The sequence below is a fragment of the Accipiter gentilis genome, chromosome 19 (genome assembly GCF_929443795.1).
Source record: "Accipiter gentilis chromosome 19, bAccGen1.1, whole genome shotgun sequence".
Classification (NCBI taxonomy): Eukaryota; Metazoa; Chordata; class Aves; order Accipitriformes; family Accipitridae; genus Astur; species Astur gentilis.
The window spans coordinates 26,495,369-27,052,935 of record NC_064898.1 but is presented as its reverse complement, the minus strand read 5'-3'; the positions used below and the strand labels follow the sequence as shown (position 1 = coordinate 27,052,935).

Here is a 557,567-nt window from a genome sequence, read left to right as displayed (position 1 = left end):
AGGTTCCCTCTTGCTGTCACAGGCAGATGTCACCTGTTTGGCAGCTGGTGGCACTGCGCAGCTCGGAGCCAGGCAGCAGCTCTGGAAGCGAGGAATGTGACTCCTGCCTCGCAAGTCGGCTCAAGACTCGGTATTGATGGTGCTCAGAGTCCGAAACCTCATCCTGGAGGTACAGAAATCGATACAGAAACCTTTTAGGGATTTCCCCTTGTCTTCCCCCTGCATCTCCCTTCCACCCTCAGAAGAGCAATGCCTCAAAAGAGGCAGCGGGAGAGGATGTTTGTTCATTTAATATTCTCTGCTAAATAACGCATTTTATAGTGTTTCTTTGGTCAGGCTCCCTGAAAGCCTTTTTTTCAGATGGAGAAAGCTTCTTCCTTGTTTTCCAGGTGGGATGAGAAGCTGAAGAAGTTGCACCATCAGATATTCTGGGGTAAAACTATTGACGCACTGAGCTCCTGTTGGACAAGATGCCTCTGAACCAGCAACTGCCTGTGCCCTGGTAAGGGGTTAGAAATGCTGCTCCTAGGGATAAAAAATCCCCATCCCTTATTCAGGAGACAGCTCAGCTGATTTACAGCCTTCCTTCCCACAGGGCAGAGCCTGCTCAGGAAAAAAAAACCCTCTGCATTTCCCACTCTGGGGCTGCCTGGCCTTTATCTAGTTAAAAAAAAAAAACAAACAAAAACCAGAGGATGGTTCCCAGGAAGCGCTGCTGGGTGCTAACCTAGGATAACAAAATGGCAAGCAGCACAGCCGAGCCAGGCAAGAGGGTGTCGCAGCGGCGTGCGGGGAATTGTTTTGCTCTCCCAACAGGCGATGCCAGCTCGGCCGCAGATACCGGAGAGGAGAGCATGGAGCAGCAGGGCCTTATAAGGAAGCAAAAAACAGCTCCGTGGAGGGGAAAAAGGACACTTGCCAGGGCTGTACGTCAGTGCCTTGTTTCTCCCCGGCTCTGGGGTACGTGCTGCAGCACCCCAGGGTGCATACGAGGGCTGGATTCGGGGTACTCCCCCTTTCACGTTGAGGTCCGCTTCGGTGGCAGCAGGTCACGGCGTCTGTGGCCCTCGATGCCGAGATCCCTGCAGAAGCTCGATGGTGGTTCTCGCCCCATCTGTCTCTCCCAAGCGCTGTCGCACGTGGTGGCCGCTTCAGCTGGGGAAGGATTTAAAAAGTGTTAAAATCAGTGGTTAAAACCAGCCCCAAGCGGTGTGATGCTGCTGGTTTTATGTCGCTTTGGGGTGGGTTTTTTTCCAGAGAGCTGAAGGGAAAAGGTTTTGTGCATGTGGCACTGGGTAGATGAGTTCTGGTGTCTTTTCTGTTCTGTTCCCCTTCTGAAATCGGTCTTTCCCTGCTGGGGGGAAGGGTTTCACCCATCCTCCCATCAGAGCAAAGCGGCTTGTAGCCATAGCCAGCGGCATGGCCTGTTGCACCAGTATCCCCAGCCTGAGGAAACTGCTGCTGAACCAGCCGATGACAGCTCCTTTGAGCCTTGGAAAAAGGCACTGGAGAAACGGGGAGCTGGGAGAGCACTCCTGAGGAACCATCGTTTCCAGCCCCTTAGGGCTCACGATGCTTTAAAGACCTAAAATATCCCTCCTGCTACCAAAAGCTGTCAATTCATGACCCGACAACTATGCAAGGGTAAAGACAGGCGGCTGAGATAAATTCAGGGTTACGACTTGCTTCTACAGACACTATTTCAAAGATTTTGGTGGCTTCTTTTGAGAAGATGGAGGTGGTTCTGCTGATCCTACATGGCTGATGGGCTGGGACTGGGTTGAAGGACAGGGTTAAATGTAGGGCAGTGGGGCTGAAGTCCAAATGAGTTATGGAACCTCCCCACAGGAGACTCTTAATCCTTGTCTCAGCTCCCAGTGTCACACCAGGGCAGGGCAGAGCAGTCAGTGCTGTCCCTGGACCAAGATGGGCCACGCTGACTTCTGACAAGGTCCAGTCCATCACCCATCCCCAATCTTTGACTGTTTTAAGGAAGGTTATGGGTGATTCTGCCCATGTTTGTGTCCCCTGGCTACAAGACACCAGATGCTGAGTTTTAGTAGAACTTCTTCCAGGGTTGCTGGTGCCATTATTTGATGTTTTCAGTCCATGTCCTACCAGGACCAGTACACAAATCCTGTGTCTTAATTCATGATTTGATTTCTTTTTAAGAGGCTTCCTATCTTAAACTGTGTCCTCTGCAGGACTCAGAGGAGGGGGTTCAGCACCTGGAAGCTGCCTGGAGCATCCCAAAAACTCCCAGTTTGGAAAACAGGGACAACTCGCCTGTGAGAACCCTGAGCTTCTGCTCTAGTTTTGGAGCTGGATCTCACATCAAAGCTGTCCCTGCTTTGGGGCTGGAGACCTTGAGGGGTCCCATCCAGCATCCACGAGTCTGGAAATTAAACTGGCAGCCATGCAAAATCACAGCAACAATATTTAAGCCCTGATGTGGTGTCCTTTGAGGTTTGGCTCTTCCCTGCAGGGTGTCTGCTGACATTGCCACTCTGTTGGGCTGCGGTGTGGCCTGTTAGATGTCTGCAACAGAAAAACACAGCAAATGGTGCCCAGGTGGGTCCGAGGGGTGAGTACCAGGGCACAGCCACTAACAAGAGTCAGCCCAAAGAGCATCATCAGGACCTTCGAGTTGGTAGAGAGGATATGGGAGCAAAGCTGCAACATGCAGGAAGGAAAAGCATCTGGGGCATTTTGGAGATGGTTTTCCACATCCTTCTCCCACGGTGGGTACCACAGCCCGCTCCTGTGGTCGGTACCAAGTGCAGCAGCCAAGCATCCCGTCCCACTCACTGAGTCATGAGGCCACCAGGACCATGATGCTGGGGGAGAGAAGCCATTCTGCCTGGGTGCTGAACATCCCTCTGGGGTGCTAAGCAACCCCCAACCTCAGTACTGAGCACCCTGGGGCCCTCAGGGCTGAGCATCCCCCCTGGGGGCTGAGCATCCTTCCTCAGGGCTGAGCACCCTTTCTCCATGATGAGCATCCTCCATGGGGGCTGAGCACTCCCTTGGGTGCAGAACATCTCCCTGGGTGCTGAGCACCATTCCTCAGGGCTCAGCAGCATCCAGCCTTGATGGTGCTAAGCATCTGGGATACTGAGCATCCCACCTTGGTGCTGAGCATCCTCCCTTGGGGCAGAGCATCCCCGCTGGTGCTGAGCCCTGCAGCCCTTTTATGCGACCCCGCATCTCCTTGCGGCCACGTCCATGGATCGTGGTGGCCCATGATGTCCCTGTCCCCATGAGCATCCTCGGAGCTGTGGCTCCCGCACCGCCCAGCACGTCCCAGTGCTTGTTTACTCTTCATGTCCCGCCGCGTCGCTTCACCCCAGCGCTTCCTGGGCTGGTGTCTGAAAATAGATATTTTTAACCTTTTAAAAATAGAAAGTCTCGCAGAACAGCAGCTCCTGTTTTTCCATTCCCTTCTCATTTCATCTTACAGTGAAGGAACCCGAGCCGGGCTGCGCCGGGGGTGGTGGGAGCCCGGCCCCATAAACAGGCTCCTGCAAAACGGGCGCTGGGGAAAACACACGTGCGTCTTGAGAACGAAAAGAAAGGAAAAAAAGAGAAGAAAAAAATCAATAGAAAGGCCGTCCACCTTTCGCGCGGAGCCTTATTTGGTATTTTCATGAAAAGTTATATCTTCACACTGTAAAAAGTGCCACTTATTACTCATGCTTTACTAGGTAAGTGTATTTTCCTTGGCATCAAGTGCATTGGGGTTTTTTTTTTTTTTTGCTTCACTACTGCCGTACAAACTATTTCGAAGGTCTCATTAGTTTCTCCATCAGAACTGGCGCTTTTTGCCGCTGTCTGGAGGACCGGTCTATTAAACCCGAGACAGAACCGCTGTTTGTTCGGTAAATATTAGGCTTGACTTCGCGGGACCGTAAAATTACAGCGCGGGTGTCCCGTGACGGCGCGCACAGGGCAGCCTTTCAGCCCTGGTAACCGGCCGCTCCAGTGCCGGCCGCTGCGTGGACGTGGATGTCACCCCATCTGTGGAAGTATGGATGTCACCCTGTCCCCATGGCACTGCTTGTGCATGGACATCAGCCATCGCACGGTCCATCCCATGTGTGGGTGTCACCGTCACTATGCAGACACAGTGGTCACCTTGTCCCCTGGGTCACAACATACACATGGACATCGCTCTGTCCCCACGTCGCTAGTGGATGGACATCGCCCCATCCCACGGTCACTTGTCACTCCCGTCCCCACTGTCACTATGTACGCGTAGATGTCACCCTGTCCACATGGTCACTGCATAGAGGTGGACATCACCCTGTCCCCATGTCACTACTTATGCATGGACAGCACGCTCTCCCTGTGACCACTACGCACACAACGGACATCGCCCCATCCCACAGTCACCACGTACGCACGGGCGTCCCTGTCCCCATGCACACAATGATGTCAACCTGTCCCCATGATCGCTGTGCACACACATGCACATCTACTTCTCCCAGGGTCCCTGCACACACACGGACATGACCTTGTCCCGCAGTGTCTGCATACGCATAGGTGTCACCTTGCCCCCACGGTCACTACGTACACACAGATGTCACCTTGTCCCAGGGTCCCTTCACACACATGGACATCACCTTGTCCCAGGGTCCCTGTGCACACATGGACATCAGCCTGTGTCCCCAGGGTCACAACATGCACATAGACATCACCTTGTCCCATGATCCCTGCACACACATAGGTATCACTTTGTCCCCATGGTCACTACGTACCCATGGGTGTCACCTTGTCCAAGGGTCCCTGCACACACATGGATGTCACCTTGTCCCCATGGTCGCTACATACACACGGACATCACGTTGTCCGAGGGTCCCTGCCTACACATGGATGTCACCTTGTCCCAGGGTCCCTGCACACCCATGGACATCACCTTGTCCCCAAGGTCCCTATGTACACACAGATGTCACCTTGTCCCCATGGTCGCTACACGCACACAGATGTCACTTTGTCCCAAGGTCCCCACGCACACACGGACATCACCCTTCACCGCCACCCCCCCCCGAACCATGTACCCCTCCTGTCCCACCATGGGGACAACGAGGAGCAGAAAATCCTCCCCGCCAGCCCCGTGCCCGTCCTGCCGGCCACCACCGCCTGCCTCCGCCGCCCCGCGGCCGCCTGGCCCCGGGCCCGGGGCTCGGCGCGAGCCGCGGTTCCCAGCCGCTCTAAAAGCCAGCTTTGTGTTTTACAGCCAGGCCCTCGCTTGGCATACGATTTTAATTAGAGTCTGGTTACACGGCTCGGCAGATGTGGAATGTATTTCTTAGCCCAGGTGGAATAAATCTATTGCCATAAAAACCAACCCCCCTGTTATTAAATTCTCCCTTCTAAATAGCCCAGTATTGAGATGCACGGCCCCCCCGGCCCCCCGCCCACACCCCCTCAATGCAAACCCTTCTCTAAGTGCTTAATGAGCTTTAATTTTATTATATTCCCCGGCTGTATGAAACAGGCTTCTGGTCCTGGTGCAGGTTCCCGGCTACCGGCCCTGCTGTGAGAGGGGGTGCAGGCTGCGGGGGAGGACCCCGGCATGGGGGACCGGTCAGCCCCACGGCCAGGGGGTGGTTTTGGGGGGCTGGCACGAGGCTGTCACCCTGCCCTGTGCCCAGAAAGAGATGCTTGAGGCTGGGGACGGCAGAGCTCAGCACCAGCTGCTGATGCACCATCGTGTCATCCTCAGTGCCAGGGATGCTCGTGGGGACCGGTCCCCCCAGTTTGGAGACCCATGGCTGTTGGGATGGGGCACAGGGACCGGCTGTGAGGTCCCAGCCACCCCAGGGACATCCCTGCTCTTGTCAGGTCCCCTGTGGTGCACGGAACGGCCACGAATGTGTCCCCGGGGCTGAGCCCCCAACCCCACACCGAGGCCTGTCCGTGGCCCTTGAAACACCCCAGTGTGGACAGCGATGCGGGCAGAGCCACTTGGGAAGACCTGCCCCCCCCCCCCCAAATCCAGGATCTCAGCCCTACACCCACTCTAATCCCCCTGAATCCCAGCCTCAGTCCCCAATGGCCGCTCCACTGTCCCCAAGCCATCCCCAAGGAAGGGGGCACAGCCCCCGGACTGGGTGCCCAGTACAGCCCCCGGACTGGGTGCCCAGTGTGGCCATTGCTGGTGCAGCTCCCTCCTTGTCCTTCGCCATGGGCACGGCGTCACCGAGGGTCAGGCTCGGCGCTGCACGGAGCCTGCCCCTGTGCCAAGGAGCGAGATGCCAGGAATTAACTCGCAGGGATGTTATCAGAATTCCAGCAGCGAAACAACTGCCCCACGCTCCCAGCCTCACCCTCCCCGGGAACTGGGCTGAAACGGGATGCTACACCCACCGGGGGATGCTGGGGTGCAATGGAGCTGGGACACAGCATCCCACCCCTGGAGAATTAAATCTTCACCTCCCCTCCGTGTTATGGGTGGCAGGGGCTGTTTGCAGGTTTTGGGGAGTTGTTGCCATGGGTTTGGGGGCTGCACACAGCGCACAGCCCCCAGTGACACTCGCTGACACCCCCTGGCATGGCACACCATCACATAACCACCACGGCACCTGCCCACCTGCTAAATGTGGGGTCACCCAGCCTGCTGGGTCTTGAAGACTTTTGACCTGTTTATCCAAGAGCAGATCTGACCCTTCTCCTCCACCTACTCATCATCATCATCCTTCTCCTCCTCCATCGCTGCTCCTGCTCCAGGTCCTGCTCACCCACTGCCAGAATGTCTTCTGCTAGGGCGGCCAGCCTCACTGTACAGTTTAAATATTAATATTCAAATAATAAGATTATTCTTATAATGATGGATTTCTGGCATTCGTCTCATCCCACATGGCCACACGCAAGCCCAAGGGACCCCATCCCTCCAGCCCTTTACTGCACTCACCGTGTTCCTTGGTGCTCAGCACAAGGCTGTGCTTCCGAAAGGACTTTAGGAGTAACTTTGGGTGGGATGGAAGCTGGCAGATGTGCTTCAAAGAAGCTCAACAACATCACCCTCAGCCACCCTCACCCACTCCCATCCTTATATCCCTGGGATACCTGCTGTAGGGTTGTCCCTATCATCCCATATTGCCCCAGTTTTAGCCGTGAGGATGCTAGTGGAGATGTTGTCAAAAGCTTTTCTAAAATCCCAGCGTATCCCATCCCTGGCTTACCACCCGTGCATGCAGCTGGAGGTTGGGTTGGTCCTGATCCATGGCTGTCCCCATCTTCTTCTCATCCTTCACCTGGAGGTGACGTTCTTCACCTGGAGGTGACGTTCTTCACCTGGGATAAAGCAATGGTGGCAGGAGTGGGATCTTCGGTGCTTCAGCCCCAAATGGAAACCCTCTGCCCTGCCCAGGGATGGAGCAGAAAAGGGATGGTGGTGTGTGTGTTTGGGGGAACACAAATCCTTGCCACCGCCAAAGGAGGGGATGTACCCACTCCCGCTGGCTCTGCAGTGCTGCCCACCACAGTCTAGGGATGGCCCACCTGAGTCCGTCCCGTGCCAGCATTGCCAGTTGGGTGGATAAAGTTGCTCTAACCCTGAAAAAAAAGGCTTTGCCATACCAGGAATAGCCAGATGCTGGGTCAGAGCTGAGTGCCGGAGAGAAAATCTGGTTTCTGTGGGGTGAGGAGCAGCATTTTGGTCTCCTGGGCTGGTCAGACATCCCCCTCAGTGATGCCCCACTGGGCTGAAGAAAGGCTCTAAATGCTTCCTGAGATGGAAACTCAGAAATATTGTAAAAGAAAAACAAACCAGCATTTCTAACCCCCAGTTGCTAGGGGTCTCATTTGCTTGGGTACAAGTCAGGAGCAATCAGGGGCCAAAGGCATTCCTGCAGGTCTGCAGCAGTGAATTCAGACCTTCTGCAAGACTTTGCGGAGGCCAAAATTATGGGTGGGTTCAAATAGAGACCAGGTGAGTACGTGGAGCTGCTGGTGGCTATTGAGCACTGTGCGTTTCGATGTGACATCCAAGCCCTAACCCATCTCCTGCCAGGAACCAGGGGGGCACCCCGAGGAAGGGGCATCTCCCACCCACCTTGTTTCTTGTGGTTTTTTCCTTCATGTGGGAAAACAAGACTGGGGGGTGGGGGTGGGGGTGGGGGTGTCTGCACGCTCCTCTCCAGTGGGCTAAGCAGTGCCATAGCTGGCGCTTGGGAACTTCGAAACTCACTGCAGGGAAAAAAAGACCAAGAAGCAGCATCTTCTCTGCAAGACCCCACCTCTCACAGCAGGGACCACAGACTGGAAAGCAGAGCAGACTTTGCCCTGCCGGCATCAAAGCAAGGGCTGGAGCCCATGTCAAAGCCTGGAGAGCATCATGAACCATCACAACACTCTATTGGGCCTCTAAAAAAGCTCTAGGATGTCTAAAAAAAACAGAGGAGAGAGGGAAGAAGAGGAGGACATGGGAGAGGAGCACGCACAGAGTCACAGGGCACCCTGGCCCTGCTGAGTCCATCCCATGGGAACACCGGGATGTCATTTCCCAAAAATCTTCCACTGACGTACCCCACTACACCATCCCAAACCAAGATGTTTGAAAAACAAAATCCCAGGGTTTTTTTTGGTTGCAAGAGATGCCTCCTCCCTCCCCTTACCTTGGTGTAAAGGGAATAAAACCACAGGCTCTGTGAAAAGCGGAGCCTGAGCCCTCCCCACCAATTCCCGGCTGGGAGACTTGGCGCTGGGCTCACCCATAAGTTTTCCCCCAGCTGGCCTCTCTTCTGGCCTGCTGGCTGGTATTTTGCAATCGCTTTTGTGCCAAGGAGCTGCAGATGACGTTATCCCTCTTCCCCAGACCAGGTGTAGGGAGCATGGCAGCTCCCCGCGGGTGCAAAACTTGCCGGGGGAGAAAGGACCATCCCCCACCAGGAACAGGGACCCTGAGGCTGGTAAGAGCATGACCCAAGGCTTGCTTTGGAGCCCCACACAAAGATCGGGCTACTCTACTGCTGGTCTCGCCAAAAAGAAAGAGCAATCGGCTACAACCTAGCTGTAGGTGCAAGTCCCAGCTCCCACCACTTGTCCATGTGCAGCCCATCATCTGTCTTCTCCTAGGACATGCAACATGACCCCAAGGGGTACCAAGTCCCTTGGAAGCTAGCTGGCAGCCAAGTCAACACAGACATCCCCATCCCAACCAGCACACATGCTGCCTGGCCAAGGAAGAGAGGTAAAACTCAAGATTTGGGTCATGGGAAAATGGTTCCTGCAAGGCAATGACCAGCTAGAAAGGGTTAAATTGCCATTTCAAAGACAAAACCTCCCTCAAAATCCTTTTGGATGCACAGGGTTAAACCCTGGCCGTGCCAATGTGAAGGACAAAACTCCCTCTGATTCCAGCACGCCCCGATTTTCACCAAGGTGCTCAGACCTGCGGGGCAGGTTCAAGAGCAAGAGGCACCCAAATGCCTTTAGGGATCTGGTCACCTCGGGCCAGCAGTTGGTGAGGCTGATCTGGAAATCCAGTGCCAGTCATACAATCTCTTGCTTGTTAGCAGATCAACACTGTCTGGAGAGTTTGTTCCGGTAATTTTGGGTATCTATCACAGGCTGGTGGTCGTTTAGATGAAGGGCCAAGTTATATTCACCTCTAACTGACCTTTTTTGTTGGCTTTGGTCATTCACATTCAGCTTCAAATGCTGGTAATCCATCTTGGGAAGTCAGCAAAGGACTTTGCAGTTTTCCCCTAGAAACCTCTTGGCCCAGGTAGCAATTGCTAATAGCCACATCATGTATTGATGCAGCTATCATCACATATTGAAAGCCTTTGCCTGTGGTGTAACTGGGTCTTCCTGACTCACAAGGAAGGTCATTGAGGGAAGGACAATGTGCAGCTCTCCTCTGTGTCACATCTGGGCTGCTACGTCAGTAGGCTCCAGATTCTCTCGCTCCACCGAGGAGAAGGAGCCTGCACCGCTGTCTGCCTAACTTCTCGGGACGTGCTAAAAGCAGCCTGGAAGGGGATCAATGTTTCCGTCCATTATTTAGTGCCAATACTCCTGCCACAGAATGGGAGCCGTCAGCCTGATGGGGTTCGGAGGAACCTCAGCGGGTCCCTCTGCAGCCCCCTGCCAAACCCCGCTTGCAAACTGCTGTCTCGGGCAGCCCACCCGTTTGCCCACTGCAAACTGCAGCCTGGAGCGCTCAGCAGCAAGCAAAAACCAGCCAGAGAGACAGGCAGGGAAAAAAAATATTTTAAACCCCCTAAATTTGGCCACTAACATGGTAGCTGGTGATGGTGATGGACACTGGTGGGGGACACTTGCCTACATTTCCCATCCAGATAGGTTTCTTGGAGACCTGCCTGTCCATCTCAGTCTGGAGCTAAGGGTTTAATACCCTGTGGTTCCCTTTGGTTTGCACAGATGCCTGGAGGTCAAAGGACTGGTTACTGAGGTTGTCCTGGAGTTTAGCCCTTCCGGCAGCCCCCACCCATCCCACCACAGCCATCACTGAGGGCATAGTCACCCTGGGTCTCCAGCACCCAGTGGCTGTGCAGCCCACCATGGGAAAGACGTGGAGACAGGCAAGAAAGAGGTCCCAACCACGGGATTGGGCTCTTCAGACCTTCCTCCCCTGGGATGAAAGCTGGGCTTGCGGTTGGGGCTGGGACCAGGTGATGGGTTCCCACCTGACAGGAGCCGGTATGCAAGCCCACGGTGACATGTCCAGCTTTCTCCAAGCAGAACCAAGTCCTGGAGGGCAATCAGACTGGATCCTTCCTAAAATGTGGGTCTTCATGCCATGCAAAAATGAAAGATGCATGGCATCGCAGCAACAGGATGAAAAAGATCTCTCACCCAGTCCTCAGCAATCATCATGCTGCTCGGCGGGAACCCCATGCCAAGAGCACAGCCTGCTCCAACCCCTAGCAGTGCTTGGAAGAACCATTGCTGAGCACAAACATCAAGAAACATCTCATTTTCTGTTGTAAACAGGGATCACAGATGCCGTTCGGAGATGGAGACACCCCTTCCCAGTGCAAGCAGGACTCCTGCTGATATGGATTGCTCACACACATGCATCCTTAGCTTGGCCGCTCTCTTAAAAGACGATTTTTTCCATCCCACTGGGAGAAGAAGAGCTCTCTTGTGCTGTAGGGCAGTTCCAGGACGGTGCAAGAGGGACAGGGGTTTGGGAACGATGTCTTTCATCCTCCTGTGGAGGAGAACAAACTCATCCCAGGGCTGCTGGACGACCTGGTGAGATGCAGTGCTACGGCAGAAGGAAGCCATTGGGACAGCCATACCATGAATCGGTGTCCAACACAAACTGCAGCATTCACCCTGCCGCTCAGGACCTGGGAAGACCCTTGAAGCGTGGGTCTCCTGCCTCACCAGGTGGCCTGGGACACCAGGAGTGGGGTCATCCAGCCAAAAAGGATGCCCAAATGTAATGTCCCCTCCCAGGCCAGTCACACTGGCTTCCCCCCGTGACCTGCAGGGAGAAATGATGCTGCAAGGGCAGAGCCCATGCCACTGGACACCCACATTTCACAGCAGCCCCTCCTATGGCTTTGTCTTTGTCCCATTTTGAACTCATACTTGGCCATTGCAAGAAGACATGGTGCCCATTCCAGCCCATGGGTTAAACCTCACCACCCCACCCCAGCTGGGACCTGCATCTTCCCAGAGCAGAGGTTAGTTGTCATCCTCTGACTGCCCAAAATGCACCCCTCTGGGCCTCCAGACCAAAAATCCATCATACAACCACATTTCAGGGATGTCCAGTCCATCCTAAGGAGATGTTTGGGTGTATGTTCAGATCTGACCACGAGTCATGCTGCCATCCAGTCATGCAAGCAATCGCCCCGATGACAAGAAGAGGTTGATGCATCCAGCTGGCAAAGCTCCTGGTGCAAGTTGTGGTGGCCATGATAGTGCACCATGGAGGAAGATATGTCCCATGCCAGTGCTCCTGTGGCTACGTCAGGGTGTAGAAAAGTGGGTGCCCTCCCTGCAGAAGACATGGTGGTGACTGTGCACAGCCTCCACCAGGCATGGCCAGACACCCAGCTCCCGTGAGTACGGCAAGCATGTTGCACAGCCATGATTGCAGCAAAACCAGGGCTATAAATCCATGTGTTGTTCCTACCCAAGACCCCATCTGCACCCAGACCCCCCCAGCCTGGGGGAGACGGGGACAGTGCATTTCACATGGCTGGAACAAGGTGGTGGTGATGGGGATGCAGAAGCCCGTGGTGCCACCACTGTCCCCCCACCATGTAGGAAGGGGTCACTGGGGCCCAGGGATGCATGCCCGGGCATGAGGATGGGGGAAGGTGCTGGGACCCCAAGGGAAGAACATTTGGGGACTGTAGAAGACAATGTTGAGAGGATGGACCAATGGTGGGTAAAGGGAGAGATGAAGGAGGTCTGGGGAGATAAAAGCAAGTGAAAAAAAAGAGGGATAAGGGGATAAATGGGCCAGTTCTGCCTAAGCAGGTGGACGGTCATCACACTTGTCCCCAGTCAGCGCAGTTTGTCTCATTTATTAGACTCATTTCCTCATTAAGCTCCATGTCTAACTGGTTTCCTGGTCAAGGGACTCTCCCCTGCGTGTGCACTTGTGTTTGGGGGGTCTGGGTGCCAACAACAGTCAGACCACAGGTGACAGCCGGGTGTTGGAGAAGCCGTCAGGCTGGGACAGATACTGGAGAGACTGCGGGGCTGCAAGTTGGGACTGGTGGGACTGGAAGGTCCAAGCCAGCTACTGGAGAGACTGTGGGACCTGGAGGTTGGCTGCTGTGAAGGCCATGCAGGGTATACATGGGCTACCAGATGTGGCATCTCCGAACTCACACGACATTGGGAGCCTCATTTCTCAGGTGGCTACCCAGGGATGGACTATACATGACTGTCCTGAATTTCCAGCAGGCTCCGAGCCCCTCTTGGGGCAGCTTTGGACATGGTGAGCAGGCACTCGCCCTTAAAAATCAACAGTGCTCTCCACTGCCTTCCCAACTTGGGGAAGCCCAACTTGGCAAACCTCAAATCCATCTTCCAGCACGTGCAAGAAACTGCCCAGTCTCCAAAGCGGTCCAAGTCCTTCTGAGCAGCAGCAGAGACCTCTGCAAACCCCAGCCTTTCCATGGGGATGGCTCAAGCTTCACCTGCCCAAACTCAACCCCCAACGCTTGAAGAGGAGCATATCTAGGGCAGAACTCTCTGTTATTTGGACATGTGGCCAAGTTCTTTTCCCCTGCTCCTTCCAAGGCCACCACCTTCCCATTTGGGGCCGCTGAGCCACAGCTCAGAGGGGCACAGCGAGATACAGGGTGATGTTTGCTCTGCAGTCCCTCTCCCTGTGTCTAATGGGTCCATCAGGATTATTTTCATTGTCTGTGCAGCTGGGAGGCAAAAAGGGGGGGGTCCGGGCCAAGCAATCCTTCTTACTTCATTTTCAACTGTTTTCAAAGCCCCTGATCAGACGACCCAGATGGTGCTAAATGACCATGAACAACCTTTAAACAGTGGGTTATTGTTGTGCTCATTGAGTTAGATAATTGTGATGGGCCTGAACTAATTAATTTCTACCCCAAAAAAAAGCACTGAATCATGGTCTTTTGGCAATGCTGGTGAGAAGGACTTGTAAGCAGTTTCCTTCGGATTAATCCAGCCCTCACAAACAGGACTCTCTGCTGGGGGCTGTGTGCTCTCATGGGCAAAAAATAGGAGAGCAAGAAACACCACCCCGGTACGCCAGAGAGGGCAGCCGGAGGCGGCGTGGGCAGCTCTCCCGCATCCCACGGAGCAGGAGGACCACGGGATGCTCCACCTGCTCCTCTGTACCATGGGTCTGTCCTACGTCCCCTTTGGAAACCCCACGTTTGGGGATGGCCACGTAACAAGTACAGGGCAGAGAGGCCGAGCATCTTGCTGGAGGAAAGGGCCCCCGGGGCTGCGGCCGTGCTGTGCCGGTCACATTTCCTCCAACTCCCATCCCTACTTCGGCTCCAGCCCCACCAGCTGCAGTCTCCGAGGATTTCCCTGTTTTTCTCATCACCCCTTTCTCGGCACCCGTCTTCCAGGCAGCCAGGGGCTTTTTCCAGTGTCCGGATAGTTCTGACTTGCTGGCAAAGCTTTTCTCTGCAGGGATATTTTTGTTTCCCTGTTTTCGGGGTGCCAAGCTTTGACAAAGCTAGAGGCAGGGAAATGTGATCTCGTTTCCCCAGCAGCTTGGACAACCCGCCAGATTAGGTATATCCTGAGCTGCTCCAGCACCCAAAAAGGTGCAGAAACAGGAGAAAAGAGTGATTACAGACACATTCTATGTGAGAAGAGACAGGAAATATTAGGACTGTTTAGTCTGGAGAGGAGACAGGTCCGTGGTGGCACGAGAACAGCCTGTGAGCCGTGTAGCACGGACGATCCTCTGGGTTCTCCATTTCTCATTGCCGAAAAAGAAAGGGATGTGCAGAAGAGAGCGGATGCGGGGGAAACACTCGCCCTGCGTGGCATGCGGGTCTCTATGGAGAGCTGCAAGCACTGCTTTAAGAGAAATCCCACCCCTTTGGGGAGAAATGCCCCGCTTTGGCTGGGGGAAGGTGGTATGAGAACATACATCCCAATTCATTGGGAGATGCTTCATCTATGAGCCAAAAATTCAAACCATCTCCAGAGCTGTGGGCTTCATACGGGACTCTCAGGGCAGCACCAAACCCAACAAAACCTTCTTTTATGTGACTTAATTTCCCCATGACAGAGTCCTAATGGTGCAGTGACACCCCAAATTGAGCAGTGCACATCACCAGCACCAGCTCTCCCATCTTGCCCGGTGGGGAATGAGGCTCCAGCGAATGTAGCCGAAAGGTATTGGCTTCCCCTTCACTCCTGAGCCTCCTGCGGGGAAGGGGGGCTTCATGCAGATTAAGGTGAAAGTAGATATTTTGCATGACTGAAAATCCAATGCAATGGAAAACAGCAGGAGCCAAGGAAGTGAGTGTAGCTGGCAATTATATAGACATATAGTTTAGAGAAGTGTTTTGACTAACCTGATAATAGAGCATGAAATAGCATGGCTCTGACGTAAAAAAACCCTAAGACCCCAGAGGTAGAGCCAAGATTTCTGATGGTGACTTGCCATCCGTCCCAGAGCACACAGCCACAGGGTAATTCAGGTTGGACGGGACCCCAGGAGGTCCCTGGTCCAATCTCCAGCTCCAAGAAGGGATAGCTTTGAAGTTACATCAGGTTGCTCAGGGTTGCATCCAGGCAAGGGCTGAGTTTCTCCAAGGATGGGATGCCCCTCCTTCCCTTGGTCCCTGTTCCAGCTTTTGATCAGCCTGAAGGGGAAAGCTTTTTTGGCCTATCTTCCAGCTGGACTGGGTCCAGCCTGTCGCTGCCTGCCCGGTACTAGGGACCCCAATTGGACCCAGTGCCCAAATGCTCTTTGCAGAGAGCAAAGGTGTCTCAGCACAGGTTGCACCAGCCGTGGGATATCTGTTGCACTTATTGCACACAAACCAGATCACGGCAAGAGAAGAGAGGGGCTGCAAGAGAGCTGGCAGGAGATACAGGCCCCATAGAAGAAGCAGCAGAAAATATGGGTCCTGCAGGAGTGACAGGAGAGGTGGGTCCTGCAGAAGCTGTGACAGCATGCCAATAAATCATGACATCTTCTCCCTGAGTGTTGAGAAAGGACAGTGGTGAGGGGACAACTGCCCCAGCCAGGGATGCTGCATTAAACATCCCTTTGTGTTGCTGTTGCCCCCATGGAACCAAATCTCTTCCAAGGGGAGAAATGCTGCCGTGGCCCAATTGCATGGATGCACCTGCAAACACCCCAAGAAGCCCACAGTGTGTTCAACAGAGCAGCTACCCAGCGGTGCTCAGAATTAGTCGCATTTAACCCACATGCAAAATGCTGGCAGAGGCTAGGCAAATGAAGGCAGGGTGGCAAAACCCATCGATGCCACCAACGGGCGCTGGCTTTCTGCTCACAGGTTTTATCCCCATCAGCAAAGGCCAGAGCTGGCTGAAACTCCTTCTCGTGCTCTGTGGCTACTTCAAGAGAAACATGGGGAAGGCAGCCCGGAGCAGGAGGACATCAGCCAGGTTATGCAGGGAGGACTCAGAGAGCTCCACCTTTCCCAAACCTTGCATCATCTCTGCGGCCACAAGCTGAGGCTTCTTCTTGCTTGTAGATGTGCAAACACAGTCAGGATTGCAAGATTTTTTGTTCCCAACCCTTGAACGGATCAGAAATGAGTCACAACCAGAACAACTGGACCATGACAGGGCTGCAAACCCTGTTAAGAAGCTGTAAGGAAGGTGGCCCAGCTGTAGAGAAAGACTACAAAGGTGCTGAGCTACCTGGGGGTAAGGCGAGCAAATGCAACCATCAGTGAGGGTTCATGGAAACTTTCCTCTAGGCATGGCAGGGCCTCAGCTCGGCACACACCGGGAAGGACCGTGTCCCTGCTGGCTCCCCAGCCGTGGTGGGATGGGGACCCACACGCTCAGGGCTGCAGCAGAGGTGATGGTGGGACACATTGGATGGCCCCAGGGACCATCCCCTGCAGACCCCGGGAGCAGCCCCCCGGCAAAAAACCCTTCGCAGAAAGCCCAGCCCTGCTCTGCAAACTCAGTGTCGCAAGTGATGCAAGGTCCCACGGTGCTGTGCCAGCTCTGCCCCCAAATCAACCCCGTCTTCACGGCTCGGGGTGGAAACGGGGTGATTCCTGCAGAGGCAAACGGACGCAGGGAGGAGGAGCGGGGCGAGGGAGGCGATGCCACCGACCGCGAAACGTTGGCTTCTGATCTGTGGCTGCTGATCCAATTAAAAGGGTTAATCCCCAGAGATGCCCCCGCGGGGAAAGCAGCCTCTAAAAGGTCCCCCGCAGGGAGGTATGGTCATTAGGGCAAGCTCCTGGGACGGACGGGTCTGGCGTATCACTGACACGCTTGCAGGAGATTACCCACCGCTTGCAGCCCCGTCCAGCCCCACAGCAAGTCCCTCTGTGCCTCCTCGGCCACGCGTCCCAGGCAGTGCGATGTGCGGAGGTTGGTCGCCTGCCCACGTGGCCCCTGTGCATGTCCCCAGCGCTCCTCTGGGATCTTTTTTTTTTTACATTCCTGGGAGAAATGAAGGTCTCCGACAGTGGCCAGCATTCAGGGTAAACCAAGCTAAAGCCGATGTTTTCTTCCTCCCATGCCACTGCAGGGAAGGAAAAGCCAGAGAGCCCAAAATGTTATGGCTGGAGAAGGATGGATGGGGAAGGATGGATGAATGGACGGATGGATAAATGAATGGATGGATGCCTGGACGGACAGATGGTAAAGGGTGAGGAACCCACCTAAGAAACCCATGGTTGCAGCTCTGCCATCTGAAGGGAGAGCGGAGCCCACCCCTCCTGTCCCTGCTGGCTCAGGGATCGCTTCAGATGGGCAAAAGCTCTTCCAGCCTCATCGCAGAGAGCAGAGGGGAGACTTTTGTGTCTCTTTGGGTGGAGACGAGCTGTTCTGTGCCATCTGTGGCTGTGTCCCTTGGACAGCAGACACCGGCGCTGCTCCAGGACCAGTGCAAGGCGAGATGCCTCCGGGCTTATTCCTCCAACCAAACCAGCAAAAATCCATGTTGTCTTGGTTTTCTCTGCCAGGAGCCAGCAGCCGAGATACAGCGCTTGGCTCCTGCCTAACTGGAGCTCGCCCCTTTGGTCTGTGTTGCTGCAGCGAGCGAGGGGGGAACAGCAGCCAAGGTGAAAATGTTTTACTGTTCAATATAAAATTTATGGGGTGCCTTTTATGACAGCGTCCCAAAGCAGGGCTGCAGTAAAGGGATAACTAAAAGGCAGCAGAAAGCCTGGCTCGCAACAACAGAGAGCTGGCAGTGGCGTAATGGCTGATGGCAGGGAAGAAGCTGACACCAGAGGAGATGAGATGCTGCTCAGAGGCAGCCAGGGCCAGTGGGTGCAATGGGTCTGGGAGATAAAAGAAGTTATGGGAGGATGGGACAGCCACATCATGCAAATGGCATCTTTGGAGACTTCCACATCTTACTTTCGTGGTGGGTATGCTCAGCACCAAACCCTCTTTGCCAGGACCAACTTCAGTGCAAGGACAATGGCGGCAGCAGGAGCAGTCCACCTCGGAGCATCTGCACCAGGGCAATGCCAGCCGTGTTTCCCAGGAAAGGACCAGGCGGCAGCATCATCTCTTGTTGGGAAGCTCCTTGGGATGAGAGCACTTCTCCATCTCCGTCTTGCATCTCCAAAGAAACTCCCTCTTGCCCATCACTGTCAATCTCCAAATCACCCTGCCCAAGGTAAAGCTCAGCCAGGAGTCCAGGGCGATGCAGCACTGACAGGGCTGATGCAGCTCAGCGGTTACTTCAAACACGCTTTTTAGAAGAAATCTAATGCACCAGGATCTGGGTGGAGATTAGTCAGTGAGGGACGGCAGCCAAGACCTTCCACCACCCTCCTGGAGATGGTAGAGCTCTGTGTGCATGGCACTCATATGATTTGCACTCTCCTGCCTGTGTCTGGGCTCAGCATAACCTATATGGGCTCAGTATAACCTACACTGGGCTCAGTAACCTATAGATACCTGCAGGAAACCTCACCTGGGCCAGGCAGTGCAGGGTTTGTGCTGGTTTTCTCCAGACCATCCTTAGGAACCCAGCCAGGCAGCTTCATTGCAAACGCCTGCCGCTTGTGGTAAACGAGCGTAAATTGGGCCTCAGCTCTGCTTCAATTAGAGCATGCAAGAGCGAGTTAATTAGACTGACGAGTGAGGGGTCAGGCTCTGCCTGGGGACTGGCAGCATCCTCCCTGCCAGCATGCAGCTATAGTCATGCAGGTGGCCGTGGGGCGAGTGGGTGGCTTCTCCCCTCTCCCTTTGCCCCACACCATGGGGGACACCCCCAATTCTCAAAGCATCACTGGGATTTTTTTCCTGGTTATATTTAACCAGATCGGCCCTGTCGCCTGGATCATTGCACGGCTCCGGTGAGCCGTGCCGGGTCAGTGCCCACCAGCTGCTCCGATTATCCCCGGTTGCTCCTCGCTGCAGGTCCGCCGGAGCTGCAGACGCTTTGCTCTCTGGCTTCTCTGTCCTTTGGCCGTGCACAGACCTGGTTTCCATCCACATACCGAGCGCGTGGCAGCAACCACTGGTTTTTGGGAGCATAACGAAGGGAGAAGGGGAAGGCACGGCCGTCCCCGGGGTGGGAGCTGCTCGCATTGACCCTTTTATAGCCCCATGTGAGCAGTTGCCTGTCCAAGAGACAGCACCTGCACTCACTTAGCAGCTTGCTTGGGCGCCCATCCAGCACGCCAGGACCTCCCGTTTCCTGGCCCGGCTTTGCCCCCAGCCTTCGCGTGACCCCCCCGCACCCACTGCCAGCCCCGAGCTGTGTTTTCAGCCCCGAACCGGCTGTGGACCGTAAGCAAGTGGGGCGGGATGATCCCCTGATGATGAGCAAAGCATCCGTGGGATGCTCTCCGCATGCCTCAATCCCGCATCCCAACCCTGAGGACGTTCCTGGAGTGAGTGCAAGGGGATCAGAACCCACCAGGACGGGGGTCCCAACAGAGCCCCCTGAGTCGGAACACAGACCCTACGGGGAAAGGAGAGCCGGCACAGGAGGCTGAATCAAGAAGACGCTTTAATCAGATTTATCGGGCAGATCTGGATCTCCAAATAAATAGATTTATCAAAACAGAATAAAACAAGAAACCAGGGATAAATACATGTACCAAAACAACCTGAAAATCCCCCAAAGCTATTTCCAGACAGGGGGAGGGTGATGCTGCTGCACACCCTCCTCCCCACGCTGCAGAAATGGTCCTGTTCGCCCTTTGGGAGATGCCCCTCCTGTGAATACAGCCCAGTAGATATTATGTAGGATATATATAAATATATAGCATAATAACATGCTTAGTAGCGACCTTAGTGCAGTGTTCGGGGTCTCAGACCCTGTCAGCAGGTGGGTCCTCCCAAAAACTACATCTTCAAGTGACCTGCAAAGAAGGGAAAAGAATCCTCCCAGCTGAAACAGAGGAGAAAAGTCCCAAGATTTCTCAACAAATGCCCTTTGGAGGGTATTCAGCCAAAGAAACCCTTTGCAGATCACAGGGGCTCCAAGAAAAGAAATAAGGATGATTTTTCTCTCCTTGCAGGTCATCTTTATGCCAGCGGTTAGTAAAAAGCACGGTCACGTTCTGCTTTACTGCTAGCTCCTGATGCTCTTCAGAAATGCCGGGGTGTCAGGGGTGTATCCCACCTCTTCACATCACACCAGGTCTCACATCTCTGCCATCTTTCCCTCCTCCCTCTGCACACCCGACACCTTCGGTAGCAGGAGACGACGGCTGGCCTCTTGCACTCTCCCACTGGAGAGAGGCACCTCCACAGCTGTGACTTCAACGCGGTTCAATTTGGTTCATTTGCTGGAGTTTCTGTAATTTACACTAGTGTATCCTTTATTGCTGTGCCAGTCTATTTAATAATGCAACTTTTTTTTTCATATATATGTGTATGTGTGTATGTGTGTGTGTGTGTAGATAAATCAATAGCTAGGTTAAAGTTTTTTTCTTTACAAGTTCTTTGTTTCTTTCTCTGGGCTCTCTGTCATCCTCAGCTCTGATGTCTGGGCTCGGAAGATGTTCCAGTGACCTGGATGAGCAGAGACGGACACCCATTAGCAACAACCCTTGCAGCAGGAAAACACAATTTACCCCACGCATAGCACCCTCTGCACTGGAGGACCCACAAAGACCATGCTGGGAGAGAGGTCTACCCGCAACACTGGCCATGGCCAGAGCAGCTCATCAGTGGTCCCGTAATCCAGTCCTGGACTTTGCCATCTTGCAATTAAAATGGTATGTGAGATCAAGAGGGGCCCTATATACCTCTTGCAATGCAATTAGCAGCACAATCAACAGCATTTCCAATGCTTTCCCTGGAAACCACTCGCACGCTCTTAAAAGAAAAGGACCTCAGTCTGAAACAGGGATAAATCCCCCTCTCTGCCTCCTCAAAGGATGCTTTAACATGAGCGGTTAGGGCCATGTCCTCCCCGGCATGTCTGGGATTTGTGCTGACTCCCTGCCTCTCAGGGGGAAGAAGCATTTTCCCTGTCCTCTGACGCATCATCAGAATGCCAAAATTCACGTTTCGCGGGCCGGTGGCAGGTATGCTTTTCTCCTCCCTTCTGTCAGCCCCATTTCTTTGGAGTGGGTTGCTCAAAACCCCCACATTTATACCCATTTTTCTGCTGCTGCCCCAGCCTTGGCTTTTCGTGCAGGGCTGTGCAACCACCTACGGTAGGGGAAGATCCTGCCGCAGAAGGAGAAGAAACCCCCCTAGAACCCCCCCACAGCCTCACCGGTGAGCTGCAGACTCCCTGCAAAGCCAGTGCACTGGAGGGAACTGGGCAATACCTCAAAAATGGGCACAAAGCTCCCCAAACCCTCTCCTTGCCCCCCCCCCCCCCCCAAACCACCATCATCCCCGTATGTGCAGGAGGTGGCTGGAGGTACATTCCCTCTAGGTGGTCACTTCCCCCATAATCCCAGCAAGGATTATGCAGCCCTAATGTCGTTATCCCCGGGGGGGGGGGCATATTTTCTGGCTGAATTAATCTCCTGTTGTGAAGAAATCACCGGCCAATGCTTTCCTAGAACTTGCGGCAACGGCAGAGGGATGGTTTCACAACAGGGTTATTTGTCAGGGGAAACTGAGGCAAGAAGAAGGGGGCATGTGCCAGAGACCCCATCAGGGTGTGAAGCCCAGCTGGGGAGCAGGGAATCAAAAATCCCCCAGGGTTTGGTCAAGAGATGTTGTCTCAAACGGATTGGAGGTGAAAACAAATCTCCACCCTCCCTGGGGCACTGGATGTGCTGGTATGCACTGGGCAGCAGAGCTGTTCCCGGCTGACCCGATGACCCATGGGTGCTGGACAATACGGGAATGGCTCCGATCCGAACCTAACCCATTAAACTCTAACCCAGCCCACGCGAAGAGGCAGCCAGCGGGAAATAGCACGGCAGTTTCACTCCGCACAGGCACTCTCGGCATGTGCACTGGCATTCCTGCTTTTTGTAACATTTACGCACATCCAAGAACATTAAGAATGATTTTTAAAAATATTTCAAGAGTTTATTTTTTTCAAATCCCTTGCATCATTTTTTTTTTCCCCTGCAATGCCAGATGGATTAAATATAAAAATCAAACAGTTTTACGGGCTTTGGAGAGACAAAGCCTTTGGATTTCACAAGCGTGCATCCACTTTTAGAAAGCTGGCTGCCCTTTCTGATACCATAAAGTGAAAATGTGACTGCTAACCAGGAGTGTTGCATATGCGCGTGAAGACAGGTCAGCCCCAAGCTGGCTATGTTTGCACAAGCCTTCTCCCTGCGGTTGGCTCCCCAAACCGTGCTGGGATTTATGCAGCAAAACATGGGGTTGTTTGGGACAGGGTCTGCCAGAGGAGCGGGGAAAAGGGATTTTTCTCTCCCTACCTTCGTTCGTCCTGGTGATCAGCCTGAAGTTCTGCGCTTCTTGCTTGAATTCCTGTTTGCTGATCTTCTTGGTCTGTATCAGATGAAATATCCCTGCAGAGGGAAACACAGGGCATCAGACTCTGCGACGCTCAATTTAAGGCTCAGGCAGGTTTGGATGCACACCTCTGTCCCCTCCTGGGATGCAAAAGGGACACTGCCTGCGCGGGATGCCCCAGGGTTCTGGTTCAATGCAGGGCCTGCTGCCGCAGCCTGGTGGGAGTTTGGGAGTGAATCCAGGGCTGGCCAAGGACCAGGAGAAATCTCATTTGAAAACTGCTTGCTAAATCAGAACACGGCAGGGACAACTCCACGAAGCAGGTGAAAGCAATGAGATTTTGTTGCTCCGAAAAGCATCTCACATTGGAGGAGGTCTGATCTCCCCTAAAACCATAAAAGAAATAAAGGTGAGACCAAAGGGATCTTGGGATCCCCGTCCTCTCTGCTGACTCTCGACCACCTATCTTCCCCGCCCGCAGAGGCCCCTCCATCCTCAGATGTTTTCCTTTCCTGGAAGCAGCCGTGGACCAAAGTTTTCCATCTCTCTGCCCCCAGCCCTGACACTCCTCCAGGACAGAAAAAACCATGAATGACCTCAGCAAAGATCGGTATTTCTGCCTGTGCCAGCATCATCCCGTTAGTGGAGGTGCCTGACTCAGACATTTGACCCAAGAAAACCAGAACCTGCATTTAGCAACGGAAGCGACCTTTCTGTGGGATTAGGGGTTAGAATATTCATGTTCGCCTGTGAAGAATGACAAACCAGGCAGGTATGCCTGGCATAGCCTTCCCCACCTCTCAGCCAGGCTCCCTGTGCATCCAGCTTCTCGCTGTCGGCAGATGTGAGAGGCAACGTGGTCCCCCTTATTTGGTTAAGAGACTTTCCCCGATTCCCAGCAGCAATTACACATAAAAAGAGTATGTAACGAATGGGAACCGGCTAGCAATCCATATAAACGAGATGTTATGGACTGTGGAAAATTAATACAGGAAGTCAAAGACATCCGGAGAAATATGTGGATATTTGGACTATTAATAAGTCCTTTAAGTGGGTCAGAAAAAGAAGTCCTACCAGTAACAAAAGAAGATACTGGATGGAGATAATAAAACTGTTAATGACGCAAGAAAGGCACAAGTGTTCAATAAATCCTTCTGGTCTATACTTAGAAAGGAGCAGGAGGGTGTACTTATAGTCCCCGTGGCTGATGAAGCACTTTCCAGTACATTAGTAACCAAGAGGATATTTTAAACAAGAGCTACAAGAGATAAACATCTTTTAATCAACCGACCTAGATAATGTTCACCCAAGAGCCCTCGGAGAGCTGGCTGAGACCTTTGGCCCCCTGGATGGTCGTTTCTGACAGATGCCAGGAGCTGGGAAGCAGCGGAGGAATGCAGACGATGCTCCAGCACGCACAAGGAGAGCATGAGGCAGCGCAGATAAGAATAGCCCACCGCGCCTGCCATCCGCCAAACAGGCATTACAGGATGGAGCTGGTAAAAGGTGATGCCATTTCCCGGCAAGCAGATCCTGTCCAACAGACAGGACCGTTCTTTGCAAAGTTTAGGATGAGATGGAGGGAAGGTGGTGGGGCTGTTGGGCAGCTATCACCTTCCTTGGTGCTTTTAAAGGGGCTTATAAGAAAGATGGGGACAGACTTTTTGGTAGGGCCTGCAGTGATAGGACAAGGGGTAATGGTTTTAAACTGAAAGAGGGGAGATTCAGACTAGACGTAAGGAAGACATTTGTTACGCTGAGAGTGGTGAAACCCTGACCCAGGTTGCCCAGCGAGGTGGTCGATGCCCCATCCCTGGACACATTTGAGGTCAGGTTGGACGGGGCTCTGAGCAACCTGATCTGGTTGAAGATGTCCCTGCCCATGGCAGGGGGTTTGGACTGGATGACCTTGGAAGGTCTCTTCCAACCCAAACCGTTCTGTGATTCTATGCTTTAGGCACTGCCTCAGGACCAAAAACCAAGCAGAGTCCAGTAGAGCACAAGGAACGAATTAAGGACCAGCCCCATCTCCAAGGGAGCAAATCATCTTTCCTAATTTTGGAGGGACAAGGGAGAGACAGGCTCTTCCACAGTGCCACTCTACCCATCCTAAAATGGGAGGACAGGACAGACCTTCACTGCTTCTCTCTGCCGACTTCATGGGGAACCAACATGACTCTTTAAATGTGGTACTTAATGCTGGGTTGGGGAGTGAAGTGAGACTAATTCAAGAAACTGGTCTCAGGACTTCCTAAATCATCTCCAAAACAAAGCCTCGGCAGGTGGATGGAGATGGGAGCATGGGTGTATGACACCCCTCCCAGCAGGACACAAACTTTGACCAGAGCCCTGTACTCTCTTTTGGGCTCTGGACTTCAAGAAAGGCAGAGAGAGAGTCCAGAGCAGAGCTACGGGAAGGACCAAAGGACCAGAAATTTCTAACATCAAGGAAAGCCTGAAAAAAAATCAAATGCTTAAACTGTGTAAGAGAGGACAGTGGCAGGGGCTGGTGGCTTCTTCAGGTGCATCAGAGGAAAGGAGTCTGCTCTTCACTTCTGTGGTGGAAAGCATGAGAAGGCATGAGCTTGACCTGCGGGGAGATTGCACATTGGGAAAAGTCTTCCCTTAAGAAGGAGTTTGTGGCTCTAGAAGAGATTACATGGGCCGTAGAGTCTCCACGGCAGGAGATCCAAGCACATGCCAGAAGAGCATGAGGATGGCTGGTCTGGATCCCACAGGTCCCCTCCAGCCCAGGTGTGAGGGTACACCAGTCTGGTGAAACACTGGGGATTGCTGAAGGTCCCAGAGCTGCAGATTTTCAGGATAGAAAGGAGTATTTTTGTTAATTTCTAATCAACAGCCTGGCAGGGTAAACGTGGGAAAGAGGTCCGGGGGGGGACCATGCCTCCAGTACAGCCCAGACCTCCAGCGAGGCAGGGTGAAGGGCAGAAGTTTGAAGGACAGACCCTTCAAGCCGTGCTGATCCTGCCTGCTCCTTTGTTTTCCTCACTCCCCATGACAATTCCCGCTCCAAAACATTGGAAAGTCACTTTTCAAAACTCCTGAGGTGTTCAGACCCCTAAAAACATGGGGAAGCCCCCACTGCAACTCATCTGGGGGCTGGTCGTGCACCACCAGCAAGCTGGGTAAAGCTTTCGGCTGGGTGTTGGCACCGGTTTCTCCTCCCGACTCCTGCCTCGTGGAGGAAACTGTCCCGGCACAGAAATAGATGAGGCCACGTAGGTATCATAAGCCCATACAAAGGCAGATGGACAGGCTCCAGGTGCGACTTGCAGCCTCTTTTCTCCACACACGCTGCTCTGTTGGTAGAGTGATGGACCATGGAGAGGTGGAATCCATATGTGACTGAGCTCATGCTCTTTCCCAATAGTAACACTTCGCTCTGCCAAGCAAAAGAGCTGTGTTGGCCTCGGGGACAAGGGCCTCCCCTGTCCTTGGCTGGCAGGGCTCAGGAGCTCCGTGCAGACGCAAAGCTTTTGGCCTCAGAAGGTGGCAAGAAGGTTTGGGTGGCGACCTCTGCCAAGGAGCGAGGAGAGGAAATGGTGGGGCCCAGACAGTGCAGGCTCAGAGCTGTCCTCCAGCTACAAGGTGCCATTGTGAAGGAGGCTTTGCCAAGGCGGGGGGGAGGACGGGGAGAGGGGCATCATGGACGATGGAGGATGGCAGGGGGAGGATGGAAACATGGTGGCAGCCAGGGCTCCATCTCTGGACTTGATTTCTCCGGCTACTATCCACGTGTGCCCACCCTCGGTGGCTGGGAAGAGCCAGCTCCATGAGGGCTGAAGTTTCCTTAGGGAGTGAGGTGAGACACAAACACATCCAGAAGACTGGAATATCTGCCCACACGTGTCCAGAAGACACCCAGCTACAGGGGCTGAGGGTCACTGTATCCGTAGGTGGGGTGCAACCAACCTCAAGTGCTCAAGGCACAAGTTTTTGCAAGAGGTAGAGTATGTCCAATGGAGACTTGGGGTTGGGGCGCTGCAATGCTTTCCCGGGCCCAAGAGAAACAACACAAATATCTACTGGACCAAGTGCCCCTAGTAGAGATATGCTCCTCTGGTCCATAAGAGTGTTGCACAGCTAAAGGTATGGGGAGAGAGCAAGACGCTGGTGTCATTTGACAGGGTATTTGAGATTCTTTGACCTCTGGAGGACACACCAACAGGAGCATCCAAATCCACCCATCCAAAAAGTGAACTGGGGGCAATTCATTCCCCTCTCTGTGCACCTTTGCAGCAGCTCTGCAAGCTTTGCTCACAGTGATGGATGGAGGGGGGGTGGGGGGGAAGAGCAAAAGCAAAAATATGGAGTGACCAGAACAAAGTTTTGGGTTGTATTCCATGTGCATTTGGCACGGAAGCAGATAGGTTTGGAGGAGCAGCCCCATGGCCCTTGCCTTGTTTGCCCACGTGCTGTGCCTCTGGATGGTGTTGCAGCTTGTGGTGTGGTACACCGAGGCCAAAAGTGGTTTCCAGCCCCTCGTCTGCACGCAACTGCAGCAAAAGAGTGTGAAGGGGGCGGGGGAGAAAAGCCAACCTGCTGTCAGCAGGTTTCGACTCATTACACAAGGTCTGGAGCACCACTAGAAAAGCCTGAAAAACTGAACAAAGTTTGGAAAGCACCAGTTTTCCACACGCACCTCCTCCGTTGCTGGCTGGTTTCATTACAGTACTCACCTTTAATCAGCTTCCAGTTGTAGATTTCCACCTCTTCCGCAGGCTCCTTCTCGATCGCGATCGTCCTGAGGATCTCCTTGGAGGTCTCCGAGCTCGGCGGCACAAACATGTAGACTAGGACGCGGTTGGGGTTCTTGCCACACCGGGTGGTGACTATTTCATCGGTGGGTTTGACCCTGGTTTCTGGGCAAAAACAAGGACAGAGTTCATTAAATAGGGGCAGGAAGGAGCTTGGAGGAGCCATCTCAGCACCCAGGTCAAGGGAAAGGCATCTTGTTGGGTTTGAGGTGGCACAGCTGCATCTCTGAATGGGACCTTGTCTCCCAGGCTCCGATTCCCAGAGCCGAGATCAGCAGCAAAGGGAGATATTTATAGAGGATCTGTGGACCTCCTCATCCCTGTATTTTCCATTCCCCTTGATTTTGGAAGCATCTATACCAGCAGGGATGGGGAAAGGGGATTTTCTCCACCTGGATCCCCCATACCTGCTGCAGGCACCTTGCTGCCATCATCACTGCAAAGTCCAGGCTGGATGCTGAGCTTCCCATCGCGCTCCCATTGCCATCCCGGAGGAGCAATGTCAGCGAAGCAAAAGGATGAGCCCACAGCACGGGAGCCAGCGCCGTGGCTGGGCTGCCTGGGCAGTGCGCCCGGCTCAGCCCCACGGGTGGGCTCAGTCCCAGCCCAAGACTCTTCCCAGTATGGGGTGCAACAGCGGGGAGACCCACACCAGCAGCACCGGGGGGGACCCTACGTGACTTTTTCAACATCCTTGGTAAAGGAGAACTGCTAATTTTTTAATTTCTTTTAATGTATCTGGAGTAATTAAGAATCCCCTATGGTTTTGGAAGGAGATTTATTGCCTTTGGTTGTGGTCCTTGGAACGCTGAGGAGCCCAGCTCTGCTGAATTTAGCCTTGTTCTCCCAGTCATTTTGGATGCTGAAGCTTTTTACACTACTCGAAAGAAAGTTTGGCTATAAATAGACGTGTGGGGTTTATTTTAGTAGGACAGTTATTTTAGGCCTGATTCTGCTCTCCCTTGTGCTTTCTGGGGCGGTCCTGAGCTACTCTTCTCAGGGAGGGGATGGAAAACCCAATATAAAGGGATGCAAAGCAGGGCTTTCTCAGCAACGGGAAGACAAGTGTTCAGCTCTGCAGGCTCAGTGTGACACGAAGGGGACAACCACAGCCCACCACCCTCGTCACGGGGTCTGGGTACAAGAAAACCTCCATCCCAGACCATTAAACTTCACCCACTCCAGGGCTGCTCTTTGCATTGATCGAGGAAGCCCCACCTTCACGACGGGGAAGGAACCACACGTCCTTGCAGGTACAACAGGTATTTAGCAACCTTGGAGCTCCACGCTGGAGCCACTCCATGGCCAACAGCACTGGGGAGGAGGAGCAGGGACCCGGGGGTCCTGGCCACTAGCTCTGCCCCCAGCAGCCGTGACGGTCTCCCCATCTGACCAATGCATCGCAGCAATTCCCCTTTGATCGGGATCCCTTTTGCAAATAGAAATCACTCAGCATTTCTCTCCAAGCTACTGGGTACAATGAAGAAAAGAGGAGGACAGTCATGGAAACTGCCTGGAAAGAGAAGATGGGCGAAACCTCTGTGCAGTGAAGCAAAGGACAAGCGTGTAACTTGGCTGAGCAATGTGTATGTGTGTGTGATTGCTATCTATGAGTACTGAAAAGCAAGAAGAAAAACATTTTGGCTGGGTCAGAGTGTTTAACTGGAAATAAATGAAGGCTGAACAGCAGACAAGAGATCCCAGCAGAGAAAGTTGTAGACTTTAAATCAGAAAGACCCATTATAATGGGAATGCAAGACTGAAAGGGCTCTGCTCAGTCATCACATCCCATTCCCACCAGGCACCACGTCATAAATCCTGCTCATAAACATATCAGAAACCTTATTAAAACAAGCTGAGCTTCTGCCCTTCGCTCCCTGGGGAGGCCATCCCAGAACCTCCCTGCTCAGAGGCTGGAAAACCTTGAAAATCCCAGCTGAAATTATTTCACAGCCTGTTTGCCCCCATTCTTAAATGTGACAATGTCCCTTGCTTGTTCTCCCTGGTGAGACCCCTCCACCAAACCACCTTGGAGATGCACATCTGAGGAGATCACCCAGAAACTGCTGCATCTGCAGTCAGGCTCAGAGACACTCAAGTATCTTTAGTCTCTCTAGGAAAGCAGTGGGTGGTCCATCATCTAAACATCTACTGTTGAATGATAGTACAGAGAGGTATAACCTAGAAAACATTTTCCAGTGGGAACAGAAGAGCTCATGCCCTGCCACATCTTTGCCAGGTCTGTGGTTTAAGGTAAACAGCTTTCTAAAGACCAAGAAGCAGCTGAGAGATCCAAAACCCATTGAACATGAAAAAAAAAAGATCCTCTCCACCATGTCCCAGCCCCAGCACCAACCCAGTCCTACCTGTCCCACCCCAATACTTGTGTGCCTAACCCTCCCCTTCCAGGGACGGGGACCTCAACTCAAATTCAAACAAACCATGAGTGCCACAGATAACCCCGCACCCGGAAAGTGTCCTCCTAATTTCAAACCTACATTTCAGCTGTCACAATTCAACCCTATGATTTCTTGTCCCAGCTGGAGGTCTGGAGAACAGACCATGCCCTCTCCGCAGAAAGCATCTTCTATCTGTCTGAAGACTTTTAGCATGGCCCTTCTTGAGCATCTTTCTCCAACCCACCCAACTGATGCAACCTTTGGGGATCGGTGCAGCTTCCTCACCTTGGGTCAGTCCTGCTGCCCTCCAAGACAGACCAACTCTTACATCAGTGCATGCCCTGTTGAACTCACCTGGTGTGAATTCAGGTCACCAGCGATGTCAGCCCCTACACATCTGTCTGCCTGCGGCTTTAAATCAAGGCTAAAGGAAGGAACTGGAAGGCAGCTGCAGGAGCAGGTGGGATCCTACCTACCTGGACATATTTTACAGCATTTCCCATCTACTTTCTCTGGATAGTCACACGGATACTCCTTGGGGCACGTGATCTTCTGGCAGTCCTGGACACCATCCCTGCAAGTGCAGAGGATGCAGGGCAGGAGGCCGTAGAGCCGGAAGACAGGGTGCCACACTTCCCCATGGGAGTAGGTCTTCCCGTTGTAAACACAAGCTGGAGGAGAGAGAGAAAAAAGTTGCTGGTGGAAATAAATCCTCCTCCTCTTTCTAGACCCAAGGTTTGGTGGAGCTCAGGACATTTCACCACCTCAGAAACGGGTGGCCCTTCTGTCTTGAGGAGCACGGTCCTCTGGCAGCACTTCTGGCAGCAGCTGACACTGGGAACTTGCAGACACCCCACCCGGGAGGTGCCATGGGGCAGGGGGACCAGGCTCCAGGAGATGGAGGCTGCTGGGGTCAACCACCCTGGTGGAGGCCACTGGTAAGTGTGGGCAGGACCTCACCTGCTTCCAAGCCTCTGCAAGCCCAGGGTCTCTCCAAGGCTGTCACAGGCGTGAAGCACAGTGAAGAGTGCCACCTGCTGACTCCTCCATGAAAATTTTTGGAGGTCCCAAAATTTCCTCCAGGGCTTCATCTCCAAGGACTGGAAAGAGCCCTTCTGGAGACACAGTGGTGGGAGAGCCCACAAGAGAAGAAGGGACCTGTCTTTTCCCCTTTGGCTCCATGGGATTGCCTCCTTATCTCACTTTCCTACCCTCTCCTCCAGAAGGAAGACCACAGCAGTGGAACAGACCCAGCACGTGGTGGGTAGGTGCAAGAAGGAACATCCTGTACCTCTGTGGCACTGTCCTGGAAGGACCACGTGGAGTCCCAGATCTCCAAAACACTCCAAGGACCAATCTCCTTCCAACCCTTTTTGGAAAGTGATAGGTTCATGCAGCCATGGGGCTGTGGGCCACCAGAGCTGAGATAGCTGGGTGAGGCTGGCAGTGGAGGAGTGGGAGGTGGGACTTGGTGGTGGAAAACTGCTGCTGAAACAGATTCCGTGGAGAATCCATAGTCCTGGAGAAGTCACCTTAGGCCACCTACAGATTGCCTGGCCCTTCCATCCCTTACCTTTCTTGTGCTTCTCTTTCAAGACGATCTTCACAGTCGTGCCACCTCCTCCCTTTGGTTTGAAGCTCCTGGGAATGAACTCCAGGGAAGAACTGAGAACAGTGGACATGGTGGCTCCGGGTGTCTTCCTGCCCATTGCTTCCCCCAAGCACTGGTCTTGCGAGTGCCTCTGTGAGCAGTCAGAGAAAAGAAGGAGACTCAGACCCAGGCAGTTGGGTTGTTCTCACGCCAAAGCATGCTGGAAAAAGCCATGCAGTGTCCTGCACACCTTCCATCAGGAGTGGAAGGTCCAGAGGACACAGGGATGAGCAACGACCCAGGAGCCATTTCGGTGCGTGCCACCACCTAAGGGACCCTGAGCACCTTGACGTCCGCCCTATGCTGCAAGCAGGTCACCCTCATTGGGGCAGCACCCTTCTCGTCTCACACTCAACCCAATGCCCTGAGGTGAGGTCCTACATCACTAACACAGGCAGGCAAATGGGCTGGTCTTTTCTAGATGCCAGCTGGGAAACTGAGGACCAGCATCCGTGCAACCCAACCAGGATCAGAGAGGTAAGGACAGGCTGTATCCTGCCCTCTCACCTGGCTGGCAGCAGGAGGGTTGGTGTGGGACTGCCAGCCAGCAGCACTGAAATCCCTGGAAGAGCCTGGGCTTCCAAGAGCAAACCGCTGGACAAGACATGCAGCACAAAGGGTCCCCTTGTGTCTATTTTGGAGGTTTTATAGGTGGTGGAGGTGTGATGCTGGCGTTTCATCCAGCAGTATGGAAAAGGGCAGGGCCAGGAGCTGTAAGTGACCTAATCCCACAGACCTGGCATGGGCTGCCCAGCTCTGAAATGTCACCGTGAATCAACCCTCAGCAGCCAAGGAGTCACTTTTTCCTATCTGGGGCTGCCGATAAAAACAGCCTGGGGAAAGCATGCTGGTGGCCAGCTCCAGCGCTTGCTGCTCTGTGGGAGCTACAGCTGGGAGGCAGGACACCTTTGAGCCCAGGGTGGAGAGGAGACACCATCTCCTGAAGCAAAAGCCCCCAAAGAGAGATTTGGACCATCTGACCCTACGGATAAGGGTCACATCTGGCTGTCGGTCACCTCTGAGTCTCCTCTGTCCATGTTCCTCAGCTGTTTTAACCTACTGGCCAACCTCAGCCAGGTTGGCCAACAAGGAGGAGAAGTGTCCAAGATTTCCAGTTCCCACACGTCTTTTGCTCTTCCAGAGACATCAGAGATGCATCAGAGGAAGAGGACAGGAGTGTTTCCCTGGTGGTCTGAGGTCTCAGCCTATGCTGATAGCCCTCACCTAAAGTCAACTCCCAGACACAATTCATCTGCAAACCAGCTGTCTGTGGTTCTGCTATCCAAGGAACTGACTGCCTTCCTAGAGCTGCTGTGGGTCATTGCTTTGTAGAAGACTATGGCCAAGGGCAAATGGCTTTCTTTGAGCTCTTTAATGGGGCTGTGCTAGAAGTAATAATCTAAGTTTTAAAATGTAAACATCACGTACAACACCTCTGTTTAACTGCAGGGGTTCCTCTTCTGTGGACTTCTCATATGAGCCATCTGCAAGGAAAAAATATTGTCCTGTGAAATGCTGCAGGGCTGAATGAGGATCTGCTCTCTGGGGACCAGATGACTAAAAGCAGCTTTCTTCAGGGTGCTGGCCCACCTGCGAGGTCTGGAGAGAGAAAAGCTTCAAATATGCAATTCACATCACCCAAAGCCAGTTGGGGCCATACCCCAAAACCCCTTTTATCCCTACTGACTGTTAACAAGAGCTCATCTCCAAGAAAGACATGGCTTTGCAGATTTCTGAAGTTAGGTGGCATGAAAACAGCTCAGAGGTAGAGTATGAGATGATTGGGATGATCTGGCATTAAAAACAAACCCAAAGACATTTTTCACCCAGTCAGTGACATGCCCCACCTGCACCAAAGAAAACTAGGAGAGAAGAACACAAATTGCAGAAGGGGAGAGTTTGGAGGAGGCACCTGGAGAAGGTCATTATGTGACCATGACAAGGAGACAACCATGGCTTTCCAGCTTCATAAATATTTCTCATATTAAAGAGTTATTTTATGCTGTGACTTCATTGTCAGCAAGGTGTGAACCTGCCCATTCGCTCCTGAGTCTGTCTCATCTGGAGACATGGAACTTGAGTCTCTCCTCACCCTCCCAGGTGTGAGTCACGGGAAACAGGAGAAAATTCAAGAGTTTCTCCCCTGCGGAGAGTTGTAGGAGTGAAACTCAGCCATGCTGTACTGGAGTGGAGGCGGGGGGGGGGGGTTGTCCCTGACTGTCCTGGAAACTTCCCTGGAACAACAGTAGCATGCGCCATCTTTACATGGTCCCTACAACCATCTCCATCCTGGTGGGTGAGTGGTCTGGAAGACTTTGCCCTCCATGAAGGTCACATCTCTTGCATGATGCTCCAGTGGCAGGGCAAAAAGCTCAGCTCCGGCCAGCATATGGGCTGCAGGGAGGCAGGACACAACTAGGTGTGGGAGGGAAAGCATGCAAGTAAAAAGCTGAGCCCTCATCTTTTGTTTCCTGGTGCAACCGAGACATAACAAATGGCCTGATTTACAGCACAGGCTTCCAAAATCCTGCTAAAGTGGCCTGAAATGGCTCCTGCCAGCTGATGGCAACCACTTGGGGTCTCCCACCCCTTGCTAAGGAGCAGCTCCTGGGCCCCTTATTACCTTTGCAGACCTGGCAGCAGGAATCTGGCACGGTTAGGGGAGAGGAGCACAATAGCTCTGGACAGGTCACCAAGCCACAGTAAATCTGGCCTTCCTAGGAGGGCAGAAGGAAAAAAAAAAAGCATTGTCAGCATTATAAAGATCTGGACAGGGCTGTATGTCCCCCGTGTTGGGGTGCCAGCACTTCAAATTGCAGATCTAGCATAAATCAAAAGCCCCCCCCAAGAGTCCACCCTCAGATATCACCAATCATCTAGCAACTGATGAAAGCTGAAAATCTGGTCCTGCCACTCTTTTCACCCTGCAGGGTATAGGACGGTGAGCGGTGTCCTCCCCTGGCATGGCTGGTCCACTGATTGCCAGTCCACATGCTTATGAGTGGAGTGGTCTTCCCCAAAAAGGGGGAGGCAGTGCCTTCCTCTCAGGCATCGTTCATGCTACTGGATCTGAAACAGCCGCCACACACCTGGATAACACCCACCAGTTCGAAGTGGCACAAGAACCTTTTCTCTGACATGTCCCAGGACAAGAACTTGGAGGAGAGAGGTGGAAAGGGGAAGCATGATGCTGAACCCAGACCCGGGTCCACGCCACAGCTCTGCCTTCCCTCTGTCTTGGGTTATTCACTAACACCAGAGCCAAGCCCACAAAGACATTGGGTCAAGAGCTATGGATGGACCTTCAGATGTAGACCTTCTTCCACTGACTTGGTGGTTAGTTTGGAAAACATCATTGCTGTAGTGATTCAAGCTGAAAACCACGGGCCAAGGCCAGCTTTGACTTCAGTGCCTCCCAGTCAATGGATTTGCACCTGTTTGCTGCAGGGGTAAGGATGTTCAGCAGCCCAACAGCAGCCAGACCTCAACAGCAAGGTCCTCTTCTCCAGGCAGCAATTTTCTCTGGAGTATCCCCAAGCTCTCAGTCAACTGAAACCAAGAGGTTAGCCAAGGATATCCTTAGAAAACCAAACCACCGCAGCTTCTTCCACCATCAGGAAGACAAGCCGCTGTGCAGGGGACATGAAGAGGAGGAAAAAAGTTTGGTAAATGAGAGGAGCTGGTGGAGGTTGCTGCAAACTAAACCCTGCTCTCTGCTTCAGGGACCTCCACGGGGTTCAGACCTGCAGGGAGCAGGGTTTGGCCATGCAGCCTCTTCCTTCTTTCTCCTCTGACCGGCAGCTTATGGCAAAGACCTGCCTCAGGCGGGAAAGAGCAAATGTCATAAAAAGCAGGACTTATCCCGGAGGCTCTGGTCTCAGGGCAGTTTTCAAAGAGGTTTAGACCAGCTGTTCACGCAGCTGTTCTAGCAGCTGACAACATCAGACACAGCCCGGCGAGACCCCGCCACTGCAAGGCTCCACAGCCATCCTTTTATTTTCCCTTTTGTATCCAAGGCATTATCCTGCCGAATAAACAGAGCCTGAGCGAAAGCCAGTGCCTCCAAAAGGAACACAGAGCTCCACAGGCTCCTGGGAATGGTGGCAGATGGGTGGGAAAGCAGGGACAGGTGGGCACATACACAGATTTGAGGGCTCCTTCCTGGCATTTATCCCCAGCCTGGTGGCCTGGCACCAACTTGGGCTCCATAAGAGAGGAACCAGCCTCAAAAGCTGTATAATTTCTACATCTAAGCTATTCCTCTCACCACCTAGCTCCAAGCCACCTAGCTCTAAGGCTTGCACAAGCACCAAAGGCTCAGAGCAGCTATCCTGGTATCATGGATACTTTATTATCAAGCATCAGCTGACGGTAACCACCATGTGTGTGCTCTTGGCAGGAGGGAGGGAGGTGGTTTGGGCTCTCTCACCCCTTTTTCTTTCCAGGCCAAGCTTAGTCCAATTATTTGCTGCAAGCAAAGCACAGACCAGTGGAGCCTGGTCCCATCCAAGGACTCTGTACGATGGGTGGTGAAAGCCACGTCTGCAACCCTCTTCTTTTTTATGGCAGAGGCTGCAGCTGGTGTGAACAGTTCCCCACAGTGTCCAAGTCCAGCATTGGAACTTTAAATCCCCCTTCCTCTCTCCCTCTCAAGGAGGAGGAGCTGCTCCATTTATCTCCCAACACTCAGCTCCTGGCACGCACGGGCCCACTCCACGCACCTTCCCCATTGCTGCTGGCCAGGCTGCCTCACGCATCCCCAGCAGGGTCAGGACTCGGTTTTTGATGGTTTTTCGCAGAATCTCAGCCTGTGGGAGGGGGCTGGGTGAAGCGGAGCCAAGCCCTGTCTCAGGGCATTGCTGGAAGCTCACAGAGAAAGAACATCCCTCCAGTCCTGGCAGTCCATCACGGGGATGCACGTTGAGGACCACACAGCATCCTGGCCACTGTCACAGCCCTCAGATGGGGCAATCAGGACCATCAAGGAAGATGGGCATGCAGTGGTCCTGGAAAGGTCATTGCAACTCAGCATAAAAGGCAGATGATTCTTGCAAATGTTTTTTGTAGACAGCCTGGAAAGCACATGCACAGCCTTTCTCCAGGGCACACCTCTGCACACAACAGCCCAGAGGGCTGGTGAACACACTGCAGGAGTTTCCAGATGAGACCAGCTCCTGGTGCTCAAGCACATCTCAGCCTTGGGTTCAGCTTCCAGTTAAATCCAAGCAAGGGGGATGAAGATGGCTAGATGCCTGCCCATTGGCATCTCTGACTGGTAGGCTCCACTGCCCCGTCTCTCTGCTGTCATCTCCTGGCTGCATCAGGGGGTGAGTTCCAGCCATGCAGGGCAGGAGCTGGCTGCTGGAGGCACCTTGAGACCCAGGCACCCAGCAGCAGCTGGGAGCCACCAAATCCTTTCTGGAGCTCAGCTCAATCTCCCCAGCTCAACACCAGGCTCAACATCCCAAGAACTTGTGAAGCCCAAGAGCTGGCACCTCACATCCGTGTTGCCTCGCAGGCACACAGCTCCTCCAGGTTCCCCTGGCTGCAAACCCCATCTGCTTTGCAGCAAGCACAAATGCAGAAAAGCTCCCGGTTGTCCTCGCTGCCAGCCATCTGCCATACGATGCCTCAGTGGGGCAGATGGGATAGCTGGATGCTGCGGGAACAGCCCCAGAGCACTGGTCCTCACAGCAGGCAAATGCACCCACTGGTGTGCTAAACGGGGACAAAGCTGTCCCCCTGCCCACCCCAAGAAGCCCCAGCTGTGTCCACCCAGAACTGCCCTGTGGGCTCTCCAGTGAATAACCCACCCTTGGAGCAGCTTGTTCACGCTCTTCCTATTGGGGAGGAGATGCAGGTGAGTGCTTTGTGCTCTGACCCCAGGGCCCAGCGGACATTTGCAGCACACCCTGCTCGGGGTCAAGGCCAGAAAGAGCATTCAGGCAGAGGGAGAAGCACTCAGCTCTGCGGTGGTCCTTAGTCGCTGGGCAGGGAGGACCCAGCACAATTTCAGCAGAAGTTCAGTCTCCTGCACTGATAACCTGATCCTGACGATAAACCATCCCACCATGGGCTGGTACCACCCAATGGTCCTCATGAGGTTTTTGATCTGGTGGGACACTGTCGGGGTGCAGGAGCACACCCCAAGCCCTCCCCACCTCCCAAGGGCTCGCAGGTAGCTTACGGAGCAGCTGCACTGCACACACTGGTTCGGCTGGCGGCTGGGAAAAAGCTCGCTGGTGGTGAACATCTCGCCTTGCTGGTAAGTTGTCCCATTGTACTGGCAGGACTTGACGGGTGCCCGGAGGCCAGAAGGGGAATGTGGCTCTGGAAAAGAAGATGAAAAAGCAGCAGGGTGAGAGCCAGCCCCTACCCAGCTCCCATGTAGTGCGGGCGCTCACGATGCTACCCATCAGTCTGACCCGAAAGGATAAGGAGCTCTTTACACACCACAGTTACCATGAAAAAGTGGCCAGGGCATTGCGTGACCCATGGGGATTTAAGTACCCAAAAGCTTTTGGAGAATGGGGCTTCCCTGAGCATGCTGAATTCATCATAGAGGTAAAACCTGGAAGTCTGACCTCCTGGGGTCTTGTCCCTCGCCGTGCCAGAGTGGTGGCAAAGCTAGTCAAAAACCACATGCGATTTAGGAAATTAGAAAAAAAAATTAGAAAAAAAAATGTTTAGCCCTTTTGATCTGACTCCAACTGATGTTGGAGGTCATCACATTCAGGGGAAGGGAAAAATCAAGAATTTTGTTAAAAATCTTCAATTTTTTTTTTTCCTGTATCCAACACATTTTGCTGGCAAATGATCTGAATAAAGTGCCGGCTTCTGGTTTGTCACTGAACTGTGAACTGACATTTCGTCCCTACAAGGCTCTTGGGATGGGGTGGAGTTGGAGAAAGTGGTATGGTAGAGAGCCCTTTTCCATCAAAATGACATTTTTTGGGTGGGAAAAAGCAACACGAGCAGCCTGAGCTGCCGTTGCTGCCGTGACTCTGTGAGCAGAGCCAGACCCAGCATCACTGCACTGCCCCAGGCATGAGCATTCAAGTGACTGCAGTTGAGGTACACCCTGCAGGACCACGGCCACCTTGTCAGCCCCTCCCCACAAGATGTCCACCTACCAAGACACCGCGGGCAACACTGCTGGGGGTCTGTGATGGGGCTGGCACACTGCAGAGCCGGGCACTGGATCCGGTAGCACCTGATGTTGGTGTTCTGGGGAGACACAGAGAGAAAGACAGTTCATTCAGCTACACGTTCACCCCTGCAAGAGGAGGAAGATGTTGGATGATCGCCACATTATCACAACAGATTGTGCTGGTGTAGCTCACCCAGCCAAGGATATCTCCATCCCCGGCTCAAACCCAGCAAGCTCATGGTCTCATCTCTCATCATCAAAGACCACCCATGGTCCCATCTCTCATTATCAAAGACCACCCATGGTCCCACAGCAGCCCTGAGCCACCTCCACCCACAGCCCACCAACACTACTGAGACAGCTCCCTCACAAGGTCAACCCAACACCCTCAGGGGGACGGGGGCCTTTTTCAAAAGGAAAGCGATTAATCCAACATTCCTACGGGACTGGAAAGGGCTTCTCTGGTTAAATTAGACACCAAAACCGATCTGCTTAAAAGCTGCCAAAGCGATGCCCCAATGTAGCAGCCACCTCCCGTGGCGCCTCACAGGAGACGTGCCTCGGCGCAGCTGCAGCGGATGCAGTACATCAGCCCTTGTGGTTCCAGGTAGGGGTGCCAGCTCTCGCCCGGGCTGTACTTCTTGCCGTTGAAGTCGCAGAACATATCCGGTCCTGAAAGTCAACCAGGAGGAGTTATGTCAGAGAAGGGGATGGTCCTTGGGAGAGCCGTCTTTCCTTCATGATGAGAAGAGCAAGGACGGCTCTGTGCCTTCATGCTCTTTCCCATGAGCTTCATCCCGTCCACCAAACCCCAGATGGAATACATTCCCCAAAAGCCTTTTTTTTTTTTTGGCTATGATTTGGTTTTTTAGGCTGGAACCCATCTGACCCAAACAGCAACTCCTCTGAGTAAGCTGGACTCCCTCTGCAAGAAAGGAATAGAATGGATGTTTTTGAGGCAAAAAATTAGAGTTGTCACTCTAAATAGGTCAGTAGAAGTGCTCACTGGAAGATGGACAGGTGATTTCAGGGTGATGCTATGGGACTGAATTTCCCCAGAGGAGACTGGAAGGGCTGGGAGTGGTGGGGGAGATAGATAGGAGAACCTGAATTTAGGAGACTTACCCAAAAACAAGAACAAGAAGAAAAAAAAGACATTTGGGGGTAGAAACACATTCTGAAGGAAAATCTTTTGCTCCCCCTAAGAGCTTCAGCTCATTCTCTCAAGGATCCCTGGACAAGCACTATCACACGCAGCCAGCCCAGCATCAGGCCTAAGGAGCAGGACTGTGCTGGCTTGCCCCATCCCACCAGGCTCAGGTCCTTGGCTTTACCGGGCTTGACATGGCACTGGTCTGGCTGGAGTGGGTTGAACCACGCTTTTCAATTATGGGGCTTTCCATGGGGACAGCAAGTCCACCTCATCCACTTTTTGCCCCGAAAAGCATAAACCATGTATTTTTCTCTTCCTCCTTGATTCTATCATCCTGAGAAGAGCCAGTTTCTAGGTGTGCTCCTGAACTGGAGGTGTCTGTCCCAGAAACGATCCAACCCTGCCTACGGTGGCATGGATTTAACCTTGCCGTGGCACAGGGAGAGGGATGAGATGGTCCCCAGCACAACTGGTGAAGGAGAACCCCTTCAGAGATCTCCCATCTCCCCGGATTTTAGCAAGTTCCTATCAACCCCTCCATCTCCAAGCCCTTGGTTACACACCAAACCTTTGGCAGGATGAGCCTAGCCTGCAGCAGGACCTGTGGGACAAACCGTGGCCATAATCACCACCAAAAACCACAGGGCTTTGGCCAGAAAGCCCAGTTCAGTCATCCTTAATGTTCACATCAAAAAGCATCATCTGGTACTGCAGAACTGAGCTGTGATCCTGGTTGGACCTGCAGGAACCTGGACCCCATAACTCCCACTGCAGCCCAGTGGCTGCTCCTGCTCTCCCGTGGCATGCCCCCAAGCCCCGACCAGGCACAGGGATCCACCAGGGCTTAAGCTCTTTCATGAATAAGTACATGCCTGCCCACATGTGTTATTAGTGGTTTCAGTGCTTAAAGCCCCACTAAAAACTGAAGGTGATTTAAAAGGTTATGTCATCGAGGGGATTTGAGGTAGTTTGGGCGATTACGTTGCTCAAAGGCAGCAGAGACATTTACACTCCCTGAAGCATTTATGGGTCTTTTAAAACCTTGCAGTGCCCTGGGGATGCAGGGAGAGGGGAGAGAGCTGTTTTCCAAGGCATGGTGCCCAGCTCCCACCACCCTGCCACATGAAGTCAGGCAAGTTAGCGGGTGCTGACCCCACTACGCTGCTGGAAGGACTCCTCAATGAATAGCAGAGGGTCCCCAAAACAAGCTCAGTGGCGTTCACCACCTCAATGATGCTAAAAGCCATCCCATGCTCCGCTCTGTCACCTGGGGCAAAGCAGTAGTTTAGAGAGCCTGGCCGGCGTTGTCCCACCTTGCCAAAGCTGGAGGTGCTACCTGCGTAATGTGTTTCTCTCACCAACCAGGCAAAACTCATACAAATTCATGTGGTGGGCTGCCGTCCCTCCTCCAGCTCCTGACCATCCTCAGGATGAGCCCCAGTGATGCTCTACCACAGCCAAACCCTGTGGCCATTAGGAAGGGCAGCCCTGTGGGTCTGTCATGATCCTTATGGGTCCCTTCCAATTCAAGCCCTATGGGTCTGCCAGCAGCCCTGAGCTCCTCGATGAGCTGATGGCTTCAAGCACATGATTGTCCAAGTTGTACCTTCAAAGGAGGTGGCTACCTGCTGTCCAGACCACCTGGCCCAAGCACAGCAGTGTGGGGCCAGCACTGCATCTGCAAAGGTGGAGATTTGCAATAATTTGGGGGGGGATGCTATCAGAGGGACAGGCAGAGGCATCTTCCTTCCTCTTCCCTACTCAGGTCTTTACATCATCCCCATAGCTTGCTCCAAACCTCTTGACAAGTCAGCAAAGCCATAGTCCTGTCCATGCATGACATGAGCTTACAGCAAACCATGCAAGAATAAGGAGCATGTGGCTGGAAAGTGCAGAAACCCAGAAGAGAGTGAAAAAAAAAATCCACAAAACTAAAAAAAAAAAAAAAAAAAATCATCATTTTGCAAAAGGGTGAGAAAATGACTTCATTTTTCCCTGCTTGCAGCATCTTCATGAATTACGCTGAGGGTGAAGAAATCAAGTTGCCTTCATGTGACGCGGCCCTGCTCAGCTTGCAGGCTCCCATGCCAGTTGGCTGCTTCGTTCAAACATTTAATCACAAGTGGAGCCCTGGTTTGGGTCCAGCCCTCGAAAGCAGCCTGATTCATGTCTGCAAAGGGCCTGCTGGTAAAATTAAAGCCGACTGGCAGCGCTGGGCAGCAGCAGACACTTGTCCGCATCTCAGTAGCACTATGCCGCGTAGTTGGCAAGAGGCGCCGGCTTATTTGGTTAAAAGCAAGCTGGGGATGGATGGAAGGATAAGGCTTAAAAACTGGAGGCTCTGGATCATTTTTTCCCATGCCAGGCTAATAATTTCATTTTCAGAGGTCAAACTTTGGATATCTTCCCAATTCACTTGGAGTGAAAAGCCATTTGTGGCAGTAAATTGCTCCCGTGCCGTTCAGTCTCTTTATTTATTGCGTCTTCGGCAACAGCATGCTCACAAAAGTCACGTTGTTTTACTTCTCATTTTCCAGAGAGGGCTCCTGAGCTGTGGAGCTTTTTCAAGGCTGCAGTACCAAAAACCCAGATGAAGCCATCACCTTGTTTTCACTCCTGAGGACCACGCCATCCCTGGACAGGAGAAGACAGCGGGCCAGCCTGGTCCATGCCACCTTGGAGACACAACCAGAGGTTGCCGATTGCAAGCCAGAGGCTCCACACTTGGAGGTGGCCCTATGGGACCTGGAAGCAGGAGCAGAGGTGGAAAGAGGCAAGTTCCCCATTGCAAACACCTCCAAGAACAGGTCCCATCTAACCAGTTTCTTCTCAAACATAAGAAGTCCCTGAAACAAGACCCTCCTCTTCCAAGTACCATTATGGGTTTTATGAACCAGAAAAAACAACTGAAAGCCATGGAAATGATTCCTCTGCCAACAGCAGCAAGTCCTGTGGCCTCATGCCCAGAGGAAGGGTGGGAGATGCTGCAGAGAGCAGCTCCTCCACCTGGGAGCTGCTCTGCCTTGCCCACCCCAAAGGGCTCTGCTGGGGACATCGTGGAGGAGGAAGGTTTCTTCCTGCCTCCCCCTCCAACAGCCATTTTCTGCCACGGCTCCAGTGTTTTCTTGGGTGAGGACCACCTGGTTACATCCAAATCATTGAATACCCCAGGCCAGGGTCTGGGGCCGGTGGCCTGGCCCTGCTCATGTCCACACCCACCTGCTGGAACCACCTTGGCCCAGCTGTCCCCAGGCATTTGGCAAAGCCCAAGTTGGCACCAGCCAACACCATGTTGGGGAGTGCACCTGCAGCAAGAGTCTGGACACCCCTGGTTTACTATGATTATCATTAATTGTCATTATCATTAATTGCATCCTGGACAGCAAGGAGCATATGTAATATGAGATGGAAAGTACGATGGGGAGGGCAAAGCAAGAGAGACGGCTCTTACCAAGAAAAGAGTGATCTCCGGCCATGGCAGGGACAAGAAGAAGCAATCAGCTTGGAGCAAAGCCTGGAAGATTTAGGATAGGTATTGCAGGAAGCTTTCCAGCTACCAGGAGATTGAAACCCCAGAAGAGGCTGTCATGGAAGCTCTGAGACACTCTATGAATCCGCTGGAGCAGCATCTTCACAAGATCGTCTAGAGACACCAGTTGAGGGCGACAAACTGAATGGCATGGAGAAACCCATCCTGCGCTGCTGCATTCAGTGACTGCTGATGTCTCTCTCACACCATCAGAATGGCCCAAACGCCTCTTTAGGATCTATCTCAACAGCTTCATACATCAGCCACCAATGAGATGCCATCCCATGTCTTCATGACCTGCTCTAGATCCAGTGAGAGACCACAAAATGAGGGGAGACGAGCAAGACCCTACAGACTCCTTGTTGAACCATCAAACTGGGCGATGTTGGTCAGACCACCCCCGACATCTCTTGGCCTCGGATGCAGCCAAGTCCCCTTGAGCCAGCATGTCCATGAGATGTGTACCTTGAAGCTCTCCCACCCGCTGGCACAGCCCATTTGAGCTAGTTCTTTGCACCTCTCCACATTCTCAGCGGACAAGGATGTCCCCATGGGTTTCCCAACGTGGTGTGACTCATCCCACTGCCTGGGCACTTTGACCATGGCCAAAACAGGTCAGATGGTCTCCTGCACGGATCCCAAGCATGGCAGCAGGAATCAAGGTGAGCTATTAAATTTGCACGCGTGATGGCTACTGAAAGACCATGTCCTGCTGCCAGTTCCTCCTTTGGCTCAGGCTGAGCCGTGCTCACTGCACCTCCCTCTGGATACAGGGACTGATGCTCAACAAAGTCAAGCCACATACACACATGCAAGACCCTGCCCCTACAGCCCCCACTCCCACATCAGGGTTTCCCAGACCCAAGGGTCATTATGGGTTATGGTTGGTTTTAAGCTGGTTTTACATCACTGCTCCATCAGCCCGGGGAACGGCTGCCATTCGCACACCCATTACCCAGCCGGGTCTCCGCACATAGGGAATCACCACGCATCAGTCCTGACTTACACTGGAGCTCCTCCATGCTACAGGACACTGAGGAGTCCCCAGAGGTGAGTCCCTGCTGCAAGTAAAACCTTGACTCGTGGCTACAGAGGGGCTAACGCACCCGTGAGACCCCAAAGCATGGAAAGCCCTGTGCCTCAGTTTCCCTAGCAGGGACTTTCACTCCAGGTACCAAACTGGCTCCAACAAGGATGCTTCCAAAACATCCCGCCGGTCTTGCCCCACTTTTCTCTCATTTTGTCTCATGGCACAGGGGTTTCTCCCACCTCTATGTCCCCGGGCGATCCCCCACACAGCTCTCTCCCAAGCAAGGCACGTCTGAACCAGGGTCCCAGCCCTGACAGCTTTTTCGGAGGTCACGCACCTGCCAGCCAGCACTGCGCCTGGCGTGCAGGGGTGTGTTTATGCAAACCAGTTTGCAAGTTTTAAGAGCGGCCATAAATAAAGTGTAAAAAGCACTGTCTGGTACAGAAAGTCCAGGCACTCCTATGACAGCCCTGTATTTATGAAGGGCTTAAAATGCAACTTAGCTGAGAAGGGGCTGGTTAAAACACACCGGGCCCTTGACATATGGCATCCTAACGACTCCGCTCATGTCCAGAGCGCTTCCCACGCGCTTGCCTTACTCAGTCCTGGGCTGGGAATTTCTTCTCAGGACTTTGGGAGCCTGGAAAACTCTGCAGCTCTGCAAATGCAGCCTCATGAAGCATCCCTGAGCTCCCCAGGGTGGAGGAGCCAAGTCCTACACCCAGAGCATCCCCACGGGCTCTGCGAACAGCAGACAGGGCCCCGTTTCCCCCCGTTCCTTCCCAAGGGGATGCACGGTTGTCTACAGGGGAGCATGCAGCCCCCTCCTCTCCCTTACCACGGCTGCTGGTAGGATTTATTTTTCATCCTGGTCCTTTCCATCTTGGACTGCTTAGTCCCTCATCACGATGGATCTGAACTTGTAGGACAGATGGATCCCATGAACCCCTTTTTCTCCAGGAACCACGTTGAAAAGAAATGAAATGGCAACTTCCAAACTCCTGGGGAAAACCACTGTCCCGCGCTCTCCCGAGATGCTGGTGTTTAAATGCCTCCAGCCAAAACATCATTGCATTCAACTATTGCTGCTGAATTACTCATAGTGGACGGACTGCAGCACATTCGGCCCAGTAACCTGTGCCTCTGATATTGTTTCAGCTGAGAGCGTAAATCCCCTAAAATAGCCTGTTTCTGTGGGCAAATTCTTCTTTTCTGACTTGCCTTCAAGCCCGAGTGTTTCTGCTTCTCACCTATTTTTAGCCACGACACTGTAGGTCTCTTGGCTGATGAGCCTGCTCATAACTAATTTATTCCTGTCTTCATTCTCCCTGAGCGCTTGGCCACGAGAAAAATGTGAGGCAGTGAGCTGCAGAGGTGGATGGTGGAGAAAAGTCCACTATTTGATGAGGACCTTGTCACCAAGTTCCCCCCTGCCCTTGACCACAGGGGACCTGGAGCCCCAGCCAAGCCCCCCACACTGCAGGACGCACCCGGCAGCACTGTCAAAGCGATGCGGAGCTGGCAGGTGATCCTGGACCTCCCTGTTCCAATCCTGTCCCTGTCCCACAGTCCCCAGCCCTTCAACACTGTTATAAATCCTGCAAATGGACCCTAGTGCTTCCTCCCAAAGCAGACAAACCCCTACTGCCCCTACTTATCATGGTTTATGCCCAATTTAGGGGCTCTGCTACCATCAGCAGGCACCTCGGAAGAGCAAGCACCTCACCTAGCATCTGTTTCACCTTCTGGAGATGTCTCCATCCTCCTCCTAACCCGGGTACGACGGTTAATGCAGCCCTGGCAGAGGCAGCAAGTCAGACCCACATCCCTCGCACAAGAAACGGATGCTGTGGTCTGAGCTCAGCGGCTTTCGATGAGCGCAGGGGAGGGCAAGTAGCCAAACTCACCTGGATTTTGCTCTCCAAGGCTCTGCACAGCCCCATCCATCCGCCTGCCTTTCCCCCCCGGCACACCCCACCGCCGGGACAAGCAATCCAGTGCTCACATTTTGGGTCTGCGCTCCGGGAGGACGATTATTTGCCGAATGCCTAATGCACTGCTGGCAGCGGGCAAGTCGTAAATCACCCTAATGCAGCCACCGACAGACTCTGCTGGGATTTTGGGACACTAAAGGGGAGAATAAATGTGGGGACATGACGGGTCCTGCTCTGGTTTGCTCGGTGCTCAGGTGGCTTTGCAATATTGTAGGGGTGCCCAGCACCCGCTGGTGGGGTCCCAGTGCTTTGCCCAAGCCAAACCCACCTCCTGGCCCCAATTAACACCTCCAGCACCCTTCAAGCTGCTAACCAGCCCTGGCCAAGTCCTTCAAGCCTTTTTTGTAGCAAGCAAGTGCTGAGCCTCCCTTCCCTTCCCCATCCCAAATCTTATCGGCCAGCTGGGAGCAGGAGCAAGGAGAGAACAAGGGATGGATATGGAGATGGACCCCGGAGGGACATGGAGAAAAGCCCCAAACTGCCCATGTCCCCATCCACCCTCGGAGGGGAGATGCACCCAGGTGGGGTGGGATCCGTGCAAGGGAAGAGCTGTAATTCCCCCCCCCCCCCCCCGCCCTGCACGATTTCTAGCCCACGGGAGGGGGGGGTCCCAAACCTTCAGCACATCCCTGCCAGCCCACGACACCCCACAGCCCCCTCACCGGCACGCAGCAGCGTGCTCGGCGCTGTACGTCCCCGCGAAACAGCCGGGGACAGCAGCAGGTGGAGGGGGGACACGGCCACGTCCCCAGGAGGGCAGGATTGTCGCGGTAGGATGGGGGACCTGGCGTTCTGCGTGGCTTGGAACATCCTAGCCACGGAGGACACCGGCACCTGCCACGGCGAGGAGCCTCCCCGTGTCCCTAGCCATGCCGGCAACCCCCCCACACACACACCCCGAAAACTTTGGGGGACCCCGGCGATGGGGAAACTGAGGCACGGAGCGCAGCCGGGAGGGGAGCGAGGGAAGCGGGGGGACGGGACTTACGAGCCCGGGCTCGGCTCTCGGAGGCGAAGAGGAGCAGCAGGCACCGGAGGAGGAAGGCGAGGGGACCCGCCCCGGGAAGCATCGCAGCCCGGCGATCGGCGTCCGGGGGGGGCTTCGGTCCCGGTGCCCGGCGGTGCCGCTGCCCGACGTGCCGGTGCTGGTCCCGGTGCGGTGGCCGGTGATGTCTCGGTCCCGGTGCCGGGGTTGGGGGCCGGGGTGGGGGGGGGGGGGGGGGGGGGGGGGCGGGGGTTTCTTCGCTCCCGCTGCCGGTGCCCAGCGGTGCCGCGGTCTCGGTCCCGGTGTGGGATGCCTCGGGGACGGGGACGGTGCCCGGGGGGTGCCGGTGCCCGGGGGTGCCCGGGGGTGCCCGGGGGTGCCGCGGTGCCGGTGCCCGGCGGGGCTCGTCTCGCTCCGATCAAAGGCGCCTCCTTTAGGGAAAGCCGAGGAGTTTGTTTGTTGGTATTAAAGGCGGAGATGGGGGGGGGGGGGGGGATGAGGGGGGGGGGGATCCGCAGGGTGGTGGTGGTGTGGTTTTTTTTTTTTTAATTATTATTATTTTCCCACTTTTTTTTTTTTTTTTTTTTTGGGTGTTTTAGGAAATTCCTCGGCGGCGGGAGGGCGGAGGGACGGCGGGCGGGGAGGGGGTGCGGGAGCCGCAGGTTTAACCCCTGCCTCCCTGCAGCCTGGCCGGGGCTCCGCGGTCAATGCGGGGGGGGGGGGGGGGTTGGAAGGACCTGCCGGACTGGACCCCGTCCTGGGGTGCTACCAGCCGGGAGGTGACACTGGTGGGATATATCACCCCCACACACAAGGGCCGGCTGCACCCCTTCTCCCTGTTAAGCCCCACCTGGCCACACGGCTCTGAGATGCTTGACCCCCCCCGGGACAAGTTTAAACCCCCACGCTGGGGTTGAGCCCACGCAGATGCATCTACCCCAGCCCGGGGCAAAGCCGGCCCTGTCCCAGCCCTGAGCACCCCACGCTCCGAGTGGGGCAAAGCAGAAATGTGGGCTGCAGCCTCCCCTCCCAGGGCTCCGCTCTGCCACCGAGATCCCCCAGTGCCCTGACTGCTTTCCCAGTAAATCCCAGTTCCCCTCCCAGGGCCATGGATTGGGGTCCTTCCTCCCTGGGGCAATGGGGCGTGGGGTGCAGCTAGCCCCCCCCCATACTTGCAGCAAGCATGACAAAGCGGTTGAGTTCACTCTCCCCACCAGCTGCTTTACATTCCTCCAGCTGCATAAAGCCATCTTAAATGACCAGCGTAGCCCCTGCCTGCAGGAACACACCCCCCCGGCCCCAAACCACAATCCCAAATCCTCCTTTCCATCACCCCCAGCAGAGCAGAGAGAGCAGCACTCGCACCTCGGCCACCCTTCGTCTGCACAGCATGGAGCTGCTGGGCATGAAACACCATCGGTTTGAAAGCCACCGGTCACGCAGTCACCCCTGGAGAAGCCACCTCGCCTCCAGACACGTTGACCCTGTTCCCACTGCTCCCCAAATCCTGCATGAAGTGGTCCAGCTCTGGCTGCCAGCCCTGCTCTGCCTGCCTGTGGGGCTCCGCTTTCTGCTCTCCAGGACCCTCGTGGAGAAGTTGGGCAGCACCGGATCCTCCCTGAGCAGCCATGTCCACTTAGCAGCACTGCTTCCCATGGCCAGAATAACCCAGGGTCACCAGTTTATCATGGAGATGAGTTCCTGCAGCTTCCTTAGACCCCTAAGGCCAGATCTTGCACATTTTTTTACCCGTTTCCCCTGCTCCACCTTCACAACTCATACTTCCAGGGGTGCTTAGAGCAAGATACTTTATTAGCACAAGAAATACCGGCTTTAATGCAGCACTGAACACCTTCATGCCCACGTTCCCCCATTGGGCAGGCTTGGATGGATGTCCCAGACCTCGCAGGAGCCCTGGACTTCTCCTTTGCAAATGGCTTCACCTCTACACCACAGGGTCTCTCTCTTCCCCTCATCTCTTCAATTTCCTCGCACCACTGGCCAGGGAGAGACTGTCATCACCTGCGATCCCTTTGGCACCAGCTGACCAGAGAAGATCTCCATCAGCCAAGTTATTCTTTATTTTCCTCCATTAATTCAGGCTTGAGATCAGGCTTTTCAGGGTGTGAGACCTTTGTGCCCAATGCCAACCCACTTGAGAGTGGCACCAAGCCCCCAGTCTGTCAACAGCTCCAAGGCATCCCCAAACCTATAATCCCAGTCACACCAGCCACGTGTCTCATTTGGCTTGGAGAGGAGAGCAGTCAAGGGGAATTTCTGCAGCAAAACCTCTTCTTTCCATCCATCTCTTCTTTCTGTCTGGCCCTAGCCCTGCCCCAGGAGCCAGACACATCCCCCTGTACCAACCACATCTGCAGGTGCCTGTTCCTGGAGCTGGATATGAGAGGGGGAAATCTCCTTTGTAATAAAAAACCTGGTTTAACAACAGTTTAAATCATCATCTTTGTTATTTTCTCTTTAATCTTCTGAGCACAAGAAGTCAAGATGCATTTCTGAACCCACGTGGGCTGGACACATCTTTCAGGAAGAAGGTGGCAATCGCCAAACCATGGCTAGCAAATGCAGACAAGTCCTCACCCCACCTTGGCTCTCTGGTACAGGAATATCTGTGATCCTCAAGGAGCACAGCCCTGTGCGCAGAGCAGGAGACAGAGCTGGGTCATCTGCAGGGATCCTCACCGGTCTACTTGTTTACAAGCTCTAAAAATAATTTTACTGCTCGGTGCCCTCCCCTGGGAATTGTGAGCATGACTCTGCAGAAGGACCAAGTCACTACAGGGGAACGTAAGAGCCCATAACCCAGGGCTGCTCTGCACATCATCTGGCACCCACCGTCTACAGAAAGCACAAGCAGTACCATTGCTGTTGCATTTCAGGGCTAACCAGAGCAATCCTGACATGACCACACACCTTCAAGACAAACTACAAAGCTGTTTTTTACAGAAGGCAGCAACATGCCTTGTGGATTACAATATCTGATGTGTCAGAGCAACCCAAAGCCCGGGATGGCCCACGCTGCCCACTTCTCCTCTGAGCAATGGGTCAGCACCCCTGCAGCCTCCATGTAGGCCTGGGACAGGGATGCCCCATGCTGTTGGTTGGAGGACCTGCATTTTTTCCCCAACTTACAGTCCCCACTGTGTTATCGGTGTGCTGACATCTCCGTGCCTCCATGCAGAGCAGATTCACACCGGCCGGTTTCAATTTACCTAATGGTCCCAGCTTCTCACCATCTAACACAGCTTCTCTTCTTTCACTGATCCATTCATTTCCAACTCCCTGCAAATTTTGCTAGCAATGCTCCTCTATTTTATTTTCATGCCTCGATAAAGATATTAAAGGAGTTTGGGTAAACAGCAGGCTGCTTCCAGCTCCCACCAGGAACAGCCAGTACCTCCTCTCCCAGCTCTTCCCTTGAACAGGGCAGACTTGAAAAGCCCATTTGTAGCATAGGTCTGCAGGCAAGTCATGAAAAAGCTTAGAAAAATGGGGACGTGAAGCCCAAGTCAATGAAGTCATTTTGCGTTTCTGCTGTAACAGCAACAGCTGAACTCAGGGCTGTAGATCCTGGCCCCACATCAGGGCTAAAACTTATGGGAAAGTTCAGCCATGTCCTAAGCGCAGACCCAGGAAATAAAGGCCAGCCTTGTCAGGAGCAAGGTGCTGTGTTACATCTCTGTTGCATCTCATAAAGAATATATTCACCCTTTGGCAAAAATGAGGCTCTTTATCATCATCTGCGAAGGGATTCGGCTGACAGTTCGATACTGCCAACATCAATCCATCTGTGATCATGAATCAGGCTCCAAAAACCATGGGATTGGCTTGCAAATAATAAAACTTGGGTCCTTTTTATTTGCCTTCTGGTTCCTGAGCCTCTAGGTCAAACTTGCTTCATGTTTTCTGGGCAACTGAGAAGAGGAGATGATTCCTTTTTTAATTTTTTTTTAATGAAAACTGAGATTCTCCTACAAACTACTGAATAAACAGCATGGGCTCCAATAACATCCCCCACCACGCAAGCCTCGTGGCAGGATCGTGAGCTGGCCGGACTGCAGGCTGGAGGAGCTGGCTGCACACTGTACTTTTCCCTGGAAGTTTGTAGCCCAATATCCCTGACGCTTGATCCGGCGTGCATCTGGGGGCCAGGAGAAATGCACATGCGAGGGCTGCCAGCTGCAGGTGATGGAGCTGGAAACCTGCAGAACCGTGAACCGTTGCAAGCCGGACTAAAGAAATCCGGCTGCAAGAGTGAGTCCTGTCCTGGGGACAGAGGAGCTGCTGCCTCACTTGACACCGGGCTGCAAAAACACGTAGCCTGATGTGGTTTCTTCTGCCCCAGCATGAAGGCTGCCTGTCCCAGGGAATGCAGCAGTAAATCCTGATTATCAGTCATCCCACAGTGAAAAACACAGTCCTCGTTCAAGCCCCGCAGCCAGCCAACCCCACCAACCCTCAGCCAGCTACACAATCCAAGCTGGCACCAACATCCTTTCATCAAGCGGGTAAAATCACCTCCCATGAGTGGATTCTGCTTTTTTTTTTTTTTTTTTTTTTTTTTTTTTTAAACACGGGCTGTGGCATGAGACCTTGAACAAAACCATCACAGCCTTGTGGAAACTGAAGCTGGCAGGAGGACAGGTGCGCTGGCACATGAATTTGGGGTTGCTCAAAGCAGAGACAAGATTCCTGCTGTAAATCCATAGTCTTCCTCCATCCCCGTTGATGATTAGTGACAATGTCCTTTATTTTTTGGCATGCTTTCAAGGAGGAGTCGATGCATCCTGCATCAGCACGCCAGAGGCCCAGGCTAGACTCAGTGGAGATGGAGCCCTCCCATCCCAATGAGACGGACATGAAATGGGATGACACCTCTCCACCATACGCCACAGTGTATGGCTAAATTGAGCAAAACCCAAATTTTCTTTGTGCTTCAACTTCACAAAACTCCCATCCTATGCTTGGAGCTTTGTGGGTTTCCTCTCCTCGCCTGGGGATTTCAAAGCTGGTTCATGCCACTTGTGCAGAGAGACACAAGCTCATGGTACCTCCCCAGCTGCTGGCTCCAGCACAGCCTCCCAGGAGGGCACAACTGATATCTTCGAAGTCCCCAAAGAGCAGAAGACATGCCACCGACACTGGCAGCCCGGCCTGAGTCCTGCTGCAGAGTTCAAACAGGACTGAGGCACAGCCCTGACTGATCCCTTCCATCTGCTTTCCCACACCACCTTGTTTCAGTGGGCTTTATCCCTCCTTCCCTCTGCCCTCCTTAAGGAGGGCTCTTCTCACCTTTGTCACTTCTATGTTGCACCACTATTGTGCTCTCTCTCTGCAGAAGGATGTTGTCCTGCTAGAAGAGCATCAGCCACAAGCTGGATACCCTGGAAATGCTTTCTATTGGACTTTTTCCTATTTGTCTCTCTTTTTGGCCTTTCCAGCAGGCAGCAGCTATGAGTTCTTCTCCATATCCAAGAGCGGCCACCACAGAGAAGCCAGTCTCCTCCACCTTTCAAAGCCTTGAGCCCACACATGGGTTGAGCAGGAGTGTAAGACTCCTGCTCCTGACCCATCCTGCTCAACAGCCTTCCCCCCTGCAGGCACAAAAGCCACCAGGAGGTAGAGAGGGACATTTGGATAATTGGGGCTGGTGGCTGGGGTGGCTCTATTCTCTGCTGGTCCCTCAGGGCACCATGCAGAGATGGACAGCTGGATGGGGAGGCAAAACATCTCTCTCTGCAGCTTTGCAGAGTCAATCTTGCCTCCCTGCATGATGCCCCAGGAGCTCCTCTCACCGCTGGCTCTGCAGCTCTGATTGGGGTGGGAAGAGGAGAGCTGGCAAGGATCCTTCAGGCTGAGCCTTGGCCTGGTTTTATGCTGTTCCTTCTCCTGCATTAAACTAGTGGTGGAGTGATGCTGCAATTCAGAGCAGTGAAACCACAGGAGAGAAGATACCTCATTGTCACGACTGACGGTGTAACCCTTGAACTCCTCGCTGGGCTTGCTGCAGCCTCCTCCGCAGCCTGTCTCCTGTGCCACCCCGACCAAGGGCCTGGCTTTGGTTCAGTGATGGCAGGAGATGTGCCTCCAAGCTAGAAGTCAGTGCTGAATGTCTCCTGGAGCTGCAAGGAGACACCTCACCTGCAAGCAGCCAGCACCTCCTAATGACACAGCAGCTCGGGGAAGCTGCCTCTGGCTGCAATTCTAATACAAACGTTACTTTACCCAGCATCTGATTTCCTGCTCCCATCCTGATGAGTGATTAACACCAGCGAGAGCTCCTCCCGAAGGTCTCTTGAAGGCAACTGTGTTTGGGGGACATTCAAGCAGAGCATTCACTGTGGAGCAGTCCCGGAGATTGCTCTGCCCAATGGACCACATGAGAAACTCAGCCTCGCTCAAGAGCTTTATGATGTCTCATACCACACCTCGAGCTACAAAGACTGTCTACAGAGGACATTACCTCTCCTGAGGACATCACCTTACCTCTCCTGACTCATGCTCTGGGGAAAAGGAGGAGCAGCCTTTTCATCTATCACCCTACAGCGATCTAACAACCTGCAGGACTTGTGCTGGGGGCAACATAATTTGCTACAGCACCTTGAATGCAAAGTGTGTTCCCAAGGGCTTTGTGGAGTTGGAACAGGATCCAGTCAAACCCTGGGAGACCACATGCCAGCTCTGGGTTGCCAGCATCTGAGAATGTCTGTTCCCCGTACAAACAGCCATAACTACCACACAATAAATAGTCTATATTCAGCGGTATAGGGAGGACAGTCAGTAAAAGATTCCCCTCCAGAGATGGAGATCAGCAACCAAATAAGAGGGAGGGGTGAAGAGAGGCCAGGCAAAGCAAAGGAGAAGGACAGAGAGGAAAAATGGGGGAGCACAGTGCCATGGGCCTGTCCGTATCTCCTATATCCACTGTGACACATCCCCACCTGCACCCCATGGCAAGCGTCTGGCCAGGGCCAGCATCGTCATTGGGAGGACCACGAAAAGAAACGGTGGTGGCAAAACCCTGCCAGCTCCTCAGGAGAGGTGAGCACCAGAGAAATGTTCCCTGGCAGGCTGGCCAAGGCAGAGGTTTTGGCTTGGGGTGGCAGGATGTGAGGCTGGAGCCTTGCATGGGCTTAGGATACCCTCTGCAGGCCAGCACTGAGCTCCGCACATCTCGAATTGTAGAATCACAGAATGGTTTGGGTTGGAAGGGACATTTAAAGATCATCTAGTCCAACCCCCTGCCATGGGCAGCAACACCTTCCACTAGACCAGGTTGCTCCAAGCCCCATCCAGCCTGGCCTTGAACACTGCCAGGGATGGGGCAACCACAACCTCTCTGGGCAACCTGTGCCAGAGCCTCACCACCCTCACAGTGAAGGATTTCTTCCCTGTGTCCAACCTAAACCTGCCGTCTTTCAGTTTAAATCCTCTGCCCCTTGCAGGGGTTTGGGTTGGAAGACAAGCTGGAGACACAGAAACCAAGTTCTGTCCAGGCTGGGCTGGATGTGCAGGCATGATTTGGGAGAATATCTGGCAGAGATCCCCTTCCAAATCCGCTGTCGCTAGGACCTCTGCAGAGAGCTAAAGCTCTGCACAGCGGCTTGTCCCATGAGTGGCTTTGGTGGGGAACTGTCTCCCCTTCCCATGTTCTCTGTCCCTCCCTGAGGGCTCCCCAGGCCCCAACTCCTAAGTCAGGCTGATCCTGGGGAGCTGGCAGCTTTGTGGGAGGCCTGGGCATCTGTGGGAATAACGCACCCCATCTGACTCTGTCTAGCAGCAGCACGGACAGGACAGGTACCCGAGTTTCTGGACTAAGTCCAGTCCCAGCACCAAACTGCTGCCTCCTTCACACCATCATTCATCTTAATAAAGTCACTCCAATTTTTTTTTTTTGTTTCCTGGAGATTAGGTTTTTTTGTCAACCGGCATTTTGTGGATCCCCACAACAGCGAGGATCAATGCACTGATATCATTTTAGACATTCGACAGCTAAATTAGAAACAACTAAAGACAGAAGTGTGGGTGAGATATAGCAAGAAAATGATAACCCCTAGCAAGTTCCTGGCACACGTTTAGAGGCTGTTTCTTGGGCACAGATCTTCCCTTCCTCTCTCTGACCATGGGTGTTTCAAGGAGGCCCAAAGGCATGGGGCTTCACCTCTGTCTCTGCAGCCACATTTTCTCTGCTGCCAACCCAATGTCTAGGGTAGATGAGAGCCTTCATCAGAGAGGGACCTGACACTAAAATATGGGGAAAACCAGATTGGTTTAGTGCCCCAGTAAATAGATGAAAGGCAGAAGAGAAGCACAAGAGATTTCCATAGCAACCAGTGCAGAGTCTCTGCCTCCTCCGATTCACCTTCCCTGCACACAGATAATCCAGGGGTGCTGGTATGATCCCTGACCCTGCTGGAAAGGGATGGCCTTAGAGGAGGTGCGGTGAGCACGTGATGGAGCCAGGCAGACAGAAATCCCCTGCACCAGCTCCTTCGCCAAAGCAAGCACCAAGTTCCTCTGAAGGGGGGGATTCTGAACCTAAGGCTTGCTTAAAAATGCCCCCCAAAAAATCAGTTCTTCAAGCTGATTCAAGCCCCCGAGTGTAGAAACATGGAAAGCAAAGTCATGGTCTCAGAGTCCTAAGTACAACCGCTATCAGGGTGACATCCAGCCCACGCACTACTAACATCTGTGTGTCAGGCAATACACAAAAAGGGGAGAGCTCCATTTGACTTTAAAATAAACCACACACAGACTTGATGCACCTTTGTTCTTCCCAGGGAAAAAAAAACCAAACAAACCAAAACCACCACACATAAAGTCACCCTGGCCAAGCCAAGGGCTAAGAATGAAGTTCTTGCACACCTGAACAAGAACCTGGTAGAAAACAGTGTCCTGGGGGAAGCTGCTGAAGCAACCAGGCTGGAAAGCACAGAGGGTGGGGGGGCAGCAGCCAGGGGGCTTCAAAGCAGGACTGTGGCTGTGGCAGCCCTGTGAGAAGAAATATGTTCTCTGAGCTGCACTGGTGTTTGAGATTTCTTCCTCTACTTATCATAAAGATATGTAACAGAAACAAATACTTGTTCAGACAGGATGGCGGATAGGGGCAGACATCCCAGAGGGACCAGGCAAATCCCAGGCTTAAGTTTCAATAAGAGAAATTCAGACAAAAGTGTGAGATACTAAAAGATTGGGACTGGTCATTTGGGAAGGCTGCAGGGTCCTCACTGCTGGAGACCTTTGAGAAGAGGATGAGCGTACTTGTCAGCGATGGTGAGATGGCCAGGCCTCCTGCCTGCACCGATGCTGTGCATCTCCCACTCCTCACATTTAACACCCCAACAAGCCGTCAACCAACCTCACGAGCCTGCACGCGGCCTCACTCACATCAGGCCAGCTCGGAGGTGTGCTGGTGGGCTTTCCAAGCAGATATCCCTCTCAGACTCATCATGAGGAACCCAGATTTTGAAGCAATTTAGGTGTCTGGAGACAGAGATAGGCACCGGGTGGGATTTTGACAGCATGGAGGCAGTGGCAGCAAGGTGCTCAGCATGGCCACCCTTGCATACCCACCCGCTCCCACTCCTTCCCAGGGTGCCACGCCATTTGTGGTACGTGTCACAGCAATTTGTGGCTCTGCAGACAGAGTCTGCAGCTGCTAACAAATTAAATAGTCCTTAACCAGGCTAAAGCCACACTGTTAAGAGCTTTCGTCCTTCCCAGAGTGGCCACATCTAAACCACTTTTGAAGAATAAGCTGTGGCCCCAGTAACCCCAAAACCATGCCTGTCTGAGACCAAAACTGTGCCAAGGACCTTTCCAACAATTCACTGGGGATGCACCCTGTGCTCACTTGACTAGTACAGATGTGGCCTTAAAGAGCCGGGTGGCCGAGGGCAGACCTGACTGGGGTTGGAAGTGATAAGGAGGCTGTTTCCCCCCCACAGTTTCTGGCACAGAGAAGGAGAGAGAAAGCCAGGCTTTGGGGTGTAACACAAAGCCCTTCCCAGGGATCTGACTCACCCCAGCCTCAGGGAGCGGCTGTGCTAAGGTAGCTCCTAGTCTAGACTCCTCTGTTACCAGCCTGAGGCAGGAGGAAGGGATGAGGGTTAACGGGGCCAGCAGAGACACCAAGACAAGAATTATGGGAGATTTATGTCCAACAAAGGAAAAAACCCAACCCTTTCTGATGACAGGGATAGGCTCAGCCAGTCGCCGCACTGAGGGGAGGTGGGTTGCCAGCACCGGAGGTCTTTAAGAACATGATGAACAAGCATTGCTCAGGAGTGACTCAGGCTGAGTTGATCCTGCTGCAGGGAAAGGGGGTGACTGAATAACACCTTGGGGACCTTGCCAGCCCGATTTTCCATGAGTCCTGCACCCCCTTGGGCAATGCCGGGACGTGATATCACACGGATCTGAAACTCCACATAGCATTTGTCTTTAATAATCAGCCACTTAGCTTAGTCCCCTGTCACCAGCAACGCAGCAGGGAGGTTTGCATTCCCCCAGTTCCCGAGGAAAGCACGTACATCTGGATGCCACAGCTCCTCTCCTCATCTCTTCCCTCCTGGAAGAGAGTCCCTCTACAAACCCTGCCCGGAGGAAGGGGAAAAGGGAAGCCACTGTGAAACAGATCCCAGGAATCTGCCCCTAAGGCAGCTGATAACCCCACAGGCATGGAGCTGGGGTTCATTATATACACCAAGCTCATCCCAGCCGACAGCCAGGACCCCTTGCTCATGCCCACGCCTCACTGTCTTGCTTATTTTCAAAGCCTGTTTGCCTGGCTGTTCGCTGCTTCCTTTTCCCTGTCCACCCCGCTCTGGATGCATATGCTCCCCTATGCCAGCTCTGTTTTGCAACCTCTTTCCCACAGCCTCCCTTCCCCAAAAAATCCCCACGAAGATTAAATGTGATTCTGCATCTCTTCCTCCAAGGCTCCCCCATAGGATGTGGCACCTCTCAGGAGGAAAATAGTTTAAAGCCTTTCTCTCTCAGTAAAAGCTGTTTGTTAAATCGTCAGTCTGTTCCATGAGCTTTGAAGCTCTCCTCCTCTTTTGCTAATCACTTAATGCTGCAGGCCAAATGCTATCGGTCTTCCTTCAGAAATGACTGTTCCTCATATTAAGCCTCTGAGGAGTACTTGTTAAATGTCGTTAATGAAAATAATCAACTCTGCATCAATAAACCTTCAGATGCTGACAGCAGCATATGTACAGCAGTGCTGTTCATTCGGCTGCAAGGCTCCATACAGCACCATAGGCAGGAACACACCTTCGTTAAGATTTTTAGCCCGGTTTCTTAGCTTGGGCCAAGGAGGCCTTGCAGGTCTAAGGACTTCTTAATCAGCTGAACCTTTCAACTAGCCTGACAGAAAGATAGAAATCTCAAACATATTGCACGTCAAAATATTCTGTGCACATGGGAGCTAGGTATAAGAAATGTAAATTAGTGCCTTGCACTAAATGGGATACATTACTAGATACTGGACAATCCACAAGGAACAGAGCTTCGTGGGCTCCGTGCGTAAAAGTGCAGCGTTTCAATGATGTGGTTTCCTAAACCTCCCTGCCCCTCACCTCCCAGGAGCTCACACCCTAAATTAGGCAAGAGTAGGACCTGCCCCACCACCTCTTTTACCCCTCCTCAGAGTGTTATTTAGCAGAAGAATTGAGATTAATTATAAGTTCCTGTTTCACGCAGCAATAGAAACTGATGGGTTAGGGGTGACCTGAAGGTTTTTAGACACAGGTGTGGGGCTGGGAAGAAGGGGTTAGCCCAAGGCTGCATGTCAGGGATTTGGGTTCCTCCAAACCCCGTGGCTGTGGAACTGAGTGCTGCAGCCACCAAGCAAAAACACTGACTGAATACCTACAAGCAGATATTACCCAGAATGGCTTAAACTAAAGGGTTGGTGTGGTACCGGCCCCTGTGTTCTTGCCAATTTATAACCTGCTGATCTCTGGAGCTCCTGGGTGTTTACAGCCAGCCAGAAAGCTGAATGGGAGTTCTCCACTGCTTGGCCTGTTGGTGTCCGGGTCAAGCAGTGCTAAAGAAGCACTGAGGAGTCCAAAAAGGAACATGTGCTGTGGGTACAAGGAAAAAAAAAACCTGCAAGTAACAGCAAACCGAGACAGAAAAGGATTGTTAGTACACAGGGATTTTGTGGTGTCTTTTTAAAGACCCACGACTGCATGTTGTTGGAAGACGGTTGAAGGGGAGGCTGGAAGCGGCTGGAGGCAGGCAGAGGGCCCTGCCCCACAGACACGCTCTGGGGCTGCTCAGAGCCCCATCCCAGAGGGAGGCTCTTAAAACCTCTGAGAAACCACAGGGATTTGAAGCAGCTCCGTGAAAACTCAGGCCAGCAGGACCAACCCCAGATTACACCCTTCACCGAAGCATCCGGCAAGGCTGAAATAAAAGAGATCCCACACGCACAGCCAAGCGCAGAGGATCTTCCCCATGGCAGCCCAACAGCCTAGAGAACAGCAGTTCGCCGAAGGAGCACGCAGCCACCGCGCTCTACGCCCTTCCCGGGGCGATGGAGGGGACGCGGGCCTCCTTCAGGGCCAGTGCCCCTCCTCATGGGGCCACTCTCCCACCACGCAGCCCCTCACACCGGGACCGGGCTCCGCGAAGAGACTCGACAACCACAGCAGCCGACGCCTCACGGCTACTGAGGTGACGATGAAGCGGCCCCCCGCCTTTTATAGACGGATGTCATGAATATTCAATGAGGAGGCGTGGCCAACGCGGAGGCGGGGCCCGCGCGTACTGACGGGGCGCGGTGCTCCTGAATATCAAGCGCGGAGTGGGGGGGGGGGGGGGGAAGGGGGCGTGCCCCCTTATGAATTATGTGGATTGTGGGCGGGGCCGCGCGCGCCCCAACGTTCTGTCCCTTCAAAGTGTGAGAAGATGGCGGCGGCGGGCCCCGGCGGCCGGGCCGCGGTGCCGGCGCGACGGGGGCGGCGGCGGCGTGGGCGGACCGGGGCGGCGGCGGCAGCTGAGGAGGACGAGGTGGTGTTAGCGGTGGCGGATTGCCCGGTATGCCGCCAGGCTCTGGTAGAGGCGGTGACGCCGCCCTGCCGCCACTCGCTTTGCCTCGCCTGCTTCCAACGCTGCCTGCAGGGCCCGGGCCTCTGCTGCCCGCTCTGCCGCAGCCGCCTCTCCACCTGGGCCCGCCGCCAGCAGGCCCGACCCGAGCCCGCCGCGACGACGGCCGCCGGAGGAGGCGGGGAGCAGCGGCCGCCGGACCAAGGTGCGGCGGCGGCGGCGGCGGCGGGCCTGCCCCTCCCCCTCCCCTCCGGTTCCAACCGCCGCCGGCGGCGCGAGGGGAGGCGGGGGGGGGGAAGGAGGAGGAGGAGGAGGAGGAGGAGGGAGGGGGCGCGGGGCGCGCGCGGGAGTGGGGGGGGGGGGGGTGGGGTGGTCTCGGCGCCGAGGGGGGCGGAGCCAGCGCGCGGGAGGGTGCGATGAGCCGGCGGGGGCTCAGCCCCGAGGGGGCGGGGCCGGCTCGGCCTGCCAAGACGGGGAGGAGGGGGAGTGCGATGAGTTTGTGGGGGCTCAGCCCGTCCCTGCGGGGCTAAGCCCACCTTCCTTTGCAGTGGCAGGACGGGTAGCCCGGACACACACACACACACACACGTTTCCCCCCCATGCCATGCCTGGATCAACATCAGGCTCCCCTTGCCAACAGCATCAGCGATGGGAAGAGGTATGGGGTGGGAGGGGGGCAGCAGGACGGTGCCCCCCCTTCAGAGAGCATCAGCGAGATGGGAGGCGCGAAGGCCGGGTGGGAGCAGGCTGCCGGCAGCGTCTCGCCCCGTTCTCAGCCCCGTGTCTGCTTGAACCCTGAAATGGCGAACGGCCAGTTATTTTTATAATAACGTTGCCCAAAAAGTGAATGGTTACGATGGTGCCACCCCTCGGAAGGGCTGGTAAAAGCTGGGCGGGTTTCTGAGCGAGGAAAGCTTTTGCGCCGTGGGAAGTGCCGGTCCCTTGTTGACATCAAAAAAAGTCCATCGTTTCTGAGTTCATGGCTTTGTGTCACGCGTTTCCTCCCCATCTCTCAAGCCGCCAGCCTTCCTCAACTTCTAGAAAACCACTCCCTGTGTTTTGTTTAAAATAAATCCTCGTTTGAGCCAGCGGTGTGGCTCTTTGCCGGTGAGAGCCGAGGAGGCGCTGCAGAAGATGCCCACCTTGCTGCTGTCAAAACTCCCGGTGCGCCGGGATCTTCTGCCAGCACCGTGGTGCCTGTTGGTCGGAGAGGTGATGCGGCAGCGCTGGCAGAGATTGGCTGCCTCCGCTGCACCTACACCAGTGCTTCACCGATGCAGCGATGCTGGTGGGAGCCCTGTAGAGCAGACGAGGCTTTAAGCTATGGATAAATGTCCTTTTAGCCATCCAGCCATGCCCTAACCATTCCTTTTTGAGCACGTTACTGGTCTCCCGGTTCATGCTTGTGTCAGCACCCTCTAATTTGCTGCGGGAAAAATTGGCAGGATGAGCTTAAACAGCTTAAATTGGTGGTTTGAACTAACCCCACTAACCTTTGCTGGAAGCGAATTGGGAAGCCTTCGTGCAGAAGGATTTGCTGAATCAATGAACAGACGGGCTGTCCGGAGGGAGCCGAGCCAAATGGCTGGGAGCAGTTCCTCCTCCCTGGCCCAGCCGGAGGAGGGACAACTGAAACTCCCTGAGTCGATCTCTGCTCCAAGGTAGTTGTGTCAGTCATGCTTAAATATACTCAGCTTTGTCCAACCTAGCTTGAATTAGAATATCCAGCCATGCTGCAGGAATGCTTATGCAGTATTGGCTGTATTTTTTTAAGGAAAAGTAGTTTCAATTCTCTGCTTGTCTTGAATTGTCTGAGATGTGTATATTTTGCAGCAAGGCATGCGGTCATCTTGTTGGTTGTCATTTCCTGCCTACCTGAACTTCCTAAAGTTCTGGAAGTGTCTTGGAGAGAATCGTGGAACGTCTTAGCACTGAGAAATGTGGGATGTGACCCCCAAATGCAGACAGACACCTGCAGCTGAGTGTCACCTCGTATGGCTTTGTCATGGGCACTCTAAATTGGGCTAGACTAACCCCTACTTGTGCCATACTCTGGTCACATTTCATACCGCAGACCTCGCTGCTGTAGAGCGGTTGAGTTAACAGCCGATGAGATCAGCTAAAATGAGCTGTAATCTTGAATGGCATTCCTGCTGCATTTCTAGCCTAGGGTCAAGCTTGTCCTTAAGCAGCACCAGACAGCTGTGTCACACTGAAAGCTGTGAAGGTAATTGGCCACTTAGGTTGTAAGTTGGGCTAACGCCGTGGAAATCAAAGGTAGTTTATCCATTAAGAGTGGTAACCTACGATGTGCAGAGAGAGAGAAGTGGATGTCATTTATCTCAACATTAGTGAGGCTTATTGGAGAACCACAGAACGGCTGAGGTTGGCAGGGACCTCTGCAGACTGCCTAGTCCAACCCCTGCTCAAAGCAGGGTCAGCAGGAGCAGGTTGCCCAGGACCGTGTCCAGTTGGGTTTTGACTGTCTCCAAGGTTGGAGACTCTGTAGCCTCCCTGGGCAACCTGTACTGGTGCTTGACCACCCTGACAGTAAAAAGGAGATTTCCTATGTTAAATGGAATTTCTTGTATCTCAATTTGTGCCCATTTCCTCTCATTCTGTCACTGGGCACCGCTGAGAAGAGCCTGGCTCTCCCTTCTCTACTGTCTTCCAGCAGGTACTTAAACACATGGGTAAGATCCCCCCAAGCCTTCTCTTCTCCAGGCTGAACAGTCCCAGCTCTCTCAGCCTCCTCTTATATGTCAGATACTCTAGTCCCTTAATGGTCTTCATGGCCCTTCACTGGTCAAGATAAACAACATCCACTGCTCTCCACTCATGCACTGGGCCAGTCATCTTATCACGGAAGACTACTGCGTTGGTTAAGCATGCTATCTTTTTCATAAATCCAAGCTGACTACTTCCCAAACACCTCCTTGTCCTTGTCTAGAAGTGGTTTCCAGGAATAGTTGCTCCATCACCTTCCCAGGGATCAAGGTGGAGCTGGCCCTGTCATTCCTCCTCCTTGCCTTTTTTGAAGGGAGGAGTGACATTTGCTTTCTTCCAGGCCTGAAGAACCTCTCCTGATCACCATGACCTTTCAAAGATAATCAAGAGTGGCCTCACAATGACATTGGCCAGCTCCCTCAGCACTCCTGGGTGCAACCCATTAGGTCCCACAGACTTGTGTATGTCTAGTTTGTTTAAATGTTCCCTAACCTGATCCTCCCTCCAGCAAGGGTGGGTCTTCCTTGTTCCAGCCTTTCCCCCATGTACCAGGGGCCTGGGATTCCTGAAGCTGGTCTTAGAATCACAGAACGGTTTGGGTTGGAAGCGACCTTAAAGACCATCTAGTTCCAACCCCCTGCCATGGGCAGGGACACCTTCACTAGACCAGGTTGCTCCAAGCCCCATCCAGCCTGGCCTTGAACACTGCCAGGGATGGGGAATCAACCACCTCTCTGGGCAACCTGTGCTAGTCTCGCCTCCCTCATTGTAAAACATTTCTTCCTTATGTCCAGTCTAAACCTGCCATCTTTCAGTTTAAACCATTGCCCCTTGTCCTGTCACTACGGGCCCTGGTAAAAAGTCTCTCTCCATCTGTTTTATAACCCCCCTATATATACCGAAAGGAGGCAGTGGGCACAAACTGAGACACAAGAAGTTTCACTTGCCCTAAGAAAAACACCTTTCACTGTGCAGGTGACCAAGCACTGGCACAGGTTGCCCAGGGAGGTTGTGGAGTCTCCATCGTTGGAGATGGACATGGACCTGGCCAGCCTACTTCTGGTGACCCTGCTTGAGCAGAGGGGTTTGGTCCCCAGAGGTCTTTGCAAACCTCAGCTATTCTGTGATTCTGTTATCAAACACTGAATAAGCTGATGTATTCAGTTAAATAACTTAAAATCTGCAAATTCTTAAAAACTGTTTGGTATGACCTCTTGACATACCTTGATTATTCCAGCTTAAATTGGCTAATTAATCACAGTTTCAAGTCTCAATTTTTGTCATTGACTTTGGTATTCGTACATAATAGTGGGCTTAAGGAGCTCTCAGACCTTGGCTGAGACTGGGGATTCTGCATTAGGTGCTATACAAATACTTATGAAGAAAAAGTCCTTGTCATGACACTTGTCAAACAAAACCAGGTAGAAGTAAGCAGAGACAATGCGTACTTGCTGCCTGTGTTATGTCTTAGCGTGGGCTGCGTTTGCTTGCCTGCTCCTGGGCACCAGATGCCCTTCGAGCTGCCCTGCTGCCTTCAGCCTGGCCCTCCAGCTGCTGCTCCAGAAGGGTCTGGGTGGCCCGTAGGTCCCAGGTGGGCATCTCGAAGCACCATATAGCAGCTGGAAAGGCACCCTAGATGCTACTATAAAACCAGATTTTGAGCTAAAGATGCAGTAGTGGCTGTAATACTTTGCTAAGTAAGGTTTCTTATATTAAAACTGTTGCCTGGTGAAAGACTTGGAAGGCAGAGAGGTGCAGCAGATGGGAGGCTTGGAGACTGTGGGTATGTGTTTGAGGATTCAGCTAGCCAAGAAGAAGAAAGAACATAACATGTTCACGGCGAGGTGCTCAGCCTGCTTTGCAAGAAAATAAGTACCTTCATATTTCTCCCAAGGAAGATGGAATACCCTATGAATCAAGACAAAAGAAAAGGGTCTTGTGAAAAAGGACAAGCAGATGAGGTTGTGGCTGTATCTTCTCAGGCAGCAGGCACAAGGCCCACCTTCAGTATCAGATACCCGCATTGATAGATTTTTGCCCATCAATCCTGACGTTACTGTCCCAGATTATAGATGACTTCAGGGAGCTTGGAAAATTGCTGAAGGACAAGTGTTTCCCCATGAACTGGGAAACAGAAATTCAATTTTGCAAGGAGAGGGCTTGTTAAGCTGGTCAAGAGCTTTAAACTCCTAACATGAAAGTGGTCTGGGAGGGAGAGAATAAAATGACTGCTTTTGGAAGGGACAGGGGAAGTCTGCTCCTGTACACCAAGGCAGGATTGAGCGTACCTAAACCATTCCTCATAGACATCTGAGTCATCCATTCATACAGAGGTGGCAGAAGGGAATCCCATGGCCACCTTTGTTTCAGCCTCTGAACACTTGAAAAATTTTGCCTAATATCTAATCAAAATCTCCTTTGTTATAAATGCAGCTGATTTCTTTTGTTTCTCTTCTGCCCGGTAGCTATGCAGAACAATTAATAACTGATGCTTTTATACGAGGGGTAGGGTGTTTTTGCCAGACTTCTAACATGACTTCCCCCTCCTTCCTCCAAGTCTTTTTTTGGCTGTGGTTTCCCTCTTTCCCCACTGGACCAGACCAGTCTAGTTCTTGAGCATTTCCTGGTGATTCCTTAATTTCCTGTCATTTCTGTTCTGTAGTCTGTCAGCAGTTTTTTGTCTCAAGACCACAGTGCTAAGAGTTTAGAAACAGCAATCCCGATGAAGCCTTTCCCTGCTATGTGAAAAGCAGTGATTTACTCCCCATGTCCAGCTGATTAAAGTTGGCACCACCTCTTTTTTCCTCCTTGTCACAGCATTGGTGTTGTGTGGCTGTTTGAAGGGGATGGGTTAAATTTAAGATTGCCCAGGAAAAGAAATAAGGTAGGGGTGTCTCTGCAGGGACGGTAACAACTGTGCCATGAGACTCTCAGAGTGCTTGCACCTCCGTCTCCTCCCTCGCTGTACTCTCTCCAGTCATCCACAATACTTAAATTATTTTTAATCTATCATTCAAGCTGTTAATGAAGAGAGTGATTAGGACCAGACCCAGCACTAGCCCCAGCAGCCAATGTGAGAGGCTGTCTTGGCATGGCAGTGGATCATTAACTCTTAGAAAATAATTTTTCAGCTAGATGTGCATCGATCTGAATAGTGGTTATACCTAGACTAGCTTTTTTTTCTCACTGTGCATCTAATAATGTTCTTTTTTATGTGCTTCTAAATGAAAAAGACAAAACAGGTTTGGCGTACTGTTACTCAGGGTGCTGAGGTCGGGGTTATTCTGCAAAACAGGGATATATCCAGATAATACAGGAACTAGAGGGTGATCTGGGAATCGGCATGCAAGGAAACCCCATGGAATGAGCCTGCGTCTGCTGAAATTTCAGCTCCGTCTCGGGACCAGCCCTGCTGTACCCAGCCTGGCAGCTCTGCAGGGTTGCATGTGTGTCTGGCAGCTCCAGGAGAGCACACGAGCTTTAGTGGTTGTGCAATGCTGCGCCTGAGCTGAAGTGGTCTCCATGAGCCCCAAGGGTGTTGGCACTAAACCGTGTCTAGCAAAATTTCTTAACCCGTCTTCATGAGTTTAAGAGCTGTCGCTCCTTGCCCCGCTCCCACTCCTGATAGCTTCCCCATCTAGGACTCTTGAGCTTCTTCCCTTCGATGCCTTCACACCACACTCCTACCTCCCCAGCCAGCTCTTCTCCTTTCTCCACAGAGGCATAAGGGCAGGATTTTGAGTTCCTTTGCAGTAGCTCCTACTGTTGTATTTTCTTGCTTTATTTCTTTATCCATTTCTGTCCAGAGCAAGTTTTGGACAGTGCAGGAGGCAGTTCCTGCATGGGCTGCTCAAAAGTACGTGGGTGACCCCTAACACAGCGCATCCTGCTAGTCCTTAACTCGCTCTGTAAAGAAAAATTGTGGACATCTTGGTCTCTACAGCAGGTAAAATACCCTCTCATGCCCAAGAGATGAAGTCATATTGTTACTTGTTTCCCTCTCATCCCCTAATTATCCCATCAAAGAAGGAGATTGGATTGAATTAATGCAAGTTGTTCTTACAGAATTGGTGTTAGTTCGTTGTCTGCCTGTTACTTCCCAGATACTTGCTAATGAACTAACAATTGGTTGTAGTACCCGTTCGCATATTGAAACTAAGCCTGCTGATTTACAGTTTTCAAGTAGCTGCTTCCCCTCTCGTTCCCCTACTTCTCCATGACCTTAAAGAAAACCCCTTTGCTCCAGGAAGCCTCGAAGACAACCACAAACAGTTCAGAACTTACCAAGGGGGATTTCACCAGCTTTCTAAAGCCACCTCTTCTCCCTCTTGCATCCCCAGACAGCCTCTCCATCTTCCATCTTCCTTTATTCAAAGCCTCTTCCCAGGGGTTGCTACCAGCAGGAACACATCTTTTGGATTTATACCCAATATGGCTCGAACAACTCCCATCTTAGCCGAGACTGGCTCTCAGCACACCATGCAGAGGCATCAACCAGTTCTCGGCTGCGTCCCTGGAGGGGTCTATCCATTTACAGTCTATTGTATTCTTGAACTTGGTACATTCCTTTTAGCTTAAATGGCATTTCATCTATTTATACCACCGTGCAACTCACAAATTTTATAAATTCTATCCTAAGACCTATTTATGGTACATGCATCTTGTGAATCCCTCAGCCTTGCATTCATTGTTAGCTGACCATAAAAACAAGGGAAGTCACACCATTCATACGGATGAGAAACAGTATTCAAGAGAGTTCTTCCAAAATACATTTCCTTTGCACTTTTTGTGCCATCTTATTTACTTCTTGTTTCTGCGCTTCTGTTTCTTAAAGTACCTGATCACAGTTAATTTTTGGTAAACACCAAAGTATCGCTCTTCTGAATACTTAAGCTTTCACTGTGTCAGTTATTTCTCTGCCCTCTTTCCTTTAACTGATGGACTTTATTGTTTTCTGTCTTGCTTTTAATGCATGTCTAGATCCACTTTTTGGTGGCTTTGTGTGCCTTTTCCCAGGTCCCTAAGCCAAGCTTTTGAAAATGAAGAAACGGAACAAGAGGTGTAGGGGAAAGCAATGCTTTCTATGCCTGGCATCAGTGCTAGGGGAGCCGGGTCGCTCTGTTTGGAACATAAATCAAGGAAAATTAGGTAGTTCTCCCTTTGTACTCCGCTCTGGTGAGACCCCACCCTGCATCCAGCTCTGGGGTCCTCAGCACAGGAGAGACAGGAACCTGTTGGAGCAGGTCCAGAGGAGGGACACAAGAATGAACAGCGGGATGGAGAACCTTTCCTGTGGGGAAAGGCTGAGAGAGTTGGGGTTGTTCAGCCTGGAGAAGAGAGGGCTCCAGGGAGACCTTATTGCAGCCTTTTTACCATGGCCTGTAGTGACAGGACAAGGGGCAACTGCTTTCAGTTTAAAGAGGGTAAGTTTAGATTAGACATAAGGAGGAAATTCTTTATGATGAGGGTGGTGAGACACTGGCGCAGGTTGCCAAGAGAAGTTGAGGGTGCCCCATCACTGAAAGTGTTCAAGGTCAGGTTGGACGGGGCTTGGCAACCTGATCTAGTGGAAGATCATAGAATCATGGAATCATTTAGGTTAGAAAAGACCTTTAAGATCATCGAGTCCAACCATACACTTAACAATGCCAAGTCCACCACTAAATGTCCTTGCCCAAGGCAGTGGGGTTGGACTAGATGATCTTCAAAGATCCCTTCTAACCCAAACCATTCTATGATTCTATGAAAATCTGTTGGGAAGACTTGTCTCAAGGAGATTATTGAAATTATTGGTACTAGCCTATTTAGGATGTAGCAAGTGAGGCAGAAATGACAGTATATTAATAGCTATCAACCACATTAACATTTTTCTAGTGTCATCTCCTGCTTCAGCTGGAACTCCAGGCTCAGAACTAGATTAAATCTATTTTTGTCCCATTTGGCTGTGAGTGAGAACTGGTCTGGAGCCTGTTGTGGTACAGGAGCTGCTTTGGGGTGAAAACACTTCTTTGGAGGGTTGTATTTTTTTCAGTAGATTGGTCTTAGCTTGATTGAGTTTCTGTCTCTGGTTTGCTGTGACCACAGATGCCCGTGGCAGGGTAGGAGAAGGGGGCTGGCGATGCCACGTGTTGTCCTACTGATACGTGACAGCCCAAAGTCTTCTTACAGCTCCAACCTTACTGATTCTTCCACTTAGAAGAAAGTTGCAGATTTGTGGCCGAAATGGTCTGAGTTTTAATTTGTTGTTTCCAAATATGCCCTGATCCACCAATGCTGAAATATATATATATGCAGTATGCCATTGGCGTATCTTCATGTAATTTAGTTAACATCCTTTTAAAAGAACTAGGGTAACTACTCTTGTTGGAAAACTGTTCCCAAACCTCTCTGTAGTCAGAAAACTTCTAACTTCTTGGTGTATGTTTTGAAAACATTAAGATCTCATCTTCACCTCCAAGTATAAACACTAACTGCTGGAAGTTAAAAGGAAAACCAGTGAAAACCTCAAGGTTTTGATTATACCTGCCAGGGATGAAGGGGAGAAGGAAGCTACAAAGTCTGCTGAAAGTTTCTGTAGAAGCTGGAGGTGAGGGGGATTCGCAGCTGCAGGTGGCAGAGCTTTGACTTGCCGGATGGCATCGGTTTGACAAAACCCGGGAGCCTCTGAACAACAGACAGGGAACCGAAGGGTTTCTGAATTGAGTTCAACTTATTTTTCTTCAACCCCTGTTGCTGAATTCACCAGATGGATGTTTCTGAATCTTTTGCCAGTAAATATAAAATCTGCTGGTCAGGAGTGCGGATTAACAGTGATGGTGTGTAATGCACACTTCTGTGCTAACGTTGAAAGGATGGAGTCATTCAAGGGGATTGAGGCTACAAGTCAAATGCCTCTCATAAAGAGAACCAGTGTTAAATAATTAGAAAATCTTTTGTCTTCTCAAATAGTGCAGAAATCAATTGTTTTTTCCAAGATTGAGCACAACGCGATGAAACTCTTGTCTGCCAGCATGAAAGAGCAGGATGCCAGGTTAGATCCTGCCGCTGTGACTGTTTCAGTGCTATCACCCTGCTTGGAAGGAGCATCCCAGTGCTGACCTTCCCAACAGCCCTTCCAAGTCAGCTTCATTTAGAAACCGTTTCTGTTGACCCACAGCTCGCTTGAGAGGAAAAGCAAGCAGGAGCTTTGCTGCAAAATCAAGTAAAAGGCCATATTTTCCATCATCTTAGCCGTTTCTGTTGTTCTCCTAGGTTGTAGCACACATCGAAATAGCTGAGCAGCCTTGTCCTGACCTGAACATCCAGAATTAGCATGGGGAGGTGTGCTGGAGAAACACATGTGATCATTTTGCCTTCCTCCCCACCTGCATCCTAGTGCGAGGACCAGTCTGGTTCGATTTGCAGCAGTTCTGTGCAGATAGAAGCATCCTTGGCTGGGGGCAGCCACCATGCAGCATTGCTTTACCCCAGAAACTACATGGGGGTGTTTTAAACGTAGATATACAGTTGTGCATACATTTTTGGTTTCATCTCTTCTACACAGAGTTAGAAATTTGGGGTCTCGTCTCTTTTGACCCATGTGTAAAATATACAAGTGGTACATAAAGACACTATAGATAAAATTGCTTCCACCTAGTGTTGGTCCACTTCAGCTAAACCAGCACAACTTTATAGATAAATGTTGTTCCATTATTCAAAATCTCTGTCTTGCTGAACCCATGTAAGCAATGAAACAGTTGATGTGGCTTGTCTTTACTGCTGCATGTTTCCCTCGGGTTAGCTCATATGCTTTTATTACCCTGGAGGAAAAAAAATACACCTTTTTAGCTATGAAGGTAAGGTCTGAGACAAGCCTTAAACATTCAGAAGTAACTGAAGTTTGCTATAGGGGCGTTACAGATTGCTGGTGCTCTTGGGACTGTCTGTGTGGAAGTTCAGCTTGATAAAATTCACAAAGAACTGGAACTGCTCAAGGACACAATTGAAAAAACATTTTGAGAAGCCGGTTTCCAGCGCAGCCGGTTGCAGGCGCAGAAGCAGGAGTGAGGAATGCAGCCTGGCCTCCCCAGCATTGCCACCGCTTGGGATTTTTATCACACATGTTGGGACAGTTTGGATGTTTTCCTTTAAAAACAAGCCTAGCTCGCACAGGCATGTGAGTAAGAGGGAATAGCAGCTTTTTCTTTAAAAAAAAAAAAGCCTCATAATCTTTATGCTTGATGTTTAATTACCAGAGATTTTCCCACCCCCCCCCCTTTTAAAGCAAGTATTAAAGAAATACTCGGTGATTTGTTCAGCTCTGGCATTGGCAGCATTCCCTCTCCAGAGCTACTTGAGCAGGAAGCTCCAGAGTTTGCACTCACTCTCAACCAGTGAGGTGGGAGTGAAGTTATGGAGCTGTCCTCTAAGAACTTTAAAAGCAAACTGGTAGAAGGCAGGACAGGTGAAAACAGGATTTAGTAGTCTTTAAATGGCATGTTTCAGCACCAGGACTGTGACCTGTCCCCAGGGAGGAGGAGGCACACGTGGCCGTGAACCGGAGGATTGCTGGGTGTTTGATTTACATACCCCACCATGAACTTTTTATTTCAGGCCAATGTGTTTGAGGAATAAAACTGCTTTCTAAATAAAACATGTGGTGAAGCTGCTGGTTTATATCCCTTAATTTTAGCAAGCTGGGAAAAGGAAATACCACTGAATTTTCCTCCTTGCTCGTACCCGTTTCATCCTGAGCGTAGCATATTGGGATGATGAGCTGCGCTGCACCCTGGCTGGACTACTGATAAGGGCTGAGCCAGGACGGTTGTTCAGGGGTGGTTGTTTTATTCTGGTTGTTCCCTTTTCCATCCAGGCTCCTCTGACTGTAGTGAAACTTGCCCAGACTTGTGCTGCACAGAAGCGGGAGGGAGCTTTGAGGCCAACATAAAGAAGAGAGTCATTTGGGGAGTAACGAACTCTAGGGATGGAGGTTAAACTATAACCCCGTGCCAATACGCTTTTGGTTCCTGAATTCCCGAGGGGGAAGGGAGGAAGCAGGAGCAGGATGGGGAATTCCTGCCGGACGGAGCAGCCCGCCTGCCCAGCTTCAAAATACTGACCTCAGGGAGTGTATTGCAAGCAGAACAAAAGCTGTGCTTGCTCTGGACTGGTGGGACAGCACTGCAAACAGCTGCAAAGGGGAAAGGGATGTGGAGGAGTAAAAACCACTGTTTATATACAAAATAGAGAGCATTCTCGATGTGTTCATTTAAATGGCAGAAGGGCACAGGTGTGAATTCAGGGTGTTGTGTTGCTGCTGTCAGCCTGTGTTTCTTGGGTGTCTGGCTGGAGCAGATGCTTAAAGCCTGGTTTTATTTCTAGGACTCAGGTTCCCTATGACATCTCAGGGCTGTTACTTAACCTCTGTGTTTACATCCTCCTGATACTCCCCTGATTGTTTAACTGCTTGTCAAGAACTCTTGAGAATCTCAAAATAAACTATAGAAGTGCAAAATGGTATTACTTGGCCATCCTCCTCCCAATGTTTCTGTATGTTAAAAAGAGCTTTGATAGCAGTGTCATAATATAAGCATACGTGCTTGAAAAAATGCTGCAGAACCTCTTGTGCAGTCCATGGAGAGCTTACCCTTTTGGGGAAATAATGGACAACCCCAGTCATCATACACTAAAAAGTGTTTCCTTTTTTTCCCTTCTCTTTCCAGACTTCATATTCAGAGCACCCATTAAATTAAGCAAACCAGGGGAACTCCGAGAAGAATATGAAAGCCAGCTAAGGAAGGTACGGTATTCTGTGTAATTGCGGTTTTTCTTCGAGAATAACTTGGATTTCCTGTAGGAATGCCATTCTACCTATAAGGAAACTTGAAGAGCTCTTTATTCCTGCTCTGTAACAAAGGTCATTTATTCCCTTTATGCTGTTCAGCCAGTTCAGGAAAATGTTGGCAGTAATCGAGCAAGTAGAAGCCAGATTTTGCTGTCTTAGGCTGCCTTCCAGAACATGGAAATGTACCTTCCTTGGTGGACCTCGAGCAACTGTTGAGTTGTACAGGGTTTATTAGAGCATCAGTATAAAGGCTTTTGCAGCATAAGGCATCTCCTGCAGTAATGTCGTTCTCAGAAACAATCTATTCCAAACTAGAGCTTTCTGTCTATTTTTAGGCAAGAAAAAGAATGTCATTTAAAGACAAAAAACTGAGAAGGGAAGAAAAGCTTTTCAGCTGTTTTGGAGTTAAAGTTTGGGAAAATATTTTTTACATTTAAAAAGGGATTTTTTTCCTAATCTAAATCATTGAAATGTCTCCAGTGGCTAGTAATTTATGGAAATTGGCTGCTTTTTAAGTGAGAAAAATTGCTGTGAAAGCAATGACTGCTGCAGCCGAGCGGATAATGATTTCCATTGCAACCCCTCTCGTGAGAGTTGCCCATAACTTGCTAAAACATTCGCGCTGCCACTCATAGCTCCTGCGTCTGTCATCCCTTGCTCTGCCTGGACCTGCGCACCGTCCTGCTGAAACATGGACTCTGCCCTGCTGCTGGTGTCTCTGTCAATAGATTTAATCACTGTCCCAGGGCCTTGATCTCTGTGATGGTGTTTTGCTTTGAGATGGGTCCAACCTCTTGCTGATTAGTTTACCTGCTGGGGAAAAGGAACAGGGGATTTTTCATCATTGAAGAATTTTCTTTGCATTTTTCACTTGAAGATCTCAACAACTGTAGAAAGCGCTGGGAAGCTGATATTTAGTTAGAATAACCTTGTCCACTCAGTGATGCTAAGTAGGGAAATACTGCTTAGATGATATTTAAAGTAAATAACTTGTCTGGGAAAAGCATATGTGTGAGGAGACAATGAAAAATGTGGAACAGTCTTCTTTCCTACTTCTCTATGCATGGAGTTAGCAGTGACACTGATGGGCAGTGTCCCTACAGGTTATTAGGATAACTTTGGCTGACTGTGACCTTTCATTAAGTGATCTTAAGGAATGCAAACTCTTCTCTGGTCCAGGTGACACTTGCTAGGTAGGCAAGCAGGCTTTGTGCGTAAAGTGTTGTGACTTGCGGCAATTTGAGCGACAATGAGGCACTTTGTTGAGAAACAGTTGTTTAGGCAGCAGCGTAAGACTTAAGTGCACAGAAATCTTATTCATATAAAAATATAGTTTATTAATTAACTTAAACATGCATCACTATATCTGGCAATTCGATTTTTTTTCACTGTAACCTTCAGGATGAGTATACTCGGGGTATCTTTGGCTTAAAGAAGAAATAAAGCTTTTTATGTAGGTATTAACTGTAAACCTTGCTAGGGTTTTATAAATCTCTCTGTAATAGTGAATGGGAGACTTTCCATGATGATATTGGAGCTCACTTATCATTGATCCTGCCAGACTTGTTGCTTGCAGACTTGTTGTCTTCAATCCATCCACAAGGCCAGAATTTCCTGGGTGTCCAGAGGAGCAGGAACCGCCTGAGTTCACTGAGGCAGGATCTTAGCTCTGCAGTTCGTCCAGGTGCCTCCAGACTGATGCATATGTGGATCTTCTGGAAGGATTAAATCATCTTCTCTCCCATGGTCCATAAAATGTTTATAGGAGCATTGCATGTGTGCAGGACAAAATGGGTACTTTGTCACCTCTTGTTAATTCTGATCATTCCATTACCAACTTTAAATATTATTTATAAAGTTCAAGTAAGCACATTTAAAGCATAGTCAGACTGCAGCTGAAGAGGTTTTTGCATCTACTGCTTGACTTCAGCAAAAATATACCACATGCAGTCCAGTGCCAACACTTCTCACTTCCCCACCAGTCAAAAGGAAATACTTTAACAAGTTTCTGGCATTTTGGGCATGTTTTTGTCTTGTTCCTGTTCAGCCTGCTGCCTTCCCCTTTTTGCTCACTGGCAGATGGAAGATAGGTTTGGTTTCTTCCCCTGCTGACTTAAACTGACTTTTTATGAACCTTGTCTGAAAGAGCTTTGGGGGTGGGGAGTTCTCTGAATCATCATCTAAGAGGAAAGGGCAATGTAATTTTGCTGACAAAAAAGGCAACTGATGATGCACTTGCGCTTTTTCCTTATTCCAGGCAAAATTATGACTGTTGCCACTTACTGAGAGTTACTTGGTGTCTCTGAACTTCCGAATTAGGCAGGAGGAGATGAGAACTCAGTTTTGGGAATCGAAGCTTGTGTATAACTGGGCTTCCCTCTGTGTCTTGAGGCAAGAGGTTTCATGTAAGCTTCACTGCCCGTGAAACAAGGATAACCGGTGCTGGCTTTGCTCCTGAGGAAGGGAGAGGAGTGTTCAAAAGCTTTTACATCTCCCAGATGTGAGTTGTTTTATAAATCTTAGCTCTTGACCTGCTTCCCAGCCTTTTGCAGTTGAAAACAAAAGTAGTTACCATAATTATGTACTGAAGAATTTTTATTTGAAGTGGATAATCTCGTAGTGTAATTTTCTCAACTGGCTTTCAGAATGAGATGAAATGTTTGCTCTCTGTGCAGGATGGCAAGATTTTTTTTCCTCTTTTAGGCAGCGCACTTGGTGTTCTTGTATTTTATATTTTTCCAAAGGAGGAGGATGTTTCTGTGTACTAAAAAATCCTGTTAAACTCTTTCTATCACAAGTAGTCTATTGCTTGTAATCACATGCAATCAGGAGGGAAACTCCTACCTGAGGCATGTGCTGACATGCAGCTTTCCAGCAGCATGGGTAGACGGAGCAGGCTCAGGGAGTGAGCAAGCAAACCTGGACAGTTTATGGAGTGAAGAGAAGATGTCAAACGTGAGTTTACCAAACTTTTGGAAATGAATGTTAGTATCAAGAATGATGTTCCTGAAATGCTCATTTCTTGACTAATTCTTGAGCAAAAAATTAGCGATTGCTTGTACAGCATTTTTTCCTGCAGTTCCAGTATCCGAAAGGGCTACAGACAGGTTAAAATGCGTTTTCTGATAGCCGTACTGCTAATAGCAACTGATGGCTCTGCATCCAGTATTTCAAAGCTGCTACTCAGATAACCTAAGGTACTTTTCCCAGGGTAGATGTTTCACACTGGCTTGTTTCAGTTTCTAGTCTTCATGTCCCGGCACAGCATTGCCACGTTTGTAAGTAAATTCTCTGGGAGATAATTTACATTAGGCTACTTAAAATGATTTTTTTTTTTTAAACCGGTACAAATTTTATCATTACAGTTTGCTTTTGTTTGCAACCTGAATTCAGGATGTAAATTCCTTTTTGTATGCCGTTAATTAGGATTAGGATCCTGTTGTTGCTTTTTTCACTGTCAGCAGAGCTTGTGCTTGCACCTCCCATTAACTGTGCCACAGGTTTGCCCAAAATCTTTAAATATTCCTGTATGTTGTTACATATGTGTGTGGCTTTAGATTTGGGAATTGAGTATAATTGTATAAGTTAGACAAAAAAGTGAAGATTTACATATAGCTTTCTTCCATTTGAAAAATAAGGAAGGGACACAAGTGTTGGGTAGTATTTCAGCTGGCCAAAAAAAGTAATCTTTGTGATAAATCTTGATGTGAACTTGTTTTTCAGATACTTAAAAGAGGCTCCTTAAAGTGCAGAAATACTGTTTGTGAAACGTATAGCAGACTATTCATCATGTCTGCATCATGTGGCCATAATCTATATTAGTCAGACACTGTGTTGTAGTTATTGCTTGAGATTATTAATAGATCAGGAATTTAAAGATACATCTTAAAACAACTCTAAACAAGAAGTCAAACCAGTCTTTGAAAACATTTGCTAAACACTCACAATCAGCCAAACAGTGGGGGGGTTTCCTGGTTTCTACCTTCTCTCCTCCTACCTCTCTCTTCCTCATCTCTGGGTGTTTGGATTCAGTAGGATTTGGGTCCTTCACAGTCTGAAGATCATGACGTGTTTTTCATGTAATGCATCATGAACACTGTTTTCTTTGTCATCCACATGTCCGTGCTTTTTTCCCCTGTCCTTCGGCAGGGAAGAAAAATACTAAATATTTTGGGAAGAATGAGGAGTTGTTGCAACTTCACCCTTTAGGTGAAGTGCCTTTCACTGCCTTTATGTGCAGTGCAGTAGGATCAGTGCTTGAGCTGCCTGTGGATGCCTTGAGCTTTACTGGAGGGCACCAGGTCCCACAGCGCTGCCCTCCTGGGAGGCGAGGGGGAAATTGCGGTGGTGTGAGAAGATAGGAGGGAACATAAGAGGGCAGCTTCTTAAGCATCTGAGATGCCTACACTCAAATCGGAGGAATAAACAGAGGTATTTGAATTTCTAGTGCTTAGTCATAGCTGTGATTCATCAGCACGATGGAGATCTGTCAGTCAAAGGTCAGGCTTGTTGTCTCAGACGAGGATAGCTTATGCACAGAGGTTGGGTGGAAGAAGGAAGGAGGACCTGGTATATATACATATATACGTAGACTATTCATGGCCTATGTGTAAGCCTGAAGTTGAGGAAGAGGTGAGAGACAAGCTGGGTGAATGGCTGGGTAATGAGTGAGAAGGGAGCTGGGTGACGTTAGTCTGGGCAGGGACAATCAGCTGGTGTTATCTGAAGTATGTACTGCAGAGCCTGTTCATCAGGAAAAGGTGGTGGAAAGGAGGAAAAAAGGGGGTTTGTTGGTTTTGAGTAGCAAGTCCGCAGAAAAGAGGTCCTGGCAGAAATGGGGAGTTTTCTTCCTTAGGTAAGGGGGAGCAAAATAACACAGCAGGACAGGCAGCCCATCAGAGTCATGGATCATGCTGGGGATGGTCCTTTGGTTCAGGAAGAAAGAAATCTCTCCAGGGAGAGCCTGGCCAGGAGAAGCTTGTCACACTAAAATTGACCTTGGTTGGTTAAAAGGGATCACTAAGTGGTGGACCGTGCTTTTCGGAGGGAAGGAAAGTGTTTGCATTTCTCTGTGTCCTAGTGTCCTAGATCTGGCATTCACCTGCACTTCTCATCCGCATTTGCACTTCAGCTGGTAAACTGAATTCAAGCTTTGGGCCTCCAGTTGGCCATCGGAGGGTTAGGTAATCTCTCTGGATCTTCTCCATCCCAATGCGTCAATGAAACAATAGGATTTCATATAGCGTGTAGGTTTCAACGTGGGAATTGCTCTATCTAACCAATTTTAATTTAGGTGATACTGTCTATATGTCTGCGAGAGTGTGTGTGCTGTGTCGCAGGCCATTTGAAGACTAAAATTGAAATGTCTTAGCTTGCATGAAACTACTGTTTGCACATTTTTATTTGTAGTATGATTATCTACAAGTAGACAAAAGCTTTTGTCTCTCTATTTTAGAAGGTAGTGTGGCAGAGAAGTCTTTGTCAAACCCTGGACCTAACAGTGCCTTTGCTGTTTTGCAAGGAAGATAATATCAACAATATTTGTGTAGAGTGCACAAACTTGAAAGCATTGTAGGAACAAACCAATCTTCACATTTTTGCGAGAGGGCCGCTGTACTCTAGAGAACTGAAGACACAGAATTAAATTATGTGGCCAGAGTCTTGGAAAATTACTTGTTGGCAACCAGGTGTAAGACTTAAAATATTTTTAAATATGCTGTCTCTTTTGTCATTATTTCCAGCTGAGAGAAGAAAAACTACAAGAAGAAAAAGCTTCTGAGGATCTGATTCACAAGCTCATTCTAGATGACATGGAAGTAGGAAAAAGAAAAATGGAAGAACAGCAGAAAAAAGATGAACCTTTAGTGCTTAAAGTGAACCAAGAGTGTGTAAGTAAGCTTGAGCTTCTCTTTCCTATCCTCATCATAGACACTGACTGGTAGGTGAAATGCTGCTAAGACAGTCCTGGAACAAGAACTAGGTTTTTTAAAGCCCCTGACTAGCTGAGTATCTCCTATTCCTGCCCATTGAAACTGGGAGCTCTCATCCTTTGACATAGGGAGCTTTCCGGGGTTATTTGATTGACTTCGTTATAGACCTTGAAGGCTATGAGCTAAAGATCCATGTTGGTGAGAACTGTCTTTTAAGGTTTGTTATGACTACAATTGTTCTTCCGGAGGTTTCTGTACTCCCTTTTTCCCACTGCACTTGTGACTGAAGGTGCAGCTCTTCCAAACATAGCAGATACATCTGTAGAGGTAACTGCTCTGCTTTGTATATCCTTGGTCTTCGGGCATATATGCATTTCCATGAACATTTCTCCATGAATCTTCTACAGTGGAGGCATACGATACTGTAGTCCAACAGATTCTTCATGCTGAGTTTTACCTATTTCTCATTTCAGTTGTGAGACTCTGCAGGAAATGTTTTTAAGATTTAAAGACTGATAGGCTCATATGTGGGTACTGAATAACGTCTCATAGTACCTTTCTTGTAGGATTTTCTCAATGTTTCCTTGATCAATAAATTAACTTTCTTCGATGACAGGCAGCTATACATAGGCACTATGTGTTTATTTTTGCATTATTTATGCTTTTGGGGCCAGCTTCTGAGCTGTTACAGCTCCAGTGAAGAGAGCTGAACGAGCACACATATCTGCTGGCAGTTTGCATTCTCGGTTTGTGTCCTCTAGGTGAAATCAGAGCGGGGGCTTTTGGAATCTTTAATATCTTTGCAAGAAAGAGCTTTATTTTCCAAGTGATTCTTTCTGTCATATGTATCAGCTAACTCTTCCTTGATTGACTTCAGTTTCCTGAGCGTCTCTCGGATTCAGAGAATGAAGAACCATTCCAGGGCAAGCAAACACATCGGTCGGCTTTTGTTTCCAAGACCAGTGCCTACTCCTTTGCTTTCCTTTCAGGGTAAGATGCTGAGACTTGATTCAAACCGATTAATGTCCGTTACAGATGTTCTTTTGACTGTTGTTCTAAACATACCTGAGATGCTTTAAATTTAATTAAAATGGTTGTTCCAATCTAAAATAAGTAGTATTTTTTCTGGAATTTTAGAACAGACTAATTGGTAGAATATAGCATCTGTCTGATTACCTCCTACCTCTTATAAAATCCTAGGAGTTAAGTTAGTGTTGACAGTGAAAGCTTAACAGTGAAAGCTGTTGCATGATGCAGTGGAAGCAGCTGAGTAACTAAGTGTGTTTTCACATGAGAAGCACAGGGGTTTCCACAGCGTTGTCATTAGCTCTGACCTCAATTAGTTATAAGCCGTAGGTGGAGGTGTCAGTGTGTTTAGCGCAGAGCCCTTGAACGCAGACCAGGACTCTGTGGCAGATCCAAGATTCCTGGATCCCTTTACCCCAAGGGCGTAGGAGGCATCTCTTACAGCTGGGCGCTGCCAAGGCTGATGCCTCCCCCATGGGTAGCTGCTGCCAGGGCTGTTGGGCTGGTTGTTCCTAAGGTCATGAACAATCTCCTGTTTTCACCCGTCTGCTTTTCAGGAACCTAACCGCCAAGGTGGAAAGGAGTCGGAGCTGCAATGACACCATTCAGGAGAGATCAAAGAGCAGGCAGAGATCAGTCCCAGCCAACAAAACAAAGGTACCGGCTGCATCTGGAAGCATAGGATTTCTGTGTGTAAATGTTCTTATCTGTGGTTACACAGCACTGGTAATCTGGAGATAAAAAATACTGTGTTTGTGGTGCTGCTGGTGGTGCGTTATCGCCATGGGGCCAATCATTTCCTTGCAGCTCACAATAAAAACCTGCTAGGTTAGAAATTACTAAGCAGAAAAGTAGACAGCTTGTTAGCATTGGAGGATAATTGGAAGTTGGAAGGGTAGTCATCATGCTTTTGTTTGCTAATTAATTTTCTTTTCAAGGCTGAATCCTCAGCCAATTAAAGAAAGATCTTTTAGAAGTTCAGAAAAAAATCCTCTCTTCCTTCCTCTTTCTCTCCTGTTCTTCCCAAAGCTGTTTAAATAGAGCAAAACTCATTGCTCTCCTGATGTTAGGATACTTTCTTCTGCACTTTAACGCTATGGGAAGAGCTGACCTGCTCTTGCTTCCTGTCGCATCCAGCAGCCCAAATGAATTAACCGTACCTGCTAGCCTGTGCAACAGGCCTGACTTTTCATGCACTGCCAGCTTCAAAATGAGTGGTGATCATGAAGCACAGCTGAGAATTTGAGCCAGAGGTTTTTCAGGCTCTTCCAGCAGTAATTGCTGGGTACCTTCCACTCATTGGAGATGACCTTTGCAAATACCTTTCCTTGCACTGTGCCTGGCAGCACCACTGACCCCTCTGTTTGGCCCTGACAGCAGAAGCAAATTTTGCACGCTTGCTCTTGTACTAATCTCTGTAGTACGGAGGTCCTCTGCCTCCTTTCCGATGTGCCTCTCTGGCCCGTGGGGTCCTGGTGGCTGGCAACAGCAGCTTAAGTTATGAAAGCTCTGAGTTGTCAGCCTGGAACAGCTCCAACGGTGCTCTGCCAGGGCCGCTCGCTAGGGTGTTTCACCTCATCATGCTGACACCCCTGCTTCTTGGGCTCAGTTTCATCCCAGATGGAGAAGGGGAGGGTTCAATTCCAGAGATCCCATAAGGAACAAAAGCCTCTGCAATCCTTTGGAAGATGAGTTTGGTTGGGGAAATGGTAAAATCCCCACTGGGCACACTAAGTTGACCCCAGTGATCACCTAGCTATGGATCTCTGAGGTTATGGGCATGGACCATGGTCAGAGAGTCTGTATTTAAAAACCTGGTCCAGTTCCCATCTAAGCTGACAGGAGCTGGACTGAGCTCAAAGCAAGGGTGTATAACTGTCCTGCCTCCTCAGGACATTTTTTTTTAAGTAGATGGTTTATGGACCTGGCCAATTAAGACTTGCACTACCAGGGTGTTCCACAAATTTGTTTTGGCCCCAGAATAAGCTAGTAGAACCAACTGTCTTTCAGGCTAAGCAGGGAAAGGTTATCACTGTCTCAAAGTAGCTGCTGGATAAAATAATTTCATCTTGGAGAAGAAAAATACCATTTGCAGTGGTGTATGTGCAGCTTTTATTTCTGATTTTTTTTGTGGCTGGATTCTGTTGCATTCCAAATGTAACAGCATTAGGGGATGGTCTTGGAGACGACAAGAAATGTTGCTCTTAAGCTCTGCTAGAGGCTGTCTCAGGCAGTGCCCAGTGTGGTGGCCATGGTGTGGTCCGGGACCACTTGTCAAAGTTGCTCCACCAATCTGCCTCAGGCACATACACACCTTTTGTCATGACGTTTTGCAGCACAGTGTGTTAAACCTGGGCCAAGTATTTATTCTTTCTCTCCTACAGCTTGGTAGGGAGCAAGAAATCCTTTGGAGAGCATTTCCCTTGAAAAGCGTGGCTTCCTTCAGCCATGGTGGTGCAGTGCTTCTCGGCTTCTTCTTGTCTTACCTTGCTTCAAGCATTTTGCCATCCGAGTGGTTGCCATTTATGGCAAGAACGGCTCTTACACTGAAATCAGTTTGAGATTGAGACTGTGCTGGACTCTGGTGTCCTCTGCTTATGTTACATATTGGCCATGAAAGGTGCCATGACCAGCAGAGGCTGTTCCAGAGAGCTCTCCAGCTGGTCTGCTGCAGGAGCTGAGTGTGGTAGCCACATGTTCTCCTGTTCTTCTCCTGCACATTTGTCCGTATTCTTCTCAATGACAATCTTTTCGAGCTGTGGTGCCTTGCCTTGCAGGTGCCACCCGTCACCAGCACGTCGACGCCGCTGGTTGGAGTTTTGTCATCCACCCAAAACAACCGCTGCCTCTCCGCCCCAGACCTGACGGCAGAGAAGCGCCTGGTTCTCAACCCCGTTTCGTCCCTCTCGGCCCTGCACAAGCCAGAGCGATCCATCAGCCCCGAGAGCAATGACAGCATCTCGGAAGAGCTCAACCACTTCAAGCCTATCGTCTGCTCCCCATGCACTCCTCCAAAGAGGCTTCCTGATGGCAGAGTCCTGAGCCCTCTCATTATCAAGTCTACCCCGAGAAACCTGAACCGGAGCTTGCAGAAGCCAACCACCTATGAGGCCAGTCCTAGAATACTGAAGAAATGGGAGCAGATATTTCAGGAGCGCCAGATCAAAAAGACTCTGTCTAAAGCAACCCTTACGTCCTTGGCTACGGAGCCCGGAGAAGACATTATAGTTCCTGACATCACCAACTCCAGCACTTGCACTAAAGAGCAGCCACAAATACAGGATGATCACCTTCCACCTGACACAACAGGAGACCCTCGCCCTGAGCTGGATTTCTTTCCTTCCATCAGTGAAACGAAGCTGGGAAGAGGGATTGAGAAGAACAGAGATTCACAGGCCTTAACAACAGACGACAGTGCTGCCGAACCAGATGCGAGATCAAATGTCACCTCCATAAACACACGAGTGTCCGAAGTCCCTGACCTAAAGGTGAACACATTCATGGACAAATCCTGTCTTAGTCTTGGCCCAAAAATGCTGAGCAGAAGACTCATGGGTGTCAGCGCATCGCTGCCTGATAACAGCGCACTAGGAGTCCCCATCAAGCCATCAGGAAAAAAGCAGCTGAAATACCTGAACAAAAGCGAATTGATCAGCGTGCAGAACAGCACCTGCAATTCTGTTGAGAACATCATTGGGGAACAGCCCCCGTCGCTGAGACGGGGCCGAAAGAGACGTTGCAAAACAAAGCACTTGGAGCACAATGGCTCCGTCAAAAGACTGAGGCATGTGGCAGGGGAGGTGGGCTTGCCTCCGGAGGATTGCTTGGTACGGGAGATGGAGCAGAAGCTCCAGCAAGAGGAGGAGGACAGGAGGTTGGCCCTGCATCTGCAGCGGATTTTCGACAGTGAAAACAGGACAGTGGATAGGCGGAAAGTCAGAGTCGATCGGTATCTGCTGCGGTCAAAGAGCACTCTGGGTGCTAAGTAGCACTGTTGGACAATGTTGCCTTTCTAGAGGACAATGAGGTTTATCAGATTATCTTATAGGAAAACTATTTTTTGTCATACTTCCACCCACAACAATTGTTTTTTGGTTTTGGTGGTAAGACATATGTAGGTCCAGTTCAGAGAGAAGCCAGAGTCCTTTCAGATTAAAAAAAAAAAGAGAGAGAGAAAGAGAAAAAAATCCTCCAGCTTTCTGGTCCATTGGTCTGAAAGAAGTGTCCGTTGTCCTTGTGAATACACTGCAACGCCTCTACATGTGATCGGTGACATTTGGGTTCCCCAGCTAGGAGGATTGTGTGAGCAGCACATGGGGCATGTGGTAAGGACCTTGGCTGTTCCTTGCCTTGCCGCTTCAGCAAGCCAAGAGAAATCAGAGCTCTGCTCGTGGAGAGGAAAGTAGGCTTTTTCTGTCATCTCTGCCTGCCCCGTTTTCTTCCTTATGCTGCAGTTGGCTGCAGTGGTCAGACTGTTACTGACGTCAGCATGTTCGAATGACCTGACTTGAGCGCTGTTGGGGAGGGAGACTGATCCTTATTTCTGCTAGGAAGTACCAAATAGATCCACCCATAGTACTTATAAAGGAATGTATCTCACTGTCTGCACTGGCAGTGCAGATCATAGGTTACTTTCTTTAAGTAGAAGGCCAAATGCAGTGAAGAAAGACATAAAGTAAGGATTTTACTAAAAAGCCTTATAGGAATTTGCACATTCATGTTAACAACACAGCAGAGAGCTCGGGTAGAGCAGCTGGGAGCCATGCGCTGGGGGCTGTGACCCAGGGAGCAAATGCAGCTTTTCTCCTGGTCCCTGCCTCTTCAGAGGCAAGACGGTTTCATGTTCTTCCCACTAACATTGAAATCTAGAAAGGGAAACCCTGGCTGGGTGATTTCGGGAAGGACGTTCTCCCTGCTGACACGTACCCTGCAGGTTCTTGCTCAGTCAAGAGATCTCTCAGCACACCTAAGACCTGTCCTTACATGTCCAAGAGCAGTCCGAGGAGGCATCCCAAGGTATCTATGTATCACCGTCCTCTCCCAGGCACCTGATGGGTTGGCAGTAGAGCTGGGACAGGAGCCCAGCCCTCCCGGCCTGTGGGCACACGGAGGCGGGCGCTCAGGGTGATGCACGCCTGCCCTGCCCCTGCTCCAAGCTAGCCATCTTCAGGTTCAAACCACTAAGAAAGCTCAGGTGAGCAATGCACTAAAAATTTCCACTTAAAGGCATTAAGCAGGGCACGGCAACCTGGACCAGAGCTAGCTCGGAGCCTGGGCTTGGCAGAGCATGTGTTATCTGCCCAGATATGGCCTTCAGTGGCAGCCCACCCTCTAGACTCTGTGTTTCTAACGCTCTTCCCCATCATCCATTATCAGCACAACAATTTCGTTGATTATTTCCAGTTATTGGGATCAAAAACCATCAGCTCAGCTTGATACTTGAAAGCTGCCTTGTAGTGTATTCACTGGGGACCCTCGGTGCCTGCAGGGACCTTCGTCCAGGGCGGACGCTGCGGCGTTAACGATCTTGCTGACCTGTGTGCCAGATGACGAGCGGTATTTTCAGGACGTAACTGAAGCACAGTGCTGGGGCAAACATGCCGTGACCCATGGTGTGAAGGGAAGACAACTAATGCATTTAAACAGATTAATCCGATCTAAGAGAACGGTCATTGCCCAATTTCCTCTATCTAAAAAATGGTTTAATTTCTCCCTCCATCTTAAATGGTTAAAAAAAAAATAATGGAAACTGATTTTCTTTTTCTCTCCTGGCATACTTGCATAGCTGCAAGGACCCTGGCGCTTTTTTCCCAATTGAACTGGATTTTTTTTTTTTAAAAAAGAAATCTTATATTTTAATGGATAAAATTTATATATTTTAAATACTATATTTCAACAGATTGACACTTTCGTTTTGAGAAATCTTATAGCAATGATTCCGTAATATATATCTATCTATCTCTGTATCTCCTTAACACACAAACTACTGGATGTTTTGAAGTCATACCTAGGGCTGGCAAGACCTGGCCTGCTCTGCCTACCCACTGTGGCTCGTGGGTGATGGCTTTCCATGCCCTCTCACACGCTGCAGCCTCGTTAGGTGCTGATTGAAGCAGGCGCTTTTGACCCAAACCGAATCCTGCTCCTGTATCCGGCTGTGAATTGGAAGGAAATTAAGTAATTAGAGCCTTGACAGACCTAGAAGAGCAGCACAGAGAGAAGTAGTGGTGGCCTGGATTTGCCCTTTGCAGTGAAATAAGCTCAGGAGGGAAACTCACAGCTTTTACTCAGAATTCATGCCATTTTTTCCCAACATTTTGAGCTAAAGCATGCACTTCTCAAGTGCATCTAGATGTATAATTATTTTTACAGGCCTTCTCCCTGCCCCTTCCCTGCGGTTAATCCCTTGAGCCCGAATCAGACTTCCCTGAACAGTTTCCTTTTTTCTTGCGGCACTTGTGCGGGTTTCATCCAGGCTTGGGCTGCTGGGCGCTCTCTGAGCAAGCCTACACCACAGAAAACTAGATTTACACACTGAATGTATCCTGTCTTTCCCCTCTTAAAATAGATTTCGCAGTCCAATGCACCAGGCCAGTGTCTTAAATATCTTCTTTTTAAAAGATTACATAAATATTTAGGTTTTTGTGTGTTAATTTCCTCTTTCTAAATCTGAGCTGGGTGGAAGCGCGGGAGGCAATGCCTGAGCTGGAGCTGTCCCCAGCCAAAAAAGCTTAATGGGACCCCTCACACCCCCGGCTTCCCAAACCTTGCCTTCACTGTGCAGCCGGCTACCCTCAAAACAGAGCGCTGCTCAGCTCCCTAAGCATCACGCACAGTCCGTTGCATCCACATTGAAGGAGACCTTTGGACGTGGTGTTGCAATCACGTCGTGGAAGGGTTGCAGTCGCAGCAGCTTTCAGTAAGGCATCAGGGTGGGATCGATCTTTTCTCATAAGGTTGTGCACCCACAGGTTTTTAGTCCGATGAAGCTGCTGGCTGCATTTCTACATTTGCTTCTCCATCTAGTTGCTGAAGGACTGGGGAAAACATGGGCTGTTTTTCAGCCAGCTCGCCTAGATCCGCTCGCCTTCATCCTCTCGCCTTCTTCCTGAGCTAGCGAGAACACGACTGCCCTCGGCTGAAATCTACCCGAGGCAGTGTCGGGTTCAAGACTTGAGGCGATGTGAAGCTAGGATGAATGTTTTATTAATTTAACACTCTGTAAGTTTGTGTAAGCTTGCACAAAAAAAAATAATTGTATATAATTACACTTAAAAGAGCAGGAACTCCCAGCCTCTACCCTTTAAAGGTCAGGTGTGACGCTACCATTGCCACAAGTAATGCCAGCTGAGAAGTAAAATACCTCTTGCTGAACGGTGGATGCAGCACAAGATCTGCAGAGGCCCTAAGATGAAACCAAGTATTTATTTATGCTTACATGAAAGTCATTTCTAATCCTCCTGCTTTCTGCAGCCACCTTCTCTCTGGGATGAAGGCAGTCCTTGCCGGCTGTGGGACAGCATGGGCATGCAAGTATCCTCCCAAAATGTGAAGCTGTCTTCTCTTGCGAGAAAAAGACAGGTCAAGAGATTGCACTGCCGGTAGCGCTGGAGGGGCTGGGGTTGGTTTGACGACAGAAGGACCGTGTCTGCCAAAGATGCCACCGACTCCGGAAAGTTGCTTTCTGACCCTCTGGAGCTGTGTGCCTGGGAAAAGCCGTACGGAAAGGTCCAAGTTTGGAGTCAGTGAGATGAGATAAATGAAGGAAAAGTGCCAAAAGAAGGGATCGTGCCAGATGATTGTATAATGTTGTTCTATATTGTCAGTATTTTTCTTCAAATGCTATTGTACATGCAGTGCACAGTAGTGATGAAGTGTAGCTTGAACAAGCGCTTCTTTGTATTTTCTCAGTGAAAGCAAAGGGGGAGGTTGAAGCCTTAAAGACTATCACTGATTTTAAAAACAAGCCTTTACCAATGTTCCGAGGACAGACCCCAGGGCTCCACCTGGACCCTCCAACAGCCCTGTGCCATCTCCCAGTTGTCCGGCGAAAGGTTGACAAGGAGCTTGTCCCATGCGTGGGGGGAAGCATTTCATGAAAACCCATCCCCTCTCGCCCCTTGGGGCACCCGAGATGAAAACTAATGACTGTTGGACACCATGATCTCGTGTGGCACCGTGATAGAGACCCGTGGGATGTCCCCATGGATGGCAGCTGGGTGGAACTGGGACACAACGCCGGTTTGAACTACAGTGCGGAAGCTGGGATGATCCCCACGTGTCGCACACATCTGACACAAACCTTTCTCTTCCCCAAGTCTGCAAAACACCGCGAAGCATCAGCTCTAGAATTAGCTCTTCACTATGCAAACAGAAAAACCTTCAGCTGGTTACAAAGGGGTTTGTGTATGCCTGGTTTCCTTGGTGTTTACTGTCAAACTGTTTAAAACAAATCTAGATGTTGCTACACTTTTTTTCCAATAATGCTTTAAATCGTTGTGCTTTCGTGTTCTCCTCAGCTTGCCAGCGGAGCACCGGGGTGGTAAAAGACTTACGGTCATTTTGGGTCTCAGCTGAACCAGCGTGGCTTCATCCGAATGTTTTAAAAATCGATGGAAGTTACTGAAGGACTGTTGACTTGCATGTGTAAAATGTGTGGGTAAAATGACATGCAGGCATCTGTCATGTTGTGGCTTCTGTTATTTGGAACAGAGTAAATCCTGCTTGTGAAAAAATTGTCACAAACCAGAAATATGCCAACTGTGTACAAATAACATGTACATTTTAACAGCAACGAGGACTTTTAACTGCAGGACAAAGGCCAAGGTTAAAACAGAATAAAACCAGGTTCTGACAGTGAACTACCTGTTTCTGCTGAAGTTGCTGCGCTTAGAAACAAGCGGGATCCTACTGCTGCTGATCCGCAACAAGTTACTGTTGCCTTTGGCTGAATGAGGTTGTTGATTAATGTTTTGCGGGGGCGGGGGGGAAGGTGAAGGTGAGTATAATGACATATTTTTCATGTAGGTAAGCAGCCAGTGGGAAGTGAGTATCCTCCATTGCTCCCCATCGCTTGTCCCACCCCCCCATTTGCACTGACAGCTGTTTTTAGGGGTGCCAGACCGGGGGATGGATTTGGGTTTTTAATAACTATTTTGTGCCCAGCTCAGCTGTCTGAGTGCACTTGGGTCCGGCTGGTCGGGCACATACCTGCGGCGGGCTGGGGCTCCATGCTCAGAGCTATCACAAGCAACGCTGGCAGCACTGCCCCGGCACAAGATGGATTTTCCCCAGCACTTGGCTGCGGGACAGACCGATGCTGGGAGAGGGGGCGAGAGCTGAGAGAACCAGGCAGCTCCTATTAGCTCGCCACTTTGTTAATGATAGTGGCGTTGCTGCTGGCCTGCAAGCCCTCCTTGTACGGCCCATCGGTCAGTGCAGGCAGAGCCCCATCGTGAGCTGTGCTCATCACAGAACAGGGCAGTGACAGCACTCTCTGCCCTGTTCATTTCTGGGCAAAACCTCCCTGCAATGCCCAGAGAATGTGCTAGTTTTTCTTACAAGTCAGTTTTTGTGCAGGGATGGATGAGGACACACCTTGTTTTGCAGGAACTGCAGAGTACAGCAGCGAGCAGACATGGTTTTCATGTGCTGTCATTGCAGCATGGTGGCTGTATCCGTGCTTTCAAGCTGGTAGGTGCTGTCGTTGTCATGGCACTGGATTTTCTAACGGCAGGAGGGGGAAAATAGCTCCAAACAAGTTACAAAATAACACACATGTTATCCAAGAGGACCAGGATGTGGGATGCTTTATTCAACCCTGGCTGTACTGCGTACTAAACTTTGGGCACGTTCTTGGCCACTCTCTTCCTTGCCAGCTGTAGCTGTTTGGGGCTCCCCTGCTTGGATGTTGCCTCTGTGAGAAAGGCTTTTACCACCTGCACCTCTTCTGACGGCTTGGCCATCTCCTCACCAATGGCTGCAAGGGGGATCTCAAACACCTCCTGGAATTCTTCCATCAGCTTCCGTGCCTCCTGGTATGCCCTGGGTCTGGATTTCCTCTTTTGCAAAACAGATGCTGGAAAAGGCCAGGGGTGAGAGCAAGAGCAATGGGATGGGACAGCCCCTTGGCTGCGATATTTGATCTTCCCTCCCGTGCCTCTGCCTGCCAGCAGCCCCAGCTCTCTCCCATCCCCGCAGCAAGGAGCACCTCACCGTGGCAGGGACACAAAGATGGCTGCTGGGATGCAGCTCTATCCTGGCACCCACACAAAACACATGAGCCCCAAAAGCAAAGACACTGGTGGTCTTGAGCAACTCGAGTGAGACAGATGTGCTAGGCTCAAGCCTGGGCAGTGGCTCTTACTATAGCCTGCAAAAAGTGCCTCAATTTCTTGCCTCTCTTTCCTCCTCCCTTCCCCAGTTGGTGCAGGGAAAAGAGACAGCACGGGGGAGTAGCCAGGTCCTGCTTGCACTAGCAGTTCAGGATTGTATCACCATCAGAGCTGGGACGGAGATAAAACATGGCCAGTGCTCGGAGGCCCAAGTCCTGCTTCATGTAAGGGGGCAAAACCACTTCTACTCCAAGGCTGTTCTCCCAACAGCTGGGTTTGGGGTAGGGTTAATCCAGCTGTGGATCTAAGGGACCCCAGCAGTGTCTGTTGCATTTACTCCTCTGTTAACTAGTAGCCGGAGTATCGGGGTCCAACCTCGCAGTGGGCTGAGGATGTTCAGCCGACGAAGCCCTTGTCCTCTCTGCAGGGACATGGGGGAAGGCTGCCAGAATGGGGGGGACCCTCATTCCCAACTCGGCCGCACCCCAGGGCCCGGCCAGCTCAGGGACACTTATGTTCAGATCCTGCCCCTGCCTCTGCGGTGCTGTCAACAGGAGAGACTGGGAATGCAGGAACATACCCAAGGGGACTTCAGTGATGGTTGAGGTGTTTCTCATGGCCATCAGGATTCCTTCCAGGACCTCCGCTCTTGTCTTGCGGGTGGGAGGGCCAGGCATCCTCCCATGCTGCAAGGAAGACCAGGAGGCTGCAGTGTGCCTCCCCTCCACCTTCCAGGCTGATAATTCTCCACCTCCTTTTCCTGCCCCCTCTCCCAAACTAACATGGGCCTGTGCGTCTGCACAAGGTAGGTGAGACGGTCTCTTTTTTTTGGACCAAGCTGGTGTGGTTTAGACATCAATTTAAGATTATTGAGCAACACTGAATCAGCTTTCCGCAACCACAGAGCACTGCAGTGGATTCAGGCACTGGAATTCTACTACAACCCATCCCACAGACGCAGCTCGGAGGCCATTTCCTCCATCTCCCTTGGGACAGGGCTGGCTTTCTCCAGGGGGTTGGTGACAAGTGATTTCCCTCACACTGCCCAGGGGATAGCACGGCTCTTGGCCATTTACCAGCCCCAGTGTGCTGAGCTGCCCCGTCCCTGCAGGTCAGTTGCCGTGGGAGCTGCATGCACTATGACAGCGAGGCACTGGGATCAGGAACTGGGGCCAAGCCCACGCTCAGGCTCTCAGCATTCATCCAAACACGTGGGTTGATCCAGATATAGATGCAACCAGTTTGCCTTTGGAACTTTGGCTCTTTACCTTTTTCCGAGGCATGTAGGGCTTCTGCACGCTGTCCAGTTGTGGCTTGATGTCCCGGTAAACAAGCGGATGTTTCAGGATGTAGTACAGCGCCTGCACGTTTTTCTGTATCCCTGTGAATCGGAGGGAAAAGGGGACAATAAAAGCCTTTGCTGCTTCTTTCTTGGTCAGTGGACCATACTGCTCATCAACCTGCCAAGGCTTTTCTAAGCAGGAGCCCTCTGCTATCTTCACTCACCAACTGGTTCGATAAAATCTGGGTCTGTATCTCCACCGAGCAGCTCCTCATAGCCTTTGTATTGCTCTGGAACCACCTGGGAGCTTCCTTCTCCCCTCTGCTCACTCCCCTTCTCCAGCCTGCCCTCTGCCACAGGTCTCAGCAGAGGTCTGGACACATCCTCCACCTCAAAGCAGCAAAATAAAGGAATTCACAGCAGCCCTTTCTTACCAGTCAAGCTGATGGAGTCAGCCAGAGCCTGTCATGCTGTGGCCAGAGTTCTCACCCGGTGGCACCGAGCCACAGAGCCACCATCTCATCACATCTCTGCTCAGCGGCACTGGGTGCAGAGGAGAGAGGAGCCATCCCCATCCTGGCACAGACTTTTTTTTCCCCTGATAGTCCCAAGATTTTCAGGGAAATCAAGTCAAAAAGCTGCCCTGGTGAGCTCTAGGAGGAAGTATTCCAGCAGGTGCTGCAGGGACGATGCTTGACTGATGAGCTCCTGCAGTGGGGCTACCCACCAAGCCAGCACAGCCCTGTGCCACCCTGCGAAATAGGCCACCAATTCTTGTTCTTGGTCACAATGTTGGATTTATGCTTCTTGCTAGTACTTCCTTAAATCTCTTGCAATGAAAGGAGGGTTATAACCACTGGTACCCACAGCACGTGCACACAGTTCATTCACTTAGGTAAACAAAGATCCATCTGTGGACCATTTCTGGACAAGCCCTGCAGTCCTGAACACTTACAGCCCGGCCTCACCTGCGTCATGAAGAAGGATGCAATGTTGTCCTCGGCTGAGCCAGGAGGAGGCCTGGAGTCATCTTCCCCTTCCTCCAGTGCCATCCACTGGCTGCCGGCTGGGGTCACGGAGCTGATGGGGGGCAGCGGCTGGGCCGGACTCAGAGGTGCAGCATCTCTCACAGCTTCTACCGCAGCTGGAAGCTGTTTCCACAGAAAGGTCTTGGCAGGAGCTTCCAGCATCAGCGGCTGCTTCGTGACTTTGGGGAGATGTGACGTGACCTGGGGAGAAGGAATGGATGTCCACCCGTGCTGCCACGAATGTCAGCGTGGGGTTGGGTCTGATGGCTGGAGGCTGCTCCTTACAGGACAGGGAGTGCCAGGGAAGCCCTGGCTCCAGGGACACCCTGGAAACATCTTCAGTCCCATAGGATCCGTCAGCCAAGGCCGATGGGCAAGACTGAACACAAAAACCCAGTAACAAACCCTGCCTGGGGCAGCAATAAGGGGGTGGTTGGACTTCCCAACCTCATCCTGAGCAAAATACCTCCAATCCTTCCCACCCTTCCCTCCATCCTTCCAAGCCCACTGGGATCCCTGTGTCCCACCAGCTCTTCCCATGCTCCCCAGCAAGTTGGTTGCTGGGCAATCCTGCCCTGAATATTTCAGCAGGGGTTTCATCCCACTCCTGAAGCACATCCCTCCTTACCTTGCGGCTGGCTTTGAGAGGGATGGAGAAGTGCCACTTCTCCACGGCTAGGCTCTTCTGTCGGACAAGTTTAATTCCCAGATTGTGCTGGAGGAGCCGAGTCAGCAGAGGCAGCTGCCCTGGAGGAGCAGAGGTTTACCAGAGCTGCAGGCAGCTGGTGGAGAGCCCATGCCTGGCACCTTCACCAGCAGCACGCTGTGCCAATTAACCCCAGGCTCAGCTCAGGGACCACAGTAGAAGCCACCCGGTTTTGTAGGAAGATGCTTTAGCCTTAAGAACATATATCAGACTGGGCTACGTGCCACCAAGGCCAGAGGAGCAGCCCAGACCTGTTTTATTTACTAGTCTACATGAAGCTTGTGCAGGGGAGCAACACCATTGCAATGTTTCATCAGTATCCTTCTGGCTACCTTCGAACATTGCCTGTTGCGGCCATGGGCATGTTTGGGGTTTATCCCTCCTGCTCAGATAGCTGCTGCAGGGGGAAGCGTGGACCAAATTCAGACAAGCCCTTTGTGGGATGAACACCATTTGGAGAGCAAAATTTAGCCTGAGACTGCACTGCCACAGTCACTGATGAGCTGTTACAGACTTCACTGGGGCTGGGAGCAGCAGCAGGGCATTAATGGTGTTTGCAAGAGCAGTGTTCATCTGCGTTGCTCTTTAGAGAGCAGAAATGATTAAAGCATCTCTTTGGGGGCCAGGGCCAGCATGGCAGGAATGTCTGAACACCAAAAGGCAACATGGTCCCTGTCCCAGAGAGCTAACAGCAGAGGAGGGACAGAGCAGGAGCGCCCCACAGAGCTGGGCTCATACTGTACCGCTCCGGGTGGTGGTAAGAGGGTTGTTGTGAAATGTCAGCTCCTTCAGGCACGGGAAGAAAGCTACAGGTAAAAGAGCTGTCTCATCTGCGATCTGCAAAATAAAATAGTTTACTGTTTGCTGTAAGCACTGAGTCAAGCTGGAGGCTGTTGATTTTCATCCCAACCCTCCCACTAAAGCGTGTTCCTCCAATGCCTGGGGACCCTGGCACTGGGCAGGTACATGCAGTGGGGAGAAGGAGGAGGGAGATGGCACCCCTTAGCCAGAGATGCCCAGCAGCTCTACTGCCTGTGATTATAGAGGACAGAAGCAGCGCTCCCCTCTCCCTCTTCCACACTACAGCCAGAGGACTGGTGCCTCCAATGCTCAGAAGAGCTGCAAGGTAGAGAGGCAGGACTTTTTTTCCTTTTTTTGCAGCTGCAGCGCTTCTGAGCAGGAAAAAAGTCCTGCCTCTCCACTCTGCCATCCAAACCACAGCCTGGCCAGGGCATGGCAGCCAGAAACCAGCTCACCAAGGCAGTGACCTAAAACAGGGTGATGACACGTGGGAAACAGCAGCAGAGCTCACTTCACAAGCAAGCAGAGCCACCCCATCGTGTCCCAGGGGATGCCCCTCACTGAGCAGTGGTAAGTCGGCACCAACAGCTCACCCGGTGGGGAAGCAGCATGAGTTAAGACCTGGGCAGGAGCCAAAAGCACCAGGAAGGGGAGGTTAAATGAATGTGTGTTACTTGTCTGTTGGGGCACACTGAGAACCCGATGTGGCTCAGCAGATAGGTATAACCTGGCACTAAAACAGCACTAAGTTCTTGATGAGACATCACCATCCACCATGCAGCTCCAGCAAAGGATCAGTCCAGGAGGAGGGCGGTCCTTCACATATCCCATTCTCTGATTAAATCCCTGAATATGCAAGGGTTTAGACAAGCTGGGTGCAATTCAGCTGCCCAAATAGGTGTCCTATCCCGCTTGAGAGATCCTGGATGTCTGACACATTCCCCTGGGCTGGCAGATGGACACAGGAGCAGGGGAGAGCTGTGCCCTTCTGCAGTGGCAGCTAAAGGCCAGGGTGTCTCCCAGGGCACTAATGCCACACTCAGGCAGCTGAACCTTTACACCTATTCGGAGCCACAGGACCCACATCACCTTGTTGAAGGCCAGGCTGAGATGCTTCAGTTCAGGAAAGGGAGCACGAATATCCCTGTGCACGGAGGGAGCTGGCAGAGTCTTAGAGACAGATGGTTCTCCCTCCCTGGGAACAACCTTAAAGAGAGGAGGAAGAAGGTGAGCAGAGACACTGCTCCAGAGGCTCTGGTGGCAGAAGACACCTCCAGTGCCAGGACACCACCCTCCTGAGGCCAAACAGAGCTATAAGTTGAAGAGCTTTTGGTTCAGACCCGCTTCAGAGCTTGCCTTGTGGCAGCTTGGTTTGGTCTCTGCATTACTGTAAGAGCCCTGCAGGGTGTCACGTCAAATGCACCAAACTCCGTCATTCAGCACTGAAACCATGCGCGGGCATGGGAGGAAGCAGCTATGCTCTCTGAGAGTGTGCGTGTGCATGCATGTGTGTTACACTAGAACATCCTGCAAGTGCTCAGCATCTCTGAAGCTCAGCCCCTTACTCAAGTTCTAATAAAAATCGGGGTCTTTGGCTTCAAACAGCTGATTCTGAAGAGAATCATGTAAATAAATCTGAGGGGAAAAATTACAGAGCTAAGAATGAAAGAACTCCCAGCTCCTGAGCTTCGGTCCCTACCTGAGCCACAGAACACACTTCCCCGTGCAGGGAGGGCACACGGTCACAAGCAAATGGCAAACCAGGTTTTATCTGAAAGTGATATAAGTTTAAGCTCTGGTGCGCCTTGGTTATGGGAAAATTTGCTCCTGATCTCCCTGATGAGAGACAATACTCACTGCAAGCCTTGCAGGCACCCAGGGTCCTGTCTGTACCCACAGGCTTACTGAAACTCAGCTGAGAGGCTTGGGGAAGGAAAGTTTTGGAGCTCACACCCCAAATCACAGATCAGCCAACAGTTCTTACCAGCGCTGGGTGTTCCTGAGGGTCAGAATTGAAAACAACCTCTGCAATGAAACACAAGCAAAATGAGGGTTTCTACGTGAAGCTGAGCGCTGGGCCAGCCGCAGCCATGGCAAGGCTGGGATTACCCTGGAAAAGCAAATCAGCATCAGGCAGGATCTGGCTCAATGGCAAGACGTGCCCAAGGTGAGGGGGAATCACTGTAGCAGGCTTGCTGACTGCCCCTTCACTCCAGATGAGGTCCACATCCCTCAAACAATGCAGAAACCCTGCTACTGGCCTCAGGGCAGCCAGGAGCTCCCCACAGGTGGATTTTGATTTGGAGTCTCACCCATGAGCACAAGGCCTTTCCCACATCATGCTGCTACCACCAGACCGGCACCAGAAGTTGCACTGTTGCCTGCTCCACAAATACTTAACAACAGGCACTGCTGCAGCAAGCCAAGAGACAGGAGAAGTGCTCAGAGGAGCCCCACCGGCAGCCTCCATCACACAGCCTGGTCTACACAGGAGACACCAGGCAGCCTCTCGATCCATCCCATCACGTGGCCCAGCATCACGCTTCAGTAAAGACATCCAGAGGGGAGAGCTGACCTACACCAGGAATGCAGACCTGTGCATGGGCAACCTAGTCACACAACCTTCTTGCCCTCTGCCTGTCCAGCATCCACAGTAATCCACTTCCTAACCTGAATTATTTCCCCATTTTTACCAGTTTTCCTCCCAGTCAGCATGAAATGCCTCCTTTGGAGCAAGCTACCCTGGAGAAGGCCAGGAGAGAGAAAGGGGCACTTCTATCCAAACCATGGGAGATGTCTGCTTTAGGGTGACTTGTGTCCAGTAAGCACCCATTGCTCCCAGTAAATACAGAGGGACTGTACACATTCGCTGAACTGTCTAAAATGGTTCCATGTATCCCTCCCTCGCTGTTTTAATTTTGTCAAGCAGCTTCATTTACTAGTAAACATCCAGCAGACCCTTACCCTGACATAACTGAGCCCTCTCCCACTGAAACATCCCACGGTTTCAGTGCAGGCAGAAAGGCAGGCGCTGCTCACCTGTCCTGTCTGCATCCCTCTTGTTCTGTAACACGACATATTCAAGCTGTACTTTCTTCCCTTCCAGCTCTGCTGGCACCTCCATGTCCTCCTGCCGCGGCAGCCGGGGCCGCTGCCAGAGGCTGCTCAGAGACTTGTACCACTCTGCTCTGAAGCTGTCGCCGTCCAGCACTGGGTGGAGGAAGAACTGCCGGCTCTCTGCTTGGTGCAGGTAGGGGACAGCCAAAATCCTGTTCCTGTCCAGATTCAACTCCCTCAGGCTATTGGAAGAGGAACTGCATGAGAAACTCCACGATTGCTATCGGTGTACGCACCCGGCCATCTGTTCGCCCTGGCACCTGCAGGGCAGGGAGCTGGCCCTCGACCTGCCTCCTCTCTGAGCTTCCCAGCAGCAGTGCAGAGGCATCCGTGACACCTGCATCTCGCTGCCCCATTCCCCCTCCTCTCCAAACCCCAACCACAGGCTCAGTTCTTGGTGCAGCCTGGCATTACCCCTGAAGCCGGTAACTTTGGTCCCCCACACCAGCCTGAGGGTCACCTAGCTCTAAGTTCACCTCCTGATGAGAATTTAATGGACAAGGAGACATCCTGGCAGTTCATTAAATCACGCAGGGCTCTGAGGAGCTGTGGTCCTACTGGGATTCCCTAAGAATGTTCCACCTTCCCATGGCAGTATAACATCACCAGTGCACTTGCCCAAGGTCACAAGACAGCACAGGGAAGAGCAGAAACCCAAACGTCCAGACTCCAGCCCTGCAGTCTCATGCCTAAAGCTCGCCCACTCCCCCTCCTCTTAGGAACACTGCGGACAATGTGCAGTTTCCTCCAGGAACATCTTGGCAGAGCCAGGGCAACAAGCCAGATCCAATTCACAGCACTGGAAGCACGAGGGGAACATCAGAAGCTCTCTGCACTGTCCCCAAACTCAGCCCAGCCCAGCTGAGGGGCGAGTTGTCCCCCTTCCTAGTGACTCGTCTCTGGTTGAATCACGAAAGCCCACATTAAACAGAGGGACCTGATCTGCAGCCTTTCCTAGTGCTGCTGCGCTGAAATGATGATGAATCTGGGATGAAAAAGGGAAAAAGGAGAAAGCAACTGCCATTTCTCAAATCAGGCCTGGAGATCAGGAGCTGAATTACCAGCCACCTGCCGGGTTTGGCCAGCTTGTGCTTTGCAGCACAGGCTGTTTTCTTCCGTTCAGTCCCATTTGCAATACGAGAGAGACTAAACAGGGAAGTATCTGAGTGAATCACAAAGATTTTGTTTTTCATTTTAAGCCTGCTACTGAGCAACAGCTGACGGAGGCAGCTGCCAGCCCCCAAAAGCCAGAGCTGTCTGCTGCCAGGTGCTTCCTTACCTGCAGAGATGAGACAGGCTCACAAAGATGCTTGGGTCTGACAGACGATTGTCATCCAGCGACAAGACCTCCAGAGATGGAAACCTTAAATAAGCAGAGCTGCAGATACAAAGAGGCTCATTAATAGCATGCTCAAGCAAAGACAGGTGAAAAACACATAATTTGCTGTCACTGCTAGAAGATGTATCCACCGAGAGACTGGGCTGGGGCTGTTTTCATTCTTTTAATAGAAAACTGATATCCTACCTCAAAGCAGCTACGTTGAATCAGTCCAAAGGACCATTTAGCTCAGCACTGTATCTTCAAGGATGGCAAACAGTGGATACCTTGGCATGGCAACTGTGGCTAAGCTATATGCGAAGGGTCTAATTAACAACAAATAAATAACATCCTACTCACGTGGCTTGGCCACATAACAGGCCTTCTGAATCACTGCCCAGAGGTTCCTCTCTAGCTGCTGATGACAGCAGATACCCTGGGTGATCTGGAGCTGAGCTGGGATAACACTTCCCTGCCACCCAGCACCAACCTTAGGTTATTTGATCTTCCAGTTTGCAAGGGAAGAGCTCTGCTGCCTGGACTGATAAATCAATTCCAGGCTGCCTACCCCCACCGCTCACCACTGCCTTGCCAGCGTCACTGCTCCATCACCCTGCCTGCCTGTCCGGTGCATCCTGCCGGCATGCCGGCAGCTCCCTACCAAACCGAACCATCACTTGCTGCGTGCACTTACTCCCATGAGCCTGCCAGGTCCAGAGGCAGGGACCGAAGCCCGTTGGCCGTCAAGCGAAGGACTTTGAGCTGGGACAAATTTCCCAATGTCCAAATGTCCTGGGGGGACAAGTTATTGTAGGAGAGATCCAGAACCTGAGGGGAATAGAAGAAACAATCCCCTGGAGCAAAGAACAATCTCTGTTGGCTTTCCCCAGGTAGATATTAAATATTTACAGGACACTTTCAGTCATGCTACCACCTGCCCTAGAGTGATGCTGTGAATATCTCTGACTTGCAGGGACTTACAGCGGTGGGACTCTGCACCTTGGCAGAAGTGCTCAGGTCTAGTCCCCCACCCACACATGTGACTGATGAGACAACAGCCGGGAGAAAGCCAAGGAGCAGACCCTGCTGGGAGCATGGACAAGGATTTCTAGGATACGTGAACAGGAATAGCTTTGCTGGGGCATTAAAATAGGCTGCATTTTCCTAGGAGGAGCTCAAAGCACTTTCCAAATCAATTTAATATGAATTTCCAATCAGCCTTCCCAGGGCTGATTTGTCTGGGCTGTCAGTAAACAAGATGCCAGACACTGGCCATGGATGAAGCTGAGATCCATAGGGGCATGGCAGGAAGGAGAATTTAGGTAGGTCCCATCCCCACATTTCATAGCTGACGCCAGCGACAGGGCTGCTCACAGAGAGGCACATAGGGATAGACAAGATCAACCCTGGCCTCATGAGCCTTGGAAATTTGGTTACCCATCACCTGGGCACGTGCCCACTGACTGAGTCAAACCCTTGAGTGGGTTACCAACAGTGCATGGGAAAAACATGAGAAGCTCTCCTACATTTCATGGATTTGGGGACCTCCCAAAGCCTGCAGGCAGGAGGGAGGCCAGGATCCAAGCGTACAGACCTGACAGCTGAGCCACCAACAATTCTTTGAATAAGACAAGAAGAAAGAAACCTTTTAAGACAAAACTTTATATCCAGCAGCAATCAGAAAACAGAGAAATCCAGACAAGGACACCTCAAAGAGAGCAAACCTAGATAAAGTCAGTTCAGCTGAGCCAGAGCCTGAGATCTCTATAGCAGAGATCCACTCCAAGCTGGAGGGAAAGGACGACTAAAACCATCATACCAGGCACAGTTGCTTGTTCTTAAGACCCGCTTTGTCTCTTTTTTTAAAGAAAAAAACAAACCGACCCCTTTGCTGTGTTAGAAATGCAGCCCGTAAGTCGGGGAAACTGCAAACACCTATCTGGAGAGGAGAAGGATGGAACGATGGGATGCGGAGAGGTAGAGCACAGTGTGGAAGGGGATGGGGAGCTGTCAGGGACCACACAGCATCAGAGAGGTGAGGGATGCCATGGGTGATTGACACACTGCAGGGAGAGGATCCTACAGCAAAGGGGGTAGCCCATCACCGGGGAAACAATTCCTGTGGCAAGGGGCTGAGCAATGGGGATCTGTCGGGGGATGCAACAAGTCTACGGAATTCCTGACAGTTCGAGAACAGCGTGACCTTGAGCAGCTTGTAGTATATCCTTGAGAAGTCTGGAAGGATCCGAGAAGACCAGTACGAAAACAAGATAGTGATAAGAAGAACCGTCCTGACAAACTCACCAATCATGAACTGTTAGTTACTAACTAAGCCAATCATATACTAACACATACTCTGAAGAAGGGGATAAAAAGGTGTGTTAGAACAATAAAGTAGCCATTCTGCGTGATCTATTACTTGTCGTGTCCATCTCTACCGCGACAAATGGTGACCCCGATGCGCCTGAGCGAACAGATCATCTAACGGCGATAAATCCAGCACTAGAGAGAAGTATACCAGCGGCGACGAGAGCTGTGAAAGAGTATACCGGCAGCGAGAAAAGCTGCGGAGACGGAGCCCGGTGAAGCTGAGAGCAGTGGAATCTGCCTGGTCCGGACCTGAGCCTAGACACCTAATAAGGTGAGCCACCAGGGACTAAACTGTTAGAATGGGGCAGAAATTAACAAAAGAAAAGGAGACGATTTTGTCTACCTGGAAAGCCCTGTTAAAAAGAAAAGGGGTTAAAACCCCAGAACAAAGCCTGAAACGGATTTTAATACGGTGTAAGGTGCAAGGCTTTACAGCCACAACAGTTACTGCATTCAGTGTGGGTGCATGGCAAGCAGTAGGCTGGAAAATGTTTGATGAGATCTCTAAAGGACAGAAAGAGCTCTGTAAGTTGGCGATCGTATGGCGTCTATTACGTGAGACCCTGAAGGAATGGAAAGCAGAATGTGATGCGAAAGATCAGCAAAAGAAAGATGAGAAATCAGAAAATGTTATCAATGAAAAAGTTTCTGCTCAAGTAACAGCTGCGGCCAATGCTGCAATATCAGCAGTTGCGGGCAGAAAACCCCTCATGAGCAAAATCAGATCATACCCTTATTCACCTCCTCCTCCTATGCCATTAATTACTTTACCGGGTGATGAGGGGCCCTCCTCACCTACTGGTGCGGTGGCAGAAGGGGTGACTCCATCAGCCCCCCCAGAAGAGAAAAACGTGGCGATTAACACTGAGCGGGAAAGCGAGGGCCGTAACGAAAGCCAGGGCCGTACCGAAAGTGAGGGTCGAAAGGATGGTGAGACTCAAACCGAATGTGAGGGCTGCATGGAAAATGAGAGCAAAAATGAAGCTGAGGCAGAAAAATCTCTAATTGACGCTATGCGATCCCTGCAGCTCACAGATAAAACCACACCAAAAGAACCCCTGCCATGGACTCTCCCTCCGTCCACAGTAACTGTGGTCCCGAGATCCCCTGATCAATTTTGGGAGGGAGTTAGAAGATATGCTGCCGACTCCGGCAACTGGGATCTAGTAGAACGCCTCAGCCCGTGCTCTTTAACACCTGCATTTCTAAAGCCTCTAGATAACGCAGCAGAGGCTCCTGGTACATTTCCTGTTTTCAAAGCTGCTGCAGGCACAAACCGGCACGATGAGCACAATCCCATAGGCTGGAGAGTAGTGCAGGATTTGCAGAATAAAGTACAAAAATTTGGAATCAATTCTCCTGAGGTAATGCAACTTATTCGTATAATTAGCACAGATCTGCTGTGTCCATATGATATTATACATCTAGCACAAGTGCTGTTTCAGCCCATACAATTGCAAGTATTTCAATCCACCTGGAGGCGGATGGCACGCGCGGCGGCGCTGCATAATTCACGACTGCCACAGGGTGACCCGAGATCAGCCCTTGGAGAGGATGCTTTGCTTGGTGAAGGGCAGTATAGTAAGCCTCAGCTACAGGCTACATGGCCTCCGCTGGCTCTCGAACAAGCACGAAATATAGGCCTTATGGCAATAAAGCGAACCATGGATATGGCAGCTCCGAAGCAAAAATACATCACTATCCGCCAAGGCCCCACAGAACCCTTTTTACAATTTGTAGAAAAAATATCTGCTGCCCTGGAAAAACAGGTAGAAGATGAGGTCTTAAGACAAATGCTATGCAAACAGTTGGTAAAAGATCATGCTAATGAGGACTGTCAAAAGATCATACAGGCTCTGCCAGGAGATCCTTCTGTCCCTGCCATGGTAGCTGCATGTTCTAAAGTTGGGACACTGGCACACACAGTGACCACCCTAGCCAATGCTATGAGAAATTCTGGAAAGTGCTCTGGGTGTGGCAGCGAAGGGCACATCATGGTAACTTCTCCACACAAAACATCACCAGGTAAACAACGGGTGCACCACTCACCAGAGATTACTTGCAAGAAATGTGGGAAATTAGGACACTTTGCAAAACAATGTCATTCCAAATTTCATGCTAATGGACAGCCGCTACAGGAAAACCACAAAATGAGTGTGAGAGGGCGCGCAAGGAGAACAAATCCCCTCCCGACAGCCGGCCAATTCCTCTCTGCGAACAATTGTCAGCTGCAACACCTGGCTTAGCAGGGTTGGATGTATCCACCGCCGACACAGTAACTCTAGCCACAAAAGACATCGTTAAGGTACCTCTTAATGCAAGGGGTCCTATAGGACGGGGACTGAGTGCATTGCTACCGGGAAGATCAGGTAGCACGTTGAATGGAATAATCGTGCATGTGGGAGTTATTGATGCTGCTTTAACAGGTCAAATTTGCGCGATGATTTCGACCCCCTACCCACCAGTACCAATTCCTAAAGGTACTCGCATTGCTCAACTTGTTCCTTTTTCGAGTTCTATTTCAAAAGCAGAACAGCGACTGCGATGCGATGGAGGCTTCGGCTCCACGGGACCCCCTCAGGTCTGCTGGTCTCAGACTGTCTCACCATCCTGACCACACATGACGTGCACACTGTCGAATCACGGAAGATCTCCGACTACAGTAAGGCTTGCAGGGCTCCTGGACACGGGAGCCGATGTGACTATCATTGCCGATTATCTGTGGCCGTCTACCTGGCCAACAGAGGAGGCTCGTATGGGAGCAGTGGGGCTGGGAGGATCCACACGAGCGAAGATAGCAGCCACTCCAGTTCCGATTGCCAATCCTGAGGGCCAACAAGCAGTTATTAAACCATATGTGATGGCAGCTCCCCTCAATTGATGGGGGAGGGATTGCTTCTCGCAGTGGGGGGTGAGATTTATCACAGATTTTTAACGGGGGCCACTGTGCTGCAGGGTGTTAGACAACCCACGCTTGTTTTAACTTGGTTAACAAATAACCCTGTGTGGGTGGATCAGTGGCCCCTACCAACTGAAAAAATTAAAGGCCCTGCAAGAATTGGTAGCAGAACAACTAGCTGCCAGACACATTGAACCATCTCACAGTCTGTGGAATGCTCCAGTGTTTGTGGAAAAAAAAAAAAAAAAGAAATCAGGAAAATGGCGATTTTTGCATGACCTGTGGCAAGTCAATGCTGTCATGGCCACGATGGGGGCTCTGCAACCAGGCATGCCTTCACCTGCCATGATCCCTCAAGATTGGGAAATCATTGTCATGGACCTTAAGGGCTGTTTATTTTTACAATTCCACTAGCTTCCCAAGACAAAAAAAAAAAAAAAATTAAAAAAAAATAAAATTAAAAAATTTTTGCATTCTCTGTGCTTTCTATCAATCATGCAGAACCGGCAAAAAGATATCAATGGAGAGTTCTGCCGCAGGGCATGAAAAATTCACCAACCACTTGTCAATCGTTTGTTGCACAAGCTCTGTCACCTGTACGGGAAAAATTCCCTACTAGTTATAGTTATCACTATATGGATGACATTCTGTTAGCGTCAGACAACAAGGAGCAGTTGAATGGCATGAAAAATTTGGCCACAAATTTGCTACAACAATATGAGTTAGTTATTGCCCCTGAAAAAGAGCAAAAAATAGCACCCTGGAAATATTTGGGAATGACAATTACAAATAAGCAGGTTGTGCCCCAACCTGAGAAACTTAACCCTGCAGTTAAGACACTCAGTGATGTACAGAAATTAATGGGATCCTTGAACTGGATCAGGCCCTATCTTGGACTGACCAATTCGCAGTTACAACCTCTATTAGACTTATTAAAAAATTCCAATGATCCAACAGAACCCAGAATATTGAATAAGGAAGCGTTAAATGTAATTCACAGGGTGGAACAATGTATACACAAGAAATTTGTTTCTCAAATTGATCTGTCTCAATTGGTACAATTCTTTGTACTAATTGACAAAACTGTGCCATTTGGTGCTTTGGTGCAGTGGAATTCTGAGTGGGATGACCCATTACATATTTTAGAATGGATGTTTTTGTCATTTCTGGCCACGAAAAACTGCTCCTGGCTTGTTTGAACTTATTGCTGATGTAATCATAAAAGCCAGAAAGCAATGTGTAGAACTAACATGACGTGATCCAGCTACTATTGTTTTACCTGTTCAAAATTGGTACTTTGAATGGTGTCTGGCAAACAATTACAAGCTGCAAGTGGCCATGGCGGGTTTTCAAGGACAGATCTCGTATCATCTACCGTCGCACCCGCTCCTGAAATTTGCTCGAGAAATACCATTTGGTCAGAAAAGCTTAAGCCAGCCGGAACCTGTGAAAGGCCCTACTGTCTTCACAGATGGTTCTGGAAAAACAGGTAAAGCAGCAGTAGTATGGTATGAAAACAACAACTGGAACAGCAAAGTAGTATATCAAAATGGTTCTCCACAAATAGTAGAGCTGCGTGCACATGGCACACTGAAGCAGCAGCTTCAAAAACAAAAAGGGGGAATGATTGGGGAACCACCACAGACATGTTTAGATAACGTGGTTTATGTTCTTAGCTTTCTCTGTTATGGGGATAATTCTTCTCTACCTCCTTTTTTCAACACTTCTCTTTTTTCAACACAGAATTTACAAAGAGGCATCAAAGTACACATTAAAGATTTAGTTACTGGTCAGTGGAGTGGACCATGTGAGCTGTTAACCTGGGGGCGAGGTTATGCTTGTGTTTCTACAGATACAGGCCCACAATGGACTCCCGCTTGATTTGTATGACCATCATCATCTGGAACATCCCACAGGGTGCGGCAATATGAATACCACCTCAACCAAAAACTAAGTGTAGGTCACCTTGACCAATATAACAGATCAAGATTCTCTGTGCATTGCAACCGCATCACCAAGTCCATGAACCAATAGACAGGATGACTATGACTCATGCAGCGCGCCTGGCCAGCGAGCGCATGCGTCATAGGTTGCAAATGAGGCGGATTTTTGGCACCCGCTGGCCACGTGTGCTGAAATCCGTTCCTCTACAAATGTATAAATACCGGGATTTTCCGAAGAGCATCGGACTGGTGTACGGCAAGGCCATCGTTGCCTCTGTGGGGACGCCCACATAAAGCTGGCACCTACCGATTGCTGGGCTGAATTTGCGGAGCAAGACAGCACGAGAATGTACAGATGGTTCATCTACCTCACAGTCCTCGGATGGATGTAGGCATGGATACCACCGCAAACCAAAGAAAACATCTGGATGACCCTGGCTGACGTGACTGGACAAGATTTCTTATACCTTAGTACAATAACACCAAGCAATCCCTTTTTCACAGGTTTAATAGGGGGTTACACTGACATCGACAAAGTTTAAGAACTTATTGATGGAGACCCCTGTGCAGCAGGTCATGGACTTAATGGATGGGAATGCCTGGTTTTCACGGATCGGGCATTAACCCTCATTGCCACCCCAGGAATCACAAATTCTGGGGTCCCTGAATACAGACTGGTGTAGTATTATCAGATTTACTGCTAGACATTGATAGTGTCAGACAAGCTACGCTATAAAATAGAGCTGCAATTGATTTCTTGCTTTTAGCACAAGGACAAAGATATTTGAGGGTTGGGGATTGTCTGGATGGTTGATATCTCTGCTCAAGACTGTGGGGGTAGCGATCTTGATTGTGATAACTATGCTTCTAATGTTGCCCTGTCTTTTTGGCCTTCTGCAAAGGGCCCTGCAGAGGGCAGCTGGGATGATATTTTTAGCACGAATACAAAAAGGGGGAATTGTCGGGGGATGCAACAAGTCTACGGAATTCCTGACAGTTTGAGAACAGCACGACCTTGAGCAGCTTGTAGTATATCCTTGAGAAGTCTGGAAAGATCCAAGAAGACCAGTACGAAAACAAGATAGTGATAAGAAGAACCGTCCTGACAAACTCACCAATCATGAATTGTTAGTTACTAACTAAGCCAATCATATACTAACACATACTCTGAAGAAGGGGATAAAAAGGTGTGTTAGAACAATAAAGTAGCCATTTTGCGTGATCTATTACTTGTCGTGTCCGTCTCTACCGCGACAGGGATCTGTGAGGGATTGCTCTGCAGGAGGAAGCAAGATGTGAAGGTCCCTGAGGGACACAGTGGAAAGGCCTTCCTGGAGTCACAAGGAAGCAGGAAGAGATAATGATGCTGCAGTTTCAGAGAACTCATGCTGCAGGGACATACATCAACGCTATATGTAGGCTTCAGCATGACGGCTGGTAGGAGATGAATAAGGTCTCAGAGCCCACTCATCTTACTTCCAAATGCAGGAAGTCTCCAGTGGTGATTTTCAGATTTCTTAGTCTGTTCAAGGAAAGTTCCAGTTCCCGCAGTCCTGGAAACTTCCGAAATGGCTCTGCAAGGGTGGAAAAGAAAATGCTCCAGTGAGTGAAGAACAGCAGTAACAGAACAAACCGTGTCTTACCTGGGCCTGGAATGGACCAAAACCAGCAAGAACAAGAGTACTAGTATTATCAGTGGGCATGTTTGAAAGAAAATGCCAGCTCAGTTAGATGGTTGGCTGTACAATACACAATGCATCACCAACCTACTCCTTAGACATCTGGTTTGCTTTCATGCATTTGCTCCCCCGCCCAGATTGGATTACTGCTTGAAGCCACTAATGACACATTTAGCTTATATGTTTTACTAGTTATAAACGGATTTCCATTTTTTCTTCTTCAAATTAACTGAGCCTATGACACTGGATTTGGATTCACCTCCCAGCTCTACCATTAACCTTCTGAGCCTTTGGGACAAGTTGTTTCATTATTCCACGCTTCTATATATTAAATGGGGATTTTCTTTGTAAAGAGCTTTGTTTTCTAATAATGAAAAGGATACCACAGTGGCACACAATTATCATTACAATAAAGGGAATTAGCACAAGGATTTCAACTCAGTAACAGGAAGGAAGCAATTCTGCAAAAAAGTGCTGCATGCGTATCTTAAACCTCTTTGTAAAGCTCTAGACCTTTGTTCAGACAAGCATAAGCTTCCCTGGCTTGAAATGCAGCGTCTATTTTTTGGTAATGCAATCCCTTACCTAGTGTCAGCAGGTTGTCAGCAGCATTTATGAAAGCAACGCAATCAAATTTCTCAAAATCATCCTCTTTAGCCTGAAAAATACAGAAAAAAGAAATCATCCCACTCCAGCCCTAAATGGATCTGAAACAACTGAATCTCTTTCTCAGAATGCCTAAATCATAGCATTTCCCATAATTAGGTCTTCATTTGTTTTTCTAAGGAGAGCACCCCTCAGAGTATGCATTTAATGCACAGCTGCCTCAGTGACCAACATCCAGAAGACCTGGATTAGTTGAGCCCCAAAGCAAAGTGTGTCCTCACTACTGACCTCAATCCCCTACATGTGTCGCAGGGCTCCTGGGCCATATCTCATACCTATGTGTGACCCAACAAACACATCCACCCTATGATTTAGCACATCTGTCCTTCAGAGCACCCGGAGGGAACCCTATAAAGACCCTAAAAACCTATCAGCACCTCAGCTCATTTTCTCTTTGCACTGCAAGTTAGTTACGAACCCAAATAAAAGTCGCTTCTCAAGCTGAAGTTGAACTCCTACCAAAGCTGAGATAAACATCCCTAAACCCAAAGAAGAGCATTTTTGCAAGGGGATGAAAGTAGGGAAGGATCTACAACTGATGAAGACCAAGTTAATTTATGTTATGAAGACACGATCCAAAAGTTTGTAGGACAAATCCTCCAAGACTGTTCACAGCTGTCTGGCCCACCTTCCTGTACAGGAAATATGCCTGCTTCTAATGTGTGTCTTCTCTGATCTCTGGACACTCATGTGCCAGTATGGTAATTTTTTCAACTTAAGGCAGTTTCTTAATGCTTCTTGAGTCTCTGATACTCACAGAGACCAGATTTTGGCTGCTTATGTTCACAGAGCACAGGTCGGAGGGGTTCTTCAAACAGTGGTGCTTCATCTGGAAAAAAAAACAAACAAAAAAAACCCCACAAATGGTTAGTCCTACAGCAATTCTCTATGTCATGTCCTTGGACCTGAGCTCCAAAACCAGACCTCAGCTACACCCAGGTGAGGGGGGCACCTGGTGCCTTGGATTGTGGGAAGGGGGGAGAAGGTGGCACGGAGATGGGGAGGGAGAGGCAGCTGCAGAGTTCATCCACCAGCAGGATCTCCCCAGCTGCACAAAGTGCTATCAGAAAGTTTAGGCAATAACGGAGGAAATCTGCACTGACCAGAAATGGCTCATCTAGGACGTTGTCTTTGTTATTTTCTTCCACGGAGGCAGACTCTGGGGGCTTTCTCCTCTGCAGTGGTGTCTTCCCGGTGGTCCCCTTCTCAGTCCAAGCCCTCGGGGTAGCTCTGTGTGTCAGCACCCAGCGCCCAGACCCTGGCACAACAATGGACCAAGGCAGAGGAGATGGTATGGTGAACATGCAACCCTCTAAATGTGCCCTTCTCAAAGTAGCTGCACTCTGCCTGGTGTTTCAGCCCAACACTGAAATCCATCATTTTGAAATCCATCATGTTAAAATCCCCTATATTAGGAAATACTAGAGTATAAAATGTTCAGTGACCATAAATTTAAGGTAGGAACCTTAAAGCTACAGCCAGATCCACGGAAGAGGAGAAACGTGCTACTTTATAGATGGTAATAGAGCCATAGGTTGCAGACATGGAAACATGGGCTGGAAGAGCCTTCTGGAGATCTCCAATCCAAACTCCCACCCAAAGCAGGACCATCAGCAATGTCAGATCAGTCAGTTGTGGCTTTGTCTGGCGATTCCACCACCTCCCAGGGTAACCTGGCCCAGAGCTGCACCTCCTCCCAGCAAAGAATTTTCTCCTAACATCCAACCTAAACCTCCCAAGGTGAAATTTTTGGCTTAGTTACGCCATCTGCCACCATTAAGACGAGTTTGTAGCTGTCCTTCAGGTAGCTGTAAGCCATAGTCTCCCCTTGGACTCCACTTGGCCAGATAAAAAACAAACTCAGCACCCTCAACCTCTCCTAGAAAGTCATGTGCTCCAGACACCTGACCAGCCTGGTAGACCGCTCCACCATTTCCCAAATCATAGAAGACATTTCACCAATATAAGTCTCAAAGCCCAGAGAAAAAGGAGAAGCTCTAGCTCAGAATAGCTGTTGGAGAACCATGCCGTGCTAGCCACATGCCTTCCTGAAGCTTCCCTCCTGCTGGCATGTGGAAATGGCTGCTGGACCCCTCATTTAACATGTGTCGTAGACATCCTGCCCTCTTCATATCAATGAAGCATTAAACAATTTTAAGACTTTCTGGGCACTGTTTTAAGTTCTGTTATCAACTGTTACCTATCATCAGCTGGGATGTTGATGCGAGAAACCACAGCTGAATGTACCCTCTATCTGGCCCAACAACAGGGTGGATGGTGGACCTGCCCCTATGGACACGACACTATTCTGCAGGGTGACTTCACCAGCAGCACTTGAAGAAGCATCACCTTCTTTACTTGTGCACAAAATGTTCCTGGCAGAGAAGCAGTTAGTTGCATAGTTGCTTCCATCACCCATTTTATACTGTCCTGTCGTAGCCATCTTGACTGCAGCGTTCCTGGGGAGAGCGAGAAATAAATAAATGGGTTAAAATTTTCACTGGCTCTAACATTACTTTGATTTAAACAGCCCTTTCCAAGCATAGCCACAAATGAAGTGTTAGCCTGTAGGCAAAGGAACGCTGTCAGGGACACATGAGGAGCATCACCTCCTAAAACGGAGAAGTAAATGAGGTGCCAGGAATACATGCATTATTTTCCACCTCAAGATAGCAAAACGCAGACACCGGCATGTGCATGAGTCCAGCTGTGTGGACAATGACTCACAGGATTTCTGCTTTACCCCTCGTTCCCCCTTCCCCGTATCCTTTCCCTTGGCACTTGTGGGGATTCTGGGAGAAGAACCACACCAGTCACCGCTCCCCACACCTCAGAAATAAACTTCAAAGGCACTGCGTCGCTCTCACCCTGTGCCCCTGCAGCGGGACATGGTCTCCCAGTGCCATCTGATGGTGTCTCCACGCCCAGACACCGCTCTGACATACCACAGCACAGTTTGACTATGGTGTTTGCGCACGGTGCCGGTATTTGGGGTACCTTTCCTCTTCAACAGGCTCACGCTGTGTGTTCATGCCCCAATATAAGCGGGAGGGCAGCTGTGTGCAACGTCGCCATGGTGAGGCACTGGCCGGGCGAAACGCTGCTTTGCCACCACTCACCCTCGCCAGGCCCCAGACCCAGGCAACCCGCCCAGTCAGCGGTGCCCACCCCTCACCCCGCAGACCGGGGGCCGCCCCAGCCGCTCTCCCGTCCCCGTTCCCCGAACGGGCCCGGCACCGCCGCCGCCACCGCCGCCTCCTCCTCCCCTCCGCGCCGCTCCGTCGCCATAACAACGGGGAACGCGGGCGGGGGAGGGGAGGACTACAATTCCCAGAGTGCAACGCGGCGGCGAGGCGGTGGCTTTTCCGCCCGCCCTCTCCCGTCGGCCCCCGCGCGCAGCCAATCAGGAGCGAACAGGTTGCGCGGTGAGGGCGGGGGCGGAGGGTGGTGAGAAGATGGCGGCCAAAGGCGGCAGGAACGGGTTGCTCGATAAGGTACCGTGCCGCGGGTCACCCGGGGCCCGGCCCTCCCGGGGTTCCCCTTCCCGGCGGTGCCGTCTTTCTCCTTAGCGGCGTCCTTACAGCCGAGCCGGCGCTGGGCTGAGCCGCACCCGCCCTGAGCTCGGGCCTCAGTGTCCCGTCCCGTCCCCCCCCACCCCGCCGCCTTGCTGAGGGGCACCCGCGCCTCAGCTGTGGGGAGCTCCTCCGCCCGGCAGCACGGCACCCCGTCGCTGCCACCCGTAGCTGCCTTCTTGTAGGATTTGGGCAGTAGTAAACGGCAGAAGAGGCCCCGGAGGGGAGCGGGGAGGGAGGAAGCGTCCCGCGGGTAGGGGACGGCTTCTTTTTCTTTTTTTTTTTTTTTTTTTTTTTTTTTTATCCTGCCAGCATGGCTGGTTTTAGCCCAGCCGTCCCGACAAAAGCCCGGCTAGCGGTACAGCTGCGCTCCTCCCGGGGGGTGTTTTGCCAGGAAAGTAACGCTGGACATGGCAGAGATGTCAGGTGGAGCAGAGCGTACCGTAAAAGTCTGTTGATAAGCCTGGTCTTGTCTCAGTAGTTTAAAGGAACTTGCTTGCGGAGCGGCTTTGATCTCGGCTGAGTTTTAAGTGGTCAGGTGTTTGTGTCACAGCTCTTTGTGGTATTTGGCAGCCTGGTAGCTGAAACTAAAGACCGGGAGGCATTTTTTTTCCACAAGAAGATGGAAGCAGTTGCATCTGTATCTCTGGATGCAAGAAGGTGTATCTTCAGAGTGGTGTATTTGGCGTCTTTCATTGATATTCAAAATACAGGTGGCTGCAATTGAAAACACTTTGATTTTCATTCATTTATGTATATTAATCATTTCTAAAGAGTATCATTTCCTTGCATCTGTTTGAGATGACGTTATCCTTACTATCCCTACAAATTTGGTGGTTTTTCTTGTGATCTTTAGAACAGTAGATCAAGTTGTTGAACGAGTGCTTTTAGGGAAAGGTGTGCTAATTAATTATTTCTGGCTGTCTCCTGCAAATGTGCTCAGCTTTCGGTTTTGAAATGACGGCACTTTGTGGTTAAACTTCAAGAACTCTGGAAAGTATCCTGCTCTCGAGGCGTTCCTGTTCCTTCTGCTGCGCTCTATGGATGCTGAGGTGTAGTTATTTCAGAAGGAAAAAGAGTTGTTGGTGAGGGAAATACACTGTTGGTGTGGGAGCTGAATCCTCTAGTGAGAAACCATTGAATAATTTCAGTAGGGCTTCTACTTGAAGTACATATACACACTTGATAATATTCTGTCTCCTTTTCCCTCTCTCCTCCATGCTGATCTGTGTGGCTTTGTTTCCTCCCCCTGGATGATTTAAATGAAATCTGGTCATTTCTGTGAACTGGTATATGTATTGCTGAGGTATTATCTGGAGAATTTTGGTCATAATTTGCTCGAGCTTTTCTCAAACAGAGAAATAATGGGTTATCAGTGAGGCTTTAAAGTCTTAGGACAGGTTGCTTGTTCAGTGTATCTTTTCGTACCTTGCTAGTAAGCTAAATCAGGGTGAGATTAGGGAAATTTGTGTTTTAACTATCCCATTTTTTTGTCCTTCTCGTGTTCTTTAAGCGTTTGTGATAATCGGGTAGCTCCCCCTGACCTCTCCTCACTTTACTGGGACCACCTAAGAGTGCACACCCACTGAATTCAAAATGGTGTGCAGCAGTGGCTACAGTCATCTCAAACACCCTGAGATTTCACCCATTTAGCACAACACTAAGTTATTAACCACATTCTGCCCCTACTAGAGCAAAACCTTCTAAGGTTTTGCAAGTTCCAGGACTACAACCACTTCCTGGCTACCAACTGCTGCAACTGCCTTCCGCTCCTGTGCGTCAGAAGGAGCTGTCTGGTACTAGGGGATGTTGACTGTGAGTACAGTCAGGCAGCACTGATATTTTGCGGAGAGCGAGGTCCAGAATTCCTTCCTCCGAGCCAGAGGCTGAGATAATTGGAGCTGAGAATGGACGCGCTGACTCCCTGGAGTTTGCTACAACTCTTCCTTCAAGAGGAAGAGGAGGGAACTGAAGTGCAGTGAGGTGTCCCTGGACTGCGCCACTTGCAAATCCTGCTTGTGCTGGGGTCGCGGTGCACTGTGTCACTTATTTTAGAATTTATGCCGAGGGGGTTGGGACCTGTGGTTTGGGACTTGCTGCTCTGTTGGGCTGCAGCCCAACCTACAGGAAAAGGCAATCAGCTGCAGTGTCAGCTGTGTGCCTTCAGGGAGTCGATGTGCATCATCTGCTGAGGCTCCTCCAACCTCCCTCAGCTGCAGCATTGCGTGTCCTGGTTTGAGGAGTTTCTGATTTTAGGCTTTAGGAAGGGGAGGTTACTTTCTCTTCATCCTTGTAACAGAAAACACATACCAGATGCAGAAACGTTATTCCCCTTGAAGAGTTTATATAGTCTACACTGGTGCTCCTCTTGCAGTGGCAACAAATCTTTTTTACTGTATGATTTGATTATTTATGTTTCTAATACACACAGTGTGCCATAGACTTCAGAGCAGTATTTGAAGAGACAAGCTAGCTACCCAGAAGATGTTGCAGGCTAAAATTGGACATGATATAAATGAGACTGACAGTAGCAGCAGAAGGAATAAGGCAGGGGCAAAAAAAGTTAAGTTTGTGCCATGTCTGTCTTCTGTGATGTGAAACTTCTTGAAATTTCTCCCGTAGGATTTTTCCGTGCCTTGTGCTTATGAGGGAGCTTTGTGAAGGGATTTAAATGAAGGTGATAGCTTGACAAATGAGCCCTGTAAGCTCTCAGATCCTGTGGTGTCTGCCGTGAAAGCAAGCACTTGTTTTGCTGTCCCTTTTTTTGGAGCTAACAGCAGAATGCTCCCCTGCTGCAATCCAGCTGCAGGCACCATCTTTACTCAGATGTGAACAGCTGGGGCCCTTGTGTGCTTCTGGTGTCAGACTGGTTTTGCAGCTTTCTGAAAATGCATTTCTGACCACTGGCTATATTTCAGCCTTTCCTCTGAAACCTTGTTCTTACACGGGTACACTTTCAAGTACCAAATCCACTTCCAAGCTGTGCCTGGCTGTAGAACACCATATTTGCTTTCCATTCATAGTATGGGATGTGTTCAGGACAAGTATGATAACCTTTCACTTGATTTTTAAAAAGGAGTCAAAACACACCCAAACTAAAAAACTGTTTCCAACTGGTTGGGTCCCGTCCCCCCCCACCATCAGGCTGGAACCAAAATCTGAGCTTTTCTTTTGAAGCCTTTGGAGCTCACACCTGAAGTGCTCAAAATGAATTACTGGTTGAAAAATACCATCCACTAGCCAGAGGAGCAGACGTTTTTGCATCTGCCAGGCTCCACAGGATGTCAGTGCAGCTTCACCTTCCCTCCCCACCTCCGCAGGCAAGGCAGGGCAGTTCTGCAGACTCAAGAGGGGGTGGAGGCTTTCCCCCCTGTTTGAGGGCGAGCACTTGGTGGTAGGGGCCAAATCTCTTTCTCTCTTCCAAGCTGAAGGTGGGGTTGGCCATCAGTCAAAGGTTTTGCCCACAGTTGCACTGGTGTATAGACATCAATGTACAGTTGTGCATATGTTTCTATGCACATCTGGACACAGAGGTGGCATGGATGTTGATTGTTTTCTTTGAGCACCTCCTTGTGCTCATGTTCCACAGCACTGGCACTCCAGGTGCCAGCGCAGTATCCCGGCCCCTCCCTACCTCTTTGGTCCTGCCGATCAGCCTGGAAGAATTAAGAGAAGCAGCAGCAGCACTACGGTGCTGTACCATGTTAGAAGTAACCTCATGGGAACATCACGACCAAGGTAAAGGGAGGGCTAAAGCTTCTGCCTGGCTGAAGTCCCAAACCACAGATGTGTCCCCATTACAAGGTCCCTTCTGATGTGAACTGCCCTGAGATTATCAAGCTGTTACTGTCTTGAAACAGAACAGCCTTAGTCACAGGGAAGCCTGAACAAGAGCTGAAGAACTGCTGGTTCAGCTCCTTGCTTTAGGCGGTCTAAGTTTAGATTTTTTATTTTTTTTCCCCCAGTAACAGCTTTATTTCAAAAAATGTGTCATGTGGGCTTTACATCTACCCCTGAAAGTGCTGGTTCTCTGTTATGGTATCAGTTAAATATCACTGATGTTATCTGGCAATTCCAGTGTCAGGTGGCTTGGGACAGAGAGCAAGAGGCAAGAATCCAGTTCTCGGTCTGTCACGGGTTTCCTGGATATACGTTATTATGCCAGTGTCTTATATATGTTATTACGGCAGTGCCTTGACTCATTTTACATACAGATATTCCCCTCTGTGCAAATCCCTTCTGCAAGTGAAGTGTTAGCAGTCCTGTGCCTCCAGGGCTGGTTTCCAGGGTGCCTATAAAATAGCTTTAAAATGTTGAGGGTTTTTAAAAAAAAAAAAAAAAAAAAAGCCTGGGGCTTTATTTTCATTTATTTCTTGATTCCCAAGCTTTTCTCCTTGGTGTTTTCCAACTATTCTGTCTTCAAATATATCTAGAAAGCTGTTGGTTTTCTTTGGGAGAGGAGGAGGTGAAATTTTTGCATAAGCCTTGATTCCATTCTCTTGGGCTTTAGGAATTAAAACCAGACATAATAAGATTGATTAAAAACTTGAGCATTGACAAGGACATAGTTGCATTGTGCTGTAATACCAGGAAAACTGCTGTTGCCAAAAGCAAAGATTCCAATATTAAATGTTTAATCGTAAAACATATCACAAAACCACCACTTGAGTAATACCTTCTCAAGTATCTCTGGATTCTTGCTCTCACTTAGGAACAAGCTGTAGAACACTGTCATTTTATACTAAGGACTGTCTTGGTTTAGCCCTAGAAATGTGGAAAACTTATTCAAAATATTTGCTCAGATATATTTTTTACTTCTTTGAAATGATTCCTTTAGTGGCTTTTGGAAAAAAAAAATCACAGCTGTACTTAAAGGCAGATCTGGTCTGAAGGAAGGCTTCAAATGGCCTGTGGAGGTTCCTTGTGGTGTCAAAAACTTTTCACTCATTTTGTTCTTTATTACTTGTAAAAAGCATCAGGGGGAAGAGTTAACTAGCTATAAAGACTGAGCCTCTTCATGGAGTTTTATCAATAACAAAAACAAGCTGCAGGCTGAATGATGCCTTCCCTCCTGGGTAAGGCTTGCCTTCACTTGACCTGTACGACTACAATAAAGGACAGAGTATTTCCCCACAGTTGCATCCGAGTTCAGGGTTCAGTTATTGGTGTATCCAGTAGTGAATCCAGCTGTGCTGTGTCTTGCATGTGTCTTACTAGTCAGTTTTTTTGTCTTTTAAAATAACAGGACTTTTCTGCACCCTGCAAGAATAATTCTGTAGCTGATGCTGTTTCAGGAGAGTACTCTATTTTAGGGTTTTGCTAAGCGCAGAGTACATTTTCATGTTGACAGGCTTGTTGGCTTTCCCTCCACTCCCTCATGAGAAATGGAGGCTGCACCTGGGAGCAGTGAGGTCAAATCCGAATGGGTTTCTTGAACGCTTTTTTAATTTATCTGTAGGATAAGGAAACAGGGATTGGGTGTTGGTGTTATTACTTGGAGACTTCTGACTTCCAGTTCACTAATTAGGAAAAAAAGGTATTTTTCTCCTCTCCCTAGTCTAGCTCTTGATACTTAAATCTTTGGGAATCTCAAAGGGCAAGAAATAAAACTGTTGTAGATGCTTTTATAAGGAAAAAAGAAATAGTTGAAAGAATTCTTATGTATCCTTTCATTGCAAAGTGTTTGGCTTTCAATTGTCATGTGTCAATGTGTCAACCCTAGAAAAAAATGCTACAAAAACGTAGGCACCTAAAATATTTTGTAAATTTGTTGTGAGTGCTCTTTCCCAGTTGTGCCTGTCTTTTAAATGCTTCTGGCTGTTGCTTTTGTCCCTCATAAACCAACTACTGCATGTGCACACACAGTGATGTTTGCTGTGCACCTCATAATTCATACCTGCAGAGCCTGAAGGATAATCAGGCTTTTCCCTGTACGAGTGTAGGGGAAGTAGATCAGGTTTTACATCTTACTTTAAAATGGTTTCATTCCTGCCGGAGAAGGAAAATGAGCTCTTCTGACAGGTAGTTAATAAATCCAACTTCTGAGCTTCAGGAGCAGGAAATAAAATGAGTGAAGTTGAGAATTGCTTCTAATGGCAGCTAAAATTCAAGCTCTGACTTAAAATACACACGGCTCAAACTCATGTGTCTGATCGTGGCTAAAAGGAATAGCGTCACCAAAAAATAATATAGGAAATTTACCCCTTTGAAAAGCTGAGCCGTTGTATCTGAGATTCGTTATTGATGAAGGACCTGCTTCTGAGGAGAATCCAAATATGGAAGAGCGACAGAGTCTTTTGCTTTCATTCTGGAGGATAATCTGACTGAAACTTCATTTCTTGTTTGTGCCTTTATATTCTTGCCTTGTACTCGGACTGTTAAGGGTGCCCTGAAATTTTCCTCCTGTCATCAGTCCCCAAAGAGTCCGTTTGTAACAGCTTGGCTGAAAAGTGTGAACACCCTCAAAAGCAAGAATTAAGTCATAACTGACACTTTCTGTGGATGGCAGCAGGAGCAGCAAAACACAGAATCGCTATTAGGATAGAACTGATGTAAAAAGTCACTTCACCAAATACCTTCAGTGCCCACAACAAGATGTATAAGCTTAAATCTGCAAGGGTAATGGTACATTGGAGCTGAGGTGATTTTTGGTGCGATACTGCTGTGTAACAGGCCCTGGATTCCCTCCATCTCTGGTCAGGTTTTCCCAAACAGGTAGGTATTTTCTGGGTTGCCTCCTATCTTTGTGCTCATGACAGGAACAAGCATATTGAAATGAAAGGCTAACCTGTGCCAAATTCTCTTAACTCCGTTTGGTTTCCATTGCAGTGGAAGATTGACGACAAGCCAGTAAAAATTGACAAATGGGATGGTTCAGCTGTGAAAAATTCTTTGGATGATTCTGCCAAAAAGGTATGTTCTGCGACTGCTGATTTCTCCCTCTTGGGAAACACTTTATTTTCTTAGATTTCTACATTTAGTTTAAAAACTGTAAACTTTTTTGGTTTGATTGTGAAGTGCCTATAGCCGTGCTGGTTCTGTGGCATCTCTTCTGATTCCCATGGCTAAAGCAGTGGTTGTTCTTGGAGTATCAGCAATTATTACGATGTCTGAGGCAGACGTTAAATCTGCATAAAGCTTCAGCTCAGTTTACCCCTATAATCGAGACTTGTTTTATCTAAATCCTTTCCAGAAGCGGTTTGTCAAATTTATGAAAAGCCCAAAATAAACTCAGCTGTGTGTTTCTCCCGCAGGTTCTCCTGGAGAAGTACAAGTACGTTGAAAATTTTCGTTTGATCGATGGCCGCCTCATCATCTGCACAATCTCTTGTCTCTTCGCAATTGTAGCTTTGATTTGGGATTACCTGCACCCTTTCCCTGAATCCAAACCTGTTCTTGCATTTTGTGTTGTATCATATCCTTTACATATGTTTTCTTGTTTATACCAGAAGGGTTTTATTTTCCACATAAAGCACAAGAAAACCCTTCTCTGTATTCTCATTTTCAGGCCTGTGGGAATTTTACTGCCTGTGGTGTGGTGATCAGCTGAAAATCAGACAGTTTTCATGTGATGGCAAAACTCCTGCCTGTCAGGGTGGAACGCACTTAAATTTGGGTGATCTGGGGGTCCAGCCTTCCCCTGTAGCAGTGTAGAAGCCTGGACAGCAATTCAGCTCACGTCAGAGGAGTCAGCAGCTGCCTGGGCAGCTGATCTGCTCTCCAGGCTCCTGACTGGGTTGGGCAGATTCCTTGGGTCTTGGATGCCAACTGCATAGAGACTCTTCCGCTTAGGTGTGTTCATCTCAAACTGAAAATCAGCCCTTGAAAGCTTCGGGGGTTTGCTTTGTGTTTTGGGTTTTTTGCGGGGGGGTTGTTTGTTTTTAATTCTACCTATAGCCTGGTTACAGAGACACCTGCTCTTCCCTAATATGACAGATCAGGTACCAAGAGTGAAGAGTAAAATGGAGGTAATTCTTGCCAGCACCTCTGCTGAAAAGGACCAGACACTGCATTTAGGAGGGTAGCGCAACAAATTGGGGTTTAAATGTTTAGATGCCAACCCTGTTTAGAATCAACTCTTAAATTTCCAGTATTACAGCACGGCTGGGGTGGGGGTTTTTTTCCCTATTTGGGCTCAGAGCATCAGCATGGCACTGATTTCCCTGCAGCTCCTCTAGCAAGACAGATGCCTGTAGAGGTTTTACAGCAAATGTATGTGACAGATGAGTGGTGCTTTCCAAGAGTTGCTGACAGGCCCGCTTTCAAGGGCAGTTTGGATGGTACCAGTGAAATGGCATGAACTGGTAGCCTGGTAACTTATTGCTGGCCTGGGAGTCACTGTACCACTAACGGCTGCGTGATTGTGGGCAAGTCATTTCATTGTTCCAGGCTACAGTTATTCTGGTTGGCTTTGGGCACAAATGTTGAGCTAATAAGTCTTGCAGCCACTTAAAATGATTTCATTCCAAAAATGACAAAGATTAATTGCTTTATCTGTGCTTAGAAGGAATGCACAGCAGTTAATTCTGTGACTAATTTGGTCTCACCTTTTCCCACTATCTCCCAACAGATGTTGCTCCAAAAATTTAGCAAAATAATTGAAAATAGCATTTTGTTGTGATTTCTGCTTTACTTCATGGTTTCATGAACGAAGCATTTTATGTGGCTGGAGAAATCCCTTTCAGGAAGGGGTGTAGGGAGTTGCCACTTTCCCCGCCGCTTCCAGGCATTGATTTATGCTCTTGTGCAATGGCAGAGATTTAAGAAAGTGTCCCAATTATTATTTAATTTCTCATACTAACGAGGCATCAACCAAGCTTCCTGTTTGGACCGGTAATGTCATGAGAGGTGGTTAAATGATGGTGTCTGAGGGGTTCCAAGCAATTTCTCTGCCTAATTTCTATTTCTAATTGCAACTTCTTGGTTTCCTTAACTTTTTTTGGCACATATTTTGTGATGATGGGAATCCTGACTATCTATACCTCATACAAAGAAAAGAGTATTTTCCTCGTAGCTCACAGAAAAGACCCTGCGGGGATGGACCCCGACGACGTTTGGCAGCTCTCCTCCAGCCTCAAACGGTATCGTTGGCTCTGGCAGCCCGGGCTTAGCGAGCGGGAGTGCGGCAGTGCGGTACCGGCACGGCTTCGTTTTGCCCGTGCTGTGCATGCCTGTAGTTACCGTGTGTGCTACGGTGGGGCAGAAAGCTGCATTTTGGATAACTCCTAAACAAAATGGGGGAAAATATTGGTGTCTTTGCAATAGTGGGGTGTCAGCACTGGGCATGTGAGCTTTCTGCAAAGGATCAGCTACTGTGCCACGATCTTTGCGGCTTCCCAGGCAACTCGTGATTAATACTCACCGCAGAATGTTATTACTCAGAAGTAACAGCGATCTGTGACGGGCTCGCCGGTCTCATGTGCACTGTTTCCATCCGTATCTCTCTGTAGGATCACCCTAAATATTTTCCTTTATTTTTATACCTACAAATCTGTTTCATTCCATCAAAATCTAGATGTCCCAATCCAGAAATGGGAGCAGTGCCAAGCAGTTATCTGCCACAAATGTTCACATTTTGCTTCTCTTTAATTGGGGCGGGGGAATTGATCACAAAAAATATAAAAATACTGAATTGTGTTACAGTTAACACCTGCATGTTGTAGCTGTTAGTGTCCATGTGGGGTGTTGGGGGCAGGGACTCCATTCCTGAGGGCTTTCCCCTTAACAAAGACGAGGCTTTCTCGTCAGCTTTTTTTTTGGTGTCTTGTTAACAAATTCTGCTCTGAAATCTCTCTGCCCTTCCTGCAGGTTTGATGACAAGTACACCCTGAAGCTGACTTTCATCAGTGGGAAAACCAAACAGCAGAGGGAAGCCGAGTTCACCAAATCCATCGCGAAATTCTTTGATAACAACGGGACGTTAGTCATGGAGGCCTACGAGCCAGAGGTGTCCAAGCTGCACGATAGTCTGGCCCTGGAGAGGAAAATAAAATGATTTCTGACACCGCCTGCCTCCTGGGAATGTGCTAAATTAACACCAATAAAGTAAAATAGCAAAGAAAGTGAATCATTGCCTCTGTTTTTGTCCTGAAATCCTATTCTGTTTTGGATGAACAGGGTTTTTAGTCTTGGATCCAAGGTTTTTGAAGCTACGGAAAGCCTTGGTCTGTGTCCCTGCCTTTCTTGTGGTGGACCGCAGAGGAGGATTTGCCCGTGGGGACCCTCAGGAGGGGGGACTTGTCACCCACGATGCCACCCTGGCTTCCTCTGTTTTTACCTGGCAGTGCTTTATCGGTCGGCTCCAGGCCGTGTACCATTTGCATTTCACTAACTTCGCCTTTCCCTTTTGCAGTAGGAATTCAGGACAAAACCCTTCTGTAAAGCAACTGTCTGCTTGCAAACAAGTTTTCTTTATTTTTGTATTTATCTGATTGGGGGTAGAGGATTGTTTTATATAAAAAAACCTTTTATGTGTTGGGGTGGGGGGTGAGAAGACAAATATGCTACTTCTGTATGTTCTGCCCGCGATGCTTATCTACAATGTGAAAAAAAAAAAAAAAAAGGAAAGCAAAGGGCTTTTCTGAGCTGTGACTGTCCCTGTTGGTCCCGCTGCCCCTTTCCTATTAGCATACCCTTCGATAAAACGTCATTTTCTTAAAAAAAAAAAAAAAAAAAATTTTTTTTTTTTTTTTTCTCTTTCTTTTTTTTTTTTTTCAATAAAAGGCAAGAACCGACGTCAAACCTGTTCCGGAGCATCTCTGGGGCGTTTCGCGGTTCAGAGCAAGGGGGGGTGGTTCATGTTAAACCTCTCCCACCCGCGTTTTTCCGTGTCCGTTCCCACCCCCCCCCCCCCGCCATCGGGGGGGCCGGGCCGGGAGCTGCAGGAAGGGGCGGGCGGGGGCGGAGCGGGACGGAACCGGCGCGGCGGAGGCTGGTGGAGCTGTGGGGGGTGCGTGGGGCTGCTGGGGGGGGAACCGGGGAAGGGAGAGGGTGTAGGGGAAAAAGGGGTGCATGGGGGGGAGTGGGAGTATGTAGGGAGTCGGGCTGGGGGGGTGCAGAAAGGGGCCGGGCCTGGGGGGGGTTGGAATGGGTGAGTGTAGGGGAGGTTATGGGGGGGTTGCAGGGACGTGGCGGGGGGGTGCACGGGGAGATCTGGGTGGGAAAGGGGTGTATGGGGGGATTGGGGGTGCGTGGGGAATGGTGGGGTGCGGGGGGAGAGTGGTGGGATGGGGGCTCGGATGCTAAAAGGGATGGGGGATTGGGGGGCCGGGGGGGTGCAGAGCCCTTGGGGACAGCCTTGGGGGGGGGGGGGGGAGTAGGGGACCCCCTCTGGCACAGAGGGACACTGCGGAGGGGGGGGACAGTGGGATGTGACCCCGCCGAGGGGCTCTGCTCTCACCCCCCACCCCCTCCACCCTGCTCAGTCCCAGCAGGGCCACTGGGGGGGCCACCATGTCCCGGGCCATCACCTGCCTCAAGGTGAGTCCTCATCCCTATCCCCCCATCTTGGGGGGCATGAGGGCCACCCCCCTCCCCCCTTTTCTTTTTGGCCATCATTTAACCCTTTACTATCTGACCTTCCCACCAGCGGGGGGATGGCAGGGAGACCCCCCCCACCCCACCTGGATCCCCACTGGTCTTCCCGCGGGAGACGCTGTTCCGGCAGGCGAGCGGGGTCACCTACCGCATCCCGGCTTTGCTCTACGTCCCCCCGGCCGCCACCTTCCTGGCCTTCGCCGAGAAGCGCTCCTCGGCCAGGGACGAGGACGCCAAGTACCTGGTGCTGCGCCGGGGCCGCTGGCACGGCTCCTCGGTCGAGGTAAGAAAACCAAGCTGGGCTGTAGGAACAAGCTGTGACCTCCGTCAAGGCGAGCTCATCCCCGGGAGCGATGCCGAGCGGTTTCGGGGTGCGGTGACGCCGGCGCGTTTGGCGGCTGAGCCCTCTTTTCGTCCTTGCCGACAGTGGGGTCCGGTGGAAGAGTTGTTGGCGTTGGTGCTGCCCGGCCGCCGCACCATGAACCCCTGTCCCCTCTACGATGCGAGGAGCGGCACCGTCTTCCTCTTCTGCATCTGCGTCGAGCGGGGAAAGACGGAGCGGTGCCAAATCTGGAGGGGCTGCAGCGCCGCTCGCCTCTGCTACGCCACCAGCGCCGACGGCGGCCGCCGCTGGACCCCGCTGCGGGACGTGACGGACGAAGCCGTCGGCGCCGACCTGTCCCGTTGGGCCACCTTCGCCGTGGGGCCGGGCCACGGGGTACAGCTGGATTCGGGGCGCCTGGTCGTGCCGGCGTACACCTACTACGTGCATAGGTGCTTGTGTGGGGTCGTGCCGCTGCCTTGCTGCACCCGGCAGCACGCCCTCGTCTTCTACAGCGACGACGGCGGGCGCCGCTGGCGCAAGGGTGCCTTGGTCGACGGCGGGCAGACGGGCGAGTGCCAGGTAGCCGAAATCGGTGGGAGCGATGCCCGCCAGCCCTTGCTCTACTGCAACGCCCGAGCGCCGCGGGGTTGCCGGGCTGTGGCGTTCAGCACCGACTGCGGGCTGCGGTTCGAGCGCTCGGCGCGGTGCGAGGCGCTGGGCGAACCGCCGCGGGGATGCCAGGGCAGCGTGGTGAGCTTCGCCGCGCCGACCGGCAAGGAGGATGTACCGACTTGGTTACTCTACTCCCACCCCACCGACCGGCACCGCCGGCGCGATTTGGGCATCTATCTCAACCCCTCGCCGCTGGACGAAGCGGGTTGGTGGCACCCATGGGTGCTGCACCCAGGGCCGTCCGGTTACTCCGACCTGGCTGTATGCCCCGGCGGTTTTTTTGGCTGCTTGTTCGAGTGCGGCACCACCAGCGCCTGCGAGGAAATCGCCTTCTGCCTCTTCACCCTGGACACCTCTGACCGCGGCGAGCAGAACCTCAAAACTTCCTAAAACAGACCCATTTTAGCAAGGGGGGGGGAGGGAGAAGTGTCACTCCCGACCGCCAGCAGCCGGAGCTGGCACGAACAGAAATGCCAGGACCTCACAGGGGACATTTTGGATGCACCGGAGGCTCGGCATCGCATAGCTTTTATTTGATTAACGCTTGGCTTTTTAATCACCCATCAGACAGATGTTGTTGGCAACCTGGGCGGGGGTGGAGGATCTGCTGCGGGTTGGCTGGGGGGATGCCGGCACGGCACCCGAAATGCCGCTGCGTCACCAAAAATGGGCGTTTTTCACCTGGTAGCAGCAAAAAAGCAGAAGGTACCACTGAGAGCAGCTTGTCCCCTGGGGAAAAAAATACCCCAAAACGGCGGTCTGGTTAAAAATACTGGCTATTCCTGTGTCCTCCCCATGTGGCAGAGAGACAATTCCCCTTTCTTACCATTTTTTAATCCCGTTTTCTTCACTTTGCTGGTTCAGGCTGAGTTTTGCCCCGTATTCCCATGGGAAAAAGCACTCAAATCTCAGGGGGGGTTTTATTCTGCTCCTTAGGGGACAGGTTATGGCATCCCGACAGTGACAGCGACCTCACGTCCACGTGCTGCTGCCAAATAAAATCCTCCCAAAATGGGTGCAATCCAGCCAATATTGGGAAAATCCCAAGGGAGATGACCCCGCCGGGGAAGGATGTGGGATGGCCCCCAACATCGTCACCTCCACCCCGCTGCTACATTTTGGGCACGCAGCACCTGGAAGAGAAGATGACCCCCCCACAAGGTCATGGGATTACCAGTTATTTTTTTTGGGGGGGCGAGGGTGTCAGTCCCGGCATCCCCGTCTTACCGGTAGCGCCGGGGACAACCGAAATGTCCCCTCTGGGTCTCGTGGGCGAAGCAGAAGCGACGGCAGCGGCCGGTGTGCTGGGCGCAAGGTCGGGCGCTGGTGGGGACGGCGTCGCCGGGGGGTTCCTGGGGGACACCGGCGGTGGGGGGCCGGGGACCGGTGGCCAGGAGCAGGGCCAAGAGCAGGGCCAGGCGCGGGAGGGTCATGGTGTGGGGATGCCGTCGTCACCTGGGGTCGTATTTATGGGGTTCGGTACCGGGGAGGTGGGGTTTGGCCGCGGAGGGTGCTGCTGGATGGGGTTTAGCGACGGGCGACGGCTCGGCCTGCCGCGGCGGCTGCCGGCGGGGACCCGGGGGACACAGGGGATGGGGGGGGACCCGTGTGAAGGTGGGCAGGGGGTGGGGGGGGGTGAGGAAAGCACTGGAGTTTGGGGGGGGTGGGGCTTGGCTTCTTGGGGTGAGTGTTGGCGGGGGGAGAATGTGGAGGGGGATGATGCGGTGACGTGGAATATGGCTGAGTGGTGGGGACATGGGACGTGGAGTGATAGGGACACGGGACGCAACTGAGCGACGGAATGTGGGACATGGCTGAGTGATGGGGAGGTGCAACGTGGAGTGATGGGGACATGGGACGTGGCTGACCGATGAGGACATGGGATATGGAATGATGGGGACATGGCTGAGTGATCGGGACACGGGACACAGCTGAGTGATGGGGACCTATGACATGGAGTGAGGGGGACACGGCTGAGTGATGGGATATGGGACATGGAATGATGGGGGTGAAGGACATGGTTGATTGCCCGGGACATGGGACATGGCCGAGCGATGGAACGTGGTACCCAGACCCTGGAGCAGAAGATCTCAGAGCAATGCCCACCCCAAGCCCTGCACCCATCATCACCCCCTCCGTGGTGCGGGACGGGGCTGGCCCTCGGCGCAGGTGCAGCTGCCCTGAGAGAAACGCACACTCCCCGACTTCTCTTGGCCTTTCCTTTGGGAATTCAGCCAATTCTGGCCCATTTTCCCTGGGAGACTCCAGGGAGGCTGGGAGTGCTCAGCTTGGGGGGGGGGGGGGGGAGGTGGTATTTTGGGGTGCCATTGCGGTTCTGTCCCCCAAATGGGACACTTGAGCGTCCGCTCCGACGAGGTTTTCTGCACAGAGGGGTTTTTCCAGGGTGAGAAAGTGTCCCCAGTGTTGGTGGGAACCCAGCGGGATGTCCCCCACCCACCGCGCTCACCCCACTGGGGCAGGACAGGATGGGACAGGGACAAGCAGAATGGGGGCAGGATGGGATGGCAACAGGCAGGATGAGTCCAGGGCAGTTTGGGGACAGACAGACAAGAGGGGGACTGGACAGGATGGTGACAGTGGCCAAAATGGGGACAGACAAGAGGAGGACAGGCAGGATGAGGCTGAGGCCAGGGCAGGATGGGGCCAGGATGGGATGGGATGGGCAGGATGGGATGGGGACAGGCAGGATGGGATGGGGATGGGATGGGGACGGGCAGAATGGGATGGGGACAGGATGGGACGGGATGGGGACGGGCAGAATGGGATGGGGACAGGCAGGATGGGATGGGGACGGGCAGAATGGGATGGGGACAGGCAGGATGGGATGGGGACAGGCAGAATGGGATGGGGACGGGCAGGATGGGATGGGGACAGGCAGAATAGGATGGGGACAGGCAGAATGGGATGGGATCAGGCAGGATGGGATGGGATGGGCAGAATGGGATGGGGACAGGCAGAATGGGATGGGATGGGCAGAATGGGATGGGATCAGGCAGGATGGGATGGAAACGGGCAGGATGGGATGGGACGGGCAGAATGGGATCGGGACAGGCAGGATGGGATGGGGACGGGCAGGATGGGATGGGGACAGGCAGAATGGGATGGGATGGGCAGAATGGGATGGGATCAGGCAGGATGGGATGGAAACGGGCAGGATGGGATGGGACGGGCAGAATGGGATGGGGACAGGCAGAATGGGATGGGACGGGCAGAATGGGATCGGGACAGGCAGGATGGGATGGGGACGGGCAGGATGGGATGGGACGGGCAGAATGGGATGGGGACAGGCAGAATGGGATGGGGACAGGATGGGACGGGATGGGGACGGGCAGAATGGGATGGGGACAGGCAGGATGGGATGGGGACGGGCAGGATGGGATGGGGACAGGCAGGATGGGATGGGACGGGCAGAATGGGATGGGGACGGGCAGGATGGGATGGGGACGGGCAGGATGGGATGGGGACAGGCAGAATAGGATGGGGACAGGCAGGATGGGATGGGATCAGGCAGGATGGGATGGGATGGGCAGAATGGGATGGGGACAGGCAGAATGGGATGGGATGGGCAGAATGGGATGGGATCAGGCAGGATGGGATGGAAACGGGCAGGATGGGATGGGACGGGCAGAATGGGATCGGGACAGGCAGGATGGGATGGGGACGGGCAGGATGGGATGGGGACAGGCAGAATGGGATGGGATGGGCAGAATGGGATGGGATCAGGCAGGATGGGATGGAAACGGGCAGGATGGGATGGGACGGGCAGAATGGGATGGGGACAGGCAGAATGGGATGGGACGGGCAGAATGGGATCGGGACAGGCAGGATGGGATGGGGACGGGCAGGATGGGATGGGACGGGCAGAATGGGATGGGGACAGGCAGAATGGGATGGGGACAGGATGGGACGGGATGGGGACGGGCAGAATGGGATGGGGACAGGCAGGATGGGATGGGGACGGGCAGGATGGGATGGGGACAGGCAGGATGGGATGGGACGGGCAGAATGGGATGGGGACGGGCAGGATGGGATGGGGACAGGCAGAATGGGATGGGATCAGGCAGGATGGGATGGGGACGGGCAGGATGGGATGGGGACAGGCAGGATGGGATGGGGACGGGCAGGATGGGATGGGGACAGGCAGAATGGGATGGGATGGGCAGAATGGGATGGGATCAGGCAGGATGGGATGGAAACGGGCAGGATGGGATGGGACGGGCAGAATGGGATGGGGACAGGCAGAATGGGATGGGACGGGCAGAATGGGATCGGGACAGGCAGGATGGGATGGGGACGGGCAGGATGGGATGGGACGGGCAGAATGGGATGGGATCAGGCAGGATGGGATGGAAACGGGCAGGATGGGATGGGACGGGCAGAATGGGATGGGGACAGGCAGAATGGGATGGGGACGGGCAGGATGGGATGGGGACAGGCAGAATGGGATGGGGACGGGCAGGATGGGATGGGGACAGGCAGAATAGGATGGGGACAGGCAGAATGGGATGGGATCAGGCAGGATGGGATGGGATGGGCAGAATGGGATGGGGACAGGCAGAATGGGATGGGGACGGGCAGAATGGGATGGGGACAGGCAGAATGGGATGGGATGGGCAGAATGGGATGGGATCAGGCAGAATGGGATGGGGACAGGCAGAATGGGATGGGGACAGGCAGAATGGGATGGGATGGGCAGAATGGGATGGGATCAGGCAGGATGGGATGGGGACGGGATGGGGACGGGCAGGCTGGGATGGGGACCAGCAGCACCACCACTCCCCTCCCCCCTTCCCCCAGCCAGCGTGGCGGATCCGGGGCACCCCCCTTACCCCCGCTACCCCCCCACCCCCCCAAGGCGGGGCCTCCCCGCCCCTCCCTCCCTCCCTCCCTCCCTCCCCCCCCGCCCTCCCCCGGCCTCTCCCGGCGGCGGCGGCTGGATGCGGGCGCTGGGGCTGGGGCTGGGGCCGGGGGTGCCGCCGCCGCTGCTGCTGCTGCTGCTGCTGCCGCTGCCCCCCCCCGCCCCGGCCGAGACTTACACGGCCATGCTGAGCGTCCGGGGGGCTCTGGGCTCCGAGGGGCGATTGCTCCGCCGGCTCCGAGCTTACCTGCGGGAGGAGAGCGCCCGCCTCCGCCGCCTCGCCAGGTATGGGACCCCCCCCCCCCCAAACACACACCTGGTCGCGATCACGCGTGGGTGCTCCCACTCCCGTCTGGGGAGCCATATTCCTCCCCGCCCCACTCCTGGCAGGGAGGGGGGGGGGGGGTAACCCAGCTACACCCCCCCCCCCAGCTGCCAATTTTTGGGGGTGGCCCTAAATAGGAGCTTGGGGGATCGTGGTGGGGATGGGGAGCACAGCCCGGACACTGGGCACTCCCCCACCCCCCCCAGTCATGTCCCAGGAGGGGGACATAGTCCCCCCCCCCAAGCCTGGGCTGGGGACCGGGGATGTGGGTCACGGCATCGCCAAGGCACGGGTCACCCCCACGTCCCACCAGGGATGGGGTCCAGCACCCACGATGGGGTTTCCTCACCCTTGGCTTGGCCAAAAAGTGGATGGATGCTGGGGCAAAGCTGCCCCACTATGGGGCGGGGGGCTAGACCCTGGACCCCACCCCAGGGGTGTCACCACCCAGGAGCATCATAGTGTCACCCGGTGGGTGCCTTGCAGGTTTTACGAGAAGGTCCAGGCGCTGCACCAGGACCCCAAGGCCTCGGTGGACAACCCTTTGCTGGCCTTCAGCCTCATCAAGCGTCTTCACTCCGACTGGCCCAACGTCATTTACAGCGATGAAGCCACCGAGAACACCCAGGGTACGGGGAGGGGGGGGGGGGTGCTTGGCTGCGTGTCCCCTCTGTCACCTGGGGAGAGCCAGGAGGTGACGGGGAGTGGATGGAGGACCAGAGGAACGGATGGAGGAGCAGGAGAATGGGTGGTGGAGCAAGGGAATGGGTGAAGGAGCAGGGGAATGGATGGAAGAGCAGGGTGGAGGAGCAGCATGTGGAGTCCCGAGGGATGGAGAAGGGCTGATAAGGGTGACTGCACCCCAAAAGCTCATTACTCTCCCTCCGTGCGCCCCATTACCCACGCTCAGCACTCCATGCCGGCTTCAAGGAGGTGGAGCAGGAGCTGCCTGGAGCCGAGGACCTGGACGGGGCAGCCCGGGCACTGATGCGGCTGCAGGACGTCTACGCGCTCAGCGTCAAGGGCATGGCCAACGGCGTCTTCCAGCCAGCTGGCACCAGCCGACCGCCCCTCTACAGCCCTGGCCGGCGCGTCTCCCTCTCCGCCGATGACTGTTTCCACGTGGGCAAGGTGAGGGCAAACCCCCGTCAGCTCGCCGCAAAGCTTTTCCAGCCTGGGTTGTGGCTTCCATAGGGATAGACTTTGGGTTTTCTTCCCGCGTGGATGCGGAGGGGCCTCTCTGACTCAGCCCGCAGGCATCCTCCTGTCTGCCATCGCCTCTCGGCTCTCGCCCAAATAACGAGCCTTCTCCCTGCCTTGTGGCTCAGGAAAGGGAAGAGGCGAGCTGGTGGCTTGGGGGAGACCTCCCACCCCAGCATCCCAGTTGGGTACAGGGTTGGTCCCCTCCCAGGGGGAAAAGTGGGTCCGTAAATCCCTGGGAGGGGATTTGGATACTTTGATAGAGGTTTTTGTTCAGGGCAGAGTCTTCTGAGCGTCAGTGCAGAGCTGAGATGGAGTGTTAGAGTGGGATGGGATGGCTTGAGGTGGAGATGGGGATGGGGATGGATGGGGATGCGACAGGAAAGGAAGGGATGGGGCAGGATGGAGATGGCATGGGTGGGAATGGGGATGGGGATGGGAATGGGAAGGGGACAAGGATGGGTGGGAATTGCAATGGGATGGGATGACATAGGATAGAATGGGATGTGATAGGATGAGACAGGGTAGGGACAGGATGGGAGGGGGTAGGTGTGGGATTGGGATGAAGATGGTGATGGGGATAGGATGGGGTGAGAAAGGAATGGGATGGGTCAGGATGGGATGAGGATGGGGGTGAGGATGGGACGGTACAGGAGAGCATGGTATGGGGTGGGATGGGACAGGGTGAGGATGGGATGCAGGCCAGGCTGGCCCAGCCGGTGGGTCTGGGCGGTGCGCTGCCTCGCAGGTGGCCTACGACACGGGCGACTACTACCACTCCATCGCGTGGCTGGAGGAGGCCGTCAGCCTCTTCCGCCTCTCCTACGGCAGCTGGAATCCCGAGGACCGGAGCAGCCTGGAGGATGCTCTGGACCATCTCGCCTTCTCCTACTTTATGGTAAGGCCGTGAGTCCCATCCCCATCACCCCGGTGCCCGGTGGAGCCGAACCGTGGGCACGGGGATGCTCACGGGTTCTCTGCTCCCCCCACCCAGGCAGGAAACATCTCCCATGCCTTGAGCCTCTCCAAGGAGTTTCTCCACTACGGTATGCGGGGCAACCTTGGAGGTGGGGAGAGGTTTTGGAGTGACCCCCATCACCTCTTCATGGCACCAGCCTCCTTCATCCCGTTTCTTGCCCCCCCACGTGGGGTGATTCTCCAGGGACTGATGACGGGGGAAGGGGGATGATGGGGACACGGCGTTTTCGGGTGACAGCACCTCTCCGGCAGACCCCAGTAACCGAAGGGTGGTGAGGAACGTGGCCAAGTACCAGAAGCTGCTGGAGACAGGGATGGCGGCAAGCGCCGGACCCCTGCGGCGACCCAATGGCACCCGCCTGCAGAGCCGCGATGCCTACGAGGAGCTGTGCCAGCGCCCGGGGGGGCAGGTGGGGCTGGCAGGGGGGGTGCCACGGTCTCCCACCTCACCACTGTCCCCCTCCTCATACCCTCCTCGGTCGTCTCTCTCCCCAGCCGTCCCTGGAGCCGCTTCCGCACCTTAGCTGCTCCTACGAGACCAATGGCAGCCCCTACCTCCTACTCCAGCCTGCCAAGAAGGAGGTGGTCCGGATCCGCCCCTATGTGGCATTGTACCATGATTTCATCAGCGATGCCGAAGCTGAGACCATCAAGGGGCTGGCGGGACCCTGGGTGAGCCATCCCCAGGGTTGTCCATCTCCTGGAGGAGGATGCCCCAAGAGCTGGTGGGCCAGGGTGGACCACCCTGAGCATGCAGAGATAGGAGGGGTTTTAAGCCAGGGCTTAGCCAAAGACTTCTGCAGTGAGACACTGGGCGGGGAGATGAGCCCAGCTTAGCACCGAGGCCCCCCCAAAAAAGACTGGGGAGAAACCAGGTCCATGCATGCACCTGAACCCCTTCCCAGCCAGGCTTGACGTGGTGACACCCAGCTGCTTTGGATCCAACTGCTATCACTGCTCCCATCACCCCAGTGGGACACGCTGGGGTGGGGATGTTTGGCCACCAGCTGGTATAAACCACCCCCTCCCAGTTTTGACCCCGATTGGGGTCCCTGCTTGGTGTGGGGGTCCCCATCTGCAGCAACATTCCCCCCCCCCGCCATGTGTCCTCCAGCTGCAGAGGTCCGTGGTCGCCTCTGGAGAGAAGCAGCAGAAAGCCGAGTACCGGATAAGCAAGAGGTAGTAGCCACCCCCTCCCTTGTCCTCCAGCCAGCAGGACCACCGTGGCCCCATTGCCACCACCAAGGTGGCGGTGAAGCCATGCTGGGAAAGCCTGGGTCCTCCACACCCAGCAGTGCCATGAGGGTTAAGCCCAGCCCTGTGTGAATTTTTTGGGGGGCTGAAGGTGGGGTGTTCCCGCAGCGCCTGGTTGAAGGACACGGCCGACCCGGTGGTGAGGGTATTGGAGCAGCGCATCGCTGCTGTCACCGGCCTGGATCTGCGGCCACCCTACGCCGAGTACCTGCAGGTGGTCAACTACGGCTTGGGAGGTCACTACGAGCCACACTTCGACCACGCCACGGTCAGGGAGCTGCTTGAGTGGTCCGTTGGGTGGTTCCTGTTGGGATGGTCCTTGGGGTGATCCTGGGATGGTTCCTGGGGTGGTCTCTCACACAGTCACCAGGGTGGTCCCTGGGATGTTCTTGGAAATGGGCCTTGGGGTGGTCTTTGGGCCTTGGGGTGGTCTTTGGGGTGCTCTCTGGGCTGGTCCCTCTGATGGTCCTGGAGTGGAGCCTGGGGTGGTCCCCGCGATGCTCCTGGGATGGTTGCCTGGGGGGGGGAGGTCCCTGGGGGTGTCCCCATGGTGATCCCTGGGATGGTGCCTGGGATGTTCCTGGGAAGGGAGGGAGAGAAAAAAAGGGAGAGGGAGAGATTTCCCTGGGGGCAGCTCAGCCACCAGCTCTGTTAGGTTGAGGTACCTCCAGGCCAAGCCGTGTCAGCATGGGACTGACTGTCCCCACCTCCTTGCTCTTGGGGCAGTCCAGGAAGAGCCCCCTTTACAGAATGAAGTCGGGCAACAGGATCGCCACAGTCATGATCTACGTGAGTTCTCCCCCCCATTTCCGAGCCTAGAGAGATGGCACTTGCATGGTCCTCAGTAGGGTTCAGAGTGAACAAGGTTTGGGATGGGTGAGGGCAGCCCTAAACCAAACCGTGGTGGGGTGTTAAATGACAACATCTGCAGAGCATTTAAGAGCCTGTGCCATGTTGTAGAGAGGGAAGTGCTGTGGGGGACAAAGGGAGGTTCTGTGCCTCAGTTTCCCCATGGAAAGCAGCCATATCACAGGGGAGAGGGGAGGTAGAGCTATGGCTCAGATTTTTGCTCCTTTTCCAGCTGAGCGCGGTGGAGGCTGGCGGCTCCACTGCCTTCATCTACGCCAACTTCAGCGTGCCCGTGGTTAAGGTGAGGGAGACCTGCATGAGCCCCCCAGGAGCAGGAAAGGGGGGGGGGGATGCTGCTCTTTTGTGCCTCATCTCTCGCAGGGAGTTGTGGCCGAGCTTGTCCAGATGCCAAACCCCAACCCTGGGGCTCCCCGATCTGTTTTGGGATGCCTGCCAAACCCCCACCCTGGGGCTCCCATCTGTGTTTTGGGATGCCCAAATCCAATCTCAGGGATCCCAGCCCTGTTTTGGGATGCCAAAACCCCAACTCCAGGGGTCCCAGCTCCATTTTGGGGTGCCAAACCACAATTCTGGGGCTCCTGGCTTTGTTTTAGAGCACCAAACCCCAACCCCAGCATTCCCAGCTCTGTTGTAGGGGTTCCAAGCCCCAACCCTTGGGCTCCTGCCTGTTTTGGGGTGCTAAACCCCAACCCCAGGGCTCCCAGCTCCATTTTGGGGTGCCAAACCCCAATTCTGGGGCTCCTGGCTCTGTTTTAGGGGTGCCAAGCCCCAATTTTGGAGCTCCCAGCTCTGTTTTAGGGTTGCCAAACCCCAGAGTTTCTACCCCCTCTCTGCTCCACAGAATGCAGCTCTCTTCTGGTGGAACCTGCGGAGGAACGGGGACGGTGATGGGGACACCCTGCACGCCGGCTGCCCCGTCCTGGCTGGGGACAAGTGGGGTGAGAGACGGTGCCTGGTGTCACCCTGGGGTGACATGGGGTTGGAGAGGCAGCTCTGCCAGCAGGGAGGCGAGAGGGGCTGGGAACCCAGAAAAATTCTGGGTAATAGGGAAAAATATGTCACCAATACTGGAGCGGAGCTGGAAAGGAGTGCAGGGGGATGGAGGCAGACAGGGGTCCTTGTCCTTGTCCCTTCCAGTGGCGAATAAGTGGATCCACGAGCATGGGCAGGAGTTTCGGCGGCCGTGCAGCACTGACCCGCAAGACTGAGCTGCTGTGGGCTTAAGGACGTAGCACCCGTGGGTGGCAAAGCCACCCCCACGCAGCGTGTCCCTAAGGCTTCCAGCCAGAGGAGGGAGGGACGGGGTTGGCAGCGGCGCGGGGTGCTATCAGGGGTGGTGGCACTTGCTCAGCCATGGCTGAATCTGGTGAAAATAAAGTCAAAAGACATTAAACTGGAGTCGGGGGGAAATACCTCAGTGTGGTACCTGATAGGATGATGTGGGGGTGTGTATGCGTCCGTGTCCTCCCACATTCCCCCCCCCTGATTCCAGCCTGGACTCTAAATGCGTCCTCAAGCCCCCTCCTCCAGCCCTAGATGAAAAGTCTCTGCTAAAAGGACTGGCGGTTAGTGATGTGGTATTTCTATGGTAATCAGTAGGCTTCAGAGTGAACAGAATGGACATAGAGGACCAGAGCAAAGACACTACACTATCCTTCCTCAAAGAAACCTGCTGCAGTGCCTGGCTGCATCTTGGGCCTGATCATACAGCCCCACACTCCGCTCTCATCCCGACAACAGCATGGGGCCCCCCCGTCCTCTGCACCCCAGAAGGGTGTTTGGGGATTTTTTTCAGGGCAGTCACTGTAAGAGGGACCTTGGGGAGGGAGAAGGCAGCCACTGCTTTCCAGCCGCCCTGGCCCCCAGCCTGCCCGTGCTCGGACCACGCTTGCGCAAGTGTCGCTCCCCCGGGGCCCCGCAGACAAGCTCCCTTTCTCCAGCCTGACCGCAGCACCTGCGTGACTGGAAGGCAAAAAGAGGCAGGAGGGCTCTCCGGCAACTCCTGGAGATCGGGCAGGGAGCCCACGCTCCACGCTGCTCTCCTCGGGCGCTTCCACGCTGCTCTCCTCGGGCGCTTCCGAGGGGGGACAGCCCGGATGAAGCGAGAGTCAAGCTGGAGGACACCATCAGCCCCTACATAGAAACTCCCCGACTCCACATCCATCCAGCCTCATCTGTGCGACGTTTGGACGAGATTAAAATCCTGCTGGACGGAGAGGCTGTGGGTACCGCAGCCTGGGGAGACCCGGTTCCCCAGGGGGGTCCAGGCTACCCCGTCACCTCTCAGCCTTTTTGCTAGCTAGAAGGAAAAGGACAAAAACTGGGGAGGGGGATAGAAACACCGGGCAGACCTCTCCCAGAGCTCTCCTGCTTGCTTTGGGTTAAAAAATGTGCATTTATCGCTCCCTGGCTGGGTTTATCCAGCCCTGGATTAACCCTTCTGCAGATGCAGAGGGGATGGGCAGGGAAACAGGAGCTGGAGCACCAGGAAGATGATACAGGAGCCCTTTTGGGCTCTGTTAGGCCTGCTTGAATGTAAAACAGCCTGCAAAATTTGAGAGCAAATTTCCCCAAATTCCTGCTCTTCAGATAGGAACCACCACCCCAGCATTCAGGGTATTATAAAACAGACGGTTCAACACAGCACAGGTTACTTAACAGCCAGAGCGCCGTGGTTTATTACTTTCAGATGTTTCTGTACACGTGGGAGCCATCAGTCACAGAGAGGAGGGGAAAAAGCAAAAGCTGTGGCTAAAGCATCGCCCCCTCCTCCCCACCTCAGACTGCGGAGAAGGGATGGGGGAATATTTCAGATGACAGGAGGCTTTCGTGAGTCACCAGAAAAACCCAAGGCTTGGGTCCGGCCCCAGGGATCATAGAATGATTTAGGTTGGAATGTCCCAGGAACAGCCTTCCTCCACAGGCTGCTCCGAGGAGCCCAAGTACCGCAGCTGAAGGGAAAGAAGGAGTTTCTACCCCAGGCTTTTCACAACTGCTTTTATTTGTAGGCGAGAGAAACGGACACTGAACAAGACACGAACAGGATGAGGCTGACAAGGGACACAGAGCGCGGTCTCCGGAGAACTGACGTACACACATACACACACATTTTCCTTTTGGAAACAGCAGCACGTGGTAAGAGATCACCCTGCCAGACCGGGAAAGCTTGGCCTAAACCAGCCAAGCATCCACCAGCAAAGCTCGGAGCAAACACCCAAGCACTATCCTGCAGGTTTTGGATGCCTTACAGCCAATGTGCTGAGGGTGCAGCGTTACCGGACGGATCAGGGCAGACGATACAGCCAAGGGAGGCAGGTTTGGGCAACACAAACGGCAGTTTCAGGTTGCGAGAGGAACACCAGGCTCATAGACGGGTGTTACAATGCACCAGGGCCAAGTTTTCTTGGAAATGGCAGCCCATAAACTATTTTTTTTTTTTTTGGACCTTACCTGAAGATCTAGGTCTAGATTTTCAGGAGTGTTGAACACCAGTTCAAACCAGTGAATGGCTGATTGCCAGACACCTCTGAACATCTATCCTCCCAGGCCCTTTGACGCTCAAAACAAAAGGCAATAGCGGAGGGGAAGAGAAACATCAGCGCTAAAGTCAAGGAGGTAGAGAACATCAGCACAAAGCTGTTTGCTCTCTCCTGTTCCAATACCTGCCCCGCTGCTCCCCTGTTCACTGAAGACCCTGTTGAATGTGGCAGCACACTAATAAAAGTTTTTGGAGTCCTGGGATGGTCTTGCTGAGCGAGAGGCCAGCAAGTGGCTTTGCCCTATTGCAATCGCTCAGCCCTACGCTGCAGAGAGAGGAAAAGGAAGGAGGTTCTCTCTGAACTGCCCCAGCACAGTATTTACTGGGCTACTGGTGTTACCAACGGGATCTCTCACAACACCACCACCTCTGAGAGCTCCCTGACCATGAGCTCAGTTCAGAAGTCACTCCATGCTTTACTGTAAAACTTACTTTTTTTTTTTTTTCAGAGGGTGTCTTGGTTGCAGAGAAAATGACCTCCAGCGGCAATAAGCATCGGTGGTTTTAACTGGCTTTGGTATCATCTCCCACCCACTTCACATCTGGACCAGGGCAGGCTGAAGACAAAAAAAAGACAAGGCTCAAAAGAAAAGTGAGCTCCATACAGAAACAGGATTTGGCAACCGTTTCAAGACCAAGTGTCTGCGTCTGTACATATCGATTGCCCCGGTCACTAACAGTGTTTTCAAAACACCAGCACGGAGGAACTGTGCTAGCTTAAGCATGTGCGAAGACACACAGCCGAGCTCTGCATTTGCAGGATCTGTATTCAAGGCAAAACTACATGCTTCTGCAATATAGGAATCATCTTTTTCCAACAATCTCAATGCTCCTGGAATCTACAAGTCACCCAGGGTTTTGTTCAGTGCATATAATCCAGGAGCTGGCAAAACCCGCCCTGGGTCTGATTTGAAAAATTTAAGAAGCCAACCCCACAACAAACCAGCCTCCCAAACTGCATCTTCTGCTCCTGCCGAGCCTTGGGATTTTCCACTGTGAAAGTTTCCACCAATCCTCAATCCAACAACTGCAACAAAAGCAAGAGCGATTTCTAAATACTCAAAAGTGCCAGCATAAAACCAGCATCCTTTCAATTCAGACAGCCTCCTCCTGTTTATCTGCTTTTACACAGAGACAGTACAATGCTGCAGGCTGTGGGAAAATGCAGTGAAAAGCTGGTAGTTATGGGGGGATTTTCTAGATGTCCTCATTTTTCATGAGTCAAAGAGAACATTTCTTCTCTCTGCAGTTACTTTTACCATGGTCTGTGCTATCCTTCACCTAAATACCATTTACCTCTGCCTGTAGCTCCCTGAAAAGGCAGAAAAAACTGCAGCAGGAGTGTTAATATTTTTCAAAGTACAGTCTCAAAAATGTTTGTGGCTCGACACAGCCAAAAGGAATTCCCCCTCCACCCACCCACACACTATCGCTGCTGTCCCTGTAGTCGCCTTTTTTTGAAGCCAGCACTACATGAGTCCCTGAACCGCTACCTATTCTGCGCAAGTCAGGACTGAAAGCTTGGCACGGAGCAACGCCACATTAAATAGGCTGTTGAAATATTTATTTTTTCACTCACTTCTCAAATGTTAACAACAAAATATAATTCTGGGGAGCCCATAGGATTCAGAAACAGTCATTCATTTCCCAGTGGTGCTTCTACAGAATACAAAACTGATTTTCTTTTGCTTTCCATGGAGGGTTTTGTTTGGTTTTTTTAAGATCTCACAAACTGTAAAAGCAAATGAAAGGGATAACATGAGAGGCAAACGCAAGGAGTTACCGCAATGAATCACTCAAAGCCAGATCCTCCAAGTTACTTCAGCACGGAGGAATGTGACTTCACCGAGATCATTCATGAGTACGACAACAGGCACATGCTTAACTATCCCGTAAAGCGATACTCTGGACATACACACTGTATTATTTAATCTCTAACAATTTGAACACAGGAGTAATCTGGAAAGGACCGAGAATTTTGCCAATCTTCAGGATACAGCTGGGGAAAGTGCTATTTTGCATCTCAACTACTGAAGATCCATTTAATCCATCAGCAACTAGAAGAGGGGTGGACATTACATCAAGGTCACAGCAAACTAATGCAATAATTAACACGGCGACTTACAGAAGGAAGCGCTGGGAGCCAGCAATTGCTCTTTTAACACCTGAGTGCTGATGGCCAAAGTGCCAGGAGAGAGGAGAGCTCTCTGGAATGAGGCTTTCTTGTCTCCAATTCAGGCATTTCCCACCCCGATGTGTCAGGGAAGGGACACAAAGCAAGGCCATGACTGCCATGTCCAGGGCTCACATGGTAATGAATCAGAGGAGATGAGCGGCTCTCCATCAGGGTAAATGGCAACGTTAAACCGGGCTCTGTCAGCTCTTCACACCATCTCCCTTTGCCCCACCTGCACCTCTCAAATGCCAAGAATTCATGATGGCTCTTGTCACAGGACATACGCATAGATGCACATCGTACGCATAGATGTACATCGTAGCTCCCAAATCAGGCCAACAACAGAACTCTGCCTCAGCAAAACAGCGTTAAAATACTGCGTTCATCATACAGCATCGAGGGGTTATGGACACAAGGCAAAAAAAAAAAAAAAAAAAAAAAGGACATTTCAGACATCCACCAGCAAAATATTGAGGATAACTGCTCCAAAACGTGTCTGCTCTTATGCTCAAGAGTGATTCTTAGGTGAAAGCAATCTGACGAACTGTCTGTGGATAATTTAACCCTGAAGAAAAGCTCTCCGTGAAACTACTGCATTTACATGGAAATATGGAAGGCAGGCAGCGAAACAATCTAGGAAGCGACAGTGAAGACAAGGTCTTTCCTCCAATACTGGGGGGAGCATAATGCAGCAGCAGCTGCCTACACCTCTGCATCAACATCAGCAGGACTGACTCCAAGCTCTTCCAGGATTTTATCTACTGCCCTTTTTGCATTTTTTCATCCAAAAGGTGCTGATCTCTGCTCAGTTGTGTGTAGCAGCTACAAGATGGGAAGCATAAACACATTCCAGGCACAGAGAATGGCCAAACAGGCAAACTGCCTGCAGACCACATTGTTACTGCTGCTCTTGGGTCTTCCCCATAAACGCAGGCAAAAGAGTCCCCTGCCTGTTATGTGTCTACAGTAGACAAGAGTTATCCAGGCTATTTTTCTCAGTGAGAACTTGAAACAGGTATTAAGAAAGCCGCAAGACTGAAATGGAGCTCACGGTCCCCCCTCGCTTTGTTTTACAATCCTGTCTAACTTTGCACAGGAAAGTAGCACCTAGGCTATTCCTGCAGCTTAACCCATAAGGCTGACATTGGTGAGACAAAACCTGAGCTCCCAATGAAGCTGATTCCTCATCTGCTTTAGGGGAAAGAAACATGTGTATATAAAAAATAAACCTAAGGGGCACTTCAAAGACGATTAGACGATTCCATGGAGAAATCCTGAAGCCTTTGGCTATACTGCAATGCCCTCGGTGGATCTGGACTGCCAACAGCCCCTTTGTAGTTGGGTCCAAGAAAGCCTGAGAATTGATAGAGATCGGTATGATCGACTACTTGGGATTTCAGGAGGTCTTTCCTTGTGGCAGCAGAGAGGAGCCCACTTCCAAGGGCCTGAAGAGCTTTTCATGGTCTTCAGTACAAGCTGCTTCCCAGCAAGGAAGTCCCTAAGCATTTACACATTCTGGAGAACTAGTTCTAGGGGATGAATCTCACACCAACTTCTCACTGCTGCTGAACTGGAGAGATGAAAGGATATGGATACATCACAGTGGCCTCTGGTGCAGTTTATTTACAACAGGACTCAGTGCTGGAGAACACCAGGGTATTAACAAGCAGGAAACACACTAGGAGGGAAAAAGGAGAGTGGAAGAAAGGTCACACGTTAAAATCAAGGTATTCTCTGCAGATATTTGGCTCTGCAACACCCTAAATTTAGTTGATTACCCAAGGTAAAAGAAGGCCAAAAGGAGTCTATCATGCAGGTTAAAATTAGCATTGATGCACTCAACAATAACTTGTAAGCTACGTAATAGTGAGCGTAATATGTTGCTGTCTGTGGCTTAAGGACACAATAAAGCCAGCAAGCCACCTCACTTTCTCCAAGCCTCTTGTTTTAAAGCTGCTTTTGCTACAACCGTAATAGCAGAAGCAACAGGCTACCACCTTCAAAGACTCACAGAGATAGCACAGGTTGCCAAATCCCTGGTGGGGATTCAACATTACAATGTAGTACAGTCCTTTTGCCTTCTCCCTCTCTCACCATTTACACATTAACCTACACCATATCCTTTCACTGGATTTAAAATAGGCAGTCCACAGTCCTACACTTCTACTGTTCCATCCCCAAGGGCACAGGTTAAAGGGGAAAAAAAGAAAGGGAACATCCAGGGATACCCCTTCAGCACTGCCAGTCCTACAGCATTACACATTTTGGGGCTTACAGCTTTTTTTGAAGAATTCTTAGCTAAAAGCAGGAAGACTTTTCAGGACTGCCACAGAAACCTGTTTATTTTACCATTCACCTGAAAGACGATCCTAAAACAGATTAGCACCTTCCATGAGGTCTGTGTTGTTTTAGTTACTAGCTTTATGGTACTGTAACTAAGAGTTTGGGAGTTTTTCCAGTCACAACCTACTCTCACCACTGTGTGGCTGAGCGCAGAGGCCTGGCTTCTACAGTTCATTATGATATGAAAACACATGAGATCAGTATGAAAAGTCGGCAACATGAAGCACACAGTTTTATCTGTCTAATCTCACCAGTATTTCTCAGCCAAAGAAGTGTGGTGCAAGTTGTTTCCAAAACACAGGGCCTTGATTACTTAAATAAAATACTATTTAAACCAAATACCATAAAGTTTGTAATTCTGCCTTCTGGCAGGCTATAAAGAAAGGAATCAGCTGGGGAGGATCTGCTTTGCTCCTCCCCTCCATGGAAGGTTTCATTAACACAAGTTAATATGCGAGTAGTTTAGAGAGAACACATAAACATCGAATATATTACTGGCTGTGATTCAAAGCTGTTTGTTTACATATGGTTTTTAGCATTATGCTAAAACTCCAACATCCCACATTGAGAGCCAAACGCACAGGCGGTAAGAGCAAGAACTCTGCTCGAGGACTGCACAGCTCAAGCACCCACAGAGCCTTACCACTGGAAGCCACCAATGGGCTCTGTAAACCTGTGACGGATCAGGAACGTCGCAACAGCTTCAGCAACCTGAGGGGGGGAAAAAACCCACAAAAAACCGGTCAGAATTTAAAGGGACACAAAGATAACAAGAAATCCAGTCAGTTTCCAAAGCCTGCAGCATTTCCAACAACAGTTCATGTCCCCAGGATCCTCTTGCTGAATCAAGTTTGCTCCTTCAAAACTAAGAGCTCTGTGTAACACGCTTTTATATAAAAAAAGGAACTACGTGCTTCCATCTTTATTCTGACACTGATCTCATAATCAAGAACTGACCAAACTTTTTCTCCACCTCTTTCAGTAATTCTTAAAACAATGCCCAAGTTTAGCAGGGAAAAAAGATCTGGTGAAATCACAATGCAAGTTGTTCCTATAAAGAACAAATCAAGACAGTAACCTGACACTAATAATACTGCCTAGAATGTTTAAAAAGAATAACAATGTAAGAACTCAGTATGTTTAGATAAAAATCCCTATTTCAGATTGGTAAAGTGATGCACAGAAAGGCTGAGTTTTACACTCACAGCAGTCAGTGTAGAGCAAACTTTAAAACCAGATGTGTTTCCAACCACAGGCTCCATGGGCTGCACCACATTCCTGCTTCTATCTGGATACTAACTTCAGCTGTACTCGGAAGCAGCACTGCTCTGTCAGTCTGTAAGCTGTCTGAGTAACATTTGTTTTGTATTTGGAAAATGTGAGCCACCCAACTCAGAAAAACAGAGACCAACCCCAAAAGCTGCAGCGTAGTACAAGGGAGAGTGGAGAACTTAAAGAGGAAAGGCAGGGAGGACAAATCCACACTCCACATGGTAAGAGTTAGTTGTATCACCACTAGCCTGAGAGTTAAATCTGTAACCTAGCCAAGCCCTGCGTCATGTAACATCTCAGCCCAGGCTTTCCAGCCAGCTTAAAAATCCAAGCTGTTTTGCAAATAGCCATTTAAGATATGTCAAAAAATGCCCCTGAAGTATAATCTCTGCTTCATAGTAAGCAACGGACCCCTTTTGCATTTAAGCCATGAAGACCGTGACTTATCTAGCTTCAACCCTACAGTGGGGCTCACCTTGTCTGGAGCATCTTCATGGACTGCATGGCCACACTGTGGGAGGACCTGCATCTGAAACTTCCCTGCAGATCAAAAGAGTCATCATTGGAGCTGCTTTTTAAGTGGTCTTGATTTCTAACAGCAATAGTTTAGGCAAGCAGTTCTTGTGCACACAGGAAATGTCAGACACTACACCCTTAAAAGCACTGTGAATTTATGAACTCTTCTAAAAAAGGTCTCACATTCTTTACGAACAAATCTCACTAAATCTCACTATATGCATCTGGTGAAGAGGGATCAGGGAAGGCACGGAAGTCTAGGGCAAACTGTACAATACACACAGCAGACATCTTTGCAAAGAAAGCAAGAACCAGCTCCTTAATTCATCTTCCCCATGTGTAACTAAAGCATGTTCCCGGGAGTTAAAATGAAGTTAGACTTCTTAGAGCTTCTCGATGCAGGTGAGACTACTTTTCAGAGTTGGAACCTTTGTCAGATCTACCTTAATGTAATGTTTACCCTGCTACCCCATACTACTTTCCAGTACTGGTTGCTCTGGAAATCAGTGAAGATGGGATGGGGAAGAAACCAAAAAAACAAACCACAAAACATTGATGCAGATGCCGAATCTTGGTCTGATGTCTGCCAGAAACACTGGGACAAGCTAGAACAAGTGTTCTAGCTAAGAGCATCAGGAATGTAGTTAGAAAGGGAAAATACAGATTAGAAAGAAGCCTTTACAATCATTTTGATCCAAGAGAAGTGTGATAGCCCCATTGCTGGAAACGTTGAACACCAGACTGAACAAAAACCATGGCAACAGCCCTTCACAACTTTTAATTCAACCTTTCCCTTCTCAAATTCTCCACTTTACCTACAACCACAGACAGCTAAGAGAACACTTTGGGATGGACTAATTCTTTAATGCACATTTGTTTCGATATAGACTGCACCTGCTAAAAGGCCATTCCAGCTACCTCCCATTTGTGTACCCATAGCAACAAGCTATCATCCAAAACCAGCATTACAGTAAGGATAGAGTAACAATATTAAATATTTACCTTGCATCTGTCCAATTGTTAGATCTTTATCCAGCCTGTCAACACCTACAATCAAATAAACAGATGTATTGGAGAAAAGCCAGAGAGAACATGACTGTCTAAGCAGGGCTTTACTTCACATTTTGAAGGCGACATTTGGCTTGAAAAACTCAAGAGAAACATCATCTCTGACACCCACAAGGACTCTTCACTGCTGCACTGCAAGACAGTAAAGCGACAGGAAAGAACCCCAGCCAAAAATGCATGAACACATCCTTCCCAACAACTTAAAAGGGTGATTATCTTGGCTACACACTTAATTTCCTATCAGGATACAAAAAGAGCCTACAGCTGGCTCTAAAACATCGATAATTTGACTTTCAGTTGAAAAGTTCAAATTACATCCATATATACAGGAAAATATCATAGTAATGGAGGCTGAAGGGTAGCTTTGATCTGTTCTGTTTGCTCTTCTTCCACATCATACAAGTAAAACATCTACCCAACAGCAGCAATACACAGTATGTCATTATGTGCTATTTTGATATTAAGAGGCTCTGAACTAATTCCAGATCTGCACAGATCAAATGGACTGGTTTGTGGTATTTCAAGATACATAGAAAAGCCAAGGTAGAAGAAACAGGTCCGCTATTCTCAGAGAAAGACATTAGCCAAATGCTGCCGTATTCTCTAAAATACAAGTAGGACATCACTGAAGTGAACAGTCACTGAACCTAAGCAGGACTGGAAGAGACACGTACCAGCTAAAAGCAAAAGCTTTGGAGTTGGACAGCTTAGGAAGAGGTTAGATAAACCCCTGAACCAGCCATCCCAGTACTTTTCTGTTTTCGCCAGTTCAATTCGCCACGTGTATAAGTGCTCCTTCTTTGTCTGCAGGGAGGAGAGAGAGCTCTGCATTAGTGATCAGTAAAACAGCCGAAATAAAATGAACTCAGAGTGCCACTTGGAAGTATATATAAAAAATACTGGCTCCCTCTGGTGGATTACACACCTCCAGGGATGACCCTCCTTGCTCCTTAATTTCTCTCCAAATCACAGCCAAAGTACACAAGTAGGGAACAAGAAAGTGAGCAGGAACTACACCTATAGATCAAGAGAACGCTAGAGTATTCAGGGCACTCAATTTGCTATTTTTACTTGCACAAATAGCTCACAGATTGTCTGAAAGTTCAGACTTGGCTCTCACTTAGGTGACACAGAAATACAAGGGGCTAAACTGGCTATAACAATTTTCCTCAAGGAATTTACATTCCTAGGTTGCAATCGCCTGTAGAACCTCCTGCATGCCACTGTGCCTTGGAAATGAACAAAAATAGCACAAAGACTCAGAAAAGAGCATTCCTCATTCAGGCCAGAAGCACCATTTCAGGCCAGAAGCATTAAATCTGTGAGCGTCTCAGGAAAGAAAACCAAACACACACTTGCAGGTAACAGTCCAAGATAGAATCAGTGGCACAAGACGAAGAAGAAAAACAATAGTCACAATACAAAGTTTTTGGTCCCTGGAGTTGCTCCATTTTATATTAGAACGATTTGGATAACCACTGGTGGCTACTCTTGCAAGGGAGCATTGTGCAAACACAAGCTGAAAACACAGTAAGAAAATTCCCTACCTCTGTGTCATCTTCTTTCTTCCTTTTGTTGACAGAGCCTCCCCCTTCCTCATCCTCTTCCTCTTCCTCCTCTTCTTCAATAATACCCTCCACTATGGCTTTAGGACATTCAGGACTGGCAGCCCCTTCGCACCTGTGAAAATAAAACCAGAAACTGATTCCCTGCCAAGAAAAAATTAAAAAAAAAAAAATCACAGGTTTTAACCTAAAGCATTCAGCAATTTCTCAGACAGTGGCTGAAAAAAAACCCAACCCTCAAGTTTAAAAGTAGCTGTGGATGAAAGATACAGTCATGACTAGCCATGAGACCGAGTGCCTGTGCAGCACATGTATCCCAGTGCAAATATAAATGCAAATAGCTACTTAGAGGAGGCAGAAGTGGTCAATCAATCAACAACAGCTTTTCTTAATGGAGTATGAGACATTTGTAGAGGCTCCAGCTATGTCAAAGATTAGAGTGGCACAAGCAGGTTACTCTGATCCCCCACAAACCCACCTCAGATCACTCCTGAAATGCAACAGGTAATTAAACAATTTCTAAAAGTAAGTGGAAGATACCATACCCAGAAGGCCAACCCAATTTAGGGCAAAATTTCTGAAAATGCATCAAATTAACACTTAATGTGTGCAGAAAGGCAGACAAACCAAGGAATACACAACCAGCAGTAGTTAAACTTTTTAAAACATGGCTCTTGGTGGATTTTTTCCCAGGGAAATTTTGACCAGGTTTTCTCCAAGTGCCATGATTACGATTCAGTACTGCCGCTGGTATCAGCTGTGATCAAATGATAAGAAATTTGTATTTGCTAGAAGAAATTTTCACTTTCAAGTGCATTTATGCTCTGTAGTAATGGTATTGTAAAACAGGCAAGATGATTTTCAGAGCTTTAAAAAAAACAAAACCAAAAACCACCTACTGTTTGACTTGACCGACCATAGAAACTCTGGCAGATTCAAGATTTCTTATTTGTCCACTTTTTACACTAGAAAAAAAAAAAAAAAGAAGAAAATTCAGAAGAAAGGCAGAAATATCTACTAAACAGATTCAGGAACTAGCAGGCCCAGAAACAGGAGCAAAAACCCTTTACAGCTCATGACTTCCACAAGTCACTCCCAAACCCTCTGTTCTCAGAAAGTGTTCAGAGTGGCTCACACTACATGCCAACTTACTCAGAACGCCCCATTGTCTCTGTAACTTTAAAAGACATGTGGGAGAAGTGCTCGTGGGCAAACAGTGAAATAGTGTTATACTCATTTTATTGCAGGGGATGGGGGAGGTCAGAAACTACATGGGTATTTGGCAACAGATCTGGGCTTTCTGTAGTCCAGTCTACAAACTTAACCACAAGACCTCTCACTTTCAAACTCAGATGCCAAATGTGTAACTAATTCTTGCTGAATCAGAAATAAGTCCTGTTTCTTACACATGGGATGGATATCTCAAGCTTCTGTGATAGTTGGGACACTTACAAGAAGCTGCAATTCATTCCATGAAGCTTTCCATTAGCTGAAGCTCTTAGAGGATCCTTCTCCAATGCCTAGCCAACTTTCCTAGGAAATTAATTATCTTTGAGATGTCTCTCTCCCTGTCAAATTAGCCAAGGAATTGGTGACAATAGTTGGGGAAATGAGCACAAAGGGAGAAAACAGACAAATTTTACATACTTTGTTTCCTTCAGGAGAGAAGCTACAAAGACCAGTGATTTTGGAGACTACATAATAAGCCAATGCATTACCTCCATTCAATGGCATTCTCAAGTGACTTGAATGTTTTGGGACGACTCCTTAGGAAGTTTTGCATGCTGTTCAATGCATCCATGGCTGTACCTAAGAGCAAGCATTTTAACTTTATGGCATCTGATGAAATAATTGCCACATCCCCTCTATACAGAACTGGCTACCAGGGACACACTCTCAGAGAGAGCTGGAGCTCACTGGGGATTTAATGCTGTTAAAGAAAGTACAGCTTAGTACTCCTAAGTCCACAGTCACACCTCCTCCCACATTAGAGAATTAATATTTGAACAGGTAGGACATTCAGATAGTATGAGAAGGCAGTAACCACTCATCAGCACCGTGCATTATATAAAAAGCCACCCTTCTCCCCACTAACAAGAAAGTATTGCAAAGAAATTATCAGGAAAATAGCAAACAGAGAGCCCATCTGGGAAAAGTAAAAGAGGGGTCACACTAGAAAGACTTTTGGTAGGTAGCATCTGTTAGGAGGATGGAATTGGCATTGGTTTAAAAACTGGGCAAAACTTTCTGTATTCAGAGATTTGGGGATAAAAGAAAAAGATCAATGTGGAAGACAGAACCCTATCCAAGGGTATACACACTTACCTTCCACAACATCGATCATGCACAGACCCAGTAAACTTGGCACCAAATTTGCGACCGCTGTGTGCACTGCGATGGCACCCCCCATGCTGTGCCCAATCAGCATGATAGGGGGTGGAAGGTCCCCATACAGAGCTTCAACCACGTTTCCAACATCTCTGCCAAATCAAGATAAAAGCATGGTCGGCAGCTCTACCTTGATACATTTCTGAAGCAGATTTGTATAATGGGAGGAGAAAGTACACATCCAAGACAGACATCCGGCTCTAAACCCTGCCTGTATGATCATTTAATCCACAGGTAATTGAGATAAGCTTATTCTCTTACCACTGTTTCATCTAGGTACCGATATAGGAAATCATTCAAGCCAATAGTTTCCTGAACAAGCATGTCACTTCCATTTTTACTAACGGGAAGTGCTCATTTAAAAGAAATCCCTGAAGAGAACATTTTACATTGACATTAGCTGGTGAGAATTTTAAATAAAAGGTGAGAAAAAGCTGTCAAAGCCTCTTGCATGGAAGCATAGACTAAGAAACTCACCGTTCTAAAAGGAGAAACCGTTTGCAATTAAAGAGAGAAAATAACTGAGCCCTACTGACCAACGCAAAGATAAACAACATTGAGCACAAGCAACAAGATTCAGACTCTCTATGAGCACAGATACTACAAGGAAAGGGGCAATTTCCCTATCCTTTCCATAAGGCACCTACTTTAAACTGAAGTTGTCACTGCAGTATGTGAAAGATGGCTGGTGCAATTCACAAAACCCAAAACAACAGCAGAGCTAATGATGGAAATCTGCTGAAGAGCACTGTAGTGTAAGACACCCAAACTGGCATTCCTGACTAAAACTATTCAGAGGAACCGGAGACCTGAGCAGTATTGCAACTAGAAAATGGAAAACAGGTCAAAAAAAAAAAAAAAAAAAAAAAAAAAGGTTGACCAGCCTGTTTGCTCTGTCAGAGAAAATCGCTTGAGGATTTGATTAAAAAAAAATAAAATGAAAACCAGCTATAATTTAACAGTCCCATTTAAAAGCTATTCTGGAATAACTTTCAAACTCATTGCTAAGAGGAGAGAAAGTTTTAAAAACAAAAGGAACTTGTTTTTCCCGCACAGTAGTGCTGCTCCAGATCTAAAACATTCTAATCATTTCATACGGCATCTCCTCAGGACAATAACGCATCAGGATCTGACAAGCCGTAAGCAGTAGCAATAAGGTATACAATGGAAGTCAGAATACATTTCACACATGGCCTCCCCACAACAAACCAAGTGGATTTGTTCATATGAAGGTTACAAAATCCTTCGTGATTTGATTGTAGTCATAGCAAAGAGTCTCTTTGTATTAAATGTGGACATAACGTAATGTGCTTAGCAGTGGGTATTTGCTTTTCTTACAGCTTTGTCAAGAGGGGGATTTGCATCCCAAAGCAGGTCGTGATAGTTTGAAAAAGCAACTCCCTCCATGCTTGAAAGTCTCAGTCTGTGACCCACACTTTGGGATGCCGCCAGTCCAAGGCGGGCATGCTCTGAACGCTCGCTCGAGGAGCTGAAGAACCACCAAACTGGTGATTTCAAGCTAAAGTGCCCCAGTTGGTTATGTCCAAGGAAAGCATTCCCCTTCTATTAGGAGATCTCTACAAAGTGTTATAGCATATTGCAGGTTTAAAGTGTTCTCTGCAATGAAGCCACTGATCTTTAAAGTGAGTTTAAAAACTGAGGGCACCTAGAGAATGACTCCAGTTTGGAATCTGACTCGGCTGGAAGAGATAATTTCAAACTGTCCCGAAATGGAAGGAAAAGAAGGGATAACTACCAGAATCATGTGGAATGAAACTATCTTCAAGCTCCCTTGAATGAAGGCTGTGTGTCCTCAAGTAGTTTATTGTTCATTCAAGGAAAGAAAATAAAGGTTTATGAAAAGAGAAATACTGAAGAGAGAACATAAGCTTCCTTACTTTGACATAGTCTCTGCAGACAGATCTTCAGGATTCCTAACTTTTGTTTCTCCTGAAAGAACAGAAAAAGTAAAGTTCATGTAAGCTGAAAACCTTCAGATCCCTCAGGAGTTAGAGCAGCAACTGTACAAAGCTTTTTGGCACAGTTATTAAGAGCGAGCCTACTGCAGTTAACATGAATAATTAAGAAACCCGGAATTAATAGGAACAGTTAGTACTTTATCGCATTATAGCTTACGGGTAGGAAACGCTCCCCATAACTGTTCCATCTTTGCAATGTATCTTAAAACTAAAGAACAGACCTTATTTCTAATGGTAAAGACCACCTACAGGTTATGAAAATATGAAGGAGGGGGTTGGTGCCAGTATGTAGGAAGGAACAAGTCCACCACTGCCTTGCACAAAGGCACAGCTTCTGGCACACGAGGACAGGTGGCTGCCAAGCTCTAGAAGCCACGTTTCCATCCCTGCTTTTGAATAAAAATTGGGATGCCTTAGGGATGCTTTCTTAGTCATCTTGGGAGGGATTCATTACATCATCTTTAAAAAACGAGAGCATGTAACATGCTTATGTGATTTTACTTACCATGGCCTCGGAGATCTAAAGCCACAATCCTACACTGAATCCTGTTAATGATTGCAGACTGCAAGAAGGGACAAAGATAATATAATTTGCAAAGTGCCACACCTCATCTACAAAAGAATTAGCAACATTAAGGACTCCCTGAAACAACAGCAAAGGCTCGGATGGTGCGACAAAAACCTGCTACTGTCAACAAAGTGGCTGAACCTGGATTGCACAAGGTGTCACAGAAAGCAAGCAAGAATATTCCATATAAACTATCCTTAATTAACCAAAGCTCCATGCTTTCTACCATTGTTCACGCCATCTTTGAGGACATTTATTTCCCTGTGCATAAGACATTATGCATGTTTGATCTGTAGCACCTCTGAAAACTGAAATGCAGCAGCGGGATTACAGACACCACAGGGATGCCCCCCTTCCCCAAGCCCCATGTTACAAAATCAGCCTTAGCTATACAGCAGACATGAAGATGAAGCAGCTGCTTTGCAGCACACATTCAATTTGCTCTCAAAGAACAAAATTTTACAGTAAGGCTGAAATGTACAAAAATTGATTAGTCCAAAGAGGTCAGGGGGAGCAAATGAGGAATCCTTTCAGAGTAAGGTAAGGCTGCAATACAATTACGGCTCTATTTGTCCCTGACAGCTCAATTTACGTAAGTTACTTCAGGCATCACAGTGATTAAGTATCATTCTTTGTTGAAGACTTTTGTGTTAAAGAATCATTGATTATTTAAACAACAGCCCTGCAGGAGTGGGGGAATTTGTTGAGGGATTCTTAATAGAACCACCTACATACTGGGCAGAGAGATCTGAAAGCTACCCAGTCCTCATATTTTGATTGTTCAGCTATTCAACTCCTAAATGACTGTAGCAGTTGCTCTCCTGAAAACCAATGAATCCACAAGTTAATATTTTAGAGCCCCTAAAGACACCCTGAAACCTCAATCTGCAAGGTGCTTATGCACCTAAGCAATAATTTAACTAGTCAGATGAGCAATCTGCTGCTAAAAATCAAACTATTGTCAGTAGGGAGTAAAGAAAGAGGAACATCAACCTGATGTGAGAGAATGGGAAGCTTTCCAGTGCCCTGAATTTTATCCCAATAGGAGTACTTTGGCCATGAGAAGTACAAACACATCATCCAGGAAGTTACCAGGCCAATAAGCAAAAGAAGAAGCATGCCACTCCTGCAGTCTGTTATTTTATTTATAGATGGTTACTCTCAATGCTTCCCAGTTCGGGTTTCTTCTTGGGTTTTTTGGGGGGAGAGGTTGTTTGTTTGTTTTGGTTTTTTTAAGTTCTGGTTCATCCCAAACATTTAACACTTGATTGCTTGGGACAAACTTTCATGTCAAAATGCACAAAGGAAATAGTTCTATAGCAACCACACAACTGCATGTGGCAGTTTCTTTCTCCAAATGCAGCCTCAAGTGCAAGGCGTAAATCTATGTGAATTTTGTATATGATCTAACTTTGATAACTGCTAACAGTAACATAAAAAGCCAGCAACTGTAAGGTACAGCGTTACAACTGCAATCACTTTGCTAAATTCAGCTCTGGAGATTTTTAAATGTAAAAATGGTATTGGTGTTGTTATTGGGAAAAAAGAGCTCTAGAAAGGGTGGAAGTGTCTTGTAAGAAGCCCCTTCCCTAACTCAGAAAAACATGACTTCATACCTCTGCCTCCAATTAAAAGCAGTGACCTTCATTACATCTGTTTAAGGCACTTGTATACCATAAAAAAAACCCCAACTCTAAACTAGCAGAGGAAAAGACATCCATCCATCTTAGCAACTAGTGAGCTACAAGCAAGTAACTACAGGATTTAGTAAGACTTAAGACTTAAAGTTCAACAGTTTCAGAAGACCTGTATCTGCACCAGTCTCTGGGTCAGCTAGTTACAAATGAACTGTTAGGTGTAAAACTACTATTCAATACCAAAATTACAGCCCAGGTGGCAAAGAATTTTTCTAATGTGTCTCATCACATTATAAGATGGTTTATGATTACACCATCAGGATTACTCAACAGTAGTCATGTTGGGAATTCAAGAGCAGCTGGTAGTGACTCTTGTAAAACACTGGTTCTTGTTACTCATTTGAATCTCTGCTTAAAGGCTAAGTGATCTACAGACCACCAAACTGCTAAAAGGTAACAAATATGACACAGCCAAAGGCACAGGGGAGACATAAAGACTTTGTCTGTCCAGTCGCACTTCCATCAAAGTGATCCTATAGCATCCTTCTATTAAGTAGAGAGCACAAAGAGTTCCTGGATTAAAAACGTCCCAAATAAAAAAATCACACACTGCAAGTGATTTTACTTTTCTTGAAATCCTTTACAAGTTTTCTTCCTTAACTCCCCTTATTTTTTAAAGGGAATGGGTGGGAGGGAGGAATTTTGGGTTGGTCAGTCCCCACACTCACTCCTATTGCCATCACCTCAGTTCGTGTTTCAGAGAGTTGCCTGAGCATCAAATGAGATTCCTCGACAAGTCAAACAAGACTGCAACCATGCAAAGATAATATTGTTATGATGAGATAAAGCACCGGCAGTCATGAAAAAGCAGCCTTCTGAAAAAAAATGGGTATGCTATGATGGGAAACATCTTGGCTCTTCATTAAAACAGACAAGCTATTTGGCAGATGTAGTTTTGGTTACTGCTGATAATTAAAACCTAGATGATAAACCTTTGCATGTGCTTTGCCTACTTAATAAATACACTGACAGTGAAATATTTAGAAGACTTGAGTCAGGTACACACCAGGAGATTATAAGACAGTTTTCTGAACTGATTTCCTGTGCTTAACATAGCTGAAAGGTTAGTTGCCTTCCATGCTCAGAGGACTATATTTGCATGCATATATACTTCTATAACGCAGCAGCTTACTTACAGTAAATACAGCCCAGGAAAGAGCAGAATGGCCTCCACCGTGTAACAGCAGTAAGACAGGCCCCTCCAATCCGCTTTTGTAAATTCGAAAAGTGTATGAACAGTTAAGGACATTTCATAAACTTATTTGAAGTTACTTAGCTGAATGTATTTTGGAGTCCGCAATGCCCAATACTGTTTTGTTTCTACCCTTGTGTACCCAAGGCCTCATTTCTCCCTCTGATCAACAGGCATGTGCAAGCTTAACCTGGACAAAACTTAACCCACTTTATTTAAGCTTCAAGAGTTGTTTTCCTGCTGCCCAGGTCTCCTCCTCCCCGCACCCTTTTCCCCTAGTGCAAAACAGTGAATTAAACAACTAAGAGAAAAACCAAACCATGATGAGCATATACTTCGGAGCGTGTAATTTTGATCTGGTGTATTTTCCTACTACTTCAAAAGAAAAACGTCAGACAAACCAGTAAACAAGATTTTTAAGGCAATATAATTACTCTCTGGAACACTCACAGCAAAGATGCTTCACTAGGGTAGCTAAGGTCACCTTACAGTATATATTTAGATAAACAAAAATCAGTTTAACTATCACTAAAACTGATGTCAGTTAGGGAAAGGCACAGAACTGGGAGTTGTGAGATCTGTGTTCAGTGCTGGAAACTGTGACCAACAGATCAGACAAGTCACTTCTTCACCCCCTTCCACTGTTCTCCCTCTGGACTTGGGCGGACTAAAGCACTCTTCTGAATCTAACTGCGATAGCTGCAGTTACTGATGAGGCTGTTCATCGTTTTTCTGCTGAATACTGCAGTGCCTTTTGGATCTGCTGGTTGCAAACAGTTCACGCAGGTGCTCCCTGCACTGTTTCAGTCACAGTGAGCTGTGTCAGCTTAAAAACAGTTTTCATCAGCTGGGGTTTGTTCACAGAAGGAGATCTGATGGAGCAGTAACAGGTAACTGGGGCAGAACAGTGGGCACCAACTCCATTCATTAATTCAGCTGGTTCTACAGTACACATCTGTCCACAACCTTTCATATGGGAGCTCAAGCTTCTGTCAAAGGTCATAGGTAGCACAATAAATCCCAAAAAACGAAGATATGCTTAAATTTGGGATGCTTATGTACACCACCTATTCAAATAGGTCCCTTATACTTTTTATTTTATTACTCATGAAGCCTTGGGGATGTGCACGGCCTTTACATCAAAGGCAAGACAAGGTGTAAATCATGAAGAATTCATAGGATCAGTTGGACAAATGCAGTTAATAAACATAAAAGAATGAGAAGCTGAGCAAAACAACGAGGAGAGAGAATTTTCTCATTTCAAAGCATCACATGCTACCGGCATTAGAGAAGTAATCAGTAAATTGGTATTTGGAGAGAAATAGCTTGAAAGTTTGGGTTTCCTAATGGCCAAGCTAGAATATGCATGCTTAAAAACTATGCAACTATTTAAACTACAAGGTTGTGTTATTTAAACACAGATTAAAATGTTTTCATTTTGTAATTAGGTCAAAAGACCTGGAAATACCTCTCAAACCTGCTTCTGTCAGAGCTGTAGGCAGAGGTAGGACTGATGGGAAGTCTTCTCCCAGTACCTTCACACACTGTACTTGTTGGAGTGCTCCCAGTTAGCAAATGGCCTGGATACAACAGCAGTTTGAGCACGTCAAAGAGGATGACTGCCATCAGCTGAATTAAACAGTACCTGGAAGACTGGCTTTACCTGTTGTACTGCTGATACTGATCCTGAACATACAGCTCACTGATTGCCTGTCAACTACTTGTGTTAATAAAAATCAATAACAGCTTTGATCCTGATACAGTTTAAACTATGGGAACTAATGAGTATTTCCCTGCACAATATGGTATTAAACTGTTGAAAACACTTTTTAAACTTAATGATTACAAAAGAAGCAATACCAGGAATAGACCTTGCTAGTACATCTTAACTGTCAACTTAGAAGGTATTGCTCTAGTTACTGATACTGATCCCTACAAAAGAAAAAAATGGAAGATGAAAAGAAATACATGAAAAAAATTAAGAGAAGCCCATAAACTCAATGGCAAACTTAAACATGATAACGCCCCAGTCACTGAGAATAAGAAAAGTTCAATTGGGGAAAAAAGGATATATCCTTGCCAGTTTCATTTTCTACCACAACGTCCTCCATAGATTCAAAGTACTGGCTCCAAAGCACTGGTGAAAAATCACGCTTTCTTCCAGGGCTGCAAGACACACACAAACACAGAAAAAAAAAAATCAGTAAGAGGGATTTTTAAAATCTTTCATTTAAATTGGCATACAGGCATCATTATGCACACTGAAGAGAACACACTGGTGTTACACAACAGTTTAGGACTGGAAGCAAATGATGCGTCAGTGAAATTCCCATACAACTACAGTATTAGCAATTTTATGGTCAATAAGGAAATCTCCCTTTTTTTCCCCCTAATTGTTGCTCCTATCGAGGATATTACAAAGATGCACAGGAAAACTAGTGGAGACACAGAGAGAAGAGTATTTTCCTCGTAAAGCAACACCAAGGAAGACTGAACAATGGCCATTTAGACTACACAGACCTAAGACAAGGGAAAAGAAAAAAGAACAGGGCACATAGTGATACTGTCCCAATACAATCTTCCAATTTGCAATGACCCATAGATCAGATGCTTCAAAAGTCAAGAGTCAAAAGTCACTAAATACCTTTGTATTTAATGGTCTCGCTCTAGCCTTAAAGCAAGCCTGATGCTGACATGACTGGGAGCACTCCAGTGCCTGGAACACAGGAAGCCATCCTAAATTTATGACTCAGCCCATGAATCATAATTAAAAAAATAATATGTCCCTGTCTGAAATCACCTTGACACCACAGTACTGAAAAGCAGAATGCCAGCTATTTACTGAAGGTTACTACCAATTTACCGTGTACTACCTGTCACGAGATTACAACTTTCCTAGAAATCTCCTCTAGTTTTTGGAAGAAATATAATTCGAACAGAAAGTCAACCTGCCCTGATGGCTAAGCAGCTGGTAGAAAAACTATGGAGAGAATTGAACAGTGTCGTATACAGAAAAAACTTAGAAACACTGTTGGGAGCAGAATAAAAAAATCTACCAGGTTTAAGTTAACAGAAGCAAGTTTTAATTACAGCTCAAGTTTCCTGATATTTATTGCAATGGTTAAAACTTTAACATATCTGTAAACAGATCTAGTATTTAAATACTGTATGTAGGGCAACATCAGGGCTGTGAAGGAAAAGAACAAGACCAAATTAATTTGGTATGTGCTTCCATATCTATCTTGCCTCAGTTAAGTATAAAGACCACGAGAACAGCATCACAATAACGACCAACAAACACTTCTCAAGCTGCCTTCTTCCCTGTTCTTAGAGCTACACAGGCAACTGTCTGTGATTCTGAAAATATCCAATAATAAAAACATTTCATTAGGAAGGATGCTATCAAGTCCAGCAATGCAAGTAAAAGGTACTGGTCCAAAAGGGTAAAGTAAAAAATAAAGTTAAAAAAAAAAAGCACAAGAAAAAAGTAGGACCTTTAGAAACTTGTTTTAAATTAGGGATCATAATGACAAGACTGTGTAACACAGATGCTGGCAGAATATTTCCACGCGAGAATGGGCTTTCAGGCTCCCGTATGCTCCAGGCTTTGCACCTATTCCCAGGTTGCTGTAATTGCTTTAGAAGTCATGATCTACCCATATAGAAACACTGCTTTACCGTCATCCAAAAAAAAATAAAAAAAAAATAATAAAAAAATAAAATCAAACAACCCAGAAAGGTAAAATCTGGCCAACCACATTCCAATCACTGGAGACTTCTGGATGCCCAGTTCTATCCAGCACAAACTAGGGAGCTAGTGCCCAGAAGCAAGATTTCTTTTTCTATCACATCGTTTGCCAAATACTGATGAACGAGCACTGCACAGGCAAGAAAATCATAATGGTGGACACCAGGGGAAGAGAAAGTGCTTTGGAGATGGACCGAAACTATTGTGTTAAAAGAGGACTTGGTGTGATGAAAGATTTTGACATCAGCGCTACACGGCGCTTCGTGTCTACTAACTACTTCTACCTGGAGAGGTTTCCTCCTTTTGTATAAGCTGGCATCTTCCTGCCAGTGCTCTGCATGCCCAGGGAATAATACCCGAACAGAGGCAGTAAAAAAAAAAAAAAACCAACAAAACAACCAACCTGGTTTTCCCAGTAACACATTTCCAAAACATGAATCACAGTCATTATTCCCCATAAGTAGTGAGACTCATCTCCTCTTTATAGTAAGGCTAATTTCTGCTGCAGTTTGTTAACAGGTACATCACAAAGCACTGCAACAAATTACATCTTAAATTAGCTTCTCCTGTAGTACTAATGTCAGGTCGTATCCAGCACCTTAAGGAATGAAATTCCTCTAAATCACTGGGTGAACGGAGAAGACCTGTTTTGCAGACATCATCTAAACCAGGACTCTCAAAGGTGCCCAGTTGGCAAACCAATTTATTTTTTGCTTCCATCAAAAGGTGCAGCTGTGCCCTCTCCTTGTATCCCCATTACTAACAAAAGGCTCCGCAATCAGAATTTTCCTGATGACTCAGTTGATGCAAAATCTGTTTCTCAGGCTGATATTCAGTCAGTAAGGCTAAAAGAGTAGTGCTTAATTTCGGCAGTGACATAATTAGACTAGATTCGAGCCCAGTATACAGGATGAGTAACAGTGCACCATTTTAACAGGCTTTTTGCACTTCAACTCTTCTGGGGGAGGCAATCAGCACAGAATATTAAAATCAAGCATGGGCGTGGGGGGTGAAAGACCTTCACAGAAGAAAAATCTCCTCCGTTGAAGGGAGTTTCTCCTGAATTCTTGGCTTCCTAAAGAAATAGAAAGGAACAGACAAAGCAGCTTTTCAATTTTGTAGAAACAAAACTCCCTGATATTCCCCTGATATTTCTAGAAAATGAAACATAGAACAACCACCCCCTGAACGGTCCAAATTCTCTTCTGTGGGTTTCCAGACTTCAGTATTGCTCTTGTCAAGTTTCAATTAAATAAAATGTCACACACCTACATAAATCCAGAAAATATTAATCTCTTTTACTGCCTCAGCTTAATCTTTCTCTGATTAAAGAAAAAATACCACATTCAAACCTTAGCCTTTCAAAGAATACTGTAGATCAGGAAGAACAAAGTGAAGTAACATCAAGATGATGAGTTGTCATAATATTGGGAAGAACCAAGCACACCTGCATAAGTGTCCAAGTATCCAAGAAGGGAGACAACATTTGCTGTGACACTGATAAAACATCCTGCTAGAAAAAAAAACACCACAAAACCTCCCAGTGCAGATCAAGATGAAAAGAACAACTAATGCTGAATTTCCTAAGCAAGATTTTGGTACGAAATACAGCAAACTCTTATTATTAATCAAAGCTTCAAGCTACCTGTCTTACAATTGGTTTATCTTCTAGGACCACAAGAATCGGCATGATGAAAGACAGCAAAGGTCCATCCAGCTCTGCAATGTGTCACTGAGATGCCAGTACAGCAAATACTCTGGAAAGGGTTAAGTAAGGAACAGCATATGACCTGCCTCCAAATTTTCACTATTAGCAGGATGGGGATCTCCAGAGGCTGCATCCTCAGCACTGTGTTGCATTAAGGGAGGGCAGTTTCCATTAGCTCGTCACATAAAATACGAATTGCTTCCAGCCAGAGCTACTTCTACAACATCTGTGACAACAGTGCCACGATTTAATTAGGCTTTGAGCAAAAAGGATTACTTCTGTTTGCTTTTAAGCCCACACTATAATGTTTGCCTGCTCTTCTCTACAGTATTAATGATTGTATACACCCCTATCATATTTCCCTTGCCTGGGCCATGTATTTTTCAAGCCGAGAATCCTACTTTATTGTCTCCTTGCCTGGAAGCCATCCCAGCCCTGATCATGCTCTCTCTCTATGCCATTTCTGGTTCTTTCTGGAGATGGAGAGAACTATCCACAGCTTGGATGATTTCCCTTCACCGGTCTTTGAATAGGTAGGATGTGCAGCTAGTGACAACAAATTTGATCACCCTTTTAAAATGCAGCATTTCAGCACAGTCAGACTTTTCCACAGCATGTTACAGCTGGTTTTAGGTTTGATTGTCCTGAGTAATTCCAGGTGATTGGCAACTATCGTCATCTGCCTGGCTACACCCCTTCCAACATAACCCATAAATCCGGCAAACAGCAGGAACAACCTGGTAACCTCCCCTGTATCATGAGACCAGAAAGTTTGTAAGTGGACTCTCATACCCATAAGGGAGACAGAACATGGGGAAATCCTGAAGTAAGTTGCTGATTAATTGTATCATGCCAGACAAAGAGTTTTGGTTGTGTGACAAATTAATCCACTTTTGTGAAAGTAGGGTTACAGTATGGACAGCCACTACTGCACAAGGGAAGGGAACACAGTAGCCTGTTGACTAGTGCAAGGACATTAAACCCGTATCGTGTATGAAAGGTATGAAATCACATGAATCATCATGTAGCACAAGTTTGGGGTATTTAGCATCAAAATAAATCATAACAAAAATAAATGAACTTCTCACAGTTGCATACCAATGCTACAAGCCCAAGTTGCAATACCATAAAATAGCTTGAGCTGTCACTGATGACATCGGACTCGGGATCTGTCACAAACACCAAAACCCATGTCATAGTTTCTACCAGTAAACTCACATTTTTAAGCATTCAAGACTGCCAGAGGGAATATTAAGCACAGCACTAACCAAAATTGGCTACCGATAGCCAAGCCACGTAGAAAATGTTCGTTAATAATGCACGGGCAAGAGCAGGTGTAGAGGGACTTGGCATTGTTCTTTTTCTGACAGATGAAGAACATAACTTCACCTTGTTGGTTTTGAGATATGTTCCAAGGCACAAGGCAAGAAATGGTATTAACAGCACGGGGCACATACTCCTGTGATGCACGGTCTCTGGAAAGCCGGTGGTTCATCCGCTGACTGCATACACCAAAGTGAGAGCATGGTGACCCCGGTCGTGGCGTGATTCTCAGACATCTAAGGACAACCTCGACTTGGAGCACAGATTCTACCACTACTGCATAAGGTGCTGGTGCCACCATGTCTGGAATACTGTACCTGCAGCTGGATCAATAACTTAAGGATATAACTGAGGAGGATTCAAAGAAGTGTAGAAATCATCAAGACCGGCTGACCTGTTTAAACACACCAGGACTGACATGGGGCAGGGTGGTGAAGGAGGAGTGAAGGGGTAAGCTAACTTCATCTCAATTGCTCAGACTGACAGGGATTTTTAGCTCGTTTTCTCAAGCAGATGTCTTCAAGAGATCAGATAATCTGGAGAACTTGGTATTAGTCTCAAGCCTCTTAGGCTGACCTGATGCAGCTCTTTCTCCTGGAACTGGCAGACAATCAGAAAAGGTGACCCTCCAGTTACGGAAAGCACTGATACACAGTCACTGTAACGTAGAATAAACCTGCGAGACTAGTGAAGAAGACATCTCCTTCCTTCCCCATTCCTCCAGAGTTAACCACTCCCTGTGAACAGATCTAGCTGAAAACAAAAACGGTTTTCATAGAGTCACAGAACAGTTTGGGTTGGAAGGGACCTTTAAAGATCATCTAGTCCACTCCCCCTGCCACAGGTAGGGGCATCTTCCACTAGACCAGGTTGCTCAAAGCCCCATCCAGCCTGGCCTTGAACACTGCCAGGGATGGGGCATCCACAACTGCTCTGGTCTTTCCCAGATCTTTCAGCCAGATCTGTTCCCTACCTGGCTAACCGCAAGGCCACCCAAACACAGAACAATGGAGAAGATGAAGACAAGTAGCAGAACAGTAGGAGACAAATTGCTCTGTTCAGTAGCAGCAAAAACCCACACAGGGTTAGCCTGATCACATTGCCATAGTCTAAATTTGTGAAGCAACTATTGACTGAAATGGTTAAACTTTGCTCAGTTTCACAAAAGCCATCCATAATTCCTAAGCAAAAGTGAGATTAGATTGGTCAACTTTCCACTTTGCTTGGGGCAAACCGGAATGGGAAATAAAACCAACAAAAAAACCAACAAAGGCACAATCAAAAGACTTGAGTATTTTTGTGTCTCCTTCTAACACCATTTCTGATAGCAGAGGTCCAACGCAAGGATTACTGCTAAAATTTTCATGCAAGAGGCAGGCATATGCTAATACCAAGACAGATCCATGCAGAGTAGCTCCTAGATTGCAAGAGGAACCCACGAAATCAGAGCCAAGCCCTTCCCTGGGAAGTTGCCACTCTACTTCTTGCCATACTCTTTGATTTAGTGGCATTAGCAAATGCTTCAAATTCAGCTTAACAAGAGTTAACACCTCCACAGAAAATGTTAGTAGTTCTGCGTCATATATGAAATGTCTGGGAACAATATATACCGTAACTCCTATGTTTGCTGGGGAATTGGAGCAGAAAGTGAAGAGGAGCGGGGAGTTAAAAACTATTGTCACCTCCAACACAAATATATGCAAATTGCAATTTAAAGCAAAATACTTGCCTCCAAACAATGCCTGGAAAAACATAAGTGACCTCTCATTTAATAGTGAACCCTGAGAAGGGCAGAATAAACATGCAGTTTTCCACAAAACACCTGGTGACCGCAGGAAGCTGGGCAGCGGCTGATTTCAGAGAAAGATTTCTCCTAAGAAAAGAATTAGTATCTTTGATTTGTTACTTTTTCACAGAGCTCCTTTTTTTAGCGATACATCAACACACATTCAAAATTAGAAGCAAGTCCAATAAACAGCAGCTGCGATTTTTGCACCTTCCTATGCTGAAGCAGTATTTTGCTGACCAAATATTTAAACTGACAGAACTAATTACTGCTTTTTAAAGTATCCGGCAGACCAAAACAGAAATGGATCCAACATAATAACTTTTCTAGAATGATCCTTAAACTCGAAGCCAGCCAGCCAGCATATTAAACTGGAATCACAAAACAAATTCTGGGCACCCTCTACAGCTAGTTTTATCCTATTGTGCAGTTTGTCCTCTTCATCATGTACTGAAAATGTGCAAATACTGCAAGCGATCCCAGAGCAACAGGAGCCCACGCGGCTCAACAAATCTCTCACCAATTTTTAAAGGGGTTTTCTTGCAGGTATTTTTCCTAAAAAGAAAAAAAAAAGAAAAAAAAAAAGGTTGTACCAAGCAGGGAGAACCATTTTTAGAAATGCCTTTTTTTGTTGACCGAGAGTCCATATTTAAAACTATTAATGCAATTAAAGAACATCATGTGCATCAATCAAGATACTTAATTCTTGCACCACATTTGAACCTGATCAAATATAATCTATATGAAAGAACTGCCATACTTGACAAGCTATATTTAAAAATTCTAATAATTGACAAGGGCAGTATTTTAAGTTCTGCCTTGAAGATACTGAATACATACAATGTTTCTTTATTAAAAAAGTTGCAGGGAAAAAAATGGATTAGAAAGGGAGAAATTAGTTGAAATTGTCATGATTGAATTACACAGATCTGATCCAATCAAGCCCTTCTAGACAATTAAAAGATCTCAGGAGATCATATGTAATTTTTATTCACATATTGGAAAAGAACAGCAAACTGTCTTTCATTTTCAAATCCCAACCGGATCCTTAACTCTGAATAAGCTAGTTCTGTAAGCAAAGTAGTGAAAAACTCAAGACAAAAATTAAGACAGCAAATGCAGCAGCTGCTACAGCTGTCAGGAGCTGCTGCTGTAAGTGTCAGTCCTCTTGCTTCTCTAGTGATTTTGCAAACTCCATTATTTGATTTCCCCAAAGAACTCTGACCATAAAGTTTGACTTTATTTCCATTTCAACCGAGCAATTCAAACAAATCACTTTCAATATGCAGGCAATTTCAAACACAACCTTAGACAGACTTGCTTCTGAAAATAAATGGACACTGAAAAATGAACTTCAGGTTCCTCTCACTGGTGTGATTTTCACGTACTGCTCAGGTCAAAGAGAAGCACCACCTTCCTTTAAGAACAGCCTTTTGGTAACATCATTCAGTTGGACAATTCTGTCGGAGAGCACTTAAATACAGGCAGGAAAGTGCTACACCAGCAAAGGTGGGTGTTGCTGGAACGGTGCATGCACATGTGTGTGTCTGCAGGCAGGAGGGGGCTGTAATTTAGAGGAAGCAAGGTAGCAGAAATCAATGCAATGTACTGTGAAATACGATGAAATTCAAAGCGTACATCTTGTGCTACCGCAAAAGCCAGTCAAAACTATGTTGCAGCAGCCATTTTAACTATTCAGTGGTTTTACTTAAATATTAATATCAGTATTCCACACAATCAAGGATTTTCACGTGTGTCATTACTTTAATAAACAACTGGAAGCACGGAAGAGGCTGCAGCTGGCAGCAGAGCTCAGATTCACAGTGACGGAGCAGAGCACTTGGCCTCGTGTGACAGTCCCACGGGCACAGCACAGCTATTTGCTTCGGCCACTTTGAATTCTTGAATGAGACTCTCCAGTAAAGAGACATAAGGAAGCAATCATACTGGAAAATGGCAAAAAAAGAATAAAATTTATTTAAAAAAAGGAAAAAAAAAAGAAAAAAAGAAGAGGTGAGTCTATTTTCACCTATTTCAAGGCAATAGTAGGTGCCATTTTATTACAAACTACCGAAACATGTATTAAACTTTTACCGATGTATTACGAAAAAGATGGTTAAGACATATTTTGGTTAAGACGTCCTCAGTATAAATGGCAAAATCTTCTTTTCAAAACAAATAATCTCAGAGTAAGCTTGAAAACGATGTTTTGGGGAAAGCATCCTACCCCGTAACTTGCCTTTCCGGTCAAGGATGACTGAAGCTTGAGAAATTTCAGTGCTGCAGTAAATTATTTTTCTATTTTCCTAAAGCAATCTCACTTGCTCCACCCTCTGCTTATGATCTGCTTTCAACCACACCATACAGTCACACTAACATGGCCTGCCTGGTTGATAAAAAAAGAAAGAATAAAAAAGACTACCCAGCAGCTAGTCAGAGGATCGGTGCGTACGAAGCAAAGCATTTAGCCATGGAAAAATCAGCTTGCCAGCACTGTTGGATATTAAGTTTAAACCCCTTTTAATGGCGCTGCTTCCAATTCAAGAAATTTAAAGTGCAGAAATAAAACAGGTTTATAAACACAAGATGCTTAACACAGCAAACAAATGTTTCTCTAAGTTTAATTATTTTTGTTCCGCATAAAAGTTTGAATTTTAAAGGACTATTTCAGTATAGCCCTGTACGTTTGCCAGCACCAAAAGTCACACACTCATTTTTCTCTATAAAATTAATTACATTCTCTTTTGGTGGCCTGACTATAGAATCCTGCGCTTGGTTGTATTGAACTGCATCCTGTTAAGACTAAACTTAGTTAAGCCTAAATTAAGCCCAGGTAGAAATAATTCACACAAAAGCAGACAAGATGCAAGCAGCCACACAGCAAAACTGTAGCCCACAACCTGAGTAGAGGGGCAGAGTCATACCACCAAAAAAACCACCTCAGTTCTGCTGAGATGTATGAATGAAGTTATCATCTACAAATGTAGATGAAATAATCTTTCCAGCTCACAGATGTGTGAAAGCCTCTTTTGAAGTTCCACGTCCAGTTTTGGGCACTGCTGTCCAAAAATAAAAACACAGCTTAAGATGAGAAGAGATCAGAGATCTTGGGGGAAGAAGAAAAGGTTAAAGGAACAAAGTATTGAGTCTACAACTAATCAGGTTCAGAAACAAGGGTCTAGATGATGCTGACATCCAGCCACCCTTATCTCCTGCCAGCTTCATCAGCAGCCAGAGACAAGTAAATGATACAATCGCACAAACGTAGATTGACAAGTTCGATCCCATGCAGTCCTGGCATTTGAACGCTTCAACTAAAAATCTGAGCCAAAGCTTCTGCTGCAGCAGCATCCATTACCCACGCTCCATGTTCAGACAAATGTTGGGAGCTCTCCTACACACCATCCTACCCACTCGGGAAGGACAGTCAACACCTATTTAAAAAGCCACCTCACCACCCTGCCAGATCTGCCTTCCAACAGCCATAAAAGTGTCTACAGCATGACAGCTTCACCTAACCATTACTTGTACCTTGCTGTCTATTCCCCTTCTTCTTGTCTCCTTTTTACACATAAGTCACGAGTCTCTCTGGATGGCACCGTCCTCATGTCAGACGTGCAGTGCCTCGCACAACGGGAAGATCACCCGTAAAGGGATTTACTCGATGTCAGAGCAGTAAACGAAACATAAAACTGCACCATGCAACTACAATGTGATTATGAACTATTCCCTGCTGCTTCGAAGGGGAAAGAGAGGAGAATTCTTGATCCTTAACTGCAACATTGGATTTCATATCAGTGCTGCCAGAAAGTACGTGAAAGGGAAAAAAACAGGTTTATAGCATTATAGAACAACAAAAAACAAACTTCCCTTCATAATCATTTCCCTAACAGAGAGGGTTCAAAAACCCTCCAAAGACCAGCAAGATAGAAAGCATTATATAAATTACTATATAGGATTGCTGCTAATGAGCACTGCACGAGCAGAAATATTACTGACCTGCAAAAATACCCCACAGGCATACATCATAAAATCCATTTAAAAATCCCTGGAAATGCTCAATTCTAAGTTGCTTGTTTACCTGAGATGAGTAAGCAAAGCAACAAATATCGTGGGGGTTTTGTCAGCACCTCGTTAAGTTAGTAACTTAATGGCCTTTTGTTGTTTTTTCTAATAAAAATCATCACGAGGATGGATTTTCAGAAATGACAACACTGACAAGCAGTTCTTGCAGTTTGCAAGAACACGGCCAATTAAAGGCACATGAAAAACACATCAGCTCCTTTAGTTTACCAACTCTGAGGTCTTGCAGCAGAGTGCAGATCACCCTGTGCTGCAGGAAATTAATTTTTGACTTTTTATTTAACATGGAGGTACCTGTCTTCAGGAAATAGCTGACAGAAGTTGACACCAGCAGCAAGACAAACTGCAACCTGATTTTCATCCTGTTTAAGGCCACCTTAACACCAATGTTGGAAGTTTTTAGATTTATTATTAAAGTAGGAATACCTAACTGAACAAGCAATGTGTCATGGTGTTTGTTTACAGTGCCATCGGTGTATACACTGTTGTATGGAAATAATTAGACAAGGTGCTGACAAAGTTTACAAGGCATGAAACCAGTATAAAGTACATTCAAAATTACACAAAATAACCACAAGGGAGAAGACTCTTAAGTTGAACAGGATAAAACAAGAGGGAGAAATAAAAACTTCATTTCTTCACCTAAAACAGAAAAATTGTGTGTTTGGCAGACTTTGTACAGCATAAGGATTTGCTTGGTTAACTCTGTTCTGAACAGAGCCAACATAATTAAAAAATATATTTAACATTAAATCTAGCCTTATATGTACCACGTAACCTTCAGCACACTCCTGTGAAATACAAGACTCTCCACAACACAAATGGGTGAACTAGCGGTATAGTGACTTGCTCGTAACGCCACAGTTAACACAACAGAGCCCATGAGTCCCAACTCTCAACATCAGATAACCAAGAAATACAGGAGAGCACAGCAGTCCTGACAGAGAGCAACCTCCTCTGAAAGTCATTCCAAACTGCTTCTAATTTCTATGCCTATTTCCATACTAACAGTACAAATTAATCCTTGAATACAACTTTTTTTGCTTAGCCTCAAAGCCATGACACTAAACACTTACATGAAGCTTAGCTTTAAAATAATTCATATTAAAAGAAATAAGTATTTGATGAATATTTGTTAGCATTAGTTCATGTAATAACGACATCAATTGTATTATATGCGTTAAAATATAACAGAAATAATAAGATGTAAAATAAAAGTTTTAAAAGTATGCTTTAAAGGAGAGGAGAAATAGTCTCTCCCATCCATAAATACCCAAACAGTTTATTTCAGTCACAGCAGAGTAACTGCCTTTTTCATTATTTCCTTTAGTTATCCGATTTCATGCATCAAGGCAAAGGAGATTTCCTGTAGGGATTGTAGGATATTTTTATCCTCCAAATAGAGCACTTCATATCGTGCAGAAATCGTGCAGCGCACACCTGGACCTCGCAGAGGCTCGCTCTTGCACGGAGGCTGGCGTTCCTCCAGAGGATCAACCCCTGGTCTTTGTCACAATCCAGACCTCAGATTTCGTACTTCAACAATCAGCTACATACAAAAAGTCATACAGCCCTGAAAACGTCTTTTCTCCAGATTTAATAAAATTTCCATGTTTCTGCCATTCTGCTTAAATCTACACTTCTGCACGGGGCTGCCAAAATGTTCTGTTCAGCATCCTGAGACCGCACCTCTCCTGAGCTAAGTCCCCCTGATTATTGCCAGCTTCCTTTGCTTAAGTCTGCAACCATAACTTCCTTACAATCTAGCCATAACCCTGCTGCAAGATCATCTTCTCTCATTTAACCATAATTAGGTACCTGCTTGCAAGACAGGCTTCTCCCTCACACCTCTGGAGGTGAAATGACTAAATTCCCTTCAAAGCCATCCCGAAAGCCATCCCATTTGCAACCCATTTGCTCCCTCTGACTCATTGCTAGAGAATAAAGCTTTTGCCGAGGTTGTTCTTGTCCAGTCAGTCCTTTTTAGTTGCCATCCACACAGCTAGACACTGGTCAGTCTTCCTCACAGCTTCCAAAACATGTTCTCACTCCCGCTTCAGAGATTTGACACCTGTACCCCAGATTTTCCATCATCTGAAGCAGGGACTTAAGTCACTTGGCAGAGCTCACCTACTGCACAGCTTCACGTAAGCATCTGCTGCTGAGAAAAAACATTTAAATATACCTCTCGCCCCGAACCATGCTTTCACCGACTTTGAGGTACCACTCAGACAAATTACGACGCGTTTGACCCTCCCTTCAAACACAGATGACAAAAGGATTCAGAGAAAAGGGCTGCTGAAGAGCAAACCCAGCACCAGCCACCTTCCCCTAGCACTGAGGATACTCTCGGTGCGGTAACACCTTTGCCTGCCTCCTTGCCAGGGAGAGGCGGCTGGAGGAGCCCCGGCCAGATGCTGCTCTCTCCTGGGGCACTGGTGAGCAATCCCCCCCATCCCGGGGGCTTGATGGCCTCTCACATCATGTCACCGTCCATGGAGACCCACCACGCTGCCGCCCACCTCCACTGGGCTGCCACCTCCTCCTCCCCCCCAAGCAAATAGCACCCACTTTTCTCCCTTTCCCTACCAATTCCCCCAGGAACAAGCACCCCACCCACGAAATCCTCTCTCCCACAGCCCCCCCTCCATCAAACACCCCAGCCCCCGGTGTGTGTCCCCCCCCCCTCAGCAAGAAATCACCCATCCCCCAAAGCACACCCTCAGCTCCACTCAGGACAGAACACACACCCCCTTTGTACAGGGCTCCCCAACCTGCCCACATAAGGGTGGCTCCTCTCTCCTCCACCGACCACCCCTCTCACCAGACCCCCCCTCCCCAATAACGAGCACCCCCTCCCTCCAGAGCCCCCCCCTCCCCCTGGATAACGAGCCCCCCAGGCCCGCAGCAACAAGCATCCCTCCCCCACCGCCGTTAGCTTCTTTCCCCTTCTGTCCCACCCATCAACCCCCCCGGTCCCCTCAGCCTCTCCCGCCCTTCCCCCACCTACCCCATACGCATTTTGGAACCGGACTGGCCGCCGCCACCGGGTAACGGGGGCCGCGGAGGGAGACGGCCCAGGTGTAGCTGCTTCTCCAGAGCCGACATGACGACGAACGAGGCACCAACAAGACAGAAACACACGGCGAACACCCACCCCCCCCCCCCACCCCCCCAAAAAAAAAAAAAAAAACCAAAAAAAAACGCCCCCGCCGAGCGCCTCGGCCGCCGCCAACCCCCGCTCCGCGCCGCACCGCCCCACCGGAAGCGGCCTCCCCCCGCCGGGCACCCGTAGCTTCCCTCCCGTGGCCTTCTGGGAAACGTAGTCCTCCCCGTGGGTGCTGCTTGTGCTCGTGGTGCATGATGGGAGTTGTAGTCCCGGAAGTGCGGCTCGGCGGCGTCCCGCTCCCGCCGAGGCGGCGGTTGCCGGCGAGGCCTGAGGCGAGGCGGGATGCGGCAGAGGAGGCCGAGGGTGGTCGCCCCGGCGGCGGCGGGTTCCCGGCGGAGGGGAGGTGGGCCGGTCCCTGAGGGGGAAAATGAAGGGTGGTGGGAGCCGGCGGCGACGGTTGAGGAACGCGCCTCAGCCCGGCGCTCGCTGACGCCTCTCGGTCCCTCCTCCCCACAGGTACCGGAGACATCCCCGCTTCCACCAGCCTGCCGCCGCTTGTGGAGGGCCCGCTGCGCTGCTTCCTTCGCTGCACCGTCTCCCGAGTTGTATGGACGGCCCCTAAGCCGTTCGCCGCCCCCTTCGTCCGCCTGAGGTGGTGGGGGGAGACCTCCGACGGTACCGTCTTCCAGCCCGCCTCCCGGCCCGGGCAGCCGGCGGGGAGAACCACCGCCCGCTATGCTGTCCGCTGCGGGCCCAGGCAGTTCGCTGCCTACCTGACAGGTAGAGCTGCTTCCCACTGGTCAGGCAGGCCAGGGCCGGGCTGGAGCTGCCAGGAGACCCACAAAACCCGGGGAGTTATTTACCTGCCAAGTAACCCCTGTCCTGGTTTCGCTCTATGGCTTTTTAGGTCGTTTTCCTGATTCGGGAGGCTTTGGAATTGCTGGTATTGGTCTCTCTAGTAATCAGGTTTAGCCCTCAGGTCTGCAAACTGTTGAAGCCTCCTGTAGTCCCCTTAGTGTCAAGATCAGATGATTTTTACCATTATACATATCACATTAAATAGACATTTCCATATTTTAAGGGTGGGAAGAATAAAAAGATGCTCAGATGAGCTGGTAATATTGTTAAGGTTATTGATTTAGTGAAAGATCTTCAGGAAATTAATGCAAGCCTGATGTCTAGAGTCTGTCTGTAAAACCTGTGCCTGCTATTGCTGCTCGTAGAATCACAGAATGGTTTGGGTTGGAAGGGACCTTAAAGATCATCTAGTCTAACCCTTCTGCCATGCACAGGGACATTTCCCACTAGATCAAGTTGCTCAAAGCCTTGCCCAGCCTGACCTTGAACACTTCTAGGGATGGGGCATCCACAACTCTGGGCAACCTCCTCCAGTGTCTCACACGCTCATCATAAAGAATTCCTTTCTTGCATCTAATCTAAACCTACCCTTTTTCAGTTTAAAACCATTACCCCTTGTCCTATCTTCAGTAGTCCTTTTGTGGTAATCTTGTACTTATTTATCATAATTTATTATCAGTATAACACTTCTTTACCTGCTGCCTCATTATCATAATTTCATGATAGAACTTTATGTTAACCTCTAGCATCTCTGTCATTTTAACAAAAAAGCTTTAGTTGTGTTTAATTGTGACCATGTTCTGTGAGACTGAAATGAAACTGTTCCTAATTTTCGCAGATATGGGTGTGCTTGTCCTGGAGGTAATGACCAAACTTGACCATCTTCCAATTGGCAGAGTGCAAATCACTGAACTGTCCCAGCTCGCTCCCAGCCATCCAATCAATGGGTTTTTCACCATAGTTTCACCAACATCTGATAAACTAGGACAGCTGCAGGTAGTCCTTATGTCTTTGCTCTTTATAATAAATTGTATTGCTGTAACACTTACCAGTATAATCAGGTGCCAGGATCAAGCTGTACTAGGTGCACTACAGACCTGGTTTCTGTCCAAGGCATTTGTGAACTAAGGTAGCAAATGAAAAATGAATACTGATGGTGTTGACTCTCTTTTGTTTAGAAGGATGTGTGGCATTGGTAGTTCAACTTGATTAAGAAAATTTGTAGTCTCTACACTGAGAGTGAGTTTTAAGAGCGGATTTAAAAACAGATACTCAGTTCTGACGCTTCTCCAGAGCCTCACTGGTCTCAAATTGTAGCAGATTTTGAAATCTGGGGTAAAGAAGGTGGTGTTCTGTTCTGCAGCCCTGGCTCTGGACAATTTATGCTGAAAGATAGTTGCCTGTGATTTGAAAACACAGAATGTGAAATAAGTACTTGTAAACATGTCAGAGTTTTATGGTGTTATGTAACTGCATGATATAAATATTACTTTGCATAGAAAAGCAACAGTTTTCCAGAGTGTGACAAGTAAAGTTGCATACAGTATGTGTTGCACTTAATTCAGAAAATAACGAAATACTGTTTTCACATTCTGTCTTTCAGGTCTCACTAGTTCTAGAACCTCTGCCAGAATTGTATGACACCAGCAGCTCTGTCCCAACCACAGATGCAAGTTTAGATGTCTCTCCTGCTCAGGGAAGCAGCAAGCCCCAGGTTCTTGCTCCATCACAGCAGCCCAGGCAAACGCGGGTGACTATTGCTGACCAAGAGTCCGTTAACAATAGCAGAGCCACAACTCCCAGGTATCTTTTTTTTCCCCATGACAAAATTCTGGTTTATTTTGCAGTTCACAACACTTTTTTTAAGCAATGTCTATAGACTTGTAAGTTAGGGAATACTTGATCTTTTTGAATGTGCATTTTATATGAAATCCAGAACATTCAGCATTTCAGAGCTTACAGGGCCAGTTTCTCATCTGATATAAATTTGCATCCTACATTGACTTAGTTCAAGCTATGCTAATTGACACAAGAGGTACCACAGATCTTGTACTTGAGTCGGTCTCTCTGATGGTATAAGTGGAAGATAAGGAGTCATTAAAATAATGTGTCACATTTCTTTTTGGAGCCTGTACTGTAGGGGGGCAGCTGCAGTGCTAGGGAGAATTTGAAGAGATTTGAATCCCTTTACCAATTCATTTTAGTTGTTACTGAAATAATGTTTCATTTTTCAATAGAGGAAAGGACCATTTGCTCTTCCAAGAGAACTCTGAAAACATAAAGGACGCTTTTTCTGCTTCTCATCACCGTCTGATTTTACCAGATGACTGTCTGAAAGTGAATCCTTCAAATTGGCAAGTGTCGTTTCCCACCAGCACTGATCCTGAAGCACCTGCTAGAACAAACACGCGGGTGCTCTCTTTGCATAATCCAGCTACAAAAGACCTGCTTTCAGGTTTGTATACAATTGTCGTCATCTTTTAGATTTCACAATAAATAGTTCTTGATAATATTGCAGTTGCCTATCTAGAGATAAAGACTTAAGGAAAAGTGATACTCTGCATGCTCTCACTATATTATTTCAAACAGGAAATGATAATAAAATGGTCTTTACTTAAAAAGTACTGATTTAGTCTTGCTGGAAGGTGGCTTGAGTATCAGGATCAGGCAAAACATGCTGCCCTAGCAGTATGCCTGAGCTCTGACCTGGCTAAAAGAAAAAGAAGCTCAGCTTCGCAACCTGTTTAATCATTGACATGTCTTCCGAGATAGTCATCAAAGGTTCCACTCATATTCAGGTAGGTCTTGGGAGGATTTCTATGCCATTGGCATTTTCAGATGGAAAATAGTATCTTTTCCATCACCTGCCAGTTAACATCCCTTTTAGATCACAGACCGCCTGGACTGGATTCAAGTGAGCATCAAAGTAGGGCGCATTTCCATGTGTGTTGCCTTTTGAGTTATTTTTTTATATTTACAGAGACGGCCTAAAATTAGACTGCTGTTGAGACATCCTAAGGTGACAAGCTGTTCTTCCATACATTAATTTTGCTACTGTATCTTAATAATGCCCCTCTAATGCCTGACTCGTTGCCTGCAGATGAGTTATTTGTACAGCTCTGAGTGATAGAGGATTACTCTCACTGACTCCCAGCTGTGCTATCTGTTTTACAGTGTATAGCACGCACTTAATCTCCAATATGTCAAGATCTCTTTATAACAGCAGAGAACAGAAGTTTCTTGACTGTAGCTGGCACATTTATTGTGTTTACACGTTGCTTTTAAATTGCATTTGAATGCTGAGATTTAATCCTTCTGCTTATTTCTCAGCTCTTTTGGATCAAGGCAATAAACTCCGTGATGCCATGGTTGCTTCTGCAATGAAGTCTAGCCCGGACATGGAGATTGAACTGAATGAAGTGCCTGCTTTTATAGAGAGGGACAACTTCAAAGCACCAGCGAAGTAAGCTTGGGAAAGGGGGAAGTCATATTAAGTTCCAAACCATAAATTTTGAGACCTTATCAGGAAAAGTTGAAATACTGAGATTCGTGTGATTTATATTAGGATTCTTGTTCAAATGGGAAATTAACTTCTACTTGTGAAAAAAATGCTACATTTTGTGAATTGTTTTTAATCATCATGTAGTAAGCCTTGATTTAAGCCACTGATTTTAATTTTGTTTCACAGTATATTTCTATTTAGTACAGTGTTATTTGATAAGGAAATGTTAAATGTTGATAAGGAGTAAGAGTATGATAAGGAACATAGCAAATTAAATGTTTCTTGATCACAGAGAACAGATATTTGAAGAGATGTAAGTAATTAGTGACATAAATTGAGTACTTTTGCATATTCTAGTTTGCACCTCTTGATGCCAAAATACCCATGAAAATTGCATCTATAACTGTGTTCTCAGAATTAGTAGTCATTATCTTCTTCCATAAGATCTTTCTTAGCAGACTGAAAAAAATAAGTGTTTGTGCTTTTTCAACTTCTAACTCCAACTTAGTAAATGTTCTCAATTCAGTGCAATTGAAATTTAGAAGTATTGAGACAAATGCATGTTTTTTTACAGGAGAAACTTCAATTCCTTGTTTTTGGAAAAAGATTAACAATGCCTTTTGTTCCACTATAAACCAGAAAATACTGTCACTGTCTTTGACAGCCAATGATGCTGTTGCAAACACAATTTAAATTATTTCTGCTCAAACTATTCCAATTTGTTTAAAAGTAGATTATTTTGGACTTTCCAGGAAAAATTGTTAGAGTGTCATTTATAAACATCTTGTTTGTCTTTCTCAGGCCCCATTTCCTCTTGTTTGCAGTAGCTGTGCTTAAACTGCAAGATTGGGTCAACCTTTACGGTTGGGCTCAATGATCTTAAAGGTCTGTTCCAACCTAAATGTTTCTATGATTCTGTGACATGTTGCAAAGTATAAGATTTTGGATGTGACTTGCAGCAGACTGCAGGGTTGCAGAAAGTTTTTGTGTATCTGGAGATTAAGCTGCAAACTGGAGAAGCCTGTACATAACCTTTGATTTTTATTCTTGATGGATTAATCTTGAACGTGCCTTAATATCTTTATTTTTCCTTTTACTGCTGTCTCTGCTGCAATCGCTGTTATCCAGGAGCCCAAAAGGCTTGAAGTCAAATATTGTGCCCACTCCTGAAGATCCCCATCTCTTCACATCTGAAGTTTCAGGTCAGCAGTTTGACCTAAACTCTGAAGAGAGAGCAATACAGTTACTATTGGGCAGGTGAGTGTAATGCACTGGGGCTTACTGCAAAATTGTCCTTATTTGAGCACTTTATACTGAAAAATGCCTCTTGACTCTTCAAGTTCTGCACATTTCTGGAAACGTAACCAGCGAATCACATGTGCAAGAGATGGAGGTGTTTTATACCTCAGCTTGCACTCAACTTTAATATATGACAACCTAGACAGCTCCAAGTACCTTGATGTAAAAATTATGTCAGAAAGAGTAACCACAATCTTTGATAAGAATAACTTATTAAATAGTTGTAACTGTTGTGCCCTAAAATGTTAAGAAGTACATAAACCAAATACAATGTTTTTTTGAAGAACTTGCGGTCTGCAAATTAAAAATAGCGAGAACCAATAGTTATTTTTAATCTTTCTCCAAATATTAACTTGACCTTTTTCTCTCATTTTGTGAGGAGTAGTAAGAGTATGAATGATGATAAGGTTGTCTTTATCCAAATCAGGGGTATGAAGCATACAGCCTCTGTTGCATATGGTTCAAAATTTCAGATCATGTGTTTCGTGCCCTGCACTTATTTTTTCCCTGTGGTTTATCACTGGATCACACTGAAGTGTTTGCAGATCATAAAATGGTTTTGAACTCGCAGCACAGATAAAAAACCCTTAAACCAAACAAAACCCAACTTTTTCCAATGATGTTCTAAAGATACTTGTATTTACCTACTCAGATATAGCTTGTATTTATTTTTTATTAAAGTAAACTGTCCTTAAGTATTAGTGGTATCTTAAAGCATTACAAAAGTTATAAAGTACTTATGGATAAAAATTATAGGTAGATATTAATAGATATATTTTACGATGAAAGTCTTCAACACCTGGAACGGGTTGCCCAAAGAGGTTGTGGAATCTCCAGCTTTGGAGATACTCAAAATCCGACTGGACAGTTTTCTTATTTGCATCCTCTGCCTTTGAGCAGGGGTTGGACTAGATGATGTCCAGAGGTCCCTTCCAACCTCAGCTGTTCTGCAGTTCTATGGATATATATTCACACACACTTTTTTCACATTGGGTCCAGAGATGTTATCACAAGATAACCCATCAGGTCACAGACTTGTATTAGGTTGGGTACAGTGCTATGTAAGCACAGTTTGGCTGTATCTGGAGCCTATATAGCACAAATCCAGTATAGAATAGACAGTATTGTCAGAATTCATAAGACATCGACTGCAGAACTTGCAACACTAAGTTATGTTTCTTTCTTTTGTGTCCACAGTGCTGATTTATCTCCTGTGCATTTCTGGGATCGGTCAGGTTCCATTTTGGATTCTCTCTCTCTTGGGAGTGAGGTGTATGACAGTGAACTCAATGATCCGCATTATGACCAGAGTCTGCTAGAGAGTCTTTTTTACACAGCTCCTGTAAGTGGAGATCAAAAAGAAGGTGCTTAATATGTAGCCCATAAGGTGAAGAAAATCAGAAGTCTGTGTCAAAAAATAAAGGCTACAGATTTCAGTATTAGTAAGGCTTAATAAGCATTAAGTATCATACAGAAGCTTGTGAGAACATTGTTTAAAATTAATATTATTAAAAGAATACTATTAAGACTACAAAGTCAAGCAGTGAGTTTGGAAATTGCTAGGATTGAGGCGGTCCATGAAAACTTTTTTTTTAAACCTCTAAAAAATTTTGATACAATTTTAATTGTTTTGAATTATGCAATCAGCAAGTTGTTTTTTCTTTATGTATTATGACCGTTATGTATCTTTCTTGACAACAGTAGTTAACTTTTTATTTTATGTGCATTATTTCTGTTTCAGAAATCTGATTCCAGTTTAAGTGATTTCCTCAGTGATGATGATGTTAACTCCTCCAAAAAAGTAACCAAGACAGAAACTCTCAAGAAAGCTGATCCAATGAATCCACAGAAGGATTCTAATGCCTTTGATGAGGGTCAGAAGGTGACAGAAACTAAACCGAGGTAAATAGTTACATTAGTGACTTGTTTTGCAGCTTCTTGTTCATTGTGAGTTAGTATTAGCAAGAATCACACTATGTGATCGTGCTCCATTATTATCACACAATTCACTGAATAACCATTTTGGTGGGGAATTTTCATAGCATTGCTGGAAAAGATAAGCCATCAGCATCACCCAGGCATTGCTATATGTTGTTAAAGAAACTGTTGAGATGCAATTAGTTAAAATCACAAGTTTGCCAAAAATGCAATAAGCCTAGTAATAATGTTTTGAACTGTGGAAGCAGAATTGCTAAAACCTGAGTGGGCCTCTCAACTGAACTCTCGCCCTGTCTCCTGAAACAATAATGTCTGTGTAATCTTCATGCTAAATTAGTCCCTGTACTGAAAAAAGCAGACTCCAGACAAGCTTTGTGCAGTTCTGTGGCCTTGTGTATGTAACAGATATGAAATAACTCACATCCTATTATCTGTCTTTGCACAATGTCTCTATGTGTATAAAATTTGTATCTGCTTTACAGGGACAGAGTTCACATCAGCAGAGTCTGTTTCTCTGCTGATTTGTGTTCTCTCCTATAGCTGTAGTAAATAAACTTCTCTTCTGACCTGATCTAAACTGTATTCCCTTTTTTCCATGACAGAACCAATAAAACAGTGTCCCTAAAAAGCCAGTTATCAAGCTTTACTTGTACAATACCAGTTAGCATTAAGTTTTTATGACTTCTTTTTTTCTAATTCACCTTTAAACAATTATTTCTGAAACTTTTCTTACAAATACTGCTATTTTTACATTCAGATAAAATTCATATCTCCAGAGGTACCAACACAAAACCCTTTACAAGTCAAGTCTTACAAATAAAGTGCAAGTGAGGTTTTAAATTATGACAAAAATCCTGCTGCTGTTCCTCTGCAGCAGTGACTTGTCCATGTGTATAACTGTATCTTCTCCCTTTTTTTGTTTATGACATTGAATGAGGCTTTTCCTTTTGAAGAGTTAGACTGCATAAGCTTTTTTCAAAACTCCAACAATGTGAAACACCGTTGCTTTTTTTTTTTTTTCTCCACAATTATGTTCCCTAGATATTGTATATTACAAGATTTCTGTTACGGAGACCACCAAATTTGTTGTAAAAAATACATTAAAAATGTGCATTTTAATGAACCATGAGCAGTTTTTAAATAATATCCCACCAAGCTACAATTTTCCCTTCATGTGGTTGTGTTAAGAATGTTTGTGTAGTCCTGATTCTGTTTTATCTCTTCAGCCACTCTCCTATTAGGCCACTGGTTCCTCCAGAAGATCACACAGAAGAAGCTCATGTCACATCCTTCAGTGCAGACAGGTTGGCAGTGCTGGAGCGAATACACCTAGCCAGAGTCATCATTGAAAGCTTGAAAATCCCTCTTGAGAGCATCCAGATTACACCAAGAAAGAAAGGTTTCATGGGGAAGCCTCCAAGGCCTGCATCAGTTAATAAGTGGTAAGGGGGATTGTTTCTCACCAGCTTGTTACTTGTGTCTTCAAGGTAGCTTTCTCTGAGGTCCGTTGTGTAGTCCAGCTTACCTAAGCTCTCCAGGCTTCTGAGGTCTTCCTATTTCTCTGCTCCTCTCAGGAAATTGTATACCATAGACTTCTGAAAGTTAGAGATGTGAATAATTTATCCTGATGTGGGCTCACTTCAGGCAGTGCTTTTTCTGGGATTTTGGGGAGTTACAAATGTGCACTGTGCATGGCAGTACATTGGAAACAAAAGGGGGTTTTGTTGGAGGAGAATCTGACATATATGTAATCTGTTGAAGGAATTCATAAAATAGGTAGTTCAATTATTCTAAAAAAATAGAGTAACAATAAATTGTGGATATGAAACTTGCCTGCTATGTTCAGTTTCATTATGTACATTAGATTTTTGATGGATTGTGATCATCCATTCACTTTTTCATTCATAGTACCTTCTTTGTTGAGTACCACTTTCCTGTGGGAGCCTCCAAGGATGAAAAAAGACAGGTCTCCATAAAAACAGAAGTAATTCGAATAGCTTCAAGTAAAATCAGAGATGATGGTAAGAGCATTATTTTCCCCCCTTGTATTTAGTATTGTTGACTCCTTCATCTCTTAGAAATTATTTAATAGCATTTTCTATGTATTTTCTTTGCTGCCTGAAAAATACAGTATGATTAGTGGCACCTTTGCCAACAGAGTTGCTTCGCTGCAGGTAGTGGAATGGTCCTCTCAGGGAGAAGGAAGCCAAGAGATTTTTTTTTTTTTTTTTTTTTGGGGGGGCTTCCAAGAAGTATTGATGTTGAGATTTTCAAATTTCTTTTCCTAGGGACATAATAGCAGGTCAGTAAGCCCATTCCGTCATTTCAGCATAAACCCAATATCCTTTCTGCAATAGTATGAGGATGATGAAGTACTTCTAGAAATATCAGAGATACGTACATCTCAAATAAATAATTTTTCCAGATGTTGAAGTATGTCATGTAATATCTGCAAGAGCTCAGAGACTCTGCTGGATCCAAGAGATCTTGAGTCCTGTGCTCAAATCAATAGACATTAATCTCTTTATTGAGAGCCACCAGTGTTTGTATCCCTGAGCACAATTGATGTTAATGTTTCTCTCCTCAGTGAGCAGAGAATGCTGTATGAGCAAGATCCTCTCTGCCCAGTCTTCCCAGAAACTGGAATGCCAGGGTCACTTTCAAATGCCTCTCCCATATGGTCATTCATTGGCTTTGCATCTTTCTGGGTAGCACTTGAGAGAGAGATCTGGGGGTAATTCTCAGTTCTCTTGTACATTCTCCATTTGTGTCCAGCCAAAACATCTAATTCTTCTGAACCTTAGCTCTTTGTAATACAAAAATAATACAGCTTCCTGCACGTTGTCTTGTGTGGTTAGATTCCAGCTCTTTAGAACCTAGAAAAAGAGGTAGGGCTGAAAACAATTTGAGGAAGCCATCAAGTCAATCCACTGTACTATTACCTTTCCTGAGAGCTGTTTCATTTATTAAAGATGCCCAATGGGAAAAATTCCATAGCCGTCCCAGGCAAGTTGTAGAAGTGCTGCGCTTCCTGTTAGAAAAGCTTCCGTATGTCTAACCTGAGTTTTTGTCATCACAAGAATACTTCCTTTATCCATTGTGAGCAAAGAAAGCATACTATTTCAATACTGTTCTTGTACTTCTTGTTCTTCTCTTTTCTAGACTAAATGCCAATTCATTCAGTCTTTTCTTGCAGATATTACTTTTCTCCAGAACCTGCAATTATTCTTGCAGTTGAGCTTTGACTCTCTCAAGATATGTCTTGAAATATTTTGCTTAACATGAGACAGGGTTCTGCCACTGAAGAAGGGAAAGTCTCATTGCATGCTAGGATGACAGAGACTTGGTATCAACTGCAGCCTTTAGACGCTCTTAAAGTACTCTTTTTGTTGTGCTGCCCTCCTGCTATTTTTTGGCCTTGGAAAATGAAGAATGGTTTACTTTGGGCTTGGTGTTAATAAGTAATGCAAAATTAAGCAATTGTGTGTGCAACAGAGGAATCTCCACAGGAAAGTTTATTTATAGTCAGTTAATTTTGAATATTTGTTGCTCCTGTGAATAACAAAAAAAAAAAGTAGTAAGTTACCCACAGACTTGTAACATAATTTAATAGATTGAAACCTCGAGAGATTCTTGTTGAGGGTTCCAGCGACAGACTTTCCCCCTTCAGCTCCCAGCCTTGCTTGATCTCTGATTCTGGCAGATGTGCAAATGCTCTCTGTCTGTCCATCCTTCTCAGAAGTGCCATCACTTTCCCCTCATACCTTCTGAACTGCATGTGTCTCTACTCACCCTGCATGTTCTCTGCAGAGACTGAAGATTTCTCTGTTCCTGATCAAGCTCAAAAGACAGGTTAGATCTGAATCCAGTTAAGAGCTCACAAGTCTCTGTCTTCCTTGCAGCTGTGAAATTTCAGCAGCGGTTTGTGTTCCCTGTCCGTTTTGGTGGAACAATGATAGAGCACTGGTGGAGCTCTGACCTTGCTTTTAAAATCTACATGAGAAAAAGCACACAGAAAAAGGTACTTATTAAAAGTTGTTTATACTTTGTGTATTGAAAAGCAAAGAAATTCTTTGCATTTCTGTTTCTTCCAAATACTTATGCAGACAACAGTGGCTTCTAAGTCTTCTGCAATGCTTTATTGCAGTTGCTGCCATCTCAGCCATCAGAGGTAAAACAAAGTAATGTGGCTTGACTGAGCCACTTCTTAATCGACCATTGCCAGATACTATGAAGGGAAATGACATTATGTGCAAATACTAGATGTTGAACTAATTGCTGTTCAGTCTTGTTGCCCAGCTAAATGGTTTTCTGGCTTTGAGACTGACAGGCAAAAGAAATTGTCCTTCCCTCATCTTTAAAACTATCTCTTGCTGTTGAAGCAATCACAAGCTGTTGGATCAATTACAAGCATTAGTCTTCAGCGAGAACACGGCTCGTTTAGCAATGTAGAACGAGTTAACGTGGATGCAGTTGGTATCATTACTCTGCCTAGGGTAAAGGGGGTAATATGAGGTGTGAGAAGGTGGTGTAACTTGTGCATTTGGAGAGGAAAAAAAAGTATCTTTCGTCTGGGTAAAAATATTTGCATAATCATCTGCATGTGATGAAGTCAGTGAGAGGTGTTAACTCAGCTTATGTTTTGTTTTAATCATCACCAAGGATATCTGCCCATCTGTTCTAATGGGAGCTTTTCGTTTACAGGGTGAATAAATTGCATCTTAAAGTATGGAAATTTTGCTCAGTTACTAGGATTTGTACTGGTCATTTTTGCATTATCCTGGAACTGTTTTCTGTAGGTACTGGGAGAATTTTCCTTATTGTGTCCTAGTGATACTTGAAACTGGAACTAAGGGAAACTTTCCTACAAATCTCTATTGGTAAAACTAGTGGCATAGGACTGAGGAGTGGCTGACCATGGCTTCCCATTTGTTTCATATTACGCCCTTAGTTCTTTAAACTTGACAGAAATCTTGCAAAATTGATTCTTTTTCTGCCCTCAGCCAGTGGCCGTTGGCTCGGCAGCACTTCAGTTACGCAAGGTTATCCAGTCTGAGTTGCTCGCTGTCAGCTGTGAAATACCTGTGGAAAAAGAGAGGGATCAGACACAAGTTGGACCACTAAAGGTATGTGTTTTACCGTATGGAGTTTTAGTTACATGACGTGCTGTTACTAATTTTGGAATTTTGGCTGCATATTATCTGTTTTTTAAATTTTTCCTCCTCTTTCTTTTCTTTCATTGTTTTAATTTGCCAGGTGTCAGATAGGAACGTTTGTAAGACCAATACAAGATAACATGAACCCTTTTTTTCCTTTGGGTTTTGGAGAAATATTTTGAATATATGTCCTGCATGTCTAAGGATGTTGCTGTGTGATGTTCCTCTGGCTGCAGGGTAAAATGAGGGTCAAGAAGCTAGGGCTTGGATACAGAAACCATTCTACAGGCAGATTTTGAGTGGCACACGTTCCAGGCTGGGAGCTTTGGCTCCTGCTCCACACGTGACATGAGCTGAGGTCTCTCCTGCCACAGAGGCCTTATGCTCCCTGTCATTGGTACCACCTTGTCACTTAAGGAGTTAGCTTCTCCAGCCAAAGTTTCTACTAATGCTCAACTTCTGATTGAGAAGAATTAACAGTTCTGCGTAGCACAGTTGAGAGATATGCCAGTTCTGAAGATAAACAGCTCTCTAGATTAGCAAGTGAAGGTTTAAGAGAGTATTTAGGTATTTTACATTCAGAGCTCCTAAATTATTCCCAGAGAACATGATCATGGACTGCTTCTGTCACTTTGGAATTCATGGGTTGAACAATGTTTTCTGTCATAGGGGCTGTGAAACTTCTTTCAGGGGAGCCATTCAGCAGAGCTGCCAGTAGAGGAGCCACAGAAGGGTGAATCATAAAATGTAGAGGTTAGGTGTGAGAGGAGTTAATTGAAGGCAGGAGGAGGAATGGTGTGTTGTGGAGGAGAGAATGGAGTGGAACAGGGTGTCAGAGGAGAAAAGCGGAAGGAGGTGGTGTGGTGAATTAATGAACCAAAGTTCCATGCCAGAACTTATGGAAGGGGAAGCTAATACTTAAAGGAAACTGATTTTGGTCACCCTGTCTCTTAGGTTTCACTTGCTCAGTGTAATACCTGCCTGTTGGAAATACATGTATGTCCAGCTATTCAGGCCAGGGCATGGAGGGTAAGGGATGTCAGCTATTGAGTCCACTTCGCATTTCTTGGGTTCTTTCTGACAGATGGCCTTGAACTCCTCATCTTTGGACGTATTCTTTATACACTTTAGGAGTAGATACTGTTTGGGATCTTTTGCCACAATATCTTGTCTCATCCCTCCTAAGTTATAGGCAAAATTCTTGAGTCTGATTATTTTGTTTTCCTTATTTGGGCATTTTATGGCTCCAGTCCTTTTCTTTATCCTGTTACCTTATGTTCTGGGCTTCAGTTTGTTCCTCCACTTCCCTGTCTTGTCATGTGAATGAATCCAGCAGATCTACAATGCTCTAGCAATTAACACTTGCAAATTAACACTTGCAATTCCTTTAACCTTTGTTCTCATGTTTCTTTCATTGCTTTCACACACGTATTTTCATTCATACCAATCTAACTATTTCGTTTGCAAATCTTGACAACATGAAGAGGCAATTCAAATGTAGGACAGGGTGTTAAAAAATAAAACAAAAGCCAAAAAACCCAACCTCAGAAAAAGAAGACGACAAATGCAGTGGAATATGTAGACTGTTGGAGAGAAAAAGGAGCCCACAGAAGGGAGAGGAGTTAGGGGCAGCTAAAATCAGCAGGGAATGTAAAAGCGAAAGAGCAGTGAAAGAAAACATTTTGAGAGAAACCCTTCTTTTTAATAATTTTTTGCAAGCAGCAAGTGCTGTAGCAAAGTGGAACAAATGATAGTTATGATACTTTGTCACAGTACTTTTCACCTTGGCTAGGTAGGTGTTCGTTTTTTGGTCAGCTTTGTGATTGGTTTTAATTATTTCCTTTATTCGGCTGTAATTGTATGCTTTTGTACATGAGTTAATGCTTTATTTGATAAAACTGCATGTAGTTTATTTTGCAGTGACAGTTGTAGCTTGTAACCAGCATGTGTCTAAAGGTAAGCCTCCTGGGTAATGATCTAACACAGTTCTTGAACAAAATATGCCATGCATTTTCCTGAGTTTGTCTTCTGATCACCTCGCTTTGCCTTGCACAATGCAGGTATCCTTAGAGCTTGCAGCTGACAACAAAGACTTCACCTGCACTGCTGCCAGGTCAACTATGGCTGTGCAGCAGGTCCCAGCTCATGCTGTAATAAGTCCGCGTCTGGAATTCCAGGAGCCCAACAGGAAGAGTACAAATGCAGAAAGCCCTCGCTGCTTGAAACTTAACAACTGTGAGGACTCACAGAAGACAGGAGCAGCCGGCATAAACGTCATGCAGCCATCGCAGGCTGTACCAACCTCTGTAGCCCGTAATCTGATGACACAAATAACTGCATCTGAAGAGGATGGGTTGTTACTGCATGTGCTGTTGATGGTGCCTGATGGAAAGGATTTTGTTGCTGAAGACTATGGACTCCACAGTTCTTGTAATGTGTATTTAAACTGCAAGCTCCTCAGCTCTGAGGAGGCAACAAGATCTGCTGTTGTATGGGGCACAACACAACCTGCCTTTAATTTTTCTCAGGCAAGTCACATGTCTTCCATTTAACACTGATTGAAATGTGCTATTCCACACTGACAAACATATTTCAAAGCTAAGTTACTTTTATATATGTAGGAACTTCTCTTCTTGGCCCTGTTCAGTATATTAAAGGTACTTTCAGTATTGTTTTGGCTGCATTGCACAGTTTGAAAAGCAGTTCCTTGAATCATCCAAATAATAAATGGGACTTTTGAAGTACAAAAGAAAAATAGTCAGAAAAGTGTAGGTCAAAACTGAAAAAAAAGTTGATTTCTCCTTTATTCCATTTTGGCAAGAAAACACATTGTTAATGGCATCTTCATGGCATCCTAGTATGTAGATGTAGATTTATTTTTTTTTTGTTCCATTGCTTGGTGTTCTTTTTCTTCTCAATGGCTATATGAGCACAGAAGTGTGGGTTACTGTCCTTATATGGGCCAGAGCCTTCCCCAGGCAAACAGCAGAATTTCAAGCATTTAATAATGTTATGAGTTTGTAATTTTATTATGGACATTTTCCTTTGGAAATGTCAGGATGTTCAAATGCAGTTGTTTTATTTTTAAAAACACCTAGTGATTTGTGAGACTCTTTACTCTTTAGCTGAAAGAGTGAAATGTAAAAGCATGGCAAAAGACATCTGAAACAGTTGTCTGAAATTATTTATCTGTTGTTTAGTAAACAGGTGTTTAAAGATAAAAGCAATGTTTTTCAAGATAGGATATGAACTTATGTTAAAATTTATCTAAATTGCATTTACTTTCCTGGCTAGCTCTTTTCCAAGCTTCCAAGTTTTCTGAAACTTGTTAGGCAAGTATACATTTAATTTTTAATTTTCATATCTAAAGAGCACAGTTCTATAGACTGGAATAATGTAGCATTACCAGAATGCTCTGTACTTTGCAATAGCTTCCAGTGTATTCTGTGTACTAGTTCTGCGTTAAACTCTTTCAGGTGATGCCTTTTTCATTGACTTCCAAACACCTGGAGCGGCTGAAGAACAATGTCATGATTATTGAAGCATGGAACAAGATGGGAAGTCCTGGCTGTGACAGACTGCTAGGATTAGTGAAACTTCCTCTGCATCAATTTTACATCTCATTCAAGTAAACATCTTTGTTCCATATTTTATTGGGTTGCGAAATATCCTAACTGATGCTCAGAGAAAGAAGGGAAGGATGGTGTCTATGGTTTGTGTGGAAGGGTTCATAATTATACTTTATAGCAACGGGCATTTTTGTCCTGCCAAGCTTCCTCTGGCACTTTCCTACACTGAGCAGTATATAAGTAAGTTACACTGTCCTCATACAGAAATACAAGTACACTGTGAAAAATAAAGACACTGCACTGCATCAGGCTTGGAGCCAGGTTAACTTGTGGTCCTGTGAAAGAGTAAAACTGTAAGAGATCAAAGTAACTGCATGGGAAAAGTAAGTGTGGTTTCCCACTGGTGATATTCCAAGGTTACGACTGATGGAGTGATTATGCTCTGCATAGATCTCATTGCTAGGGATGCTGTTGGTTTGCACAGCACATGATAATGCTTGTGGTATCTAAAAGGTCGCTAAATAGTTCATGTTTTAATTGTCTTAGCTGATGAGTCTCTCCAGACCTCTTTTTCTTTTTGGTTCAGCGTTTTGGCTTCTTGTTCAATAAAACACCTGCTTAAAGCAATTTAAATTGATGGAAATACTGGACAGAAGAGATTCTTTCTAATGGGAAGGATTAATTCCTTTTATTTTGGTCAGACTAGTGATAGGTGGAAATCAGATGGTGCTGGAACCGACTGGCCACTACTGTTGATTATTAGTATGTCATTTGGATATTTTTTCAGTAATCCACTGTAGTTTACTTGTGTGTATCTTCTGTGTATTATTAGAGGTTTTTACATTTCTCTTGGAGACTGTCCTTGTTCCTTCTTTTCTTCCTGCCCAAGTCAATTCCCAAAGGTGTATAACTGCCTCGTAAAAATATCATATGGCTACAGTATATTAATGGGAGTCTTGTTGTAGTTCATCACCTTGCTCACAGATTTCTAGGCTGGCTTATAGCTAAGGCCACATTAGGTTTTGGAGAGCTGTGCTCTCTTGTTGCTGAAAATAGCTCACAGATCTGTGCTTTGTGAAGACTAATGTAATTAAGATGGATTTTTGAGGAATGGAGATAGATTGGTTTCTAACTGCATTGAAAGTCCCATCTAAAATGAGCTTTGTGTGATCATGTTCATATTCAGATGTTGGGTCTTTTTTTGTTTTTTTTTTTTTTGTTTTAATCTGTTCTAGAGATCCAAAGATTTACCACCTGCTTCTTCAGGCTCAGTATCCAGTGATTGCTGTGGACAGCTATATGCCTGTGATAGATGTTTTTACTGGCAGTAGAAGTGGAAGCCTGAGGGTCATTCTGGCGATGGGGTCAGCTGATCAAATAGTGGCACTGCAAAGGCTAAAAAATGAAGAAGGAATGGTACCTCCTGTCACACAGCGCCCGTCCCACTCTCTGGACCCTCCTCCTACAAAGCCCACAATGGTATTGTTCAGTAAATTCCCTTGCTGTTAGGGACACGTGAAAAGGATTTTACCAGTGCATTCATTAACAGACCAGTGATCCCCAATCTCTTTTGATGGTGTAGCCAATTTTGTTATAAACGATCACGTTCTTTGCAGAATTATATTGCTTTTACTTTTTTCTTACCCACTTTCCCTCACCAGTCTGACATTATTGCCCTTTTTACTGCCCTGCATATCCATTGCTTTTATCTACATGACAAGTGCAGTAAAAAAAAAAAAACGAAATTGGAGAAAAATCTTAATTCTCACAGCCTTATTCTGTACCATACAGGTTTTGCCACTACCTTCTGCATTGGATATGTAGGAACCTTCATGCTTTTTATGTGCTGTGTTTTTTTGGCTTTTGCAGAAAGAAAAAAAAAATTGCTATCAGGCTTTTGATGTTTCTGTGAACTTTAGGAGGAAAATGGCAGACAGTGGTTCTGCCCCATCTCAGGCTTCTTAGAATCTTATGTTCCCAGTCCTCTTGTATGCTGTTTCCTAACGAGTCATCCTTTCCACATGGATTTCCTTTGTTTTATTAGCAGTTAGACCAAGAAGGGGAAGGCCTGATGGAACATGTGTTTGAGATCCATGTGGAGAGTATGAAAGGGCTCACTCCCTTACAGTCCACTGTCTGGGGAGAGGCTGACTGCTATGTACAGTACTATTTCCCAGTTCAAGAGTCTGGTTGTGGTGCATTGGAAGGAACTGAATTGCATGAAGATGGTAAGTTTGTTTTATGATACATCCTTATTTAGAGCATTGCTTTAGTTTAATACTGTTTAGTAATGTTCTCTCCGCTTAAGTAAGAGGGTTTGTATTTCTCTGAGCTTCCATAATGCAGGCGGTGCTTGCTTTCCTCAGAAGATCTGCATACAACTGTACTTGGTCTGTCTCAGTAAATTAAAAGCCTGCTTTGACTGAGGCAGATGGCAAAGTTCCCAGCAAAAAAGGATACCTAGTTCTGAATCTCTTCACTTGGTGCCTTTTTGTTAAAGATCTTATAAGATTTCACCAACTGATCCTGCAAAGATGCAAGAACAGAGTCGCAGGGAATACTAAGATTGTATACAGTTAAATTCAACAAAGGTTTTACATACACAAGCCTTTCAAGATGCTCATTTTCATGGATACACCAAGAGAAGTCTTGCATGTTTTAAATCATTGGGATTATAAAGGAGTATTTAAATAATTGCAATTGTAGAAAAGGACTTAATGTTGTCTTTGAGTGCTTTGAATCATTAATATCCATTTCCTCTGAAAAATGATGGTCTGTAACGTTGTTCCATAGCAGCTCTGTGGACTATGTCAGCTTCCAGCCACATTTAACAGGAGTTTTCAGCCTGTGGCTCACAGGTTCATGGGACTGTGTGAATTGTTTGTAAAAGATTTGTAAAGTGAAACTCAGAAGAGCTAGTCTCCTGGTGGGAGGATTTAACTTATTGTCTCTGGGTCCTGCCTCCTGAAGGACTGCAAACGGGAAAAGGTTGAAACCCCCAAATGTAACCATTTTTAACCAACTCTGCTTGACTTGTAGGCATCAAATTAAAGGCGTTTCGCACAGCAACCACTTTGTGCGTCCCCGATCCCATCTTTAATGATGAGCATCATCATTCTTTGTTGGTTCCTGCTGATGTCCCAGTCCAGAGGCTCCTGGTCCGTGCATTTATGGCACCAGGAGCGGCTGGAGGAGGAATCCAGTTTGAAGTCTGGTGCAGGTACAGAATAACGTCCTATTTTTTGTAGATGTCACAGCAACACATATGGAGACATATCTGGTATTGAAAAATCTCTAGCTAGGGGATGGATATTTAATAGTAAGTGAAAAAATGGTGAGCTCATCAACATTTGGTGACTAATATCTGCATTTAAGATTGCATTTAAGACATGTGAGCTTTTTTTCCCCCCCAAGAGTGCTAATTACACTTTTCTTCTTACAACTTCTTTAAAAAGTGTGTGCTCTTAGTTTGCTTTCTTCCACTTTGTCATCAGCATAGGGATCTAAAAGTAGGTTTTAAATGCTTGGCATATCTAAATTTTACTTAATAGCACCCTGGCAGTATAATTTCATTTTGGGTTTTTTTTTTTCCCCTAATAAAAGTCACTGATTACAAAAGAAAAATACTATAAAATGTTTGTAAGTTCATATTGTAGTTTCTTTGGCAACTGAAGCTAATTACTAGTAGTGGAAAGCAGAGACCATGAAGACGGATAGCTTTAGAAAAGCGTAATTATAATGATATGTTCATTCTGTAGTAAGCAAACCAAGCTATTTTAAAATTTGCGAAGTCACATGAGAATTACTACATGCTGGATGTGTTTACATTAGTGTTGGTAATGACCAGAGCAGTTGAAGTGGCCAATTGTTAGTACCTGGCATTTCAAAAATGGGCTTTAGCTCAGTTTCCTGAGGACAGCTAGACTTTGGTTTAATCTTGCCCTGACCACTCACTGATAGTGGCTGGTAAATTTAGGCTGTTCTGGGTGAAAGGAGCAAATTACTGAGCTGGAAGCCTTTTAAGAATTCTGTAAACATCCTCTTACCAGTTTGCAATATTTGAAATGGAAAAAGCTTACCAACAGATCTTTGTAATTAGGAAGGAGATTAGATACTGACTGCCAGATTCCAAGTCAGAGTTCCTGCTATGATGCTGCCAGCATCCTGAATTACTCCTGGAAGTGTATGGGGAAAACGTAGAAACCAACAGGTATAATATTCCAAGATACTGGGACTACTGGTCAGGCAGTGCTCTACCCAAGACTCAAACAATAAATTAATGTTCAGGATTTGTCCCAAAATGGAAAGGAAAGCACAAGTCTATAGCACTACCACGTTACTCAGTTACTACTACTGAAAACCCAGTGGATGTCTTTCTCCTGATCTACCTGTTGTTCATCAGATAGAGTGCCAAAACTTGCTTTAGGATGAGTCTGAAGCCAAGTAGCACAGTGAGAAGCAGTCGAGTCATTTTTTACACTCACAAACTGGTGCCACAAATCTGTTCTGCAAGTAGCATTTTTATCTATTAATGAAAATTGAGAGCAGAGAGTATTTGGTGCCAGATCCTTCTCTTGTTTTTCTTTGGGATGCCAATTTTTTGGTAGAGTTTCTGCTAGTTGACTTGCTAGGACTAATGCAAAAGAACATTTGTAGCATTATCTACTTGAGCACTTACTGGTGGTTTTTTTTGTGGAAATTCATTTACTTGAGTTTATCCCTTAGCTATTGGGAGACTTAACTAGTGTTTGAAGACACACAAAGTTGACTTATGTACAGTTGTGAGAGAAATGATGATCATTTTGTCATCATCAAAACAGCACGATTGATGCTGCTGCTTTGTGTTTTACCAGGTATTATTACCCAAATGTCAGAGACCAAATGGTTGCCAAAGGGACCTTGCCTTTGTCACGGCTGTGTGCCATGGTGACTATGCAGCATCGTGAAGAGATAGGGTTACAGACTTTTAATCTTCCATTGGTCCCCAGGTCTGATTCCTCAGTGGAATTTCATCTGCAGTCTTCAGGTAAGGAAGGCTTGTGGGTTTTCACTTTATGTGTAAAAGTGAAGATCTGTGCCAAGGGAAATAAAAATGCATATTTGTGTTGGCATCTGATACCAACCATGAGAGTTTTTCCTCCCAGCTTTCACTGTCACCATACCTAGTGAAGAATCAGCGATTAAACATGAGCAACCCTCAAACTGCTAACAAGTTTAAAAAAGCCCTCCCTGTGTATTGAACTGCTTAGTTGCCAATAAGCCACAGTCTGTAGTTAAGCTTCCTGTGTAAGGTAAGGAATGGGAGATCTGAAGAAGGGCTGTTTATGGTACATGGTGTGGGCAGAAACATCTTTATGTTCACTGTGGTTCCTTCAAATGATACAAACATCAGCTCTGGGCAGGGCACTAAGGAACTCTGAGGCAGTTTCTTGGAAAGAATGGCCTTAAAAAAAGCTGGGTCTGGAGGGGGAGTTCAGTATGCTTCAATTATTTTGAAGGTTTGCCACGTGCAGCAGCAGAAAATCTGTCTCTCTGAAGATTTTGTCACTGCAGTGCTATAAAAAAGATGTGTTGAAATACTGCAGTGGGCTATTTTAAAAGTATTACAATGAATGCTCACATGAGGGCGCGGCTGGGTTAAACAGCCTCTCCTATTTTACTGTGCCATAAATTTGCCAATGAGAAGAAGCCATTAAGACCATCTGATCTGACTGCCGGTAGGTCAGGTTGCAGTCCTTTATTTCTTTCTGTGCTTCCTGTATCAGGCTGTAACTTCTGGCTGAAGTACAGCATCTTACACAGTCAATCTCAATGGATTTCATATGGAATTATTTTTTTGCATGAATAGAGTAAGTTTTGTATTAAGAGGTATAACTAAGTATTGATTATATTGGATGTAACTGTATAAAAAGCTGACCATTTCTTTCCTTTGTTTCTTTATTTAATCCAGGCTTGCTTGATGTGAGTGTGAGATACCAACGATCCATGAAAACAGCAGCAGGAATAACTGCTCAAGCTGTTTCTCTTTCTGTACAAATACACAGAGCAGCTGGTTTGCAAGCAGCAGCTAGGTAAAGCCTAATTCTAAAAGGAAGATTTTTCTCTTAAAATAGCTTTATCTGGAGGCAGCAGGCTGAGACATTAGATTAGAACAAATTGTAACTGGCCAACTTTCCATCTGCAGAGACAGAGATTCAAACTGGGTTCTGATCAGAAGTGAAAATAACTTTATAAAGAACATCAGTGGTTATTTTTGTCCTTTAAGCTGCAGTACAGTGTGGTAGCATTTGTTCTGCAGAGGGATTGAGACTGTAAGGACACGTTTTTCTACATTTCTACATTTTTCTACACCAAAGGCTGATATAAAAATTGGCTGATATAAAATGGTACATATTTGGGCATTGGATATTGGTGTTACTGATGCTATTTAAAAGCTAGCTGAGATTTGTTTTCTTGAATTTCACTGTGGAAACATTGATAAACTAACTAGTAAATGAAACATGTTCCTTTTCACCAGAAGGCCGCTGCCCTAAGTTCATGGTATCACCTGAACTTAGTTCCAATATGTGATTTTCAAGAATTAAGAAAGGAAGGGCTAAAACAGATGGAGTCCATTCCGTAAGAGGACGGCTCCTGCCATTCTAGACCAGTGCACTGATCCTTTCTCAGTATTGCTGAGCTCCTGATCCATCTTAATTCAAGTAGATTCTGTAAGATGAGGATCACTACCGTATGGTACTTGGAGAAGTAAAGAAAGTGGAATGAGCTCAGACTCCTCATCCTTCAGATGTATGACCTGAGTAATACCTGGGTCTGTTTTACTTGTAAATAATTCCACCTGTTAATTTCACCTCCTTTTGCTTGTCAGTACTAGTCTGTAAAAATAATTTGGCTTGATCTTTTGCTTCCTTCTAGAGCAGGTTCTCTGGGAAGTTACCCTACAACTTTTTCTACAGTGTGGGATGTTTTTAAAGGTGCTGAGTACTTTCTCAATCACTTTGGTCTCAGATCCTGACAATAATAAAAGTGCAGCCACCAGTGATGGACCGTGTGACAGTTACTCTCACCATTTCATATCTGTTCCTAGTATGTTCAGTTGAAAAAAAAATGGTGAAAAATAATGCGCAGCCAGAACCCACATCTTTTTTGACTTACAACATTCACTGTTTTGTCCCATCTTTTCATCACAAAGACTTGAAACCTTTAATTGCATTAGTTCCTAGATTTCTTGTACATTATATTAATTCTCTTTCTTCTTTTCTTTTTACATACTAAATGAAGAGCTGTGGCACAAAAGAACCCTTCGGTCCAGTACTATGCAGGTGTGGGAGTTAATGCTTACGTCTCTGTGCACCTCTCCTTCCTACCTGAGGCAGAGAGACGCAGCACACGAGCTGTGGCTTGTACTTTCTGCCCAGAGTTCGAGGATCACATAGAGTTTCCTTGTAACCTCATCATTCGGAAAAGTAGTGGAGAAGCCACTTGTCTGGGGGAACTCTTGCAGTCTGCCAGTATCGTCTTCTCTATCTACCATCAGAGCACCAAGTCAGGTAAGGAGCACAAGTGATTATAATGGCTGAATGCTGTTGCAGAATGATCCAGTCCCCTTAATTTTTGGTTTAGAAGAGAGACTATTCATGGAATCATAGAACAGTTTGGGTTGGAAGGGAGTTACAAAGATCATGTAGCCCAACCCTCCTGCGATGAGCAGGGCCATCTTCCACTAGATCAGGTTGTTCAAAGCCACGTCCAACCTGACCTTGAATGTTTCTGGGGACTACTCTGTGCAGTTGCTAATAGATGTAATTACCTAAACTGTCTTCAGAGGCTTTTGGAGATCCTGTTCCCCTTGTGCAAAGAGTTGAGGTTTCTAAGACTCCAGGAGATTAAGATCACCTCTTAAATAAAAAGATAATGCAATTAACAGTAACAGCACTTGACTCTTGGAGCAGCCTGCCTTTGTATGTGCATGCCTTATTGCCTCCACTTCGTGAGAGGTAACGGTAGTTAAGAAAAATGATACCTTAAAATCCTCCAATGATCCTGTGGCAGATAAGCAGGATTGTTTTGCAATGTAACAACATGTTGTAGAATTATTTTAAACCCAAAATCTAGCTAAGGATGACAGTGTTTTTTACTCCTGGGGAAGAAGAGTCAGGAGTGGCATGCTGTTAGGGGTAACTGACCACTAGCTCCCCACTGGTTACTTAATGTTCATCTGTGGAAATACCCCCTAAAAGTTTCTCCAAATTCAGTGGTGGTTGAGCGTGTATCCTGTTGTCGTGGTTTAACCCCAGCCAGCAACTAAGCACCACGCAGCCGCTCACTCACTCCCCCCCATCCAGTGGGATGAGGGAGAAAATCGGAGAAAAAAAGGAAGTAAAACTCCTGGGTTGAGATAAGAACAGTTTAATAGAACAGAAAAGACGAAACTAATAATGATAATGATAACACTAATAAAATGACAACAGTAGTAATAAAAGGATTAGAACGTACCAATGATGCGCAGGGCAATTGCTCACCACCCGCTGACCGACACCCAGCCAGTCCCCGAGCGGCGATTCCCTGCCCCCCCACTTCCCAGTTCCTATACTAGATGGGACTTCCCATGGTATGGAATACACCGTTGGCCAGTTTGGGTCAGGTGTCCTGGCTGTGTCCTGTGCCAACTTCTTGTGCCCTGGCTGGGCATGAGAAGCTGAAAAATCCTTGACTATACTCTAAACACTACTGAGCAACAACTGAAAACATCAGTGTTATCAAGGTTCTTTGCATACTGAACTCAAAACATAGCACGGTACCAGCTACTAGGAAGACAGTTAACTCTATCCCAGCTGAAACCAGGACACCTGTCATGAATGTGCACTGGCAATCAATGCCCACAGACAGGTTTTATTCACACCCCTGTTTCTCACGGATTTTGGCCTAATACGTCCCAGGCAATTTTTTTAGCTTTTGTCCTTTTTTCATGGGTTAAAAGCGTTTTCAGTATGACAGCTGAGCTATTTGCTGTTGAGGCAATACAGCTTCCTTTCAAAGGAGATGCTGTCTCACATCACTTCTAAATCTTGTGTTCTGATTTGGTGTATTTACAAAATTATTTCTTTTCCAGCCACTGACACATTGGCAGCTCGAACATCAAGAGATTATCTTCTTGGGACAGTCACAATTCCAACCAGAGACCTCCTGAGAAGAAGATCAGGTAATACAATAGTGTTAAGCTGCTGACATACAATAGTAAGTGCTATTGTAATTTCTTAAAACAGTCTTTATTCCCATTTTGAATTTTTTGTGGTTTTGGCATTTTTTTAGACCAAAGTTCTTTCAGATATTGCACATCTTCATTAAAAATCCTGTATTAGAAAACTCATATAAAGGTTGTTGTTTGAAGATCTGTTTTCAGGGTGTGGGATGTATAGTAGCTAAATTAATATTCTATAGCTACTATGAAGACATTTAACTCCATCCCAGCTAAAATGAGCATACCTCCTAGGTATTTTATGCAGTGCTGTTTATTTTCTACCTTAAGATGGGAAGACCCAAGGGTTGTAGTGTTCGTGGAGGACCAATGATTGCTTTTCAGATGTCAGAGCTGGAAACAAAGGCTTAGATAAGTTAGAAAGCAATTGGATTAACTTTTCTTAAACTAAATGTAAAATACCTCCTCTATGTAGTCTTAGTTTGTGATGATTATGTCTTGTAATAATAATGTTTTCATTATCGTCTTGGTTATTTCTGCTTTAATCTCAGAATAGTGCTCGTTTTCTCCAACATGAAATTTCGGGTTTATTTTTAATGGGAAGAGAGGAGGAAAAAACTGAGAATGCCTAATTTTATATGGAGATATAATTTTGTTGTAAAATAAGTGTCATTAGTGAAATGGAAAGCAAAATGCCTTTGGGATCAGAACCACTGGCGAGATTTTCTGAGGCCTAACAGTTTGCTGCTTTTTCAGGTTAGAAATTATTTGACAAATTCAAAACTTTCACAAGAAATAAACACTTCAAGTACTGCTCCTTGAATAATGAGCAGAGAGCACAAAATTCTTTACAGTTTTTCAAAAGGTAGGATAAGTCTAATTATGATCTTTTCTCCTGAAGGTATTACAGGCTGGTACCCAGTTACCCTATCTGAAGATTTAATGCCTTCACATTGCACAAACATCATGCAGGCCATTGTTGGAGGACTGGAACTTTCTGTTACCTTTGCTCATCAGGATGACAGAGAGCATGTTTTGGAGGCCGCTAAGCTTTTAGGATGGAACAGCGAGGAGAGCCGTGAAGACAGCATGGATGATAGCGACGAATGGGAGCAGAGTGCCAATCCAGTGACTGTGACCATCTCAACTCCAAGAGTATGGCTGCCAGTTGACTGTGTGCTGCTTGCAGGCCAGACACACCTGAACAAAAGCACTTATTGCTACCTCAGGTATAAGCTATATAATCAGGAAGCCACGTGGACTTTGCTTCGGAGGCCAAAATTGAGTGACGACACAAAGAACGTTACAGTGAATTTTAAGAAACCAAACAAGGTGACTCTCAGAAGGAGTCAAGGACTGCTTTGGTTCTTCAGAGAGGAGAAATTAGAAATACAGGTGTGGTGGGCATATGGTAAAGAAAATGATGTGGAAAGACCACTTGATACAGATCGTCTTATTGGATCTGCCTATGTTGACCTCGCAGCATTAGCAGAGAGGTCAAGGACAACACTAAGTATTAGTGGTAAGTTCCTAAAGAACATTGTCATGTTTCATTCCTCTTTATTGATGTTTTAGTTTAGTTACTTCTCTAGTCACTTTAAGCAAAATATTTACAGCTTTGTTTTGTCCTGTATGCAACATGCACTCAACTCCTCCTTTCACTGAAGATAAACAAGGTTAAAACGCTTGCTTCTCTGAATTCAGAACTTAGCAAGTTTAAATGAGTGCAAAAATGGCAGTAATAGGGACAGCAATTAGCCTACATGGATTGGTTGAGAATGTTTCTTCAGAATTACAGATTGGGCATCATGATAGAGGGAGACACAGTAAGAATAACGTCTCTCAAGGAGGCTGAATGCCTGCAGTCAGAGCAAATGACTAAGCACTGAGAAGGTCATGGAAACTTCTGCTCTATTCAGTTACTTAGGCTTCTGTCATCTACGTGGTATCCATCAGCCACCAGCTTACAGGCAGATTTGTGGACAGGTCATTGGCTCTTTGAGTATGCTCAGGGAAGGAGAAGGAACAAGAGTTAAAAAAAAAAATTTTATGCTGTGTATAGGTTACATTCTCTGTATACGTATATAAAATTATTCAGAGGCATTATTCCCAGAGCTCTCAGGAAGTTGATGTTCTTTAAAATAGTAATTTGAGCTGCCAGCGGGAAAGTGAAGGTGTACGCAGTTGGGGGGATTGTTCAACTGTTTTTTGCCTTTACAAACTGATACTTCTAAAAGCACACTGGGTGATACCTTGCATAGAAATTACATTGAAAATCAAAATTCATTCTGCTGGTCTGATGTGAGATCTCTGCCGTAATGAACTGTGCCAGCTGTTTTCCAAGATCCTTGTTTTTCTTTGGCTTGTTTAGCTGGTTGTTTGTGAATTCTCTCGCAGGGGTTTACCCGTTGTTCAGATGCCACGCTGCAAATCTGGCAGGAGCTGCTGTACGTGTTCACATTGTCCTTTCTTCCACTTCTGCTGCTCTGCCCAGCAGACTTCACTGTGCTGAGGAATACAGCAACAGTGAAGACGAAGGCACAGAGAAAGCCCCTGATCTGAGCCAACAGGTCTCTGAATATCAGAGTCAGAAACTGGATATCATAAGTTCGGAAATCACCAATGGCAACTCACAAGAAGATGATGTGACATTTCTGGAAAACACAGTTGCTGTCAATATCCTTGTGGAAAGAGCAATGCATCTAAGTTTAAAAGGTAACATCACCACCACCCCCTTTTTTTTTTTTTCTTTCTTTTTTCTTTTTTTGCGGGTTTGGTGGTGGTTTTTTTCCTGGGTTCTGTTCATAACAGGTACTGCATGGAGCAATTTAAAAACAAATCCTCAAACTTACTCCAGCACAGTGAATGGACGTGATGGGTTTTGAACTTGGCTTCGTAGTGTTGCAACCCCGAGAGCATTGCATCATTGTATAAGTACAGGGGAAGCAGGAGGTTAAACTGTTCAGCTATCTCTATTAATAAAATCCAAAATATAAATAATATAATGTTCACTGTTACAGATGACAGCTGAATTCTGAAGTTAAGCATTATCTGAATAACTTAACCCCAAGACACTCACATCTCAAAGACTCTTGCAAATTTGCATTTTTAGCGTATAATCAGTTTTGTAAAGCTGGCTTACTTGTGCTATCTGGAGACTGCCAGACACAGCAGTGAGGAAGGGCAATGTAAGGGCAGAGCAGTCTGAGCTCTTCCAAGCTTGACATGCTGCTTCGCGCTCTGTAGAGTGGGAATTACAGTTCGGTGGCTAGTCACTGTGCTAAGGGTCACCAAAGAATTGCTCTTTGCTTTTAAATTTATGCTAAGCGTATTAAAATATTCCTTCCTAGCAGGTGATATTTGGTTCTTGATGTGCAGCAATGTAACACGCTTGGTGAATTTGCAGGTTTTTGGAGCCTTTTGTTTTTCCCTCAGGTTGCAGTCTGTAAATGAATATCTTTGTTAAAGATGAGTTAAACCCTTTAAAACGCATCAGGTGCTCTACCCTTCATCTTGGGCACCTCTAGCACTGCATGACTTGATTACTTTGTGTTTGCTCAGCACTTGGAGTGATCTGATCTTGTTTGGGCCACTGCATGCCACCTAAATAAAAATGGGAATAAGGAACTGACCCGAGGTGAGTTTACTGGAAATGTTTCTGTTAAGATCAACAGTTTCACAGTCCAGGTGATATGCCAGAAAGGAACACTCAGTGTTTTATAGTATGGTAACACCACTGAAGGAATCAAATATAAGCCATGATTTAAGTAATTCTGACACATAGTGAGCCCTACAGATGGCTTTTTTTATAATGATTCTATAATCGTCTCGAATTCATGGTCTTTGGAAACTTGATGCAACATTGTTTGCTACTGCAGAGTTTTTGATGGGATAAAGGAGGTTTCTTTTGATGGCGTACACTATTTGCAATGTTTCCATCTTCAAACAGCTTATCATTTTAGGGGATTTTTAGAAGTAACTAACTGAGAGGCAATTTATACACTGAAACAAATGCTATGTAAGCTGGTTTCAAGAAGAATTTTCATTCTTCATGATAATTTAATTATTGTGTTACAAACAAAAAGGCTGGAATATGTTTCCAGTGCAGTATGTTATAGATGATACGCTTCCTGCATTTTTGCAAGAATTACCTGAGATACACGATTTTCAGAAACTGAGTGAAGATACAAAATGTTTCCCCAAGCCTCTTCATGTTTTTCGTTGTCTAAAATCAATTTTCCTTTTTTCTTTTTCTTCATCTTCCAAATAATATAAAGAAAAGAAATAGCCTAAATTTCGTAATGTTGGAAGGAATGAAATTAATTCTATAAAAATGCAGAAGTTCTACAAAATGCAGAAGTTCAAACCAACAAGTCTTTTCTTTAACTTAGTTCTAACCATTTTGAACACTGTTTTGAACAATATTAGAACAGAATTTCCGATGCATCTTTTAAGGACTGAAGTCACTTTAATTTGCACTCACTAACCTCTTCCTGCCATGTTTTTCATCTTTTCCTGTACGGTTCTTGCATCCCCATGGAATAGATGTCTGTTAATTTTTTTCTATCTGTGGTAGTCATCAGGATACTATGCTGCCAGTGCACACCATGTCATGCAGGAGGTGCCCTAGGCTTAAAGCTTTTGTGTTTTACCACCCGCTTCCTGAACTGTCAGGTCGCACATCTCAATTCCTTCTCTCACCTTGTCCTTCAAACACTGCTTTTGTAAAGCAGAAAGAAACTCATAACTTCTAAGTGTAACTTCTTTGCAAAGTTCAGGCATTAGGAGTTGCTAGGCTAAATCAAGCTCTGTAAGACTCCTTTGATGATGGCTGAGCTTTCCTATTAGAGCCAACAATTCTTTCTATTATAGGCTTTCTTTTCCTAGAAGAAAAGGAAGCTAACATGTGAGAAATGCTGGTTTTGCCTTTGACTACAAAGGTTGATCTTTACATGCAGGATATGGTGAGCTAGTCTGGACAGGTCTTGCTTGTTTCTCCAAGCAGAGCTCACATTGCCCACATCTGTGTTTGAATTGTCACATCTACAGTATTACCAAACTGCAAAGAGTTTTTTGTGGCATGTTTTAACTGAAGTCATTGTAGATATGGTTAAAAAAACCAAATCTTGTTCTCAAGCAAATCGTCAAGGTCAAGGCATAAATGAGGTCAGTAAGCTACGGTAAATCAGTCGTATTTGATCATATTTTCACAGAGAATCAGACTTCAGGAGAAAAGAGAATTATTTTTCATTAAATCAGATTCATACTCATTAGTTTTGATCATTCTGGCCAGCAAGGTCTTGGAAAAGTCCAAAGCCACATACTGAATCCTTGGAAAGCAGAAAGGAGGAAACAGTCTGTAATAACCAAGTGATAGTTGGTTGCAAAGTCTGACCTTGTTTCCCCTTGGCTAAATCCATTTCTCCTAGCTGCAAATTCACCATCTGAACAGTTCCATAAGCAATAAAATGCTACTGCAGCTTTACAAGCCATGATACGCTGCAGCAAATTAATCTCACTGATGTGAACATGACTAAAAGGGTCCAAGCCTGGAGAAAGGGTCACATAGAGAAGGGAAGAGGCCCTAAGCATCTCTCCTCCTTTTTGGGCTATAATTCAGTGCAAGTGATTGTATAATTTCTACAGTTTTCATTCAACAATCCCTAATCTGTAATATCCAGCAGCATCTGGGGAACATCTAGCTCCACCCTTTAATTTGACCTTGCATTCCTCTGATGATAAACTATGTGCCTCTGAGTGCAAACATGCCCAATTAAGTCAGACTAGTTAATTTGTTATCTGTTTTCTTACAAACCTTTTCCCAGGTTATTTCAGGATGAATAAGGGATTAAGTGCTTACAGTTCTAGCCCTATGGAAACAATGTTTATATAAGGAGTTTTGTAAGCTTTCACTGGTGTATTGTAGAGTGAATGCCATCCTAGTTGCTTAGCTTGGCAATCACAAAGGTCTAGTTTGTGCATAAATTAAAAATGGTATTTCCTGAAGCTACGTAAAAACAATTTTAGCAAAGCCTACCTGCTGCACCATGTATAGCTCCCTGGACTAGGACATGAAGGCAATTGATTCCCAACACTCTCCCCCCCCCCCCCCCAACTCTGATAAAAACTTTGACGTTTTGGTCAAAATGTTAAGGCCTCATCTACAGTAGACTTTCTTCCCTCAAATTTCCTGATGGAGTCAGAGCAGGGCTAGTGGGAGCACATGTGCACTTCAAGTACACATAGTGACCAGTATTTTATTTTCTGTGTGCTCTATCCCTGCTCAAAGCACATGGGAAAATACAGGGGGCTGTGACAATTGATCTGTAACACAAACTCCCACTTCTGCAATGGGTATGAAGGGTGGTGGGAAAAGTTGGGAGGGAAGCCAGCAAGAACTTGAAGTAAAATTTTATATACTGCTTTTTCCTCTGTATTTAAATCTTCATAACGGATGCAAGTGGTACTTGTTTCTTCTTTGCGGGAATGTTGAATTTCTCTTAACTATTACGATCTTTTTGAGAAGACCTAAGAGAGGCTATAAGAAAGTTTATTAATGCTTGGGTATCGTTAACACCAGGTGTACGTTTTCTTATTCAGTCGACACAAGTGAGCTTCCTCTCAGCAGTCCAGCTCTTAAGTCAAACTGCCTTTTGTAATGCTGAATATTTTCTGTGTTTGCAGCTAGGATTGCCAAACTGTGGCCCAGCATGGAGGGTAGATCAAGCACTGGAATAGGACCTGGGGACCCAGGGTTATTCCTAGCTTTGCCTCTGACTTCTCAGATGATCTTGGGCAAATGTTTTTTCTGTTTCTCCCTTGAATATTCTGGTTTCTGCTCTGTAAAAGGTTCATGTAATATTTTGTCCTATTGTAAATATTTGTATTTTCAGCTCTACAAATGAAAAGGATTTCTTTGTTAATTATCTGGTTTTAATTGCTGAACTGCTTTTAGATTTGCTTTTTAAAATTATTAATAACAAGTCTGTATTTAATTCTATATAATTTTAGGGAGTCCTTTGACAGAACGTGAAGTAACAGCACCCAGTAGCTGTGTATCATTTGCTGTTGCTGGTGCAGATGCTCCAATAACCACTTCAGTAATAGAAAATACAGACTCACCGGTCTGGGACTTTCAGCAACAAGCAAGGTAAGCGATGTGGGCTCCCACAGACACACTTTGCGTCTGACAGCCAGGCTAGGTATGAAAAGGACATATCCAGTTGGGAGGGGGTGCTTTTCTACTTGCCGGGCCTGTACTCTCAGCTAAAAATGCTTGTTTCCATGTTTTACAATCACCATGTGCTGCTCATATTGGGTGAAAAGTTGTTTGAGAAGGCTTGGTCTTAAAGCTTATGTGAGGAAGGGCAGTTTGACATGCACGGAACCTTGGCTGCATTGTATTTTGGCTTAAGACCTTGGGTGAGTCAGTGTGTTTCCACTCATCTGTAGTTTCCCTGTCTAAAGGAAGGGGCTGCTAATTGCTAAAGGACTCTTGGCAAATTTAAGTAAGACTTGATCCACTTTTTTGGCTTTTTCTGTATGTTTTACTTAGTTTCATACTTAGAAATTATGTCCTGGTTCAGGACCAGAGCTCTTAAGTTTGGATTCACCTACTGAAAAGTTAGGTTTCTGACTCAAGAGCTGTTCAGCCTTGGCTTCCTCTGCAGTCACTGGAGAGACGCAGGCCCCTCCAGACAGTGAGTCATTTGATCTGTGTTAGAGACCCAGCTTAAGACAAAATTCCCTAGGATGCCTATTTCTCTCCAGTGACTGCCAAAATAGTGTAGGGAACATAGCTTGGACTTGGATATATGAACCTAAATTAGAGCAGATGAATTGACCACTCCAAGGAACCTCAGCAGATCAAGTCATACATGGTAATATTCAGAAATAAACCTGTGTTTGAAATCTTATTGCTTCCCCAGTGTTTCTATACCAGATTTTAAATTAATTCCAAAGCAGTAGCCAAAGGCGTTTTCTAAACTAGTTGGAACAAGTCTGTTACAGGCAACAAGAAAGCGTACTGAATTTATTTTGACAATCACAAATATATACGAGTGCCTCCACAGGACTGGTCTTTTCTGCCATACTGCTGAGTTGGGTTTTTGGCTTTAGGGAATTTGTAATATGAAAATTAAACCATTGAAAGGCTCTGATAGCTGAAGTTTAAAAGTTTTGTTTCAGAGGCTGCTTATGCTCAGAGTCATATCCAAATTGCTTCAAGAAACTTAAAAGCTGTTGTACATTTGACACCTCAATTTTCAGGTTGGTTTTTTTTTCCAGAAATCAACTTCAAACATTACAGCTTTCAACCATAGCCCCAGTGCTTTGCTGTCACTGTGTTACTGAGTCATGAGATAAATTGTATTTCCATTTCTTCATGGGTTTATTGTCCTGTCTTTTAAATTTACAAGAAGAATGAGGAGAGGGAAATACTTCCAGAATAAGCAAAAGCCCAAACCATGTGAAGATAGTTACACTTTTGAGGGCTCAATGATTTGGGTTTTTGGTGTGTTTCACGCCTACCCCATCAGTCCAGAAAGAAGCTGATTTGTCTGGATAGATACAATGGCATAGAAACTTCAGAGGCATTTTACTGTACTTGTTCTTTTCCCTACTTTCTATAAAATATTATGATTTTTGTTCCCAACAGATTATCCAAAGAGCTTCTGCTGGATCCACAGCAAACCTTGGTCTTCAAAGTGTGGCATAAAGCAGGTAAAGTTTGTAGTGCAGTATTGAGAGGAGTGTCTTTTCTGCATTCCTTACAGACTTGTATTTAATACAAGTAAAGTAAATTCTATTATGTAAATTGGAGAGTAGAATTGTAATAACATTTTTTACCTTGCACTAGAAGAATGCTAGAGATAATACCCACTGATTTTGTGCCTCTTGGCATCCTCCTTTTCCCCATTAATCATCTGGCAAGGTTTGGTTTGTTTGTATTCTTTCTGGTTTTAATTTGACAGTATTTTAGAGGTTGGCTTTTCCTAGTGAAGGAAATTCTTTACTGTGTCTTTCATATGCTGTTTGTTGCCTCTGCAGTTGGTTGAAGTGTGGCCAGGCAATTGTAATCAAATACTTTTATAGTGGCATGGATATATTTTAACAATTGCTCCTGTATCTGGTCTCAGCATTCACTGGGGGAGTTGAAGGCCTTGGGTTTCAAACCTAACAACATAAAAGCTCTTTGTAAGCATATTTACTGAACCTGCTGTTTATTATTAAATGATAAAAGATGCTGCTAATAGTTCAAACTGGTGTTTGCTTGCTTTGTTGCTAGCCCAGATCCTCCAATATTTAATTGGTACCAAGCAAGCGCAAAAATCCATGTTTGTTGTTGGGAAGACAGCCCTACTTCTTCAATTCAAACTGCTAGGATATGATCTTTACTGGGGTTTTCTCCTTCTTTTTACATATTAAAGTTCAGCTGTCTGATTTTTGCTTCAAAAATAAACTCCTTTGTAACTCAGCCTTTCCTCTGTATTATAGAGAGTACTGTGTGTACACAGTGATTCTCCTGGCAATCCCTCTCCCTGTTCTGGTCTTTCATTATCATTGCAGGGACATTTTTAGCTGAATGTAACTGCTAAAGTAATCCAAATAATATCCTCTTCTTGGATAGGATTGTTTGTTCTGTACTTCAGATAAATTTGCAAGACAGAAAGTACAAAATGTTGCACAAAAATGCAACAGTGTAATGACAAGTCAGCATTTTTTGAAAGTTTTGGCAAAGTGAAAAGGGAAGAAATGGGAGTTTCTGAAGTGAGAATGCAATTCCGGAGGTGGAATGCATTTGCTGAGGTTCCCGGGTTGGCCTGCAGGTTTATTTTTTCAAGTCTCTGATTGTCTCTTATTTCCAGCCCATTTTCAAGCTGAGTATCTTTCTCTTTATTACAAGCCTGGTTTAACTAGTTCTGCTGATTAAGTATTGCATAAGATACATAACTCTCATGTCCTTTCTTACACCTGCATCAAGGCACTCATTCTGCTGTGAATTATTACCAATGTAGGTGTTCAGGTTATCAACAGCTGCAGTAGGGACAGCTGTTCTGGCAGATCCTTAGGGAGGAAGCTGGTTTAATTGCTTGAAACAATTTTTCCTGCTTCTCAATCAGGCACCATAGGTCTCTTAGTTTGAAGCATGTTAACAACCAAAATCTAAGTCTCGTTTTTGTTGTCTTAAACTCTGTTTTCTTTTTCCTCCACTTTTTTGTTCCACTCTTTAATTACTCTTTACCCTGTGAGAGCTGTCAGCTTTTATACCATTTTTTCAGTTTTATAAGATGTCTTTCCCTGTAAAGTCTAAGCATATTTCAAGGCCTGTATAGTTGGCTGATTTTTAGCATTCCTGAAAATGTTTTGTTTACATGCAGTTGAAAGTAATATCTGCTTTTTTATTCTTCTTCCCCAGAGACTGAGCGAGTGATAGGATTTGCATCAGTGGACCTTTCTCCTCTTCTTTCTGGCTTCCAGCTCGTTTGTGGGTGGTACAATATTACAGACTTCAGTGGACAGTGCCGAGGGCAGATCAAAGTAGCAATTTCACCTCTTCAAAACATAAATAATCTCAAGGAAGAAAGGCAGGCAAGAATCCGGACCCAGCCACCAAGTTCTTCAGTACGTGCTTCAGTTTCCTCCCCTGTGCATATCTGATTAGATTGCTAATAATCAGCACTGACTCTGGGGGTTTCTGAAGTAATGAGCAAGCATAGCAAATTCAGAGTACTGTAATGGATCAGTCTGTGTAAATATACTAGAAACACTTAATCCCTTGTTTAAGAATGCTGAAGAATGCTGCTCTGTGTTTCCATGGTAGCTGCAGGCCAACACTAGTTACAGCAGTCATTCAAACTGAGGTCATGATGATCTCCAGTGGCTTCACTCTGTTGTTGCTTCATGGGTGTCTGAGGGGTTTTTTTGTTAGGAGAATATTCTGTGGTTTTGGATGTCTGGGAGCCTGGCATTGTTCTGTTTGCTGGTTTGGGTGGCAGCAGATGCCCCAAAACATACTGTAAATTCAGCCTTTTGTTGGTTAGGAAATATGTAGTTTGGCAGAAATCTGTTTTTCTGGAAGATTTGCCATTTCTTGTGGTTTGGGTTTGGTTTGGTTTTTTCTTATTCTCTAGACTTCCCAGTTACACTGGGGTGTGATATACACAGGTAATGGAGCCCCTATACCCTACTTTTCATCAGTTTACTCTTTCGTAGTGTGGGGGGAATTAACAAATGTTTCTGAAACAAGAATGTTGTGACATGGTACTTTGGCTCTGCTGGAAAATCCCTTGAAAATTTAAAGCTACTTAGAAAACTTAAGTTTTTGTTTGTTAGCTCAGCAAGATACTACTTTAATTTCTCTGTTTTCTTGCTGTGGAAGACTCATGTGCGGTGTTCCTCTTAATTCCAGGTGAAGGTCAGCTTTCCAATGTTTCCTAGTTATGCTACAAGCTTTTCCAAGCAGACACTGAATACCTTGTCAAAAGAAGTCAGTGTTCCTACTCGAGAGCGGTAAGTCCACTGGCTATCAACCACTTTGATTATTTTCAGGGCTCAGAAATCTACCTATCTAAAGCCTATTGACTCTACTGAAAAATATCAAACCCTGTCAAAGGTCTTTCCCTGTGTTTGGGCTGAAAGATTATACCAAATTCTTTTTACCAGTTAGAGGGTGGCCCAGGAGATAGCAGTCCTGAGACAGGTTCCTTTCTACAAAACCCAGATCATCTTCTCACTGATATTTCCCAATTTGTTTCATTTACATTAGGATTTACACTATGCCATTGCTAAAACTGGCAGGTACTTCTTCCAGGCCTTATTCTTACAAAGGGTTGTGTCTGTATTTGTGTTTTTTTTTAATAAGGATAATAAGTGTAAGTTAGAATAGAGTATTACTGATACATTGCCTCTATTTTGCTGTAAGTCCTGTCCATGGCCGGTGAATGACAGCTGGTGAAATGTTGTAGTATTGCATGTTCAGGACTAGGACTGTCAGATATCCTGCAGCAATTCCTGCTTTCTGTCCCTTAAAACAAGCACCAATGTTTATATATTTAACTAGCAACATGTGCAAGGGCATTTTAATTCATGGTTTGTTTATTTAGCATACACAGGAGATGATACTTTTCCTGTATGTGTCTTTGAAGTTTAGAGGGACCGTGGGCCACCGCAGCTGGCTTGGCAGCTCCTAGCAGACATTGTAAATACCCTATCAGCCACACTATTAATCAGGGCAGAGAGGGTAGTTGCGGTTTACTTTATTTTAGTCTAAATCTGAAACAGTAAATGCCATTCTTGATGACATTTGAAAGAGCTACTTTCATCCATCGGTGGCTCTTTAGTGCGTTTAAAGATGTTGGATAGTCTTAGTTGGCAGACTTTTCACAATTAGAGATTTCAACCTGTGTTCTGTTGTTAAACGTAGGCCTGTTTCTAGCAGAATTAATCGCCCTGGAACACACACACCTCGTCATGAAGAGCATATGCAGAATGTGCGCAGATTTCATGAATCCCTGCAGCAAGCAGAAGGCAATGCGTACCGGGCGGCAAAGATGGACTCATTATCACTGTCATCACGTGCTTCTCTTCTAACTGCTCTCAGGTAAAGCAGAGATATAGCCAACAAGGTAATTCAAATCCTTAGGTTTGCAAAGCAGAGCTTGAAAGTGAAGAATTCTTGCATCCAATTTTAAAGGAACTAAAAATGAAAATATATAGTAATTGTATATTAATGATTAAGAGGTATCAGTGAGATAGTGTCATTTACAGCAGGATGAGATGAGATTGGAAAAGCAGGGACTAGGCTGGGAACTGCATCAGGGCTGAGGTGCTCTAGTGATGCTGTGAGTTTCTGAAGTGAAACAGCAACAGCAGTGTTTTCAAATCTGATTAGAATGCTTTTCTTTGTCCATCTTTGTACATCTGTAACACAACACACACTATTTATTAAGCCAATAGTCCTCTGTGTTGGTTCTCACAGACTCAAGAACAAGCCTGTAAGCGTTTTTGTGATGCATGGAGCAGGATGTCCTTTCCCAACAGGATGCCTTTCTCCTTACTGGAAGCACTTTTCTCTTGACTAGACTCTAGGTTTAAATCAGGTATAAATTTTAGAAGAATAATATTTATTATCCATAGGAATATAGGACTGAAAGAGACTTTCTGAGTTATTCCATCCCTTCCCATGCTGCCACAAGCAATATATCATAAAATCCTTAGATCTTAAGCAGGTAGAAATCCTTAGCTTTTTGTCAAGCTCAGTCATAAAGGCAATTAATATCCTTGCCTTTATGACTTCTGTTGGAAGGCCATCTCAAATCCAACCTTCTTTGATTAAGTAAGTTTAAAACTAGCTCTTTTTTTTTAACTTCCAGCCTAAATTTATTCATAGCTGATTCAGCATTTATTCTTTAGTAAGTGTTGTCCTTTTACTTAGACAGACAACATGAACACTTACCTACTGATCTATTTTTCAATACTAAGCCTTAATCTTGTATTTGCATGTTTAAACATTGTTGTCTGGAACAATAGACAGAACCAATAGAACCAATCTGCTGCAGGCTTTTTTTTCTCTTACCAAATTTCTTACCACTGCTTACAGAAAAAACTTGAGTGAGCTGGATGAGGTTCAAAGATACTTCAGTCAGAAGCTGACCAGGTCTTTTCCTGACTTCAGTTATGGTAACGCATCCAAACCAAGTCGTGAGGAGCGGGAGAGTGATCATCGGGGCTTGATGAGCAGAGAAGAGGATCCCAATGGATGCCATCTTTTGGAAAAATCTAGTCAATTGGTGTCTAAGGTCAGCAGCCTAATCAATGGTAAGTTGTCACTTGGTTTGGATTTTTTTGTCAGAAGCTGCCTTAAAGTATCTTGAAATTTCTTGCGTAATCGGAACCAGTTCCTGGGTGTTGGTAATCAGCGTGTGTTGGTCTGTTGGGAGAATGCTTCAGAGAGACTTTCAAACTCCTGTCAGTAATGGTAAGGTTGAACTGAAACATTCAGAAGGAAGATTAGGTGGGAGTTAGGGCCCTCTCTAGATAGCCTAAATTCTCCTTAAATTCCAATGTCTGTTCAGCAGAAGGGAGGTCTTGCAGAAGAGCAGTCCACAGAAGGGTACAGAGCTGAGTCTGTGGTTCTTTGCTAATAGGAACTGGCGTATCTCTGTTTTCAGGTGAAATTTATGCCCTATGATGAATAGCTAAAATAAGGCTTTTTTAGGATATGTAAGACAAAGCTCTTAGTGAGCGGCTTCTTTTCTGTTTATCACCTTCAATACATTTCCTCTTTTAGAGGCATCAGCACAATTATTTTTCCCTATCGTTAGTGCTGTTGGACACAGAATGACATCCTTAATAAGGATGGAGTATGACACAACAGGGAAGGTAAACCATATCTCTTTGTACACCTTGTTTTCAGATGTACGTTTTTTCACTCTGCCTGGCATTTCTAACAGCTCTGTTGTAACCGCTCTTCATCTCAGCACTAGACCGCTCACTGGCTGCAGTTAATTTAATGTTAGCTTAACTGTTCATGCCACTCTGATCTCATACCAAAGGTGCTGTGAGTAGCAAAATGACTAGGAAATCAAATCCATGCTGGTCCTTTTAAAACAGTTTATCAGAATAGAGAATAAACTGTGGCTCAGAGCGCTGCCAGTTGAAAAGTTACTCAGTGCTGTTTCTGCCTGTGGCTACCTACAGGGAAGCAGCACTTCCAAGAGATGGAGTTGAAGGGCACGTTTCTATTATGCCAGAACTTGCCATTCTTATATCACCACCTTGATCTTCTCATTTTGTTTCTTTTTCTTCTCCAGGGTTTTGCTCTTTTTGTTCCCCTTCTCATCAGTTGTTTTTACTGCTTCTTTATGTGCTGTCTTCTACAATCTGTCTCAAACTCCTCCTTTTCCAAATGTTCTCCATCATTACCTTATAGCAAGACTTTTTCTCTTGCCTTGCAGTAGCAGTAGGTTGCCATTTAACCTAATAGTGGTGAACTAATTTCTCAAAGAATGCAAGAAATTAATAGGATCTGCTGCTAACTAGGAACCAAAAATAGGTGACTGTGGCTTTTTAAAGAATTTATAAAATCCCCAGAGATTCTTAGGATTGTATAGATTTTATTAATGTTAGGCTCCTAATCCAATCACCTCTTTTCAGAGCCTGTGTTAGGAGCACAGGCAGCTCTCTGTTTTCAGACTCTACAATTTTACCACCACAACTGAGCAATAGCCTTGAGTGAATTACTGTTTTATGAATATTTAATTGTCTGTCATTTGATTCGAGTTGGTAAATTGAACTGAAAGCTGGAGAATATCAGTAGGAACTGTGTCTTCTGGGCCCCTACATTAAACTGGGGAAGCTATGAGAGGAAAAGGTGGTAAGATTATCTGTCTTTCCTGTCTAGATTATTCCTCTCTCCTTCCCATGTGGTCTGATCTGTCCAGACTGTTTTTAGCCACTCCAAGCAATAGGAATTTTTTCCATTTGCTTTAGGTGTACTTTGTATATCAGAGTATTTTCACTGTCCCAATTTTTTTTCTTTATATTGATGTAGGTATTTCTACTTATTTCCCAGTATTTCATCGTGAACATTTCCTTTTTTCATTAGCATTTCTGTCCTTCTCCTGGCCTTGTCAATAGTAGAGAGCAGAATGTGATCACATCAGCAGTGTTTGACAAAGCTGTGAATGTTTAACTACTAACCATTCTTACATATCTGATTTGCTGCAGAAAGCCCAAATAAATCAGGTAAAAGGTGAGTTGTTGTTCTGTGCATTTACTGATGCTGTTTTCTGTTAATCAGACTTACAGACTATAACTAAAAATAGTAAGGAATCTTCTAATGTGCATCAAGACAGCAGCAGAAAGCTGGGTGCTACGTATGCACCCAGCCAGAAGGATGAAGAAGCCGGACCTGAAGTATGTCAAGGCCAACTTGAGTTGGACTCACCCAGCGTTTGCAGTGATACGCAGCAGCCATGCTCTTTTGGGAGATCTGTGTTTGAGAGACACATGTTGCATGAATTTCTAGACCAGGCCATCCCTGAAGATGAGCATCCTTTGCCAACGGACTACATCCAGGAAGATGAAGGTGCTTTTGCCATCCAGCCACACAGTGAAGAAGAATATGAAGAAGATGTTATAGAACCACGAACTCTTAACGAAATAACAACCGTAACAGACAAAACTAGTCCCTGGTCCAGTGTGCTATCTGAAGTGGAGCAGGCTGCTGACCAGCAGCCTATAGTCTTGGGGCCTGAAGATCAGCGCTTGGTGGATATAGATTGTTTCCAAACAGGAAACAGCAGACGGAGCAGCACCTTCTCTGGCATACTACAAGGTGACAACCAAAGCACGCTCACCGCCCTTAGCCCATGCATTAGCCTCCAGGCAGATGAGAGCAGTCCTTGGGCAGTAACAGAAGGCTTTCAAAGCTTGAGTAGTGGCACAGAAACAACGGAGAAAGAGCTGTTTCAGCCTACTCATTTGTCAGAAGTGCATCGAACAGCCAACGGCCATGTAGAAAATGGAAATTGTGATTGGGACAGAGCATTTAACACTAAACCTGTAGAGCAAAATGTAGAGTTTCATGCAGTCTCCAAAGAACTAGTGGAATTTCCACCAGATGTTGGTTTAACCAATGCAAAAAACACAGAAAGAGAGAAAGAGGCAAACAGTGAGGTTGTAAATGAAGATCGTCAAGATGAGGAAGAAAGTGGGTCTGATGAGATCTGTGTTAAGAGTGTATCAGCCCAAGCAGGCTCAGAAGGAAACGGTGAAAGCTTTTCTGATGACAGTAGTGAAGACCCACTGGAAGAGTTAGAAAAGTCTGCCAAACCAAAAATTGTTTTGTATCCTTCTTTTCTCTTTTCTTAAGCACACATTGCATTCAAGGAGCCTGTCTTATTTCTTGGTTAGAATCTGACTGGCCTCAGGAAAGAGAAATTCACCGTGTGGAGCTTTTCCCTGGGAAATGAGTTTAGAATTGATGACCTCGGAAGGTACTGGAAGACCTTGTTATGTTGTGTTTTGCGCAGCGTAGTGATGACTTCCTTACCATTTGTAACAAATATATTCTGTGATCCATGAGAGTTATTTCATTTTGGGTAGTTTCAACAAGTCATCTTGCATTTTTTTCCCCCCATGTTGGCACTATTATAGCTCTTGTGTTTCTTCTGTATTAAAAGAAACATAGTTTATTTTGCATTTAAAACACTTGCCACGTTTCTTGCACAGATGCCAAATCTCACATTCAGTTTCACTAAGTCGTGTTGGAATTTTTTCAGGATGAAGTACTCTACAAACATGTGAGGTATTATTGTAAAGCAAGTTGGTGTCCATGCTCTGTGAGGCCAGGTGAGAGAAACAAGTGTTCAGAATGATGGAATATTGATTAAATGAATGAGATTCAGCATCTGGGATCCATTAACAGCTGTTACAGTCAGGCATTCCAAATCTGCAGCTCCTGTGGAGCTCTGTGCAACTACATGCTGCCAAAGGTTGTTCCTTAACAGTTCTGCTCAGATCTGATCCTGTTGTTGTTCCCAACTTCTTCCTTCCACCCCAGCAGATGGAAGCCTCCATGAGACTGCTCAGCATTTCTTCTCATCCTTCTGCAGCTCTGAAAGTAAGTATGGGACATCCTTTACTTTATTGTCCTAGCTTAACGCAGTCTGTTTGTCAAAGCAGGAACAAAAGTACCTCTCCCTTTCTTTGCCTGTCTGCGCTCAGGTTAGAGGTGATGGTTTCCAAATCAAGTCAAGGAGAATCTTTCTGATACCTCTTCTCTCTGTGAGAATCATTTTTAACATTCATGGCTGCGTTGTGGGTGGCACTTAGGCATTTATGTTAACCAGTTTGTCTATATACAATAGCAAATGTTGCTCTTCTCCATTGGGGTCAGTAGAAGTGGCAGGTGCTCACTCCACACTTCTCTGTGCTTTAATGGGAGGTAAGGTGCCTAATTTTGAGGACACAAGCTGTAACTTGTAATTATGACACCAATTTATATCTTTTAGGTCAGAGTGAAATGAGGGAGTTTGCAGCAAGAGAGCCTCTCCTTGAGAGGTATCAAGTAACTGTTCTATGATGGAGGGAATAGTAAAATAGCTGGAGTGATCGTTTCTCATATGCGAACGCCGTTGATTGCTTTTGCTGTTTCATAGGTGGTTTTATGTGCATAAACATTAATTTACTGCAAGAGGTTTGTGGCTCAGTTGTTTTGAGGTCTACATATTATTCTTTTCCAGCCATAGCTTTGCTGTGGATGTTGATGTGGACCTGGGCGCTGCAGCAGCTGTGTTGTTTGTTTACCACTCCCAGAAAAGATAATGTGTTGGTTCCCCTCCTTATGACCTATGAAACAAATGCTGTAAGGAACATTTATGTAATTAGAAACAGCTTGCTTGATTAAATAGAACAGAAACAGGCGGGATCTAATAGTGCTGAAGCAATGGAAACTACTTTAAATTAATGAACATGTTTACAGCTCAGGTAATATACCTGACTTTTTGCTGATTTGTGTTGTAAAAATTATTTTTCTTCTGATTTATGTAACATTATCTTCTCCTAAAGCCCTTGAAACTTATTCCTGATGAAAGCAGAGACCTCTATGAGGGAGTCTTGGGCATAGTATGCTTCAAGGATCCTAAGATGTATCTTGATTATAGCACCTAGACTGCAGTGTGTCTTAGTGTTTGTTAAGCATACTTTTCATGTTGTGTCTAAATATTTTGGATTAAATCAGAAGCAGAATCTCAGATGTGTTTCTCCTCTGGAATCTCCTTCAAATTCTCCATGTTTGCCTCTGTCACTGATACCCCCTTCCCCTCTGTCTCACTGTCATGCCCCCGCTTCTGAGTTTTGCTTTCTCTGCAGAGTTAGCTCTGGTTCTTCCTGTGGAAGCACCATGTCTTTCTGTGCATCTGCAAATCATCACTGAAACCTACGGTTTAATATTAATACCAGCTTTACTTGAATTCCCTCTCTCCGCAGTGCTAAGCTTAGTGGCTAGAAACACACTCCTGAAAGTGGTTAATAATTAGGGAGAATATTAGCACTATTTGGATATAGCTGACCTTAAACCAGCTTAATTCCAGGATTAGCTACAGCTAATCCTTCACTGTAGCACTTGTAGGGGTCTGTTGAGACAGGACTCAGTTGTGCCTCGTGTTGTGCCCCCAGCATCAAACACCCTGTATGAAGAACAAGAAGTTTATGCCAATGGTAAAACAGAGTTCAGGAAAACTGCTTTCTCATAATTTTGTCCTTAATTAGCCTTAAGAACATCAGTTTCTAAATCTGGGTTTGTTTGGTTTCTGTGCAATTCAGCAAACACAGAGCGTGACAGCAAGGCTGAAATCGGAGCTGTTCTCGTCTGAAGATCAGCAGTCCCCTCTCGCTCACGTGGCAGCTGGCAAACCTCTCTCCTGGCCTCCCTAGTGTTCCTGCCTCCTCTCCCTGTCTTGTCTGACTCCCCAGTTTCCCTGTCTTCCTATGCAAAATGATGAAGAAACAGCTAGGAGGTGAAGTGGGCAGCCACGTCAAGTGAGCTGGCAGCATTTTGAGACAAAAGGGTTTTCTTAGCTCGTGCTGTGAGGACATGGGGATCTGAGAAGGTGCTGCAGCAGCTCAAGCCTTAGCCCAGATGCTGTGGTCACCTTCCAGGGACCTGAGTTTTGCAGAGCCTCATGGAATGGGAAATTTTTTTACCTTTTTTCTCCATTCCATCAGACTCAGGCTTTCAGTTCTTGAGGTCTTTCCCAGCTCTCCTCTTCCACACTGGTCACCTGCTGTCCTGTCTGATCCATAAGTCCTGGTTCAACTTCTGATGCTTTACAAGTTCAGTGATCAGCTTTGCATTTTTCTCCTCGTAGCCCTTCTCCAGGCATTTCCTGATTCAACTTAGGGAAAAGTATCCCAAGTTCATGGCTGAACTTAACAGCATCCAACACTATCGTATTTACTGTAAAGCTACAACTATTTTTTAAATGAATCTGAGCCATTGTGTAGGTGTGTGGATTACTATCCAAATCTTATTTCTGACTGCTGCCCCTGGCCTCCCTTCTCCTCCCTCTTTGCCTTTACTGCGTTCGTGTGTTCTATGTTGTTTTATATACTATTGCTGATTTTTCAGGGCAAAAACTTAATCTCTCTAGGTGTGTGTTTCACACAGAGGGCACTGCAACATGGATTCTGGTCAGGGTTTGGGGCAATCATATGCTAGGGTAAAAACATTTGAATGTGATTCCAATGAGATGCTGGCTGGGAAACCGATATTAAGGCTTGCTGCCTTTCAGAATTGGCCCAGTCTACTGGTAATGAAGCTGGGTTTTTGCAGGGCAGGAGGAAGTATTCAAAAACTTGGAGAGTTAATAAACTTTTCATTAGAATATCATGATTTCCCCCACACACACACACCTCTATGAATATTCCAAAAGGATAGGAAACTTATATGGAAACCGGTTTTACTCAGAATAATTAATATTTGTATATACATAGATCTACCTTCAGTGTAAATTATAAATAACACTTTTATAACACAGACTTAGGCAGATTCAGAATAACAGGCTTTTATCTGTTCTAAAAATACAGATGGCTAGCAACGGTCCAAACATCCTTTCTTGGTTGTAATGCTGCTTCTTGATCTGCTCCCATTTCAGTCGCAGCCACTAAAGCCCTTCTTTTTCCTTACTCAGCTTACCCAGAGAACAGAGCTAAGGCTTTGACTTGCTGAATTTGTCCTCCTAACCTGCTGAACAGAAATGCTGACGTTGTCTTTCATTTTCATGATCAGAAAAAAAGAAAAGGTGGCTGTGTTCTTCGCATCCATTTCGGAGTTGCTGGCTGTGGTCTGTGATTTCATACAAACCTTTTCCTGTCCAGAAAGCAGCAGTAGGTGCAAGGTCACTCCAGGGGTAGGTTGTAGCCTATTAACACAGATCTGTTTTCACTCCTTCATCACTGTGCACAAAAAAACCTAGCCATTAAACTTGCTGAGCCACAGGGCCAAAACATTCTCTGCCTTGGTTACCAGAATTCTTTGACCTTGAAATAAGCAACACACACACCCCAAGATGTATAAAATGCTAATAAATCTGTTTGCTTTACTCCAATCCCTGGCACACAGCAATTAGATAATCCTCGGCTGGTTTAAGTGTCCTGCCATATCACTGCCATTTCTATAAAAAGAAAAGTGAAGCATGATCTTCTGTGCGCAAGTCCTCTTTCCTCTTGTACCTTTCTGATTAAATGTGTGTGCTTCATGGCTAAGCATGAGATACTTGGAGTGTGTGACTCCGTTGGCTTAGAAGAAGGAGAAACCCAGGGCAAGCACTGCTTGTGCTTAGGTCGTATCCGAACTGGCAAAGCCTGTTTCGGAGGCAACAAATGGTGTAAACATGACATTTCAGTTGTGTGCTCTTGAAACTATGCAGAAGGTTAAAACTTTTGACTGTTTGAAACAGCCTGTTTGATGTATCAAAGGAGCGTCTTAAAAATGGAGCATTGAGGCTAGAATGTCTTGCTAAATGTTATATGTGTGAGGAATTTGCATATTTCAAAGAAAAATAGCTTTATACAGATGTAAGTATAGAAGTGGAGCTCTTTCCTATAGCCATATCCCAAAACTGTCAGTGAAGCTAAACCTGCAAGTGTAATTTCATATGGCTTCTGATCATCTGTGTGAGCTGGGAGTGTTAAATGTGGTTTTAAACTTCTCTCATTTTGGTTCACACCTGTGCCTGTAGAATAGCAGCAAGAAATGCTGCTAAACCTTTCCCACAGCTGGAAGTTCATTTTTAGGAAGGTCCTTTGGATAGATACATGCCTCTTCACACCTCTGCGTTGCTATAAATGGACACACGGTATGAAAATTGGAGGGAGGAGTATTTTAGCCACTTCTATCTGAAACAGTATGCAAGCGGTATGTTTTCTGAACACACCTTGTTTACTGACAGTCCGGAGCATGTGAACTGCTATCCGTTGCCTTGGTGTCATCTGATAGCAGCAGACACCTGCTCTTCTGTGGTATTTTTGCTTTTAGAGTACAGTGCTCTTTCAAGGTATATTATTGCACTGATGGCAAAATGTGAGCGAGGGGCAGCATTTTCTGCAGCAGCCTCTTTGGCCAACCAGAGTTGATCAGGAACAATTCAGTTTGTGACATGCCCCTGGCTTCACCTGAGGCAGGAGAAGTACTGTGGCACCTCTGGATTGTTAACTCTAAGAACAAAAGAGAAAATCTTATCTAATTTCTCATTTAGAATCAATTTTACAAATTCTTACAACCAGGGTAAGATTATTTTACAGCTGGTTTGGGTCACTGGGTTTGTGCAAGCCAAAAAACCCCATCGTTTCATTTCTGCACAAATACTCAGCTGTGCTGTCTCTGGGATGGTAGGTGGGTCTGGGATTCTTAAGGTAATTTAGTTCTATTTTCCTTTATCTTATCCCATATGATATCTTATCTTCTCTTCTGAGTTGCAGGACATGCAGCTGCTCTCACTGAAATTTGTTAGAAATGTCCTGTTGGGTCAGTGAAAGCCACCTGTGTTTATTTCTTACATCCAAAATGTGAGTTGCTGTCTCTCAGTTCCCAGCTGTGCATGAAGATGTGTGTAGCACAAGTATGCATGAGAGGGGAATTGTGAGAGGTAGGAAGTGCAGTGTCGTGACCCTTTGAAATAGGGTTAATTGGATGGTTTGGAGAATTTGATAGGGAGCCATTGCTACAGTGTAAACCTGCCTCGGTTTTAATATTGCAGTTAGTTCCTGCAAGCTTTTCACATGCACGTAGTTGTTCAGACAATCTTTTTTAGGTATGTTAGTGGTGTAGCCTCCTCCAGGGTACAACAGGACAAACAACATCGCAACTGGAAGGAAAGGAGAGTTTCTGAAGTACAGTGCCAGTGCAGAGAAGCATTGCAGGGTTGTCTAGCTGCCACTTGGCCAGTGTATCAGATTTAAGAGCCAGAATTTCCTTGGTTTTTTGTTTTTGTGACAGTTACAGACCTTCCTGGGCCAAGGGATAGGGTGATCCATACCGGTTCTTTGCAAATATATAAAACTGGTGTTCAGAAGCGAATGCTGCTTGATGCACTAAAACCAGAACCCTCTTACCAGTCCTCTGAGCTTTCACTTTGAACATTTTTTCTCTATTAACTGCTTACGAATGCTGTACAAAGATCAGGGGCCAGCACAGAGCCAGCATGAGCTGGTTACTGTCTGTCTCCAGCCAATACTCATGTTTCAGCTGTTTCATAGACAGTTGGCACAGAAAACAGCATGGGAGGAATAAGCTACTGACAGGGTCTTCTCTGGACAACCTTGAGCAGAATATGCTGTCAAAGGGAGTTGGTTTGTCCAACAAGCATCTCTCTCTTGTGGTTTTTAAGCTCCTAATGTTGCCAGGTCTGCATTTAATCTCTCTCGGCGTCTTACATTTTGCTTTAGGAAAAATCATCCTAGAGCAGCATTAAGGAGAAAGAAAAACAAAGCAAGGATTCTCGTAAATATAGATGTATATTTTTCAGTATGATAATTGTGGGCACTGTTTTAAATTACTACAAGCCTTAGCATTTTCCTGGATACAGTTTGAAGTCTTTTGCAGCACTATTCACATAATTTACACAATTAGCCCAATGAAACTAGGAGATGGTATTTAGGGTATAAGAATTTATCGTTAGCTTGTTGGAAGCCTTTTCTGCACTGTTGGATGTGAAACCACATGAGCTGTTCCCACCCTTGTCATCCTTTTTATTAACCAGCCAGCCAGCGACCAAAACCATCATCTTTGTGAGCATTGATCCATCTGTCTCCCAAATCTGGCTGCGCCGGAGCAGGCTGGGTCAGCATATCTGAAAATGGTCCTTTAGGAAATCTTGGTCTGTGGTTATGGCCTCTCATGGTCTTGTCTGTTTGCAGAAATTGTAGCTGGTGTTAAATTAGCTTACAGTTAGCCTCTTGTGCTTTGCCCTAGCTCTAGCAAACACAGGATGTATAGATCAGGGTGTGTTTTTTATCTGCAGACTGTTTTCCTATAAGGGTCTTCACCAGCAATGCCGTCGGAGAGCTAATACTCAATGTGCTTGTCATCTGAGACTGTAAAGTGCAGGTAACCAAACACAAGAAATCTCCAAACCCGCTTATTCCCAAAAAAGCCATTTCCCCCCCTCCAAAGAGTGCACATCAAAGCGAGGAGCGCACATGAACAGGATCCTGGTGCCGTTTCTCATGGGAGGGAGCTGATCACCTCAGGAGACCTTACCACCGTGACTGTGCCCAGCGAGGCTGAGCCCGGCTGGGATGGAGAAGCAGCCCAGCGAAGTAGGGGAAAGGCCGGACCGTCGTATCGGCTTTCCAAATCAACCCTGCTTGCCAGCAGACTGTCCTGGCCCTGCAGCTAATGAGCAGCATGTCCTAAATGAGCACCACTTGCTTCAGCCTCTAAGGGCAGCTGAGGCCAGATTTCTCCTTTCTCGGTGTTTCACAGGCACAACCTGGCTCCTAAATTAGTTGGGGAGAAATGCGAGTTTCTTTGAACGCTGAAATTATCTGCCCTGGGAGAAAGCCTGACTGCTGGGAGGATGCATGCAAACCAAGGATGATGTTAAAATGCTTAAAATGGTGGTTTTCATCTCATGGGCTGCTGCTGCTTAGGAGTCCCTGCAGGCAACTGAGACCGGCCCATCTAGTTTGTCAGCAGGCTTAGATTTGTTGTGTAGGAGCCTTTCCTCTCCATTGCAAGGTGGTTCTGCAAATTAAAAATAAAATAATAATCAAAACCCAAAATTCAGAGAATCAGAGCCCAGTGAACACACTGGTGTAATTCCTTTTGGCTTTATACAAGATGACTTTAGCTGAGGATAGGGATTCACAAATTCAGAGTTCACTTGCCAGAGCCAAACTGTGTGGCTTGGACCTTTCTAATTTTGGTCTTCAGCTTTTGCTTTCTGCAGCATTGAGAAAGAATAGCATTGCAGCACCTAATATTGTGTTGGGCAGGGAAATATTTCACCATCGTGGATTTTTTTCCAAACAGTTGGAGCAAACAGGTCTTTTTCCAAACAGTTGTGTCTCAGTGTGCGGAACAAGAGAAAAAAAATCCTCCAAGGAGAACCGGTGAGCAACAGAAAACACATCATGAGGGTTTTTTCCTGTGTGTCCAACTCCTTGCACGCTGCATGACCCCGCGGTTTGCCACAATCAGAAAACAGGCGCAAGGCAGAACTGGCAGGGCTCTAACGTCTTGTTCCTTCTCTCCGCAGAGCAGAAGCGGAGCAGTACCAGAGGGGATCCCGTACCGAAGGCCGAATCGTCCCAGGCCCGTGGCCGATCTCTCGGAAGAGGAAACCAAAAGAATCGCCAGGATCTTCTCTGCTCAGCTGTCCAAGAAGGAATAGCATTGGTGAGAGGCCGTCCGCAGTGGCTGCTTCCCGAGACACGGCCTGACGCATCAGCAATGCCAGGGCCTCCAGGGAAGACGAGATGGAAGCCATAGGTTTCAGGATCTGATTTTTCATTTGCCTAATTGGTATCCCGTTAGAGAGACTTAAAGCCTGGTGGTCAACCAAGGGGAGCTGGGAGACTTTGTGTCTTGCAAGGGCAAGTCCCCAGTGAGTCTCAACACTTTGGGTAACCGATGAGCTGTTATCTGGTCTCCAGATAATCCATTTTTGGGATTTATTCATTTGAAATTCATTAACCTTTTTTTTTTTTTTTTTTTTTTGAGTAAACACAAAGCATCCCATTTTGAGACAGCTCCTTTTTCTTCAGCCGAAGGATGGAGAACGTGAGAAATTTGCCATCCCATCGGCAAGCAAAGAACTGTTGCCTCCCTGCCAGCGTGTGCTGTGGATGGGGAGGGAAGATGAGCTCCCTCCCCCAGTGACCTTCCAAAAATAGTTGGTGGGGAGTGTAATTTTCTGATTCTAGAGGAATGTATGTGCTCAAGGTGCTTGTGTAAATACAGGCCAAGGATACTGTAAAATACTGATGTGTGTACAAAAGGGGTTTACTAGAAATATGGAACTTTTATATTTTAAATTATTTTTGTACATTTTTACGTCAGGTACCTTTTGGATAACAGACTTTGATGCCAACCGAGCTAAGTTATTTTTGTACTGCTCTACAGTGTTTGTGTTTCAATAAAATTCCCTTGGTTTCTTGTTGGCTGGTGCAAATTGTCCTGCTGCCAGGTCACGAGCTTGTCATTAACAGGTGGATGGGACTCCTTCCCCCAGGAGCCTCCAGTAACGAGCGGGAGAGGACATCGTGGAAATGCTTCCTGGAAGATGGTGTGGCCGGGGGCAGATGTAAAGGTCACTGCTTTGCAAAGTAATGGAATACCGCTGTATAGTGCAGCCCACATGGAACGAGTCAGATCTCGGAGGCGACCGAATGCTCCAAATTAGAGCTGCTTTTCAAACCACGCTTTGCATTGAGGATTTAAGGAACCAAAGTGTCAGCATCCCTTTTTCCTCCTATCTCTGCGGTTTTGTTTTTCACAGAGGAAATCCTAAATGCATTAACACACAACTTGCCTGTGCTGGGTTAGACCCCAGCGGTAAAATCCCTTCTGCCCTGCCTGCACGCTGCCTGCAGAGCTCTGACCCTCCAGCAAGCTGCCCCCTCGCAGCCTCAGCAGCCCCCATCCTCTCTCCCGCAAATGCATCCCCTTGCTGGACGAGGGTGGGGATGTGAACATGCATCCCGAGTGTCCCCAAAAACCCAGGTGGGATGCTGGCTGGGTCAGGAACACTGTCATAGGGGAGGAGACGATGTTGACTCGTGTTTTATTTAGGGTGTGAGATAAACAACTTCTCTCTCTTATGTTTAGGTCAGTGGTGGAGCACGGTCCAGCCAGCCAGGAAAACATGACAGCCGACAGCCGGAGAGAGATGTCAGCGCCAGATGTGCTTCTGCCTGGAGCCCAATTGAGGTAGCAAAGGTGACTTCAGGGTATCAAACCAGCTCGAAATCCCTCCTGTGTGCTCGTGCGCAAGGCGAGCTCGCACGCAAGAGTGGAAGCTTTCTGCATGTCAATGGGGACGTGCGATCTCTTGAGAACGTGCGTGTAGTGCTAAATAGCATGAAGGGTTAAACACACTTGAGTTTTAAGAAAAAGGAGGAAAAGGGGAATTCCTTGAGCTGTCACCCCACTCTTGGCCTCCAGCCTCATCCTGAACTCTGTCCCTCCTGGCAGTGCCTTCCCCTTGACCACAGACCCAGCACACGGCCACACGTGAAAGGGCATCACGGTTTTCATTATGCAGAGCACAAACACGGGAGGGATTTACCTCCGAGCTGCTCGCGTGGCCCCTGCCCTTGGGCTGGTCCACGTGAGCTCGGGGGACACGTTGCACCATGCAGAGGAAATCCCACCGGCAAGCTCAGCAGCTGCCCGGGATGAATTCCGTCTGCGTGGTCCGTGCCAGGGGCAAAGGGCTCTGACCTGCCCCACGGTGGGGGGGGAGGGCAGTGTTCGGTGCTGCTTTGCCTCTGAATGGCTTGCTTTTAAAGTCTTGGGCAAGTGTTTTCTGCATCTTGTCCTTCCCAGAGTGCCTTTAGGCTAAAAAACCCAAATGACTCCCCCGTTCCTGAGGTCCCAGCTGCCAGCAAATGGGCAGGACCGCATTGTTGGGCGCTGCTCTCCCACAGCTGTACTGTGATGGGTGCTGGTGGTCTGGGCAGGACACACACACCCCCCCACACACCCCCCATGCCCGAGTCCTGTGGGGGAGCAGAGGGCTGAAACACAGCCACCCTGTCATGGGTGCTGGGTGGCCCCACGCTCATCGGCTCAAATGCCACTGGGGGAACTGGGCTTCACTGTCACCTGATCCCGGCAGCCGCTGGAATCTCCTCCTGGTTGCTATATAAAGGGGGGGCCAAGGAGCCAGCTCTCAGGGCAATGGCTGCGCAGAGAGGGGTGTAAGGCAGGAGCCAGGACACGGTGCCGAGGTCCCTACGGTGAGGCCACGGGGGACCTGGCCCTGGGCAGGTCACCCTGGGGGAGACGCTCTCACCGAGCACCCCCCATTTTGGCTGGGGGGCGGATAGGGCAGGGTGGGCAGTGGTGAATCCCATGCCAGCCCCTGGCTGAGCGAGGAAGCCCCGTGCCTGAGTTTCCCCAGGGATGCAGGCGCAGAAATGGGGCAGGATTTGGCTTTCGGGGTTGTCCGAAGCCAGCGAGAGCCACCGTGGTGCATTGTCACCTCCGTCCCCAAACCGGACACCTGCTTGAAGCTGATGCAGTATCCTGGCTCTGCACAAACCCCCTCCCCTTTCCTTCCAGCCCCTCTGCCACGATGGTGGGTCTGAAGCCCCCCGAGGTGCCCCCGACAGCCGCCATGAAGTTCGTCAGTGCCGGGGTGGCCGGCTGCATCGCTGACCTCTGCACCTTCCCCCTGGACACTGCCAAAGTGCGGCTGCAGGTATGATCCGCCAACCCCCCCATCCCCAAATCCCACAGTCAGAGGGAGCACCCCACAATGGTCAGCCCCCCCCCCCCGCCAGCTCCACCCCAGAGCTGGTGGGGGTTTTGGGGGAGGTGTGGGCAGAGGGCAGGGTGACGCAGTTGGCATCCCGCAGATCCAAGGTGAGGTGCGGATCCCCCGGAGCATCGGCACCGTGGAGTACCGGGGTGTTTTGGGGACGCTGAGCACCATGGTGAGGACGGAGGGACCCCGCAGCCTCTACAGCGGGCTGGCGGCCGGGCTGCAGCGGCAGATGAGCTTCGCCTCCATCCGCATCGGGCTGTACGACTCGGTGAAGCAGCTCTACACCCCCAAGGGTGCTGAAAGTGAGTGTCCAGGTGGTCGGGACCCCGTCCCTGTGCACCCCCCTCTCTCCTGATGCACAACCCTCTCCCAGAGCACCCCGATGGGAAGCAGCCCACCCCGGGGAGGGGGGAGTGAACAACCCACCCTGGGTGCACAACCCCCACCAAGAAGCCCCCCCTGCTAAGCAACCTCCCCCACCCCACCCCAGACCCCTCGTCCCGGGGGTCCCCAGGCAGCCGGGGGGTCCCCACAGGGCCGGGGGTCCCAGCGCCTCCCCTCTCCAGGCACAGGGCTGGCAGCACGGGTGCTGGCGGGCTGCACAACGGGGGCGGTGGCGGTGACATGTGCCCAGCCCACCGACGTGGTCAAGGTACGGTTCCAGGCCAACGGGGTGCAGCCAGACGGCGTCCGTCGGTACAGCGGCACCATGGATGCCTACCGCACCATCGCCAGGGAGGAGGGCGTCCGCGGGCTCTGGAGAGGTAGGGGAGGATGGGGACAAGGATGGGATGGGAACAGGGATGAGGAAGGGGCCAGGGATGAAATGGGGATGGGGACAGCAAGGCTGGAGCACCCATCTGGGATGCTCCAGGAGGGGATGCGACTGCCCTCCCCAATGCCACCACCTTCCCACGCAGGGACTCTGCCCAACATCGCCCGCAACGCCATCATCAACTGTGGGGAGCTCGTCACCTACGATCTCATTAAGGACGCGCTGCTGCGGGCACAGCTGATGACAGGTGAGGATGGTGCCAGCTTGGGGGGGGAACACGGCCGGGTGCTGTCCCTGTCCCCGCGACCCTCAATCCCTGCCTCTGCCCCGCAGACAACGTCCCCTGCCACTTTGTGGCCGCCTTCGGGGCCGGCTTCTGTGCCACAGTGGTGGCATCACCAGTGGACGTGGTGAAGACGCGGTACATGAACGCTGGTCCCGGGCAGTACCGGAACGTGCTCAGCTGCTTCCTGGCCCTGCTGATGCAGGACGGCCTCGCCGGCTTCTACAAGGGGTGAGTTTGGGGACGTGCCCCCCACTGAGCACTGCCAAACTCAGCACAACAATGCGCACGGACACTGGCGTGGGCTGGCTTCGCTTCACACCGCAGCATGCCTAACCCACATGCCGCCACTGGAGCGCCAGGCAGGGCATTGGGGACCACAGGGGTGTCCCCGCGATGTCCCCTCCAGCGCTGCTTTTCCTGGCGCAGGTTCGTCCCCTCCTTCCTGCGGCTCGGCTCCTGGAACGTGGTGATGTTCGTCTCCTACGAGCAGCTGCAGCGCGTCGCGGTGCTGGCCCGGCCGGTGCAATCCTGACCCCCATCCCACCCCAGCCCCTCTCGCCAGTGTTGGCGAGACACAGGAGTAAATTATATTAATTGCTGAAGCAGCAAGGGAGCAGTGACGCTGAACACCCCCCAACCCGATGGGGATCCCCCCCAAGAGGGACCGGCGAGATGAAAGGACAAATGACGATGTTTGTGGAGAAATGTGGAAAAACGGAGGTTTCCAGAGGGGAGTTGAGAGAGGAAGAAAAAAAGTTTATAGGTTTTCCAGGAGGGAAGAGCATCGCTTCCCAGTGGCGGCAGCAGGAACAAGGCGAGCAGCGTGAGCAGGTGGAACCGATTCGAAGACCGGGGGATGCGGCAATTCCTGTTGTTCCTTAGTGACGCTTCCAATAAACCGCCCCTATGGGGTGTGATCACAGCAGGGCTCAAGGCTCCCTTGCCTTTTTTTGGGGGGCGGGGGGTAGGGTCATTCTCCCAGCCCTGGTGTGCTGCTGGAAAAGGCAAACCAGCCTTTATCTGAAAACTTCCCCGAGTGTCGTGTGCCATTGGGGGATCAGCTTTAGAAGAGATAATTTTTGTGATTAAGAAAAAAAAAAAGTATTGAAGCCAAGTGTGTGGATGCAAAGAGCTTCTGCCCCCCCCCCCCCCCCTTCAGATGCACCCCCCCAGCCCCAAGGACGGCTCATCCCCTCGCAATGGGATGTGCAGCTTTGATGCCCTGGTGATGGCTGTGCCCAGTCCCGGGACCCCCACCATGGGGGACCCCCACCTCTGTCCAACCCGCCAGGTCTCAAATCCATGATAGAAGAGCTGGGGTACAGCAGGGCCCCTCCCACTCTGTCCCCATTACCAGCCCCACAGCAGCTGGTGAGTCCCCGGGCTGTGCAGGGGACCCCCATCCCTCCCAGTCTGTGCTGGGGACCCTCCCTGGTGATTCCCATGTCCTTGCTGGGAGACCCTCCCCACACACACCCCCCCAGCACAGGGTTTGTTGGGGACTCCCGTGTCCTCTCTTGGGGAACCCCAATTGCCTGGCTGCCCCAGAGAGCCCCCTGCCCCTTCCCCAGGGTCATCGCCCCCGCCCCCCTGAGTGGGGTGCAGGCAGGGGGAAGCTGTGTTTTAGCTTGTGTTGTGCTGTGTTTTAGGGTGATCCTGCATTTTAGGGTCCCTGGTACCTGGAGCAACCTCTACCCAGCCACAGTGCTGGCCGCAGAGCTTTACTGGTGGGAGGAGAGGGGGAAGGTCATTGTTCCCTAGGAGAGGAGGGCACTTTTCAAGAGCTTTTTCTTGTCAGGAGTGAGCTTCTTGGGAAAGGCGATGTTGAAGTAGATGAGGAGGTCACCCCTGCGCCGGGGGTCCTGGAGCAGTGGCATCCCCTCCCCTGGCACCACTTTACAGTACTTGGGGCTGCAAAGCAAAGGAAGGGGCTGAGAGGAGCTGTGGGATGATCCTGGACACGGGGGCCACGGCCCTGAGCCCCAATGTGTCCACGTGCAGAGCCCCACGCACGCTTCCGAGAGGGTTTCTTAGGGCAAGTTTGCTCCTCCAACTTCAACCGGTGGCCTGCCCTCCTCTTCCAGCCTTGTGTCCCCACGTTCCTTGCCCTGCAGGCTGCACCATCCGGCCTTCGTCTCGCTCGTGTCTTCCACCCACCCACGCCAAGCCCTCTCCCTGCTTCTGCTACCACCAACATGGCCCCCAACCAGATGAGTAGCCCACAATGGGCATCCTCCTCCTCCAGGCTGGGAACCCCCCGAGCCCTGAACCTGCTGGAAAATCTTTTGAAGCACCCCAGTAATTGAGGCAACGGGGATGTGCTTGGGAAGTGCTGAGCGCTTGCCAAGAGGAACAGGCCAATGCTGAGGTTCCTCCCAAGCGTCCGTTTACCTCCTTGGCCACCAGGCTCTGCAGAAAGGCCCCAGCCGACCATCTGAGCCCATCAGCCGTTTGCCCCGCGGCACTTACTCCACGATGTCATTGATGGGGATGTTCAGCAGCCTCCCGTCCAGCGTCCTCACATCCACCGTGCAGCCGATCAGCGCCTGCAAGGTACAGAGCGGGACCTGGAGCTGCATTTGCAGCCCCAGAGGGGAAACATAAGCTGGGGCTGGCTCCGTCCCCTCGCTTGGCTCTTTACCTTTCCCAGCGGGATGGTGGTGACACAAGCGAGGTTGTCGTTGGCTCTTTTAAATCTCGGGTGAAGTTTCTCTTGGACAACGAAGGTGATGTCAGCTGGAATGATGTTTGGGCCCTAAAATGGAAGGAAAAAACATAAAGATACCTGGAAATGGTTTGGTGTAAACCAAATTATTTTATACAGGGAAAGGTGACATGAATGCCTGTCCCTTTGTTGCTGCTTTCAGCTGGCTTCAGAGAAGGGAAAGGTATTCTCTTCCTTTAAGAAAAAAAGAGGAGTCTTTGATAAAAGACTCCTGCTCAGCTAAAGGAAATCAGACTGGGTTTTGCAAAGGTGATGCCAGGCAGAAAGCCACCCCTTTCAATTATTTTTTATCTATCCTAAGGAAAATCCAGGCAGGAAGGGCTCCTTAAAGTGTTTCTGAGAACAGTAACACTGATTTGCTCTGTTAGCTGTGCTGCCAACTGCCCACAGCAATGGGAAACCTGCAAAGAGCACACAGTTGATCTCAAGGAAACCTGGCCCAGAACATCACATCACGGTCACTACCTGGTCTCCTTCCTTCTCGAAGGTGATCCTGGTGCCCTGCTTCCAACCCGGCTGCACATCAATTGTTAAGATCTTATCCCTGATGGTGCTCGTTTGACCATCTTCATTCATCACCTGGGGAGTGGACGAGAGGGCTAGAAGAGCTGGGTCATAGAATCACAGAACGGTTTGGGTTGGAAGGGACCTTTCAAGGTCATCCAGTCCAACCCCCTGCCATGGGCAGGGACATCTTCAACCAGATCAGGTTGCTCAGAGCCCCGTCCAACCTGACCTTGAACGTGTCCAGGGATGGGGCATTGACCACCTCGCTGGGCAACCTGGGCCAGTGTTTCACCACCCTCAGCTTAAAAAATTTCTTCCTTATATCTAGTCTGAATCTGCCCTCTTTTAGTTTAAAACCATCACCCCTCATCCTATCTCTACAGGCCCTGCTAAAAAGTCCATCCCCATCTTTCTTACAAGCCCCCTTTAAGTACTGGAAGGCTGCAATAAGGTCTCCCTGGAGCCTTCTCTTCTGAGAAGGCTGAACAAACCCAACTCTCTCTCAGCCTTTCCTCACAGGAGAGGTGTTCCAGCTGTCTGATTATTTTTGTGGCCTCCTCTGGACCCGCTCCAACAGGTCCCTGTCTCTCCTGTGCTGAGGACCCCAGAGCTGGACGCAGAACTGCAGGTGGGATCTCACCAGAGCAGAACAGAGGGGCAGAATCCCCTCCCTCAACCTGCTGGCCATGCTGCTGGTGATGCAGCCCAGGACACGGTTGGCTTTCTGGGCTGCAAACTCGCATTGCCAGCTCATGTCCAGCTTTTCATCCACCGGTAGCGCCAAGTCCTTCTCTGCAGGGCCCAAGGGACAAAACAGAGCGGTGATCTGTGACACTGAGGTGCCCAAAGAGAGGACGTTATAACTGCTCTGGTCATGCAGCTGCGTGCGAGCCGGCAGAGAGGAGAGCAAGGACAGCTCGTGCTCCACAGCAAAGTGGCTGTGGGAACAAATGGGGTCAGGTCGATTAGGAGGAACTCAGGGCTGAAACCAGGAGACCAGGACAGTGAGAGGGGGTGATGCAGGTCACTGAGAGCACAAAGGACACACAGCCCCATATGAAAATAAAATCAAGGGAGCACAGGAAACTCTGTGGTCCTTCTCCACCCCACTCTGAAATCAGCCCTTCCTTCCCAGCAGCTTCTGCATCACCTCTCGTGCTGAATTCCTTTCGCCAAGGCAGGAGAGGAGGGTACCGGTTTGGATCCTGCTGGCGTTTCTGCTGGGTCTGGCTCCGACCCCTCCCCGCGGCCCAGACACAGTGCTGTGGCCTGCTGAGTCCCCTGAGCAGGACCAGCCCTAAAGCCTCAGGTTCTGCTGCCAAAACATCCTACACAGAGTAGGAGAGCCCAGACCCAAATTCCTCACCCTGCCGAGCATTCCCCCCTCCTTCACCCCCACTGCCCCTACCCGGCGGGAGATCTTAATCTTCTTGGTGCAGCCGTAGAACAGGTCTTCAAGGGAGAGGTAGAGATCCCGCACGATCGGGGGATCTTGCTTCATCGCTCCTCGTCCTTGCAGCCCTCCAAAGGGCAGGATCAACTCTGAGCCATCCTCAGCAAAGAACTCTGCGTGAGCAAGCAGAGAGGGGGTCACCTCACTCGGATCAGAGGGTCAGGGGTGTCCCCCGGAGCCTCCTCATCGTGGAAGCTGAGCACCCCAAATACACCACCCAGAAACCTCCCATCTGCTTCTACCCAGGACCACTTTCCTCCTTTAGCTGAAGTGTTTTTCTCCAGGAGTGTTTTTATCTTGCTCACATGTTTATGGCAGTCTCGCCAACCTGACCCCTCTTTTTGATGGAAATCCTCCAAGAAAAGGGTCACAACAGTAGCTGAGAAGAGCTGACAGCCTGAACACGCACCCCTTGGTCCTCTTGCCCGCCCAGGACTGGGAGAAGTCAGGATCTAACCTCCAAGCACTGGAGACCAGCAACCCCAGAGGAACCTGAGAGTAGCTGGGCAGAGAAACATCCCTGTAAAGCTTAAAGCTCAGAGCTGGCAGTGGCCACAGCACCACGACAGCCACAGACTGGCCTGGGCCACCCTCCAGAGCCCCCCTACCCACCTGCAAAGGGGTTGTCTCCACCAAAGAACTCCCTGAAGACTTTGTCAGGGTTATTGTGAAACACGTAGCCGGTGGTCCAGGGGTTCTCGCCACCAGACTCCAAGGGGATGCCGCCTTTCAGCCCCTCTTCTCCAAACTTGTCGTAGATGCCTTTCTTCATGGCTTAGGGAACAAGGAGGAGTTGGGAATGGCCATGCTCCCCCCCATGCTGGGTGCGGGGTGAGAGCCCCAATCTGAGATCCAGGTTTTGCTTGGATGGAGGCTGGAGAGGGGGGTTCCCTGCCACCTTGTGAACAGCAGCAGGTGGGATGGAAGCAGGAGCATATGGCACCTCTCAGCCTGGCTGTGGGTCGCAAAGCTGATGCCACCTCCCTGGGTGTGCCAGGGACTGGGGGTTCAGAGCTCAGCACGCCTCTGGCCACACCAGAGACGCTTCACCCCCCGTCCGACCCCTCCTGCGCCTTAACTCCAAGAAAGAGAACAGTCTCCCCACTTACGGTCGCTGAGCACATCGTAGGCCTCCGCCAGCCGCCTGAACCTCTCCGGCGCCCAGGGCTCCTTGCATTTTAAAGGATGGTTCTTCAAGGCCAGTTTCCGATAGCTATGAAGGGGAGAGGAGGGGAGAGAGCCCAGCCTCGTAGCCAGCTCCGGCGCCCCAGAACACCCCCCCAGCCCCCTCAGCCTAGGCTGTTCCCTCACACCTTCTCCCAGGCCCTTTCCCCTCCTCAGGCCCCTGCTCTGGGGAGCAGGGGGAGGCGAAGGGCAGCCACCCACAGGGTCCCGGCCCCCCAGGTCTCTCCCCGACCCCGGGGCTTCCCCCCCGAACAAGACCAAGGCCCCTCACGCCTTCTTGATGTCGGCGTCCGTGGCACCGCGGCCCAGCTCCAGCACGGCGTAGTAGTCCTGCCCCATGGCGGCCCGCTCCCCCGTTGCTATGGTCACCGCGTCGGGGGGCGACGGGAACTTCCGGTCCAGTGCCGCGCCGGGCACCATGGGAGCTGTAGTTCTCCCCGCGCACTTCCGGACTCCACCCGCCCCCAGGCCTCTCTTCTTTTTTCCTTTATTTCCCTTCCTCCTTTTTTTCCCCTTTCCCCCTTCCCTTTTCTCTCTCCTTTTTTCTCTCTTTTCACACTCTCCTCTCTCTGTTTTCTCCTCTCTCTCCTGCTCCACTCTTTTTTCCCTCTCTCTTCTTTTTTCTCCACACCCCCCCCCCCCCGCCTTTTTTTTAAAAAAAAGACGTTTTCTTGGAAAATTTCTTTTCTACACAGGTGTTATCAAAGCAGTAGCTTTATTTCAGTCCATACCGTGATACAGTTGCCTGCATCGACTCCCCCCCCCTCCCCCCCCTTAGAAACAGCAGTTTTTCAGCAGTGAAAAAAAATTATTGCAACACAAGATCCTCTCTAACACCTCAAAGACACTCTCAGAATTAAAAAAATGATCAAAGTTGTGTTGTAGTAAGAAATATTACCTGTCACCAAAAACCTCTGTATAGAGCCTGGTCATCACAATAGTCTCAAAAATTTCTATATACACATCTCAAACACACTGTACAGGAAAATAAGCGTGGAAGAGCTATTTGGACACATCGCTCCACTATCTGGCCAATCTGAACACTTAAAGGTCGGAAAGTTGGTATCTCCTCACTATCCCATCTCTGCAGCATGTGTAAATTTGCTTCTCCCAAGAAGCCACCTGAAAAAGAGCCGGGGCGGGGAGGGGAGTAGTAGTTAAGCATAGTATTTCCCAAGTGACAGTTAGAAGTAAAATTCTCATTCCTTTTGGGCTTTTACAGAGGGAAGAGGAGGCGAGCGTCCCCTGAAACAGCATTAACAGGTTTCCAAGAGCAGTTCTAGGTTTTACCAGGAGCTTAGGGAGCAGGTAAGTGCTCACACAAGGGTTCTTCTGTTAAATTTGAAACAGAAAATGACTTTTTTCACAGTTTTCTTGTGTTTTGCACACGCCAATGAGTTGTGCAGGTCAAATCTCAGCCTCCACATGAGACTGAGTGTTACCCTTGAGGGTGCGCGTTGGCTAGGAGAGGGGGAACTGGACCGCAGAGCTGGAACAGGTTTAAAAAAATTGCTGATTTCCACCAGTGCCACCAGGTTGAAAGCCCAGGGAACCCAGGTCACCCTCCCCAATCTGCACAAGCGCAGCAAGGCACCTGGAAACACAACAGCAAGACCCATTTTCTGGTCTCAAGTCATGAGGGGACAAGAGAAGATGGGCAGCACTGCGCAGTCAGCTGCTGCTTTTACCCCAGTGATCCTCCGAGCACAATTAATTCACGCTTTTTACAGAAACACAGTTCTGCCAGAGCTACTCCAACCACCAAGCTACTCCACTGCTTCAGTTTTGTTCCTGCATGATGGAGATAACGCCAGAGTATACCACAGAGATTTGTTTACGCAAAATATTAAGATTATTCAGCTAGAAAAAAAAATAAGCTTAAAAGTCAACTGTGTGAAGGAACCCGTTGTGCAGGCTGCCAAATCCTGAGATAAAGGCAGCTGCCTGCTACCTGGCATCACCTTTCCCTGCACCCTTTATCTTGGGCGATACACAGTATTCCTTACCTTGTACACAGGGTCGCAGTCAGCTTCTGTGAGATCGAGGACATAATCGAGGTCTTGCTGAATGATAAAGCAGGTTCCATCACCTACATGAGCAGAACAGATACGAAGCAAGGAAAGAACAGCAGCCAATTAGTGAAATAAGCCACACTCTTAATTACAAACAGCACTAACAGGCCCATCAGAAATGCCTGATCACAGGGGACAGAGTCCCCAGGAAGAGGGAGAAGTGCTGTGAGGATGTCAGAGAGATGGGAAAAGGCTTTAATCATTGAGAGGCAACTTAGAGGTCCTATTTTGGAGGAACACGGTGGGGGCAGAAATCAGAAGGCAAAAAGCAACCATATAATATAGTCCTACTACATCCCCTTTTTGCCATGGACACTCTGCCCAGCCAGCCAGTGCTTCTATCTAAGAAAGCAATACCCAAAGAGCAGAAAACTCCTCAATTCGATTATACAATTCCTACTTGCACAATACAGGATTTGAGTTACCTTGGCTGGCAATAAATCCATCTCGGTATGGGAGCAGTGAAAGCACCGGTGCTCCTGATCTATGGATGACCTGGATTGGAGCGCTAGAAAAAGGAGCACAAACAGGGGATGAGTATTATGGTCTATAGTCAAGAGTCCATTCCAATGTGCAAACACTGAAAGAGTGTGAGCTCCTGGTTAAAAGATACATGAGGAGAATGTACAGGACATGGGGACTTGATCAGTGGTTAGCAAAGAGTCTCTGTCCCCTAGAAGCAGATGGAATTCAGCACTGGTTTTCCTGCGGATGTTGCCAAAGGATGGAAATGGGAGTAGCTAGCAGGTGAACGTCAGCATGCCTCCATGGATCATAGACAGGAATTATCTTTACCAAGGCACAGACAAAAGCTTGGAGCTCATCCAGCATGAAAGACTCTTCAGATGTTGGTGCCAGCCTCTCCAGCCCCGACCCAAAAGCACCATCTGGATGCCTCCCTGCTCGGAGCTCGCCTTTGACACCAATAGAAACCAACTTAGAGCAGCTCCTGCCCTCAGCGACAGCTCAGTTCCAGTCCTATGCTGGAATGAGGATCAGGGTAAAGCATAAGACCTTACAAAGACACTTAGGTCTTATTGGTGAAGGAGAGGAAGGGCCTGTGCTTTTGGTGGGAGGAATACTGCTGTTATGCTTGTAGATAGATTTAGCAGAAAACTTCTTTATGTACATAGATTATAAATAATTGCACAAATATTCCTATATAACATAATATGCACAGTACACAATATATTAACATAATTTTTATATATATATATTAAAAAACCAATAATCTGAGAGGTCAGGCTATGCCAAGAGCACCCCTGGTCACAGATCAAGCTTTTCAGTAACTAAAGGAGGCCACACAGAGCCTATAGTCTTTTAGAAGGCACCTCCCAAAGAACATCCCATCAGATCACCAACCCAAGCAAAAGTATCCTCCCCAGTGCTCCCCAAGAGAAAGAAATGGCTGCAAGAGGCTCAGGAGCTCACGGTGCCATGGCTTGGGCTGTACCTACCCTTCAGAAGGTGCATTGTTTGCCAGCACCCTCGATCTGGCTCTCTTTCCCAGGCAAAAAACTAGCTGTCATTTAAATACTTGCAGCCCCAAGCACACACTCACTTTGTGTTTCTCACATCCAGCTGATATATGTTCCCATCCTGAGTCCCTGCTAGGATATAGGTACTTGAGAGGAATGTGCAGCAGTTGAACGCATCAGATCCAACGAAGAGGAACACCTGGGAATATAGGAACAAATTCAAGTGTCAGACACTCACAGATGAGGACACAGGACACCCAGGAGAAGGAAGCAATAATTTATTTAGAAGTCAGTACATCACTTCCACGAGTCATGGCACAAACTGGCAAACCCAGAGGTTAATAACCCCTCAGCTCTTCTCCAAAACACAGAAGGGAACAGTGCTCCAGGATCAGTTTTGCCAAGTCAGCAGAGACACTGCAATCAGTGAATGCTCCTGAGTCTCCCTTGGATAAAGGATGTGTCACTGTGACAGGCGAACCAATACTGAGCTCAGACTAATCTTCAGAAACCCACGGAGCAGCGAGACCAGAGCTGCATGGCAGGTTGGCAAAGACCACTCCTTCCTCCCAGACCTGCAGTCATCATTACAGAGGCTGTGAGTTTTCTTCCAGGCGAGCCTTTGCCATCTCACTGACCAGCCTTGGTGAGCTTATCTGTTCCACCCAAATTTTACTCTCCACAAACACCACAAGCAGTTTAATCTGCTACGTCACCAAGGAGTGCCTGATAAGATCTTCAATACCCAAGATCTACCAACTCCATCTCCCTTTGCCAAGAGGAAAGAGATGGACTGGTGACCATCTGAGGTCCCCTTCACACACTGCTTAAAACACCTGCCAGAATAAACAGCAACTTTACACCTTGGCTGGATGAGACAGCCTGCAGTTCCTGCACTCACAATGACATCTACTGGCCACTGTTCAAATTTAAATACCATCTCCTCCATACCCAGGTTAAATCGTGAGCAATTCTTCCTCCTCAAACCCCCATGTAAGAATCTGGCCAGCAGGAAGGAGAGAAAGCATCCCTTTATTGTACCAGGTTTCAGTCTCTCCTCCAGGGAATACATACAGGGGAGAACACTGCAGCATAAGACCAAAGGCAGGCAGATCAGCCCTCCCCCGCCTCCAGCCTGGTTCTGTCCCCTTCTGTGCCACATGGTGAACCTCACTGGGGAATGGAGCTGGAATAACACTGAATAATTAGATAGGTAAACTATCTAGGTTTAACCTGGCTCAATTCCTCACCCCAGCGCTCCACACAGCCACATGATCAGCAGTGTACAAACTGAGGAGCTGCTGCAGCAGCAATAGAAACAAAGGGACTGGGGCCCCGGAGCTGATTTTATAGCAGCATCTCAGAGCACTCTCCCAGGCAGGTACTTCTGAGAGTCTCAGACTCCTTACCGGCTGCCTGCTCTGCAGTCCCACTCCTTGAAGCTTCTTGTCTTCTCGAGCCAGCAGCAGGATTTTCCCTTCTGTCCCAATCTCACGTTCACCTAACAAAAGGACAATAGTTAACTGCAGCAGTGGCTATACAACAAGTCTTGATGGTACCAAAACCTGACAGTTTGGATCACCCCTGCTGAACCTGTAACACCATTCCTCCATATCCTAAGACACCAGATGCAGCAAGGCAGGACAGTAATCAAAGAGACTCCTGTCTTAATCACTCAAACTGCTTGATAAGGCTCAATTCCTCTGCAGGACTGGAGTGCTCTATTTTGGCAACCCTAGTTCCCTTCCCTAGGTGGTACAAGGGCACACAGCAGCATGTCAAGCATTCAGGATTATTGGTGACAAACCTAAGCAGTTTGGGGAAGGGAAACAAAGGTTGAATTTTAAGAGAAAAACCCTTACTAGGAGATTTTTCAGGCGTGCCCAGGTTCAGTGAGTTGTCAGCAGTGCCCACAGCAATGCCGTTGACAGGAGAGCCACAGTCAGCAATGACACCCAGACAGGCGGATTTTCCACAGTCCCAGAGGCGGGCAGTGCCATCTCTAGAGCAGGAAAGGACATTTCTTCCCCGATCCACAATGGCAGTGTCCAAAATACCTGCATCAAAGCAAAGACCATGCTCAGACAGACAGCATGGAAGGCAGATAGACAAAGCATGTCATTTCCCAAGGTGAACTCAACTACAAGCCCCAAGCCACTGTCCCCAGAGTGCCACCAGTCACACATAGCCAAATTGCGTGGTGTGCAACATGGGGCAGGGAGCCACTGCATCTGGAAAGATGTACATGGAAGGCAGCAGCTCCCAGCAAATCACATGCCCAACACAGAGGCGAGATATTACCAATAAAATGATCGGCAACACCACACCTCGAACTGATACCACAGCTACTGCTGAATTTCTACCTCCAAAATTAACCTCTAACTTGGGCAGAAAACAGTCTGGCCCAGCACTCTTAAATGTTGCCAAGTCCAGCTCTGGATAATCCCAAAAGTTGTGTGGGGCAAGCAGCATCCACATTATCCAGCTACAGCAACGTCAAAAGAGCAGTCTTTGCAGGTGCTAATATCCCCTAACTACTTCACTTCACTGCGGGCTGTCGAGTCTAGATCTGAAAAATGATGCAGTGTTTTTTTGGAAGGGAACAGTCAGATGGTTAGAAGATTTAATTGACACTTTCCCTACAGAAGCAGTCATTAAACATGACAAGCTCAAATGACAGGACAAGCCAAGCAAACCAACTGCAGCAGTTTGGGCCAGAGTTATAAGCAGCGAATAAAGTCAACTTCAGAGTCATCAGAAGTCAGCCAGCCAACATCATTCTGACCAAAGCTCTGTTACACTGCCTGCCGCATTTTGTTTACAGGACATTTGCAGCAAAGTATTTTGAATCCACACAAATAGATCATATGAGAACAATGAAAGGTTCAGCACAAGACAAGTTTTCGAGTTAATCAAGTTTAGGGCAGCCAGCCACGTGGCTTATTAATTAACCTTTTCAATAAAGCCTAGCATCTTGTGAGACAGGGAAAACGAGCCTGTATAGAGCAGTTAGTTTCTCAGGGAGAAGATAATTAGGAGCAGGATTTTGGGCATCTGATGCCACATCCACAATTCACTTGGACTTGCTCATGATCACCCAAGCATTCAAGTCGGCATCCCTTAGGAAGCAATCACCATGACAAGACACAACCACCAGCGACTGTGCTGTGGGCCAGGTGTAAACAGGAGTAAAATAGGAGCCTGCTTAAGCATTACGTATAAATCCACACTGCTTCTGAACGAGGGGTCCTGGAAATCAAATCTTCTTTCCAGAGATTAACAGAGGCTCTGTCCAGAAACTTGCTTTGATCACAGCTCTCAGGAGCCTTTCTGGGTAGCTCATTTGCCTTCCCTTGCAGTTCTTCTTTAGGACTAAGACAGCATCAACTGGAGGAGTTTGTAGTGTAGACCCTGAATGCAAGGAACAGCACTAAACTCAACCATGTAAGGTGGCCAGTGCATCCTCTGCATGAGGACACAAGGAGGGTGAAGAATTTGCTCTCATTTTCAGCAGCACGACCATCAGCAGGGGCAGAGCTGAACATATGCCCTCGGTACAAGGGTGAACAAGCTTACTCCAGCCTTTCTTAAGAAATAATCACTTAATTATCTTTGCAGCTCCTCTTGTTCTGCTTTACTCACTTTCAACAGCACACGTCCTCAAGGCAGGTAACTGCCTGCCTGAGTTCTGCAAGACCATAATGAACTGCTATATGCTTTTCTGGGCAAGAAAAAAAAAAAAAAAGGAAGAGACTGTGGAGCAAATGAAGGTAAGCAGGATGATCTGGGTGCAAGCAGGAGGCATTCTCAGTGCAGGCAGCAAGGCTACTGAATGCAGATCAGAACTTTGGAGAGCTGACACTGCTCTGGAGGAGCAGAATGCCCTCTGCCTCGACCTCTGCCACTCATGACAGACTAATGTACTGCATCCTCCCTCCTTTTACTTTAATTAATGAGGAAAACACAGGTAGGCGAGTGAAACAGTTTCATCTGTCTAATACAACAACTACTGATCTTTTTATTCAAGTTCTGGGAGCTTGAAAAAGATACTCTGGACATCTAATACAAATGCAGAGCACAAAGGGCAGTAGGCTGGCGACTGAACGTTAGTCTTCGGATGCAAGGCAATTATACACACGGCAGATCAAGCATTTTAAAGGCTAAGTACTCTGTACCTCCTTTGTGACCTTTAAATGTTACTACGCAGCTGGCATCTTCTGCTGACCAGATCTTTAGCTGGGCATCCATTCCCCCACTCAGAACCACGAGGCCCGATGGGAAAAACCTGCAACAATTCACATCATACACATGGCCTTCCAATAGTCTCTGGAAAAACAAAGAACTATGTGCTAGTTCCATTGTTATCAACCTTATGCCAAGCAATTTTTGAGCTATGACACTGGAAAACCTGGCGTTCCCACGTGGGCAGAGGATTAATTCAAAATCCTCTGGGTTTGTGTTCCTGGAACAGACTCATCTGAATTTGAGGCAGTCAAAGAGGTAGCAGGTACACTTTGCACCTTCCCTCTACCATCTGAGTAACTAATTACATAGCAAAGGATACTACATTTGTTTCTAATTACAGGTTAAATGTCTTTATCCTCTGCCAAACAAGCAGTGGACAGGTCAAGCTCCACAAGAAACACCTTAACCGGTAAGGCAGATAGCCATGATGTGGGTTAATCCACCACAGGCAGGAGTCTTTTCTTTCTCACGTCTTCTCTACTGCAGAAGAAATTCAGTGCTTGTACCACGCAGGTTAGGAGCTGTCAGTTACCTTCTGCACTCTAGCTGTCATTCCTAAGTACCCATTCTCATTTTCATCCTGGGACTCCTCTCCGGATTGCTGAGCATCATTTCCCTTGGGAGAAGTCATGTTTTCCAACAGTTTTGACTTAAAACCACCGAGATGTCAAATTTCAATTAGCTTTTCAATAAAAAGCATGTGGATAGCCTGACCAAAGTCACAGCCGAATGACTTCAATAATATCACAGACAACATACAACGTCAAAGCTTAGACAGTCTTACTCTTATTTCTCCATTCGCAGCCTGCCAGATCTTCATGGTCCCATCTGTGCTGGTAGACACGCCAAGCCCTCCACCACTGGAAATATCAAGACAGGTAATCTGCAGGAGGGTAAAACCACCAAACATTAGCTTTATATGAATGACCCTGCATATAGGTATTTCTGCTCAAGACCCTAACTCTGTACTGGGGACATCTGCCAAGTACATCATTCAGCACTATTATCTCCCCAAGACACACTGCTGGACTCATTTAAAACACCCAAAAGAGCTTCCATAGTCCTAGCTAAACATTTTCCGCCTGATAATATCCTAACATTAAAGCAAGGACTTCACAGGCTTTCTCAACCTCATCCTCATGATATGTTTTACGAGATATTAACTAAGCCCTTAAGAAATCAAAAAACAAGCGGATCCTTAACAGCAGGGTTTTTCTAGAGGACAAGGGCAGCACAAAAAGAAATCCTCTTCAATTTATCTGTTTACATAGATTGCTGCATTCCTCCTTCAAGAGCGAGCTGCTGATCTGGGCTGACCTGCAGTCAGGGCTCAGACAAGTTGGGTGACTGGGACCTGGCACAAAGCACCCTAGATTTCTTGTAATTGCCACCAAATTTGACAGAGAAATTGTTATTCTCTGTCTGTGACTCTGCAGAGATCTACAAAGCAGGGAGAAAAAGAAATGCCGAGTCAGAAGCCTGCAGCCACAGCAGCTGTATTTCAGGTTTACCCCAGGTGAAGCAGAAATCTGGATTTTTCTAGCAACTCCTGTACACAGGTAAGAATTTGAGCCAAGCTGTTCCACACCAGCTCAAGATAACTGGCCAGCTTGAGAGCACCCTGACTCACAAGCCCACAAGACATTGTTCGAGATATTTATGAGGCCAATGGCACAGCCTAAATTTTCTGAAACACTGACTCAAAACTAGTTCCTTATGCAGGCAGGCTAACTCCTCACAGTCTATCACACTAAAGTATTAACAACTGCCTGCTTTGCATAAACACTGGGAAAGCTGAATACTTCTGAAGAGAGCAGATGTTGATCTTATGTTCTTGCAAAAGGGTAGCCTCTCCCATGATGCCAGATATTATTGCTGCCTTTTGAGAAAGGCAGATGCATTTTAGTTGTGGATAAATGCAGCTGGACTAGATGATCATTGCAGGTCCCTGAAATATTCTATTCTATTCTAAAATATTTTAATATAACAGGTATTCTAGCCTTGAGTGAAACAATTACATCTCCCAAGTGACAGAGGTATTTCCAATACAGATTGCAGCAACACTAAACAGGCTGAAAAAACAACGATATAGATTTTGTTAGAACAAAGGTTAACACTAGTGTTGCATCCTGCAAAAAACAATAAAACTATCACAACTATGTAGTGGAATAGCTGCTTTGTCTTGCAAGATTTGGATACCGGAGTCATGCTGTATTACCTCCGAAAGCTTCCTAGTAATTGCATTTGTACTCCATGGATTAGAAGAAAATACTACAGTGGTAAAATCCACTGACAGAAGTGAGAAATGCAGATCCACCACAAGAAATGCAGATTACAGTTCCATCGCCATTCCAACCCCCTCACCAGCACGACAAAGCACAGGTTTCTGGTCTTAAATTGCACAGTCCATCACTGCACTTGCAGGTTGCAACCACCTGGTCAGGTATGTAAGGGATGAGGCTGCTCATCTTTATGCCAGGCTTCAGATTAAATGCTTTTCTGTACAATTATCTATTCTCAAACAGGACTGGGCTTTGTCGACCCTCTTGCACATGCTCAGCCTTAGCTAGCAGCCAGCCTGAAGAGACAGTCAGATTTACTACCATGTTCACAGGCAAACCCAAAGATATGAGTAGATTGAGAGACTTTGCCAAAAAAGATGACAGCTAGGGGCCCAAGATTTAAGGATTATGGCCTTGGGCAGACCAAGTGCATAATAGACCTGCATCTATCTCCAGCTGTTTCCTGATGTCAAGGAGGACATCCTACGGTATCCTATTGCTGCACGTGCGTCAGCCAGAGCTTGAGGGGACATGATATGCCACATTTCAGTCATAAGTTCTCCTGTCCAAGCAAGGGTCAGACCAAACTCCTCTCCTGAAAAGCTCTGACAGTTCAAATCACAGCTAATTTTAATAGGGTGCAGGATCAATATTCAACCTCCACTTGAAAAAAAAAAATCAGGAATGGAAACAGGAATTAAAAGATTTAAATAAGAGCACAAGGTAATGGTTTAGCCATCACAACAGCCATTAAGTACATTTACTTACATATCTGTAACATGAGAAATATATTGGTAACATGTGCTCAGCACTAGTGAGGTCACACCTCAAATACTGTGTTCAGTTTTGGGCCCCTCACTACAAGAAAGACTTTGAGGTGCTGGAGCACATCCAAAGAACAGCGAAGCTGGTGAAGGGCCTGGAGTACGTGTCTTATGAGGAGCAGCTGAGGGAACTGGGGTTGTTTAGCCCAGAGAAAAGGAGGCTGAGGGGACACCTTATCACTGTCTACAACTACCTGAAAGGAGGGTGTAGTGAGGTGGGGGTTGGTCTCTTCTCCCAAGTAACAAGCGATAGGACAAGAGGAAACAGCCTCAAGTTGTGCCAGGGAGGTTTAGGTTGGGTATTAGGGGAAAATTTCTTGACCAAAAGGGTTATCAAGCCTTGGAACAGACTGCCCAGGGAAGTGGTTGAGTCACCACCCCTGGACATATTTAAGACATGTAGATGTGGCGCTTAGGGACATGGTTTAGTGGTGGGCTTGGCAGTGTTAGGTTTATGGTTGGACTTGATCTTAAAGGTCTTTTGCAACCTAAATGAGTCTATGACTCTAACTTGAGTGGCATTTTATATAACAAAACAATCTGTGGTAATTTGGTCCCTAGTAAAAAAAAGAAAAAAAAAAAAAGGCAAAAAAAGAAAAGCTTGTGAAGGTCATTCAAGGAGGAATGAAAAGCCTCACTGATGTTTGACATATCCTCAAATTTTCAGGAGGGATACATAAACAGACAAGGCCAAGCACGAGTGCTCAGAACAAGAGGCAGCAGGTAAAAGGATAACTGGAGCTTAGTCCACACCAGCTTTAAACTCATCTACATATTAATAGATATTGCTTCAGCTGCTTTCCAGAGGAGAGATCTGCAGTGCAGCTGTAACCCATCACACCCATTTGACAGCAGACTAACCACTTACGCCTGCATTTCCATTTTGCTGTGCTTTGAATGTTGATTCCATTTATCACACAAAAGGGCAGCTGGGGACTCTTAAGTAGCACAAAGCTCAGAGAAGTGATTCACCTCTGTCTCCGGAGCTGCCTTACTGCCAAGCTCTGTCTCTCAGCAGAGCCCCACTTCCTCTTAAAACAGCTGTAGAGATACGGAATTGCCTTGATGTCAAAACGCACCTTGATTTATACCACTTTTGAGCTTCATTAACAGAGACTAACTTTTCAGCATTTTCAGCTGGGTTTGTCTCATGATTTAAGCAAATGGTTGTGATAAGTGTACTAAAACATTTCCAGGAGCCTTCAGGGGACTCCCTTTAGGGCAGCTGGCTGTACCTGCAGGCTACACACTCCATAGTTTCTTGGATCATTTCCACATAGTGTTAAGTGTTCAGCAAAAACACAAACGACTTTCCAGCAAAGCCAAGTTATGTGCTTCTCTTGAGTGAAGAAATGAAATTTCAGGTCAGAGTCAGCCTTTCTGTATCACAGTTTAGTGACAAGCTGTTACTTGTTGCACCCGCAGATCGATGGGGGTGCAATAAGGAAGATTTTTCAGCAAAACAAGTAGGACTGCTTTTAAATAAGTGAGAAGTTCATTCAATTTATTTATTTTTTAAATAAAAGCTGGGCCCTTCTGGTGTCTGAACTCTCAACAGGTCAAGGTGAGTTTATGCAATATTCAATTCCCACCCCCACAAACAGAAATTCATAGAGCAAATATCAAATACAGACAACTTCATTGCATAGGAGCAAACAGCTGCTATAAACTGGAGATAGATTTGAACCAGTCACAGATGAAGAGATCAGTGCCTGGAACCTCTTATTTTTATCTTGGTTTTTGACACACTAATTCACATATCTTATTCCTTTACAGGAGGATCTGTCATGGGCCTGAAGTGAGCAGAAATTACATCACCTACAAGAAAACAGTCTAAAGAATTTTAGAGATTATGTCTGGGGGCTAAACATAACCATCATCAAATTTCCCAAGTTCTTACAGTCTGATATATTTCATTACCTAGTTCACACACAAAGTCATGCTGCAGACCACCCCTCAGAACAAGCACACGATGGTCAGAGACATATGAAAGTTCATGGTTGCTTCTAGTTATTTCTCATTCACTTCACAAGGTTACTTACACTTTTCTGATGAATTCTACAAAAAGTTGTGTATGGGGCCAGGAACTTGGTGGACACATTTTCGTGAGGACAAGAAATGAGAATGCTTTTCTAGAGGAGGAAAGAGAGGGGAAAAGAATTAGAAGTGTTCTTACGCCTACTGAAACACAGAGGCTGCCAAGGTAGAACTACGATCTGGACCCAGCTGTGGTCTCTCACAGCCTGAAGACTGATGGAAGGTGCAGCATTGGGCTCGTCTCCTTACGCCTCCTCAAGATGAAGGCCCTGGGTGGCAAGGGATGGCCACTACGGCCTGGCCAGCCATGACACACAGCTCCAGCACAACTATGGAATGCTACAGACCAAATCCAGGACACTGCAGAGGCGGGAGGCCCAGGATAGCTGGAGAGGACCATGCAAGGGCCTGGGCGACAGCTTTAGGCTGCTATTTTGACCATTGTAAGAGCCACCCTTTTGCACATGGAAGGCAGTTACTGACCCCCGCTCCACCCCAGCCTTGGCACCTTGGTGACTGTCCCAACCACGAAGCCCTCGGAAGCAGCGATGTCAGGGACGCCCTCAGTGCTGAGCCCGCGGCGGGTCAGGCTGCCATACAGGGTCGGCTTCCCTGCGGGGAGAGCAGCCATCAGCTCGACCACCCCTCAGACCCCAGACCCACCCTTCAATTCACCTTCCCCTAAATCACAGAGCACCCCCCAGCCACCCTCATCCCCTCCTAAACCACAAGACAACCTCCCAAACACTCTCACCCCCTCCTAAACTACAGGAACACCCCCAAACACCCTCACACCCTCCTAACCCACAGGACAACCCCCCTACTGCCCTCAATGCCTCCTAACCCCCCAGCTACCCTCAACCCCTCCTAACCCATAGGACAACCCCCCAACCGCCCTCGCCTCCTTCTAATGCACAGGACAAGCCCCCAAACACCCTCACCCCCTCCTAACCCACAGGAACCCCCCCCCAGCTGCCCTCCCCACCCCCCCAAACCACACAGCACCCCCTAACCATCCTCACCCCCCCGCCCCAAACCACAGTGCATCCTCCAACCGCCCTCACCCCCTCCTAACACACAGGGCTCCCTCAAGCCCCCCAGACACCCCCTCAGCCTGCCTCCCCCTGAGATCTCCTCAGGCCCCTCAGCACTCACCAGGGCTCCTGCAGCTCAGCCAGGCCTCTCCCTCGTCCCTCCTGCAGAGAGAAAGAGCGGCAGTGAGTGCGGGGAAGGGGACCGGGACTAGTGGAAGAGAACCGGGAGGATCATGCCCACCTCAGCGCTTGGCTCCAGTCGCTCTGGATCCGCAGCGTCGCCGCCATCTTGCCGAGGCGCCCACAACCTCTTCCGCCTCCTTCCTTCCCGTCAACCCCCGCGAGGCGAGAGCGGAAAGGGGAAGGCGTCCTCCAATGAGCGAACGCTCTCACCGTTACGCTCCACCCCCGTAGCGTCTACCCCGACGCCAGCCTTAAAGGGACCGCGCTGCGCTGCTGGACTGGTACGGGGCGGAGGGGTGCTGGGGGGGCTGGGTACAGCATTGGGAGGGCAGGGAGGGGACTGGTGAGATGTATAAGAGAGATGCTGAGCACCCATGGGTAGGGGTAAGGCGCTTGGGGGGTGCTGGGCACCCCTAGAAGAATGTTTAGGGGGTGCTGAGCACCCGTGGGTAGGGGTAAGGCGCTTGGGGGGTGCTGGGCACCCATGGGTAGGGGTAAGGCGCTTGGGGGGTGCTGGGCACCCCTGGAAGGATGTTTAGGGGGTGCTGAGCACCCATGGGTAGGGGTAAGGCGCTTGGGGGGTGCTGGGCACCCATGGAAGGATGTATGGTGGGTGCTGAGCACCCATGGAACTGTGGGGGCTGCATGGGAGGGGTTGCTGATCTCCTTCTGGGGGTGCATGGAGCATCTGGGGGCACCCACGGGGGCATGGAGGGTGCGGGGCACCGATAGGGGTGGTGGGAGGGGGGTGCAGAGGGTGCTGAGCACCCATGGAGTTTTGGGGGTGCTGGATCACCCTGGGGGGTGTCCCCAAAAAAGGGGGCAGCGACCCACGCAGGGCTATCGAGAGGAGGGCAGCGCCTTGACACCTGCCACCTCCCTCCAGCCCGGCTCAGTGATGGCAAGGCCAGGACATGCCAGGAACCGTCCGTCGTTGGAGGAAGACGAGGATGAGGAGGCCGAGGACCCGCTGGACGCCATGATCTCACGGACAGGCTGCGCGGCACAGCACCGGGAGCTGCAGGAGTGCATGGCGGCACGGCAGGACTGGCGGCATTGCCAGACCCAGGTCCGGGCTTTTGGCGAGTGCATGGCTCGGCGGCAGCATACCGAGGAACTGCGCCGAGCATCCGACTCACGCCAAGCCCATACTTCACCCGCCGGGGACTGAAATCACCGGGGAACCCCACTCCTGGCACCGCCAGCCAGCCCACGCTCAGCACCCCAGGAACGGGGTAGCTGCACCATTTGACCCTTTTTTGGTGTTATTTTTTATTCAAGTGGGTGGACGTGCCGGGTAAATCCACGGTACGTTGTTGGGAAATTAAATCTGGTGGCATTTGTTGTCCTGGCCAAAGCATTTGTCTCTGCGCCACCAAGGATAACCGGGAGCTTGGAGGGGATGGTTGTGGGGTGAGATGGGGATTTCTAGCCCAGAATGTCCCAAACTGGGAGCATTCATGGCACTCAGGCTGGGTCTCAGCTCTGCAACAGCGGTGCTGTGGATTTCCACTCCCTGTCCTATCCCACAGCTTTTCCCAGCAGTGATATCCTCATGTCCCACAGGAGAGGACTTTAGGGGGGAATTTATCTCCTGGAAAGCCCCAGGAGCATTAGGAATGGGGGAAAAGGGGGCTTTTATGGAGTGGGATGCTCGTCTCAACCTCCTAGGGAACGAGCTACGAAAATGAAAATAAAATCACTTTTTGTAGGCTGGAAAGGGAAGGGCACCTGTGGCTTTTGCCAGGGGGAACTTCCTGGGAAGGTGGGCACTGGGGCTGCCGAAGGGCTGGGTTTTGGCACTGCCAGCCAAAAATCACAGCTGGCACAGGACCACAAGTGAATATCCGTCAACACCTGAGCAGCCCCAGTTTGGGGGGGGGGAGTGTTAATGGTTATTTTCCCTCTTTTAAAGAGCTGGTGCTTAGGAAGGGGAAAAAAACCCAACAAATCAACCATTTTTGGGGCAGGAACAGAACCTTCTCTTAGCTTCCATCAAAGCAGGGCTCAAAATCCGTTATAACATACTTCCTAATAGGATGGCATGATCAGGTGTATCTTAGCTTCAGCCTAAGCAAAAACAGCTGCGTGCACCCTGTCTCAGAATTGAAAGAACAAGGATTGGAGCAAAAACCCCGGTGCCACGACCTGTTCAACCCAGCACCCGTAGGTGCACCCAAAAGCCACAGCTCCCACAGGCTCTAGGTTTTGCAGGATGGCAATAAGTGTCTAATTCAGTCCCACATCACTCAGGAAAAGCAGCAGTCCCGGGAAAAGCATCTGGCACCATCCTGGGAAATTCTCCAAACAGCTTTGCGCTTCTGCAAGTTGTCCTTCCCAGGCACAAGTAATTTCTCCCTTTCCAAGGGGCTGTTGTAAAAAGTAGATTGACTTCAGGGATCCAGGGGAAAGTTTATCATTTACGGCTTGAAAGGCAAATCAGAAATTAAGGAAAAATTTTGCACACACTGCCTGACACAGCTCCAACCTTCCCGCCTCTGACCTCTGAGGCTTTTTTCTGTTAAGCAGCGGTTGTTCAGCTACTCGGGGACGATCATCCCCAACCCTCCCAGGGCTCTGAGGCTCCATTCATGTTGGTGAAGCTCTAATTTAAGCAGCTCTTACGAGAAGAACACATTGCTCCAGCCTTCAGCTGAAGAAAGGAGCAGGACAGTCGCTTCCACATCAATAGCATCTGGGAGAGTTGCAGTGCAGCATTATTAACTTGCAGAGATTTCTGCAGGCTGAAACTGGTAGAAATCCTCACATACCAAACCCAAAACATGCGGGGGGGGGGGGGGGGGGGGGGGGGAAGAAAAAAAAAGAGCTGAGAAAAGTAACCCACATTTCATTGTGACCCCCCCCCTTCTCTCAGAGTGCTAATCAGTCAGATATAAACACATGTATTTGTCTTTATTAAGACAAGCTGCTTGACAACAGTGGAAATTTCTTCCAATTCACCAAATTATTGGTACACTGCTCATGAAGTTGCCTTCTAGAGGCTCAAGCGGCCATGGGGGAGAAGGCTTGCTTTCCCAGGGGCAGTTCTGAAATGGATGGAGCATTCTTCCTCACTTCAGTTCATCTGCGCTAGCAGCTCTTCAAGTTCTGGTCGAGACTTTAATCGGCTCTTGAAGTCAGCTTCTGTGTGCTGTGGAGGGAGGAAAAAAAAACCCCTCAAGCAAGTCAGAATCACCTCTTGAATACTTTTTGAAATCAAGAGGAATTCAAACCCTCTCCCAAAGAGAAATCACTTAAGAGCAGCAAAATAAAAGACTTAAATGTCCACTGAATCCAGGGAGTGGGAAGAACAAGTGGAAAGTCACTGCAGGCTACGATCTTGTGGGCAGCTCAACCTGGAAGCACAGCAGCTGTGGACATGCTTGATCACTGCACGCACTACTCTGAAATTCAGCCTTGTAGGCTCCTCCTCACCTGGGTAACTGCTTTTGGAAGACTGAGCAATGGCACCCTGCTCAAGAAGTCAACTGGACATCTCCAACTCTGCCACTGCCTATCATCGTAGCATCTACTTTCCTGACAAGACCTGCCACTTTCTCTAGAACTTTGCAGGAGCATCCCAAGGCTTTCACCTCTCTTCTGCACTGCCAGTCATATCAAGCCAGCTCAGGTCTCTCCCCTGGGCTTCCTGCATCAGACTGCAGTGACTTTGCAAATGGCACAATGTCACAGTTCTCCCTCCAGACGCAAAGCCATCAGCCAAAATTAAAAAAAAAAAAAGACATGGCAGCCCTAAGGCAGAGACCAGACTGTGACCAAAGCAGAGAAGATTACTGGACTCAATAGACCGCCTGTATTCCTTCTGGTTTTGCAGAGCTGGAGATCACTAAACATTCTTCAAAGGCCACTTAAGAAGCCAGCTGTGTTTTAATGTTTGAATTTAGCGTGCTGCCTTTCCTTTCCAGCCACAGAAGTCTTTTAGACCCTGAATAAAAAGGGCCTCCTGGGACTGTTCTATCCAAATGTAAAGTGACAGAAGTTTAAATATCTCCTTATGCCTGGTCCACCAGTGATTGGAGTTCTGTCCTGAAGTCCTCAGTGCTGAGAAAACTGTTGGGCCTTTCTGCAGGAAAGAAGCTGAACCCCTCCCAGAGTAAATTCCATCAAAACAGGGCACAGCATTTGGGTTTCCCATCTCAGCTTTGCTACCAATTGCTCCTTGAAGTTCCTGGTGATTCCCAGATAAGAGGCAGCGAAGCACTGCTGAAGGAAAGTGTTCCCTTCTGAGTCACAAGGAATCTGCAGCAGCAAAGGAAAGCAACTTGCAACCTGCCATTTCCTACAGATCTATGGTATTGGCTGGGAAGGTACCTTCTGTGGCACTAATTATAGGAGGCTAAATGGAAAATGAAATGTTCATCAAGAATTAGAGAGAACGGGTTTTGATAGACCAAGTGAGGGCCTGGTTCTAGGAGATCCTGGGTATCCCTAAGTCTAGATTAGACAGTAGCCTTAGGACCAGGTCTGTATTTTCAAAGCAAATTCATGTCACGCATCATATTGCTTCCTAAATGCAAAGGCATTGGTAAAATTAAACATACCTCTTTCACTAACAGATGGACCCCTTCAGGCTGATTACTCTGAATAATTTCCAAGAGTATCGGAGCAAATGTTGAACTCAAACCGCTGATCTGAAAGAAGAAATAAAAGTGCTGCAGGAGCAGAACACCACATACAAAACGGACTCATCATATTAATGGCACAGGAAGAGAGTCCATTTCAGTATGAGCCTGTGGCAGTCAACCACTTCATTAGAGAAGCACTCCCTGCTTTGTGCACACGCCTCTCACATGCAGCACAGCCCAAAGCTCTCGTTTCAGCTCTTCTCTATGAACGCTGTGCTTCCTGCCCCTGCCTGTATGCTCTCCTGCACATAAAGAGACTTAACCACACACGAAGACCTCAATTTAGGTGAGACCCTAATGCAAAGACTGCCACGGCAAACCTGCAAGCCCCAGTGTTAGCCACCCATCAGCTCTCTCCAGTGGAAAAAGTCTACCTCTAGGTTTAAAAAGTAATTCAGCAGAGGTTTAGCATATAGCAAGGGAAGACACTGTAAAATAGGAAAAAGTCACTTAGGAGAAATACCTGTTTGCCTCAATCAACTGTACACTTCTGATGCTGGCCCTGATACTAATAGTATTTTTATATTTCATCAAGTTTGTCCAATCATTCATCCTTAAATATGACTTTTCTACCCATTCTATCAAGTATTCTGCATAAAATAGATAATAAATCTTCTGGCTGAAATACAGAATCCAGGAACCCCTCCTCTGCTTCTACTTTGTGAACAACCTTTAGCAAAAAAATCTAATTAGACTTCTTTGCGCTTCAATTTATGCCTTTCAGTTGTTCAAGGGACTTAACTCCAATTGTTAAGGGGTTTTGAGAGCCTGAGATAGGAGGTGCTGCACAAGAGCCGCAGCACTATCAGCAAACGCCAGCTCATACCTGGACAACCCTCTGATGGGTAGTGAGGACTGCATCCAGCTGCATTTTGGAACCTCGCTCTTCCAAGAACAGCACTTCATTGGTTTTGGTGGGCATCGCGTAGCTGCAGGAACCACAGGTCAGTGCTTAGGACAGGGAGGATAGATTTGCACTACTTTACAGGAATGAATCTACCTCCAGCAGCAGAGAATGTGGAAGGAGATTAACTTTTCATGAGAAATTAATTATGCAAACAATGTATCTTGCAAATCAAGCACTGGCAGAAGCCGGGTGTTTTACTGGAAAGAGATAAGGGAGAAGCTTGCAGCAGTATTGCCAGCAAAAAACTGTTTCAGCTACAAACACCAGCTTGAGAAGAGAACTTCTAACTTCTTTATAGCTAAAGGAGAGCTTTAAAGCAACAGTTCTGGCTTATTTTGTAATCTGTTCGTTGGGAACAGAGCTATAAGCCACTGCTGCAACGCACCACTCAAAAGACATTACTTTCACCTCTGAATTTAACAGGAGTATGATCAGGCACTGGATCAGATTCTGCTCTCCGGTTAGCTTTACTCCAGAGACCTCAGCCTCCCCATCTCCATTTGCACAGCATCAATAACAACAGGCTACATCCTACTGTCCACGTTTTACCCTACAATTTTTGCTCATAAAGGGCAAATAATTTCTTTCTGTACATACTGAACTCTGCACACCCAGTCCAATCTCAGAGGGCACAAACACGATACAGGGTAATAATGCTTTACACTGAAAGTGCTATCAACAGTCTCAGGCCGTGGGATTTCTCTGCCAATGCTTTCCAGTGCATTGCTGCTGATGAGACTACGAGCAACTGATCTATGGACAAAGGATTTCAGATCCATGGCTAACAGTTCATCAAAGTAGATGAACATAAAGAAAATGATAGGTTTAATTGTAATGAGCAGAAACCAGTGTTTATACTCAGTGTTACAATTAAAGATACACATTTCAGAGAATTACCGTGAAGAGTTTTTACTTCCTTACAGCAACGCAGTGCTTCTCCCAGTGACTACAGCTCCTTGGGTGCACTGCAGGCACCAAGAAGCTGTATCACATTCCTCAGACTCATTAAAACCAGCAATGCTGCCATCAGGGGTACACCTGCTTTGGAGATCTAGTGTGCCACTGAAGCATCCCCTACTAATAATAAGCTAAAGCAGTTGGTAGCTCTCCCACAATCTCCAGGGGTTTCCCAAGCTCATTCTAGTTTGTATAATCGGTATCATTTGCTTACTGCACAATATATGTGCAGAGCCTGGATGAAACACTATAAAGAAAAAACAGCAGCAAAAGTCAGCAATACTTAAGCCTACGTTCCTGGGGTCAGCACACACAGGCTTAAGCCTTTTTCTCAACCGAATGAAAAGTAACAGCTGTTTTTTCCCTTGAGATCTGTTCAGTCAGTGCCTGAACAACTCCATTTCAGACTTCCTTGTATAAATAAAGCATACAGACACACAAAAAGAGAACACCAGGCAGATGACAGAAGATTTGGATTTACACGTAGGAATCTATCAGAGAGATTAGACTGCACCCTTGTCTGCAAGGTATCATCATCTACGAGCCTCACATGGCCTAACACAACCTGACTGCAAGGGATGACAAACACAGAGCTGTGTTCTTCCTACCTTTCATTCACTCTGATGGAGAGTCGGTTGCAAAGTTTATGCACATACTGAGCAAAATGCTCCACGAGACACATATCATAGGAAGTCATCTGGATGTTGACATCTCCATACTCATATTCGGTTCCAACATTTATCTCTTTCACCTGTACTTTATCCTTTCTCTTCTTTGGAGCCTGTATTTTAGAAAAAAATAGAAAGCCTATCTTTTTTGAACAAAGCTGGAAATAAAAAAACATTAACTCTTGCCCCTACACAGGAGACCATGCTAGGGTACTCTCTTCTGACAAAGGTTTGCTGAACTATGTCGAACATATCATAGCCCATCTGTGCTCACTTTCCCCGACTACAAAACTGGGATGACATTATCTTAACAGATGTTCTCAAGTTGAGCAGTTCAGTTCTTGGATGGCAGCACCACAGAAGTCACACAGAAAATACATGCATACCATGATTAATTTCTTCCACAAAAAACCACGGGGTAGAAAACAAACTGCTTTTTATTTCAATTCCTGCCTTCAAGGCAGCTGTCTAGATGAGTTAGATGCTTCCTCCTTCCACAGAAATTGTCGTCTTCCCAAATTTCAGGGAAAGTAAAAAAGTTTAAATGCAAATAAGACCTGCTCACAATACTCGGCAATAATTTGAAGTTGGGGCGTTAAACTCAGCATCAGGAAGAGATTCCTCCCTCCCAAAACTACCCATTAACTTAAACAAGAATGTACCGGACAAAAGAAAGTATTTATGCAGTGTTGTGAGTGGGTACTTCATGTGACATAACACTCTCTACCAAGAAAAGTAGCAGTAAACCACTACATTATTCCTTTTTAATATGATTCATCAGCCATGGAATTAATAATACCAACATTTAAATCAGACTGTAAAAAGACAGGTCAGATGAAAGCAAGCACAGTAGGGGAGTTTTTATGCCTACCTCCTTCGGGAGCAGGTATTTAAATTTCCCAATACCATGCGTAGGACAGGCTCTGTAATGTCTGTGGCAACTCACAAGTGCATCACCTTAAAATCAAAGCAGAGCAAACATGTTTCCAGCTGAATGGCAGACAGCCATTCTTTGAAAAAAACATACATGGGTGCTTTGAGAGCCCAAAATCCACACCACGGACAAGAATTTGTCCTTGGTTCTTTGACACAAGGCAAAGGCAAGCTAAGGCTTTGGCCGATCTCTGCTCAATGCAGGCAGCCTGTGCATCATAGCAAGCCTGTTACAATTCACAGTTGGTTATGGTTTAAATAAGGAAGGAAGAGATTAAAAATGACTTATTTCCCAGGTGAATTCTCAGACAAACAAAACCAAAAAAAAAAGACAGACTTGTCAGCACCAGTGGATGGTGATGATACTGATGAAATATTACATCTGCCTCCTCTTATGCAACAGCAGTGATGCTACTATGATGGATCTGAGCCCCACTTAATTTTAAATCCAGTGCTGTTCAAATATTCATATGCTAGGAAGCCAAATCAAAACGGCATCAGCTTTTATTTATACTTCCTTCTCCAGAGTAAAATGAAACCCTCAATAACCCTCATTTTAATAAACAAAGCTCAGAACAGCAAAGAAAAACTGAACACCAAGGATCTAAGCCATTCAGTTACACTTTGCCTCCACATCAAAATCAAATTCTATTTTAAACTGTGACAACAGACTCCACCAGCTCAATAAAAGTTACAGTGGGACCTCACAGGGGTGTAAGTCAGTTCTCAGGCAGTGAAAAGCATCTGGCTGGTGTCACTCCACAGCATAATGCCATGACTAGTACCACCTGCTTAGCCAAGAACAGGGAAACAGAAGAAAAGGTTAGAAAAAAAGGTATGGAAATGGAAAAGCACCCGCTCAAGTTATTTAACCCATCCAAAATTGGCTAAAAAAAAATAAATCAAAATGAGACACAAATGCTCAAATGTGTAATATTTATTTTGGGTAAATGAAGTTTTGCCTTGCACTGGATTACTAAGAGGCCTTACCTGCAGCACACAGACAGTTTTCTCTGGGTGTTACTGCTCTGTAGGAAACAAGATGATAATTAAAAGCTCTGATTTCACACACCTGTGGAAACACAACATATCTGACTGATCTCCTTAACCAAAGGCTCACAGCCCAAGTCCCTCAGACACAGATAGATCCCGTTAGGAAAGAGATCTTCTCTTCTTCACATCCTACAGCCCTTTCAGCTCCCAGACATCAGCTGAAAGTCTTCCCTCCACAATTAAAAGATTTTCCTTAGCAAAAATTACTTTTTTTTGTCATGTATGTTTTCTGACAGTCAGAAGTGACCGAGCATTTTTAATGCCTTATACTGTGTATTACTTACTGGGTTTGATTTCAGACCACTCACCTGCTGAGCGCAAACACCTGCTTTAGCAATGCTCCCTTCCTCAAGCACAGCACCTGCAATGAGCCACAACAGTCAAAACACAAACAGTATAGTGGGTACTCAGCAAGTTTTCACTCACACTTCCCAGAATACACCCATCGAAATAACACATAAGGCCCTCTGAACGTACCAATAACCCTCCACTGCCTCCAGCCACTATCACTTTCCAGAATACCACCACAACACAGAGGAAAGGGATGAAGGAGGAGGAAGATGATGACTGTGGTAACCTCCTCATGCACCCCCTCACTTTGTTTCAGGATCCAACAAGTGGGGGTGGGGGACCCTCCTCCCCTTGGCTACAGACCATATTCATCCCTTGCACCTGTCCCACCGCCTCCAGGTTGCAACAGCCACATGAACAACCCTCGTGCTTGTTCCAGCTCCGCACAGACGGAGGGAAACACAGCTCATCCATCCTCAAGGCAGCACGAAGCAAAGCGTTCTGCTGTCACCACAACCCTGGCAGGCCAGGAGCTGCATCGTGCCAACTTGGGGGGGGGGGGGGGGGGGGGATAATTACCAATGTCCCCAAAGAGTGACCAGAGGGACAGGGAGGACCAGGGATTTGCCACTCCCCGAGGGCAGTGACATGGCAGGGGGGGGACCTTGTGTCTCTGGGGTGATCCCCGGGGGCTGCAGGAGGAGTGGGGGTCTCTGCCCAAGACAGGCGACCCAGGGCACTAACCCAGGGCCAGGCCTGTGTCCCCCCAATAGACACACACACCCCCCCAATCTAGTCCCAGGGGCGGGGCGGGCCTGTCTCCCCCTCAGAAGGGCCGGGCCTGACCCTCCCGTCCCCGGTCCCAGAACCAGGCCTGTCCCTCCCCAGGAGCCGGGCCTGTCCCTCGTCTCCCCGCCCCGTCCTCCGCCGGTAACCGAGACCGGGCCCGGTGTCCCCCACAACCGGTCAGAGCCCACCGGTACCTCCGGTAACGCCGCGTTCATCCCTGCGCCTCAGACGGAGACGCGTCCGTCACTCTAAAGCGCCCCCCCCCCCCCCGCCGCCGGCGCGCCTCGGTGCTCCCCCGCTAAGCGTCCCCGCGGCCCGCGGCTCTCCGCCCCGCGTTCCGCCCACGGGTGCCTCCCGAGTTGCCCCAATTTTTGGACACCCCCCCCCCCGCCTCCAGTGGTCGCAGGACTCCGGTCTCCTGCAGGAAGGGGTGGGCAATGCTCGGAGGGGGGGGGGGAACGGACAACGACGATACGACAGTAATGGCGGACACTTTGTTCCTGCCGCCCCACAGAGCCCCACGACGTGGCAGCGGCTGCGCGGCGCACCCAAGCCTGCGCTCCAGCGCTACGCACTTTGCTAGCCGCGGCCCGCCCCCCGCCCGCTCCTCGCACACTGATTGGCCTTCCGCCGCGTCCATCGAGGCACGGCTCGGAGGCCATGCTGAGTGTGGCCTGGGTAGACTCGCACCTAGCGGGGCGAGGCGGTTGTGCTGAGCACCGTCTGTCCAGCCCCGCCCCCAGCGTGTTGCGGCGGCCATCGTGAGTGTGGCTTGCCCGGCCCCGCCTTGCGGCGGCCATGTCAGTAGAGGGCGGGTACGCTGTGAGTGGGGAGCGGGGATGGAGGGTGGCCGGGGTCAGGCAGGTGATCTGCTTTTATGAGCCCTCAGTCAGTGCACGTTGTCCCTGCTGGCTGTGGGATCGAGGCAGGAACCCAGCGGGGGTTCAGCAGGCCCCTGCTCCAGCCTAGAGACAGGCCCTGTGGGGTGTGAGGGCACCTGGGGCCGGCTGGGGTGTGCAGGCCTGAAGCAAGGGCCAGGGGATTTGGGACTAAATCTGCCTCGTTTGGCGCTGCCACCTGGTACAAGCAGTGCAAAGGGGTTTTCTTTGTGGTTGCGGAGGATGGGCTGGACCTTAGCCTGTAGTCACCAGCTGTGTAATGGTCCGGGGTTGGCTGTGTCTATGCTGGCAGGCCACCACAAACCTTGAAATGAGGTGTTAGGCCCACGGTAGGCATGCTTTTGGTTTGTGGGGGAAGCAAGGACAAACTCCTCTTTCCGCAGCAGGCTGCTCCCTCTGAGGGCAGAGTGAATCCTGCCTTAATTCTAGCACTTTGATCCCAGCCACTCTGGAGGCAACTCCCTAAAACGTTTGAACTGGGAGGACTGTAGGAAGGATGGAATGACGGGAACCTCCCCAGTCTGCAGCATGTGTTTCTCAGCAGGAGAGGAGCTGGGCAGGGGGGTCTGCCTGGCAGACGGGTGGGAAGAGATAGGCACTGCGTGGGCCTGTGCCCCCCAAACCTGGCAGTTGGGAGTTGGCTCAGGAAAAGCCATCCTGTTGCAAACTGCGCTCTCCTGTCTCTTCAGCCCTCCTCCTCTTCACCAGGCCATCTCCCATACAAACCTTTATTTCTCTAGGCTCTTCCCCACTTTCTTCTCTCCTGCCTCGCCCCAGTTTCCCCCTTCTTGTATGGCAGATACTCCTGCCTGCTTCCCTGAGCCCCCATCTTAGAGCTGTCTATCCTAGGCAGCAGCTGCCTGGCAGCTTGATTTCAGGTCAGGACTTCTACCTCTGCTGACTGATTGCTGCTCCAATTGCTTTTGGCTGGAGCTGTCAGGGCTCATGATGGACTTTCTCTCTCCAGTTCATCTGCGTTCATTGATGTGGCAAGTCTCCTCTGCTGCAGACCAGACTCATGCATTTGATTCCTGCTCCATGATCTACCCTGCCAGGTCCTGTCCTGCATTTCCCAGTGCCTGGAGCTCCAAAGACACACCTGACACCCCAGAGGTTCATCTCCATTGTGATCTGATGCATGGAGGGGAGAGAAGGAATGTGAGATGACAAGGTTTGCCTGAAAGCAGAGCCTGGGTGGGCTCTGTGCCATGCCCAGGGCTGTGCTATTTCCTCCACCCGCTCAGCATATGGAGTAAGCAGAGTGGACCCGTGCTACCTTTGATCTCTCCTCCATGCTTTGCAAGGACGTGGGCTTCCAGCTCTGAGCTGTGTTTTCGTGGTGCTCCCTGGACACGACAAAACTGCTCACGTGGAACGGATGTTGTACTGCCCTTTGATCTCACTTCGCAAGCCCCAGGCAGGGCCACCCTGGCAATGACACTTGTTTGGTAAGTCCAGGGTGCTTTGAGCAAGGAGCACTGTGGGAATCTGAGCTGGGTTAATACCAGCACTCCCATTCCAGGAATGCTGGTCTTCAGCTCCCCTGAACTTTGAAAACCTGGAGGAAATTCCATGCTTGAGGGGGGGCTGCTGTGACTGGAGGGGGACTGGCTGGTCCTGTATTTGTCAGGGGAGGCTGTGACAGGCACCGCAGTTAACAGCAGGTCATGCTCACGATGACCCCTTGTTCCATGATCTCAAAAGCTGTGTGCTTGTGGAGGGGGGCTACACCCCTTAATTTCCTCTGACCCTCATGGGGAGTCATCTTTTGGCCACCCACAAAATGTGGCTGAGGAGGGGGCATTGCCCCAGCCCAAGTTTGGGGTACAGCAGTCACTGCTAAACGTATTGCAGGAATTCCCCTCCCAATGACCATCATTGTCCTACATGTCTCGGTGAAAAACGAGCCCATCTCTTCATTGTGGAGTTTCTCCAACATCTGTCATAGATGGATACGTTTTAAGGCCAAAAGGGACTGTTAAATCATGTAATTCAGTCTCCTGCACATTGCAGCCTATAGATTTCCGCTGACTTACAGCTGTATGGAAGCAGATCACTCCTGTTTCAATGAAAGCATCTTTCTCATAAAGGCTCCTGCTCTTGATTTTCCCTGGATACAAAGATAGGGCTGCTCTTGGCAGCTTGTTCTGGCGGCTGAGCACCCTCTCTGTTAAAAACGTGGACCTTCTTTCCAATTTGAATGTGTCTCGGCTTCAGGTCCCAGCTGCCGGTCCTCGCTATGCCTTTCTTTGACTAATGAATCGTTTCACAGCCAGGTAACCGAATCCCTGTTTGCAGGAGTACAACCTGCCTTTTTGTGACATTTAGAAAAAGAAGCAAAGCCGCAGAAACCCAAACTACCCCTTTTCTGTACTGCGCTAAAAAAACCCAGGGAGCTCTTCTTCTTTTCAAGGCTCCCCCAGCTGCTGAGAGGGCCAGGCCTTGCTGGAGAGGTTGTTTCATCCATCCTCTTCTGCTTTGCTGCAGATTTCTCCCAGTCACGTAGCTGGATGTGCCCTGTCAATGACCCAGCGTGGTGCACAGCACAAGTGCTGGCAGAGATGATGCTCGAACGGTTTGCGCCCTACGCAGAGGGCTGTTGCAGGCTCCCTGCCCCTTCTCAATCCACTCTCTATTGTGCTGTCTGGAAGAGCAAACCTGTCCTAAAAGAGTTAAGATCCAGCACCTGAATCTCCACTTCTTTTTGGACTTGTTCGATTACAAAAACAATCAAAAAATGTTTAAATACACCTTAGAAAAAAATCTCTGTTGTGCATGTCTCCTCTTCTACCTTCTACAGCACTTCTTAGGACCACACCTAAGGCCCGCAGGGGTTGGCGGGATGATCTCCCCTGGCTTCAGGGAGTGGAGGCAGGTCCCTCAATTGCTTTATCTTGAAAGCCTCATCCATATCCCCTGCCAGCCCCTCGGGCTGAAACCTCTTCAGCAGGCAATGCAGAAGTGTTTCCTTTGCTCAGTGCGAAGAGATGCTGAGCCTGAGCAGAGCTTTTGTGATAAAAATAATTGTTCCTAACAGACAAGACTTTTCCCTGATGGAGAGCCCTTGTTTTCCCTGGGATCAGTGGGAAAGATCCTTGAATCCATACTGACACATAACCAAGGAAAATATATGTATTTAAAATGATGTTGGAATTAGTTAAGTCAGGTCTCTGCCAGTCTGGATTCCCTTTCATGGTGGTGTAGGAGAGCAGCCACACAACCAGTGCCACAGCAAGGGGGAAGCGCTCCCAAATGCTGGGTGCAAAGCTGAATGCGAGCTCCTGCTCATATCTTTATTAAAACTTATTTAAATTTAACCACCTTATTAAAGACACATTTTCTCTTTCAGTTCACTGGCAGTTCAAGACCTGGAAAAAAAAACCTTTGGAGAAGCAGTTAATCATGTTGAAGGAGTACAAATGAAATGATCAAAAATAGAAAGTGTAGACTGTTAGGTTTTCAAAATGCCATCTAATTCTGCACCTGGGTTGCAGGTGCTGGTAGGGGTGAGACTCGTGTCCCCAGAGCAGGCAGCGTTTCCATTCACCAGGCAGAGACAGAGCACAGAGACCACGGCTGGAGACACCAAACAAAGGACATTCATGGCCCAGGGTGACCTACCTGCAAGCAAATCCTCGCCAAGAGCCTGTGCCCCCTCTGGCTACATGGACCATTTACAGATCCAGGACAGCGGGTCACATGGAGATGGAATAATATTAGTTTCAACCCATGATCTTTTTCGAAGAGGAGATGGATTTAGGGGTGTCTTGTCCCCCTAGCAGAGGAGATGCAGTGCTGAGATGTAGCCCTTGGGCCTTGGAGAAGAAGGTGTTTAGATGTGAGAGGGAACAAGAGAACAGTATTCACTGGCAGTGACTACATTTAGGGGGACTAAACAAGCGGTGGATGTCATTTCCCTGACCATCAGAGCAGAGAGGCTCTGGAGCAACCTGCCAGATGGGTAAATGGTGGAAAACCTACCCGTTTCCAGGTGGAAAATACCCCATGAAGCATTATTTGGACCTTGTTGAATGGATCGCAAGAGATTTGCGCCAACATCAACATGAATACAACCATGGGGTAGGAGATGCAGACCCCAGGGGGCTCCATCATTGAACACATTCTTGTTTCAGCTGAGATATTCCTGGGAGCGGCAGGCGATGCCAGCGCCAGCTGAAGCCCTGGGAAACCCATGGGGGCTGAGAACTTCTGAAAAATCACGTTTTGTGTTCAAATTCAAGCAGCAGAGTATCGATCAGCATGGGATTGCACCAGCGTGGGAGAGGAGGGAGCAAGGCTGCATGGACAAGAGACATCCTGAAGCCAAGGTTTAAACAGGAGGGGCCAGGGTGCAGCTGGGAGCCTCCTCATCCGCTGAACCTCGAGGGCAAGCTGTGCAAAGTGGGGAGAAATGGGCAAAGAACAGCTAAAGGGAGAGCTGGCCCCCAGGTGGGGTTCTGGCCTCTCCTCCAGGCAGGGAGGGAGCACAGAGCCGTTTCTGAACGACACCACAAAAGGGTGACAGTGGGAATCATTGACTTCCCTGGGGAATGTCACCCTGCCCTGAGGGATCTGCTGGGGACATCATGGAGTGAGCGTCCCCAAGAGATGCTCCTCTGATAGGAACATGTGCATCAGTTTAGGGTTAGGCCTCTGGTCTTAAGGACTTTGCTTGTTCTCCACGCCTTTGTCCCCCCCGCCTCAGCGATTTCAGCGAGCGGGAAAACCCACGCACCCATCGTTAGGCTCCAGAGTGATCGCACCCACAGCTCAGAAGCAGAGGCCGGCAAGCCCCGCCCTCTCCCACCTCACCCCGCCCCTCCCTCTGTGATTGGCCCACCGCGCGGCGGGCGGGCGGGCTACGCAGCGCGACGTCCAAGCGAGTGGACGGGACGGGTCGGGTCGGCGGCGCGCCTGCGCGGGTGTGGAGCAGAGCGAGGGCGGGCGCGCGCGGCCGTGGTGTGAGGCGCGGGGGAAGGAGCCCGGCCCTGAGGGGAGCGGCGGCGGCGGCGGAGACACCTCGCCCAGCCGGTTGCGCTTCCACCGGGGCTGCACGCCCGGTCCCACAGCCTTCGTTGTAGGGGGGGGGTGGGGGGCGGAAAGAAAGCGAGTGAAGAGCGGCCGCGGGTCCCGTCCGCGGGGAGCGGAGCGAAGCGAGCGCGGGGCGGCGGCGGCGGCTCCTTCATCATGTCGGCGGGCGGCGACTTCGGCAACCCGCTGCGGAAATTCAAGCTGGTGTTCCTGGGCGAGCAGAGCGGTGAGTCACCGCCCGGCCCGGCTCGGATCGGTTCGGGTCTCCCTCAGGAGAGCGGCGGCGGGGCGGGTTCCTCCCTTCCCCCCCACACCCTCCACGCCGCGGCGGACCCACCCTGGTGGGGGCTGGGGTCGCGTCTGAGGGGATTTTCCCCCCGTCTCTTCATTACTCGTGTGTGAGGGGGCGGCTGTGCCGTAACCCCACGTTATGAGGGGAAATGGGGGTCTGCCGCCCCCTCCCCGAGGCTTTCCGTGGGGTGGGGGGGGCTGTCTCGGGGCGTTTGCCTCCCCCTTGCTGAGACTGCTCTGCCTGGTGGTCGCAGCTCCTTCGGTGGACAGGGAGAGGCCGAGCGTGGTTCAGCTATGGTTTAAAAAAAAACAAAACGAAAAATCCCACTGAAGCCCAACGGCCACATCTCCAGAAACAGTTGCTGATTCATTTGATCCCAGCTCCTCTGGTTTTTTTGGGGGGGACAGGAGTGTCAGTCCCTGGTGTTTTCTATGTAAATATAGCGTTTTTCGAAAATGGAGTTACGTCTTGGCAAAGCGGGTCCAACGCTTTAAATATTTAATTCAGTCAATGAGATTTTCTTCCCTGTCTTTGGAATAAAAAAAAAACCCAAACCCAAACGTTGTCTCCTCCTTCCTCAGTAGAAGGCCTCTATCTCTAATACTGCATTTCAAATCTTCCACTTAGGAGACTTTTCTGAAAAAATGCTCGTTTGTCAGATGCTTTGTGTAATCCTGGTCAGATATTGAGCGGTCTTTGACATAATGAGTAGGTGCAAAACATTTTCTGTCTCAGGGTGGGGTATTTGTTCCCTCAGCCACCTTTGGTCTCTTATGTGGTAGGAGATGATGAAATACTAGTCTTTCTTTTTTTTTTTTCTTTTTTCTTCCCCAAGTGACTTGTATCTTAGTGTTTCCTCACTCATACATAGATGAGCTTGGCGATAGGGCTACTATTAAAATTATTTACCTATACATTGGTGGTTTCTTTTAGTCTGTTCCTTTAATTTCTTTTTTGTTTTATTTTTTGGTGTTGGAACAGCTTCTCTTCATATTAGGGGTTCAGAGAGCACAAGTTCAACTTGGGTTTTTTTTTGGGGGGGGTAAGTCACCTGATCTAGTTGGTGAGGTGCTATTTGGCCAGCCATTTTATGAGGATTTTGGAAGAGGGTCATGTGTAAAAGATGCTCCCCCCTAACCCCCCTCCCAAGGTATTTGAGAACAGCTCCCCCCCCTCCCCCCCCCCCCCGCCCCCCAAGGTATTTGATAACAGGAATCTTAAGTATTAGCTATGAGTTTGCAAAATGCTTGGCTTGTTTTACTGTATTTCTGAGCTTTGATTTCATGAAGCTTTTCAGATACCTCTATGGAAGGCTGCAGCACCTGGTGCAGATCTTAAATCTCAGCAGCTCTTAGTTTACACGTGGATTTCTTGCCTAATCTAGCAGACATAACATCAGATATCTGCTTTCTCTAGTCTTTGTCATTTTTTTCCCCTCTTGGCTAATCATCTGTGTTCATACTGGAAGGTTTTAAATCCTGTTTGTAGGATCAGATCTGGAGAGGAGAGAAGGGATTTTATGGGTATAGTGTAGCAAAATACTTCTAACTAAATATACGTAGCACTGCAACTGCTGTCTTGACTGTGGCTTATGGATGTGTTCAGGCTGGTTTGAATCTAGCTTGTTAGGGCCCAGCTAGCAGCTGCGGTGTGGGTTTCAGACCTGCCTTTGTCTCAGATCCTGAGCGATGACTCCGTGACTGATCTGCGCTGAACTCGGTGCTAAACGTGGCGATGCCAATGGCAGCATAGCCCTTGGTGTATCCACACAGCCCACGGGTGCTGCAGCGTGGGCATGCTCCAACACAGCACTCGGATGATTCTTGTCTCTGATGGAGAAATGGCTTTTTCTGAATTCAGCTTGAATCTCTGTAGATATTGCTGTCATGATGTCATTCTGTCTGTTTTTTTTTTTACTGACCAAAGGTTGTATATCTCCCATTACAAATGGCTTCTGGAAGAATAAATGCCCGAATAATGTTCTTCTGTATGATGGAGATAATTACAGAAGCATCTCTGATGCTGCAAAGGGAGTTCAAGTGGGCTATGCTTAGACGTAGTTCCCTTTGTCATTTGTTTTGAAGGTTACGGGAAATGTAGAAATAAAGTTTTTATAATAGCAGCTTTCATAAACGAGAAGATCTCTTTGTACAACTGTTGCGCTGGATTGCTGCATTCGCTTCCTGTTTAGCTGAAAGGTTGTCTGCCCTGTTGGAAGGCCATAATTAAAGATACCCTACTGCTGCTGGTAGGGAGGCTGAATGCTTCTGTTTCACTTACATTTGGGGACTTCACAATGACAAATGAAATGTTATGAAGGGCTACGATGTCGATTAGCTGCCTCAGCAACCAAAGCTGGCTAATATCAGTCCTTCTGTGCTGACTGTATACAGGCTCTTCAATAAATGTGTATTTTACGGCTAAGAAATTCTTAACTGGAGTTCATACTGTGCAGGCTTTACAGCCCTTCCATGCCATTGTGTGAGCAATGACAGATAACAGAGACAATATCATTCCATGTGAGATCTGGAAGCATCTCCGGATGTTTTATTCTTATTTGAAAGTGGGATTGCACAGTGGATGCAGTGTCTCATTTTTGCTGGTATCCTCAGCCATATTGTGGGAGTTCAATGTCGTATACTAGGCGTTTGTGTGGACTGCAGTGATTCTTCCTAGTTATGCTGTTCATCACTAGCTGCAGATTCTCTTTCCCGTGCTAAGATGCTGATTTTTTTTTTAAAAGTCCCTTCTTTCCTTCCTCCCTGATCCCCAAAATCTTGTCTCCCATGTCTGTTACTCGCATTGTCTGCCATTTCTGCCTCTATTGCACCAACTCCTTGAGTGCTTGGTGCCGTGGCGAGCAAGCTGACACATCGCTGCAGCTCTCTGTCCATGGGTCCTGCCCGTGCTGATCAGTCGGTCACTGGTGGTGTGTGTTGGCTGAATGACATCGGGTCACTCAAGGCTCCTTTCAGGATTTACTGCAAGTCATTGCCTCTCAATAGCAATATGGTTCTTGTGTCCCCCACGCCCCTCCCCAGCCAAGCCTGGGTACTTGCCGCATGTACTGTGGATTCATCACGAGCCTGCAACATAATCTGTGTCCAGCTAGAAGAAGCTTCTCTTTCTTTCTCTCTCTTTTTTTTTTTTAAACTTGTAGTACAAGGATATAGCATTGGGTGGCTAGCAAGAAGGCAACTTCACCAGCGCTTGCCTTAATTGAATTACTTTTCTCAATGATTGAAGATTATACAGTTTAGCAGTTTTAAATATGCTAATCTTTACTGAAAAGGCAGAGAGCTCTGTGCTGAGGGATTAGGTAGAGCTATTGTGTATGTGGGGAAAAAATATGCTTCTTACTGCCTTTGATCTTCTTTTATCAGGTGATTTGCATCAGTTCTAATGCCTCAAGTTTTAAGAAATTCTAATTTCTGGGCCACATCAGTTAGTGTATACATCACCTGTGTTAGGGTAGCTTGCAGTAAATATGGTATATATTCAAATATTAATAACATCTTTAGTTCTGCCTTGCATAGGAGCACCTCTGCTTATTAATAAATCGATTTTTTGATTGAGTGAGCAGAACTGAATGCTGGGGTACCACAACAGAAATATTCTTCTGTCACGTGGGTTTATGCTGCAGCTTTTATTGGTGAGCAAGTCTGAAGGGCATTATTAATATGTACAGAAAGCAAAATAAGTCCCTGTTGTCTACTTCTACTGGCATTTCTGTATTGCATAAGATCTTAAAAAATGTTAATTTGTTCTAATTTTCTCTATCAGGAACCAAGATTTTTAATATTGAAAAAACTGATAAGTACCAGATAATAACTTGAGGAATGTAACTGTTTGGAAACCACTAATGAACTATACTGTTGCATAACAATGTTGGTACAGGCACTGCTGAACAGTGTGATGTGTCTTATTAGATAACTGGGGAACTGAAGGTGGTTCGTGTGTAATATGAAGCTGGTGTAACACTAGTCACAGTTCAGCCCGTTTGCAGAGACTGGCATCCCTGTGCAACTTAAAACTCCCTTTTTAAGGAATTCTCAGCTTTACGAGCTCCAGAGAGCTGTTAACTTGTCCCGCCAGTGGTTTGAAATCTTATCCCCTTCCCTCCTGTTAATTTCCTAGTGTCTTAGTTTTCATGTGGCAGGGTGTTCAGATATTTGGGTTTATATTTGGACTATAGGCGTTTTCCATGAGTTGCTGAACTTAATTTTCTTGGGTACATCTGGAGGCTGAATATTGCCCCAGTTCTTTCTCTTCTTCATTTCTGAAATAGCATTTCCTATAGCAATGTCTGGAAGAAGCACGTCAGACTTGGAGAAAAAGACTTAAATGTTTTGTGGTGCCTGTTCTCATGGTGCCTTTTGATCCCTGTCTATTTGTGGAAGCCTCTGAAGGAGATAAATCTTTTCTTCAAAGGAAGAATAGCTGCACCTTTCTGCACTTCGGTGTGTTTTTCTCTCTGTATCTGAAAAATAATTTGTGAACTTGGAAGGAAAGGATCTTCTTATCCCTCGATTTAAAATAATGGATTTTGTATCTGCAGCTGTTGGGTTGTTTGGTGGTACTTGACACTTTCTTGGCACATTGATCCAGGTTTTGCGAAGCTGATGTCTGAGGCTTTTGCTGAAGCTGTAAATGGGACAAACAGAGAAACAAAGGTGAGGAACCTCATCTGAGGTCACTTTAGCAGAATATCTAGCATTTGGAAATTATCAGAGCCGACAGTTGTCAGCCATTCTTCTCAACTTCACTGATCATTAAAAATCTGTCTTCCATACTCAGTTTGTGAGGAAGTAGCTACCTTCCTATTTACCTGATAATTTAGTCCAGGTGTTTAAAGACATTTGTTATGTTCATGCATGTACAAGTACCTGTTGTATACTCTACTGTTTAAGAAAAACCCCAAACCAACAAACCAAAACCAGCAAAAACTGTCAATGGTTTGAAACATGGCCCAGAAGAAATGGAATTTTGCTGTCTCTGTGTGAACCATCAGATTTTTCAAGACAAACTCCAAAACTCACCTGTGAGTCCTGTAACATGCAAGAACAGTTACCTTGTGACAGACGAATGTGTTTCCGAAAGGGTATGGGAGCTCTGATGCGTCTCTTCTGGTATGGAGCAGGACAGGACAAGACTAAAAGCACTATTTTGAAAATTAACTGATATAATCAAAATGATTATGAGTTTGACACATCAGTATAAATTATTTATGGAAGAAGTCTAAAATTGTGTGTCTCAGCAAACAGCAGCAGTTTTCTTCAGCACAGAACAAACTCTTCTGGCTCTAATATATTGAAGGGCCCAGGGACAGTGAACAATTGAATCAATTACTTTACATCGGATATTTTCTTTTTTATGTTCAAAGTATGATGGACTAAATATGTTTTGGAATATTTGAGTAATATTAACTGAAAAAAATTGATTTTTTTCTGTGTTTCAGTAGTATTTAACTCTTACCCAAATGTGGCCTGGTGCATCACAAAAAAAAAAAAAGCGCTAATCTGGGAAGCAAATATTATATGAAACTAAATCTAAATAAATTCTTTTCATCCATGTGAACTATGTAATGGTTCAGTAACTTTGGGGAGGGGGGCTATGTACATATATTATACTTAGAAAATATCAAACTTAGTGCAAAGGCCATACTGAATGGCTAAGATCCTTTTGAGATGGAAATTGCCTCTCATTGGTTGTCAACCAGTAAAAATACCAACTTAAGAAAATAACCAACCCTAAATGCAAAGCAGGATCAAAATTGGGGGTTTAAGTGGAAAGGCTTCCTACTCCTGATATTGTATGCAACTCAATGTGATTATAAAACATGCTGCTGAAGTCTCCCCCTGTTGGATACATGGACCTGTTTTTTTGCGCCACCGAGTTCTTGAGCCCCTTGCTTACTTTTGGCTGCCTCCTGTTGAGTCTGTCAAACAGAATTCAATCTTTAAATTGGGAAGGAAGTCCTTAATCAACTGTACAGCACAATAGGGCCATTTGTTTAATTTGACTTTTTAGAACAAGGGTGTAACTTTCCTTTTTTGTTCCCTGTTAGCACGTTCCTTCTGCTGGAGGGCTTTAAACCACAATGAGTCAGCGCTGCCAGAATGCCAGGGTATGGTTTCCCAGTCCGCTGTATGTTTTGAAAAGACTTCTTGGACTTATGTCATACCCAGGGTGATGCTAACAGGTTTAGTTACAGTGTGCACAAGAGAGGCCGAGGAATACATTTTGTGATGTCCTGAAGTTTGACTTTTAAAGTATGTTTACAAAGCCAAACACAAAATCCTTGAGACTCTTGATAGTGATGAGAACCAGTTAGAGAGTGTGTGCTCCAAAGTCACTTTCCTTCTCTTAGGGCATTTTTGTCCACACTGTAACTTCCTCCTTTAGTCCCATCACAAGGACCAGAGCTGGAAATGCCAGTCTCTGCTGTGCTGGAGTCTTAACTGGTAACTCTGCAAGCAAATCCTGCTTGACCTTGGCTAATTTCATGAGTGCAGGTGCCTGCCTAAGTACAGGTGCACACTGATATCACCCACGGTAGTTGCTTCCATTTTAGTGCACAGAGTTGGGGCATACTTTTAAGTTTCCATGACTTGACTAGCTGCCAGTATCCCCTGGAGATGACACACAGCTATTCTGAGATTTGCAGGCTTGTAGTGTTCTCTCATCCAGACATGTGTAGGTGTCATCAACACACAGAATTAAGGCTTTGGTTTAAATCTGAAGCATATTTGCCCAGAATTGAAAGAGTTGGGAAGAAATACTGGAGCAATACTGGTAAGCAGGTAGCTATTTGTCTTCAGACATGGCCAGAACTAGCTGCACCAGTGGGTAAACCTGCTAATGAGAAAATGCTCTTAACTTTCACTTGGTCTCCTCTATGTCTTAAATTGTGACCACTTAAACCTCTGTACTGTTAACGTTTGTGACCATATAAATTAATGCCATTTATCCTGTTAAGTGACTTTTTTTAGTCACTTCTACGAGAGCAATTGGCAATTGGTGCATCAAAAAAAACCAACACACTCCAACATTCTGTAATTAATGCAGAGGCCAGTTTATTCCATTCCTCTAAATGCTTCCTGCTACGCTTCCTGTACTTGTCTCTGTCTAGGTTTGAGTTACAGCCAGTTCATTTTCTAAATGTTCTTGATATGTGCAACACAAAGGGAAGGGAAATTAAATGCAGAATAGATGTGTAGCTAAAAGGAGAGGGGCTCTTGGTAGGTGCAGTCTCACCAGCTCTCACCAGCAAAGCTCCAAGCAGTGGCTGATGCAGGACTGACAAGATTCCTGTCAGTTTGATCTCTGCCAAGGGGGTCTAAGTAGCTGCTGCTGGAGTTGGGCAGAGTGAATTCCTGCTAACAAGTCGAGAGCTCGGCTCTGCAGAGGCTCTGAAGCGCTCTGCACAGAAATGGGCCGGCAGCATTGTATTAATCTGAGCGCAGAAGTGTTTCTCTGCAGCTTGTAGGGCTAGGCACTTCATTTGCTTTAATGAAGGTGTTGCCTTCTCTAGGAGTAGAAAATATTCACTCATTACTGACTCTGTCCTCTTCTGCTGGCACAGAAATGGTCATGAGAAACCCTACTTGTCAGTCATGGGAGGATTTTTTTTTTATGGCCTGACAGAAGGAAGGCTTAGCAGAGGAATCTGAACTAGATGAGTGATTGAATCATCCAGTGGATGTCTGAGGTGGCGGAGGAAATGAAGAGAACAAAATTTATTGCAAGTGCTGGGAGCAAAAGCATAGCGTGCACACGGAGGTCAATAAATCTTGGCGAGAGCAGCATGAACTCAGAACCAGGGTAGAGGACATTTGATTAGAAATGCAGTAAGTGGAGAACACTTGCTTTTTGGAAAAGCAACCGAATCTGCAGGTAATGTTTCCTGAGGAATGCAGTCAGTGTTGTGAAAGTAGATGAACAGGGCTTAACTTTCATGTATAACGGAATTAATTGGTGGTGAAACACCGTGCTGCAGTGTCTTCTCTTTCAAAGGAAGTTCTGACCTCTTTTTGACTCTACTAGGAAGCAGTAGGGCAGGTCCTCATGCTAGAGGTTTGCTGCCTTATTTGTCTTGTCTGTATTACCTGATTTCCCCCCCCCGCTTCGTTTCAGATTGATGCATTTGCTGCTGAAGCAGTTTTTGAGTATTGTGTCCTTGGCTCACTCAAAATGGCTGAAAAATCACTTGTGTCTGCATAAAAGCTAGGATGGCTTTACTAAACCTGAGCTTCTGCTGCTTACTTGGATAAAGCTGTAGGTGAATCTTTCAGCATAGCAGCTGAAAACAGCTGGAGTAGGCTCAAATTAAAATGGCCGAGGAAGGTTTGAGTTTGGTGTATCATCTCAATGAAATCCTAAGTTTAGGTTGTTTTTTTTTTTTTTCCCCCTTCCTGACCTCAGTTTGCCTTACAAAGAGGTCTTCACAGGCTGGGTCTCTTCCAGCCCCTTGTTTCCAGGCCCACCCCCCAGTTCAGGTTCTTGTAATTCCTTCTCAGCTTTCCAAGCTGTCTCTTAATATCAGTTCTGTGTGTATTCAAAATTATATTTTTATTCTTTCTGCTCTTTCAACTTCCCATTTTTCTTTCCTAGTTGAGTTATCGTTGGCCTTTTTTTGGTGAGCAGTCACTGAAGTGGCTTTTATCCACCATCATACAATTAACTTTGTGACCACAGTTTTTTACCACTCTTTTATTTTTAGTTGCTCTTAAACCTCAGTGTGACTTGGAGAAAGGGATAGGTTTTTTCCTGAAACTGCGTAAACAGTAGGCAGATAAAAAGCTTGTGTCCCATAAAATTTACCTCTTCATTTGGATGCTGTAGGGTAATAGCAGACTTCAAAAAAGCTTTTCCCAGTGAAAGAGTCCCAATCTTGTAATCATCTGCTGTTTTGGTGTTAAAAATTATTTTTCTACCTCTCTGTTCAAGAGTGCAACAGGCTGATAGGTTGCTTCTGTGCTGTCACAGCAAGTAATTTACAGTTAAATACAGTCTTGGCCTTAGGAATTCTACAATTTTGCTTAAAAATACAAGAGGGTTTTTTTTTTTTTCCCTCTTCTCTGGAAGACAGCTGGGTTTTCCCCCAAATCATTGAACTGCAGAATATATAGTAAACTCAAGAGGAGCCTTGTGCTAATTACTACATCCATTCCCTCCAGTAAGTCCTTACATCTAGAGAAAAATTTCCCTATGGAATTGTGTGGATGATGTTTTAAATTGTTGTCATCTGTGCAAGACTTGCACAGCTAAAAATGAGACAAAGCCTCTACACTTGGCTTTGTCTGCTTTGTTTCAGGTTAAATCAGTCCTTGTTGTTTCCAGTGTGTCACAAGTCAGAACCGTGCCCCTTGAAAGGTGGAGGAGCATGTATCCTGGGCTAGGGGTATCTCTGGAGCCTTGATCCCAGGAAGAGCAAAGGCTTTCCAGTTTTACCCTTTGGAAAGTGGAAGGAGGGAAGAAGTGTCCTACATGAAATGCTTTTAAGGAGTTTCAGAACAGCTCTATGCTTTTTCACCAATTTGATGCTTTTCAGGCATTCATCTAAAATTCCTCACTCAAGAATCTGCTTTTAGGTTTTATCTCTGTGCTGCTTTGATTTCAGTAGTTGGTTCCCCACTGCCACCATCAATCACACTGTGGAAGATGGCAACCAGGTGTCACATAGTATTAACTGTACTTGGTGGCAGCTTTTTTATGCATCTTAATGGCAAACGAATGTGACCTTCTGTGTTTGGTAGTATGTCTTTGAGGTCCTTGAAGAACCCTGTGGTGCACTTAAAACTGGTTTTGTAGGTGTGAAAGCCTGAAGACCCAAAATTACCTCCTGTGCATGTTTATCCAGGGAATTGCTAGAGTTAGAAATAAGTGTTTTCTGTGTGTCTCAGAGAGTAAATATTACAGTTAAATAGGAACTTAACTAGTATTATGTCCCTAGAGCCCTTATATGAAGGGATTGTTCCTCTGGAAAATGCTGGAGGAGAATATTTACTTCAAGATACTGTATCCCAGCTGGAGTGTAGATAATTCTCCTCTAAAGAATATCCTGCTCCAAACCCAATTTCTCATATAAGCACTTTCTTTTTTTCTATAGTCAAACCCTACAATTCTTTTTGGAATAGCCTTTTCCTAGAAAAGGTCAGAATAAGAGAAACAAAACAAAAAAACTTGTTCTATTGACTATTTGGAACCAAATTCCTATCTTTTAAAGACTAACTTTTAAAATAAATTCTTCTGGATGAGCATTAAACTTTGGGTCTGCAAACCCCTCAGGCTCCATGGCCTCTTTCCAAGGCATTTGTGAAATGCAGCTGAGAAGGACAAGTTTTTTGTCAGCTGGCTTGAACTCCCTACAGAGGGGTCTGTGTCTCAGTTAGGAAGTTTAGAGGCCTGCACATTGAAAGGCTGAAAACTGTTGTGCTGGATCAACATTGTTTAGTTTGCCAGATTAACATCATTTGAGCTTGAAGTTCTTAATTTGCAGTGCAGGGGGAGCAGGCAGCAGCAATTTCAAGTGTCCATGCTGATGGCCTCTGTTCTGCCCCAGTGTGCAGGAAGAAAGCTGTCACAGCTCAGGAGCGGAGTTGTGAAGAAGAAATGGGTAGTGTGATGCCAAAATACACTTATCTTGAATTCTTAACATAAGGTATACGTGTTGCCTGAACTCATACGAGCGTCTGAGGAGACCAGGGTGTGCAACTTCTTAAACCGTGCTATTCTCAAGTTCTACATATTTTTTGGTTTCTGTTGCTAAAAAAATAAATCGTGGTTGGTTTTTTTTTTTTGGTACTGAAAAACAGGGTCCTGTGCTGCTCTTGTAACATGCACTGGTATACATGTTCTACTCTATTTTGATAGCAGCTATTTTCCTCCTGTGTTGCTGTGGAGTTGCATCATATAGGCCAACCCATGTGTATTGTTGTGTAGAGGATTGTATACATCTCTGGTTATTTTTGCACCAGTCCCCAGGTATTCTCCACAGACATCCTTGTCAACTTGGATCGGCAAATGCTGACTGAATTCGCACTGTACTTTGTGGAGAGGTGCGCTTAATGAAAGTGCACAGAATGTACTGTGCATTTCTCTTCCTTACAGGCTGCCTCCTTAGAAGCCAGGCTGTATCGACCTTAAATCAGGACTATTTTAAGATCTTGTTTGAGCTTCATTCTGAAGAAGTACCTGTGTGTCTGCCTGAAGAATGAGTTTGAGAGAAGAGAGCTCTTGTGGAAGCTGTTCTGCAGCTCCTTGTGTGGAAAGAATAAAGGTCAAGTCTTAGTCCTTCCAGAGCTGCCCAGAAGATGGTAGGTTCTGGGAATAAGATGGAGTCACTGAGGAGGAAGCTATGTGGAGCTCTTTTTCTTCTTTTTGTTCTTTTTTTTTCTCCTTCCCCAGAGGCAGGACAAAAATGGCTACAGTGTGAGAGGGCAGAATTTTCTTTGGGGCAGCATAGGGTAGGGAGTCATGAGAGGAGGGAGCAGGAAGAAGTATTTGCTTGTTTTGCCACGTGGAAAATGGCGGTGGGGATACATTAGGAAAAACTTGAATTTGTTAAAGGATGGAGGGAAGGAAAGTCAGTAGTAATCCCTAGCATTTTAATAGGTCTCCTGAAACTTCTCTAATTCGTTGCTTGAAAAGGCTCACTTAGCATTGCTTGTTGTGCTTTCAAGGGCAAAACATTTAGGAAGATAGTGATAGCGTGTTTTAAGGACTCCATTCAGCATGTGGTACAGGGAAATGAGGGCTGGATTCCCTGAGCTAGATGATAGCATATGCTGGTTTAGCTTGCATTAGAATAATGTTTAGTGCTGAAAAAGAGTAGAAACCATGAATGTTTCACTCCAGAAATGTATACTCAGGTGGCTGCTGATTTTATCTCGTCCCTTCTGCAGCTGTTCTCTGCCTGAGGATATTGCCATCTTAACATTATGTTCCATAGTTATAGAAAGTCTTGCATGTTGTATACCATGATACCGTGAAGGAGAAATTTCTCCTGTGAGACAGACTTAATCTACTCTCCACTTAATCTCTCACCACTGCAATCTGCTGCATGGGATTTTAGCTAGTTTTCTCTAACTCGCTAGTGTTGGTTGCATCTTGTAATGCAGTTTTTTTTATTTATCTGACTTTAGCTCATTAAATTATGCAAGTAATAGTTAAGATGGGGCAGGGGGGAGATTGCATGGAAACAGAGGACAAAGACGGAGGTTGTAATCTGCATACTTGTTTAGAGGGGAAATTGGAAGATAAACACTTGAAGTCCTGTAGTGGACTTGGTTAAAGGCTCTATGCTTTGTAATAGTTATCAAGATTTTTGTGTCAAACTTCCCGTTTACACAAATAGCTCCTGGCAGGAAGAATGGCGGTATCCATATTTGCCTGGCTTGCAACTGGGCTGAAGAAGTTGTCTACCTGAACTACTAGCACTGTGAATCAAAAGCTTTATTAGGAGGGGATCCAGCTGTGCCTAGGCATTGTGGAAATATGGTGTCAGGTAACTGTGGCTGTAAGGAACCTAAAAGAACCCTTGTGGGTTAGGAAGAAAGGACAAGGATAGATAATATTCAAGCAGAATGACAGATGCAGTGGTGACAAATGTCCTAATGCTGTATTTCTTAGTGACTGCAGAGAGCAGGGTTTAATTAGGAAGGCATCATCTGCAGGAAGAGGTGATGAACCAAACTTCAGATAATCAAATATTACAGGAAAAACTCAGGTCAAAGAAGCACATACAGCTGCTTTTGTTTGCAGAAATTACTTCTTTCCCATGCTTTCTCCAAAGGCAATAGGATAGGAAGAGGCAGGTGGGCTGTTTTTGAAAAATTCTGGTTATTCCTATCACAGCAGTGAATCTGGCCCTTACTTCAAAGAGAAGATAGTGGAGGCAGAACTCCAGGTTAAGAGTTAGCCACAGTGGTGTAGAGACCTTCTGTGGATGGCAGAGGATGGAGATGCGTTCACACCAACAGTGACCATGTGGTACTGAGGTGTGGGGAAGAGGCCAGCTTTGGATAATTGGGAAGGAGTTTATAGGTGAGCTCTAAAAGAAAGAATTGCAAAACCTGAAGAAACTTCTGGATACTTGAAAAAAATAAAAAGCTAGTGTTTTAGGGAGAGGGAGTGCTTTTGTTTGGCTTTTATGTATACAGTTACATATATATATAATGTATGAAGGGATGTTGCAGTATAAAAAGTGAACCTGCAATGCACTGAATTCTTCCAGCTATTCAGACAGAAATTACATTAGAACCCCTTCAGTAACACTTTACAGAAATTAATAATCCAGATGGTTCTCTTAAAAGATAACACTTTACAAGCCTGTATTGTACTCTTTCATTACAGGCTTCATTGAGATTCTTCTCCAGTTTGCTTTGAGGCCAGAATCTGAGATTTCTGTAATACAGGTATTTTGAATAGGGAAGAGGAGAATATTGGCTTTCTCTTGTAGAGAGCTGGAACCCCTCTCAGAAGGGCATAGAGGGCTGTATAGATGTTTAAAATGGAGGAGAGAAGTAGTTCCCTGTTACAAAAAAATAGAAATAAATCTACTCAGATCCTGTACTGACTAGATTTGGAGCTGAGAACGCAAGGTAGATGATTAATAATTTTAAGTGTATAGGAATAACAGTATGGAAAAACTTTGTTGAATTAGCACTTTTAGAGGTGCTTTGGGCAGCTAGTAAGCAGGAAGGATGAAGTTCAAATTTCTACAAATAGTGTCATGCTGTGAAGATCAGGGTCTTTAGACTATTTCAGTTGGAAGGGACCTACAACGATTGCCTAGTACAACTGCCTGACCAATTCAGGGCTGACCAAGTGAAAACGTGTTGTTAAGGACATTGTCCAAATGCCTCTTAAACACTAAGAGGCTTTGGGCATCAACCACCTCTCTAGGAAGCCTGTTAGTTTATGCTGTTTATGCTATATATTTATTATTATATTTATTTAATTTATGTTCACTTATGCTGTATTTTAGGGAAAGTTTAGTAAGAATCCTGAAGTCTTGTGGTCTAACAGAGTAAAGAGTACAGGATTAGAGCTTTCACAACTGTTGTGACACAGCTGGCTGTAAGGTTGTGATAGCCTTCACATAAAGCTGTTATAGAACCATATATTCATCTTTAGTAAAATGGATGCCACTGATTACAATGGGAACCTTGGGTGACTAGGTTGGATGTAATGTAATATCAGGCATTTGCATTAGCGTGGGTGAGTTTTACCCCTACTTCTCTGCATCTGTAATGGGGGCAGAGAATTACTGTGCTTTATGTAGGTGTTAGGGGAATGATGTTTCCCATCAAACCTAGGTTGTTTTACTGATTTAAAACAAGAATTCCTTAAACTATGGGCATCCTTCCAATTAACTTTCTTGAATCTCCTTCCTCAGTGGAGATATGTTGTCCTTAAAGGTGCAAAATTCAAACGCTTTATTTTTTGATGAATTGTCCTAGCACTCCCTCTGCAATCTCTGAAAAAAAAAATAAAAATAAAAAAAGTATAAGTTTACTCTTATATTAGTGAGGGCCTGCCTAACCACGGAGTCTTTCAGATTAAGTGAAGTGAATAAGAATGATGTGTTGAGTGATCTGTTGTTAGCTTACGAGGCCTCTTGGTTTGGTTTAGTCTGTCTGGTTAGCACCTTTCCCTAAGGGTTGGTTGTTTTTGCTGATTTAATTCTTGTAGCTATCAGTTTACTTCCACATTAATGTGCCAGAATTTTGGGCTTTGTCATGGTTTAACCCCAGCCAGCAACTAAGGACCACGCAGCCACCCACTCACCTCCCTCATGTTGGCATGGGGGTGAGAATCAGAAGGGTAAAAGTGAGAAAATTTGTGGGCTGAGATAAAGACAGTTTAATAGGTAAAGCAAAAGCCGCACATGCAAGCAAAACAAACCAAGGAATTCATTCCCCGCTTCCCATGGGCAGGCAGGTGTTCAGCCATCTCCAGGAAAGCAGGGCTTCATCACACCTAATGGTTACTTGGGAAGACAAATGCCATCACTCTGAATGTCCCCCCCTTCCTTCTTCTTCCCCCAGCTTTATAAAAATGCTGAGCATGATGCCATATGGTGTGGAATATCCCTTTGGTCAGTTGGCGTCAGCTGTCCCAGCTGTGTCCCTTCCCAATTTCTTGTGCACCCCCAGCTTCCTCGCTGGTGGGGTGGTGTGAGAACCAGCAAAGGCCTTGAAGCTGTGTAAGCACTGCTCAGCAGTAACAAAGACATCTCTGTGTTATGCTGTTTTCAGCACAAATCCAAAACATAGCCCCATACTAGCTACTATGAAGAAAACTAACTCTATCCCAGCCAAAACCAGCACAGGGTTCAAAGCTGCAAAGGAGATAGTGAGGGATGTTTCCTGGTTTAGAAGTATGTGGGCGATTCAGCTAAATGTGAAGAAGGTAGGCAATAGTTCACCTGCCCTTCTGTAATCTATATATGATCTGTATGTATGAGAATTAGCTAATGAAAACTGCTTTTCTTCCTGTTTCTCAGTAGTTCCAGGAGAGGAATCCACTTCTGCTGTCTTGGGAGAAGTCTGAGGCTTACCATGGGTCACACATCTGAAATAGGATGATCCTATGTTCCTCTTTTTGTCCTAAGATAACTGGAACTGTTCTGAGTGGAAGCTGAATCACCCAGATTTCTCTCTTCCATTTTTGTATAAGCACGGAATACCTATTACAAGGTTAATTTAGCATTATGACAAGACCCTTTTGATATTGTGGAGGTATCCAGAAGTTTGAAGCACCTTGCTCACACTGAGCTCTTCCAGGTTTTTATTCATGGCATTCCATTTCATAATATATTTGCCACTTAGAAATAGAATCTGTCTTGGTGCTTTGTAGTTGAAAACACATCTTACAGTGAGTTAATTAGCCACTGTTGAGATGTTTTTAAATAGAGGCATTTTATGTGTTGTCCTGTTTGCAGTATTAAATGAATACTTTCTGTGGGACTCTCCCTAGACAGACTAGTCAAAATGTTTGCATCTTGTGAGTCAATTGCTGTGTTATTGCTGAAGCCAGTTCACCCGGGTAGTTCCCAAGAGGAAAATTATTTTAATTTCTTTTTTAAAGAAAGGATAAACTGCTTGGTCTAGAAATTTCTTTACAATGCCTTAAGAACTTTTATCAATGTTCATAAAATAGTGCAAAGAAGTCAGATATTATCCTTTTTTCCCCTACAAATCAATTTTTTTCGTGAAATCTGTATAGTTCAGGAGCAATCCTACGGGCTGTACTGTTCTGTGTTGCTAGTATCTAATAAAAGAACTTTTTCCTTCTTTAAGATGGGTTGCTTAATGGGTTGCTCTAGAAGCAGGGCTGAGGTATCTCCTTATTTCAGCAGCTTTGTGTGCCATCAGCAGTTTGTGTCCTGTCCAGTTAAGCTTTCAAGTGGGAAATATAACAGCTCAAACAAGAAGGGAAAAGAAGCTGAAGGTTAAAACTTGACTGCTCCAAGTCAAGTGGCAGGAATTGGGGTGTTCTGGGATGTCTTTGCTGCAAGGATCTTTCAGGTGTGCCAGCCAGATGTGACTTTAATAGGCAGCATTGTCAATAGTATTGTGATATTTTCATCTGGTTTTTGAGTGTCTAATAATTTTAAATTTTCCTTCTTTTTTCTAAACTTCATTGGAAAATTATAGTACAGCCACCAGTGTAGAGTTCAGTGTCATGCTTTCTTAAAGTGAAAATTAGAGATTTTGCAAAGACTCAAGTTATTTTAATAATGTTTATAGAGTGTTGAGGCATGGGGTGGGCATGGTAGTCTTCAAAAAATCAACTGATTTTGATGCGTTCATGCTGTGGTAAGAAAACTCACAGAGGGAATTCAGTTTTCTTCTGGTGTATCAGCAATGACTTCACATTTCTGTAGAATCTATTTATGTGCTAAACTAGCAGGACACTGTCCATGTAACCTGTTCAGTGAAGTACTTGATTTACCATCTCAATTTGGGGCTGCTTCTGAATGAGACAAGGTGCTGTTTTGTTTCCATAGTTCTGAAAGCTAAAGTTAAGGTAATGGCTGTTGAACTTCATCCCAATTTCTCTGTTCAGTTTTGGCTTTTTGTAAGATTTTTTTTTTGGTCAATTTCTTGATAAAAATATGATAAAACATTGTGTTAACTTTATTATTAGACTGAATTAAACCTTCACGCCTAGTTGAGCCACATAGTTACTTGAAGCAGCTGAACATGTCCTCATTAAGACTTTCCACAAATGTTAAATCGGTTAAATAGCATTCATTGACTTTCACTATCAATAAATGTAGGTTAAAGGAATTTCTTAGGGGGCAGTTTGGTATGCATTCATGACTGCAAAAAAATCTGGGAACTAGTATGCTTTTAAAATTTAATAAAATACTTTTCCCCTTACAGCTATCCAAACTTTTCAATCCCCTTTCTTCTTGTGTTGATTTCTGCCTATATTTTCTGCTCTCTGGAGCAGATATGATTCCTTTTGTATCTGGTGAATACAGCTTTTTATGCACATTAACATAATCCAAATAATATTTATAGCTGATGATACTGTTGCTCTTAGTTTACATTTTCAAAATCAGTAACATCTAGAGAATATTGGATTGACCATCTATGTTTAGGCAAGATTTTTTCCCATGTGTACATATGCTGAAGGAGTAGGAATATATTTACACCTCAGTCTTTGACAGTCTTGTGACAGGAGAGAACTGGACAGGTGATTTTTGATTAAGACTTGTTTTAGGGAAGAAGCATCGAATGCACTTCACTGAAGTTCAGGTTTGTAACCAATTTTAATTTGTAACTAAACAATGTAAAATGATTTGGTTCTGTTCTTAGACTGTTTACTGTTAAGTTGCTGTTCATCTTTCTGAATCTTACGCCTTAAATTAAAAGATGCGAGACCACTGGAATTTGAATGCTCTGAAGGTTAGAGTGAAACATAACTCATCACAATCCTGGGACTCTATACCAAAGAAGAAAAGGAAGATAACCTGAGGTTATCCTAGAAGGAGACTAACTAGCAGCTGAACTTGGTGGTTTCAGGTAGCAAATTATAAGACATGGCAACAAGTCTCTTCACTGATGTAATTTCTAGTGTATGTGTTACGATTGTCATTGATAATACTCAAATCTCTGGAGAAGGTGAATGATGCAAAATTAAAATTCAGGATTTCTGAAAGTATTTAAGTACTCTTTCATAGGGAAGAGGAATCTCTCTTGTTACTGCATTATGTTCCTCAGATACCAAGATTTGTTTTTGACGGTGGCAGAGAAACAGACATTACTCTTTGTGGTGCCTTACCACTGAGATAATGAAACCAATAATTCTGCAGGGAAATGACACCAGTGCACTATAATTCTGAAGAATGCAGAAGAGTATTCTTGTATTAGATAATGTGTTAGCCTATCGTTTTTAGTTTATCCTATTTTAACAAAAGTTATTTTTGGAAAACATTGTTGTGGTTGAGGATTTATCTGCAGATTCCTGTGTAACCTGCTCATGAATATGGTTTGTTCTGGAAATAAATACTGTGTTAAAGGTGTTTAAACTAGAAATTCATTATTATCTTTTGAAGGTCTCCCTCTTGTTTTCAAAATGTTTCTGTGGCAATTAGTTTCTCATTTAAACTGGGAACTTAAAAGTGGCAGTAAAATCTGGAAATCTAGTTGAAGGGATATCTCTTCTTGCCACTTTCTAACTTTTTTTTTTTCAGTAAATATGAGCAAATGCTTCATAGGAGCATGGATTGTTCAGCTAAAGGTCACTAATTTTGGAGAAGTGAAATGAAGTCTTGAGTATTTTTACACTTAACATGCTCATTCCAAAAGTAATTGTAATTGCAAGAGAAGGAAACAATTGTGTTGATTCTGACTTTATGCCAATCTAAGATACGCAGAGCAGTTTTCTGAATTTGGAAATGTTGTTTTTATAAAACTGTTTTGTTTGAATCTTGGGATCTAGGTGATGGAGGAGCTCTTAGCTCCTTCCCCTTTTGCAAGAGGAGCTCAGGCATGAGCAACAGTTGCACGCCTTAAAGAGTAGATCTACACTTCAATGCAATGTCTGTCCAAAGCAGCTTAATTACTTTTGATCTGTGTATGTAGCATTTTATATCTTCCAAGTGTTTTACAAGCATATAATTAGGTATTTAAAAATAAAATACTGGGATGTAAAAATTGGATTTTATGAATGATTAATTACTTAAGGTGTCCTTGTGGATTTTTGCTCAGTGCTGCACTTGTTTTTAATGGCATGTCTGAATGATCTAGCCTGTATGTAATATGCTTCAAAAAGTGAATTAATCCCCACAGGCTTTAACTGCCATCATATATAAAGTGAATATTAAGCTACCCTTGCATGACAATAATAAAACTTAAATATTGGTCTTTTAAACTTGATAGGTTCAAAGTTTTGTGTAAGAAGCAAGTGGGGGAAGGAAACCAAGAAGGAACAAGACACTGCTGCCTTTCCATTTGGAGCCCAAAATGAGGGCTTGGCCATGACACAAGAAATAATACATTGGAAAATGAAGATGAGGCTTTGGACACTATAAATGTCGCTTTGAAGCCTAAAAAGCAGCTTTTTGCCCTAAAAAAAGAGGGTTGAGGCCCTAAAAATGAAACTATGGGCCCTAAAAAATGGCAGGGATCCCCTATGCTTTTTCCATTAAAGCAGTTGAAATGATAAAAACAACCCCAACAAAGCCACCACCCAGTTAATAAACAAACATGCAGTTACAGTTAAAGGCAAAGTAAATATTTAATGGATCAAACTTTCCTTCTTTTGGCTTTATTCTATGAATCTAGCTTAGAAACCATTGATGAGGCTAGAAGTGACTTGACATTCAGTATGTATTAAATGTCTCTAATAAATTTATTGCTTCATCAAAATGTTTAGCAACATAACTTTACAAGAGCTCTTTTTGAGACAACCTGACCCAAGGGCTAAAGCTTTTTGGCGAAGATGAAGTTGTCTTAGCATTTGCAATGCTAGTGTGTTTACCTTGTAAACATACACATAAATTAGAACCAAAATTCTACCTGAAATTTGTGTAACATTAATGCATAAAAGTAGAAATACAGTAGAAATTGTCTGTAAGCTATTATATGAAGAACCACCACTTTATTCTTTTGTACTCTCTTGTACTGCGAGCACCTTACGAAGTATTAATGTAACTGCATTTCTGCCTGGACTGAAGATGCTACAAGGATGAGTTGTCTCTAAAAGCATTTAATTTGAATGTCCTCACAGCAAAGCTGTGTGTTTTATCATTGAGTAAACAGGAACAAAGTTAAATAGAGTTGTTCTGAAATTCCAACCTGAACACCACAATCCAAAATTGATTCTTTGTCCAAAAATTGCGTTATTAAGGAAATGTTTAGCCAGAGTGGTGTGGAGACTATTGGAGTAATAACTAAACAGGGCATTTTAGCAAAAAGCAAATACTAAATGTCATCTGTTCTGACTCTCTGAACTCCTGTTTACTACCCAGCTGCAGCTCAACCCTTACCACTTTGAGGACATTTGACTCAGAGCCTAAAGGAGATAGTTCTATAGTATGAGCAGCCTGCTGTATTTTGCCTAGGCCTACAGGTATCATTTTAGAGCCTGAATTCACTTTTAGTCCCTGACCTGCTGAGACTATGAAATTAATTTAATCTTTCTTCAGTGGGACTACCTAGAACCCTATTCTACCTGTTTACCTCAATACCATTCTGTCTTTTAATAATGAGATTACACAAGATTTATTCATTCTCTGATTTTTAAGCTGAATCTTGTAAATCTTCATACTGTAGCTCGAGGAAAGGCAGCCATTCCCAAGTAAACTGCAATGGGAATGAAGAGGACTTTACTAACCAAGATCTAGTACTGTTCCTCCTCCTTCCCTTCCCCTGTCATCCTCCAGCTCCCCTGCCTCCCAAATCTGGTCTTCAATGTTTTTTTCCATAGAAGTGTACATACAAATATAACTTAGGTTAATATTGGAGATGGTTGTACAGTCTGATAGTGGAATACTTGTCCATGTGTTGGGTGAAATCAGCGTTTAAAAGCAGAGTGAGGAGTCCAGAAGACATGACTTTGCAAGAACTACTGCTCCTGTTCATCAGCTTTTTAAAAAAATAATTTCTGAGATGTTATTGGGAAGCTCCTTCTACATGTCCTGCATGGGATGTCTTCTGCTTTCCAATCTGTACTTACCTGCTTCTTGCCAGCTGAGTTGCTGATTAGGTTCACCTGAAATTCTCTTCCTTACGTTGACCAGCAGCCGAGACCTCCTTCCTCCACTTGCTGTGCCTTGTTGCTATGAAGTTTTGAATAGAGACTGTGATCACATGGACTTCCTTACTACTGAGTCTTCTTCCTTAGCTTCATGGTTATCCAGACTTGATCAGAAGATCCTTGGGACATGTTTTACAATATTTCTGAGTGCTCTTACAGTTTTATAGATGTGCTGCTTTGTGTTACCAATATTTATACTGAGGCTTGAAGAGCATTACTTCTGAGGCATTTTGTGAGCAGTTAAAATAATAAAAGTCCTTTGGAGCGTATTTTAAGCCTAATTAGATACTTGTTTTAAAAAGCTTTAACTGTGTAAGACAAGAAGGAAAGCTAAATCTACAGGCTGTGGTGAAAAATATCCTGAGACTGTAAATGTTGGTTTTTTTGTGTTTTGTTTTTTCATTCCTCGCAAATACTAAGAGCCTGTGCAGCAGTCTTTGAAATGCAAAGGTGACCTGCGAGTACCTTTAGTTAATTACCCAAGCTTAATGCCTCCCCCCTGCCCCCCTTTTCCTGGATATCTCACATAGCAAATGGGAGCATATCATTCATCCTTCCTGTTCTCTGGTTGGTTTTGAACTCATCTGCATGACAACTGCCCCTTCTGTCTGCCATGGGCAAGTATCATTACTGTTTGGGATTTTTTTTTTCCAAAATACTTAAAGTTAGTGTCATCAAAAGGTGAAGATTTTCCTTTTAGAAATATGTAAGGGGTTAGTAGTCTTATACTTCAGGCTCCTATACATGGTCTTGAAATATGGGGGCTTTTTTGAACAAAAATTGTGGTGCCTATGTATGAAAGGCAGCCCTGTATCTTGTTGCTGCTTCTAATGTAGTGAAACAGGGCTTAAGAAAGCCAGGAATAGAAACCAGTTTCTAGAATCCATTCTTGAGAGCCACAGCATTAAAAAAAAAAAAAAAGTGTAACAAAACTCAGTGCAGGCCCTTATGGAAGTGAAAGGAGTTGTTTTTTTCCAGTTGAACAGATTTCACTCACAGTCGCTGTAGCGTAGATTTTACTTGTATGCGTTCTCATCCGTGTCCTCAAAAGGATCAAGATGTGTGCCTAAATGTTGTGGCTGGAGTTGCTTAACGTGACACGAGACAGGACACAGTTGAGTCCTCATCCTGTCTCTTGAATTCTTCTTGATTTTCTGACGCTTAGCTGCTGTTTGTGGGCTGTACTCCTGTACCACTTAGGAGCTGAAACTATTTGGGACCTTTCCTCTAGGTTTTTTGTCTCATCCGTCTTAGGGCTTGGGCAAAATTCCTGAGTCTCCTTGTTCTTTTGTTTTCCTTATCTGGGGACTTAAGGCTCCAGTTCTTGATCTTCTTGTTACCTTATCTTAGGTTTATTCTTCCTATTCTTGCTGTCTGGTCATTTGAATGAAACCACATTTACCACACTGTGTAGCAAATTGCATGTGTAATTCCATTAATCCTTCTGCTGTTGCTTCTTGTTGCCTGCCTTTACCTGCATACTTCATTCATACCTTCTTAAGATTTTTGCTACAGGTCTTTACAAGATCATGAGTCCCTTCCGCCAGGGAAAAGCTCCTAGCTTGGTCTGCTATAGATAGTAGAAGACAATTTCTGGCTTCTATACCAGCTTACAGGGTGCCCATCATTCAGAAATGGGCAGGATTCTGCTTCTTCAAAACTCAGTTGCTTTCAGCCATGTTTAAGGAGATTATTTGGCCCTTCTGTACAAAATGATGGAAGAGTCAAAGTTCTAAACGTGAAAGATGACAGATGTTGTCACTAACAGAAAACTGGAAGTACTCATAAAGTGGCATTGTGTAACTTCCCAGATGCTCGATGTTATGCAAGATGAGGAAAACTGAAATTGCCTGAAGGTCCTCCTCTTGTGACACTAATTTTGGTTCTGTGTTGTTTTTAGAAATCTTTTAAACTGTGAAAATAGCACTGGTTATGTTACGTGGTTGACTTGGAAATCCTCTGCAGAAAACCAGACAAGTGGCTTCATCTTCAGAACACATGGCCTATACTTTAAAATGAATTTTTATAGCTGTGCTAAGAGGTAACATTTCTATGCTTTTTTATTTTATTTTACTATCTTGACAGAGTAATCAAACTACTGTATTTTGCTTTCTATAATTTTAATAGACCTGTTCCTTCCTGTTCAGTAGTGAGGGGCTTACTTGTTCTTTTCTACAGGTTAGTGCATGTGGTGGGAAAAAACCAGCTTTTATATGAAAACGTTGCAGTGTGCAACTTAGTTGTTGAGAGACAATCACAGCTGCAAAGTCTGTACACTGAGTGGTTATGAGATGGAACTAGAGGACTGACCCATGTTCGGTGTTTCATTTCTTCATGGCCATGACTGAGCAAATAGAATGAGATTTTTTGGTATTGTGCTCTTTCTTATATTTCCCCTTTTGGGAGGAAAAGTAAAGCTAATTACTGACAAAACCCACAAGAGTTAATGAAGCTATTTATCACCATGAATTTTTTGTCACTGTCACAAGACTTGGTGTGTATCCCAAGAGAAATCTTGCCCCTGCATTAATAGTCATATTGTTCTACTTTTATCAACTGTGTTAGTGCTTTTTAGGATTTACTTAGTGGAAAAGAGTACTGAGTTTAAGTAATTAAAGTTGTGATTAGTGTCCACAAATTTTTGATTTGTGTGAACCCTTCGTATACCAAAATACAAATGGGAGCCTTGTCTAGCTTTATGTGTCTAGGCTGTGCCACAGTCTCAATACGTGGCTTAGTTTATTACTGATAAATAGAGATACCAAACTCCAGGTAAAACTAACTTGCATCTCCCTCAAGAAAGAAGTGTACTAAATAAAATAGGATTCTAACATGTCTAAAGAAAGCAAACAGGCTAATGTTGACTTAAAAAAAATTGGTAATAGAAAATACCTTCTTCTGCCTCTTCCTTTTCCCTTTAGCTACTGCCAAGCTTTAAATAAAAATGACAATTCTTTGCTTCTCTTGCTAGTCTTAAAATGCCTAGAGACAGCATAAAATACATCCGTATGTCGCTGAATAGTTAGATCAGTGGCACAGCAGACTATTATCCAGTCCTTCAATATCTAACTGTCAGCTGTAGAACTGATTTTTTTTTTCATAGTGTGGCATTTGAATCCTGGTGGAATGGTTGCATAAAAGGTAGGATCCTTTGGGAGAATTGTTACTCTGCTTGTTAGAGGCAATTTCTTGTCCATTTTCTGTCCCTTGGGAATGTGTATGTGAGGTTTAACATAGGCTTAACATTACTTCAGAGTGCATCATGTGATTATATTGGGTAGCACATGCAGTTTTTCAGGAGCTGCAGCGTCATGGACGCTGAGGCTAGCTGAGGCAAGATTTGGGGTGTGCTGCTTGAAAGCAATTAGTGAAGATGATGAGGATGTTCTGGCAGGTCTTGCGCAAAAGGACCCTGGTGCCAGAAGGACCAGCATTTTGTGTTCAGGAGAGCTTGGCGGGTTCTTCTCAGACCTGTATAGGGAGGCCATTAGTTTTTTCTGCAGTATGATTGTGCTTTTAATGTTTTGGGCTTTGCCTTGTGACCCTGAGAATGTTCTCTCGAGTGTTTCCTGTTGGCTGAGAATTGTCTGTTCCTTCCCTGTTGCAGAGATGGTTTGTGAACAAGTGTTTCCTGGGGTCTGTGTCCCACCACTGCAGCCTGAAGTCAAGAGAGAGGTTCAAAAGCCAGTTGGAAGGACAGTATTTTTCCATACCTTTCCTGGCCCACACTTCCCCGAAAGGCTTCCAGAGGTATTAGTAACTGATCTTGATCAGCAGAGCCTAGTTCAGGACGCAAAATAATTGAACATATGCTTCTTTAAAAGGGTGGTGTGAAAATTTGAGCAGCCCAGAGATGCTAAACTGTTAAAATATAACAGTGAGCCAGCTCAGCTGTCAAGGTGGAAGGAGGAATCTTCTAGTGAGATGTGACCATAAGACCTCTCCCAAAGGAACAAGGGGCTTTTCCACTTGTCGGTATGTCCACTCGCATCTTTTTGAGTGGCAGAAATGATATTGTTCAAACAGTCCCTCTTTGAGCTTTTTTTTCTCAGCATTAGGAGCAGGGTCCCTTGGGGAAGGGAAGATTTTTAGAATGAAAACCTGAGATTTTAGAGAGAAAACCAACAAAGTTGGTACTAACTAACATGTAGCGCAAGACGTCCCTGCTAGGTTTTGGAGAGCTTTTCTCTCTCTCTTCAGGACAGATGTTTTCTGTGTATCTCCTATAGTAATATTAGAGGGTAAAATAAATCTGGACTAGAAACCTGACACAAACTAATTCTTCTATTAATGCAGATGCAGACCCTCTCCAATTCCTTTGAACATATTCACAGTTGTCTTGTGGCAGACTGAACTCAAAGGACAGTTTTCTCATGGAGCATGGTACTCTTGAAAATTTAACACTTGTGCCAAAATCTATTGCAGAATCCCACTGGGAGACAGTTGCTATAGCCAGGGCAGCTTTTCAGTCCTTGGTTCCACCAGTCTTTACTTCAGTCCTAATCCCTCTGAATAAAGCACCTAAGTGGCCCTGTGTCAGCATAAATCATCTGCTGTCTGCAGGGCTTTAACTAGTGAGTAAGAATCTTGTTCCTATTTAGTAGGCCAATAAATGAAATATATAGTGTCAGGAACAACCTGGTTGTCAAAGATTGTGTTTTGCTGTTGAGATGGGATCCTTTCCTGTTGAAGTATGAGCTTGTTGAACCAGAGCTGTTGGCTTCCTTAGGAGGAATATAAGAAGCGGGGTTGGAAGAACTGATTTTACTTAAGCTTCTGCTTTTGTTGAACACCAGTGTTCAAATTTTACAGTCCTTGCTGGGCATGGCTTTTAGCAAGACCCTGGGAAAAGATACTTTCTAGGTCAGAGAAGTGCTTCAACCTCAATTTCCTTCTGTCTTCAGTGAAGTATTGTGGCACAAGCAGGGCCTCATTGCTTCTGTTAGGAAAATAGCACTGTGTACATGCTCTTCTGAGGTACTCAAGGAAAACACTGAATGAAAATTAATGTTAATGAGATTTTCAGACTAACATGTATTTTCATAGTCATCTTTTTTATAAGGCAGTTACTGAAGTGTTAATCATTTGATTACTGGTTGTTGTAGATAAGGGAGTAATTGGTCCCTTTTTGTAAATTATGGAAATGCTTGACAGGAAAGAGCAGTCGGCCAGGCAGCAGTCATGAAAACTCTTGTTTGTGTGGGTTATTGCCTGGAGAGATTGACTGGAACTAAAACCCCTTTGCTCTGATGACATCTGGCTTGTGACAAAATTATATTTCCTATTTGCTTCTGAGTAGCAAGGACATGTCTTCCAGCAAGGTCTCAAATGCTTGTGAAACTTGCATAATTTTGAGCATCACTTGAAATGCATATTCATCAGTTTCTATTAGAAGCCATTAAAAAATTAATCTTTGGCTATGGCCAGGGAGACAAGTTGAACCTTTGCCTCCTGAGTGACAAATAGCTTTAGTGGTGTCTACTGTTTGAAGATGTTTTGCTGAGACTTCAGGAGCTGCAAATTTCACAGATTTTCTGGGGCCATAGCAAAAATACATATAGACGATATTTTTGCTGCAAATCTTTAGAATCCTTTAGGAAAATCATACCATGCCTGCTGTCTCTGAAAGGAAAGCATTGAGTGAACAGCAATGCGTGTGAAATGCACAATTTTTTCATATATTTAGTTTTTAAAAATGGTGCTACTGTGAAAAGGGACTTGCTTCTTTTCTTTGTGTCCCTGTTATTGTAGCATGTGAGAATAAGCTGCAGATGATATCAGCCATTCACATAAAGGCTTTATGTGTGCTCATCTGCTAGGTAGGTGTCATTCCTAGTTATATCATGCTAGTTCACTCGACTCTGTTGCTTCCCTTCCTGCTGTTCTGCACCAGACAGTCATAAATATTCATGCCTGCTTCTTACCATCCATTTAGGCTTGTATACCTAGCTTATGGTCTGTTCTAGTTTGTTAAATGCAGGCTTTTTTTAACACCAGAGTGCTGAAGGCTGTCTAGTGAGCTAAAAGGCTGATGTCACAGTTTCTGGTTTGTGAAGTTGCTGTGAACTGCTGAGATATTGAGGCTTTAAAATATTTCTCTTGGAAATGCTTCCATCACAAAGAGTTGATCGAAGTTCAAGGCACTTGCTTGTTACATGGTAAAATGAAAATGGCAACTTCCTCAGCAGCAAAATTCTGGCCATGCTGTTTCTTACTTAATGGAAATAATGAGTAAAACTTGTCTTTTGTGGGAACATACCTTAAAGCAGATGCTCAGCTGTAATAAAACTGTCTTAGCTTGCCTTGAAAAGTCCGGTTTGGATAGAATCTTTGGAAGGACTAAGGGAATCAAATTTACAATGAGAAAATAAGTAACTTTTGTTCAGTATCTTTCAGTACTTCAGAATACTCAGAGCTCTGTATAGAGGGGAGGGGAAGGGGTGTGTTTCTGAGGCCAGTTACTGTCTTGGTCATTTCACTGGTTCATTGGTCAGATGCTGTATCTCATTAAATTCACCACCATTTTGTGTAAAGCCCTTGCTCTTAGTTTTCTTAACTGGGGCAATGATATTATCGTTCATCTGGGAAGGTGTTAAAATGTGTGGTAAAAAAGTTAATTTTTAAGAGGCTCAACCTGCCTGCCACCCCACCCTGCCCAGCACCTTACCTGAACAGGAGCTAGATGATGTGCAGCACATCTTAACCTGATTCAGAGGATTGGGTGCTGATGTTAATTCACACTATGAATTTGGGACTTCAAAGTTTGTAAAGATCTTAAGACTCTATGTAATGTCCAATACTATGGCGTGGGATGGAAAAATAAAATAGTTGATTTGCTTCAGGATTACCTCGGGCTTCCAAAAGTCTTTTATATTTTCCAGTTGATTAATTTCTGTAGAGTTATTAATTCTGATTGCTCCTAATATAAATAGTCTTTGAACAACTGTGGTGATGGCTGTGATTAGTTATTTCTTACTGTTTTGTCAACTGGTGGCTACATAGAAAATACAAAAATGCGAAGCACACCTTTCCCTGTAGTTCACTGAGGTTGGGCAGGCTGCTACAGGAATTAAACTGGACTGTGGGATTCCTCTGCTGCCAGTTTCTCGGGACTCATTTCTGTTAAAATTTCTGGTAAGAAATAATGCCTGGTCAGTCCAAGCTGTTGCAACCAAGTATGTGAAATGTCTCTGCCAGTGCTGGAGCCCACAAAGGCAGCTGTGAAAGATGTGTAAGGGTGTATCCTTCAGCTGGGAAGGGTGATGCATCTTTTCAAAGATGAAGAAGGAAGAAGTGGAAGAGTTAGAGAAAATCCTGACTTCGCCACACTAGTGAATTTTAGCATGTGTTTGCCTGTGTTTTACTGTCTTGATCAGTCGCTCTGTTTTGATTTGGGAAGGAAAAGGAAGAGAGGAGGTGTCGGAGCAGGGTTGATGGCAGCTTGAGCTTTCTTCTTTACTCACCTCTGGTTGTAAGAGACTACTGAATGGAGATACTATTTTGTATGAAATAACACTCTAAGGGGACAGTTACTCCTTAGGCTTCTGCTTCCTTTGAATTTGAATCAAAAGGAACCTATTACCATATACCTACTACCTTGTAGACATTACGGTGGTGGTTTCATGCCTTTTGCAGACTTGTAACTGCTGATTTTGCTAAGTGTAGTGCACATCCATGGAATTATTGAATAGCATGATACAAACATCACAGTGTATTTTACAGATGTGTGGACTGCTAAAACTGTGCTGGCAACATGCAAGGTGTATGATGTGTACCCCAGGAGCAGTAAGCTAACTTACCTACTCTGCTTTGTGGGTACAAGACAGTGATTCTCAAATTGAGAGCTATAGACTACCAGCAATCCCTGAGGCTGAAGTAATTGATCCAGGACTGTATCAAACAGTTTTCAATAGTGCTTTTAATTAAAGGAATGAAAAAAAGCTTTGTTGTGGGTGGTGACCTGAAAAGAAATTCAGGACTGGCAGGGATTCATTGGCCTAAAAAGGTCAGCTACAGTTGTTTGACATTGTTATTGATTGTGTCTGCCTTTCTAGAATTACTTTTCGAGGTAGGATGCCATAAAACCTACACAAATACACTGCCAAAAACCCCTTTCTGAATTGGTTGCTCTGTTGTCTGTCCTTCTTTCCCCCTACAATCATGTACAAACTGCTGGCTGCTGCCAGCAGCATCTTTGCTGCTGTTTTTCACTGTGTGATGATCCATTGTTCACAAATCAACTGTTGGTTTCCTGTGCTGCTGCCTACCATTTGCTGTGCCCAGGGGACTCTTGAGTGTGGAGCTTTGTGGACTTTAGTCATCTGCAGCCTGTGGAACCTGCTTTTAAGTTCTTGACTTATTTTTTTGCATTTTAGAAGTATTCCTATGATGGACCAAAATGTCTAATGAACTGCCAAAGAAACATATAAATATTGATGCAGATCTTCACTGGCCCGTAGTTCCTGTGTAGAGCAATGTAGCTGCAAATTTCCTTTGTCAGAGAAGTTGCAACTAAAATAGAAGTGACAAAACTGCCGAAGTGTATTAAATGGACTTTCTATTCAGTGTGCTCCTTGCTCAAGGCTCCTTGTGCTTCACTTAGTCTGAAGTTGATGGATTCGCCGTAGGTACTTTAATATCCTTTGACTGATCTTCGTGTGTTTGATCTAGGCTGCAAGGCATAGTCCATTGTTTGTTCTATTCCAAATGAATATGAAAAATACAATCAATTAAAATCAAGGTGAGTTGCCTCTGTTCTCTGGGATGACTGAGATAAAATATACTTAAAGTAGAAAATGATGGAACATCTCTTAATTACTAAAATTATTTAAAATAAAACTGTTCCCTGTTTTTCTGGGTCTTTGTTTCCCTGTAACTCTCTGGACATTCTACATTAACTTCCTAAACAGAATCTTACATTCCTTCTTAAAGAAGCAAATCTGTTTAAAGGGACAAGAGTATAATTTATAACCTAGATCTTTAACTAGGCTGGGAATATATTATCTTAAAAGAGGCTATTTGAACCATTTTGTTTGTACATAAAGAAGCCATTGCTGCTTTGGTACAATGCAAGAACCACTGAAGTAGTACGAAAGCCACTTGCACAATTTTTGTAGTGTTAACGGTACAAAATGTTCTTATTTCCTGGAATCAATGGGGGCAGCCGTTCCATTTCAGCAACCAGGCTGGGAGGGCATCCTTCAGCCAGCTTTATCCTGTGTAGCCAAAACATGCTTTGAAAATGTCTGTTAAATGTGCATTTAATATTGCCCTTTGCTCTAAAAAACCCAAAAACCCATCCCCCCAAACAAAAAACCAAAACAAAAACCCAACAAAAACCCAAAACAATTGTAGCCATACTTTTTTTTTAATTAAAAATAACTATTTTACCTGACTCCATGATTTTAGTTGTAAACAATGGTACTTACAGAGGGTGGGGCCATAGATGTATTTCAAGAAAGTTTATTCTTTGCAGGTTTTCTTCTGATCCTCCCCCCTGCCCCCCTGATTTTTTTTTAATTTGTGGGGACTTAGGGATGCAAAGAATTGGCTCAGGTGGTCCTTTGGTCTGATCTCATCTGGCGTCTTGCATCAGGAAAGAAATGGCAGAATAAAAGACGTTTGACAATAGAGCAGAAGTGGAATCAATGGGGAAAAAAACCACGAACTTTGGGGTAAAAACATCTTTAATTAGAGCAAGGAGGCGAGACCACATCAACTCTGCCTTTTACCTCTGCTCTCTGTGGACTTTATGCTATCCTCAGAGTTCCTCAGCTGTGACTGGATAAACTTAATCTTACTGAGAATTTGTTAGGTGAATGCAGTCTGCTAGCTCTGTCAGTGTCTTTGGGATAATGAATAAGCTTTGTTTCTTGCTTTGGGGGAACCAGGTGAAATTTCCATAGCTTGACAGTGAAGAGCAGAGGAGGATTTTTTTTTTTAAAGAAGCTGCTTTAATCACTTTAATACAGCATTTCTGTTTTAAGAGCTCAGACTGACATAGCTAAAAATATTCTTCTTGATTACTGGCTCATACAGATAATTTTAAGTCAAATATAAGCATCCTCCTTTTGGGGCTTCTTTTAAAATAAAAAATCTAAAAATGGTTTTCATGCATTCATAATTCAGTATATTGTTCTTAGCAATGATTTTCCTCTTGTTGCCTTGGATTGTTTTTTTTCTGGATCTGGACTAGCAAGTTCTCTGATCCTGAGCATTAAATCTTTGAGTTTCAGCAACTCTTCTAAGCATGGGTCTGAAGTACCAGCAAATCTGAGCATGAAACTTGATGTGAGGCTGGTAGTCGAAAGGTCTTGGAGCTGTAACTTTCAACAGGACTCCTTGGGTGATATTGGGTCATCTGCTTTGAGAGTTGAGGGCAGAACAGAGTTTGACATCTCAGTAAGAAATGCTGTTCCTTGTCAGCACTCAGTTACTGCTAGATAAGCTGTGGTGTGTCTAGTAAAGGAAATACTTCCAGTGAAGATTTTGAGGTGAGCTTATCTGTGAAAGAAAGTTGTAGTGTCACTGGGATTTATCCTTCAACCAAATCTTAAAGGAGTCTTGCAAAGTACAAGTGAAATTTTGGGATTACACTGTGATTTATGTGTATGTGTGATGAGAAGCCTTTCTTCATCTTCCTCTCTTTAACTTATGCTTTTAGCAAGTTGAATCTCTGTTAACCAAGTCTGTCTCTCAGATCTGGGAGAGGTCAAGTGGAGTTTTTTAGCTTTACAATGAAAAGGCTGGATAGATTGATTATTTTTAAGACTATTTTGCTTTGCAGATGTTTCTTGGATTTTTTTTTTTTTTTTTTTTTTTTTTTTTTTATGGCTGATGCTTTGAAAGTGCTAAACAACAACTAGTATGAACTGGGAGATTTAAGTGTGACTTTTCTGGAAGAATCCTTGGACAAGATGTAAATCTGTAGTATAAAAGAGGCAAGCGCATGCCTAAGAAAATGAAATAGGGATGTAAGGCCTGGTCCTCGTACATCATACACTAGAAGCGGTACAATCCCAATTACTTCTCCTTTGTAGGTCACTCTTGACTGTTGCCTGAGCCCTTTGCAGACTCTGCCTGGCAACAAATGACCTTCTAATCCCGTGCTGGCAGGGAGATGATTTGTATTATCTAATGGGTCTCTTCCAGCCCTGGCTCTTGTGGGAGTCTCCCCACTGACTCGTTACAGCACAGAGCATGGAGTGCTGCTTGCAGTGCTGCCAGCGGTAGCTGGTAGCACGTATTTTGCACGTGCTGGTGTGGAGGAGTTGTTGGTACCCACCATTAATCAATGTCATTAGTGGTGGTTGGCGTTGGACATACAAATCTCCAGTGCGCAAGGCCCCAGAAGCAGGACAAGGCAGTCTTCAAGAATCAGATGAATGACCTTGAAATCTCTCCAGTCGCTGCTGTCAGATCAAAGTTGCTGGAACCATGAGATTAGCGTATTGATTTCATCTTGCAGATGAATGCTCTTTCTGAAATAAGTGCTAGGCAGTGGCTCAAGGCTTCCAGACAAAGAGTATTGATCAGGTTGACTCAATTAGCTGTTGAAGGCTTTGAATTTGGGCCCTCATAGTTAATGGCAATTTCGCTGATAGGAACTTCACAAGTTCCTGTCTTTTAACTCAATTATGTGTCTTGGATGCTTTGCTGTTTGCTGCCACTGGTTCAGTTGCTGATTTAGGAGGATATTAGTACTTGGGCATCTACTTTTTTCTGTGCTGAACTGAAAAGGAGTGATCACACCACTCCTTTTAGGAGTTTCCTATTTTTATACATCAGAACAGCCTACTTTTTCCTGTCCCATAATGTATTAAAACATTGCAGTTTATCGGAATTAATGTGGATGAATGCTTCCACTTACTGCCTCGTACAGCAAATACTTCTCTCTGCTCTTCCCCCACCCTTCCAGAAAAAACCACCAGGCAGGCTCTGCAGTGTGTATTAAGGTAAGCTGTTCAGGTTTGATGGTTAGGAGAGTGAGGAGCTAGTTCAGTATGGGAGCCACCAGTGATCTCCAGGTCCAAATTCTTCCAGAGCTGCTATAGCTGAAGAAAACCATCTGAGCAAGTCAGATACAAGCTTAAAAATTCCTGTTAGAGCTGGTTGCCTTTCCATCCAGAAGCATACATTGATAATCTGTGCACTTAAGTAATGGTGTCTGAGCCACGGCTGTGTGATTAGGAGCTGGTTAATGTGGACTTTGTTGTCGTTACATCGAAAGCTTGAAGGAGCAGAAAACTTGTCTAATGAAACCCATGCTGCTACTGTTGTTCAGCCACTTAATGACAGAAGAGTTTCCAAAATAAACGTTCAGGTGCAGTGTTGGAACAAATGGTTTCTTTGGTTAATCACTTATTTTCTTAGCTTCCCTCTGGTTCAAAAAATTCTCGGATGCCTTGCTTATAAATTCCTACGATGGCATGACATCTGACAACTTTGCATGCCAAGGAAGGGAGGAGAATCCACTGCCCAGCTGAATAGGTCGTTTTAGAGTTTAATTACCCTAACTTTTAAAGTTGCATGCCTTTTCTGGTAGGACTTTGTTTGGACTCGGCTTTTAACTGTTAGATCTTGATCTACAAAGAGAAGAGAGGCTAGAGACCACATTTCCTTATCACCTCTCTGCTGTGCATCACCTTTTGGTTGTTCTGTGTGAACTATGCAAGCTGCCTTTTTTCTTGCCAAAAGGCTCCTTCTCAGCTCCTGAATTGTTTGAGGTTTTTCCTTGTTTCCTGTAACGCAGCTGTCTGTGTGTCCGGCAGAACTCCCTTTGCTGCTTCAGCCAAAGCTGTGCACTGCAGTAAAACCCCATTTGCAGCATTTCCTCCCCCACCTTTATTCCTCCAAGGATAATGTTAACATGTTTTTCTTTTGTCCCAGCAGCATACCAGAAATGTTTTGGCCTAAAGGATGTTGTATGCTACTGCATTACTGATTAATGCTGCCCTGGACATATTTTTGTGTTGAAATTTTTCCAAGAGATTAAATTAACCCACTAGATTAAAAAAACCTGCTTAATGAAGCGAGGCTGAAGCCTTGACTGTCTTATCTGCTTCCTTTGGTTATAACCCCCAGATTGCTTACCCAGTTGTTTGCAATCTGTGTTTTAAGCAGCCAGTTGTTCTTGTCTGTGTGTATTACCTTGTGCTACTTCTCCCTGCTGAGCTTCATTTTCCTCTTGAGTTCACTTCTGCTTTTTTCAAGATTATTTTGAATTCTGATTCTGTCCTCTCACTTGCTTGCAATCACTCCCAAATTAATGCTTTCTGTGAATTCAATAAACATACAGCCAGCAAGACAAAAGAAAGCAAGTGAAAATATGTAACAGAATGGGATTCAAACTCTCCTGCAGATACTCAGTCAATAAATTGGTTCTTTTTTGGCAATGTTCTTTACTATTATTTTTATTTATTTTTTAAAGCCATGCACAGGGGCTTAAAACTCCGTTATGACCATTCTGAATAAAAACTGATGTAAAAAGAAAAGTCATCCAAGAGCCCAGGGGCTCAGCTCCAAAAGGAAATGGTGAAATATGGCTCAATGGCCCTTCCTTGTTGCTCTGCCAGGGGAGGGGGAAGAGATCAGCTCTTTCTTTCTGTGGGTTGTGGTGTGCTAGCTGCATGATGAGGTTTCCCTATGTAAGGGATTATCCTCACTGGGAATTTAGTTTGCAACTGTTGTGTTAGGTCCGTCATAAATAAAGTTAGCATGTTTAAGTACTCGGTGTACTCACAAAATCATTTGTGACAGTGCTTTAGCTATGACTAGCCCAGGGGCCTGTGCTGTGCCTCCGTATGGGAGAAATTTGATCAACATAATTGACAATAGATTAATTTCTGTGTGTTTTCATTCTCTGTTGAAGCTCTCTGAAACAGAGCTTATAGCAGCATGGCTTCCACAGGAGAATCAGCATATGCATCCGCATCACTTTAGTGTGCAACAGATGGTATATGAATCCTAAGGTGATTCATCTAGCTATTTTTTGTAGGGCTGGGGAATAGTTTCTGCCATTGGCAGGCAGAGTGGTGTGTGTGGGGAGGCTGGGGAGAGGTGAGATGGTGTTAGGTATTAGGAGTGGCTCTTTTAAAGAGGGAATATTTAAAGCTTTTAACCCTCTGGACAAGGTGTCTGTTTATATAATCTAAACTTGTGAATTTCTGAAGAGAAGATTCACTGACTTTTAATTATAGATACAGTGGGAATTGTGGGCTTTTACTTCTGCCAGGATTTTTAAAGCAAGTCTTTTTTTTAAAGGAGAAATGGTGATGCTTCAGTAGTTATGGTGGAATTAAAATTGTAAGCAGTTGGTATTAATACTTACTTGATCTGGTGTCTGTTGACATACTATGTAAAGAAAACCTCGGTCTGTTTGGAGAAGAAATATATTGGAACTGAAGTGCATTAAGACACTCTATCCAAATGTTGGTTGAAGCAGATATTTAAATATAAGTAAGCCAAGCGGCACCTTATTTGTCCCCTCTTTTTGTGAAATGAGTGAAGGTAGGGTTGGGAAGCTCCAGGACTATGAAATAGAAAATCTTTTCTGATTTTGTGGTTTCTACGCAGACTCCCTCCAAGACATCTCAGCGTATAGTGGGAAGGGAAATGACTTGCCAGAAGACTTCAGTGCTCTTCAGGGGTTGTGACTTACCAAAGCAAATTATTTCATGGCTTTGATTACATCCCCTTGCACCTCTGAAGAATTAAATTTAACTGTTTACATCAGTGGCCACGTGAGAAAAAGCCAGCTTGTTCATGGTGCTGCAGACCCGTTACTGGGATTTATAGTGTGTGCTGCAGTGAGAAGGTATTGGATTTGCTCACTGCTGTCTCAAGGATTGTCGCTGTTGCTGGGTCTGGAGTGAAACCCTGCTCCTCTCGCAGCCCATGGCTGTTTGCCCTGCACCAGTTTGTGCTGCTGTTCAACACATCTCTGGTGTCCTGGGACAAATTTGAATAAGGGATTCAGGAATCCTGCCCATCTGAGATGTGTTGCTTCTGAAAACCTACTCACCAAAGGGCATGTTTGCTCTACCTTTGCAAAGGCAACTTTTTAATTTTGTGGGAAACCTGATTTTGCCTATGAAGCAGAATATGTTAAAAATTCACACAGGAATTCAAATTTTGACTTGGGAAAATCTTTTTGTCAAAGGCTGGATTCCTGTTAGTTTAGCACTTATACAGAGTTAACTGAAATTTGCAGATGGATTAAAATGTTGCTTAAGTATGGCACTGGAGATTTTGTTGAAAGTTTCATACTAAGATTTAAAAAAAACCCCAAAACAACAAACAACCCTAGTGCCCCTGCCCTGAAAAAATCCCCAAACCCCCAACAACCCCACTGCCAAAATCATGGCTTAAATTTCCCTGCTGTCTTGATTGTCACCCTTGCAGAGAACTAACATCTCTGGAAGCTTATTTGAAGAACACAAGCTTTGGCTTGTGCACATCTAACTGCCTTTTATGTGTACCTGCAATGCTTGACGGCTAACGTAAGTCATAGAGCTCTTCTCTCCTGCCAGTAGGAGATGGCAAATTCCAGCTGCAAGGAGGTTAGAAGAAAACAGTGGGAGGTGATGTATCCTTGAGTAACTTCAGGTTTTTCCTAAATAATTTGCCTACAATTAAGAGTATTTAAACATATTGGAATAAGGCAGGTTTGAGATGTTCCAGTTCCTGCATATCTTGCTGGTCTCCTCTAGGTGAAGATGGCATGGAGTAGGTAAAAGTTGTCCATTGAGTATGAGTTAGGCTTTGTCCCAGCTTAGCTGTATCATTGGTCTTACAGGAGGAGAAAGTAACTGTTGTGACAATGGTTGTTTTAAAATGAACCTCATGTTACTTGTCTTTTAAGGAAAATGAGATTACAAAGTAGTCTGATACCTGGCTGGAATGTTACGATACACACAGTTTATGTAGCTCTCAGTTATGAAATGAGGATCTTGACATAGTTTGACGTAGTTGTGATTTAATCTGGCCAAGTTGAGTTGCAGTTAGAGGGGCTGCAGCATCACAAATGCCTGCATGAAAAAGGCTTTGCCTGTGTCTCTCTATCAGGTGTGCCTGCACATCCTGCAGTGCCGCCTTCTGATTGCAGTGCCGACTGACTTCCTAATGCTGAATAGCCAAGTGAATATACCTGTCACAAGCTGCAGCCATCGCTGGGTGGATAACGGCATTTTTAACAGCATATGAACCTGCTTATACAAAAAGGTATAGTGAATATGTTGTCAGAGGAAGGGTGAAGTTAATGGAGTGATAAGGACTGCAGGCATTGTGGGCAGATGGTAAACAAGCCTCTCAACAATGATGCTCTTCAATCTTGTCTTATGCTACCGTGATACTACAGCAGGGACTGCAATTTGTGTGACAAATATGGAGAGTGTGACATTGAGGAGATGCACAGTGAGATGTATTTTAAAGCAACATAGCTACCTTGTATTATGAGCAAGAAGAGCTGTCTTGTTTATAATAATTTGTTGTAGGAGTTGTCAGACTTATTACATTTGTTCATTTAGTTCAACTGAAATTTCTGAACGACTTGGTAGAAACCGCAACTATCAAATGATTTAAATTTTCGTCTCAAATCACAAATACTTAAGAGTAAAACTGATGCTTGGGAATGATACACGAACCAACCTTTTTCAGAAGAAATGTGCCTACTAGTGACTTTGCAATTAGTCAAATAGCTGCCCTTTTGCTTCTAGGAAGTTTAATTACACAGTGTGGATCTGTTGGGCACAGAGTAAAACTCTTCCTGAAACCATTTTTAAATCACTTGCTTAAAACTTGCACAGAAATTGTTCCTTGAATCTGTGGTTTTTTTTCTTCTTTTAGTGGGGAAGACATCCTTGATCACCAGGTTCATGTATGACAGCTTTGACAACACCTACCAGGTAAATTAATCCATATTACTGTCTTCTGTAAGGCCCCTCTGTTGCTGTGTCTTCCATTGCAGGAAGAATCCATTCGATTGCAGTGGATAAGAGTTGGTACACTGACCAAATTCTTAACTGTAACCTCTAAGCTTTGTATTTTAATAACCTTTCAGAATGGCATGTCGGTGTTGGATTCTGCTCGAGTAGCTTATCTGCTGATTGCAGCAGGATGAGCTGTGGTTTGAAAGGATAGGCTTCTTAGGTATACTCAAGTAATAGCAGTTGTTAAGTCTACCAGGGTTTTTTTTCACCATTTGCTACCAAACCATCACGGATCTAATGCCTCCGTGGGGAAAATGTAACAGGTACCTGGCTCTTTTTAAAAGAAGCAAGCTGAGCTGCAAGAGGTTCTGCAGCAGGATGAATGAGGAATTGTGGAGCAGAAAGCAGTGGATTCTAAGACTGGGTGTGCTTTAGGACACTATTTTATGCTGTCTGGTGGAACAAAACCCAAAAAATTGGTTGTTATGCATGTCCCCATCCTGTGACTGCTTATTTATGCTTGCTTATTTGTTATTTAAACAAGATTGGGTTGGCAAGGTTGGGGCTGAAGCAGTGGTTATCTTTTATTCCAATCGGCCCTGCAGCCCCCTCACTGCTTTGTGTTTGATGACAAGTCAGTTCAAGTTGATGCAAGCTAATTTTTCTAAACTGTAGGAGAGCAACCATTGTTGCCCACTCCCAGAATTTAGGATGAGCTTGAAAAGGTGGCAAGCTATAGAAGTACTTTAGTTTCATAAAGTGTGTCTTTTCCAAGCAGAACATGTTTCATGACTTAGTTACAGTTGGTGGTGATCTGAATACACTAAGCTGAGAAAAATCTGTTCCCTGATGAATGTGAAGGGTTTTTTAGGGGGGTGGGAGGAGGAGGTAATGGGGAAAAAATTAAGAAAAATGCTATGACTCTTCTGTTACTTAGTGTCTATCCAAGTATCTCGTTTAAATCTCTTTACCCCTTAATGATTTCCTTCCTGCCTCTTCAGTAATTCCTCACTGCTGCTGCTAGGCAAGTTGGGTAGAATGAAATACAAGTTCTCACTTAACTATGGGAGAAGCAAAGCTTCTATGGTGTAGGAGGGCTAGAGTACACATCATTGCTCCCAAGGGAGCAAACATCCTTTCAAATTCTACCCACTGTAATTACATGGACATGTGAATGCAGTTCTTTTATTTAATCTGTTTTTTTCCCACAGTATTTTTCTTTCAGGTCTGCTCCTTTTCTCTACGGAGCTTGCGTCCTAGTTCTTTCTTGAAGAGGTTTGACCCTCCATGCTTCATGATAATATAGTTGTCTCCATGGGAAGCTGGTCTGACATAATATACTAAATGATTGCAAAATGAATGAGTGGGACTTAAAACATTAAGAAATCTTAAGGGCTTACAAGATGGCTTCAATTTAGCTATCAGTGATGCGTGCCTAGTTTGGGTGTTAATGTACTTGGTACAGTGTCATTCATCCAAAGACCTCTATTTTACTGAAGTCATGACTGAGGTAGTGCGATATGTCCTATTTTGCTATAGCTTGAAGAAAGAATGAGTCATAAAAGCTCCAGTACTTTGGCCAAAATCACACTACATGTTAGCATCAAACCAGAAAATAAATTTCTTGATGCCCAGGGTTATATAGACACCTCTCAAAGCCAAGTTACTTGAATGATAATGCATATCAAACCATGTATGTGGTTAACTGTAGCTGTGGGTTAGTTGATGGATGATTTGCTCATTGTGGACATTTCTGATAAATTTTGAATGCATATTTTCTGAAAGCTGCCATAACCTATCATTTGAACAAGTTTTTTTTGTGTTCAGTTGGTAAAAATAGAAAGCTGCCGTTTAACAAAATTTGTGCTGTGCATTAGTTTTCTTTTTCTTGCTGCTAGATAAGAGGAATTCAGCTGTTGCCCCAGTAGCTTATTAATAAGCTGTTTTCATGAAAGCAGTATTTGTGAATCAAACAAGAACTTGCTGTACTGTGTCCAGGAAGCCCAAACACCTGAAGTAAAATTGTGCCATTGGTGGTGTATATTTTACCAGGAGTGATTCCTCTCCATGGACATGCTGGGAAAGGTTTTCCTTGTTTTGTGGCACTGTATGTGATGTATAATGAAAGACCAACATTGGCAAGCGTGATGATTCTCTGTGTGTTATGCAAGAGGAGAATTACAGGCTATGCTTCCCTTTAGCTTCAGCCTCTTGGAGGATGGGAGAGGGAGGACAGCGTTCAGTTGAAATGCTGGCCGGTGACTTGAAAGATAATTCAGGTTCTTGCTTTGCCTCAGGCTTCCTTGCATAGTCTTGGGTAATTCTATGTCAGCAAGTATAGTCTATAAAATAGGGTAGCAACAGTTCCTTATTAGACAGTAGCATTGCAAGGACAGATGGATTAAAAAGTGTTCTCGTACATGGCCCCATCCATAGTGTGGCCCTCTCCAGCTTTTTTTGTGCTGCTTGTCTTTAAATTTGCAGTTGGGACTTGCAGTACCTTGCAGCATGTTCAGAGCATGCCTAGTTCATGCTTGTTCTATGTGGTGCACAGTGTTTCACAAGTGGGTTAAACCTGCTTCCACCTTAATTAATTAGCTTAGTTTCATGTCCATGTATTTCTCCCCATCAGTAAGCAGACTTTTCCTCTACTCATACATTGCACAGCTCTGACTTACAACTCATCTGTAAAGAGCCCCCAAGGTTTTTTTGCACCTTCTGTCAGAATTGTGACAAAATGCCTCTTTGTAGGTTACTTATTTTAGTAAAAGTGGGATGTAGAGTGCCTGCATCCGCTCCTTGACATCTCCTGCTTCTCTGTATCATCATGATATGGTCAGAACAGTACAGGCAGACAAATACGTCTGGCTGTAAGTTATTCGTTGTAATACTTAAAGCTTGTGGGGGCTTAGGTCAAGAGCCATTTTACAGCTTGAAAGTAACAGACCTGCCATATGTTCTTTTCAACATGATTAGCACAAATATTTTCATCGCCCAGGTCTAAAATAGGTTTTGTGCTTGGCCTCTCTGTTGCATTTCCCATGCTGTGAGCGTCCAAGTGCAGGTATCTCACTGACCAGATGTGTTTCTGTGTGGCACTTGCATTTCTACCAGGCATACAGAGACTTCTTATGGCAGCGAGTGAGCTTCAGAGCCTTGCTGCTGTACAGCTGTGTGGGAGGGATGGCATGAAGTACAGGCTGAGGCAGGTTTCAGGCTTTGCAGCTGATGTGCCAGCTCCTACTGAGAGCAAAGAAAATCTGAGTCTCCAGCAGTTTGTCAGCCAGAATGGGATCTTGACTTGTATATATGGTGTAAGATCTTTGGGGTTTGGTAGCTTTTCTTCTGTAAAGAAAAATCAGATAGACTTGAGGAGAAATAGAAGCATCTTTGAGGCAATCTTCTGAGGAGACCCTCTACCAAAACAATGGAAAACAAAAGCAGAAGGAAAGCACATTGTTGCATTAGTCTTTTGTGGCTTCTCATATCCCTCTTGGAGTTTCAGTATCATCTCTCTGAACTAGCAATGTCACAGTTCTTGAAGACAGGTGAAAAATCACTGGGTAGCTGTCTTGGGATCCACCATTATTTATTTTTCCTGTATGCATCTCTGGTACTGCAAATCTGCTGTCCTGATCCAGCCAGGAAAGTTTGTTTTCTGGTGTGTTCTATTTAGTTGCAAATTGGAATTCAGTTTGAATTGTTCAGTTCTGCTCTTTTAATTCATTTGCAGCTGTTTTTTCTATATTGCTTGCAAGCAGGCTGGCTGGCTCTATTCTTTATTCCTACCACATAAAATAACTGACAGAATACAAGGAATTAATTATAGGGTTATATAGTGAAGGTATAATAGCAGTCTAACAATATGGAGCATATACAGTAAAATAGATTCTGCATTAGAAATACCTGCTTCAGTGTGGGGAGAGCAGGGAAGAGGTTGTATCAAGCCTTTTTGCCTTAGCTGAGTGACTTACCTCTTACCTGTTGAGGGTTTTTTTTCTCTTTTTTTCTTTTTAAATTTATTTGGAACATTTTTCAGGCTCTATTGATGGTGCTGAGCAGTGCAACTGCTCGAGGTGCTCAGCATCCTGCTGAAGCCAGGGCAGCCTTATAGCCCCAGCAGGTCAGTTTGGTTGTATCCCTGCAGCAAACGAACTCCTAGAGCTTGGATTCACCCTTACTGTGCAGCCTTAAAAAACAGGGTAAAGATCATGTGTTGAAGAAGCAGCTCTTGATGGCACGTAGTAGTGCTTTGCTCTTTCTCTTAAACAGATACAAGGATGTTCTACACAAAGCTCCCACTAGTGTCTAGAAACTTGGATGCAGGTATTCTGCAGTGAGCTTTAGTATTAACTGAGCTTTAGTAATTGTTGGGGGCCGTGTGTGTGCATGCACCTTTGTATTGCAGCAGATGTGAAGATGTCCACCTTAGCCTTAATGAAAAAGGCTTAAAGTTAAGATATGTTAAGATTCTTGGCAGTCAGGAAGAATACAGTGTGCCCAGATATCCTCATTCAGCTGATGGACGCTAACTTAGATCATATGTGTAAAAATCCTTGCTGATACCCATATGACTGTATGGATTAAACTGTCAATATGCATGAACTGAAGTTAAGGTTAACAACTTTTTATGCTTTAAGATATTGTTCTGGTTATGGATATTAAGGAAACTGCTTATTGAATCTTATTCATAGGTAAAGCTATGTGTTGAAAGTAAGAAAACCAGCATATTTTTCTTGCAGATGTGCTACAGGTGTTGAATTCTGATCTGGCAGTAATGCTCGCTCCCCTGAAAATCACTACAGTTGTTCTGACGTTGTGTTTAAGAGGTGTTGTTTTTTTCATTTTTTTTACAGGCAACAATTGGCATTGACTTCTTATCGAAAACCATGTATTTGGAGGATCGAACAGTGAGTAAGATTTTTGTTGCACTTCTCCATGTACAGTAGGAATGAGGATCAGCATCTGTTGTAATTGAGCAGCCCACAGTTCTGAGATCAGTTGAAAGTACAGACTGAGCCTTCATCTACCAGCTGCTTCCAGACTGACAAGGGCTGTGGAGACAGCTCCCTTCTCTGTTTGGGGAAACGGGAAATCACCATTTGGTTCATCTGTGGAGGGTTCATGAGTGCCATTTTGCAAGCGGGAGAAGGTGCTATAGTGTCGTCCTCTTTGAAGAAAGAGATGATACGGATAGTTCGAGGGGTGCATAATGGTGGGAATTTGGAGAAGGGGACCATGTTTAACACCTTCAGTTTTTGATGTCACAAGATGGAAAGATAAAATATAAATTGCCAAATCTTGCCAGTTAATAGGTAGCTTGATATGCTTAATATTACTTGTTTAAAAAGAAGGTTGCCTTCAATAGTAATCAAGAAATAATACTTGTTCCTTAGCTTGGTGCCGTTCTAGTTCCTGAAATGAAATCACTCCTCTGTGGAGCAAGCCTGTGGCTTAAAATGAGCTCAGATTCTTAATTAAGAAATTCAGCCATTGAGCTATTTGCAGAAGCAAATTCTGCAGTGCTGCATAAGCTTATGGTATTGTATAAACCCACAATAAATGTGATTGCGTTGAAAGTGCTTGAGTGATGAGATGTTCTTTCCATATCAAAACTGGCCCTTGCACATCTTGCCATACATGTTGCTTTTAGTATATCTTGCCTTTTCTTTCAGAACCTTGATGGTAAGAGACATTCAACTTCATTTGTGTGCATGTTACTTTGCAGTGTGGCTAAGGCTTAAATATAGAGTAATAACTAGCATTTTATCTTCCTTGAAAAATTCACATTAGTAGCTTTTCCAGTACTTTGACAGCTGCTGAAGGTTCTTCCTTGAGAAGTATGGTGTGTGGTCTGATTCTTCCACCAGCAACCATCCTCCAAGATGCTGGAGGTTACATGCTTGACTCCTAAGGAAGGATAGCAGCAGAACATGAAAATCTTGTGTAGGCAGAGCTGCAGGTGAACATTTGCCTTAGTTTTCTTGTTGGTCCTCTCAGTTTGAAAGCTGAGCAATTCTATTTCTCCCCTTTTGGAAGGGAAGCATTTTTTAAAAAGCAGAGACAGTGGAAAGCCAAGATAGGTGCACGTATACCAGTTTGGCTACTGCTAGTGCTTGGGAGAGATTGCTGTAATGGAGACAGTATGCTGCTGCTCCCAGTCCCCAGTCATCTCCTGCATGAGCTTATAATTTTTATTTAGCTTTTTTCAAAAAGTAAAATTTATTTACTCTTTTATTTTTAGTGGCAGTTTGGCTTTTTTAATTTTCTCCCACCCACAGATCAGGTTGCAGCTGTGGGATACTGCGGGTCAGGAACGTTTCCGTAGCCTCATTCCCAGTTACATCCGTGACTCTGCTGCTGCTGTAGTAGTTTACGATATCACAAGTAGGTATATTGCACTGGGTTTGACCTTTTTCTTATTTTTCTTGCTTGTTTGACTGATTTTGTTAGGTACGGTTGCAATTATGGGACACAGCAGGTCAAGAACGGTTCAGGAGCTTGATTCCTAGCTACATTCGTGACTCCACTGTTGCAGTTGTTGTTTATGATATCACAAGTGAGTGGGGGGAATTCTGCATTTCTAATACTCTGCCCCTTTCATCCTTTAGCCTAGCTTTGCATGTCCTATCACAGTCATCTGCTTGTTCTTCATTCTGGCATGAAAAAAAAAGTTTTCTTTTATTGTAGTCAAGTTTTAAGCTAGCCATCTGGGTGCTGCTGTTGTAATGTATAAACTGTCTTACAAATGACATCATTTTGTAACCCTTTCCTATCACATTCTCCTGAAGCCTTGAGTCCTGGCTGGTCTTGTTGCACTTTACCCTCTTTCATCTGCTTTTTGATCATAATATCACCTATGACTTTTGGTCTCAAACACCTGAATCATGTTCATAGATATGTGAATTCTTAAATTAGAGACTTTGCACTGATAGCTGTAGCTTGCTTCACTCCATTTACCCTCCCCCCCCCAAAAAAAAAATTCTGGGCATGGGCTGGGGGGGAAATGCATTAACATCACATTTTCATTTGAATCAGTCACTTTCACATTTTGCAATATGTAAAACTTACCACTAAGCCCTTATCTTTTAACAATTGCTCTTTCATTTCTTACTAAGGTATGTACATTTTTGTGAACTAAAATATTAGTGCCTTTTCAACCTTTCTCCTTCTCTCCCTCCCCTCAGTCCAGAGACCCCTAACTTACTAGCTTTCTGTATTTACGAAGAACAGAAGTTTTGTTTTAGGAGAACTAAATCTTCAGACACTTTCAGTTCTGAACTGGAATTGACCGAGAGCAATGGCCTAATTCTATACAAATGCAGAAGTGCTCATCCTTTGATTTATAAATACTAGAAGATTACAGCAGGAACACGGGCTTTACCTATAAAAGCTTTAATTGTTAAAAATAGCACTTTCATTTGAGCTAAAATTACAGGTTAGCTGTGAACTTTGAAATTTTTTTACTGACCTAGCAAATTCAGTATTACAAAGTAGTAAAGAGAAGAATTAAGATGCTGGCAAGTGATCAAGTCTTGACTGTCTAGCATACAATATATTACTATGCAGTAGAAGCCATTAAAAAAAATCAATACTTGTCAAGAACTGCTGCAGAGCCTCCCCTTTTTTAAGTACTACTTTGGCAACTCAGATGCTCTTCCTGTAGCTAACTGGCAAATGCTGAGCTCTGTGGCAGCTTCTACACAACTCATTTTTCCTTAGAGGATGCAACTTTTCAAACAACATACTGTCTGATTAGATCAGGATAGCTTCCTAAAAATCTTATCTTGCAGCTTTTAAGGGTATATTATTAAGAAAAAGCGTCTGTGGATAGGTTAGATTTGTATTTCTGGTTCTGTGTAAATGATTTGGAAACTATTTTGAACTCGCTGTTCAGCAATACAGGAGTTGCTAGTATGTTGTATAACGCTGATGTTTCCTAGAGAAAATCCTGAACCTAGCAAGTAAAAAGTGATTAAGCTGTACAAAATGTGTAGCTGGTATTAAGTACTTTTGAGAAGCAATGAAACTGTAGGAACCTATTGCTGTAGATGCACGAGTCATGAACAGTATAGAATGCAATGTCCCCGTAGTATAGAATGCATGTTAATCCCCATTCCCTATATAAAATATTTTATGTTGAACTAAAAAAAGAGGGAACTGGTCTAAAACACAGTGATCAGACTTCTCATTTTAGATGCTGTCAAAACCAAATTATAGATCAACTCAGTTCACTTCCTGGCTTTGAATTCACCTGTAATGAAGTAGTAGCCCATTTGAAATTAATGCCAAAGTTTTCATATGCTTCAGTGGGGGAGACTTAGGGTTTCACTTGCTGATTCTTCATCTCCCTATTATGCCAATTCTAGAGAATATGAAGCTTTTATTTGAGGCTTACAGGTGTATTTACTAGTGATTGGTGAAGAATACCTGCAGTGATAATCCTCTCCACTGTTCTCTGTTAGATGTAAACTCGTTCCAGCAAACAACAAAATGGATTGATGATGTCAGAACGGAAAGGGGCAGTGATGTCATCATTATGCTGGTGGGAAATAAAACAGATCTAGCAGATAAGAGGTATGGAGGAATAACTCATCTTTGAAATGTTTTTCTTAATCTGCTGCTGTTTTCTTATAGACAACTATTATAAAAAGGACACTTGTGTGTGTTGGGGTTTTTTTTTCCCCACAAACTGCTCAAGCTTGTTTTAACTATGCTGGAGATGGCTGTGTCTGGAGAAATCTCAATTTTAAAACTTCTTTCATTTGGATAAGCACAAGGTTCCAGCATGATGTTGTGAATGAGTAGAGAAACTGTCACCAACTTGTTCGGATGTCAGGAGAGAATGGAGTGTTAACTACAACCTCCATCAGTGAATGAATAAGATAAAGTCATTACAAATATTCATGCTTAATAGATTTGCTCAGATATATATGACAGGTGCAAGTAATCCTCTCTTTTAAAACTCTTCAGGGTTTTTTGTAAGTTGGCAAACTTAAATATTTTTATTAGAAGTTGTGCATCTTCAGCTTTTGCTGCATTGTGTACTCTGCTTATTCTGGGTTTATGATATTCTTAGCACAAATGAGTAAATAAAGTCACAAAGTTAAAAGCATGAGAGAGAAGTATTCTGGATTTGAATGAAATCCTTATTTCTTCAGAATAGATTCACTTGTGACCCCTATTTCAGATTTATAACAGCCTATTAAGAACTCCTTATGCACACATGTGCCCTTCATATACCTCATGATTTTTGTTTGGCAGTTCTTGAACCAAAGTTTTCCCCAGTTTTTGCTGTAGCAGACTGCTTAATGGGTGGCACACCTAGCCAGGGGAAAACAGGACAAAATTAATTTGATATGAGGTAGTTACGCTTGGTCCTTTATTAAAATAGTTTGGTAGGCTGCAAGTTGACAATTGTTACTGGGGTATTAAAATCTTTTGATTGCTAATTGTTCAGACATAAAAACATAGCTTCCTGGACAGGGATTTGGCGAAGTCTATTTGGCCCACTTAGCTGTTCCACTGGAAAGCTGAGTTCTGCTTTGGGAGCCAAGTGTGCGATAGAGGTCTATCTGATACAATGAAATGATGATCCTTGTCTTCAGCTGTGTTCAGTATGTGGCATCTGTATGCAGGGGAAAAAAAGTTAAATGTTTTCAGAACTGTTAATGAAGCAGTCATCCCCTTGGGTTGAAGATGAAAATCTTAATTTTCAAGGTTTTTGTTCGGGTTTTTTTTCCTAATTCTGTGTTATCTTTCCCAGACAAGTGTCCATTGAGGAAGGAGAAAGAAAAGCCAAAGAGCTGAATGTAATGTTCATTGAAACTAGTGCAAAAGCAGGATACAATGTAAAACAGGTGAGTAATGTCTCAGGACTGGTTGCAGCCTACACTACTTCTGTTAATGCCCAGTTGTGGAAATAGGACTTCCCTAGACATTGGGAAACCTTTGCGAAGGGTGTTAGAGGGACATTTGTAGTCCATACATAGCGAGCAACGTCTCGGAGTTGAATTTTTGACTGAGGTTCAGAAGGATCCCTGACTTTGCAGCAAATGACTTTGAGCTTCTTTCCCCTTAGAAAAGAGGACTTGCAGAAGCGTTGTGGGTACGGAATCATACCTTCCTGGATTTTTGATAATCCAGATTTGGTGTTTAGATTGAAGAGATTAAGGCATGAGCCAAAAAGTTGGGGAAGCACAGGTCCAAGGACTGTTTCTGATATCTATTCAGTGAAAGAATGCAGGCAAACCAGTCAAGGAGGAATGTGATGGCTTAAAATGCTTCCACTGTACAGTGAGACAGTGGAAACTGGTGTTCCCACTCTGTTGGAAGGCACTGAAAGTGTGAGCAAATGTTCTTGGACAGCCAAAGCTATTTATTTCTGTTAGATGACGAGTTGCTTTTGAATTGCGGAAAGCAGTGAAATGTCTTCAGAGCTGATGTAACTGCAACGAAATTAGGTTTTATGTTGTGAGATGAGCTGCAGCTCTTTAAATTCTGACCTGCTAGATGAAGTTTTAGCGCTTGTGTTAATGAAGATAAATCACTTGGCAAACAGTGAACTGGTGAAAGTAGTAAATGCTGTGGAACTGATCTGGTGTTTACATGAAAGAAATTTTGTTGAGCTTATTAGTTATGTAAGCAAATATGCTTACTAGCAGATCATGAATAGAGACATCCTTACTGACTCAGTGCATAATGGGATACTGCTTTTTCATTGATCTAGCGATTTCTCATACAGAGTCGTGACTGCTAAAGCATTTGGCAGCTGGTCTTGTGGTAGGAGGAAATGCAGTAGTGCAAGATGTAGAAGACATTCATTCTTGGGTGTCTCCACAGAGCAAACGCATGCGCACACATACGTGTATGTATATAATCACATGTATATTTTATATATGCAGTTATGCAAATGGTTTGTATGCAGAATTGTATCAGGAGTTGCTAAAACAGGGTTATAAATTATTTTGTACGTTATAGACAAGACTAAAGGGTCTGTTATTAAAATGTCCCTTGACTTTGTATATTAGCAGCAAAATTATTCCCTATATAATGGAATAATTAGATGTGTTAACTTAGCATTGTGTTTCAGTGAATTAGCAGGCATGAAAGTGTTCAGTTGCAGGGTCCACCAATTATCCTGCCACAACAGAGGGTCTGGCTTGTAATTAAGGCTTGGGTTCTGTGCTGGAATCCTTAATCTTTGCTTAGACTAGGGGGTGTGCACTTGAGAGCAGTTGCCTGGCTGAGAGGAATGATGATGATGAAGCTCTCTACTCCCTCTTTCCTTGAGGGAGTTGCTGTGCAGCTGACATATTTTCAGAAGTCTGTGTCCAAGCCTATAAGGTAGCTTGTGGCTTTCAGGGCCAGTTGGAGCCCTGGTGATTTGAGATGTAAGTAGGAAAATCTTGTCTGGTATGCCTGTAGTCTGTTTTGGCATAAGATACTGTTGTTTAATAAAATGTGTGCTTTGTAAAGCTACCACAGCCTTCATCGTGAAGGATGGTCGCTCTGTTTAATACATTATGAAGGAACAAACTTTGCCTTTTTGTATTTTATGCTGAAGCTGTTCAGGGATTGTAGTAATGAGATTGTCAGAGCATAGAGCCATTTCTATAGCTGTAGCCTCGCTTGCACACACTCTAGAGAAAATTCTTAGTTGCATAACGGAGGTCTAGACAAATTATGCCTCTGATTTTAATTGCCAGGTTACATGCTGTAAGACTACTTCTGTGAGAAAATAGGCTTGGTAATTCAGCTCCAGGAAAAAAAAAAAAGTGGTGGTGGGAGCCTGGGGGCTAGTTCTCTCTGTATTAAATAGAAGATTCGGTGTTCCGAGACATAATTCTTGCTCTTCACTAACATCAATAAACAGTAGTATCTAAAAAACTTGGGGCTGTTACATATCACTGCATCATAATCCGAGTGGGTACTTCATGTAGTGTGAGGTCTTGTCGGAATGGGACAGGAGGACAGATTTTATGCGACTGCGTTCTCTGTGTAAAATATCAAAACAAAAGATACAAGTGGTTTTTCAAAAAGAACTAGAAATGGATTTTTCTTCTGAGTTTTGATCCTTGTGTTGCGTGCATGGACTGGGATTATCAGGAGCTTCAAAACTATTCTATATATTTGAAACCCTCATTTTTTATTAGTTGTTAAAACGATTCTCAAAGGATAAGACTTTTAATACCGCTGGTTATCTAGATCTCTTGTTTCCTTGCAGCTTCTCTATTGAATGGTATGAATTTATTTTACGAACTTGTCAATAAATTCTTCCCCAATGAAATGGGAAGGCATATAGGTACAACTGCAGAATGGATACTCTTCCCATAACCTGTATAAAATCTTTCTTTAATAAGCTGAATGCAAATTTGACCTTCCCATAACTAATAACTTCTATCCATAATATATTCTGAGTCTGCAGAGCAATTGCTGTACAAGTTATTTTCATACAGGATTTTTAATTCAAGTGTCAAATGGTTTTAGATACAAAGTCCATATTTTGACTACATATAATGAAACATGTTTATATAAAAATTAAGACCACTTAGTGCTGGATATCAAATATTAACGTAAAGGTGAATCTTAGACTACTTGACGAGTCATTGATTTGTCCACTAGGATGTAGGTTCAGATTTAGCAATTACCATGCGGCTTTGATACTGCGTATGACTGAAATATGTAGATTAGGGAATATGAACTGTTTTGGTGTGTGATTTTTTTTGTTTTGTTGTTGTTTTGGTTTTTTAACTTCCACACAAAACTCTTGCCTGCCACTGTTAAAAACTTCACAGGTTGTCAGTACTTCACTTGGCAGCCTGTCTGGACAGTCCAGAAAAGCTGACAAAATACTGTTGTTTCCCCAATGTCCTATTTTCCCAGCACAAAATCTGTGCCCTGGGTTAAAGGTAGGGAATGGCATAAGCTAATGCAGAAAGAGACTTGGGATGAAGTTGAACCCTCAGTCCTCTATTGTTGGCTTCTTGGCATTTCCATCCCCTTGTCATTAAGGTTTTGATTTGTGTGGTGTTGGATGTAGGCACCTTGATGTTACCAATTCCAGAGTGAGCTCTGTTTTTACTAATGCCTCGTGTTTGGCCCACCATAGCTTCCTTGCTTTCTTTCCATCCTCTCTTTCAGGTCAGAGATGTGAATTCCACTGTAACTTGTGTGTAGGTGAGTCCTGGAGACATGACTTGGAGCCCTCACTGCCCTGGATCTGACTGCCAGGCAGGGTTGGCAGACACAGAGGCAGCCATTTGGGCAGCTTGGGAGATGCTGTGGGGCGCTAGCCAGTACACCAACCTCATTCTAGTTTTAGTCAGATGTTGAAGAATAATGTTATAGGTGGTGAACCTTAGTGCTCTTTGTGTTGGCCCAAGCACTAGGGTTCTCCAAGGATGCTGTCCACAAGGTTTCAGAAGCAGTGTTTGCCCCTTTAAGGATACGGAAGAAGCTTAATTTCTTGTCCTGCTTGAGGAGGGTAATGGCTAGCAGGGTAATGGCTAAGACTTTTTCACCTCCTCAGCTGTGTCTAGCTGTCCGTGGGAAGCCAGGGTACTTTTGACCTTGTGTGCTACTTTTAGCTTCTTGTTCATCCTTTGCTGCTGGAAGACAGCACAGATAAGAGGAAGGGGCACTGTCTTCAGCTCTGTGCTTACTGCAGCTATCCTACAGATCCAGAGTGCCTGGCTTTATAGTGTGACTCTAGAAGGTGAGTTGCACCATACTTCAAACAGCATGTATTTTAATGCCGGGATCTCCTACCAACAGAGAAATAGAGGGGAATGTACTGCTGACAGGCTTTTTTTGTCATTCCCCTGTGGCATGAAAGGGGACAGCTCAGGAGACAGCACCTCAGCTAACGCAGTACTGGGGGCTGAGGTGGAAATGAGTAACCTGTGGTGGCTTGGTTTAGAGGCTTAGGGGTGTATCATCCATGTAGCCACTGCAGAGAAAGTACAGAGGATTTGCAGCCTCTGTACATGCTGGCTGAAACTTGGACACATCAGACTTTCATTTTATGACTTATCTGGCATTTCTTTTCCCCGAAGACTGATCTGATGAGCTACTGGGGCAAGCCTCATCTCTTCTGGTTGCACACTGTCAAACTACATTGTAACATACAGGTGCTGTGTGCTGTTGGATCTGTTAGCATAGAGCTGTCTCCAGTCAGGAGGGTGCTATACGCTTACTGTTCTTTCTGGCTTTGGGGAGTGGGTGTTAAAGGAAAAATGAGTGGATGATACTATGGAGTAAAAATGGCGATATTATTGTTCTGGGGTTAAATTGGTGCAGTAGGAAGAAAAAATTGGCTTTTGGATCCTGCAAGTTTCAGCAAAAACTGATTGCCGGGGAGCCTTAGACTGAGGAGAGAAGTAGATAACTTCAGTTAATGCAGAGAATTGTAGTCTCTAATTCGTTTTATTTGTCAGCCCTGAATAAGCTTTAAAAGACTTTGAGTTTCATGCTCTCCCATGTCGGCAGTCTGTATTTCAGGGAATCTTATTGTTAGTCTGTGGATTTCATGCCCAGAATATGTCAGGGTTCATTTTGCTGTCTTGTAGAAAGAGAGAGGGGGGGAGAGCCCTGAAGACCTCCTTACAGCAGTACCTGGCACACTTCACATTTGCTCTCAAAGAGCCACAGGCTGAATATAGTATTTGGCAGAAAAACTTTCTCACGGCAGTAGCTAAAGGACCGTGGCCCCTTGAGTAACCCTGTTTTCACAGAGCTGGCTGCATCTAGCAGCTTGGCTCTTTCTCCTGTCTTTTGATTTTTGTCTATCTAATGGGCAAGAATTATTCTTTGAGTTGCACTGCTCTCCTCGGAGAATGAGAATTAGGGAAACATTTTTGTTTGCTTTGCGTTGGAGAACAGGTTTCTTGCTTGGCTTTTCCATCTGGACAGTGATCCTCCTGTCCTTTCCATATTGCTGCCGGAGTGTTACAGTGAAAACTGTTTCATGCCTACAGTCATTTGTGACACTGATCTGTTGAGGATTTACTGGCTGGAGTAGTAGGAAAGGCACAGTTTGGGAAATGAATTGAAACTAATGGTGAGGGATGAGGGTTTTTTTTTCCCAGAGTTTAATCAGGAGGGAGGTTGCAGGGTTGAATGCTGAAAGAGAATTTGTGTGGCTCAGTCTTTCAGATAGCTGCGTTTAACTCCTGCCTTGGAAAAAAGTCCTGAATGCTCACTAACACATGTGTTTTTATACACACCTATATGCACAGATATTTAGACACATATGTGTGTGTGTGTGTATGCACTAAGAAAATATGCATATATATATATATATGCAACTGCCTGTGGCATTTTTCAGTGGGACAAGACTGCTGGCTTGGGTCCTGCGAAGCAGTAAGGTCCCTGCATAGAAGGCTGCTTTCTAACCATCATGAAGTTTCCCTAATTGGATTTGTTCACACATGCTGTGGCTGATAAGCAGAAGGTTAATAAGAAAGTAAGTTATTTTCTTAGTTGCCAAATTCCTTTTTTAGTCAAATAATTTAGGGGAGAAATACCGCTAAAGGCATAATTTTATTCCTGGTCTTAATGTAAAGAAAGGATTACTGTATTTTAAACACTTAGCCTTTCTGTCAGCAGCTTGGTTTAAATGCAGTAATTCCAGTTGGCTCCCATCAGCTGAGGTTTTTTTTAAGACTCCCTACCTCTCCCCTCTATAAACTGCATCCCTCACTTTCTACGTATTGAACAAGAGGGAAATAAATAGCAATGTCACAGTTTAAAGCAAATTTTTTTTGTAATGCTGTTTCCACCTAGGGTCTCAAGCTGCATGACATCAGCAAAGAGCTGTATGAAGTGATGCATTTCCCCTCTTTCTGTTGGAGCAAAGATGGCAAGTGGGCAACCTAATTTAGGCATGATCTGGTAGGATTGTGCCAAACTCTGTTGCATATCCACCCTTAAAACTGATGGGAGGGATTTTTTTTCTACCCCAAACCTTCTGTGTCAAGAACTGGGTCAAAATTACTCTTAAGACTGCAGTGTATGAGCAAAAAAACCCACCAGTATACTGGAGGGGTAGGTAAGCTAGTTTGCTCCATTTTCCACATCTAGTGTATCACTTGCATATCAGCAGGAAAGCGTGTGTTGGAAGGATGAGAGGTTTAACAGATCTTCTCCTGCAGAGCTAATAGGGATAGATATAGCTATGAAGTGATGTGCCAGAGAGGAGCAGAGTTTACCATATCATCTGTTTATGCATTGACAACATACCAGTACACTTCTGAAAGCATAACTGTAGGTGGTATTTGAATATATGGCAATACAGCTGTGTGGCTGTCCAGTAATCCTTTTTTTCTTATTTTTTTTTCCCCAGAAGTCACAAAGCTGTTTATTTTCATAAAACTGAAGTTGAGATCTGTTAATCAGCCTGTGAAAGCTCACCAAATATTGAACATTGTGAGAGTAGAAGTAACTTTAGGGACAAAGCCCAGTAAAGAACAAGAGTCAGGACCTTCTGTACCCAAATGTGATCAAGTCAGGAAGTCTACTGAAGACTGTTAAATGCAAAGAAACCATCGAGACTGCAAAGCACTTGTGGATTCAAACATGGTACTAAAACTTCTAAGGCTTCCAGAGGAAGATGAGATTTAAATCTCAGTTACTTCCTTGATCATCTCCAAGATGCAAAAGAACTTATAATGGATAGTCTAGTGCTATACTGAGTGAAATAAGACTTTTGAAAAGTAATAAAGCTAAGGATGTTGGTAGTGCTGTCCTCTTATCTGATTAGAATGGCAAGGAAAAATAATGCTGACCATGAGGATATGACGAGAGATTGCTCTGAAAGTCTGCAGCTTCTTTCGTTTCCCTTATTTCATTCTTACAAGCCAATGTGCTCATGTCTGACTAGTTTTAAAATGCTTGGAAAAATCATAGTCACATTGCCTTTTCAAGCAGAATTAAGAGTGAAGAGTGGTGGTGAGATGAGGCAAGCAGATACAGTAACAAGACGTGGTGATCTCAATTGACAAGACATTTTTTTGTACAATGATTACAACTAGATCAAGGTTTAGCTTCTCCCTGTGTCAAAATTATCTTAATTCTGACCAGGAAGTCTCTCTTGCCTTTATACTTTTGGGTGGTTGTGTGTTCCTGCTGTCTGTTCAGTGTCAGTGGCTAGTACAGTTAAGCATCTAGAATTTTGACGTGATCTTTGTTTCTTTGTTGTTGGCATATGAGAACTTTTCAGTGAGGCTGGGAGGCTCAGGATAATGGCAGAGGTTAATACAAACTTTGAAGGGGATACTAAGCTTTTTTGCTTTGAAGTTGTTAGCTAAAATCAGTGAGATACATCAAGGACCGGCTTCTTAGACCCTATCCTTGTCTCAGTCCAGATTTCAGTGTATGCCTATGAAGTGGTGTTGCTGTTGGTGAAAAAGGGGTGAGGATGCTGGAGATGGTTTCTAGAGTGGTTATGTGGGAGATGATGGGAATGGCGAAGGAAAGCAGCTTTGCCTTTTTCTACCTGTCAGTTCTGTCCTCTCCTCATGTAGCAGTCTCTTTATAACAGCAGTGGTGACAGCGAAGGTCGGATACCAGCGAGAATATTGTGTTTGTACTCCTGCCCTGCAAAGGTCACAGCCGCACCTGACAAAACTGGGGACTTATTCATGATTAGCTTGGAGGGTACTTGTCAAGCCGATAAAGTTGTCTTAATGTCTTCCCATCATCATTTGGACGCTCAGGGCCAAATTTGCAAAAGCACTTGCGCCCTGATCTGCAAAGCTGTTTCAGGTACCAACATTCATAATATAAAAAGACTGACAGTGGCTTGGCTCAGTTTTCTGTAGAAAGTGGGTCACTGGGAATAAGTGGTTTAGCTTTGTGTCATTTGAGGAGAGGACTGAAATAATGTGCAATAATGTCCATTTAACACATTAAGGCTGACGTCAGACTTGCACCAGGCATTTTGGGACTCCTGAGCTGCTGTCGGGCATGCAGTGCGGTGATGTTAACACACTGATGGATGGAGATGTTGAGTGCTTGGTCACATCTAGTGTCCTGGATGCCTGATAACATGCAAGCAAGAAACATGTAGAAGTAACAATGTCTGTAATGGTGTAAAAATATTAACGCAGTGTATGTCAGAAGCTTATCTGGGTGTGTGCTGAGTGCATCAGCATGGGATCAAAACTCTACTAGGGCTGTTGTTCAAAGGTAAGAAGCAATTAGGTAGTCATTTGATAACCCTGATGAATAGTAAAGGTGCTGTATATCCTTCCATCCATCTGATCTGTCCTGTCCTCCTGTCCTGCTGCGCACACTTGCCGAGGCACATAAAAAAGAGAACACTACTGATGAAACTTGTGTGGTTCCTACGAACTGAACATGGCAGCTTCTCAGAGAAATTGCACACAGCTGAAGGATAGTCCTTAACTGTGCTGTTCCTGTGCAGGAGAAGACAGGATATTGTGGGCTCAGGAAATTCACGTGAATTCTTGTGCATTAATAGTGGATAAATCTGTAGGGTCCTTGCCCAGAGGGCTGGGGAAAAGCCACGTGGTAGGAACCAGAAGTTTGAGCCTCAGGGGGAAATGCAGGAGAGGGAGTTGATCCTGTTCAGTCTTACCTCTCAGCCTCCTTCAAGTGGAATAAAACTACAAAGAGAGTTTGGAGCTAAGACCTTGCTAGGAGACAGTGTCCAAGTGAGAGGTAGAACAACTGCTTTGGGATTGCAAGTGCTCTTGACACTTGTTCCTGCTCTGTGTTTTATACCCTGAGTATGGACAAATTATAATGATGGAGTGGGTACTGAAAGTTGAGGGTGCTCAGAAAAGGATTGGGCAAATTCCTGAAGGAAAGATTCTTTGTCTGGTTCATAGGGAGCCTGAGTCACAGATAACGTGGAGCCTGGAAGAAGGTGCTTAGGAGATGTCATTATGTACATGCCCTATTCTGACGCTCTTCTGTATGTGCTAGCTTGGCCAATATTGGTGACAGACTCCTGGATGTTGTGTTTGACTTTATCAGTGTGTCCATGCTCCTGTGTAGCAAATACTCTGTGCAGGTGTGAAGGTGGAGTTCTCACCTGACTTGGGGAAGTTGTTGGGGGTCTGTGGACATCTATGGCAGATGTGAAGTGGAAATGCTGGATTCCAAACAGAGCATATTTGCAGAGAAGGTGGTAGAAGGTTTGCTGCTTGTAGCCAGTAACACTTGATCTTCAATAACAACAAAAATGTGGTTTGCCTTTTCGTAAGAATAAAGGTTATGTTTGGTGTCAGGCTTTTTGGTGTAAGCAGTGTAAATAGTACCAAAGGATGTATTGAATCATTGTTTGAACTGTATCAACTGGGGTGCACTCTTTAAAGTACGATTGTTTTGATCTGTTCCCTGTGTGTTTTTTTGCAGCTTTTCCGACGCGTGGCAGCTGCCTTGCCTGGAATGGAAAGCACACAAGACAAAAGTAGAGAAGACAGTATCCTTTATGCGTCTGTGCTGCGATTCAGTGGTGGCAAAGCACTGCCAGGCATTACCGTGGACGAGGAAAATGCAGGCCCTGAATAACAAGGATGAAGGAGGAGGGAACAATCTCTCTCCTGCAGCCCTCGGTCAGCTTATGGACATCCCAAAAAGAGGCCTGAGAGGGGGAATAGGGGCAAGTAACCTTTGAGCTTGAAGTCCTGTGGAAGAAGGCCTGGTGGGATAGAAGGCTGGGACTAGGAGTGTTAAGTGTGGAGGCCCCTGCTGTAAAGCAGGGGAAGTAGGGATGCTTAGGGCTGTGAGGTAGTATAAAAGTGAGGACAGCTGAATGAAAGACAAGAGGAAGGTACAGAAGGGTGCAGTCAGATCCAGATCCTTGGTGTTTGAGGAGGTTGGATGTGAGGAGGGAGGGGGAGACTATGAAGTGGGAGAAAACAGCTGCAAAGAGCCCTGAAAAAAACTCTATGGCTCTTGCAGATTTGACCTGCAGAGTCCTAGAATAAGCTAGGGTGGAAGGGACCTCTGTAGGTCCCTTCTCCAACCCTCCTGCTCAAAGCAGGGCTAACTCCAAAATCAGGCCAGTTTCTTAGGGTCGTGTTCAGGGAAACTTCAGACATCTCCAAGGATGGACATCCCATAACCTCCCATGGCAGCCTGTCGCAGTGCTTGACCCCAGACAGCTCTGGGCAGGCATCTGTGTGGTGTGAGGGAGGAGAAGACTCAACTGAAGGGATCCGTCTTGGGCAAAGGAAAGGAGGTGGCATGAGGGATGGAAAAGGGATAAAGCTTTCTGCATAACAAGCAGTATGGCTAAATCTGAATCGCTTACCTGGCCAGCTGGTGTTTGGGGAGGGCAGTTAAGCCCATGAAGGTGCTTTTATGGGTGGCTTGTGACAGAACTGTAGGAGTGGCTGTGGTGGTTCAGCATAGTCCTGAAGGTGAGAGAAGTTCTGTGGTAACTGAGCCACTTCTTACTGTCTCTGCTCCACCTGAATACCTATTTCTGCTCCCTTGGATTAGAGAGGACAGGTAATGCGGAAAGTGGAGAGAGAGGGCTGCTTGCCTCTGCACACAGCTCCTCCTGCAGCAAGAGTGCTGGACGGGATGTGAATGGACAAGGAGTGGGGGAAACCACAGTGGGTGCTTCCAGGTGGGAGCAAAGAGGGGTTGCATTGCATCTTGATTGAAAGAGTTGATGAGGTGCTAGAAGGGGGTAAGCTTTTTTGAGTGGAGGAACTTTTTTTCAGGGTTGTCAGTTTTATTTGCAGCAGGGATCACGTAGCTGGCAGCTGGTAAATGGAGGACAAGTGGTACTTCGGAGGAAGGATGTGGCAGGAACTGTCAGAGGGGGACAAGCTTGGTGCTCAAACTACATCTCCTGTAGAGTGTCTTACCGCAGAGGGGAAAGGAGGATTTGGGAAGCTGTGGGTTGCAACTGCTAAGGCACAAGCTTTGTGCGATATAGACTTGATTGATCAAAAATACTTTGTTATGCAGGTCACCAAAAGGTTAATGAGCAACCATCTTTATTAATGAGGATGGTAGTAGCATGCACAGGCACTGGCTGATGGGCCTGCAGTTTCCCTATCAGGGAGTTTGATCACCGGTTTCTAAATGGGAGTGCAATAAGGGCACTTTGAATTTGACTTCCTGCAGGCTGCAGATAGCAGAAATTGAATACGATTGTCTCCCAGACAGCTGCACTAGGATTAATAGTGGGGGATTTTCCATAGGCTTTTTTTCAGAACGTTGAGGGTTCAAGGATCTTGAACTGCTTGTGCTTGGTGATGAAGCTGGCAAGGCTCATTTCGAGCATCTCTGACTCTTAAATGCGTGTCGAGGTTTAGATCAGCGAAACAAACAGACCAAATATTTCAGACGGATTACTGGTCTTTTGTTTCCCTTTTTGTGTTTATTTTTTCCCAACCTCTGTAAAAAGCAACTTCAACCCCCTAAAGAAATAAGTTGGAAGTACCAGCTGTGTGACCTGTTTGCCTCTGTGTTAACTGATAAGGGAAACGCTTGAGACTTTTGCTGAACTGCCTTGAGTTCGGGTTTGGGGATTAGCTTTCAAAGCTTCTCCTGTGAAAGGCTGCGTAAGCGTTGTAACTGTAGGGCATCAGTCGGGAATTGGAGTGCCACAAAGGGAGTAGCTTATCACAGGCTGGTTCAGAGCAGCCAGCTCTCCAGCGACCTTATGTTCTTGTTGGATATTAGCTGTCGTTGCAAGAGGTGAGTTCAGGGAGGCAGTAGGGGTTTTGTTGGCTGGCAGCGGGGTGAGCAGAGCAGTTTAACTAGAGGAAGGATTGATGGGAGAGTTCAGGATGGCGTGTACGGAGGAACATCGCATCTGCAAGCTGTGGGTGGTGTAAGTACTCAGGGGTTAGTCATGGGCACAGCGTGAGAAGGAATGGCCTTGCTAGAATACGCTGCTGGGGGATTCTCTTAGCAGAGCACACGCTGCCATCTGTATTCAAACCCAAGCAGCATCTCCTGCCTGTCCAAAGCTGCATGCGGACAGGGGAGCGAGAGGTAAGTACTTGCCAGTTGGCAGTGAGGTGTAGAGGAGCAGGAGTTTGAGAAGGAAGTGAGCTTTCCTTTCCTGGTTTCCTCCAGGCTCCTGCTATCTCCAGGGTTTCTTTGTTCTTTGAGCCAGGAGGTAGAGCCCCTCCTGGGTGCCCACCAGCTGCAGGCGCTGCTCCCAGTGCTGGAAGGCTGAATCCAGCATTGATTTGAAACCAGGAGTTTCCAAGCTGTTACTGGTTCCCTTTGGAAATTATGATTAGACCCACCCTTCAGCATATACATCTTTAATTACTGTAGCAGTCACTTTAGAATGAGAAGAGATAGCTGGGGAGGAGCAGACTCTGGTTAGAGACAGACATTTGGGGTCTGGCATTATTTCTGCTATGCACTTAAGAACGTGCTAATGCCAGGGCAAGAGGGGCTGCTGAGAAACCTGTATCTTGACTTTGTTTTGAAGCTGGTCTTTTCAAGAGCTTTTTGAAAATACTTTTCAAGTATTTTGGTGGGAAATACTGAACTGAAAATGCCAGTCAAAATTCTGCCCCACCTGTGCTTGGTAGGGAAACAGACTTGGATGTTTCTTTGCCTTAACTTCTTTCTTCCAGTGATTGACATAAAACTGGAAAAGCCTCAAGAGCAGCCTGTCAGTGAAGGAGGCTGTTCCTGCTAATACCATGTGGCTTCTACCTTTCTCCAGAACATCACTGCTTTCCCTCCCTTTACTCTTCATTGACTGCAGTGTGAATATTGGCTTGAACCTTCCCCTTTCAGTAATAACGTATTGCAGTTCATCATCGCTGGCTGTCTCGTGGAGATGATCTATTAGCTTCACAAGCACACACACACACACACACACACAGAGAAAATGTCAGTGTCTTCATTATTTATAAGAAAAAAAAAAAAGCCAAAATATTCCAGCATATTCTAGTTATAACTTTAAAAAAAAATAGGTACAATTTCTTAATATTTGTTCCTTTTTTAATATGTTATGATGTTGCACTTTGAAATGATGGAAACTGAGTAAGTGTTGAATTGGACTTAGACGAGATGTATGTGCAGAAGAATGCTCGCAAATCTTACCCATTTGATTTCTCTAACAAACTGGAAATGACTAGACGGCAGTCAGAAATGCAAGCGGAGGTGGCATATGCCGAGGGTTAAATGCTTATCCTTACAATAATAAAAAAATTAAAACCAAGCTCTTAATCTTTTGAGCAGAGATAGTCTGACTGGTTTTCAAACCCCCAAACGTTTTTGGAAACCTACCTTAGCAGGGGTTTCGACACCACAAAAGGCTACTGGATTTTTTAGTTCTTGCAGAGGCAACGTGAACACATTTCCAAGAAAGAATACTGAGAAATACAAAGTGTCTTTCTGAACTGGATGAATGGCTTCTGGAGGATTTGGGGGGGGAAGGAGAGGGTGGATGTGCATTAGCAAAACACTTGCAGGAAACAGGGAAATATGTTTCGAGTGCAAGATGAGTTTTAAGAGCAATTTTTTTTTTTTTTATGTAGAACACCAATGAAGTAAATTGTTACTGCCTGAGAGATGGGAACATAATGTTTTCGGCTGTTTGGAGGAGAAAGCGGTTTGCTTCTTTATTTAGGGGAAATATTAAGTGAATTCAGGACTGGCACTAAAACCTGCCAAAGCAGATTGAAACCTTTTAAATTTGGCAGAAAGAGGAAAGAGCAGCTGGATTACCCAGTGGAGATGCTGTGCTCCCAGGCCAGTTCACGGCTGGGAGAGAGGGGGTGATGGAAAGGGGGAGTCGCTCCCGCTTTTCCATAGCGTGGTCGTAGGTTGACTGGGGAAGAGGGTGTTTACTTTGATCATACAGAAATCTAGTTGAGAGATCTTAGATGGAAAGGAAGGGAGTTTAATAGGATGGAAACCAACTTACGATTATGCAGATTTATGCCTTTATTTTTTAGCATTTTTTTTTTTTTATGTTCAGTCTTCCAAGTTGGTTTAGTTTGGTTCACTAGAGCTGTATAGTTTGGTTAAATAAGTAGTAATTTAGTTTTCTATTTAACTAGGCTTACAATTAACCATTTTTCTTTGATATTTATTTCTTTGCTTAATTTTTTACTATTTTCAGTAATTATGTTTTGTTTTGCTGAGGAATCCGTTTAGAGCTTTGCTGATGTTGCGAGATGTAGCTACCTGAGAAACACGGAATTGAACACACTAGAAGTGCACCCTTTTAATCTTTACTAGTCATTGTGAAGTTGCTGTGTAAGTTAATAAACACAATTGTAAATACATTGTTTGCTGGGCGAATATGGCTGAGTTACAGTGCAGGAAGGAATTCTTGAGTCTGTGTTGCGATTGCTACTTAAATGAACAATTGCAAGCAAATATTCAGGCTCCTCCTTTGTTCTCTTCTGCCCCTCTACCATCTAAAATAACCAACCGGGGAAGAGAAAGGGAATCGTCCTCACCACCACTTTCACCAGGAAATGGGCATAAAAGATTTGGAATTCTTCATTCCTGAAATGAATGCTAGACTCGTGCCCTGCCCTGGGTTTATAGCAACTCTGCACAACAATAACTTAAAGGCAGAATGAGATGTAAAGTGCTTTTATAATGCAATATTAAAGGCGAGTTTTTTTGACGTGGCATGTCTTGAAATAAACATCAATGATATGTGACAAAGGATCATTCTTTATTTAAAAGAAACTCTTGGGGGGAAGGAAACCTGGCTGCTTTTCCTGTATTGTACTGTTTTTAACTGTGCAAAAATGGTTCATCTTGCTGCTTCTTTGGTTTGGGTTTGGTTTGGTTTTTTGGGTTTTTTTTTTGTTTTGTTTTTTTTTACCCCTTTGGTTCTTCATGCAACTTAGTTGGTCATCATTTGCTGTTTTCCACAAGCACATATTTTTTTGCCTCTGATATAACCATACCCCTACGTTTCCCATAGTTACAAGCTTTAAGCACTGGATTTGCAAGGAGCTGGCTTAGCATGTACGGGTTATGGTGGACGAGCAGCTTGGCTGCTTTTAATGGAAGCTGCTTGTGGAGAGCAGCTGCATGTCTGAGAGCAGGTTTGTTCAATGGGCCCGTTATAACTTGCTCTAAAAAAAGGTCTAGAAAGGAGCGTGTCCACAAGCTCCGTGTTCAACACAGCCTCGTGGTTGCAGGAGCAAGGATGAGTCGTCAGTTGTTTGGCATTTACCCCCAGGAGGGCCCTGAGGTCTGCTCAGGACAGCCAGGTATGTTTTAATGTATGTCCTTGCTGATAGTGCTTAACGTGACTACAGGACTCAATCCTGTCCTAATCCCGGTTTTCCAGAGAAAAGACACTTCCAAAGTGAGCACAGGAGCAACACAGTCTTAATTTTTTTTGCACCATAATTCCTCGCTCCATCCGTCTATCAGGTTTTAGGTTTTAATTTTCTTTTGCTCCATTGACATGGCCAGTAGAACCATGGGAACAGACTTTTTTAATGATGATTTTGTAAACAGCGAAGGTTTCTGCTCTGTTTCTTTTCTCCTCCCCACTCTGGCTTGATTGTTGTACAGTACATTATGCAGCTATTCCATTACTCACTTTTTGTCTTGATACAAGTAGTTGAAGAAATTGTATAAGGGGAAAAAGGTTCCTTTTCTTCATGTTGGAATGTCACTGGTACCTCAGCTCTGTTTGATAATATGAAACAACAACAACAACAAAAATCCTTAGCGCTTGAACTAAATAAATACCTGTCTCATTGGAAAGCTCTGGGTCTCTTCTCTAAGTATGTCCATCAGAACGCAGGTTCGAACGCAGGGGGTGCAGGGCCTCAGGCTCATGCTTTTGTGGTTTAAAGCAAGCAGGAGGCTTTTTTAAGGGCAAGAGTAATTTTGGGGGGGGGGGGTGTTTGGTTTTTTTTTTGTTTGTTTTTTTGTTTTTTTTTTTTGTGGGAGGAAAGATGGTGGAGTTGTGTGCTTACTGTCACTCTGGTTCTATATGGTGTCTCTGCGATTGTTTCCAGTGATCGACGAGTGATATTGAGGACGGGTACAGAGAGCACGTCCTCTGCCTGCTGCAACTGTGCCTGTCTGGTCCTTTCTCGCTCTCGAAATCCAGCCGTTTCCTCCCTTCCCTTTCGCAAAGGTGATTCGGGCACGTTGTGCGGCCTCACCGCTGCCTGCTTCGGCTTCCCTGGGTGCCTGCTCTGCGATAGCCAGTGAGCGCAGGTGGACCAACCCCACCTTCCTTGAGGAGGATCCTCCTTAAGCCTCCATCTTGCTGGAGATGGCAGACGAGGGCTGCGGGGACGGGTTGGTGAGTACCAGTAACAGATGCTCTTTGACAGAGTTATCCTTGTCTAGTATTCTAGGGAAATTAAATGGTTTGGTTTTTTTTTTAGTCTGGTAACACCAGCAGCCTAACCTCTGTCACTTGTTCAAGCTCTCCTATATTAAAAGGACTGTCAATAAATTGGTCATGAAATTTGGCAAGCAAGAAACTTGAACGTAGTCTTGTAGCTGTGGAGATGTGCTGGAATTAGTAATATGGGAACAGCCGTATGGTGAGGCTGTATGGGGACAGGTCACTGGAAAAGGATTTTGTCACTGGGGGGAGCTTCTGTTCCTTTTACCTGGCACCTCCAGGTTCTGCCCTGGGTGGGAGCAGGTGAAAACACCACGTTCACCTCTCAACAGTGGGTTTGGAAGGAGTTGAACTTCAGTGGGTGTTGTCTCCCGGGTGGCACTGAAGCGTGATGGTCTCAATCCCTCACTGCTCCCCGTTGCTGCTGAATTATCTTCATGCTGCTGCTGTATGTAGCCTCGGGGCTGTCACCTCAAATACCGGTACCTCAATTTCCCACCTATAAAAGGGAGCTGGATTAAACTACAGAGAAGGGGCTGTCTCTCAGCAAGGCATGGTCTGGGGGCACACATCAGCTCGGGCACAGGATGCTGGTCCTGGCCGTTAGCTCGCGGCTGCAGCAGGTCAAGCTCTCTGCTTCCAACCTTGTTGGTTTTTATTGGCTATGAAGTCAGATAGGGAGTGCCTGGCTCGGATTAGAGAGTGCCTCATGCTGGTGTTTGCTGATGGCTTCTTTGTCTGCTCCGCTAGAAGGGTCAGTGCTGATTTTGCCAAGCTGGAAGAGCCGCGGCATTCTCCTAGCAGCATCTGCAGAGCTGCCGCAGCAGCCGACGCTGTCCCCTCGCCACACAGTGTCGGGTTTGCTTCCAGCGCCCAAATCCTCAGCAAACTAGACAGTGAGAGGGCTCTACCTGATGCAGCAGCACCTTTTTCCATGCTGGGCATGTATCGGCTCTGAAAGGAAGATAAATGGAGGGTGGGCAGGCTGCCTCTTTACCTGCGACGTGGCTGCGGCAGAGGCCGCCAATGCTCCCGCAGTCAGGAGAGCAGCTGCAAACACCCGGACCTCAAAACAGCCTCTCCTGTCTGCACTGCCGTAGCGCTCGGTGCTCAGCCTCCTCCTCTGCTTGCTGGGCTTGGTTTTTCATCGATTTGCAAAAGGACCTCTTTTTCTTTTTTTTTTTTTTAATTTTTTTTTTTAACCCTGTCTTTAACAACCTTTCCCTTCTCCACCCGGTCGGACCGCGTGCCAAAATCGAACATGGCTTTTTAAAAGGTATTTGGGATCCTCTTGTAGCACCTGAATGTAACCGACTGCCCAGACCGATGCCGTAAACGCCTGGCTGAGGCGTGCCGGCAGTTAAACGCCAGCTGAATTGCAATGACACGAGCAGCTCTGCCGTTCCCTGGAGGATGAGGAGTAGGGCAGGGCTGAAGGCAGCTCAGGGTGGAGGCAGCTGGATGATGCTCCTGCTGCCCCGTGGTTCTGCCCTGCTGGGTTCGGAGGGAGGAGGCTCTCCACAAGCGCTGTTTCCGAATCGAATCTTCCAGGCTTGCCACCTGTTTCTGAGGTTTTGGGTATAAATTAAAGCCATTTTGAGTGCTTGCTGTCGGCCACCCAGAGAGCACGTCTGGAACGAGGGTTGTGTTAATGGCCTTGATTAAAGTTGCCACTAATGAAAGCACTGAAATCACTCTGTATCCCCCCTGTGCAGCCAGTTGGTCCATCCGTGGTGCTGCGTGACCTTGGATACAGGGTGCTGGAGGGAGAAAATGGCGTTTATCGATGCTTGCGGGGCTGGCGGTGGAGTTGGCACTGACCTTTCCTGCTTTTATCCGAGCTGGGGAAGAGGGGACGGATGGAAATTTGAGGCTTGATCCTGACATTTGCTGAGGCGTAGCGGCCTGCGATGCAGCTGCTTTATTTCCAGATAAGTGGTTTTTGATCGCAGCGAGGGTCAAGCAGCCTCCAGCTGATTCCTTTGTTGTGACACTCGGGGACGAATCTATAAGGCAGTTTGTGGGCATACTTGGATGTTAACATCTTGAGCCTGGTCCCACTGCGTTAATCCTCATTTCGGAGGTTTTTTTGAGTTGTTCTGGGCTTCGGCTGGTGTTTGGGGCTTTGGCAGCCCTCGCTGCTGGGAGAGAGGGGTCATATGAGTCTGTATTTGAGTGCGAATGGAGTGGGTCAACCCTAATTTCTGGTTTTCGCCACTTCTTGTCCCACTGGTCCTGTGTGGCCTCGGTCCTAGTCGGCATTGAAGGCCCCCAGGAAGCCCCTCTCCTGTGGGCCAACGCCTGAGCGAAGCGGAAACCAAACCAGGTGGTTTGTGGATGATAGCTTCTGTTGTTTATGCTTCCAAATTTCTTTTTAACCTATTTAATTGCTCCCTCATTTAGCTTCCTAGCGAGGGGTCTGGCTGCCATCAGCTGCTCCCACTGACAGCGCGAAGACCCCAAGAATCGCTGCTGGAGGCATGTGCTGGTCCGTTGCTGCCCTTCCCGGTGGCCTTGCCTGGATCGCTTGGTGTCTGTGGGTCTTCAGGAGACGGGCACAGCCCCGCACGGTAGGAGAGAAGTGGGATCATCCCTGGGATGCTCAGGTACCGCAGGAATGGGGAGCTTGGGGGTCTGTCTGAGCTGGGGAAAAGGAGCTTTTGCAGGTCAGCAGCTGGATGTGGTGTGGAAAGGAGTGCCGATTTCCAGGTCGTGCTGCTCTCAGCGAAGCATTTCCAGATGTTTCCATCTCCAGGCGTGTCTCACCCTTGGGTTACGCACCTTGTGCGGTAATTGCCTGCTAGCGGCTCCTGGCCTGGCGCTGGAGACGGGCTTGCTCAGGAAAAGCTCCCTCTTTTCCCAGATCCGCCAACACCCAGGATTGCTGAAGTCCCTGAGATAAAACGGTTTAGGGGACGTCCCCCTGCTTGGTGTGTCCCTACAACTGCCTCTTCCCTGCCCAGCCCAAACGGTCTTGCTCCCGCAGGTTGTGCTGATGCTTTATTCCCACTGGAGCTGGGCTCAACCCTGCGGGGGGGGGCTCTGCATCCCAGGCTGCTTCGTTAACAGCCAGACACGCTGCTCTGCTTCCCGGCAGATGGGACGGCACCGGGGAGTCTCCATTGGCGCTAATTGGTGGCGGCGCCAGCTGGGGTTGTGCGCAGCCCCAGAGCCAAACCAGACTCGACCCTTGTACCCCGGTACCTTGGGACTTGGTGGTGGGGACAGGAGATGGATGCCCTCCCTGGCTGGACCGCGCTCGCCGCAGGGATGCCCCATCCCTCTGCCCTGCAGCGGGTCCTGCTCCCTGGCTCGTTTCCAGCCACGCGGAGGGAAGGGCTGTGGCTCCCAAAGCCCTGCCTTTGGGACCAGGGTGGGGGGGGACGCCCTGCAAAGGGTCTTTTGGTCCTGCAGGGACAAGTTTAGGTAGAGGTGATGATGGAAAATAGGTCAGAAAACGGGACAGCAGCCTCCTCTGTTAGACGGGGCCAAGTACGGTTTCAGGAGGGAGCAGATCTAAGCGGCGTTTGGCCTCCATGCAGCTCGTTTCCCATCTGATGTGCATCCTAAAAGCAGTCGTGGGTTTGTTGTTTCATTTCTCTGTCGTGTTCCCCCTACCCCTTTCCCGTTGCAGGTTGCAGCAGGAATAACTGCGGGGGCCTGGGGATTGGCGGCAGAAGAGAGCACGCGCGATGCCGCGGGGAGGTGTAGAGGTGAGTGTGCCGTACCGGGGGGGACCTGGGCTGGGAAATAGGAGAAGGCAGAAGGGATGAGGGCGCAGAGGGGTGGACGGGGCTGGATCCTTCTTCTCTCCACCCCTTGAAAGCTGGGATTTGCGTCCTGGGATTAATGCGGCAATGGAGGGGCCGTGGGAGAAAGCCTGAACCCCTGGCTTAGAAAATGCTGATTTTTTTCTAAAAGCAGGGGGCAGGCAAACCTCAGCTTCTCTCTGCTTTGCAAATTAAATAGACCTAGGGATGCTTTTGAGCCATCTTAAGGCTTAAAACAGGGCTGGCAGGGCCTTTCACTGCGCTCGTCCCTTCCAGAACGGAGATGGCTCATCCCGCAGGGTCTGAACTTGAGATGCAAGGGAAGGAGCCACTGTGGCGGCACATCATCATGGTTCTCTAGCACCGCGATGGAGCCGCGGTGAGCGGGATTTCTGGGGCAGCTTTTTCCCTTCTGTGCCTCTTCGGGGTCGTCGTGCCGCGTTCAGAGGCTGTGAGCGGGGACCCTGAGAGCCTGTGGTGCTGGGGACCCCGTCTGGGTGTTGCGAGGTCTGCTTAAACCCCGTTTTTGCAAGGAGCAGAGGATGGTTTTGAGCTTTCCAGTAGCCCGTCCCTCCCCTCGAGCTGCCCTCGGAGCTCCCGGTTGAAAAAGGGGGAGGAAAAGGGGCGCAGGAGGAGATGCAGGAGCTGGTGACATCCACGCACAGCTGTCAAGGGGGACCCAAACCTTCCCACCCCCTGGAGATTGGTGAGGATGAGCAGCCCCCTCCTCATCCTCACTCACCAGCAGGCGGGGTCTCATTTTTTGCTGCCTTTATTAGACTGCAGATAGCTTTTTTTTTTTTTCCTCTCCAAAAATCAATGCAGTTGACGGGAGCGGGTTTGCAGCAGCAGCAACGCAAGGGAGGCTGGGGGAGGATAAGGACGGTGTTTTGGGATATCCCGATCCCCTGTCAGGAGCAGGGACAAACTGATCCGGGGCTTTAACAGCAAGAGCGGGCTGGAGTGCTGGTGTTACTTGGGGGTTTTTTTGTTTTTTTTTTAATCTAGCTGTGGCTTTTGTTTGTTATTCTTGATTTTGTTTAATATTGATGGTGTCTCCAGGATTAAATCATGCCTCTAAGGGCGATGTGTGGCAGCTGCGCCTCTCCCCCTTCCCTCGACGTCTGCCTGGTGCTGCCCAACGCAGTGCCAAAATGTGAAGTACCGCTTGTCCCCTGGCCTCAGGGCCACCCAAAGGGACCATGTCCCCACCTCAATCCCGAACCCCTGCTTTGAAGATCCTGGCTTGGCTGCCAGAAAGGGTCCCTGGTCCCCAGGGAGAGCTGCCCTCATCCCCAAGCGATTTCTCCCCCTCCCAAAAATCAGGGTGAAACTCACAATATTGCGCATCCCTCCTGCAGTGACTGCCGCTTGGCTGGGGAAGTTGTGATGTTCCCAGGGCTCTTCCCAGCCCAATTCCCAGAGATTGAACCCCAGTTCCCAGGGGTTTAGCCCCAAATCCCACGTAGTTTTGCACCATTTCTCCAGCTTGGCCAGGCTTAGGGGACCGGTGTGAGGCTGGAATGGGGTGGAAACCCTGCAAAGGTTTTCATCCCCCTTAATCTTTAACCTGTCTCTTGAGCACCTCTGGGGTTGCCCCTCGTGTCAGCACCTGATCCCACTCCGGTACTGGAACCTCCCCCCCAAAAAAGCTTTTAAAAAGCAGCTGTGCCATTGGCTTCACCTTGCCAAGCCAGGGCTCCAAAAAAATTCAGCCACCTTCCCCCAAATAAATCCCCCTTGCTCCCCAAACCAGGTAATTCTACAGCCAGCTCCCTACAGAGATTTGGGGTGGGGAATTGAGCTAGGTTTTGGGGCTGGGGCGCTGCACCCTCCCCTCTGCCAATGGCCCCGGCAGCTCCCCAGGCCCTCTGCGGATGGGAATCGGGCGCTGTGGGGTTTTGGGGTAGGTTTTTGGGGGGTCTCTGAAGCACATGGGGGTTATTTAATGCAAAAGCCAGGGCTGGGAGGAGGATATGGGATGGGTTTGGGGCTGTATCTCTGTCCCCAGGGTGTAGGGGGCCGAGCAGGCTGTTTTTGGGAAGCCGAGGGTGGCTTGCAGTGGGTACCAAGCCAAGGGTCAGTTAAACCAGGCTGGGGAGGCAAAGGGGGCTGTGGCCCAGCCGAAGGGGGGCCGAATCCTGCGGGAGGAGAGCGCGGGGCTGCTAAAACCAGCACGGCATCCACATGAAGGAGCCGAGGGCAGCGCCGGTGGCAGCCCCTGCCAGCAGCCCCAAGGCCATCTGGTCCCCGGAGACCCGGTAGGGATCCTCACGCACGATGACGTGGGTAACCCCGGGAGCTGCAAGGCAAAAATTGGGGGTGAGCTGGGGGGTGGCGGGGGGGACATCGTCATCCTGGCACCCCCCCCCCAATGCTGACGGAGGGGCACCACTTCCCCCAAGGGGTGCCACTGGAGTGGGATGGAGGGGAGGACCCCTATTTTTGGCTGTCACCCGTGTAGCCATGGCTCCTTCCAACATTCCCTCCCCACCCTGACACACCATGGCAAACAGCCCCCCACCTTGAATGTGCCATGGTGCGCCGAGTTTGCTGGGTCTCAGCCCATCGGCTCCTGGAGCTGGGCATCGAGGCACAAACTGCAAAGCCATCGCTCGGGGAATCGGTGACCCAGCCACCCGCCCCGGCCAAATTAAGCATCCCCCAGTTGGTAATAAGGCAAAGCATCAAACGAACATTGGAGAGGGATGGAATGAATCAGGACGCGGCCACTGCCCCTCATGCCACTGGATGGGGCCACCCACCTCCGTACTGGTGGCCGTAGTGGCCGGAGCTGATGTAGGCGGTCTGGTGGGAGTCGAGGGGCACCGTCTGGTAGTAGTCGTCGTCGTAGGGGTCGTAGACGTGCACCTGGGAGCAGCAGGAGCGTGGTGTGAGGCTGGTGCCCAGACTGGGGCCGTGCAGGGTACGGTGGAGCCGCAACCCAGCCGGTGTGGCTGTGCTGGTGCCGTGCCTCAGTTTTCCCCATGTGTAACGGGGGCCTGAATCGCTTGGGTTCCCCTGCACTGCTGAAAGGGGGGCCCAGAGTGTCCGAAAAGCCAGGGGCAGCCTTTGCTCAAGCACCCGAATCATCTACCTGTGCTCAGGTCCCCTGAACTGTCCCCCCTGTCACCTTGACTCTGCCCCCATTCCCCTTAACTTGGCCTCTGTCACCATAACCGTGTTCCCCATCACCTTAATCATGCCCCTGTTCCCCTTAAATTCTGCCCCCGTTCCCCTTAACTGTGTCCCCTGTCACAGTAACTCTGCCCCCATCACACCAGACCGCTGAACAGGGTCATCCTCTGCTCTGTCATCTTCCATCGGTGGCATCCCAAACGGACTGCTCTGTCACTAACGCTTCTCCACCTTTTTCCCCATCTAGCTCCAGGGGCTTTACTCAATGGACGCAGGGTCTTGGGGGGCCACCACGAGCTCAGCATCAGCCCCAGGGTTGGTGTAACCTCCACCCAGGCCCTGCCCGAAGCCTGTGCCGGGACGGTGCACCCTTGCTTTGGGGGATGAAGCCTCACCGGGGTGGATTTAGCCTCCAGCACGGCCATCTTCCAAGCGCTGCAAACAAAAAAGAGGGACTCGGTTTTGAGGTGTGCTGGGGGTGGGGGTGGGAATTGTCCCTGTGGGGCCGCTTGGCTGGACAGCAGCTCCACTGGACACACGTGTCCCCCTTCCTCCCTCCACTGGTGACCTGGATGCGGCTGCGGGGCTGGCATTAATCTTTAATGTCCTATTAGCCAGCACTGGGCTAACAGGTGGGGATTGGAAGGTGCCAGGAGGTACCCAACACCATGGGGATGGGCACAGGGCTAAATGCTCTCCCTGGAAACAGCCCCACCTAAAACAAGGGCAGGCAGGAAAATGACATCTAAATTGGGGGGAAAAAGCAGGTAACGGATGAATTTCCATTCAGCTGGGGTCAAGCTCAAATGGATCAAGCTTAGCTTGGCCACGGCTGAACATCTCTGTCCATCTAAGTTCAGCTGAATCTTCCCACTTTTTGTTATTTTATATTTTTTGGGCTTTTTTATTTAAAAATGAAATTTTTATAAAAATAAAGTTCTGAAGTTTTTACAGAAATAAACAGAAGGGGAGCAGTGCTAAAAAGCATGTGTTTCCTCCTGCTGGGCATGGCCTTAAGCCAGTAAGGACTTAACTTTCATGCTATTTATTGCCAAATACCGATGAAAACCCTTCCCAAGTGCTCCTCAGTCAGGCCAAGAGATAATTTCTCATCTGGGAGGGAAACCTGCCTCACAGGAGACCCAACTGCTTAAAAATAGCTGCTTTTGTCTCTGGATTATTCAGTGGGAAATCCAAATCTCCACCTACGCCTATCACCCTGCGAGCGAATGCAGGTGTTTGAGAAAACAGGGGCTGGGAGGGGTTTAACCACGGGTGGGACATGGTGGGAGCGGGACGAGGCTCGCTCCAGACTCAGATAATTCAGATGAAAAAGCCACCAAGGGCGTTTCAGTGCCGCCGCCGCAGGATTTCAGCTTACACGGCATCATCCTCGCTCTCGGCGCAGAGCATCGTCTTCGAGCCATCCCGCAGCATGACAGTCAGCAGGCAGTCGCGGCTCTTCCCCTCGGGTGGCTGCACATCTGGAAATGGAAGGGGCAGGATTCAGCCTCAGTGAAAGATGTGCCCCAGAGACCCTCCCCATCTGCCCACGGACCCTCTTGGGGGAGGGTTGGGCTCCAAATTACCCCGGCATGACCAGCTTCCCCCCTGCCCCACTCATGTGCCATTAAAAAAACTGTTTGCAATTTGGGTTTAGTTTTGGCTCTGTCTCCACTCGCAAGATGTGTTTGGGATCTCAAAGGTTAAAAGCCAACACGAGCAAAGAGCTGACCAGCAGAAACTTCCACCCCCACGGCAGAAAGAAAATGGAAGGGCAGAAAATTGCCAGAAATCTGATCGAGGCCACGAGGCTGAGCTGTGTTTGCTTTGCATGTGCCAGATTGCAGCAAGCACCCAAATTCTGTAGAAACTTGAGATGCTCGCTGCTGGAGTTGGATCATGAGCTTGAGCAAGGAAAAAATCTTAAATTCATGAGGCTCGTGCATCTTCCCCTGTTCTCAAAGCTCGGCGGGACCCTGTGGTGAGCATAAACCTTTGGGTTTGTGCTCCCACTGTGGCATCCACGCTTTACTGCCACTCGCAGCCCAAGAAAAAGGCGCTTTGTGTGGCAGCCGTGGGCTGCCGGGGCCGAGCCGAGCTGGTGCTTTGTTCTCCTTGTTTGTGCGAGACGGCGAGAGATGAGTCAGTGCCGTGGGATCGTGTTTTGAACAAGCACAATCCAGGAGGAGAGTTTCTCCTTCCTTCCCTGTGGAAAAGCAATGGAAGAGAAGGTGCAGCATGCAACTCACAGGGAAGGGCTTGCTGCTGGCTGGGTGCTAGAAAGGGGTGTATTAGGCAGCCTGGATTATTTTTGGGGTATCCTAGACGTGCACAAGCAGAGCATCATTTGAAAGGGTTACAGCTACGTGGAGAGCTCTGCACGGGATGGGGTTTGGGACGCGGGACTTTGCTCACCTCTGCACTCACGGCCGGTCTTCACATCCCGGCAGCTGTATTTGATATGGATCCGGCCGTCCATGTCACGCTGCGTCTCGTCGTGGTAGTAAACCAAGCTGCCGTCCAGGTAGAGGACGAACCAGTTTCTTTTCCAGCGGCGCAGGATGGAGCCTGATGGGACAGGGAGGAGGTGAAGGACCCCAGCAAGCCCAGTGGGATACCATGAGACCCAACACTGTCCCCCAAATTTGCAGCCAGATCCCACCACCCCCTGCAAGAGCCACTGCATCTCGCAGGACACCCATGCCTGGCGTAAGCATCCGGGGCAGTGTGACCAGGTGGCTTTAAATTAAAAAGAGCTGCCAAAAAAGCCATCAGGCCATCTCGGTGCTGTCCTGCCGTGCACGCGGGACCAGATCCAACCCCGGACGTGGAGCCGTGTGTCTCTCTTCATGGCAGACGGCCCCTCTCTCCTCTTACGTAAATCCGTGAGCGGCTGAGCTGCGATTTCCTCGCTGCCATGGATTAACCGCCCAGGTCGGGGTCCGTTCCCCCTCCCTGTATCCTGTAGCCAAAACCTGTCCGGGTTTTTTTTCTGGGGGGGGCTCCCAACCTGGAAAGCTCAAGGGTTGCACTTACTTTGCCGCCAAAGCCAACCGCTCTTCACCAATGCCATGGCTGCGGGAGGGTTTTCCAGACCTGCTGGCACGGGAAAAATAAGGTGGTTAAAACAGCAGCTCCTGCCTCACCTACGGCTTTTCCCCCAGCTCTCACTTCCCTGCAGCTCCGGGAGCAAAGTGGGATGGGGATTCACCCTCGTTGCCCCTTTTTTTTGTGGGGGGGATGAGCTGAGCGCACAGGTTAATCAGAGTTAGACATGGGATTTCGTCATCTGGGAAACATTGTGAAAGCAGGGAGGAGGAACTCCAGCCACCTTTCTTTCTGCCTTTAATCTCATTGGGATTTAGGGATTATCATCCCATGGAGGTAAGTGGAGAAATCCAGGCCATGTATGAGAACAGGCAGCAACTCCCCACGGCCTCGGTAACTTTCCACGGCAAATGACAGCCACACTTGTTTATTTTCCCCTGCCTAGATGGAAATTAGTCCTTAATAAGGCCATGAAGTCATCGCTCACCGGGTCCCTGAGCAGAGCCAACACCCCAGGGCCAGGCAGAAGCAGTTCCCCAGCCACAGCCCCCCCATCTACCCGCCAACCAAGAGCCCCAGCACTCTGATGACCGGGGCTCAGCACCCCAGGATGGCCTCCAGGACTGCCTGCCTGGGTCCCCTCCTGGTCTGGGGGCACACCAAGGCGCAGACCCCCACCCAGTATCTCTGTGCCTTGGTACCTGCGTTACCCAGCGCCCGAATCTCTGGGTATCCACATCCCCCTGGAATCTGCAGCCCTGGTACCCGCATCCCCCTGGCACCCACATTGCCCCGGCACCCACATCCCCCTGGTACCCACATCTCCTGGTACCTACATGCCCCCGGCAGCCGCATCCCCCCGAAATCACAGCCCCAGGTTACCTACATCCCCTGGCACCCTCGCCCTCTTCTACTCGCATCCCCCAGGTACCCCCATCCCTCAGTACTCACATCCCCCTGGCAACCTCAACAGCCCTCCCCCCCCCCCCCCCCCGGTATTTGAAGCCCCCGGTACCCACATCTCCTGGTACTCGCAGCCCCCGGCATCCTTTCCCCCTGCCCCGTACCCATATTTTGGGGCACCCCTTTCCACAACCCTCAGTACTGTCACTCCCTGGTACCCTCACACCCCCGTAGTCGGACCCCCCCCCCCCCCCCCCTCCCCGGAGCCGCCCCCCGCATCCCTCACCGGGAGGAGGCGGCGCGGCGGGTCCCCGCTGCGGGCAGCGCTGCGCTCCGCTCCCGCTGCCCGCCCCTGCCTGCCCCTGCCCGCTCGCACGGACCGCCGGGAGCTGTAGTCCGGTACCGGCAGGGGCGGGCAGGAACGGGGCGGCGGGATCGGCTGGGTAAAAGCAGCCCAAGGTACCGAGCAGGGGGGAAGATATCGCTTTTTTAGCAATTTATCCCCCAAAAACAGACGCCCGGTGCCGGCTCGGCTGGGTAGAAGCATCCTAAGGTACTGGGCAGGGGGGAAAAATCGCTTTTTAGCAATTTATCCCCCCAAACCAGATGCCTGGTGCCAGCTCGGCTGGGTAGAAGCATCCTAGGGTACTGGGCAGGGGGGGAAATATCGCTTTTTAGTTATTTATCCTCAAAACCCAGATGCCCGGCACTGGCATGGCTGGGATGGTGCCGGGCTGGTGCCACTGGTGATGCCCATGGTTGATCTGGCCGCGACTCACCAAGGAGTTAGGATCCAGCACCTTCAAGCCCCCCTTTCTCCCCGGAGCCCCCCTTTTCCTCTGGAGACGGAGCAGCCACAGGGTCAGGAAAAGCCGGGTAATTGAGGGGGTCCAGGTGGGACTACGGGGGCCGTAAACAACCCACGTGCTTGGGTGCCCTTGGGAGGGCTCGGCCCAAAGGGCAGCTCCAAAGCCATACCCAGGGCAGCGAGGGGATGCCCAGGGGTCTCCTGCCCCACACGGAGATAGGACCGGAGCTGGGTATAGGAAGATAAGATGCTTGGGGGATGCAGGACCCTCCTCTGGTGCTGGGAATGGGTCTGAGGAGGTGTTGAGTACCACAACAAGATCTTGCCAGAGCGAGGACCAGGGGCACACCACCGGTAGGAGCATAAATCAGGAACAACCCAAATTATTTTAAGTACCTAAGCGCTCAGATGAATTGAATTTCTGAGTGGAGTGAATTCTTCTCTGCGTTAAAATCAAGGTCTGACCTGGTTCCCGTTGGATGTAAGAGCAAAACTATCACTGGCTCTGGAGACAAACGGGCTGAAGTCACACGTGCTCAAAGGCTGCAGGGTTGGAAAAGCTTCTGGAGTTGTTGCTGTGCATTACCAGGGCCCTTTGCCCCATTCCAGAGATCTGAGGCTTTGCAAATCTGTTGGGAGCAAAAATCCAAAACAGAGGTGAGGAGGGAGGAGAGCCTGGGATGCATCCCTGTGCCTGGCCAGCAGCAGGCAGAGACACAGTCCCTGGCCCCCAGGCAGATTTGGAAATCACAGACTGAGGAACTGCAGAGAAAACGCGAGGTTGAATTATTTGGGCAGATCAAGAGCCAAGAATCACCCAACCACTCTTATCCACTCCTCTTCCACAAAATAAGCGCCAGCAAGCACTAACTATATATTTTTTAATATATATCTCTCCATACTTATATGTAGGGCATGCCCAGGCAAACGTGGCAGGATTTGCGCGTGGGCAAGGATGTGTTTCTATCGAGACAAGCCTGTGGTGGGAGCCCAGAGCCTCTCCCAAAGCCTTTTTTTGCTGCCTGGGGAAGGAAATAGCACATTTCCTACGGCTCCACTCGCGCGCTGGAAACAGTTGGGCCCGAGACAACTTAGGGAGCACAATCCCCGGCGGCTGGCTGGCATTACGTGGCTTAAAATACAAGCCAGGCTATTTATAGTCAAGGCTGGGCTGATAATAAAGATGTTTATTAAGCATATGGCAGCCCTTAATACAAAAAAACCTCATCTATTCCAGCAGGCTTTTTCAATGTAAAGCCCTTTCCCCTCCCCTCTCTCCAGCGCTGGCTTTACTGTGCCAAACAGCAGAAGGAATTAAATTAATCCAGCAGCATGCAGGTTGATTACGAAGGAGTTAAACTGCAATCGCCCCATTGGCCAGGCTACATACATGCAGCCCCACGCATCCCTCCGTGCTGGTTATCGGGCTGCAAAACATCCTTATCATTCTAAATATTTCAGAGATGTACATTGGGAAATCAGGGGCTGGGCCACATACTTTGTTCTGCAATGAATTAATAAAAAAAGTTCCCTTAAAAAGGGATTTGGGCTGAAATTTGGATTTACTCCGGGCTGTCCACTGGTATCGGGCTGCCCCTCTGTAGGTAGAGGTATGCCACAGTTCGGTATAAATTGTTCTCAAAGCTTTTCCGACGCGTTATTGTGAGCTCTGCCACAGGACCGGAATAATTTGTCTCCTTGACAGCAAAAGGACATGCTGCCGAGTGAAATAAATAGATGCTCTATTTAAAATGGCAGCAGATTTTCATGGGGTTGAAAATCTATAGTGCTGCACTAATGGGTTCTGCTTGGCTGCAGCCCCTGGTCGGCTGGCAGATAAGACATCAAGTTTATTCCAAGAAGGAGAGGAGGGAAACAACAACAACAAAAAAAAAAGAGAGCAGAAATAAACCTCCCCAGGGAGCAAACATCAATGCAGCCCCCATGTTTGTGATGGACAGGCTGAAATGGCAAGTGTCGGGGATTGCAAACCAAACGTGGTACCATTAAAACATTGCCAAATGGCTCTGCTTTCCTCTGGGGAAGAAAATTATGCCGGCATGAGATTTTGGGGACTTGGTTTATTTATTTTTTGCAAACTGGGGTTGGTGTTTTTTGGTTAGATGGGATAAATTTGGGACATGCTGGGTGGAAATGGTGACCTGAGGAGCCAGGAGGTTACTTCCAGCTGGCAAAGCTGTGCAGGTGGAAGAAGGGAAAGGATGCAACATGGGAACAGACACGGCCTCTCACTCAGGGGACCCAAATCACAGATTTCCAGCCCCCCCCCCCCCCCATTTTCCATAGCAGCTGGGTGCTGCTCAGTGAAAGGGACGGACTTTGAAACTTCCAGTTTGTCTTTCCTCCAGCTGGGCTCTGTCTGCATCTCACCCGGGTGGTTGTTACAGCAGGAAGCTGTCACAGAGCAGTGGCTCAGTGCCTGGTGGAGATCTCCCCTGTCCTAGCCAAAGCCTTGGGTTTTGGGTACGAAACAAAGGATTTTTTAAACTCTTCCCATGTCTCACAGGATGTAGGAAAGCAGCATCTCCCCCGGTGGGTCTCCCCTGTCTCCTCCTGCTGTGGAGGCAGGTGGGCAGAAGCTCTGGGGGTTCGGACCCGCTGTCCCCGTGCTTGAACCCAGGGAGAGCCACGGGAGAGGATACCCCGACACTTGCTTTTTCTCTCACAAACATGCACCTGCCGTTAGGACAGGTCAGTACCTGGCTTGTAGGGGGGGATAAAACCCCCACAGTGGGCTGTTAAAGAGCCCCCAAATACTGCTGGAGGCTCCCTTAACCGTGTAATATTGGGCATCACTGCGGCTGAGCACGTCCCATCGGTGCTGCCAGTGTCCTCCATCCTGCGGGAGAAACCTGCAAGGAGAAATGTTTCCTTTGAGAGAGTTTTCACAACATCACCCCCACGCCAGCGTGTCCAAAGGGTGAGAAACCGAAGCGAGCAGCTCGGGTATGACCCTTGCCAGCCCCGGGACACCCCCAGCCCGATTCCCTGGTTCCCCAGGGGGGGTTGTTTGACATCGATCGCTCAGGAAACAAAACCGCCAGCGCGCAGCTTCACAAAAAGCGAAATACTTCGAACGGCAATTGAGTGTTGTGAGAGACAGAGGAGGGGACGTACCCCTGTTGGTGTCAGTCCCTGAGGGAAGACCCGTAGGAATTTAATTCTCCACCTCCCAGATTACCAGCACTTTCCCAAAATACTCCTTTCCCGCTCTAAAACCGGGGCGCTGAACTGTGGTGACGCGCTTTGCACCCACCTCGTCGCCGCCTGCACCGGTGGGTGCCGCCGGTCCCTCCTACGAGGTTTCCCGTGAATTTTTTTCACGCCCGTTCCTGCGTGAAGAAGTAAAAGCGCTCGTTTGCGTTCCCGGAGAAGGGCCCTTTCCCCCTCCTCAGCCAAGGCCGCGGGCCCCGAGGCTCTCCCCTCCTCTCCCACCGCAGGTCCGGGCTGATGTAGGGGCTGCGTTCACCGGGCGGCCCGGGGATCGTCTACCCGGAGCCGGGGTCCGGGTCCCGCCGAACCTCTCCTCACACCGCCCTGTGGGGATCCCCGTCGCGGCCCGTGTCCTCCCCTCAGCCCGCGCGGACTACAACTCCCGTCATGCCCCGCCGAACTACGACTCCCGGCATGCCTTGCCGCACAGCCGCCGCCACCGCCTCCTCCTCCTCCTCCTCCCCCTCCCCTCCCGCAGCCCTCCCACCGCACTACACCTCCCAGCAGCCAGCGCGCCGGCACTCCACCTCCCAAGCTACACCTCGGCCGCCCGGGCCCTGTCTCCCACCCCGCCCGCCTCACGGACTACATTACCCAGCGTGCCCCGCGCAGAACGCCGGGCGCCTAGCCGCGGCGGCTGCGCGCGGGGCATGCCGGGAGCGGTAGTCCTTACCGCGGCTGTAACGGTCCCGCTGGTGGTACTCCCCCCCCCTCTCCACCGCTAACACCCCCCCCCCCCCCAACCTCCTCCGCCCGCCGCCGCCGCTGCCGCCCCCTTCCCCCACCGGCTGGCGGCTGCGGGCAGAGGCAGGAGCCGCGGAGAAGGCAGCGGGAGGAGGGGGAGAGCGCTGCCGCCGCCGCTGCTGCTGCTGCACCGGCAGAGGGGACGCCGCCGCCGCCGCCGCCGCCCGAGGAGCCGCAGGTGAGGGGGGGGGACACACGGACCCCGGAGAGCGGCCGCTGCCGGTGGGGGGGGGGGGGGTGGGTGTGTGTGTGAGGCGGAGGGTGACAGCGGGGGGAGCCGTGAGGGGACAGCGGGGGGGGGGGGCGTTTGGCTGCGAGCCCCCCCGGCGGAGGGGACAGGGCCGTGTGTGTGTGTGTGTGGAGCATCCTCTCAGGACGGGGCTTTGCGTGGGCCCCCCCCTTTGGTGGGTGAGGGTCACGCGTGGTAGAAGAAGAGCCCGAGCCGGTGGGAAAGGGGAGACCACCGCCCTGGGGAGGGCGAGACCCGGCCCCCAGAGCCTGTTGTTCGTCGTGTGCCCCCCCCCCCCAACCCGAAAGCCTGTTGTCCCCCCTCAGCCTTGGTGGCGGGGGGGTTCCCTTCAGCCCCCACGGGGAACGAGCGGGCTCGATGCCCTCAGGTTTGGGCGTGGGGGGCACAGCGGGGGGGGGGTTCACCTCACCAGTCGCTTTTTGGGGTGCTGCGGTGTCCCCCCCACCCCACCTGAGGAGGCACCAGCGCTGGGTCCAAGGCAAGTTTCACCTTCTGTTGGTGTGGAAGAAGAGAAATTGGGGCGAGCGGGGTTCAGGGGGGGATTTTCTTCGGCGTGTCCAGCTCTCGACCCTCAGGAGATGTCGGGGGGGGGGGGTTTGGGGGTGTGGGTGCACCCCAGAGATTTGGGGGGGGAGGGATGCTGTCGCTTCACAGTGTACCCACCGAAAAAATCGAGAGGGGCACGTGGGGACGACGACGAGGACGATGAAGACGACGTTGAGAGCGATATAAGGGAATATTAACGAGCCCGCCAGCAACTTTATGGGATGGGAAGGGCCGAGTTGCGGCCGTCTATCCCCTGTCCCGCTCCCTTTTGCGGGGGGTGTAAAAATGACCCAGGTTTGATGAGACGGGGGAATGCCGGCGCGCAACATCCATAGCCTGAAAGCAGAGAGCGCAAGGTTGTGAAATGTAAGGTGGCGTTATTTTTTCTGTCCGTATAAAATAGTATGTGCTATTCATTTTTATGAAAGGGGTGATTTTTTTTTTTTTTTGTTTTGGCAATAATTGCTTGAATACTTTGTTATTGGTGTTGTGGCTTTCAAGGCAATGAAGTCCGTCACTATATTGTGGGTTAATAATGCCCAAAAGGTGCTTAGCTTCAGTCCTTTATAGAAAACAGAGGAGCCTTGAAGTATGGAAATGAAATAAATATTCATTATCAAAAAAAGGTTTTGTACTGTGTTGGATTTTCGGGTGGATTCCCCCCCCCCCCCCCCCCCCACATCATGATGATAAGCTTTCAGGTTATGGCTTGTATTTCCATAGACTGAATTTCATTCAAAAGGCATTCATTTAGTGCTGAATACTGTCAAATGTAGAAAAATGAGCAGGTTGAGGTTTTTTTTTTTCCCCTCTCCTGGACAAAGGCATGTTGTATTAACCAGAAAGAAACCCCAAGTGATTTTATTTATGTTTTAATCAAAATATGATTTAAGATGCAGTGGTGTGTTTATTCTTGCCGTTAAATAGCGATGGAGGAAGCTAGAGCTTTTTTTTTTTTTTTTTTTAAAGGAATGTGAATGATGGAAACATCTTTAGGGAAACATTTTGCTGGACTTGATTGCATCAACCGCATTATTTCATGAAATGTTAACTGTGAAGTGGTTGTTGATTAGAACTCAAATTGAGGAGTGATGTTGAGCAATGTAAAGAAAAAGGAAATTAGTACAAGGAAGCCAAATGCTTATTTCTTTTTAGTTCTTTCTGATTTTAATTTTCAATTTTAACTGTTTAATGGATTCTCTTGACCTTTATGGTTGAGCCCATTAAAAAAAACCCCAACCAACAACTATGGTCTGAATATTTATTCTTCTAGATGCATGTCATCATTAAAAGGACTGATATCAGTTAGCAGTGTATTTTTTGGATGAAATATATATATTAAAACTGGTTAACTTTTCTTCTGGAAGTTACAAATATCAACTTACCTAGGTATGCATCTTAACTTTTTTTTTTTTTTTTTTAAACTAAAGTAAATATTTACATTTTCCAGAAGGAATCTCTCTCTCCCAAATGATGTGCTTATAGTGGCCTTTCATTTTAGTGAACGTGTGCTAAGTATTTCAGAGATTATTGTTCGGATGTATGGGCCTTTTTGTATACTCTTCAGTTGATTAAAATTCCTGGCTGTTAGTAAAGACACACTTTTTTTGAGATGTAGATATATAGCCCTTCTCCTTTGGAACAAAGGGATGGGAAGCAAAATGACTGCATGCCATGAAGGTGTTTTGAGTTTGTTCAGTAATGGGAAATATTGCTTGGAGTGAGAAACCTGAATGATACACCCATATTGTGTCAAAATTAATGTGAAATAACTATGGGATATGGTCATTTAGGGAGAACATATTGTAGAGATCCTTTCTGATCTTAGGTGATATTCATCTGTCAAATTCAATGATTAGTCTGCATTGCAGGAGGTGAACTAGTTAGGGATTTTTAAAAACGCTCTTTGCAGTTGAGTTTTTATGCTCCCCTGTATCAGTAACCCACCATGCGGATAACAGGCAAAAACAGGAAAGAAAGGTGATACTGCTCCTGGTGCTCCTGAAAACGTTTCTCGGGCAAGGGAAAATGCTTTGGAGAAGCATTTCTGCGAAAGGCCTTCAGTACCTCAACTGAAAGCATAATCACAATGATAATTAAATTGAGTCTAAATTTCATTATCTGATCTGTCTAGAAGAGCTTGTGAACCTCACTTTGGAGACGTAGGTGCAAATGCAGCCACTTTAGGCAAGGGAAGCGTGTGTTTAATCCAGGTTAGTGTCCGCTTTTGGTTAAGTTTTCAAAGGCGATCACCGTGAGGTTGGCACTGATCTCCTGTTCTGAGAAGTGGGACATTCGCAGCTGGGATGGAGCTCCTGGGTCACCAAGTCCTACCCGCCGCCAAAGCCAGAAACCGTGGCACAAGCATAATTCAATCTTATTTTAAACCCAGGTGTTTTTCTGCTGCTGCCTGTGGCAGAAGAGCATTTCAGACCTTTATCCTCTGGTAGTTAGAAACCTCCACATTTCCACGCAGGAGCTCTCCGCCGATTTCCAGCTCTCAAGTGGCTGGTAGCAGTTGATGAAGCTGTCAAAAGGGAAATACAACTTTTATATCTTCCTTTCTGAGCTCACTCTTTCCTTCAGTCCGGATTATGATCTTCATTTGTCTTCCAGTCATGCCTTTTGGGCTTGATTGTATCTGCAGAGGCCCCCGATTTCCCTTTCCGCAGCACAAGTGCTCCGTGTACTTTCTGTTTCCTCTGCAATTCATAAAGTCTCTCCTTAAACCGCGGCGTTCTTAACTGCGCGTCTCGGTCCCGAATTAGCTCCCCTCGCCCTCGCTGACGTGCGGCCGGCCGGCGCTCCGCTCGGCTGGCTTTTCCTCGGGCGGCTGTGGATGGTCGCGCGCCGTCTCCCTTCGCCGTGGAGGTGGTCGGGCTGACCCTTGTCACGAGGCGAGAGACGTGCGATGTCCTGCCAATCTCCTCCTCCCAACGCTCGTACGACAAAGAAGTATTTGAAGCATCCCCTGGAAAACCGTGTTATTAGCCAGCGTGCTCGGGGAGGAGTGACTCTTGCATCGCTTTCAAAGTGCAAACGAGGTGATTTTTCTACAGTGCCGCCTTTGATTTATTTGCGGGTGAGATCGTGTGTCTGAGAAGAAGCTGGCTGTGAAGGAGAGGTTCGTAACTATTCGCGTTGGTCTCGTTTCTTAATGTACCGTGATCTTTCTAATCAATCAGACTCAATTGTGTTGCTTAAAACCTGTAAGTCATCACCTTCAGTCCATAGAAATATTCGATCCAAAATGACTGAATGAGAAAAGTGTTCTCGTTATATTCTACAGTATTTTTCCAAACTACGTAAACAGCATCTTTTTGCTGATTTCAAATGCAAATCGATTAGTCCCGTCTGATGTTACTGGATTCTCGTATGCTGTTGCGTGTCTCTTCAATAAGTAGATGAAGATTTTTGTTTCAGTGACAATAAATAAAATCCACCTATCTATTTTTTGCCTGTTGATGGTCTTTTAACTCTTGGAATTAAAAAATACTGGCTCCTAATCTTTCACTTTTTACAACTGGGAATAAATTTTCAAGAATTATTTCCGTGTGACTCAACTACCTGCCACTCGAACAGATGCAGTTCTCCAGAGGTGTCTAAATTGTGTTACCTTTTTGTTCCTTCCCCTCCACTGAATCATTCTGTTCCTATTTTTGTGTTTAAAACATTGATATCACTAAATATGAGAGGAAAATGTCAGTGGCAGTGCTATGTTTGTTTATGCAAATTCACGTAAACTCGGTTTCTTGAGGAAGTAAGGATGATGTGATTGCACTGTCTGCCTGCCCACCAGTAGTTCTGCACTCCCTTTGCACTTTGATCCAGATTTCAAAGGGCTGTAGACGTAGAAGACAATCTAGCTTTATCTTCTTTTTTAAGTTTTGAGAAAGTTGACTGCTGGGTTGAGGGGGAGAGAATAAAATCGGTGCTTCTACCCAGGGAACAGAACTTATGACAGTTCCCCTTACTTTTCTAGGAGACAGCATCTCACTGGCTGGTTGGGACACATGCAGGTGGAGCCCATGTCATCCTTTACCCAACCAAGAGATAGGGGCTGTGGGAGGGAGTTTGGGAGAAGTTTTGAGCAGGTGAGGGAAGAGTTTGGAAGTATTATGTGGGTGGTGGTTGATGGCCTTCACGTAAAAATCAATAGGAAGTAGGTGCTTGTTTGTCTTGCAGGTTTTGGAATAACATCTATAGGGTATATATTTTGTGTTGTTGTGCTTTGCTTTGTTGGGTGGATAATCTTGAGGTAGGATTTTATGTTTATTTACATGTTGGTTTGAATTGGTAACAACAGAAAGAGTTGTGAATTTTCAGGGTTTTTTTTTGTTGAGAGGCAGGTGCACTTTGTGATGGGTGTCTGAAGCAAGAATCCCAGACCCATAATTAAGATGCTAGTCAGGGAAGATCCAGCTCGTAAGGTATATCCAGCATTTGCAGATCTTCTGAAATTTGTGGAAGCTTTTGAGTATGAAGCAGCTTTTGAGAACCAGGCCGTTTTTGGTTTTTTTTTTTTTTTTTTTTTTGGTCTTGGGCACCAAACAGGAACATGAATACACAGGTCTGAGTAATTTCCAGATAGGTTTTTAATATATAACTTCACTCAAATATGAGCATTTTTTTATTTATGTATTTTTCTAAATCTCTTTCTCACTGCCTCTCAGTCTGAAAGCAGATGATGTGGTTCATCATGCTGGTATTGAAGTAAACTTTATATTTCTTTCCTCTTTCCTGCTGGAACCCTGTAGGGAAGTGATGATGATGACATTCATGGCATAATACTTTATTTTTCAAAGAACTCTATAGGGAATGAGGTTCTGTTGAGGAAGACGGAGACATGTTGGTTTCCTCACAGTGTGAGTGGGACTTGAATAATTTTTAAAAAGTTCTTCTGAGCTTTGTTTACGATGGATGTGCTGAAAAACCTGAGCTCTGTAAAGGAATTTCAAGTGACTGTGTGCGTTCTGGGAGGAAAAATGCTGGCCCGTTGACGCTCTCCAGCAAACCATTTAAGAGGTTATTGTCATAGGATTTGTAAAAGCTGGAAAAACACGTTTCCGTCCTCTGTTGGAGATGCTGTTTTGTATTTGGCTGTACTTTTCCCTGTCTTTCCTTCCTTTCCTTGAGTGAAATGGTCAGGTGGAAAACTGGAAGGTGGGAAAATTAAAAGGCAGAGCAGAAAAATTGGGTTTATCATAGCTTTCATACAATAACTTTCTCAATAGGAAGATTAATGCTGAAGTGTATTTGTAGGCTGAACATTTTTGCCTTCCTTGTCTTAGCAAGGGTTAGAGATTTAGGAGGATTATTGAAGACAAGCTTAGAGTATTTTATGAGAGAAAAAATACTAAACTGGCAGAAGAAGAATAGATGCCATCGTGCCTGCTAGACATGTCTAATTCTTTGATAAAATGGATAAAGATTGCAGACTGCAGCAAAAGTTAGAATAAACCATAACATTTTGGGTTCTGCAGCGTTTTTTTTCTTGCTTCTAATTTGCTGTAGAATTTAATAAAAAAGATCTGCCTCTTTTATGGCATCAGACTCTTTAGTTTATCTGCCACGAATTAAAGCACAGTGTTTGGGCTTTTGCTTTCTTTGGTGTTAGATACCCAACTCTCTGAATTTGATAACAAGTGGGTTTTATCCTTTTGATGTTGGAAATCCGTCCTGAAGACTAGTGAGAAGTTTTGAGCACAGTCTGCTTTTTCCCCATTTTCCTTTCAGTTCTTTATACTTGAATTTGTAGGCAATGACAACTTGCTTTTTTAATGGACAAGGGGGTTTACGTGGTTATTCATAACAAACTCCTAAGACTCTTCACAGTCCCAACAGATGAGTCTGTTCCTGTTCTCTGGGTCATCCTGTTCAATGTAAGATTTTGGACTTGATGGCATTCTGTGTGTACATATGTGTGTGTGTACATATGTGTGTGTGTACACATATGTATTTTACATAGGAGACACCTTGTTTTGTTTTATTGACAAGACGGAGCTGGAGGTGATCTCTGGAATACGACTTGTTTCAATGTTCCTAGATGGGTACTACTCGGCTTGACCTGTTTCTAGAGATACTTGGCCCTGACTGAAGGAAGTCTCCAAGCATGTTTGATCTTCTCCTGCCATTTAGGTGGACTAAGTAAGATCGCTCATTACAGTTGCTGATGATTTTTCAACCAAGATGAATGTAGTGTCTATACGGACAGGCAGGCTCTAAGGACTTGTCCCTGTTGAAAAGTATTTTGAATTGAGCATTTAAAGTGCAATTACTTTGGAATAGGTCCCCATATGAACATTTATGCTGTAGTAGTTTATTCTGCAAATAATTTTCTTCAGTTTCCGGTGTATGTCATCACTTAATGAGACATTTAATGGCTTTTGCAAAAACTAAGGCATTACACACATTTTTCAGGTTCAATGTTGTGTGGTATAGGCAGCTAGAATAAGGTTTCCATTTGGCCTTGTGGTATTTTGGAGGAGGAAATCAGACTTGTCTTACACGTCCTCTACACTTGTCCTAGAGCGGCCAGTGCTGTATTCAGAGGGTGGTCACTTGGCCATGAGAACAGGGTCACCCGAACGCTCTCCTGACAGTCATCCTTGCCTCTTACCATGATGCAAGTGAGAGGTAAAACCAGTGCAAGGAAAATTGGTTAAAGCTCAAGTCTGCTCTTGATTTGACTTACATTCACAACAGAGTTTTTGAGGTCTTAAAATGCAGTGCAATAAATCTGAGAAATTGTTTCTTTTTCTTTACTGTAGCATCGGAATCCCAGCTGCTACACGTTCCTGGGTAGCTGAGTCTTCTGAATATGGACTGATCTCATTTGGAAGCTCAATAAAATATTTCTTTCCATAAGAATTTTTTCACTGTCCATATATAAAACACAGGCACACAAATCGAAGTTGTAGAAAAGATATTTGGTTTGAGTTGGCTACTTCTGTGGTAGTAGACTTATGTTTTGGGCTCAATAGATAAATGTGGTGTCACATCTGTTCTCATCTGAGTTTTAGCTTTTCTTTCTTAATTCCTGGAGTTTGATTTTACGTATGTGTTTGTTAGTGTTACCATCAATAAATAATGTCTTAAATTGCTTTAGGCTTTGTAAAATGATCTTGGAATGGTTTATGGCAGATTGGTGTTACCTAGAGTTTTTGCTGGTTTGTGAATCAAAGCCCTCATTTTATGTTACAAACAACTTTTGAAGAAAAGGCATAAAACCCTCAGAGTTCTTGGTTGCTTTTGGATTGCCATTTAGCAAAGTGTCCAGCACAAAGCATGTTGTTCTCTCCCTCTCTTCTGCAACACCACTGTGAAGGTGTTCCAAGAGATGACCCTTTTTCTTTCTGATGCTGACTCTACCACAGTGACCGGCAGTTGTATATATACCATTAAGGCTGCTTCTGTCCAAGATTCTTGGAAGGTCTTTGCAGACCTTCCTGGGTTAAGCCTTGCAAGATCCTTGTGCGTAGATGTACCATCTCTGTTTTTACCACAGAAAAATGGAGCCTGGAGGTTTCCAGCTGCCATTGCACAGCAAGGTTGGGTCAGATGCTGTGCTGCTTCTCCCTTTGGAGAGTCCAGGAGATGGATTTGATTTGCTTTGTGTGCTGTCGGGATGTGCTCAGATGCTATGTTTGTGGCTTTCGGTATGGACTTAGAAGAGAGTTCCTAGAGCTTAAATCTTAATGAGTCTGACCTCCTCAAAACCACAGATCCTTAGATCTTACCTGGAAAAGGAGCCTAATGACTATTTATTTTGGGCTACTGTTTACCTTCTACCAGGACAGTCAGTCTTAGTTTGAAGATCTCAAGTCACAAAGAATGTGCCACTTCTCTTGACATATTTTCAGCAATGAATTACCCTCTCTGATTAAAAAAATGAGGTCTAATTTGAATTAGTTTCAAACTATTGCTTCCAAAAGCCTTTTCTTGGCTAAATTAAAAGGTCCTTTGATATCTGATAACTTTTCCTGTTGGAGGGAACTTGTAATTCCATAACCGAGTGGTCTTTCAGCTTTTATTTTGAGTAAGTTAAACGTGTGGCATTGAGCTGGGAAGTGTTGGGCAGTTTCTTGCCTGACAGTACCTCAGACTGTGTTTCAGGGTCTCTGGCTTTCAGATTTTGTTTTCTGGATGTAGTACCTTGCATTTGGTTGTATTGAAATCTACTTTGAGTGGCCTTTGCAGTCCGAATTGTTGTGTCTGGTTGGCCTGTCCTCTTCATCTGTCATCCAGAGGACCATTCACAGATCTTGTCTGTGATTATATTAATTTTCAGAGCTACAGTGGACTTCTTGAACCATACCAGGCTCTGTATGAAGCCCAGCAGAACCCTACTACAGCTAACTTTGTTGACAGCAATTTTCCGTGGATGAGTGCTTTTAGTCATCCGTCAGTTGGCCAACTCAAAATCCATTTAGCTGCTTTGTTGACATAGTAGAGTGGTAATTTTTTAATCAAGATGTCATGCTCAACAAAAGTTTGCCTGTTACATTGCAGCAGTTACCTTTATCAATCTGATTTTGAATCTCATCTAAGAAGGAAATCAGCTTTGTTTGACAAGGCCTATTTTCCATAACACTGTGTTGACTGTTGTTAATTTTGTTCCTGTCCTTTTTAAGTCTAGATCAAGTCTGATTGAGTTTTCCCTTATTTTGTCCAGAGCCGATGTCTGGCTGATTGATAGTTACTTGAGTCATCTTTTTGCCCTGATGTTGTCATGTTAGAAATATTTGTCTTCCAAATTTTCTCCTGCATTCCAAAAAATATTGGAATTGAAGCCTCAGGGTCTCAGAAATGTTGGGACTCTTTGGAGGACTCTTTGAGGACTCTCTAGTTCAACAGCCTGGTCCTCTAAGGCACCTTCTCTTATTGTAATGCAGAGCTGCTAGAGAGCTCGGGAGAGTCTCCAGTCCATTCCCCTCCTTGGGGCAAGATAAAGTGTATGTAGCGCATCCCTGACAAATATGTTCCTAATTTTTCCTTAAAATCTTCCAGTTTAGGAGGTACCCAGCCTCCTTAGGTAGCTGGTAGTGGGTGATTAACCAATTTAGTTAAAAGCTTTTCCCATATCTTATTTCTCTGTCAAATTAAGACACTTTGCTTCACTCCAGAGGATGTGCAAAATAACCCATCCTCTTGTCTCCGTTGTCGCTGACGGGAGCGTGTTACATTCTCCTTCAGTTTTCTTTCCTCTAGGCTGAACAAGGTCCTTTAATCTGTTCTCATGGATCATATTGTTTCCAAATCTCTTTATTATTTTTTGCAGCCTTCCTCTGTACTCTGATGTACTTACTTCTCTCCGAACATGGGCTCGGTACTCTGTGGCCTTGTCAGCATTGTATAAAATGAAGTAATGCTATTTTCCACGTGGCACTCTATTAAAACAATCTGAATTGCCTTCCCCCCCACCGCCCCCTCCAAATCCATTGTATTGTTGACTTATATTCATTTGTGATCCAATATACCCTCTAGGTTATTTTCTCTCGTCCAGCAGCCTAGCTAGTTATTCTTTTCCTGCACAGCGTATGCTGCTCTTGCACTTGTCTTTATTGAGTTTCACCAGGCTATTTTGCTTTGACACAATTTGATCTTGACACATCTGTGTTGCTTCATGTTTTGCTTTATCCTGTAGTTGCTTATTATATAGGTTGCTTAATAATTTTTCTAGTATATTCCCACTGATTGCAAGGGCAGTGAAATATCTAGTTTGCTTTAGAAGCTTTTCCAAACTCTGCTCTGTAGCTATTTCCTTTTTGATCCCAAAAGCACTTTGAAACTTTGTGAGTGAATATAAGTGGATCATCTATATGCAAATTCCTTAATTTTTCCTCTGCTAAGTTATATTTGAGAAAAATCAACATCTTAAGTGATGCCTGTTTTCATTATGTTGATATTTCATTAAGATGATAACTAAAAAGTACAAACATCATACAAGTTAAAATCAATTATTTAAATCAAGGCATTCTTCAATCTTGATTGAATTACTAGACTTAGATATATTTAAATGCGAGTCTGTTCTTTTTCTCCTCTGTCAAGACTTACAGTCCAGTGATTACTGCAGCTTTATTGGTTGTAATGAGGTCCAAAATAGTTACTTTGGGTTATAAATTGTCAACTAGCATTTTGGGAAACTAATCCCTTGTAATTACTTGCTGCATGAGAGTTTCTGTACCCGTCCTGTCTCTTCCATAACCCCACATCTTTTTTTTCCCCCTTCATGTGCCTATGGAGTCACGTACCCTGCTCCCTGCCTCGGTTCTTCCCAGAACCTCCTCCTGGGCTTCACCCACTAAAACACACCGAGTTACTGCCAAGCTGCCATGGAAATTCAGTTCTTCTGCAGTCCTGATAACTGTCAAATAGGTGACAGTTCTCCCTCTTTGTAGGGGTACGTTGCAGCCATCGCATCCCTTTCGTATCTGAACACCGTCGAGCTAATAATTTTGAAGTCCAGTCACATGCTCATCGCATCAGGTTTCATTTTTTTTCTTATTGCCGGTCAGGATTTTATTTGTTCCTGTTTGTTACTTAGACTCCTTGCATCCATATATAGCAACAGAAAATTCATTTTCTTTATGGACGCTCTTGTCTGACTTTGAACCTCATTTCCCCTTCTAAGTGTCCTTCTCTTGTGTTTAGCTTATTCCTTTCCTGGATGCATCAGCAGTTTCATCTGGGAAGGTGTCTTATTAGTTGGAAAGATGCTGGCTCTGCAATTCATGATCTCTCTGTTCCCTGCAATATTGTTCCATCACTCAAATCCAAATATTCTCATCAGTCGTGCAGCCTTGTTCAGTTCGATGACCTTTTTTTGCCTTCTCTTGCATCTAGTACTGGATGCGTGTTTTAGCTCAGGGATCAACAACCTGTGGATGTGCAATCAGACTATGAATGGAGTGTGGGGCTAATAGCATTGGCATTTTGAGGCACTCATTTGCAAGAGGCAGCAGGTTGCAATTTCTGACTCTCCCTGAGCTATATGCTCAGTAAAAGTCGCTGCCTTGCGTAAAAGCAAGATACCATCGACTAGCAGATTCCTGTCTGTTCGAGAGGCAGCTTCTACCAGATCCAGCTAGGTTTCTCTTAGCACACTCGAGCATGGGGAAGAAAAAGCCTGGCATGACACCATAAAAAGATTGCCAAACCTTGACTTAGACTTTCCTTTTCAGTTCTTTTCCAGGACCCCTGAAATCTTTTCTCATCTGCTTAGTTCCAGCTGATGCTGAGTTGCAGCTCCCGGTGTGCATGGTTGCTTCTTTTGACCAGAGTGATTAGCCAATATTTGTGATTGTCTGTTGAAAGAAGAAATTGATGACAGCCAGGTATTTCTCAGAGGCAATCGTGCTGATTCACAGAGCATGTTTGCAGAGGCTGGTTTTTCCGAACGCAGTCTGAAGCAAACAGCAGGAGACCATTTTGCTCAGTATTCCAAGGTAATTTTTTCCTGCCAGCACTAAATACATGTGTGCCCGCACGCACACGTACTCACGTGGAGAGTTTTTCTGTGACTTACACCATGGGTGTTTCTCTGGCTGTCCTTGACTTTCTCGTGTGTTCCTGATGCTCTTCCCTGACGTTTCTGGCTCTGTCAGTAGGCTCGACAGTGTGTGTATTCTCTCCTGTTCTCTGCGGTTTACATAGTTTCCCCTTCTACCAAAACAAAGCTTGATGCTCTGTGTTTGTGTTCAGCCCTCGGGAAGCTTTTTTTACTCATATGTGTTTAGGCCAGTCTGTGGCCAGCCTTGCTGGCTTTATCCTTTTCATCCAAAATTCCATGTAACAGAATCGTCTGCAATGGAGATTTTTTGGATGAATTCGTAATCTGGTTCAGCCTTATGCTTTCACTTCAGGGGACATCTCTGTGCCAGAGAACCCGAATCTCCAAGCTTTCTTTTTGTGGCCGGTATTTTGCTAGTGATGACTGATGATCTCATGGTCAGACTGTGGGAAACGAGCATCCAGTTCTTTCCATGCCCACAGTTTCCCTCTAGTTCACAAACTGTGTAAGCAGTCCCTTGGTTTCCCATTCGGAATATGGCAGAAAGGGTTGGTAATGCTTGTACTTCCCAAGATAGATAAATGAAACATTAGGAGATGCCACAGTGATGACTACCCCCCCCCCCCCGCTTCTCCAGCACATGAAAGAATGAAAAGGTTGTTGACCCTGTGCTCATGGTCGCCTGCTTGGGTTACAGGGTCACCTGGTTGGGTTCCTTCATTGTGCCCTTTTAAGTTTTGTACAGGTTTCAAAGTGGCAGCAAATTATTCCACTTACATGGAAATGGCTCTCAAAGAAAGTGCGTAACATCAGTGCTGCAGAGACTGTTCTGGTGTCTTACTCGTTTCGGTTTACAATTCAGGCTGGTGCCTTTGATCTGTGAAACTCTTGATTTGAATCTTATCTCCTTGTGAGACCTCTTTCCCCAGGACTGTGCTGGCAGTCAGGATTAGCTGGGCTTTACTTCGTTAACAATCTTGTTTTTAAATCTGAGAGGACTTCAGCAGAGTTTTCTCCTGGGGCAGGGGTGGCATTGATTCTGGAATATGTCTGTCTTGGTGTTATCAGGATTTTCTGGCTATCGAGATAAGCTGCGGGGCTTACGGATCACTGAGGTTTTTTTCCTACAGTGGCAACTGGTGGAAGTTGTATGTGTCTTCAGTACTTTTAGGTTTTATTTGACCTTCTTACGATTTTACCTTTTATTATTATTTCATATTTCTTGCTTTTTATGTGTGTTTACATTACCAAAAGATAGTGGGAACGACATTGGGGAAGACAGTCCCTTATTCTTTGGCTTTTGGTTTCTGCCTGCCCTCCTGAGGTGCTGGCAGGGTACCAGAAACATGGGCTGTCCTGAGGAAGGAGAAAACGGACTTGCTCAGTTAAGTTCTAGAAGCAGGAAATCTTTGTCTTCAAAGTTTGTAACTTGTTCTGATTTAAAAAGAAAATAAAGTGGGAAAATCTTAAGGACCAATGCAGGAACACACATTTTCTGTGCCTTGACAAGTTTCGAAACTGCTTCACTGTCAGAGTTAATAAATGTGAACTTTTGCAGGTGTCAGATCTGTGGCTCTGTATAAGCGTGGGCTGTTCTGGAGTGAGGTCACTCATCTAGAAAGTTTTGAATTATGCCCATTACTGTTACTTCTGGCTATGGCACATCCATAGAAAGAAAAACATAAATCAGTACCACCCAGTGGACATAAGATACTAATTTTCTTACTAGCAGCCATATAACTTCTCAAGCAATGACTGCTACCTGAAGGGCTAACTGTAAATTCTTGTTGATGCTAAAACAACCTTGTTGATGCTAAAAGGTACAACCCCAAACTCTGAGATACTGCAGTGCAAAATAAACTCAAATACAAAGGGACTCTTTGCTGCCATCTGTATCTACGTCTCAGCAGAATAAGAATTGTGATTATATTTCATGACTGCAAATTCCTGAAGCGCTGGCACCCAAATCCAGAAATCCTGACACTGTTCTTTGAAGACAAGAAGTTTTGTGTAGGTGTCTTGCAGTAATTTTAGCTCGTTCCCTTGATACAGCACATATCCTCTCTGAACTAAGGCTTTTGCTTTCCTCCAGATGTAAAATACAGCATGCTCTAAAGGCTCTTCTGGTAGCCAAGTATCAGGAGATAGTATTTTGATGATAGAGTATTTAGACTACATACTAAAAACACCTCAAGTACTTTTATGGCTTCCTTCTCAGACCATCTGAGCCACTTACAAACTGTAGTTAACATAAGAGTGCTTTTAGAGGTAGAGTGTCATTTACCCCAGTTCCCCATCTGTAAAATGTGCATCAGATGGGCTGAGAACCTAGTTTTGTCGCTGGTTTAGGTGGGTGCAAGTCCTCAGTGTTGCAAAAGATGTAGTTCTGCCCTCCCTCCTGCCACGCTCTTTAACGTCCCTTGTGCTAAAGGCATCGTTTCATGAGATACTGATGGGACCAATATACCAACACCTTCTGCTTGGAGCTGCCCACCTGGTGTGAACTTGTACTTGGGAACACATGGCCAAGGAGAAGGGAGGAAAGGTGAGACCACATCTTCTGGTAAAACCATGAGTTTATTGACTGAAATGACCTTAAATTTGGCTTCAGGAACTAAACCAGCATCCTCAGGGTGTACTCCTACCATGAGTTTGAGGAAGGGGACTGACCACCTTGCTACGCCATCTGTGATGCTTGACTGACTGCGCGGTGAGCTGATTCAGTGCACTGAACTGGCAGGAGAATAACCTACAGGAAAGCCTTGCAAATAATCTACACAAAAACCTTGCAAATAACCAAGACAAACATTGCAAAGCATAAATTGGTAGGGGAAGAATAAGCTCAGGGATAATGTCTGGCATCTTCTGGGGCTTCTAGCAGGAGAACTCCCTTTAATTTTTTTTTTTAAATTTATAGCAATGCAGTGTTTCTTTTGCTGGCTAAAGAAGGTGGGCAGTGGCAGCTGACTTGATCTTGTTGTACACCTAGGGGTCTTGACATTTAGTAAAAAGGGAGCAGGAAAAAATCAGAGATTACGTTTACTTAAGATGTGTTCTCAAGACGAAACACGGATGCTTTGTTGGAGATCAGTAGACTCAGCAAATCTTTTTATATTGAAATAATTTAATGGGAGTATCCATTTTAAGATTATTGGGGGGTATCCAGAGCCTATTCCTGGTACTGAGAGCGGAAATCTGTTTTAATTGGAGCAGCTTTCTGGGAGCCACGCTTCCTGCCAGAGTGGTAACAGTAAGAACGATCAGTAGCCTGAGAGATGATAAAAACCCCAGGCATTTTACATCCATTTCAAGTAGCCTGGGTGCAGTAAGAAACAGAACAAAAATTGGGCAGCACTTGCAAAAACAGAGGCTCTGTGTAGGGGATTCAGAGACTATATACTAAACCTCCCTGAAAAGTACCTGAATCAATGGGGACATAGTTCCTGGGTTCACCTTTTGTGTTTGTTTTATTGAATATCTCATACTTAGAGAGGGGATAAGAATCCACTGCTGCCACAAATAGGACTTGAGATTTCTTTGTTACTTATGTATAATTAACCCTGATGATCTCTTCCTGATTTGGTTCATTTCTGTATTTGTAGGCAACATACAAGAGCGAAGAAACAAAACCAATTAAAACTAGGAAAAGAAGACAAAATGTTATCAGATAACCCAGGGAAGTTAGATAGCTGGAAGCCTTTAAAAATAGGTTTTTGAAGATAACTGTATCCCTCTAATTTCAGAAGAAAAAAGTGTGCAGGTACCTTATTTTTAAACCAGTTCTGTTTTCTGGAATGTCTGGAAAATTGAGCTTAACCATTAAAAGTGCTGCTCCTTCAGCATTTAGTCTTAGAAGTTTTTGTTTACAGGGACAATTTATTCCTGTTTGACAGTGTGACTGTAATACACATTAGTAACAAAACCTCAGAATTTTGTTCTCGCATACTAAACTGAACAGTAAAATGAAAATACTATATTCAAAAATAAATTTCAGATAATTTGGGATGATGGACGTGAAAACCTCTCTGCTATAAACGTATGTTTGTTGCTACAGCAGGAAAGACTGTGCTGTAATCTTAATTTTCATACCCTAATTATAGTTTGAGTCCTCCTAAAATTTACCTCTAATTCTAAGTTTCCTTAAATTAATTGTTTTTAGAGTGATTGCTCTATCTATCTCTGATGTATCTGACCAGAAGCAGCTGATTTTTATCTTAACGCTGATTTTCATCTGGGTGTCTTAAAGGCAACAAAAGTGCAATACATTTTTATTTTCTGAAACTGCAGCTGTTTGAAGTGTCATGTAATGACTCATTAGTGAAGTGATATAGCAGAGTCACACATTCTTGGACAAAAAGCATATTATGGTTTAGCAAAGGATAAACTGAAATTTGTGGAGAATGCTCTAATTCTCTTTTTCTCTTTGGAAATCTTGAATGCACTGTATTTTAAATATATTTTTCACATTTGGTAGGAGAATCAGTACAGTAAAATAAACCTGTACTAATGCATGCTGTTATGACACAGATGGTTAGTACAGGCATGTAGCAGTATGTTCTCTGGTTTTTTGGGGACCCTTTTAGCAGAACACAAAGGGAGCAGTAAGATGGAGATCCATAGTGCTATTTCATAGCAACTGCTGCTTTAAGGAAGTTATCATCTGGTTTGAAGCTTTTTGCAGAAGTTGGATGCAACAATAGATACAGTAAAGCTATTTATGTGATAAGAGTTGTTTAAATAGGATGTTAGTCATAATAATGGTGTAATTTGCAGGAGTCATTGCTGTGTTTTTATTCCCATAGAAATAACAATATGTGTTTGGACTTGCAGGACTCGTGTTGTGGTGGATTTTGGTGGCAGGTTGTCTGATGTGCACTCTTCATCCTGGATGGTGCTGGGCTAGTGCCTTCAGTAGCACCGGGCGATTAGTTTTGACTTCTGAGCTGGTAGGTGGTCACTAGGTAACTAGTTGGTCTTTGCAAAAGTGCACAGAATGGATGAGAACCCACCTTTAAAGGTTAAAGACACCATTGTGTTTATATGTGGATTTTCACTTTGAGTTCTTTAGTTTCTCAAAGCTTATGTCTTTCAAAAGCCATAGATCAGGCAAGTTGCGAAAATCCATTTTTCAAAGGTTACTGTTTTCAACTTACCTATTTGTGATTCTGCCGTGTATACATAGGCATGCAATAAACATCTCTTCAAAATGTCTTCGTATAAGAACACTGAGACAGCCAAACCTCAAATAATAAAGGAGTGCTTAAAGAATTGAACTCAGTCTTGTTAGAGCAGATCTACTTTGCAAGTTACTGTCAAGTTCATATTAAGTTAATAATGCCTAAATAGGCTGCCAGTTTATTTCTTCACTAGGAAATTAAATCAAGTTGACTGTGCTCAAATTACTCTTTGCAAATTAAGTAGCTCGAAGGAGAGCAGCAGCACTAAGAAGTAAGCCTTGTCCTGTGGTGCCTGCAGACCAGGTGCTGTGCTGAAGCCTCTGGGGATGTATCAACAAATGAAGCTGTGCTTTAAATTGTGTCCTGGAGAACTGTGACTTCTGAGGCATTTTAGTACCAAGTGATATTCTGATTAAGAAAATTGGCAGTATGTTATCAAATAAAGATGATGTTAATCACATTAAGAACAGTAGTTGAGTTTCAAACAATGGCCATTGACAGGATATTGTGGTCAAATGGATGGAGTTTTAGAAGGGTTTCAACGAACCAGCAGTGGACCCAACTGAAGCATTTTTATTAGTGCTCTTGAAGTAGTGTCAGTACTGTTTGTGAATGACATGTCATACAGAGGGGCAAAGCAATAAATCATGACCTGTTAAACATGGGGAGCAGATGGACACCTCGGTGGAGTCTCCTGCTCCCCGACTGCCCAGGCTGGAGGGACAGTGGAGACCATTCAGCATTCCCGCTTAGATGTGCTCATCGAGGGCAGGTATTATCGTACGAGGTGGTTCTGATGGCTTGGTACCTTGGGCTTGGCACCTCTGTGTTTGATTTAAGCTATATTGAAACAAGAGAATAAAATAGGTGCAAAGCAATGCTGCTGGAGGTAAGAGTTGCAAGCCATGCTTACAAAATGAGGTGGAAGAAGGAGAGAGTTGTATTATGAGTAGTAATGCTGAAAGGGATTAAAAGGTCAGTGATGGGCAGAGCAGGTTAGTCTAAACATTAGGGCTGATGCTGTAGCAAAAAAGGCAAAGTTTTTTTTTGGTGGTTTTTTTTTTTTTTTTTTTTTTAGGTTCCTGAGCAATAAAATATTTAAAAGAGAGCAAATCTCATTTCTGTATTTGGTACTCGTGACTTTCATACAGGAAGATTGTGTATGATTTCCATTTCAACATCTTGAAATAGCTCTTGGATAAGTTGTAGGGGAACAGAAGAAACACAAAAATAGTCTGAGGACTAGAAAAAACATGCACAGAGAAGCTTAGAGCTAAGTCTGTTTAGCTTATCAGGGGAAGCACTTGACTGCAGTAGCATCACAGGGAGAAAATTCCAGGCACTGAGTGTCCTCCTATGTATCCAAGGAAGTCGTACCTAAAATCAGTGTTTTAAAGGGGAAACTGGGCAGTTCAGAGTTGAAGTGAGGCATGGTTTTATTAGGGAGGTGGACCGCCCATTGTAATGAATGATCAAACAAAAAAGAGCACTTTCCATCTCTAGAAATTCCCCTGTTGGATCACTTTTCTTTTAAAACTGTACAGGCCAATAGAGGGTATGTTCTTCTCGAGTATTAGGCTCAGTTTGTGGGCAATACTTAGTGGCATGTGGTAGGCAGGAGGGGAATTTCAGGGAAGCTGTGGTCTCTTCTTGGCCTTTAAATTGATGAAACTCTGAACACATCTTTTTTTCCCAGGCAGAAAGAATTGCAGAAAGGCACCAGGCGCCGTTAACCTGTAGCCGTGTTACAGAGGTTGTGTTAGGAGGTGAAGGAGTTTGCTAATTGAAACATTAGTTTTTACTTAATGGGCCAACCTTCACGTTAAAATTACTGCCTTGTTCTAGTTAAAAATTTCTGTACGGGATGGTAAGGGCGGTTATAGCTCAAATTAACTGCGAGCTGAAGACAAGCCCTAAAAATGTTGTAGAGCACATGGTGACTATGGGAACGGAATTGTATTGTTGAGAGTTAAGGGTAAAATTCTTATATTTATAATAGGGAATCTCTAAAAGCTATAAAATATATGTGGAAATCTGGACTGTTCTGAAATTTGATGATGCTCACAGAGAGATGGGTGGTGGCTGGTGATCTTAATTTAGGATCAGTTGAGGGAGGGATTTATGGCATGAAACCATCTGTATAACCACTACTTACAAAACACCTGTAAACTTTCTTTCGCCCCAAAGTGATCTCATCCTGAGTGTTTACCTCTGGCTGCTGTGCCTTTGGAAAATAATTTAGAAGACTTTATAAAATGGAGTTTGAAGTGCATGTCGGCACCAGCTAAAATGATGCAACAAGAATACTGCAAGGCATGTGAGCAGCAAGACAAAGACTGTATTTAAATCCCCTGGCTCCAGGTAATGTATTATAGTATCTGGATGTCTCCAGATGATCTGTTGTGGTCATTGAAGCCAGGCGTCACCGAGGTACCGGTCAGACCCTATTCATAGTGGTTTTCAGGAAATGTGCCACATGCATTGATCAGTCTTTGTTCTGCATCTAAAACCTATTTCTGCCAGTTCTGCCTTGCAATCAAAACTGCTGGTTTGAGTGATATTTGAAGTGATCTAAGAATACTTTAGATGTATTGTCAAGGGATTCAGTGCTAAATAAATTATAGGAAAGATAAGATCCTAGCAAGCGTTTGGATAACATAAGCAAGACTAATGGTTTTTAACCTGTTTTCTGAACAGTGGGGCATGACTGATCAAAGAAAAAAAAAAAATTGTCTCAGTGGCTTTTTTGTACCAAAACTTTCAAGAGCTGAGAACGAGCAGCTGAGGTAAGAGATGTAGGGCTTAGTTAAGAACCTGTGTGATGAAAGAAACTGGGGTGGGAGGTTATGAAAGTACAGGTTGACAGCTCTGTCCTTTTTATCAACATTTCCCCATAGGGATCTGCTGTAGAAGACTTTGGGCAGGCTAGTGTAGCCTGGATACTTACTTTTTAATTAATTTTTTTTTTAATCAAAGACCTTTATTGTGCTGTAAAGAAGTTTTGAGTTTCTAGAAAGCTGGTCTCCTTTGCCATCTGGGCAAAAAAGAGCTGAAGAGGTTGAAGGCTGGTCGCTGAGGGGAGGTGACTGTGCTTGAGGAACCTGGGAAGAATGGCAAGTGCAAATTTTCAGGTGACTTCCCTCCTGCCTTTCTTCTGTCTCTGGCAAATAACATTTCTTGCAATTCCTGTCCATGTTTGCCCCTAAAGTAGGAACTTAGGAGTTTGTTTCCATTCCTGATTCTCAGTCAGGGGAAGAAATTAAGAATTTCCCAACGTTTCAGTGTTGCCTGCAGCAGTGGCAACCAGATGTGGTGGTCTGGTGACGTTGCTCACAGGGAGGAGGAAAGATGAGGCTGGAAATGAGCAGGGGAGCTTATGGACACAGTGATGCTCAGAGTTATATTTCCTCAGAGGCATTTTAGCCATGTACTTCTTGCATGGCCGAGACACACCCATTTCTTGGTGTGGCATAAACACACCAAGATGAAGTTTAAATAAAATGGGTCACGTTTTGTTGTGGCAGTGCAAAGGCAGAGTGAGGAGCTGGAAGAATAGATCTGTGGTGCGTGGCATGCTACCCTGAGCTGGGCTTGCGAGTGGAAGCTGATAAAGGCTGTGCTTGCGCCAGATTAACTAAGCTGTCCATCTGTTTGGAAGCAGATTATTGGGCAGCATACATGGGTTCTTCTTGTGTAGCTGAGCACGACCACATGGAAAGAGTGGGCCACCTGTGCTGGAAATATATGTGAGAAATCCCTTCTTCATACAGTAGGTCTGAATTGTGTGGCTTTGCAATCACAAGTGTATATTCATGCCAGGCTTTGATGAACTAGAAATCTGAAAAACAAAAATTTATAATACAGAACTATGTTTATCGTTAAGACTTTAAATAGCAAACACAGCTCAAATATAAATAGTCAGTGTGAGGTTGATACTAATTTGTGCAAAGTAACTGTTAGAAGGGACTCATGCTATTTGATGTTTCTTACTATTTTATTTTATTTGATGTTGGAGGATTCTGAGATTGGAAAAATCCGGAATCCTGGGTACCAAAAAACATAATGATGGGGAATTGCAAAGAACCCGTGTGCTGAGCCTGTGGGGATGGAGGAGGGTGCCTGTTGCTGGCATATGTAAAGGGCTGAGTGGAGGAGTAGAAACATGAAATATTCTGTGTTTAATTGTGGAAGTTAACCTGTAAAAGCTGCAGTTTTCAGAGGTCTATAATTTGGCCAGTTAGGGCTGATTTTTATAAGCATAGTTAAACACACATCTTTAATGTCTATTAACTTTGCCTCACCTTTTGGCAAAGTCCTGTAACTAAATTTTGGATACAAAATACTGAAATAAGGTCTGGACTCCTTAGTGTCAGCAGAAGTGGACCAGTGCTGCCTTCTCAGGGTTGAAGTCCTGCAAAATACATTACAAGTCAGATGCCAAAGGTAGAAAACTGTGGCTTGAACAATTAAAATTTATTCAGGTTGCAATGCCACTGAAACCAAGCAATGGAAAGTGGGAGAAAACCTTTAATAAAGTTGTCTGTACCAGCTGCACTTTATGGATACAGAATTTTACTTACAGTTATGAAGAATGGTCCTATACATTTAATACATTGAAAGACACGTCCACTTTATTTAGCTGGAGAAATTTGGGTACAAAACTACTGTACTTGATGGAAATGTCATTCTTTGCAGTTAAATTTTGCTGTTCTGCTTACTGAAGCATGTAAGAAAGAGACCTAGAATGATATTCTGACTTTTTCTAGCATAATTTTTTTGCTATAGCCTCTGCCTGACATTGTCCTTGACAGGCATCACAAAACATTAAAGATGTTGCACTGACTAATCTAACATTGCTAGCTATGATGGGGTTTCATTGAGCTCAACCAAAATAGCATAGCTGTGTATAAGAACAACAGTTTTATGTGTTTCAGATAGTATCTATAAATCTGTCCTTAACCAATTTTTGAACTTAACTGTTTGTATATGTGCAAATACATGCACATAGCAACTCTTGAGGATGGCCTTAGCTTTATATAGACACACATATATATCTATATATATAGGATTAGACGTTAAAAAGATTTTTTCCTTCTTAGAAAAATAGCATCCCTGCCTGTAGTTTATAAGGGATGTATATTGTTTGGGTAGAAGTTTCACATATGAAAACCTTGTCCCTGTTTTGCAGAAAACTTTGTATTGAGTAGACAGTGTACAAAGGGAAACAGAAATAAATAGTGGAAAACACCATATCAGGAGGTGAGCATTACTATTGCTTATGTTTTGTGGTTTGGAAATATTTTTTTGTAGTATGAGAGTAGCAATTGTCTGTGATCAAAGCAGCAAGAAAAATGCAATGCTGTTGAAAGAAACTGGGCTTAAGCCCCTGACCAGGTACCAGTCTCTCCTGTCTCCAGCTAAGCTTGGATCTGAAAGATGGGCCAACTTCATCTGACTCCTTACTGTCCATCACACGTTAAGTGATCCTGTAGCTATATAGGTCGGAGACAATGGATATGTAGTATGGTCTTATGTTGGTGGCATTTTTAGTTGGTTGAGATAATGTTTTAAAATACACTGAAAGCATCTGCTTAGAAATAAAAAAGAATGTGCTCATTCAATACCAATGTAGGAGATTGTTCTTAAAAAAACATTGCAAGAAGAAAGATTATTTACACCAATTTGTGAAAAACTGGAAATAACAATCTGCAAATTGTGATCACTTGCAACCACTCTTTCACTCCAAGTGTCAGTTTTAATTTTAAGCTTATATAAACCATTTGATTGTTGAATATTGCAAAGAAATGTAACCCCCCTTGGAAGCAATCAAAAAGAATCCTTCTATTGAGTTAATTAGATACAAATTTGAGTGTGTGTTTTGTTTTTTTTTTTTTAAATAGAGATTAAATGATCTATTCAACTAATTCAGGCTCTACTTGAGATATACACACCTGTGTCTAGCTTGCAGAGGATTTTCCTCATTAATTAAGAGCCCTTTCCTTGTGTTATTACTTAATTGGGTGTCCTAGGGAACCTGATGAGACAATGAAATGGTCTTAATTGCATACAAACTAAACGCATGATACTTCACATACTGGAGAGTTCCATGACATGACCCCCAGCTAGTTACCATCTACTGAAAGTGATAGTAATTGCTCAGTAAGAAAATGTAGCCTACTTGATTTAGTATGGTGTTGATTAAACACTTATCTTTCCTGTAGTTGACTTCCCCATTTATGAGACTTATTTAAGAAGTTTTCCAAGTTTGGCAACATACAGTTTTGAAACATCTAAATGATCTTGACTGTGTTTTAAGTTTCAAAAGGGGCATATGTTTCCCTGTGGTTCCAAACTGATAACTACAAAGGTAAACTATTACCTTTAACTTTTAAAAATTACATGTGGGACATGCTTTTTGTGAGTATGCATATGTAGGTGTGGACAGTTGCGAGATGGGGGCTTGCACGGAAGACGGCTGCCCTCATGGGGTGTAGGGAATGACACTTTAGTCAAAAGACCCACTTACCACCTCTGCCTTTCAGCTGCTTTGGCCACACATATCTTGTCCTCCCCCCACTGAAACTGTATCAATCCATTTTTATTCTCTTTTGCTGGAAAAAAAGCAGTAAATTTTTCTTGCACTTCAGGGTTTAATCACTATTCTGCTTCTTCAGCCTCTTCCATCTGTGGTTTGGTTTTTTTGTTGTGTTTTGTTAGGTTTTTTCTTTCTTTTGGGACGGTGGAATGAAGTGTAAAAGAAGAGAACTCTTCCCAATGTCATATCTCTCTCCACTCATCTTTCCCAAGCAGCAGGTAGATGTGTAAACACATGCATTATGGATATAGCTGCTGTAGCCTACAGAGCCCCGAGTATCTGCAGTGGAGTTAACCAGTTTTATTCAGCACTAGACAGCAGAGCAACCTATGGGATTGGAAAAAAACAAAAACTTTACATTTTTAGTGCTCATTCAGCCACAATAACTAGATTCTTCCTTTTTCCCCACTCGTTTTCTCCCCTTAAGCAACAGGTCTACCTGAAAATCTTGCAGAAACTTTTGGGCTAATCTCTATGCTTATTTGCTACTTTGCAATAGTTTACAAGAGTTGCTTGGGAAATTAGTCCTGAATAATACTGATTAAAACTTAGCAAGAAGAAGCTGGGGAGCTTTCAGATGCTTTCATTGTGGAAAATTCTCTGGTTCAATAGGGTATTTCACTATAAAAAATTGTTGTCGGAGGTAAGATTATATTTTTCTCTCTTTTGCAGTCTGCTAAGCTGTTTTTTAGATTTAGGATGAAGAGAGTTTCCATAAAGGCAATGGAAAGACAAAAGCAGGGGACCTAGGCACAGAATGTACATGACACAGGAGCTGAATTCTTGTATGATTTTGAGCAAGATCTGTAGCTTTTCTGGATATTTGTGTTTCACATCCCTGAAATGGAATGATTGATACTTCCCTTGCAAGGCTGTTTTTAGGCTTCTTGGATAAAACCTTTGCAGGGATCAATTATATAGAAGAAAAGTCCTTATAGCTCTGGATTTTGGCATTGGTGCCACTCAAAAGTAATGGTGAGAACTGAAGAAAACTGATTTTTATAATGCGCTGAAGTCCTTGAGTGCCTTATGTAGTAAGTACTAGCAAAGGTAAGAAGTGGCAGTGAGCCTACATGTTATATCTTCTTGATTTTTGTACTTTGGATTTATGTTAATTCCAACAATCACCATCAAAGGAATTTAATAGTGGGAGGATCTGAATAGATTCTTTTTTCATTCTGTTTGTTGTTGTTACACCCTGTTTAATTTTTCCTGTTGTAGTTCTGTGTCTAGACACAGTGACTGCATTCTTGGTGGGGAAAAGTGGTAGAGTTGGATTTTAGTGTTTACCATCCTATTTAAACTATTTTTTGCTTGCCTTACATTGTTTTCCTTATAGAATAATTTGGATTATGAGACTACTCATTATCTGACACATTTAGGCCATATATTTATGCTCCGTTTTAGTTGCCCAATCAGTTGTCTCGTGTTGAAATAGCAAGAATTTTAAAGAAGCTGCTAGAACTGTGTTGTTATTGCCATGCTTATTTCTAGCCAGCATAAATGGGGAAGTGCTAGAAAATAGGAAACTGCCGTGTGCCCTGAGAAGTTGTCTGTGTTGCTTTAAATGCACTTCTGGCTGTATTTCGATGTATTCTTAGAAAGTAACAATTGTTGTGGTAGGATCCTTAGGCTGATCTCTCTGCTATCCTTGGGTTTGTCTATGTATGCACAGCTCGATATTTGGGATTTCTGAATGAGGGTGAGGCCATAAGCCTAAGATACAAGAGGATGTAGTTGTGGGGGACAAAAGCAAGAAGTCTCACTGGAATACCTCCTCTCTTCCATCCCGTGTAGCCCTTTCCACTATTGCCAGCACAGGCAGGATTGACAGAACTCCTTGAGGTGTGCTGCAGCTGCAGACCTTCCTCTGCATCCCCTCTCCAGGCTGTGGTTGTGAGTGATGCTGCTCTTGCAGGCAAGATTAGAAGTTATTCCTCCTCCTAGTGAAATACATCAAAGATGAAAAATGGTTGTGCAAATACTTAAGTAATAACCTTGTCAGGGAAGCTTGACTGCTTCTATTTTTAGGATTGTTGTATTTTATATGAGAAAGGGCTGCAGTAGGCATAATGTAGTTTAAATATTGAATTTCTCTTAAAATTTCCTATTTATTTGGCAGAGGAGATCTTGGAGTCTTGTCTGCTGGGGAGGAAGTGATTATTTTTGTCTGTCCTCCTTTACCTGCTTTTATAGATGTGTTCTGTATATCCAAGCCTGCTATTTCGTCATCCTCTTCACCTTTCCTTCAGATTCAGATGTGCCGTCATTTGTTTCTGTAGAGAGATTAGTTTTCCTGTTAATTTAAGAAAATGATGGGTTTTTTGCTAAAAACCAGTCTGCACATGTGGGATGGCTGCAGGACATGGGAAGCAAGAATTATGCCTGTCACGATGTACAAATAGCTCGTGCGAGAGTGTAACAAGGGCTGTTAGTGCAGAGCAGAGCTGCAGATGCACGTGGGGGCTTTGGGAGGATCACGGCACCTCTCCCAGCTGAGGAGGTACCAGACAGGACAACGTGCCATTTGCATCGCATTGAGGTGCTGACTTTAATGTGAACAAGTGTTAGAAAATAAGTCCAAGATTCCTATAACTTTTAGGCTTGCTTTGCTGTACCTGTGTGTTTATTTTATGCCCATAGATTGTGTCATTCTTGGGCGTAAATGCAATACTTGTGGCTTATTGAAGCAGGTGGTTTGTGATGTGCAGAGCTTTGCTTGGGTGAGTGCTGCTGAATCTTCAGTTTGTATTGAACCTTCTTGGTTTGTATTTAAAAAAAAAATGAAATTTGTTGTACTCTTGAAAATAACCTGTGCCAGCGTGAGAAAACAGATACAGTGCTGTCTGCCTGGGACTGCAGATGCACGGCTCCATTTGGCCCATTGCATCCCAGAGCTTTCCTGGTGTGCAAGAGAGTCACGTAGGTACAATGAAACAGTAAAACCTTTGCCTGGGAAAGCTGTGATGAGGAGTATAACCTGTGAAGCTGGGAGTGCACCTATTTGCTAATACGATAGATTAATTTGAATCAAGTTGATACTATTGCTGATATTGATTGTATTGAAGTCAAGGATCTCAGATTGCTGATTTAAAACATTTGATTGTAAACTTGTTTTTTTTCTTTTGTGTCTCTGTCTTCCTAAAAGGAGTTTTACTCTCTGCTTGGTACAACCCTTCAAATATTAGTGGTAAATTGTTGCCTTTTCATTAAAATTAGAACTCCTTTATTTTGGCCATTGCTTCTGTGCACACTTATTTAAACAATGACATCTAGTTAGTAATTTGAGAGTCTTTGTTTAATTTGTTATTAGGTAGGAGACAGAGAATGATACATTTCAGTGATTATGTGTGCTAGTAACTAATGTCAAACTTCCCTTGGAAACTGGAATTCAGTTTAATACAGTGTGGGATTCACAAGTGTTTTACGTTAATAGAGCTACTTCCCATTTGGTGGATTCCTGAGAAAAACAACAGACCTCTCTCAAAACAGACTGCAGTGTTAGCAGCAGGTATGAATTCACAGGGTGTTTTCTGGTCATTGTAGACTAAATTTTCAAAGTGTTTGTGCGGTCCTGTCCCTTTTCTGCCCTGCCTCATCCCCACTGGCAAGGAAAGATCTCAGCTCCATCCTCTGACCGTTCAGTGGTTCAGCCCCTATTGGCACCGCCGTGCTCCCTACTACATCCACTGTAATTTTGCACAATGCATACAGGTGGGAGACAATAGCTACCGGTGAGGAGTGCTGTCCTGGGGCTTGTGTAAGAAGATCCTGTAGGTAAGCAGAACCAGGACCTGGAGCAGATATCCGACTGTTTTGGATCCTCAGGTCCTGCGGAATAAGCCTTTTCTCCCTCATTGTTAGGTAGATGATATCTTCAATGCATTTGGACTCTTTTAGAAAACTAGAGGGTACATAAAAGTGTGAACCTGTCTCAGCTTGTTTGGTGTAGAAGATAAACATCAAGCTCACTCAAAGCAAAGATGCTTCTCTCTTTTTTTTTTTTTTTTTTTTTTTTTTTTTTTCCCCTCCTCAGATCTGTAAGTGCTCTCTTAGCACTTGGATTTTGCAGTAAATATTTTGCATCCTCAAATATGTATGTACCCACTGTAAGGTTTTTATAACAGGCTGAGTGAGTGGAGAGCTGAGCAGGACAGCCCTAGGACTGAGGTCAAGAATACAAGGCTGCATAAAAGTCCCACACTTCGTCAGAAGGTGAGTATTTTTCTTACGCAGCAGCAATAACAGCAACTACGGAAGGCAAAATAGTCGGGTGCCGTTCCACTTTATTGACAGCAGTGATTCCTAGGAGTATAAGCTGTGGAGCAGAAAACAATTTCAGCATCTGTTTGAAATGCAGCGTACAGATCTGTTTGCCATGTGATCCATCTAACCATCAAAACCCAGCCGGTGAATTTGTCTAGGCTGATGGCTTGTTTCCTCTGTGGAGAGGCACTTCAAAGGCTGCCGTACAAGTGGTTGACATTCTTCTTCACAGAGACGTGGTTGTTCCAGGAGGTCCATTAATGCAACGCTGCTTACAAGTTCTTCGGGAATTTAAGGGTCTGATTCTCTCATTTACACCAGTGTGGAACTGGATAGGAATTGTAATGACTTGAGCTTTTGTAGTCTGTGTACACATCCAAAAGAAGAATTAATTTGATGGGTTTTGTGGAAATTAAGGTCAGAAAGGAATATTAGATCATCTGTGCTAATTATGAGTAAATTAGATGGTGCAAATTCTGAGCAGTAAACTAAATACACACTTTCAGTCCTTACGGGCTAAACTCTGTCACAAGTAAATGATGGGAGAGGAGAGGGTATTAATTGCGAAGTCTGCTTTGATGGGGCTTTGCTGAAGGTTCACTTGAGCACAGCTCCTGCAGCAGAGGAAGAGGGAAGGGGATTCCTTCCTTCCTGAACTTAATTTGATACTCGGACTGATCCTGAGCATGTCAGGCACGATGCTCTGGGGTGCCTGAGAAGAGGCTATTGCAGAGGTCACCCCACAATGTTGTTGGTCTGTCATCTTTTTAGCTGTCTTTTAGGTAGCTGCAGGCAGCGGTTAAATTGTCCTTAGCCTCATCTTGGCCAGATGAAACAAACCCAGCTTCCTTGACTTGTTTTTGTAAGTCCTGTGCTCTATGCCCCAGTCATCTTGGTAGCTCTCTGCTGGGTTTTCATTGGGTTGTTTAATGTTGTTCTTGGAGGAGGGTGTCCACCACCTGCGAGGTGCTGCCTCACCAGTGCCAAGTTGGGGGCAATAATGACTTCTCTTGACCTGCTAGCCCCATTCCTCCTAATGTGAGCCTGTGGTGTTATTCAAGTAATTGATGAAGTTTTTGGACATTACTAGCCCGAGTATCAGCCCCACTTTTCTTGTTACTGGCTGCCAACTGGATGTTGAGCCATTGATTGCTGTCCTTTGAGCACAGTGGTCCAGACTGTTTTAAACCCATTTAGACATGTATCTTTGATTCTAAATATTGCCTTAATACGTAGCTGCAAGGTTTTTATAGACATGTTCAGAGTCTCCAAAAAAGAAAGAAAATGTAAAATGGCTGTACAGGTTCCAAGATCAGGAGAGACTGACATAATCATCTGATTGGATGAAAAGCCCTCCCAAACCTTGGAACAGAGCATTTTTTTTTTTTTTTCTTTTAGAAACACTTACTATTCAAGTAAAGACACAAAGCAATGGTGAGCCCATCATTATTCCTAATAAATGTTCACAGTGTTTAATTGTTCTTCTCTCCTTTTTAAGGAAGTCCCAGTAAAGAAGACCACTTCTGGCAGGTTTGAAACAAGCGGAGGCTTCGCAGGAGCTGTCTTTCAGGCAGGAGAACTGCAGGAAAGGAGCTTTGGCTTGCACTGACCAGGGTGGAGTGACAGGGCAGAGTCTGATGCTAGATAAATAGTGGGTGGGAAGTGGGATAAGGTCTGAAGCTGTCAGCTACGGAAGGGTTGGGAAAGAAGGGGAGGAAATGAGAGCAGTTCCGAGGTGAATGAGGAACCATGTGGGGGCCCCTATTTCCAGGGAGAAGGCCGACAGCTGCTGGTGTTTTCCACCAAGACAAATTTAATGCCCGAAGAGAGGAAGCACAGATGCAGGAGGATGAAGAGGAGAGGGGAAGGTACGTGCTTTCACCTTTCTCCCTCCTGCATCTTCCTAGGGAGGGTAGCAGAGTCTAAGATTCATTAAATCTTGACAGGTCCTTCTGATGTACGCTTGAAAAACTCTTCTGTGTTGGCTCGGTCTTTTATCTGCCGAGTCTTCAGATGCTTACATTTTATCTACTTCTGAACTTTACAGAACTCCAGAAAGCCTTTCAGCCCAATTTAATATGGAATAAAAGAAAAAAGCATGGTTTGATTTCAGACCGAGTCGGTCAGGCAACAGTTAGAAAAGCATAATTAGACTTGTAATTGGAATATGTCTTAGACAATTAGTTTTTGTAAATGTATATAATTTAGTCCAAAGTAAAGGGTGAGGAGGAACTTGCTGTGAAAAGGTTAAGGAATAACATGTATAATTTCTAGGCCTTTTGATGCTAATGTCTGACACAGCTGGAGAGTAGCATGTCCATCTTTTCAATGACTACAAAAATGCAACCTCCAGAAACCTGCAGGTGAGTCAGGGCTTCTTTGTCTCCCAGTATTCATTCCAAGAACAGCCTTAACAAATCCATGGGGGATACTGTAGCAGCAGTGATTTAGCAAATCCCCCATTAAAAAAAAAAAAAAAAAAAAAGCCTGTCTGTGAGGTAACGGAGACCTGCTCCGTGGGAGTCCATTCAGCTTTTAAGGAAACTTCTGAGAAATCGCAGTATTTAAGGAGCTGAGCTGTGCTTACCACGGTTGGAGCCGATCTTATCCCAAACACACGATGTACATTCTTTATGCCAAAAGGGACGCAGCGTCTTACCCGCGCTATTACATAGCAGTAGTCGGGATGTTTTTCTTTTTGCAATCCTTTTGTCAGGAAAGGGGCAGCCGTTCAGTCTCAGAGGTCAGCCCAGGAAAAGGGTCTGCTTCACAGACATGTGTTACTCATTTGCTTGGCATTTTTGACACCGCTTATTACAATAGTGTGCAGCTGCTAGTTCCCAGTCTCTTGTTTTGGTGTAGGGATTGAATGGTAAGAGAGAAATGTCAAAACCTCTTACTGGAATCTTACAGCACTGCTTGCACATGTAGTGGGGTGTGCAGGGAATGCCTTCCCAAGACTTAACAGATCCTGCATAATTATGGTTCGCCTTTATAGCTTTAGAAAAACAACTTCAGTGTGTTCAAGTCCAAAAGAATTGATCAGTGGTGCTTGTGACTGGCTGCACCTGGGTTTTACCATAATTCTCTGCCTGTTATTTATGGTTCACAGTCTGCACTGTGCGTGACCCAAGTTTTGTCTGCACAAATGTTGGGGCTAGTGATGTATTTCATGGAAGAAGTCTGCAAAGGAGACTTGCAGCACGATGTAAGGATAGGTGTGGTATCAGTCAGCTACAACAAATGCAAACCCTGAAAGAGTAGGTTCTTATTTCTTGCATTTTGCTGTAATAACAGTAGCAGTCTAACCGTATGATTAACAGCAAGAGTCCAAAAGTAGCAGGCTAATAAAATACTGTGCCTTCAAAGAAAAGCCTCAGCTTCTTGCAATTATGAAGTCTGTGCACCAGATAGATGGAGCTTCTGACTCCAGTGTTATTTGTGACCTGCTTGGAACTGAAATGTTTTAAGAGACTGTTTGTTCAATACTCAATGACTTTTTTTTTTTTTTTTAAATTACATCGCATTTGGGTTTAATATAATCCTCTGAACACGGACTAATAGATAAACATTCTCTACAGAAAATTTCATCAGTTCCTGTTGTCTTAATTTTTTTCTGCTAGCAAGTACTCGAGGTGTTCCTTCTTTTTCCATTGTAAAAAACCCCCACCCCATAACCCCATAACCTTTTCTATCATGTATCTAATATTTTATAGAGCAATCACAAAGGATAGTAAATTGAGTAAAACATACTATCCTTGGCAGGATTTCCCTTATGACTGAATTCAATATGAACAAAGAGGACAAGGGCAAATAACTTCACTTATTCAGGTCATTTTTCATAAGAATCATAAGTTAGATAGAAAAGGCCTATTAGATTATCTCACCTCTCTTCCATCTTGCCAGTTCTGGGTTGTTCTCTACAGTAACCTTGTGAAATTTTACTTGTCCAATGGAAGAAAATTTGCCTGCTGCTGATTTTTTTTTTTTTTTTGAGTCGAAAAGGATGGATGGTTTTCTATCTGGACTAGCAAATACTTCTTACGCTTCTACAAGGCTCATTTTTAATTTCTACAACTGTCTCCTCTTCAGTAGTTTTATGTTTCTCTTTTTGAGCACTGTGATCTTATCGTGAGGCATGTTTCCTACACTTTGGCCTATGTTTTTAATTCCACCCCGTTATTCTAGTTGTTCAAGTATTGGAATAACCCTGAGGCTATCTGTAACAATTTCACCCCATTGTGTTTCTGCCCTTCAAGTGCTTGCCAGGATTAATGTACGAACAACAACAGATTGTTCTTCCTGTATAGTGGGAAATGTTTATAGCGCTCTTCAGATTAAAATAATTTAAAATCCTCTTAAAGATAGGGTTCCCCCCCCCAAGAGAGCTACTAGGGAAGTATATGTAAGATGACTTAAAAAAACACCAAACAATACAAACAAAGCCTCTTAGCAATGGGAAGAGAACATGAATAATTGGATAGAAGCTCATCAACGTGGCAGCTATGAAGCTTGTGCTGTGTGGCTTTGTAACAAACATGTTTAACTCCACACGCGTGTTTTAATTGCTGTGCAGCTAACAAGCTTCTCACACGCGTGAAGAAAGAAATTGAATTATTCTGACATTTGCTGCTCTAAATTACAGTTGTATCAGTACCATTACCATGTCCAAAATAATACTAAAATTAATATGAGAGTTTGGAAGGAATTCACGTGTGAGAAGTGTATCTGCTTATCTGCCACCTAAAAAGTCACTGAGCCAGTAATTTCTTCGATGATCACAGTGTTACGGTCGTGCAGAGGTGCTGATGAAATGACAGATCTCTTCTTGTTTCCCCCAGAAATCTGGGCCATGACTCTTGAGTGAATGGGGATGTGTCTCGTGTCACTGGGAAATAGGGAATCTGTATGGTTTGATCTAGTAAAATTGTTTGGCACAATTTTGGAGCATAAACTGTGAGGTATGATCCTACACCAGCAGGTCCGGGGACCACACACGTGGGTATTCTTCATCTCTTCAGCACTTCAACTGTAAATTGCTAGGGGTTGAATTTTGGAGGGAGAATAAGGGAAAGGAAGGTGGCCAGCTCAGTCTGGGGGGAATTAGGTGCCTTAGTCTGTTAGCATCTTAAAAAAGTCCTAGCATGTATCCTTAGCATCTTAAAAAAGTCTCAGCATCCTGTATTTGGACCTCTCCAGCCTCTGCTGCATTCCTGCATTACTGTAGGCTCTTGGGTAATGTTAGGAAAATCAGGCAAGTCTATAATTTATGAAAATGAGACATATTGAATGCAACAGGGAAAACAACTGAAAATTAGGATACACAGAATGAACATTTGTGAAAGCAACAGAGGATTCTTGGAAGCTGGTTGTGTATCCTAATGGAACTGATATGCTGGTATAATGAAGGGAAATAAACCTTTAATATACAACAACATGGCTTTTATGGATAATTGATTTTTATGATACATGTATTTGGTTATATTTTAGTCTAAAAAATGATACATCTTGAGCTCGGGTCTCCTGGTCGGACACGTAAGAAAACAATAATTTATGCTTAACAACATATATAATAGCCCTTCCTCTATCTCCATATCTGCATCTCGTGTCTTGATGCCAGTCCTGGGCAGCTTGAGTCCTGGTCCCCATGTGGGACCACAGAGCTGAGGGATGTTGTCCCTGCTTTCTGTGGCACCGTGTTGTGAAGTTTCTCTGTCTTTCAAAATGGAAGAGGGGACTATGGTCCAAGGCAACCCACAGCGATTGTATTTAAAAATACTCCTTTTTTGGAAGAGTGGTTTAACTGTGGGGTGGAATAAAACTCTGACATCCTTTCTCTCCATTCTCCATAAAATACATGTATGTAAGGGTGACCATGTACAGACTTGCAATAAATTAATTTTGTTTGCAAAAGCACTGTAATTATACAGTTCCCTTGCCAATTTGGCACAGGAAGACAAGTAAAATCTCAAGTGGAATGCTTTCCCCATGAAACGTCTTTCTGTATGTTTTTTTTTTCTTTAGCTTGAACATAATAATCTGATTGGCAAACCTTTTTAAAAATGAATTGCATAGCTTATAGCGTGAAATGATTACCTATATAGGAGTTACCATTTTTGCATACATGGGGGAAAAAAGCAAACTGTGTGTTGCCAAGGTCTGCTGGGTTGTCCTCTTCGGGAGACTGACGGGCTGCAGTGACCTGGAAGGCATCCAGCTGGTGTGTCTCCTTTGCTACCAGTGCTGCATTTCTTCATCTTTTAACTCAATTTCTGCTCTTGGTGGCAGCTGTTTAATTCTTCTGCCAAAGATAGTTTCGGGGTGGGGGGGAGAACTGCAAAGGATGGAATTGTTTAGAATATTGGGTCTAAACATAGATGATGGTGGTGATCGCTGGTTCCATTTTTAGCCCAGCTTCCTAAAGAAGTGAGGCTTATGCAGCAGTGACATCTGTTAGTCTGCCGCTTCCTCACAGATTTTGAGTGCATGGGTCAACTTCAACCAAATTTTGATTAAAAAATAAGTTTTGCTCCAGGTTTTGACATTTGGTGGCTGGTGACATTTGGGGAAGGGCAGACTTTTGACCTCAGCAGCGCTCCCTTTTTGACCACCCGACGGCAGGCACTGGCAGTGGGACATGGGAGGGAGAGGGGGTCTTACAAAGCTGGGGAGCAAGAGCGGTGGAGGAGAACTGGATGCCTCACTGGTGGCTGAACTGTGATACAACTATCAGGGTAGAGAATAAAAATGATGGGAAAACCAGGTTGCAGTAGTTCCCTGGCTCAAAGAGTGGCCTGTCCTGTGTCATTAGGTAGACTCCCACCAGAAGGAGATGTCTTCTCCTGGTCTATTCCCACCTTTCCTTGTGCTAGCATGAACATTTGTGGATCACTACTACTTATGAAACATTTTTAGCCATGTTATTTGGAGCTTAGATCAGCTTAAAGCAATCATGAAAGTGAAGCCCAGCGAGGCGGCAATGGGGGAAACCTGTTTGTGGCGTGAGTCATTCCTCCTGTCGCACAAAGCCTCTTTGACTTAACGAGCCTGGCTTTGGGCAGGATTAGTCCCGCTGGCTGTGCAGGTTGACTGTGATCCAAGTGAAGGAGCAAGTGTTACTGGGAGAGAAGTATCAGACAGCACCTCAGTGTCAACCCCATTGTGGTTGAGTAGAGAAGAGAAGTTGGTGGAGTCTGGTAGAGCTTCCCAGCTTGAGTCCTCATGTTTTCTCTACTGCTTTGTTCCACGCCATCCAACTTCTGCTGCTAATCTGCGGCTGCTGAAGACCACGTTCTCCTGCATCCATCCCCAGGCAGGCTTTGTGGACATGAATCCCTGGTTCCACCGGCTGTGGGAAAGCAGCGAGGTTGTGTCTTTGGAAATCATAAGTGACCTGGAGAATAAAAGCTGTGGTACTAGTTTTGGAGAGGACTCTGCCCCTGTTTTGGATCTGGCAGATGTGCAGAAATGTTTTAAGGGGCCCTTAAGACTTTTTTAATGGGGTGGTAAAATGATGTGATTGCAAAGAGTTCTTTAAGATGCCCTCCCACAGTCTACGGGGAGCTCCCAGTTGAGGGAAGTAAACTGATGACCTGGAAAAAGAAAATGAAGGAAGCAAGATTAGTCTGCTCGACAAGGAATGCCACTGTGGGATTTATTTTGATTCCTGTGCAAGTACCAGTCTGAAAGGCTTTATACAGTGAAATTCTGTGTTTTATAGTTGGAAAGGGAAAAAAAAAAAAAAGTACTTTTGGTATGTGTGTATATATATATATATTAATTCTTTGTTCCTGGATGGGGAATATGTATGTGAGTGCTTTGGAGAGGCTACTCTGCATGATATACTTTATTTAGCAACTGTCGTGCCAGTTTGTATGATCTCTAGTGATACGGCCTATCCTGGGAAATGTCTGAAATCTAGAATCGTGAAATATTTAGTGGACAGTTCACTGCTAATGGGCTCCAGATTTGCGCCAGTACTGCAGGATCAGTAACAAAAGGCTCTGTGTACCAGTGCCAAGTTGCCTGAGACTGCTCTGATTTTTTAAAGTTTTATTTCACGTTTTATCAAAAGCAAAATCTTGAGTTCAGCAAGGCAGGGTTTAGTTGGTTAAAATCAGCAAAAGCTTGTTTAGTTTTCCCTGCTTGAAGGAAACCTTGAATATGGTACACGTAACATACACAGAAGCTAGGTTTTTTTTTCAGCAGTAGATAAATTGATGTGAGAAAAAATATACAGTATTGATTTTTCTTTTCCTGTGGCTTTTGAGAGGTTGTTAATGCAGCAAGTACACAAAAGCACTCATATGTCTGTCTGCACAGTAATCTCTAATAAATTGAGTTTTTTAAAAAACATTTTTAGTCTGTAGTTTCAGTGACTTGATTTGTGGAGTAGATGATATCTCCTGGCACATAATTACTCATTTTTGGGTTGTGTAAAAGGTTGGAGGATGAATTTTGATGCATTATCTGTAGCACTAAACATCTTTCCTATTACTCATGCAAGTTTTTCCTCTGTCTTCTTCCTTATTGTAGCTTAGTAGAGAGGTTTTTAGGGATTGTTTTTTTTCAGTGTTAAAATTTATAGTATAGACACTTCCTAGAGCTAATTCTTGCACATCGTAACACGGCAATAGTCATGATCATGGCAAGGGCGATGATTTATATTCAGGAGACCAACTATTTCTTTCTCTCAGGGTCACCAACTGTGTAAACAGGTTAGTGACCATAATGAACTGCAACCTTTTGCTTCTTGTTTTCTTTTGGGAAGGAAATAAAAACCTGCAGCAGGACACATGGCAATAATCGTGTTAATGATAAAATAAAAGCAATTTGATAACATATAACAGAATTAGACATCCAAGGAGCTGTCAGTCTGGGGGTGGTAATGATCTGAGGATGCCAAGGAAGGCAATGGGTACGTGCTGACTTGCCGAGCTATATGAGATATTTGTCCGTGGTTGGGTAATTGTGTGTGTTGGATGTCCAGCAGAAGCACTTCTGAGACTGATGAACAGGTAGGCAGGTGGTGACACTTACGAATCACTGACATTCAGGGACACTTTCTGTATGTGTGTTGCTCTTTGTTCATGCTGTTCTGGGCTTGCAGTCAAAATTTTGGGGTCATTAATATTTTCTTTCCATTATCTAGTGCAGGACTGCATTGTGTCCAATTTCTTATGGCCTTGCTGCACATATTCAGTGTTACCTCGGATTTGTTGTCCCAAGCCACTGACATTTTTCTTCTTTCTGTATTCTATTCTCTCCATGTCTAAAGATTCGTAGGTTGCCAGGTTGGGACGGGGACCATGTTGTCACTGCTATGAAAAGAGATGGATGCTGATTATATTGCTCTGTGGTGGTTCATTCCAAATAACTCATTGTCTTGACAGTAATTCAGTGATTCCAGTTCTCATTATTGTAATCCTTCTTTAACGTCATTCCTCAGGCTGTGAGACTGATAGGATTTTCACTTGGTCTTTGGTGTCCTCCTGAGATACCACTTGTTCTTATCCAGTTTTCTAGTTTTTCATCTTGTGCTCTTCCTGTGGTGGTTCTCAAGGTCCTGCAAAATCACCTGGAAGCCTTTATATGGAGGAGACTCTGTGGTCTTTCAGGACATGGCTTAGTGGGCATGGTGGTGTTGGGTTGATGGTTGGACTTGATGATCTTAGAGGTCTTTTCCAAACTTAATGATTTGACTTGATTTAAAGAGAGATTCCATATGGACTTCTGACTCAGAAGATTTTTTTGTACTGTCCAAATAGGAGAATAGTTGCCTTGAGCTTTCGAAGTCTTACAGCTCAACTTGAATTGGTAGAAAGAGGAAACGTTGGCTACGGTTAGAGCTGAGCTGAGACCAGCTGAAGAAAGACTGGTGTCCTTCTGTTAGCTGTAGAAAAAGGATCCCAACAGAAAAAAAGAGGGGTAAATGCAAGTTGTGGAATCTGGCTCCCTCTCCTTCATGCCACATGCTACCACAAACGCTGCTTGTGATGCTATTGAGTTTACATGGTCTTTTCCTTTTGTGTCCTTGCATCAAGAAGGAGTCAACGACTCGGCCTGGAATGCTGTGGCAACTTCAGACACCCTTTAGCAGGCAGAAACTGCCCGAAGCTCAAGACACCAATGGTTTCAAGAGCATGAGACGTTGCTGTTGCAGAGAAAGAAAGAAAACCAGTTGCTATTCCAAACTTGTGCTACGTTGAGACTTCAGCTCTCAAGGCCGCAAGCAGACCTTTTGCCATGTTAAATCCGGTGTTATTACACGGGATGATTTTCCTTCCACTAGCTGAGGAGCAAACGATCTCTTTGTGAGTATCACTGGGACCTCACAAAGTCAGGAGATTCTGAGTTTCAGGGTCTCGGAATAGCTCGCAATTTACCTTCCCTATGCAGTCAGGAAGACGCTTCAATTTTTTATAAGGTGATGCCCTTTTTTGACCCAGCAGTGTTTGCCATGGGCGCTGCTGTGTGAAGAGTTCATTGAGGATGGAGACTGTCACCAATGCTTTGTTCCAGTCTTTTCACTTGGTTATGGGGCCCTTCTTTGAATTGTTGCCTGAAGATGATACCAGCCGTATTATGCAGGAATGTTATTTTATATATGTGTGGATGTGTGTATTTATACACCACCACCCAGTGCAAACGGGACTGTTCTTTTTATATGTTGTTATTCATACTCATCTGAGAAATACATCAGAATTAATACAAAATCTCATTGCTCCTTTATAACTTAAAAATGGAAGGTGCTTGTCATTCTTCATGAAACAATGATGTTAATATTTTTTTGGTTTCTGATATTTTTTAATATACTTTTCAGGAGGACTTTTCTTGCTTTAACAGACAAATGCATGATCTGTATGGCTTCTGTTTTCCTGTTGTCTGTACTTTTCCTATACTTTCCTTTATATCTCCATCCAAGTGGTTGTACTCACTTGACTGTTCATATTCCTCTGTATTAAGGAGCACCACTTCTTGTCTTCTTTCCCAGTTGTTGAACATCTCAATGCACTGGATGCAATCTTCTGCAACAGTGTAAAAGGCATTACGTTTAACCATTTTTCAGGAATCGGCTTCAATGGACCAACATTGGCAGTTTTGTGCATGACTTTCTTCCCCTTAATTTTTTACTCAATGTGCTGTAGTAAGATATACTTAGTGTTTGTCTGAATTAAACCCAAAGACAAACCACAGAAGATACTATGGTGCCAGAACAGCAAAGGTTGATAGAAAATGTGGAAGCCAAAAAGCCTTTTGCTGTGGATTGAAGGGACTTTTAGTCTGCTTGAACCATGTGTTCTGAGATATAAAGTGAAATTAAGGACTTCTAAGTCTTGCAAGTTCATGGTGTTTCTTTTTTTTTTTTTTTCTTTTTTTTTTTTTTTCCGGAAATGCTGATCTTTATTTTTCACTTTTTATGTGCTGTTTAGAAGGTAACGGCTTCCATGGGAGGGACTTGTACATTTGTGTGGTTGGCTTTTTATTGCAGTAGGCTTTTAGGAGGTCAAGGAAGCGTACATAGGGGGGCTCTTAAAGTGGACTATGAAATGATTTTGCTTAGCTTTGTTTTATCACTTCTTCAACAAATCTTTCTCTCTCCCCTCAGGTTGTAGCTTTCTAAGCTGTGCCAGCACAAGCAAAACAGTAATGCTCTGCCAGCACTGCTAACTTCAAATAAAACACGGAGCATATTTAACTTGCATTTGTGCAGAGGCGCTCGTTACAAACACCTCTTTTCTTGCCATAATACTCGTCATAGTTTCTTGAATGCCTGTGGCAGGGGGATGACCAGCTCTGCGGATGATGGGAGCACAGTGGATGCCATTTACTTAGATTCAGCAAGGTTTTCTACATCCTTCTAGCCATACTGGGGAGTGGTGGACTACAAGGTGGGTGGAAAACTGGTTGCAAAGGTCAGTGGTTTGATGTAGCCAGAGGGCTGGTTATGTGTGGCCTCCCTGAGGATTAATAGTGGGACCAACACATTTTAACATCTGTCTCAACAGCTTGGGAGATGGGATAGGATGCACCTTTTGTAAATTAATGGATGGAGCTGAACTGGGAGCGATGCTTGTTGTGATTGTGGGCAGGGCTTCCCATTCAGAAGGTTGTTAACAAGGTAGAGACCAGGACTGATGGAAACCCATAAATCTCAGCAAAGTCCTTTACCTGGGCTGGAATAATCCCATGCAAGAGGTTCCCTGGCACAAGAAGGGCAGTGAAATACTGGAGAAGCCTCCATGGTAGGTGTGAGCTGGAGTGCATGATATAGAAGAGGTGATGAGCTGGGTCTGCTCAATCTGGAGAAGGTGCAGGGGGAATCTTATTGCTGCTGTTATCTTCATTTACCCAAAGGGGAGGTTGCAGGGAAGATGTTGTGTGCTTCTCAGGTGTGTAGTGATAAGAGGCAACAGACACAAGTTTGATTTAGGTTACACAGGGAGGGGGAGGAAAAGCAACCCCAAACTCTGAACTATTGCCTGAGGAAACATGGGAATCCCCATTGGAAAGATTTAGATTAGATAGCACATCTGCCAGGAACAGTTCCAGTATTGTTCTTGCCTTGAAGCTGGGAGTGAGACCATGACTTTTTCTGTTCTGCTTTTCCATAGCCAACCTGTTGGACTTCCATGAAGAAAGTCTCACCTTTTTTTATTACAAAGGTTGAAAGAACCCACCAAAAAAACATCCTGAAGATGCGGTGCATGCCTGTATTATTTGTACTTCTAGAACTGGGCACCCTTTTGCAGTGCATCCATATCTTCTCAGAGGTGGGCACTAGTGTATTCCAAGTCCTAGTTTGTTGGACACGCAAGCCTTGGATTCAGCTTGAAAAGCATCAGGGAAGTATTTGCTACGTATTTTTGCTGCACAGTGAAATACAAATAGCCCTTTTTCGCTCCCTCAAGAAACGTTAAAGTCTATTTGGAGGAATAAAAGTGCAGTGCAACATTTAGTCATAAATTGAAGATTTCCAACACCGTGTTGACTTAAAGCATATGTTAGTGAAACATGTCTCTGCTTTGCAGACAATTTTTGTACTTATGCTGTGGCAAGCACATTTAAAACAAGCACAGAAAATGTGCTTCCGGGAACAATCCAGCGGTGATGGTAGGGTCATTTAGATGACTTAATAGGTCTTTTTTTTTTCCTAGCTATCTGTATTAAATCAATGATTCATATAAATTATGCCAAAGGGAGTTAATTGTTATTGCATGGTATAAAAAGCTGCCAAACTAAGGGCAAAACTTTCATTGCAGTGCATGAAATAAAATGGAGTTATGTTATGATTGCTGAAAGCATAAAATGGCTGAACCTTTCACCCCTACCAAACAGCATGAACTGAAACTGCCGCAATAACAGCAGGAGCGAAGAAATTTTGAAAGCAAAGGTTTGGAAGTTGTGGCACGTTTGGAGGCTTTGGCACATTTGGAGGTTCTCCAGAACACGCCACAAAAATTGAATGTGAAATACCCAGCTCAAGGAGAATACTGTACTTCTCCGTTGGCTAGATCTGCAGAGGAATTTAGGAATTTAACTTCATTGGTTCCGTGGGAGTTGAGCTCCTAAATATCTTTGAGGGATTAGACTGTAGGCTATGTAATATGGTTTATTTCTTATCTCTACAAGAGGGGCACTGCTACTGTCCTCTCTTGCAGCAATGTTATAAAGAAAAATACTTCAGGGTTTGGGTTTTTTTTTTGTGGTCAGATACTGTGAAGATGAGGCTGTGTAGGTATCTTAATTAGATAGCTATGGGCAGAGTAATAGGTTTGGCTCAGAATATGTTCTCCAGGCACATTTTCAGGGCTGTTTGAAGATGAATTGTAGCTTTTCTGAGAGAGGGTACATCAAGGACGCTTGAGCAGAAGATGATAAGCATTGGTGCTAGCCATTGCATGCTGTTTCTTTGGAATATTTCTCACTGTAGTCAGTGGAGAGGAAAAAAAATCCATCACATGTTGCTTAATTTCAATATGCACTTTGCACAAAATCTGACATGGCCCTTTGCTAGGGGAGTTGCATTTTAAATGGAAGTTGCATTTTAAATGGAAGAAGGTAATATAATGAGAAGAAAACGTGAGATTGGAAACACTGGCTATTATGTAAAGGAGAATGGGTAAAAGATACATTTTTAGGAATTGTTTGGAGGAAAGTCTGGGTCTTTTTGTGCAAGGAAAAGTAGTCTTCAAAGTAGGTGCCAGCATGGCAAAAAACAGAGGAGCAGGTGGAAGGAGTAGCGTAGAGAGGGTGTTTAGGGTGGGACAGAGGATGACAACTGGAGTGGAGATGTTGGCATGTCAGAGCTGCTGAGAGCAACCTGGAGTAATTTGGAATGGGTGCATACATTTATTAGAGTTGATGTGGAAGTTTGAGAGTACCATGACACACTAGAAACTTAGGAAATGGCATTACTGAAAATGGGGAAACTCCACACTCTCTTGTTACTAAGTGATTAATAATGGATAATTTCTGGCCTGCTTAGTGACCTGACCTGATTGCAAGAAACAAAATGTGTGGGGTAAGGATTAGAGTGCTATTAGGCATGGTCTTTGCTGTGATTGGCCAGTAGTGGAACAGTAAATGATTAAAGTCTTTTGCAAAAGCTGCTACAGGGCTGGAAGAAAGCTTTTTATTTTTCTCTAATATTGTCAAGAATTTTTTTTGTCCATCTGCAGTATTCAAGAAGGTGAAGTACTTGGAGGGGGGGGGGGGTGTATCCCTTATGATCTCTTTAAGAACTGGTCGATATTGCTCTAAATTTTGGCTAGCTTTTTCACTGGCATTGCTACTGTAGTATCTGTGTGTCTCTGTGTGGCAAAGGGAATCAAGTGATGAAAAATTAAGTCTATGGTGACAGAAATTGCTAATGACTTCCACAGGAAGGAGAGATTGGGACTACTTTAAATAAGTTCTTAATAGACCCTAGTGAAAGAAATGTTGACTTAACTAATTTTTAATTGCTTTTAAGCTTATTTAAAAGGGAGTTTGTTATTGAAAAGATAAGTATTTAACGTCCTTGAAAAATTGTGGTGAACTTTGGAAACACCTTCATGGAAAAGCAGGTACCCACTGTAAAATTATTTTTATTGATACCTGATCTTGTATGAATGGCTCACTTAATTGTGTGCAGTGATGCTGCTTGGAGATGAGTCAACACGTGTATCCTTCAGTTAGAAGACAAAATACCTGATAAATAGTCAATTGTTGTTTTAAGAAATGTCTTGGTTTCAGCTGGAATAGAGTTAATTATCTTCCTAGTAGCTGGTACAGTGCTTTATGGATAAGTAAAAAAAATAAATCACTTTTGTGAATCACTTTTTTGACGAGAGCTTGTTCTCCTAAGACATATGGGACAGCAGAATTTGGTGTAGTTTCTAGAGATAAAAGGGTTGCTAGCAAAATCATTTGGTCAAGACATAGCTTATACCGGTAAAATGATGATTTCATCAATGTAGCTTAGCTGGTTTTTTTTCAAATGGAAATAATCTTTGTCAATACAAGAATCTGAAAATTGATTTTGTTGTCATGTTTTTGTTGTCATGAGGACAGAGGAGAAAAGATCACACCTCTGCCTTGTGTAGCTATATTAGCAGAACATCATGAAGAGATCAAGGTCTACTGTTAACCTGTAATTTTGTTTTGGAGTTTAACTACAAGCTGCTAGTTGGCTTTACAGGGCAGGACAAAGGATGGGTAAAACTATCAGAAGTGGTGAGAGAGGTGTGTGCAGGTCTTGTTCCACTGTTATATCTCACTGTCCTTAAACTGAGTATTCCACCTGACAAATAAATGTCTTATTTTGGAAAGCACGTCTGTCTTTGCTGGAAACATCTGCTTTTCTCCCAAGAGACAAGCTTCCACTGGGAGGCTTCATGCAGCATCCTCTGGGCATGTTAAAGGAGCATCGATGAAAACCAGATTCTAAACCCCAAACAGAGAATGGTTTGGGTTGGAAAAGACCTTCAAAGGTCATCTAGTCCAACCCCCCTGCCATGGGCAGGGACATCTTCCACTAGATCAGGTTGCTAGATCAGGAGATTCCGAGGATGGAGATAGCACCTCCTCTCTGGGCAACCTCTTCCACTGCTGCTTAACCCTTAATATGAACTTGTTTCTACATTGCACCCAGCTGGAATTCCCCTTGCTGCCACACTTCCCTGTTGGGTCACTGTGCTCCTCTAAGAGTCTGGCTCCATCTTCTCTGTAGGTACTTGCAGGCACCAAGGAGGAGCCCCAAAGCCTTCTCTTCTTCAAGCCGAACAACTCCACCTTCTGCAGCCTTTTCTCCTGTGCTTCAGCCACCTGACCATCTCGATGGCCCTCCGTTGGACTTTCTCTTGTATTGGGGACCCCAGTACTGCTGGTTTCCAAGAGCTAGTATTTCACATGAAGCTTCAGAAGTACCAAACTAAGGGGAATAATAACTTCCCATGCCAGTAAAACCCAGGATGTGGTTGGCCTTTTGTGTTGCAAGGGCACACTGATTCACAGGCCAGTTCTTGTCTGCCAGGAGCCCAGGTGCTTTCCTGCAGAGCTGCTCCCCACCACGTGCTCTTGCGTAGGATTATTCTATCCCAGGTGAGGGACTCTGCAATTGCCTTTGCTGCACCTCTGCGAGTTTCCCGTTAGCTCATTTTGTCAGCGTAACAAGATCTCTCCAAACATTAACAATTCCTCTAGTTTATCAGCCACTCCCCTTAATTTGATATGCTTTGTGAACATGCAAAAAATATTTTCTATCCTGTCTACAAAGTTGTTGAGAAAGCTGTTGAGAAGTACTGGTCCTATGATCAGCCCTGAGGGATGCCACATGCAACCAGCCACCAGCTGAACTTTGAGCTATGGAAAACCTCCTTTTCAGTCTGACAGCCCAGCAAATTTTCCATGCACCTTGTAGCCAAATTGGGTAGATTAGAAGGATATAATGGTGGGAGATCATGTGGAAATGGTGCAATGGTGGGAGACCATGTAGAAAACCTTGCTAAAGTCGAGGTAAGTGCCACCCGCTGTGCTCACATCATACGCAGATCTGGTCATCCCCCCTGCCAGAGGCAATCAGGGTGTGATTGCTGTCATCCTTCAAATTTGATATCGAAAAGCCACATTCCTCAGCATCCTTGGATGTGTCCTGTCTGGTCCTGGGGGCTTCTGTGTCCTCGGGTTATTTAATTAGTCCTTAATTTAGTCCTCTGTCCTCCATGGAGGGTAGCACCTGTCTCCCCAAACTCTGCTACTAGACAGTGTATTGAGCCTAGTTATTCTGACAGTTTGGAGATTTAAGAAAAACTCCTTCATAGACAGACTGTATAAATTGAAGTAGATTAGTAAACTAGGCTAGAACATAATGCCATTTGCTATTCTAAATGTAATAAAGTGAAAATCAAGAATGAGTATGTTTGTTTCCAGTGTGCATTTTTCTGGATTACAAAATGTGGCAGATATGGTATATAGCAACAGTTCTTTGTAAACTGGTGTGTTTTAAAGACTGGCCTTAGATGATTTAGTCTTTTTTAAATAGATGTAAATATAAAAGCAAACCAGATCTCACTCTGCTTGTTTAAGTCTCTCTTATCTGCTGATGTGAGTTCAGATTAGAGTGGCTGACTTAAATATCTTGAACCCACCCACCCTGCTGGTGTGACGGCTCCAAGCTCTGCACCTGAATCCTCTCCGGCACTGAAATCCAGAGCTCAACAGCAGCAGGGAACTGAACTGCCCAGGCAAATCACTGCTGATATTTTGGTAGCGATTGTCCTTTTACCAATCTTTGGCTCTAAAAGTAACCCCTCCAGTTTTCCAGTGGATTAGACTTTTTTTTTTTTTAATCAGTAACTGGTCAGTAAGTAAAAATGGGGATGGGATTTGCTGCTTTTCCTAATCTCGCTCTGCCCTTCTAGCCTTGATATGGCATCCTTCAAGCAGGAAAGTAGTTCTAACAATGTAGTGGAAGAAATGATGTAAAAGGAAGGTGTGGCCAGGGGTGATACTCAGCAGACGAATACCGACATTAGTCACTTGTCTTTCTTGCAAGCCGAGACAACAGGATGTTCCTGGAGGAAGGATGATGCCCAACTTTGCCAGTTTTAATGACTTCCGCACTTTTCTTGCATCTCTAGTTCACATTTGTATCCTGTACGTAAAAAAAAAAAAAAAAAGGTGGCTCTGTGTAAGATTTAATACTCTTAAGTTTAAAGAACCCTTTAATTTTAGAAACTCATTGCACGCCTTGAGATGTTGAGTCGTCGCCTATCTTGACATGGAGTTTTCATGGATGTGTTCAAAGTTTCTAGTGAAGCATGTGTGTGTGTTCCTGTGCTGGCTGGGGAGCTTGCTGCTTCCAGTCCCTTTTCACCCTCTTCCTTCAAGAGTTCTTTCCCTTCCAGACTTTCCAAAGTCATCGCTGGTGATCCCCAACCTGCTCCCACCAGTTGGACAGGACAAGTGCCAGGCATGGGTCTTTGCTTGCCCAGCTCTTGGCAGGAGCAAGCTCAGGAGATACGAGCAGTCCTGGTAGCCTTTCTCTCCTGAGCACCACCGACGTGCTGTGGCATTTGGGGAGACCAGGGGTGAATTTCTGCTCGTGGTGTCCTTTTCGCTCCATGCAAATTCCCTTGGCTGCGTCTTGTATTTTCTTTCTTCAGGGTGAAGCATTTTTCTTGGGAGTTTCACTCCTCCTCTGCTGCCTGTTCCCATTGCTGGGCTCCCTTAACTGTGCTGGTACAACTATCTGAGGAGGCCATATGGTGAACCAGATCAGTGAACAGCAAAAAAGGTTATTTTTAACCCAGATCAGTTCACTAATCTGGTTCACTGTACAGCTCCGTAGCAGTCGTGTTGGTACAAAGGCAACTGGCAATTTTTGAGGGGAGGGAAGACGGGAAGGCGCTTCCAGCCAGTAATATCCCTGCGGTTTCCTGCCATGTTTTCTGCCTTCCAAAATTATTTCTTTCCAGGCGTTTATTTCCTGCTAGGTATTTTCACAGATGTTTTGGCTTCCAATTCCTCCAGGTGGATCTCATCTGATATTTTTTTTGCCAATACCTTTGGTTTCTCAGGGCTTGTTTTTGGTTTGTTTTTTTTTAATGTGCCCTGAGAACTGAACTCAACTCTGATCTGTATAATCTGTGTATATTCATTAACATTTTGCCCTATCCTTCCTTAATTTAGATACCAAATGTGTTAGGCTGTATGACAAATGTCTGTGGTATCCTGTCTATGGTATCTCCTTGCTCCCAACCCAATACCACACCCTTCATTATTGCCTTTAAGTTCTAGTCCTTTACTTGTATTCACTGTGTAAGTAAAGGTGTCTGAATTAACTTTCAGCATAAAACACTGTCAGTGCTTTTCCTAATGTCCAAATAGATTGTCTGTCATGTTCTCATTAATCCCTCTTTTGTAATGCTGTGAAGGCTTGTGTTAGAGTGTTTTTCTTAGATTTTATTTTTTTTTTAAATAGATGTAAAGGTCAAACTGAGGCTGCTATCGCTGAAAGGTTTATTTTTATTTTTAAGATGATGGCTGCATATAATTTTTTAATAGTGAAACTTTCTGAAGGTTGAGCATTGTCAATAGTGCAGTAAATCGTTTCAATTAATGCTAATCTTAGATAATTAAATTGTTTTCTTTTGACTACAAAGTCATCTGTGACTTACAAACCTCTAAGTGTCTTGTAATACATAAATTGCGCAAGTGAGAATAACTAATCCAGAATCAATACTTAAAGAACCGGTTTTGAAAAATTGATGAAAACGGGAGGTGAATAACTTCAAAATCTACTTTTGAAGAATTTTTCCTGGTGGAATTAGAAATGTGTTTCAAACAAGTACAAGCCTGATGTACGAGGCTATGCACACTCAATGTCAGCCCCCCCTGCTGCCCCAAAGGATGTTTATTCTGTAATCTCAGTCAATTTAATTTTATTTATTGGAGCCTGGAAGATCCCTTCCCATATTGCTGGGTTTGGATACTCAGAGGGTTAAACAAAAAATGTTGTGGAATAGGATTTAAAGGAAGGTGCCTGGCTCCAGTCAAGCATCATTAAACCTTGCCCTGTTGGATTTTAGATCCTAATGTTTTTCTCTTCCTTCAAAAATCCCGGTCTTGGTGAGTGTCCGGATGGATGACCATGCAATTCAAGGGACTCAAGCGGTATGGAAGGTTTTTGAGATGGAAAATTGGCTCATGAGGAAAGTTTGGCAGTGTTGTCCAACTGAATAAAGTTATTTTCTCAGTGGAGAATGCTGTATTTTTGCTCTTCAGCATGTCAGACACTTAGTGAATGTTTTTATTTTCATTTGATAAGTAGTTGTGGAGTGTATTTTTAAATGAATTATCCTAACACTATTTTATCATAACAATCTGCAATCTACCAAGGCAGGTTTTTTAATCACCATGTTCTAATTAATTCTTAATCTATTTTATAATCCATGTACCCAACTCCTACCACTGGAGTCCAGTTTTACAGAAAGAAGAACGAAAGTAATGGATAAAAAGGGAGAATTGCAGAAGAATAATTGTAATAAGATCATTGTGAAGGTGTAGGTACTAAAACAAAAGCAGCAAACTAAATTTTGGTCATAGGAGGGGAGGATAGAATTAAAATGAAAAATATTGTATCACTGCTTGAAATACCACATGTAATTGATGAATATATTAGGGAACAAGTTTTCTTACTAAGTAGTGGCGGTAATCTTAAAAGGAAATGTTAAGGGATTTAAACTTTTTCACACCAAGAAGAAAGTGGGAGGGGTGGGAGGACTTCATTATGGACTAGGCTGCAGGAACCCTGTTAAGTTTCTTTGCTCAACTTGATAGAGGTAAACTGCTTTAAAAACCAGAGCACATAATCGAATAATTAGGAAATTAGAAGTTAATGGGAAGCTTGCACAAAACATATTCTACATGAATTAATGAATTTATTCAGCAAGTTGGGGCAACTTTGGCTCCAGAAAAGGAGTTGACAAGGATTGGTAGGAAGTCAAGTGTAGTAAGCGGGAGCTGGAAGAGTCTCGACTCTCAACCAAGATGGTTTTCCACTTGCAGTTGCAAAAATCTGCTGTACAAGCAAAGAAGGCAAAAATCTGTGAGGACTGAAGAGAGAAGGTTTAGCAACATTCCATATCTCTAAAAAACCCAAACAGGACAAACCCCTCACCACCAAGAAGCAAGCACCTCCCAAACTCAATAAGGCATCCAAGTGTCTTCTTCATACATCTCAGCTGGTCAAAGTACCTTCTTCAGACATCTCAGCTGTTCGTGGCTGGCAGTGCCTCTGCCCATAGAGGGGGGTGCCTGGTCGGTGAGTGGATGAGGACGGTTCCAGCATCTCTTCCAGACCCTCTAATATCCAGATCATAGCTTTAAAATAAAAGGATCAATAATATTGGCCAAGCATAAAAGACTTTTCTAGCTAGTGAATATTTCTCCTTTTCTTCTTTCCGTATTTCATTTCAGGAAAAACTGTGTAGTTTTTTCAGGCAGTCCTACCTATGGTAACATTGTCAGCCCAATAACTGGGGGAGCTGATGCTCTGCCTTTGCTAAAGGAGGTGGATTCCAGCTTTGCATCAGTGTTTGCCTTGCCTGAGCTTGCCAGTGAGAGATCAGCATTTGGCTTTCCGTGGTACCACCGGATGATGATGATACGTCCATCAGCTCTGAAACTGAGCCTGCAAGAGACTGCTGGGGTGGCAGGAGTGGGAAAAGACAACCTGCATCTTTTGGGGAAGGCAGGGTTGTTTCTTCTGTATTTTTGAAGTCTTTGCTCCCCACTCTCTTGTCTTTCTCTGCTCTTTTAACAGATGGAGCAATGAGCCTGGTTAAACTTGGAGACAACCAGGAAAAAAATAATATTATCATTGAGATAATAACTGAGAAGGAGAGCTGCCTTCTTCCCTAATGCTCTTCCCCAAGGAAGCAGTAATTTTATTTACTTGATAGGCACTTGTGTGCTGGACAACTGCTCCTTTTGATTTCTAGATGCTTCATGTGAAAGCTCCAGCTAGCTCGTCAGGGAGTGACACATAGTTTCTTCAGGTGTGTACTGACGGACTTAACATTTTGCCCAGCATTTTTAGATGGGTATTAAAAATGCCATGTTACAATTCAAATGTCCACCCTTGATATGCTGTATGCCTGCTGGTCTTCAGCACTAAAATGATGTTATTCCCTTGGCTTGCTTTTTTTTGTTGTTAATCTACAGAGAGGCAAGCTTTTCTCCGCCCTTTCTACACAAGAGGCTGAGGTTTCTCCAACTGATGCTCCTGTCCCACTGATTTCAAGAGGAGCAACATTTGCTGGTAGAGCTGCACTGGCGTGCTGAACAGGGGGGCTTAATCCGAGATCACACTCTTGATGAACATGGTTGTGCCAGAAGAACTTCCCAACGTTGTGCTATTTCCCTAAATTTTCCAAATTAATACCTCCTCACATGTCATGTTTTCCCTCTTTAAAATATATTTTGTTTTCTCATTCTCTAATGAATGTCTTTGTACTTTTACTCGAAGGCCTTAATTGGGACTGACTACGTTTCTGCAGATATGTCTAAATTTTGCATGTGTATGGCATTGCTGTGGTTAGAGAACACGGCAGTCCAGGACTCCAGCTGAAGAGGGGTGGGCGATGGGGTACAGCACGAAGCAAGAGAGCATGGTGAGGAATCTGACACAGCTTCAATTACATTTACGTCTTGCACCTTCTCACACACTCAAGTTAAGTGAAGATCCATGTGTAACTAGATTTCTTTTGTGTTTGTACTCATTTGAATGATTTCTCTTAAATTCTGACCATTTATGACTGGTTTTTGAATGGTGACTGAGGGCAGTGATGTGTGTGTGTGTGTGTGTAGGCATTTGGATAACCTCCATCTCCATGCAGCTCATCACAGCTTCTCTCTGCAGTAGCAGCATCCAGTTATTATGATCCTAATCGTTTTGACTTCTGGTCAAGAAAAAACAGAAAAGGGACCAAAAAAACCCCCGAAAAAGGGTGATTCTGCTCAGTGTCTGCGTGGCAGCACAATACAAGAAGGTATTGATGCTGTTGCAGCTAAAGAAAGATCCCACCGACAAGGTTAATGGGAGGTGGGTACAGTACTTCTCTCTGTCTCTTTAGCAGCTAGAGACGAACAAAAAGGTGAACTTTCTGATAATCCCGCAGCATTAAAGGTTGCTGCAATACTGTCCTCCTGCTAAATCGAGGGGGAGCCTGGAAACCCTCATGTATTCAGCACACGCAGCAGTGTTGGACACGTCTGGGGAACCTTTAGTATTTGCTAAGCAGAGCTTAATGACTTCCTTGGCCATACAAGTGTAAAGATGTAAAAATGTTCCAAAACTTGGACTTGAAGCAAATTTAGCTATCGAACCAGCTCTGCTAAATGAAATAGTAATGGCAAAGGCATCGAGATTCGAGGTGTAAAAGCAGTGGAAGGAATGATTGTTGATCCCATGGTTGATGCTGAGCCTAGCATAGCTGGCAAGGCGTGCTTTTCACAAAATTGCTAAAGGGTGGAGGAAGACTTGGGGGAGGTGGTTTTCTCCCCCATTTGCTTGGACCCAGATTATTTTCTGCTTCTTTCTTGCCACAAAAGGAGTCATTTGTTTAATTTTACAAAATGTTACTGAAGCTGTTGGAACTGAAACTGCAGCCCACGTCTTCTTGATAAATGACTGTGTGTATTCCTGGAAGGAAGTTAAAATGGGGCTGTGTTATATTTGGTACCTCCCGAAGCACTGAGGCTACTTTGAGTACAGAATGTGCTCAAAGAGACTAATTTGCCACTGCAGAGCTTGATGTGATGAGATTTGTCAAGTCGTCGTTTCTGCTGGAATTCACTTATGCTTTTCTCTCTCTCCTCAAGATGTTTGCTTATATATTTAGAGTTGTTATGTCTTTGAACTGGGGGGCCATAAAGGCAAGTTAAAAAGCCTAAACCCAGGATTAAATTCCAAGCAACGAATATGCGTACTATAAGGTGGAAATACAGAAGTCAAGCACCCATACAACAGGTGGAAATATTACTGAGCCCTTTCCCTGAGTGTGCTCATGCTCTTGGTAACTACAGTGTTGGGATTATCTGGATGTTTGAGCATCAGCAGTGTGGATTTTGACTTCTTTCCAATGATGCCATCTCAGATGGTATGGTGGTGGTTTCCTGCAGTAGGCGATTCTGGGAACTTCAGTAAAAATGAAGACTTTTTTTTTTTTTTTTTTCTCCTGTTCTTTTCCAATTTCATGCTGTTTCCTTTGCTGGGCTTGAAGGGCCTCTTCGTGTAATACTGCAGGGAAAGGTGGGAAGGATCGGCACTCCCAAAGAAACTCTCTGTTATTTTACAGGATGCAATGTTTTCTGCATCCTGTTTTCTCCCTGAGAGTGTTTTTTGAGTGAATGTAAACTAATACTGCATCAGTGGTTAGAAGTAATGAAAAAATATTTAATGTAAACCTTTTGGTACTGGGTTAATTAAAATAAACAACTGTTAGAAGGAGCACTGGTCCTGGTTTGTGAACAGTAGGTTTTCTGTTCCTCTGTATAATGCATAAAGCATGTGGAGCTGCTTGAGAGCTTTTTTTGTGTGCTGTACTTTAATTTGAGGTATTTCGTTTTCAGTTGTCTGAGCTTTTGTGTCAGCTGGGAAGGGAGGGCGTAGGAGTAATGTGTAAAACTTTATTTGGCCTGTTCAGTCCCAAATCCTGACAAATAGCTGGTTAACAAGTATTTAAATGAAAGCTTGAACTTTCTTTTCTCCCTTTTGAAAGCTGAGAAGATCCTAGTTCTGATTTTATCCGCTCCTGATGCTGTTTGTTTCTAGTTTCTATGCAATTTTTCAGCAGAGCGTAGGCAAAGTATAGTTGATGTAGGCTTTGTGCGAGACGCCCCATGTGAGTATTCCACCCAAAGTCATTGAGCTGTAGTGTATAGCTGCAGAAAGATTTCATGTCTTGATCTGAAGGTGCAAATGTTGAATTTCTGCTGTCTTTCTCCCTATACCTGTGGTGACGGAAAAATGTATCTTTGGTATTTTTAGGGGAAGGCAAGTTGAGGTATTTATTTGTAGGAGAGGTGCAGTAAATATGCATATCTATTTGTTTAATGACAGCAGGTACGAAACATGAGTGGTAGATCATTTACATTACGCTGTCTTTTTTGCAACTGATGGTCTTTCAGCTGGCTCCCATATCCCTTCTCTCTCCTTCTCTTATCCTGCATCTCCATCGCTCCTCCTTTTTTGACTGCATTTCTTACCTGTACCCACTTCCCCTTTTGCTCTGGTGTAGAAAACGACCACTCTTTGCTAGAAAGAGCCGTGTTTTCTGTCTGACAGGTTTGCCCGCAGAGCCTCACGGGTCTCTCTCTTTCTCTCTGTTGGTTGCTGCTGCAGAGCTGTGGAATGCTGTGAAGACTCACTGCCCTGCAGCCGTAGGCAGACTCCTCTCCGGATTATCTCCTTCTGAAGGAAGCTCGTATCCAAGAGGTATCAATTCATGTTTTACACGTACCCTTCAATTGTAGCGCTTGAGTTTAGATACTCCTCCAAACACCTTTTTCCCTACTCCATCCACAGACAGAAAAGCTTTTGATGCCGTGGAGATTGCAAATACTGATTAGAAGGTGTTGGTGTTTGGTATGGGTTGGACCCTTGTTTATATTAAATGAACTTTGGTGCAGAATTGTGTCACATTTTAAACTAAGCAATAATTTCTGACTTAAGAAATGCATAAGCTGAAACTCTGGCAACACTCTATGTAGCATATTTTATTGTGTTGATTTATAAAGTTAATAAACCTAAGGTAATCAGCAGACTGGAGTAGAACACATAGTAGGTATGTGCTGGTCCTATAAAGAATTGTGAGAGTTAGGGGTTTTTTAGCATTTATTAGTCTTAATATATTCTTAGTAAATAATTTATTTTTGTTTGATATTAAAAAGAAGGCAAAAAGTACTGCTTGTGTTCACTAGCTGTATCACTGTATTTTTGTATCACAAAATCACTGGGTTGGCAAAGGCATGATTCCTGGTATAAATTCCTGTCATTTGCCTGTAGACAGGCAAATTATTTTCTAATAGTTTATTTGCAGTCTTTCATAAAAGAAAACTAGAAACATTTTTTTAAAATACAAACTTTGCAGTGTAATGTGGTCTGTAAATTGGTTGGAGCAGGTTCTATTGTAACTACTTATTTTTGTATATGGTGCCTAGCATTATGAGAGCTGAACAGGTCAAGCCCTCTAAGCATTTATATATAAAAAAATCAAATATGTTTTAATAGTGGTATAATGTGATATACAGCTAGCTATTAAATATGAACATACCACTTGAGGAAATCCCTGTGCTGCACACGGTTATGGGCTGGAAAATATGCTGGGCAAATGTCTGTACGCCTGCCCTGTGCTTAAATTTTCCCCTAGATATTCACACTTGGTTGTTGCTGCAGAGAAGACACTGGGATAGCTGAAGTGTCAGGCTGACCCAATCCAGCTGTTCTTGTGAAGGATTATGGAAAAAACAGGGTTGACTTTTTTTTTCTCCCCTTTTATATGTTTTGCTGCTTGCCTAGTAACATGAACTTTAAATGTCAGCTGCCAGGATACTCACTGAGTGTTCTGCTCCCACTCAAGTCAGATTTGCTGAAAACCAGATGCAGGCAGACAACAACAGTGCTGATGGGTACTCTCTGCTCTTGGATCCACTGCACTGCACTGGGATCGAACACTTAAGCTTGCTGTGACCCTTACCCTTCCAATATTTTAGCACACAGAAGTGCTCCAGCCCTTCTTTGGAAGAATCCTGCCCTGATTAGATAGGTGCCTGTTTTTTGGGTATGGACGAAATCAGGCTCTTGTTTCTTCCTCATCCCATCCTCATCAACTCAACTCATCTATTGTGGGATGGGACAGAAAGTGCCAAGTATTTCAGAAAAGCTTTGCTTCCTCCTTGCTTGTGCCAATCTTGAAGTAACAATGATGGGCTCCTTTCCATCTCTCTCTTCCCCTTTTCGTTGAATATCATGCTAGAAAAAAGGATAAAGAAAAAAAAAAAAGGACTTTGATGCTGCTCCTGTCCCCTTTTTCTGCATACTGCTCCCCATATCTCCAAGTCAAAGCAACAGCAGGAGACACAGTTGAGGCTATGCTGCTTTCTCTAGGCCTGAGAAACAGAGGTGCAGGGCTGCAGAAGGGAGAGAGGCAAAGCCAAGGGTGTGCATTTGATGGGTTGTGAGGTAGAGAGAAAGCAGAGATTGTGGGTGGGTTGCTCAGACTGGAGAAGTGGGACAGGCACTGATGGGAGGTCTAGAAGACAAGATGTTTTTTCAAATGAGAGTATGTTGTGAAGTGTTGGCTTTGCATCAGAAAGAGAGCTTCTGGTCCATGGGGCTCCTGGTCCAATTCATCTTCAGATTAAGAAACTTAAGTTTAAGCTTTGTGTGTGCTAGATGTCTGAGCTCCCAGTCCGGTCCCTGGAGATTTTGAGAGTGGAATTCATGGAGCCTTGGGAGATTTGGCTGACTAGCTACTAGTTGTCCTCTTCAAGCTGATTGGGGTTGCTCTCAAAGCCGTGACTGCCCTGCTTGGGATCTCTACCAGCCACTTCAGACATTTATTTTTCAGGTGTCTTTATCTTGGCTTGAAACTCCTGCTTTTAGGCTCATGATGGTAAACAGTGTTCAGAAATCAAAAGGCAAAAGAAATTTTGTTAAACGCTTGAATGTGTGTGTGCCCAACCTCTTAACTTGGTTTACTTAGGTAATTTCCTGCTTGGGAAGTACTGCACTCCCCCAGATCCAAAGTGGAACTCCAGCAATTAAATAGTTAATGTGTGTGTGTGTGTGTGTGTGTGTGTAAAATTCATGTGTATCTAAAAATACCTCTCTTATCTGTGTAATGGTTTGGTTTGATGTAAATATTTTTAAATGTGCTTTTACATTAGGCTGGTTTTTATATACTGTGTGTGAGTGGAATTTGGTGTACGGTTAACTGGGCCTGGACTTTATGTATTTGCTCCATTCACCTCAACTCATACGGAAAATTCCTGATCTCTAGTCTCCTGACCATTTATGCCAGTTTGGTGGGGTTCATTTGGTGGTCTTCACTGGGCTGGGAATGCACCAAATCCAGAGATGAAGTGAAGCATCTTGCCAGCGGGTGATGGATATTTCTCTATTGGGGCATGGGTACCTCACTTAGCGAGTTTTAGTGCATGAGCAAATCCTTTGTTCACAGATCTTAAGTTTTCTTGAATTGTCAGCTCTGTTTTGGAGAATAAATTCCCTTTCAGAGAACATATGATATGGAAGGTGACTTCTGTCAAGCTGAGTTACGTACTGTGTCCGGCTCTGGGGTCCTCAGCACAGGAGAGACAGGGACCTGTTGGAGCGGGTCCAGAGGAGGGACACGAAAACGATCAGAGGGCTGGAACACCTCTGCTGTGAGGACAGGCTGAGAGAGTTGGGGTTGTTCAGCCTGGAGAAGAGAAGGCACCGGGGAGACCTTATAGCAGCCTTCCAGTACTTAAAGGGGGCTTCTAAGAAAGACAGAGACTTTTCACCAAGACCTGTAATGACAGGACAAAGTGCAGTGGTTTTAAACTGAAGGAGAGTAGGTTTAGACTGGACATAGGAGAAGTGTTTTATGATGGTGGTGAGACACTGGCACAGGTTACCCAGAGAAGCTGTGGCTGCCCCATCCCTGGCAGTGTTCAAGGCCAGGTTGGATGGGGCTTTGAGCAACCCGGTCTAGTGGAAGGTGTCCCTGGCCATGGCAGGGGGGTTGGAACGAGATGGTGTTTGAAGGGCCCTTCCAACCCAAACCATTCTGTGATTCTATGTAGGTCCTAAGTTCCTATGAGACATCATATAATTGTTTAAGAGTGAAAGGAGATCCCTGTCCCTTGTTCCTGCTGGAATCTAATGACGGCGATACCAAAGACAGTGGTTCATGTTCCCTTCTTTCCTTTGGGTCATGTTTAGAGGAGGGAAATATGTCATATTCGAACATTAACAATGTTTTAAAAAGTGGCCTTCTATCTAGTCTCGACATTTTGTAGGTTTTTGGCGTGTTTATTTCCATGTGCTCCATGACACAGCTGTGTCTATGAACATGTGTCTGAGTTCGGAGCACACTGCTCATCTGCACAACTTGGTGTGACTGTATCTACACTGCAGTAGTGTGTAAGTAGATGGAGCGTAAACTGGGGCTCGGGAATATTGCCTGTTGCTTCAGGGCTCTTCAGTTTGGAGATATTTCAGTCTTATGTTCTAACAGCTGAAGAGAGTAGCTGGCGAGAGAAGGGCTGAGCCTCTTAGCTTGAGGTTACTGGTTCTCTGATCAGGTGGTGGGCTTGAGGGAAGAAAAAGCTTACTGTTGTCTATGGGGTGTATCAGTTTGGTTATGAGAGCAGGCCAGAGGACTGGTGTTTTCCACCATATCACATCACCAAATCTGTGCTGAGTGTGTGACATGCTTGGGCATTTCCTAAGGATTCTTTTACAGTGAGCGGGAACGGCTGCCTTAAGAGCAGAACCCTCCAACGTGTTCCTTCTGCTCTTGTTGCTTTTGGTTTTGCCCAGCAACATCTTGCCTTGTATTGGAAGAAACAGGAATGTGGACACTTTTGGTAGAGAATGTAGGTACTCTTTTTTCTCTTAAGCTGTATCTCCTTGATCTCTACACACAGTCTGACAGTCATGGAGCAGCAAGGCGCTCTTAAATGTATCTCAGCTGAGACAGTATCAAGTCCCATAGGGTGTTGGATTTTGGTTGGATTCCCTTTCTTCCCTCTCTCCGCTGCCAGTCACAAATATTATAGGGTTTGGAAGGATTTGAGATCTATAATTACTTTGCCCATCCTTGCTTTGTGGGAATTTTCACTTCCTGAGAAGTTTTTTATTCCTTTGTGAACACTATTGCAAGGCTGGATGTGTCAGTGAAAGAACCCCTGCTCTGTGATGTACCTAAATACGCTGTAACACATCACATAGGGAAACTTGTTCCCTGCATAAGGTGATGAATTTATAAAGATTAATGACCCAGCATTTCATCCGAAGTAGCGTTCTTGCAAATGTTTCTCTTAGTCAGGTCTAATCCCTTAAAAAACCCTCTCTTGTGATGTTTTTGCCTCAGTATATCATGGCAATCAGAGTCACGGGCTAATCATGCACACATGACCTGTGACTGCAGGTCCCCAAGCTGGGCTGTGTCACTTCCCACCATACCCACTGCAGCTCTCTGGATGAAACCTGCGGCATCCTTTGGCTGTCTGTGGTGCGTGATGGATGCTGCGGCACAGGGATGCATTGTAATTAAGTGTCAGTATAGGAACATCAGCCTGAACATCCCACGATGATTAGTTTGGGGCGTAGAGAAACTATTTTATTGACAAAGCAGCTTTGTGATTCTTTATGGCTGAATACTGCTGACATACAGTAATTGTTAGAGGAGTAAGACATCATTAGAAAGATGACATTTCCCATAACAAGGAAAAAAAAAAATCAACTGTCAAAAACTGATTTAAAAACAAAGGAAGGTTTTAATAAGATTTATGGACATAAGCAGTAAAGAAGATCTCTGACACCAGACTTTTCAGTATGCTCTGGACTGACTTTCTACTTTTGATCTATAAGCTTATGTGTCATATTAAAGTGTGCTGTAGATATTGCCCTGAGGTATGTGGAGAGTGCACCAAAATACTTTTTGTCTGTCTAGTCAGCCAGAAAGACGCAGTCAGGGTCTTTTTTTTTCTCTGAGTTGAGGATGTGAGTCGTATCTACATCTCTTCTTAAAAAAATATGTACATATCTTGAAAGCTTTGTGGCCTTGACTTCTTTTTAGACTGAGGTTTACCATGTGGGTATTTTTGTGTAGCCCTGTGGTAGCTGCTTCTCTTAGAGGCCAGACTGACGTCCAGCAGACTTGCAAAGTGAAAGTCCGAATTGGCCACTGTACAGAGATCAAAATGGATTTCAGAAACAACAGAAAAATGGAGATCTGTGTTTCCTGACGAGGGAAGAAACAAAACCCTAATGAGAACTCTTCAAATGATGCATTGAAATGAGTGCAGCATGCTACAGAGAAGCTGCTGAAGGGCCAAGCCAAGTGGGTGATAGTAGGAGGTCTACTTGAGGTCCAATTTTTTATTCATGCCGAAGAGGTGCAATAGCACACTCAGGTCTTGCAGTCTCTGTGGCTGAGGTGAGATTATAGGGAAACATCCAGTATGTTCCCTACACCTTTCTGTAGCACCTTCCTGCTGTGTTTGCTCCACATTTCTGCTCTCACAAAAGCCATGCTGGAAGCAGTGGCCTTTCTTTTAGATGTATAATTTACCACCTCTTCCCGGTGTGCCAGCCTTGTTTGTATTGATAAATGAATGTTCTCTGTGTACAGCCTGCAGATAATTCTGCTTGTTGAGTACAATGCTGCTAAATATACCTGTTTCTGATTAAGTGCATTTGAATTTGTGAGTTTGGTTAATAAGCTACACCTTTCAAAGATTCTTTTGTTAACTCATAAAAGCTGCGTGTTCTGATTTATAGTGCCAAAAGGGGTAAACTGACATTAAAAGCATTAATTAGTCTTGGTCGACTGCACAAAGAATAGAGTTGGTGTGAGCCAGCTTTTGATTTAGCCCTTTGTGGGCCTTTGATTTTTGCCTAAGCTTGTTAAAGGGTCTGTATCTCTGGCTTTTTTGTGCTAGATTGTGTAATTAGAGTTTAGTGTGAAATACAGAGACTGGGCTTGAAGAGCAAGAGCCCTGTACAATTATAAGCAATAAACTTGTAAAGCAATTGGCCAGAACTTTACGTATATTTTAATAGAGAAATGTTCTTCTTAACATGTGGATGTGATAACTTAGTATTGTTAGATTTGCAGTAACCATATCCAGAGGATTTGTTGTAAGCTGTGGGCACCGCTGGTAAACCTCAGAAAGGATATATTCTCAAGAGCCTTGGATTTGCCCGTTGTGCAGTACTTCAGCAGCGTATGAATGTAATGGAAGTTTTGTAAACTGCATCGCAAGTAGCACTGATGTTTTTTCTTTTCCCCTACACTTCACCCATTTCGTACAGGCTAAGAGGAAAAAACCCCAGACCTTGCAGCATTGCCTGGGTTTTATACTTGGAATTCCTACATTATAACATTTATGAATGTATTTCAATATATGGTAGTTTCTGTAGTACCCAATTCTAGCCATCTATTCTCCACACAAAAGTTTGAAAATTAATTGAAAAGCAAATCACAGGCTAAGTTTTGTGTTGTGTTTTTTTTTTTTTTTTAAATAAACCTTCCATAATTATGCTTGACTGCAAATAAAGAATACCACTGGTATAATTTTGATAATTGCCTCTGGTTTGTTTGTGAATTAAGATTTCCCTCTGTCCGTATAAAGTTTCCTTCTGTCTTAGATATTATCGCATTAACTGCTCTATAAAAAGAATGTTGGACTGGGTTTCATCCAAACTTGCTAATACTTGTCATTAAAGAGTCAACAGTTGCCCAGTGTGGTACCTCCAATATTGCCTTAATTTCCTTTGTATGACAGTGTGTATTATAACAATTGACTGTGAGACTTGCTAACGATGACCCACTGTAGAAATGTTTTTTTAAACATACAAATATCTAGCTGCATATGAAAATCTCCACATTTCCCACTGTTGAACATCAGAACTCACAGAAGATTTTGAGTCCCTAGATGAGGGAGAATGGTGGAATACATCTGAAACTCCTCGGCTTAAGAAAAAGCCTTCTTTGGTTTCCTGAATATTTTGTACGTGTATAATGACACACTGATGTCTTCTGTTGTAATTTGTACTTTAAAAGATGTTTGCTCAGTGAAGTTGTCTGACGTTCTCTGTAGGCTAGTTCAGGGTTTGGCAGCTTTGAAAGCATAACAGCATATGCTTTTCCCTCCTCTCATCATTAATGATGTTAGTAGAAACCCAATAGCAACCGGAGACCTTGTCTGCAGGTAGATGTTAATGACGGTTTTATTAGAGGGTGTCATGGGTTGCTGCTAGAAAGAGCCTCCTGGCTTCTGCTGGGGTTAGGACACAGTGAGAGCTGTCATCTCTCTCCAGATACCCTCATGCCCACCTCCTAAACCTATGGTGTACCGTTCAAAACGTGTCCCCGTGCTACCTTTGGCCCCATGGCTGAAAGCTGCTGGGCTATGGACTAGCGCATGCCCACACTTTGCTGTCAAGATGCTGCCTTCTTCCAACCCTATGGAATTCCCTTCTGTTTTAAATAACCGAGGTTCAATAAGTGAAGGTGGAAAGAGACCTCTGTTTTTTGGCTTTTTAGCAAAGTTGTAAGGTAATGCCAGGATGGGTTTGAGGATTTTTTTATCATCTTCCTCTTGTTCAGAGTCCTTGCTTGAATCCATTTATGAATGGAAATGAAGACAGAGAGCCATTCTAAAGAATTGTGATTGTCATTCTGCCTGGTCCGATAAAGGGTTGGGGTTAGACATAAAACTGTAGTATTTGTTAAATGACAAATTAGCATTGTTTTCCTTTTTTTTTTTTTTTAAATTTTTTAGACAAGTTGTGCAGCTGTTTGATTTTTAAATTACCACTTGTTAAAATGCTGAACATTTAACCAAGTGTCAAATTTTGGGTACCCTGTATTACATCATAGGTTTCCAGGTTCTTTACGGACATGATAGGACAAAACAGACGATGCATGCGGGTCCCCAGAAGCTCTGCATTGCCATGTCCTCTGCCACAGGACAATGGTTTTCAACTTTCAGTGAGGCTAATGATGAGAGCTGGTACTTGTGCTTGCCACTTGTGCTGGGTTGGGATTTTTGTCTTTGCGCAAAGGTGGATGCAAAAAGAAGCATTTTCAGAAGAGGTTGTTGCAATTAAAACAAAAAGCGTGGCCTGCCCAAGTAACATACCTGTGTTAGTGCTGGCAAGTGCATGTGCTGCTTCACCACCAAATTAGTCTTTGTTCCTGAAGGATTTTTGCGAGCGCTTGCCTGTTGGGTATCATCCTCCCGCTCGTTATCATTGTTGTTCCAGTGATGAGTGGCGTTCCTCAGGGGTCCGTACTGGGACCAGCGCTGTTTAACATCTTTGTGGGTGACAAGGACAGTGGGATTGAGCGCACCCTCGGCAAGTTTGCCAATGACACCGAGCTGTGTGGTGTGGTTGACACACTGGAGGGGAGGGATGCCGTCCAGAGGGACCTTGACAGACTAGAGAGGTGGGCCTGTGCGAGCCTCGTGAAGTTCAACAAGGCCAAGTGCAAGGTCCTGCACATGGGTCGGGGCAACCCCAAACATGGATACAGGCTGGGGGATGAGTGGATGGAGAGCGGCTCTGAGGAGAAGGACTTGGGGGTGTTGGTTGACAAGAAGCTCAACATGACCCAGCAATGTGTGTTTGCAGCCCAGAAAGCCAACCGTGTCCTGGGCTGCATCGCCAGCAGCGTGGGCAGCAGGTCGAGGGAGGGGATTCTGCCCCTCTGCTCCGATAGGGTGAGACCCCACCTGTGGTTCTGCGTCCAGCTCTGGGGTCCTCAGCACAGGAGAGACAGGGACCTGTTGGAGCGGGTCCAGAGGAGGCCACAAAAATAATCAGACAGCTGGAACACCTCTGCTGTGAGGACAGGCTGAGAGAGTTGGGATTGTTCAGCCTGGAGAAGGCTCCAGGGAGACCTTATTGGAGCCTTCCAGTACCTAAAGGGGGCTTATAAGAAAGATGGGGAGACACTTTTTAGTAGGGCCTGTAGTGGTAGGACAAGGGGTGATGGTTTTAAGCTAAAGGAGAGTAGATTCAGACTAGATACAAGCAAGAAATGTTTTACGCTGAGGGTGGTGAAACACTGGCCCAGGTTGCCCAGACAAGTTGTGTCTACCCCATCCCTGGCAGTGTTCAAGGCCAGGTTGGACGGGGCTTTGAGCAACCTGGTCTAGTGGAAGGTGTCCCTGCCTGTGGCAGGGGGGTTGGAACAAGATGATCTTTAAGGTCCCTTCCAACCGAAACCATTCTGTGATTCTGTGATCTCTGCAATATTTGCTTTCCGGAAAGCGTTTAAAGCATATGATTCTGCTTCAGATATTAAGTTTGCTCATGGTTATTAGTGTAAGACAAAGCATGTGATATGCTATGGGGACTGTCCAGGAGAAATTTCCCTTTTCCTGGGAAGCTCGTAATCTGAAGTAGAAGAGGTGATCTAGGAATTTGGGCTCATTTATTGGAGTTTGAGGAAAATTCAGTCTTTAACAGGGATGTGGGAATGCGGCAAGTTAGAAGAGGACTGTGCAGGCAGGGCAGGTAGAGGACAGGGGCAGAAGAACAATGAGGAGGTCCTAGGATTGAGTCTTGGCAGGAGGATGCTTTTATTTTCATGAGCCTTGTAAACACTGCTAACCTAATTTCTTCAAATAAATTACAGAGCAAGGTGGTAGGGAAAGCAGAGCAATTCTGCAGGGAGTTTAGTTTTAGATTCATTTAGAATCAGGAGTTAGACTTAAAACAACAATTTAGATTTAACCATTTCTTTTAAAACCTGATGTCCTAGGGAAATTTGGCTTTTGCCTTACGCTCTCTGCGTGAGTGTTTCTATTCTGCAAACTTTGGAAGTCTGATAAGGGAAGGAGAAGTCTTGGAGATGATTAAATTCTTCTAGGTCTCATGAAAATACTGCAAGTTAAAGAAAGAAGGCTTTTTGTAAGTGGGTAAAGTGGCAACATGTATTCACACACGAGGTGCCAGAAGATCTTCCGTGATCTGATAGATGTCCTATCATGAGAGAAGCTTTGTTTTGAGTTTCCCCTTGACCAAAGAAAATCAATAGGAGAAACAGCTCCATGGGAAACTAGTGTTCAAGCAGCTCCTTGTTGTCTATTTTCTTTGGGGTTTTTTGGTGTCATTGAATCAATTCATCATATATTTCAAGGGTTTTTGTCTAGGGAAAAAGGTAAAAGAATATTTTGAGTGATGAGGTAAGATTATGAGTGTTAGGAGTGGGGTAGTTGCATGTCATTTCAGTAGTGTTGTATCTATTCAAAATACGCTCTCCAAGAAACCTTAAAATAGGTATTTACTCTTTCCTTTACTGCGAAAATCCAAACTGAGACCTGCTGCTTGGCAATTTGTCCAGATGGCTTCAGGAAAGGGTAGTGGAAACAGAATTTCCAGAATTGGTTTTAATGGGTTTAATTAGACTGGTGAAGAGATTAGGGAGGACTGGAGGCTGGGTTAGGAAGCTGTTGTAACAGGTCTTAGACAACCTAGAGAGAGGAGAAGTCTCTCTGCCTTGATTTTGGTTTAGGTTGGGGTTCATTTACTTATTTATTTGAATTAAAGACATTTGGAAAAAAAAATGGTGGTGCATTTATACCCTAGAAGAAATCCTATGCATGTGTTTGAATGGCTAAATATAGAAAATGAGACATCTGGGAATGCAACTACACTCCTCAAGAGGTGGTGGTGGTTGTGGAGGACTTTGGAGTATTGAACTCTAAAAGTCCTCTGCATACTCAGGGAAATGGAAACTGCCCTTAAACTGCATTTTTAGCAAAACTTGATTCCGAACAGCAACACAGACAGATCTAAAATGACAAATATCTTTAGCAGCACGGAGATATTTAGGAGCTGGTTCTTCCCTCACTTACCTGTCAGTTTGTTTAGGCTCCCAAGTTTGTTTCTCCTGCCGCAGTTGATAGCATTGTTGGCGCTTGAAGCAGGGTAAAGAATGTGGCTCCTTGATCCTGTGCAGTTGCTGTTGATACTCCTTGCCTGGAGAAGAAGCAAAATGCTTCGGGCCCGAGCTCAGGTTCTGACAGGTAAAAACATTTCCATTTGCTTGAAAGAGCTGTATGCCCTTCTGTCTTCGCTGAACGCATCTGAGTACTTGGGGCAGTGAGTTACCGGTGTCTGCCTTGTTTGGCAGACAGGTTTTTGGGTGAGAATGAAAACCTTTGAGCTTCTATTTTGTTTTTCACTCTTAGTCAGCACATCCTTAGAAATAAGTCCAGTGTGTTGGGACCACTGGTACGAAGGGCATTGTACCATGTGCCAGTACAGCCAGGAAAGTGGGAACCCATCATTTCTTTACAGCTGCAGCCTGAGGATGATTATTCACAGCTACCACAAATGTTTTGGTCTTTGACTTGCCATCATTTGTTTTCTTTCCCCACTTGAAGGAAGTGGTTCTTTTCAGTAGGAGAAGGATTAAATTGACTCAACTACTTTGTTTGTTGAAGTAGCACTTTGAAGTGAATCTTTGAAATTTCTTATGTGATCTGGGATTCGATTAGACCACTTTTACCCAGCAGTCTCCTAGCAGGGATTTTATTTGGGAGAATCTCACTAGCTATTTCAGCTCCAACAAGTATAAGCAGCCCTTCCTTCAATTTTAAGGCTATTACCTGCTCAGATAGTGGAGTAATTGAGGGAGTGGAATCATACCAATGCCTAATAAAAACAAGTTCAAACTACAGTGGAATTGGTTCAAATACAGGAGGAGAGAACCTCTTTCTTGAAAATTATATATAAAGTCCACTCTGTCCTTCTTCCAGAGATCTGTGCTTAGATTGCTGTTTTCAAGTTGAGAGGTTGAATAACCTAATAAGGCCAGGTATACAAAATTTTTAGCTGGGTTTTTTTAAACAAAAGGGGGTTTTTTTAACAAAAGGGGAAGGAAGGAAGGAAGGAGAACGCACCTTTTAGTTCTGCTGGTTTTGATCCTAACTCGCATGGTTTTCAACATTCACTTTTAATACTTGACTTGTGCTTGAGCATGCAGACGTTATGGGGTCATCCGTGGTATTAGTAGAATCTCGCTGGTCAGCTTTTCGAAGCATGTCTCTAGTGTTAAGTCTCAAACTGGAAAGGTAATCCCCTCTGGAGTCTTGACCTACTCTCAAAATTACTTTCTCCTGCTCTTTTGAGCCTTTGGGTTCTATTCCAATGTTTTTTTCCTCTTCATCAAGACAGCTTGCTTAATTGCTGTGACTGCTAGGCAGAAATCTTACTCTTCTGTCTTACAGACCTCCTTTTCTTCAGTTGCTTCATAATAAAGTAGTTTCTGGAACAGGGCCAGGCCTTTAGCCCAAAGTGTCTTCTAGCTTTCATATCAAACGAGGAACAGCACAGCCAGATTTCTGTCCTAATCCCTCTTCCCAAAGACAAAGACGTCGACACTGTCTAGACATCAGTGTTAGAAAGATTTTATTCGCTTTTTCCCATGTGTTAATTCAAGGATGAGGGTTCCCTCTTTCTCTTTTTCAACCCACATAATAGTCCCCGAAGCCTCCCAATCTACCATAGCTCGATGGATGAAATCCCGCCTACAATTCAGGACAGAAGTGTACAATTTTGGGGGTATGTGGTCTGTGCCCCTTTGGAGCAGAGTCAATGAAACAAGATGTGGTGAGTTCTGGCTGGTGGCCCTCATGGTGTACGGACTAAGCATTTGTCATTTAAAATATATATTTTTTTAATATCAAATGCTGTATTTAGTCACAAGACACTACACAACAGCTGCCAGCTGCTCTTAACCTTTTATACTTCTTTTATGGCTTACTTAATGCAACAGCTTTTCCTTGGGTCCACGTTATATAGCTTTTCAGTGGGGGAGTGGATCCTTATAAGCTACAGATTTTGAGTAGGAAAAGATAACAATTTAGCTGGTTTCCCGGTCCTTTGAAATTTTACTTCTACTGATGGCAGGTTTTGACCTTTTTTTTCCCTTCAGAAGTGTTCTTCTGGGAAGTTTAGCTAATGAGAGATCATTAGGATCCTATTTACCCTTGGATGTGGTCTAGTTATGTAATGAAGAGGAGGTCAGGTACAAAAACGTTGGGAAAACTGAAGACAAATTGGTAGGGGAGCAAAAGCTCCCTTAAGAATGTTGTCACAAAATCTTTTTGCCCAAAGTTCTTCTCCCTCATTTTGGAGATGGGTTCCTTATGTATATTTATTTTCAATTTTTTATGTTAAAAGTGTGGAAATAATGGTCTCCACTTCAACGAAAACAGCCGATGGATTCTCTTGCAGATGTGAAAGGCTCTTCCTAGTTTGTCAACCTCCCTGAGGAAGTATGCGTTGGATCCATGAAGGTGCTGGCCGTACTCATCCCCACACCGAGACCCATGGCTGGCATGAATCTGCAAATAAGTGGGATGCTGGTCTCAGAGGAAGAAATGTAAATAGGTGAATTAGAAGTTTAAAGGCTGCAGTTAGACATAGTAAAAATGTAAATAGGAGAAAACAAAACAAACTTGAAGCCGTCTTCCTTGGCACTTCAGTGTGCGCCTCTTGCCTCTCTGTCAGTCTTTCCGGATGTCACAGCTGGGGACAAGGAGAAACGTGTTTTGTGTCTTGTATACAGCTGAGTGTGTAATTTCTAGTTAAAAATAAAAGGCAGCTTAATGTCAAGATTGCAAGTTCAAAAAGCGTAACGGGGCTGTACATCACTAACTGCACTTTCATTTTGTTCTATATATATGTAGGGCCTTATCAACAATATTTCTGTTCAGGTTTCTCTCTCTCTAAAAACACCATTTGTTTTATAAAAGGTGCCTTGGTCTGAGGGCTAGGGCAATCTTGACGGAATTAATTTCTTATAACTTTAGCCACCTAGTTTCTTGTCTAGGCTCCTCTCATAGTTCATGCGGACACATAGACATCTGCAGCATATGGTCATCCCACCTGCTGTAGACAGTTGTGTTAAAATGGGGTGAATTTGCCTTTGAAGTTTCTTCCAACTGATGATGGAGGACATCTGGACCACTAATGTAGTTTAGATACCAAAAATTTAAATGGAGATAGCTAGGAAAGATGTGTGGTACCCTGTGAGTCTTGCCCCGTTGGTGGCTACTATTGGATATATACATGTGCTTATATAAGATATTTAATTAGAATCAGTCTTCTTTATAAGAACCTAAACCAAGTACTGTAGATCAAATGATCTATCTAGGAATTGTACATTGGCTTTCAACCTGTTTCAGATGGCCAATATCCTATCTCCTTTTTCTTAAAGGGGGCACTGAGAGGACTTAGATCTTGCTCGAGGAAAGAAAGCTGATCATAAAAACTTCAATGCACTATCCTCCAGAAGCTGTGCAAGACAGATCTATGACCATAGTGTAAGCTGCAGTCTTGTTTCTGAAGGGACTTCAAAATAGGCATTTTGGAAACAATCATGGCAGCACTCTACATTTGCAAAGGTGCCTTGTCTATGGGTAGATCAGGTTTGAAAGGTATTTCTTCAGTAAAAACGCCTGGAAAACAACTGAAAAATTTGCTGTTCATCACAAGTTAACAGTGAAATGGTTTGTCGATGGACTGTGAGGGTTGTTTCACAGGTACTGCTTGAGGATTATTTGTGTCAGTTAATTAAAGGTTTTGATGGGGATTTATAAGCTGACAGCTTTAGTTGCTCTGGTGGACTTGGGTTTGAGTTACTAAATATTTTGCATTTAATGTTTAAATAGTGTGGGATTTCAGAATCGGTAGCCAATTCTCTTGTTGATTTAAAAAGGATTATAAGCAGAAAGCTTATAGGCTATGGAAAGTAATTGAGTGTAATGATGGTTCTGTAGGAAGACCACTGCAGCTTATTTACCATCACTTGCTTCCTTTGATGCCTCCCCTCCATTTAGCGATCTCTCCGCCTGGATTGATAACGCTGGCATGTCACCGAAGCATCTTTGGACTCCCTTCCCCCAGCTGCCGGCGTGGAGGAATGGCGAGTTCTTTTCATCAGCAAGCCTGCTTGTTGCCTTCCAGAGCGTCTCGCTGTAATTCAGTTATGAATCATTGCTTTATTTGTCATGTCAAGCTCCAGCAGGACGGTTTAAAGTGCTTTTAGTCGGCAGTAATTTGAGGCACTCTGCCAAACCGTTCAGTTGTTGTCAGAGCTGGCGGTGGCTGCAGCTGATACGATGATAAAACGCGTCCTGACTGCAGATTATTGCCGCGGTGGCAGGAAGGCTGTTCATTTTTACATGTGGCAGGCAATAAGAGCTAATTAACAAGCGTATGAATTTGTTGGGTTTATCCCTGGGGATTACAGAGTGGGTGTAGGTATTTGAAACTGTTAATGTATATATTTTACTGTCTTTTGTATTTTTAAAAATTCATTTTCTGGAGCGTTATTTTACGCTGAAAGTATATCAGCAGAATATGGGTCTCTGTAGTGCAATTGGAATATTTCTACACAAGAGGGAATGTGTATTAAATTTTTCTCCTCAAACAGAAATACAACTTGCTTTAAGGGGAAAAAAATTCCTTTTGCTATCCTAAAATAATTTGTTGGGGAAAAAAATTACTTTTTTTGTATGAAGGTTTTGTGTCTGCAGGATCCCAGCTGAATGCCATGTAGGAATTGGCTGGTGCTAATGTTGATTTAAAAAAAAGTCAGAATTGCTTGGGCACAGGAGGTTATCAGTCAAATATTGTTTAGAGAAACTGTTTTGATGTGCTGCCTTTAGTACCTCACTGAGGGGTTTAGATGGGCAATAGTATGAGTAGTGAGGGCAACAGTAAAATAATTACTTTTCTCCTGGTCATTTAACTAAATTTATAGTAGGAGTATCTGTGCTGGTAAAAGGAGAGGAAAAAATTATCCATACACGTATGTTGTTCTTTTTATCATCCCCCAGCTCCAGACCTTGCCACCGATGCAAGGAGAGCGTTGCAGGATTCCTCGCGGCTCTGCCTTCAACTATATGTATTTTTTAAAGAGTTCCTCCTCCTTTCTGCTGCTTTGATTCTGCTTTTTCGCTTGAAAGCCAGACACGTAGCTGAACCTTCAGTTCTCATTATTGTTGTCATCTTTTGTGTACATCTTTTTTTTATTTTTTTTTTCAATCCCACCTGTGAAATAGGTGTGGTTTTAAAAAAGAAAACCCAAATACCAGTTTATGATCTGGGTTTTGTATCACTCTGCTGTGGCTCGCAAATGAGTGTTGGCCTCAGAATGGACACAAACGGGTTTACTGGCTCTTAAATGTTTTTGCAGGATGATAAATTTAAAGCAGGGAGAATTAAGATGTAAAGGTGATACATCCGGGAAAAGGTGTCTTGCATCTGGAGGAATCAGTTGTGTCTTGCTGGAGCTGAGCTACAGGCAATTTTATGAGAACCAAATCGGAGCTTCAAATGCTGGTGTCCTCTCATATTAGCTTTTTGCCAGTAATGCAACCCGATCAAAATAACAAACCAAACAATCCTGCTTCCCGAAGTTGAATATGGTGGGAGCTCGGGGAGCTGAAGAATAAAGCATGGCTATGAAAACCTTCAGGAAAGAAGAATTATAAGGGAAGGATTGTGCCTTTTCTTGATTAGGGTTAGGGTGCTGCCCAGACTAACTGGGCAGTAATATCTGAAGGGGGCAAACCTGCTCTTAGAGGTCCCCTTTCTGTCCTCTGTTCCTCCCCATGTTCTTCAAGGCAATGATGGGTTTAATGCAGAAATGCTGTTAACTTCTGAAAAAATGAAGTGCATTATTTAATGCAGGTTTTTAATCAGTCCTTCATCTGGCCACTTGATTTCTGTTGTGTGGATACAAAAATTGCAGCATTCAATGAAAGAGTCAAGAAGCTCCATCGCAAGTGATTTTGGAATAACCCACTTCTAGGAGGCCCTTTTAATATGTTTTATTTGCTGTTTATAAGTCTTGATACTTTAGATTTTTCACGTTTAAAATATGTGCGTGTGTGTGTGAATTCATTTTAAACTTCAAATCTCTTCATGAATCACACTAAGCTTTTGCGCATAGTGTTTAGTAGTGAGTTTTGCAAACTTGGAGTAAATTGCAATTGAATTTTACTTATTCTCTTATCCCTTGTTCCTGTAGCACATGGTGGGGTATATAGTGTCATTTAATTTCATTTCTCATATTGTCTTTTTTTAAGATGCTGGTTTCATGCATGGTATTTTTCTCTTGAATGTAAACCAATGCAAACCTTTGTTTCTTTACCTGGGTAGGCTTTTCCTAGCTTCCAGTTAATCTCATCAGCCACTTGAAGTGGAAAAAGAGAAGAGGTAGGGGAGAAGGGAAGGGGAAATGTGGGTGCATTGGGGGTCAGTATGTTACACAACTTCTTTGGTCGGTGACATTTGGGTTCTTTGTACTGTCTTCCATATTCTTTGTCCAGTTGTTCTTGTCACCATTGCTTAATATCTTCTTATTTTGATAAACCTTTTGTGAAATTATTAAAAAGAACATAATTGAGCCTTTTATATTTGTTGTCAGCTGCCAGTGCAACCCAGTATTATGTAGGAGGATTATTGCCTGTGTGTTTGAGAGGCTGCCTGAATACTTGACCTTGAAAGCAGCTTGCTCTCCGAGGTGCCAGGGGGTGGAAGGGCAATGAGATGCGGTGTTGTTCAGCTTTCAAGGGAATTTTTCCTGCCATGCACATCACTGTCCTGCTCTGATTGCCCCAAAATATCCACCTTTTATGAACACCTTGGACATTTGGGTGTCTAGTCGAGCAGCAGTGTTGTGCATACACTAGCGTGCTCAGTTTGCAGAGATTTTGGAAGATGCTGCTACCCAAGTTGTTCCTGCATAGCTGAAGCCCTCTTCATATACAAGCAGGGTATATTATTGTATTCAGTATACACACATACCTTGCATCTCTTAGCAGAAGATTTCACTGGCTGCACTTTTATCAGGGCTTTCTGAATCTCCCAACTTAATTATGACTATTACAAATAATTTCATCTCTGCAGACGTTACCTTATCTCTTTTGCTCTCTTTTCCAGTTTTAGCGCTGTGCATGAAATACTGCTGGTCCTTATAGAGGATCTTGGAGCACCTTACCGTTACCCTTTTGGGAGCCTAAAAATTCAATGTTTAATACTAGGCTGTTTCCTATAGCTTAGCTGCTCTCTAATCCATGACAGACCCTTTTTGTCTTATCGTGTAACTTTAGTTTATTAATAATGTCTTTCTAGGGCTTTTATTAATAGCTTTTTGAGGTCATCCCCCCCAGTTATGGACTCTTTACTTATTACTGTATAGCTACGATCGAAGGATTTTTTCTGAGTTATTTTGCTTCCCTTGCTGTGTTTGTTTATCCGAGTGTGGTAGGGCAATGCATCAAGACAGGCAGTGTGCTTCATGTGAAATAAGACATTGGGTAATTCCATGATAATCCTTAATACACTTATTAGAGATAAGTACAAATCTTCTGCTGTTATGTAATGAGCGATTTGAATATGATAGTGTATTTTTGTAAACATTATGGACAGGTCATTCTAAGTTCTTTTTGAATTGTTAAATGAACAATCTTTGGGTTTATTGACTTTAGTATACATTTACTTTTTCTTCCATCTTGTATTTCTCTAGTAGCTCTCTGAAGGTTTCCGATTTTTCTATACTTGAAAAATAATACATGCGGAGTAGATTTGTAATTGGTATATGCACTTTCTAGGTTGTTTGTGGTATTTTGTCGGTTTATGCAGCTCTTGGTTTGTATTTTGACTCATTTGCTTCCCATAATCTTGTTTTCTGATGAGCCTTTTCTTCCCTACTGTCCTCTACTCCTCCCATTGGAGGTTCTGTTACATCTCCTCAGGTAGATGACAGGCAGAGTCTGTTGTCTGTAATTTTCTCACCTTTTGACTTAAGGCTCTTGCTCTCTATTATCCTTATTTTAAAATCCTCCTGTAAACAAATGCATCGAATTTCCAGGTCGCCGTGCTCATTTATAGTTGAAAACATTGGCTTCCATGGCAATTGTACTGTTGGTACTTAGTGACCACAGCTGTTAGTATTTTCAGATCCAGTCTTGTTATTCAAGTTGTTTTGGACATTAGATGAAAGTAGCCTCAATTCTTAAATGCAATAGAAATAGCTATTTCAAGAAAAAACACTTAAGTAACTGAGAAATTGCTTCTCTGAACTCTGCTGTGACAGTTGACACCATTTACCTCCTGTGTCAACCAGCTGGATATCACCAGACCATGAGCAGTTCCTTTTCCCATAACCAGTCTATAGCATTGAAGAAGAAAGACTGTTCTTATCTGCTGCAGGATCTACCTACATAGAGACACCAGAAAATAGACAGACAGATCTCTAGTGCTTTGAAGACCAGTATGATGGAGAGCTGATCATGGGGTCTCTTCTTGTCATCGTGTTGTCCATCGTGAAGTCCACACGCTGGTTAGTCTTCCTCCCACGTCACCTTCATGAGACGACGACTATGCAGCCTTTGGAGGTGTGTGGTCAGGAGTATTCTGCAGTCTGCTTCGGCCAGGTAGGCATAGATCAGTGATCAGACCTTTGGAAAGATGAAAAAGAGAGAGCAAAGGCAGAGCCAGCATGCTTAGAAGTGAAACAGCCCAGGAAATGATCTGTATGTGTAAGTGCTGCAGGTGGTCTTTCCTGGCTGTGATCATCGCCTCTGGTGCACAGATCCCATAGGCACTGATGGAAACTGAGCCAGGTGTCAGGAGTCATGGCTTTCGGAGACATGGAAAGGAAAAAAATAAATTAAAGTGTAGTTTTGAAATGGAATATTTTAAAATGGAGTCATTTTATACTGTTTCCCACCCAAAAAGCCCATGTGGACAAGCATCAAATTGTGGAGATCAGAAATCTACTCATAAGATGCTTCTGAAAAGAGGGAAATTGAGCAGATATCTAAGATAAAACAAGACCAGTTATGTCATAAAAGTGTAACCATGTCACTTCAAGCAGGACCTTGGAAACAGCTTCAATTGCAATTTTTCCCTGTCCCAAATAAATTTTCATTATTGGCAGTGAAGATCTGAAGTGCTGTTTGCTAGCAGAATTTATGGATGACTGACAGCATGTTCAGTCCTCTGAGTCCTCATGTTAAAGGCAGTTCTTGCTATTCAAAAATAGATAAGAAATCCAGAAAAAACCCAGGGAGTGTACAATATTCCCAAGTTAGGAGCAGCACATGTGGCTTTTAATGGTAGTTTGTTTGATTCTGGGATATAGGAGAAGTGATAGCTTTCAGATGCGTTTCAATGACAGCCGGAACATTTTATTTTTTTTTCCTTTTCCTACTCATCCGGAAACGCTTAGAAAAGAGCAATTCTACCTATTTGTCTTGTTGATGGCTGTTTTCTTCTAGTATAAGGAAATAGTTTCCACTTACATTAGGCCATTATCTCATGTGGATGTGGAGCAGATTTCCATCTGCTGCTCTTGGCTAGAGAGGAAATAGTGAAAGAAATCTGGGGGAAGCTGGGTAAAGGAAAGGAAAATTTTAGGTAACTTAAACCATTGAACTGTGTGTCCTGACTTTGCCTGAAAATTCCTCATTTTTGGAACGATAGTGATGAGAATAACGGAGGAAAATGCTGTGCCAGGTCTCGCTGATGGCGATAGGTGAGTGCTGCTGTACTAACATTTTTGCTTTAGGCCAGCAAAGTCTTTTAGTGCCGATAAAGTGCTGAGCTGCGGGATGTTGTAATACCTTCTGTAACTCTAGCAGTGTTAAGTATTAATTTTTTAATTATCATTAATAGAAGTATGTTGGGGAAAGAGGTCTTTCAGTCAGACTGGTTATACAAAGAGATAATGCTGGTATGGAGCATCAGATATACCAGAACCAGAAATATATCTATCCTTGCTATTACTGAACTTGGAAACGATTCAGTAATTTGGGTGGTCTACAGCTGTTTGTAAAAGCCTGAATCTTTTTTTTTTTTTTCCTGTGGTAGAAAATTGCAAAATATATAGGTGAAACATTGTTTTCCCTTAAGTATCATGTTTTAATAAGTCCTGCTAAAGTGATGGTCCATTGGCAGCGTTAAGACTAATCTAATGTCTCAAAGCTACCAATGCAATTAGAACATAGGAAGGATCAGTTTTTAAAAATTATGTTAGCTAAGTGTCTAGCTATTTAAATAGCACATATATATTTTTAAAAAAAACACCCAACCACCCCCAAAAGTAGAATACCTTTGGGGGCTCCTCTTTCCCAGAACTGTTAAATCCCTCTCCTAGAATAACTCCCAGCTCTTTCACCTGTGTTTCAGGTAACCTTTGAAAAAGGGAACTGTCACATCAGATTTTTTTTCTGCTGGACCCTGTTAATAACCAGAAAACCCCTGGAATTTCTTGGTACCAACTTGCAAGACATGCTTCTGGTATAGGGACCCAGCAAACTCTAGCCTTGGACAACTGAAACAGTGAAAAAGACATAAGTAAATATGTTCTTGAAATTACATTTTAAAATTGGTTTAGGCAGTTTTCATCGTCAGCTCGTTTTGCAGTTAAAACCTAATTATGAATAGTTATATTCAGGTTAAATAATCCAGTTTTCTTCTAGTTCTGCATTAAACAAGTTGCCAGAACTTGCCTGGTGGTAGTGGGTTAGGTAGGAAGCATTGTCTGAGGTGGGATCGCTAAACTGCAGACTTTATTCACACATGTAGCCCCTAACAGTATTTTGAAAACATTAATCTGCATAGAATGCAGTTACTGTCTTTCAGAAAAAAATAGTTACCCCTCCCCCAACTGGACCTATCTATGATTAAACCGAAATGCAGAAGTAGGATTCATGCTTTTTGAAAAAAGTGTGTTTGCCAGACTCTCATCTAAATTGTAAATTGCAGCTTTGGGTTTGAAATTAGCCATGAGCTTACAGTCCCATTCCACGGATGAGCAAATGAAAGATGGATTTGGATAGTGTTGTCTATTTTTCTGGTAGTTTGTATGAAATGGGCAACTGCTGAACATAAAAATACCAGCTTAAAATTCCTTCACGTGTTTTGTGTTGCTGGAAGTTCAGATTGTACTTGTTGATTTAAAATTGGACATTGAAATCATATGTTGGCAGCGGTTAAAAAGTATGGTGTTTACTTGTCATCAGAACTGCTTTCATCCTGGAAAACATCAACTATTTATTTTGCTCAAACCACTGTCTAATACTTCTGAAGTAGGGGGACTCTTGCGGCCTGGGTGGGGGCTGCTGCAGTGTGTGTGGGGGTTACTTTGAAGCTATCCTGAACTGACATCTCAGTGAAGCACAAAGAAACATTACACTACCCAAGATGATGTCTTGGATGTAATGTAGAAATTTTAGGTAATAGGGATCAGGCAGAGTAAATTCCAACAAAGCCTTGACAACCCCTCATCCTTTTTCAAATTATAGCTAATTTCTGAAATTGGAAACTGGAGAATGCTGCTGTTGGCTGAATTTGTCTTCAGATTATATTAGCTGTATTTAGTATGTATTTTGTTCTGGTTTTTCTACTCTGAACCAAGATCCCTATGAAGAGAACGAGAATTAATTGTATAACCATTGTATTAATACTGTACATGAGAGTCTTTATCCCCAGAGATGCTAAAACTCTGGCTGGATAGCCCATGAGCCACCTAACACAGCTTTGAAGATGTTCCTCCTTGGAGCTAGAAGTAGGAGAAGATCTCTGCTGGAGGTCCCTTCCAACCTAAATTATCCTGTGATTTTATGATCCCAACAGAATTATTGAGTAAGCTTCTGTTGATCGCTTCTCAGCAAACTGGTTGGAGATGGAGATAGCAGGGATTCACCCCCAGAACTTCTATCAACTGTGTCGTTGAACACGTGTGTCACAAAATCACAGAACGGTTTGGGTTGGAAGTGACCTTAAAGACCATCTAGTTTCAACCCCCTGCCATGGGCAGGGACACCTTCCACTAGACCAGGTTGCTCCAAGCCCCATCCAGCCTGGCCTTGAACACTGCCAGGGATGGGGCAGCCACAACTTCTCTGGGCAACCTGTGCCAGAGCCTCACCACTGTCATAGTAAAGGATGTCTGATGGACAGGGATGGACAGGCACCTTGGCTCTTGGGTTGCAGATCGGACTTAGACTAGCAATTAAATTTTTATATGTGAGAATGCGATCCACATCTTCAGTCCTCAGCTGGGGTTGCTGTGCAGTGCTGCTGTCCAGAGACATCCCTGTTCAGTCCCAAAGGCATTTTAGAAGACCAGTCTTTCTCCATATGTGGAAAAGCTTTGGCATGTTGAATAAAAAAGGAAAAAGAAATGGACACATTCAGCATATAATTACTTGCATCTTTTCTGCAATGATTAAATATCTTTAAAATGTTCCTTCCAACCCAAACCAGTCTATGATTCTGTGATCCTATTAACGAGGAATAATCGACTCTGCTGTAAATGATAAAATATGATGGTAGTTGAAAGGCTGCAATCCGTTTGGCAGTCTTAGAGATTGCTGCCCGAATAGTTTCATCTCTTTATTACAGGTCGCCTGAAAGCAGTTAATCTGGAGTAATTTAGTTGTGATATGACCTGGCTAGTCTCAAAATGACACTTTTAAAGAAGTTGCCAAATAGAGCCATCTGTTTTCTTATACTCTAATTGCTCATTCGGCCCAAACAGCTCAGCAGATCTAAGGAAACCAGTTAGTGGGGAGGGCCAAGTGTTGATGTGCTATTCTGAAGCTGTCTCGGTGTGAATTAAGACTCTTTGTCAGGAGCACAAACCCAGAGCCTTAGAGTCCTTTTCTTTATTTTTTATTTTGTACTTCCCTACTTATCTGCTTGTGCTTCTGTTCACATCACCTATTCTGCTCTACAGATGAGGCTGGTGAGCCTTATCGTCTCTCCTGCTTGGTAAGAAGTGACCTTTAAATTGCTTTTTTTTCCTGCAGCTTTCTGGGCACCGCGAGCCTCCTCTGAAATGATTTTGTGAAGCCTCGGCTCTTAAGGCTTTCAAATTCTTCCTTAGGATGCACTTCTATTACAGAGGCTGGAAGAAAGGTGCTTCTCAAAGGGCAAAACCTCCATGCTAGGCTGTGTTTTGTAATCTTACCGAGGTTTCAGTTGTTGCTTCCTTCAGTGTCCCTCTTTAGATGATGGGTTGCAAGGAGAAGCACTGCCAGAGATCCCAAGCCAATGCGAGCTTGCACTGCCCGTGCTCGGAGCCGACCGAAAGCGTGCCAGCGCCTTTAGTGCAGCCCTGGGAGCAAACGCCGTGGTTGGAACAGGCGCTGCACCAGCGACGTTCGTGCGGCTCGGAGTGGTTTGAGCGTAAGCAGAGCAGCTTCGCGTCTGTCTGCAAATTTCTGTCTAGAGACGGGCACCCTCCCAGCTCTGTTGCTTCCTCCTTCCTCTGAGCGGCTTGCTGTGGAGTCCTTCGCCAGCTATAAACTATTTTGGCTCTCGGCGGGCTCTGCTGTTATTGCAAACAAGGAGGGGGAATAAAAGTTGTCTGCGTTTCGTGTGTGCTTGCCTTGAAGCAGGGGAGGGAAGGAGAGGGTGCAGCGGGCGGCTGGCTCCAGGGTCAGCTGGCCCTCCCAATTTCACCAGGGTCATTCGTTAGAGCCCGTCTGCTTTATGAGGCACAAACTAGCCCTAGGGCTGTTGCTCCTTGCTGTGCAATGTTTGTTCTTTCTTTCTTCTGGGAACAAAGTTCATTGCTATTTTTATCTGTATTGTGTAGTGTTTAGTGGAGTTTTGGGTGCTGTAAGAAGCGATCAATAATGCTTGTTGACTGACCTCTGAACAAGGCTTCCTATTGCTCACAGAGAAACAAATGTTGTGAGCAACTTGCTAAAAGCAGCTCTAATTCAGAAGAATCCCCAGGGGAGAACCGCAGCAGCAGCTGCTACTGATTCTGAAGGGTGTCTGTCCTTGCTTGGTGAAGAAGGAGGAGGTACCAAGTGGAACAAGGCTGGGATGTGTCCACAGGGTGGGTTCCTCTTCATGTGCTTCCTAGAATGACATCTCATGCTTTTGGAGGCTTCTTTTGGCGGAGATGTTGACAGTTGGGGTAGAAATATAACTGGACTTCCTAATCCTTGCCTTATTGGGTGAGAGCTCAGTAGCCGGCTGGGGCTGAAGTTTAATTTGAGCGAAAGTGACTGAAGAGAAAAAGATCACTTGGGATATCCTTGTGGCTGTGTTTTAATGAATGCCTTTCTCTACTGACTAAGGAACTTGGGTTGTAAACTGCTCTAAAAATATTCTTTGATGCAATCTCTTCTTTGGAAATAGGGTGCTCAGATTTGCGGGCATCTAGTCATGGTTTGTTCTTAGAATCACAGAACGGTTTGGGTTGGAAGGGACCTTTCAAGGTCATCCAGTCCAACCCCCCTGCCTTTGGCAGGGACACCTTCAACCAGATCAGGTTGCTCAGAGCCCCGTCCAGCCTGACCCTGAATGTTCCCAGGGATGGGGCATCGACCACCTCGCTGGGCAACCTGGGCTAGTGTTTCACCTCCCTCAGCATAAAAAAATTCTTCCTTATATCTAGTCTGAATCTCCTCTCTTTTAGTTTAAAAAGTCTGTCCCTATCTTTCTTATAAGCCCCCTTTAAGTACTGAAAGGCTGCTATAAGGTCTCGCCGGAGCCTTCTCTTCTCCAGGCTGAGAAGAGCCACCTTCTTCTGTCTTATGACTGGGAAGATGTCTATCCTTGCACTTAAGTGCTGTTAGTATAGACATAGGAATACCATAGTGGCAGGCATGGCAGTATATATACGCTCCTGACATATTTGAAGGTTGCATGCCTATAAAATCATGAGTAGTATAGGGAAGGCAAGCAATCGGTCCCTACTTGCTGTCTGTTCGGTACAAGAACTGGGGGACATTGAGTGAAACTGGCAGCAGGCTTGTTAGGAAAGAGTTGTTCTTTGCATACGTGTAGTTCAGCAGTTGAACTCATAGCACCAGTGCGGTGCAGAGGGTAAGAGCTTGCACTGGTTCAGAAGTGACTGGAAGAGTTCACAGAAAAGGTCTTCAAGGGCTGCTGAATCCTTCTTAGGGAATCTGTGAAGAGCAATTTGCTAGAGTTGAGGAGGGCTCTGTGAGGGAGCAGCACAGCACGCTTGTCCTTTCCACGTACCCTTACGTGCCTGGCATCCTTTGGAGGTAGGATGCCACTTTAAGTTGTCTTTTGGTGTCTCATTTCATTGGTCTGACCATTAGGTTTTTATATATTCCTATTTGCCCTGCCCTGGGATTCACGGCTGCCCAAGATCTCTCTCTTTGCTGCAGGAGAGAGCGAGCTCGTTCTGCTGAGTCTTCTTCATCACCCCTCTGCTTCTGCTGGGCTCCCACATGTTGCAGGTAAAACGATGACTAATATAGCGCTGCTGTGTCCCTGGCTGTCTGGATGCAGCCACAGCTGCTGAGACTGCTAAAGTAAGGAGTGGAAAATGAGGTTATTTTCTTCCTAGTTTAAAAGACGAATCATTTTGTTTCCTCGTTGCTTAAGGGTTGCCATTGCCAGTTCATATTCCAGGTATGGTGATGAGAGATTCTGTGGGCACCTCTCCTGGTGATGCTAATTGTGTCTGTGCAGTGGAAGAAGTGGTCCACGGAGATGGTTTCATTGCTTGATGAGTAATCAGCTGCTTTCTGGATCTTGAGATTATCCAGGAATATGTGGGGTTGGAGAAATCCTGGCCATCTGGCTGGAAAACTCCAGCCCTCCTTGTTTGGCCTCCTTGGCCAAGATAGTTTAGTTGTTCTTTCCATAATGCTGTTTACCCTTGGTGAAGTGCATTGCCCTGGAACAGAAGTCGCTCTCAAAACTCTTCCAGAGTATCTCTTTTTTATTCCCAAACTGCTCATATGCAATTTCAGGAGGTGAGGGAGCTCTTCATAGGGCGTTTGCCAGCTTACAAGCCTTGAAGCATCCATTAATACCACTGATACAAAACCCCGCAAAGCCTTGGCTGGGACTCTGTGGATCTCCAGGTCTGTTGGCAGCTCAGACGGGTATATCCATAGGGAATTGCTGCAGCAGCTTGTACCATTCCATGTGCTCTTAATATCTCTTGAAAGAAGTGTCCCTATCTCACCATCAGAGGTACTAAACTCAGATCCCTTAGGATGTTATTCGGTATTTTAACCATAAATCTTCCTTTTTCTGTATCTTTTCTGATAGAGGTGGAACTTGTATCTTACAAGGAGATACCTGACTGTAGGTTTTATAGCAAGGCTGTTTGGATGATAATGTGCATGTTATTACCTTCAGCTTAACAACTCCTCTGTAAATAGGACAGTGGTAGGTAATCCCATTTGTCATGTCTGTTAGCTCAAAGCCAGTGCGAGGGAGGTGACACTTCTCCTTTCAGCTGGACAGGGGTTGCAGGATGTGTTTGTACCCATGAGGACTAAATTGTAGTGTTTGTGTTTGTTTATTCCAAATTACTCAGTTTCAGATCTGCTAGCTAACAGGCTAATGGTGGTGCTCCATCGTGGTGGTAGGCTGGAAGAGGACTCTGTAAGTTGCTATTTATGCTTTGGACCACAGAAATTATTTCCTTGATTGTCCTTTGACCAAGCCACCCTTCTGCTGCCTCCCCTCCTCAATCTTTTCACACATAAGCCCTTTGCAGCCTATCTTTGCCCTATGTGTTGTTTCTCATTCTGTAGGAGAGGCTGTTGTCCACCTCCAGTTGTCCTTTGGTGGCAGCTCTCCTCCTCTTCCTCTTTCACCATTCGGTTTCGTCAAGCTCCTGCTGCCCTGATGGCCAAGAAGAGCTGCCTGTGGACACCTGCATGACTGCTACCTTTGCTCCTTGGATGTATCTCCTCCACTGCGATACTGCCAGGGTACCAGTGTATGGTGATGAGCGCAGGTTGTGCTCCCTAGAGCTGCCTTGTTTTATGCTCGACAGCTGTCTCTCATAAAGCTGGTAGGTGGTTTGTGTGTGACAGCTGTCACAGTGCTCCAGTACTGGGATGGAGAGCACTCCGCTGATGCAAACTCGAATAAGTGCGATTTAGTTTGTTTTTCATGCCTCATTTAATAATCAGTGCAAATCCACACATTAACAAATAAAAAGTTATTGTTCACAGCATTGGAACCAAATTAAAAACATTCATACGCTTATAGCAAAACTGTCCAAAAGAAACTACTGAGAACTGCTTTGGAAATTACAGAAACTTGGCTACTCCTAATGGGGTAGTTTATTTTGGGAGGCAGATTAAAAGCCATGCTGGTTATGGGAACGTGATGTATTTCAGGGCAATGCTGAGTGAAGAACTAGCACTTCTTACTGTCCTTCTACTGAATCCAAGCCTGTAAATGTCTTTGTAGTATCAGTGGGTGAAATACTTGCTCTTGGCACAGCACTGCTCATCCAACCAGCCAAAAGATACGGAAGATTGGTAAAGAAAAATGATCCTTTGTTCTGAAAGTCCACGGATCCGTAATGATTCATCTTCAGCTTGTTTGCAACTTAGGGAGCAGAACAAGCCCTGACAGTGAGCGTGGGTGAGCTGCCGAGGCACAGGCAGTTGCGTTCCCTTGCTTCCCTTGCGGGGAGGCTTTCCTCGGCCTCCCCGCTGAACAGATTTAATAGGTTTTTAGAGGCTTGAAGGGCTTGCTCAATGCATCTAGCTTGGCTTTCTCTCAACCAGACTGTGGGACTTCTTGCGGTAATGTCTCCATCACACCTGTAGCTTCCAGGTAAACTAGAGAGTATGCTTCACAGATCTGTATTCTTGCTTTACTGCATACGTTCTCCCCAGTAAAGGATTCATGGCATAGTTCAGGAATTGGGGCTAGTTTAATTATGTGGAGCAGCTTTAGATTAACCTGAAACCTCTGGTAGTTGGTGTCTTTGGACTGATTGGTGATGGGGTCTGTCAGGAAATTATACAGAGAGCTGTGTGAAGTCTACAACCTATGTCAGGAATATACGTAGCATATATAAGGCATGGAGCAGCAGATCACCTCATTAACCAAACCACCTCAAAATCACCTCAGCTGGTCAGGAGGGAGCTACACCCACCCTAGCTGCCACACAACTTCCAGCTGGCTCTTGGGAAGTGGGACATGGGGGTAGTCATCAGGTTAACAGAAGTAAAACAGAATAAGATGTATAATTGCTGGGAGTCTGATGCTGAGAAAAAAAGCGATGTGTAGCTGTAATTAACAGCCAAATAATCGAGTGATTTGCCAACGTCGTGCAGGATATGAAGCGTGATGTATCTGGAGAACATGCAGTGAAAGAGGTTTGCAGGAGATGATCTGAGGTCGTAGGCTGTTTCACGGCAGCTTCTGCTTGCTAAAAAGGCCACCCCTGCAGGGCAGAGGCTGCTGAAGCAGCTGTGAGCCCCATCTTTTTGGGAATATTGAGAGTTCCCAAACCTTTCCTGGGCTGCACATATTTTCTCGGTCTCATTACCCCTGGGAAAGTAAAACACCAGAGTTCGTGCTGCATTCATCTGAAGCCTTACTTTGTTTTTTGAAAAAACACTGAACAGCCTTAAAAAAAACCCAGGATGCTTTTTCTTTTCTAGTGAAAGCAAGTGTTAAATACTGGATTACAAGATTGGAAATAGAGTTGTATTTTTATGTGGCTCTTTTGTAATTCCAGGATTATGTTTAACAAAGATCCGCTTCAGCTACACCAGTGTTTCTTTAGCTTTGGATGCTAGTGACCCCAGAGCTTTTCCTACCGTGTTAAGAGTCTCTGAGATGAAGTCTTTCTCTCTATATTCAAGATGGAATTTCCTTTTTCTCCTTCTTAGTATTTTGTTAACCTATTTTAGGAATGATTCTTCTGATTTATACCAAATATAGCTGCTCTGACTCAGCCTCCTCTGTTCCTGGTTTTGAACTTAGAGATCTACTTGCTGCTTTTGCATTTTGTAGCACTTCCCTCCGCCTCTGTAATTTCCCCCCCTTCGTTTCTAATCCAGTCCTCTTGCGTTTCTCAAGTAGCATTCTTCAGTTTAAATGGCTTTCCTATTGATCCCAGGATTTTTAAGATTGTCACAATATTTTATAAATCAGCATCAGAAGAATAATTCTGTACAGGAGATTCACCGTATCCAGTTGGCTATTAGACTGTCACGAAGCCCTTACCTGACATTTTAATAATACAAATGATAGATATGGAACTTAAGTGTGTTATTTTGGTTGTTCTAGACCTCTAGGGAGACTCTCCTCCTCCACATAGCACCTGTGGAGGAAAGTTCCTCCTGAGCTACGTGCACGGACTGTCATCTGTTGGAGTCCATCATGATGCTTGTGAAGGTTGCTGTCTCAACCTTGGTCCATGCTGCAGGAAGGAAACTCCATCGGGGTTGAACGTTATTTTGCAATTTGTATGCACTTATGTTGAGGGCAGGGTGAATTTAATGGTGAGCAGTGCCTGATCTACAGACCTTGAAGCTACGAAGCACTCTTCATGTCGCACAGAGTTGGGGCAGTTTTCTCCCTGCATGGGCAGCTGTGGCTCAGTCGGTGGGTCGTTTGATTGTATGTGTGATCTCCTGTTAACAGCCAGTAATGGGGCAATTACTGCCCATTGTGGATGTGAATGTCCATTTACTATGATCTAGACTGAAATCATTAACTCATTTCACACAGATTATTCAATAGCCATGAGATGGAGACAAGCAGGCTGGACACAACGTGATGCAGAAAGGCGGAGAGGCTTGGGAAGCTGACTTTGTCAATGATGTCGACTCAGATTTGCAAGATGGTACAGGGGCTGAGTATTTTTGCTTGCCTCTTAATTGCCAGTAACTGGCAGCACAGACTTAGCAGTTCTCTCTCGTGTTCAGTTTTCTGTTTCCCCCCCTCCAATGTCTGCAGAAGATTTTCAAAATCAGATGGCAACAGTGAATTGCAAATCAGGAGGATTAGCATTTGTATCAAACACACTCCAGCAGAAGGAGATTACAAGTCCTGGGTCAGCCGATAGCAAGAGCTCAGGAGTGTAGCTATGGAGCTGGTGCTGCTGGAAGGGATGAGAAGGAGCAGAGTTCAGTGACATTGGCCACCTGATATTCTGCTCTGGTCCTTCTACAGGGCTGCCTTGACAGATGTTTTGCCTCTGCCAAGATTTGGTGTTCTCCAGTGGAAATGCTTGGAGGTCTCACCTCTCTCTGCAGAATAAAATCCTTCAAAAACTGTAATTCCTGTTCTTCACTATCATACCTTTCTTCCTCTTTCAGCCAGTAACAAGTATTTTGCATCAGATAAAAAAAAAACAGTAGAGGTGCAGGCACATGCTTCATCTTTTTACGGATGCTTTCTGTGTAGGCTGATCTGAACAAAGAAGGGATGTGAGACCAGTGAGCATCAATGGCAGCTTCGCCAAGAGGTGAAAAAGGCTCTACTCATCCATGCGGCGCGCAGGTCTAAAATACCTGCGGTTTTGTATGCGCTCAGCGTGGTCTCATGTTAATTTGAAAACTAATAGTGCTAGCTGGGGGAAACCGGGGCTGCTTCTGCAAAGGGCTTAAACGCTGAAGGTACACATTCACTTAATTGCTTGCCTGTGGCAAACAGATTGCCTAAGGGTGAAATTAAAGTGCCACTCCTAAAAAGCTTTCTAATTACATTTTTGTAGCCTTCAGCCACATTAGAGGGAAGAGTCTGACACTATTGTGCAGATATCTAAATCTAGGCGCTATTGCTTTATTATTTCTGGAGAAAATGGAGGGGTGCGAAGTGCATCTACCTCTCCGTATGTTGTGCGTCTTCCTCTGTAATTGGACTGGGATCATTTTGCACATTGAAGGGTGCTGGCGGGGGAAGCATGGCCCCAGTAATGCAGGGACCCCTGTACCCAGGAAATTTATATTGAGATACTTCATGAGGTGTCATGCACTCTGCTCTGACTTCTCCACACATGCACCATTCTGTTCAAATTCATTCATATATGTAACGAAATTTAAATATAAAAACTTATATTTAAGTACAATACCTAAGTGTATATTATGAATTGAAAAGGAATAGTTACTGAAGGAAGTCTATTTGGGGGGAAAAAAAAAGAAAGAAAGAAAGGGGGGACCTTGGGGAAGTGTCTTGCTGTGTAATGCTCGTTCTTTATGAAGTGTATATTCCCAGGCTCTCCAGATCGTAGAGGTCATGATTACTCTCACAATTTGCCCTCCTTTCCATCAAGGACATTTTTTTTTGCCTGTGTTGCCTGGCAATCCATGTGAAGATCACTTAGGTCCTGCCCTGTGCTCTCCCTCTGTTTTCTGTGCCGGTCACATTGTCGAGCGTCTTAGGACTGGTCTTCCAGAGGATGCACATCCAGCCTGGTTTCTGTCTTACTAATGGGGTGTGCTGCCTTCTGGGCTGCAGGGGATTTTGCTACGCTTATTATATATTTGATTCTTTCTAGATCCCAGTTCCCTGTTAGCTTTCCGGGCATCGTTCTTCCTTGCTGTTGAAATTGTCTCTTAAAACTGAATTAATCTTTGAACTGAAACCAGGAACTCGATTCCTGTTCTTTCTTAAGAAAAAAACCACGCCACCCAATATTTCACAAAACACTGCCTGGTAATATTGAGCTTATTTTCCAAGCATGTAAAAACAAACCTGTGAATTCATTTAAAACTAGAGTGAATCTTACCAAAATTAGTCCCCTACCAGGCTGTGTTTTTCATCACAGGTAATATCAATTTGGGCATTGTCAGAGCAGAGAAAAAATTGGAGAAAGGAAATCTCTTGAGTAGGTGGTGTGCACCTGTTGTATGATTGATAGAGTTAATTTAAGATATGAATTGAATTGTTATGAAGAATGATGGCAAAAAGGTTATTATGTACAGAGATGATGCTTATCAGCATGAAAATAAATGTGTCACAAATTGGTTGCAAATCAAAGGCCTGATTTTTTTTTTCTTTTTCTTTTTCAAAATGCATAAATAAGGGATGTGCGTCTGTAAATCATGTAATCACTGTCTAACATATGCGAGGATCTTTGCAGAATATACAAAAGACTTTGCTCTGTAGAGTTTATAATGTAAAGCTGTGAGGCTACAGACATCTCTGTGTGCTTAAACTCACCTGGGTTTAAGCCTACACCTAAGTGTGTTGTAAAATAGCTGCAGCACTGAATTCTAAGACTAATTAAATTATTGGTCATAGGTAATACTCCCCGACTATCTATTTGGACGTGCACAAGCGCTTGATTTTGTGTTGGCTTTGGTATAAGGCAGCAGCAAGTGTATGTTTTGGTGTCTTACTTCTGCTAGGTTATTTATGGTGTGAAGACATAGGTAGATGCTAAAGTTTAATTTCAGTGTATTTTGGAGAAGGCCATTATGCGGAGATTATACATTCTGTTTTCAGTTAAACTTTCGCCTTTGTACCTGTAATACTACTGAAATGATATTAAAAATGCAGAAATCAGGGAAGCTGACAATGAAACAGATCTTGTAGAGATGTTCCGAGTAGTGGTGGCAGCCTGTGTGTAAGATACGGGGTAACCTGTTGACTATAGATGATATTTAAAAAACGGAAATTCACTGAATCTGTTAAATTGCAAAATTGATTTCTTACAATAGGGATTAACATGAAATAAAGGCATCTTGTGGCAAATGGAAACTTTTAGACATTCTTTTTTTTAGCATCAAAGGGACACTGATTGATAGAAAATAAGATTTTTATCACAACTATGTTGAAAGGCATTGTAGCTCTCAGTGTGGAGGCTCCAGCATCCTTCAAGCCAAAACAAATATGAATGACAGATTAGTGAATTAAACTAATCATATCATTGCTGGATGCCCTCTTGAGTTCTAATGTTGTGTAGTATCCTTCAACAATTGAATGTGTTAGTTTTTTTCGTATTGCTTTTATCGAAAATATTGGTAGTTGCGACTGGAAATCCTACTTCACTCTTAGATACCAAGAGCATTGTCTCGTATTGGATTCACGTGAGTATCACATTGTTAATATTTTAAACAAAACACTAGGACTATTTTTTTTTTCCCCCCTACACACGGATGCTGAAGCCCTGGTTGTTCAAATGACTCCACATATCCTTGACCTCACACGCAGGAGAAATCAATTTGAGGTGAATAGAAATGTTCACGTCTGAAGACCAATATTTGCTTAGCTGCTTCAGAGTAAGCTTTTCCTTTTAAACATTTCCGAGAGACCTCGAAGACTTTTTCAGTTGTTTTTTAATGTCAGCATACACTGTTATTTTAAGGAAGAAGGGAATGACTGCTCTGCTTTTAGTTTCTGCTGTGCCATTCAATCCTCAAACTGGCCTTATCCCCTGCCCCCCCCCGGATGGAAAACAAGAAAGCAAAGCTGGGTTGTCTGGCCAGCCTGAATCATCGGCTGGGGATTTAGCAATTCTTTTTTTCTGATATAAACTGCAAGCTGTAAGCTCCTTCAAACTTCATTGAATCTCTTCTCACTCTTTAGTTTGGGAAGGAAAGTCCGGAAATCTATGAAAAGTCTTAATTGTTGACTTGCTGTGGCCTTTCAGCCCTTTTCTTTGTGTGTGCTGCAAAAGCATTCCTGGTTTTGGCCTCCTGGGCTGGGTATATTCACTGGAAACCTGAATGAGTGTTTAGGTGAATAAAAGCACTGCAAAATCCTCTGTAATGGCAGGCTGAAAGATTCTTGGTTTTTACAGTGATTATGAAACAAATATGTTATTTGACTGCATATTGCATGCATTATAGAGTCATATCATACATTCACAGATCTTGGTCTCCTGTCTCTTGTATAGTGTCTGCTACTAACCTTTGGTAATTCCTGTATTGAATGTTTAAATTGTTTTTGAGACCTAGTACAGCTTTATAAACATATGTAGCCTTCATTTAAAGATTTCAAGTGATTGATCACAGTTATCTGATACAAACTTTCTTTCTCTTACACTGGTTATATGTTGGTTTTCCTCATATTTTTGCAGCATCCACCCATAGAGGCTTAAGCTCAGAGTCAATAGAAGAAATAGCAAGTAGTAAAGAATTCAGACATGGTGTGAGTTGGATACGTACTAGAGCAGTAGGGCATATGTACAGAAGGAGGTAGGCATTCCTGATCGGGAGGGAGGATGCTGAAGGTTGGCTCCTTCACCCACCCGCAGCCACCCAGGAGCACAGCACAGTTTGGTCACGGAGGCAGTTGGGTTTGGGCAGCTGGTGAGATGTGTGGACATTGGGATGGGGCGGCGATCCCCACCAGTGGTGCTCAACCTTCAGCCAAAGCAGTGCAAAGCTTTTGTGGGCCAGGGGAGAGGAGCTAGCTGTAGGCCACCCGGTCTCCCACTCCACTTCGATGTTGGAGAGCTGAAGGTGATGAAGTAAGTCTTTAGAATTTAAATCAACTACTTAATTTCATATTTTCAGTTTGAATAATCTGTATTTTGATGGCTTGTAATAATAATTGCAACACTGCTGCCTTTGGGTGTGCATCCCTCTTTTTTTTTTTTTTTTTTTTTTTTTTTTTAGCCCAGACTGTCCCATATTTCCTTAGGAAGTAAAAACCCTGCCTGAGCTCTGCCTGTGATTGTTGTGAGTTTCTTATTTTCTGAAGTTCTGTTTGTTCGTCACTTGGCAGCTTTCACCCGAAAAAGCTAACAGCGTTCTTTTACTTATTTTTCAAGTGGTAACAAGTTGCCACATATATTAGCCAGGTATTGGTGGTCCTTAGTAGCACCAGGCGCACTAAGACCAGCATAAATCTGGGGTCTGTTGTTGTTTTTCTTCCATGTAGATTGATTTCCAAACGGAGTGAACAAATGCCAGCGTCTGCCTGTCCTATGGGTAGGAAAGACTTTCAGTCTCCTGGGCTCGTTAATACAGTACCTCTTGCCAACACGAAATTACAAAAAGAGAATGATAAACAGACCTCTTGCCAAAGCTGCCTTTCCGCTAACAGATTTAGCCTGTGCTCTCCTTCGTCTTCCCCGGTACAGCTTTGTTTTAGAACAAAGATTGCAAAACATTTAAGGAAGAAGAGACTATTACAGAGGATTGATCCCTTCCATTTGCACTGTTAATCTTCATTTTTCCCAGTGTCTATACCCCGTCTTTGTCCGTTCATCGGCATGAGCAAAGGAAAAGAGAGGGCAGGGAAGGATTTGCTGTGCTGCCTGCCAGGGGAATGGGGCTGGAGCTGGAGGATGGCTCCAGCGTCCTCCTGCTTCTGAACCTTGCGCTGGGTTTCCAGTCTTGACCGGTGAAGAAAGCCTGCGACCAGAAAACAGGACCTGGGAGGAGATCATTAGAGGGCAATGAGGAGCAACCATGGCTGGAAGTCATAAATCACGCAGTCAAAACCTGCAGTGCGGTGGATTTGAACGCTGACCAAATAAAACCGAGAGGATTCTGACCCATCTATTATTAAAAGGACATCTCTGCCTTCATCTGATTCTAATTCCAGGAATATTGTATTTCTGGTATGTCAACTTTGTACGGTGTAATCCACTCAGAAACAAATTTAGATCTTTATCCTATTGCAGTGCGTGGGAAGGAGTGATGTTTTCAATATTCAGGATATGGTTGGAAAGTGATTCTCCCATACTGAGGGGAGTAATTACAAAAATCGAAGGAAGGTAATTAGTGGTAGTGGTTGGAAATTTTGGAGCAAAACGTAAATTAAAGCACGTCTTTGAGGGTAACATGACTTTTTCTGGTATTGAAATTTTTCTGTTAGAAATTGGTTAATACAGTTTAGTTTGAGCCAGTGGAAAAGAAAAGAAAATGTGATACTGTAGCCTGAAATGAAAACAAGAGTTCATGCAGCTGGCGTGATTTGGATATGCTGTCCGCCAGCGACTGCATCCTCAGCTTGCTGTAATGGTGTCGCCTTCAACTCTTTTTCCACCCTGGTATTTCTCTAGCTGACCACATCCCACTTTTAAATTATGCTTTAAACTCTTTGAGATGAGAGCCTCCATCTCCGAAACATGCTTAAATACTTGAGTCTTCTCTATTGAAAACAATAGGCTGATGGCAGCAAGTCTGATGCTTGGGAGCTGAATCTTGGTCCTGCCAGTATGGTCTTGCTTACCTTGAGCCCATCATCTCAACGCTGTTCTTCAGGCTTCTTGGCATCTGTAAAATGAAGCTGCAGTAGTGATGGATTATTTAATATTTTGAAAGAGCTTGGAAGAGGGGAAGCTTATATTTATTAGTAACATAAATTGATTTTTATGAATATTGTTTTTGTGTCTGCTACTAAAGTGTGGCTTCTCTTAGGAGAAGGAGCAATGGTTGACTGTGAGAAATGTCTGAAGCAGCTCGAGAAGTCTCAGATAAGAAAGATAACTAAGAATATTATTTTGCTTTTTTTATAGTGACTGGGTGATGTTATAGGATAGATGTTTATAATCCAGGGAAATTTTCTAACGAAAGCCTCAATAATTTTATGGTGGGTCAAATTCTGCACAAAGTTAATAAAAAATGTCAGTTAGATGCTACTTAGTGCTTGCTTAGCATCATGCTGATGTGGTATGTAAATTTTGATGGTCCTGTGGGGCATCTTAACATTGTCTGACTGATACGCTACAGTATAGATATCTGTCAATGGAAAAGTGTGAATGCCACGCTCTCCGCCCCAACCCTCCAAGATTTCTGGTGTCCTACCAAGTGCCAAGGAAACTTCTGTCTGGAGGCCATCAGGAAGAATCCAAAGTCTTTGGAAAGCAATTACATCTGACACTAAGAAGGTTACAGCCTGAGACTGTGGAGGGAGGTAGAGGTCAGAGAAATGAGTTACAGCACAAACTATTTTGAGCCGAAGATGAAATGCTGGTTGGGAGGACATCTGCAGCCATCCAGTCCAACCCCACCAGCCCCAGGTTGGGTCAAGCGTGGCGTTGCTTACACCAGTCCTGAAAACCTCCAGCAAACCTGTGGTCAGCCTGGTCCAGTAACGCAGTACCCACCTAGTCAAAAGGCTCTTCCTAATGGCCAACCTCAATCTTCCAAGCCATCTTTCGTGGAAAGAAAGGAGCAGAGAGAAGAGTCTTCAAACCGCATGTCCTGGGAAGTCTTTTCAGCAAAACACAATGAAGTAGGATTGTGAAGATAAAAGAATCGAGATAATCAGCTGGAGGAGGACATGGCTCGGTTGGAGGGCAGAACGAGAGCACTAAATACAAGAGTACAGCAGGGTTCATTTCAAAAGGAAAAGTCAGCGAGGCCTCAAGTTAAAGAAATTAATAGGAGTGTATCAAGGAAGTCGTCTGAAAACTACTGAGAATGGTTTTGGACACACAGGGACAGATATGTTAGATATTTTTAAAAATACATTTATTTATTGGTTACCTGCTGGTGAAACCCATCAGTCTTGCAGATATAAAGCCAGGAATTTACAGCGCAGAATTCATCTCCATACAGACATTTTCTTCTCTGGAAACAAGCTAATATAACATCAGCTGTACTAGCACATTTTTTTTTTCTCATTGCTGAATTTTCTTATAGGGGAACTGGTTTCTCATTTACTGAGGTCCATAAGAGTATTTTTATAAGTTCTGCCTAATGAAAAAAATAGGATATATGTTTTGGCATGCCACGTTCAGGCTCACTGAGCAACCTCTTGTTGCACCAAGTACAACAAGTGATCCTGTCTTCCTTGTCTGTCTCTCACTTTCTCAGGCTAGGGCAAAGATTTCCTTTATTATTTTTTAATATGCTATCTAGCATAATTGAATCACCAAATTTTTTTGGATCCTCTGGCTTTTAAGTAGATCATAAACTTCAGCAAACGAAAGGTCAAGATTTTTCCTGCCTCAGCATTTATTTTTGGGCAGTCTGAGATCAGCAAATTCCAAAGTCAAGAGCTGCTTTGTGCTTATAAATTAGCTATTTAATTTTTCATACAATAAAGACACAAGGGCTTGTTCCTGTTATAGATGTCAAACTTTTCTCAAATGAAAGGTGTGCAGGTTTATTTAGTTATTTATTGGAGAAGAGGCAATAGGTGTGGGAATGCGGCTCCTTATGGGCTTGGCTAGGTGACTCCCAGCTAGCCCATGCCAACCTCCTGTGTCTCCTCAGCGCACAGCTGGGTGCTACTGCCCTGGTTTGGCGGTGGATCTGTATGAAAGATGCTGTAGGACTGTAAATCATCCAGCTCATTTTTGTTTTCCCTTTGCTGGTCTTTGAGATTGGGTAGGTCAAGTGCCGCACTGAAATCTCGTGCTCTGCAGCATTTCCAGTTGGCTTAATTCTTTCCTTCCATCAGGGTCAGCTTCAGCTGAACAGCTCGGGTCTCATCGGGTGCGAACCGTACCGCTGGTCCATGGTGGCCATTAACATCCTACCGTTCCCGTCTCTGCTCCCCTGTTGACGTAGTCCGAGCTGATAACACCCCTGGCAGGGGACAGCGGCTCGTTGACGAAGCCCCGGGACTCCTTGGAGTTAGCCAGATGCAAACGCCTTCCGATTGCTGAAAGCGCGTGACATGAAGTACCTATGAAGAAAATACATCGTCAGTGTAATTAATGAGTAATGCAATTCAGTCACGTCCAGAGCCTCATGAAAGACCATACAGAAATGCCGTGTTGTTAATCACCAGCTGCATCAGCTCTACTGCTGACTTCAACGCCATCCGTGTTCATACATTGAACGTCTTGATTGCATCAGGCGATGACTACGCTTCAGATATTTTCATATCATGCTTTTTATGTATTCCCTTAAAGTTGCCATCTCTTGAATGGAGGGAATATTATTTAAACTAGCTCTTCTAATTCAAAACTTGGGTGGAGAGTAAAACCCTGCAGCATATCTTTCCTCTAAAGATGGTCTGTGCGTGGAGGACACTGATGCTGTCTGCAAGCCTTTACCCCCTGAGGGATGCAGACGTGCCATCCCAAATCTGGTTCACATCAGCAAAGGCATGCCTGCGTGCAGTAACATCGACTGCTAAAGTGTTCCTGAACTGCTGCTTCACTGCACATCTTCATTTTCACTGGAAACGCTCCCAGAATAAAAGGGTCCAGGACATGACTGAGAGCAAGCCTGAAATCAAATGTGCATTTCAAATGTGGAATTTTTGAAATAGCAAGCGTTTTCTCAGGATAGAAGAAAAGCTTCTTGCCTAGCTTTTGCTGCTAGCTACCACTTCACGGGTGCTTTAGAAATAAAGATGGCAATATGAGTATCAATAGATGTATCAGTAGGATGGTTTGAGGACCAGGATGACCCTTCTGCTCCGGCTGCATGGGTTTGCAAAGCAGGGTGCTTCAGGTTTTCGGGAGCTGGAGTTTGTGGAAAAGAGTTGACAGTTATTTAGGTAAAACAAGGCTGGAGCAGAGCTGAAATTTTCTTTGAAAGTGAAAAGTGAGGAGAAAAAAGGAAGGAAAAAAGCAACATTCAGGCTCTGGAATGATGCCCTAGATTGATTTATATAAACATCAAGGTATAGCTGAAGTACAGTGAAAGAGGTAAAAGTGAACATTATACTGTACAAACAGGAGCTACCATTAATAATTTACTGCTAATTGAAGCCTTAAACTTTTTGTGGAGTCTGGCCTTCCTTTCGTTTCCCTCTTTAAATTGATTTTTTAAAAAGTACTTTTTATTGTAGTAATAAAAGATTAACTAAAATTGTGTCAACTTTGACCTGATTCTTTTATAAGGTCTTTAACAGGTTAAATATTTTGCTTCAGGTGAGATACGTTCAATCAACTTTTAGTTACGGTGTAGCAAAAAAAGGAGTAAATTAGAAAGGAGGTGTTAATTGTGGAAAACCATGTTGTGTTATGAATCTCCAAGCTCATGCATACTGTCACAGCAGAGTTTTTTGGGGGAAAGGTGGGACGTAGCCTTGTAGCTTGCCTAAATTAACCTTTAGCAGATGAATTGGAAGTTAATTTAATTATTGTTTGGCGGATCCCAAGTGAGGGTCAAGCTTCAAATGACTTAACTGAAAAATTGTCAGAAAATTATTGGAATTTGAATGCAGTGTAAGGTCAGGAGGTCTTTCCATGTTCAAGGAGGCTTTGGCTGAATACTATTAGCATGTGATTTGTATAAAATGAATTTAAAGAGGTGATGTGCAGATCAAGGAAGAAACGTATCTTTTTCCATTGTCTTTTTTCTTTGTTCGTATTCTCTCATGTTTGGTTCTGTGCCATCTTATGTGAAATAAATAATTTTTGGTACATGTATTTTCTCTCAGAAGCACTTATATCCCATTTTCACAAAAGATGAAGGCAAATCACAACCTAAGTGGTATGGGAAGTTAAAGGGTGGGTCACCTTGACAGAAGGACTGACATGAAGAAAGATGGAGAAGTGTCTGTCATCCAGAAAAGCTCAGATATGCATTATTTACTCTTTTCTTTACAACTGGACTTAAGTTTAGATCTACTATTTAAGTTTTTGAGAACCTGAAAGATGCACCTGTCAGTGTCGCTGTTTTTAAGAACCCCGTAAAATGCATTTATTTCTCAGTAACACTCTGTTTATAAAGATTTTATTTACTTAGTGTGAAAAGAAAATGATAAGAACTTAATAAACTTCCTAAATCTTGCATGCCGGGCTTATTCTTTTCTTTTAGGATTTTTTTAAATCTCCTTCAATGTCATCCTTCTTTTCCTCTGCCTCTGTATGCTAGAAATGGGAAATACCTAATATTGCTGTATATCAGAGTGGGAGAGGCGTATAAGATGCCAGCTCCACCAAGGTGTGCATAGAAATACTCGTGTTAAAGTTTGTTTACGTGTTAAAAATTAGTGATGGCCACCAGTATGAAGACGGAAGGCATGACTGTCTTTGGGAAGCAGCAAAGCTGGTCACGGCGTTTTCAAAGGCACGAAGCAAACTGACGATAGAGAAAAACAACAGGGTAAGGTGTTCCCATTGTCTTGCACCCGTAGCAGTCTGAAGGCGGTGGTGATAACTGTGCCAGTTCTCGAGTGCTTTGAGTTCTCCCGTAGGAAGAGGATGAAGCAGGCGATGTCCCAGGGATGCGGGACAGAGTCCGCTCCCTTGACGGCAGCAGGAGAGCGCGATGCAGAGAGCGATGCCCAGCTCTGGTCCAGCGAGGCGAGACCGCTCGAGCGTAGCTCTGCAGCCGCTTCACAGCACAGCAAGTTCAAGCTCAGCGTGCACAGCACAAACATTTCCATTTGCCTTCTCGTGCTGCTTGGAAATCCCCCGTGCAAACTCGCTTTGACTGTCGCGGTGGCCTGCTGATGGCGTGGTGGTCGCCTGACGCCTGACCTCTCTTGTAGTTCTGTTTACCCTTCATCTGAAGTAATTTCCTAGTGTGATGGAAGCATGTCATGCACTTTCACAGGAAAGATAAAATAGATGAAAATGTAACCAGGTTACAGCCAGAAAGTATCCCGAGACTGTTTGCTAGCAGCTTATTCCCATGGCATTCCTGCTGGAGTTACTCCTTCAGCTCCTTGCTGGAGTCTCAGCAGCTTCTAAGCAACCGAGCATCGGTGTTGGGGGGATTACGAAGCAGTGGAAGCTCTGTGTAATAGAGAAATACTTGTGTTTGTCTGTTTATAATTCATTTCTATTAGTCTTTTTGTTGTGTATATATGGCCACAAGCAAGTGCTGCAAGTTACTGTGGCAAAGGAGGTTTAATTTTGCTAATCCTGTTTTATTCCCATTTCAGTGTAGCTTTTTGAGTGCCACAATGCAGTGCCTGTAATGAATTTAAAATGTATTTTTGAATGGTATTGTCTTGCAGAATGTATTGGAAGCTCATCTGAATGTGCTCTAATACTAGGGGCTGAAAAGAAAGAAAATCACCCATCTGAAATGCCGTTTGCATGGTCTCTTTCATGCTGGCTGGAAATAACACCCTGCATACCAAGCAGGGAGGAAGCACAAACCTCTTCCTCACAGTACACTCAAACCCCTAACATGATTACAATCTCTTTATCATATCTAAAAAGCATTTTCTTTCCTCCTTCTCAATAAGAGTGTTTCTTTTTACTGTTTGGTACAACACCTAATGCAAGCCAGACATGAGCAGTAATTTTCACCAAATTATGATTTATTTGTACCCTTTACACCCAGAAAAGCACAAATGAAATAACTGCATTGAACAAGGCACTTCATAAATGCAGCTGTGACTCCATCCTTGCCCAGGGGCAGGTCCAGCTGTCACTGTGTGGTCCTGGCTGGAGGAACACACATTCACCTGGAAGGCAGAGGGAAGAGGGACCCTCATAAACTTTATTTCTCGGGCAGGAAGGCTCAGCTGGGTGAGTGGCTGGCTCTGTGTGTGTGAGAAGGAGAATACAGGGTGGGAGTAAGATGGACCCATCACTTCCTTGCTCTGTTGCAGGACATCCTCGGCTTACAGGTCCTCTAACATGGCCAACATGAAGAGCCACGTGCCCACGTACGACTGATGAATGGGATGTGGCTTTTTGCAGCCATTCGGTATTGCTGCCGGGATCTCCCAGTGCCGCCTCCTCTCCATGCAAAGAGCACCATTCAGCACCATGGGCACGTTTGTTGAGAGCGTAGTCCGATGTCAGGCGTCATGCTGTTAGTGGGGCGGCCAGGCACCTAAAATGGAGCCTGGATATTGACTTTTCTCCTGGGAACACAAGGGTGGCTGGATGGTGAAAGGTCCTCGCTGCCTAAAAGCCTGTCTGGAGGGCTGTCTGGGGGAGAGGAGGAATCGCTCTGTCCCTTGGGAGGCTCTCCAAATCCCACTGTCCTGGCAGCAAGGGACGTGCTGAGGCAAGCAAAGCAACCAGCCACCCCCTTTGCTTGTTTTGAACCTACAACACAATTATTTCTTCTAACGCCTCCAGTTGCTTGGGTTATAAGAAAGAGTGTTGCCTCTCCACCTTCTCCGGGTCATTTGTGATTTATTTTTTTATAGATATCTGTCATATTCCCTCTCCCACTGGGCATTTCTTGTCTGGACTTGAAGAGTCCTAATAGTGATTTAACAGTTAATTATGGCCAGGAAATCTCTGCAACTCTATGACACCTCTCTCCTCCTTTTTCTCTCAAGTCCTATTTGTGGCATCTATTACTTAAAGCATCATGTACTAGTAGTAACCCTTAGGCTATGTGTATTACTGGTGTTCAAATTCAGAGCAGTACTGCACTTTGAAGGTGTCTCCCACCAATTGCATTGTTGTTTCTGCATGCAAAGTGGTCTTGGTGTGCGTGGACCCCATTTCTTTCAGAAGCTTCACTCTAGTTGCCCATCACACGTCCTCCAACCTCTCGTGGAACATACTGGTCTCTAATGGTGATGGTCATACCAGTAAAGGACATACTGGTGGTGTCCTTTAGACAACTTCAAACCATGCATCAGGTGGGGACCAGACTAAAAACCAGATTAAATCTAGTCCAAAGGAAACCCTCGAAGCGCAGAGGGTGTAGCCATAGGAGCCTCAGCACAAAGTGCTTTGATTGTCTGATCAAGTCTGATTGCGCCAAAGCGTTTGTTAATGTAGATGTATCTTTGGATTTTTATAGTGCTTTTCCTTATCAGAATAGTCTATAACCATTAAAAGTTCAAAACACCTTCTTGCCTTATTCCTACTATTGATGTGGAACCTGCATTGCAGGGTGATGGTGGAATTGAATTACAAAAAAACAAAGTCACCCATGGAGGCATTTGGGTAAAAAGGAGGAGGTTTTTGGCTTACATTTAGAGCAGCAGTAGATGCTCCTCATGCATTGGGTCATGCTGGCACTTCTGGGCAGCACATTCCCTCACCTTGTTACTATCAAACCATCTTCTTTCAGATGCTTTCAACTTACTGAAAAAGTAAGGTGAAACATGTCCTACATGCTTTGGACAGGGAGAGGGGTTTCAGTTTGGTGCCTCGTCTGCAATGATTTGTTTGGACAAATAACATGCGATAGAGATATGGTGGTTGGGCTTAAATCAACACATTCTTTTTCACTAGAGAAAAGAAAATAGTTTTCATGAATGTAGATGGTTTTTTAATTTCATGTTCATATGCATGTTTAATGTAGTGGTAGGTAGGTATCATATAGCATATGTGGACACATAAAGTGCATGTTTGTGTGGTTTGAGATATAGGTATGAGTGCGTCCTGTATCTGCCACATCCTACACCGAAATAGCCTCCTGTGGTGAACGGGATCCATATGGCAGCCGAGAAGCCAGGCTTTTGAACCCATGCTTGCAGAAGCTGGTGTTCACCGTCTCAGAGATAGATGATGTTGAGTTTTCTCCTGTAAACGAGAACTCAAGCCAGAAGGCAAACGCCTGCTTGCCAGGGGCAGGCTCACCGAGACTCGCAGCACTGCCTGGGGACACGAGGACCAAATGGCCATAAAGCCCTTCCGCTTGAATGTAAATCCCCAGCGCTAATGTCTCACGGATGTAAAGTTTTGCATTGATTTTCCCAGTGTTCTTCTTAAGAGCTCCATTGTGCGTTACTGAAGCCGCTGGTATAAATACGTGTCTCCGTGTAGCCTTCTCTTCCAGTTCGCTTTATAACCATGATTTCCTTTGCTTGGAGAATTGCTCCTTCTGTGCTAACTTGGGGGCGGAGAGAAGGCTAATTAATTAAGTGGTAATTGTTGTCAAGTCAATTGGTGCTAACATTTAACATTTGACTTGTTTACTATCTTGAGGTAAAGCGGAAGGAGTTAATGATCTAACAAATTGTGCATCCATCATGAAAGACTTGTTTGGAAAGAACGGTTTTATTTATGAACTGTAAAATAATACATTTTAAAAAAACCCATATTTTGAAGCAAGATCGTTGAGGTTCTTGTGTGAAATTGTCACTAGATAGCTATGGAGACAAGTGCGTCGCCTAATAAAGCTTAATGACTGATTTTCCCATTAATCAGAATTGAGAATGTGCTTCATTAAGATAATTAACTGAGCCAGTTGCTTAACTGACAGTTAGTAGACACAAATTCCCAAGTTACTTGCTTTCCTCTAAATAAAACTCACAAGAAGCTAACCTGGCACTGCTTCATCATCTTTATTGGAGAGAGAAACAGAAGGGCTGTTAAAATCTCATTGCTTGCGTTAGGTCCGTGACTGCATTTCCCTGCCTGGGACAGCAGTGGGATGCGGTGGGTGGCACTGGGTGCCCTGCGCAGCCTTGAACAGGACCCAAGCCTTAGGCTTGAAGTTATTGTAGTCAGCTCACGCCAGAAATTCACAAATATTTGCCGCTCTCCATCTCGCCAGCAGCAAATGGTCTTTTATCTGCTAATTTCTGAAAGGTCAGGTCTTCTTTGTGGTTGTTTTTGTCACCCAAGAACTATTAGCTCCTCCAAGGGGGAGAATTCCTTGTCTGAATTTGTGGCTTCTCCTCTTTGTTCATCGCAAGCTAAAAGTGGGGTCGTGAGTCCTGAGTCCCCCTGAAGGCAGGGATATGTAAGATCAATCTGCTCCAGGTACATTTGTAGGCAGAATATGCAGCTCTTAAGAAGTTAGGGGAATTAACTGAGGGATCCAAAACTTGAATTATTAAATATGCTACCTGGTTGTAACGTCTAGTTGTAAATCCTTTCCTTTGCAGCTCTCTGTGTCTTGAATTATAACGTGGTGACGCTATCAGGTAGCAGAAGACAACTCTGGAGCTAATGTAAGGCAGTCATCTCAACTCTCCTTTTCTTTTGTCCTCAGAGTTCCCCGTCTTCCACCATGAACCCTGTTTACAGCCCCGTCCAACCTGGGGCTCCCTATGGAAACCCGAAGAACATGGCGTATACAGGTAGGAGCGGTGTTCAGTGGCTCTTTCGTGAATGTCTGTGTCCAGTGGTGAGAGCAGATGATCATTAATGAGTGATTAATCCCTTAACGAAGGGAGAAAGAGTTCCCATCAGGGAGCCAGATGGGAACGTGACTTGCAGGAAAAACTCTCCAGCAAAGCCAATGAAGTAAGGTTAGCAAGAAGAAATGGATCTGAATTCATAAGAAGAGGATGCCCCGGAAATCCTAAAGAATATGATCAAAAGGGGTTTTTTGCAGACAATACAGGCAAGAAGTTGCTGGGGGAGTCAGCAGGGAGCTGGAGGGCTTGCCTCCGGAGCTGAATTGAACGACTCAGGTGCACATGCTGGAATAATCGTGCCGTAGAAATGAGGATCCCACAGGCGAGAGCCTGGTATTTGAAGAACATGCAGTTATTCTTATAGGTGGTGATTTAAACTGCATTATTGACTGATTTTTTTTGTTTTCAAGTCGTGCTTTCATTGAGTTAATCTTATTTTGAACAGCAAGTCTGATGTCTGTTTGAAGTCCATCTTTAGAACTGAGTTGTCTAAAAATGTCATCTTTAATACTTGAAAAAGGGACTGAAATATGTTTACCATAATTATGTAACTAGCGGGGAACTAAAGTGTACTGATATGGAAAGAATTTAGCTCAGAGAGAAATAGTGCTTTGGAAAAAGAAAATCTCAGCTTAGGTGTATCTGTAGTTTTCCCCATGGATCATGTTTACCAGCAGTTGTTCTTCTGATCTTGTATAAGCACCTTACAAAATCAGCCTTGGAAGACTCCTTTTTCTAACATTTTGTTGAATGTAATTAGCTATTAAGTGTCATACTGTGTTAAGACTTCCTTCTTTATATTTGCATTGCCAGTTGTATGTTTTGACTTTTACCCAACGTGTGAAATTGCTTGGGAGTGCGCTTTTGAGGAGGAGAGTGGTCACCAGCAAATGGAAATGAACATCAAATGCTCTTAGCTACTTCATTTACAAAATATTCTCATTGACTTTGGTAGCTATTTCAGCTGGTAGATCAGTAGGGCTGGCTGTGTTGCTGCAAAGAGATCTGTCTGATACTCATTAGAGTAGAGAGTTCCTCAAAGGCGTTTTGCCCCATTTTTATTCACCCTTTCTTTTTCCCCATCAAAATTATGCATGCTGCTTTGTTGGAGATACTGTAGCTCGGGGGAACTTTGGTCTCACAGTCAAAGCACTAGGGGCTTGGGAAAAAAAAAATCTCTGTGAATAATAGTCTCTTCAAAAATATCACTGTTGTAAGAGGACTGCAGACTCCACAACAGTGCTTGGGTGACAGAATGAGCTCATAAGTGCACCGTTCTTTTCTTGCACTAGAAAGAACAGCAATTTTGTGCTTTCCAACACAAGGATGGTTTGGACAAGAGTCTACTTCTCTATCCCTTTACTATTTTTTTTTTTGGCAGGTGTTCAAAGCTCCACCTTAATATCCATTCAATGTAGATTTTCTGTATCTGCTTTCATACAATCCTGAATGTTTTAGAAGCTGCCTTCTGGCACTTGATAAGATGATTTTACATAAATATTGAGGTACGGATTGTATAGAGTTTGTACCTTGACCTTTCTGGAAGGAGAATTTTAGAGGGTGATTTCTGGTTTGGGTGAATGAATTCTACATGAACTGCATTCCGAATAAGTCAAATGGCAACATTAATAGGATATTATCTTCTAAAATAACCTGCTGGGTAATCACCATGAAGATTATACTGTGCACTTAAATATAAAAAGCTATTGCCTGCCTTGGCCAGCTTGCGCCAGCTCTGGTAGGGATCATGGCGAGGTGGCCCCTATGAGACTGGTTTCACCCAAACCATCAGACGTTGCATTTGTCTTCCAGAGCCTGTGGTAAATGAAGAGAAATCAGTGGCAGGTGCGCAGGATGACTTTGGAGAAAAAAGTTGGAGGCAGATCAATGTAACAAGGTCCTTTAGTTATGTCAGTAGAAAAACAAAGAAGGGAAGATGCAAGTGACTGCTTGAACGTAGGACACCGAAGCAGTAATTGAATCATATTAGTGCTTGGTTTTTCTATTGTGCAGGTGTAAGGTAAGGAGTCAGTGGACTGAATTCTTACAATGAAGTCCCAAAATAGATAATAGGTTAAAAAGTGTTTAAACGAAGAGCTATTTTCTTTGCTAGGCAAATAGTATTACAAAACCTTTTAAATATGAATTTGTTTGAATATTTGATGAATATTTAATTGCAAAAAAAGGGGGAAAGTTTAAATTCTTTCCTCTATATATCAAAGACAGGCAACTCCTGAGGGTGGTCTCAGCAATTATTAAAAGAAGGCTGCCATGTCTCCTGCGTTACAAGTGCCAAGCTCTGTCTATCTAATTCTTGCTTTCTATGCTTAGACTTCATTTACATTGCTTTAACTTGGCGTCGTTCAGCGACGTATCAGTTTCTAATGTAGCCACAAGCTATTCTGGGAAATATTTAAACTCTTAGAGACAAACAAAATCGACTTTTCACAGGAGGAACATTAAGTTATGGAGTTTGTAGATACTTCCTTTTCAGATTGCTTTGAAAATAATTGCTAAAGCATATGACATTGTAGATCTGGAGGAGATGTTGATGGCCATCGCTTGTGCAAACCCCTTCCATGGTCCTTGGAGCTCATTACAGCTTTGGGGCTTAATGAGTGTCTCAGTCCTGATCGGCAGCTGAATGAAAGAGTTTGCTCGGAGCCCCTAATTTGAAATAGCATGTCAACAAACCGTTCTCACAATCACTTCATGAGACAGATTGTATGACATCTGTCCCCAAATTTTGATTTGAGATCTAATTTGGGATACAATATAGAATTTATACAGCATAAAATATAATGTGGGGTTTTTTAATCCCACCTTTTTGCAGTAGTTGAAGACACTGAAAAAAATAATGCCAAGCTTTATATTAGGCAAGAAAGAGAAATAAAAAAACCCTGAAGTGTAATAAAGTTGAGGTAAAGGTTGTTAGCCCTAGGCTTTAGAGTTCAGGGGTTTTTACCCCAAAGGTAGTACAGCATGTGTATTACTTAAATTTTTGTCTTTAAAGATCATTCATAAACCATTCATTTCTAACCTTTTGGAATAAAACTGAGGTGGGATGTATGCGGAAAGAAAACAAGGTTGGTAATCAGGATACTGGCAGGTTGAATTTTACGTTCTTGTGTTTTTTTAGTGCTAAATGTAAATCCTTTATATAGAATAGATTGCTTTTGTTTGAAAGAATTAGTTTTAATCTGATTTTCTTCTCTTTCTCACTTCTTTGTTGTTTTCCATACCTGGTGGGCTAGGGAGGGAAGTCCATTTCAAGGTAAATAAAAGTTTTGTACCAAATTGGCTACTCGTGTTAGGGAGAATGGGAAATCCTTGGCACATACTCAAGTACTTGATGTACCATACATTTATTCAGATCCTTAATTTTTCCATTTTGATCTTCCTTAAAGGAAGTGTGAAGGTCAGTTATTTCCTAAATTATTTTTAAACTGTGGTCTGAATTAGATGAATTTTTATGGGAAATTATAATTTAAGTTTAAAAAAGGAAGTTTTAAAATAGAGTTGTTAGGTGAAACAAAGTCAGAGGTGTTAAATTTGTAAGATAAATGTTTATCGAAACATCCCTCATATTTGAACTAATAGATTTATTAAGCAAAGGTGGTTTCTCATGTAGTTAGTATGTCTCATTTTTGGGGGTCCTTAAGACACCCAGATTTGTTGAATTGCAACCTTCTTCCCATTTTCCTTCCTAAACTGAAAGAGTAGAATAAGCCTTGTGTGCGTTTTCTGCTAGCAACGCTTTCTCGCTTGTTGAATGAGCTGGTTGTTTTGCTGAGCTAAGGTGACATGGAGAGAATATTCGTGCTGCAGATGGAGCCACGTCTGTCCAGCGCCAGGTCTGTGCTCCAGCAAGTCCTGGTTCCTCGTGCTCGGCTGGTGACTGCTTCCACTTTGCTAACTCAATGTATTTTAGAACATCAGCTGCAAACAGTGTTTGCGTGTTGTTTACTATTTAATTAAAACAGCCTGTAATTAACTTGGATCTTCATGTAAGCTGTCGTTTTAATTGAGGTTAACTTTAAAATGTGTTTAAGGACTGTCGTTTGTTTTTTTATTGTTGGTAGAATTCACTTTACCTGCCCCAAATGTGAGCTGCTGAACTGCCTGGTTTTCCTTTGGCACGTTATCCTTCCCGTTTTCTTGCATCCAGTTTTGCTAAGGCACCAGTCCTACAGCAAATAGATTAGCTTGTTGGTGTGGAATCAGGGATGAAGAATCAGTCTCTCCTGTAGCTTGTTTGACCTCAAGCGTGAAACTATAAAAGTGTTTGTTATAGCTCACACTATTATCATTTTCCCTACCAGAAGCTGATTAATATGCTGATAAGATGCTGTGACTCATGAACCTTTGGTAGACTGACTGTTTTCGTCGTAGTTATTACTAAATAATAAATGGTAATAAAATCTAAGAGCCCCAAGGTGTGAAGCTGCTTAGTAAGTCTCCAAGGAGTTTGTGTCACACTGCTCTAGTGCATGACACTTCCCAGGTCCTGCTGCAGCAGCAACCTGCTCGGGAGCTTCCATGCTCAGAAGAGACATCCTCCAGCTCAAGTTTTTGCTGATGGAAACCCTTGGTTTGCTTTCGACAAACAGCTCTGTTCAGGCTCTGTGTGCCATGAAGCAATATTTCTGTTCCCCCTCACAATTATTGAAGGTAAAGGAAAAATGCTTTTATTCAGTCGATCATCTGAAATTTTAAAAGAAACAGGAAAGGATCTACTTTTCTAGTTTCTCACTCTTTATCCATTCAGAAAAATGACTAAACAATATGGATATAGTCTCTTCTGTTCCTTCTTTCCCCACAGATTACTGGTGATACTCTTCCAGATGGTTGTTCCCCTCCACCTTTTCCCACATCCAACCCTCCACTTGCTCTCTGACAAAAATTCACACTTTTATTTCAAACTCGTTGTACTAGTCCTAAATCCCTGCTGTGGAAGTGCCAGTACTTTTGTATCTGAGGCACACACCATTTCACCCTGCTTGGGGTCTTTCCTGGTCACCCAGATTCAGAATTGGTTTGCCCAGTTTTAGGTACCTGCAGTGTGGATGTGAGTGATCCCCTGAACTGCTTTAATGGTAAGGGACAAGAAAAGAGCATCTCCCATGTGATCTGTTTTACTTTATGAGCCATTGGGTTGTGTCCTAGAGGTACTCGTTTCTCTCTGATACTAAAAGGTGTATTGACGGCTGACTCAGATGTAGACATCTACACAAAGTAGTTTGTGTTTGGTCTTGAGTCCCATCCCTGGGGTTTGTGTCTGAATTATTTACTGCAGGTCTTCTAAAATGGTGAAATCCATTTTAAAGAGATTCTCTCTTGACCAGGTTATGTGCCTGGCTCTTGGGTGGGAAGAGAAAGGCAAATATATCTTCAGAGGTGTGGGGCAAGGAAGGATGGTAACGCTTTTTTCTAGGCTGATATTCCCACCACATGTAGAACATGGACATCTTGCCCACTGAAGGCCAGCCGGACCGGTCATTTCTCAAACACAAGGTTTTCAGCTCTCACCTAATCCCTGCAGCCCATGCCCATCACTGCAGTCTCTCCTCAAGGCCATCAGATCAAGGTTGTTTGAACTAGTGAGGATGCTTGGTCCAAAGCCACGTAGGTCAGTCATCCTCCCACCTCTTTGGTCTTGCTCAGGAAAGAGTCAGGGATATGCAGCTTGGTGGCAGCCAAAGGCAGTGTGGCAGAAACAACGGCAAGGAGACCTCAAGAAGGAGGGTGCCAACCTCACAAAGGGTGTAGGTAAGACAACCGAGTCTTTGTTTCTTTCAGGAACGAGTAGACCACCAAGTACAAATGTGAGCTGCTGTCATCAAGAAGCTTTTGTTGGGTGGCAGTATTCAGATGGCCTAATCCTCTGGTTTTGAGAAATAAAACCCGTGCATTTCGGAGTTCTGATATCTAACACACTTGTCCTGTTGATACTCAATTAGCCACGAGCAGCCCCACTGCTACAGGTCTATAAGGAGTTCGCTTCTCCAGGCGTGCTGCTACGGCAGAGTCCTCATCTCCAACCTGCGATGCTCAAGGGATTTCCCCAGAAGTGTCTTGGGGTCAGGGTCACCCTGTCTGAGACAGTTTATCCTTATAGGAGGCAGTGCCTAACGTCCTTAAATCCGACCAGATACAGGCTGGGAACTCCCCGCTCTTCCGTCTCCATTGCACGTGAGGCTTGGGAATCCCAATGGCAGCATCTGAATGTGATGGATACCCTCATTCCTTCTTCCAGAGCTTTTCCTGGTTTGTCAGGTGGAGCCCCCAGCCTTCCCATGTCTCTGCAGCAGGAATTCCCTTGTCTCTTCTGCTAATCACCTTTGTCTCTTCTACTCAATTCCTTTTTCTCTTTTGCTAATGTTTTGTATCCATCACGCATTCAGGTTTCTGCTGTGGATATTCTGCTGCTTCTCTGCTTGTTTTTTGTCTCGGAGAGGGCTGGGAGGTAGCACCCTTCATCACCCCCTTCCCTGCCTTTTGGGGAAAGATTATAAGGCAAGCCCCTCTTGCTGCTCTTCTGGTCCCTCTCCTTCTTGCATTGCTCGTTCCCTGGAGTCTTGCACTCCATCCCAGCTATTTTTCCTTCTCTCTTGCAGCCTGTCAGCCTGCCCCAGCTGGCAAACACCTGCACATGTCCAGGAGAGCTGGACTCATTTCTCCAGGAGGAACCTGACGCCTTTTAGTAAAAGGTCTTTGTGCAGCTGGGTTCTGTTTAGCTCCATTTCCAAAGTGGATTAACCTAGACTTCCCAGAGGTGCTTTTAGTGAGCCTCTGCAGCACACGAGTGTGAAATAAATATTCAAGGATAGCTGCTCAGCAGGTTTTATCCTGCACAAGATTCACTAAAATATTTTGGAGAAGCAGAGGAGTAGTCTAAAGCAAGGAAGACTTTGAATCACATTTGCAATTCATCTGTGATTTTGGTGCAAGACCCAGTATGTTCTTCCTCAAGTAATGAATGTGTTGTCTTCATTTTAAAGCATAAAATAGTCTTATTTCTGATGATTTAAGGAGAAGTCCTGGCTAAGAGCTTTATCATTTGTATGTGGAAAAGCGTGGTGTCTCCCTGTGTCACTTGTCAACCTTTTTTATGCTATCTGCAAGGTCTGGGTTCATTTCCTTTCCAATTTAATTGATTTTCCTGCTTCTTCAAGTGGCAATCTCTCTGCGGGATTTTTGAGAGCATTGAGAAAGATATATGACACTAATGTAATTTTAATTCACAGTACAATGCACGCATGCGGTTATAGTTACAAGATTTTGTGATAGCGAATAGGTGTGGCTGGTAGGCAAATATGCGAGTCAACATACAAATTACTATTTTTTTATGTTGGTGGAAAGGCATTGGTTTGATATTCTTCTTGTGTGTCTGAAATCTTGGAGATCTTTCGGAGGGATTCCCAAAGGGTTAAGGATTTGTGCAAGCTGATGCTTTTATGTTTGTGAACCATACTGGCAGGCTGCACAATTCTGAAGCAAAAATTATACAGCCATCAGAGACTAATTCTGTCTAAATCTTTGTAGAAAGGCAGAGAACAGAAATGCAGTCAACTTCACAGCCATTGCTCTGGGCTCTAGGTTGACTGGCGCTGCTTGCTGAGGATGGGTTTCCTCTCGGACCCTCCACACCTCTGCTATTGCGCGTGAGCAAGCCCTGCTCCATCGTCTTTGGACGTGGAAAGCTCCAGTGCTTCCTCCAGCACGTCGAGATCTCCCACCTGTGATTTGGGTTCCCTGCAGAGGACCTCTGCATGCTCCAGAAGAATAAGATGCATCCCTGAGCCGGGCTGTTTGCTGCACTCCCAAGCTGTAAACTCCCAAGTTTTGTCATTTCTTTTCCCCCAAGGTGAAACCACAACATTTGTTTGGACATAATGATGAACAGAGGGAATCGGCACTGTCCGCCCTCCGGTCATTGGTTTTGTTGGCAGTACAGGAGGTGTGGGATTCTCACGTGTGTTTCTATCCTAATTTGTATCATTTGTATTCATTGTTGAACCTCAGACACAACTGCACATGTGAGGACTGACCTGATTTACACTTGACTGTTCATTTAATTCCTTGGTATGTTGAAAACAGGTAGCCTCCAATTTTGTAGAAGACAGACAGGTGCTCTGGTAGGACTTCTACATTTGGCTTTTATTCCTCCTTTGTGTACTCTTTGTGGGACAAAGATAATTCTAGGCATGATTTCAGCCTTTCTTGTTAACTTAAAATTAAAATTTTGCTGTGTTATTCTCTGGAAAGGCTGGGCCTTTGATAACAGATTACTTCTTTGGACAAGAAAAAACAAGTTCTTTCAGAACTGCTGTGTGCAAAGAGGATATACTTGACTTTTTTTCCTTTCTTTTTGCCATTTCTCAACACATTTGTGGGGAGTGCCAAGGAACACAAGACAAATGGCTTTGATGCTGAAGCAGGCAGGGTTGGGGTGCTCTCCTTGCCTTTCCTTCTGCTTGTAACATCTGCATGCATGTCTACCCCTTCCATTGACTGGGAAATGCCATTTCTGGATTTAATTAGGTGATCCATTGCTTACCGGTTCTGTAAAACAGGAATTTTAAACTGTGTTCAGGGTGTTGAATTGATTTCAGGGTGATTAAAAATGTATGAAGTGGGTACAGTGAATATTTTTCCTCTGGCGTTTCTTCATGTTTATTAATTGGTGTGTATAGAGCAGAAAGGAAAATCATACTTGACTGGGAGAAGAATGAGCTCTGACTTGTGTAGACTCTTGTTATTTTTATGTTTAAATGTATAATTTTTGTACAGGACTACTTCCAAACAACTTGCTGAATTTCTCAGTGTTGGAAGCTGTTTGAGTTCCAGCACTTTGGTTGATCAACGATGGCTAATTCACCATCTTTGTAATAAATTAACTCATGGACTTTCTCAAAGTCTTAGAAAGTGTAAAACCCCTAAGGAAATGAGGGACAAGTTTTCTTGTTTGGGGACTGAGGGAGGAGGAAGCAGAGGGGTTTGGGGTGACATTTGGGTTATTTATGAGCATGTGCAGTAGCTGCAGGCTGTATTTGGGTGGTTCTTCTGCCAATGGCAGCACCGTTGGACGATGGGCGTGGAGGTCACCCCACGGCACTCACCTATAGATGAACACGGATTGCTGTGCAAAATAGGTCTTGGTAGACGGAAGTGTGGTTGGCATAAAAGACAAAATGTTTTCAAGACAAGAGACTCCTTTCTTTTAGTGTTTGAAATGGAGGCATAGTAAAGCTCCTTTGAAGAAAATAATTTATAACATCTCATTACAGATGCTTGTAGGCTCAGCTTGTTTGGAGATTGGTCCAACTGATGTCAACCTTTCAAGGACTTTCACAGAAACTTCGGGGAACGTCCTTCACCCCTTGTTTTGTAACTGTTTGTATCAGGTTTTACACGCTTTTGAGTTTCCCCATGTTGTAAATAAACAGAATAGTCTTAGATCTTAAAAGCAAACAAACCCCATGTTATGTTTTCCTGAATGACCCCATTGTGTGCCTTTTAATCCTGCGTGCTCAGTTAGTACATGGAACTGGTTTATGCTCTGCCTCATTTCTTGGCTACAATATTGATTTTGTTTTTCCCTGTAGTGGAAAAGAAATAAAAAGATTAAATGACTAGGGCTGAAGAGGGCTGGAGAAAATGTGTATAAGGCAGAGAAGAAAAAAAAAACATAGGTGGAAAAAAAGATGGCCTTGGAAACATGTTTTGAAGGGGAAAGTACTCCATTTAAAGAAAATAAAAGGTGAATGGAGAATTTTCTTGTGTGCTGATTACTTCTGTAGAGTATTGGCACGTAATCTGAAATTCTTCACTCACTTGGGGAAAAAATAAGCTTTATTTTTAAGCATGAGCTCTACCAAAGCTCTGTCTTACGTAACATGTAGACAAATTCTAACCAGTGATTTGGGCTTTGAAAATATATATTCAGTATTAAAACTGGTGAATGTGTTTTTTTTGCCTTGTGTTAATTCTTAGTTTGTCTATATCATAGAATGAAACTCCTTTTTTAGTGGCTTTGTCAATTTATAGTCTATTTCTAAGCCATCTTCCTTTTCTTTGTTCTAGCCATAGTCGTATTGGTTTACACCATTTAAATCTTCTTTTCCTATATGCTCCCTTTACTTACGTATGTTTTCTTATACGTTCCCTTTACTTTGCTGCTGAACGACAAGGAGCCTCTGTATAGGCAGTCAGAGATCACGCTGGCCATCTTGGCATCGTCTCTGTGGCACTTTGGTTCTCCATGCCTCTAGGTCGCATTGCCAAGTCACACCTGATTTGCCATACATCAAATCTTAAACCTATTTTGGCCTCATCGCTTTCCAAACCCCCATAATTATTCCTCCCTCCCCGTAACTATTTCTGGATGTCCAGTTTGCTCTGCTGAGAAAGCTGCTGATGTGGCTGGTGTTCCTACTATGAAGCCCCTCTACCGAGAGGTTATTTTAGGGACCTCCCTTCCCTTGTTTCCAATCTAGCACACCTCCTTTCACGAAGCCATGGTGTCCCTCTTCCAATGGTAGCGATTGTGGAAAAAATATTAGGTCAGTTTTTAAAATCCTTCCTTCTGGAGGTGAAGAGCACCGGCATTGGCTGGCCGAAGTCCGTCGGCAGTCGCTAAATGGGTCAGTGATTCTCTGCAGAGCACTTTGGGAGCCTCTGCCATGGGCACCGTGGAGCTGGAGTGTGACCTTGTCATTGTGCGAATTTGAGATGGGGGTTGTTCAGAAAACAAAATGAAAATATCTCCTAGCACTGAAATCCCACGCCTGCTCAGAATCTCTCAGTTGTAAGCAAAAATCTCATCGAGACTAAAATAAATGGCTTTTTCTGCATTTTTTTTTCTGCCATTTGCAGTTCAAATTCATATCCTTGCTTGTTTTTCTCTGTGCATACTTGCACACCACACATTCAATACCTCTTAAATCCCCAGGTGCTTCAATTAAATTATTGAAAATAAGCTCCAGTACTGCCTCATGATCCGTTGAAAACCCTTAATATTTGCTGTCTCCCCTCCCCCCCCCCCCCTTCTTTTTTGTCTGGCACAGCAAATAAGTGGTTAGATACTTGTTATATTTTTGCAGTCTGAAGTAATAAATTAAAATTTTGCGGCTTGACTTCTGGAAACATATTTGTAGATTAAATATTGAATTTTTCTCCTCTCCTGGTGCACAATTATTTTTTACACTCTGTGCAGTCAATGCGATACAGTGCAGAGGTCTGTACATACAGAAACATGATCTGGTACGGGGTCGTAAAAGGCTTTTATAAGCTTCAGAAATTGTTCCCCGGTTTGTACCAGATCTGTAAATTACCAAGTCTATTTTTCTACTGTGCTTTATACCTAACATCTTAGTTTTAGTTTAATGGGGATCAGCTTTCCCAAAGTGGTGCGATTGAGCTCTGGCTTGTTAATCTGTTTTGCTATTCTGTTTGCGTTAGATTTAGCCTCATCTGAAACCGGAATCAGGAGTTGCTTATATGCAGACGCATTCGTATACTTATTTTAAAGTGCGTGTGCCTGCCTTTCCCTCTCCCTGCGCTTGCTGGCATTCGGCCTCATTTCATCTAATGCAGTACTGGGCTAGAATTTTAATGTCTCTGCGGCCAGCGATGATTTATTAGATCCCAAAGCCCTGGCTCAGAGTGCAGGAAGAAAATATTGCATCAGTGAGCTGGTTTGGCACTGCTCAAATAAATGAGTCCTGAAAGACTCTTTAGTGTTACGGCTTTTTTTTCCTTCCCCTCCCCTTACCCCCACCGGTTCTTCCCCCGTCCCCGACCCCTGAGTTTCTGCTGATGTTGAGAAGCGTTCGTTTCCTTGCAGGAATTGCCATCTCCGGGTCTTTTTACGATAAACACGTTTTTCAACAGCCTGGTCACAGAAAGCCCTTTGAATCCCTGCGGTCGCTTCGCGTGAGGCCGAGAAGGAGCTGTAATCCTCAAGTTGGGAAAAAAAATGAAGTTTTTGTGGCAGGGCACAAGATTGTGCTCCTGGTGATGAACCAGCGGTGCTGGGGAGGTAATGCAGCATCACCGTGGACGGGGGAGATGTCCTCGTGGTCCTCATTCTGGCCGGCACGGCTCTGTGCTTGGCACCGATCTGGGGCAGCAAGCTGCTGGAGCAGCCCTGTGGGTCATTGTGGCTCGGAGCTGAGCTCTCCGGGGGACATATTTTACCTACTGTAGGTTTTCAGAGACTTTGGAAATGGTTTCTCCATTGAGCTTATAGCATCCAATAAATCTTTGTTTAGCTGGGAGGAAAATTGTGCTGCTGCTTGAAACGTCCCTGCAGGTCAAGGCATGAGGGGTTATGTGTTATCTGTCACCTTTCTTTTTCTCTCGTATGTGCTGATGGAGAGGTGATTTAATTTTCTAAGTATGTTCTGCCTCCTTCACAGGACAGCAATGAGAACAGTAAACATCGACGTTGTCATTGCTCTGCTACTGAAGGGAATGGGTTTTGGCCATCTCTTTCACTCTGCTCCTGGCCACCCTACCACCATGTCACTGTGGTGGGCTCCTCCATGGGGCGGCCGTCTCTGCTTGTGATTTAAAGTAAAGCCTGAAGGAGCTAATCCCACTGCTTACAGATAAGTTGGCTGTGTCTGCTGCTGGTGTTGGTTCTAATGATGCTCCTTGCGTCACCAGCTGAAGGCAGGTGTTGGGTGGAGATGATCAGTCTCCCATGGGCAGAGAGGGATGTGAATGTTGCATTAGGTGGGCAAAGCTAGCCGCTGTCCGCTGCTTGTCCGAAATACTGGGGACACTTCTTGCATCTGTATCGGAGCCTGTCATGGAATGACAGAATGGTTTGGGTAAGAAGGGACCTTTGAAGATCATCTAGTCCAACCCCCTGCCATGGGCAGGAACATCTTCAACCAGATCAGGTTGCTCAGAGCCCCGTCCAACCTGGCCTTAAGTGTTTCCAGGGATGGGGCATCCACAACTTCTCTGGGCAACCTGTGCAAGTGTCTCACCACCCTCCATCTTAAAACATTTCTTCCTTATGTCCAACCTAAACCTGCCCTCTTTCAGTTTAAAGCTGTTGCCCCTTGTCCTGTCACTACAGGCCCTGGAAAAAAGTCTCTCTCTGTCTTTCTTAGAAGCCCCCTTTAAAGTACTGAAAGGCTGCAATAAGGTCTCCCTGGAGCCTTCTCATCTCCAGGCTGAACAACCCCCAACTCTCTCAGCCCTTCTCCATAGCAGAGTTGACGTTCCAGCCCTCTCGCCATTTTGGTGGCCCTCCTCTGGACCTGCTCTAACAAGTCCATGTCTTTCTTATGCTGGGGTCCTGTCTTAGCACTGATCTGGGGTAAAAACCCCAGAACTTTAATATTCCAGAAAAGAACAGCAGCCTGTGACCACCACCCCAGTGCTGGCCATGCTCATGTTCGAAGCTGGTCCCCAACGGGTCCCTTCTAGAGTGCTGTCAGCCCAGCCGCCTTTCCCTTGGGGCACGTCTAATTTGTTTCACTTCGTAAACAAGATAATTTTGAATCTTATGAAAAAGAAGAATAAAGAAGAAATCAGGCTGAAAAGCTGAGCTCTCAGAAGATTTGAGTGGTGGGCAACAGTTATTGCATGTGAGGGTTGGAGGGAGAAGTACAAGAATGAAACCCTGGAGTAATAACCGGTGGAGACCTTTGTAACTCATAGTTAAGAAATTCTCTTTAGTACGTAATCAAAGGCAGCTTCCACCTTATGCTTGATTTCTTCCCACCCATTTACACTCAAAAATGATGTTGCTGTCTCTCATTATCAGAAACCTAATATATTGCAGAGAAGAGCATCCATCTCTAGGGATAAGATGTTGTCGATTTTGGTGGCATTTCCAGGAGATGCAAAGCACACGATAATTGTAAATTAAATCAGATAGGGGATAAAACTTATTTTAACAGCCAAACAATGAGTTGTTTCATTCAGAGAGATATGAGTGTGTATGCATCTGAACTTCTGTTTACCTCGTTTTTTCTTATTTCCAATTAGTAACTATTTCTTGAGGTGAAGACTATTCTGTGCTGTGTGTTGAAGGTGTGGGTAAAGACATGTGTACTGTTTAGGCATTCTGTTGCCAGAATAGTTTTTCTCTCCCTTCAAAACAGTTAAGGAGACAGTAGTATAATTAACTGTCATAGTAATTCCAGGGTGAACAGAGCAATTTTTCATAAGCGAAGACACAATAATGATTATGTAGTCTTTAGACAAGGCATGGTTTGTTTTGAGCCTGTTAATATAATTTACAGTCTAGGACTGCTGGACTCAGGCTTACGGTGCGCATCTACAGCATCTCATTGAATGCATGAGCAGTAGGTTGGTGACTCTCAAGTCTCTTACAGCCATCTGAGACAAATTCAGATCTTAGGTGGGGGGATCATTCTTTGCAATTACTCATCTCTTTCTATTGGCTTCAGAGAGTTTAGGATAACAATGGTTCTCATTCAGGGTCCTCAGTTTGGCGCTTGACCTTTGGTACATGCATTTGAACCTGTTTTGTCTCTTCTCCTCCAGCCCCCGACCCCAAGGTGCAGTGCGTTAAATTGTAAAATTAGTGGTTGACGTCTGCCTGTCTGACGGGAAGGAGAGAGCAGAAATGCGTTTCTGCTTCTGTGTCCAAGCAAACACTTGAAGGTCAGTGCTGCTAGCAAGCTTCAAGTGATGGAGGGTACAAAAGGGTCCGTGTGTGTTACACTCTGTATTTGATATCGGTTTCCAAAGATAGTGGGAGTTGTCCATGTCACGCAGCTTGTTGTAACGTCTCTAGCAAAATGCAAGTGAGACATATAGAAGGGGAAGGTGACTTACTAAAAAAAACCCCAACACGTGCCTCATCTCCCTCTTGCTTATTCTGTCATACTCACACGCTCACAACACCAAGATGAATGTATTTGTAGAGTCTGCCAGGACCACATGTACGCCGGGTGGAGAAGGTATGCAGCCGTCAAATCCTCATCGTATCTCTTGGGTCCTCTTCACTGGCAAAGACAAGCTGATTTTGGGATGTGCCATTTGTGCCCTTTAGGAGTTGAGAGTGATTGAGAACTTTTTCCTCTTCATCCTGTCTCTCCTCTTGTCAGTCATTAGTCAACATTGCTGATTTATTTACTCCCCCTTTTTCCCCTCTATCTGGAGGTCTTCTGGCTCTTGTCCTTTATTTTTTCACCTAGTTTGGGTGTCTTGAGAAACTGGACATACTGTGCTGTGCTGTTAGTGACCTGCTGACACACATGCCACCAACACGTGCTTTTCTCTTAACTGTTCTGCCATTTCTTCAACAAAGAGCTTCATTATTCTCTCTGGCAGCCATGGGAATGCCTCCACCGAGATAAAATAAAATCTTAAAAATGCTGAAACTAGTGAAAATAAATGATAAGGAGTGTAAAAACGAGTGGCTGACGACAGGTATGTATGAAGGATAATGCTAGTTGAATTCCCGCTCCCGTTGCAGGGAGGAGAGTCCACGGGCATGGGGCTGACGTTCACTTTCCAGCTTTCCCAGAGTTCCCATGTCAAAATCCACTTGCCAAAATGCAGGGACTCCAGGTAAAGAGGGAAGACCTGGTATCAGCATGGCCTCACGAGGTTGGTCCGATTAGTTTGTCTCCATTAAAACAATAAATCATTCACGTTGCTGCTTCCTTGAATGCTAGTGATGCTTCTGCTGGAGCGGTTGGCCCAGGTGACCTGCCTCTCCTGCTAATGTTTCTGCTACTTCTCCCATGGTAAAGATAACGTTATCTAAGCACTAAAGGGCAGACGAGAGTGTCTCCCTCAAAAAGGCATCATGCATCTCCCCATGCATTTTCATCTCTGGGTTCTTTTCTATCGGTGCTTTGGTTGGGCTGTAGAGTTTTTTAATTTTGTTTTTAACCAGACAGTGCATTATTCCTCCCTTGCTTCTCCCCAGCTCTCTGGTTCCTTAAAGGCAGTAATGTGTAATTCTCCCATCGTGGATGTTAGACTCGTTATGAATAAAGATTAAGTGGAAGCGGAATGCTTTCCCATTAATTTAAAACTTTGGTTATCATGACAACAGGTTACAACTCTCTTCATTGCCATGACAATCTCCTGCAAAATTGTTAAAATGTCGTCCTATAGTTATTTTTAGTTTGTCCTCTATTCCCATGGAGACCAAGTTTTACTTGAAGTGTTTGATGCTTTGTGCTTGGAGCCTTTAATGAGCCTCACAGAAGTATGTAAGTCAGTAAAGGCAGAGACCTCCGAGGTCAACCGATCCCTCTGTCAGCCGTTGCAAGAATGGTCTGTACAGTATGCTTTTCTACTGCTTTGTTGTATTATGTGCACTTTTTTTTTTTTGTTATCTTCTCTTGTGTGATTTTTAACATTTACATTTGCTGTAGTGCCTGAGCACTTGTATTCTTCTTTGCATATGAGCCTATTTGTTGCATTAAATTCTGTCTGAAAACTTGAGATTCTGCACAGGACACTGGAAAAAAAAAATCTACAAGGGAAAAAGAAAAACTACATAAGACTGTCAACAGGACACTTAAAGTGGTAATTTTTTTTTGTTGCTATCTAGTTGTTTTGGGGAAGAAAAATTGCACAGAAATGAAGTTTTCTCTCTGTCTTTCTAACAGTTTACAAAGGAAGTTTTACTGGAGTAACATTTGCTCAATCAGCTAAAAATTTACTAGCTTATCATTAAACATTATTACAAATTACCTCAATTATAAAAGGCAGTAAAACTATTTTGTGAGCCTCCCTCCTTCCTGTGCTTTTATTTTCTCCAAGTAGTCAGTTCATGTGATCCATGGGAGTCTCCCCCTCACCACTTGGAATTAGAAATTAAAAGTAATAAAGAATGAATAGCAGAAAAACAGGTTGCATCCATCGGACTGTTTCCCAAAAGCTGGACAAGGCTGACTGTCAACTACTATTTATTTATGAAGAATTTATCTTGCTTCTTCTTCAGTGGGTGCGAGCATGGCTACTCCAAAATAAAAAATGGCAAAACTGAGGTGGCATCAGCACTTGTGCTGCTCTGGAGAGGGTTAGCAGAGAGGTGACACCATGGATTAATCCAGGTTTCTTTACGTTTAGGCACTTGCTCTTAAAATTTTAAAAAAGGACACCTTATACTGTTGTCTATCCAGTCCTGATTCAGATCATTTGAACATCATGTTTCTTTGGAAAAAGAGTATTTCTGTAGGCAGCTGGCGTTGGCTTGATCCATCCCTTGGTGGTGCTGCTGCAATGGTTGGGGTTTCTCTGCAGGGCTCCACAAACAGCACAGCAGACCAAAGCCTCCTGTCTGTGTGTAATTTTGTGCCCTCTTCCACTTTATTGCCTGTGGGTTTATATTTTTGAGGAATATCTAGTGCTATCTGCCTCAGCCTGGAAGTCTTTCTTGAAGGTGGCTGAGAGTCTGTAGGCATTTCATTTCTATTCATCACACCTTGAGTAAATGGGTTTTTGCTGTACTTGGGAATTTTTTCCACGTCTAATAACTTCGAGTTTTTAGGTAGTTTCTTGATTGCCTTCTTAAATTGTTGCATCTTTAATACTAGCCTAACTCTTAGCTCTGCCTTTGTCGTGCGTACAGCCTGTTAAGGACTTGTAGACATTGATCAGTATCCCGTAAAAGACTTTTTATGAGGGCCTGCAGTGGCAGGACAAGGGGCAACGGCTTTAAACTGGAGGAGGGCAGGTTTAGATTGGACATAAGGAAGAAATCCTTCACTGTGAGGGTGGTGAGGCTCTGGCACAGGTTGCCCAGAGAGGCTGTGGTTGCCCCATCCCTGGCAGTGTTCAAGGCCAGGTTGGATGGGGCTTGGAGTCAACCTGGTCTGGTTGAAGATGTCCCTGCCCATGGCAGGGGGGTTGGAACGAGATGGTCTTTGAAGGTCCCTTCCAACCCAAACCGTTCTGTGATTCTATGATATTGTCACTTAGCCAAACTACACGTTTCGCTATCTTAATCTTTCCCCAAAAATCAGACCTTCTGGCACTATAATCCTTTTAGGTGCTTTTCGCTAATTTTCCCGCAGGTTGGCTTTATTGGGATGGGGTTGGATCCCTAACAAACCATGCTTGGAGGTGTTTGCGCTGGCAGAAACCTGGGTCATCCAGAGTTTCTTGTGATGAAGCTGGTGTTGGTCAGTGCTCCTGTTTCTTGAAGTAAAACTGGTTGTTTTAAGAGGTGGTGCAAATATACAGATAATATTTCTATCAATAATTTTAGGCCTCTCTAGCTCAGGAGCTTATAATTGATTCTAAAAAGTTCTTTTTAAATGGTGTAAAATCTTTCTCTCTCTGGGATAATTAAATCCTTTTGCTGTTTAAGGTCACTCTGAATCTTTTTACAGCTAGTAAGAGTGATCAGAATGGGTTTTTAATGCCTCTTGCTTGCAAAGTCTCAATATTCATCAGAGTCCTTTTGCTTTCTGGTGTGTCTGATTTTGCATTTTCCATGCAGAATCCAAATATAACATGATTTCTGTATAAATCAGCCCTCATATCTAACATTGTATCATTATTTTGGTAGCAGGATTTCCTGGGAAGGTTAAGGTTCAGTTCTGCTTTTCAGTTATGAGGGGTAGTTATGAAATATGGTTGATTTTTGTAGCACTAACTGTAGCAATCAAGATTTTATCCTGATGTTGCTCAGCACTCTGCAAGATGCAAAGAAGATATAGGCCTGATGCTGAGAATATAGCACCCAAATGAAATAATTTATAAATCTCGGATAATTTTTTTCGTACCACTACTTGTAGAAGACATTGTGTAATCACACTGGTATTACTCACGTGGTAAATTGTGTTGATTGTAATGTGTGTGGCTGTATCTAAGTGTTTCTGCAGAATTTTGTACACATGCCATACTCAGAATAATTTCTTTGCCTTTTTTGTGTGTGTTTAAAAGGCCATTTAGCTTTCCTCTAGCAATTGTTACTATAATGGCTGTTACCATTAGCAATGAAGGATATACCTAATGTATTTTATGCAAATTATTAATAATACTGCTGATAGTTTTCATATTGAGTGGGTTCTGTTGCTTGGGTTTTTTGTTTCTTTTTACATTATTTAGAGCAGAATAGACTATTTCAGTTGGAAGGGACCTACAGTGATCATCTAGTCCAACTGCCTGACCAATTCAGAGCTGACCAAGTTAAAGCGTGTTATTAAGGGCATTGTTATTTGATTTTTATATTTGCATTTCTGTGACCAGTGAATTAATTTTATGAGACACATTGTTTAAGAAAATACACCATGATCTGTGCTTTCTCCAAGCTTGGGACCAGAAGCTACAGTGAAGTGCAATGAGAAATCTCCAGGCATAGAAAAATGGAGTTTCCTTCCTCTTGCACTTAGCAGGTACAGAAAAGGCAAGAGATAACACATTATTTTGGAACGGAGGGGGAATTTTTCAGATTTCCCTATTGGTATTCATCTTATTTAAATCAGCACAAATAAAAATTAAGTCTATTCAGTTCCTTTAGTAATATGAGGAAGGAGACTTTTCTGTATCAAAGGGTATTGTCATTGTAAGCCAAGGCTGATGAGATGGTAAAACTGAAGAGGTTGTTAGAAAAGTCCCAGTCTGGCAAAGTAGAGTCATGCCTGGCTTGCAGCAAGGGTGCAGCTGCTGGCAGCAGAGTTCGCTTGCACCAAAAACAGGGTCAGGAGAGGAGTTTGGGTTCAGGCTGCCTGAGATGAAAAGATGTGAGGAATCCTCTTGTAGGGCAGATTCAGACTAGATGTAAGGAAGAAATGTTTTACGCTGAGGGTGGTGAAACCCTGGCCCAGGTTGCCCAGCGAGGTGGTCGATGCCCCATCCCTGGGAACGTTCAAGGTCCGGTTGGACGGGGCTCTGAGCAACCTGATCTGGTTGAAGATGTCCCTGCCCATGGCAGGGGGGTTGGACGAGATGACCTTGAAAGGTCCCTTCCAACCCGAACCGTTCTGTGATTCTTGGATTTCTCCTTAATGTAGATTCCATTCCAATGACTTTTGGAGTAAACAAAGACTTAGAGATAAAAAAAAGCTGCGTAAAAATCCTTGCATCTCCAGGAGATTTTCTCTCTGTGATTACACGCTTGCCCCAAAAAACACTGACAGTTGCTTGGAGAATGGGCTTGTAAAGACTTTTTTAGAAATGTAAACTCTCTGCAGCTATTTCCAATATTTCTTGTGAAAAAAAACCCCACAAGTAATGTGCAAGAGCTTCATTCTGTTGGTAAATAAGAATGGCAAACAGCTCCAGGCAGCTGGTGCATTTTTTCTTTGGATGCCAAAGAAGTCATCCCAAGCAGGAATCTGTTCTTAAATATTTCTTTTTACTATAGTAAACAAATCTTTGAAGCCTTGAGATCAAGGAGCAAGCAAAAATGTAGAACAATAACTTATGAAAGTATGATGTTGTTTGTGCCCCTCAAAAATATTGCTGGTATTTATTATAGTAATCTTGTGATAACATGGGGATTTTTTTCCATTTAACTGTGGCCTACTTCTGTTGCTGGTTGGGTTCCTGGCTTCTTCTCAGCGGTGACAGTTTTAGATCCTGTCTGTGTAAGGGCATTTTATTGTATTCTGGCTTGAAAATACATTATCAAGATAGGTCTTGAGTCCAGAGTCTTAAATTTCCTCTTCTCAAGCACTGAATGTATTTTTTTGCAGGATGAATGCTCGGCCCTGAATTATCAGGAGCATTTCTTTCCTTGCTTCCATCTGAGCTCCTTTCTAGTGCAGTGTCTGTTCCTCATCCATTGAAGCACCTCAACTGAATTTCCAAGGATCTCTTTCTACCTCCGGCTTTGTCCTTCAGGCTCCTTGACGTGTCTTTGAGATTCACCTTCTCCATCAACTTAGGAGGCTTTGTCACCTCTTGTCCTTCAGAGGTTCTTCTTTGTCCCACCTCCAGCTTCTGTGGGGTCCCTGCTGGGGTATGTCCCTGCTCGCTTTTTGCTTCTGTTGCAGAAAACATTATCAATAGGTACAAATTTAGCTGCTACCTTTGAATTGAATATTTGCAGATTTTCCTTTCTGCTTAGACTTGTTTCCTCTTGATCACTGCAAAATCCAACCTTTCTCATCTGTCTTTCTGTGTGCCTGGAGCTCAGGATCTTTTTCTCACAACAGTTTTTACGTCTCTTGTTCTTCTTTCTGAATTCCCATGGAAAGCACTTAAGCGCTTAATCTGCCATCAGAGCTGATAAACTTGAGCCCATCTTTAACCCAAGACTTTATTAAGCAAGCCAGCTTGCTTCTCCCCTCTTTTGTTTCTCATTTTGTTCTGAAGAGTTGAATAGAATAGAATAGAATATTTCAGTTTGAAGGGACTGACAATAATCATCTAGTCCAACTGCCTGACCAATTCAGGACTGACCAAAAGTTAAAGCAAATTATTAAGGACATTGTCCAAATGCCTCTTAAACACTGACAGGCTTGGGGCATTGAACGCCTCTCTAGGAAGCCTGTTCCAGGGTTTGACCAGCTTAAATAAAAGAACTGTGACTTGGTTTTCTCACCCTTTTATGATATTTTAGCAAAATTACAGCAGAGCAAACTTCCAGCTTGAGGAGACATTTCCCATCCTTGAGTTTAACTGAATTTGAGATAAGGTCTCCCAGAGCTTGCTGAAGAGCCTTGGGGGGGGGGCAACATTTTCACTTTATTTTTAGAAGGGGAAATTTCTTCTTGCAGTGGGGAGATACAAGCTGGTCTTAATCACCAAATATGTTGTTCCTAGTGCACTATTTTGACGAGCTGAACGAGGGCAGCTTACACAGCCTTGGGGTACATATTAAAAAAACAGAGCTGGGGAGATAAACGCAGGACTAATGATGGTAGATGAAGCTTTTCAGCTCTACATCCTCAGTTCAGCTGCCATCCAGGCAGTTGCTGGGACGTGAAGATTATCAGACAAGTGGTTGTTGGCCTGTGTGAACTGAGTGGGTGGTGTTTGGAGCTTCTATTTTTTGTACTAAAACAGGAAAGGACCCTGTATTCATGTGAAAAAAGTATTCAGTATAGTAGTCTGGTATAAAAAAGCAAAGGGAACTAGTGTGTGAGACTAGTGTGTGAGCAAGCAAAGGGAAATTCAGGAGGCATTTGCTGTAAACTCGGTACCAAATGCTGCCAGCCACTGACTCAGCGAATGCGCCGCAATTGATTATCCACCGACTTGCCCACTTGTTTGCCTTCCAGCTCTTACATTAACCAATAGTTAAATCATCCCTAGAAGCCCCTGGGGCTTTCTTGACTAATCGACCGCTCAAGGTGGTCCAGGTGGTTCTCTGCAGGTCCATCTGGCAGCAACTTGAACCCATCTGGCCCCACTTTGGCCTTGGAGAAACCTCTCCTGCTTCCCCCAGGAAGTTTATTCCAAAATCTTTGCTTTCAGAAGTGTTTAAGAAACAAAGCAAGATACTGCAACTACCAGTAAGTCCTGTCTGTCCGTTGTTTATAGGACAGACTGAATGACTTCTGCTGCAAAATAGTGCATGACTTTTTTATCACACACAACAAAAAGTGGGAGCAAACGTCATCTATTGGAAGAGCCTGACTCACATATATTTAGGAAGAGTAACATGTGGTCCTAGGGAACTTGGTTGTTAAAGTTTCTGGCATATCCATTCAGAGCAACTCTCCAAAGTAAATGCAAAGCCGGGCATCTTCAAAAGGCAGGGCATGTCATCCTGCACTTCTCTATCTACCCTTGCCAACCGGGAAGATTTGTCATTCTCCAGGATGGGGAGATTTGGTGGTTGGCATGACTTCTAATGCTGTTGACAAATGGTACGAGTTGCATAGTATTTGGCAAAGTTAGATTTTTTTTTTAAATTATTCCTTATTTTTAGAGAAATTTTTTGTTTTGCTCTTGTTCCTGGTGTAAATCAATAAGCTTCATAGGGAGGTGTCTCCAGATACTTGCATGCATCTCTGTGCATGCAAACTCTGTACTGTGGATGTCCTCGCTGTACTTATTCAATTACTAAATACAAGCCTTTGCTTTCCTGCACTGTCAGTCCAACACATTTTATCAGCAGAATGAAGGTCATTTCAATCCTTCAGGTGAACAGAAGACCTGCCTGCCTTTTAAAATCAATACTTGTGGCAAGATTATTTTTAGAAAGGGAAGGTCAAGCCCTGAGCCCGAACACCTTGCAACAGCGGCAGAGTTCAGGTTTAGCCCCTGCCGTTGCTGCCTGGGGCAGGGATGATGCTCTCCCGTGCGGTGCCCAACGTGAACCCCCTGGTGAGGACCGCTGGGTTTCCTTCCAGCATCACCCTCGTTGTGCCTGAGTCCCTGTGGCTAATGTGTACAGAAAGCAGATTTATTCAGCTCATTTGCTGCCCCTGTATAATCATTCTTAGCTCTGCATTAATGTGCTGAGCAAGTAAAACTAGTTAATGAGAAGGGAAGAAAGGAATCTTTTTTGTAGGTCTCATGCTCTTGTTCCTGGAAGCGGAGGGGAGTAATTAGCATTCCAACCGAGGAACGAGTTACTATGGCAGTGCGTATTGATGAAACGCGGTTGATACAGGTGAGCTAATTCAAACCAGCTGAAGGCCATATGTTTAGCTCTGTCTTTGTTATATAACAAATTTTGAGGTCTTGGAAAAAAAAAAAAATTTCTGAGTAGAAATGACCTTCAAGGAATGGTTAAAAAAAGAAAGCCGCTAGCCTTTTTGTTACCGGCACACAAACTCATTAGTTACATAAACACGACAAAGGTTTTTAATCTCCTTTTGAAGTTATTTGCATATTTATTGGGACTTACTGTGCCTTTTTATTTGGGATTCCACTGATCCGAAAGTGGAGGACACACACGGCTGCAAAACCCACCACGTTTCCCTGAAGTTCTTATCAAGCTAGGTTATTAGTCCTTGAGGTGGGACAAAATGGTAGAATTCAGTTTTGCTGTGAAATCAATAAACCAGGAATTTCTTGGTATTTCTATGCAGATTTTTTTTGTTGTTGAATATTTGATTTTCAGATACGTTTTTTTTTTCCTGTATTCCTTGTTACTATTTTAAAGCAGAAAATCTTTGGGGCATTGAAATTCATTTTACTACAGGGAACAAAACACTGGATTTCAGCCTTCCTGAGTGGCAAGCGACCATCATAATTAGATTTATCAACAAAAATGGTATCTCAAAGAGCTCTATTGAGGCAAATGTTTCTTCACACTCAGAGAAGGGGTTTGGAGAAAAGGTACTTAATTTCACCTGTTGCTTTGTCATTAGCACCGTTACTAGATTCCACATTTGTAGGACAGTTTCACGACTGAAGGTGAAGCAGGAGCCAAGATTTCCCCACTCCACCGCGCTCCAGCAGTGCTGGTTCTCCTTGCTCAGCCTGGATGGAGGCAGAGAGTACATAGTACCAGTTTGGAATGCTCCGTTTCATATAGTCAACTCCTCTTAGTTATATCACAGCCATACGCATTACCTGTGCAGGTATAAATGGTATCATGTTAACTGTGGCTTCTGAAAGTTGAAGTCATGTTGAAAAAAACCCACCAAACCAAAGGCGTTGCTCCCCAGATATATTTTAGTTAGCCACATATTGCCAGGATGGAAATTCTATAGGCTACAGATTGAAGAAGGTACTATGGACAGCGAGGAGTGTAATAATTAAATTGCACAATGCACCTGAATGTGGGCTACTGCGGTGATTAATTTTAAATGCTGTCCTGTAATTATAATCAAACTATATTCTCTGCAGAAACCTTTGTGCACAAGCAGCAAGGAGCTGTTATGCATTATTGACTTTGGAGTAGCTGGAAGAAATTCAAAACATCTTCATATAAATTACGTTTTGGTCATGGTCTGCTCATCCACGCTGGCTTTGCAGGCACAAGCTCCCCCTCCTCGAATGCAGCTCCTGGCTATAAAGCAGCCTCTCTGCCCCATTTTTTCAGCACACCTTTTCTGTTTCCTATCCTCACCGAGGAGGTTTCCTGAAGGACATCAGCAACGCAGTTGGGGTTCCTCACCCCCCATCCCCACTGAGATCCCATCAGAGGCACATCCACTGTGTGCTCTCCAGGAGCATCTAGCCCCAGGTCCCTAAATTCGGCACATAGCTGATGGAGATGAAGAGAGGCTTCAGTGCGCTGGGAAGCTCTTTCCCTGCCTCCCCCCAAGCCTGGCATGGGGTGCAGCTTTGATGAAACTTGTGCTTGGTCTTATTGAGCCACTGCTTCTCCTAGTTTTTTTTCTCAGGGTTATGCTGCCACTGGTGCTTTTTGCTGCCTTCTTTCCTTTTGTAGTGTTTCTGGTTTACCCCAGTTAAGGCAAAAAATAATAAGGGGGGAAAATGAATTCAGTAGCTACCCAATGTGTTGTGTTTCGGTTTTTGGCGTTTGTTTTTTTTTTTCTGTGTAGCTCCATCAGCAGAAGGGCTGCCAGAAGGGGGATGTGGAGAGGGGGAGCAGCAAACTGCACCAAGGATGCACCTTGGCAATAGTCCTACTGTAACCTAAGTGTCTTGACCGATACTGTATTTCAAAGCTTTAGCTTCTGGGGATACACTCACTTGTACGCTGCCTTGGCTGCTTTTAAATTTTCATTTTACTCACTTGCTTGGCTGTACCACACACTGGTGGAAACCTGGAGGGGATTCCTGGAGCGTGTTCCCTAGTCCTGAAAAAGTTGGGTACCCTCCAGCCAGCGGCGTGAGCATCAGCTTGTTCTCACCGAGCCAAAGGGATGTTGACTGCTGTGTTGTGGTTATCTCGGTAACGCAGCCCTCTCTCTTCTACACTCTGTTTTTCCAAGTGAGGGCATCCTCACATCTACATCCCTCTCTCCCCACGTCTTATGCTGGTGCTGGGATCATCTCAGCATCAAAGTGCCACTTCCACTCGGCATCCAAAGTGCCACTGCTTTTCTTACTGAAACATCCCCGCATGTTTATCGAGTACCTTTTGTCATCCTTCAGACTTTTCTTTATTGTTTTCTTAGGTAAGAAAAAGAAACTGGTGCAGGCTCTGGCATGTGTTGATCTGGGCAAGTGTTCCTTATAAAACTTTCATAATGTTGCGCTCTGTTATGAGTAAAATGGTGGCCCGTGCATTTTTACGAGCTGTGCTGTACTAGTCATCGCAGAAAATATATGCTTATTTAATGTGTCGCAATAAAGAGCCCTTTATAGAGTGGGTTTTTTTATAGTTTATTCATCTCTATTTATGTAGAATCCCCTTGAGAATCCCCAAGACTTTTGCTTATTCAGTGTTTCTTGGCTGTTTTGCCACGTCTCTCCCATCAAGGGGTTATTGCAAGGTACTTAATATTTATTTATTTGATAAGCATTGCCAGGACCTTTGCTGTTATAATAATATCCTCTATCTTGTTGCAGCACCTTGTTGATGCTGCTGGATGAATGTCGTCGTGGTAGGGTTTTATAGCTGGGGAAGGGAGATGGGGAGGGTTGCAACAAGCCCTTTGACAGGCCTGTGTGTCATCAGATTTAAAACCCACGTCCTATGGTTAAACCACACTTTTAAGCCTCGTCGTGCTTAGCAGGTCCTGCTTTTTGGTGCTGCAGGACTCTGCTGCACCGGGCAGAGGATCAGATGAAAGCACTGTCATTAATGTGTGCCCTGTGCAACACATTTTTGCCATTCTGGAATAAAACTCCACGCTTCTGTTAAGGAGGAACCATATTAATTTACTTTTAGGAAATGTTTGCCTGACTTTTAAGTGTTTTCCTCTTTTTTTAATCATTGGCCAATTTATTGCAGAAGCTTAAGTAGATGTCAGAACCGTATTTGATTTAAAGCAGGCTTGCAAACTTAGTGCATATCATAAAAAATTAGATGTTTATAGATCCTCTTCTGTTTGACTAGAATACACCTAGCTTTCTGGGGTAGACGCGTGCTATGCCTAAGCCCAAGGCTTTAGAGATAAAACATGACACTGGGATGCCTGACTAATCTCATAGAGGGATGCTGCTGTGATAAGATAACGAACTTGTTGTGGTCGTTGGAAATGGTTATTATTGTTAGGAGGAGGGACATTGCAGGGCACAGACTGCCAAAAGCACCCGATAACGTCCTGCAAGCGTGGCATCTAAGGCTCCTGTCCCGCTGGCACGTTCCAGGCTTTTCTGTGCATATCGGAGGATAAATTAATGTTTCTAATTACCACGATAAAAACCCCAAACCTCAGCTATGTTATCCTAGATTTCGTTCCTCCAAAGCCTCACATTCCTGGTGGAGTGAATCCCTGCAAGGACAGGTGGGGCATTTTCAGGAGGTTTTCTTTGCAAGCAATTAATGATTTCATGGAAATCAGTAGGAGCTGTTAGTTAGTGGGACAACACACATTTCTGTCCTTTCCTATAGCACCTATACAAGAGCTTCAGGGGGCTTAGAATCTCCTGGTAGCCGTGCCTTCTGCTGTGCAGGTATTATTCAGGAGCTGTAAGCCTCCAGTGCCATACCCGTGCTACAAGATTGGCAGCCTCCTTATCTTTTAATCCTGTAGACTTTTTTTTTTCTTTTCCTTCTCTGCTTATGTATTTATGTGACCCTTTATAAATACTGTATAAAACACCGAATTTTTTCTGTTGAACAAATAGTCAGGATTCTATTAAAGAACAGGGCACCACATCATTTTAAAAATTAAGTAGAGCGTTACAAATCAGCTTTCTTCCTTTAAAAACATTTCAGGTGTATTCATCAGGATGTGGAAAAACAAGGAAAATGTATCACAGTGTAAAAAAGAAAGAAATCTTTGCAGCCACGATGGTTTTGGGAAGAAAGAACAGATAATTTCATTGGGGCAAATAAATCTGTTTTAATTCCAGTTTGGGACTTGGATAGCCAGCGTCTGTAGTTATTCTGCCCAGAGGATTTAGGACAATCCCTCTCCATCAGTCCTTAAGCACTGTTTCAGCAGCTTTTCCAGGGCTTCCTCGAGGTCTCAGCTCTGGGCTTGGGTTCCTGCATCACCCCATTTTGTCCCCATTCTTCACTCCCAGTTCTGCCTAGTTCTTCTCCTGCCTCTTCAGCTGGGGCTGTGGCAGTGATGTTATGTTTAATTTGGCAAACAAACTGAAAACATAAAAATAATTCCATTCAGTTTGAATAATAATTAATATTTATTCTTCTCCAAACACCCCATTTGCCTGCCAGCCAGTCTGGTTGCATTTAGTACAAATTATTTCATTCAACCCAAAATGTTTAATTTCAATCATTTATGAGAAAATTAAAGGAAACAAAGAGCGAAGAGAGGTGCTAATTTTCCCCTTCAACCCAGTAGTCTCAGGGTTAGGATTTTTTTGCGGGCTATGGAAGAACCAGCTTCAGTTCTGTCTGAGGAGGTTTGAACCTGTATGCTCTCATTTCAAGGGTGATCGCAAGGCTTAAGGATATTTTGGGATGCTTTTCCTATTTATTTATAATCCTGCTTCATTTTGTGTTAACACTGGAATGGGACCAGAGTCCAAATCAATGTCCAGCAGGTTCAGTCCTCAATATATTTCTCTAGTTGAAATTATCTCATAAATTTGAAGGAGAGTCACCGAATAATTCAGGTTGGAAAGGAGCTCTGGAAGTCATCAGGTCCAGCCTGAGTCAGGTTGCTCAGAGCCTTGTCCGGTTGACAGAAGTTAATGAAATGTTTGCAAATGATTGAAGCCACATGCTTTGGCAGGTTTGCAAGTTCTGCTGAAAAAAAGTTCTCCCGACTCTGTTGCCAGGTTGTTGAAAGGACGGGACCTTCAGAGGATCCAGGATGTTGTAAAGCACTCACTCCTGGAGGCTGGAAGGATGACAGAGCTTTGAGTGAGCATAGTTCAAGGGAGAGATGGGGAACAGGAAAGCTCAAGGCTTTAGCTAGGATACGTGCATTTTCATATACCTTAGCTAGCAGGTGTGGTATGTATGGCGTGCGCGAGGTGCCTGGCCAAGATGAGCCTACGCTTCTGGGGTCGAGGCTGGCTGGAGACTCTTGCCATGGAAGTCCATTGCAGGGGCTTTCTCTTAGCTGTTACCTGTGTGGATTATTTTAGATTATTCTTAGTGCTGACTTGATGCCCTGGCAGCTCGAAGACTTTATTAGAACAGAATAGAATATTTCAGTTGAAAGGGACCTACAGTCATCACCTAGTCCAGCTGCCTGACCTGACCAAAAGTTAAAGCGTGTTGTTAAGGGCATTGTCCAAATGCCTCCTAAACACTGACAGGCTTGGGGCATCGACCACCTCTCTAGGAAGCCTGTGTCAGAATTTGACCACCCTATCTGAATCCTTTTTTTATCTTAATATACTGTTGGGCTTGTCCTACCTCAACTGCACACTGAGCAGTGACTTTCCTCCATCTCTCTTTCTAGATGCTGAGGCAGTGTGTGCAAAAATGTTAATTTTATTGCTGGTTTTTGGTTTTGGTTTTTTTTTCCCTCTGATAGCGCTTGAGCCCTGCAGCGCTTTGGCTGGGGCTGACTTCAGAGAGTAGGTAATAAGTTGGGCACAGTGGAAATCAAATGGCAGCGCCTCAAAACCTGACCCCATTATCTCCTCCCTGGCAGGGCCAAAATCTTCCTCTTAGTCCTACAGGCTTTCATGGAAAATGTTATGGAAAGATTCAGCATCCTTTGCTGTACTGCCAGTCTGAACGCTGGGTTTCTTGATTTTTTTGGTGTGTTGTGGGAGTTTTTTTCAAAATTTACAGGATCTGTGGACACAAAGCTTTTGCAGCTGGTGCTGCTTTGTCAATGGATTTCCACATCCTCCCAAATTCAGGATGATGAGTCACCCAGCAGAAACAGGAAAGGAGTAGCAGTGCCGTCTCATCCAAAACACGTCCCTATTCATACTGATGCCTTATGATGCTGCACGTTATGTGTGATGAACATGACATTGTTTTGTTTTCCTAGAATGTGCAATTAGTGGAGGTATAAAAAGCTGGTGCTGCTCACAGGTTCTTTGATAGCAGGACGAGAGAATAACAGCTGAGAGACAGCGAGAAAAGCAGGAGGTTCTCCTAGAGACGTCTTGGCTCTTCTGAGTTGGGACCCATCTCTGCTTTCCAGCAGAGTGCTGCTCTTATGAGACCATTGCCCAACGTTTTTTCTAACTTAACTCAGTCCAAGGCACATTTTATGGTTAATAGGGCAAATACGTATCAGTTAGCAAAAGTTCAGCTGAGTTTTCTTCCTGGAAAGCTGGCTTGGTCTTGCAGTTGAGCTTATCTGTACTTTAATTTCCTAATAAAGGACATTCTTCATAGGAAGCAAAGTGTGAATCAAAGAAAGCAGATGATGATCATATTATCTCCCTATATTGTCTATCCCAAGTAAAAGGCTAAAGCAGTGCAGTGTGATATTCTGTCTTGCATTAAAAGTTGCACAAATTAAGAAGAATAATTAGGAAGTGCTGTCTGCTTCTGTTAAAAATGCACATCCAGTGAGTAGTGAACATGTCCTTGTCAGGTCATAGTTTTTCCTTCCTTGCCTGTGTATATTCCCCTTATTCTCTGACTTTATTTTCCCATGGTAAAATGGAAAAGGTAATAAACAAAAAAACCCATCTGATTTCATCCTGGAACAAGTGTATACTGATGCACGCTGGTGGGATCTTTAGTTTTCTCACCAGACTTCGGCTACATATTCAATTTATTGCATGTGTACAGCTCAACCTTGGGAAGCAAAGACCTTGAATATTCATAGAATAAGTCCTTCTAACGTCCTGAACTTGCATACCTAATCAGGTGATATATTTACTTTCTTAATCCCTCTTGACCTCCTTCCATATGTAAATTACACAATTGGAAAGCATATATTTCAGTACCGGATAGGAGATCCAGCTGATTACTCTTTCAGTAATTGCAGTGCCTCTTCCCAAAATTTCTTGAAAAAATCCTCAATCTTAAGGCTCACTTGGCCGTGCTATGCCTTTGACCACTAATAAATTACTTTTAGCCCATTTCTGTTTCTTTTGAAAGGAATGTGCATCTACATTTTCTTTAATCTCCTGAAAGCCTGCACAAATTACACCAAAAGGCTCTTTGGAAAATTGCTTGAAAGCATTTTCAAACAGGTAAGATACCAACTGAACAATCACACTAATCTTTTGGAGCACTTTCCTTTGAATTCTTTTGTGAAATATTGAGGGGCTGTTCCAGTCAGTTTCCCTAGACATCCCTAATGCCATATTTTATTTAATATGACTAAATGGCACTCCTTGTTTTATGTAAAGAAATCTAGTTGACCTGGAGGAAGGGTCTCAAAAGCAAACCGGTCTTTTGAAAGTCATAGTGATGAGAACATGAATAATAATAAAAATGAATGATGCCGTCACTTCCTTTTCTGGAACTTTCAGTTTATTCTATGCCTTTAAAGTCAAAATTATGGTGATATTCTTTAGCATTGATTTTATTCAAATAGCACTGATTGGGTTTCTCTCCTGTTGTGATTTTAATCCAGGTTGGTTTGTTGATTTGTATCTTGCCCCTTTGGGACTGCTTGGTTTACGGCAGGAGACGTGTCAAGTTCTTCTGTCCTTGCAAATGTGCCTGACGGTGGTTGGGGAGCAGACCAGGGATTTTGGAGAAGAGCTGCCATTTTGCCTTGCATTGGTCTTGGCTTAGGAAGACGCTCAAGCTCAAATGCATCCCTATTTAGGTAAAAATACAGCATGGGCTTAATTGTTTTGCCGTGCAAGAGCATTTGTTCTTTTTGGACATGAATTACGAGAGCAAACTCTTTCCCTCTGTTCAACTCATGTAAGTATGGTACTTTGATTAGGGCTTAATAATCGGAAAACCACCCTAAAACCAGAATGTGTTTCAGAATAAATGGCTAGTACAGGTAATGTATGGCAGCCCTGGAAGCTGTAGTGTGTTTGTTAGTGTAGGACATCTCAGGGCCAGGAGCCCCGCTCATCTAGAGATGCGAGGAGAGCCCGCAACTGATTTTTAATCCCTGTTCTGTTTCCTACCTCCCACTTGTGTTGTGTTTAATGCTGTGGGTTAGATAGGACCATGACCAGCTGGTGGATCTTGCCTAGCCCTTCTCAGTACTTACTCTATGATGGAGCAGCTGGCTGAAGAATTTCCAGCTCTTGGGTTTCACCACCGTTTCTGCTGAATGTCATATTCATCAGGAAGGGCAGGGCTCCATATTGTTCCTCAAATGAAACTTAAAAATTAAAATATCTACTCAAAATCATGGTAAATGTATATTCAGCTTAGTGTCCTATAAATAAATTTTTAAAAAAGGGACCAAAATGATGTCAGCTAAGGACCTAGATTGATCTCACCTGTCTTTAGGGAGTGTTAGTATAGAGGGTCTACATGTGAGCCCCTCACCACAGGCTCTTGCTGGAGAGAAACAGGGATTTCTTGAGTGTTACTCAGCTCAGCAAATGTAGAACTTCTCTGAGTTGCAGTGAATCCCTTTACCCATAAAATGTATTGGAGATAAAGGTGTGTGAACCTTTGTATAATAACTGATCGTAGACCTCTATGATGATATTTAACTTGGCCAGCCTGTTCCTCAGTGCTAATTTTAACAAGAAAAAAACCACAACAAACCAAAAACCAAAACCAAAACCTCCAAAAAGATGCACAGGAGACAAAATAATTGTGGGGCTATCAGTGCATGTTGAGATTTGGACTAAAAATGCCGCGTCTCAAGCTACTTCAGGCAAGGTTTTGCTGTCATGGAAAATGAATTCAGCACTGACACTGATTTTATTATACACTCCAATAAAACAGGTTATTGAGTTACATAGGTTATATATAGTTAGAACAGACAGATACTATAGGAAGTACAGTGCTTTCTTCTTTTTCACTCTTATGAGTGAAAATTTTAAGCTAGAATCAATTTTTGATGCCCTTAATCATGAGAATATGGATGAACCTTTGTAACTTCTTGCTCAGCTGAGATGTAATGAAGCTGAGATACATCTTCATTGCCAGTCGGTACCCTTAACCGTGTTCAGAGCATCTCCTCCTCTGCCAATGGTCGTATAAAATAATCCTGACAATGTATTGTACCTGCTTCCAAGACATGATTTCCAGGCAGTCAGCAGTTGTAATTTTCTACTGAAAAAAGGTGTTGATTCTTTGTGCTAGGAAACGATAAATGCCATGCAAGAAGCTGGTGTCACCTGCAGGTTGCAGGATGGCTGGTCTAGGTGTAAGCAGTACGTAAATACCCAGTGCAAGCTGCTCCTGAGACACACCAGCTGAAATAAAAGGTTCAGGAAGGAACTGAAATATGTAACTAGCTTGATTTTGCACTATTGAGTGTCATGAATGCAGGGGGGTTAAAGGAGATGAAGAGCGCCTGGACTTTGGGGAGGACCGTTCTCAAAGAGACGTACCAAGAAACTGCTCCTTTTCATGCACCAGAGCCTGAAGACACGATCACACAGTTTTCAGTGAAGTACGTGATAGGTAAAAGAAACGTTTGCTCATTTGTCAGCCCTTGTGAAAGTGAGATGAAAATCGTAAGACATGTCAACAGGCTGCCGAGTGGGAACCTGGGGAAGGTGGTGCCTGTGGTTTGAGGATGAAGAGAGCCAGCTAGGTGTCACATTCAGTACTGTAATGAAGGGGGGAGAGAGAGAAAAAGGAAGTTAGGCAAAAATATGAAGACCAAAACCTCAACGGTAGTTTTCAGAGTCATGTTTCTAATTCTGGTTAATAGATGAGTGGAATCATATGTGTGTGAGGAACATGTATTAAAGCAGACAGTGAGGCAGGAAGCTTCATATATGATGAAGCAGCCACGTGCTGCGCTGTTTGCATCAATATGTTCTCTGGTTCTGCATAGGTTTGTATTGCAAGGCACATAAGCCATGCCAGGTATAACTTGGGGTGGAAATTTGGAAGGAAGATAAAGCACTGAAGTTGCAAAAACCTACATGAGGTATATTTGTGCCATTTATAAAACTTCTGTGCAATTGCTGTAGCTTTAGGAGGACTTTTTGATTCTGCTGAAGCTCTTCAGGTCTTCACTTTTATATTCTTTTTCATAATCTCTTTATCTTTTGATATACCAACACCAAAAAGATCCTGCCAAGCTGTCTGAAACCATAAAAAAAGAAGTTGCCCTGTTTATTGACCTCTGCTTGAAAGCTGGAAACTGTACTTCATTTTCTTAGATGTTTTCCTCATTTCTCCTCCTATATTATTATAATAATCTGTCTTTCAAGCGTGGGACAAGCTGAGAGCCTAAGAATTGCCAGGTCCTTGTGGTCCCCCTGGTTCCTTCTCCTCTCCATGGCAGGACCAGCACCAAATGCTGCAGAGAGGTGTAAGACCTCCACAACAAGAAGACATGGAGGATTTGTCCTTCCCCCTCTCCAGGTCCATGGATGCTAAGTCCCATCAAAAGCTCTTTTATTTAGGTTTAAGCTCTCTGGTATGTAATGGCCTAACTCCTTCTATGATGGGTGTATTCTATACTAATTATTGTCCCGGATGTGTTAGATTCATACTGAATTTTTGGCATCAATGACACGCTCTGATAAGGACTTTCATGAACAAGTATTTCTTAGACATGGTTTGGTATTAATCACCTTTTATTTTCATTAAATGCTGCCTTGTTCATTTTGTGCCAGACTGGGAATTTCCCGGCCAGTTGCTCCCTACTCTTGTCCGTACCTCCTTTCTGGAGGCCATTGCTTAAATTTCATCTGTCTCAGATATCTTTCTTTCTCATCTCCTTTCTAAAGTGAACCGCCCTTCCCTAATCCCCGTTAGTTTTGCAATACTCCTTTTGAGCCGGAGAGCCCGGCACCACACGGAACGTCCAGAGGAGAGCAAAGCACTGATTAATAGAGATGAGTTCTCCCTGCCTTTCCTTATGTGGCATAATATCTTATTTGCTTTCCTGGACCCCAGTTGCTCATTGAGCAGATGTTTCTCTTCATCCTGGCACTGTTAGCACCGGTCCCTTTTCTGAGTGGATATAGTTAATTTAATACTTTGGATGTGGGGTTTTTTTTCCTAATATGTATTATTTTACACTTATCAGTAGTGGGCTTTGTACAGGCTTTTTTTCCCCTTAAATTCTTTGTGGTCCTCTCTGGTCTGGCTAGTGTTGTTAATACATTTTACTAGCAAGTTTTCTTTTTTACTAGTCACTTTTCATTATTAATACATCTATCAAACAATTGTTAATGGCTTTTTGTTTCTCTCCCAAAAGTTAATAGAGGAGTGGTGCTGCAGTACATTAATACAAAATAAATTATAGAGCCTCCTCCATGAGCCAGGGGAGCTGGTGGGGGATATTTTTACCTTTCCCAAGCTTCACGAGCCAGCCCTCCCCTGTGCCCACAGGGCAGTGTGTCGGTTTTAATGTGCATCATTGCTAGCTTTTATGGAGGGCTGCAAACTCCCCCCATGTCCCTGGCCGCTATCGCTGAATCAGGACAACGAGACCAAACGTCCTTTCTTGGCTGTTTAATGCCGACCGTTGCTATCGATGCCTTTATCACAGCAACAGCGCAAATCAGTTCCAGTGGGAGACAGCAAGTACACCCTGTCCAGGACACTGAGCTCGGGTCACTTCAGGCAACCAGCCTTTTTCCCCCTTGTTTAAACTGGCAGTGAGCTGATATCTTTTTAATTGAAGTGCCCAGTGATAGAAGCAGCATGTGTGCTGGAACATTTGGTGGCTGGACCCTATGGGAGGTGATGAGGATGCTGCGGAGGGCAGATGCTCACGCATGCACTGAGCATTCGTCAGTTTGGAGTCTAACTCTTCTACCCTTATTTTGCCTGTCTTTCCTTTATCCCCTGCCAAAGGATTAATTTAAATACATTCTCATTTCTCTATCTTTTTTTTTTTCCTTCCTGCCAGACTGTCTATACTTGATTTGCAGTTAATTTTCCAGAGTACGTGCAGCTTCTTGGACAGGGAGAAAAAGTCTTCTGATGTACGATTCTTGCATTGAATCATAAAGCTCCATTTCATGTCATTTTCTGGCAAATGTAATTCACTGTGGGAATTATGTTTGTGTGGTTCGGATCTTGGGTCTAAGACAGCTCTTTCCTATAAATCATTAGCAAACAATACAGGAGCTCTGTTTCTGATTGACAGCTCAGTCAGCATATGTCATTACTCCACTCTGGTTTATTTACCTTTTTCATTAAGCCTAGGTGTAGAACTGCCCACATAAAAAAAATAAAGAGTAAATTAGCTTCAACAGGAATGATTAAAGCTATTACCATATTTTAATTTATCACCTATTACCAGACAAATGAGTGCAGACTGACTTTGTGCTCTCCTTCCACCATGCTCTTCATTGCCAGCGTTGCTTCTAATAACAGAAGGTACTTGACACCACTTAGAGCACAGTGCCCAGAATGAATCCAGCACCTCTTAGCATCCAAGTTCAGGTGAAAAATAGGACCGCTATCTCATATATATTTCATATAAAGCCATGCTTGTTGTAATTGCAAGTATGGAACAAAAAGATATCATTTCAGGGGAGTGAAGACAGAAGAAGCAGGAACTGAAGTGCAGGAAAGGAATAGAGAAAGCATAAAATAGCAATTATTAAATAATTCTGTGTCAGAAACTCTCTGGCTAATATATTAAATCCTAGAATAATTTAGTTTGGAAAGGCTCTCTGCAGATCTTTTTTCCTCAGCCCCTGGCTCAAATCAAAGCCAACTTCAAAGTTAGATGTAGAGTCATATCCAATTGAGTTTCAAATTTAGCCAAGAAACGATATTTCCATCCCCTCTCTGGGCCCCAGTTCCACCCTCCCTGTGGATGTGTTTTCTCCCAATATTGAGTCGACTTTTTCTTGCAGCAACTTGTGCCCATTGCACATTATGCTTTTGCTGTGCACCTCCAGGTAGAGCATGGCTCCGTCTTCCTTCTAACCCCCCAGCAGGTAGCTGCAGATGGCATTAAGGTCTCCAACTTGCCTTCTCTTCTTCTGGCTGAGCAAACCCCGTCCTGGTCCTCCCCTCAACGCTTTGTATGCTCCAAGCCTTGGGAGTGCCAGTTCCACTACAAACCACTGACAGTTACCCTTCGTCTGATGATCTGGCCAGTTTTCCACCCATCCAGTCATTAATTCCCCAGTCCTGGGGGAGACCATGCTGAGAGACATGCTGTGGTCACGGTAAACAACATCCGTGGCTTTCTCGTCAGCCGCTGAGCCAGTCGTCTCATTAACGAAGGCAGACAGGGTAGCTGGGCATGATTTGTGCTTCGCAAATCCATGGTGGCTGTTCCCAGTCACCTTCTTATCCTTCACATGCCTGCTTATGGTTTCCAGAAGGATTTGCTTCATGTACTTCTGGGTAGGGAGGTGAAGCTGACTGGGCCGGCATTCCCCTCTTCATCCTCTTTGCCCTTTTTGAAGGTGGGTGTGATGTTTCCCTTTTTCCAATCGTCAGGGACCTTCCCCATCACCATGACCGTTCAGAGATGACAGAGAGTGGCAGTGACATCAGGCAGCTCCCTCGGCACTCTCAGATACATCTCGTCTGGCACTATGGACTTGTGTATGTCCAGGTTGCTTAAGTGGTACATAACTCATCTGTCCTCTATCAACAGTTGTACTTCACTCCTTCAGACTCTGCCAAGACAGCCTGCTCTCGGGCACATGGGAGCAGAGCTAGCCGATAAAGACAAAGCAAAGAAGGAGCTGAATTATCTCCGTCTTTTCTGTGTCCTTTGCTGTTAGGTCCCTTGCCATGTTTCCCTTAGTTCTCCTTTTGCTGCCAGTGTACCTGCAGAAGTCCTTCTTGTTGCCCCCGTTGGCAATGTCAACTCCAGCAAAGCGTTGGCTTTTCCGATGCCAGCCCCGCACAGCAGCTCTCACAGACCCGCTAAGGACAGCATCCCATGGGATCCCACTGACCGGACCCCTCAACAAGCCAACAAGCCAAAATCCGTTGCAGTGTAAATTCACACATTTCTCGTTTTTGTTACTGTGTCTTCTTCCCTACCTCCATGTTTCTCCTTTTTCCCATAGTCAGTCCTATAGTGTTGCCTATATCATCAAGTAACTTCACTCCTCTGGTTCTCCTTCAGGTTCTCCTCCAGGTTCTCCTCCAGGTCCGTGGCATCCATGCAGCCTGCACGTGCCACCACCCTGGGACATTAAGGTGTGATGGGAAGCGCACTCCTGACCCAAGCTAAAGCACCGATGTAGGTGCATCGTTAGTCTGTCTCTGCGGTACTTGGGGTCATCGCCTCGTTGGCTTTCCTGCTCCCTACAGAGTCTGTCTTCTGCCCTTTTGACTCTCGAGGTGTCCGATAGCATGGCTGGTGAAGGTGCTCAGTCCTATGAGAGAGGAGATCAGAGAAAGCATCCAAGATAGGCAGGAAGGCAAGATGGATAAAGAAAGTGTGCATGAAACTGCACAAGGGATAAACAGGCTGAGAATTACACTGATCCAGACTTGAATGAGGATTTTTGTAATGTGAAAAATGCAGGTTTGGGTGAAGTTGAGGGAGGATGCAGTGGAGCTTGGCCAGTAAACAGCTATTGACAGAAAAAGCTCATTGGTGCTATTTAAAGTTGCAGGTTGGCTTGTCGGGTTTTCACTATTTTGTGGTGTTTAATTTGTTTTGCTGTTGATGCCTGACTGATGTCTCGCAACTCCTACTCTAGGAGACTCTAAAATGAATTCCTAGCAGGATTTGTTTAACATAGATGTGCAATATTGGGGTGTACTTTTAATAAATGTCAAGACTGACGCGTATTGGTCTTGTGCCGCCGAGTAGTATCTGTCCAAACGTGATCTTTTCCTTGATGCTTCTCTAGACGTGTGAAGCTTCAGCTTCTTCACTGAATTTTTGGCTTTTTTTTTTCCTTCTTTCATGAGAAAACTATCCAGCAATAAAGCACAGAAGAATATAGAAGGCAGATTGGTGTTTGCTGTTTTCAGTTCATTTACTGAAAACAGCTGGTAGCCATTTAGGAGAATGGGAGAAATATTGCAACTTCTGTCAAGACTGAAAGTAAACACATGATTAAGGCAGAATTGACAACTCCTGTTTCACTACCAATTATTTGTCATCATGCTTTGGTGAACGATATCAAGATGAAAATACATTGTTATGATGTGGATATAGATTTTATTTATTTGTACTGGCATAGAGTGGCTTCATCTGCTTGCTAAGTGTCTTGAAAATACAGTGAGATGAATCGTGGCTGTCATTTAACTCTTTCTCAGCTGGGTTATTCCCAAGGATTATACAATTAAATTGAAAAATTTAATTGTATAATCTTTCAGGGGAGGGAGGGGAGCGGGAAATAAGCAGAGTTTATATCCGTCCTACATGGGAAACGCAGGGCAACGTACAGTTAAATGGCTGGCGGTTGGCTTGTGCAGTCCACTCCCCGTCATTGTACTGCTCGTCTTATAAAATCCTAGCAGTGCTTCTATAATGTATGAGTTCAAAACAGTCTTTTTGAAAAAGCAGAATTTTAAAACCCAATAAAACCTCCAAACCTCTCTTGTTTTGTCTTAGCAAGGAGCCTTTTCGTATGAAGTGAGCTGGTGGCTTCTCTTTGAATTGTCTGGCTCTTTGGAGTGGCAAATTAAGACTTAATGTGGCATCTGCTACCTATTAGCGTTTTTCCCATACCAACAGAAACATGATCGTGTGTGATAGTATTGAATTAGTCCAAAGATTTCTCTGAGAAATCATGATCTTTTAGAAAACATCCCTGCCGGAGTCCGTAAAATGTAGTGGGCTGCTCCATAGCTTAGTTTCAAGAAAACTTGCCTTTCTGACCTGTATGTATCCTAAACAAGCATCGGGTGAAGTCTAGTTTGGTTTTTAGCTTTTGACAGAGCAGTCAGGAGGTTCAGCCGTGCTCTTCGCTGCCTGCCAACGTTTACAAGCAGTTAACCTCTCTTGATAGCAAAGGTCACGTGCATCAAAGATGGAGCTGTAAGACACTGATGTCTTACATGAATGAGAATAATCTCACAGATGGGGGAAGGCTGGAAGTGAGATAAAAATTACAGTATTAATTTTTTTCTTAATTCTGAAGGACGACGGAACTTCATTATCCAATATGCTTAAAATTGAACGACCTAATGAAATTTCACACCCACTAAATTTAATCATGGATTACTCATGTGGGATTTGAATCAGATAAAAAGGATGCCTCAGATATTTGGTAGCACTTGCATAAGGTAATAAAAATTCTGCAGTGTTCTTTGTCCTTTTCAGCAAACGTGAATTGCTTGACCTACTTTCCTTTACTTTTTTTCCCCTTTTTTTTTGGCATTCGTGGACCTGACCCTGACTTCCTTCTGGGCATCAGTGAACTGTCAGTCCTACACTCACATACAAGCAGACGGATCTCAGGAACGTTTCCTCCTGGATGTTGTTAGCGCACGGTGGATTATTGCTTTTGCTGCAGTAGTTTGAGGCTGGGAAAAGAAATACGTATTTTAGTTTGTGTACAGAAAGGCCTTGCTGATAAAAGGATGTTATTGGGAGCAGTTGAGAGGTGGATGCTGGACTAAGGTTCTGCTCAGGACTTTGTTTGCAACTGCTGAATGACCTTTTGCAGATCACTTTACCACTCCAAACCTTAGGTGCATGGACTTAAATGATGTTTAACTCACAGGGATGTTCTGAGCCCCCGAGAACTGACTGTGCCTTTAGCAACCTTGAGACAACACATGCTCTGTGCTTACAAACTGGGGTTTATTCTCATTTGCTGTGTTTTGTTGCCACTGTTTTAAGTCTTAGTTCTCTAAAAACCAAAGCTTATATTCACCAGCAGAGCAACACTTGTTTGACCAAATATATGTGCTGTTTTTACAAGCAAATTTCCAATCAATAGGCATTGGGTTCTCATGATCTAAGTGCAGATTGATGATCTTGGATTCTGTCATTGACAACTTGTAGGCAGATGGTGGATCAAACCTAGTTACCCTTGGTGATGGTTAAAAGAAGAAGTAAAAGGAGCACATCTTTGGGGTGAATCTCTTCTGCTCTCCCCCCTTCTGACACAGCTACTGCAGCAGCTCCTACCCCTGCAGGGGCTAACCTAATGGGGAGGATTGTCAGAGCATGCTGGAAATGGCAGTGCTTGTGTATATTAGGTGGGACTTAGGGTTTAGGAGATTCATCAACATCTCATTGTTCCAGGCAGCACCCAAGTGCAGAGCATAACCATACTCCTTGCCTCCAGAGCCTGAGACAAGCAGGTAAAGGTGAGTGATGGAGCACAGTGGCAGCCTAATTGTTACGACAGTTTTTGGAGGTAGACAGTCAAAGGAGTATTTTGAGGAGACATTCGATATTTAGGGGGAATTCTAGCCTTTCTTAGTGGGACAGCCTGAGTGAGAGAGAGCACACGAGATGCTTATTTTGAAATGCCCTGAGTGAGCAGCACAATCAAGGCTGGCATGCTGGGGGAACCAAGGAGGATTAGGTGATGGAGAACCTTGAAATAAGCACAAATTCCTGACTTGTGGTAGAGGAAAGGGAGCCAGTCAAGTTGAGCAAAAGAGAAATGAAGGGACAAAGATGTGCGCTAAGGAAATGATCTTTCTAGCAGTATTCTGAATAGACAGTGGTGGAATAGCAATGTTTTTGTCAAGGTTGGAGGAAAAGCTATTGTGATAGTTAGGATGTGAGATGATAAGTGGATGGTTGCCTAGATGGATGGGGAAGGCTGTGTTTTAAGGGTGTTATGCACAAAGAACCTTGAAGACTTCAACCTAGTTTGATGCAGGAGCACAGACAGGTTGCAGTTGAAGATAGTGATGAAGTTCTAAGCATGAGTGACAGGGAGGATGCTGGGCACCATCGATGCAGAATTAATGAGAAGAGCTTGTGGCGAGAGCTCATGTACTCTTTGAGAGCTTCAGCTGATGGGTAGGCACCCTTGACATCCATGAAGAGATGTCAAGCTGAAATGTTATTTGGGCAGGAGGAGTCAGGTCTACAGTAGACACCGCTTGAGTTTTCTGTATGGGAGTTAAGAGCTTTAAATTCCCTTTCAAGAACTGTTGAAGTTGGAGAAGTCAGCAGTCTTCACTTTTTGACAGATTAGGAGCTTGGCTGTCCACAGTACAACAAAGTCAGTAGACGGACATCTCAAGATGGAGAAAGAAACAGCCTTTGTTGTCAGATCTTTTCTGCTTTTGGCAGAACAATTATTTCGAAACTTGCATGGTCTCTGCCTGGTGTCCACCGGGTGCCCTTCATCTTCAAAAAAAAAAAAAAAAAAAAAAAAAAAAAGAAGCTTTTGCCTTGCACACAGATATATAAAAGGATCCATCAGCAAACTGAACAGCAGCTTCAAATGTTTCATCAAGGAATATGAAATCTCATTCACAGCTGGATTACCCACAAGCTTCAAAGTTCTTTAAGGTCAAAAAGTAGTTAAATTGTATAGAACAGTGTGAAACAAGGGCACTGAGGCTTCCTCTGGAGGCACAGAGGAGCTGCTTGTTTTGAGTGCTGTCTTCAACACTTGGCCTACTACGTTTTTGTTCTTATAATCCCTTCCTACTAGCATTTTCTAGGTTTGTAGGGTTTTTTTGCCAGTCTTTTCACACCGCCAGAATTAACAGAAGGCAATTTTCTGTTGGGTAGAAGCAAAGGTGCCGTTCAATTATAAAAAGCGTTCTTTAGTATTTGAAAACACTTTGATACACCTTTATGGTGGTAAGAGCTATTACCACTGTTATCTGTCAGGCTGCAGGATGATGCCATGTTTTGTTGTAATGGACAGCTGTAATTTTTGTTCACTTCTCTGCGTGTCTGGAATCGGTGACCATGGGAGGCAGGAAGGCTTTCTGGCCATGTTTATCCAAGGAATGTGCATCTCCTGCCACAGCAGACTGGTATTAGGTGACCTCCATCACGCTGTCAAGGATCTGGAGTGACTATGAACCAAAAGCAGTGTGTTTGGATCTGTTCACAGCTGCCGATGACAACAAATCCCATCCGTTGCTATTTTCTTGGGAAAAAAAAAATCAGTGGTTTAAATCAGATTGGTGCCTGCCACAGATGTTACTGTCCATATAAAAAATACTTGTAAGGCCAAAGAGTAAAGGCAATGATGGATCACAGGCAGCTGAGGCTCACTCAAGGAGTCGTTGTTGATGCCAGATACAGGGGAGATTTTTCTTCCTTTTTCAGTCTCCTGCTAACACATACACCTGCTTCACCTGCAAAGGAGTTCATGCTATTCTTGGGAGACATGATTGCCTGTCTTTGCTTGTAATGCACTGCAGTTTTAAAGCCCTGAGTTTACCCTTCAATATACAAAAAAAATTACAAGTCTGCATCTGCCTGGATGGAATGCAAATTATTTGTAAATGTGGTGCGCAAAGTGTGCTCCTGTGCTAACGCACAGTCAGAGCTGATGATCCAAGGAGCAGGGAGTTGGGAGACGGCAGAGGTGAGATCGTGGTGCGTCCAGGCTTGTTAGGGACATCTCTTGAGAGTCTTCTGTGTTGGTTCCTATCCTTCAACATCATCACTCATTTTGGGTTTCTCCAAAAATAGTCCTTTAAAAGGGGGTTGAAAACTGTCCTGAGAGCTTGGACCAGCGTGGAAAATGAGATTCAAGTTAGGGTATAGGGGAGAGGACACAGCCTTAAAAGCTGGAGCGAGTGGTGGAAGGAGGAACACCAGGAGCTATGGAAGAGGAGAGCGTCTGGTCTGCTGGAGGGGGATGGAGGAACCAGCAGCGACACTTTGAATGAGTGTTTTGAAATATGCTTTGTGTTAATTTTATCCAGAGGCATTTGACATGAATTTAGATTTGAAATCTGCATTCGCTCATTACTGAGTGACTGATAAATGCCAAATCAGTTCATTACTTTTGGAATGGTTTTTTATCCTGTCCCATTATCTGGGGTTGCTCAGATCCTGTTCATTCATAGTTGCCTTTTCTGGATATAATTGGGTTTAGGCAAGTAAGATACTAAATGAAGTGTTGATAACGAGAAGTATTGTTCATCTTTCCAAAGATAGTTTAAGATTTTTTTCTGTCTCTCCCTCACGGTGTGCTGAAGGCTGTTCAGCAGTAATTGTTCTGAGGTCTATACATTCAGATGTATTTCATCACTGTCAGTATATATGTACTGACCGTACCCTCGCTGCTGGAGAACATGATCTGTAGGAATTTGCCTGCGGAGCTGAAGTTTTTCTGTCTTGATTCCTGAAGGCTGATACGATGGCTCAGCAAGCGCTCAGTGGAAGAATAACAAAATGACCTTAATACCTTTGAAAAGTTAACTACCGTGTTTAACTCAATAACATGGAAAGGAAATTGGTTTCCCTTCCTAAAAATGTCTCCTCTCCTCCTGAAGGAATAGATGAGGTCTCCATTTATCATAGCAGCTGAGATCAACAGGAAAATGTTACTGAGTTCCTGCGGCGCCTTTAATAGAATATGGAGGCAATGCCCTTAAGCTGTTTCTTACCCAAACAAAATGTTTGGTGAGCCTTCTTAATCTATCCTGGCAGGACCAGAGCCACCTAGCAGCAGGAAATGTCACCATAGCCAACTGCTAAAAAAAATCAGATAATTTGTATTCCCATGGGACAACTCGGGAAGTGAAGCTGTACTGGAAATTAAGAAAACTAATGGAGAATCAAGTGAATACTATGCTTAGTGTCTTTAAGATGATAAAAATTTTCTCGTGAAAAAAGAAAACATGTATTTCCCCTCTTAAAAGTGCACAGCTAATAAGAAGAATGTGCCATGACAAGGAGATGTCAATGGAGTTGCAAAATGTTTAAAAAAATCCCCAAATCTACCGTCCTGCAAAATCTTACATGGAAGGGAATATGGTAAGAAATGATCAGAAGGAAATGGCAAGAAATACGTTACACTTTTATAAAGGGCTCTCTCTGTGAATGGTTTTTAGGCTGCTCATCGCCATCAGCAGACTTTAGAGAATTGTCCATTGTGTTTTGTACAGCAGAAATTCCAGTTTAAACCCGATACGTCTCAAGGTACCAGAGTAAATATGTATATAACCATTGTACAACTGGATACCCGCTGAACATGACAATGTCAGCATGTAGGTTTTTTTCTTCGGCACACACAGCTGAACCTCTGACTTTGCAAGACTTCAGTGTTTTCCCACATCTAAATCAATTTTTAACATCACCAAGCCTTGTGCTCTGACGTTGTGTCTTTATACTAAATAGCCTGCTCCCACATCCTGTCATTTTAAAACACAGGAGCTTGGCCCAACCAGTCCTTGAGGGCTCTTTGTCTTTATACAGAGCTATTTGATTCCTATATCTGTTTGAAAGTGTCTGAGGGCTTTCAAGATAAAATAGTTGTCTCCTTTTCACTCCTCTGTGGTAGTCATAGTAAATGCCTTTGTTTCCAGGTGTAGCTGAAGCACTACAATTCCATTTGAAAATCCTATTAATCTCATGCACCCAATGATAACATAAAAAAAAAAAAAAGTACAGTATATGGTTCCTCTTCCACAGGCTTCCTATTATTCAGCATACACCTGCAGCGCTGTCAGAGCAGGGCTTCATAAGTACTTCAGAGAGAAATCAAGTAAAATTTCCCAGGATGTACCTTTTTTACTCCTTCTAAATCATCTCCTGTCTCCTACACTTGCACTCATTTTTGGCAGGAAGATGGGACTGCTGACACGGCTTTTAGTCTTTATCCCAGATCTCCAGGCATAGAATCACAGAATGGTTTGGGTTGGAAGGGACCTTGACGATCATCTCATTCCAACCCCCCTGCCATGGGCAGGGACACCTTCCACTAGACCAGGTTGCTCCAAGCCCCGTCCAACCTGGCCTTGAACACTGCCAGGGGTGGGACATCCACAGCTTCTCTGGGCAAGACCAGGAGTGGTCACTTGTCATCTCCCTGTTTCCTTGCTCACCCCAGCATGTGGATGCTGGAGATGGGGAGAATCCATGTAACTCGGTATTTATATGTAACCCAGATGCATTGATGGTGGCAGCCAAGGAGGTGTCACGAGACCTCAAACCTGAGGCAAAGTTTTAATCCCCTGTGTTGCCACAAATGGGTTCAGGTGTGGATTACAAGAAAGAGAGGTTCTTCAGCAGAAGAAGTGATTCAGAAATCAAGTAAGGTTCTCCATCTAAAATAGCCTGGTATTTATCTCCAAATTCTTCCCATCGCACAAATAGGAGGAGCTGGATGCCACCATATTCCTCAAATTTTCACCCATTAGAAATTCAGCTGAAAATTTGAACTTCAGCAAGAACAGATTTGAATTGGGAACATATTTAACCATTAGACTTTGGAAGCTATCCTTGCACTGTATGGTCTCATTACCTTTTTTTTTTTTCCAGATAAACTGATGTTCACTGTTCTGTGGGGGTTTAACTCTCTTTCTCTTCAGCTTGAGCCCTTTCTTAACTTATATTAATCTCATATTTCCATCAGAATAGATTTTAGATATTGTTAAACATATTTTGCACAGGTTGGAAGACACAGAGAGCTGCCAGCTCTCTCTTGTTACTCTTTAGATTTATAATTCCCCAAAGATAAAGTAGTATTAGGAACAGTCCCCAGTTTTCTCTTGGAAGTAATTTCTGATTTCCATATTAATCAAAAATAGCTTTACCTTCGTACTGCCCTAATCCTAGTAACAACACGGAAAGAAGATTACATTCTGTAGATGTCAGAAAAGCAATTAAAATTTGCACACAAGAATTGAGAGGGGGGAGGAATATCACCTCTTTATTTTGTGAGCTGAACAGGGAAATACCCTGACCTCAAATTGTTTGTTTCTTATTGGCTCCTTTCCTTTTGAAGTGTGTGACAGGAAAGTCTTTAATATTCAAGGATTAAAATACTGGCATTTCAGTAGAATGAGAGTGTTATACGTGATGAGAAGAGACATTTTAAGGAGGGTGAGGATTGGCTGCGAAGAGCCTTGAATTTGCAGCTAGAGAGGTAAGTGACTATTAATAGTTCTGTCTGCAGAGATGGATATTCGTTGATCTTAATGATGAGCTAAGAAAATGAACTTTGCGGCGGCAGATGGAATGCATGTAAGTAGGGTGAGACTGCAGGTGTCAACCTAGAGAGAAAAAAAGGGGTTGCAGTAGTGAAGATGGCAGATGAGGCACATGCCTACGTAGCTGGATGGCAAAGGCTGTGGTTTAGGGGTGTTGAGCAGCAAGAATTTGGAAGTTTTGGGTATAGTCCGGAGAAGCAAGATCTGTCCTAGCAGAAGGGGACAGGAGGATCATGGTGATCTGCAGAGTAACTGGAAAAAATGTGGTGGAAATGGATGTTGTGGAGGTGAGGTGGAGCTACGTTTGACTTCGTGACCTGATCTATCAGGTGCCAGCCATTTGGATATATTCAGGGTACTCTGTGGACAAATCATAGGTTGGGAAGGTAGGTGTAATTTGCACAGAGGTGGCACAGAGGTTTGAACTTTTAGATTAGGTTGTACAAGATAAAGGTTTAGAAGTTGAGGAGAAGGGAAAGCCACGATGGAGTCTGTGGAAGCCCTGTGGAAGCTGTAAACTTGGAAGTGGCAAAGGACTACGTAACTCTATGTTGCTGTGGTATGGACTCTGTGAGTCTGAGATGTGTCTTCTCAGGATCGTGCTGTTGCCCTTGATCTTTGAGAATAGAGGAGTTTCCTGTAGCTATTCTCATAAATGTCTTTTATTCTCCATTTTTTCAAGTTACTGGAGAGTATACACTGAACTTACCCTGTATCTCATGTAGTACGTGACATGGCGAGGTGCTGCAGATAATATTTGGTAATTACTGAACCCTTGGAATTGAACCCAGTTTGCAGTTGGACTAGATCTTCATTGTAGGTCCCTTCCAGCTGAACTTATTCTGTTCTATTCTGTTCTGTTCTGTTCTATTCTATTATTTTAATGAACCTATATAAGTAGTCTCTGGTGTGTGTAACGTATACACAATCATTCTCTTCTTGATATGCTTCTGCTGTTAAATAGACCCATTGTGGAAATTGGTTTCTTCCATCTGGCTAATAACCTTGGACCAGCCCAAGGCACCATTATCAAACATTCATTTTTCGATCCCAGAGGGCTCTTGCCTTTGAAAGATTTGTATTTATTTGAATAAATTTCTCCAGCAACTTGCCGTGAGCCTGGTGAGTGCACTCAACAGCTTCAGAACCTTTTCTTCCACTTTCTCCGTGCACCACAACTGGCAATAACGTGTTTGGTGAAGAAAAAGCATCAGATTTCTTCCTGCCCTATCCCAGAAGTGGTATCCGAACAGTGTTCCTGAGGCTTGCTACTTGTTGTGGGAGAGTGATCCATTGCCTGGTACCATGTACAAAGAAGAACTGGTAAACACAATAATTTCATCTATTCTAAGTAGTTACACCTCTATGTACACTGCCTTGCAGACTGCATTGGCATGTTTCTTGCTCTAATCATGCAAAAGGCAGCTTATTCTGGAAGAAAACTGGCTTTCTAAATTAGCTTCATAATTTAGCTTATTTGAAATAAAAAATCTCCTTTTGCACAAAACATTCTGCTATAAAGCTTTGCTTCCTATTTTGAATAAATAAAAGCATTTTTAATTGTGACTGATAGCATGTGGAGCCCTTTGGAAATCTATTTTAGATTAAAACTCCAAAGGTGTTATACATTAGTTTATTTTTGGTAGGGAGAAAAATCTCCTGCAAAAAGAGATGATTGTCTTCATGCATTTTTTATTGTACTTTGGCAGGAGGTTGCTTGGGGGAAAAGTGAAAACTTATTCAACCAGAGCTGTGACAGTGACAAACTGGCCTCAGGTAATTTCTTCTCCTTGACATTTGCAAGTCAGCCAGTTGAGGAGCTTAAGGTATCTTTACTGAGCTCCCTTGCCTTGAAACCATGTTGTAGGGGGATGTCAAATTTCACCATTATAGTGTATCCATCTTGAAGGTCTGATTTTTCTGGTTCATTTTGTGTTGTTTCCCTGTTCCAGTATGTTTGTTGTTGCTCAGGAGCCTGTGTGAAATGCATGGGTATGCCTGTGAGATGCTCACGTTGTCTGCAGTCACTCTGAAGTCTCCCCAGCTCCTTTATAAATTGGTTTAATGTGTGGGAACCACCTTGGAAGGTGGAGCTTGCGATGAGCAGACCAGCGCTGCAGGAATCAGCTAAGGCACCTGTATGTCTTTCCCATTTGGATGGTTTGCAGCGCTGAAAATGAAATTTCAACTGGGCAGTGGTGCCCAGCACCATTTTGCTGGTTGATAGAGGCAGCCTGAAGCCAGACAACTTGAATTTTGCTGGATTTTTGAGACTGTGAATGGCATTTGGTTCTCAGGGTTTCATGACTCTCATGTTTTTGTAAAACCTTAATTCTGAATAAGTTTGGTACTGCAACACCGCTTAGTTTGCACACGTGTGCTGATAAAATAGATTTTCATCTTCCCTTTCCCCCCAGAATAACTTCAGATCCTCTTGATTCCAGGGTGTGCTGGATGTGCAGGTCCTTCCACCCAAAGGCGAAAGGTGTCATAACAGCAATAAGAACTTGTCTCCAGAAAAGGTGTTAGTGTGAGCTCTGGCTGTTTAAAACCGAGTTGGACAATGTAGGAAGTAGTCTAGCACTGCCAAAAATACATACAAGCATACATATAAAATTGGCAGATAAATAGCTCTTAGCACCTCTTAGGTTCCCTTCCTCCATTTCAAGGCCACAGCCGACTCTTAAGGGAAAAACAGCAGCAGCAAGTTCAGGAAATCCAGAAGTTAATGGGTTCTGCAGGATGGAAGAGCTGCTTGAAATGGATTCAGCTGCAGTTTTATTCAGCCCAGGTGGCAACTTTCTTGTGCCCAGGACCGCACTTCACACAGCTGGTTCTTGAACACCATTTCTATCATCCCGAGAAGCAAATCCAGAGTAGCTCTGTGTTTTTAAAAGTCTGTCTCTGTTTTTTTAAGAGAAAAAATGTTAATCTTTATTTTCAATTGTCTGTATTCTCAGATGGAAGATTTTAGATTACAGTTAATACCACTGTTTTAACCCCTTTGTCCATCTGTGATGGATCCATCTTGACATACTGAGAAAATGCCAAGCTCTGGCAGAACTAAAACGAAATGTTAGTGGCGTGGGGGTAGAAGGGCAGGTAGGAGTTTGTTCAGCCCTTTCCCTCTGCCTTCCTCCTGTGGAAGAACAGTGGAAAAGCTAAAGGAATCATTAGATCTTGTGGAGGATCTGAGGAAAGGAAGAAATTTTTCCTAAGGTGGGATTGCCAAGGCCGTGGGCTTCTTCAGCTTTTCTGTGGTTTATCTGCTAAAATCGCTTGGTCATAATTTCTGTCACCTGAGGGATGGTGGGACCTACTGGGGGTTTCTCCTGCTGTATAGCTGATACTCATGTGAGAATCAAATACCTGGCAATGAGGATGTCTCCTGAGGTCACGGATGGTCTTTTCACTCTCAGTTCCTTCTCACGACACCTAAGCAGGGAACCGCTCCGCTCTCCAGGTACCGGGTAGGAAGCTCAGGGGGCAGATACCTTCCATCACCTCTAAAAAAGGACTGTACCGTAAGTACCACGTTTGCTTAAGCTCACTTCAAACGTGAGGCAACCTTACGGTGAACAGAACCAGTTCACAAAGCACAGGTGTGAATTCTGGGTTAAAATATTGGCTAATTCTGTCTTCTATTGATGTAAAATTTTCTAAGTGTTCTGTGCTGTAGCCAGTCTTGGGACTGGTGCTTCAGGGACTCGGGGAGCTCTTCTGTCTGCCTTTGCTTGACATAGAATCTCTCCTGTTTTCTTGCCTTTATATTTTAAATTTGCCTCTGAATTTGTTCATTCACTAAGGATGTAGGTTTTGGACTTTCACCAAATATGGTCAGAAGGCTGGAACACCTCTGCTGTGAGGACAGGCTGAGAGAGTTGGGGTTGTTTAGCCTGGAGAAGAGAAGGCTCCGGGGAGACCTTATTGCAGCCTTTAGACATATAAAAGGAGCTTCTAAGAAAGATGGAAAGAGACTTTTTACCGAGGTCTGTAGCGACAGAACAATGGCCAGTGGCTTTAAACTGAAAGAGGGCAGGTTTAGGTTGGACATAAGGAAATGTTTTAAGATGAGGGTGGTGAGACACTTGCACAGGTTGCCCAGAGAAGTTGTGGATGCCCCATCCCTGGAAACATTCAAGGTCAGGTTGGACGGGGCCCTGAGCAACCTGTTCTGGTTGAAGGTGTCCCTGCCCATGGCAGGGGGTTGGACTAGATGATGTTCAAAGGTCCCTTCCAACCCAAACCATCCTGTGATTCTCTGAACTCTGCCTCTGCCAACTGTTCTCTCTGTGTCCATTACGACTGGCCTTTGAGATCCCCTTTTGCCTCTCACGTATGTTAGAGATGCATGTGCTGGACATGGAATTGTTTATCATTTTCCTCATTTCCAGCATGCACACGTATAGATGCTGTAACGTCCCTCTTTGTGCTTAATTTCTGAGAAGGTAAAACAAAAAGCGCAGCTGAGCATTCAAGTAGAGTATTCTGCATGAGAAACCAGAGCATGGGTTGTGGAAGGGGCCGAGGAGCCCTGCTCTTCCTTTTTACAAAAGCAAGGTGTTGAAGCACCCACTGCCAGCGAAACCAGGCAAAACATTGATCCCCAAAGTAAGAGTCTGCAAAGAAGCCAAACCGCTGGCGATCCCGATGCCTCACTGATGTGCTGATATTTTGACTTCCAGATCCCAAGCAGGAAACAAAGAGGATGGAGGATCCTCTCCAGGGAAACAGTCACAAAAGGAAGGTGTAATCCCTGATTTGGGATGAGGCACAAGCCAGAATTCACCTTTCGTTTTTGTTGGAGGTCAGAGGGAGGTGAGCACATGGGACTGAATCCAGCTCTTTTGTCTTCTTGCGGAGAGATGTCTTACTGTGGTCTGTCTTGAGATGGATGCCCTGGTTGAGATTTATCATCTATTAATGTGGTCAGCATTTGTCCATAATTTTTTCTATTGCACCTCCTTGGGTTTTAGAGCATTTCTGTCACTTTTCCATGAGGAAAACTGGATTATTAATTTCCTAATTATTCTAGCTGTGAGCCTGCTCACCCCAGGATTTGCTTCTATTGGTTTGAGCTTGCACATAGGAGTATAAGTGACTTTGGAGTTCATGAGCAGCTGCTTTGTAAACAAACAGTGAAGACTCACATGTGCTTGCAATGAAACGTGGAGCTTTGAGGTGAAATTTCACAACTAAAATACATTTCCTGAAATGCTTCCAACATAAATTTAGAACTTCCTTACTTCTAATAGAGGTCTCATTAGTTTGTTTTACTAAAAATGAGATGCTAAAAGTGGGTCTTTCCATTCTTGTTATATTTCTGAATTTCTTTGCTATTGGTCCTTTCATTTTTGAAAAGTATCCTCAGAGTCCTCAGCATCTTTTATAGTCATAAAACTCCTGGATGGGTGGTTTGGTTGGCAATTTCATTGTTTGTTAAACTCGATATTTAGAGTATGGAGAAATAACAAACTTTCAGTTTGGGGAATTTTCATTCCACCATTATTTTTACGCCTAAAAGATTGGATTTTTTGGATGGACCCACAGATATGTTCATGCGGGCCCCAGTAACTTCTCATTTTTCTGAGGCATCAAGAGGCTGCAGTAGAGGGAAGGTGTTGAGTGCCACCAGATTTATTCTCAGTGAGTATTTTGAAGCAGTGCTGCATCTGAGGTCGACACAAACCCGAAGTGCACTTGTGGGAAGTGCCTGGATGGCCACAGCTCCCAGTGGATGCTGGTGGCAGGAATGTGCATGTTTGGTAACAGCCTGACCACTGAAGGGTTCACCACTTGGCTTTTGATATGAGGTCAGTTCTACCAGTCTAAGGTCAAGCAGGCTGATGGCTGGGCAGAAAGCCCAGTTATCGATAGCAATGGTAGGGCTCCTCTTAACTTCGGCTATATTTTGGATCTCAGAGCTTTGCTCAGTGTTTTAAGATCTAATTTTATTTTATTCTGGGACAAAAGCTTAGATTTGACTCATTGGTGACATGGGGAGGCGGGGGATGAGTATTACATGTTAGGGTTTTACCTAGAAAATCAAGCTATCATTCAGTTGTGGTTGTCCCTACAATTGCTTGCTGCAAGGAGATACTGCAAGACAATGACTCAGTATAAATTAATTGTAATGCATTGATTTTATACTTGTAATCTACAGAAGTTCATTAGTATTGAACAGGACTGTAAGAGCACGGGCTGACCAGGTGCCTGGTGGTTATTTGACCGAACTGTAGTCTGCTCATACCAGCAAGGACACCTGAGATGTCACCGTACACTGAGAACAGCCTCTGCGTGTGACCCACTTGATGTTTGCCAAGTGACCTGGAATTGGTACTTGCTTGTGTTTAAAAGAAGGAGCAAAATCTCTAAAAAGTGTTCTGTAACGATGCTCCGTCTCAAGTTAGTCGGATAAAATCAGGTTCCCGCAGGGAATCTGGTTGCTAATTTCTTTAGGGCGTGATGTGCATGGAAACGCTTCCTCAGAGACCTTCTTTGCCATCACACAAAAGCACATGGGCAGGCCCACGGGTGATGGGTCTTGGGTTTTGTTTTAGCTGATGCTGCTAAAATGGTTCATCATTTCTGGTGAGTTTTAACTTAATGAAGAAATGTCCCTTTGGGTATGAAGGAACTCTGCAAACTTGGACTTTTTTGTTGACTTAATTCATTTGGTAACTAGGAGGCTGATTTCAGCTACGCTGATTAAAAGAATGCTAATTCAAAATATCATTCCTGTAGTAAGTCCCTTGAAAAATCTGCTGAAAAGCTAGCAACTGCGTTGTATAATGCTTAAAAAAATATTGCAGGGGAAATAATTTAGCATGAAGGTATTTTTAATATGCAGTTTCCAACCATGTGAAAAGAAATTGCATCCCTTATAAAAGGAATTTCTAGCTTGATGCATATTTATTTTTTATAGGTGGATATTGAGTATCTTGCATCTTTTAAAGCTGAAGTGAAAATGAAATGATTAACAGGTCCTCACAATGTCCTATATGGAGCACAGATCCCCCAGAGAGACCTGCTTTGGCCGCAGCCCTCCAACCTGCTGGCCCCTTTGAGTCTCTGCTGCTGAGCCCTCCAAAAATACATCAAACAAGGAATGTGTCCAAACTGGAGACAGGTTATCCCACACAACTGGACCCTCCTGCAACTTGTGTTAGTCCCATTGGGGCAGTCTTGCTTTTTGAGGACTCTTGAAGTCTTCAGTACCTGATCACCATTAACCCATTTCTCTGCTCCCTTGCACGCACTTGAGGAGGAACTTCTTTCCCTGGTGTCCATCATTTTTTGGTGAATGTCGTACCTTCTTCCATCCCACCATGCTAGTACCATCACTGCCAAATACTGCAACGACCTGATACCACATCTCAAGCCTACACCTCTGCTCCATCCAGCCTAGTGCCTTTTTGCAATGTGTGAACCCATAAAGAGGTTACAGAGATGAAGAAGGATCACCTAAGGATTTTATATTGCTGAGGCTTTAGAATAATTTAAATATATACTCGCATATAGCTTTAAAAACAACCGTATCCAAAAAAATATATACTGATTATACTTGCCCTGCTTGGAAGTAGACCAGGGCTTTGTGGATAATGGGAGGTCTCTGGCGTGCTGAGATGGAGTGGGAGGCAGAAATCCAGGCAGAGGAGGATTTCAGGAGATCTAAGGAGAACGTAGCACCATTGCCTGCTAAACCTTTGGTGAAGGACTGTGTGCTGTGCTGGTAATGTTGATATTGAAAAAACATGTCAGGATAAATACACACTTGTTGCATTTCAGCTTCTTTTTTTTTTTTTTTTTTTAAGTTTAGAGACAACATCAGCTGATCCTTCATTTCTCAACTGTTCCCATTAACGTACATATGCAGAAGACAAAGCAGAAGCCTGCCATGAGTTTTGGCTACTTCATTATGTTGCCTTACATAGCCTCTGTTGAAGGATATACGGAATTTTACAAGTGTACATCAAAACCAATGTAGACATGGTAATACATTTCTTAAACTCATCAACATTACACAAGTACGTGCAGCTCTGGGCATGTCTGCAAGGAGAAGTCAACCCAGAGCAAGGGTGACCTTGTCCTTGTGCAGGACCCTCAAGTATGGCTTCATCGTGATGTCCTTGGTGCTCCAGAGCAGAAGGATGGTTTTGCAGTGCTCCCTAGCTTGCAGAGTCAGCGATGATGGACCACAGTCCATCATCCAAATCCACGGTTTGGGTTGGTCCTCACCAAGACAGAGGTGTGGGCAGGGACATGTGTGAAAGCAATCACACTTTGGGCATTTTGTCGGAAAGAGACCTTTCCCACATGAACTAGTGTAGGAAAAATTCATAAGTGTGCAGATATATTGCTATTTTTTCAGTTTCAAGTACCTCAAATTATCTCTTAGAAGTATATTTTGGTGTGACGAATTAATGGCTGTTTTCTACTGTTGGCTTTTTTGGTAACAATTTTTAATACCATCTGAGAGATTTCTCTGGACGGCTCTTTCCTCTCCTTATCTATGCTCCTCATTTAAAACCCTCAGGTTCTGCTGGTAAAACTGAAGCATGCTGCTATTTTGAATCCCAAACCATAACTAGTTGTCTTCCTTTTTTTAAGCTAATTTCTCTACTCAGCAGCTCACAGTACAGGAGGAGGCTGATGTGAACCACCTGATTTTTATTTTGCTCGACATACTGCCTTTCGCTCCTCCAACTTCTGAGGTTTCCTTTTTTTTCCTTCCCTTTTTTGTCCCAGTCCATTACTATAATTTGCTATTCCTGGAGGGAACTGGTGACTCTTTTTTCTGTTTCCCAGACACGCTGGTGGATGTGTTATTTTTAAGCCAGCCTCACTACCTGCGGCACGATGACTCATTACGGATTTGCAAAGTCCCCTACGTTTTTGCCGAGAAGTCGACTTCTGGATTTAATTCTTGAGAGAATAGTTAGGAGCGCAGCATAAAATCTCCAAATCCTTTAAGGATGTTAAAGCCTCAAAATCTTCCCTAAACACAACACATCCGTGTGCCCTTCTAAAATTAGGGGGCATAGAGTGAGCCAAGGACCTTGTCTTCACATTGGGAGCCACCTCCTGGGGCAGAGGAAATGATGGGGGGTTGGCTGCAGCAAGCCTTGGGTTTGTAGGGGAAAAGCGATGCCTTAGGCGGGATGATTTAATGGGGGAACACAGCAATGATCCTTATTACGGTTTTGTACCTTTTCTGAAAACCTAAGTCCGCAGGTTTAAATATTTCATGCGTTCTGGTATTTGTTCTCTGGTAGAGCCCTGTTTGCTCTGTAGTAGGTGGTTGTAGGAAACCGAGAGGAAAACCAGCTGCATTGGGACATTGGGATGAACACGTTGGGAATTGCTGTTGGGATGCTTTTCTGATTTCCTCCCATCTGCAGAGAGGTGCCTTATGTTCCTGAGCCATCACAGAATGGTTTGGGTTGAAAGGGACCTCTCCCATGGGCAGGGACATCTTCCACTAGATCAGGTTGCTCAAAGCTCCATCCAGCCTCATCCTGAACACTTCCAATGATGGGGCATCCACAGCTTCTCTGGGTGACCTGTTCTCTCACTAAGGAGGGACCCTGATCCTGAAGAACTGTGTTTCAGCTTTAAAGCATGAAGAAATCCTGTCTGTAAAACCCAGTTGAGATGGGAATGGGATCCTTAGCTTTGGTGTGCTGGATCTATACACGCTGCTTTATGAAATATGAAAATACCGTCTGTCTTCAGTGAGCTTTTAGTCTAACTCAGGACACATATAGGGGGAAGGAAGTTATACCTAATTAAATTGGGACACTGGGGACTACTTTTGATCCTTTGAGTTTTGGGCTTGCGTGTCAAAGGCCTGCAAAAATGTGAACAGTGTGCGACAGTGTAGCCACAATACTTATTTGCTTAATACGTGCTTGCTGTCTTTTTGGTTTGAGCAGTTGGGCTTGCGTGCATCATGAATACACATCCACCACCTCTGCAGCGCCCACACATATATTATGCATTTTAGGAGAGTTTGTTATGTATCTAACGTTATAAATATTTCACGATATGTTACTAAAATCCCTCCTGTTCTTCCACGTGGATGGGCAGGACTGATTTAATGCCATAGCTTTTGGTGGTCTGCAGCCCACCTACGGTCCTGTGGCTGCCTGGGTGAATGGGAAAGTGCTGTCGGCACTTTCCTCCTCTGCATCTCCAGCTGATAAATCACATACAGAGCATTTTGTGTTTTATCTTTCCTTGTACCTTTAGTCTCTCATGTCAGCCATCCACTCGAGCTTCCTCCAGCGCTTTGTTGGCAGCGGTGGAAGGGAGAAGCACGATAAGTGCCCGGCTCCTTTCCGAGCGGTGGGGCCATTCTGGCATGCAGGTACGGGAACTGCCGATCCGGTGATTAGATCCCAGCAAGTGAGCACTGGAGGTTTTCTGTGAGCTTTTAGTTTGTCAGATAGCTTCTCCCAACCTTGTTGGCCAAGGTCATGGGTTTGGGGCATGATGCTGGAGAAGGTCCTTCTCTCCTCCTCCGCGGCTCTACATCTGCCATCCATCCCAAGAGTCGTAGATATCCCCCGCTTATCCACATAAAATATTGCGCCTGTGTAATATCATGCGAGTCTTGGGATTTTTTTAAACAAGCCTGACTGCTTCCCCATGTCAAAAACAAGCAAAAGAGGAGCTGCCACAAATTTATCACATCTGCTTGAGCAACCAGGAGAATGCACCTCAACCATAAAATGTAATCTACTTAATTAGCTGTAATTGCTTTGCTGAGTTGAACCATCATAGAAATCATTGTTTTATGGCGAGCAAATGAAAATTGTGCTGTGCTAAAACATACCGGGGCTGTCACCCCTCAGCTGTGGTTTTTAATACATTTGTAGTTTCTTCTCGGCAGAAGTCTGTTTGTAAGGAATAAAATATTTACAAGATGGGGAGGGAGGGATTTTTATTTGCTTTTTCATGGTTTTTTTTCTTCTAAAGCTTTCTGAAGAGAAGTTCTACCAGAACAGCTGGTGCAAAAACATAGCTCTAATGAAAACATTCCCCAAAATTAGTTTCTTTTTTTTAGGAGAGGGATTATAGGGCAAGAACATGGTTTATATACACTTCTTTATCGAGTAACGAGATTGAAAAATTCAGTTTATGAACCAGAAGTAGTAAATACTGCATAACCCCATGATTTCATGATTTCAGTGCTGTTGCTCTTCCTCCCTGGCTTTTGGTGGGTTGGGCAGGAGCTGCATCTGCTGTGGGTTTCTCTAGGGTCTGGTCCGGTGTCAGGGGATCTCATCCCTGCTCTTGGCTGGAAGATGAATAATAAAGACCTCGGGATAAGGGGTCTTTGTCAGATCACTGTATTTCTCCTCTCTTTCTGAGAGAACCTTTCCACTTTTGAGCTGGTGAAATTAGATTTTATTTTCACTAGAGCCTTTTTTTAAACACTGCTGTGGAGTTTTGCCAGTTCAAATATTATGTATTCTCAGCTTCCCCCAAGCACAATTTGAATCTAATCTCCTGGCCCAAATACATGCGAGAGACCCATTAAGCCTTTTAACACCCAAAAACTGGTTTTGTTAATATTCTGTGTGTGCTCCATCTGCTGCTGTGTTTGTCTAAAGCTAATGTATTTGAGAGCAATTCACTTCGCTGGTCTAAGTCCAAAATGTCCAAAATACCATATGGACATTTTAAAGTTAATTAGCATTTTAAAATTCAATATCCAAATTAAGGATGCTGTGATCCCTAAATCCTTGGTCTTCCTGAGTTTAACTCAAACTGGGCCTATTCTTGCAACCCCAAATATTATATAATTTTGAATTTTTATCTTTGTTAACCCTTGAAAATGAAAACTGCTGGGTCCATCCTTTAAAACTGGCCCTTTTGGGCAATAATTTGTTTCTGTAACATCATTGTGGTCATCCTGGAATTGCCTATTACTAGAATTAGCTGAAATAGGAAATTCAGTGTCCCCAGAGATCTTGTTTAAGGGTGTGAATCAAGACTAGCTCTGGTGGAATCAGGAGGACGCTGCCAATGTCAGAGGAGAATATGGAGTGTAAAAAGCAGAGATAGGAAGCAGGACAACGCTTGTGCAATAAAAGAGACTTAATTACTGGGCAGGTTTTGTTGCGTTAATCCTTGATCACGCTCTGGGGATGCCCAGGGTATGCCGAACCAGCAGCGCTGGGGACCTGGCTTTGGCAGCACACCTGGAATACCATTTTTAAGGTAGGTCCAACACTGGCAAATTAAATTCAAGCATCTTGAATAAGAAAAACTAAAAGTAATGTGTGGCCAGGTAAGGAGCTTTCTGCCATCACTTCTCTTCCCAGCAAATGCCTTGCTGTTTGTCCTGTAAAACTAACAGTCTGAAAAAGCGTTTCTGACACCTATTACTCAATGTTTAACTCCTCAATTCACACAGTGCTAGTCCCACGAGGTCTGTAGCGACAGCCCCTCCTATCAGAAAACGGCGACTTGTCCCAGAAAACATTCAAACTGTGTCTCTACAACACTGAGTGATGACAAATGAAGTGGGAGGATAGTCTTGTGCCAAACAGACAAAACAGGGTCATCTCCCACTCAGCTTGCAGTTTCTGGGTGACTTGTGGCAAGCTAGCTTGTTCCTCGGCGTGTCAGCATCTCTGGCTGTGAAACTGGGATTTCCCTTCCTTCTTCCAGCCTTTTCAACCATTTCTTCACATTGCAAAGTTGCGGGAACAGACCGATTTCTGACGCGTCTGCAGGTATCTAGCGCACAGGAAGCCCTTTCCAGGTCCAGATGCTGCTGTCATTGAAACAAGGAATATTTTGGACCCAGTTGTCGTAAATGCCAACCGAGCAGAAGAAAGGAATTATGATAGATATGAAACAGGAGCAAATTCCCAATTCCAAAGTCTAAAAAAGCATCAGAGATGCACACTGAAGCTGATTCATTTTCCGTCTGGAAGGACGGAGGTCTTGCACGCACTGCACTATTTGTCACGGAGCAAAACTTAGATCTGGAGCAAAAGGCCAAAGCTTGAAATGATTTTTTTTTTTTTTCCTCCTGGCTTGGGAGCAGAGCTGAAAAGGCTGAATTGAAAATTAGTCAGATGAACAAGTGCATTTTGGAAATCACAAAGGGCTGTTTTCTGAGCAGTTATTGTAAATACCCTGCCATAACCTATAACCTGAGGGCACGGAGAGTGCAGGCTTGCTCTTATGCCTGCCTGCATTTACATTACAAACTCCTCCAGAAAGAGCCTACCAGAAATTCTCCCTTCAAGACCCGTCTAGAGTTGCCATAGAAACTCTGCCAGAGCAGAAGGGGATCGGGAGCGCCGGCTTCTGAAAGCGTGAGGCTCGCCTCGTCCTCTGCAAGATTGCAGGGAGATGGCGAATTCATGATTGAAAAGCATTTGGGCTTCGGTAGCGTCACGTATGAAACTGGAGCGACTTGCGGGTGGTCGTGGGTTGGACTCCCGGGTTGCTGGAGGAGAAGGGATGTCTCTGGGGCCAGAAGGATGCTCTGTCTCCTCCTTGGTTAGGGAAGGATCTCAAGGAGGATCCGATGCTTAAAATTCACCACGGTGGAGCCTTCTCTGTGTCAGAGTTGCACCAGGCAACTTTCACTTGAAGGCAGAAAAACAGCACCAGAAACATGATGTCCTCATCTTCCTTCTCTTCACGTACATCTCCCCAAATTTCAGTTTACTGCAGCTTTTTTTCCTTCCAACCTCTGCACTTCAGTGCAGATTTCAGTTCAGAGAAAGAAATGCATGTTCAGTATTAAGAATGTAAGTAATTATTCCATTAGAGATACACGAATTGAGCAAGGCTCCAACTCACTTTCCCTGAACCACATCACATCTATAAGCCAGTGAGAGCAGAAGGCGACTTCTGCTGGTGAAGTAACCAGATTTGACTCTGAGTACACACAGGAAAGTAGAGTTTTTCAGAAAAAAAAGGCAACCCCGTCACTTTTGTGACCATAACCTCCCTTTAGTTTGTCATTCTGGATCAGTTCAGCTGCCATCTCAGATGCCCTGCTGTGGCATATCCTCACCTGCTGTACACCCTTGCTGACCTTCTAAATGTTATAACAGCCCCAGAAGATGCTTTCTACAATATTCAAGGAAAGACAGAGGAAAAAGCCTCTGGACAGGATGAAAAATGAGCTGTGTGTAGTCACTGTGAGCAGGAAGAGGAACAGCTACTCTATTTTCCTTTAAATTTAAGATATCAGCTGAGTTAAGGGCCTGATGAAGTAGTTGTGCTTCATCCTCATTACTCTGCACAAGAGAAGAACATATTTCACTGTCTTTTGAAGTAAAGATTTTGAAAATAACAAAGATTAAGAAGGAAAGAAGTAGCTTAGTCCTAGGACAGTATGTGCTGAAACCTCACAAACCTACTGCCAATTCTCCAAGTTGTCAACAAGCCCCCGCAGGAAGGAGGTGGCATTTCCAATGGGTTCCACAAGGTCCCTCAGCAAAGATCTGTAGAGAAACTAAGCATCATGGGAGGAAAGAGAAGGTCCTTTCCAGGATAAGTAATTTATTAAAAGATAAAAAGAGGGGTTGGAGTAAGTAACAGGCTTTTCTCGTCAAGGGGTCCTGGCGTTTGGCAGAGGTCGGTGGAAGCTGGGTTTGTTCAGCACTTTCAGAAGTGACCAGGGGAAGGGAAGGAGTGCTGAGGAGTGCTAATTTTAAATTAACCAGGCCAATAGAAGATGAGGGCTGAGTGTGAAGGTTTGCAGTAGCCTCTTGTGAGACTTGCGTAAAGATGAAATTCAGTATAGGTGAATGTGAAGTGATGCATGTGAGGGAAAGGAGTCTTAATCTCACATGTAAAATGCTGGGGTCTGAGCTGACCATTCCCACTCAGGAGGAGGGTCCTGGACCATGACAGCCAGTGCCATGAAAACATCAACTCAATGCTCAGCACCTGTCCAAAAAGGCAAATATTACAGTAGGAATTAATCAGGAAAGGAGTTGAAGACCAGAGCTTGCCAGTACAGCTCTGGGCGTCTCCCTGGTTCACCCAGCTCTGCAACATTCTGCGTGGTTTTGGCCCCCATCTCAGAAAGGCTTTAGGAGAGCTGAAGAAGTACAGAGAAGGACAATGGGGGCAAATAAAGGTCTGGAAAGGCTTCCGTACGGGGAGCAACTGAGTAACCTGGAAAGCTGCAGCCTAAGAAAGACATGACTAAGGGGAATATGAAAGAGGTCAATAGAGCCATGGGTGACATGGTCACTAAAAATAAGTCATTCTCCATTTCTGTAGTACAAAAACTAGGAGTCATCAAATGAAGGAAAGTGAAATAAATGTTTGCAACAAACCAAAGATAGAGTTTCTTCAACAAGTATTTGGGCTGTGGAGATCCAAGGCTGAAAGGGAAGACTTGACAAGACCATGGAAAAGAAACCCACTAAGAGAGAAATAAAAAATAATGAATAATAAATAATAAATGTGGTGAAAATAGTATCTACCACAGGAACTCCCCAAACTGTAAATGGCTGTAGGCTGGGAGTGTATTGGACGGAAATCATAAACATTTATTTTTCCTACTCTCTTCCTCAGACATCCTGTCAGAGGCACGGCACTGGACTAGACAGACTTTTAGTTTGATCCAATACAGCTGCTGGTATGTGTTGTCCCCATCTCTATCGCCCACACCTCATGTCAGTTGAGTAAGAATTTGTTGTGCCTAATCATGGTAAGAGACTTGGGATGGGGTCTGCTTTGCCCTGCTTCGGCTTTTCGTGCTAGCTTGGCTGAGAGGTTCAGAAGTGCTGGGCATCAGGTACACCATCAGTCTGGGATCTCAGGTCCTCATCCAAGTTCTGGTGTTCTCTGTGCAGAAATTTTCTTCATTTCTGTGAGTCTTAATGTTCATAGCTATAAAAAGCTGCTGTTTGCCCTTTACACACCTGCAATTTGGCTTTATGCTTCTCACCTTGGCTACTAAATGGTGACACTTTTGCCAGTAGCATCCTCTTCTACAGCAGCGCATCTATTACCGATCGCATCCCAAGAGAGCAGTTCTGCAGGGAGGGGGTTTGGCTCGACCTGGCCGACGGCAGTATCAGTATTTCTTCCAGCTTGACTGTGCCAGGTGGTTCATCTCTTTGTGGCTGACTTTTGTGCAGCCTACAACACAACCCAGTGCTACTGGCTCTGCTTTAGGAAAGAGGTTTTGCAGAGTCCTTGACTTTTTCATTCTTGGTCCATGCCCTGTCCCTACAACTAATCTGAGGGCCTGACAGCCATCTTTTATGTGTCCTTATGAAAGAACTTAGGAACGGTTTTGTTTGCCTGAGCAAGAGAAACACTGTTTGCTGAGATCATTTTCCTGGGGAGGAAACAAGCATTACATTTTAAATTGAACTTATGCACAGCTTCTCAGATGGAAAGTCGGTTTTGTCCATCACATCACTGCTGCGGGATCTCCACAAGGACCAGGGATGATCCTACCAAAGCTATTCAGGTCTTGACAACGCACACTCATGCCTTGCGTTATTCCTCTGGTAGGTGATTCAGAAGAGGAAAGGTTTACAAGCAGGACTAGGACAGCGATACAGTCATCAACTGCTGGTAGGTTAATGTCCTTCATTAAGTTGACGAGGCCCTTCCTGAAGCCCAGCTGTAACCTCAGCAATGGTTGTCATTTGAACAAATTATTAGTGACCAAGCAATATCTCCCAGGGTTTGTGCTCAGCTCAGCTTATTGGTAAATAACAACCTTCTCAATTCAGCTTGCTCTCCAGCAATGCGTCTTTCCTTGGTATGTTTACCTCTTGCTCTTCCCCAGTACCATCCTCTGCAAGGGTGTGCTTGATTATGTGATGATACGGTACAGCTCCTACTGTTCTGGCAGCATGGTCTGTCCTTTTGCTCACATCCAGAGCCCATCGGGGCTAAAGCGCTGCAGGGACTATCAGCATTTACTTCTGAAACTCGCTTTTCCCACACTGCCTGGTCTTCTGCACAAGGAACTAAATGGTGACAAGTTCTCCTGAGAGAGAGCTGCAGATGGACTTTTATGCCTGAAAAAGTTTCCCTTTTTTTGCGGTTATGTCAGCTTCTCTTATAAAAGATCTGTCCTCTCCCAACAACCCTGGCCTCATAACTCTTTTCTACTTGGCTCTGGGCAGGCATATTAGTGCTTACCCAGCGTTGATGTGGTTGTCTGGCTTTAGCTGCAGACTGATGGCAAGCTGGTTCTCTCCACAACTGGGATTCCTTTGAGGAAGAATGAAAATCATTATTCTTCAGGGCTTATCTTAGGGAGAATAGGAGGAATACTACTTGGTCTGCTTCAAGTTTAGCAGTCTTCTGCTATCATAATTTATTTTAATCCTTCCAGCTAAATATTTCTCTGGGGAACATTATCAGATAAGGTGGGGCCACAGGTCAGTGTTTAAGAAAAACTGTAATGGCTTCTTTATCTCAGGCTTATGCTTTCTTTGGAGCAACAAACAATTTTATTTTACCATTAGAGGCTGTTCATATCTTGCTTTGGATTAGTCAAATATAGAATGAAGTAAATAATTGCAGGGAGCATTAATATTGCGTGACTTAAACAGTTTTCTAGAACTTCTTTCCCATAGAGACTTGTCTCAACATAGGAAAGGATATGACACATGTCTCTTGCCCAGAAGTTATATTGATTGACAGTCTGTCAAGTTCTGTCACTGTGGTTTATTTATAGTATGTGCCTTAAATAATCAAACTATCTCCCTAATATTTTTGGACAGTTGCTTCTAGTTTTCAAGATGAGTTTTGCTCATACAAATGCATCCTGAACCCAGAAAGCTACCGTAAGGTCTGGGAGGTTTCTTTTGGATGTAGGTGGGAAGTAAAACTGAGATGGAACTGAAATAAGAATGGAAATGGGAATCACCTCTTTGGGCCAACAGCTTGCAACCATACTGAACCTTAAAAAATAGTCTGAAAGCAAGTTTTCTCTGAGCAAGAGAAAATGAAGGCAACGTATGCACAAAACAGTGCTTCTGTCATTTTCTTAATATCTTTTTGGTCTTGTAAAGTCTCTTAATTCCCTGGCACGCTGAAGGCAACAGCTTCAAGCTGACATATTGCATTGTACAGCCACAAGGTCCCATGGAAGAGCTCAGAGCTCTCTGCAAATCCACTGCTTTTCCTGCCTAATTTCCAAGAAACCAGGATTCTCCAGCTCTGCAGGGCAGGGAGGCCCCAGCAGCCGTCCGCTGTCTTTGACCTCCAGCTGGGAAAATCTCCTCCAGGCAGGCAGGACCTCATTGTGTCCACGTTGTGACACTGTGAAATGGAGACAAACAGACGGTACCACATGCCTATGCCATGATGCCATCAACTGAAGGTTTTCTCTCCATCACCTTTCATGCCAAAGGCACCTCTTCCACTTCCATGACTTTCAATAGTGCTGTCTTATAAGTCTGTCCTTAGAGAGGAAATGGTCATAAAAAGAAAATCTTTTTTTGCCAGATTCATACAGTTTTTGTCAGGGTTTTTTGGGGGGTGGGTTTATACTGAAGCTGTTGCAGAGGCACAGTTGTGTTATCTGTGATGCCTGTAGAGCTCCTACCTGTATAGTCTTCAATCATTGTGCTTATCATGTAAGATGTGGATGACCCATAAGAAAAACTCCGTCTTCAAAGAGTGTGTGCTTTCACACAAGTGGAATTCACCACCCTTTGGGTCCAGCTGTGATCCTCGGAAAGGAGATGAAGGAGAGGGAAGGAGTTACAAAAGTTTTCATACTGCCCATGGCAGGGTGGTTGGAACCAGATGATCTTTGAAGGTCCCTTCCAACCCAAACCATCCTGTGATTGCTATGGATGCTTCGGGAAGACAGACGGCACAAAGCACTTTGTATTGATGGGGAGGACATACCCCACTCCAGCAAGAGCCCCACTGCCTTCAGCATAAGCCCGCAGATCCTCCCCACCGCCGTTCCCCTGCGGGCTGTGGGCCTTGGCCGTCTGTCTGCAGCTCATCACGAAGTCTCTCATCAGTAAAAATGCACAAGGGCACCCCTTGAACAGCAGATACAATGAATTACTCCATTTAATTAAAGTCCTTTAATTTTCATAGGATCAGATGGCAGTGCTGGCTTACGGTCTCAAGAGCAGCGAGTGTGAGTTATGGTTTTCCAGCTCTGCAATAACGTGTTGAGTTCAGAGTCTCAGTCTGAGTACAAGGTCAGCAGCTGCTGGTCTGTATGGACATCAGGTTTAAAAATGGGAAACAACAGCAGCAGCGAAGCTGTGGGTGCCTTTACAGTCCACGTGAAGATTGGTGTTGCATGGCCAGAGGTAACAAGCGAAAAATAAGTTGCTGCTTATATAAAGAAAAGGACCTTTTGGGTGAAAAAAGAACCAACTGTAAAAGGTCTCCAGGAAAGCAAGCAGGTTGTCAAATGCTAGAGCAAATCTTTCTTTAAAACAGTTGCTCTGTCTGCTGAGACATGTTCATTTGACTGCTCTACTCTTGGGCTGATGAGGCTTGAAACAGTAATAAGGGGGTGGCACTTTTTCATGGGAATGAATGTATTTATTATCCTCAGAGACTTCAGAAATGCTGGATTCTCCACCATCCATTAACTTGTTCTGCAGAACGGTTCCACCCTTGCTTTCAGCTTTTCCTCTATTTTTACATCCATTTAGCATGAGTGGGCTGGAATAGTTTCATGGCAAGGTGGCGAGTGAGTGATGGGATACCAGCAGTAATGTGGGATGATTAGTGTAAAATGAAACCTGGCCCAGCCTCTGGGCTCCCTGCAGCATCAAGGTGCATTTGCAGATCTGGATGCTCATCCTTTGTGATGGCAAAGGAGCAGCACGCGGGAGAGGTTTGGTTAGAGCTTGACATCAAGTGTGTGCAATTGCTGTGCTTGATTCTACTGTTAAATGGTTCTGCTTGATTAGGGAAGAAAGAAAAGCTTATGCCATCGTTCCTGCTGTAGTTGCATTTGTGAGCTGGCAAAACAGGATTTACTCAGATTCATATAATTTAAAGTGTTAAGCATAAAACAAAATAGAAATCAGTTTAGGAGGGTTTCAGCTCTGTCCTCCTGAGTTGGAGACTGCTTCTAGACTAAATTTGATTTGGAAAAGTCTGTGAATTGGGGAATGTACATTTTGAGCTATAAAAGGAGTTCCAGTAGAATAGATTTGCCTTTTAAAATGCACGAGGCCAAATTAAGCTGGGGGTAAGTGAATTCTAATGGATGAGATGTGTCTTGATGTTTTAGGACTGAGTTTGACCTGAGTTCTAGCTGAAGGATGGTAACATCTTAAAACACACTGACAATCTTCATACCCGTAGCATCCTAAGAGCCCTTAGTCTGTAAGTCACTTGTGACAGAGGGCTCCTGGCTGGTAAATCAGGTGCTTGGTCTTAGAAGTGTTGCTCTCCGTTGACCTTGGTGCAGCCCCCGTGCCCGCCACGGCAGCTGGACCCGTAAAAAGAGCAGCCTGGTAGAGTTGGGTCATGGTTTATGGAAGGGGATGAACAGGCTGGCCGTGAACATCTGAAGTGATGTGGCAGGAATACCTGCTGCGTACCAGGTAGGCAACGGTGTTGTATCAAGGCAGCTACACACCTAACTTAGGTGGGATAAAACTGGAGCAATTAATCTTTGATATAAGTCAGTGATGCATTAAATAGTTCCCATTGAACAGGAAAGCTGTATAAAATGCCCTTCGTAAGAAGCCATTCAGAAGTCACCTCCCTACCTCCCATACACCAAGGGATATTCCCTGGAGGACAGCTCCCCAAAAGGCAGGAGGAGATTCATGGCCCAAGCCCCAAGCTCTACGGCTGTGTGAGGAGCAAGGTGGGCTGAAAAGACAGCCTTCTGGATGGAGAAAGGCTCATGCCATGGGAGAGCAAGGTTTGTTTAAATTTATGCTGCATGTCATTTCCGAAATGCTGTAGCTCTTCATCCCTGGAGGCTTGGTTTCCAATGCAGAATTAGTTCCCAGATGTCTTTCTCAGCTATTTTCTCTGTGCCCCCCAATGATAATTAGGCTCATTCTTTCTGGTGTCATTGCTACCGGCAATCAACGTTCAAGAGCGTTGCTGCAAGTCTGGCCGGTGGAGGCTTTGGTGGAGCTACTCCAGGAAACCTATATGGTGTCTGCTCTTCAGTTTCTCAGCTCTGGGGTAATTCCTCAAGTACCAAATTTGCACATTCATGTCACAGAATGTGACTTTTTGCAAGAATAAATTCCCAATCAGTCTAGAGGGAATGGATTTACGGTGGTATGAAGTTGAAGACATGAAGTTTGTCACATTTCTGTCCTGAGAAGGTACTCATAAATAATATTTTTGAAGAGTTTCTGAGGTCTAGGCAATAAAGAATGAGAAATAGTAGATGGGCTTAAAATATAACATGAAAGTATTTTGCAGGTGAAAATACTTTGGCTTCATAGGGCTGACCTGAGGAGGTGATTGTAAAGACAAAATGTTCTTTGACCTGTTGCAGCTTCATAGCTATCGCTCAGCAGAAACAAAACTGGCATACAGTGGCTTAGGGGTTTAAAAGGGGAGAATTAGTAAAATGGTCCCTTGAATTTATCCACCTTGGAGCAATAAATGATGCAATATGAACAGTTTTGTGTGGCTGCCCAGCTTTTTAGTCCGTTGAATGTTGGTAGTTGAGGAGCTCTTGAGATAATGCAGCGTCTGAGCAGCGGTGAGCTGGAGTCCTTGGTGGCAGTGGTTCAACGAGCTGAAGTGTGGTTGGTTTTATAGTGCCTTGTCCTGCAGTTAGATAAGGGACTTTATTATCTGTCCCTGTAAAAATCCCTGTGATATGGCCGCTATTAGGATTGTATCACTCCTCGAGACTTGCTAGGAAAAAGAATTAAGGAGAATATTTTGTCTTGTAAATTAATTTAGGCTGCTGGTAGCAATTTAAATCCTAATCAGATAATGGCCAACAGGAACTATTCTTGAAAAATTAAATGGCACATTTTGGAAATCAGTGTTGTAAGTGACAATTCATTTACCTAATCACCGGTGGAAGATCTGAAGTATGGACCAAACCACCTGGGCTCTCTAGCCAAAGAGAAGCAAGTTCTTTTTCAAGAGTTTCAGGAGTACCTGAAACTCTCGTGCAGAGACCTAGCACTTGTGGATTTTCGGTGCTGCATTGACTGGTATCTTATTTAGATGCTCCTGACAATTTTGCTTGTGATCTGGAGCCGGAAGCTCACCCATATGTGGCATGAAATTGTGGGTGGATGGATTATGGTAGATGCTGCTGGCAGATGCCAAACCCTGGGTGAACGTGTTGAGTTTGGGCTGCTCAAAACCAGCGAGCACCTTTGGAGAAGGACTTTGGTATGGGATGACCAGACCAGTTCAGCATGACAGGTTCAGATCACCATATTGATTCCTTTTCTAAGTAAGTACTCTGAAGTGCTCTGTCTGCTCCACTTTTTAACGTCTGTGTGCCTCGGGTGTGTGGACAATGGGGTTGTTTTTCCATTTCAGCAGGGCTGGAGGGGAGAAGTGAGTGGCAGAGCCCCAGGGAACGTCCCCTGAAGTCCACAGTGGTTCCTGAGCACCCCACTGTCTCTTGGACATGGCTTTTGTGATGTTTGTACACAGAGGAGAGCCCATATCCAGAAACAGGAGGACAAGAGGGCATGAATCTTACGATATATCAAGGTTTATAGTGTGCTTTCAGAAGGCTGTGTGAGATGGGTGTAAGAAATATGCACGGTAGGTGACACAGTTAGAAACATGAATGAAATCTGGAGGGAAATGTGGCCTAATCTCTGCTTGGTACCACATGTTGGTGTCTCTGAAGCTCCAGGATCAGGCCTAAAGCTTACAGAGGCAGGCTCGCAGCCTGGCTAAGATGCTAGTTAACCGAAGGAGGTTCTTCACTGTCAGAGAGTATCGTAATAATGCATCTGCGGTTTTGTCTTTTTGTAAATTCACTCCATTTTTTCAAATCTGGATTAGCGTGATAGGCTAGAGGGAAGTGATGCCATCCAAAGGGACCTGGACAGGCTTGAGGAGTGGGTCAGGTGAACCTCACGAAGTTCAACAAGGCCAAGTGCAAGGCCCTGCACATGGGTCGGGGCAATCCCCGGTATCCATACAGGTTGGGGGATAAAGGATAAGGGAGAAGGACTTGGGGATACTGGTAGATGAAAAATTGGACATGAGTTGGCAATGTGCGTTCGCAGCCCAGAAAGCCAACCGTGTCCTGGGCTGCATCGCCAGCAGCGTGGGCAGCAGGTCGAGGGAGGGGATTCTGCCCCTCTGCTCCGATCGGGTGAGACCCCACCTGCGGTTCTGCGTCCAGCTCTGGGGTCCTCAGCACAGGAGAGACAGGGACCTGTTGGAGCGGGTCCAGAGGAGGGACACGAAAACGATCAGAGGGCTGGAACACCTCTGCTGTGAGGACAGGCTGAGAGAGTTGGGGTTGTTCAGCCTGGAGAAGAGAAGGCTCCTGGGGGACCTTATTGCAGCCTTTTAATATATAAAGGTGGCTCTAAGAAAGATGGAGAGAGGCTTTTTACCAAGGCCTGCAGTGACAGGACAAGGGGTAATGGGTTGAAACTGAAGGAGGGCAGGTTTAGATTGGGTGCAAGGAAGAAATTCTTTATGATGAGGGTGGTGAGACATCGGAACAGGTTGCCCAGAGAAGCTGTGGATGCCCCATACCTGGAAATGTTCAAGGCCAGGTTGGATGGAGCTTTGAGCAACCTGCTCTCATTGAAGAAGTCCCTGCCCATGGCAGGGGGTTCGACTAGATGATCTTTGAAGGTCCCTTCCATCCCAAACCATTCTGTGATTCTGTGGATGTAGGTTGCTCATTTACGGCGAGGATGGGCAGTGTATGCTGAAGTTTACTTTAGAGGAAGCAGACAAATGAGGAGGAGACCTTTGAATTGGGACTTCACCTCTAAAACTTGCTACAGGTGCCTTTGTCATGGGGTTTTAATGTCACTTTGTCCCTCGTGCATGGTCCTATGGAGCCTGGTGGCGCCGACCTACAGGGTGTCGCAAGGTTTTTTCCAGTGGCTCGTGGGAAGGATGAGCTGGAGCTGGTTTGCACCTGGGGCTGGGTATGAGCCTCCTGAATTTCAGATGCCGAAGCAAATTAAGAGAATATAACAAATCTAATCCTTGAATGAGCCCAAATATACCCTTCCCCTCTATGGCTGCCTGTTCAATTCTTTAATCCTCCCCACCCTGCTGCTAACCTTTCCTCCAAGGGCAGCCATTTGCCTGCTGACATCTCTGTGGTTTTTTCTCCTGCCCTCTCTCCCCAGTAATTCAGCATTTTTTGTCTACTGATGTACAGAACAACCACAGCATCCGCGTAGGAGCTCGGTACCTCGAGACCAGGAATAAGCTATCCCAGAAGGCTGCCAGGATGGAAAGAGCTGTCTTAAATGCCCCATCCAACCATTTCTTGTCTCGTGCAGAAGCGGCCTGTGGTGAGCTTGTGTGTACAGTTACACATGCATCTGTCTTCCATGTAGGCAGTAAAATATATATAGCTGGAAATATAAGCTAACTGCTTTATTATGGGTGTTCTGAGTATAATCACGAAGGAGCCTGGGCTAAACAAAGCTGGTGGTTAAACACATTTGAAGGCTCTGTATGCCACTCTTTTTTAAATTATTTCCTTAACTCCTTTACTAGTGCATCTCCTAAAGGTGTGCATGTTAAAAAGAGGGGGTGGGTAGCTGGGACTCGTAGCCTAAAAGCCATTAATCAAAAGCAGCATTGCACCAAAGAGGACGGGGATGAGCAGAGCTGGAAGTAATGGTATAGAAACATTTAGAAATACATGAAAAATTAAAGACAGCTTTAAAATACCTACTTGATGCAGCCCTGTGTGCTCTTCACTTTGCACAGCCAGTTATTGAGTCGTAATTTTTAAAGTAGTTCAGTTAGTGCTTCTCCGAGTTGGAGTGCTGTATATTTTCCTTGGGGAGAACATTAAATGAACACTGGCTTTCCTACTCCTATTGATTGTGGAGATGATATTAAATTAAAATAAAGCAAGAAAACAACTTTTGATTTCTTCTGTGAGGACTCTAATAAATTTTGTTCAATATGTTTTCATCTCATTTTTCTTTCCTTCTGTATCATTGCTGTAATAAGGCCCCAAGCCCCAGCAGAGACAGGGTCCCATCATGTGCAGATCTGTACAAGTAGAAAGTAAAGGATATTTTCTTTCTGTCCCTGACATTTTCATGTCTCCAGCAGGAAGCCCATGAAGATTAGCAGGACTCAACACAAAACAAGTGGGTTTGGCCTACTTGCTGTTATTTTTGATTCAAGGTGAAGAAGCAAGACAGATGTGGTAGGAGGGGAGCAGAGTCAGCAGGAGGGACAGGGATTTACTGGAGATCTCTTAGGGTATCCAGGGGGAAAATCAGAGCAGGACGCCAGATGCTTTGGTGCTGCCACCTCTCCTGAGCTCATCCCTGGTTGTTAGATCCAGGCTTTGTCTTCTACCCTAGGGGATGTAAGACATGGGGACCATCATGGGGATTGCAGCTTTTTGCTTTCCTGAGAAAGCTTGTTTGTGGTCATTTGGGGGATGAAGAAGATCCAACAAACATAAATCCTAACGGCTCAAAAACCAATAAGGTATAAAACCGTCTCATGTATTTTTAAACCCAGTGGGTTTTGAGTGCTGGGAATTTTCAAGCGTGTTTCCCCTGGCACAAATTGCCCCAGATTCTACTACTTTCTTATCTTTTAGTATGTCCAAAAAAGGAGCAAACCACATTAATTTTCCTGCACCTTTCCCATCTCCGTTTCCCCTTGAAATAGAAAGGACAAGTTTTCTTGCTGGAGGTCAGCACTTATCAAAGTTTATGAGATCAGAGTGGAAGATAGAGTAGAGCAGGGCTGGCTGCACCTTTTCGCATCCAAAGCTATTAAAGCTTCCTTGATAGAAACGGTATTTATCTGAAATTAAATTATTCTGAAAATGGCCATAACTGTCTTTCAGAACAACAAAAGATACCACAGTAAGCAAGACGCAGTCCTACCAAGCATAAGTTAAACCCAAAAAAAGAGAAAGAAGACCTAAATATATGGTTGTCTCCATCTGCCTGAAATAACTGTGAAGTCTTTCAATAATGGGCTGCATGGAAAAGCTTACCCAAAGCCACAGTTTTCCTGTGGTCTGAAAGTGGTCTGATTTATTTCAGGCTTGTTTTTCGCCTGTAAACCTAATGTTGAAAATTCTGGTCCAAGTAAAAGAGAAGGTTTTTTTTCTGAATATGGTAGTGTGTGACTGCTGGTGATATCTCAGAGGGCACAGATTAAACTTTTGCTGCATGTAGCCACACAGGACTATGTTTTTCATGGTTGTTGATTTAAGAACTATTACTCAAGGACTATTATTAAGGACTACTGCAGCAGTTCATGGGATTCAGGACTTACTTGGGGCAGATTAACCAGCAGCAAAGACCAGAAGAACCCCTTGGTGCCCCAAAAGGCTATCATCTAGATCTCATCCTTAGTTGATGAGCAAGGGACTTCCCAACACCGTGGCACGCACACACAGCCATCGGCTACTAAACTGTGTGCTGAGCAGGTAAAACCCCATGTAGAAACACGGTTGAGAGAATTATAGGGAAAATATGCTTGGTGTGGTCAAGAAGTGAACTGAAGTTGGTTTAACACCCCTAGCCAGATTGGTCAGGAGGCAAAGCGGGATTATTGAGCTCGAGCAGACAATGGGAGGACCCTGGAGTGATGAATATACTGGAAAAGAAATTGTTATCTTCTAATGAAGCAGAGAGTAGGCAAGCGTATTTCTGATTTAAGATCTTCATCATTAATGTTCTGCTTGCAATCACTGGCTCTGCAAATAACTTTCCAAGGAGCTTCTTGATTGCTAAAAGGCTGTATATATTCCTGAGTATGATGACAACATAGTTTTATGTAGCCTAAAAAAAAAAAAATAAAAAATCTGTTAAACTGCTGCTTATCCAACATTAACTACAGCAATTTTTAATTAACCTGATTTAGAAGCCAAATATATCACTGATGAAAATGAGAGGGTAGAACATACAGTCATTTATTCCAGTACAGTGGTCATGATTGTTGAATTAGATTTATTCAAATGAACCTCAAAATTTTGCTGCAGTAGTCAGCTGTGTGACGGGTGCCAGGTTTTAGAAATCTGCACGTAGTCAAAGAGCAGTGAGCTTTGGGGCATAGGAGGAAGAGATTGCAATGTGTTTGTCTTACTGCTCAGAAAGGGAGAGGAAAGGCCCACACTCAATTTTATTTAATAAAGAAAAAAAAAAAAAAAAAAAGATGGGGTGTGAATTGACTACTAATTACCTCTTCCAGCCTTTGCTGGCAATCAGCAGACAGCGTCAGTGGAGCTTGGCGTAGAAAGTCTCTCCAAGGGTCATTTTGTCTGCCGTTGGGTTGGCTCTGCTCTGGGACGATGGCCAACAAGATGCACAGATAAACCGGGGCGGTGGCCATGGCCGTGAAGCACAGCAAAGCCAAACTCTCCGCCAGCAAAGGAAGATTAACATGTCCCGTTCGGTCTGTCAGAGGGATTTACGCAGGAGCACGTAAGAAAGGATGGAGTTACTCGAGCGTTACTGTTTTCAGTCAGGAAGACTTCCAAGAAATGGAAGCAGGGCAGTAAACAAAAGCAGAAACGGACAGGACCAAGGTGTGGAGGTTGTCGTCTGTGGTCTTTGTAGAGGACAAGAACTTCTAGTGAAGTAAGAGTTTGGTGCAAGACATCTGCACTGTGTGTGGGTGCACATAGGGACTTGGGTCTGCAGCGTACGGTGATTTCCAAGCCTCCATGTAGCTGACTGTTTAGATTATTTCCCCTGAACTCCCTGTGACCGATCTGAGTGAAGATGATGAAAATTGAAGATGCTCTGCAACCTTTTCTAAAGTGCCCATTAAAACCTCATGCAGCTTCAAAGGGTACAAGCTGCCATGCGTGTTCCTTCCAGGTGGCCTGGCAGGTAATTGGGTCCCTCCCAGGGATGGCAGTTGTGCAGCCATGAGTGAATATAAGGCCTGGCATGTTTTCATGCAACGTCTCTGCCTTCCCTTTAGCAAGAAGCTCTGGTTAATGGACGTGCTGAGCACCGAGGACTCGGGCTGGGTGCTGAGCTCTGCTGTTAGAATGCAAGAAGTGGTACGATGATCAAGCTATGATGGCTGAAAGCAGCCAAGGAAAACCTTTCAAATACTGCAGCGCTGGTGGTTTTTTGTAGCTGAGTTCTGCATTCAGTGTGTGTATTTTCTTGGTAGTTTTCTTCAGAGCACAGTGAACATTCCTGCATTCTGGTTATCATCCTTGTTTTCTAGAGGAATAAAGATGAAATACTGATGATGTCACATGTAAGTCTGTAGAGTGCATTCACAGTCCCTCCTGTACCCTGGCCAACTGAGAATACATCTGTGCTTTACCTCTCAGCTGTGCCGCTGGCCTCTTTGCTCACACAGGTTGTTTATTGCTTCCCAGGGATGCTGTCCTTTTCTCTCTCCCTGTTGACAAAAGCATAATTTCTCTTTTTTTCTCATTGCAGGTTATCCGACGGGCTATCCCACCGCTGCCCCAGCCTACAACCCAAACATGTATCCAACCAGCAGCCCCGGCTATGCCCCAGGTAAAAATCTGTGTATGGAGAAGAGATCAGGCATGTTGAAACATGCAAGAGGATTTACCTTTTGCTGCTCAGTGTACAAAACCCAGCAGTTTCCATGTGCTTGTCAGCAAATACTTCCCAGGCAAGGGGCCTGTATTAAGCTCTTCCCTTCCTAACTCTGCCATTAACTTCATGCCCACCATTGTGAATATTTGTCTATGTTGCAAAGTACTTTTGAGCCATGAATTATATCTTAATACTAATCCCAGGAATTTTACAATCCTTATTGCTGTGATACCTGCACATTGATGGCTTCTAATATTTTCTGAATACCGCATGCTATCTCACCGAGATTGCCTTCCCCTTCCCCCTGCTTGTCCCTCTCTCCTCTTTCCATGTCATAGATGCAGAAACATCAGCAACCGTGTCCTGTTTGGTGTCTGGATCTGCCGTGCCGTGTCTTTACCATCCCCTGCTTTCCTGTTGCACCGACGGACTCTGGGTCTGTCCTAGTGTCTTCTGTCCAGCTCCTGCCCTTCACACCATGCTAAAATGGCTCTTCCAAAGATGCAGCAAGCTTTTCCCGGCCAAACTCAGGAACAATTCTGCCTAAGCCTTGGTGTACTGGTTATCATTGACAGTACCAGCTGCAATCTCCTCCATAAAATCTTGTTTTCCCTTAGTTTTCCCAGTTTGGCCAGTTGTTTTCTACCTCTGCTGCAGTGTGTCCATTGGGATGTATTTGTCATCCGCCTCTTCCAGCTTTCCATGAAAGCTCAGCCAAGCTCTGTCCTTTATTCCCTTCTCCACTACTCCCCATCTATCTCCAGGAAACCTTACTTGGAGCCACATGCTCTTTTGCATCCTCCTTTGCAGTTCCTCTGAACCATCCTACCAGCCAGGCTGATGGGTAAGGCGTTCATCCTCCATAGCTCAGCCCCTACCCTGGAGCTCTGCTCTCTTTGCTGTCTCAAATCTTGGCAAATACTTCCCCATCCTTTCAGAGAGCTGGTACAAAAATAATTTTTCCAGCCCATTGCTTTAACCATGTCATCCCCCTCTTTGCCTCCCTCTTACTCATATCTAGCACAGGCTACTTGTCCTTATTGACAGAAACAACGCCCACTCCATTTATTCTTGGTGTCCAGAGCCTTACTGCTCTTATAGTTCAGCCACAATGTCTGTCCTGTTCACCTCTTACCTTTCCAAGCAAGCACCTTCCTTGTTCCTTCTGCTGCTCTCACTGGAAGGAGGCTTCCCCTTATCATCCACAAAGCCACTTCTCGTTTGAATTCCTCCATTAGCCATGATTTTTTTTTCGACAAAACCCCATGACTAGACTGCCAAGATGCTTCCCTTCCCTGCTGTTGAGTACCATTGCTCCACACCTCCCTTCTGTCTGGTTTCCTCTGTTGTCGCTTGGCCAAACTCGTACCCAGCCCATGGCTCCGGTTATATTGTACAGAAGGGTCTGGATGGAGGAGGACACACACACATCCAGGACCTTCCTGCCTGGCCGGAGAGAACTGGAGAGGAGAAAGCCATCAAAGCACGTGGGTGGCATGAGTACAAACCTAGTCATCCCCTGTCCGTCACTTTAGGTTGAACACCTCATCTACATGAGGTGGGGAGATGGGGGAAATGCTTATAGCCAAGGGCTGCCAATGGTAGAAGATTCATGTAGATGAGGATACAATGGAAATTAACCATGGGAGCTTCTGTCAAATAGCTTCCAGCAAGGACACTTCTTATTCCAGGAGGAGGGGTCCTTCCACTATTTTTAAGTCAGACAAGTTACTCCAAAGCAGGAGTCATGGAGTAATTCCCACCTGTCCACAAGGAGTTGTCTTCACCACAGCACAGACTAATGAGGTTCTGTGCTTAATGAGGAATATTTGAGTTGCTCTGCTAAATCAATCACTTGCTTTTTTATACTTTTGAGCCCAAATTTTAAAACCTGTGTAGAAGTCTTTTTCTTTTTGGAGTTGAAGACTTCTCTTAGGCCCCGCTCAGGAAATTAACTGAAGTTAAACCTACATTTAAGTACTTTACTGAAAGCAGCCCTTTGGAAGGACCAAGTGACCTTGAGTTTTTAAAATGCAGTTAAGTTTTCTGCTTTCAGCCAAATTACCTGGGGGACGGGACCCTCTTGGCATGACAAAGGGTGGTAGAAACCCAAGAGCTAAGTAGCAGTTTGAAAATGTGACTCTTATCTGGAGTGAATTAAGTGAAAGTTAGTATAAGAAATATCTAATAGCAATCTTGAGATCTTGCTGCCCAGCGAAGCTGTGGATGCCCCATCATTGGAAGTGTTCAAGGGGCTGGACAGGGCTTTGAGCAACCTGGTCTAGTGGAAGGTGTCCCTGCCCATGGCAGGGGTGTTGGAACAAGATGATATTTGAAGGTCCCTTCCAACCCAAACCATTCTATGATCAGAACATTACTTATTAGCTGTGGTTTTTTAGTCTGTGTGTTATTGGAGCATTTTTTTTAAGGGGTACGCTCACACAGGTCAAATGCAAGAATTGGCAATGTCCAAACTGTGATTGGAAAAGCATTTCTGAAATCAGGACTGTGCCTTTTTTCATGGTTTTCATGAAAAAGGCCTGAAAAAATCTCTTGCTCACCCATTTCCAAGCACACATTGGAGATGAAAAATAATATCTCGCCCTTTGTTTTGACTTCATGGCTTTTCGGTTGGCCGAGATGTTTATTCTGAATGCTTCGCCTCAAAAGAGCTGCAGGATTTTAAAACTTCTGAATAAAGCCTTCTTTTCAGCTAAGTGTTCAGTAGTCATTGGAGTGAAATAGATGCTTGCGTAACGAACACAAAGCTGGACTTTGTTGCAGTCTTGCTAAACCCTTTCTCCTTTGAATTGCCAAGTTTTCAGTCTCCTGGTTGTTGTAAAATCAGTGGATCCCCAGGCTCAGGAGTTTTCCAAGGCTGATGAAGCAGGAATGAGCGTTTCATTGCCAAAAACTTTTGGTGCTGTCTTCTCCACATCACAGTTTAAATTCACTGTTATTTTGCAAGGTTATTAAATAAAGCCGTTTACTGCGGATGACTCTGTAAGGGATCTGTTGTGTTTTGTTTGGTTCTATGTGCTTCTGGTAGGGTCTTTAGCTGCATTTCTTCCCACTAAAAATCTTAACATGTAATATGAAACAAGTTTTGTTCCCCTAGATGTGTGCTGGCTACTCTCAAATTCCCCTGAAGGATATAACACTGAAAGAGTAAAGTGAAAAGAGCTCTACAGCATTAAAAAACCCACAAATCTATTAGTAACTTGTCCTGCCAGAGGCTGGCAATGCCCTGCCTGCTTAGCCAGGGATGTAAATACAGCAGCATTCCTGTGTATTAGCCTGGACATTATAATGTCTCTTGTCCCCAGCCACTGCCTGTGCCTTGCGCAGGCAGGAGCTCCACCGCTGAGTGGTGAGATGGCCAAGGGGACACCCAAGTGAGAGGGAACACCAAATCACTGCAGGACGAGGAATTCTGGGTGGGGTCTTTTGTATTGCTTCTTGTACATCTCAGACACCATCCTTGGGAGCTGGAGTTCCTATTAGAAAACGAATGGAAACACCTCCCAGAAATGCTGTGTTGCTATCCAAACAAAATACTTTTCTTTGCAAAATCTTGATGAAATCCACACATTCCCCTGGAAAGATTTTAGTTCAGCTCAGTTTAATTTTCCAAATCAAAAAGAAAGAGAAAAGACTAGGAAATTTTCAAGTATTTTAAACAGCTGCAGCAATTGCCATATTTAGGGAAGATTTGGTTCCCTTTAGCTGTATAGACCTTAGGTCTCTAATCCTTCTATCCCAGGTCCCTCTGTATTCAGTGGAGAGAAAGACAGACCTCCCCAGAGACACATCTAGCCCATCTTTGGGGACAGACATCCCATGGATGCCTGTCTGTCCTACCAGGAGAGCTTGAGATGAATCCTGCCTGGGATGTCCTTCATGCTCATGAGGAACAGGAGCCCAAGGGGGGGTGGAGGGGTGGGTGCTCTCTGAAGTAACTCTCATACATAGTCAAGATACCCTCAGAGAAGAAGACCTCTAAGATGATGTTTTATGGGATTGCTTTCTTGGCATAGGTTAGGATAGGAGGAATAGATTGAGAAATGGGATGCACCTGGCTTGTAGAAGTGTAGGTCCTGGAGTGGGCTGGAGGACAAGCCTCCTTCTCTCAAGCAAAGAAGTTCCTTGCCTGCACAACAAAGACAAGAAAGAAGTGCATGTCCCAACCCAGACAGTGAAGAAACAGTCAAGAAAACCAGGAAAGAACAAGAAAACACAGGGATAACCCTGGAAATTGGGGTTCACCCAGGTGGGCAGCAGTGAGCCCTTGGGCACACCCTCTTGAGCCCCATCATTCCTGCAGCGGCATCTACAGCCTGTGTCCTCCACCCAGCAGAAAGGAGCCCCCAGATTCAGCGAGGGCCGGGTTGTCCATCCGCCCTGGTCTCTCTTCCCTGAAAACAGCCAGATCGACCTTCAGAAGATTCCTTGTGATTGTTCGGTATAGAATAATCCGCCCCTAACCTTGTTAGTCAGCGGCTTTTATAAGCACAAAAACACAAAGACTTTGATTTTTCCCTACCTTTGTCCTGGTGGCTGTGGCTGTGGGTGTCCTCTCTTTCATTAAAGATGCTTAACCTCCCCCGTGCTTTGATTCTTGCTATATTTTATCGCTACAATACTTTGCAGCAAGCAGTTCTGCAGATTAATTAAGGCTTGAGTTACTGATTATTTTTTTTAAAGCAATGCAAATAATTGTCTGTTGCTTTAGATTTGCATGGTGTGAAAGGGGAAACGAAAGCCCTGGTCAATCTTCTTTGTGCCAGCCAGCCTTTTGTTCATTCCCCTGATGCTCCCTTCTGAAGTGCAATCCTAATCTTTACTGACTTGCCTTCTCTAAAAAAAATCCTCTGATCATTTTGTCCCCCCTCGCCAGATCTTTTTGTTACGCGGCTTAATGCTCAAGCAAGAAAGCCTTCGCAGCCATCTTGACATTTAAATTTCATTTCTCTGTTTATAGTTCTTAAAAAAATGCCTTTAATAATTTCCATATTAGAAATCTCCTAATGTCCAGAAAGCTGACAGGTCATTTTGCAGTGAGAACAAAAATCATCCAGTGCGTAACGCAACATAGCTAAGCGCTAAATTAGCAAGGAGACGGTGAAGATTAAAATCGGTGCTCCTCAACCCAACTCCTCTTGTGCAGAAACCTCCATTCTCCCCGTAAACAATCATACAGCTCTTGAAATCAATTTAGTATCACAGCAGGCTTTTTTTCCCCACTATTTGGAGATTTATCTCGTAGGAGGCATGGTTCAGAGCCCTCAGCTTGTTCATGTGCAGCCGGGAGGAAAGATGCTTTCGTGGACTCGCCTATGCTCAGACCGGCGGCTCAGGAGCGGGGGATGCACAAGCACCAGTTAGTGGAGAAGAAAAACGCCTGTGTGATGCCGTGAGTGAGGACAGCATCTGTCAACATTATCTTTAGAGGCAGAGCAAAGGCTACAGAGGCAATCCTGGCTTGGACCCTTCTTAAATTTAGAGGCTTTTTCAAGCTATTTGCAACTCCCTGCCAGTTTTTATTGAATTATGTTTCTTAAGATCCCAATTCTGCCGCAGGCGAAATGCCACATTAACAGCTCCAGGAAGCAGGCACGGGCTCTGCCGCTCAGGACCTCCCAGCATCGCACCCACTGTCTGTGGTGACTTCTCTATGGAAAACATGCGTAAAGGAGAAAAATTAAGAGGTTTTGAGAGACAACTAATGCAAAATAAGCTCCATAAAATAGTCCAGCAGTGGGTACATGCGACAGAGCAAGCAGCGTCCTCCACTGTGTTAAATGGAATTGAGTTAAAGTAATACTGTGGTTCAGTGGCTGAGTTAAAAACCAGTCGTCTGTATCGGTATGGAGAGCGTTTACTCAAATTGAATCAGCTGCTGTCATACAGAAGGCTGGAAATAAACCTGCCGCAGAGAAGAACATGCTGCTGGGGTTCATGCCATCCATCAAACACACTGGGAATCAGAGGGGATCAGCTTTATTTTTAAAATCTTTGATTCTGAAACAGAAGACTAATTCTGAATGTATTTTTAAGGAATTTTAGATGTTGAGCCTTCAGCTGCCTCACTGCAGAAAGAGATGCTGTACGTTCCCAGCAGAATTGCTACTCTCAAAAGCATCCCATCCGCCGACAAGGTTCTTCTGTTTAAAACCTCCCAGGCTGGGATTGGGGTGGTACCTGCTAGCAGAAATCCTACAGGATCATTAAAAAAGCAATCACAAACCAAAGTTTCATGTTTGGTTATCTGATTCTCCATACGTAGGTTAACCAGGAAAATGTGCCTCTTAATGCTACTTTGAATAGATGTTGAAAAGGGTGGGAAGAGCATCCTTTGCTTGTGACTTCTGAATTTGTGGGATGTAACTGGAAGCGAGCTGTCAGTCTTGAAAGAAACTGTTGTGTACAACCTTGATCACCCTCTCTGGTCCACCCTAAAGGTGTTCCTCAGACCAGCTCTCTCTGGTTAGGTATCTCTTGCCCCAAACCTCGTGAGTTTCGCTTGGCTTCCATGCAAAATCTTAGCAAGAAATGAACCACTGAGCGAAGATGAAGACTGCCCTCTGCTCCTGCCCTTGGTGTGGTTCACCCCAACTGAAGAGAAGTGCATCAGTGGTGGTTAATTTTCAAAGTCTGTTTTTCAAATACCTGCTACTTACGTGCCATCCGCTTTCATCCTTGATGTCCTCCCAAACACTCACGATACAGTCCCTGATGCCACGCTGGAAGTCAGCGACGCTCATGCTCTTCTGTTGACCTCATGGTTCCCCAGACCCCGGGATCCACATGGAAAAGTAAATGATTTAGTGCCCCAAACTTTGTAATTGCCTCAATCCGAGAAGCATAAGGAGACGTGGAGAGGAGCTTGGAGAATTCTGGAGTCCTCTTGGTCCATGCAGATCCAGTAGCCGTGAGGAAAGGAAAATGGTAATTGGAACCAGTCTTGATTCCTCCCTCTGTCAATGTCAGGTATCTGGTGAATATTTGCTAATGTTTGAGCACCAAGTTTATTTCAAAGCAAACCTTCCCAAGGCATAGATAACAGCCAGCCACTGCATTGCTTGCAAAGCTCAGCCAAAGGAGCCCTGCATCAAGCAAGGGAAGTAATTTCTTTCCATCCTGATTCATTGAAACAACACAAGTTTCTGCCTTGTGTGATTTTCCTGTTGGTGTTTTCCCATATTTGTTAGAGGGAGAGACATAAGGCAGGCTACGAGATGACTCAAAACACTGGCATTGCAAACTCTTATGCTTGCAATAAGCCTGGTTATTGAGGGCAGTGTTATTAAAAAAAAATCCTTTCAAGTATATAAAAATGAGTGCCTAAAATCACTCTGCTGCAGAGACACGAGGCACGCCAATTTAAAAAAAAAAAAAATAATAATGTATGTCTTCATTAGGCCTGGTGCATGTTCCCTCCCAGGCATTCTGTCTTCCTGAGATGGTTGTTTTGTTTTAACTTCCTTCATTAAAGCATGCCTTTTTATTTTCCTGAAAGTAGGGCACACACTTTTTGCACGGAGGCTGGCTTATGCTTTAACTGCATTTATTAATAATGCAGGGGAGAATAATGCTTTGCATCCATTACTTCAGTGCCCTTCCAGAGCAGAACAGATATTTCTAAAATCACCCTCGGAAATTAGGGGTCTCTGCGGGGATGTTGTGGGACAGGACGGAGGCTCCAATCCCTCATTCCTGCTTCTGGGTCCTCCCCAGAGGAAACATTGCTCTGCAGAGGGAAAGCGTAGGCATCGTCTTTCCCTACATAAGTGCTCTGAACCATCCTCTGTAGGCGCCCACCGACTATTTAGGGGCATCAGTGGGTCCCCTAAGGTGGGTATCTTGGGGTCTGGTGGGGTGAACATCCTGTAGAGCCTTGCAAGGCTTTCTAAGAACAAGTGCTCCCAACGTTTTGGGACACTCAGGCTCATGGTAATGGGACTGCCTGGGGAATTACGCTTATTGCAAACTTTGTACGAGGCTCAAGGCTGTATCTATCACAAATAAGGTTGGCAGAGAGAAGCAAGAAATATATATACCGTATATACTGTATCATCTGCTTCGTCCTTTCATTGTGATTCTGTGCTCCAGTGAATTCACAGAATTTTCTTCAGGCATGTCTGGTTCATGTTTTTCTCTTTTCCACTTAAAATATGTCTTGAACATTAGCACATTGGCTAGAGGTCCTCGCAGGGAGACAGACCAGTCCCAGTGCTGCAGAGACCCCTGCTCAGTTCACATTGCTTGCCCAGTCCCCACCACTAGATTTGCCAGGGATCCAACAGACAATGAATAAAAGCTCTTTATTTTTCAATGAACAGCGCAGGCAAGAGGTTAAACCAAATCCAGAAGACACTGGCAGGAGATAGATCTTAATTTATGTTAGATAGTCATGGCTGGATTGTAACCGCTATGAATTGTAGCTCTTGCAAAGGACCAGGAGATATTAATGTTTCTAGAAGCCTCCTTGGTTCACCTTTCGTGTAGTTTTAAGTGATGGATTCTCCGAGGATCCATGATTTAATATAAGGAACATGTATAGCTATGGCAAACTCCCAGCTGTCTCCAACCCAGATTACCTTGATTTTTTTGGTAGGTCTAATGTGGAGAGGGGAAACTGCAGAGGAACATCTAAATAAATTGTCTCATCAGTCTTGGAGATTAAAACCTTTGTGAAATCCAGAGGCAAAAATGAATCTGATTTTGAATAAAAGCGTAAGTGAAAGAGTGTTTCTGTCTCAGCGCTGGGAGTTGGCTCTCCAGTGTGATGTTCAGGAGTGCAGTGTACCATGGAAAATAAAGCAAGGCAGTTTGGAAATCCTTAATAACTCACAAGCCTTTGGGACGGGGTGCAGGCTCGGAGCAGAATGTGATCAGTGCTTGAGTGGAGGAGAAATTGTGCTCCGAGTCCCTCACTTCCCACAAACCTCCTGGTTTTCTCTGGGAGAAGGTGAGGAGGGAGGAGCATGTTTCCATGTCTCCAGCAGCGGAGCACCAGCCAGCCAGATCATCTTGCCCCATAAACATCTCCACACAGCTGATGATTGCCATGTGGTCCAGTAAGGCATCACTGCTGGGTGTCCTCCACGCTCCTGTATTTCTGCCCCACGCTAGGAGAGTGGTCTCACGAGTTTTTGGTGGACCAACAGACCTGTGGTAGTGCTTCTCCGTTCTCTCTGGGCAGTGGTACCCAACCACGAGGACCTGTGTTGCGGCTGGCACGGGCTGTGGCACCAGTGCCGATTCCTCCTTGGGTTCCTCAATTGCTCATCCCCAACTTCCAGCCCTGTGGCACTCCAGATTTACAGTTGGATCTTCAGAGATGGTTAATTAAAGAGTCTGAGCAGACATGGAGGCATTGGAGGGGTTTGAAACATCATTGCTCTTGCCTTTGCAGAAAGGTTTACAAGTCCTGACCAAGTCATGAAGTCCCTTCTTCGGGGCTTAGCGCCGAGCCCCTCGGGGGGCAGGAACTTGCTTGGGAGAAGGAATTATGAAGTGCAGCTTTAAAGTGTCTTCATGTGTGATGCCCTTGGGGCTGATGGGAGTATAAGGAACCCACCACCTCCTCCTGTGGGCCGTGCTGTCTCTCCCAAAGATCTCTTCTTTTCTTTCTGCCCCAGACTGCTTTGTCTGAGCTTGGCTGGTTCTGCTATCAGAAACAGTTCCCTGCCTACAAAATTACACCTTTGTTTTTTTCCTCCAGAAGTCTCTTGAGTTGGCAGATCTGACCCAAAATCCCTTTACCACATCCCTAGGGAAATCCTACCTGTCCTTAACGCCACCTGCACAGGGAGAAGGGGACGACAGGGATGTGCTCTGACCTCCAACCTTCTAGAGATCTTGGGAAATTCAAAATTTGGTGGAGAGAGAGCGTCTCAACAGTCTACCTTCTGCATTCACAAACGATACCTTTAAAGAAGCCATCAATCGGTGATTTTCTTTGATTCCAGCAGCTGCATCATTTTACCTCCTTTATCCTCCACAACTTCACAGTGAGGTCTAATCACTGAGTGGCTTGCTGAGGATCGATCAACCCTCACTTGGTTTTCTTTCCTTAGTAGCTGGGTGTGCAAAGTATATACTGCAGTACATGGAAAACCTGGGGCTTATTTCTTTCATAATGACAGCCAGAGCAGCTCGTTAAGCTGGCGAGCAGCGAGCTGTAATAACTGGCTGAGGCTTTCAAAAGATATATGCACTCGTGTTGGGAGGTGGTGGGACTTAAACCAAGGATGGTGGGGGCCACCATTTGAGATTAGTCTGGAACAAAAAGTTAGGACAGATCCATAGTTTCAGGGGACAAAAAAAAAAAAAAAAGAAAAAGACCTGTTAAGCCTTTCTCAGAGGCACCAACTTTGGGAAGGAGTCTGGCTGTCAGCTTGTGTTGGCGATCTGCCTTCTCCATAGGTGTGCCTTCGGTGTAACGGCAGTTCTTCTTAGATGAGCATTGGCAATGCATTTGGATATAGGATAAAGGTATAGCCAGTGCTGGTTCATCATACACAGGTGCATTATGGCAGTTAGTGTAAGACCTTTTCCTCTTTCAGAAAATTTATGACCCACAAAATGACTGAATTCTGTTGGTCCCTTCTCAAATCCCACAAGATTTGGCTCTTGAGATTCTTCTGGATTATCTTGGTTGGCTTTATAAATACTTTTCTGCAAACTGGGATACAGGGCGACCTGCCCAAAGCCACTGCTTCTGCTGACTGTCCTTTCCAGAGTTTCTGAGGACCACCTAACACTGTGATGGGATGGTCACAGCGACCAGTACCTTGTCCACTAGTGGTACCTGCCATGCAAGCATCTCAAAGGGCTTTACTGAGAATAAAATGCCTTGCACATCAGGCTCAGCCTGTTTTCCAGCTGGAAACACGAGGTCAAGGACAGCTGTTACTGGTCCCTATGCACAGAGGTGACCAGTGGTATCTGGGGAGGGATGGTGGCTCTGCTGGCCACGTCCCCCATATGTAGATCTTCATGCAGGTTGCTTAGCTCAGGAAACCAGTTGTTTGGGGTAGGTAACTGGTTTGCTGCAATGCGCTGTGCAAACCATCCCTCCATGGGGAGCAGGTGGGGCCAGAGGAACCACGGTGTGAAATTCCTACGGATAGTTGTCCTTAAAAGGTGGGAGGGAAAGGAAGAGAGCAGCAAAGTGGTTCAAATGTGACATAAATGCGGGAAGTCGTATCTTCATTGCTCTGTGTGACACCTCTTCTCTGTCTCCACTCAAGCTACACTTCTGATGAAGCAAGCCTGGCCACAGACCTCTTCCTCCTGTGCCACGGAGGGCACCTTCCACCTCCCGGTGGACACCGGGACCGAGAACAGAACTTATCAGGCTTCTTCTGCAGCATTCAGTAAATAAACCTTTTCTTCTGGGGTTTTACTTGGTTGTTTTGTGCCCATTTGCCTCCCCTCCTGTGGGTTATTTGGGGGATGGGGTTATTTGGGATCAGCAAACAGATGGGATCATTCATGTCCGTGCGTCCGTGTGTCCTTCCCTGAGTGCTGAGCCCTGACAGCGGTGAGGGTGCTGCAGGTCCTGGGAGTGCTCACTGGCACCATGGAGCTGATCCATCACCTTCTGCGCCCAGAGCTGCCCAGTGGGAGCATTGCTCTGCTGCTGCAATTCCCTTCTGGGATGAAATTTTGCAGAGCTCTTGGTTTTTTTTCATCTGAAAACGAGGTAGCATCCCTGCTCCTTTCTGTTCTCATGTGTTAAAACCACAAAGGAGCATGAAAAGAAGAGCACCAACCCTCCTAGAGCTCCTTCAGAGGAGGAAGGCAAGTGGAGAAGGGTGAAAGCCTCTCTTTTAGCTGAGCGTTTGGTCCCCAGGAGCAACCTGAGGTTGTTTGCAGGTGTGTATCTGTAGTGATGATGCTCTGTGGTTGAGCAGAGTGGTATGTGCAGAAAAACCAAAGGGAGATTTTTTTTCCTATTCCCTTAAAAGTGAAAGAGACAATCCCAAAATAAAGCGTGATTTTCAAGGAACCCGGGTGAAATTCCCACCTTTTAACTCAAACTGGCTGAGCAGAGGTGGGGGAGGAGATGCTGCTTATGGATCGCCGTCAAACAGGCTTTTCCAGGAGGAGCCTTGTAATCTCATCCCCTAAGAGGCCAAATAGTGCCTCCAGGAAGGGTTGATAAACTCCCCGATAAGGCCCCCAGTGCTTCCCCTGGCATGTGGGGTGTCCTCTGGCCCCTGCCTGACTGTTCTTGCCTGCTTTTGCCCTCATGTTGCCTGCTAAAGCTGGGGTATGGCTATCATGTGGCATGCTGCAGGCGTGAGGTGGGACCAGTTCTATGTTCAAAATGCAAAATTAACCTTCCAAACACCTCCCGGGACCTGGAGAAACTCCAAGTCGTATTTGGAGAAAAAAATATAAGGTATCTTAAAGTGACTCTCCGTGGGCCATGTTTACAAGGTTGGGGCTGCCGTGCCCATGCACATGTGCGGGTTGAAGCGTTCCTTACCGTCTGTCTGCTGCAGGCTCCCTTCTTGTGCTAAATTAAATCATTTACAGAATGAGATGAGAGGAAGAAATATTGTTTCTTTTTTTGATTAAAAGAATTATTAAAAAATAAATCTATTAAAAGCCTTTGGGAGACTTTTTCTTCGAAGAGGGATGTCCCTACAATTCTGGGGTAGGGGCTGTATGCCTGACATGGTGCATAGGCTTTGCATCGCACCTAATTTCACGGCAGACCAGATTTGACCGAGTTGTAAGTGTTTGGAAAATCTCAGCTTGTAATCAGTAGAAACCTAGATATTATTCAGCAAAATTCCTTTGGAGTTCCACCCATGCCTGGATGTGATTTCTCCTCCCCATTGCTCCTCTGGGCTGCTGCAGGTGAGATTCCTCCCTCGAAATCAGAGACGGCAAGAGCAGATACTGGGGTAGGAAAGGGTTTGGGGGCAAAATTTGGCTGTGGCCATCCGGTGTGGGTGATAAAGGAGATTAATAATGCAGTCACCGGCCAGACCCATGCCGGCTGGCCTTGTTTCCAGAGGACTGGCTTGGGCACATTTAATTTGGAAATTAAATTTAATAGATAAAGCCTTGAGGTTTGATTTGCAGAGACGCTTCAGGCTTATAGCTGCGGTTGGCTTCGCCAGAGCTCTGCTGGGAGATGCCATCTCAAGCGCAGGCTCTGAAAAATCAGAAGCATTTCAGGTTGGGCATCCCAAATCGGTTCTGTCTTTCGGCTCAATCTCACCTAGCCCAGGTTTTGTTCTTGGGAGAACAGCCTTCCCCAGGCAGCAGGAGGCAGGTGAGAGCTTACTCGTGAGCATCGGCAAGGTGTCAGATCTGGATGGAGGAGAGCCAAGGAGAAGCCTGGGAGACGAGTCCTTCTGTTCCCAGGGTGAAGAGTGCCCACCAGTATGGACTGGAGCCGCATGCCGGACAGGGATAAATACGAACGAATACACAATAGCTGCTCAGTACCTCCCCACATCTGCACCAGTAAGATAGAAAAGGTGCTGAGGGCTCCACTGGACTGTGACCCTGCAGTGAAAGACCATGGCAAGACATGCATGAACTTAAAGGCTGGGTAAGAGCTGCCCAGGTGCCTTCATCCTGGCCTTGCCTACAGTGTGGGGACATGCCTTTGCCTTTTGGCTTTTTTTGTTCTTTAATGATGGGTTTTCAAAGCTTGGTTTTGCCTGAGGTATTTTGTTTTGTTGCTTAGATGCTCCAGTTGAGATCAGGGCGGTCATAGACACAAAGCTTTGAGCACAGTAGTGAGCAAAGTTGTAGATTTTATGGTCGTTTCTGCCCCAGAGCCTCCTGTTTGCTTTTGTCTGGCTGGTGAGGATGGTGGTGGCGGTGACAATGTGCCAGGCAGGACTTTGGCAGAGGCTATGCAAGCCTGCCAGGCAGCTGCCTGTGCCAATGTCCACACCATGGCATCATCCCCTGTGATGGCTCCGTGTTCATCACTCCAAAGCTGTTCCTCCAGCCCTCTGGGTGCAGGGAAGGCAGATGGACAATAAAGCCAGGAAAAAGGCTGGAGGATGATGAGCCAAGGTGGAGGGCTGTGGCAGAAGCAGGACCAGACACCCAGAACCAGTCAGACTCAACTGGGCCATGCAACCACATAGGACCTCCCGGAGCTGCTCACGGCTGCTTACTCCTGTCCACAGTCCACCTCAGCGTGAGCCCCGTGTTCTGCCCTGTGTCTTCCTCAGGGGATCTGCCTTCTGCTCCCAGGGGTGGGAGCGTGCTGAGTGCAGCCTCCTTAGACACAGCTTGAATTTACTGAAAAAATGCACATCGTTTTTTATAGAATCACAGAATCGTGGATTCACAGAATGGTTTGGGTTGGAAGGGACCTCTCAAGGTCATCTAGTTCCAACCCCCCTGCCATGGGCAGGGGCACCTTCCACTAGACCAGGTTGCTCCAAGCCCCATCCAACCTGGCCTTGAACACTGCCAGGGATGGGGCAGCCACAGCTTCTCTGGGATGGCTTCTCTGCTCCAGTGTCTCACCACCCTCATCATAAGAAGTTTTCTCCTTATGTCCAATCTGTAAGCTTTCTTAGAAGCCCCCTTTATATATTAAAAGGCTGCAATAAGGTCCCCCAGGAGCCTTCTCTTCTCCAGGCTGAACAACCCCAACTGTCTCAGCCTGTCCTCACAGCAGAGGTGTTCCAGCCCTCTGATCGTTTTCGTGTCCCTCCTCTGGACCCGCTCCAACAGGTCCCTGTCTCTCCTGTGCTGAGGACCCCAGAGCTGGACGCAGAACCGCAGGTGGGGTCTCACCCGATCGGAGCAGAGGGGCAGAATCCCCTCCCTTGACCTGCTGCCCATGCTGCTGGCGATGCAGCCCAGGACACGGTTGGCTTTCTGGGCTGCGAGCGCACATTGCCGGGTCATGTCCAATTTTTCATCCACCAGTATTCCCAAGTCCTTCTCCACAAGGCTGCTCTCCATCCCTTCATCCCCCAACCTGTATGGATACCGGGGATTGCCCCGACCCACGTGCAGGGCCTTGCACTTGGCCTTGTTGAACTTCGTGAGGTTCACCTGACCCACTCCTCAAGCCTGTCCAGGTCCCTTTGGATGGCATCACTTCCCTCTAGCCTATCAACTGCACCACTCAACTTGGTGTCATCTGCAAACCTGCTGAGGGGGCACTCAATCCCACCATTTATGTCATTGATGAAGATATTAAATAGTATTGGTCCCAGTACCAACCCTTGAGGGACACCACTCATTACTGGTTTCCACTTGGACATTGGGCTGTTGACTGTAGCTCTGGACATGGCCGTCCAGCCAATTCCTTTTCCATCTGAGGAACCATGCTTTTGGTGACCCCTTCATGTGGAAACAAGAGGAGATGGTGATACAAAATCGATCACAGACCTTCCCCCCCCCCCCCTTCCCCCCAGCCTTCATGCTATTCTAGAAAAATTTATCCACACAATTCAGGGCACTTCTGTGTTGCAGGATCAATAAGGTTGAGCTTTCTAGAGTGGCACGAAGGATTTAATCAGCAATTTTAATAAATCTTGGAGCTTAAAGGCTTGCTATTGCTTTTAAAATCCCAGCCTGCTGCTGAACTGCGAAGCGGCAGAAGCACGGGCCATGCCAACCTCCTAATCCTAATAAGGTGTTAGATAGTCATAATTAGGCTTTAAAATTAGCTATCAGACATGCTTTTCCAAGAGGAACCTCCGTCATCTTGTGTCATTAAACCTTGATTACACATTGTTTTTGCCCACAGATTGTTCTATTTTTTTTGCAATTTATAAACATGGAAGATTACATCTGCCTGGACTGTTATGCTTAATACCTTTTAAAATATTATAGATAAATTGTCCGTGATTCAGCAATCAGGAAACCACAGCAAGTGTTAGCATTCAAGGCAGTGAAACCACACAGCCTTGAGCTGGTCCACATCTCCAGATGCCCATCAGAAACGAAGCGTGATGCCAAGAGGTCTTTGTTTGGAAAAATGAGTTCAGAATAGAAAAAAAATCCGTAAGATTGAAAAACAGGGGGCTGGTGGGTCTGTAGGTGACATATTGTTGGGTTCCTGGAGGAGCTCGTGATTGAGGAGTCTCCACTTCTGCTGCTAGGGTGAATTCGGCCGTTTCAAACCTGCATTTCCTTTTGCTCCTTCCATCTCTCATTTAAAGATAGTTGCTCTCCTGCTAATGCACGTCAGGAAAAGGGTCACAGCTATTATGCTGTTTAATTAACACATTTTTTCCAATCTGCAGCAATCGGGAGGCGGTGAGATGCTGTTTGGGAGTTCCTAGAAAGCTCCTTGTTATCTTAACACTGTTTCAGTGCTGGGCAGATAATATGGGATATTAGCAGTCTTGAAAACTTAGCCTTCATTAATTGCTGCCCTGAATAGTGGTTGAGTAAATTAGTTCATTACATTTGAGTGTTTAGATGTCTTATTGCTGGGCTGAGCCTTGACTTCTCCTCTCCATCCTACACAGTCTTCCAGGCCTCTTTGCCCTAAGGACGATTTCTCCCAGCTCTCCTGCAAAAGCTGGCTACCATTTCTCACCAGCCAGCCCAGCCCACATGCTTTTCCTTGCTTGTGCAAGCAGGTTTTTTTCATTTCCATTTTTTTAACCATTCATCAAGCTGTGACCAACACCTTGATGCCTTCACGGCATACTTGATGCAGTCCGGGGCATCCCATGGCAGCAGCTCAGCTTTTAGTCCACCCTAGAAAAAAAAACCCTTAAAGCACAGCTTTAAGTATTCTCGAGGATTTTTCCCCAATTTAGCACTTAAGTAATAATGTTTTAGGGGCAACTTCATGGCACCTTCCTTGGAAATGCCTCTAAAGGTTGGGAATTCAGGTGCTGTATATCTTTGGTGCGGGGACGTCCCATCCTCGGGGCAGGTCACACATCTTTTAGATGCTGTACTTGCCATGAGGTCTTATGGTATTTTGCTGCCAGGTAACAAGAATTGGATTACGCAGTGTTATCATGGACCTGCTTAAAACCGCCCCTTTCTTTTTGGAGAGCAAAATTGGTGGAGGGTATGGGGGTTGACCCCATATTCATGACAGGTCAACAGATAGGAAAGTACCTTGAAAGGAAGAAGAATAAGAGCAGAGATCCTTACGGGATGTCTTCACTCCAGGGAAAACATTTTAAAAAGAAGGACAAATATGATCAGAAGATCTTGAGCTAGTACCACTTGGTCTTCCTGGAAGGAAAATACAATTTTATAAGCACCAGGCAGCTCAAAACTTAATGCAAAATACCAGCAAAACCCCAAAGTGACACTCACAGACAGCAGGTCAGCTGACATCATCTTATCCTTTAGGTTATTTTTTGTTGTGCTTATTTTCTGGGACAAATTTCCATGTCTTGGAAAGGATCCTTCATTTTAGTTTGTTCCCCATATACTCAGCATCTCCTAAATGCGGCAAGATAAGTTAAGGTTTCTTTAGATCTTTGATAAAGTGTAAATCTGGGACTTGGATGCTCCAGCTAAACAGCCTGATGGGATGACAGGGAAGACTGGGAGATGCTGAAGTCCATTTTCTTTTCCTTACATCCAAAGAGAGGAAAGACAAAAATTGCAATCTATCTGCCATATCAGGATCACAAATATTGCAAGGGACATTTCCCCGGCTGCCTGTGCCTGCCTAACCACTGCTGTCCCAAGCCCCCGCTGCTCCTCCCAGCTTGCCAGCAGCCTGCCGTGCCTATTTACTGAGCAGAGCCAATGGCTTTTCTTAATGGCAATAAAGCAGATTTGCTGCTTTTGTCGCTAATGCAAATAGCCTGCAGGAAGCAGGACAGGTATGAAGGTGCTCGAGCATCAGTTGGGGTTGCCTCTCCCACTTGCAGAGTAAGTTGATGGTCACAGCCCTCCTTTGCAAGAGAGAAAACTGCTTGGCACTGTCCACCTTGATGAAATACTTAAAGGCATCCACCATTTTCACCTTAATATTAAGGTTTGGACCATGGGTGTTGCTGCTTTTCTGGTCATTGCCCGGGGACAGCAATACTGTGCCATGAAATCAGATCCTCCAGCAATTAAATTCTGGTTTTGCATATCACACCCTGAGCAAAAAAAAAGGTGAAAGGACAAAAATCTGGGGAGGAGAGAAAGAAAAACATTATTCTCATCAAGTAGATGTATAGAGGTGGGTAAATAGGCATGGGGATACTGCTGTCTTAGGTGATTTAAGTGCTGGTTGAGTCTCATCGTGCCTTGACCGTTGGGAATACTCATCGACTGTGTAGGCAGTGTGGGAAGAGCCACCGCTGGGCTGGGTGGAGGATGCGGCCCCAGCTGCTGTGATCGATTAGCCAGGGGCTGGATGCTGGACTCAGAGGTCTCAGCTTGGTGGGTTTCATGGGACGTCAGTAGATGCTGGTGCACCTCGGTACGTCTCCTCCGTGCTGAGTGATGCCCAGCGAGCAGCTGGTCCATCATGAAGAGCGGCTCGGGTTGCTCATGGGCCAGCTAGACCGGCTCTGCAGCTATAAATCCTCACCCTAACTTGGACTCCTCTTGTCTTTGCCAGGGTACACTGCGGGGACTCCCTACAAGGTCCCACCGACCCAGAGTAACAACGCACCTCCTCCCTACTCGCCATCTCCGAATCCATACCAAACCGCTATGTACCCCATCAGAAGTGCCTATCCACAGCAGAACCTGTACACCCAGGTAGGTGCCTCGCCGGCCGCCGCGGCAGCTCACCGCCTCACTCAATGGCGTGCAAATACAGCCCAAGGTTCCTGTGGGGCTTTGTCCTTGGCTGTCAGGGCTGAGCACCCATGTCCTGGTGTGATGGAGGTGCTCATGGGGGGGCTTAGTGGGTCTCTGGGATGCTGGGGTCTCCTGGCTCCTCCGTTGGATCCTCTGGATGAGACATGGTCTTGTGTGGTTGTCGGTGTGCAGCGGAGTCAACATGGTGGCATCCCTGTGGCTTGGCCAGGTTGGGAATCGGGTCCCTTCCCCCAAAATCGCATGCCTGACTTGCTGGGGCTTGCTGGCTCCAGGGTGGTCCCTGCAGCCACCTCTCCCCACGCTCGCCAGCTCTCAATGCTGCTCTTCCCCAGGGCCACAGATGAGTCTGGGTCACCACAAGGTCCACTTGCTGGTGGCTGTTGGCATCTCACTTGGCTTGCATCAGCCTCCTGATGCCTCCCATGGAAAAGCCCCTGTGTCACCTTCACCAGCACGAGCTACTTCAGGCATGACCCAGATTCGTGTCCTCATGGAAGAGCTCCTCCCTGAGCACCTGGATGGGTTTCCAGTTCCATCTTCTCTGCTCCTGCATTGCCACTGCCTCTAGCTATGTGCTGGGGCCAAGATCCTCCACGGGGATGCAGTTTAGGGCTGATGTCCTCCAAAAATCACCTTGATGCCCTTTCCCACTGAACGCCACGAGCTCCTTGGAGCATTCTGGCCCTACGGCTTCCCTAGCTTTCCCCTTCCTCTTTAATGTCAAATAACCAACTTCTCCAGCAACTACAACCTCATGGAGCGGTTTCTCCATGCCTTGCTGAGACCAGAGCATCTCCTCTTGCCAATTTGGTCTGCCGTCACTTCTCCTTCCGTTAACTGAGTGTTGCATAAACTGCTGGGGACCAAACCCATCCCTGCCTGCTGGTTTCTCTCCCATCCCAGCCGCAGCAGGAGGTTGGCATCTGCTAGCAGTGCCCACCAGCAAGCCTGAGATGGAGCAGGGCTTGCAGATGCCGTTTCCTCATCTCTGCTTCCCAGGGACCGGCAAATAAGAGTTTTGACAGCTTGGAAGGGAACAACAACGGGAAGGAGATGCTTTAGTACATCCTTTCAGCACGTTGCGCTTGCAGCACTCGCTGCCTGGGATGTTCCTTCTCTGCAGCTGATTTCTCAGTCGCATTTTCTTCATGGGCCTAATTTATCTTAGTGCTTCCTTCTCATTCTCTAAGGAAATGCCCTTCAGCATCTGCAGTTTGTCCTATCAACCTTTGTAGCTCCTGAAAGAAAGAAGTAATTTAATAGTTCACCTGCATCTCCTTCTCCCCTTAATCCATAGCTTCAGAGATTCTCTAACAGCTTTCACCAATGCATGATAAAATCTCCCTTCATTGTTTTAAACCCTCTAATCTTTCTAATTGTCCCTGGTTTGCAGGTATCAGTGGTGTCCCTGCCTGTCCCCTGGCAGTTCTCTCCTTTGCACCACTCACATTTCAGGCCCTTCATTATTTTGGACGTGGAGCTTTTTCTGTTGGCTCCTTTCTTTTATTCCCACCTGTCTTCCCCACCCTGTTTCAAAACCTCACGGGTCTCAGCAGCCTGGATTTCGGAGCCCCTCTGTCTCCCATCGGAAACCCAAGAAGACGACACTCTTCCTGGACCCAAGCAAGCACCTTGGGATCAGCCGAGAGCCATGGCTTCTCCTTTTCCCCCATCTCTTGTTCATTTTCTATGCTAGCAGCCAAAGTCTTTTGGGTCCAGGCCCATTTCATCCCACCAAACGGAGGCAGCACGGTTTGTCCCTGAGAAGCTCTGCCCCATGATGCTGATCCCCCTCCAAGTCCCGTTGCCTTCATCCATCCCACGGACCGTCTCACATGTCCACAGGTTCAGCTTCATCCTTCCTTATCCAGGTCTCCAGGCGCAGGAGCTTGCTCATGGGAAGGACCAGCCCTTTGGCAGTGCTTGAATGATGTCCCGTGGGCAGCTCTTTGCACCAGCCGCCACGCGTGATGCCTGGTCGTCCTAATATTGCTTCTGCAACACATCTGGAGGAGCTGAGGGCTTGAAGTCTCGAAGTGAAGGACTGTCCCGGTGGAGCTGCTCCGGGCTGGGTTTGGGAACCTCTTATGCCCCATCTGGTGCAGGGGGTAGGTGTGGGGGTCTGCTGCCGCAGCCGGCAGGACACGCTCCAAGAGCATCACTGCTCGCTCCACAGCAGGCTCTACGGTCGCAGCTGATGTAACTAACTCCTTGCTGACAGCACGGTCCGTGTTACCGGGCTGCCACCCACTGCAGACAGCGCTGGTGATCGCCTTTAAATAAAATACTGAGCTTCAAGTCACTGCTTTGGCTTGTGCTTTCAATCAAATGACAAAGATGATGATGTTGGGTTTTTTTTCCCTTCTCAAACAGGGAGCTTATTATACCCAGCCAGTGTACGCGGCACAGCCTCACGTTATCCATCACACCACCGTGGTTCAGCCCAACAGCATCCCATCGGCCATCTATCCGGCCCCGGTCGCTGCGCCCAGGACCAACGGTGTGGCCATGGGGATGGTCGCTGGGACCACCATGGCCATGTCAGCAGGTAAGAGGGAAAAATCTTTCCATGTTCTGAGCCGTAGTTTCATCTCTCGGGTGGGACATATCCAAACAACCTGTGCAGGAGACTTATCCCGGACGAAAAATTCGCTGTGCATCCCACGTGCTGCCTGCAGCCTTGCAGGGTGTATCTGGCAAGTGGCTGCAGAAGCGCCTTGCACGCAGCTAACTGCAGCTTCATCTGCTAGTTTTGCTTGCTGGTTACCGCTCCTTTGCAGGCAAAAATCAATTAATTTGCTCCCGATACTGATCTAACTCAGTTTTTAGGTTAGCAGAGGAGACCTTTCATTTGGCTCACATCTAGAGAGATGCACTCTTGCATCCTTAAATACATTATTCCTTGCTCTTTCTGTTCCATAAGTAGAGGAATAACCAGGTTTGTCCGTCTTCAAATACCATTGCATTTCTATCCTCAAGTTCCTTTTTTAGGATACCTAAGGTCTTGCTTTCATTTTATGAAATGAAGGTTAACCTTGGTTTATGTATCCCAAATCCTTTGCATTTTATGTGCAGGATTGCTTCAAACTGCAATTAACTGATAGCACATTAAGTAAGGATATGGGCTGGTTTTATTTTTCCAAAGCCTGTATTTCTCTCATTAACAATTCTTAGGGTTGGATATTGAATTATGCCAAGAAATGCATCATTCATCCTTTTGCATCTGCATTAGCTGTGAAATAGGACTTTGTTATGGGACACAATCCCTGGTACAAGCAGAGATATTGCGGCCTGTGTATGACAAGAACCACTCTGAGAGATTTACTGTTGCTTATACTGAGAAGTGGATAATGTAATTAATGCACGTGGGATGTCCTAAAATTTCATTAGTAGCATTTGTAGAGAGATACCCAGAAACTGAGAAATTGTTGCAAGCACCCAGTTACTCCCAGAACGGAGTAGTTTGGGGCTGTATTCTCTCTCCCCATGTTTGCTGAAGGCATTGTGCAAATTCTTACCTAAAACCTCTCTGCGTATCAGCTGCAGACTAAAAGAAAAGAGGCTGCACTGGGCAGTCCCTATGCTTCATGGCTGGGAGAGGATTTCTCCTTCTGCTGCATCCCAAGGCTCTTGGCTCTGTGGGTTTAAATGAAGCAAAATAGCTCCACTGCCCTGGGAGATGAGTAGCAAAACTCATCTGAATTTTGCCTGAAAGGTCTGGGTTTTTTCTCATCTCCTTTTGCAACCCTCATCCCTTCCAGTTTGGTCCTTGGATGTTTCAGATTGCTGCAGTGATCTGCTGTTACAGTTTAGCCCGGTGCCTTCAGCAGGTGGAAGATGTCAGCAGGTTAGCGGCTAGCTCTGCTGCTGCTCTTTTAGGGAAAGGAAAATTAGAAAAAGATGAGTTAAGGGCCCAAATATGCTGGAGCTTCAGGTGGGTTTATTCCATTCATGGTGCTGGCTGATACCAACCGCATGAGTTAAATGCCTTCGATTCAGGTCTCACAGGCAGAATAATATTTGGGAGAACTGAAGAAGGAAAAAAAAGGGAGCTGATGCTGTGCCTGCCCCTCAGATGCAGTCTGCAGCATTGTACCCTCGGGCTACCGCTCCCCCGATGGAGCTCTCAGCCTTGCTAAATATTTCTCCATGCCATTGCAGGAACCTTGTTGACCACCCCACAACACACCGCCATCGGAGCACATCCAGTTTCCGTGCCAACGTACAGGGCTCAAGGAACCCCCACCTACAGCTACGTACCTCCACACTGGTAAACCCACTGGCCAATTCATGTAAGTGCTGCCTTTACTGGTCTTGCTCTGCCCTCGTCGATAATTAGCCACCGAGCACCGCTATCGCTTCTCTCCTTCCTACAAAGCTGCTGAATCTCTTTGTCCAGGCGATGCTGACTCCAGGAGAGCCATTTAGCACTGCTCCCCGGCAGGGATAGCTGCATCGTGCGCTGTCATGGGGCTACAGAGGGTGTTAGCAAAGCACGGCGTACCTTGACCTGACATCTTGCTGCTCGCTGCATGCAAGGCTTTACCAGTGACCTCAGCGGCATCAAGCCGCTTTGAGTGCAGTCGGGCGCAGTGAGGGTGGAAATTGTCATGCCTTAAGGTTTTGGATGCATCACGCTCTTTCATAGAATCACAGAATGGTTTGGGTCGGAAGGGATCTTAAAGATCATCTCGTTCCAACCCCCCCCTGCCATGGGCAGGGACACCTTCCACTAGACCAGGTTGCTCCAAGCCCCATCCAACCTGGCCTTGAACACTGCCAGGGATGGGGCAGCCACAACTTCTCTGGGCAACCTGTGCCAGTGTCTCACCACCCTCACAGTGAAGGATTTCTTCCTAATATCTAATCTAAATCTACCCTCTTTCAGTTTAAAACCATTACCCTCGTCCTGTCACTACACTGCCTGATAGAGTCCTCCCCATCTTCAGCATCACTTGAATATGGGGGGGGGTTTTCCTGCTAAAACACGCTGGGAGATCATCCTGTTCATTAGCACCGGGGTTGCGTGCAGCTGCCTGCACCCTGCCTGTTCATTAGCACCGGGGTTGCGTGCAGCTGCCTGCTACCAGCTGCAGGTTCATGTCCTGCTAAGGATCCCAGAAATCCCAGCTGCTTGTTTAAACGCCCTCTGCGTGTTACTGGAGCCCTTGGTCCATCATGCCCAATTAACGGGCAACGCAGCTGATGGGAACGCATGATTCTGCATGGGGAGGCAGCACAGAGCTCATCCAGCCCAGGGGGTTATCTGAAATCTCTCCTTGCTGTATACATTACGCTGGGCTAATCCTGCCCATGACAAATTGTTGTGCAATTAGCAGAGAGCATCCCATCTGCATATATTTAATCCTGTGCATTGGATATTAGCGGCGAGCTGCTGCTTTCTCAGCTCTGTGCCCAAGAAATTGCCCGCAGAGCAGCGCAAGGGATGGTTAAATCCCCTATGCATCAGCTATACGTGCTGCGCACAGTGCAGGGGTGCAGACGAGAGGAGAACAGCCCTTTCTGATCCTGCACCGCTTGCTTCTAACTCCTTATTTTTAATATGTTTGCTCTCTTCCAGATCCGGAGTCAAACATTGTATGCAACTACACAAGTCTTACATCGGTGCTGTGGCCGCTGTACTGCAGCACCTCGTCTGTTTGCAAGAACAAAAGAAAAAAAAAAAGTGCAAGGGTCACTTTATGCATTCTTTAGTGGTTTTTGTAAAAGCTGCTTTTTCTAATCTTCTGCCTCTTTTTTTTTTTTTCCTCTCCCCCTTCCTCCTCCCCAACCCACATAAATTGTGTAACACACATACTGACACTGAGCAATAGTAAAGTTCTCTCTTCGGTCCTATCATTTGAAAGCTCAGAATATTCACTTTTCCAGCATTGCCCAGCTGAGTGGTGCAAAGATCCCCCCACTTCTTGTTTGTTTGGGTTCTTTTCGTTATTTTTCTGTTGTTGTTGTTGTTGACAAGAGCCTAGATTTTCTTTGGCTAGTGAGAGTGGTTGATGTTCAGGGTACTATGTGAAAAGCACAGCGCTGGTAGGCAGGCTTATTCCGATTTGGTTTGGGTATTTTTAGTTGAATAATATAAATTATTTAATCTTCCATAACATATTACAAGAAAATTGGTGTCTTCCAGATAGCTGTCGTGATAGATTATAAATGCATTATCTGCAGTGAAATTCTGAACTCATCCCTTCTTTTGTAGGAGTAAGAGAATATAAATATAATTAGCGATGTAACACACTTGTCTTAGGAAGTAGGAGGACTGGTCACCATCGGGTCTTTGGTCTGCTTTTTCCAACTGGGCAAACGGATCTTGCGTGATGGGAAGAGAGCAGCGGAGAAACACATGCCCTGGTAGCATCTTGCACCTCTTGGGAAAACGAGATGCTCCCCATCAGCCGTGTCCTGGGGCTGCGTGAGGGAGAAGGCAGCTCCTTCCTTGCGTGGCTACCGTTTGCAGGCAGGGGTGTGCCGGGCGGCTGTTGAAGGAAGCATGAGATGTCCAAGGGTTGGTCTGAAGAGCTTCTCCAGGTCCAGGGGTTGGTCTGAAGAGCTTCTCCAGAGTCTGGTGGTGTGGGGAAGGAGGGCGTCTGGTTGATGGAGACGAGTCTTTGAGGCAGGGCGAGGGGGAAAATGGGTGGCTTCACCTCGCACCCGTGTCGTTGGCAGGGCTGAGACCAAACTGCGGCGCCTCCGTGGCAAACAAGGTGCTCCCCCCACCATTCTTTGGGTTACAGCTGGGCTCGGAAACTTCCAGGAGAAATGTTCATCCAAGCACAAATCCCAGCACCATAGAGAAAGGCTGGAGAGGGGGATGATGTCTGGCTGCTCTGCTTGGCCAGTGGGGAGAAGTGGGGGGAAGAGGAAGCAATAGCAATAAACACGTTGCCTTCCTCACGGGAAGGCACCTGAGAAAAGGTGAGACCAAGGAAGGTGATCCACAGTTGACGTGGACCGGGCTGGGAGTTAACGGGCATGCAGGGGCTGTGGGCATAGGGGTAATTTCTGGGGGTTTTGGCTTACCCAAGGGCAGAAGAACGAGAAGCCAACTGCAGCCAGTGACATCCCACCTCGGGGTGCCCAAGTAGAGCAATAAGTTGTCTTGAGGGCAGCAGAGAGAGAGTTCGTATTTGCAGACAATGCTTGTGGCCAGTTTATTTTTAAATCCTTATCACTAAACCCAGCATAGAAACAAGGTTTTTCTTCTTTTTGTTCCTAAGACAAAAATATTGTTGGGTTTTGATTTTTCCCTCAAGTGTGCCAAAAGAGTTACATTCACTTGGTGGCGTGTTTGCAACTCTCACGTCTCTTGGGCTCCGAGGTTGGCACAACGGACCAAATCCAGAGCCTTTAAAGAAGTCGGGATAGGAGATGTGGATGGGAATCCCTCCTGGCACTGCCTGGCATGGGTTTCCAACCCATGCATGGTGTTGAGTCAGTGCCCAGATGTCTCTGCTGGTCGCTCTGCTTTGGTCATGCCTGGATCACATCTCCAGATGGAGGTGACGGCAGTGGAGACCAACACTGGAGGGTCACCTTGACCAGGACACGGTATAGAGGTCAGACTGGAGGGTCCTTCAGGAGAGCAAGGTGACCAGTTGTTGGCACCTGAGTGAGACCTCCTTGCTCTTGGTGGTGTCTCCCAGCTTGGCTTCTGCTGCCATTGGGAGGAGCTACTGGAGCTCCTTCCCATGGGCATGGTCCAAATGGGGAGAAACAAGCTTGGGGACCCAAGAGGACTTGTCCTACGACTGGTTGGTCCAGGGTTGTTTGTCAGGTTGGGTGTTGGCACCAGCACTTCTGTATGGGGGTCATTTGATTGGTTCTGCTGGTTTTAAAGAAAAATCTAGCAAAGTTCTGGTTGACCTTCCCAACATCAAGGAGAACAAAGTGGGTGAAGACTGAACACCAGTGCTGTGGGGTGGGGAAGGTGGCTTTCTCCCGTGTAGTACTTTGGGTTGCACTTTGGGTTCGTATAAAAGGAAAAAGAAAAAAAAAAAAAAGAGTAGATAATCAGGGAGTTGCCCCATTCAGCTTGGCGAAGCCAAGATTTAGCACATAAAAAGCAACGGGACATTTGGAAATAACAATACTACATCATTCTTCCACTGTTTGTAGCATGCTACAGTTAAACCTGGGCACAAAAAAAACCCCCCAAACACAACAGATCACGGGAATTGAAGATCTCTCAAATACCTTTTTTTGCTCTCAGTGTTGACTTCTTGTTGTGTATTAGGAGCTGTCAGTGAGCGTTGAAACACACAGGATAGAGTAAGCTCTAGCCAACATAACGGCACTGCAACTTGCAGGGTCCAAGGAGCTTTGTTATCACAGCCCAGGCTCTGCAGAGGAGGCCCTTTCCCAGCAGACACTGTCCTACCACTGGCTTAGGCACCCTTCACCCTTAACTGCTTTAGGAACAACTGCTAAAATTTTGGCCCATGGCTAGGAAGGAGATGCTGGGCTTTCTCCTGAAAGGAAAGAAAACACTAAAGGTGGGGTAGAAAGCTCCAGGACCTGAGCATGGAGGGTCACTCAGTGTTACCGCTAATGAGATCTGACATGGGACGGTTTAGTTTTGATTCCTTCGCTTGGCTCAATAGCAGATCTGATGCTCCTCATCCCGTTATGCCCAGGCAGAAATACTCATTAACTCAACAAGGATGTGAAGAGGTGAAATACTCACCGTCTGTTGGGCGAGAGGCTTCGGTGAGCGCATTTGGCAACGGGTGTTGGGTTTAGGCTTGGACCACTGCATGGCTCTGGGGCCACCACGTGGCTCCAGGCTTGGGTAGCTCCTTCCCAAGGTGGCTTCATGGGGCTGTGGTGGTGGAGAGATGCTCCCTGCCACCGTGTGGGGATGGGGGGTTTGATGTCGTCCCCCCCCGGCTCATGCCAGCAGTGACCTGCAGGCCTGTCCCCTTCCCTGTGGAGGGATGTGGTTTTTTGGATGGATGGAAGGATGGGAGGAAAGCCCATCATCCCAAGCCCTTTCCTTGGCCAAGTCATGGCTTAAGTGAAGGTCCTGGGGAGTCACAGCCTGGTGGGGGACTCCCTTGGTGGGGGGGACACTGATGGAGGCCACCAGCTTCTCAAATAATTCACTCCAACAAAGCTTTGCCAACATCGGTTAAGGAAAAGGGTTTCCCATGGTGAAGGATCACACCGGGCATTAACAGGGAAGAGCAGGAGGGGTTAAACCACCCTTAGCCAAGTGTCTCAGAGATTATAATTCCAGCTAAAGAGGAAGGAAAATAACTCTCAAACCGCTGTTACGACCATTAACCCATCCCTGCCGTTATCTTTGCTTTAAAACATGAGCTGTAATACGTGATCTGGGGCGGGGGGAAGCATGTTAATAATAGTGGTGGTGGCCCCCAACACGAGCGAGCCCCTTGGAGCCTGTACCCATCACGCCTCCAAGCGGCTGAACCCTCCGGGTGAGGATTTGTTCCTGTATTTTATGAATAATAATTACCCAGTCCAGCTTTTTTGCAGTTTCAAGATCTAATTATCATGAAGTGTTAGTTAAGGGGTTTGTTTTAATGATGGATGTTTCAGAGTATCAGGGTTTTTTTTCTCCCAGCCTCCGGCATCTCACTGAATATGGTCCTTCCCAGAGAGACACCCCCCCCCTTTGCCATCCCCTCCCTCCTCTCCTGCATCCCAGCGGCAGATACGTCCCCGGGGGGGATTTGGGATGACGCGATCCCTGGCCGGAGGGCATGAAATCACATCTTGCTTTCTTAGAGGGAGAAAAAACACATTTGGGGGTTTATTTTCAATAGGAAAACCCAACCAGCCGACAACAGCAATAAGAGCCGCTGGATACCCGTTAATCCAGGGGTTTTGTTTTGGTTTTTTTTCAATTGTCAGTATTTTCAGGCCCTCCATCTATCATCCCTGAAACACGGCGACCCTCCGCCCATCTTCCCTTTGCTTTCCCGCAAGTGCCGAGCTGGCTCCTGAGCCCATTGGGCTGCCAGCAGGATCAGGCTCCAGATATTTTGTCTGCCGTGTGCTAGCATTCCCATAGGGAAAAAGGAAAATAAAGCCTGTTAAGGAGCTTGGGCGGGAGAAGAGCTTGGAAAAGGCATTTTTCTGGCATGTTGCACCGTGGCGCTCACAGATTCACCAGTAATTGGGTAAAATAACCTGTTACAGGGATGTTTGCAAAGAAGGAATAGCAAAATATGTGGTTTAACAGCAGCAATTCCCGGTTAGGAACACTCAGTTGTGCTCTTTGTAGGGAAAAAAATCCTGATGCAACGCAGCCACCTGCAGCATCACTGCATATTCCTGCAAGGGATGGAGCTGGGTGAGCTGGGTTTTACCCCAGGCGAAGCGGGTTCAGGATCAGGGCGCTGGGTGGGGAGAGATTTGTAGGGTCGGCAGCCATCGGGAAGCACAGCAAGGAAGGGAAAATGAGACAGCGGGGTGCAGGATCGCACCCAAACCCTCCCATTCCCATAGCACGGAGCAAACCCATGCCGTGCTCCTAACCCTTTCTATGTAATTAATTTTTAAATTCATTTTGACCACCAGGCCAGCTCATTTTTAAATATTATTGGACCTCTTAAGCAAAAACAGATTAAAAAAACCAAACAACAAAAAACCTGAAAAAATAATTAAAACCAAGAGTAACCATGTCTTCCAAGTCTAAGTCTCAAAGGTGTGTAGGGAACATGGCCTTGAACTGATGCCCTGGAAAGCCCCACAGCCTCGGTTTGTCCATCTGACGTGTAAATTTGGGGTTGGTTTTTTTTTCCTGTTTGTTTTCTGTTCTGGTTTTGGTTCTGAAGATCAGGTCGTGTTCTCCCTGACAGATTTCAGCCAAGAGTTTGTAACTGTACGATATTTACTGTAAGATGTAGAACATTCAATAACTATTAAAATGTTTCCAAAAAAAAAAAAAAAAATAAATAAAAGAGCCCGAGAGGGTTTGGTGGTTGGTTTTTTGGCGCGGTGATGTGGTGGAGAAGTGAATGGGACCAGCCATAAACCCATTTCTAGGTTGGTGGTGGAGCTTGATGGTCTCCAACCCAACCTTGGGAGGGTTGTCCCAACATGGCCAAGCCGGTGTGATCCTACAGGAACAGCCCCTATGGAAAAGTGGAGTGTGTGATCTTCACGGTGAGCAGAGCATCACCACCATATCCTCCTGGGCTGATTGAGACTTTGGCTAGAGGAGATGTAGATGCAGGAAACCAGCTTTGGCCAGAGCAACCATGCACGCCCCAGTTGGGTTGGATGTAGGGTGGGAGTTGTCCCACGATCCAGACACTGGCATCAGCTTGTGGTGTTAAGCGCTGGCACCTAGTGATGGAGGGAAATAAAGAGCCCACGATGTTCCTGGAGAGGCTTCAGTTCGCCAGACCCAGAAGGTGACCAAGAAATGGCATCTTGACCGCACGACGTCCTCCATTGCACGGTGCCTCCAACGGAGCCGTGCTCCGGTGTCACGGCTCCTGGAGATGCTCTCCATCAGGCCACCACGCCATGGCCACCACCATCGGCGTCGCAGCTCCTGGAGACGCTCTCCATCAGGCCACCATGCTGTGGCCACCACCAGACCTCGGGGACAGGGAATCCTTCTCACCAGCCGGGCAAGATGTTGGATTTGCCGTGCTGCTGGTGGACACCTTGGTGGCAGGAGCAGAAGCCAAGCTGCCACCTCCAGCACTTCATGGCTCCAAGCGGGACTGGCTTTCACGCGGTGCCCAACATCCTCCATCCCCGCCGTGGGGGTCTTTGTGGGTGTCACCGTCCCCCTGAGACAGCCCCCAGGCCAGGTGCTAGCTGTGGAGGACAAGGGATGGACCACGTCTCCGGGTGAGGCTGGATCGGGTCCTTTACACCACCCACAGTGGCAGGAGCCACTCGGTGTCACTCCCTGGGCCAACGGCCACGGTGGCTGTCACCACCCAAGGGTACCCCACGTTGGAGAGGACAACTCCTCCTGCTAAGGGCAGCCACCCAGGGTGTCCCTGCACCCCCAGCGCCTGGTCCAGGACACCCCCCCCAAGGATGCTGAGACCCTGCAGGATTTGGCCACAGGCTCAGCAGGGTCAAGGTACCCCCAAACGGTTGGGGTGACAGGAGTTGGAGGGGACACGGTGTCCGGGGTGGCCCCTGAGGGTGCTGGGGTGGGGGACACGCTGCAGTGAACGTTAATCATCGCTGTCACGAGCTGGGGGGGCTCAGCTGGGCAGAGGTGAAGGCAGGGCAGGCAGCTGCCCAGGCTCCGGCCCCCAGGCGTGGGGTGACCTCGCGTCCCCGTGGGCTGGCTGCACGCCTGTGCAGGCGTGTACGTACACGCCCGTGCATGCACGGGTGTGCATGCAGAGGTGGGTTTGCACGCGCATTTATGCACACATCTGTGCACGTTTGTGTGCACACGTGCAGCGGGGGGGGTTTGTGCACAGTCGCAGAGCTCCATGTGCAAGTGTGGGTGCGTTTGCACGCATGTGTGACTGCACGTGTGCGCGCAAGCACGTACGTGCATGTGAACACATGTATAGACGTAGAGGCAGGTTTGCATGTGCATGTGCACATGTTCATCCATGCATATGTTTGTGTGTGTGAGCAGGCGTCACATGCGCATCTCCATGTGTATGCGCACTTACAGAGCTCCACGTGCATGCCTGCATACATGTGTGTGCATGTACGTATGTGCGTGCATGTATGCATGCAGAGGTGGGTTTGCATGTGCATTTGTGCACACGTTCATCCATGCATTAGCTGTGTGGCAGCGTGTGAACACGTGCATGTCTCTGTGTGTGTGTGTGCAGATGTGGGTGTACCCTCAGAGCTCCATGTGCAAGCGTGGGTGTGTTTGCATGTGTGTGTGACCGCATACGTGTGTGTGTGCGTGCATGTGTGTATCTGTACAGAGGTGGGTTTGCACATGTATTTACATACATGTCCCTCCGCGTATCTGCTTGTGTGCGCGTGCAGCACGGCATGAACAAGTGTACGTGTAAACATCTGTGTGTGCACACGTGTATACATGCTTACAGAGCTCCGGGTGCATGTTTGCATGCATGTGTAACTGCAGACGTGTGTGCGCATGCATGTATGCACATGCACATGTATATATGCGTGCAGAGGCGCGCGTGCATGTGCAGCGATGCGCCCACACCTATACGTGTGCGTGCTCACATTAACACGCATGCACATACACATTTCCGTGCACAGGCGCTCGTGCCCGCCAGCGTGACCCGGTGCAGGGGTGGCGGGGGGGTGTGTGTGTGGATGCACGTGTGGGGGGGCACGTGCACCCGTGCAGCTGCCCGTGAGTCACCCAGCAGCCCCCCCCCGGCCGTGTCACCCCGTGCCAGGCCCCGCAGCGAACCCGCAGCACCCTGCAGTGTGTGACACCCCCTCTGTCCCTGCCTCGGTGTCCCCTCTGTCTGTCCCAGTCCATGCATGGCTATAGGGGGGGGGGCGCGTATAGGTGCGTGCACATATGTAAGCGCACGTACACGTACGCATAGCCTTTTGTGCCTATACGGGTGTATGCCTATACACATAAGTGTATGCAAATGTGTTGTATAGGGGTGTATGGGCATTTGCATGTGTGTTTTGAGCGTGCTATAGGGGTGTACATAGGTGTAGCTGTCTGCGAGTGGGTCGAGGGGATATTAAAGTGCTGGCTGCTGCAGAACACCCCCTTGCACCAGCACCCACCCCTGCATCCTCATCAGCACCCACTCCACAACACCCTATATAGCGCCTTAAATGCAGGGGGGGCGGGGTGGGGAGGAAAGGGGAGGGACTCCCCCAACGCCTTCAGGCTCAATTTTTAAAGTATTTTTTCAAGCCTCCCAGCTGCTGGAAGAGGCTTGGAGGCAATAGGCTGCTCTGTCCTCACAAATCACCAGATGCCCTCATTAGGCTTCAGAGTTAACATTCTATCCCCCAGCCTCCTGAAGCCCCCATTTTCCCCAGGAAGGACCCCCCCTCCCAGGGGCTCCCCACCACCCTCCCTCCACACCCCTTCACCTCGGGGGGGCCATCGATGCTTTTCAACCATGGGGGCCGCATCCCGCTACCGGCAGGGAGGGGACCACGGGGGGGTTCACCCCCTGCCTCGCTCCTTGTCTCGGGGATCCGGGACACTCGAAACCTGTTGGGGGCGATCACATCAGCCTGTCCCCACCCTGGCTGGGGGCGGGGGGGGGGGGCACACACGCTTCGGGGGGGGGGGGGGTTGTCCCCACTTACCTGCCAATGGAGAGGATGGTGACCTCACTGGGACGACCCCCAGGTTTGGGGACCTCGGGCCACTTCTTCTGGCTGCAGCGGGCGCACGGGGCCGGACCCTGCACCGTGTGGAGGTGCTGCTGGTGCCGGCAGGCGAGGGGAAACTGAGGCAGGAGGTGCAGCCTGGGAAGAAAGGGGGGGGAGATACCATCAGCAGGGGGTCGGTCCCACCGTGAGGGGATCCTTGGGGGCAGGGGGGGGGGGGTGTCTTACTTATTTGGGGGGGTGCAGCCCAGTGGTGGCATCGGCTGTTGGCTGTGATGCTCCTTCAGCAGCTCCTCCAGCGCCGCAGCGTTTTCTATGGGTGGGGGGAGACCATGGAGGGGGGGTCACGGGGGTCCAGCCTGTGTCACACCCCACCCCCCCCCCCCCCAGGGACCCCCCCGACCTTTCTTCTCGGTGATCAACCGCACCAGCACCCCAATGGTGTCCTCGTTGGCGTCCTCCAGCTGGTAGACGGAGCTGGGACCTGGAAGCAGAAATTTTGGGGGGACTCAGTGATGTGGGATAAACATCCCCCCCCCCCAGCCCACCAACCAAGGATGAGGAGGATGCCCTGGGACGACGAAGACCAGAAGCCACGGGGATGGGCTGAGCGAGGGGAGACGGACGTGGGATCACCGAAAGGTGTCCGCGGCACAACCGGAGCTCACCGGTGCCGCCGGGCTGGGGGTCCTTGCTGGCGGTGCAGTGGTAACCCTTCTTCTTCAGCAGGTTGCAGACCAGGATGCCCAACAACCCCATGGCGCAGAAGACGGGGACGATGGTCAGCACGGCCGCCTGCGCCGCCGCCGCCTCCTCCTCCTCCTCTTCCTCACCCATCAGGGTCACCCACGTCCTGTTGGTCCCTGATGGCCGGCCCAGAATTTCGGGGCTGCGGGCTCGCCGCCGACCTGGGGAGGGGAAGCACCAGATCAGCCTCAGAGAAGGGTTTTGTTGGGATTAAATCCTGTTTTTCCCAGGAGCCTCACTGCAGGGTTGGCGCCCTGGGGGGAAGCAGAAGCCACTCGTGTCACGAGCGGAGACGTTCTCGGCTGCCACATTCCACACCTCATCTCGAGAGGGGGACGCATCCTGCGCCGTATCCCGGGGCGAACGCCGGCACAGGTTTTTTTGGCACCCACGGAACCGGGGTGACGCCTCCAGCCCGAGCACCCACCTGGGCACCCCGGGGTGCTGCGGGGAGCATCGGCGCAGGGCAGACACCGGCCCCGGGGCTCCCTCTCCCCTTCAGGGCTGTAAAACCTGCGGGGTGGGAGGGGAGGGTCAGGATACGGCCCACGAGCAGCACCGGGGCTGGGGGTGTGCAGCATTTTTCTCTCCCCCTTCCAAGGGCTGGGCTCACCCCGGCAGGCAGGCTCCGCAGCGGCTGTCGGTCATCGCCGTTCCCGGTGCCACCAGGATCCTGTTCCCGGCTCGGCAGCGGGTGTGAGCGGAGCAGGATATGTCCCCCGGTGAGAAGGTGCCGGGGGGACAAGCTCGACACGTCCCCACCGGACCCTGCGCCGAGCTGCACGCCTGCCCGGAGGGAAAAGGAGGTGAGCGATGGCCGCATCCTGCACCTTCCCTCCGGGGTCGATGTGCCACGGGTGGGCACGGCTTACCCCGGCGGGCTCCTCTCCGGGTGGGCATCCCGGTGTCCCGTGCTCCCGGGGTCCGCAGCTCCCGGCCCCCGCGCCGGGTCCGCTCAGCACCTGCGGAAAGAGCGGTGCTCAGCGCCGGCCGCTCCGGCTCTCCCGCTGCTCCGAGGCCTGTGCCGGCGGTGATGCGGGTCCGGTGCAGGTGATACGGCAGAGCTGAACCCATCACAAGCGACGTGATGGATGCAAAACTCTCACATGGACCATGGCAGACGCAAACCCGTCACAAGCGACGCGATGGGTGTAAATCCGTTGCATGCACCGTGGCAGACGCAAACCCGTCGCCAGCAACGTGATGGATGCAAACCCATCGCATGCACTGAAGCTGACGCAAACCCATCACCAGTGGCGCGATGGATGCAAACTCACTGCACGCACCGTGACGGATGCAAACCCATCACGTGCGCTGCGGTGGATGCAATCCCGTCGCTAGTGACGCAACGGATGCAAACTGATCATACACTCACGATGGGTTTGCAGCCACGCCGGTGCAAAAGGATCGATGCAAACCCATCGCATGATGGATGCAAACCCATCATCAGTGACACGACGGGTGCAAACCCGCTGCATGCACCACAGCAGACGCAAACCCGTCCCATGCACCGCAGCGGATACAAACCCATCAACGACGATGCGATGGATCCAAATGCATTGCATGCACCGTGGCGGATACCGACCTGTCACAAGGGATGCGACAGATGCAATCCCATCGCGTGCACCGCGGCCGATGCAAACCCATCACCAGTGACACGGTGGTGGCAAACTCACCCCGGGCGATGCAAACCCACCGATGGGTACCTGCACGGCCCATCCCAGGAGCATCTCCCAGACATGGGACAACACGGTGGCCCCAAGGGGAGCGGCGAGGGAGAAGCCGCATTCCCTATCAGCCCCTGCCCTGGAAGAAGCTTTGGCAAAGGATAGCAAAGGAGGAGGAAGAATTTTTCGGGGAAAAAATAAAATATCCCCCTGGACCCAAATTAAGCATCATCCCAGGGCTGAGCTGCTGCAGGTTTGCGAGAGAAACATTTTGGGGTGCCCCATTGTGGCTGTGGCGTGGTGATGCCGGGATGGGTTTGAGCAGCGGAGGAGCCGAAAGTAGAGACGCAGAGGGATGAGATGGGATGGGTGAGGCTGTACTTACCCCCAGGACGGTGACGAGCCACCAGCGCATCCCGCTCCTCTTCATCGCTGGGGGAGACCTGCCCAAGGGGGAGCACCAGGGTCACCATCTGGGAAAAATCCTGGTGGAGAAGCAATTTGGGGGCCCTATTCCCCCCATGAGGATGCTCCAAGGAACCTGCCTAGACAAGTCCTCCACCATCCCCCAAAAAGTTCCGTTAGTGGTTTTGTGGGATGACCAGCATCACCCCCTTCCCTCGTAGATCCCATCTCCATCCCGAACCGGAGAGGGACCAACCCTGTAACGCAGTCAGGAACAATGGTGCAAGAAGCAGGGGAAGGAGCAGATGATGCTAAACACCATTAAATAAAGGTTTTTCCTGCTCAGGAGGAAATCCTTATGCATCTGCCACAAGGAAATGAAGTCATTAAAAAAAAAAATAAAATTAAAAATCAAGTGAAACAAAAGGTGTTTCCCACAGGCTCATCGCCTCTCTCCGCGTTCAGCAATTAGGTGTTAAAACTAAAATAAATGCTGACAGCACAGGGGAAGGGAGGAAAAAATAAATAATAACACAAAACCGGATCCAGCCTTCGCCACCCACATGGAAATTCCCCCGGTCGTCACGGTCCCATGAGAGCCACACCAGACCTTCGTTACAGCCTTTGCCTGACGAGTTTCTCCTAATTAGTGGCCAGCACTAACAGTCTGAGATGCAGCTAATTAAACTCAGGAGGGGAGATGCTGGGGGCTGAGCGGGGCAGAGCTGGGTAATTGTACGACGTGCACTGGGACACGATAGCACGGCCCAAAATGAGCATCCTCTGTGCTCCAGTTCTTCCCAGGAAGGGAGCACCCCATCGGGGTGCCAGCAGGAAGCCAACCAGCCCTTCTCCCCTTCTAAGGGGCTGCACCCCCAAACCAAGACCCCTCAAGCCCCATCTTCACTAGCACCATCCATGCCAAGCTGGGACCCCATGATTTTTGGGGGGGCTAAGCCAGCTGCCACCATCACCCAAGCCAGCCTGAGCCCCACCAAGCGCCACCTCCCCGCCAAGCATCGTCCCAGGGCGATGGCATCCCACGGGGACACATCCCGAATCCCCCCGGGACTTGGGATGTGGCCCTCGATCGCGGAGGGAGGGTGAAACCGGTACAAGTCCTCCACCCTGTAAGCCAGCGCTAATAAAACTCAAGTTTAAGCCTAACGTGAAGCTTTTTAATCCTTCGGGGTGGTGGTATTTAGGCTTTTAATAGCAGCACCTTAAGGACACCCCAAGATGTTTGGGGTGCTGCTCTGCTGGGGAAGGAGCCGCGATGGCTCCCAGGTTGCCGGAGCATTCCGGCTCAGCATCTCAAGATAAATGGATTTAAACCCCACCAGGAACAGGGCTGGCCTCAGGTAAAGCAGATCTAAGGCCAAGCTTAATCCAAGGATTAAGGACATCTCTTAGATGACCAAGACGCCGCCGCGGGGATGTAGGAGGTACAAGGACCAGGGGGGACCAGCTCCTGGTTATCACCGGAGCTTTGCCCAGTCACGGCCACCCCAGGACTGAGTGCCCGATTTTGGGGGCAGCTCAGGACCTCCCAGGTGGGGATGGGGGATGCAGGCACAAACCCGCAACCGGCAATGGGGGGATGCCCGGCTGCCCTGGCGCAGCGGAGAGAAGTCCTGAAGCTCCCTGGGGGAAACTTAAAAATAACCTAATTTGCCCCCCAAGAACTAGAGGAAACTAAAAAATAACCCCACCGGTGCCAGACCCGGCTGCTTTTTGGGGACTTCTGACCTCCACCAGCCCTGTACCCCATTTGGCCAGTGCCTCAATGCAAACACACCGAGAAAAACAACTTGGATTTGGTAACCCCCGCCCCCCCCCAAATCCCACTGGATCACACAAGCCTTTTATTCCCAGCCCTTCCTTAATACAGCCTGTAACCCAAGGCTGCCCACTGGGATTCCAGCGAGGGCTTCCCCTCCTTAGGGGGGAACAGGGTTTCGGCTGATGGCTCCTGCAGATAAATGGGGGGAAAAAAAGGAGCAACTGTTCAGGAACACTTTGGGGAATGGTCTCAGAGGCAGCCTGGGACAAGGGGGGGATTGTCCGGCAGACGGAGCAAAACTCAGCGTTATTGCATCCCCCTGCCCCGGGGCCCCATCAGAGCTGTGGGAAGAACCAAACCATGGCAAAAATCCGATATTAAAGTCAAATGATCCCAGAGGCATCGCCGTCACACAAATTGGGCAGCGGCACGCTCCAGCCCCATTTTGGGGTACAGCCCCTCACCGCAGCATCCCGGCTGACGCAGGTATTTGGTTGGGAGCCCCGGGATTTTCCAGCTCCGGAAAAAAACCCCAACCCCAAACCAACAAAACAAAACACCAAACCCGACACAGCTCCGATCTCTTTTTCCAGGCAGCTGCTGCTCAGTTTTTTCTTAACCTACTTTTTCCCCCTCTCCACCCTTTATTTTAACCTACATTCGCTCTGCAGCAGCCAGAGCCAGCACCGGGCTCTCCAACCACCGCACCCCACTTCAGGGTGGTGCTCCCCCCACACCCAGCTTAGAGATAAGGTCAAGGCAATACCCCCCCCCCCTTTTTTATTGCAAACAGGGGGGTCCAGCACCCCAAAAAGCACCAGCCCCCCCCTCCCTTGCACAGCCCAAACCCAGACACCCCCCCAAGGAGGGAATAACCCTTTAAGGAAAAGTAACCCGAGCACCCCCCCAGCTCGGAATAACTCCCCCCTAGCTCGGGAAGGGGGTAACCCGGCCGGGGGGGGGGGGGGGGGGGGGGTCCCCTTACCTGCCCCCCCGCCGCGGGGCCGCCCCGCCGCTCGTTCTTCCTCCTTATGAATGAAACCGCCGGCGCGCTACTCCCGTACGCCCCGCCCCTTTTCTTGGACGTCACACGGCGGCGCTCCGCCCTCTCCCCGCCTCGCCCCGCCTCCGCGCGTCAGCGCTGCGCGCTCGCTCGGTGGTTGGCCCCGCCCCCGGCCCCGCCCCCGGCCCCGCGCGGACAGCGCCACCTGCCGGGCGCGACGGGAACTGCGGGAGGGTCGGGGTGGGGGGGGGAGGATGGGGGGGAGGGGGGTTTTGGGGTGCTGGGCTTCATCCTAACCGCGGAGGGATTTTTGGGGGAAAAGGGGAAAATAAGATGGCTGCGAGGTTTTTTTACCTACCGAGGAATATTATTTTTTTTTAAAATAAGGATTTTTTTTGCCTGGGGAGGGGACACATGCGCACACACGCTCCGCGGGGGCACCCATGGGTGCTGCACCCCGCTTTCCTACCTGCCCTATAGCGAACCCCATCTTGGCCTCACCCCCTCCCCAGGGGACAGTTTTCCTACACTGGGGACACCCCCGTTGCGGTCAGGCCTGGTGCTCCCTCCTCCTCCCCCCCCCCCCGGTACACCCCAGGGGCTGCTTTTGGGGTGACGTGGTCCCCAGGACGGTGCCCCCCATTCCGGCTGTTTGTCCATGCATCATCCCTGGGTTGAGGGTTTCTTCCTCCCACCAGAGTCTTCATCACAGCAGGCATCATCGGGTGACATCCCCGGTGATGGCCGATGGGTGGGGGGTGTCTATGTCCCCCCCCCAGCTGCACCCATCCTCACCCCATCCCTGTCACCCCCCCCGAGGCGAAGGACGAGACCACGCTGGCTTCGTTCTGACACGGGTGACCTTTAATGACAAGGAGCCCCCAAAGGGACCGAAATTCCCCTCCCCTCCCTTCCCCAAATATCGTCAACATCCCAATTATAACATCGCCCCCACCACCACCCCCCCCCCCCGCCCCTTCCCAGGATGGACGGACGGACGTGGGACGACAACATCCCCGTCACTCACCGTGGGGGTTGTCACCTCTCCCGTGGGGACAACCGGGTGCCCAGGTCTGTGAGCACCGGCCTCGCCTGGACCCTGGGGTGTAAACAGGAAAATGGGGGGGGGGGGAGGGAAGGGAAAATGGGGGAGGTTGGTCCAGGAAAAACTCATTTTTAGGGTCCCGACCACCGTCACCCCAATTTAGGGGCGGGGGGGACATCCCTGGTGTCAGGCTAGGGAACACGAAGAAGATGCTTGTTCTCATCCAGAAGATGCTTTGAACG

At 45.9% G+C, this 557,567-nt stretch overlaps 17 protein-coding genes and 1 long non-coding RNA gene across 46 annotated transcripts; 9 read left to right on the top strand and 9 right to left on the bottom strand.

The window, feature by feature from the left end:
• Positions 1-19,898: 19,898 nt before the first annotated feature.
• CHRDL2 (chordin like 2) lies at positions 19,899-47,290 on the bottom strand. Its single transcript, XM_049823193.1, has 11 exons — positions 47,200-47,290; positions 39,065-39,177; positions 38,489-38,582; positions 37,543-37,685; positions 33,979-34,072; positions 32,784-32,839; positions 31,278-31,446; positions 30,181-30,375; positions 27,228-27,410; positions 22,491-22,583; positions 19,899-20,643 (listed from the first exon to the last, which is right to left on the bottom strand). The coding sequence occupies exons 1-11, from the start codon at positions 47,279-47,281 to the stop codon at positions 20,564-20,566; spliced, it is 1,302 nt and encodes a 433-aa protein (XP_049679150.1). The 5' UTR covers positions 47,282-47,290; the 3' UTR covers positions 19,899-20,563.
• Positions 47,291-60,132: 12,842 nt separating this feature from the next.
• On the top strand, positions 60,133-88,637 carry RNF169 (ring finger protein 169). The gene is made up of 6 exons (XM_049823192.1): positions 60,133-60,475; positions 72,699-72,775; positions 78,562-78,708; positions 79,628-79,740; positions 80,334-80,433; positions 82,554-88,637. The coding sequence occupies exons 1-6, from the start codon at positions 60,133-60,135 to the stop codon at positions 83,763-83,765; spliced, it is 1,992 nt and encodes a 663-aa protein (XP_049679149.1). The 3' UTR covers positions 83,766-88,637.
• A 975-nt stretch (positions 88,638-89,612) lies between these two features.
• XRRA1 (X-ray radiation resistance associated 1) lies at positions 89,613-111,148 on the bottom strand. The gene is made up of 18 exons (XM_049823152.1): positions 111,095-111,148; positions 110,269-110,378; positions 109,023-109,177; positions 108,677-108,748; positions 107,839-107,911; positions 107,051-107,148; positions 99,057-99,190; positions 98,324-98,422; positions 96,967-97,226; positions 95,912-95,952; positions 95,017-95,133; positions 93,870-93,963; positions 93,049-93,167; positions 92,361-92,621; positions 91,617-91,782; positions 91,379-91,491; positions 90,691-90,796; positions 89,613-89,854 (listed from the first exon to the last, which is right to left on the bottom strand). Exons 2-18 carry the CDS (start codon positions 110,360-110,362, stop codon positions 89,613-89,615), a joined length of 2,244 nt encoding a protein of 747 aa, XP_049679109.1. The 5' UTR covers positions 110,363-110,378; positions 111,095-111,148.
• Positions 111,149-111,338: 190 nt separating this feature from the next.
• Positions 111,339-121,557, top strand: SPCS2 (signal peptidase complex subunit 2). Its single transcript, XM_049823218.1, has 5 exons — positions 111,339-111,413; positions 118,320-118,403; positions 118,745-118,909; positions 120,441-120,571; positions 121,299-121,557. Exons 1-5 carry the CDS (start codon positions 111,375-111,377, stop codon positions 121,483-121,485), a joined length of 606 nt encoding a protein of 201 aa, XP_049679175.1. The 5' UTR covers positions 111,339-111,374; the 3' UTR covers positions 121,486-121,557.
• An 847-nt stretch (positions 121,558-122,404) lies between these two features.
• On the top strand, positions 122,405-124,894 carry NEU3 (neuraminidase 3). Its single transcript, XM_049823371.1, has 4 exons — positions 122,405-122,439; positions 122,915-122,969; positions 123,079-123,309; positions 123,454-124,894. The coding sequence occupies exons 2-4, from the start codon at positions 122,943-122,945 to the stop codon at positions 124,411-124,413; spliced, it is 1,218 nt and encodes a 405-aa protein (XP_049679328.1). The 5' UTR covers positions 122,405-122,439; positions 122,915-122,942; the 3' UTR covers positions 124,414-124,894.
• Positions 124,642-129,175, bottom strand: LOC126048408 (uncharacterized). The gene is made up of 4 exons (XR_007508855.1): positions 129,081-129,175; positions 125,251-125,478; positions 124,850-125,156; positions 124,642-124,752 (listed from the first exon to the last, which is right to left on the bottom strand). It is a non-coding gene; the product is annotated as an uncharacterized LOC126048408 (long non-coding RNA).
• P4HA3 (prolyl 4-hydroxylase subunit alpha 3) lies at positions 128,956-134,925 on the top strand. Its single transcript, XM_049823369.1, has 13 exons — positions 128,956-129,187; positions 129,714-129,856; positions 130,138-130,358; positions 131,176-131,325; positions 131,422-131,473; positions 131,658-131,815; positions 131,901-132,077; positions 132,520-132,584; positions 132,768-132,927; positions 133,386-133,448; positions 133,741-133,809; positions 134,371-134,467; positions 134,667-134,925. Exons 1-13 carry the CDS (start codon positions 128,982-128,984, stop codon positions 134,735-134,737), a joined length of 1,632 nt encoding a protein of 543 aa, XP_049679326.1. The 5' UTR covers positions 128,956-128,981; the 3' UTR covers positions 134,738-134,925.
• A 1,282-nt stretch (positions 134,926-136,207) lies between these two features.
• Positions 136,208-169,628, bottom strand: PPME1 (protein phosphatase methylesterase 1). Its single transcript, XM_049823194.1, has 14 exons — positions 169,490-169,628; positions 155,904-155,997; positions 153,776-153,868; positions 150,880-150,937; positions 150,294-150,345; positions 148,333-148,487; positions 147,726-147,816; positions 146,907-146,972; positions 145,990-146,122; positions 145,117-145,246; positions 144,377-144,421; positions 143,334-143,398; positions 142,230-142,297; positions 136,208-140,921 (listed from the first exon to the last, which is right to left on the bottom strand). The coding sequence occupies exons 1-14, from the start codon at positions 169,585-169,587 to the stop codon at positions 140,903-140,905; spliced, it is 1,167 nt and encodes a 388-aa protein (XP_049679151.1). The 5' UTR covers positions 169,588-169,628; the 3' UTR covers positions 136,208-140,902.
• A 236-nt stretch (positions 169,629-169,864) lies between these two features.
• C2CD3 (C2 domain containing 3 centriole elongation regulator) lies at positions 169,865-220,510 on the top strand. 7 transcript variants are annotated; one of them, XM_049822939.1, is made up of 33 exons: positions 169,865-169,991; positions 170,105-170,368; positions 171,285-171,442; positions 172,050-172,249; positions 172,684-172,901; positions 173,777-173,909; positions 175,077-175,205; positions 176,445-176,589; positions 176,989-177,149; positions 178,412-178,627; positions 179,094-179,206; positions 181,088-181,206; positions 182,189-182,311; positions 184,402-184,869; positions 185,818-185,969; positions 187,146-187,389; positions 187,958-188,138; positions 188,950-189,130; positions 190,764-190,936; positions 191,861-191,981; positions 193,192-193,460; positions 195,023-195,112; positions 196,011-196,631; positions 197,507-197,824; positions 202,121-202,259; positions 203,766-203,830; positions 205,527-205,732; positions 206,520-206,620; positions 207,534-207,710; positions 208,710-208,927; positions 210,912-211,959; positions 212,633-212,735; positions 220,375-220,510. In XM_049822939.1, exons 1-33 carry the CDS (start codon positions 169,931-169,933, stop codon positions 220,507-220,509), a joined length of 7,050 nt encoding a protein of 2,349 aa, XP_049678896.1. In that variant the 5' UTR covers positions 169,865-169,930; the 3' UTR covers position 220,510. The 7 variants fall into 7 exon arrangements, with proteins under 7 accessions (XP_049678896.1, XP_049678898.1, XP_049678897.1 ...); XM_049822941.1 differs by having other exon boundaries at positions 187,955-188,138; positions 207,549-207,710; XM_049822940.1 differs by having other exon boundaries at positions 187,955-188,138; positions 207,546-207,710.
• A 1,427-nt stretch (positions 220,511-221,937) lies between these two features.
• Positions 221,938-225,214, top strand: LOC126048240 (mitochondrial uncoupling protein 3-like). 6 transcript variants are annotated; one of them, XM_049822965.1, is made up of 6 exons: positions 221,938-222,047; positions 223,404-223,542; positions 223,700-223,910; positions 224,175-224,372; positions 224,529-224,630; positions 224,717-225,214. In XM_049822965.1, the coding sequence occupies exons 1-6, from the start codon at positions 221,938-221,940 to the stop codon at positions 224,899-224,901; spliced, it is 945 nt and encodes a 314-aa protein (XP_049678922.1). In that variant the 3' UTR covers positions 224,902-225,214. The 6 variants fall into 6 exon arrangements, with proteins under 6 accessions (XP_049678922.1, XP_049678923.1, XP_049678918.1 ...); XM_049822966.1 differs by lacking the exon at positions 224,175-224,372 and having other exon boundaries at positions 224,717-224,897; positions 225,096-225,209; XM_049822961.1 differs by having other exon boundaries at positions 224,175-224,630; positions 224,717-224,897; positions 225,096-225,209.
• A 442-nt stretch (positions 225,215-225,656) lies between these two features.
• Positions 225,657-231,526, bottom strand: DNAJB13 (DnaJ heat shock protein family (Hsp40) member B13). Of its 5 annotated transcripts, XR_007508824.1 has the most exons (9): positions 230,811-231,085; positions 230,464-230,567; positions 229,967-230,128; positions 229,310-229,467; positions 227,860-227,973; positions 227,311-227,424; positions 227,139-227,215; positions 226,349-226,580; positions 225,657-225,730 (listed from the first exon to the last, which is right to left on the bottom strand). XR_007508824.1 is itself a non-coding variant. In XM_049822975.1 (8 exons), exons 1-8 carry the CDS (start codon positions 231,470-231,472, stop codon positions 226,427-226,429), a joined length of 918 nt encoding a protein of 305 aa, XP_049678932.1. In that variant the 5' UTR covers positions 231,473-231,526; the 3' UTR covers positions 225,920-226,426. The 5 variants fall into 5 exon arrangements, 3 of the variants coding, with proteins under 3 accessions (XP_049678932.1, XP_049678931.1, XP_049678933.1); XM_049822975.1 differs by lacking the exons at positions 225,657-225,730; positions 230,811-231,085 and adding an exon at positions 231,438-231,526 and having other exon boundaries at positions 225,920-226,580; XM_049822974.1 differs by lacking the exon at positions 225,657-225,730 and having other exon boundaries at positions 225,923-226,580.
• On the bottom strand, positions 231,172-244,845 carry PAAF1 (proteasomal ATPase associated factor 1). The gene is made up of 12 exons (XM_049822967.1): positions 244,753-244,845; positions 244,633-244,673; positions 243,986-244,089; positions 243,483-243,572; positions 239,119-239,217; positions 238,265-238,415; positions 235,952-236,146; positions 235,499-235,590; positions 234,173-234,288; positions 233,037-233,119; positions 232,546-232,628; positions 231,172-231,661 (listed from the first exon to the last, which is right to left on the bottom strand). The coding sequence occupies exons 1-12, from the start codon at positions 244,797-244,799 to the stop codon at positions 231,584-231,586; spliced, it is 1,179 nt and encodes a 392-aa protein (XP_049678924.1). The 5' UTR covers positions 244,800-244,845; the 3' UTR covers positions 231,172-231,583.
• A 46-nt stretch (positions 244,846-244,891) lies between these two features.
• On the top strand, positions 244,892-246,040 carry LOC126048254 (cytochrome c oxidase assembly factor 4 homolog, mitochondrial). Its single transcript, XM_049822997.1, has 2 exons — positions 244,892-244,975; positions 245,581-246,040. The coding sequence occupies exon 2, from the start codon at positions 245,593-245,595 to the stop codon at positions 245,863-245,865; it is 273 nt and encodes a 90-aa protein (XP_049678954.1). The 5' UTR covers positions 244,892-244,975; positions 245,581-245,592; the 3' UTR covers positions 245,866-246,040.
• A 1,548-nt stretch (positions 246,041-247,588) lies between these two features.
• On the bottom strand, positions 247,589-255,417 carry MRPL48 (mitochondrial ribosomal protein L48). 2 transcript variants are annotated; one of them, XM_049822982.1, is made up of 8 exons: positions 255,133-255,417; positions 254,167-254,219; positions 253,796-253,833; positions 252,744-252,829; positions 251,813-251,985; positions 250,167-250,269; positions 249,257-249,346; positions 247,589-247,845 (listed from the first exon to the last, which is right to left on the bottom strand). In XM_049822982.1, exons 1-8 carry the CDS (start codon positions 255,151-255,153, stop codon positions 247,771-247,773), a joined length of 639 nt encoding a protein of 212 aa, XP_049678939.1. In that variant the 5' UTR covers positions 255,154-255,417; the 3' UTR covers positions 247,589-247,770. The 2 variants fall into 2 exon arrangements, with proteins under 2 accessions (XP_049678939.1, XP_049678937.1); XM_049822980.1 differs by lacking the exon at positions 255,133-255,417 and adding an exon at positions 254,336-255,119.
• A 5,319-nt stretch (positions 255,418-260,736) lies between these two features.
• On the top strand, positions 260,737-339,629 carry RAB6A (RAB6A, member RAS oncogene family). 4 transcript variants are annotated; one of them, XM_049822991.1, is made up of 9 exons: positions 260,737-261,094; positions 299,285-299,343; positions 304,224-304,277; positions 305,649-305,765; positions 305,821-305,926; positions 307,833-307,944; positions 309,134-309,227; positions 318,751-318,817; positions 321,954-324,009. In XM_049822991.1, the coding sequence occupies exons 1-9, from the start codon at positions 261,025-261,027 to the stop codon at positions 322,016-322,018; spliced, it is 744 nt and encodes a 247-aa protein (XP_049678948.1). In that variant the 5' UTR covers positions 260,737-261,024; the 3' UTR covers positions 322,019-324,009. The 4 variants fall into 4 exon arrangements, with proteins under 4 accessions (XP_049678948.1, XP_049678947.1, XP_049678946.1 ...); XM_049822989.1 differs by lacking the exon at positions 305,649-305,765 and having other exon boundaries at positions 260,741-261,094; XM_049822988.1 differs by lacking the exon at positions 305,821-305,926 and having other exon boundaries at positions 260,743-261,094; positions 305,649-305,754.
• Positions 330,194-340,926, bottom strand: PLEKHB1 (pleckstrin homology domain containing B1). Of its 4 annotated transcripts, XM_049822993.1 has the most exons (10): positions 340,796-340,926; positions 340,617-340,692; positions 340,060-340,212; positions 337,805-337,968; positions 335,617-335,676; positions 334,996-335,148; positions 333,959-334,061; positions 332,973-333,012; positions 332,205-332,310; positions 330,194-331,741 (listed from the first exon to the last, which is right to left on the bottom strand). In XM_049822993.1, exons 5-10 carry the CDS (start codon positions 335,651-335,653, stop codon positions 331,605-331,607), a joined length of 576 nt encoding a protein of 191 aa, XP_049678950.1. In that variant the 5' UTR covers positions 335,654-335,676; positions 337,805-337,968; positions 340,060-340,212; positions 340,617-340,692; positions 340,796-340,926; the 3' UTR covers positions 330,194-331,604. The 4 variants fall into 4 exon arrangements, with proteins under 4 accessions (XP_049678950.1, XP_049678949.1, XP_049678952.1 ...); XM_049822992.1 differs by lacking the exons at positions 337,805-337,968; positions 340,060-340,212; positions 340,617-340,692; positions 340,796-340,926 and adding an exon at positions 336,818-336,909; XM_049822995.1 differs by lacking the exons at positions 337,805-337,968; positions 340,060-340,212; positions 340,617-340,692; positions 340,796-340,926 and adding an exon at positions 336,818-336,884 and having other exon boundaries at positions 335,617-335,679.
• A 383-nt stretch (positions 340,927-341,309) lies between these two features.
• FAM168A (family with sequence similarity 168 member A) lies at positions 341,310-543,452 on the top strand. Of its 5 annotated transcripts, none has more exons than XM_049822986.1 (8): positions 341,310-341,495; positions 441,910-441,997; positions 517,535-517,615; positions 528,919-529,044; positions 536,205-536,347; positions 538,784-538,958; positions 540,572-540,702; positions 541,992-543,452. In XM_049822986.1, the coding sequence occupies exons 2-7, from the start codon at positions 441,928-441,930 to the stop codon at positions 540,682-540,684; spliced, it is 708 nt and encodes a 235-aa protein (XP_049678943.1). In that variant the 5' UTR covers positions 341,310-341,495; positions 441,910-441,927; the 3' UTR covers positions 540,685-540,702; positions 541,992-543,452. The 5 variants fall into 5 exon arrangements, with proteins under 5 accessions (XP_049678943.1, XP_049678944.1, XP_049678940.1 ...); XM_049822983.1 differs by lacking the exon at positions 341,310-341,495 and adding an exon at positions 395,050-395,146; XM_049822987.1 differs by lacking the exon at positions 528,919-529,044.
• Positions 543,453-547,144: 3,692 nt separating this feature from the next.
• On the bottom strand, positions 547,145-556,333 carry RELT (RELT TNF receptor). Of its 3 annotated transcripts, XM_049822968.1 has the most exons (11): positions 556,263-556,333; positions 553,475-553,532; positions 552,295-552,384; positions 552,036-552,208; positions 551,850-551,935; positions 551,344-551,583; positions 551,079-551,159; positions 550,904-550,988; positions 550,652-550,813; positions 550,430-550,553; positions 547,145-548,224 (listed from the first exon to the last, which is right to left on the bottom strand). In XM_049822968.1, the coding sequence occupies exons 2-11, from the start codon at positions 553,517-553,519 to the stop codon at positions 548,186-548,188; spliced, it is 1,125 nt and encodes a 374-aa protein (XP_049678925.1). In that variant the 5' UTR covers positions 553,520-553,532; positions 556,263-556,333; the 3' UTR covers positions 547,145-548,185. The 3 variants fall into 3 exon arrangements, with proteins under 3 accessions (XP_049678925.1, XP_049678928.1, XP_049678927.1); XM_049822971.1 differs by lacking the exons at positions 551,850-551,935; positions 552,036-552,208 and having other exon boundaries at positions 553,475-553,645; positions 556,263-556,305; XM_049822970.1 differs by lacking the exons at positions 551,850-551,935; positions 552,036-552,208; positions 556,263-556,333 and having other exon boundaries at positions 553,475-553,786.
• Positions 556,334-557,567: the final 1,234 nt, after the last annotated feature.

Bases quoted from the DNA above. Each gene is read 5' to 3' on its own strand.
- CHRDL2 (XM_049823193.1), bottom strand. From the start codon at position 47,281: ATGCTTCCCGGGGCGGGTCCCCTCGCCTTCCTCCTCCGGTGCCTGCTG. The intron at 37,686-38,488 runs GTAGGTGGACAT...CTTCTTTTCCAG, and splicing joins GTGTTGCCCGCGGTGTCTTG to AGCCACATTCCCCTTCTGGC. The intron at 34,073-37,542 runs GTAAGCTACCTG...CTGCCCTCCTAG, and splicing joins GTGTGCAGTGCAGCTGCTCC to GAAGGCCAGATTTACTGTGG.
- RNF169 (XM_049823192.1), top strand. From the start codon at position 60,133: ATGGCGGCGGCGGGCCCCGGCGGCCGGGCCGCGGTGCCGGCGCGACGG. The intron at 72,776-78,561 runs GTACGGTATTCT...CATTATTTCCAG, and splicing joins ATGAAAGCCAGCTAAGGAAG to CTGAGAGAAGAAAAACTACA. The intron at 80,434-82,553 runs GTACCGGCTGCA...CTTGCCTTGCAG, and splicing joins TCCCAGCCAACAAAACAAAG to GTGCCACCCGTCACCAGCAC.
- XRRA1 (XM_049823152.1), bottom strand. From the start codon at position 110,362: ATGGCTACGACAGGACAGTATAAAATGGGTGATGGAAGCAACTATGCA. The intron at 95,953-96,966 runs GTGAGCAGCGCC...GTTTCATTGCAG, and splicing joins GAGGGATGCAGACAGGACAG to AGGTTGTTTTCAATTCTGAC. The intron at 93,168-93,869 runs GTACAGTATGAG...CTGCTCCTCCAG, and splicing joins TCTTACCACCACCCGGAGCG to GGCAGCTGCCTCTGCTGACT.
- SPCS2 (XM_049823218.1), top strand. From the start codon at position 111,375: ATGGCGGCCAAAGGCGGCAGGAACGGGTTGCTCGATAAG. The intron at 111,414-118,319 runs GTACCGTGCCGC...TTTCCATTGCAG, and splicing joins GGAACGGGTTGCTCGATAAG to TGGAAGATTGACGACAAGCC. The intron at 120,572-121,298 runs GTATCGTTGGCT...CCCTTCCTGCAG, and splicing joins CTCTCCTCCAGCCTCAAACG to GTTTGATGACAAGTACACCC.
- NEU3 (XM_049823371.1), top strand. From the start codon at position 122,943: ATGTCCCGGGCCATCACCTGCCTCAAG. The intron at 122,970-123,078 runs GTGAGTCCTCAT...CCTTCCCACCAG, and splicing joins GGGCCATCACCTGCCTCAAG to CGGGGGGATGGCAGGGAGAC. The intron at 123,310-123,453 runs GTAAGAAAACCA...CCTTGCCGACAG, and splicing joins GGCACGGCTCCTCGGTCGAG to TGGGGTCCGGTGGAAGAGTT.
- P4HA3 (XM_049823369.1), top strand. From the start codon at position 128,982: ATGCGGGCGCTGGGGCTGGGGCTGGGGCCGGGGGTGCCGCCGCCGCTG. The intron at 131,326-131,421 runs GTAAGGCCGTGA...CCCCCCACCCAG, and splicing joins TCGCCTTCTCCTACTTTATG to GCAGGAAACATCTCCCATGC. The intron at 132,078-132,519 runs GTGAGCCATCCC...TGTGTCCTCCAG, and splicing joins AGGGGCTGGCGGGACCCTGG to CTGCAGAGGTCCGTGGTCGC.
- PPME1 (XM_049823194.1), bottom strand. From the start codon at position 169,587: ATGTCGGCTCTGGAGAAGCAGCTACACCTGGGCCGTCTCCCTCCGCGG. The intron at 145,247-145,989 runs GTAGGGAATTTT...TCCTCCCTGCAG, and splicing joins AGAAAGAAGATGACACAGAG to ACAAAGAAGGAGCACTTATA. The intron at 143,399-144,376 runs GTAAATATTTAA...TTTGATCTGCAG, and splicing joins AACAATTGGACAGATGCAAG to GGAAGTTTCAGATGCAGGTC.
- C2CD3 (XM_049822938.1), top strand. From the start codon at position 169,931: ATGCGGCAGAGGAGGCCGAGGGTGGTCGCCCCGGCGGCGGCGGGTTCC. The intron at 191,982-193,191 runs GTAAAGCCTAAT...TACTAAATGAAG, and splicing joins GGTTTGCAAGCAGCAGCTAG to AGCTGTGGCACAAAAGAACC. The intron at 206,621-207,533 runs GTAAGTCCACTG...TGTTAAACGTAG, and splicing joins AGTGTTCCTACTCGAGAGCG to GCCTGTTTCTAGCAGAATTA.
- LOC126048240 (XM_049822961.1), top strand. From the start codon at position 221,938: ATGTTTAGGTCAGTGGTGGAGCACGGTCCAGCCAGCCAGGAAAACATG. The intron at 222,048-223,403 runs GTAGCAAAGGTG...CTTTCCTTCCAG, and splicing joins CTGCCTGGAGCCCAATTGAG to CCCCTCTGCCACGATGGTGG. The intron at 224,898-225,095 runs GTGAGTTTGGGG...TTCCTGGCGCAG, and splicing joins CTCGCCGGCTTCTACAAGGG to GTTCGTCCCCTCCTTCCTGC.
- DNAJB13 (XM_049822974.1), bottom strand. From the start codon at position 230,959: ATGGTGCCCGGCGCGGCACTGGACCGGAAGTTCCCGTCGCCCCCCGAC. The intron at 227,974-229,309 runs GTAGGGGCAGTG...TCCACTCCCCAG, and splicing joins AGATTAAGATCTCCCGCCGG to GTGATGAATGAAGATGGTCA. The intron at 227,425-227,859 runs GTAGTGACCGTG...CTTCCATTTTAG, and splicing joins TCGAGAAGGAAGGAGACCAG to GGCCCAAACATCATTCCAGC.
- PAAF1 (XM_049822967.1), bottom strand. From the start codon at position 244,799: ATGGCGGCGACGCTGCGGATCCAGAGCGACTGGAGCCAAGCGCTGAG. The intron at 244,090-244,632 runs GTGAGTGCTGAG...CTCTCCCCGCAG, and splicing joins GCTGAGCTGCAGGAGCCCTG to GGAAGCCGACCCTGTATGGC. The intron at 231,662-232,545 runs GTAAGGAATACT...GCTCTTTTTCAG, and splicing joins ACTGCGACCCTGTGTACAAG to GTGGCTTCTTGGGAGAAGCA.
- LOC126048254 (XM_049822997.1), top strand. From the start codon at position 245,593: ATGGCAAGGCCAGGACATGCCAGGAACCGTCCGTCGTTGGAGGAAGAC.
- MRPL48 (XM_049822980.1), bottom strand. From the start codon at position 254,443: ATGAGGAGGTTACCACAGTCATCATCTTCCTCCTCCTTCATCCCTTTC. The intron at 254,220-254,335 runs GTACGTTCAGAG...GGCTCATTGCAG, and splicing joins GAGGCAGTGGAGGGTTATTG to GTGCTGTGCTTGAGGAAGGG. The intron at 250,270-251,812 runs GTAGGAAGAACA...TGGTTCCTGCAG, and splicing joins TCCATCAGAGTGAATGAAAG to CTACGCGATGCCCACCAAAA.
- RAB6A (XM_049822991.1), top strand. From the start codon at position 261,025: ATGTCGGCGGGCGGCGACTTCGGCAACCCGCTGCGGAAATTCAAGCTG. The intron at 304,278-305,648 runs GTGAGTAAGATT...TCCCACCCACAG, and splicing joins TGTATTTGGAGGATCGAACA to ATCAGGTTGCAGCTGTGGGA. The intron at 318,818-321,953 runs GTATCCTTTATG...TCTTTCTTCCAG, and splicing joins AGACAAAAGTAGAGAAGACA to TGATTGACATAAAACTGGAA.
- PLEKHB1 (XM_049822993.1), bottom strand. From the start codon at position 335,653: ATGGCATTGGTGAAGAGCGGTTGGCTTTGGCGGCAAA. The intron at 335,149-335,616 runs GTAAGTGCAACC...CTGTCCCATCAG, and splicing joins CGGTTGGCTTTGGCGGCAAA to GCTCCATCCTGCGCCGCTGG. The intron at 334,062-334,995 runs GTGAGCAAAGTC...TTCCATTTCCAG, and splicing joins GACCGGCCGTGAGTGCAGAG to ATGTGCAGCCACCCGAGGGG.
- FAM168A (XM_049822986.1), top strand. From the start codon at position 441,928: ATGAACCCTGTTTACAGCCCCGTCCAACCTGGGGCTCCCTATGGAAAC. The intron at 441,998-517,534 runs GTAGGAGCGGTG...TTCTCATTGCAG, and splicing joins GAAGAACATGGCGTATACAG to GTTATCCGACGGGCTATCCC. The intron at 536,348-538,783 runs GTAGGTGCCTCG...CTTCTCAAACAG, and splicing joins AGCAGAACCTGTACACCCAG to GGAGCTTATTATACCCAGCC.
- RELT (XM_049822968.1), bottom strand. From the start codon at position 553,519: ATGAAGAGGAGCGGGATGCGCTGGTGGCTCGTCACCGTCCTGGGG. The intron at 551,936-552,035 runs GTGAGCCCAGCC...CCCACCCCGCAG, and splicing joins TGCGGAGCCTGCCTGCCGGG to GTTTTACAGCCCTGAAGGGG. The intron at 548,225-550,429 runs GTGAAGGGGTGT...TGTCCTCCACAG, and splicing joins GCATCGATGGCCCCCCCGAG to CTAGCACCTGGCCTGGGGGC.